The 452,891-nt window shown below is 45.1% G+C and overlaps 16 protein-coding genes and 5 long non-coding RNA genes across 47 annotated transcripts; 10 read left to right on the top strand and 11 right to left on the bottom strand.

Moving 5' to 3' along the window:
* Positions 1-445: 445 nt before the first annotated feature.
* MLXIP (MLX interacting protein) lies at positions 446-55,529 on the bottom strand. Of its 4 annotated transcripts, none has more exons than XM_075769620.1 (17): positions 55,085-55,525; positions 27,759-27,865; positions 27,334-27,419; positions 25,184-25,273; positions 24,871-24,912; positions 23,400-23,571; positions 22,332-22,421; positions 20,882-20,973; positions 20,067-20,730; positions 16,619-16,740; positions 15,677-15,863; positions 14,757-14,881; positions 12,799-12,897; positions 10,802-10,929; positions 9,633-9,756; positions 6,646-6,775; positions 446-5,969 (listed from the first exon to the last, which is right to left on the bottom strand). In XM_075769620.1, the coding sequence occupies exons 1-17, from the start codon at positions 55,453-55,455 to the stop codon at positions 5,848-5,850; spliced, it is 2,751 nt and encodes a 916-aa protein (XP_075625735.1). In that variant the 5' UTR covers positions 55,456-55,525; the 3' UTR covers positions 446-5,847. The 4 variants fall into 4 exon arrangements, 3 of the variants coding, with proteins under 3 accessions (XP_075625735.1, XP_075625739.1, XP_075625736.1); XM_075769624.1 differs by lacking the exon at positions 55,085-55,525 and adding an exon at positions 38,539-38,746; XM_075769621.1 differs by lacking the exons at positions 15,677-15,863; positions 16,619-16,740 and having other exon boundaries at positions 55,085-55,526.
* Positions 55,530-55,605: 76 nt separating this feature from the next.
* LOC142604258 (uncharacterized) lies at positions 55,606-63,171 on the top strand. Its single transcript, XR_012838136.1, has 3 exons — positions 55,606-55,915; positions 56,274-56,474; positions 62,953-63,171. It is a non-coding gene; the product is annotated as an uncharacterized LOC142604258 (long non-coding RNA).
* BCL7A (BAF chromatin remodeling complex subunit BCL7A) lies at positions 58,966-80,678 on the bottom strand. 2 transcript variants are annotated; one of them, XM_075769626.1, is made up of 7 exons: positions 80,385-80,678; positions 75,992-76,100; positions 72,302-72,383; positions 68,764-68,860; positions 66,638-66,805; positions 63,576-63,697; positions 58,966-62,586 (listed from the first exon to the last, which is right to left on the bottom strand). In XM_075769626.1, exons 2-7 carry the CDS (start codon positions 76,024-76,026, stop codon positions 62,515-62,517), a joined length of 576 nt encoding a protein of 191 aa, XP_075625741.1. In that variant the 5' UTR covers positions 76,027-76,100; positions 80,385-80,678; the 3' UTR covers positions 58,966-62,514. The 2 variants fall into 2 exon arrangements, with proteins under 2 accessions (XP_075625741.1, XP_075625740.1); XM_075769625.1 differs by lacking the exon at positions 75,992-76,100.
* A 1,778-nt stretch (positions 80,679-82,456) lies between these two features.
* Positions 82,457-101,900, bottom strand: CFAP251 (cilia and flagella associated protein 251). Of its 2 annotated transcripts, none has more exons than XM_075769436.1 (21): positions 101,781-101,900; positions 99,522-99,956; positions 99,217-99,357; positions 98,644-98,753; positions 98,066-98,174; positions 97,561-97,641; positions 97,033-97,092; positions 96,674-96,718; positions 96,113-96,330; positions 95,335-95,529; positions 93,294-93,541; positions 93,053-93,201; positions 92,127-92,300; positions 91,634-91,818; positions 90,999-91,113; positions 90,627-90,790; positions 88,255-88,345; positions 87,900-88,043; positions 84,963-85,191; positions 83,641-83,742; positions 82,457-82,698 (listed from the first exon to the last, which is right to left on the bottom strand). In XM_075769436.1, the coding sequence occupies exons 1-21, from the start codon at positions 101,808-101,810 to the stop codon at positions 82,580-82,582; spliced, it is 3,144 nt and encodes a 1,047-aa protein (XP_075625551.1). In that variant the 5' UTR covers positions 101,811-101,900; the 3' UTR covers positions 82,457-82,579. The 2 variants fall into 2 exon arrangements, with proteins under 2 accessions (XP_075625551.1, XP_075625550.1); XM_075769435.1 differs by having other exon boundaries at positions 97,015-97,092.
* On the top strand, positions 82,989-85,445 carry LOC142604225 (uncharacterized). Of its 2 annotated transcripts, XR_012838115.1 has the most exons (3): positions 82,997-83,557; positions 84,627-84,983; positions 85,199-85,445. It is a non-coding gene; the product is annotated as an uncharacterized LOC142604225 (long non-coding RNA). The 2 variants fall into 2 exon arrangements; XR_012838114.1 differs by lacking the exon at positions 85,199-85,445 and having other exon boundaries at positions 82,989-83,557; positions 84,627-85,120.
* Positions 101,901-104,307: 2,407 nt separating the features above from the next.
* On the bottom strand, positions 104,308-107,903 carry PSMD9 (proteasome 26S subunit, non-ATPase 9). The gene is made up of 6 exons (XM_075770105.1): positions 107,716-107,903; positions 107,490-107,592; positions 106,622-106,815; positions 106,049-106,150; positions 105,463-105,551; positions 104,308-105,106 (listed from the first exon to the last, which is right to left on the bottom strand). Exons 1-6 carry the CDS (start codon positions 107,827-107,829, stop codon positions 105,079-105,081), a joined length of 630 nt encoding a protein of 209 aa, XP_075626220.1. The 5' UTR covers positions 107,830-107,903; the 3' UTR covers positions 104,308-105,078.
* A 1,091-nt stretch (positions 107,904-108,994) lies between these two features.
* Positions 108,995-114,778, top strand: HPD (4-hydroxyphenylpyruvate dioxygenase). The gene is made up of 14 exons (XM_075770108.1): positions 108,995-109,098; positions 109,326-109,352; positions 110,198-110,260; positions 111,070-111,174; positions 111,318-111,360; positions 111,452-111,534; positions 111,662-111,751; positions 111,878-111,981; positions 112,108-112,185; positions 112,351-112,513; positions 112,861-112,932; positions 113,340-113,462; positions 113,608-113,724; positions 113,877-114,778. Exons 1-14 carry the CDS (start codon positions 109,096-109,098, stop codon positions 113,985-113,987), a joined length of 1,182 nt encoding a protein of 393 aa, XP_075626223.1. The 5' UTR covers positions 108,995-109,095; the 3' UTR covers positions 113,988-114,778.
* A 3,849-nt stretch (positions 114,779-118,627) lies between these two features.
* Positions 118,628-170,932, bottom strand: SETD1B (SET domain containing 1B, histone lysine methyltransferase). 2 transcript variants are annotated; one of them, XM_075770106.1, is made up of 18 exons: positions 170,695-170,931; positions 170,228-170,382; positions 169,672-169,770; positions 168,908-169,178; positions 165,635-165,747; positions 161,738-162,913; positions 138,503-139,273; positions 133,196-133,366; positions 132,166-132,253; positions 131,025-131,242; positions 130,649-130,787; positions 129,474-129,935; positions 126,113-127,669; positions 123,554-123,720; positions 123,137-123,268; positions 122,379-122,498; positions 121,852-121,989; positions 118,628-121,061 (listed from the first exon to the last, which is right to left on the bottom strand). In XM_075770106.1, exons 1-18 carry the CDS (start codon positions 170,765-170,767, stop codon positions 120,888-120,890), a joined length of 6,024 nt encoding a protein of 2,007 aa, XP_075626221.1. In that variant the 5' UTR covers positions 170,768-170,931; the 3' UTR covers positions 118,628-120,887. The 2 variants fall into 2 exon arrangements, with proteins under 2 accessions (XP_075626221.1, XP_075626222.1); XM_075770107.1 differs by lacking the exon at positions 130,649-130,787 and having other exon boundaries at positions 129,474-129,804; positions 170,695-170,932.
* On the top strand, positions 170,932-172,095 carry LOC142604315 (uncharacterized). The gene is made up of 2 exons (XR_012838192.1): positions 170,932-171,069; positions 171,227-172,095. It is a non-coding gene; the product is annotated as an uncharacterized LOC142604315 (long non-coding RNA).
* Positions 172,096-173,999: 1,904 nt separating this feature from the next.
* LOC142604316 (uncharacterized) lies at positions 174,000-178,936 on the top strand. Its single transcript, XR_012838193.1, has 2 exons — positions 174,000-174,982; positions 175,259-178,936. It is a non-coding gene; the product is annotated as an uncharacterized LOC142604316 (long non-coding RNA).
* LOC142604317 (uncharacterized) lies at positions 176,388-177,718 on the bottom strand. Its single transcript, XR_012838194.1, has 2 exons — positions 177,445-177,718; positions 176,388-177,353 (listed from the first exon to the last, which is right to left on the bottom strand). It is a non-coding gene; the product is annotated as an uncharacterized LOC142604317 (long non-coding RNA).
* A 9,612-nt stretch (positions 178,937-188,548) lies between the features above and the next one.
* RHOF (ras homolog family member F, filopodia associated) lies at positions 188,549-200,688 on the top strand. Of its 2 annotated transcripts, XR_012838191.1 has the most exons (6): positions 188,549-188,841; positions 188,966-189,053; positions 195,999-196,108; positions 196,857-196,991; positions 198,211-198,521; positions 199,171-200,688. XR_012838191.1 is itself a non-coding variant. In XM_075770111.1 (5 exons), exons 1-5 carry the CDS (start codon positions 188,677-188,679, stop codon positions 199,333-199,335), a joined length of 663 nt encoding a protein of 220 aa, XP_075626226.1. In that variant the 5' UTR covers positions 188,551-188,676; the 3' UTR covers positions 199,336-200,688. The 2 variants fall into 2 exon arrangements, 1 of the variants encoding a protein (XP_075626226.1); XM_075770111.1 differs by lacking the exon at positions 198,211-198,521 and having other exon boundaries at positions 188,551-188,841.
* Positions 200,689-200,802: 114 nt separating this feature from the next.
* On the bottom strand, positions 200,803-215,165 carry TMEM120B (transmembrane protein 120B). Of its 2 annotated transcripts, none has more exons than XM_075770109.1 (12): positions 214,995-215,165; positions 210,596-210,714; positions 209,683-209,799; positions 208,867-208,926; positions 208,211-208,306; positions 207,157-207,246; positions 205,291-205,356; positions 204,337-204,398; positions 204,024-204,116; positions 203,558-203,622; positions 203,315-203,383; positions 200,803-202,318 (listed from the first exon to the last, which is right to left on the bottom strand). In XM_075770109.1, exons 1-12 carry the CDS (start codon positions 215,061-215,063, stop codon positions 202,205-202,207), a joined length of 1,020 nt encoding a protein of 339 aa, XP_075626224.1. In that variant the 5' UTR covers positions 215,064-215,165; the 3' UTR covers positions 200,803-202,204. The 2 variants fall into 2 exon arrangements, with proteins under 2 accessions (XP_075626224.1, XP_075626225.1); XM_075770110.1 differs by having other exon boundaries at positions 203,311-203,383.
* A 7,314-nt stretch (positions 215,166-222,479) lies between these two features.
* Positions 222,480-235,325, top strand: MORN3 (MORN repeat containing 3). Of its 3 annotated transcripts, XM_010312534.2 has the most exons (7): positions 222,480-222,600; positions 224,000-224,086; positions 225,569-225,724; positions 226,458-226,615; positions 228,626-228,785; positions 231,453-231,637; positions 234,109-235,325. In XM_010312534.2, exons 3-7 carry the CDS (start codon positions 225,580-225,582, stop codon positions 234,178-234,180), a joined length of 720 nt encoding a protein of 239 aa, XP_010310836.1. In that variant the 5' UTR covers positions 222,480-222,600; positions 224,000-224,086; positions 225,569-225,579; the 3' UTR covers positions 234,181-235,325. The 3 variants fall into 3 exon arrangements, with proteins under 3 accessions (XP_010310836.1, XP_075626229.1, XP_075626228.1); XM_075770114.1 differs by lacking the exons at positions 231,453-231,637; positions 234,109-235,325 and adding an exon at positions 229,539-231,416; XM_075770113.1 differs by lacking the exons at positions 231,453-231,637; positions 234,109-235,325 and having other exon boundaries at positions 228,626-229,140.
* On the bottom strand, positions 235,315-250,901 carry LOC104643282 (calcium release-activated calcium channel protein 1). The gene is made up of 2 exons (XM_075770115.1): positions 250,623-250,901; positions 235,315-238,620 (listed from the first exon to the last, which is right to left on the bottom strand). Exons 1-2 carry the CDS (start codon positions 250,734-250,736, stop codon positions 238,054-238,056), a joined length of 681 nt encoding a protein of 226 aa, XP_075626230.1. The 5' UTR covers positions 250,737-250,901; the 3' UTR covers positions 235,315-238,053.
* A 105-nt stretch (positions 250,902-251,006) lies between these two features.
* Positions 251,007-376,962, top strand: KDM2B (lysine demethylase 2B). Of its 9 annotated transcripts, none has more exons than XM_075770120.1 (23): positions 251,007-251,133; positions 251,711-251,783; positions 258,950-259,094; positions 262,410-262,488; positions 269,746-269,792; positions 286,831-287,009; positions 290,425-290,531; positions 300,220-300,313; positions 301,240-301,393; positions 312,818-312,933; positions 319,199-319,325; positions 327,260-327,714; positions 336,609-336,695; positions 359,168-359,392; positions 363,010-363,153; positions 367,826-367,912; positions 368,453-368,722; positions 371,420-372,093; positions 373,514-373,677; positions 374,168-374,329; positions 374,596-374,697; positions 375,024-375,242; positions 375,699-376,962. In XM_075770120.1, exons 2-23 carry the CDS (start codon positions 251,763-251,765, stop codon positions 375,878-375,880), a joined length of 3,840 nt encoding a protein of 1,279 aa, XP_075626235.1. In that variant the 5' UTR covers positions 251,007-251,133; positions 251,711-251,762; the 3' UTR covers positions 375,881-376,962. The 9 variants fall into 9 exon arrangements, with proteins under 9 accessions (XP_075626235.1, XP_075626234.1, XP_075626231.1 ...); XM_075770119.1 differs by having other exon boundaries at positions 251,033-251,231; XM_075770116.1 differs by lacking the exons at positions 251,007-251,133; positions 251,711-251,783 and adding an exon at positions 257,406-257,699.
* A 136-nt stretch (positions 376,963-377,098) lies between these two features.
* Positions 377,099-386,841, bottom strand: RNF34 (ring finger protein 34). Of its 2 annotated transcripts, none has more exons than XM_075770126.1 (6): positions 386,694-386,841; positions 382,793-383,011; positions 381,045-381,434; positions 380,652-380,708; positions 380,205-380,406; positions 377,099-378,817 (listed from the first exon to the last, which is right to left on the bottom strand). In XM_075770126.1, the coding sequence occupies exons 1-6, from the start codon at positions 386,697-386,699 to the stop codon at positions 378,630-378,632; spliced, it is 1,062 nt and encodes a 353-aa protein (XP_075626241.1). In that variant the 5' UTR covers positions 386,700-386,841; the 3' UTR covers positions 377,099-378,629. The 2 variants fall into 2 exon arrangements, with proteins under 2 accessions (XP_075626241.1, XP_075626244.1); XM_075770129.1 differs by lacking the exon at positions 386,694-386,841 and adding an exon at positions 386,306-386,500.
* A 3,443-nt stretch (positions 386,842-390,284) lies between these two features.
* ANAPC5 (anaphase promoting complex subunit 5) lies at positions 390,285-404,999 on the top strand. Of its 2 annotated transcripts, none has more exons than XM_075769423.1 (17): positions 390,285-390,589; positions 390,676-390,755; positions 391,615-391,724; positions 392,122-392,317; positions 393,542-393,608; positions 395,342-395,443; positions 396,559-396,749; positions 397,680-397,761; positions 398,527-398,616; positions 399,534-399,715; positions 400,193-400,328; positions 400,566-400,640; positions 401,430-401,551; positions 402,698-402,805; positions 403,332-403,479; positions 404,086-404,248; positions 404,651-404,999. In XM_075769423.1, the coding sequence occupies exons 1-17, from the start codon at positions 390,386-390,388 to the stop codon at positions 404,863-404,865; spliced, it is 2,271 nt and encodes a 756-aa protein (XP_075625538.1). In that variant the 5' UTR covers positions 390,285-390,385; the 3' UTR covers positions 404,866-404,999. The 2 variants fall into 2 exon arrangements, with proteins under 2 accessions (XP_075625538.1, XP_075625537.1); XM_075769422.1 differs by having other exon boundaries at positions 390,346-390,589; positions 393,527-393,608.
* A 2,164-nt stretch (positions 405,000-407,163) lies between these two features.
* CAMKK2 (calcium/calmodulin dependent protein kinase kinase 2) lies at positions 407,164-425,026 on the top strand. 5 transcript variants are annotated; one of them, XM_075769845.1, is made up of 18 exons: positions 407,166-407,361; positions 411,772-411,899; positions 412,333-412,819; positions 413,581-413,628; positions 414,046-414,099; positions 414,265-414,316; positions 414,409-414,542; positions 415,207-415,243; positions 416,071-416,092; positions 416,360-416,448; positions 416,683-416,882; positions 416,973-417,026; positions 417,511-417,584; positions 418,112-418,199; positions 418,447-418,542; positions 419,098-419,226; positions 421,186-421,286; positions 421,655-425,026. In XM_075769845.1, the coding sequence occupies exons 3-18, from the start codon at positions 412,382-412,384 to the stop codon at positions 421,728-421,730; spliced, it is 1,692 nt and encodes a 563-aa protein (XP_075625960.1). In that variant the 5' UTR covers positions 407,166-407,361; positions 411,772-411,899; positions 412,333-412,381; the 3' UTR covers positions 421,731-425,026. The 5 variants fall into 5 exon arrangements, with proteins under 5 accessions (XP_075625965.1, XP_075625960.1, XP_075625961.1 ...); XM_075769846.1 differs by having other exon boundaries at positions 421,658-425,026; XM_075769850.1 differs by lacking the exons at positions 421,186-421,286; positions 421,655-425,026 and adding an exon at positions 420,698-421,149 and having other exon boundaries at positions 407,164-407,361.
* Positions 424,542-433,241, bottom strand: LOC104629743 (P2X purinoceptor 4). 2 transcript variants are annotated; one of them, XM_075769852.1, is made up of 12 exons: positions 432,759-433,237; positions 432,004-432,151; positions 430,890-430,961; positions 430,723-430,795; positions 430,149-430,245; positions 429,893-429,973; positions 429,645-429,786; positions 429,166-429,302; positions 427,624-427,717; positions 427,480-427,545; positions 427,294-427,389; positions 424,542-426,590 (listed from the first exon to the last, which is right to left on the bottom strand). In XM_075769852.1, the coding sequence occupies exons 1-12, from the start codon at positions 432,887-432,889 to the stop codon at positions 426,558-426,560; spliced, it is 1,170 nt and encodes a 389-aa protein (XP_075625967.1). In that variant the 5' UTR covers positions 432,890-433,237; the 3' UTR covers positions 424,542-426,557. The 2 variants fall into 2 exon arrangements, with proteins under 2 accessions (XP_075625967.1, XP_075625966.1); XM_075769851.1 differs by lacking the exon at positions 424,542-426,590 and having other exon boundaries at positions 427,219-427,389; positions 432,759-433,241.
* Positions 433,242-434,100: 859 nt separating this feature from the next.
* LOC104638610 (P2X purinoceptor 7) lies at positions 434,101-447,723 on the bottom strand. Its single transcript, XM_075769925.1, is given in 12 exon segments — positions 434,101-435,723; positions 435,826-435,836; positions 436,342-436,615; positions 439,919-440,019; positions 440,932-441,014; positions 441,017-441,057; positions 441,628-441,711; positions 444,765-444,858; positions 445,717-445,786; positions 446,619-446,684; positions 447,240-447,364; positions 447,720-447,723. Coding segments are annotated over 12 exon segments (1,434 nt in total). The 3' UTR covers positions 434,101-435,242.
* Positions 447,724-452,891: the final 5,168 nt, after the last annotated feature.

Here is a 452,891-nt window from a genome sequence, read left to right on the forward strand (position 1 = left end):
CACTGATCAAAGAGCACGCTCCCTGGTTATTTACGGTGAAGAAACATGTGCACCCCGCAGCCACCCTGACCAGGGGAGATGGTACTTCAGCCCACCCGTTCATTCCCAGTCTCTAACCTGCTTCACTGAAGGGACCAGAGTTGACTAGAGAGGGTAATTTTAAATTTTTGCCAATCTGGCTACCCTGGTGAGACAGGGAACAACCCAGCACAGAGCAAATACAGTCTGGTGGCCAACGCATGAGAAAAGGAAATCACTTGTAGGCTCCAAGTTAAGCCCAAGTTAAGGCTTAAGTGAGTTGATTCTTTCAGTCAAGAAGGGCCCAAGGGGCGCTGGGTTTCTTAAAAGGAGTCCAAGCTTCAGAAGGACGGCAGGTGCTGGTCCACGAACAATTCCTCTTACCATTTCCTCACATCCAGTTAGACAATAAAGGCATTACAACCTGTTTCTTCCAAAAAATAACCTTTATTGTTTTGGTTGTAAATATAAAAAATGCATTGCACAATTTAACAGACCTACTGAAAAGTGCTACATTATCAACAGCACAACAGAAGTTGTGTCATGCAACAGAACAGGAAACCTAGGCAAAGCAAGAGCACAACCTGAAGTCCTCATACCTCCAAGCTTTTTTTTTAATGCCTTTTTTTTTTTTAACAAGAATGAACTCCATTCACTGAAAACACATTTAAACACATGGTTAGAAGAAGAAGAAAAAGAGCAATTTATTCATTGTACTGTTAATTAGAAGGCTTGCTCCTAACATTGATATCTTTTGATTCCAAACCTTATTCATGTTGGAAAAACTCAGATATAAAAGCAGTTCGGACAATGGCTAGAAAGTCATTCTATTATATACCTAAGATGCGTTTCTTTGTAACTGAATCAAGTTTTACAGCTCAATCTACAATTCGGTACTACCACTCCTGCTCTAACACAGTAAAAGAGCGTGAAATCCAATCAAGAATGAAACAAAAGGAAACTTGAGGACTTAACTCATGTTGCGGGAACAATATTGGGGTCCTATAAAAGAAAAAAAAACCCCAAACAAATTATCTCCTCTGAAACTCAAGTGTATAAATTGAGGAGGAATTAAGCTATTGCCTCAGCTAATAAAAAAAAAAATCCTCATAAAAGTCATCAACAGTTGTTCACAGGACTCCGAGATTGGAGTGACTGAATCTGTAAAGCACCTAAACTAGGTATCATCAGCCTTTTGATTTGGGGTGTTTTCCCATGCAATAAAGGTGGAAAGAAACCAAAAAAGAAAGAAAGAAAGAAAAAAGGTCAAAATAGTTAACAACCCATTCTATTGTCAGCAGTATCTTCTAGTTGGCAACATCAAGGCAAGAATTATCCACTCGAGAAACAAAGAAAGTTGAATAGCTTTCAAATACTTTGTACTACAAAAGCATTATCTTACTGAATGTTTCTGCAGTCAGCTTCCCTCTCCTGCTCTCAAACTGCTTTTCAGGAGTTTTGGGCTTTAAAAGCAATCAAAACAAACTTTACCTGCCCCTCTCACCTCTACCACACCACATGCATACACACACCCTCATTCTCTCATGTAAAAAAACCCCTGAAAATACAAAGTAAAAGGATGTTATTTTCCAGTGCAATTTGAGAGCCCTTTGCCTTTTCAAGCCATTCCAGATTTAGAGATTTAAGCATTTGCATATTTACCGGGTTTGTGTCAAACTTCTGGTATGACGGTATGTACAAGTGTGCGTATAAGCCTCTGTACATGGGAGGGGAGGATGGTGAAGTCAGCAGGAAAGACGCAATTTTTTCCATCCATACATACAATTTTTCACAACCTCGGTTTCAAAGGGACACAGTAATGCCATGCAGATAAACCCCTCTTAAAACCCAGGGAGGCCCCACTTTTGTCAATTCACTGAATTTTTCACACAGCACTGTATTAGGGGGAAGAACGTATGACTTTAGATAAATCAAATGCATACACGATGCCAAGATCTAAGGCACAGATGGAAACATTCTAGTAAGTCTCCCTTCACAGAAGGCTTCCCGAGGGGTCTAGAAAAGCATGGAAGAACATGCCAATTAGGTCAAACGGTATTAATTAAGAAACCTTTGGTTTTGTGCAGAAATCAGACTGTCAAGAAGAAGCATTTGTCTTTGTTCGTAGTACTTGTTAATTCCTTCAATTTTAGTTTGCTCTTGGACTTTCACCACTTACTCCTGCTAACAGGGAGCATCATACAAGCCTAATAACTACATCAGATACTGCACAAGTTCTCCAGAACTTGTGTTTGGGGTGGGTGCCATCTACAATACACCAATTAATAGAATTCAAGGTCAGAAGAAGCCACTAGACAATCTGTTTGACTTTGTGCGTATCACAGGCCATAAATATTTTTCCTAGCCAGTCCCTTGTTGAGTGAAGTATGTTAGATTTGACTGAATATAACTTGTATTCGATTCCACGGGGATTCTCTAAAAGTTTAGCACCAATTCACTGAAGACAGATGTGCATCATCTGTAATTCTGTGTTAGAGCATAGGCACCGTGTGTTTTGCTTGTTTAAGTATACTTTGGTGACACTGAGGAAATCAGACTGCTTAAATTAGCAGAGAAAGTGTTACCAACTTTTTTTTTTTTTTTAAGAAATAGATAGTGTTTAGACTCCTCAACGGGTAAGACAGACAGACAAAAGAGTTCAAATATAAACCAAAGTGGAAAACTATGCAGGAATTAATACACACATAGTGAATCTCTTTTCATATCGTTCCTCAGTACTTCTGCTGTGCAGATGTGAGACATAATACAGCTTTTTCCTCCTCAGTTTTCAAATGAAGTGAAATTGCTCCCCTCACAAGGTTGACTGATAAAAGAATTCTGATTTGCAATAACAGAGTGACAAAAATACACTGAATCACTGCTTCAAAGAGCAGCCACAGCATTTCTGATAATTGCACTACGTGGAAAGTATCTTTTCACTTTTCCTTCCCTCCCTCCTACACTCTTGCCTAAGTAAGCAATTTTTGATTTAACTTTTTTCTCTTTACTATGTTAAGATTTGCAGTCTTTCAATAGTACCACGAGCTTGTTTCTCCACCACAAGTTATTAAAACAAGCACTTTCCCTACAATTGTAACCAGCTCATGCTGCAACGAGCACAATGTTTTTTCTGTCCACATGCAGATAAAAACTGCTAACGGACAAAATATTTAGCAGTTCCGTCGCACTACCCCTTCCTATTCCTTTAAGGTCCCTTTCAGCTTCCAATCCGTTCAGTGAGATCTGAGACGTTAAGATTTAAGTTTAGAAGTCATCATACTTCCCTGGGCTTTGAAGTATGCTTGTAGTGCACTTTGCTTGGTGAGACAAAACTCTAATGTCATTGATACTAGCAGTATTAAAAATTAAGCACGATCGCTGCCTGACAAGGAGATCACACTGCAGGAGAGGCATTACAGAATCTCTTCATCTGAAAAGTACAGCAAAACCACAAGTGGGTCTGTTCTTGGACAATTTGCCTAACTGATTTCTTTCTAGAAAACCGGATTTATATTTTTAACATGCAAATATGCATGTAGATATCTATGGATCTCAATGAGATAGCCCAGTAAAGAACTTGAGGGACGCTCCCCAGCTAATCACAGTGTTAAATGACTTTACTGGAATCAAGTTCACAATCAATGATAAAAATGGGAGGATTTAAAGCACTGATTTAAAAAAGAATTTACACTTATTCAACACTTTTTATCCAGATGCATCCCAAAGAATATTGCTTACTTGATTACAACATTATGTATGAAAGACCTAGATACAGATCCCCCCGAAAATCTACTTGCTATTTATTTACTATGACAACCTTTACATACTATTTCAACAAATCATTCCTTGGTGGAGGCCTGGGTTTTTTGTGGTTTTGTCACAGGGACACAGGTTTTCACACGTGCTGCAAACTTCAAACGATGGCACATCTATTGTAAAAAAGAAAAAAAAAAACCAAAAAACCCCAAAACCAAGAGCATCTCCCCATTTGTCTGCACAGCCAGAGAAAGGCATGTTGGTACTTAGATCACACCATTTTGTCTTCTCCGTTCGGCTCCCTTCTTCCCCAGCAGTCCCCTTCAGCCCCCAATTCCTCAACTCGCAGTACCTCTGCCCAGGGAGAGGGTTAACCTTTCACCGTTTCTTCTTGCTACAGTCCTGCTCACACATAACCGAACTCTGCAATGAAAGCCATTAGCTGCAAAATCTCAGGACAAAAACGAAAGAAAAATACTCCCCGTGCTGAGCCCCACTTCCCAGGCCTGTTGTTCCTATTTAAACTTCAGCCCACCAAACAGGGAAGATTGGGGACAATGCTGAGAAAAACTATATCCCCAAATAAGAACCTACTGACCCTGTTTCAGCATGCGCAATGCTCAAATGTTTTAGCTGCTCCTCTTTTTAGCACTGCCTTAGCCTGCTAATCACCTCCAGGCAGCCTGCTTTTGAAACTGGAAGAAAACCACCCAGGGGAGGTACCAGGGAAACCTTACCCGCAGTTTGCGTAGCTCTTAAGAATCGGAATCAAGTAATGAGTGGAATTTCAAGGGTCCTAAGATTATTCCAGAGTATGAACAATCAGCTGGAATGAATATCGCAGTGCTGTCTCAGGATGGACAGGCTATCACTGCTGTAATGAGACCGAGTTTATCTGCAGCAGAGCACAGTATTTGCTGAGATTGTCATGAAAAAGTGGTACGCGGTATTTCAGGTTATAAACATATTTTTCTATGTTTTATAATTCATGTTGAACATAACCTTCCCATATAGACCAAATTTAGCCAAGTCCTTCAGGTTTTTCAGATAGAAGGCAAAAAGAACAAGCAAAAAAGAGGAAGAAGCAAAGAACTGACTATAAGTCCATGTGGATTGATATAGGTTCTGAGATAACAAAAAAGCCAATTTCTTAACATTACAAACTCAATTCTTGTCTCTGAAGCACTACTACATTCATCTATGGATGTGTTTTATACGCACACTTTTTATGAGGAAGGCAGCTGAACTCTGCAGAGTGCAAGAAAACAGTTCACAGATTAAATGGGTATGAAATTCACGTATCTATCCTGTTTACAGAATTTGTGCAACCTAAAACTGCTTTCTTGCACTTACTGCATAGCCTGCTACTCACTTGCAATGGCTGTTATCAGGAAAAAAAAATCAGCTACTTTATTTGCTAGAAAATAAAGCATATCTTGAAACTGATCATATGCAATGCTACACTCATTAAAATAAAAATACACAAAACACAGCCTGAGATTTTAATTCTAGTATTTTTGCCACGAGTTGACGTGATTGACGGATTTTTCTTCTCCTTTGGTTTTTAATATGATCCTGTTTAACAATTTTCATTGTTCAAGTAAAACAAATGGAACTGAATACCAGAAAACAAAATAAAGAGCACATTTTGTTTCACAAAATCAAAAGTATATTTCCCCTTGAAGGGAACATTCCTTGGTGTACAAGATTTACACTTCAGAGAACTTAGTACTTGAAGCTGTTTTATAGAAATATGTTTGTTGCATATAGATGCATGCTGCATTGATGGAGATATATTGCTGCCTGCAGGACTCAAACCTGCTAAATTTACCTGAGCTTGGTGTTTTCTCACTGAACAGAGTACAGCACAGCACTGAAGAGGAACCAAAACGTTATATGACAACGTTGCATCATACTTCCACGTATTCCGAAGGCAGAGTCAGATGCCCTGAACAACGTCTTGGGTGATGGAGAGAATTCTTTCTAAAGTGCACCAACTGAAAGGAGACTCGCCAGGCTGCTAGGCTGACAGGTTCTCCGCCCCTTGTACGAGCAAATCATTGTCTTTGGTTGTTAGGTTTCGCCAGCTGTTTTGTTCATCTTGTTAACTGCCTCAGCGGCTTGCTCTGGCAGGCGCGATGGATCTGACAGAATTGAGGTGGTTGTACTTAGATGCCGGAGAGTGTTCAGCACCACTATAAAAAAGGTCAGAAAAGTATCAGTAAAAGCTATTAGTCTGACTGCAAACAGATCCATGCAGGACAGCGTGCAGGTACTGCGAGGCTGTTACGCATGACACAATTATGGAAATACTCCTGCGAAACACGTGCACCTCCACACACAGCCACAGCAAGAAACAGAGATGTGCAAGGGCTGTGCCTGGGGAACGAGGAATGGAGATCTAGGACATTTAACAAAACACCTATTTCTTCTACAAAACAGAGTACTGCTTGGCAATGATAACTGTAAATGTAAATACTTGCTGAATTGCAAGGGGGAAAGCTTCAAGCAATCACACCCAAACAGAAGGTGATTCCAAAGCTGAATACAAATCTCAGAAGTCTTCCTTAACATGAGATAAAACACACTGCCAAACTTACTCCAACTAGAGTGAAGTATTTGAAATTTAAATGCAGCTCGAGACTGTTTAAATTCTGGTATCTATTGTCAGCAATTTGGTTTTTTTTTCCTGTTCAGTGTTAAGCATGCAACCAAGTGTCTTCACAGTCAAAAGAGGTTCTTATTTTTCAACTGGAAGTCATATTCAACATCATGTGCTTGCTTTGTCATCCTCTGACTTTCAAGAAATGGTATAACATATGGTCTCACTTCCTATGATCTAAAATAACTGCTGGATAGAACTTCACTTACTTGGCCTCAGAACAGGAAGAGAACAGTGCTGATCCAACCAGGCCATTGCAGTTTGATTCAGATCCTTAAAGCTTGTTGTGGAAACCATCCTATTGAAGGACTCGAACAATGGCTTAATAATAATGCTGAACTGCAAAATCATCAAATGTTAAGGGAGACAACAAAAGAGGAGTTCAAAACATTCTATGGGAAAGGCTATTAGAGCTCAGTCTGCAGAGAAAACTATGGACTTCTAAATGGACTTCAACTAGTAAAGGGATTGCAACATTTCCAAAAACATTTTTTGAAATCTGTAACACCACGACAAAGGAAAAAATGGAACCTCAGTTCCTAGTGATACCCATTTTTGCCAAAATTCCTGTACAACTCGCCTCATCTCCTACAATCCAGCTGCACACTGTGGCACTGTTGCAAGTGCATGAGTATCTCAAACTTCTACATACATGTAATTAGTTCAGTTTCTTCATTGCCACCTTTTTCATGTAACACTGATGATTTCATAGCAAAAGGATATACAGGCTTTAGTCTAACTATACCACTTCCCATAGCACACCGCAGATGCATCCAAAGAGGGGTACCTGTACAAGTCTTGCCTGGCAATATTGAGTCCAGCACGAGCCAAGAGTCCAAGCATTCAGCCAATTTCTCAGGCAGATTCTTCAGCAAACACTGAAGCTCCCTGCTACTGCAGCTAAACAAAGACCTCAAAGTACATAAGCATATTCTCAGAGATGATCAATGGCATGGCAAGGATTCCTACACCAAGGACCAGACTTGCTGATCTGTGTCTAAGTGCACCAGAACAGTAGCTAGCTGAGGACTGACAGGCTTTTCTTTTGGCTCTCTACTGTCACAGCTTAGAAGGATGGGCCTGGAGTCGGCAATAACCTTCCTGATAGAAAAGGAGCAGACAGAATTCTTAGCCTGTAGTGTATTAAAATGTACAGAGCACCACCACAAGCCTCAGTTGGTCCCAGCTCCCAGGCTCTCAGATGAGCTTTCCTGGAATGGTCACCATATTTGAACTTAAACCAGCTTGTTATAACACCGCCATGATAGTTCACCAAGTAGATTCCAGCTTACAGGTACATTTCTTTCAGAAGTTGGTTGGATGATTAAACTCATTTGCGGGCTCAGAATCTGTAGTTTTACTATGTTAATCCAGGTGGCATTTTCTGACTACAGTCAGCAGCATGTGAGAATGTGGCCCAAACAAATATTAGCATTGTCATGCACCCCCATCTTTCTCACTGTGGCTGACAATCACGATAGGTCTAACAATTGCCTGGCATACTTGAGGGGATTTGCATACCCTTACAGACTTTTAAAGAGTGACTGGAAGCACAACATGGGTACTATTATATCGATATTCTAATATTCAAGAGTATTCTATTCTTGGATCCTCTCTAGTAGCCCAAGACCAGATTACTCATCTCCCTCCTATACACACAGAAACTATGGTATTTTCATATTTGTAACGAAACTGTCCTTTTCTCTCTTACAGTCATTTCATGAGGAGGAGATTTTTTATTATTATTATTAGCACTCACCCTGGACCTTGTCAGCTTTTACTGCAAGACATTCTGAAATGTGTCAGCATGTGTTAAAGATTCAATTCAGCTGCTAGGACAACTGTTCCGTCATAGTTACATCCTGACTCGTAAAGGGAAGTTTGGGAACATTACATTGCCTATGAACCTTCCCTTTCACCAACTACAAAAGCCTTTGTCTCTTCCCCAATACTACAAAATGTAGCTACCCAAAATTGCATCTTCATCCCTGATAACCTCTGCCACTTTCCAGAAGTGTCTCACTTCCAAATTCTCGAGCTATTTAACATCTTGGAGCAGCACAAAATAAACACACTACCCAATCAAGAAACATGTGCAGGATTGTCTTTAAATAACCATTTTTGTTGTTATATTAAAGACCTCTTTTTTCGTAATTCACTTGAAATTGTTCCAGAGTTAATAGTACTGTAGAATCCAGAAGTTCCACAGTTGCACCAGCTCTAAATTATCAGAGACTGCGTGAGATCTTGCTAAGAACTGTCTCCTGAAAGGATGCTAAAAGGAAGAGTGTCTTTCTAGGGCCAACATAAACCAGTAAACACCAAAGAAAGTATTTTCACATATCAAAGTATTAAAAAATGCTGTACTTCAGGCATGCACAAGCCTACACATATACACTCATATTATCCAGGTAGCCAGAGGGAAATAACCAGCACAGAACACAGACATACAAAATATGAAGTCCAAATAAATAGCTATATGAACATATGAAGTTTAACGGGGAAAAAAGGAAGGTTAACACTACTGCTCATCGTGAATTACTAATACCCCTGAAATGATTCAAGCTAATAACGTTTGATCCAAACTAGTTAAGTCTATACAGCACAGCACAAATGCAGTGAAACTTGGTTTCATCCAGTTTGTGTCTTTCTACCTCCTGCATTATTATTCGCTTACAAGCACAGCTGCTAGCATTGGAGAAGAGAAACTAAGTTGATTCACTGTTGTAACAAAAGCCAAACAGAAAAATAAAGAAAAAGGAAAAAAGAAAAAAAAAGAGAAGCATGCAAGTTTTTAAAACTGCCATTGCAACAGCTTCAGTAATTGTTTATAATATTCCTCCCCGCCCCGCAAAATCTTTGTTATTCTGTGTTCAGTTTTTCCAAAAGACTACAAGAGCTACAGTTACAGCAGCAGTCCATTAAACATTTCTTGCCATATAACCACCCACCAAGAAAACCTTGCCTTTGTATTGAATTTTCCTCTCAAGTTACCTGCCATAGTTTCAGGTGAACAAGCTCTGTCTCATGACAGCCTAAAAGGCAAGGATTCACATCCACACACAGATGTGAATGAAAACTGAGGACATACATTATTTAAATAACTTGGCTTAAAGTCACAGCATCAGAATCTAGAGTTCTAACTAACTATATCAGTACCAAACCTCAAGTTCATCAGGTTAATATAAAAGGATACAATCCAAAACTTCCAGTTCTGCAGGGTCCTGCTTCTCACATACTCATCAAACATCCTCCTCATGTGGTCAAATCTTTGCCGTGTTATGGGAACCCCGGTAGCAGGGAGCTGCTGTTGACAAGAACTGAAAAGAAGATGTTTTGAGGTCAGAATCCCCACACTTCTCTTTCAGACTAAATTATAGCAAGAGAAAAGTGTGTATCCCCAGTATCCCTGACCAAGGTGCCTTCCCAGTGCATGACCCCCCTGAATGTACTCATTATAGCCAGGAATACATACTGTTTTCCCATCAATTCTGTCTACATTCACACAGCAAAGCGATTTCACAAGGTGCTACACACTTCTTATTACATGCAAGAAAACTGAAAACAAAGTGTAACATTGAACAAAGTAGTTTGGGGCATCCAATTAGAAAAACACACATTAGAGTCAAGGAAAAGTTTACAGAGTTACTCCAGACCAATGTTACAGAGGAAAATGTTACAGATATTCTTAAGAAACAGATCAATTTAAAATAAAACCAAAACAGACGTCATCATATTTTTCAAGAAAAATAAAAAGATTTTGATTTGCTGATAAATCTAACATAATGCCTAAGCCTAACACTTCTGTAGATGGAAGAAAAACCACTGGGGTTCTCAACGTGCTTTGCAGTAGTACATAACTATCGTAAACCCACAGAGGAAACTGAGGCACCAGGAAGGTGAAGTGACTTATCAGAGCTACGTTCAGCCAGTGGCAAGCTCCTTGATTCCAAATCCTGTGTGTTATGTACTCAACCATATTTTCCTGTATAAAACGACTGCATTTAGAAAGAAAACTGCAGCAAAGCCATCATGAAGAGTAAGGGTTTTTGATCACCCAGTGAACATAGCTTTAAAAAAACCGATTGTCACCGGGTTCTCCTCAGAATTATTCTAATTGACCTGATGCATCTTTTCTGATGCTGCCACTGTTGTGCTCAGAGCTTGCTGAAAATCCACACAGTTTGCTACCAATGCCCATCCCACAGCAACTATGCTTTTTGTTTGGAAGTTGGTAGGCAACTCTACTTCTGTTCAATACCCATCTGTTGTTTGGCACGACATCTGAGGCAAACATTCCCTGTTGTTAGCCAAAGCAACATTCAAGCTGCTCTGCTGCATTACAGAAAGCTCCCCAAATCTCACATGATGGTAGCGTTTAGCTCCTCGATTTCTTCCCGAAGGCGCCTGGTTTCCTCTTGCATCTGTGTTCTTTCCTGCTGTAGTTTAGCGATATATTCTACTGTTTTCTGGAGCGTGATTGCATGGCTGATCTAGACCAAACACAAACATAGAGCTCACTTTCTAGAACAAAGCTAGACAGATGAAGAAGAGTTTGCCCCTAACCTGCTGTAACACCCAGAAAAAGCACTTTGACACCTTTTCTTAAGTTTCCTTCACTGTGTGCAAAAGCACACGGATAGGCAGAGCAAAACACTTCAGATAATACTAGGCGCTTCATTTCTCTGACTCCTGTTTGCACACAAGCACAGAGAAATGTGGTTGCAGTGGTTGTTTTCTTCCACAAATTACATTTTTGCTACTTTGTTGAAAAAAGTATTTTAATAATTTAAAATGTTTTATTTAATTACCTATCCACTTAAAAATATTTACAATTCTTACTGAGGTACTGAAGGATGTGCTACATCTGTCAACAGATTTATAGTGCTGTTAGAAGCATTGTTTGAAGTTGACAATATAATTATTTCATTTGGGAAACCTGAAGTTATTAAACAGAAGGTAACGTGGTCCAATTATCACCAAAGGAGACAGAAACAATGCCACAGATCTCTTTTTAAAATACTCTTCAGTTTTGAGGACCGAATTAAAAATCTGTACTTGAGAAATAAAATAATCAGACATTTTACTAAAGCTGAGTTTTCAAAACTGACTTTCAAATAGGTTATTCAAATCAGGAAGTGAAATTCTGACAGTTTATGGCCTAAATGTATAAAATGATAAAAATTATGTAAACAAATAAACATACAGCACAATAAGCTTTCATATTTTCCATGTTTCAAAAGATACCAGTATTTAAAGGACACTTAGAATTTTGTTGTGCAGACAAGTCTGTGTGTCAATTATTTTGATCTCAATTTAGCAAACCAAGTTAACTAGTGTAGCCAGAACATGTTCTTAATTTGGACAGAGTCATTTGGCAATGAGAAGTCCATTGGGAATTTTTTTCTCTGTAAATCTATGCAAAAAGACAGTGACAGGGGAAGAAAAAGCCCTGAGAATATTTGCAAGACTGCAGGCACAGGGCCAAATTCTTCAAGGCAGCTGGGTGATCCTAGATGTAAAAAGTCCTAGAGGGATTTTCAAAATCATCTGTACTGGCCAGGCTCCTGACTCCTCCTGGGAAGTAGAAATCTCATCGGTCTAGGAAACTTTAGGAATTTCACCAAACTTTGTTGTTTTTCCTTTGGGTCACTGACACATTTCAATGATATTTGCAGGCACGCAAGTGGCTCTGCCATGCTCTCAGCTGACCAAACGCAGCACAGCATGGCATGGGATAGCATGAAGCCTATGCTAACAAGCTGTGCTCATAGGTGGGTGTATTAGCTCAGGCCGAATGTCAAGGTACATTAAACCAGGCCCAGCATCGTACCAACAGCATCTGGCTGGCTCGTGGTTCAGGCAGAACAAGCTTACGATACTGGCTGGAACATAGCTTTTTCGAGCCCAGCTACGGGGTCCAGAAACCATCCAGAATGGGTATAAAAAGTCAGTATGTCAGAAGAAAGGTGACATAACAGTAAATGCAAAGTCATCTTATGCTGCAAACGTGACAAAAGTCTTCATTACTGGGGTCCCAAGAGCAAGGATTGCAAAGATGAGTTCTTCCGCTTTCCCTGTTGGCTTTAAAGCTGCAGCATCTCATGAGACAAGACTTGTTTAACATTTGAAGCTGCATCAGAAGAACAACACCTAAAAGATGAAGTGCTGTCATGCGCTCTTTTGACTATAAGCCATAGATTTATCACCCTTCCCTCTCCAAGTCCCTCAGTTCAAGTGTCTTCACTGACTGACTGGCGTTCTCAGGCAACAGTGAAGAGATTAAATTTATTAACAAGTCTTTTTAGAATGGCTCTTTCTTATATTCCATATTAAGCTGTTAGTGCTGCCAAGTTACTTACCGACTTGGAGTTGGCTGAAACCAAGCTGTTCAGAGTACTGAAACCAATCTTGATATTAAACCTTCGTTTTTGTTCTGAAATATGCTTCATTCTTCGATTCTGCATAAATAAAATTAGCTCAGTCTAATTTTGTTCTTCTCCTTTACAGTTCTACTGCTATGACTATTGCAGCTACTCAAATTCACAGTGTCATTTTTCTTAAATTGTGGCATTCATAGTCTTCCCAGTCAAAGCTACATGACTATAAATTTGCAAACAATGATTTAAGTTATTAAAAAAAAAAAAAGTGTCCAGTGCATTAAATTCAATTCCAAACCCTTTAGGTTTTCTTTCTAAAGTAAAAATTCTTATTTAAGACTGTTACACAATCTCCCTTTCTGAAGTCAAATTCCAATTTTTTGGGCATGTCATTAGTTAGGATCTTGTTGAAGCCTTTAAGTTTAAAACAGTCCATATCATACATTCCTAATACATATATAATGTCTACTGATGTAACAGGCAGTTTGACAAAAATAAAAAAGAAAAGAATCCACAACTCTGGCTTACTCTGAGGATAAAGGCTTTGTCAGGAATTAGCATTTTCATTTGTAGCATTAAAAATGTAGACATTGTTTCTACCAAAAGTCTTGGAAGAAAAGAAGGAGTTTGCACTTTGAGAATGCATTCTCAGCAGAGCTAAGCTTTCCAGCGGTAGCTCAGCATCACCCCATTTTATAATGGGGGAAAACAATGTAATAAAGCAGTGAAGTGGCTGTGCAAAACCACAGAAAATGCAGGTTCAAAAGCAGAACTGAGATTTCCAGTGCCCTCTATGCTTTGCCAAACTGAAAAGATGTTACCCAGCAATATACAACTGTTTAACTAACAATGCAGAGGAGCAAAAGAACATACATCTAGAGACTGGCAAGCATCACTGTTTCTCTCATCTTACAAAAGAATTACTAACAGTACACATCCAAAGCAATTCCTGTCAAAGCAGGTGAGTTTAAATAGCTATAAAGCCTGTCTCGTTGCTGTGTCCTTACTTTTAAGAACATTCCTCCATCTAGTGGCCACTTCCCCACCAACTACTGATTGTGAGCATTTATGCCAAGCAAATAACTGCAAACTTTTACGAGTAACTTGCAGCATGCTCAGCAAGGGGCAGCTCTGAGTGCAATTACAGGCTTCAAGTGTTTAAACTTACCTTTCTGCCCTGGGATTAATCAAGCTGACGTCAACTCATAGGGTATACAAAAACAGAGAAGCCAAAAAGGGGTTGGTACTTGCAAAATGGTTAAGTAACACTCCCTTTCACAACGGCATTGTTCTGCATCAGTTGTTTTTTGTGGATAAGTTTCTCATACCATCACAGAAAGTGTTCTGACAAGGTCAGCTTGTGTATGAGGTAGAGCCAGCTTTCAGATGCTATCTCTAGACCGCCGAGTTCTTACCCCAATAATTCTCGAAGTGTTTTACAGCTGTAACTTGTAGAGTCTGTGGAGCTGCTTCTCTGTGGAGCAGCATAGCATCACTGGAGACATGTAAGTAACTCAGCAGGTCAAGAACTCCCCCTCCAGCGATGGCCAGAGCCCTGCAGACTGAAGAGCCCCAACAGAACAATGGCAAAAAGCCATGGTTTAGAAAACTAAGCCTGAAACCTTTGACCAAGTAACCTGAGACCTGTCACAACACTCCTGTGAACCACAGCAGGAATTGCTGTCACGACCATAAGGACCTGCAGAGGTACAGTTAAGCCTGGCCCCTCTGGTTACACATCCCCGAGGAGCAGAGTTTATTAAAGTCTGATGTTTTAAATTGAACAGAGCAGCACAGATGCAGCACAAGCTAAGCCTAAGGCACAAACACGTCACTGTTCCTGAAGCACATCTTACTCTCTAGTTCATGCTCAGACACCAGGGCAGAGAAGTAGTCACCAAGACAAAGAAGAAAAGCATCTCAAAGGAAAGGACACGCACCTTAAATGCGGCAATATTAGGGTCAGCGGCAGGTTTTCCTGAGCAGCTGTTCTGGGGAGACTGTGGACTGGGGCTCTGCTCAGAAGTGCAGGGGGAAGCTTGGCCTGAATTCTGACAGTCTCGGCCTTCATAAAGGAAGAAAGACAAGTCACATTAACAAACAACTTTCTGTAGCAAATGTAACTGCTGAGAAGTTTCTACTCAGAATTGAACTGAAATGCAGTCGGCAAACAAATTATACTCACTGATGCGGCAACCACATGCTAGAAAATGTCAACGTTGCTGGGAAAGCTTAGTATTTCATGGCACAAGGCTAATACGCCCCGAATAGCTATATGTAATACTCCTTTCACATACACATGGTTCAGTAAAGGCATGTTGAACGAGTAGGCTGCAATTCCATCATCCTGCTAGACTCCCCCATTTCAGGCTCTAAGGTCAGTAACACTTACAAGCCATTTACCAGCAAAACCAGCACGTCTCTAAAATCGGCCCAGATACCACGCTATCAACACACATGCAAAAGGAGTCTGCACTTACCTACTGTTAACAAGGATTGTGTCTGAGTTCCTCCAATCAAAATTATAGTTATGATACTGAACAACAAACCTATTCAGCACTTTCTACACAGATGCCTTTCCAGCACGTTTAATTTCTTGGTGACTGACAGTACATCCTTTTAGAAAGGAGCCACTTACAGGAAGCACAAAATCGCAGTTTGTGGGAACGCTGCATAGTAGTTTAAGACAAAAATTGCAAACGACTGGATGCAACTGAAGCTGTGGTGTAGAAGGGTCTAAAAAGCTTTTCATTCAAAAATTATCCAGGGGTCCTCAAGGCCCATTTACACCCTGCCTAATCAATGGAAACACACTCAACATGTGTAGGGGAGAAAGAATGCTTACAGCTTTCTAACTTACTAGGTGTAGGTGAGGGAACTTGTGAACTGCTACTGTGGGAAGGGATTTGCTCTCCTTTCACCAACACATCCTGGACTACACTAGGAGAGAAGAGATGTGAGACTGTGGACTGGGTTTGTTGACTACTTGGTGCTCGCTGTGCTGGACCAACCAGAATGTTACTACGGAACTCCGTCACCCCGGGAGCCTGGGAACAGCATAGAAATAGCACAGAGGAAAACAGAGAAAGAAAAAGAGAGCAGGACGGGTGGGATGGGGGCACAGGGAGAGAAGGGATGAGAGAAAGGAGAAAGGGGGGTAGAGAGAGAAAGAAAGAGAGAGAGAGAGAGAAAGAAAGAGAGAGAGAGAGAGAGAGAGAGATTTGTTACCTTGCCTTTCACTAAAAGTAGCAAATTAATACATGATTAACAATCTGATGACATGAAACAAGGGCTGATATATAAGGACTTGGCAGGCACTGAAGTCAGACTTCTGGCAGGAGACCAGTATCCTTTCATAACTTAAAGCAGTATTACAAAGACATCAACAGCATAATATACTAAAACCTATTTCCATCTTCCTGCACACAACATATTGGGAAACCCACTCATATACTCAAGGCATGCTTTCCAATATGTAAATGGAAAGGTGAGCATCCCGGGTTCCCTCTAGCTTCTGCACAATTAATAAAAAGCACAAACCATCCCCATTCATAGTACTGTGTATACATGCCTCTTTATAAAATCTTACTGTTGTGTGAGACAGTCTGTGAAGACTAGATAGTGCTTCCAGGCCCATAAGGTAGCTAAATTAAAAATAAGCAAACATAATGCTGAATGCACAAATGCATATGCTGGGTAACAGGTGAGATTTAGTGGACTAGTTACCCTCCTGAGCACATTATGGCTCTACTTGCAAATAACAGGCCTAAAAAACAAATATGTATTTTTTTCTTCTCCTTACTCTGACAATTCCAGCTGGTGCAATTGCAACATTAGACTGAGACGTGGCTGGCGTCAAAATCCCCTCTCTTTTTAAAGGTGCTGGAGTTACAATCACAGCTCTGGACTGTCCCTGAAAGGCAGCTGCAGAACACAAGTTAGAATAGTTAATGAGATCAAAAAAAAAAAAAAAGCTGGAGATTATTTTGTATGAAATAACTTGTCATTGAACAGGGGAATGGATTAATGGGCACCTATTTGGTACTATTTCATTGCAATACAAAGTGCCACCGGTTTTCTAATAACGTCAATCCCATGAATTCTGTACAAAAGGACTCCAACACACCAGTTATTTCTGAGGCTTCTATCATCGCTGTCACCATTTCAAGGTGAGTTTACAGAGGTACCTAGTGAATCAGGGAAGCGCAAAGTGTCTTCATTCTATCAGAGCTGGGTTTCACAGAAGGAGGATCATCTTCACCTCTCCTCTCACATCCACACTTCTTGGATCTCAGGCTTGCTCTGCTGACCCAGAAAGGGTCAATGACAGAAACGAACCGAAGGATGCATATTCAATACTTCACGCCTCCTTGTATATATTCTCTTCCTTACCACTTCAATCTACTAGCTTCTTTCACTATCTGGTTTTACAGTTGCTCTACATAACACACAAGCACAAGACAATCAAATACGATTGGGAATCAGCACCAAAATTGCAGAAAATAGGCTAAAGAACCATGAGTTCTGCAGCTTTAGACAGCTAGAGATAATTGTGAATAGCAGCAATTGTCTCCACAGAGAAAGTTACAAAAAATTCTCAAAAAAGTCTGTACAGAGGCTTGCCCCCATGACAGGAATCAGAATCCTTGCTCTAAAGTTTTTTTCCCCACTACAGTATTCTAGTCTAACATAAATCTGTTAAGGTCTCAATTTAACCAATGCAGACGTACAGTTATTGGCAAGGCATTAATGCTGACATTGTTCTTTCCCAGACTTCAGAGAGAACCAAATAACCATCCTATATTGTTACTAGGGGAAGAATCATGCAAAGACACAGCTTCTGTATGCTTTCTGAGAAAACTAAACCAAACTTACTCAGTAGTAGCCCAGTCACTGCCCACCTACCGCTCTGCAGTTGAGCATCAGGATACTGAAGGACACACACAGCAGAACAATGAGACAGTGCAGGATATCTAATGTCCTCTCACCTACTGTGCCATCTGTGACTACCAACAACTGTGTTTTGAATCAACGACAAGTTTCTGTATAGCCTTTATTAGAAAGGCCTGTGGATAGCACAAACCTTGTGTCAGCCCTCGCATGGGTATATCTGGCAGAGAGCACTGTCACTCTGATACAGGGAGTTCATTCTTTGTCTGAGCATTCCCACATATAAAGCTGGAATCACAACCCTTCCACTGTTCACTAGTGTTCAGCCAGACTTATAACATCTCTATTGAGCTGAAGAGCTTGCTCTTACCAGTGCATTAATGCTGCTGCACAAACTTGCTGGTTTTGACTTCCACATTTGGGTAACTGTAACAATCAGCACATATTTAGATGCCCCTTTACATTTTTCTATCCTACACACACATCTTTTGCAGACTTTCCTCTCAAAATCAAAACATTTACCCTGAAGTGGTGACAGCAGAGTTCTTTCCCATGTGAAGTCTTGCACCTGATGAGACAATCTGTGCAGACTTTTGAGTCCTTGTATCACAGGGTAGTAAATGTTATACATCCCTTTCTAACACAGGTTATAATGCAATTTGCTTTATAGTCATGAGATGATTTGTTTGTCCTGAACACAAATGACAGGCATAAATGCCTCAGTTACAAGTACTGATGTTTATTCTATTGCCAAAAATAAAGCTCCAGTCTTTACATAAAATCATGGATTTAACCTCCGCGCTTGGTGTCCCAGTAGTTTAGGAGCACTGTGATCCCTGAACACATGCTGCTGCCAGGAATGAAAAACAGCAACAACTTTAAATCCAGATGAGAAACAAAGCCATTTGTTTTGATGTTCTAGAAATAGCTGATGAAGAATTGGGAAAGTGATATACAGGGTGAGGAACAACCGAGGAAGCACTAAGAAAGCTAGGAGCAAAGGCTTTCTGAAAATGAGTTGCCTATAATGCTTTACTAGGTGAGAATGCATGTCTTGACTGCTGAAGGTACATGGACTCTTGCTTTATAACGTACTATAAACACTGCCATTAACAGTCTAGTGCTATTAATCATGGACCAACTTGTTCTCACTGACATGCTAGAATTAGATCCCTGAGTCTGTTCTACTACTGAACAGTGATTTTTTTTTTTTTTTTTTTTTTTTTTTTTTGTGGTGGGTAACCACAATGCCAGGCCCTGGCAGACACACCTACTCCTTAGTAAAGCCTGATTAACAATACTCCTCCAGGCAGGGTTTTTCTTGGATTATTGTTGCACATTTCAGGTGGCTTAAGTCACTTGGCCCTCGGCCAGCAGAAGTCTAAAACCAGTGTGCAATAATCCCTAGAAAAAGCGTACTGCCTGTCCTGCTCTAGCCTTGAGCTTTCCCACAAGAACCACCACAAGCAAAACACTCCGCTCACGCTTGCTATTCTTAGTCTTGTGCAGTGCCACCCCCAAAGTGGAGGTCCCAGCATATCAGTCAGTTCATACTCTGAACTGAAAACCACGTGCTCCTGACAGCATCTTAAGAGTCTGTAGACTGCTTGAGACAAAGATCTCCAGCTCCCCCTGCTTGTTCTTAGCCCTTCCCCACTGGAAAGGCTGATTCTCATCACCCTGGTTCTGCTAGGGAGCACTGATGGTGGATGAGAGCCACACCCCCATGCTTCCATCTGGACCAATGCTGTGGTCCACTTCAACAGCTGCTCCCTAGCCAACACTGTACTCTGTCTCAAAGAGTCTCAGGCACATCCAAGACAAACGTCAGAATACATCTAAAGTATTACCAAAGGACATACACCAGTACCCTGGTGTTACAGAGTGTGATGATGCACAAGCAGGCATAGTGACTTGTCCGGGGCAATCAGATGAGTTAATGATGAACAGATCTGCCATTCTCCATCCCACACTATTTCCCTACCACCTCCTACTCTACTGTGGTTGAACGCTCTGAGGGGCAGAGTTAATCAGAACAGCATGAAACATCAAAACCAAGGTTTCTATGGGGCAGGAGCACAGAGCTCTAGTCATCCCACGTGCTGATGCATCGATACAGCCTAGCACAAATTTTACAAGGAGATACCCCCCCTTTTTGCAGGTCGGCTTTTCACACACACAGCCAAACTGCTTCCAACCCTCGCAGCAGTCCAGAACATCCCATTGAACCAGGGGTTCCTTGGGCACCCTCAGGAAGCTATATTTTTACTTATGTAAGCCAAGAAAAGCAAGAAGGTCTCTCCCTCTTGCTAGTCCCACTGAGAAAAGAAAAAAAAAGTCACCCCACCAGTGCTTCTCACCTGGGGTGATGAAGGCATTCTTTAACAATAAGGGCACTGTTTCAGGCTTCGGAGCAGGCACTATTTTTTGTGACTGTTTGGGCCTTGTCCCAGCACTGGCCAGAGGAACAGCTTTGGGGAGTGCAAATGTCAGTTGGGACTGCAGCTGGGGCCGGGGCTGCCCCTGCAGGACAGTAGTCTGGAAAGCCAGGTTACAAGGCACTCCTGCACCTGGCTGCTGCGTTGCCAGGACAAGGTTCTGGCTCTGGCTGAAGGTGGTTGCGGGGGCATTGTGGGTCAACGTAGCGGAAGCTGTGTGGGTGATAACTGTAGATTCACAGAGGCCAAACTTCTGGGTTTCTGGTGCAGCGAACGCAGCTGGTGGAGAGCTTAAGCTAGAATTCAGAGGCACCGCAGGCAACGGGGACTGGTGCTGTTGTGTTGCAGGTTGGAGCAGTGGCAAGGGTGTCTGAAACACTGGCATAAAAGTCTGTGGCCCGCTGAGAGATGAGTCGGGAGTGAAGTCCGCTGGCTGGATGAAAGATCCCCCACTTCTAATGCTGGAACACTGGTCAGTGCCAACATCAGGAATGACAGGAGCAGGTACTGAGGAAGCAATCAGTCCGTCACCGATGTTCCCTGCTGGAAGTGTGTTGGGCAACGAACCTGACGGCAGGACAGAAGACTGACAGAAAAGAAAAACATTACAGATTCAGACATGGCCCCCGAAACTCTTGTCTGAACTCCTTCTGAGAAGGACATGGCTCATGTTTGAGTCTTCATAGCACACATGTACCTGAGATGAGGCTGTTTTAAACACTGAGAACCTCTCTTACCTGGGAAGAATGGTTGCTGCTGTCTGTTGTAGCTGAGCTGACAGCAGACACAGAAGGGAAATAATTACTGGAACGACTGGGCGTGAATAAATCTGAAACATGAAAAGTCACCTATTAATTTTCTACTTTTCATACTCAAGGTACAGCATTGTAGATACTAAAATTCACAGGAATATGAATATTATTTAGCAAACAATGAAACCAGAAGATTTTTGCTTCATACAACTGCTGCTAACTGAGCAATGAATTGCTGTCTTCCAGAGGAACTGATCTCTTCAGGGCAGACTTCTTCAACTTTCATGCAAGCTGAGGACAATACAAAAATCAGTCTGCCGTTTAAGGTTCACCTACACGCAGATAGCCAAGAGCTGATTCTCGATGCAGTCGTACAAAATTCAGTTATCTGATGCAGACTGCATGCAGGCCCAGCAAAGAGATGTGACATGAAAGCCATGGAGCTGTTGGAGTGAGTCCAGAGGAGGCCACAAAGGTGATCAGAGGGCTGGAGCCACCTCTGCTATGAAAACAGGCTGAGAGAGCTGGGGTTGTTCAGTCTGGAGAAGAGAAGGCTCCGGGGAAACCTTAGAGCACCTTCCAGCCCCTAAAGGGGCTACAGGAAAGCTGGAGGGGGACTGTTGGCAAGGGCAGGGAGTGACAGGACAAGGGGGAATGGCCTGAAGCTGAAGGAAGGCAGATTGAGATGAGATGTTTAGGAAGAACTTCTTCCCTGTGAGGGTGCTGAGGCCCTGGCACAGGTTGCCCAGAGAAGCTGTGGCTGCCCCTGGCCCCCTGGAAGTGTTCAAGGCCAGGTTGGATGGGGCTTTGGGCAACCTGGGCTGGTGGAGGGTGTCCCTGCCCATGGCAGGGGATTAGAACTAGATGGGCTTTGAGTTCCCTTCCCTTCCAACCCAAACCTGTCTGTGATTCTATAACTTTTGACTTCCATGAAGATTCATAACCATCAAAGCTTTCAGTAGTAATGTCATATGTAATTCTTGAGAATATCAGAAAACGTTCCAAGGCAATCAAAGTGTTAAATCACTTCATCACATAGAAGTGTTAAATGTGAAAGCCTTGGTGATTTTGTGAGCTCTCCTGTCCACCTCTGATGTTCTATCTTTAATTGCTCAATGACTTAATGTCTAAATGCTATTCTTTTGAAAAGCAAATTAACAACCATGTTCAAACCCTAGAATAAACAATCCTAAAGTGACTCTCAAACCCAGGTAAGTAAAGGACTGGGGTCACAGTAACAAGGGAGTCACCCCCATAAGCATTTGCTTGAAATAATGAACAATGAAAACATTTATCAAGTGTTCTTCACCTTTCACTCAAATCTCCTGGCTTCTAAAGAGAGTATGTATCTGCAACGTTTATTCTTCTGTTAAAACCTAGCTCATAAATAACTGCAATTTTAAAGAAATTAATTGACTATATATATGATTCTTACCCTGAAAAGGCTCAAAAGTATCCATAAAATCAAAATTTGGCTGGAGAGGAATAAGCCCTGGTTGAATCATGTCAGCATTTCCTAAGTGTGCTGCAAAATTCAGGAGACAGATTAGATTAGCTTCAAGTCACTCACACAGGAACAGCAGTAGGAATATAGCATTTGGCTAGAACACCAACACACACTCCACAGCCAGGCTTGGCCAGGATGTTTATAGAAAAACTGCCACTGAAATGAACTGAGCATCTGCTTTTCTTCAGAACTACAGCACTGTTCTGAAATCAAAACCACCGAGGAATGAAACTTTCAACTAGTAAAATGGAAGAGGCAAAACCTGAAGGCTCGAACTAACAACTGAGGATTGCCAAGCCTGGATACCTCCTGCTCCCAAACCTCCTGTCCTGTCCTGCTGCACAATACATAAACTCGCTAGGAAGCATAACCTGAACCACCACAGCTCATAGCGCACCATCTTAAAATAAACCATCATCCATTTCACTTTGCCTCAAGTATACTTCATGTAAACCACAGTTGGTCTGGAGTTGCTCAGACAGCTTAGACATCCATGCAGCAAGGATGATGCACAGTGGACATCTGCTGTTTGATCAGAGAGTCAGAGCCTTCAGTTAGAGAGCATTCGGCAGAGCTGTACAGCTCTGGGGATTGTTTTTAGAGGAGATGCGACTGGCACTTGTTCTAAGGGACATAGCCAAAGGAAAATACATAGGCACTCCCTTAAAAATACACACACATATACATGCTTTGAGATAAATAACAGTGCCTTCACCACTGATAAAGGTAAATACTGCTCATTACAGAGTTATTCAGAGCAACATTAGAGGACAATGCCAGGAGCAGCACATAAGAAGCTAAGATAGAAATTAAATTTGGATGAATAACTGGGATTCCATAACCTATAAAGCATGAGAGCTACATTCTCTGAGCTATTTTTAGTTTTATCAGCAAAGTAAGATAAATTTCTTAGGCAAGACTAGAAGAGCAACAAAGCAACAAACCAGACTTCTCCTAGAGGTTCCCACTGCAACATAACTAACAGCCAACAAATACCTATGTCCCTGGAATTTGGCCAGGAAACCAGCTGATGTGAAGACAGTGTGGAGAACAGTGTGTCGGTGAACTCTGACATAAGCATATCCGCATCCAAGAGGCTGCCTTCCTCCATAGGGACGGGGGTTTCTCTGCCATACCTTCTTTTTTGCCAGAGAACCACATCATCATCCTGCCAAAGGAAAGGAAGAAAAGTCAGGCTGCCTAGACAATGCTAGAGCAGTCTGGTGCAGATACATAAAAAACACTCTTCATTTTTCACATTTTTAGAGAAAGAAACTTTCCTTTAGGAGCCATGCAAATGGACTGAAACAGATCAGTGATACTTCTGATACACCAACAACTTCAGCTTACTGATTTGAGTAACAACAGAAAACTTCAGTTGAATACCACAACACTCTGGGAAAGGTTTTTGCCCAAAAATCAGATGTTGACTAGAAGGACATGAGACAAAATAACTTCATCAACAGTTTCTAGTTTCATTGATTACACATAATATTTTTGCACCTACAGTTTAATGACTTTAAAACAACATGCACAGCAAAAAACTCAAAGCAAACAACTCCTACCTTGAAGTGTATCTGAATGTCTGAGATGTAGTTCAGTGTAACTGTAATCTGACTTTGCACAAGGTATGCTGATATTCTTGTGGGCACTTTCAGACCATGAAAAATACAATGTAATGTGACTTGGCTTACCCATCCTTCGCTACAGGCTAAGCTAAATTGCATTGCCCTGCATGTGTTGTAGACTAATAGCACACAGAGTCTGATTCTTGCAGCTGAGCCAACATGCAGCTGCAACTACACCAACATACCATGATGGTGGATGGAGCTCATGGCCAAAACAGCTCAGAGTTTTCTGAAACTGGAACAGATTCAGATTTACACTTAGCTCCAAAAGGAAAAAAAGAAAAAAAAAATCAGAACAGTGCTTCTGATCATCAGCTTATATGCCCAAAGTAGGTTTGATGGCTTTAGGGGGCATACTAAATGGTGATACTATTGTTCCTTTAAACATTTTGCCTTTTTTAGGATTCTGGCACATTATTTGCCCACGTTGTGGGAAGCAGAAAGATCTGCAACACATAGCACACACATTGTCACAGATCCAGTTACACAACCAAGGCAGTAATGCCAGCTACGACTCAGTAACAAGATGAAACGACATGCCAGACCTCCAAGAGATTGATCTTTCTGGGTACCCAATACTAATTCTCATTTCTTCTGTCATAGCACTTACATTCAACCTCTCCTCCAACCAATTTAAGCTACAAGTCTTACGTTGCTCTCTAAGGCACAGAAACATTAAGGTGTCTAACCTTAATTAAGGCGTCTAACCTTAATTAAGGCTTAAGCAAGATGCTTGTCTTTAGATTTTAATCAATGCAAGCTACTGCACGTTACGGCTTTGTTACTTATTGCAGCTTCTACAAGCATAAATGCTGCCACTTATCAGCAGTATTACCTACCCTGACCAAACTTGAAAGATCTTCATCTTTATGTTTCTGTAACTGCAAAAGGAGAACAAAACAGATGTTAAAGTCAGAATAGGTCCTGTATACGCCAGCAGAAGACCTGATTTTGCACAACTTTTAAGACCCAATCATGCACAATTAGTCCCTGCACAATAATTTTTAGTGGGACTAATCAGATGAGTATGTCTGTAGTAGCTTATCATCTGTTTTAAGTATTCTTGCATGCTAGCAAAAGTGACATCAAAACTCAAAAAGCAACAACATGTTGATCAAGTTCAAGTAAGCTACTTTGCGTAAACCAACAGACCCTTTTCTTGAAGTATGTTCTCCACTTGTGGTATTCCCTGATGACTATTTCAATTCTTCGTTTCCAGTACTTCCCTTCTGTTGCAATGGCCTGAGAACACAAACACATACCATGAATTACACAGAATCACATAATGGCTGAATGTTCAATAAATTTCCAAGCAAATATTCAGGCAGAAAAAATGCAAAAGAAAGCATGCTAATTCTGTTTGAGCTCATGCATCAGTAGCCCACACTGTCCCAGAGTTCAGCTATCACAGAGCAAATCTCACTACTAACTTCATCTTTCTCACAATAAACAAACAAGAGATGATGTCTGACTGCACTGTCAGCATCTCCCACATCAGCTCAACCATAACCAATAGTTAAGAAATGGCGAAAAAAACCTGTTTAAAATGAATTTACTAAAATATAACGTATAAAGCATACGACACCCTGTTCTGCAGAAAACAAGCAAAGAGAATTTCACAAGGTTACATGAACTTGCACACACCTACTCAAAAGCTGTTAAGAATGACACAAAGCAATAGAAAACTGATGGCCAGCTCAGGGAGAAGTGTGACCTTGCAGGCCACATACTCATAGCAACAAAAGGATCTGAACAATGTGGGTCTTTAATGTATCACGGATAGCAGTGTATAAGTTGGGGACAGCAGAGAGCCTTAACACCACGTTCTTGTGTTTGAGGTCATCTTTCAACACAAACATCCACACTGTTCCTTCAAAAACCTGAGACAGTTCCACAAACTCATCTGAAACTCCTTTGAGTTATAAATTATTCTAGAGTTATGCAGTATAGAGTGACATATTGCCACATCAAGGGCCTCACTGGTTTTCTGCAAGGAGCCAGAGGGCAGATGTTAGTTTTCATTTCTGTTTACCAGAACACAAAAACTAAAGTACACAAACTCATATTTGCTCTCTTTGTGAAGTTACGCTGACAAAGAAAAATAAATCGCTTGTTGTTTTGAAACCACACCTCATCGATTAAATAAAATACAGAAAACTCTCACAGGATCACTTAGATTCAATCCTGAAAACAGTCATCACATTGATTTCCTACTAACTTCAGCAATCTCCAGCCAGACACAAAGAGCGGCTGTCAAAATCTTAACTATTCAAATCACACTTCTATGACTTATGTTTCACTAAACTAGAACACAGACATAAGTTACATAGATAATAAATGTCTGGTTGCACCTTGATCATCTCAATGTGATAAACTTACAAAAATGGGTTCAGTCTGCTTTATATTAATGGTTCCTTCTAAACAAAGACAACAGAGTGAAGAATTGCTGTGCTGCTCTCATATATAGCAGACTAGAAAAATCATAGAATCACAGACAGGTTTGGGTTGGAAGGGATCTTAAAGCCCATCTAGTTCCAACCCCCCGCCCCTGGCATGGGCAGGGACACCCTCCACCAGCCCAGGTTGCCCAAAGCCCCATCCAGCCTGGCCTTGAACACTGCCAGGGGGCCAGGGGCAGCCACAGCTTCTCTGGGCAACCTCTGCCAGGGCCTCACCACCCTCACAGGGAAGAATTTCTTCCTCACATCTCATCTCAATCTGCCCTCCTTCAGCTTCAGGCCATTCCCCCTTGTCCTGTCACTCCCTGCCCTTGTCAATAGTCCCCCTCCAGCTTTCCTGTAGCCCCTTTAGGGGCTGGAAGGTGCTCTAAGGTTTCCCCAGAGCCTTCTCTTCTCCAGGCTGAACAACCCCAGCTCTCTCAGCCTGTTTTCATAGCAGAGGTGGCTCCAGCCCTCTGATCACCTTTGTGGCCTCCTCTGGACTCACTCCAACAGCTCCATGTGCTTCTTGTCCTGGGGACCCCAGGGCTGGATGCAGTACACCAGGTGGGGTCTCACAAGAGTGGAGTAGAGGGGCAGAATCCCCTCCCTCAACCTGCTGGTCACGCTGCTGGTGATGCAGCCCAGGACACGGTTGGCTTTCTGGGCTGCGAGTGCACACTGCTGGCTCATGTTGAGCTTCTCATCCCCCAACACCCCCAAGTCCTTCTCCTCAGGGCTGCTCTCAATCCATTCTCTGCCCAGCCTGTAGTTGTGCTTGGGATTGCCCTGACCCATGTGCAGGACCTTGCACATATTATAAACTCTAGAGCTCATTAGTTTGGTTCCTCAGGTTTTACATACCTCTGGTCGACGATGTTCATCAACATCCACAGAGCCATCCAGTGGAGTTACAAAGTGGCACACTGGATTCTTGCGCTTCTCCAGGTCTGAAAAAAGAATGAAAATGCGAGTGCTCAGCATGTGCAGGATCTGCAGTGGAGCCACTTCAATGGCAAGATGTGGAAAAAAAAAATCTAGCCAGGGTTCCTTCTAGATAACCAACAGGAAATGGGGACATCTCGGGCCATGCTTGGACCATTCAGTACGGCATCTGTGTGGACATGTCTAAGAAAGCACTGATCCAGTGACACTGCCTTGACAGCCTCCAAGACATCTGGACCTTCAGAGCTTTTCTTTAGACAGTAATTTCATTTCTCTTGCTTCTTACATATATGTGTCTCGGAAGATATTTTATAGCAAGCGACACAACCGGGCATGATACTTACACTGCATGTACCATGCCCTCCAGATGGCGTTATTGAGACGGATTTTATCTCTCCACTGAAGTTTCAAGCCTTTAAAATTTTTCCATTTTGGTGAAACCAGCTTTCCACTGAAACAAAACAGACAACAAATCATTCTCCTATCAGTTTTTCTCTTCCCACTCCTTTCAAGACAAAGCATCCCCCTAAAACTGCCAAACTATCAACAGAAGAAAAAAAAAAGTACAAGCCACGTTTGGCCAGTGACCACTTTTGCCATACGCCGTCCATGGCGTAATGACCTAGATGGCAGAGACGAGTCCAGTTTTCAAGACTCCTTCATGTTCTCACCTGCCTGCTAAGAACTGTCCCAACTGGTATCATAACTACCTTCAGCAGGACTGAAATTCATTTCACCCACACTTTTCTCCTTGCCAGTATTCCACCAGCCTAAGAGCTTACATCAACTGAGAACAAGGTAACTCAAAATTAAGCCCAAAACTAGGCCTAGAGGTTTCTGCACGTTTGGCCACATACAGCTTTGGCTTGGATTTTGCTGAGGATTTGGATGAAGTCAACATAAGTTCATTTCTACAGTTTCATTCAATTTTCTGGGCTGGTAACATTGGAAAGGAAGAATGAAATGCTATTTCTGGCCCAAGAAAAACCATCACCCATCAATTCTACAATGCTGGTAAACACAGCTGGGCACAAAGGATGACCACCAGGGTAGAAATAGTAATTTTTCTCCAAGGAAAGGAAAGGCTGGAAAGAGGAATGGCTTAGGTATGAACAATCTTGGGAGGTGGGAGGTAGACGGAAGGAAAAAGGAAGCAGCAACAGGGACTCCAGTAAGCACTGTATAAGCACAAACTACACAGCCCTTAAAACACACCTTTATGAATCATTGATCCGTGTCATGTAAAATTGTCCCACAAGCTGTACTACTGACAGAGCAGGGGAAGCAGGAAATATTCATCATGTAGCAAATTTCAAGCCACAGATTAAAGTATAGGTATTGGCCTATCCCAGGTTCTCCCTCTCATTTTTTGTGGTTTTAGTCATCTATCTTCCTAGTTTACGTCTCCTCATGGTGTTTGTGCATCCTTGCTACAACAGAAGCAGACCAGCAATACAAAGTGCAATCAATACAACACATGCAAAGGCAACAGATTCATCTTGAAACATTACGAGCACCAGGTGGAGAGGTTAAGGTCTTCTGCAGTGAAGAGTACACAAATGACAGGAGCAATATTACCTCCAAACACTTTGCTCTCTCAGAAAAGATCACCAAGCATCTGGTCAATCGGGACTGACTTCTACCAGGAACTGCAGTGGCACTAGAGAGATGTACTAGATGTGGCCCGTGCTAGGGCACCGTATAGTTGCTATCACACATTCAGTACAAATGAACTCAAAGAGCTGAATCACTCTTCTGTTAAAGTCCCCGTTTTACACTTAAGCTCTAAAATCACTGTGAGAATAGGAAGTACATCCTACAGAAGTGCCAGGCACTTCCCTTGGCTTGCCCAAGGCCATGCAGAGGCAGGCCTGAAGCTGGAGAACTCCTCATTCCTAGTTTCCTACTTGGTCTGGGAAACCTCCTGATAGCAGCTCTTTTTAAAGAAAACTTGTAATAAAACTTGTAATACTATAAACAAGCAAAAAGTCCTCACAGCCTACACAAAAGAAGCCAGAATGCCAGAGCTGCCAACAGTAGGATATTAAACTACCACTTTCTTCAAGTATTTGGCTCATCATTTCTTTTCTCCCTTGCTAGCACCACAACTGCTATTACCACTCAGGTATTCCCACAACCGCAACAGTAACAGATGAGAACCTCAGCCAAATGACAGGTAAAACCCAGCCAACTCTACTCTCTCAATTTTACTACTACGTATAATGCCAGTTGTAGCAATAGGTTAAATCACCATCAGGTGAGCTGTTGCCTGACAGTAAAAAGATTACTTTTTTTTCCTCATCATCCTCTTTAAAAATAAACTGTTATGCTTTCATATGCACAGGGAAGCGGGTGTAGAGAGCGGGTATGAGCTGCACTAAAAGAACAACTCACAGCAGCAAGAGAGCAGATATGTGACAAGCTTGTGAGTGTGTGTTCACACGGTCCATGCCCAGCTGTCCGCCCAGGGAGGATGCTCTATGCTGAGCCCTCTAGGCTACGCTGTAAGGCTCTGCTGCAGCCTTTGGGACTCTGGTGCTTGAGAAGAAATAAAAGTACAAACAAAACTTGGTACACAGAACATTGGCTCCCTCTAAGGCAAGCAGACTTGCTGGAGCAAGCAACTTCACTGACTGGAAGTAATAGTAAACCATGCAAACTATTTGCAAGGAATAGGAAGAACAATTATTAATATACTTGTGTTATGCTCTGTAGCTGAGCTCTAAGGTACTCCATACAACCACACTTTGTACGCACACTGAAGACTAGGAAAGCCTTCTGGATTTTTTTAAATTTATTTTTTCAATTTTTTTTTTTTTTGGGTGCTAGTACACCCATATGCCACTCTGAAATACATCTCTCAAAACCCCACTTCTAAGTTTCAAGACTCTCTCAGTTTACAGAAAGATCTCCAAATTAAGTATTGTATCTCACTGCTATCCAGCTGCTGGGGGTCAGGGCAGACAGTGAATCTCCATCTGTTTAATATTTTTCCCATCTGTGCAAACTATCTCATCACCTTCACAGTGTTCACTGCACTACCAGCTCTGCCTCAAAATCATTGCATATCTTATCATTCCTTCTAAACCCAGATTAAAGCACATCTTTTTTTCTGTTTCTCATATGTACATTAACAGTTTGGAGACAGAAGATTAACGTGTTGATGCATCACCAACTCTGACAAAATGCCCACATGCCTTTGACTCAGAAATCTGTCAACTTAATGTTCATCTCTTCATAGCTCTGTGTGACTGGACAGTTTGCCAAAGCAACAAAACTCTAATAATCTTCACTCAGAATAACAAGAAGAAATGCTTTTCTAGAAAAAACCTAAAAGGAGCTGTAATTAATTCTTGTACACTCTTTGCATCTTCAAAGAGCCAATTAAAACTGGAATTAAAACACAAATAGTTTAAAATATTTTCTATTACATTCTTACTAAATGCTAAACAAAAGTAGTGCATCAAAAGAAGGAAGTGATTAAGAACCTATTCTTAAAATAATTATTATTTTTAGTTCCCATGGGAGCAAAGCACAAGTCCAGCTTGAGGTCATAAGTGAAACGGCTTTAGCCTCAGTGGAGAGGAATCAGCATGAAGCTGACAACAATATTTAGACACTATTCCAAATTCCAAAGTCAATGGAAAGCCAATTACTTGGAACAACACTGTGACTAAGAACAGCTGCCTAACTGAAACTCATCTTCAGATTTTAAAGCAGCAAAACAACAAAAAAAAACAAAGGAAGAGACCCACTGGCTGCTGCTCCTGCCAGCTCCCTGTCTCTTAAGACTTCCCCGACTCCTACAAGAAATGCAGAGCAACTTGTCGACCAGCTAGATGGTCACAACGTACCTTCAAGTATAAAACATGGACACACGGTCCTCAGTCTTTCTACAACGGCTGCTGCAACTCTGCAGGAGTGCTGGCTCCAAAAAGGGGAGGAGGAGAGACTCCCAAGGGGGGCTTGGACCAAATTCTGCACAGTACAAGCCAGGACAGCTGCATCCACATCAGCCAGTGGCATGACCAGAGGATGCTGGTGCTGCACGGGCGGTGCCCAAGGAGAAGAGCGCAGAGGGAGCTCTCAGTTGCATTCTGCAGGGCTCATTGCTGCCAGAAACACAGCCTGTGCTGCCCAGGATGTGCCAGCTCAGGCAAGCAATGCTGGAGAAATATGTGATTTTCATATCTTCATCGCTATCAAACACAGATCAAGTCAAAGTGGCTGAAAACCATCTGGTGGATAATGTGCAATAAATACATTCCAGGAGCTCAGTTCCCATGTCCTCAACTGATTTGATCACAGCAAACCAACCAAAAATGCTTCAGCCGAACAGCCAGCAGAGCTGGAATTCCCCTGGGACACAGGGGCCCCGACATGCTTTGGAGGAGTCGCAGTGTTTTCAGAAGAGAAGCTGCAGACAACCAAGGCTGCCACTTCCATATGCTGCAGCTTTCTCCTACAAGTCCTGGATATGCCAAGAGAGACTCGAGTCCCTTCCCAAGTTGTTTGGTTTTGGGGGGTTTTTGGGTTTGTTTTTTTCTTATTGTGGTGGTGGTGGTGGTGTGTTGGGTGTGGTATTTGGGGGTTTTTTGTTTTGTTTTTGGTGTGGTGTGGCTTCCCCCCCTCCCCAGCTTGGGACCTACCTCAGGCAACTGAGATTCAAGCAGGTAGATAGATAACGCAGCACTGATCTGTCACAGTAACACAACTCTGTTTTTAAAACTCTAGTGAAAGCAGCCATGTTTTAAACACATTTACAAGCCTTCATACATCACAAGATTTGCAGCAAAGTACAAGAAACAGACATCCATTCTGAGAGTGTGACCTGATTCCCTTAAACAGTTTGATTTTTGAATTTTTCTTCAATCAACTGAAATGTAATTAGGGAGAAGGTATGTATTATAACATAGTACAAAACAGATTTTACCCTGGCAATGTCCGTTTTTATGCAAAGTTTCGCCTCTGAGAATCTCATCATTTTCTTCTATGTTAATAATACCCCAAATAAAATATTTCAGGCACACACAGGCAAACAGTACCTATGGAGGGTTCTTCCATTCCCCTCTCCATATATTTTTATTTCTTTTAAAGACTATATGTTAAAGGGTTGCCTTCTACTGGTGATTAGCAATGAACAGTATTTTAAATGTATGGCTAACAAAAATTATCTAGAAGAGCAGTTAATGAATGATGTTACAGGAATTTTAGTGAGGCTTTTGACTCAGTAGGGCCAAGGCAAATGGGTGACCTTAACAGGTATGGGGCACATGAGACGCCATTCACAGCTGTTAAGATGACTTCAAATTTAAACCAGTAGCTCTCTATAACACTGAAAAACCATTCAATCATTAAACTCAATGGAAAAACTCCTGTCGACATCAGTAGAAGTGCAATCAAGCTCTGATACAAGATGACTCACAACAGAAGAATCCCCTGTTCTCCTCCCTTAAGTCAGAGGATTTTAAGATGGACTTCAGTCAACATAAAACCACGTGACACAGCCATCTTCTGGATTTGGACAGAAATGGACATTTATCTCTGTGCAAACCCAGAGGTTTGGGGGCTTTTTCATGACTAACTAACATTAAGAAAAACTAGCATTTTATGAAACACTGACTTCTACAAAGAGCACTGAAGGGGCAGAGAAGGAAGGTTTAAATATTAAGATAAATTCCACCCAAATCAAGACAATCTCAGAAGGCTGGTCTGGTCATCTTACAGAACCTCCGTTTAATAGGTGGCTTGAACACACGTTGATTAAATGGAAATTATAGACTATAGTACAGGAGAACTTACGTTCTCTATATACCTAAAATGCTTTATTAAGCTGTTTCTGATTCAACTTGCAGTTCCCCATTTTTTATCTACCTCAGAAATGGCCAAAACAGTACCACAGCATTACGTTTCAAATCCTTTTCTAATAGGAGACAATAGGAAAGACTTTGCTATAAATACCAGTCTGAAAAATCCCCTTCCCCCATTCAGAAAAAAACCCAAGTTCATTCCCCACACCATGACATATAAATGTTGCTGAGCAAAGAATTTCAGCTGGCAAGCTATCTTGCGATTGTAGTCAACTAAATGCTGCACAAAATAAGAGGTCTTTAAAATACCCTGTGAGGAAAGAAATGCATGATCTCTTGCTTAAAAATAAGGAAACAGTGACACTGAATTACATGCCCATGGCTATGAAGTCTATGAGTGACAGCACTAGAAGTGGGGGACAGATTTTTTTTTGTGATATACTGCCACACTCTGCATATAAAACCCTCATTTCCACCCTCTCATGTTTCACTTGTTTTGATATGTAGGGACAAGGCAAATCTCTGGCTAGAGCTGGCTCTCTAGCTCAGAAGAAGTTATTTTTTTCTTATGCACTCGGACAGCACCTGGCCTAGCTCTATCGTACATGGAATTTAAACATAAACCTCTTGAGCACCGCGGCTCAGATTCCACAGGCCTGACCCTGCTGCCCAAATATATATTCTCAGCACACATGGCAAACCTACCGTGAAAAGCAGCTACTGCAGACCTGCAGGAATCACTTCTCATACAGACCTTAGGGGTCTTGTACACTATAGATGCAAGCAAAATATTTTGTTTTCAAATTTGAATTTTGTAAATTCAGTTTACAGGAAGGAGCTATAGAAATGTATTGTGTTTTCCTGTTTAGTTAATAGATTCACACTGCACTTGTGCTAAAAGACCTCTTTTTTTGCCTTAAGTCCCATCTCAAAACCCACTTCCTCTGTGCCTTCCCCCCCCTCAATTCCTTCCTGTACATGATCATGCAATCTTTTGAGGTAGACCAGCATCACCTGCAATAACAGGAAAAAAATTAATGAGGCTCTTAAATTAAGCCATATTAAAAAAAAAATCTGATTCGATACTACAGTAGCTAAATCAATTAGCTTTTTCAGCAACACAGAAAAGGAACTTTTTGGCTTCTCCCCAGCATTTTTTTTTGAAGGCATGGTTTTAGTTTGTTTTTTAATCTCCAATCTGTTTTGTTGGGGAATTGGGCCTGTCAGCTCAGCTCTCCAAGAGCCAAAACTAACAGTGTTTCCCCAAACAAAGGTTCATTCAGAGAATCAGATTATATGCATTGTGTGCTGGAGCAAAGAGGCAGGCAAGTGAAACAAAAACATTTCTACACTGAGTGAATGTGTGTAGGACTTGCGAGGAGGCCACGCTTTAGCATCTTACTATTCGTACCTACAAAGTTAATCTCAGTTGCAGCCGTAGGATACAAATCCCAGACAGAGCTCACTTTAAAAGCGAGCATTAGGGCAGCTCATTTTCTGGGTTACCTAGTTCACCCTCCTTACCTGAAATCCTCCCACAGCAGCGGACTCCAGGTTTACGGAGGGATGTTATACTGCCCACACTCCACAAATGACAGTAGGGAGCTTTGTGCTGAATTTACGTCAAACATTTTAGAACAACCCAACCCTCCCCACTGTTTGATTCATCTCCTTTTAAAAATAATACTTCAATCTCAAAGACAGAGATACTAGAACGGACAAACATTTGTCCTCTATCATGAGCATTATATATTCAGAAGTGTTAGAAAAATAAAAAAAAAACAAAAATCAAATTATCCACTGGCAAACTGGAATTGCAACACCTGCCCAGGAACATGTTATCTAGAGTGATTTCAGCCAGGAAGGCTGAGGTATGCACCTCCTGAAAAGGAACAGGAAAGTAAAAGATCCATCATACACCAGAAGCAAACATTCCTCCCCCGATGAATGCACTATGAACCTTCATTTATTTATTTTACAAATTGAACATTACTTTAAGCAAAGTTTGGAAGTTTAACTTCATTTGCATAAATGAAGGTTCGCATTGTCAGGGCTCTTGCTCTGATAAACACCGTGTCTACACCGGTGACTCACGAACAGACTCCGTAAGTTGTGGCACGCTGGGTGCTACCCTGGCTTCTATCATCAGACCTGTGCTTGGCCAAGGCAACATACTGCAGTCTCCTCGGAGAAAAGCAAGAGCTGAAAAACTCACCTTTTGAGAGTATTATCGCATCTACACTGACAGCTTTTCATATCACCATTACGTCAATCAAGGAAAGGAGTTTCACGTTGTAGTTTTAGCCAAACGTAACATGGCCAAGATCTGCTATATGAAGAGGAAGGCTTGCAGACAGCTGGGAAGGACCGCTGGAGAGATGCTTTAACAGAAGCAGGTTTAATGCAAGTTATGAAAGGGTGAAAAGAGCGCTGAACAGCACAGGACAACATAAAGAACAGTACAAATATGAAGGAGACTTGGAGGCTATAGTGTCCTTCATACAGTGTCTATTTAAAGACTCAGAATATTTAGACAGTTTCTCATTTCCAGTCAGATATTCCTAGAAATGTTCCTGCTTTTCAGACATCTGTCCAACATTGACTCACTTTACTACTGAACTGACACAGGAAGAAAACAGAAAAAGGTTCGTAAGTAATATCACATTTATCAGTGAAAAGGCTGAGAAACAGGCCTCGCCATCACCATCTATCACTGCTAACTCTTGAGCAAAACCTCTCCTTGATCCCTGCTGTACTTAAGTTGGCCCATCATGTACTTTGTAACTTTATAAACATTAAAACTTTATAAAATGTCACATACTTCAACTGTCAAAAATCAAGACCTTCTTCAAAGAACTACCAGAGACACCATCATGAAAAAAGACACTAACATATAGAACTTACAAAATGCTTTGAGATCTAGGGTCAGAGACAAGTACCACTGCTTTCATTTGCCCAAATCTGAAATTCCTGGATGGAGAGCAGTTGCCCACAGCCACAAAGTGTGTCAATGGCAAAACGAGGACAGAACACCAGCCACACGCCCCATAAAAGAAATGCTACTAATAAGACTAAGCAAAGATTAGATTTACATATTTCAATTTACACATTCCCCAGCTCTTGGTGAATTTTCCAGCATGACAGAATAATTTATGAAATATTTTAATATGCTCAGTATGAAAACAGTATAAAGGTAACACTGTAAGAACTAAGCCGACATGCACCTGCATCATCATTTTAGTTGGCATTGCTGTTTCTCAACTTGTGTTTGATCGATTAAAAAAAAAAAAAAAAAAAAACACAGAAGAAAGCAGTCTTAAATTTTTTCCCATGTGGCTAGAGAATTTAAGACACCATAAAATCCATTTTTATATCTGTGCCAAAAGCTTTTTTCTGTTTACAAATAAACGTTAAAATACTAATATTTTCTAAACTATTTCTGGGGTCTGCTAGGAACACATCTGTTGGTCAAATATCAGCATGGGTAAAAAGGTAAGGTCTCCTCAAACCTTCCTTTAGAAGAAAGCATCATTGTAAACATCATCAGTAGTTAAAAATCTTACAATTAAGAGAGTTACAAAACTTTTGCAGTAATACAGGCTTATTATTTAAAAAATAAACTGCACAGGAAATTGTTCTGATTTTTGTTTAAATAAACACTGCAATCCAAAGTTTCTATTCTGGTATAAAACATTAAAAGACACAATCTGTCATTTATTTTCCTGGCAGATTAGATGTAGATGTGGAAAGCATACAAAGTAAAGATTATCACAATTTTTAAGTATTCACTTAAACCAAAAAATAATGTTCCTTTGAGGTAAGAACTAGTGGCTTAAACATGGCCTTGAACCTACACCAGCACATACTCTATACAGGGGAGTTCAAATCTCAGTCAGAATGAACACCAATGCACGTTTAATATTGAATTAGATCCTACATAAAAGGAAAATTATGGGAGTATACACAATCACAACAAAAGGCAGGAAGCATCTGAATTTATACGTAGGTATCTTTGCACATTTGTTATTATGAAAAGCCTTTATTATAGGATCACAAGCGATCTGTCTGTATCCTAAGCCTCTGTGTACAGAATAGACGGTATGCAGCACATCCTGAATATTTAGCACTTTCATTGGCCAGCATGAGAAGCTGAAAAGTCCTTGACTGCTTAGCAACAACTAAAATATTAGTGTGTTATCAACATTATTCTCATCCTAAATCCAAATCACAGCACTCTAACAACTGCTAGTAAGAAAACTAACTCTATCGCAGCTGAAACCAGGACAGGGCCCCTCATGCTGTTTGCTTTTCAGTGCTCATACCTTGATTTATAGACTATTACTTAATCTTAACAAATTCCCCACAAGCTTTTCTACGGTGCTTTCACCCTCATTTTGCAGGTGGGAAACTCCGGCATAGACCTATTAACATTTCATCATCCACTTTGCTGATCTGGCCAATGTGAGATGACATGCTTGTGTTTGCTTGCAAAACTGCATCCAGTTCCTTATAATCTCACCAAGTTTAAACACAGTTTTGCAGGACAAAGCACTCCACTCAAACATGGGTCACCCCCCTCACCAAATTTCAAGGCCCTGCTCCAAACTTTAGGGTAATACAATCTTTGAAAAATGATTAGAACTTATTTCCTTTTTTTTTTTTTCTAATATGGGCAATACATTTTCTTTCAGCTTTATTAGCTGAACCAGACTAAACCACTTTGAACAACTCATTCAAAACACATAGGCTCAGACACAGGAAAGTTCAGATCAAACAGTTAAACAACTGAAAGTACAGTTACACAGGAGGGATTAGTGGGCAAGAACAGGAGGTGCTACCAGTGTTGCCTACAATAACTGTGGGGTAAGAAGTTGGGAAGTCAATTCTTTTTAATGTTTTCTGTGCTGTAGCTTAATGCCTCATGTTTTAAAGGACTCACCCTTGTAACAAAATGATCATGTTATCTCTGTATTTAAAGCAGTAAGCATGAAACCCGCTCACAGTATGCCAGACAGCTGTTCCCCGCCTGCAAGCTGCGGGCCAAGCATTGAAGTCTATTTACTAGAGATGCAAAACTTCAAATCCAACCCCCTCTCCTGTTCCCCTTCTCTCTGGTGCTAGGATTGCAAGGTTCCTGTAGCTCAGTCAGTGGTTGTGCCCTGAGCCAGAATGACCAGAAAATGACTATCCAGCATCATTCACAACATTATCAAGACTATTTTTAACACAACCAGCCTAAGAACTTTCATTTAGGGAGCACATGCTCTATTCCTTGCCTGAAAGGAGCAGAAGACAAACATCAGCTTTAACATACCTTGCTAATACGCAATGGTGCACCAGCAATAACATTGTGATCCGCAGCAGTGAGGGCTGTGACAGTTGCAAGATTTTCTTTGCTGCATCATCTTTACCAACAACTTACTTTCCAGCTCCCTCCCTGCTGCGTGCTTCCCGTTTAGAAAACAGCCACTGCACTGCACTGTGCCCCTTCTCTCCATCTTGCCTCCTTGCTGCTTCAAGAAGGTTTAGAAGGTTTTGGTGAGGCAAAGGAAATAGTATATATCTAACAACATTGCAGGTGGCATAACAAAGATATCATGATCAGTTCTACTGTGATCTCTTCTTATGAAATCTGTTAGGAGGTAGAGGAACTTTCCTCCTGCTGTCAACTGTTATGAGGATCAACACGTTGTACTGATAAACATATCAGCAAAGCAATTCACATCAGATCAATACCTTTGTTTTTCCTTGGTTTTGAAGTGCTTCCTGAGCGTTCTCTTGCACATGAAAAGCAAGAAGTGAAAAGTAAGAAGTGCCATTTTTAGAAAAGCTTCAATGTAAACGGAAGTGATCCTACTCGCTTAGTTCACAGTCTCTTGGTATTTTCCACTTCTTCCTAAAACTTGATTTCTGGCACCGGCTTTTGCTCAAACATGTCAGAATCAGAATATTCATTACAAAGAGCTGTTTTCCAATACAGATGATCAGGAACCAATATGGTTGTTCAGTGCACCTTCCTTCTCATTTAAAAGGATGTTGGCAAGGACCCTCTCGTACAGAGCTACAAACACATCAGGAAACTTTTGTATGTTAAGGCCTTAGCCTAGATTAATAAACTGATCAAGAAGTGACAATCTAGGACTCTGTTTTAAACACCCAAATTACGGTTCAAAGACTTTTCACACGCAGAGCTTCTGAAAAACCCAAACAAACCATATCAGCGTGGCAGATCAGCACAGCTCTCCGAGCAGCACATAGGGACAGGAACCCAGAGCTGTTTACCCTGCTCAGAGCAACCTGAAACCAGCACTTCTGCCACAGAGGATAGTGTAACATTCTCTGCACAACATTACAAGCCTATAAATATACTGCAAGATTTCAGTGATCTTACTCTGAAAGCAAACGTGGTGTTTTACAAAGAGGAGACATTCCCCCACCTCTCCCCTTGTGAAACAACGCTTTCATAGCAGCTGTCTGCAACTAACTCCCTGCAGCATGAAAAACACCAGACTTATTGCCAAATTCAGTTATTAAAGACTCGAGACTGCAACAGCACATACAGTTTATTCAAAGTTTACATAAAAGCTGAACCAGAAACTACACAAAAGACATAAGTAGGCTAAAAGGCACCGTTGTGTCACTACTGAGGCTGCTGAAAGATCAAAAAAAAAAATTCCATAGAAAGATAGTGTAGGGAGAAAAGTCCTTCCAGAGTTAACATAAAGCAGACTGGAATGAGGAAAAGAAAGGAGTTTAAAAAAAAAAAAAAAGAAATAAAAGCACCTCTAAAGGTCATGCACACTTCACAGGGAAAGGCTCTACTTAGAGCTTTGTGAGATCTAAGTGCAAACAAATGCTTTGACAATGCCTTCACCAAAACCAGCCCTTCAATTAGAGGTGAACATCACATCGACCTGCGACGCAGCAGTTCCTCCTGCCCCTACTACAGGAGCAGCCACATCTCAAAGCACGGCAGTGAAACTCCCTGGGATTCACCAAAGACCACAGCCTCCTAGGAAGGCCGAACATTCAGAGAACGAATAGTGGAGAACAGACCTTCACCTCTGGGTCACCAGCACACACAGGAGCTGTGGACACTTGTCTGCAGCACTCCAGGAAAGGCTGTGCAAGCGGCCCCTCGTTAACTAACTGGACACGGGCTGGGAAGCATACTAATGCTTGTGACACACAATCCTCATCACACTTTTCCCAGACGGCTCTCCTTGCCCATATGGGATCAGACAGGCCAAGGGAGATGCCTGGTCCCCACACACAGAGGGGGAGATCATCAGCCCTGTCCTTAGGAAAGTGGCTTCAGTCCTGCTGAAGAGTAGTTTGTTACTTTATAATGATGGTGGTTATGGTCATTATGCTCACCACAGCACAGGGCATCAATGAATGTTTCATAGCAGTTAACTTTATAAAGCAGTATTTAATCTCATTATACGTGGTGAGTGTCAGAGAAAGACTTCGGTTTTATTGCAATATAACCTTATTAAGTCATTCCTTTGCTCACAGTAACCACCATGCTTAAATATCTACCAGCAGAACAGTTCAGAAGTTCCCCCGCCATTCACCTGTGCACTAGTTAAAAGACACAGCTGGACTGACTTATCCCCTTTCCTTACAAAGAACACATTTTTGAACGGACCAAAATGGTTTATGTCCCAAAGCAGGAGGTGACTTCCCGAGTAAAACATGACACTATCAGCACTTTCCTGAATCTTACTACAAACAAAACAACAACAATCACTCATCACTAAATGACCCTTGCACAACTCTCTTCTTTGAACCGTATTTTTCCCATGAGCCAAAATTACAAGCAACCAGCCTTAACCTTCACTTGGTAGAGTCCCTTAGAATGCTCAAGTGAAAGGTAAATAACATTTCTCACATGTTTATTGCTATACAGAGAAGCAACCTCTCTAAACTTCCTAGGATCTGTCTCCCCATTTTAGAAAGCCTGCTATGTCTACACAGCCTATAATCACCACATGCAGAGGTCAGACCCCAAGCCTACTAATATGCTAATAAAAACTGCTAATAAAAATTTTAGGCTCCTTAAGCTCTGCTAAGATTTTCAGAGGAGATCTGAGTGTTCTACTTGTATGACTGGATACTGAAAACAGATGGGATGCATGCTGGGCTCCTAAACAACAGCCTTCACAGACCAAAACTTTATTAGAAACAGTATGAATTGGCTTTTATTGCAGATTTCTGTGCATCTACTTACAGAGTCTCTAAGTTGAGCTGTGCTCTTCGATAACATTTGCCGATTTGATAAAATGAGCAAAATCTAATCAGATGGTTCCTATGAAGGGTTAACTATTTCACACAGCAAGAGAGACAGACCCGAACACAGGAATGCCTCTTGCTCCCATGCAGTTTGATTACAGATTACCCCTCCGTCATACACGGAATGACTCAGACCACAGAGTCATTCAAGTCACAAACATATTGGCCCTCTGCTTTCACAATGCAGTGGAATATCCAGTACCTTCAGGCAGCCGGTTGGGAAGGCAGCAGCACAGAACTAGGCTGATATCACAGGAAGTAGCCACGCAGCAACACAAACTGGGCTTATCTGTAGCTTCCAGACACAAATGCCACTGACATATACTGTGTCATGCTGCCCTGAAGGCAACACACGTTTCTGTAACCAAGCACAAGCTATAAAATGAGAGCACTCTAAAGCTGTAATTTTTATAAGGCAAAAGACAAGTCTCTTAGTAGAAAAAAGGTTAGCAAACAGTGAAAGTGCTGCCTGAAATTTTTCACAGCTGATACTAAAAGAGCATCTAGCTCACTCTAGTAGTACTTGGCACCAGACCTCGCCTGCTTTAGCAAGAGCTGTAAGGACACTCATACAGGTTGGGCCAAAGGTCCGGCTTTCCCAGTACCCGTCTCCAGCAGCAGACACCAGACAGTGCTTGGGGAAGAGTGAGAACAGGACGAGCATGTTTGTACGACACTCCCTCCAGCCCCTCTCAACTGTAAAGGAAAATGATATTAACTATTACATTAACTTACTTCCTAGAAGTGAACTGGAGGTAGTACATTGTTTCTCATTTTGCTGTGTTTATGTCTTTTTTTTTTTTTTTGCCCCCATACCTGGGTGAGTTAAATATGTGTACTGATTTGGCAGGTCTCAGCTTTGAAGAGGGACGGATAATGACATTTTCAACAGAAAACAGCCACTATGGTGACTACTGCAATGACTCAGATGCCCTAGCTTTTGGATGGATTTACTTTAGGCTCTTGGCTATTTTGCAATCTCTGCTTTCTATTTTCAACAGGTTTTAGTGTCAAACATGGTTGCTAATTACCTGAAATAAGTGCAGTTTCCTCCTTGAGGATATCTGTATCTCTGATCAAGTCAGTTCTCCCATCCCAACACTAGGTTCATTTGAAATAAGCTGACAACATGCAAAGAACTTCTCTGGCTCTCTAGCAGATGTAAGTATTTCACAACAATATCCAAATCCTTTGACTTAGTCCTTCCTTTCTACAATTTCCATATCCTCAAACCCAGAAAAGTAATTTTTGTGTGTGTTCTCAGGTCACTAACCTGTTGCCCCCACTACACAATCCCTCTGCTTAATTTTGTTTCTCAAAAGCTGTGTTAGAAAGAGCAAAAGCAAGTATATAATTCCCTTTCACCGCTTCATGCTTTCGCACGTCTGGCATGACACTACCATATTTTCTATTTGAGTTCTCTCAACTTTCATCCTGTCAGGGACAGATGTTTACCAAGCAAAGAGAAAGCTGGACTAAACTGAAGTATTTGTGCAGATACTAATATGCAGGAGTTTGAATATATATAGGGAAACACTTATACCCTCTCTGGACACTGTACAGAATGAGCTAACATGAGAAGCATGATACGTAACATCCAGACCTACTAACAGACAAGAAAATTTCAGAGCCCATTCCTGAATCCAGCAGAACCTGGACTTTGCTGTGTTGCTTCTCACTCAAATACAGCGAATTCTCCTAATGCAGACAGTTGTCACTGTAAATATCATTAGCAGAGCTTGACTTGCTATGGATAAGCTTACTCACACAGCTACAGCTTCTATACAAACATTCAGGAATTCATCAGAATAAGCAGAGACCAACCATCCTAGAAAATATCAAATTATATCATTATTTGCTCTGGGAAATGTGGCAGCAGATAATAGCCATTGACTGGCAGATGAGGAATGCAACAAGATCTTCCACTGGCCTCTTCCTGTTTGGCACCACTTCTCTAACAGCTGCCAGGCCCAAGCCCAGGTATTTCCTCTTTTACTTCTTTTTTAAAAAAATTTCCTTTTAAATGCATGCCTTTCCTTTTTTACCTCGTTGATCATTTCTGTCTCTGACACACTGCAAAGAGTTTTCAATAACTAACATAGGCTACACCAAGTGTCATACCACAGGACCAAAACCAAAAGTCTGCATAAGAAGATAATGAAGAGCAGTCATGGACTTCAAAGAAGAATCACAAAGAACTGAGATTCCACAATTCATGCTCCATTTGGTCCCTGTCCCTTTGGGAATGGTGTCAATAGCGAAGACAAACAATGAATAACAGCAGCCTAAAATCTGGATGCAAGATGCAGCAAGAAGAATTTAGCAGAACAGCCTGTGATGGCTCGCATCCACATTCACACGAACGTACAGTTGCTAGATAGTAATTAAACGCAGTGGGCCTAAGTTATTTTTAGGTCTATTGTGAAACCCCAACATCACTTCTTTCCAGCTGCTCCAAAGACACAACACCACCATCACACAGGTTCTGTACCATCACTCCTGATGTGATTGTCTGAGTCTAACCCTCGCCCTGCATCAGAATTTTGCTGGCTAAGAATTCAGCCAAGGCGACAAAGGCCCTGGCACAGACAGGGCCATGCGGACAAGAAGAGCGTTTTGGACAACTAGCTCACATGCGCTGGGAAAGTGGTCTGCCTGTTGGATAAGGAAGTCACTGCATTCGCTGCAGCCTCGCTAGAGATCTCATAGCCATGCTAGCCAAGGTCACTTTGGTTGACGTGTCCTTGAACCGCTGCAGGCAGAGCACCCGTCACTATGGGACCTTGAGGGAAGGGAGAGTAAACAAAGTGGCAGAGGGAAACGGAGGCCAGGATTTCGAGTAAACATCCCACGCCAGAAACTTCTGAAAACAATGAACTTGACAGATTCCAGCAGCAAAAGCGTCTTTCGTGCCTCTGCAGTGTTTGCTTGGATCTTGTTATGCAGACATATTGCTTAAAAAAACCCCTGCTGATATATGAGGACTAATACGCTTCACTGTTGGACGGATCAGTGAAAAGAAAAGGCCTCATCCTGTTTATGTATGCTTCTGAGGATCTGTTCTAAGCAGTAGTACAAGATGCAACTCAAACACTTCAGGACAGAACAGCCTTGTATGTCTCTTGCACCCAGCCTGGCAGGACCAAGCTCCAGTATTTACCACAATTATTCTAATGGCAGTAAGGCTCTCGTGTTCACACGAGCTCTCGACACAGTCACCTCTAAAGCGTGCACATAAGCAGGACTCTTTTGGAAGAATACTATGATAGATACGGTATAGGAGGGAAGCAGTGCAGAGGACCACACGTATACCACACAGAGGGTTCAGGACGGGGCAGACTTGCACCTTCCCCCCAAGATTTGCAAGACCCAAGTATAAAGAATGCAGCTGCTGTCTCACTTCCAAAACTAATAATGGCAATCCTATTTCTCAAGAAGGCCAAACCTATTACACAAGAGCAAGACTATTTGGACCTTCTTGCCCCCTCGGTCACCCTTAAGGTTCAGCTCTTCAATTCTTGTTCTTATTCACAAGCCAATGCTAGTACAAGTAAACCACAGCTAACCACCACTTTCACCTCCCAACTGAGGTGGAAGAAGCCTGTTCATACTCATATAGAAACAAAACTGTAGCAAGCATCAGATCCCTGTATCAGGACAACTCTTTATGGATTAAAGGGGGTAGATCTCTTGTGCATTCCTCCTTTGCTCCCTTAGCTGAAAGCAGCCTCAGCTCTTCTATTTCTGCTCTGAACTGTCTCCCCAAAATTCTGTCCTTTGTTTCCCAAATCACTGAGAGAATGCATAGGGAAATATTGTTAATCTGCAATTAAAGAGAAGCACAAACAACACGTATGTACTCTACTCATAAAGTTATCCTCTGCTTGCTCTGGTGTGGTATAAATGAGCAATAAAGATGCCTCTGGAAAACCAGAAAGCTCCCACTATATTAAAAAAATATTTTTCTCTGTATGTAGCAAGACATTCCCACATATAAAAAATTCAAGTAAGAAAAGGCATTAAATATAGCAAAAAGGACTGCATCCGCTGCATCCTTGCACTAAACCATCAGCTAAACTAGAAGTAGAGAGACGAGAAAGTCTCTGTGTATTACTATTGTAGATAACGTGCTGTGAACACAAAACCAAGGATCAAAAAGCTGTCTAACAAGTCATTAAAATCTTTCTGTGCTTTTCTGAAAAAGTGTTCAATTCATTAAGCAGCATGCTTAGCTGCTTAAACAATGGAACCCTTTTCCTAGCATCACAGTACGTCACAAAACATATCATGTCAAAAGGATTATCTGTAGGTCAGCAGTGGTCTGGCCAAAATACACTTACATATAACTAATTAAAGAGAATCAGATTTTTTTCACTAATACCATGCTAGATGATAATCCAAGTGGTGGCCTGCAGGGCCTTCCCATCTGGCCTGTCACCTTTTGTTTTAGAGTCTCAAGAGGAGACAAAGCAACTCTGAGAGCCACTCAGAACACCCTGGGCTTTGTACCTCTTTTAAATGTACCTTCCAAGTGGCCGTGGTCCAGATAACTGACCAAAGGAAGGAATCATTTCGCTGTGCCTTATGCGTAGATGGCTTCCTACAGTCCTCTCCAGTCCCGTTTTCAATTATCCACCTGACAGCACAGCTGGACAGTCCAATTTTAAAAATACTAGTGTTTCACAAAGGTAACTGTTGTTGAGCTTGCTCTTAAGTAGCACCCAGAGTTTGCATACCTTAAGGTACAAACTGAAGTCTGCTTAACAGAGAAGGAATGGCAATTACCAACTGTTCACGTTCACACCACAGCAGAATGGCCAAAGTGTCATTCAGGCTCTCCTTTAACACCACCTCCTCAGAGACATTAAGCCTGTTTGAGACCTATAAGAGATCATCACATGCACGAGAACAACAGTCATATAAACACTATCCCCAGAGGAATTCGAGTAGACAAACATCTCAATCCAACGCTACATTTAACAGTGAGGCAGAGTCCAGCGACTGCAGCACGTGAAGCCAAGGGAGGGAAGCAGACAAGGAGCCGTCATCATTTGTGCTCACAGAGTAAAAACGGTTCCCTAACAGGCAGGGTCCTTCAGCTAACTGGGGTGGCACGTTCACCTTCTGAACAAACTTCTCTTGCAGAAAGGGGTCATGCCTCACCTGGCAATTAAGTGTTTGACAGCTCAGGGAGGCTGACGCCATTTAGACTTCTAAGCTCAGCAAAACAACTCTCCACACATGAAAAATCCAAATTCCTTTACAAATAATACAGCTCCTGTTGTTCTAAAAGTAGGAGGCTTTTCTGGCTTATCCAGAAGGCCACCATCAGCAACGCACTCGGGAATCCAGAGCTGATGCTCCAGATAGTCACGCTTCCTTAGCGACTGCAAAGCACAGCCCTTTCATGGGGAAAGCGATGCCTCTCAGAACCACAACTACCAGCCGCGGCCAGGAGCAGGTGCTTTCAGAGGCAGTTCAGTGAATGCCAAAGGCAGTCAGCAGAACACTGCCTTCCAGAAGCATTATGATTACCATTAAAATACCAGCCTGGTTTTATTACCCTGTAATTTGCATCTGTTGGGTTCCTCATCAGTTACAAGGGCCAGTAGCTTCACTAACAGAGGTGTCAATAAATTGCACATCATCTTCCTCTCCCCCTCCTAAATCTTTTTTTCCATTGGCCTCCTTTCCTTTATTATTTGTTTGCAGCTGAAGTGTCATCTTTGGTACGGCTTCCTTTTAGACTCCTGTGTTAGCTCACTTCTAAACTTCATGCCTTTGTTTCTCCCTTTCAAAAAGGCCAGGACACACATGTGGGTCTCTGAAGTACTGAGACTGTTTTGGTCATTTTGAGGAGGGAGAAAGGGAGGAAAAAACAGTTAACCGATTCATCTAAGATCAACAAGCCAAGAAACTAAGGGCTAGCGAAAAGCTTTGTACTTGTATCACAAAGTAAATAAGCTGGGGCAAACGCACACTAGAACATTTCTGATGGCGATTACTGCTTTACTTACAAAGAGATGTCTATATTAATCATATTATGAATGGCACCAAGACAGCGTGTTTTACGTTCGACACAAACAATCAAAAATTACCAACTCCCACTTGAGCAAACAAATGAAAATTATTTTGAGAAGACCATGTTCAGAATTTCTATTCTAGTACTAAAATTATTAGAAGTAATCTCTGGAAAACCTAGTTTTTCCTAGCCCCATTTTTTCAATCCTTCCTGCTTCAGAAACTATGACAATAGTGTAACTCTAGCTTGCACTAAAAACAATCAGATTCAGGATTTTCCATCACTGTCTGAAACACAAAGAACCAACTCTATTTTCTTTGGAGACAACTGAAACAAGTACTTTTCCTAATCATCTTCATAATCGTTTTATAGACATGTTAAAGGTTTCCTTTCCAGAGTGAAAGGAAAATTGTATGAAAGCTGTAAAATATTTCAATAGCCATCAAAGACTTTAAAAAGATTGTCTTTTTCCTTAGAAGTAGCTTAGAAGTTTTGTCTTTAAAGAGACTGCTTGTGCCAGTGACGTTAAACTATCAAAGGACAGATGAGGAAAACTGTAAATGCAATTAATTTCTGCATACAAAGGAAAGGAAGTAAGCAAGCATATAGCCTGAAGTCTGTTAATTAAAAATGAAATACCAGATTAAACCCAAACTGGTCCAAGTTTCTAGACTGATAAGGTTTTTCGTTATTGTTTTGTTTTAAAAAGACAAACCTTTTTCTCTAACAGCAAAAGGAAGCAAGGCAGCATTAGAAGAGCCAAACCAGGAACCCCAGCTCTCCTGCTCCCATGTTACTGCGTGATCACCCATGACTTCCATATCTGGGTCCATCTAGCTCACCCTCTCCCTTTATCAGGCACACCCTTATGAAGTGCTTCCTATCTAACTCTCCCATCACAGATCAAAGCATGGGGAAGAAACGCTATGAGTCCAGCCACACCTTCAACCACCTACCCTTACTTTCCCTATCATCTTCCCTTTCGTATCTATTTCTCCTGCCCTGGACAGCACTACACTATCATCCTCTTTTCTCCCCAACTTATCATTATCTATTCACCTTCGTCATTTTTACCAGATCTCCTCTGACTACAACTCCAACGTCTTCTCCACAACGCCCCTATCATCCTCAAAGACTTCCCTTTCCTTGCTGCCATTCCGTCCAACCCTGCTGCTGAATGTTTCCTCACTCACACGTGTTCAGTGAGTTTGTAACCCAGGCTCAAACCCATCCAGTCAGCTGAAAGGTCATTTGCTTGACTTGAACTTCACAATATCTTTTTTTTTTCCCCTTCCTGTTTCCATCCCTGTGACCTCCTCTATCAACATCAGCCACCCCACTGTGTGGCTTTATCTTGGCCCTTCTAATTCACTCAATGCACTCGTCAAAGATCCTCTTAATTTTACTCCAAATCTCAGTGAGCTTCTGGCCTCAGTCCCTGCCCTCTCAACTCTTCCTTCTTTGCAGCACATCTCTGAATACCGTTATTAGGGGGAAAATTCCACTCACACACAACAACTTAGAGAGTTCACTCTCTACTTGCACAAAAACTGACAGGCTCGAAATTTAAAATGCCTCTCTGACATCTCAGAAATGCCCAGCCATCAGCTCAGTATGGCTACAAAGCTCCTTTTATTCCTTCCCACCACTTTCCAGCTTGCTGCACCACTAGATACCCCTTTGTTTGATTAAGACTAATCATAGCTTAAAGATATACAGACAGATAAGCAGCTGCTGAAGTGACTGTATATCAACTCTGCCTTCCAAAAGAATGGAAATTTTTTTTTCTCCACATGGGAGAGTAACAAACAAGAATGATTCAGTGACCTACTAAAGGAGCATGTGGAAAAACATGACTAAAGCTAAGACCTGAATTTCGAGTTTCTTGGCTTTAATTCCTCTGGCCACTCAGCAGAAAGAAATGAAACCTGGTAAGGGGGAAAGAAGTGGAAATCAATGTGTTAATTTCTGTTGCCATCAAACTGTACTTCATTCAAAGCACATCATAATCATGCAACACAAAGTCTTCACTAAAAGTAATTCCAAATCTCACAGTTCAGCCAAGCTTTTTTCAGATCACGCAAAAGGTATTGAGAACTGGCAACCTGAGGACAAACTAGCTCCTCTTCCCTATTTCAGCAACACGTCAAAAATTATGATTATGAAATCCATGTTGTATTTAAGCCAGAAAATTAATATTTGTTTACTGTGTGAAAGCACAACTACAACAAAACATGTAGATTAAATGGTAAATCAAAAGATGATATCAACAATGTGCTTTTTTTTCTTTTATGAAAAACGTGAGCACTGCGCACCACACCTCTGTAGTAACACCCTACACAGCCAAGTCCACAGAAACCACTAAAAGCTTGTGACCTGCAAAGCCACCAAAATAGCCAGAGGCAAAACAAAAAAATGTCGCCCTGTATCTAAATCTGTCTGCAGAATTTGTCTTTTCTTCCCATAAGTCATGTGTAACCCTGAAGACACCAAAACCTTCATTTCAACCAAGGCCTTTTCACATTACCACTCTTAAATGTTTACTTTGGCAAAAGAAATACATCTTTGAAATGAGAACAGCTCAGCAATCTTTCTGCAAACCTTTCTGAGGCTCAAGGTTGTCAAGGTGGAATTTAAAAGTGCATCTTATATAGAGCTTAAAAGCTTGTGACTGTATCAAGCATTTGACATAAGCAAGGTAAGAGGCTCAGTAACAATGTCCTGATTCATATTGCACTCTGAATATAGCATCCTTGCTTCGAAACGACCCTTAACCATGAGTACTTATAACACAGCAACTCTGCCCAAGTCAGGCTCCATTCATAGGATGAATATAGGTGGTTTTATTAGAGTGATTTCTACAAGCAGCATGTAAAATATATAACTAAATTCTGGAAGTGTTTTTATCTCAAACCTCCTATCAGCATTGCTAAGAACTTACCAAAGCACATGCTGCATTAACAAAGAATATGTGGTAAACGTGCTTTGGAAACAAGCTGATCCCTAATGTCAGTCTACTGATGAAGGGAATATTTTTGGCTTACATCTACGTGACGTGAAGGGGTCATATTGCTAAAGAGGAGATATGAGATCTAGAAATGACCTGGCAAGCTTTTCAAAAGGGAGCCTTCGTCACAGTTCCCAGACCCCACTCTCCTGTTCTGTGCACCTTTAACAAGCAAGGGTTTAGACAAGTATCTGATGCCACTGTTAACACTCTTACCTAAAGTACAACACCTGGCGTGTTCCTTAAGCTCTTATTAGAAGACGAGAGAACTCTGAGGCTACTTAGTAATAAATGAGTCCACAAAGTCATCTTCATTTACCCTATCCTACCCTACTGCTAAGTAAGATGGACATCAACTGACATAATAATATGTGACAGAAGTTTAAAAAGAATGCCACCCACATTGCATGCAAGTATTATCTTTAATAATTCCCAAAATAAAGCTTGTGCTTTGTTTACATGATGTACATGACCACACACAACTGACAAGTCCATTCTCTCAGCTGCTGATACCTTCTCCCCAGCACTGCAAGAGGGGAACCTTCATAAATAAAATGAATGACTTACATGGTCCCAGAGCTTGATCAACCTCTTATTTCCTCACAGGGCACAGATAAGACACACTGGGTGAGTACTAATGGCAGCCTGCACTGTCACTTATCCATTTTACACCTAGAGAAGTAACTAAAGATTCAACTTAAATCTCCTTTTTCCAGGAGTAATACATTGTATTTCCTACTCCCTGCAATGATTACATCAGTCATGCCAGCATGATTTACCTCTCTACCACCTCAGCATCAAACCCTAGACATAAAGTAGCACAATGCCACTGATTCCTACCGCACGTTTCAGAGCTCCACATGTGGAGCTCAGAATATGAAGACTTGCATTTCCAAGAGCATGTTTCAGGGTTTGGACCTTAAACAAACTATACATCATCATTTCCAAAGAAGAGTTTTCCATGGGGTAGTCTAACGTCCCCATATTCCCACCTCCTCACGCAATAAATGGTTTACAGTGCCCTTTCATAAAGCATAATTTTCACTTCACATAAGCCTTCAGCCTGCATTCTACAACAAGCTGAACATTATTCTTCTGCTGAAGACAACAACTCTCCAAAATGAAGAGAAAAAAATTCTTCTGTCCCAGTCTCAGGAAAAAAAACTTCGTGATATGCTGTGGTCAGAACAATTCATAATACAGTTCAGTTTTGGGAAGTTACTTTTGGGTAGTGTAATTATTTGGATAATTGTAAAGTTATTAAAGGACTTTATTAAATTAAGTATCAAGATTACATATCATTTGACTTAATTCTGCTTAATAACCATGGGAGGCCATATAACCATTAGTATAGTTTCTCATTAGAATGAACAGCGTCAAAGGTAATTGTCATTTCAGAAAGCACTTTTTTTTTTAAATCTTTTTGCCTTTAAAGTGGCCTGCCTGCCATAGGTCAATTACAGCTACCTACACACATCAAGTTCTGCAAGGTCACATTGTTTTAAAGGGCTGAGGTGAAGGGGTTAAAACAGGAAAACCAGGATTCTTTTACCTTCATCAGTGTGATACAGTTCCCACACTCAATCTCATGAGAAATACGTGTGACATTTAGATAAAGTACAGACCGCGTGATACCTGTTGTAAACCCTAAGTTTATAAGTAACTTATTGATTTAGAAGATTGTTTTAATCTCCTAACTGTACAGGGGAGTATGCTACGATCATATTTTCCCCTGTGAAATGGCTCATCTGAAATAAGGATTTTCAACCTGCGCAACTGGATACATGACTGAAACAGCTATGATGAAAATTAAAATCAGGTTAGCTTGTACTGCTCAAAGGCATGAGGGAATCACTTCCCTCGTGTTCAGAAATAGCTTTTTTATCATAAAAAGTTCAATGGTTAACAGCACAAAGCCATATTAACAACAAAAAAAAATACAGCACAATTAAAAGAGCCCAGGCTACACTGTGCATCCCGCTGCAAATGTGATTCAGCATAAATTGGGTCACTTTCAAACATAAACCATCCTAGGTAATGACCAAGGTAATCCATGCTTTCTAGCTTGTTGGTAAAGCTAATGGCTACCACATAATTTGTGCGTCTTTTTAAAACTTTAAACACTGAAATGCTAGCAATGGGTGTCACGTGTAAACAAATATTACACACAGAGCTCTGTTACAGCAACTTCCTTGTTTTTGTATTTAACATAGCTGCATCACTCCAGCTCTAGAAACATGATGAGTTAGCTCATGCCCCTCATTGCTGGTTCTGCAACAGCCACAAAGCAAAAGCCACACTTCTTCACCTTTTTGGTTTAGTTTTTGGTGTTGGTTTCCACACACATACCCCCCGAGTTCTTTTCCAGAGTGAATTTCTGTCCAGCAAAGGCAGTACAAAACCTGCATGTTTTGTCAGTGCTAGATCAGATAGGCAGTACTGGGAAAGATACAGCTGAGGCAACAGCAATGAAGACATCCCCATAAGCCAACCACTACTTCTCAAATCAACTGAAGCACAGCACAAAAGACAGTTGCTGTTTACCCAAGTGCCATACATTCCCCAAGGAGGATATGGACAGAGAGACCGCTTTAAGGTAGAAAGGTTCAATCTATGTGCTTAATCATTTGTTAAATGGCAATGACTCCTCATTTCATAACCACGTTTATCACCCCCAAATTAGACTTTCCCAAATATATTTTAATCCTTTTCAGACCCAAGTTTACAATAGGCAGATTTTAAAAAATTACCACAAAGCCATCGAGTAAGCAGGCTGAATCTGGGCAGAATGTTTCATGGTTGCAATTAAGCAAACCTTAAGCTATGCAAGCACAGAAATATTAAGAATATACTTTTCTTTGGTAGCCTCTAAGGAGATTATTTTTTTTTGCACCTTGCCTCATACTACCACCAAAGAGTAGGATAAAATTATTTCTGCTAACATAGATTTGATGCTCAATTCATGCATCTACATCATAATTTGGTATTGTTAAATTTGTATAACAGAATTATTCCTTTGCATTCGATGTGATCCTTGGGATTTTGAAACCAAGGATACACTAGTGGAAGCCCAACATAAAATAAAGCTGATAGGGGCTGATGAGAAGACACGCATGAGAAGTCTAGTTCTATCCCTCATGATACTTGTGGTTCCTTTGCATGTTCCTCAGCTTGTACAATAAAGGCAGACTGGTTGATTTTTAGTCAAGTTTTACATTTTTATCTCTCTTGTAAATGCAAAGAATGTGCAACCATTGTACGCACCTATTGGAGATTCACTCTCTTGCCAGTAACTAATAACTCGCTTGGTAGAAATTATCAAAATGAGATTACTTACATTTTCTCACTAACTGTACAGAACAGATAGTTCTATTGTTTCCTCTTCATTGAGCAATACTTAAATAGAGGAATTTGGGGTGGGCAAAGCTAATTTTCTTTTCGCAAGCTAATATGGTTCCCGTAAAGGAAAATAAATATTTCTGTTGATATGCTCAGAGGCTTTTCCATCATTCCTTTTAATCAACTTCCAAAATATGCTCAATGGAGAACATCAGATTGGATCCAATTTCTGCTATATCACAAGGAACAAAAGACTCCAGCAGGCATACATCTTTTCAAAACACTTCTATTCCATAGCTCTGCCTCCATTTTGGATGACAGACAAAGGGAGTAAACGTGAATATAACACCTTATTAAATAGATGAAAAGCAAAACTGAAGTCTAAGCAAAAGGCGCAGATAAACCCAGGAAGTGCTACTACCAACTGCAACCACCGGAACAAAGGAAACAATGACAGATCCCACTTTCTTGAATTTGTTGTAAAAATAACATTTCAGGGGGGAAAAAAAAATAAAATAAAGAAAAATTGGCCGGTTTTCACACAGAGCAGGGCGCAAACGTTTACTTTGCCCTTTAAGGACTTCTCCCGAGACTCTTCAGCACTAGATGTTTCCACTAACTTCCAGCCCGGCCGTGAGATGCTGAGCTGTGCCGGTGCCACGAAGAGCGCGGAGAGGCAGCGCGCGCTGCCCGGCCGGGGACGCGGTCCCGCTTCGCCTCACACCCCAACTCCCTCCCTCCCCTCCCGGCCTCGCTGAGAACGCGATGACAACCCCTCCGCTCACCCCAAACCATTCCCGGCGAGGGCTGGGGCGACGCTTTGCCGCCGTGGTCTCAGGCCTACGGAAAGTGCCCGCAAGGATCTTAAAGTTCATTGAAAACAAAAGCGACGCGAACACCCACGCGTGGAGGGGGGGGGGGGGGGATATCACCGCTGAAAGGCGACGCCACGCTGCCCCCACACCCCCGGGGTGCCCCAGCCGATCGCCTCAGGCCTCGCTCGCCCCTCACCGCGCCCTCGGGTCCCCGGCCCGGTCCGCCCCCCCCCCCCCCCCCCCGACGCCCAGCCGGGGCTTTCCCCGCGGTCGTGACTCACTCCGGGAGCCACTCGGCCCCTCCGCACCGCCCCCAGCCCCCGGTCCGCCCTGCCCCGTGCCCCCGGCCCCCGCCCCGCGGCCCAAGGGCGGCGGCCGGTACCTGTAGGCCAGGGACATGCACTCGAATAGCTTCGTGAGGGAGGCGTCGATGCTGAGGCGCCCCCCGGCGCCGCTGCCGCCGCGGGCCGCCCCGAACTGGTAGGTCTGGCAAGTCTGCTCGTTGACCGTGTCGAAGTCGTAGCCCTTCTTGGGCGGGTGCTCGCTGTGCGGCGACGAGACCATGAAGTGGCCCGAGTGGATGATCTGGGGGCCCGGGGGCTGCCCCCGCCGCGGCCCGCACCGCCGCCCTCCGCCCGGCGAGGCGCCCCCATCGTCCGTGTCCGACGAGTCTTCGTCGGGCTCCGTGCGGGGAGACAGCGGCCCCGCCGCCCCGAGGAGCCGCGCCGGCCGCATGAACACGTCGGCGGCCATGGCCCCGCTGCCGCCAGCCGCCGGCCGAGCCCGCCGCCCGCTCTGCGCCGCCACCGCCCCACTCCGCCCCGGGCCGGCCCCCGCCGCTCCGCACCGCCCCGCTTAAAGGAGCCGGAGCGGCCCCGCCGTCGGTCCCGCCCCTGCGGCCTGCGCCCTCCCCGCCCCCGCCTCGGCCGCGCGGGCGGCCTCCCTCAGCAGCAGCGAACCCCGGCCGCCCGCCCCTTTCCTCAGCACAGGGCCCAGCCCGCCATTGCCGCCCCCGAGGCCGCTTTCCCGCAATATCCCCCCTCAGGGAGAGCCCCGGGCCGCCATCACCCACCCCGAAGGCCACTGGAAAAGCCACAGCCTGCCATCGCCCTGGAGGCTGCTTTCCCTCACCCCGCTGCCTTTTAGTTACCAGAGGAGAGCTCCTTCAGAAGCAAAAGCAGGACCAGCTAGCCTCCTCCCGCACACCCACCGTGTAAGTGACTCCTACCATGCTTTACCCTTCCCTTTACACTACTGCAGATCATGAAACAGCCCCGCGGGGCAGCTGGCCACCTCACATCACCACCAGCGTCACCAAGAAAGGGGAAGGCATCGCTGCCACAAGGCCCCGGTGTCTCACCACTGCTGTCCTGTCCCAAGGACTGTCCCCACGCCTCCCAGGGGCCGCTGGTTTAAAGACCCAGCATAGCACTTCCACCCAGCAAGACAAGGTCAAGGGGCTTAGAAAACATTCCTAAACTTAAGGGACTCTTATGAACATGAGAAGATGCTACAAATATTTCATGGATTTAAACTATCTTTAATATAGTAAATAGCTTATTATTTTCCAGAAGCAGTCTGCAAGAAGCCAGGGCAGCTACAGAAGTAGCTGGAGGCCTGCAGCAGGCAGGCTGCAAACACGGCTGGAGGGATCAGCCTGCAATCGCAGAGGAAAGCTTGGGACGCAGAGGTTCCACTGCCAGCCCGGTGGCCCACACCTAACCCACGTACCTGCTCCGTGGTGTGCCTAAAGTAAGCACAGTTGTTCCAGGGTAAGTAAAGATTGGATTTCATCCTTCTCAAAAGCATAAAGGAAGCATTGGATCCTGGAGGTCAACATGAAAGCACAGCAGTAGGGCCAGCAGATGTATGTCTGGGGAGAGAACAGCAGCTTACAGCACAAAAACTCATATACATACATGATATATACAAAGGCAAGAGAAAAGATCTCTAGGTTGCCCTGTAGAACAAAACTCCATCACCAGGAGAGCAATTATATTCTAGGTGGCGTACTCCAAAGCATTTATATTAAATGGCTTATATTCCCTCAGTTCTAAGACCTCAAAAGAAAAAAAAAAAAAAAAACAGGCTCCACTAGTGTCATCCTCAGGAGGGAAAAAACAACCCCAAACATTAAATTGCCACATGCTACTTTTTCTGCTTTGTAAAACCAGAAATAAGATCAAGGGAAACTCAAGAGAGATAGCAAGTCTTGGGCACAGAAGGAAGAGGCATTCCTGCAATATCACAATTATGTCCTTGCAGTGATCTAATATTCTCCAGTAGAGAGCAGGAAATCAAGACAGATTACTGTGTTTAGGGGAGGAGTGGGAGGTCAAATACTTCCCCACGCACGAAAGGAGCAGTAAGGCACGGTCACATCACATGAGGGCTGTTAGAAACATTTCAAAACAACATTCAGAGTTTTACAATATCTATTTTAAGTCTGACGTGTAGTTTGTTAAGAACTAAACGTGAACTAAAAAAATCACAACCGCACATCAATAACAGCACTGTACACAGTACTTCCATGACAACAGCCTATACATTTACCTCACAAAATTATAAGCACGCCAAACTTGCTTCTTCCTGTATGAAGAGAGGGGTAACTTGCTAAAAATAAAGTTACTAGGTAGCAATGCAATTTTCTAAGAAGAGTTAGCAGTATACCAAACCATCGTTTAAAAGAGGGGTAACAATCTTACACTATGACTAACATTTGATGCAGTTCAGGGTTTTCTCCTCTAGTCATTCTCAGTGCAAATACTGCAGATGCAAGGAAAGAGGCATCCCTTAAAATAAATCCAGTTATTTTGGAGACAAACCTCTTGGCTTGCCTTCTTAAGATAGCATTTAGGTGATCGGCAACAGGTCAAGACTCCCGGCTATCCTCTCCTCCTTCACAGGAAGGAATTCCAGGAGGCAAACACTAAGGGGCCACAGCAGCATCTTTTGAGCATGCTTTCTCTTACTGTTTCTTTTTAGCAATCAATCTGCAGTGCAAGGTGAAATGTAGGCCACCACCTTCTGGTGATGTTCCTTCAACAGCGCAGGCTTTTAGCACAGGAGACAGCAATTTACCGACTTAGCATTCAACTGTAATACACACAGAACAGAGACACATTCGAGCTGTTTAAAAATATACCCACAGCGTACTCCATACCACTTAGCGGTAAGAGATTATCCTCCTAAATCTACAGACAGGAAGATAAGCATTCCCATTTTGATGAGGTGCAGGAGCTGAAGGACTCTTACTCACAGCCTCAGCCTGTGGGGCTGATGAGGCACTGGGAGCCCAGCCATCCCATTACCACTCCGCTGGCTCCTCTGCCCATCCCGCTCCCAGGCAAACCACAGGGCCAACCTCCAGCTCCGTCCCTGCTGCTAGGCTGGGCGCTTGCTCACTCCTCCTCCCTGTGCTGGCACAAGCCTTACCTGTTCAGAGGCCTTTCCTTCTGGGACCCGTCTTGAATTACATCCTCATTTCTACCTCATTTTCTCTCTCTCCAGTTCCATCCTCTATATAATTCCTTTATAGAAGTCTGCTGATTTAATTCATTAATCCAGAGAAGAAAAAAAACCCGAACTAAAATGAGTATTCTTCCCAGGTTAGTGAATTTCAGTGGTTGCTAAGAGGACGTTATGAGCACCCCAGTAAATGCGAGGGAGGCAACGAAACCAAGCTGGGAGCAGGCAAGCTGGCTGTGGCTTGCCCTCCTGGTAGCGGTGAGCCAGCAGACCAGTCCAGCTGTCTGTGAAACTGCAGGCTACTTTGGGACAGAGCACATAGGACGCTAAAAATAAGGTGGACACTTTATATCCATCTTGAATGTAAAGAATCTTTCCAAAACTCTCAAGGAGTTTTACACCCTTGCTAGCATTGGACTCGAGCGTGTTTCCAAACTGAAGTGTGTTTCCACACTGTGCCCTCCTCCCTCCAATTTAAGTTCCCACAACGCATTAGCAGAGTACCAGGTCAATAGCAAGCACCTTAAATTACCAAATTAATCTGCAGGTTGCTGCGATTACATTGGCCATCTCTGTTTGTTTGTTGTTGTTACAATAACAAACTGTTCCTGCCCCACTCAGTGTCCTGCAAGAATATTAAGACACCTTTGGTCCACTCATTTTTACACATTTCCAAATGAGACCACACCATAGAATGCACATTAAAAAATACCATTTATAAAAAACAGAAATTTATTGTAAATTTAAAAAAAAAAACTGAGAGTAAGTTTCTTGATAAAAATTATTCACACAGCATTCATGTTGTGATTTTTTATTTTATTTTTGAAATGAAACCATTGTACATTGTACAAACCATAACTACCGATGGAATAAATAAGTGAAAAATTATACTGCTGTACAACACACACACACACAAATCATAAGATGGAAAACGATTAGGTATTGAGGAAAACAAAATTCTTTACACCTTCTAACAGGCCCTTAGATATAAAGAACATTCCAAAACATGACAATGTTTATGTATGAAGATAGCCACCCAAACCCAAATATTTTATACTGCCTTGTTGATTATTTTTTGTTGTTTTGTAAGTGCCAGCACTTTTTGGAATGTTTAACAACTACTTTCCCAAGCATAAAAATTCCAAGGAATAGTTCTGCTATAAAATGTTTGGCTGAGTAAATCGCTTATTCGGAAGGCCTTCCCACATGTTCCACAAACTCAGCTAATTTACTTGCTTGCTTCTAGTTTCTTTTTTTTTCTTTTTTCTTTTTTTTTTTTCCTTTTTTTTTGTATCTATTTGTAACTGAAGCTCCAACATTCAGCATTGTAGCAAGGAAGCACTTCTTGATATTTGCACTATTTCTAAAACATTAGCTGTATGAGAACTTTCAGTCATCTTGAAGAAAATTACATCTCTCCTTCTGCTCCACGTCTCAATGCTTTCAATAAACCCTTTTACAGTGAGTTCATAAAACAAGTTTCTGGTAGAGATAGGTCCAAGCCAAAAAAAGCTGGATTTAGATCTGATTTCAAACCTCAGGTCGATTTGAATTCCATGTTCTGGTTTGGTCCCATCTGTACTTTCTGGCATTAAAATGTGTTTAATCACATCCGTTGGCCCATAAATGTTATCAGGCACTTCAAAAAAAGACTAATAACAGTCTTATACACTATTTTGGATTTCTTCACACCAGATAATGTCAAAGTCTCTTCCCCTGGAGACTGACAGTAACGGGTCTAAGGAACCCAAATCTATCTGCTTGTTCGGTTGTCTGTTGTCACTAGAATCTCTGGTTAAAAAAAAAGGTTCTGAATGTATTCTAAGCTGTAAATAAAGCATTAGTATTTTAGAAATAAAGCTTCTAGGAATATGGTTATGATGCCTTGTCTTGTAAGCCGCAGAACAATGAACAGTTCTGAGCAGAAGCCACAGGAGAGAAAAGGAAGTTTATAATTAAACCTGTTGATGTCAATAATGCCAATAAATGCTTCTATCTAATGAAAAATTTGAGGTATTTTTAGTGCTATTTATATATTTTATTTCTTCCTAAAGTACAGGAATTAGTTTCTAAACAAAAAGTCTATTTACTCCCTTGGAAATGTCTACAAAATTAAAATTAAAAACTTGCTGCGATGCACCTGAAGATAGGGATTAGTAAACATGACTACTTGTCAAGAGGTGGCATCTGATTTGTTTTGTTTTAGCATTAAAACCAACAAAAAGTTAGTAAATCAAAAATATTTTTAAGTTTGAATCTTTCTAGATTTGCCCATTTAATATATCAATAGAACTTCTCACAAAATATCACTTAAATCTGAATGTAATATACATACAAATCAATCGTCATTGACCAGTTATCCACATTTTAGGCATACACACAATTCAAGAGAGAATTCTACCGTTTCATTGCATATATTGTGCAAACATAGTTTTTGGCTCCTCATTTCCTTATTTTCAGAATGTTAATGGACTTCATGATCAGACCAGAAATCCCAAAAACTTATTAGGGAGCACACTGTTATCATGAATGATTTGCAATCAAATTTTATTCAGTTAGAATCCAAAAAGTTTTATTTCAACATAAAGGAAAAGTTCCGAAACTGAGTGTCATGTGTTATTTGGAGTTCAATCCTACAAACATCTTATGGAAGGTCAGTATTGGCTCCCCACTCCTTCCCCCCTTTATCCCTCCCCCCCTTCCCCGTTGTTTTTCATAATAAAGTGGTAATTGCAAACACAATGCAGTAGTCTAGTGCAAGCCATTTTCACTATTGGAGAATTCAGAAATAAATAAGCTTAATGAAGAGCTAATTATGAAAATGTATCAACTGGAAGCAATTTCTTTTTCATTTAAAAAAGTATTTACAGTTCTTAGCTTACAAACTATATGCAACCATTTTCATAGCTGTGAGATCATATTTTAAATTACAAGTTCCATCTCCCACACAAAGTGAAGACAGACTAAGGGCCCGCTCCAGCAATACATATGTACGTAGATACGTGTGTGTGTGTGTACGGTGAAGTGAGAAACCCGCAGTTCCCACTGACACCAGGTATTTGTAACTGGGAGCTCACCCTGGAAGTACGAAGATCAGGCCCTTATGACCTGACACAGATGGTTCTGCACTTCGACATGCCACGAATTTGAAGGGAGTTGCACATACTTCATGCCTTTCAATCAAGTTTAGCATAAGCACACGTCAACATAATTGGAAAAGAAGGAACATTTCTAACAATGATGTAGAGACTATGGAAACAACAAGGCTTATTTACAAGACTTGCTGAAAAGAAAAAACAAAAGAGAAATCCCAAATACAGTATTAACCTGGAACGTAGAAGTAAACATCTTATAAAGAAACAGTACAATGAAATCCAGTTCAGTGAAAACATGATATCAAAAAAGACCAATTGAAAATAAATTCACTGTGCATCAATCCCTTTGATCCTATTTATGTACATAGTGGAACTTTTCTGGAAAGCAAGTTGTACCCAGTACAGAGATCTGGACCTAATACGCAAGTATTTTAACTGCTGTGTTATAGTATATATTCAGATCTGGACACTATAAATGGTAAACAGATCATGTTAACTTCTGATGAAGTTAAGTATTTAGAAGACCAAATTTACAGTTGCGAATGCCATGCATTCAATAAAAGATCTCCACTATAGCTGCTAAAATAAAGTATCAAGCTCCTTTTTCTCCTTGGACTCCAAGAGTGAAAATGGCTTCCTGATTTGTATTTGTTAAAAATTTAAGCACCAGGGATTTAAAAATTAAAAACAAAACAAAAACCCCAAACAGAAAAGAAAAAGAAAAAAAAAAGAAAAAGCCTTACTACATGGCATTATACAAACATAGGCCACTTTGCAAAGGAGACAGTTGCAAAACAACTTTTAAAAGTTAGCACTGTTTTCAGAACACAAGGCACAAAACAAAAGCAGACATCACGCCAGAACAATGAACTTCACATGAAAGCTAATACCTGACCTGTACCATCCTTAAATATCTTACAATGTTAAATAGAGAAATGAAAAAAAAAAAAATACAGCAGCAACATAATTGTAATTTTGACTTTAGAAACAGTGCGTAGACCCCTCCTGAGTTGTTTACTCCAACCATTTCAGAGACAGTAACTTAAAAGTTCTCAATGTTTGTTTCACAGGAAAAAGTTTTCAGTGTCTGAGAAGTTAAACCTTTGTTAGGCTTTCTTGGATTTTTGCTTGGTAACTTGAAAAGTTAGGAGTTCTGTCCTCATCCAAGAGAAGATGCTTAAGTAAGGTTGTTCTATAATTAAGCCCACTGATGTACCTTACATAAAAACTGACCAGAAAAATCTATAGTCTAAATCTCTTCAACATTTTGTTGGGAAGCCTCTACTTTCATCTTTTTAGAAGGTGGCACTCCTTCAGAGTCCTTAATGAGGGGGAAAAGAAAAACAACCACGTTATCATTGCACTGAATTTCAGGCACCATAAACATCAAACAAGAAGCACGAACAAAATTCCCTGGTGCGTCATTTGTAAAATACAAAGCATCTCTGGATAGGAGAATGACGTGATCAAGTGCATTTGCTTCCTGAAATCACTCCTCTACTTATGTCTTACCTCAACATCTTTACACTTGTTGTCATCTAAAAAGGGCAAAATTCTAGTTCTGGGCTAAAAACCACAGCGAATATTCTGAGCAACAGCCTTGATGCATGGTTATACTCGGACTTCCCTCAGCTCCACACTTGAGCACAACCTGTACCAAGCGCACACAGATTTTCTCTTGCTGTAGCCAAAGCCATCTCTACAGGACAGAACACGCCAGGTTTGGAAAGCGCAAGGTGTGCACCGAAACAAGCCAACCACCCACAAGGAAAACCGACGGACTGAGCAGTGCTCTGCCTGAGGATCTCGGTGTGAAGGGGACAACTGCAGGGATAATTTCTTTCTCCCACCCACCCAGGATTTTCACCATACCAGTGAGTAAACATCCAAATATCTTGTCCACTGCATCTACAAAAATTAACTTTCCTAACTGCTATATGCATTTACTTTTATAGAAGGTATTTTACTTCTGAATGGTCCTCCAAAGGGCCTGTCCAGTAGCTTAGGTCCAAGCAATTTATTAACATGAAATTTTAATATTCCCTTACAAAACTAACCCAGACTGGTTTAGGAAACTGAAAAGTAAATCAGACCAATCTAGTCTTACTGTTCAAATTATGTGAAATGCAAGAAGCCGATTAAATTAACCACAAAACCAGATGCATGTACATTTAATACTCTACACCTGCTTTACTGTCATCACCTTTGGAAATGAGTCTAAATGCACAACTGGCCTCCTTACATTTGCTTTTTGGTAAAAAATACTCTTTTCCAAATTCCAAGTAATTGGGCATTTGCGCTTAAAGTTACCTGAGAGTTTTTAGATGCCTCTGTAATTATATCATTTTCTCCAGAGGACTGAATTTCTGCTTTCTCTGAACTATTCATGGAATTTTCCATTGAAGACTGTGAATTCTGTTCATCAGAGGTATCTGAAATTTCAAGAAATAATTTTAAACAAACAAATGAAAGCATTCAGCAGGAACTTTTCAGATGTCTTCTCATCAGCAACATCCCAAACACATAAATTTCACCCACGTGTAACCATTAATGATAACACACATAACGGTATGAAAATAATGAATTAAGCTCAAACTCCAGGACCAAAACCACTGGAGAAGACCTTTGCCTTCATGCTGCCATATACAATTTCTGGAATCAGTCCCTAGAGGGAGCTAAGCTCCTGCACATCCTCTAACACAGACCGATGTCAATGCTATTGGCAAACAAGTTGCAAAGTAAACTGCAAAGGGGCTGACCGCAAGGGAACTTGCTTCAAACCAGAAGTAAAAGGCAGCTATAAAAACGGCTGAATGGTAGTAGCTAATGGATCTAAAACTGTGTAGCTAAAGAGAGAGAATAAAGTTATCTGAAGTAAAATTCAGCCCTATATTTAAAATCCACTTTTTTGCTTGATACTACTTTTAAGATAAAATTCAGAAATTCAGCAAGCTAGCCAGCTTAACCATTAAGGTTGCAGAAATTTTAGTTCTGGTGCATACTTATGGAAAAGTCTTCCAGCTTATTATAGCTCTTACCTGCTTACCATTTTCATGGGTTATTAATTTTGTTTGTTTTTAAACCCTTCTCTCTCTCTCTCTCTAAGCAAAACTTACAGAGGACTCAGGGTTAAAGCATTCATTGACTCAGAGGGGGATAGGGACAATTAAAATGCCTTTACAGGTTAAAGATCCCTGAAGTTGAACACAGTATATCCAGAAGCAGAGACTCAATAGCAGCAACAAAGAATAAACCACCCAAACCCAAATGCCTTTCACTGTAAAAGGTCATTACATTTCTTTCAGTATCAACATCAAGACCAGTGTGAGGACTGGAACCCATTCCTTCCTTCAATTCATTTAAAAATCCTTTTGAATGAATTCTCAGAAGCATGCATGCAGTCTGGTTTTATGAAGTGATCTCTCCACAGGGCCACGACCCAAGAAACATATAAATTTACTCTGGATTAAGAGAAACGCAAGATCAAAAAAAAATTTTTGGCAACTTTGATTAATGAAGATGACATAACCAGTGAGTAATGGGTATTTTTGTGCTGTACTGTATAAAAAGCATCACAAGCATTTCTGAAAGTTTCTCTGACTGAATTCAAGATAAAGCAATGCCTATGATGAGCGGTCTCAAAGATTACGTTCAGCAAACTCAAACAGAATCGTCTTCCTTTCCATGTCTCACCAGAAAAGCATGTTCATACTGATGAAAAAACAAGTCCCAAGGGTCAGAAGGAATTTCAGTTTCCGTTGTGTATGTCTCGGGATACATTGCAATGTGAGCTACAGAGCACCCTGTGATGTGCCCATCTCAAAAACACACACCTAGAGCCGCTTCCACCAGGGACGGCTCAGAGGTGCTGTGTTCTCTTCCAGTTCCTCCTAACAACTACCACTCACACTGCTGCTGACCTTTGGGCAAGGGGACCTATATTTTACACAACCAAGCCCCAAGCTATCCCGATGCCTGTGATGACTTGGTTGCACAACAAAATGTTTTGAATGCACCTGTTTTCTTCGAGAAGCCCACATTAGGCATTTCTGACCGCCCAAACCATCTCCTAGCTTTAAGGAACCTCCCTGGTTTCAGTGCAGTAACGTGAGACAGACACACGAGGTCGCTAACCCTATCCAGCTGAATAATGTCACAATTCCAGCAGTATGATCGATCATAACACTTGGTAGATAAATAATTATTTAATACAATTTTAAATGTGGCATATAACCAATGAAAAAAACCCCACATTAATAATGGGTATTTTTTGCCATTACTTCTCCCTTTCATTTTACAGTAACTGGCTCTGGAACTAATCCAGAGAACTTGGTATGATTTTCCTCGAACCTAAATTTAGTCAGAGGAGCATGTATGCTATGTAACAACTTCACACAAGCAGGTTCAGACAATATTAGACCTCAGAGTAAATCCTTACCGTTCACGACGACCAAATATACTAGTTGAGATCTTCTTTGAAGGATATGGTGTTCTGATTTATTTCAATTTGGTGATTTTTAACCCAAATTAACAATGACAACATTTAACATACTTAACCATTCTGGTATTACCAAGATAAAAGCTCTAAATTTAAATTGGTTAGTGGATCTACTGAGCTAAGAACTAAATCAGGAGGGCATAGTTTAATTGCTTTGCTATGGGAAGAATTCTGCAACCAAATCATTAGAATGGTGTTAAGGACATCTTTTATCTGTTATAATAGGATGAAGAAAGTTATCTTCCCAAGAATATAAATACAGAGCATGTTTCAATTACCCATAAAGAGTGAGGTTCAGAACAATCTCTTAACCCACATGTATTTTTAATCTGTGCACAACTCCAGTGCAATATTGTAACACTTTTAGAAAATTTGGCCAGCATTCAGAGCTAACTTTTGAATAAATAGCAGGGTTAACAAAAAAGAAAGCTTACATTATAGTTCACACAATTAAAAAAATAATTTCGAAGTATCTCACCTCTATTTTACTTTAACCTTCACTAATGAACATTCACAGATCTATAAAAGTAATACTTTCCAGAATTTGTGTGATTACATGGTAGCAGCCATTTTAAAGAAGATTTTAAATTATTTCTTCTTTCAAGATTGAGATTATGACAACAATAAACAAAAAGTGTTTTGTTTGTTTCCTCTTTGAAAAGACCCTGAGTGCCAATCTGACCTTTCCGGCTGTATGGCAGGATCACTGGTAGGCCAGAGAGATTATGGCCCATTTTCACATAAGCGCTGAGAATTCAGAAACCATTTCTTTCAAACTGTTATTATTCAGTTCTTAAAATGGAGAAGCAAATAAATGATACACTAAAGCATAACAGTTTTTTGTTTGGCTTTGAAGATGGTCTTGTCAGCTTACCTTCTGAACCCGGCTGCTCCTTTGCTTCTGTCTGAGTTTCATCAGACTTTACTTCAGTGCCGTCTGCTTGTGTTGCCAAGTTCTGTTCTGGTGCCGGACTTGAATTACTACTGTTTTCTTGTTTTATTGGAGAAGCATCAGCTATCGAACTCTGGTTGCTATTGTCATCTGTTAACAAAAGAGTTAAAACCAAGAAAGCCTAATTTGACAAGATAAAAAGCACACCTTAATTCTTCCGTATTTTTCCTGTATTATTCCCTGATAACACGATAAAGTCTAGCTCGTTGGGGATCAAGTGCAAGCATTTAGACTAACACTCCATCTAACTTTTTTCCACACCACCACAATTTTTGCTTTTGCAGCCTATGCCCTAGTACAGGAGTTTTCTGGCAGTTACTAAAACCAAAAAAAATCCCCAAAGGTGTTCTAATACTATACAATAAACCCAAGAGTGTTTTACTCCGATCTCTTCCAAAGAACCCAAAATTTTGTAAGATGAGTAAAACAGATCAACTGAAGTGACAGTCTCATACTTCATATAACACAGGCCTAATTAAGTGTTCACACTGCAGATTTACAAATACCCATCACTACAATATTCAGATGAGAAGACAGGTTTTGAAGTGTGTCCTGAAGGGTCAATACCCTCCCCAAAAAAAACCCCACACCAAACAAGCCACAACAAAACCCCATCAAGGTAAAATGTAACATCCAGTCCCAATATCAATAGTTTCTAAGTGATAATTGTCCAGAATATTCTCTAGCCTCCAACAACTTGGATCCCAGTAACATTCTGCAGCACAGATCATGTCTTTGTAGTTAACAGGAAATATTCTCCCTGTACCCTCTTCCTGTGAAAACCAGTGACAGTGGTTTAAGTATCTCAGCTAATACTTTATCGATAGCAGACGGGTGCATCTTCCTGTAATCTTTAAGCCAGTCTAACACCCATGGGTAACCAAGAGGGAAGCTCCTATTCCCTAAAGAAAACTAACCCAGCAAAACATTGTTAGTTATATTACTAGCATGCCAAGTCGATCCGCCTCCCTCTGCATCTGTACAATCATTACATCCAAAGGACTTCACAAACACATAGCTGGTGATGGGATCATCTCTTTTCAGAGCAGTCTGAAGTCATATCAGATTAAGTTTATCATGAAATTGTACAGTATGGCTTAAAATCACCAAGTGCTATGTGATAAAAAAGCAAGCTGTATATTCACCTCATGGATAGGAGAAACAAGACTTAAGAAAATTAAATGATCTGACCAAGACAAGAGCTAAGAAGTTTGAAACAGATGAAAAATTAATCCAGATCTGTGAAAATCCTGCTTAGTCCTTTAATTGCAAGACCATACTTGCTGTGAACACTGCAAAAACCACCCAGAAGGCAATACAAGTGCAAATAAAACTGAAATGAAAAATTTACAACCCACTAAAAACTGATCCCCTCTTATCAGCTCAAATAGTGCTGTATTCTCCATTGTAATTGTTATCCAAACACCTAGAAGGTAAAAAATTGAAATAGAGCTCTGCAAGCTCCTCCATAATAAACACCAGGTTAACACTCAACAGTTCACACTTCAAAAAATAAAATTTGACCTAACAGTGCCTGACTGGCAAGCAAAACAATGTTTTCTTAAGCAGTTAATTTCATCAAGCTGAAGCAGGAGGAAGACACCAGAACCAGAGCTCGCTTTCTTGGCTCTCGCAGAATTCTTTTGACCTGACTCACCTATAGAGTTAAAAAGTACAAAACCTGCACAAATTATGGTAGGTGCCACTGAGGCTTTGGGGGTCTTTTGGTTCTTCAAGCAGCAAACTCAGAGTTACTACTTCACCTGAGTGTAGTAGTACGAATGGTAGATATTTCTATTTTTATTTTCATATTTAGCTCCACTAAAAAATTTTTTCCCCACACACAACCCAAATAAAAATGGCATTTAAACAACTGTTAGTATATCCACAGAAGAGAAAACCAAGATCCCAAACGAGTATCTGATGCTGTTTTCACTTTGACTCAACCATGCTGTCCATACATCTGAGCAACAGAGAATTTCACACTGTTAGCTTATACTTTTATAGCAGCGTAATAGGGTAATTGGGTCTGACCTGCTCCCACTCACCATGCATGTCCATCATCCCTGGAGAGGAGCTGTTCTCTGGAGTGGTCACTTCAGAGCCACATTTTTCATCTTTGCCTTTTTTCTTATTCTTATTTTTCTGAAAAACAAAAGGTACCACAAACAAATGAGACTACCACCATGAAGAGAAACTCATGTTGCAATATAAAACCTTTCCCACTCGTTAGTCCTGTAAGCATCTGTCTTTATTACATTGGCTTTATTTCTCACTTGAAATTATAACTGACATTATCAATAATGCATTAGTCCCAGTAACTGCAGGGCTGTTTTTCTAATTGTATTCTTCATGACACAAAACACTAGGATATATAATTTTTTATTCAGAAATTCTAGTAACAGTACTTAAACATGTTTTTCAACTTCACAATTTTTTTTTAAAAAGTACAAAAGCTCTCAATAATACCCCTTATTTTACAAACAGGGCATCTGAGGCACAATGATTAAATGGCTTGCAGAAACTGAGTCAGAGAACTTGGGAGGTGCTGGGTCCTAACTTTGTACTTAGTCCACAGAGCTACAAAACCAAGGTCAAAAGCAGCTCTGCTACGCTGGGAAAAGGGAAGAACATCACTGATCAGAGGCAGGGCTAAGATTCATGAAACTACCCTATTTCTGAGCTTGTAACTCTGCTCACTGTATGGTTTATGTATAGCAACACACCAATACAAAACTCAGTACGTTCTCCCTTTCATATCGGAAAGCTTGTAGAGTACACCTAGACAACATGCATGCATGCACAACAGGAATGATAACAGATCTAGAATTTTAACACTAAAGAGACAGCTTTTTACCTCTTTCTCAATGACCAACACTGCAGAGACCTCCTCTTTCCCTACAACTAACGCTGTTTCTTCATTCAAACTAAAAGATGGATTAAGAAAAAAGCAGACTGGCCTAAAACAAAGAGCACACGCAAGACAGTCCTGTATGAACAATAGGTCACAACATGCTCGTGACCAAACAACAGTATGGACTGCAAGCATTAAAACAAAGGAAGAGACAGTGGCATCCGTCACGTGGAAAATCTGCGCCTGCTAAGGGATGCAGCATTTTCAATTAAGAGGTGACGTAATCGGTCTCACAGGAGAAAGAGCCAGCTGCACTGCTTTTGGAGGATCCTGCGTGCCTGCTGAGAAGACAATTAAAAGCCTGACTCTAGGAAAAATGCTCGGCAACCCATCCATTTGGATAAGACAATGTCCTCCAGTGAGGGAAGGAGCTAAAACCACAATCGAGTATCGTCTAAGACTGCAGAAGAAATTCAACAAGTGATACCTGGAAGGACTTTTCCCTCTATTTTAAACAGATTGTTAGGCTTATTTTTAAATTGTATTTTTACTTCAGAGAAGCCAGATTTTATTCCCTAATATGTGAAACGGAGGTGAAAGCACGTGGACTTCTTCAACTTTGCAAAATGAAAGTTCAGAGGGGGCATAATGTCTCTCAGGTTTGGTTTTAGTTTGTTTTCAAAAAGGTTAAAAGGACACTTCTGCCACAAAAGAAATATTGAAAAATGACTGCGAGCAATTTAAGCTGAAAAGCTTTTTTTAAAAAGGTTTAACCATCAAAGTGGTGAGGTTCTACAACAGCCTTCCAAAATTAGGAGGAGGAAAGAGCCTAGCTAATTCTAGTTCAAAGAAATGTCAAAGTGGCTTAGGAACATGTGAGAGTGGGAAGCAATCTAATCTGTGTTCACTAAAATCAAAGACAACTTCCATTTGAAACATGAAGCAGTAAAAAAAATCCCATTCTCCTATTCTAGTAAAAAGCAAGTATACAGTCTGCTCCTTCACAGGTGGATGAAATCAGATACAGGAGGATGTCCACAAGAAAATAAATAGCCAAGATGACCCCTGCCCGATATTTATTTTTAAATACATGCACTTTTGTGAGAACTGTGCAATTGTGAGAAGTTCTAAAGCAAAGACAGAAATCTTACGACATCAAGCCTGCAGCAACTGCAGCTGCACAGCAGTTTCTACTCCTAATGAACAGAATGTGACTGTAGGACACTGAAGCAACTGGTCTTGAACAAGTGTCTCACTTGAACAAGTGTTCTCAAATCTGCAGCCTAAACCTAAAGATGATGGCTCAAAAAATACAATGAAACTCTGCGCACAGACCATTATATAAACTCATTCTTCTTAACAGAGAATCTGACTTCAGGTACCAGTCACCTTGAAAATTCATCCAGAAACTCACTAGAAATTCTATTCCAAAGTTCCATCATGCAAGCATAGATTAACTGCAGGAATACAATTTTCAGAAACAGTAAGCCTAAATAGCCTAAATATCTCTCTCTCACACACGTAGATAGCACAGGTTCTTTCCCCTATGTATTACAAATAATAAAATTAAGACCAAACATTTGGCAACTAGAAAGAACAAACCAGTTTCTGTAAAGAAACCAGGAACGGTTTCCCAATTCACAAGAGGTTACTTCACAGAGATGCTGCTCAAGCATTGGAAGAATACAAGAGGCTTACCACAACTCAAGTCACCAAAATCTGTGGTACAACCAAAGGCACAGAAAGAAACAAACTCAGTTAAAACAACACTAATCAAAAATTAATTTAGACTTTGAATAAGACAAGATCATGACGCTGTCTTGTCTGAAATAAACATCATTTTACACATTTATTAACATAGTAGTCTTCTTCCAGACAGGTCTTAACTCCTATTTCAAACCTAGTAAAAGCACATGACAGCCCAAGGAAGGAGTACCACACTTAGGATATATATTCTATTGTATCATTAATTTACTGTGGTACCATGGATAAATTTTCTCTGTATATCTCCATTTATAAAATGAGAGCAATGTTCATTTTGAAAAACAATTTGTAAGCCCTACCGACTTTGATTTTTACACTTATTTTTATGCCACATGATTGTATCATGGCAAATGAACAGTGCACACAAAGAAGGTAAACACGAAGAACATAAACATGATGCATACACCAAACATTTATCAAGAGAAAACACACATTACAATAGAAGCATGTCTGCTGTATTGCTTGGGCTGGACATCTCAAGACAAGTGATCTCATTTCCACAGGATTTTCCTACCCTTACTTCAGTGTTTTGCACCTATTTTTGAGCAAAACAGCAGTGATGCACAGATTGAGTCCCTTCGCCACACAGTTCCAAACCAGCTACTCTCCCTTAAAGCATCAGGCAGAAAGAGGGGAAACATAACTGATGTCTTAAGTTTCCCCCCTTCCCTGTCTCCCAATTATTATGCTGGAGAAAGTTTTCAAAAAATCAGTTTCAAGCTGAATGTTTAACAGTTATCTGAGAACTGATCCAAGTTGACTCTGGGAAGACTGCCACTCACTGAACCATCCACATCACTTTCTGTAGAGATCAACATTTTTCTTCGAGCTCTTCTATTCAAACGCTTGCAAGACCCACACCAGTCTTAGCTTAAAGGCTCAAAGAACAGAGAGCATATTTCTTTTGACTTTCCCTAAACATGAGCGTCTACATCTTGAAAAAAGCAAGACATCTGCAGGATACTTACATCATCGACTTTAGGCTCTGTTACTGGTACCCATTTGTAAATCCTTAGGGATGTGTCACCAACTGTCACCCACTTCTTCTCCCTATAAAATTACAATGCAGGAGAAGTTAAACTTCAGATTCAAAAGAAAGTGATCTACTATTGTAAGTTGTCAAGGGTTTAAATAGGCTATTAAGTAGGATGATCTCTATTACATCGTCTTTAGTACTGCATCGTGCAAATTGTTCTTTGCATTTCAAAAACTTGTTAGAGCACTGCTAACCTCCAGTTTTCTCAGGGCTGTTACTTGACTAGGTAACTGCAGTAGCAGTAATAAGATCTGGATTAAAGATACAGTTAAGAAGAACGGCTATTGAAAATGCAGCTTTAATGCCTACAATTTTCACTTGAGTTTCTAAAGAGCAGAAGAGGTTTTAGACAGACCAGTGTGTTTTGATTGTCATGAAGCTGTTTAATGGTATTAGAAATCTAAATGCATTTTGACCATCTGAGGTTTATTTCTGGGTAGAAATTTGCTGCTAGCAATTTAACATTCACTCAATACTCCTGTCAGACAGCTCTGAAATTCTAGCCTTAGAACCAACAGCCTTATTGGTAGCAAAATGTGCCATGATGCAGAATTCAGACTCTGGAGAGCCTAGCTTTCTTGGACAGGAGAGGCGGAGAAGGCTACCAGAGAGGGAAAAGCATAACCTACGGCACTCTGTGCAGACCCCTGCCAGCCAGCCACGAAGTCATGACATTGACAAATTGTGACGGAAATCTGGCTAGAGGGCGTCACTACATGAGGGGTCATGCAGACACAGAGTGCGGAGATGGAAAGGATGCTGAACGCTTAGTTAAGGGATGAATTCCTTGAGCTCTTTACATCAGAATATTAAAGGAAGGTCCACAATGCCAGAGAAATTTCATCACATTTCTGTGATCAGTTTTCAGGTCACAGATTACCACTGCTGGTGCCTGGGTTTGTAACATAGCTCTGCAAATGGATCGATTAAAAGTTAACAACAAAGACCAATTCCATTAAATATTCAGGAACATCTGAAATTAATTTGGCATGAGATCTCAAGCATTTTTCTTTTTCAAAAACACATTTAAATAATAGATTTGGGATCCAGTTATAGATTTTAAAAAAAATAAAAAAATGTTCTTTGCAGGATGGGAGAAGCTGGATGTGACTCCAAAGATATATATGCGATAGCTCCATTTTTAGAAAGGGCTTCCAGAATCAAAAGCAGCCACATTGTACAACTGCCACAAACATCCTCCTAACTATTTGTTTTAGCTACTAAAGCCAATCTTATTCGTTTTTCCTTTAGAGGAGGCACTTTCCTGTTTAAAAAAAACCACCAAACCTATATATGACAGTTTGCTACGTTTTGGATCTGTCCACAAGGATATTTTAATTAAAGTACATGACTATTCCAGATTAATTTCTTTCCCACTGCTCTTCCTGTAGCACAGTTTTTCCTCAGTGCGTTTAGATACATCCATTTGGGTACACTAGATGGCTAAAGTATGTCAAAACCCAATTTCACGCTAATTTGGAGCTCTACTGCTAGATGTGATAAAAATGACAGTGGAGATGAGGGCATGTCAATAATGAGAGCATACTTAATTGTGAAGAGATGATCATGATTTTTTTATTTTTTTAAGGATACAGGACAAACTATACTTATTTCTATTTAGGAAAACCTCTGAAATTATGGAAATAAAACCAACTGGGGTTTTGTTTTGAGTGTGGGGAGAGGTGAATAAATGCTTTTAAAAAAATCAAGATTTTAGTCGTTTCCTACAGCAAAATATTACTTAGAGATGCTGCACTGGAAAACCAAAAGTTCAAGATACCTGTTAGCATCTCAAAGCAGCCTCACACAGCATCTTCACTGGACAGACTGTAGAACACAGGAGGAAACCTATATTAGTAACTTTTTCCTTCTAGTATTAAAGTTAGCCCTGACATTTTAACTCTTTTGAGCTTCTTAAGTACCACTTTAAATTTTGATAACCCTCAGCTATAGGGATTTTTTTTTACTGAATTCAATACACAGTAATTCAGACAACAATGGGAATAAGGATATTTTGTGATGGAAGTACACCAACATCCCAGTCCTGCAAACACTTATGGCTAAAAAGAAAACCCAACATCACACTGCTATTATTCAAATATTTTACATGTCTAAGCATTTACAGTATTGAAGGTTTAAGACCATAAAAGTATTAATACGAATAAAGACGACAAGCTCCTCTAAAACTTAGTAAAATCATTGGCAGCACAAACACAAATTTTTTAACAAAGAAATGTAATGACTTTCAGACATTTAAGATCAACAGGGTAAAATAACTTCAGGATTTAAGATGTTTATTGCAAGTAAAGCTTAGAATATTATCTGTAATACTTACTGCCTTTCAATTTCAAACAAAAACCAAACTAACCAAACAAAAAAAACCCCCTCAAATTCCCAAAACCAGTTCTACTCTGAACACTCGCTTTTTATCTTTTGTGCAAAGACACCATATCCCACCCTGCTAATCAGGGACTTTCCTTTTCATTTAGTTAAAATTAACAATTTACTGATGCTGCCCATAACAGTAAGTTTGCTAAATGCTACACAAACTACAAAATATTCTCGTTGACCAAATGCCGGAGTAGGAATGAGGAATTAATGAACTCTTGTGCCCATTCTGTTGTGAAACCTTATGTAGTTTCTCCACCTGCTTTCCTGTCTGTACAATGGATCTGCTGTTGAACTCACTCATCCTGAGACTCTGACCAGAATTCCACCCCCATAACCCCATTCCACCTTTGTTAAGCAGCCACCAGGCAATATTTTTTATTACACCGTCCCCTGTTATACTATACAGGTTGATCTCTATATTGACTGGTGGATTGGAAAAGGTGGTTGATGGAACACCATCAACCCCAGAGTCAATCAGGCTAAAATTGTGGCAATTATCAACTTTACTCGCCCATGTCTAGCTGACAAATTCCATAGCTTTACTAAAAAAACCAAAACAACCAACCAAACAAAAAAGTGTTTCTGGTTTCAAATCTCTCGTGTTCCTCCATGAAGGACTCAGAAGTAACAACAATGGAAAATGGCAAAACTTAAAATATATACAATAATGTTTTTTTCTTTTAATCTTCCACACTGAAAAGTAAATTTGGAAACTAATCAATACACAGAAACAAACCCTTACATTTATCTGAAATTGTGTTAAAGCATTTTTAAATTCTGAACTGTATCTGCACAGCATTTAAAGGATAACCAAGGATATATAGGGTAAGCATTAGTATCAACACTTCTTTGGTGCTTATGCCTGAGGCATCTAATATCCTAGAACTTACATAATTATATACTCAATTCCCCATTCTAAATAGCCCAAGACTCTTAAATATACTTTATTTTGTATATTAACACTAGAGCCCCAAAGATGAATATCAAAGTCTGTGTATAAAGTAATATACTGGTGAGCAAACACAACAGTGTATATTACACTTATACATAAAGTGTCAAGGCAGCTTCTGCAGCAGCAGTGAGCACTAGAAACATTTGATGGCACGGAAACAGAAAGCCTTACTGCCAATATATTATCATTCAAGAAAAGGCTTTCACACTTGTTTGGCTTTTTACCGTGACTACCGTTTATCAGTGATCTGTATTTACACAAGGATTTGCTCCCACATACCCCATCTTCTGTTGATGATCACGAAGTGACGTCATAATGCTGAATTTATCACATCACACTCACTTGCATTGCAACAGAGTTTGGTGAAAATCACAGAATTATGACCTCCCTGTGGGATCAAGCAAAAGGAGAAAGGGGAATGGGAAAGAAAATGCCATTATTATACATAAAAAGTGCTGTAAGATGCACACAAAAAAAAAAAGTTTTTTTTTAACGTAGGCTTGCTTCTCAGAGCACACCTATTGCGATGTAGATGTTTCTCTAGTGACTAACGTGAAGTAGCCCCAAAGAGACATGGTGTTTCTTGACCACTGCAAATACAGTAAAATACCATGTAGCGTGAACGGACAAAGACTCACGGTTAAGGGTACCTTCTCTCTGAGCTTATTTAAATATGGCACATTACGAGAGTCCCCTCTCACTTACACAGGCCAGCATGTTTTTAAGCAAGTTCTGCCAAGTTCCACATTGCAACAAACACCTTTTTTTTTTTTTTTTTTTTTACAGTAAAGAGAAACATGGCTTATGCATGACAAAACTCTACCTTTTACATACATCCAACTTCCACTGAAGTCAAAGAGCATATCCTGGCTCAAAAAGAAATAACCGCGAGCCAGAAAAAAAACACAAACATAATTCAAGCATGGTAACGGCATGTTTGGGCCACTACAGTACTGCAGTACAGTTCCTCCACACACACTGGGTATTTTTACTTCAACTGCCACCACACGAACTACAATCTTAGCAGGAAACCAAGCACGGCCCATGTAGCAAGACTAAACTAGGGTGGCAATCGGTAATAGCAAACAGTCTTTTTCCGAAGACACCACGTTAAGAAGTTCTATGCCATAACTACTTTTCAGAGTGAAAGCCTATTTTAAGAAGGAAGCACGAGCGGCAAAACCTGCAGAAGCTCAATCTCAGAGCATTACATACCACACAAAAATATTTTAGCAAGTCTGAATGGAGACAGTGAACAGAAGAGCTACAGCAGCATGGCCTAGAAATTCTACTCTAAGCAACCACAGCTAGCAATCCCAATCAACGGTACCGGGTAACGATCTCACTGCCCGTGGTGACTTTGCTCCTCAACTTTTACAGAACGTGCTTTGTTTTAAGCTACATCCCAAGTCATGTCTGGCTCTACAACCAATTCCCTGCCCGAATAAATACTTAGCACTTTCCGTAAGTACTTTCACCAGTTGTCCAGGTTCACCTCTTCCTTCATAAGGCGAAATCGCTATCTCTAGATTAGGGCTCTGATGGGTCAGGAAAAGGTCAAAGGACTTCTGCAAAGATACTGCAATTCAAAGAGAAGGCAACACAACGAGATTTCCTCGCTCCTGGTGCATTCTCCATATCCCTATCCCCATCAGCCCCACCGTACCTCCATCCTTAAATGTTTGCACCATTGTCCAGAAGCTCAACAGTGCTATGTACCCATACAATACATTCACTGCCTCCCCAGACCTCCTACCACTTATGCTTGCCTCCTGCCCATTACTTCTCTTTTACTAAATGTCTACATTTTCTTTCATTTAATAAATCAGACTTTTACAAAACAAGAGTGTTTCTATTATTTTTCTAATGCTGGTTGAGTGCACACTAGTTTTTGCCTCTCTTCTTGAGAGCCCATTTAGAATCTACACATACCCAACGATCTTTAAAGACAAAAACCAATCCTGTACCTTTCACAATTCATTGAGATAAATTTATCCCAGTGGATGTTTATTAAAACAGACTGAAAGAAAAATCAGAAGTACCGTTTAAAAAAACGTTAAATTTCCATGGCTAAGAGAGTAGTTCTACATTTCTGCCACAGAAACACAACACAACCGTGTATTCTGTAAGACACGTGCTATGTGTTTTCTAAAATAGATCCTCATTCATGAGAGTGGTTTAAACAAAGGAGATATGGTTACGTTAATCTTGAGATAAAAACGTAACAACTTCACTGTTTACTACTAAGTTCTAGTAACACCAGAAGCGCTAGGCTCTACAAATACACATAAAGATAGGGTACCTGCATCAAAGGGCTCACTGTCTAAGAAAGAACACGTATTTTCTAAGGAACAAAGTCTGCGCTGATGGAAACTGCTTTCCAATAGGCACGTTCATAGACGTGGCAGTACGGGCATTCAGTAATATTACACAGCAAGGCTGCCGCACACCTTCACAGACCGATAAAGCTTTGGGCAGCACGCGCCGGAGCCACTGTCCGCTCCGAAGAGTTTACAGTTCAGTTTGCCTCTCTACTCATCTTCGGCATCGCTTTGAGCGTACAAGTCTCAGAAAACTCTGTTCTGTGAAACATTGGATGCGAGGTATTTTAATCTTCAGTGGCTGCATTTCCACAGAAGAGCTGTGGATGGCAACAAATTGCTCCTATTATGCAAATGAAACTGCACACTTGGAAACTGCCTATGTGGCTCTTCTGAAGATCCAGGAATTGCTAGTGTGTAAAGTTCAATTTAACAAGCCAAGTCTTCTCAAAACATTGAAACCACAAAACACAGAATCTCTCTTGCTAATTTCCCACTGTACTTAACTGCAGTTGGGGGGGGGGGGGTGAATCATGAGATTCACCTTCAAATTATGATTCCTTTAAAAATAAGAAAAATTGTTCATGTAAATACTTGTGAGATGCACACACAAAAAGCCATAGGAATACTTCTGACAACAATCAAAAGAATCATTGCACGATTCTGTACAGGAACTCTTTAGAGCAAGTTGTGTCTCATGAGGGTTAAAACGTACCAAAAAAAAATCTATTTATACCGTAAGATTTCTGGTTTATAGAGGAAGCCATAGCAACTGACATGATGGCAGAGAGCCCTTGCCAACAAAAAAAATATTTTGTTGAATGGCCAAGCTTCTGCCTCTACTCCTCTCTGAAATCTGCAAACTGGGACTCAAAGGAACTATGCTGAGCTCATGAATGAAATAGCTACAGAGAAAATAGTCCCACACATCCAACAACGCTCCTGGTTGAACAAAAGTCCTGTCACATCGCTCTACATTGTTCTGGCCCTTCAAAGCTGGCCCACCAGTCAGCAAACAGCACTTCAAAACACCACCCGAGTAGAAGAGAGTTCCTGAAACCAACCGAACTGCGGTGCTCGGGCTGCTCCGGCTCCCTGCACAATGGCTGGATTCTTTGAAATCCCCATCTCGTGCCCTGCGTTATTGGACACACGTCCCGATTCTTTGTCCGGCTCAAGCCAACGGACCCATTCATCTGCTCAAGGCCGTTTAAAAGGCAACGATCCTTTCCACCCAAATAACGCACGTTTAACTCTGTATTTCACTTTTAATGAAAGCAAAGCGTTAGCTCTGGGTTGCAATAAAAGCGTCCCCTTATTTTACCGTGTTCAAAACAGCTGATTTATGCAGATTAATATTAACCCAAGGGATTTCCCCGTGGATTTCAAATGTTTAAAGAAAGTATTTTAAGATACATGCACAAAGACTAGTGAACAGTCAACTTGCTGGAAGAAAGAGATTCCCTCTCGAGTCACACTGGCACTGCTCTTTATCCCATCCAAAAACCCCGGACCGACTGTGCGGAACATTACAGTGCCTGTTTTACTGTATTGTTTAAACACCTCATGTGGATTTTTCCTAACAAAAGCAGAGGGGAAAAAAAAAAAAAAAAAAAGACAAAAGCGGGAAAATGCCAAAACACGTTTAAGGCCTAACAAAAGGGAATTATTTCACTAGGGGTACAACCTTCAATTATATAATTTAAAACAAATTCCAGCGGCAATTACGCGCTCTCTCCTGCTCCGCTCGGGATTTACAACCGCCGGAGCGTTGGTGGGAGACGATCCCGCTCGGGTTGTCTGCGCTTACGTGCAAACCTCGGCAAGTTGAAAGGTTAAATAAATAAGGAATAATAAAAATTAAACTCTCGGGTGATTTACAGGGATATTTTAATGATTCTTTTTTTTTAAAAAAAAAATACTTCTTTGAGCTCTAGTTCCGCACAGACCCGGCGGCGGAGCTCCCCCAGGCCCGCTCCTCGGGGCCCTTTGTAGGGGAGGGCGGCGGGAGGAGCCCGGCCCGACCCGCCACCCGCCCGCCCCCGTCGCCGCCCGGCCCGACCCGGGATCCGCGGTGCGGTGCGGCGGGCCGGGGTCGGCGGGGAGCGGCGGGGGTCGGCGGGGAGGGGGCTCGGCCGCACAATGGAGCCGCCTCTCGCCCTCACACGCCGCCGCCGCCGCCGCCGCCGCCTTCATGTGACTCGCAGGAGCGAAATGGCTTCTGGGTGCCGCCGGCTCCCCGCCCCCCGCGGCCGCCCGGCGAGCTCCGGCCCCGTGAGGGGACGGCGCGGTGGGCGGCGGGGGCTGAGGGGGAACGGGAGCGGGGTCCCGACGCGGCGCGGCCCGCTCACCATTTGCGCACTTTCTCGATGGCCGCCATCACCCGTTTGATATCATCCTTCGCCCGGCTCCGGGTCTCGGCCCGCACCGACCGACCCGACATGCTGCTGGGGGAGGGGGGGGAAGGGAGGGGGGCGGCGGCGGCGGCCTCAGCGGGGAATGCGGCGCTCGGCGCTGCTCGCGGCGTCCGTCCGTCGGTCGGTCGGTCGGTCGCTCGCTCGGTCCGCCCGCCCGCACAATGCTCCCTCCGCTCGGCGCGGCGCGGCTGGGATCGGCGCTGCTCGGCTCCGCCCGCCCGCCGGGGCCCGCGCACTGCGCACGCGCCCCGCGCCGCCGCCGGCAGCCCGCGCGCGCGGGGCCGGCGGGGGTGGGGGGGGTGGGGGAAGAGGGAGGGGAGGAGGGGCTGGCGCGCGGGACGGGCGCTGTGAGGGGGACGGTGGGCGCCGAGGTCAGCCCGGGCGCCTCGGTGCCTCTGTCGGCGTCGAGGGGGTAGAGCCGGGGGAGGAAGAGGGGCGAGCCGGGGGAGGAAGAGGCCGGGGAGGGGCGGGGGGGGGGGCGCTAGGCGCCTGGCTCCGAGGCTGTCCCCGGCGCTGAGGGGCCGCCGCGCCCCCTCAGCCACCGTGGAACCGCGGGGACAAACCGGCGGGGGCCTGCGGAGGAGCCGCCGTGGGAGCTGTCTGGGGGAGGCCGGCGGGGCCTCCCGCTGAAGGGTGTCCGTGCGGGGGAAGAGTTTGGAGGCGGCAGCCGGCCCCGCGTCTCCCTCTTGCCCCTCCGGCACTGCCGGGGCTGTGTGAGCCCGCGGGCAGGGAGCGCGGTCCCCGGCCCCGCGGCGTTGCGTGGCGCGGAGCAGCCCCGGGGGGGCTCCGCCAGTGACAGGGGTCCGACCCGCTCGCCCTCAGCTCGGTGCGGAGATGCCGGAGCAGAGCCCCGCTCCCGGGCAGCCGGCTCACGAGTGACAACCCCGTCCAACCCTTGTGCAAGTCGCTGTGACAGTATCGCAATCGTCGATCGGCAATGCTTCCTGTTGAGCAAAACGTCTGCCTAGTTGAACAGAATACTTAATAAATCTGTAACATGCAGGGGTTTAATTTATTTTTTTAATTGCAGTGGTTATCAGGTTTCTCAGCTGCCTAAAATAATTCCAGTAATTTCCATGGAGTCGGGCTGATTTTAAGTAGCGGAAGATTTGCTCGGACACAGATTGACGGAAGCACACGAACATAGCAGTAAGTGGGCAGAAAGCGTTACGTGCAAAGTGGTGCCCTGCAGAAAATTTCCCGTGTCGCATCCCCGCGTGTACACATCCACACTTGTACTTTTGGTCGTGGTGCTGCTGGACTTGTTCATTAACTTGCACCTAGTGCACACCTCGCTGTTTGTAGTAATTGTACAATCACAGATACTTTCAGAGTACATAACAGCGATCTCTGTTTAAAAAACATTGCCGTTGAAAGGAATGCTTCTTAAGAGCCTACATTATTATTCAAATTGATGCTGAGGATGATGTAAAGAAGGAAGCACGTTCAACAGCACTTCACTGATCTTTCTACAGCAACTTATATCAGCCTCATTACACTGTTTATACAAACACGGTAAGATGCTGTCCCATTGGTATTACACTACTAATTGGAACTACTACTTTCAGGAAGAAAAAGAAAGTTTTAAAGGCCAAAATGGAAATCTGGTTTTAATGTATAACATGGCATTCCTTTCTTGACTGAAGTCTGTTGGATTTATAATTACAAATCCATTCTAACCTATCCAAGCATTTTGTACACTACATTTATCAATGTATTTAATCAATACAATACTTTTACGTTGCTCTTTTGCTGTCAAGTTTCGCAAATAAATACTGTCTTAACATAATGAAAATAGACTGTGTCTGGCATAAACCCACCTGAAATGAATTCTCGGGAGGTTCCAGCCAAAGGTCGGGGTGGCCAATGTGAGAAGACAGTGCAGCAACTACTGCTTTACTCTTTACAGCCACTCTAGTGTTTCCCTATGTCGGTTTGATCCCATAGGTTTGTGACATGTGCGAAGCTGGGGGCTTATGCTAGAGCTTGATTAATATGAAACTATGTGATCTTTACTTTTTAATAACGAACAAAATACACATTTTGAAGATACTTGAGGAGACTGGAAAGTAGGAACGAGTAGCAAACGTCGTGGCAGTTGTGCTTCTGTGTCCTCGTAGACCAAAGATTCATCTCTTTTTTCTGTTCTTTTTTTCTGGTTCAGCAGTAGGCAAGCCAAGAATGTCAGCAGCGAATATCTCTGCTGTGATTTCCTCTGGAATTTCTTCTTCAGTCAAAGCTGCTGCACCTGGAGAGCAGTAATGACAACACAAAACACACAACAGCAATGCAAAAATGGGCTTCCCCGTCAAATTTAGAAGCAGCAGAAAGTGGATGGAATGCTTTTAAAGATGTAGAAAGTAACCATGAAAAAGTATTGGTTTACTAGCTTAATACTTTGTGCTTTGGTATCGGGGATCGCATCTGTGGAACGCGTGAGCCTGCCGGTCTCACCTTGCAGCAGGTCCCTGCCTCCGAAGGGTCAAGGGGGCGACTTTTACACTCCAGTGATTTGATGTGATTTTAGGATCCCAAGGAACCCGGGGATTTCAAAGCTGCTTTGCAGGGCCAGGCAGTTCCCTTCAGGAGCTGCACCTTTGCAGCCTGCGGCCCGTTGTCAACGTCCCTAACCAGATGCTGTTCTGCACCGGTGTGGACCGGGACGTGAATTGTACAAAAACGCGGCGCTTACCAGCAGTTCCACTTACAATGGGCAACGCCACTTGGCTGAAATCAAAGCTGTAATTTGCTGTTCTAGACTGGTGTAGACTGGGACGTAAATTGTAGACAAATGTGGTAGTTATCAACAGCTCCGTTACAATGGGCATTGCCGCCTGGATGAAATCAGCACTGTAATTTGCGTATTGTAGGATTCCTTTTTGCCCGTGGATTTTGGCGTGGAAACCTTTCACTGCGTGTTTCTAATTTCAGTTCCAAGCCAGCAGATAAGCAGCGCTGTAATCTTGTCAGGTCCCAGTTATATTTCATTGTCCATTTATTTTTAGGTACACCCATGCAATTGCTGCACGGATGAAGGACAATCTGTAGCTCTATGACTATTTTTGCAATCCCGTCTGAGCATTTTTGACAGCTCTTGGCCTAACAGGGTAATGGGTTTGCAATTTAAATTATGCTGTTTGCGAATTGAAGCGATCCTACTTCTGTGCTCCGTGGAATGCTAATCCTGTACCTGAGGGATCGTAGGTGTCCCGTTCAGATCCTCCTCCCCCAGGGCGCCTGCCCAGCAGGGCGGTCAGACACTCTGCCAGCTCGTCCTCTGTCATATGCTCTCCTGTACGCAACAAAGGAAAACCAGCCTCTTGGGTTACGGTGTCATTAGCACAAAAACTAGAAGGCAACTCGAACGAGAACGGTGTACAAACAAAACAGGACAGTTTGAAAGAGGATTGGGCTTCTCCGAGTTAGAGAGATACACGTTGCCAATTGAAACGCATGATCCCAACACAGGAAAACATTGATCCTAAGGAAAATTGCTCTTTTGTATTGCATTTTGGGCAAAAATATTTATCGAAGGGAGAAATTCTGATGCAGACGGCTCTTTAAGCTACATTGTGCTTGCAGGGGCTCGAGCTTCTATTCGCACTGAAGAATTCCTGGCTACAGTCCGTGTAGCCCTGTGTCCATGACTGTAGCCATTCCCACCCAGAGGAGGAAGAAGGTGGTGCAGGAAGGTCTTGATCTAGTATCCTGGAATAACCTGGACATAGCACTTGTTCCCCGTTAGTGGTTGGCTCATGCCCTGAAGCGTAAGGTTATAGATCTGTTACGAAACTGTTTTATCTAATGTATCTATTTATGGATGTTCACACCATCCGCATAAATAACTAACCTTTCTTGCCCTGGCTGAATCCTTGGTTTCCAAGGATCTTTGCAGCAAGGAGTTTTACCAGGTGACGTACTGACTAAAACAGCATTTCCCGTTACCTGTTTTAATGCTCAGCTAAATGCTCCCTGCTTTTACACCAGGAGCAAAGCCATAGAAGTTCGTTATTTACCTCTCCATGGCACTGGCCATAAGCGTATGTATACGTGCTTTTACAGCGTTCCCTCTGATTCAGCTGAACTAAACCATCCCATCTTCTCAGTCTTTCACACACAGATTCAGTCCAGGACTGACCAATTTCATCCCTCCTTTCTTGTCCCTCTCTTTTTCAGTTTTATACCACCTTTCTGGAGACTGCCTGACTGGACGAGAACAAGGATTCAGATGAGGGTATACCGGAAGAAGGATACAGTTTGCCAAGATCCATACTCAGCATTTGACAGACAAGATACTTCAGGCCAGCGGAGATTCCCAGAGCAGTAAAAGAAGTGCAGCTGAGACAATAGATATGATTATTCAATTTAAAATCTTAAGACAGGTGGCTTCACACGCCTGCCCTGATTACCAAGCTATAGTTCCAGATTAATTTTTTGCTACAGTGAATATGTTCTGAAATTGAAGGCAGAACTAGCAAGCATAAAACTAATATTAGAAAAGAAATAACTCACCTCTGCGCTGAAGCAGCAACAGTAAGTCTCCTCTGTCAATAACTTTGTCTCCATTCTCATTATCGTAACCAAGAACCTGAAACGCTGCTTGTATATTTTTCATTGACAAGCCAAACGCAGGTCGATGATTTATATAAAGTTTGATAAAATCCCCTAAATTGATTTTTGTCACTTGTTCTCCTGTATCCACATACTTGCTGAATTTTACTTCATTTATCATTTCTTCAATCTAAAAGATCAAGGCAAGACAGATTGTTACACGCTTTCTTTTTGAAGAGCATCAGGCCAGTTTCCGAGCTCATGAATGCCAACGTACCACAGTCGTGCATGTACTGGTGCCACAGATGTCATGACCGTATCCCAATAACAAGCTAGCACTCAGCAGCTGAGGACACACATGGCTAACGGTTACGCGCTTGTTGTTGTGACAATATTAAGTAAAGATGTGGGTAGCAGATACGTAGTCATTTTGGATTTCCTCTGTTTGCTGGCGTGATAGGCGCTCAGTGACTTTACAGCTGTTACCGGTACCTTTGCCGCAGCTGTGTCTCCAACTCTGGGGACAGTGGGCAGGCAAACCACAAACCAGTAAATACACCGCCCCGCTGCAAAAGTACCCGCGTGAAAGTCCCGACGTAACCAGGCTGCGCATGGTACGTACACGCCCTGGCAGGCATCAGCAATCTTCCCCCCCCGCCCCGACGCGACATGCATCTGGTGCAGTTCTGCCGCTGAAGTTTGCTCAGCGGGGCTGACATCCTGCACGGCTGGATCGCTCTTCTCTTGGGCGAATGGGCAAGCACTGGCCGTGCTGGATGCTAGCGGTTTTCCCGAAATCTGGTGCTGTGAGTCAGCCCAGTTGGCAGCTGTGCCAGCTGTGTCCAAAAGGCAGGATCTGCTCCGTGCCTGCCTTGTACTTGTGCTTCAGGAGGCAGCACCCTTGCAGATGATACACGGACAGCGGAGAAACGCCGGGAGAATTCCCCATTCCAACACGTACCAAGCGTGCTGCTCTCCGGGAAGGGAAGCTGATGCAAGATCTCCCTGGGGAGGACTTTGCATTCAGCCTTGGGCCTTTGTCCTTGTGTCACAAGTTTTTCCACTGAATGAAGCCTGGGGAAGAGGGAAATCTCAACCTTTTATTCTTTCCTGTAGCAAATGTCATGCCAGGCAAGAACAGTCATTTTCACTCAGCTCTGGCTGATCTGGGATTAGGTTTTATATCAGCCCCACTGAACTACAAAAGAAAAACACCATTTCCCAAAAGCTTTGCTAGTCAGCCCAAGCTGCTTTTTTTCCTCCCTCCTGCTTTTCCGTTATTAAAACACTCGAGAGAGACATGAACTTTCTCTCTGGATTTTAATACTGTCCTGCCTGCTTCGAGCAGCAGATTGTAGGTCACCTGGTTTCACAACAGCTCAGCACCTCTGTTTCTATGCCTCAAATGCGGTTTTCGTTTTGATTTGGGGAGGGGGAGGTTAACAGTTATTCTTCCAGAGACATTTCCCAAGGGAATACGTTCTCTCTGTCCCCAAGAGGCGAGAAGCGTAATGAGCCAAGGAAAAGATCTAACAAAGTACGAAGGGATAACGCCACAGCTTGACACAAGGGCAAAGCAGTCCTGGCTCAGACGAACGTTTCCTGGTTGTGGGGGCTCTAAAACAAGTCTGTTAGGTGGTGGCTGTGGCAAAGGTCCTGCCTCCCATCTGCTGGCTTTCCTGGCAGAGAGTATGCCCGGGCAGATGGGGTGGCACTGACTCACAGCACCATCTCAGCAGCCTGTGGGGCTCCTGTGCAACGGCAGAGATGAACGCAGCCTCCCCCGCAGCAAGATGAAGGGAGCACAGCGATGCGCTGCTTCCCTTGGGAGAACTCCTCCTGCGTTATAGGGCTGTAGCTGGTACAAAGAGGTCGTTATTTAAATCTCCTTGCATCAGATTCAGTAATTTTTTTTTTTTTTTTTTTTTTTTTTTTTTACACGCTTTAATGACCCTTTGCCAGGTTACAACATTACAAATGAGGTTTGTATACAATACAAACTGCCTTGCAGAAACAGCCGCAGAAGGGGAAGAAGCAGCACCCTTATTAAATCAGTTGTCTTTGTCTGCTGGAAAATTTGAAGCTAAAAAGCTCTTGAGAAATGTTTGATAGGAAGCTCCGCTGCTGCAACCTGAAAGGCAAGCTCAGAGAGAGCTTCTGCAGAGTTTGTCAGTTATGAAAGAGCTTTAAGTTCTGTGGAAATAAGAGCTGCTGTCTCCCATCTGAAAATCATTCTTTCATCAGTCCCAGGCAGACAAAGGAAGAGAGGCTCTGTCAACGTCCAGAGCCTGGACGTTGCATGGCGCTGGACATTCCCACCCGCGCTGGTAGCACATACAGGACACTGCCGAGTCTCCATCTGACCCGGAGGGACTCAGCCCATGGCCCACCAACCGCATGCTGCGTGTCAAGCAGCTCAACCACTAGCAGAAATCACAGGAGACCAAAACCTACACGCAAGGTGCTTTAGCCCACGGACAGTGGAAAGTTGGAGGCTGCTGTCCTTGGGAGCCGAAGAAAGATTCATTCCTCAGCTCCCTCAGTTCACCTTCTGGAGAAACACACCTCTGCAGCAGCAGCAGAGCACTGAACCTCCAGAAAACCCTGAAGTCATCTTTTGTTGAACGCGTCTGAACCATCGGGCTCCACGTTTGCTCAGCTTGCCCCGTGGTTGCCCAACTCTCTAGTGAGGAATCATTAATTTTGAGGAACTTGCTGCCAGATTCTGACCGCTACTATATTGATGCAGACCAGGTTAAACCCATAGAAAGGCAGCAACTCTACTCTGGAGCCAGCCAGCATGAAAATGGTCAGAATCTGGCCCTCGGGACACTTGGTAAATGCAATCAGTCTTGCTCTTTTTTCTTTTAACAACAACAATAAATCCAACTGACCAACCTTTTCCTCTGATGGATAAAATCCCATCGCTCTCATTACAGAAGGAATTTCCTCCAAGGGAATATGCGTTGACACCTGTCTGGTCTCCAGTGTATCAATACCATGGCTGCGCAGCTGTGCATAGTAAAAATAGTCTTCTAGTTCCTGCGAGGGATTCAAACGAAATACTGTAAAGTTCAGCTACCAACAGGGACGGAAGATAAGACTTCTTTCAAGGTTTACTAACAACAGGCATATCAATGAGATTGCTGTTAAAGGCGAGCTGGACAAAAAAATAAAGAAACGTCAGGCCTGTATAAATGAATCAAACTCCAACCAGATGTTGCCAGACAGCGTTCACGGTGAGCATAGTTACCCTGAAGAATTCGCCCTCTCTGCCGCCATCCAGTAGGTTGTAGAATGGGATCAAGTCCTCCCCACCCAGGGAAGCAGCAGCATCCAAGGCACTGGCAGAAGCAGAGAAAAGAAGGTACAGGAAGGGTTCATGTGAGGAGAGATTTCATCTTTCCCTTCCTAGTCATTCTTCACAGACGCTTTCAATAAATAAATAAAATCCCTGGGCCTCAGAATTCAGGAACGAAAAGCATTGCCTTGAACCGTGTGCTATTTTATCATCAGCCTGCACTTCTACAGCATATTTCATACCCAGGTTTTACATACAATAGCACAGTGTGGGAATTAATTATTACTGAATGGTCCTCTTGTTTAGTGGAATGAGCACAGGGCTTGGAGCCAGGAGCTTTTCCATGGACTTGAGCTTGGTGTCTGGCATTTAGCTTTTCTGCTTCCTTATAGAGACATTGAGGGAGATGAATTAGCTAGATCAGCATTTTGAACAGGCAGAGAAGGCTGGGGCTCGATGTTTGCAATAAACCACACAAACCTAAGCTCCCTGTTCCTTGATCTAACACATTCTTCCCCGATAACTCAGTGCAATCCATTACGCTACTTCCTCTGCTGTAACGGGTGACTGTGTCGCAGGTGCAGTCTACATTAAACTGAAAGCATCTGAGTGCCACCTCTTTGTTTCAATTTCATAGGCAGTTGGAGCCAAAAGAATCCGTTCGGCTTGTGCAGATGAAAAAGGAAACCAAGCCTGGTAGCGCAATCACGGCGTAGCGTTGCCACATAATACCCCACGCCTGGCTACGGCTTTCACGCACACCTCTGTAGTGCTGCTTCCACTGGGTTTTTTTTTTTTTTTGCAAGCTTCATGCTTTTTTCATAATTAAGTTATTTGGGTATTAAACACAGTGGAGATGGACAAGATGCCAGAAGCAGCAATAAAATGATAATTAGCTCATCAAGAGCTTTGCTCTGAAAACAAATTACATAGAAATTCAATGTTGCCTGGACCCTGGCCAACCATTATAAAGAAAGATCATTTATATTCTATTGCCTTCCTTAAAATGTTGCTTATTCTGACCCCCGACTGCTTAAGCCACACAAAGTGAAAAAGAAAATAAATAAGCCCATTGCTTTCCCATCCAGGTTTCCTTTGTTCTGGCACATGAAGGTGAGCTGGCTCAGCACCCTTTGGGCTTTCCTCTGAGCAAGCAGTACCTGCAAGAAACGTTTTATGCGGGACCAGCACGTGTCTCAACCACGAAGCCTTTGTCCTAGAAGGTGAGCGGCAACTGTGTTTCACAGGTTCAGTGAGCTCCAAAAGGCAAAAAAGAGTGAGAGCTAAAAGCCAACCCCTGTAGGATTGATTTACCAGAAACCAGGAGATGTGTTCTGTGCTAGGAGGGTGACACGCAGGATTTAAAAAAAAAAAATAAAAAAAATCCAGCCGCAGACTGACAGGGAACATGCCACACTATCTATCTTTCCTAGCTCCGGCACGGGCGAAGCTCCCTTTCCAGTCCTCAAAGTGTGCAGCTGCTCGGTGCTGGCCGGGCAGTTTTCAGCTCATTCGCAGCTGCCTGCTCCCTTTCGACGCACAAACGTGTCTACCGGGCGTCTGCAGCCACGCTCGCGAGGGGACAGCCCTCGGCCCTGCACACACGCTGCGACGAGCGGCTTTGGTCCTTGACATGCAAAGGAACAGAAATATATATCCTGTCTTTGCCGTGTCAGCACACGCCTGGCACCGCTGCCCCGGAGAGCGGGCAGGGGGGAATCGCACACTTCCAGAGACAGGCAGAAGAAACCTGGCAGGGTTTAGCGCTGACACTCCGGGCCGGAGCCTAGAAATCCTTGTTTGCAAAAGCAGCCTTCACTCCTCCAGCGACCCCATTTACTGCCGTCCGTTTACTCATGTAAGCAAAGCTTTATAGGATTAAGGTGGCTTGTCCTAAATCCAATCTTCAAATGCGGGGGGGATTTCCTAGCAAATGCTGGCCTATCCCATTTGGAGAGCAGACACTGTGGTATCACCACTCGCCCTGTACGCTCCCTCCTGCAGCCAGCGCAGCTCCTCCGATCCCCTGCCTAACCCCGACAGTCCCCCATCACACCCACCAGGCCCTCGCAAGGACCAGAAAATCCTCTGCTCGACTTTGGGTACCGATTCCCAAACCGGAGTTTTGTAGAGGTGCTATGGGCACCGCCTACGAGTTCTGCTGGTTTAATCCCCCGCTATGGACTATATGGCTACGTCACGTGAAGGGGAGCACGTAGCCCCATTCTCAGGGTAAATGCTGGGGAACATTTGCTTCAGCTGTGTTGGCCAAGCAGCTGTGGAAAGTCATAACAAGACTCCTTTCTCCTTCCTGCGGTACTCACTTTAGGTCGACCTCCCATTTCATAACAGTGCAGTCCTTCCCCCCCACTGTAAAGATGTAGCGTCCGTCGTAGGAGCTAGCGAGGTCAGAGACACCATCCGGGTGGCAAACGAAAGCTGAGGACTTGTGGGGGTTGCCATCGACAGGTAAAATCTGCAAGCCCACCTGTAAGGAAAGAGGCAGCCTGGGAGGGCTGGGGGTCCCACGGGAGGGCTGCACGCCAGGGCAGCACTGCGTCCTCCTCCCCGAAGCTCGCTCGGCTCTCAGGCAGGGCCAGCCTACACGGGGTTTGGTCTGCAGTGAAATTCCCCCAGGGACCACCACCTCTACAAGTGGGGGCTCGTCTACAGCTGGGGCGGATGGGGCTCCGTACCTTGTCCTTTGTAATGTACACCAGGTAGTGTTTCTGGGGATCCGTGGTGTTAGTTGCTGGGAGGATTTGTATCTTCTCCAACGGGGAGCCATAGGTTGGTCCCAAAAGTGTCTTTCTAAAGGCAAACAACATTTTCATCCATTCTAGGGCTCACAAAACATTTTTCCTCTCTGAACGGCTGCTGTGCAGAAGGATGGGTAGATATGGGGAGTGTGATGGGTGCAAAGGCTTTGTACTCCTGGCTGAGAGGACAGGATAGGACAGGGTCCCTGGCTAGAAGGGACCACACTGCAGCTAAGAGAGGAATTAAGTGCTCAGGGATCATTCTGTCCTTGTTCTTTGCTTGTGTGGGCTCCTGTTTCTTTACCTGACGTGCACCTGCCACATCTCAAGTCCAACATGCTGGGCAGATCGAGATCCACCTGCAGCCACAATTTTACTATTTGACGCATTAGTGCACAGCAGAGTGGGCACAAGGATGAAGCAACCTGGGGGCCCTAGAGTCATCCCACGATCTGCATCATGGATGGGCAAACACATGCTCGTGGTTCGGTGTAGGGTGGGCATTAGACAGAGGAGAACAGAGAGTCAGGATGGGGCTCCCAGGCAGCGGTAGGTCTGAATCTCTCCTCTACCTGCACATTTTGGTCGTTGTGTTGTAGAGCTTCATTTTGTAGTGGTTGTTGGCGGTGAGGATAAAGGACTCGGTGCTGAGCTGTGGGTACCAGGCCAAGCACAGGGGCACAGCAACCTGCTCTACCCGGTCCCTGTGCAAGACCACCAAGTGATCCTTGCTGCTGCTGTTCAGGTCGTATTCAACCTGGAGGGAAGACAAGGAAACACAGCAACTCCTTTGTGGTCTGGCAGCACCCTGGACTTTGCAGATTAAGTGAATCCAGCATCTCTCGCAGCAGCCGGGGCGAGCAGATCGTTGTAACAGAGCCTCCGCCCTGAACCCGGGCAGATCTGCCCTAAGACCAGGCTGAGAAACAACCCCCTGCGATGGACCCGGTGGGGAGAGGTTAGGAGCTGCAGAACCAAAGACTGCCTCCTCCCTTGATGCTTTTGTCCAGCCCCCCACCGAAACCACAAAGCTCCGCTGCCCTTTACCCTTTCACATTGACTTACCAGCTGCCGGTCCTCCCCAAGGCTGAGGAGCCTGGGCTCGTTGCTGTCTAACTGGACCCCAAAGAGGATGCTGCGGATGGGTTTGTAGTGGGAGTGCAGCCCTGCGAGGTGTTCCCAGCATCTGCTCCCATTTTGCAGGGCTCTTTTGTAAACAATCACTGAGTATTTCTCATCCTGGAACGACAGCGTAAAGGTCAACAAACCACATCCCCCACGCGTGTCCCCTGGCTGGCAGCGGGCGGCTCTGCACGTCCCCCTCCGGGCTTAGCTCGGCCCGTTCCGTTTTGTGAGTCCCAGCAGGAGGGTCAGAGGCACAGCCAGGGTAAAGCACCGGGTCAGACACATTTTGGCAGCTGCTCCCAGGGGTATCACTGCAGTGGTCCTCAGCCTGGCTGAGCATCCTGGAGGGCATTCTCTGTCCTGCTCTCACAGCAGAGGAGCAGTAAATCGAGTTCAGCGACTCCCCAGAAATCACAGGGACGATGCTTCCCACTGCTCTGCCCTGGCATCCGTGCATGAAGGGCGAGTCTTTTTTCTTTGTACAGATCATCACCAGTTGCTACAACCTCTGTGCCAAACTGCCTCAACACTTCTGCACTGAAACGTGGGACCAAGGGAGCAACCCCCCCGTGGTGCACCAGCCAGGAGGAAATCCCCGCTCCGGCCCTTTCTACAGATGTCACTAAAGTCAGGGACGGGACGCTGCCAGCAGCAGGTCTGTGGAGCGGCTGTGGCTGGTGACCCTTTTACAGAGTGACTCTTCAAGCCAGAAAAACATTTCCGAGTCACGAAGCCCCTGGGGAGGGACAGCCCTCTGCACCGCTCGCTCTGCCGTGCCTCGCAGGGTGGCCGGCAGTTCCCAGTCCCACCGAAAGCTGCACCACGAGCAGCACAGGTAAATCACCAAGAGGAAAAACCAAGCTTACGGCAGTTGCGAGGTACTCCGAATCGTGAGAGAAGCTAATATGAGTCACAGGACCATGCGAGAACTTGAACTCTTTGCAGCTGGACTGAAGGGAAATAGCATCGAGAATGTAAACGCTTCCATCAGTAAAACCAGCGGCCAGAAAATAACCTGAAAAGCACGCCAGAAAACTCTCACGACACGATCACTCCTCCCGGGAAGGCCAGTGCTTGGCACACGGGGAGGTCACGAGACCGGGATACCTTCAGGGTCGTAGGACAAGCACTGGATGCCAGCCTGGGTGAATATCCTGCTAACGAGGTACTTGGTCTGCCGGTAGTCCCACACCTTCAGCAGCCCACAGTGACTCCCCACAGCAACGAGGGTCTGCCGGGGGTGAGAGGCAATGGCAGTCACAGCTTGCTTCGCCTCTTCCAGGACTTTTTCAAAGTTTGTCCTGTCTGTTGCAACATGGAGCACGGTTGCATCAGAGGTTGAAAGGATAAAGTTCCTGTTTAGTGTGAGAGAAACAGAATTTGATGAATCAGACTAGCTGGCTCATGTCCCTCCAAGCAATATTACACATCAGTCTCTTTTTGGCAACTTAGTTGGTCAATCACTTATATTTTGTGACATGCGATATGCAAACACTTCTTGACCTGGAAGGCAGGTGGCACTTTGTATTAGTGACCTGGTAAATCTCCGCGGGAAGACACTGGAGCCAGTTCCATTTTCTACTTGGGTAGGCAAGCCAGAAGATGGATACCCAGACATCTGGGTAGCTTTTGCCGTTTGCAAGTCACTGGTGTGTGAGACGGACAAATGAGCAATTGAGGATACTCTGAATAGTCCTTTCACATGTCTCCATGCCACCATTGTCAGTGGCTCCATGTTGACCGCGCTGCCATGGACAAGGTCAGAGGACAGTTTCAGTCCTGCGCCGCAGACAGAGCAGCTGCCTGTCTGTTCGCTCAGCCGTGCCAACCGTAACGCAGGGAAGAGGGTCCCGCTGCATAATTGGTGATGTGTAAAGCAGACGTCTGAATAATTATGCACGTTATAGAATAAATATGTATAGTCCTCAGCCCGCCTGAGGACTGAAAGTCTGGACTGAGAGTAGAGGGTCAAGAGAGAACCACACAGAGATCTAAGAGCTGCACAGACAGATGTGCACAGCTGCATCACGTGGGCAGCACCAGCGGGGAAACTGCAGCCTCTTCTGTGAGCTGGCCCATGACACGTTATGGTTGTGCACATCTGGCTGTCAGAGGACAGCAGTGCCTTAGCTGGGCTCTTCAGCCATACCTGATCCCACCAGCCTGGTGAGACGGGCAGGCTCAAGGCTTCTCCTTTGGTTTTCTGCTGTTTGTGCCACCCAGAGCAGCTGCAAGCAGCAGGAGCTGCAGCACTGACCCAAGAAGAGGGACGAGACAAAAGAGACCGACAGGGAAAAACCAAACTGTTCCCCAGGGCGCTGCTCCAGCCTGGAGAGGAATCTGTCCCACATGGCTCCTTGGAAAACACGTGCGGTTGAGGACAGACGTTGCCAGGAGAGCCTTAACAGGAGTGGCAGACATATGGTTTGCAGGCTGAATCGAGCTTCATCTGGCCTGCAGACTCCCTCTAAATCATCAGACGCAGCTACGTCACACAGAGGAGTGGAGAGGGGCCGGCGACCAGGCTGGGGCTCTCCCAGGCTCCTGAGTCGCCGTGGTACAACCCCAGCACCAGTGCCATCACCGCTGGGGCGGTCTGCACCGCCACTGCCCCGATTAGCTTGCCTAGCCACAAGAAAAACCTAACTGGAAATAGCCATCCAAGGGAGGGGTCTGGGGGGGGATTAAGGGGCCCGGCGGGAGCTGCAGGCTCGGCATTACGCTGCCTGGTGCGCTGGGTACGTGACAGAGGACCTGCGTGCCCCTGGACCAGCTGGTCATCTCCGTGTCCGCGTTAACGCTTCTCTCGCCTGCGCCAAGGCATCACATCAGGTTCAGAATTTGGGATCTGCTGGAGCCCACTTGGGTTTTGGTGGCCACTGAGAGTTGCCCGGGGGCTGCGCAGGAGACAGCCCCCTGCTTCGCTCTGGTGGGCAGGTGGGACAAATACCCAAAATTAAAATCTGCGGAGAAGGGGAATAAAGGGACATTTTCCCTCCCTGTCCTGCCCAGAAGCCTGGGTACAGGGTCGAAACCTGCTCCAGCCAAGGCAGAAGCCCATGGGGCAGCTTTCAGTTGACCATCTCCCCAGCTGTCGAGCTGCAGGGCAAACGCAGGAGAAGACCTGGGTTTATAAAGAGGCACTCACCTGGCAACGAAGGGCTGGCTGCTGGCGGTGCAGGAGGTGGAGCAGGCTGGGGAGGCACCGGCAGGATCAGGAGGGGTTTTGGAGAAGGAGATGGACTGAATGGGACCCACTTTGCTGTGGCTGTAGCAGGTGAGGAGATGCAGGTGTCCATCGTAGAATTTAACCTGACCTTTCACATCGCCTGTTACTATGCAGCTGCAAGGAAGGGAAAGCTTTTTAACCAACGCGCTGATTGAGAACTCCCAAATATTTCTTGGATAGCATCCTTGGGAAGAAGCAAATCTCTTCCCCTTTTTTCTGCACAAGTGCGTGAGCAGAGCCCCGTGGAGATGTACAGGGGGAAAGCCCAGGGCTGTGCAGAAACCACCGGGCTCTGCTGTGACCCTGCAGTGTCCCCAAGGCTGTCAAGGCGTTCGGTGGCTGTCTGCTCCCTCTGCCGGTAAAGACCAGGAGGCTGAGCAAGACTCATCCACCATCCTCCATGGCCGTGGCCAACCCCGTGTCTGAGCTACCCCAGCAGAGCTGGAATCACGTTGCCAGGAGTTTTCTGCTTCCCCCCCCGCCGCCCCCCCAGCCAAACCCATTGCTGGAAAAAGCCGGAGCAATGGCTCAGAAAGCAGCAGCGCTTTCCTGCATGAATTTCCCTGGTCCTCATACGCGGCCGAGTGACTTAAACTGCAACGCTTGGCCGTAGTTCATCAACGTTAGCTCTGCCATTCCTGTGGCTGAGATGTCTAAGGACTGTACCTACGGCTGCTGAAAACTGCCGTCCCGTTACCTCTCAAATGCCATGAGCACGGTAAGGCTGTCCTTCTGCATGGGCACCAGTTTGGTGGCCTTCACGCTGTGTGGCTTGGCCCGCAGTTCCTCGGAGGGAGTGCGGGGACAGGCCACGTCCCACACCACCAGCTTCCCAGCCGAGGTGCCCGTCAGAGCTTGCGAGTTGTTAAAATGAAAAACCGACTGGCTGAAGCGTCCCACCACGCTGTTGAAGGTCTGCAGAGAGAGCGGCGAGGCCACGTGTTCATCCCGGTTGCTGGCTCTTCCCTTCTCAAGCAGAGATGTTCCTGCTTGGTCCCTCCATGTGACATTCCCTCCCCGTCTCATGGTAGGACCAGAGGCAAGACCCCCCCCAGGAGAGGATGCAGTGGGGCATCTCTGGGAAGAGAGTTCCTCTTGACCTCAGCTCAGGCAATCCTGGCTTCTCCTTCAGGAGACCAAGGAGGACAGGATGGAGACATGGCCATTTTTTTGCTTAAGGGGATGGGAAGGGACAGTGCTGCTGCCAGGAGGAAAGCCAAGAGGGTGACATGCTGTGGTGTGTCCCCCCCACACTCACCTGGCTGCTCAGGAGCGGTGCACTGTACTGCAACCCGGCATCGCCCTGGGGAAGCGGAGAACATGTCCAAGACAAGCATTTTGAAACTCTGCTCTGCAGTGCCAGCGTGTCCCTTCCCCCTCGCTGGGCACCGGCCCCACGTCATGGTGACCAAAACAGGGCTCCTAGGACAGAAAGGCTCCACGACCTTCCAGAGAGCACAAAACACTCTCCACCCACTCCTCTCCCAAAAGGCGCTGACTGGCACGCTGCCTCGCTGGCGTGCGGCCCCCTGCACCACCTCCCGACCCTCTGGGAGCACGTCTGGCACCAGAAATACAGCTCCCCGTGTCGCTACTTACCCACAGGTAAAATATCACCTGGGTTTTGCTGTTGCTGATAAATTCATAGGGATTTTGGGGGTTAAAAATGATATAATCCTGAAATTAAAAAGGGAAAAAATCACATTAATGCCAAGCCGAGCGATGCTTTCTGGCTATTCTTTCATACAAGACATCAGCTTTTATCCAAAACCCACTTCACCACCTGCGTTGACCTGAAAACTTGATCCAAATTCCCTGTGAAACACCAGAGCCGTGCTCTCTCCTCTGCGAGCGGGGACAAACCATCAGGGCCGTGGGCTTTTCCTGCCACGAGCTCCGGGTGATGCCAGGGAGGACATCCCACCAGGGTCCCCTCTGGGGCCCATGGCTGTCGGGCAGCGGAGGAGCAGCGATAACAGCCCCGAGGTGCTCTGCAGGGATGGGGTGGGATCCTGCCTCCCATCTCCAGCCAGCATCGACCTGCAGCCCCGTGCTGGGTGGGGGCACGGAGGGGTAGGAGGGAGACGAGGACGGGGCTGCCCACTCCAGCCCGGTCACGCTCCTCTGCGCCCCACGGCCACTCACCTGATACCCAAACTCGGGCCTCAGCTCCGTGCTGCACGCAGGTTTCTCTGTGGGCAAAGTCCACTTCCAAACACAAACTCTCTGGCAGAGAAGGGAAAACCAAGGGACATTTGTGGCTTTCTGGGAGCTTGGGGGAGCCAGGTGAACCCCATTCCCTCCAGCTGCAGGGCATAAAAGACTGGAGCAGGATAAACCCAGCATTGCCCGGCAGCAGAGAGCTTAATTTCAGGAAATAATGCTAGAAATTGCTTCAATGAAAGCGTGTTGGAGTCAGAAGGGTTTATCCCAACTTAAGATCCATTTTTCTCAACTCTGCAGCATTCATTTTAGTGAAATCCAGGTCTGTCTTCCCATGGCTCAGCAAAACCAAGCCATCACTCTGCAAACCCCCTCCATCTCTCTTCTGCTCTCCCCATCCGAATGCCCCCCTCCCCTTTGGCCTCACTGGGAAAAACTCCCAGGGATCTATCCTGCAAAGCTACGGAAGAAAAGATATTTTCTTTACCTGCACTGTACCAGCACTAATGGTTGCCAAATACTTCGCATCCTGGGAAAGAGCAATAGCACTGACCCCATCCTCTGGATGACTCTCAAAGATGGTGTGCACCGGTATCCTACGGAGCAAAGTCCTCATGGGCGCTCACGGCAGCACAGGGGTTTTCGTGGAAATTGCTTGGCAAAATCTGTGGCACAGCCCAGCCCGGTCTGCATGGCAGGGAGGGAGTCTGCAAACGGCGGTGCTGCCGTGGGAGCAGCCAGCACCACGGCTGATGCTCAACGTCCTCTCCATCCCTTCCTCCCAAGGAAACGGCTCTGGGAAGCAACTCATCAGTGATCTTTTAAGAAAAGACTACAGCTTGGGGACATGATATACTTAATCTGGGGGGACTTGACCCCAACTCGGTGTCCTCTGGGTGTGGGTCATACAAGGATGATGAAGCCCTCGGTTTGGTTTTGGCTCCTTTTGCTCGTTTACCCCGTCCCCGTGTTTCTCCCCCTTCACTCTCAGCTGAGACCGGAGCCGGTCTGAAGTGATTTACTGGACAGAGGACGTTTCCAAAGGGGAGGTTCCCGGGAGCTTACCTGGAGAAGGAGTCCCACACGATGATCAGAGCATCTGGCCCTCGGTCAGCAGTTGCAACCCAGCGCCTGTCTTCACTCACAGACAGGCAAGAAATGATGTTCGTGTGGCCCTGGGGAAAGCGAAGCAGCACAGTGCCGCGGAGGCTCCAGACCCGGTGAGTATTGAAAACATTCATCAAACTGGTCTGCTCATGATCTCCCCTTCACTCCTCTCCCAAGGGTCCTCGCTCTCATCCTTCTAGCCCAACTTTTGCATCCCATTTTCCACAGGTTCTCCTGAGCCCATCACCCCGTCCTTATGCCTTGCGCTGGCTGCGGCTGCCCGAGCCAAGCAGCAGCGGAGAGGAGGGGGCCATGCTGCACGTGCCGCTCGCGGTCACCGCTGCAATCCAACACAAAGCACCAACACGTGTTGGGAATTGCAACAGGTGTACGAGCAAAACAATGCTGCCCTTTAACGGGCAGTTCCTTGATTCGGTTGTAGGTGACCCCTACACATCGGGAAAAGAGACGGGAGGGAGTTTGGGAGAAGGGGAGGAGGAGGAAGGAGACGCACGGTGCTGCGTGCCAGACCTGCAGGTGGTACTGCCTGTTCCCCAGGACATCGTGGATGACCACTGTGTGGGAGGAGACGTACAGGAGCACCCGGTCCTCCCCGTCCATCAGGCTGTGCACGGCCAGGCTGCTGTTGTAGCCCAGCACCCAGGACAGGCTCTGTGGGGAAGAGGCAGATACTGGCACTTAGCGGACAGGACAAAAAAACCCCAAACCAAACAAAACCAAACACAAAAGGCCTCTGGGGTGATGGGAGAGAGCTGAGCAGGAGTGCCGGGTGCTGTGTGGACCATCAGGGTGACACCGTGCCCGCTGGTACTCACAAGGGGATGAAGGCTGGACTGCTCATCCTTCTGGAAGAGCATCCCTGGCGTGGCCGCCCACACCAAGCTGGCAGAGCCGTCACGCTGGTCGTCCTCCCTGCTCCTCTGCTGTGTTTCCTGCTCCCAGTGGCTGGGCCCCAAGCAAGGCCTGGAAATGGCCCCCTTGGGCTCAGGCAGTCCTGGAGGTGGTCCAGGGGGTCCAGCACCCTCTGTGTGTGGTGTCCCAGTCGTGTCTTCTCCCAGAGCAGTCCTCAAGCCAGCCACCTCCTGCCTCCCAGCCCAGGTGCCGGGCAGAGTGCCTGGGATCCCCATCCCTGAAGGAGACCAGAGGAGACCCAGCGGTGCATCTGCTCCAGCATCCTCCCGTGCTCCTTCCTTCTCCTTGGCAGCATCCTCTGGTAATCCTTCCATCTTCTTGGTGACAGCAAGGGAGTCCTCGGAAAGAGAGAGAAGTTTTGGTGCACGCTGGCTTCTGGGCTGCTCCACAGCTAATGGGAACGCACCCAGCATGTCTCAGATCCAACTTACTCTTAGGGCTGGCTCCAGTATCAGGAGACTCCTCTGCTCCTGTCCAAACTGCTTATGGACTTGTACCAGGGAAAAAAAATACCATGGAAAGTTTCCCACCAGTCGCTGCATCTCTTTCTGCACATCTAATCTCGCCCTCTTTGCACCTCCACAGCATCCTGTGTCTCACCCCAGAACCTCTTCTGGGCAGCTCCTATGATCTGGACTAAGATGCCCAAGTTTCTCCTCCAGAACTAACCTATGGGTCCTTTGAAGGCAAAAAGTCTGGCGCATCCCCCAACTATTCCCCATGCAATGGTAATTGATTGCTGCGATGAGGGACACAGTCATGTGCTGGAGAGGGAGAGATGGCAAATTGAGGTTAAAACCAGGGGAATTAGGTCCTGGAACTGGGGCTGAGATGGCTGCGAAGGACTCTCCAGCAATCCCAGCTCTGCTGCCAGTGTCTCCTGCTGTGCTGCCCCCAGAGCAGACGGAAAGGGAGGATAAAAATATCCCACACCACCTTCCTCAGCCCCTCGTCAGGCTGTTAATAAATGCATTCGATAGCCCTGGGGTGTCAGAGCTCGCAGCAGCCCCCGGACAGGCTTTCCCCAGTCTGAGCACTGGCCACTTAATCTTGTTCTTGGGATCCACATCAGCTTTTGCCTCTCCCCATGGGGCTACTTGATTCTCTATAGCAAGCTCTCGTGCAAGGTATAAACCTCGTTTGGACACCGTTTCTGTTTCCCAGGGAGGTAAGATAACATTTCGTTCAGCACAGGGATGACACCAGGTTCCCTCCTGCTCACGTAACTCTCGGGCAGCTCAAGCGCTCGGCAAGTATCGATGGTTGGGCTGAAACTACGCAGAGATGCTGCATCCGCAGAGCCCCGCTGGCAGGGTCCCTGCTCCGCTTCCCCAGGGACAACTCGGGAGAAACCACATCCAGGATACACTCCCCCCCTCCCAGTTCTGGAGCCGGGGGCTCTGCTTCCATGAGGACCTGCCTGCGGACCCTGTGTCAGGCAGGGCTTGCCATGGTGCTGTCCTCACCCGCTCGGGCAGCACGGCCATCTCCCAAGTTGTCTGTCCATCCTGGGACATCTCCTCGGGCTTGCTGCTCACTCCTGTTCTTCCCCCTCCTCGGGTGTAACCTCACTCAACCCATCCCTCCAGGGGGCTGGGGCACCGAGATGCTTTGAAACACACCCCACACACACCCCCCCCCAGGTTTGGCTGCGCAATGACCTGGAATTTGGCACGGCAGGAGGAAAGGGCACCTGTGAAGCTGGGAAACAGCTCCCAGAGCCCCTTTTCAGTTCCAGTAACGCTCCCGCCGAGCGTGAGCAAGCCCAGCACAGCCCCCGTATGAGGCTCCCTGCCCCTTTGCCCCCACGCCACGCTGGGCACAGACATCGCCCCTCGGACGGGGTTTTGTTTCAGCCCCTGTAAGCAGCGGGGCTGCTCCTGGGTGGCAGCTGGATCATCTCCGGCTTCACGGGTCTGGATTTGAGCCAACGCTGAAACCTCGTGCACGGAGAGTTTTCACAGGAGCGGGAAGGGGGCCCTGGGAGAAACCCTCCCTCTGGCCCCGGCAGGCAGGACAGCTGCTCGGAGGCAGCCATGGCCCCCAGGTCCCACCGGGGTCACCGCAGAGCTCTTCCCAAGCCCCCTCCAGGCCTAGCTGCCCCCCCAACCGTCCCATCCTCCCGCTGCCCCGAGGGACTCCCCTGGGACCCCACCGCTCACCGTCACACCGGTCCCCGTTTCTGTTTGCATCCGACTGCTGTTCCCAGGCAACGGCTGCACCAACGGCGGCACCAACGGCGGCCACCAGCCACGGCCTGGAACACACCGGGAGAGGGGGGGGGGCTGTACAGGGAGAGACGGGGTGACAGACCCTCCTCATCCCCACCGGCTGCCATGGAGGGGCAGCGCTGTCCCCTTGCCCAAGGCAGGAACCCAGCGGTGTGGGGGGGACGTTCAGCCCTTCGCCCTGGCCAAGCCTGAGGCCTGCTTGTGGCTGTGACAAAGCCCCTCTTGGCATCCCCAGACCGCCCAGGGAACAGGGCGAGCGCTCTTTACCCCATTTCCCCCCCTCCCCCAGGGGGTTGTGGGCAGCTTCTGCTCCCTTGGCACCCCCGAGCAGGACGAGCAGAGCAAAAGCAAGAAAAACATCAGCCTCCAACCACTGCCAGGTGCCCCCCGCCGCCCCCAGCTCTCCGCTGGGATGGCACTCGCACAGGGGACCCCATTCCCAGGGACCGCTCCAAGCCATCGCCTTCACCCCCGCAGCTAATCAGCTCTAAGCGCTCCCAACTGTTGGCTTCAGCCTTGCTGTTAAGATCAAATAATAACAATTTCTAAATCTAATTTGTTTTTTCTTCTGCCCAGCAAGAGCCCGGTACCCTGCTGGGAGAGGAAAGGAGTTTTGTTATCAGCTCACGTTACCTCCTCGACCCGAAGAGGCTGCCGCGCAGGGGCGGCTCGTCAAACGCTGCTGCTCACAGCAACTGCTCTGTGGCACAACTCGCCGCTTCGAATCGGGGGAGTTTTATGGCTTCAGGAGCAGGGATTTGGCCCTTAAGCCCCATCTCTGCTAGGTGCATCCGCCCCTGCACAGCAAGCACGTTCGCAATGCTTTTCTTCCCAGCCGACATCACCTCATCCATGCTCCCTGATGATACTGGATAGCAGAAATCATCTCTGCTCTCCAGCACAAAAATCCTGTTTGTTCTGACAGAGCAGCTCCTCTTCTATGCTGGTCCCATAGCAGAGGTCTGAGCACGGTCTAAGGAAGAAGCTCAAACCTTACCTACCCACAGCAGGTTTTGCAACATACTCTGTGTTTATTACACTCCTCGGGATAATTCAACCCATTCTAGTCAGGACACGCAACTGGGGACGCAGCAGTTGGGGCAAAGTTTGGGGATGCTCTTCTACAAAAGCCTCGCAGAGCTAAGAGCCACCCGAAGCGTGCAGACACTCTCTGCGCCGAAAAGGAAAGGAACTCCCCGAGAGCAGGGGGTACCTGGCAGGGGGGCTGGACTGACCCCCTAACCTCATTTCAGGAGCAGTGCAGAAAGCTGGCGTGTTCTAGATCATTTCATCCCAGGAGGCACAAATGCGAAGGCCTGGAAGGATGCGTCCCGTGAGCTTTTCTTCTCCTGGACTGGTACCTACACCCAGATTCATCTGGAGCTGGGGGAAGAGCCAGCCACAGCTGGATACCAGACATTTCCCATGTATACAGGGCCAAGGCCAGCTCCGGGACAGCCTGGCATTTCAGCTGCCAGCTGACACCCAATTTATCCACATACTCACACCTACATTCTGGTTTATCGGGACAAAAGAGCAGCAGTTTGTGGACATGGGTACACTCACATGTTTAGAAACTGCAGCAGCACCTACAAGACCCTGCTTTTGAAAAAAAAAAAAAACCCAAACCCCAAAAAAACCCCCAACCAACCAAGGCTCCCAAACCTGACGCGTGCATTTAAAAATTGTTTGACGCTGTGGTCCCACACACAGGCCCAGCCCTCCCTCAGAACACCCCCACGGGGTACTCATGCCTACAGCCAGGGACAGCGCACTGCTTTCCCATGGGATTTCACCGGGGATTCAGGAGATACCGGGGCCTCATGGCCACAGCGCCTGGTGAAGGCCAGCAACGCAGGCTTAGCCTCAGAACCGCTCTGGTCCAGCGAGGCAGGATGCGGGTGCCAGAGGGGCCCAGAACACCTTCCGTGCTGTTACTCTGCAAGAAAAAGAGACGGAGCAAAACGGTGCCATGACTCAGCCCTTTTAAAATTACTTGGAAGGCCAGGGCGAGACTGCGTTTGATGGGGATTATGTAGGTACACTCTCATCCAAGGAACGCTGCCATGGGCTGCTGCAGTAACGGCTCCTCCGTAGCGCCGTGGTCTGCAGGAATCACCGAGCAAGGAGCTCTGTTGGATTATATGCTGAAACACACACACTTCAACTAGCAAAAGGATAAGCCTACTCAATTTAACACAGATGAGTGACTCAAAAGTCTGGGTTTAGTCTGCTTTTTCAGTTTATTTCAGGTCTGGTTAATAATAACAACAAAATTGCTCATTGTGTGTGATGTGTTACTTACGTCGCAACCTGCTTACGAAGCGCTCGTGCCTTACCTGGGCTTCAGCTCTGGAAGGTGAAGGAGTCATGATTTTGTGTCTGTGCAGATCTGCTTTCAACCCACCCAACCCGGCCCACAATTACCGCCCAAAATAGTAACTTCTACAAGAACGGAGAGAGGCGTTACTCACTTTTATTGTTTTGGGAGAGTACTTTGAAGTTCAACTGGAAACAAGCTTACAACAAACCAGTCATCCCAGAAATCCCCCTTCAACAGTTTATACACCCCAAACCCAACTACTGCAAATAAAAACCAAAACAAAATAAAAAAAGTCATCAAGTCAGGAGTACTTTTACCATGACCATATAAAATACCAGAGGTAAAGCAAAGTAGAATTAACACCCCTATTCCTTATCTCGTTAACTTAAAATAATTAAGCGTTACAAAAATTCTTTCATCATGTTGAGTGATTCCAGGAGTTGTGGCAACACAGGGAAGATAAAGTATCAAACTTGCCTATTTTTTGACTGTGATCTACTATTATAGACACCAAAAAGTGCTCCGGGACTTTTTAGCATATATTACAAGATGTTCAGTGAGGAATTGTTGGGGGGGATGCTCTGTTATCACCAAATAAGAGCATTTAATGCTCTTTAGGCTGTATGAAGCAAAGTTTGGGTCTCTATAACCTCATACCAAACTTACGCAAGGTGTAAGAAAGGAAAAGCCACATCTTGCAACTCCACAAGTTACTCCTGACGAACCAGGGCAACTCTGAATTAGTCAGACCTTACTCTATCAGAACCTCTTCAGACTCCCCGAGTCTGGCACGCAGAGATCCCAGCCTCTGAAACATCCGTTTCAGTAAAAATGCCTAGGGAAGTTTTCAAATCAGAGTCCAGAAAGCAGGCACAAGCTTCAGCTTTATTGTTTTCCAAGCAATGGTCATCTTTGCAAGGGAATGATATTACAGCTGAAAAAGAAGAGGATAGAAGGAAATGTTAAAGTCTCAGTTCTCAAACAAGCATAGAAGATCTGACATAGCATCAATCAGACCCACCACAAACTCTTCTCCATTGGTTTCCTCTGCCAGACAAACTACCCACCGAGATCTTCCTCCCTGTTCTCCTGTTTGATACAACTTTTCCCCCCATATCACTGTGCAAAGCTGTCAGCGTCCAGCTCTCAGCTGGTACCCGCCGATGAAGTCAATCGGAGCTGGCAGCAACACACACAGAGAGCAAAGCACAGAGCTGGCCTGGCTGCAGGAAACAGGCTCTGAGCTGGGTGAAAGCCTCATCCGTTCCGGTACGTGAAACAGCAGCTTACCCCAAGAGGCCCTTCCCAGCCCAGCGCTTCGGAGTCAGCCCCACGTGCACTTTTCTGCCGCTGCGGATCACAGTCACACTCAGGGGTCTCTGAGAGGGAGGAAAAAAAAAGAAAAGAAAAAGAGATGGCAACTTTCCTTCACCAAGTCGGCTCTGTACTTCCTTCTTTTGCTGAAGCACCAGACGGACATCAGGCCCAGGGGAGGCCCATTCCCATCCCTGCAGCTAGATCTGAAAGAGAGCGTTTGGTGGGGAGACATCTCCAGGCGATCTTTCACTTCTGCTATTAAACACTCAATGGCTGTGGCAGCTTCTTTGGCCAGTCCACGAGGGTGGCACAGCAACGCAGCCTGCTGCTGCAGGGCGTCCCCGGGCAGAACAGGCAACATGACACAGCACACACCTCATAACTCTCCTCTGTCCAGCACAAGTTAGCTCAATGCTGCGAGAGGACATGGCTACAGCAACACACACTCAATCTCACACATTCTGGCGTGGAAATGATGATCCCAGAGATCTAAGTTCCGTAGAAAAAGCTGCGGCTAACAGAGACAGGCAAGAGAACGCAGTTACAGAAATGAGCTCACCCCTTCGCTGTGCTGCACCACCGTGGCGATATTCTGCAGGTTCTGGAAGTTGTTTACATTGACAGAACCAAACTCCACAATCTCATCATCGACCTGAAGCCCCTGGTCAGAAATAGAAGAGTGATGAGCATCTGCCTTCTCCAGACAGGTAACATCGCGGGAACATCACCCTTCAGCCAGCCACATGGGGAGAGGTGTGCTGTGACACTACTCTTCTCACCATTCAGGCAACTGAACGACATAACACCCGTGAGTAAGTACTCATTCTGCTCTCCTGCTTTATGGGAAGGGAAATACTGAGGCTGGAATTGGTCAGCGAGGCCTTGCAGGAGCTGCGTGGTGTGGCGATAGAGCCGAGAAGAGAGCGCTCATCTCATTCCCATACAGCAACCAGTCTATTCCCAGGACAACCCAGTGTGACACGAAAAAAAGGCGAGGGGTTGGGGAGAACCCTAATCAAACCCCCAACTTTTTCCTGCTTATTAACGAGACACAGAGAATGCCATCCGCCATGTTTTCTCCCCGGGTGCGGAGAGGTCCTTCCCCACGGGCTGCGAGACCCCACCAACTTACTGAGAGACTTGCAGGAGATCCTGGAGTCACCGCGTTGACTTTGGCAAAAGCCTGCGGAAGGCTCCGGTTCTGGCTCATCGCCTCCGCCAACGCCTCCGCCTCGTCCCTGGCGTGCTTCTCCTTCTCCCGGGCGTGCAGCTGGTGAAGAGCTTCCTCCACCTGCTTCATCAGGGCCTTGTGGTCGTTCTGCAAACCTGCGGGTGACACCATTAGCGCTCAGGTAGCAGAGTTACCTCGAAGGGTTCTCTCTCAGCACACGCTCCCCTCTGCGACCACACAGAAAATTAAATTCTGGGTGTCTTGGATTTCAGCTTCTGCCAGCGTATCTGCTGGGGGCCGATGCAGATGTTTATCGGTAGGAACTAGACGCAGAAAAAGCCACCCTAGAAGTTTCAGTAAACGCACGAGCGGGGCGCGGAGACCCACAAGGACCGAGAAATCGTTGAGCAGCTGAAGGGTTTTTCCCATCAAGTCCCACACTGTTACGTACGCGAAGCAAAAGCCACCCCCAAAGACAGGGCACGGGTAAGCCTGGGCAGAAATAAACGCCAAGCTATTTTTTACTCAAAGTTTACAAACACCAGCAAGACGTTTTGCTGTATTTCATAACCCCAAACGGCTCCGCAGCAGCAGAATTTCAACGCCGCTGCACCAACGGGCGGACAAAAAAAGCGTTTTACTGCCTAACCCGACCCGAGCCGAGCCAAACCGATCCGAGAGCAACCCCGCCTTCCCGTTTGGGAAGAGCTGCACCGAACAGCCGGGGCGACACGGCGCTCCCGACCCCCCCAGCAGCGGCCCGGAGGCCTCGCACACCGCCACGGCTGCCGGCCCCGGTTCCTACCGGGGGGAGCCTGCCCTCACTCACAGATGATGTTGTGCCGGGCGGTGCGCACTTGGTAGAGGTCGATGTCGTCACGGGGAAAGCCCTCGGCGTCAACCAGCGGCTCGTTCATCCCCACGCCCTTTTGCTGCGAGGGAAGAGGCGGCCGTGGGGCTGCGAGCCGGCCCCGCGCCCCGCCGCCGCCACCACCACCACCGCCGCCGCCGCCGCCCCCCGCCCGTCCCGTCCCGTCCCGCCCCGCCGCACTGACGCCCTCCAGCAGCTCGTAGCAGGCCTTGATCTGCGCCTCGATCTCGTCCTTCCTCTGCACCAGCCGCTGCACGTCGCTGATGGTGACGGGGCGGCTCCCGCCGGGCTGCGCCATGGCCGCTACGGGCCGCGACGCAACGGCCGCCACGGCTGCCGGGAGCGGACAAATGGCGTCACCAGCGACGGGGCGGGGCCGGAAGAGGGAGCACCGCTCGTTGGGCGGGGCCAGCGGGGGCGGGGTCAGCGGGGAGGGGGCGGGGTCAGCGGGGAGGGGGCGGGGTCAGCGGGGAGGGGGCGGGGTCAGCGGGGAGGGGGCGGGGTCAGCGGGGAGGGGGCGGGGCCAACAGGGCAGGGGCGGGGCCAGCGGGGCGGGGGCGGGGCCAGCGGGGCGGGGGCGGGGCCAGCGGGGCGCCCCCGGGCGGTGGCGGCGCGTGGCGCTAGGCAGGCCGGATGGGGCCGGGGGTGACGCGGGGTGACGCGGGGTGACGCGGGGTGACGCGGGGTGACGCAGCGGCTGTACGGCTCTGACGGTGACATGCGGTGGCCCAGCGGCGTCGCTGTCGCCGGGTTATACGGCTGTGATGGGTGCCGTGAGGTGACCCCGTCCCCGCCGCCGCCCCCTCGCCAGCAGTTGCCCCTCCCGGGGCGTGCGGCACCAAGGGACGCGGTCCCGCCACCAGACCCCCGCGACGCTGGCACTCGCCCGGGCGCCCCGCGCTCATCTCACCACCGCTCCCGGCTGTGGGGCGCGCGCGTTGGTGTTCCCCCCGGCAGGGCTGCCGCCCGTCCCCTCCTCCTGCTGCTCCCACGTTTTGCGGACCCCCGCGGCGCTGGGCTCACCGGAGCCGAAGGCGGCACTGCGTGGCCCCAGGCCCGCCCGCCATGTGCGCGGCGGCAGCTCGCACGCGGCCGAATCGTCCCAGCTGGAGGCTGGCTGGGAAGGCCGGTGGGCGCAGGACGGACACGTCCCTGCGAAGGGGTGAACGTCCCCAGGGGCGGGCTGGGGGGGGCGTGATGCTGCGCTTGCATCACCCCACCGTGGGCGCAGCACGCGTGGGGCTGCGGAGGCTTTGCTGTGGGGTTAGCGGGCTCCCACGCCGCGGGGCTTCGCACGCTCAGCACGCTCGTGACCCGCCGCGTTTAACCGTGCTGTGCCGCAGCCAGGAGCACAAGTGACCCCGTGGCCCTGGCAAGGCACCCGCCGGCCGCTGCTGGCAGCTCCCAGCCCAAACCAAACACGTCTCTGGGCTGCAAAGGCTTCCATTTGGGGGTGGGAGAAGGTGGAGCCGAGGAGGAGCCTCCCCCCCTGTCCTGCCGCTATATTAAATGCCCTCGCGGAGCCCCGCTCTCTCTGCCGCTGTCACATCGCCAGGTCACAAAAATGGTGAGGGGCAGCGGATGGGAATTAAATTAAATGAAATGGCCGGGGCTCGATGGCACAGGACGTCTCAGGAGCTTTACCGGGTTTAGTCTCTGCTCGAATTCGGACTTCTCGGCAACTGTGCTGGAAGTCGTGTGGAAGAGCTGTTCGACCTTTGGATTCGAGCTCTCGGGGGGCTGAGGTCCCTCCCTGAACCGCTAACATCTCTCTTTTCTGATTCTCTCTTTTAGACGTCTTACACAGACAAGGGAGAAAAGGTAAGAGCCGTTTTGTGTCCGCGGTCCTGCCCCGTTGCCTGGTGTCAAACATCAGCCGTGTTAATGCAAATTATATTCATTCCTTACTCCTTGATTACTTGGTAAAATCAGAAGTAAAACCGTTCCCTGGCTGAGCCACACAAGACACAGTTCCTCGTTGTAAATCAATGTTAATAATGGAATTTTTTTCATTTCGTTTTCCTTTCTGCTTTGGGAGGAGAGCGACAAACAGGAGACGATGGGTATTTCTCGGCCAGCTCCGATGCCTGAGCAGAATCCTCTTTTGTTGCAACATTTCTTTCCAAATGCTGCACCTATTCGCCACCTTTCTCCCCTGTAACGTGCTTTCCGCACCACTGGTGCACATCGCGGCCGGGTGCCTGACGCCGCGGGTTAGACAGCGGCGGGGAACAGAGCGAAGGGGGATTTGTCCTGTTGTGTAAGAGCGTTTCGGGGGAGAATTAATCTTTAACGCAGCAAGGTTCAGGGGTGGGCAGCCCGCTGCGGGGGCCGCTCACCGGGAGCACCGGGAGCACCAGGACTGACCCAGCCCCAGGCGAGCCAGGGCTTTGCACCGTCAGCCCCGCAGAGCAGGATCCTGCGGGAACTGGCTGTAAAGCACTTTGGAAAAATCGCTGGTTTGGGGCAGCAGCTGGGGTTTTACCCGGTTAATTTGGATGCATTGGCAGGAGATGCATTGGCAGGAGATCCATTTGCAGGAGATGCATCGGCAGGAGATGCATCGGCAGGGTTGTGGCCGCTGCTTCTCCCTGCTCCGGAGATGAGCAGCGCTGCGGGACAGGCTGCGGCGGTGCCTTTCAGCCCTGGTTTTCCCTTCCCTTTAGCCCCTTCGAGGCCGCTTCATCCATTTCCACTCCATCACCTTCTGGGTCGGCAATGCCAAGCAGGTGAGAGGCTGCGGCCGGCTGGGCACGTGCAATGGTGGGCGCCCGCCGCGCCGGGACAGGGCGGACTCTCTGGTTATTGGCTGCCGGGGGGGGGGAGCGGTTCGTCCCGGCAGCCCACGGGGTTGGGGCCGTGTCAGCATCCCAAAGCCCGTCCCTGGCTCAGTGCCTGTGCCCATCGGCACGGCCTCGGCCGACGACCTTGGGGGTCCTTGCGCAAGGCGAGAGGCGGCTGCCCGGGGGTGTGTGCGGGAGGGGCCCGGAAAATGCAGACGGGCACACGTGGCAGGGCTCGAGCCGTGGTCACCAGCCTGCAGGGCAATAAGGCGGCGTGGCAGCAGCTAGCCATCGCCTGCTGCTAAAAGGCCGCTGGCGAGTTAAAAATCCCTCTGCTTCGAACCTGAGCTGCTTTTCGCGCAGCCCGGCAGGTGAACAGGGGACAGGCAGAAACGTTTCCCCCTTGGTGCCAGCTCCCTGCTGCCATGGCCGTGCACCGACCCTGCGCCCTGCCTGCCCCCCGGGAGCAGCGGGCACGGGAGGGCTCTGGAGCGGTGCTTCCCACTGAATTTGGGGGTTTTGCCCCAATGCGGGCCCTTCCTTGCCTTCGCTTGCTCCTCCCGGGCTGCCGGAGGGAAGCAGAAAAGCCCAGCTGCTCCCTGCACACGCACAAACGTGCACACGCGTGACGTGCACACACCGTGGTGACCGTTCCCAGTGGGCTGCTGGTGCTGCCCCGGCCGGGGGGAGCCCCGTGGGGACGGGGGGCTGCCGACACCGCAGCTTCACCCGGGGTGGCTCTCGCGTGCCCGCAGGCTGCGTCCTACTACTGCAACAAGATGGGGTTCGAGGAGCTGGCCTACCGGGGGCTGGAGACCGGCAGCAGGGAGGTGGTCTCGCACGCCATCAAGCAGGACAAGGTAAGGGGGCTGAGGCACCTTGCAGGGGTGCCACCGCTGGGGCGGAGGTCGGGGGAAGACAAAACCCATCTGCGGCGTTAGACGCCGTGCCTGCGGCTGTGGCCACGTCTCCATCCCTCACCTGTCCTCCTCTTCCTCGCCAGATCGTGTTTGTTCTCTCGTCTGTTCTCAACCCGGGGAACGAGGGTAGGTGCCGTGGGGTGGGATGGAGTGGGAAACGGCCGCGGTGAAGCGAAGCAGCTCTGCTCATACCCGCGGCTGCTCTCGCTCCGAGCAGAGATGGGGGAGCACCTGGTGAAGCACGGTGATGGGGTGAAGGACATCGCCTTCGAAGTGGAGGACTGTGACTTCATCGTGCAGGTAGGCAGCCCCCCTGGTCCCTCCTGCCCGGCCCCCTGAAGCACAAGGGGAGCAGGGAAGGGCTGGGGATGTCTCCCCCCAGCCCCGGGGGAGCTGCGGATGAGGGGGTGTCTCTCCTTCTGCCCAGAAAGCCAAGGAGCGCGGAGCCGTGGTGGTGAAGGAGCCCTGGGTGGAGGAGGACAAATTTGGGAAGGTGAAGTTCGCGGTGATCCAGACGGTAAGCGGCAGGGCAGCTGCGGAGGCTGAGCCCCTGCGCCGGAGCAGGGTCTGTGGGAGCAGGCTGGACCCGGGAGGTCCCTGAAAGAACAGGGCCACCGTGCAAACGCTTTCCCCGCTCTCGCAGTATGGTGACACCACCCACACCTTGATAGAAAAGCTCAACTACAAGGGCCTCTTCCTACCCGGGTACCACCCGCCCCTCTTCAAGGACCCCCTGCTGCCAAAGTTGTGAGTACTTTCCAGAGGGTCCCACCGAGGAGCCGGACGGGTCCCCAGCGCCTTGCCCTGGAGCCCCCCGCGCTGTGGGGTGCCCTGGAGCCCAGCTGAGAGCCACCTCCGCCTTCCCCCCCGCAGACCGAGCACCAAGCTCAACTTCGTCGACCACGTCGTGGGGAACCAGCCTGACCTCCAGATGGTCCCAGTGGCAGACTGGTAAGAGTGGGGAGGGCTGGTGGGAGGTGGGAAGGAGCAGCAGAACCATTCTGCTCCTCTCACCGCTTCCAACGGTTGCGGCTGAGGCTAATTAAGCCAGAGCAGATCTTCGTTAGTGCGGGGATGGAGCGAGGGACTTGATCGTGCCCTTTGTGGCCTGGGCAGGTACCAGAAGAACCTGCTCTTCCACCGCTTCTGGTCAGTGGACGACAAGCAGCTGCACACCGAGTTCAGCGCCCTGCGCTCCATTGTGGTCACCAACTACGAAGAGACCATTAAGATGCCCATCAACGAGCCGGCGCTCGGCAAGAAGAAATCCCAGATTCAGGTGAGCAGATGGCGGTGGTTGATCTTTCAGGCTGTCACCACCTCAAGTGGGGCTTTGGTGAAGGAGAAGGGACCGAGGGATCAGCGATTCGGAGCCAGCACAGATGTGCTGTGCTAAGGTGGCTGCCGGAAAGCAGCCCTGGCTCTGCTCGGGTCTGCCAAGGGCTGCCAGACCCTGGGGGAGCCGCCGGGACGGAGCTGGTTTACCCCGATCTCACCAATAGCGTCTTTTCAGTTCATGGCGTCCCTGAGCTGGGTTTTTTTTTTTCATGTTTTTGAGCCCATGCCCAGCCCTTCGCATGCCGTAGCTGCGCTGTCACTAACACGGTGACATTTTTTTCCCTGTAGGAATATATCGACTATTACGGAGGGGCCGGAGTCCAGCACATCGCACTGAACACCTCTGACATCATCTCGGCGGTGAGTGCAGCCCCGGGCAGCTCCCTGCCCCAGCACCGCTCCCCCTCCGCCCCGTCCCGTCGGGCACGGTCCTCGTCACAGGGCGGTGGTGGAATATTACTTGGGTTTGGGCTCTCCTCCAGACCAAAGAGCCTCCCGAGGTATTGGGGGGGCCAGGGTGGGATGAAGCGTCCTTGCACGGTGGCCAACTCTCTGCATTGCCTTGGAGAGGACACCATGGGCCCTCCCGTTCCTGGTGCCCAAAGCGAGAGGGTGGGACAGGTCCCCATGCACGAGGTTGGCCAATGTCACGGGGAAGCATCACTCCGCCTCCCGACGCCATCCGTCCTGGGCCATCCTGCCGGCACAAACCGCTCCACAAAGGAGCCCCGAGCCTGACGCACGCCGAGGTCTCTCCTGCCTTGCAGATCACCAACCTGAAGCAGCGGGGGATGCAGTTCATGGACGTGCCGTCCAGCTACTACCAGATGCTGCGGGAGAGGCTGAAAACTGCCAAAATCAAAGTGAAGGAGAACATCGACAAGCTGGCGGTGAGTCGGGCAGGCCTGAGAGGGAAAACATTTGCCCGGGGCTGGACCGGGTCCCCAGAGTGTTTTGCAGGGATGAGGGTGATGCAGAGGGATCCCCTTGCTCCCCTGTGAGTCTTCGAGCTTTCGCCCTGTTTCTTTTCTCCAGGAACTGAAAATCCTGGTGGATTTTGATGAGAAAGGCTACTTGCTCCAGATCTTCACCAAACCAGTTCAAGACAGACCCACGGTCTTTCTGGAGGTCATCCAGCGGCATAACCACCAGGTTGGTTTGAGGATTTCATGATGATCTTCGAGACCTCGGGGCCATCAAGTACCATCACCCAGCCGGCTCTCGGTGCTGCTCTTTCCCAGCCGCTTCCGAGCTGACGGACCCGCTGCCCATCCCCGCGGTCTGTAACGTTGTCATCTCCGCAGGGCTTCGGTGCCGGGAACTTCAAGTCTCTGTTTGAAGCAATAGAAATGGATCAAGACGCGAGAGGAAACCTGACCATCCTGGAGCCCAACGGGGAGACCAAGCGCATCTAGAGGATGGCAGAAAACGCCGTCCTCGCCCCTAACGAGCTGATTCACAAACGAACCGGGAAATGGCCAATGTTTTGGTAAATAGCCCAGATCTAAGTGTCATAAATGCAGGGAAGCTGCTGCCAAGTTGGAGATGTAAAAGGACTCAACACCTATCCCGACCCAGCCCTGGCGCTGCCCTCTGGTGACTTCTTGGGAGAGGGAGCGTGGGAAATAGCAAACACGCTCTTAAAAAGCAGTTTAATCTGATCCAAACCATCGAATTTTTAATAAAGGGCAGATTTAAGGCATGTGCCAAAGACACCCAGCTACAGAGAAAGACAGAAGAAACAACTGGGAGTCCTTAAATTTAGTCTATCCAAAGTTTTCTGTTCATTTTAGCTGTATGGGAAGCTGGGAGAGGAAAGTATGGAGGCGTTTGGCTCACTGGGCATCTCATTTTGTAAGATTTTATTTTAATTGCTTTTAGGCTCAATCTTGAATTTGAATTTGCTGAGATTAAACACAGGGTTTTAGGGTAGCTACAACATTCTGGAATGAGACTTAATCGAATTTACAGATTTCAGCCTTCCCAAGGCAACGCCGTCTTTCTCGAATACCTGTAAATTCCTGAATTAATGAAGGGTTGGGCTTTCTCCCGTGTTTTAAGAAGTAATTGCTGGCATCGACAGCGATTCCTTGGCTCAGATCCCGGCTGCGCGTGCAAAGTCCCCTCTGGGAATTGCTCTGGTGTTGTCACTGTCCTTTGCAAGGGGACTTGCCCCACTGGCATAATAAAACCCTTTTCTGTCACAGCTTGAGTGCCTGGTGAGTTAACGTGTCAGGGCTGGAGCCCCTCTGCCCCACATTTGCTGTGGCTGCAGATCAAACGCTCCCCGAGGAGCCTGCAGACCGCTGAGGAACATCTCAGGGTCCCCACTGCCCAGAGATTTCCCCGCTGTTGCACATCTGCCCTCCAACGCCCCAGTGCACCCACCGCTGCTCCCCAAGTTTCCCAGCAGTGAAGCCGCTCCAACCCCGAGCAGCCAAAGCCCAAGCCCTCAGCTCAGGACGGGTTCCTCGGACACGAGTCCTTCCACCAGCCCCAACCCCTGCCCCATCCGGGCACCCTGCTGCCTTCTGCCCCGCGCCAGCCCTGCGAGGTTTGCTGTCCTGCAGCCCCATCCCTTCACAGCCGCCGTGGCCGGCTACAGAAGCTGAGAACTGAGCTGGGAGGTCACCTACAGCCCAGGCTCCCTCCTGTCTCTTCCATTTCCTCCTCCATCAGCCACGCTCTTCGTCTCTGCTCCGGGTACCTCTTTTTCTAAAGCTCAGAGAAGCCCCTTCGACCACCACCGCGTTCACAGCAGCCGCAGCCCCCAGCAAGGGACGGTGGGGGGCACGTGGCCAGCTCCAGGCTGCGCTTTCATCCGCATCAAACCTCAGCAGCTCACCCGGCTCCCCCCTCCTGTAAAGCACAGGTAACAGAATTCATTTCAGATTTGAATAAATTGATTTAAAAGAAAGAAACCAAAAAGCCTCCGGCCCCAACAGCCTTATAGCATCCCCCAAAACAGCAACACCAACACCTTGCTTTGTGCTTTTGCCTCCATAAAGTTTAAAAAAACCAACCAAACAACCAAAAAGATGTAAACTCAGAAAAACCCAGAGCAGGGACCCCTCGCCTGCCCAGGCAGCACCCCTGAGGCTGGACAGGTTAGGGACAGCCGGCACCGTGGGCTGGAAGGATTTTTAATACTAATTTTCTTTAAGTTTGTAAACTTAAATCACTCGCGTATTTCTTTAATGTAATACAACGTCGCTGAAAGTAATTTCCTGCTCACCAGAATTTCAGTAAATTTTGCTGAAAATCAGTTCTCTGAACTGCTTTTTTTTTCTGGGTCTGGTTCCTTGAGCTCTCATGGTTCCCAGCACAGGCCTGAGAGCAAAAAGCTCCCCTGGCTATACATTAAGCACAACATAATTTTTCTGTAAGAAAAGTCAGTATATTTACGGTTTGCTTTATAAAAGTTACTATAATACAATGGTACATAGTATTCAATTCACAAAAATATGAACAAATATATACAGCATGACACATCCACAACAAAAACACTTTCTTCAAAACAAGATACATACTGGTGACAGATTCTATATGCACAAAACATCCCTAAATTTATAAATTTGCTTAACAAAAGAAAAAGCAGAAATCCTAAATCTTCAAAGCAGAGTTGTTTTTTTTAAGGAACTTAAAAAAAAAATTATTTTTTTTTCCATTTATTGCAAACCATTTTACCTGCCTCCTTTTAAAGGAGGCCCTTTATTTTCACACTGTGAATTAAAACAATCTGTTTATCGAACCAGAAAACTGCAAGGATTGGGAGCTGGGTGTTCTTCCATTTCGCTTTTAAAACTGCCCATTTGTTTTAGAGTGTCCGTTACGATGTGTTTCTTTTCACTTGGACGAATACTACAGTGGCAATTAAGGAGGAAACTCATAAAAACAAAACAAATATTAAATTGAAAAAATCCAGTTGCAAACTCGCTTAAATACATTTTAGGTTGTCTATTAGACTGTACACATTTCCTCGCTTGAAATAAATAGATTTTGCACATTAGGTTTCAGACTGAGGGCGGGGGGGAAAAAAGAAGCCTTGACTTGGCAATTTTTTGTCTTCAGTTTCTTAATGCTTCTAATTCCATCTATTTATTTGACAAAAAACATATTTATACAGAATTTACATTATACAAAGCTTGACACAAGCTGTAAATGCCACCAGCTCCTTTGCTATACTTAGTCCTTCTTCCTCCCCATCTCCGTGACATGATTTAGAGCTGGAATCTGTTTAAAAAGAACTCCAAATTACAATAGTCACTTTTAATAAATTATTTACATGCTCTTGAAGTACAAAGAAATCAGCAAAAAAATTTCAACATGTTTCTACAAGAAACAGTGTTTGAAGAGAAGATTCTTGAGTTTGCCTATGTACAGAAGATGCATTTTTTTATACTTCAAAATCCTTTTTTCCTTAAATTTTTATTTTATACAGAAATGCACTGAAATGATCCCTGAAAAAGGTCACAAAAACCAGAACTGAAACTACTGTATAATTTGTTGGAGTTTAAAAATGTTTGCTTTTTTTTTTTTCTTGTAGAAATAAGCTGCTCTATACAATATAAATATCTGCAAGATGAGCCCCCTCCCCTCCCGGACCCCCGATAGTCACAGACCACTTATTGGGACCGACCTGGAATTGCAAACAGGGGTGTGAACCAAACGGAAAAATGAAGGTGTTGGGCAGCGGCAGGCGGGATTTGCAAGCACAGAGCGCGCTTCCTAGAAACGCCAACTGCGGCGGCATCTGCGCCCTGAACTCAAGCCAGCTCCACGTTGGGAAACTAAAGATTTAAGTTGTATTTCCAAAACATTTGCACTATTTTCTTGGGTCGTTTCACCTACTGAGATATAATTTTGCAGGGAGCACAGTCGATGTCTCTCTCTTTTTTGTCTTAGGTTTCACTCTAAGTGAAAATAAATTTGGGACAGGCTTTGCAGCAAACTAAACTCCAGTAAATCTCTCTCTAAAGCTGGTGAGGTTTCTTTTTAGTTCTTGCCACTATTTCCATGGGGTGCCGGGGTACCTGTGCTGACTGCGGGAGGCAAACGCTGGGTCCGATCCAGGCTGGGGTGTGAATTCCACACCTTCAGCCTTCCTCCTCTCATCTCCCCCTTCCTACCTACGAGCCAAAGTACCTGGGAGGGATTAGAAAGGCATCTCCACGGGGCTGCCCTCCAAAACCACGTCCGTGGCTGTAGGGCTCTCCTGCCCCAATGAGACCCTGCCGGCTTGCCTGGACAGGGCAGCCACAAGCAACTGCGGCAGCTCACAGAAATCACTAAGCCAGACTTAAAATCCTCACCGCAAAATGATCTGGTTTGGGGATGGAGCAGCTTCGCAGTCTGAGACAAAAGCTACGCAGGAAGGACTCTGCAAGCCAGAAGAAGCAGCCATTTCTTCTTATGGGGAAGAAAAGAGAAGCCTCAGGTTTGGCTTTGAGACCAGACTAACGTGATTTTAGTTAGACCCACGGAAGCACTGTGGGTCCAACAGCCCCATTTCCTCCTGGGGGGCTACTGGGAGCTCAGCTCTTCCAAAAACTCACGTTATTTGTCTGGGATCCTAAAAAGGGATGGGTTACGGGCAGTTTCAGAAGTACCAAAGTGATTTAGGTGCTTGTGGTCTTTGGCACCCAAACGGCTTTGGTGCTCCTAAAAACACCGTGAAGCACCCCAACCTGTAGGTCTCGTTTCAGAAGACAGCGACCTGCCTCCCCACCTCTCCTCAACAAAGATTAAGGAAAACCGCAGGGGCTAATCCCCTCCAGAGCACACAGATATGCTGGGAAATACAAAACTGTCAGCAGGTACTTAGGGGCTGGGCTATTTGGGGTGTCTTCGCCCCCACAAAACCACCGTTAATGCACCGGTTTGATGGACCAGAGAGGAAGAAGGCCAAGGACATCGGCAGAACTGCCGCACGCAGGGGCTTCAGTTCTGAGACACAGGAAACTTCTGTGCATTTCCAAAGCTTTGAAAGTAAAAGGCCAAGCTGTAGAGATGCCAATTGGAGCGTCAACACAAGAAGATGAACCTTATTTAAAAAAAAAAAAACCAAACATCAAAACCAAAATAAATTGAGCAGCTGGTTTAACTCCCAAGTGCTCCTGCCATCGCTGCAGTTACAACCAACGTTCAATGACAGAAACTAGTTGTGCTTCTCATAATTTTAGGTTCTGGGTCACCATTACCCAATTGCTGGAGAGATTTATAAAGAAGAGGGGAAACAACAAAACCAAAACAAAAAAAGAGATGAGACTATGGACTGTCCTATCTCAGCGACAATTTCCTCGCCTTCAGAAATACAGGCGGTATTAAGGCAGCTTGTAGCAGTCTGCGTGTTCCTGTTTTTTCAGGCCTTTTGTCTGAGGAAGAAATTCAGATGCATAGGTCTAACCTACATTACAAGCTCCACTCTGCAGCGCGGGCCTGGCAATTCCATGTAACAGCTGAAAAAACTTGCAGGAAACTCTTTTGCAAGGTTGTAACCTCTGACTGTGGAGCTGCAGTCATACAGCAATTATTGCTGATTTTTTTAAAGGCTACAAGAATACGGCTGTGCAATTTGTTCTGTGGGGAGATGATGTTTAGTTATGCAGATAATCTTCCCATTTCATAATGACATTGCAACTTCCCCTTATAAGCCAATTAAAAAGGTTTTAGTACAACTAATCTCTACTTTTAAAGCAGGAGAAATTCAATGCAAGTTGATAAACTGATCCTGTCTATACCTGAACGGTCGTGTAATATTTCCAGATCACATCCAAAGAAGTATTTTCTTTGGTGTTTTGTCCCATTTTTAAATGGGGCCTCTCGAAGAACTGCAACCTTCAACTCAGCACGTCTACAAGGACAAAATATATCAAAAAAACAATTTCAAAATATGCCTTCCAAATTTAAAGGAGCATTTGTTTTTATGCTGTAGATGGGGGAGGACAGGATAGCTCCCGCAGCCGCTCTCGGGGACACTTTAACCACGTTCGCTTTTGCTGGTGGGATGGGACCACCCCAGGGCAAGTTACTGAGTAACGGAGGGAGGAGAGCGGCACGGCACAGCTTGCTCCTATCACAGGAGGCATCTCCCACATTCAAGGACAGAGCAAATACTCCATGTAAAACCCTGGAAGGGCAGGGAAATGCAGACAAAAGTGAGAAAAATTAATACGAGACACACATCAGCCTGTTTCCCATCTACAAGCAAAACATCCTGTTATAAACGTGGGCCGTAGTGTATGCTTACAAGGAGGGTAAGATTTCTACAGCGTAAACGCGGGCTGAATTGTCTACTTAATTTCAGCCTCAGCCTTTTTTGCATGCAAGGCAAACTGACCTTCAAGAAATGGGCATCCCCAAAGGCCACACGCCGTGCCACAACGCTACAGCTACACAGCTGACTCAACTTCTTACTAGCGATTGCGGTATCCAAATATTTTTCGCGTACGGGTGCGGAGGTTTTGATCCCTCAATATACCAGCATGGCATATGAGAATTAGAGACGAGCCCAAGGCGCTAGTTGAGGTCTGCAGCTGACCTGACTGTTCCCTGGGGTGTCTGGCTTTAGGGAATTTGTTCAGGCTCATCCCTAACAAAAAGGCAGGACAGTTCACCTATAGTCTCATTGCAGACACATCTCCATACATACACACACCCAAGCACACGCGCACACCCATTCACACACCCTCAAGCCTCTGGCTTGCTCTGTAACATCAACCTTACATTTATTTACAGCTTACTCTGAGAAATCTGTGCAATTTCAGCCAATCAAGCTCCCAACAAACCCTATATGGCATTTTCAGTCTCTGCTTCACATTTAAACGTTGAATGTCTTTTTCAACCAACAAAACTGATGAGAAAAAGGTAGCAGCATTTATGAAAAGATGAAGGTTTATAACAATTTTTAAAAAAGGTACCATTATCCCATTATGGAGCATTAATGTAGGGACTGAACAGAGAAGCTAGTGTTTGGATAGATCATGCCACAAAACGGTAGTCACCTTTTTGTGTGCGTGTTGGATCTGAAAAGGAAAGAGCACCTGAAACATGAACAGTCCTCGTAAGCATGTGCGCTTTTTGCTTTCATTCGTGATCCTGGCAGAAGTGCGAAACTTGCTTGGTTTTTTCTTCTCTTTTTTCCTCTCTTTTTTTTTTTTTAAATATTTTTTCTTTTTAATTTTTTTTCTTCCTTTTTTTCTTTTTTTTTTTTAATTTTCCTTTTTTTTTTTTTTTGGCAAAGTGCAACCACACCTGGTTACCACAGTTTTGACATGGCCGAAGGTGCAAGTGTGACGAGAAACCTCGAGATCAGTTCAGTTCAGGGTTCCCCTGCAGTTCTCAGAGCCACATAGACACGGGATTTTTACATCCTCTATTGGAAACTTGTAGTCATAGGTAATTTCCTCATTCACATTGATGTGCTGTTTGGAGTAGATGACGATCTTCTTCTGAGACTCCACTGTGATCACTTTAGCATAACAATTTGGCTGCAAGGGTGACAGAACAGGTAATGATTTAGGCTCCTGATGGTCACGGCTTCCCAGCCTCCACACAATTATTCCAAGCTAAAATAGAGTAGGGCAGTCCCTTCCCTAGACAGCCTCAGCCACGCTTCCAGAGCCTGGACCCAGGGAATTCAGTGGGCAGCTGAGAGAAGGAGGCATGAAGCCAGAAAACAGAGCAGCACTCTGTGCTCCTTCAAAATATCCACATCCTGTGGTGCAGAAGAGCCTGGATGATGCTGCACCAAGTTTGTCACGGGATAAGAGCAGCCTAATGCTCAATAATTTGGTTGGGCAGCCAAGTCTTTGAGTGTAGACTGCAGCACAGAGCAGAGGCGAAAGCAGTTTCTCTACCTGCCAGGGCAGAGAATACTTTTCCCACGTGGACTCTGATCTTTGAGGCCCATTCCAACCCAAACCATTCTATGACACTAGAAGGAGACTGTTCCCACAGCAGAATAACAATGCTAAAATTTGGGTTGTTTTAAGGAAATCTTTGTCAGATATGTTTGAACAGTGTCCATTAGGTCCCCCCCAACATGGTTAGGAGGATTCCGAGTGTACTCTGTCTCGCTGTGTGTTTCATTTCTCAGGTCTCTCAAATCTCTTTACACTAGTTTAGTCTCTGTTTTGATCTGCTGCAGCTCATTAACATTTCGTCATAACCCTGTGACCCCCTGCTACTTTTGAATGTGGCTCCAATCAAAGTTAGCAAGGACTCAATGGGTTTATCAGTATGTCAGAGTACAATTATGTGAAAAAACATGATACTTACATTGCAGCTGTGATTAATAAACCTGGCAAAGTTTCCGCATTTAGTGGCATCGATGATGGTGTCATGATCGACTCTAAACATGTAACTGCTTCCGATGCCTTCATCCTCGTATCGCTTTTCACGCATGTCAGCAATGACCTAAAGAAAACCCAATGCATTGTGTCAGGACATGTCACAGAAGTGTCTGTAAGCAGGGATCTACACAACGCTCACCTGAGCTGTGCTTGTGACACTCAGCAGACACATGATCCCTAACACCCCAAGAGAACTTAACTGAACTTAACTGACTTAACTGAAAACACTGAAGTTCAGGGTGGGCTTCTCAAGAGCTCATCTCTTAGGGATCTGAGTGCTTAGTTTCTATGGGTTGTTGAAAGTCCCATCCTTGTACCTCCAAACCACGTGCCAACCTCTGCCTACCTGACACAGCTAACACCCTACAGCAGGGACTCCAGCCCCCGCTGTCATACTCGAGCACTTCTTTCAGGGCTGGTTTTTACCCAGATTTCACCCACAGTCCAGCTTACCTGCCTGATGTTCTGGCCCACGTATTCAATCACCATCTCATCAGCTGCAATGGGCTCCATAGCAAAAAGGCCCCAGTCATGAATGTGGCTCTTGCAGAATTTTAGTTTTTTCTTCCGGAACTGCATGAAGAAAACACCCCAAAACCCCAACCCTGAATTAGCCACAGGACAGAAAGGCCGTCCCTGGGTCCAGCGTCCTCAGCATGCTCCAAGCCACAAGCAGTGCTGGGGTACTTCAACCCCATTTAGTTTCTTTCTGTCTTGCGGCGACAAGAAGGCAGGACGGAGGTCATGGGAGGCGTCCCACAGAGTTGCAGTACTTGGGTTTTTACCGCTGACCACACGCTGGGGAGAACAGACCCTTTGAGGTCATTGGTCTCTGTCCTGCATAACCCTCATGGTTATGACTAGGGCTCAAGCTCTGTAATCATCATATACTTATTTACAGCCACTTATCAGCCAGCTCATGTCTCTGCTTAGTCCAGCACGCTGGACTAAGTGTCATGTTTTCTCCGTTCCTATTTCTTCAGGTAAACTATTTGTATTACACGTTGTATTAAGTGTATTGTTGTGTCGAGTTGTATTGCGTGGAAGTACAGGAGAGGCAGGTACCATTCCAGCCTCTGGCACACACAGAGGTGCCCAGTGCTGAGATGGCCATCATCAAGGTGAGACCGAACTGGCAGGAGGTCCCCCGCCCTGGCCTCAGCCTGCTCCCAACCAGCCCCTGTGCAAAGCAACAACCCAAGGTGACCTACCTTGAGCTGGTTGAACTTGAGCAGGTCACTGTCACAGCTACCGGTGAAGGAGGAGAGGAGCCTGCGTTGTTCTGACCGCCTCTCAGAGCCAGCCCGGGTGGAAGCATGAGGTTGGGCAGGGATGCTCATACCCTGAGATGACAAACAGGTGATCAAAGTTGACCCAACAGCCTGCACCCTCCCTGTGAGCAATCCCTTGTCCTACAACACATCACTGCAGAACGCATGGCCTCCTAAAACATCCCACATCAAACACTAAGACCTCTCCAGCAGCTCCTGGATGGCCAACTCAACGCAGGCGTAGCAACAGCTTCACCTCCCTCCTTGCCAAAAGGCAGGAAGCAGCCACTGTGCGTGACACCGTATAAAGCCAAATCCCATTCGCACCCCGTCAGTCAGTGGAGGACGTGTCCTCACCTGCGTGTCAGCTGGAGGTTCCTCTGCAAAAGCTCGGCTATTGTTGAGGTATTTAAGTTTGTCCTTCTTATCAATTTTGTAATAGCCTTCACTTCGTGCACAGCCTGTCACGTGCTCCCGCATCCCATCATCCCGCTTCTTTTTCTTGGGGGTAGAAAAGCTAGTAGGTGGAAAGAAGTTAAGGAGAAACGCAGCCACCAATGGATATCAGACAAAACTTGCTACAGCTACATGGAGCGTGGAAACACCAGGAGCGTGGAAAATTATGAAGGTTTTGGTGGGGTTGCAAAAATTAACAATACTATTGAAAAATAAAAACTATCACTGAAGCCCATATGTTTACAGGAAAACCAAGCAAGGTCTTTTCTTCTTAGCTGCATGTTTTGGGAAACTAAAGAAAAGAGAGAACGAAAATTTGAACATAAAAAGGTTAAGCTGTCAAGAGAAACTTGTTTGAGCAAGGATTTCCCCACAGCACCCACTACGCACACAGGCAGCAGCTGCCCAGCCATCTGGACGTACCATTTTCTCCGTTTTGAGCGACATGCTTTTGTTCTACCTCCAGAAACTTCTTGCAGCTACCCCAAGCCCTGAAGACACCACACTGACCTCACCGCAGAAATCATCCCCACCGACTAGGGCTAGAAGCAGCACAGACGGGCAAGAGATGCTCCTCAGCCCAAAGGGCTCAGAGATGCTGCTCTCACCAGCCTCAGTAAATCAGCGCCTTCAGACACTGGTGCAAAGGGTAAGACCCTGTGCAGATGTTTCAAACCCCACTGTCCTGATCAGTTAAGAAAACCTGCAGCTGGCCTGGCAAGGACACACCGCATTGAGCAGGCAGAAGGCACCTTTGGGTCTTTGGCTTCTGGAAGGACAGTGGAGCTGTACTGCTGGCAGCTCACCCCAAAAACACAGCCACGAAGCCTGTGACAATTGAGATCTAGCCCAAAAATGCTCGCTGTGAGTCATAACATCTCCTTAACATCAGAAAATTGAAGGAGAGGAACCAGAAAAAGCAAGACGTGATGGCCCTGAACTCAGAGCCGCTGAGCTTGCTGCAAAGCAGGTGAACCCTGCAGGTACCCTCACACCTATCATGCAGCGTAGCACAAGGTGAACTGACAACTGGCTGCAGATCATTTTTAAATGGTTTAAAAAGTGACTGTAAATTTGCTGTTACAATAATCCTTATTAACAGGGAAACAGGTTTCATGTATTTCCATTCCATAAGTTGCCAAATGCGAAGACATTTAAGCGCCTAGTCGCAGGCAAGCCCTACCCTCAGCCATCCCGCTCTGCCTTTCCCTGGCTCTGGTTCCCCACCACCGCGGGGCCAATTACTCCCACCTTGAAACTGGTTTGGTTTCGGAACCGCTTCCCCAAATGGGGCAGACACAGACTGAGAACTACTGGGGACGACACACTTCCTCATCTTTCTAGAATATATCCTTCAAACAATTAAATAGTTCTATTTCAAGACTGTTACACTGGTATGAAAAGGCAGAAAATTATAAATTTAATCTTAGACGTTGCCCTCTGAGATGGAGAGAAAGAAAGGACTAAAACGCAGAGCTCAGCACTGAGCTCCACTTGCTTTTTACTAGTATTATATCAGTGACTATTTTAAGTGGTTTGGGCTTTTTTGCTTTTGCTTTCGTATCTTGCAGGGAGTAAGGGATGAGGTATTTTAACTCCACATGATGTCTAGCAACACACGAGGTGGTGCATTTGTATTCTCTAACACATAAATTCGTATTTCCTTCCTAAAAACATTACTATAGAGTTCTTAGGTTATGAGCTCTGCCTTTTAGGCTCTGTTGCGGAGATCACTACGATGGCTTTACACACATACAGCCTCTGCGTCCCAAAAACGCTCCCAGAGATTCAAAGCTACAGCCTACGCTGCCAACTACCAGATAATGGGCAGGGAGGGCGGAGATGGGGCCAGACTCTGCCCCACCAGCAGCAGCCGGTGCTACGTGCGCTCCCCGCTGAAGTGCATAGCAGTACATTCCCCGGTCCAGCCTGGGGCTGCGTCTGTCCTTGATGTGCTGCTTAGAAACCATTGCTTTTATTAGGATTTCAAACTCAAAGCAAGTTAGAGCTGCTAGCACCACTAACTCATCATTTTGGGCGCAGATGGTGAGATTATTTTTACAGCAAGTTTTAGCCCCAAGTTAAAACCCTGTATGTGCAGACTAGAAATTCCACAGGCAAGCCTGAGAAAAAAAAAAAAGAAAAAAAAAGTCTGGTTTAAATGCAGACAGAAGCTTCTCAAACTAGAAAGGACATCTCCCCAGAAGAGGTGCATACAGATTTTCCCTGCAGTCCTAGATTGAAGATGCAGCAAGAACAGCCACTTCTGCAGTATTTTTGTACTACAGCTTCAGGGAATAAAACAGTCTAAAATTCCCTGCTGATATAAGCAATTGCTATTCTAGTAAGCAAAATGCTTCTTCCACCAACTTAGTCTTTTGCACTGCGAGTCCTACACAATGACCATCTAATGCATCTTACGCGTGTTGTGTAACGCAGAGCGCCAGTGAGAAAGGATATAAGGATGGAATACCCACAGGGTGTCATTGAGCCAGTCCATACCATTGTCCTGCTGTAACAAGCGGTCGTATGTGATACACATGAATTTGATATCTTCCTCATCTATGCCTCCGTTCCAAATATCATACAAAATGGTCATCTCCTCAAACTCGGAGCGTGGCCTAAACTGAGGCCGGGGTGGGGAATACTCAGGGGAAGGAATAACTGGGAGGTCCTCAGGCGTCTTCTTCTGCCTTCGCCACTGTCTTTTAGGTTTCACGTGAGCTTCTTCTTCCTTGAAGTCTTCATTCCACTGGTTCTCCAGTTCCTTAAATGGCAGTTTCTCTGCAACTGTCTCAGCTGCTATTTTCTCATGGAAACCGTCATTCCTGAAGTCCAGGGTGACGGCTTCAGGGTCTTTCAGTCCATAGAAAGCATCAGGATGTCCACTCAACAGCTCTTTGCCCACAGCACTTTCCACCAAGGCCATTGGCACAGGAGGAGGTTCTATGGCTTTGCCAGAGTAGACATCCAACGAGAGGACAGAAGGCGGTGACCGTTTTGGCCGACCTGGCCTCCTTTTGGGAAGCACAGAAGGTGGCGGTGGGGGAGGAAGAACAGAAGCACCAGCGGGTACTTCTGGTGACAGCAAAACAGATTTTACTTCTGCCTTGCATTCCTCAATGGGCATTCTTCCATCTCCATGCATGCATGACAGGGCTGCTACAGGTATTGGCTCATCAGGTGGCAAACCCATGTCTGTGTGGAAATCTGCTTGTGGGGGGCTGGCAAAGGGGATAGGGGAAGGAACACTGTTCATGCTGATCGTAAGGGAAGCACCAAGAGGCTCTTTAAAGGGTTTCTCATCTAGCTCATCCTCTGACTGTTTCTTGCCAGACAGAAGGCAAGGAATGGTAGCACCAGCCTCTGGGAAAGTAGGTGTGAAATTGAAATCTCTCCCAGGAGTCCGAGGAATGCCACTGTTAATGCCAGGAGATTGGGATGGGTAGGAAAAGGGGCTCCCTGGGACTTGAGGGGAACTGAGGGTCAAGCTGCTTCCCGTAAGGGGAGCATCGCTTCCTGGCGTGGCTGGAACAGTGTCCGTGCTCTGTGACTTCGCAAGGGGGTGTGAAGACTTGGCCAAAATGTCCCGCCCAGGAGTCCTAGGAATCTCCTCTTCCATGGACGTTTTGGTCACCAGTAATTGTTCAGGGAACTTTTCTGGAGGGACTAAAGATTCTTCTTTACCAGGAGTTGATGGTAAGGGAAGCACAGAGGATGGCACCTTGTGGGCTGGAAGCAGAAGAGTATCAGTCTCTGAATGGATCATCACCTCCCGTCCAGGCGTGCGAGGCAGCCGGTCGTCGTCCTCCGCTGCCGAGGGCAGTTTTGTTTTAACACGAGCTTCTAAGCTGCTGTCATCGGATTTGCTAAAGAAGCTGCTTTTATTGGGCAGAGGTTCTCCAAAGACTCCCACTGGAGTCGAGAGACAGACCACTTTCGCCTCATCTTGAGATTCAGGCTTTGGACCTTCCTGTACCTCCGACTCCAGCATGGCAGCAGGTTCGGACTCTTCCTCTGAAAGGGGGAAAAAGAGAGGAGAATCAGGAGCTTTGCTTACACTCGGTTACTCGCCAGTAAAGGCGTGTTTAAGATGCCGCAATTACAGAATAGCTCAATTCCACTGAGAGGCTTTAAAAAATCCAATGCTTTACATTTTGGAGGCACAGAGTGTGGAGTAATTAGACGCTACCACAGACATCCCTAATGGACCATAAAAAAAATGCACTATTAATTTGAGGATTAGCTATGACACAGGCCAGAACGAAGGTTTTCTGCTTTCAAAATCCCTGACCAGCTTTTGTACAGACATAAAAAGAACTAGGGGATTGTGGGGTGAGGACTTCAGAGGAGAGCTGTCAGAGCCCCAAGCTATCAGCTTTTCTAATGTGGGAAGGTAAACTAATTGCAAGGCCAAGAAGCACTCTTGGCTCTCAAAGGAGGGAGCAGTGAAGGGAGGAGCATAATGCTCTTGAACAACACATGAAGGAAGTGGGAAGCCCTTGTAATGAACGAGAAGACACTCAGATGGTATCAATGAGGCAATTTATATGCTGTGCTCTCTGCAGCAGGCTCATTTGTCTGGAGTTTATTTACCCCCTTAGGGCCGGGGCCAAAAGGAATCAACAGTGAATCTTGTTAGGCAGCTCAAAATAACATTTTAAAGTGGGAGAGCAAAAGGAGGTGAAAATGCCTGGAGAATTGGAAGGGTAGTGTTCCCCATTTGTGTTGAATGAACTGGAGAGTTGCTAGAGAAGGGTCCGATCCCTATAATTCCTGTATGACGGGGCTGGGCTGCACAAGACGAATGCTGCAGTTTGAGCTTGTTCCCACAGCTTACCTGTACAGCTCACTCCACACATCAAGGTGCCCAAATGCAGGTCTCCCCAAATTTATGCCCTTTTTGCACACCGACCTGTTCTAGAAAGGATCTCTGCAAAAGAGGTTCTTCTTTGCCCTGCCCAGTTTAACATTTTGCCTCTTTACAGCTTTCAGATTTTATGGCAGCCAAAGAGTGACAGCCTGTGCAGGGACTGGATTTCCAGCTCTCCAAGTGACAAAACACGGTCCAGTCTTCCCCAAGGCTCACACTGCAGCCCACATTACATGTGCTCTCCCTGTTGGCTCTAGTTTTCAACTTTTTAATTCCCCCCTAGCTGCAGAATTTGTAAACCTTTATGCATCTCACTCCTGTTTCAGTAAAAGGTTTCTAATTTCCTTGGGTTAAATACAACTCTGTATTGAACAAGGAAAATTTCTTTCTTCCAGAAAAGCAGGGAGTATCACTCATTTGAACGGACTAAGTAAAAAAACAAAACAAAACCTATAAATAATAACATCAGGAACCAGATATAATTATGCAACTCCGCTCATCTGCTCCATATAGCTTCCCAGTCACATACTGCCTCAGTATTAAAACCAAAAAGAGTCAGTAGTGACTCATTAAGCACAGATTCCTGTTCTGTTTTAGCAGCCATGGCTTTTCTATCTTGAGCTTCAGCCACCACACCATCCAATCAGTCACCCTCAGATGATGACAACTGTTGAGTTCCTCTAGGACACTAACTAAACTGGTCCAGAATAATATTCTGGATACAATAACCACAGTATTTTTAGTAGCAGATGGCTTGTGTAAAGCTCCTTACTGGGAAGGAAAGTTCAGCACAGATCTTTTTCCCTGTATAGACAACCGCTAGCTGAGAGCCAAGACTGGAGGAAGAAAGAGAACAAGGGAAATACAGAATCATACATACTGAATGCTGTGAGAATACTGTACTTGGAAATGTGGTAAAAAAATGCCAAACCACATGGAAGGGCATACCTGGCCTACAGATGGGAGACAGTGCAAGTTTTGTCTCCTGGTCTCTTTCCATAACCAAGTGTTTCAGTGTTTCAGCAGCAATAGATGCCTCTGGGACTTCACCACATTCACCTTCCCCTGCCTTGATTTCTTCCATGCCTTCATCTTTCACTGCCAAAGCTGGCTCTGCGAGTCCCAAGCCTGTTGCATCCATGTAGTCATCCACAGGATACAGCTCCAAAATAGTCTCCCTCTCATCATCAGGAAGCTCATGACCAACAGGTTCATGGTCTGTCTCAGCAACCATGGCTTCTCTGTCTTGATCTTCAGCCACCTCCTCCTCCTCTTCCTCCTCCTCATCTTCATCATCATCATCATCCTCGTCTTCATCATCTGAGTCTGAACTCGACTCAAATTCAGAGGAGTCCTCACTTTCATCAGATGATTCCACTTCAGCCTTGGAAGATGAAGGACTTGCTACATCTACAAGAAGAACAAATTACCATTAATTCCACTTTCTGACTTCATTCAACAATCAGGGTCTACTACAGGAGCAAATATCACTTCCACACTGTAACAGCATGGAAAGAGCAGTGTGAGGATTTGAAGGAGTTGCCACCCAATTTATGTATTTCTGCAGAGACTTATAAACCATGAATGTGGATGCTTACAACAATCACCCTACAACAGGCAGTTCCATGAGCAGCAGAGTTAGCGCTGCCTGGCACCCTGCCCACATGGGTCTCTTGGTGGATTGCCTCTTTACTGGAGCTGTACAAACATTTTCTGCTGCCTTCATGCATAGTTTTAAAATATGGAAGCTACCACCTTCCAGAGCAGGAACTGATTGATAGGACAGAAAGTTACCAGCAGCTAAATTACCCCTGTTTGAAATCTGGTCCCTTCTCCTCCCAGCCCCTAACACTTCATAAAACAAGCACAAACACAGCTGACTTTAAGATCTCTGCTCCTCTGTCAAGTTGGGCTGGAGAGCTATTGCAAAGGGACTCACAGACTGAGGGATCATGGAAGCCTTGCAGGTAACAATTCAAAATACCTGTATGTATTATCTTGTCTAAAACTGCCCTTCAGTGAAGGAAGGTGTACAAATATAAAAAATATCAGCTCACAAGTGCAAAAGGGAGACCACACCTGACCTGAAGGCTATGCTTGCTGCTTCTGCTGGAACTGCTTACCCTCCTCGGAGTCCTGCTCCTCCTCCTTGTCACTTGTGTCTATGCCTGTCTCCTCTTCCTCATCATCATCATCCTCATCATCATCTTCATCATCATCGTCATCATCATCATCTTCATCATCATCGTCATCCTCTTCCTCCTTTGCAAGAAAGCATTGCCAAGAATGAACAGTGTCTGACTCTGAGACCTGGTTGTCACAGTAGTAACCACCAGTGACTCTCATGGATGCTGATCAGAGAACCTGAAGAGGGAATGATCTTACAGAGGTTCTAATAGGAGCGCTCATTTTCTAGATAAGGTAACTTTGGCGTCTGGAATTACTACACCCCCTTTCATGACAGACAGCATTCAAAACTGCAATCACAAACCAACACACCTTGCCAGGTGCTGCTTTCACCAAGCCTCCCTCTTCTTCCTGCTCCTCTTCCTTCTCTGAGGAAGACTCTTCCTCTTTCCCTGACGTCTCATCTCCCTCTTCTCCCTCGCTGTCGAGCTCCAACGGCCTTGCTGGTCGCCGCCTCAGCCCCACTGCTTCTGCGTCCTTCTTTGAGAGGTCAGATGTTGTATCGGAAGCATCCCTGTCCCTCTCCGACTCTGGTGGGCAAAAACAAGAAGGAAATTGCCATTAAATACCTTGCAAGGGAGGGAAAGAGATGATCATATAATGGAAACCTTTTCTTTGGGAAGATCAAAGTTAGGAGCAATGTGCCCGTGTGGTGCGTGAGTCCCCAGGCTCACAGGGACTTACTAATTTCACAGTGCAAGTGAGGCCGAGACTAAGTGTTGAAATGCCAAAGATGGCAAAATGTGGATGGCCAAAGCTGACAAGCTACAGGCAGAGCAGCCAGGAGACATGGTATGACTGAGATCAGAACAGGTAAGCCAAATTTAATGCCTTTTTGTTTTATTTAAGGACTCTAAATGCTTCTGTACTCTGGCTTCAAAATCACTTGTTAGTCTAAAACAACTTTATAGCACAACTAACTTGAATCCACCTTTTGATGTAAAACAAAGGGTATTCAAAGCTTTGCCTTATCTCTACTCTTCCCTGCTTCCAGGAAAAAATGTTAAAATATTTTCAAATAGATTTTTCTGGCAAATAGCTTTGGTTTGTTTTTAAAATCAAACACAGTGCAAACTGTCTCTTACGTGCTTTCTCCCACAATGTACCCAATGTACAGTCCTCCAATGTACAGTTTCTCCCACAACGTACAGTCCATGAACTCATCTGAGCTCCCTCTACTGGGTGACCAGCCCTGCATCAGCAGAACTGAAATAGGTTATGAGTTATTCATAAAATGTGGCTCTTAAATTTCCCACCAGAGAATTTAAGATAACTGAATCCAGAAGAGACATCTCCCAGCTGATCAGAGTTTTGTGAGAAGCAGGGTTTTGGCTCAGATCCTTGACTCTGTGTCTAACTGTAAGTGAGCACGCTGCTGTGAAGTTTAAAAAGAATTCAGCTTGCATGTGGTTTGCATCTGCTCTTGTGTTTCAAACAAATGTGCTTTGCAAACCTTCATCTTCATCATCGACAGAAGTAGAAGGCCGGATTCTCTTCTGATCTCCTGCTGAGGCAGCTTCAGGTGGCTCCTTTCTTTTCACCTGAACAAAAGACACAATTAGCATTTCTGAAAGTTTAGAAACCACAGAAATCAACTTCTTAAGCAAATTGCTCCTGCTAACACCCAGAAACTAAGGGCCACTTTCCCAGCTCTTAATCCCTTTATTTGCTTGCAAACAGAATTTCACTGTGAATGAAATTCTACCCCTTCAATTTGCATCAGAACACTCTGGGTACCAGCATGGTGCATGTCATCACCAGGTACTTTGAAGCTGACAGAGAAAACTCAACAAATGCATGTGTCTGAGATGTAGCAAAATGGAAAGAAAGCCTAAGCCTATGACATCTTAAATAACCTCAAACCAAGTTTTATTCTAAATGAAGAATGCAGAATCTCTCATCCCAAACCTTTATTTGCAACTTCTGTGCATTCAAACCCCTAATTTCAGGGAACCCCTCTACTCTCCCTCACCCTCCCCTCCTCCCTCACTTTTTTTAAGATACTTTTCGTTTTTTACGGAAATGCTCTTTAAAATAGGTGACCCTATGCTTGCAAGTCTGATTCTGTAAACTCGCATGAGGCAGAGAACACTTTTAACCAAACTTCAGGTGAGACTCAGCTGCCAAACTGCAAGACATTCTAAGCAAAGAAACAACTGTGTAAAGCACTATGACCATAAGCATATTTTTACAGTCGTGCTGAAACGCTGTGTCCTAAACGCAGGCAAATGTCCCATTTACCTTGCAGAGCAGGGAGATCCTTTACAGACAATTCACACAAGCAGTACATGAAAAGCTAAGGCTGGGAAAGAGGATCCTTGCTCTTACAGAGTACTGGTGGGTTACGAGTGATGCTGTCAGAAGCAACCTCATCAGTGAGCACAGCCCTGTGTAGGGCTTTGGAGGATGAACCTAGAGACGTCTGTCCTCCTAATGCTCCTTTAGGGAATGCTAGCATAATGAAGACAGATCTCTGTTTTTACCTTGAAGGATGGCAACCGGATGGCCCCTCGTAACCCAATCCCCAAGCCGATTCCCTCATATCCCAGGCCTTCTCCTTTGTTCCAGTTCTCCAAAAGACAAGATGTGATTCGATCCTTTGGTTTTGGTTTTTCCTCCAGTTCTCCTCCAGACTTCACTGGAGTGAGAGACGCCTGCAACAGAGAAAGCACAGTTGAGAGGGAAAGTTTCCTGCAGAGCATTGGAAACCATTTAGACAGTTGAGGTTTGTGAAATATCACCACCTTGCCCAGGCATCAGTTTCCCTGAAGGCAAGGGCATCTGAAGATGCACCACAAGGCCACACACACTTGAAAGAGAGAAGGTGCAAGAGCTCTTCTTGATAATGAGACCATTCCATCTCCGAGAAGCCTTCTCCCCTTTGCATTTTAAGTAGTTATTTTCTCTGCACAAGGCACCAAAACTGCTGGAGCAAACCTGCTGGGACTCCCAGAGCTGTGGCTTGGCATAGGACACCAAGTGATGTTGCATTTGGAGCAATCACTCTGGCAGGTAGCAAAGCAGACACTCTTGCTTTCTTCACTGAGTGTTTTTACACACGATCTCAATTTCCTTCACATGGCAGCTTAATGTAGGCCAAAGTACTTCACAAGAGAGGACAACGGAAATGAACAGATCCATTAGCTCCCATGGCTCATTTCAGGTCTCCCCACTGCCAGGTGTGGGGACCACAGTAATCACCTTCAGAACAGCCAGAATCCACCACAGAAGCTAGAAGCAAAGGTTGTAAAAAGGAGAAATGAAAGGGGAAGAAAAGGTGCAAACATGAACCCAGGACTCGAAGCCTAAGGGAACACATTCCTCCACCCAGGCAGGAGCACCAAGTGCCAAGGAGCAGCTACTGTACAAAGGTCCTGAAGAGCAAATGAACTCTGAAGAGAAGCTCTGGAGCTGGGATACACCACCATCTTCATACACTACCACCCCTGAACTCCCCAGCACTGCAGGAGCCCATCTGATATGGTCACAGCCACACAAGAAACAGAACTACACATATACCTCTTACAAATAACCCAAGCGTGCTTTAGGCAAGTTAGCCTAATGCTGTGTTATCTACCTTCATTTGCTAACCCAAATAACTGAAAGCAACTTCAAACCTTCTAATTGGGAAAACCTTTCTTCTTTTTACCGTAAGGCACAGTTTAGTGAGTCAAAAACCACACACATCCCTATGTTCACTTAGCAATCACAGCCCAAGTCCACAAAAACTGTCAGAAGGCTCCAGTCCTGGGAAACAGGAAAATCAAAATATTTAGGCGAAACACCTAAGGGTCTACAAAACTTGGTAACTAGATACACAGCCTGACCTCTGCTCAGCCACAATAAACCCCTTTTCACCAGAGCTGAGGTGTGCAGGAAGAGGAGGAATTCAAACCTCTACAGCCTTGAAGTGGCAGGTGAGCCAGGGAGAGTGTCACGCACAGCAGCATGCCACGCTCTTCTTGAGCGAAGGCCACTGGAGGTAACATTCACTCCCATCAGCCGGTGGCGTAACGCCATCTAAAAGTCGGTTTCTCTTACAGACATTAACAGAGCTAATTTGCTGAAGCTGGCTGTAATCACCGAAAAGGAAGCGTAAGCTCAGCTCTCCTGCTAATAAGGGACAAGACTAATGGGAATATCAAGCAGAGAATCCAGGCAGCGGCACTCCGTGGCCAGGGATGGCTGGTTATTCCTGGCACTCTGCTTAATGCATCTTACTCAGGCTTTCAAACCTAAACCTACCATTAGATTTGGGAAGAGTTTTCCCCTAGCTTAGGCAGACAAACTCCATGGTACGTGCTGCCCTCCCTAGCAGCTTTCACCCCATACATTTTCCATCATGCCTGACCTAGGTGACCAGCTTTACCTTTGAGCTTTCCCACCCTTTACTTATGGCACGATACTTTTTGGCAATCAACCAGCTGCTCAAGCCCATTCCTTTGATGGAATATGGTGGCCAGAAAACGGAGAGAAAAAGAGAGAAGCTGAGGCACAGGAGGTGACAAGTACATTGCCTTCTTGTGCATTGTTGAAGCTTCAGGGGCTGCCAGCAGCGCTGCGTAGATACTATTTTCTTTCCTACTGAACTTGAACATTGTTGGTCAGTCAGGGAAAAAAAAAAAACAAAACCACAAGGCTTCCTGCTCTTATGCTTGGGGAACGTCAGGGAGATAGCAGACCCACAAAGCCTCTGACCAAAGAGGGACACACCTACTGTAGCAACTGGCATATGGTGGAGCTCACGCACTTCCGAAGCTGAGCTTTGATCTCCCCTGTGAAATAACAGGAGGGCTGCTGCAGCTGATGGTCTAAGGATAGGAGATATTAAAAGATATCATCTCTCCCTACAAATCTGCCTCGTTTATTTCTAAAGAAAAAAAAAAGATGTAAACAAGCACATATGTTGTCTTATTTATACTTCCGAACCTCTGAAAATTATATAATTTCTTTCACTACTGTCAATCAGTAAGGAAAAACACGAGGAGCTCCAATTAAAACCATGAGGAGGGAGGAAATGGGGGTGCAGGGCCCATTTTGGATGATCATTTCAGCTCAAACAGTGCCTGAAGGTCTTGGTTCATTCTAGAAAAATCAGTGTGATGGCAAAGTACATGGAGAACTGACCTCCAGCTGCCACCAAGGAGCCAGTCGGCTCATCCTCACGCGTATATAAAGACAACAGCAATAGGAAGGTATAGTTTAAGCTGAATACTCATATTTCGTTTTCCTTTGGCAAAAGCAGGCAGCTGATGACTGAGAAGGAATCCTGTCCTGCCCCAACGTCAGGGGTTGCCCAGTCCCAGCCAAAAGGAGACACTGAAATCTGCGAGATTTTTCTGCATGCGACAGTAACACGTGGCCTGGCAGAGGCTTCTCCAGGCAGTGCCCTGAAGCAGCAATGGCTCTGGCATTTCTGTTCCTGGACAGAAAGCACAAGTGTGTTTCCATGCAGCAATTTCCTATTTTCAATTAGGCTGCTCACGTCCAACATAACCCGTGGCAAGGACTGTGGTGAGCTGCTGTGGTACAGTCAGCTTCCCTTTCCAAAGTGGGTTGCAAATTCCAGGTGAGGGAGGAACACGCTAAATCCAACCATAGCTCAGGATATAAAAGAGCCTGAGCAGCCGCTGAAGACCTGCCTCAACTTGCTTCTGCTTCTTCACTGTGGATGTCTGGTTTAAAACAATTTCTCGGGTACTTCAACTGTTGCTTTTGCAACTATTTCCTGGATCTGTTTCCCTCACTGCCCTGGTAACTCAGAGGCCTCCTCCAAAATTGTCGGCACACGCTCGCTGGTAGGAGGCAGAAGCTCTGAGCATTAGTCAGGAGGAGAGGGACCGGGTTTCTTGCCGCACGTCACACCAGCTCCAAGCCAGAGCAAATTACACTGTCATAAAACAGCTGTTAAGCAGCAGCATTACCAACCTCTCCGGAAAGCCAAGGAGCTCTCCCAGGCGCCAGAGTTAACACACAACTGGCTTACAAAAGCAGGTGGTGAAGATACTGCTCTGAAAACTGGCATCTGAAACAAAAGATGTATCTGCAGGTTGTGGTGCTCGTTTTGGTTTGTTGGTTTTTGTTATAATACACTGTAATACTAATTTTGAGGCTTGTGTGAACCTTTCTATAGTGTTAGCTTTTTTTTTAGTAGAGACAAATTCACCGCATATTAGATCAGAGAGCTGTTTGCTGGCTGAGGTACACTTTAAATTGGCTGAGAAAGGATCAGAGGATTCATGCAAAGCATGTTTTCTTAACTAATCCCTGGAACTCCTCATATATTTGGCCAATGTTCAGCTTTTGAGTTAATTGCTGCTGCATATATGCGCTGGGGATGCGGGAGAAGTGCAGAGAACTGGAAATACCCACAGATCTCATCACACAAAGTGGGGAATGCAAAATAGCGGCTTGATGGTTTCAAACACTCCTGTTGTATCTGACTTTAGGTTTTTGGAGCTGAAGTTCAGCTTCCTCTTAGATGCAAGAAGCCCTTGCACGTTTGTCTCCTGATCTCAGGGTCGTTTCCTCCTGCAACCCCCTTCCTGGAGGCAGCCAGCACTGCCCCAGACCATCAAAAAGAAAAATAAAAATCAGTTAAACTTTTCAAATTTCAGGCCTTAGAAATACTGCACTGAAGGGGAATAACCCTGGGCTTTTGGTGTGTAAGAGCAGCCTCCCCCTTCTTCAACGCTTTCCCAAAAGGATCACAGTGGAAAGGACTCTCCTATGTGTAAGTGCTTTAACCACTCTTCCCCTTGCTCTGTCTGTAGGAGCAGCTAGCCTTTTCCTACGACTACTGCTCAGTGGACTTCAGCTTTAATGGGAGCATGCAAGGCCCCCCCCCCCCCCCAGCAGGGGAAGGCCACAAACACCCACTGTGGGGCTGTGGAGACACTCAGGATGTCACCTAGCCCATGACCCTGCCCTGGGGCAGCAGTGATGCTCTTCCTCAGATGCCTGTGAAAGGACATTACAGTCCTCCAAATCACAGTCAGAAAAACAGCTCGTTTGCAGACCCTCCTGGGTCATGCCCCAGCATGGCTGGTGCATCCTGCCGAGATGAGCAGAGCAGCCATGCCGCCTGGCTTGGGCAACATGCCACCAAAGATGAACATGTTATCTGAGACCCTTGCAAGGTGTGAGCTGCGTTTAGTCCCTCTCACAGAAATGGCTGCCCTGAGGTGGCCCCAAAGCTGGAAGGGATGAGGAGATCCACCCCAATGCAGAGGGATGACACATCTTCCTCGGGCCCACATTCAACTCAGCGGGACGGTGTGAGACAGAGCAACAGTTCGCTCCTAGGTGAGCAGTTACGGATCCACACATGTTCAGAGATAACTCTGCACAGGGTACCTCTATCAATGATCAGGAAGGACTAAAGTACCCAGCCTGTGTTTGTTCTGCAGGCAAAGCAGCATGAAATGCCTGCGTAGATAGAGTGACACCATGGAAATAAGCCAGGTTTAATACCCAGGTGCTAACCTGTCCCGAGGCAGGTGCCTGTGGTGATGGAGCACCTCCCAGCTATTTGCAGGCTGAGGTCCGCTGCTCCCAGCACACACTCCTGTCACCTGCCTCGGCACAAAGACCAGCCCCCATTTAATTTCAGCAGCCTCAAGCACCAGGGTTTCTCACAGCATGGCTTTATTTTTTGCTTCTGTTTTAGTTACCATAGCACTTTAGGGCTGTGGGGTTTTTAAAAGTCAGTTCCAGATCCCTGCCTAACCATGCCCTGGCACTAAGAGCAGCTCTCCCTGAGATCCAGCACAGAGTATGTGAAAGCCTACCTTTGCCAGACGTTCCTTCTTGTCCCACCAGTCATCAAATGCCCGAAACGCTACCACTTCAACCATCTTCCGGTTCAGGTCCCTTTTCATGATGGCCTTTAGTTCCTTCACTATGACCAGGAGGACTCCATCCACAGTGGCTTTGTGGGGATCTTCCTTCTTCGGCTCGTAACCCGGCGGTGGAACCGAGGGGTCAAACTTGGGCAGTGGTGGCCACTGCTGTCCACGACCAAGAGCTGCTCCCATCGAGAAAGGGCGGTAGGGTGGAAGATTCACAAACTGCATCCGGCCTGTCACGAAAGGCGGATACTGGTACGTGTTCTGTGCCTGCATCATGCGGCTCAGCATCTGAGTTTGCATCTGGAAGGACATTGGCATGCCACCCCACTGGTTGCCCAAGACACTTATCATATCCACTTGCATGACAGGGAACATGCCAGGATGGAACGGAGGAAGTGGAGGTAAGATATGAGGCGGAGGGACCCCAGGGGGGGCAGGGAGTGGAGGTGGTGGGACGGTGACAGCAGGGTGAGTGGGTGGAGGTGGCGGAGGTAGCGGCGGAGGCATTGGGAAGCCTGGCTGTGGAGGCGGCGGCGGAGGAAGAGGAGGGAATCCTGGTGGCGGCATGGGGGGAATCGATGGGGCCATCACGGCTGTGTTGCTCACGGAGGAGTTCACCACAATGGTTTTGGCACATTCTGCACTGGTGATGGGCGCAGGGTTGGTCTCATCATCAGAGATTTCCATGTCCTCCCCTGAAGAATGCTGACCCTGTGACAAGAGAGAGAAAAGGTGAGGAGCACATTCCTTTTACATTAAATACCACAGCACTGGCTGCTTCAAACAAAAGCTAAGTTTAACACACATTTTAATTGGAGATGGAGAAAAGCGAGCGATGCTCTGAAAAGACAGGGCCCATTGAGCAGCTAGTGCCTATTGAAGCTTTTCTCTTCCATGTCAGACCTCAGGAAGCAGAGAGGTAAAAGCTTTCTAAAAGAGCATCAGTACCAACTGAACAAAAACCTCAGCTTCTATGGAATAGGAGGAATTGCTCCCGTGCTCGGCAAAATACACACAATCCAAATGTCTTTCACTGCAAGATACATTATCTCTTATTTGCATCTAATATGGACAGGGGTATTACACCATGAGTTTTTATTCCTTAGTTTTCACCATGCACAAAGAATTACTCTGGGTTTTTTTATTATAATCCCTGGCTCATTTGCTATCTACTCTTAACCTCTAATTGTGGGAAGACAATACTTCCACATGGTTGCTGCTACTAAAGGTTGTCTTGACTAGATCAAAGCAATTCCCATGAAAAAAAGAACCCCAAATCTGCTTAAATTCCCTTTAAAAATCAGAGTCATAAATGCTGGGATTCAAAGAGAGCTTATGTCATGTTCTTGGGCAAGTGGATTAAAACAGAGGGTGCCTGCTTGCTCTGAAGTCTCCAAGCCGCCTGATTAGGTCTAGTACAACAGGATGGCCTCACCAGCTAGCTCCATCCTCAACAGCAAATTGTGATGCCTGCATGCCGTGTTGTACAGGCACTTCAGTCCTGAAGGTGTCTCCAGCACAAAGAAACCACACGTATAACTGTCACATCCCTCAGGTATTGTTAAAACAAATCCTGGTAAGAAATAGAGCAACCAAATACTGCTGGAAGACACATCTAACACACTGACAGTTTATCTAGGGGAAGCACGAATTTGGTTGACCTTTTACTAGTGCGATGTCAGCAAAGACAGGACAGGCTCCAAAACTATTTCTCCCATTCTTCCTTTTTTTTTTTTTCCCTCCAACTAAATTCATCAAAACCCACCACTCTTGTGACAGCAAACATCCCTTGGCTATTTTCAGGACTGAAAAGCAGAAGCACTTATCACAACCTTCTCTCCCAGGCTCTCTACAAGCATGATCAGCCTACCTCCTTCGAACGACTTACCAAGCACTTCCTTCCTCACAACAGCTTCATACAAAAAAGCCAGACAAACAGTTTGCATGTGGCCACCAGCTGATCTAAATACAGAGCATCAACCTCCGCCAGAGCTCTGCTGCCTGCCTTGGATGCTGCGGGCTCTAGCCCATCTGAGGCAGTAAGAAATCATGATCAAGTGGTCTTTAAGTCCCTCTCTGTCTCTCAATCGTGGCAAGAGTTTCAGAACCTGCTAGCTGTTTTCAGCTGAATTTGACTGAAGACCTCAAAGATGTTTTTCTTCCATATTTTATGCCAGCAGGTGCCTCTTCTGTCTGCTCTCCTACTAGTCTCCCCAATCTGAAAGAAAAGAGCAATAGAGCTCAGCCCTTATTGGGCACTGGAGAATCGGCACTGGGGAGAGCTGCTGCGAAGCAGGCTTTGTTGACAGCTCTCATCTTGAAACTGCTGTGATTTGATTTTTAACCTGTGAATTTTGCACAGGGGTACGGGAACAAAACCAAGAGCAGCTGAGTTGACAACTCTGCTATCAACTGTAGCTGTATGAAGCTGAGTAACCACAACTATCCAAATCAAACCAAATGATTCACGTTTTATCAAAGGTCATCTCTGCTACAGCAGCTACCACCAGAGAGCAGGCTGAGCACAACACTTGCAACACCAGCTTTGCAAATCCTCCTGTCCTAGCACCTCCCCTCACCCTTGCTTCCCCGCATTCCTCTGCTGCAGCATGAACCCACCGACTCATGCACCGCACGGGTCATCCCCAAAACCCACTCACTGTATTAGTGGTCTAAAAATGCCCAACCCCTCAGCTCACCACCATTTACCCCTGCAGAAGGGCTGAAAGCATGAGCCTGGCAAACCCTGCAGCGAATGCTATCGACCTCAGGCTAATAGTAACAGAGAGGGGACTCTCCCACCGTCACCGAGTTGCTTTAGTGCATCTGTACATGCAGGGAGGTATTCTGAGGGCCTAAAATTAATAGCTCAAAAAAGGAGAAGTAGAAATAATAACTCCTTGCACTTGAGTCTTTCCAGAGCTGAATTGTATCGTCTCCTCCTTGAGCTGTCCACATCTGGCTAACATTTCTAAGTGGGTCTCACACCCTGCATCCTCTCCCCAGCTGCTCTATTGCAGTCACGTCCCACGCCGAGGATGCTGGGGAATGAAAGGACATTCTGCAGTTTCAACTACCGCAGCTCCAGTGAAAGGGGCAAAGGAAGAGCAAAGATGATGACTGTGGCAGGTATAAACAAGTTTCCTGTGAAACAGATCCCATTTTTCAGTAAATGAACACAAAAGGCCCTGTTAAAACCACTGGCTCCAATTGCAAAAGCTGGATGATGCTAAAGGTCAGTGTTGGATAGGAAGCCAGGAGTGTTCAGGCTACCAAAGACAGACAAAATCTACTTCATATTCGCATTCATCTCACCTGATGGGGCACGGAGGAAAGTCACCTCGTGAAGCTGCAGTGGAACACCAGCACAAGGCGGTGCCACGGGGAGCATCAAGCCATAAACTCTCCTGGATCCCCAGTCCCTCCTGCAGCATCCCGCACCCCCCAGTGCCACCCAACACCAGTCACCACTCAAGACCGGTCTCTGCTGAGCACACACCATCAGTCCCAAAGCACCTGCCTGAGCCAACACGTCCTCCCCTCCCGGAGCACCACCAGCCCAGGGCAGCCCATCTCAGTCAGTCCTGTGTAGGAGACCTGCGTGCTCCTGTCCATCGCCCAGAGCCCACTCCCATCCACACCAGGCCTTTACTCAGTTTCAGTACCAAAGAACCCTGCCTGATAACTGAGGTTGGTTTTCCCTCTTGAAGAAAATACCAGATAGAAAAAGCCGATCCTGAAATTGCAGAGGGGTGGCAGGACTAGCTGGACCCCATGTTGTACTGCACAGCAGATTTCTTCGTGCATACATGCATTTATTTTTACTCAAGCTGAAATGAGAACTCCTAAAGCAACAACTAGCATTTTTGGATTGAAAGATTATTTTTTCAATTTTTTTTTTCTGGTTCCCATCAGATGGGTCTGCAAAAGAAGCAACAAGAGATTCCCTGCTTCCTACAATGTTGGGCTGCTAACTCACCTGCACAGTGAACACAGTCTGTGCTCCAGTTTTACCCCAAGCAAGATGGAAAGGGAAAGAGAAAGAGATTAAGCGGCAGGGAGAAAAAGATCAAAAAGGCAGAGAGATGTAAAAGAATACACAAGGTTAGGAAAGAGGTCAAACCAAAAGATGATCATCTACAAGGAAGTCTCCTTAAAGAAAGTTAAGAGGAATGAATATTTAAAAGCGGATAAGCAGTTACAGGAAAGTTATATCTAAGGGGAAAAAACCACGGGCACCATCTGAGTCAGAGAGATCAAGGTACAGAAGGAAAAAACAAGGGGAGACATAGAAAGGTCTTGTTATATGAATTCCTTTTCATTCACTTGTCTAAACCTGGCTATACTGGGGTTGCTACCAAATACCTCTCAAGGTAGAGCTGAAAAGTAGCTACACTGTCCTCCCAAAGAAACCACCTTCTAGCTGGCCTCTCTCTTCACTCTCACAAGGGGAGAAAAAAGTGAGCTGATACTTGGCATATGTACTGCTATGAGGATGTCATGGCCATCACTGCCAAAAAACTGTGTCAATCAGTCCTGGAGTTCACCTGCACATTTCTGAGGGCGTCTGGTACGACGCCTCCAGAAAACCTCTCTTCAGCCCACTGAGAGAAAAGCCACTTCCAACCAAATTAATTTGTGCTGCCATCTTTAGTTTGCATTAATTAAATTAAGAGTTAGCAAAACAGGTATTTAATTATACACATGACACATTTTTCCAAAGGTGTTTTAAGGATGCAAATTTGTTGGGAGAGATTCATGTCAGTGTAACTGGTTATAAATGGCCTCATTCATTGTTCACCCAAAATGCTAACTGCCACCTTTAATACCGGTACAGTGCATTTTAGCACAGGCAGAGCCTCTTGAGTTAAGTGAAAGAAATATCCTGAGATCTCTCTCCTGGATCAGCCTGAATAGTGACAGGGTAGACAGCCACTAAATGCAGGGTATCAGTCTTATCTCAGAGCAAGACCCAGCATTTAGCAAGCAAATGTTCATACCTGCGGAAAAAATAAACTACATCCTAATATTTGCATGCAGAACTGGCAGTTTCCAGATGTGAAGAGGCTGTTCTCTCCCCGACCCAGGAAAGCACTGACACTGCAGCAGCGGTTGGGAGCTTCATCATATGTGCCGTTCAGTACCTTTCCTATGGGCAGAGGAACTTCATTCACATGCTTTCATTTTCTTTTAGAAAGGGCATCTGATAAAGAATTTACTCAGAATTTCAGAACGCATTTTGAATAGTGTCAACTTATGGCTAATTTTCTAAATATTCTGCTGGGTACCAAGTTACTTATATTTGAGGTAGGGAACTTGTATCACCGAACATAGCAACTACTCTGATATAGCCAGGCTGAGCTCTGGCGCATCAAAATAATGAAATGCAGGATCAATGGCATTCAGCAGGATGCAAGGTCATTAGCTTTAACGAAGCGAAGCATCCCATACTTGCAAGAAGTAGCAAACCTTTAAGCCTGCTGCAACTTGCACTCACAGAAACCAAAACAGAACAAAAAAAATTCATTCCTTAAGCCCTAAATCTTGGAAAACTCCATATTTGAATACTAACAATCTTTGCTATTTAAAATGTTAAGAAGCTGCTTTTCAATAATGCTAGAACTAAGATCACAAGTGGCTCTTGAACAAAAAGTTTTCATAACCTGGTCAAACAGTCATCACTTGGGTTTGGATTAAGTCCATTCAAGGATCTAAAAAATTCACAAATGAGCAAGCCTCACCCTGTATCCTTACAAGACTGGGGAAAGAAAAAAACCGTCAGAGGTGAAGGAGAGAGGACAACTGACCAAACCGGATCACACAGCAAGTCACTGACGGAGTCAAGAATAGACTCCAGGTCCCTCCGACTTCCTATTCCCCATCTCCAGTTGCCTCCCTATGCCAAGCTCACGCCATGCTCCTCACCACCTGCGCTCTGCATTTGACAAGGGAAATGGCCCTAACAGGATACGCTGTGATCCCAGAGTGAAAATAGCCCATGTTCTCTAACACACAACTCTCTCTTCCTAGTCTCCATCAGGAGAACACATTACAGAGAACGAGACATTTCAAACCTGCCACGTTTCTTTACAACATCATCCAGAACAAAAAGGAAGCCTGAGGATGCAAACCAGCCACCTGCAACTGTTCCTCAAAGACACAATTTCAATGAAAAACTCCTTTAGAAAAAATACAAGCCCATTCAAGTTTGGTGCAGAGAATCCCACCATTCACTTTGCTAACAGAGTGAAATACCTCTTGCTGTCCAAAATCTACATGCCAGAGCACCGTGAGGGCTTCAGAGAGTATTGCTTTGTTCATTTTTAATCTGCTTTTAGCTAGAGAAGAACTTGCAGGTTCCACGTGTTCTTGGCAAAGCACGTAAAGAGGAGATGTGCCTCTGAACTGCCCTCTTTGTTTACTGGGAGTGCAACACTCAGGCACGATGACATGGCAGAGGGACCGTGCTAAGCATTCACACCTCACAGTGTCAGGCGTGAACAAGGCAGACTCAGTACTGTATTTACAATACATACAAATATTTTTACTTTGGTAACTATAATTATAGCTCTCCCTCAAAGAACACACACAAGGGTGGTACTTCGCTGGCGTTGCAGAAGTGGTGCACGGGAGGGCAGAGCTACCCAAGGTGGTTTGCCAGCAGTTTAGCTACAGCAGCAAAAAAAACACAGAGCAAACCACTGCCTGCACCTTCCCAGATGAGTTTTCAAGCCTATTCAGATAACCGTGCCGTCACCAGTGCCCATGGTGGCTCACGTCAGCCAGCACACCACCACTGCAGCCTGGATCTACGCTGAAGTTTGTTTATTGTCGCCTCCTCAGATGCCCTGGGCTGGTTAGTCACGTCTTTCAACCTCCTTTGGGCAGCTAAGAGAGCACCCGTCCTCCTGCTGCTGTCAAGGCATGCGATTACAATCATGGCAGCTTTTAATTGGGGCAAAACCAGCTTTCAGGTGTACTTGCACTATAATAAAATGCCCAGCTCCAGAACAGGCAAATAGAAAGATTAACACATTATAGATCAGTGATTATAAATATCTTCAGCAACATGTACTTCTATCTCAAGAACAGAAGATTGCAAGATTTTTATATCGCTATATATTTATACAGCGCTTTGCAAATCTAACTCACAGGCAAAGGTTGCAAATGAAGCAGAGCAGAACACAGACAGATCGGGGCTATGGACTCATCAGCACGTCCTACAAAAATCACCATGTCCTACAAAAAACAGGCACCAAAAAGACTTCAACAGAACAGGGATTTCTTGCAGGAGGAGAGAAGTTACTTGGGTGTTTTGGTTTCTTTATTATTGATTGCAAAAGTATCCCTTGCTACTTGAAAAAAGAGAATTCAAGCTCTATGAGATGACAATATCCTACCTGACACATACACTGCTTTGGCTCAGCTAGTGTTTCGGTCTGACACTTATTTGCAGCACTGCTTTGGCACAGACTATTCTCCCCACACCTACAGGGCTGCACAACGAGTAAAACAAGTGACAATAATATTCAAGTGCTCACTGTAAACAAACAGCACTGTAAACACCAGCCTAACTTATGCCACTTTCTTTTTTTCTTCTAAAGCCAAGGGAACTTGTTGCTACCTCAAACCACAGAAGGATAGAGGGAGAATGCCCCAAAAGTCCCCGTCAGTCCCAGAACAGGAGGACAGGGGTGAGGAAAAGCAACTGTGGTGCTTGTTTGTGTCTCGCAAGGTGCTGCCTCAGGCGCTGTCCCTAATTAGACTGTCCTGCACATAGGGAGATGCCACAAGTTGGGATTTGGAAGTATGTGAGGAAGGAGCTCACCTGGGCTTTCAGTGCATGGCAGGAGAGGCTCTCGAGGGGGGAAAGCACACAGAGCTAACGCTTACAAAGGGAAAAAGTCTATTTGCTCACTTCCAGTGTTTCCTGACACTAGAAACAGAAGTAAATCGACTTGTGTTTTAAGGACAGTGAGAGCTGGAAGGCTGCCCACTGGTCCACGCTGTCATTAGAAAATCTAGTGAATTAAGATCATAAAATGAGCTAAAATGACAGAAGTGCCAAAGACAGTATCCCAGACTTAATGCAAATCTGCACCGCCAGTTTCCTGCAGCCATCAGATGATGGCTTGAGCATCTGAGATGGGTCTCAACACTTCAAGGCACCTTTTCAGACTCCAGAGGGGATTACTCTCTGCTCTCTCCCCACAGGGCAGTGAAATAACATCAATGTCTCCTAGGAAAGGAATGGAGCAGTAGCTTAAGTCAGTATTTCCCAAAGCAAAGCCCAAGGACCACTGATGGGACATGGAGCATGAAACAGTGGTCCACAAAAAAAAAAAAAAAACCCCGCCATGAAAAACAGCAGAAAATAAATGCAACAATTGAACATGAGGGATTCAGGTTATTTTTACTTGACTGTAAATAGAAGCTGCAGTGGCTGTAGAAGCTGCATGGATTCTTCTTTCCAAAGGTTGAGATGGATCCTGGAGTAAGAAATACCCACTTAGGCAGCCTCTAAGCATCTCCATGATGCTGAAAATTTCTTTTATTTAACAAGAGATCCAGGGAAGGACAGACAACTCCACATGAAGCAAAGACGACAGAAATGGGAAGCAAATGCAGTGTGGTTAGTGGTCCACGGTAACCAGATCTTCACTCATCCAGAAACAAGGCAACCTGAGAAATGTGACGCCAAAGGGACAAGACTCAACCAGCACTCAGAACTTTAAAAAATCCCTTCTCTTGGCAAGAGAGCACCATACTTTATTTTTCAACATGACTTCCAAGAGCCCACTGCAAGAGCTGCCTAGGATAGCAAGCCTCAGAGCCATAAACTAACCCAGAGGGAAAACAAATGCCCGATTTGCCTCAGCAGAAAACCTAAAGAGATGAATTGGCAGAGGACAATAACCTGCCAACGGGTTTGCTCTGTTAACGTTGAGTGCATTACCTTCCAGAAAAGGGGTGGTTTAACTCAGGTCTTTCTCCCTTCAATAAGGGAAAAGAAGCTCTGAACTGCAAGCTTCACAGCATATGATATGGTTATACCATTCCTGTTGGCAAGATCACCGAAGAAGGGATATTTGGAGAAGCCAGACATTGCCCCTGGGCTTCCAGCATGCACAAGAGACTCTCTCTGCAGGGGCAGCTCTAGGAAGACTGAAGGCTTAACATAACATACTTTGGGTCCACATTCATCAATGCTGAGACTGGAAGCTTCCAGACCCCCGACTGCACAGATTTCAGCCAAGACAAAACATGATCATACAACTGGACAGATCACAAAATACAGTGAGAGTAGGAACTGGAGAGTCACCAGCCCCCAGCCCAAAATCAGGGACGCCTGGGCAGCCCGTGTATGCCCCGATGGGAAGCTTGCCTGGACAGTCACCCCTTCTGCATTATATGAACAAATCCGAACTGGCAGTGCCAATTCAGGAGCTGCGTCATGCGGCCATAGTGTTTTTCATCACATATGAAACACCCTAAAATTGGATTTACCACCTCATGGAACCATGGCCTTTTCCCTCAAGTCTTAAGTAGATCTTATTAAGGGGAAAAAAAAGGTTTCTTTATGGGGGGGAGGAGAAGATAAGGAAAAGGAAGGAGGAAAAGAGAGAGGGGTGTTAACATTGGGGAGCCATGTAATAAGGCAAGCTCTTTCCACAGCAATGGTTGTTCTGGTTTCCCTATTTTAGATGGGGGGAAGGGATAGCTGAAGAGCTATTTGCAATCTAACTTCAAAGGCTTTAGTCGGCTGGGAAGCTAAGTCATGCATAAAAGGATGGTAGAGTGGCAAGAAAATACCCCCTACAGATAAATTAGTCAGGGAATGTTCTCTGCTTCTCCCAAAGACTTTCATACAGCCAGACTGGCTTTACCCAGGTAAAGCCCTTTTCAGACACCAGGTTCAGTGATGCAGAGTCCTGGGAACAAACCAGCCAAATCCAACAGAGGAACTAAATGGTCTCTCTGAAAAGAGAGAAAGGCAGTGGTAAGCATCCAACGCACTTCTCTGTCATTTTCTGCCATCTCAGCTATTATCAGTAGATTTTACTCTAAGGTTTGTCCACACACAAAAGATGCAGAGTTTGAAGCAGCATCTCCCTCTATAAAGATGCAAAGAAAAGCAAGGAATTTAGGAGAAATCACACGGTATGCGGAGAACTCATTTCCCATATGACTCTGAAATGCTCTGTTTTGTTCTTCACACCGGTGCACAGAAATGCACCCACATTTCTAGGGAGTAGAAGGTACTTTACAATTGAAGATAAAGAAGGAAACTGGCAACATTAGATCAGAGTCCAGTTATAAGTTTAAAAAAAAAGTGCAATAAGTGAGTGTACAGAGTACACGGATACCTTACAGTTCAGTGTCAGGCAGGAGCTCACATGCCATCCTCTGAACTTAACCTCATACTTAAACCTTAGGTCAAATGGAGCCACAAATTCAGATCTTGCTACCAACAGGGCGATAAAAAAACAGATAAGCTTGGAAAACAGTCTAGTTTCTCTGCTGATATCAGCCTGTTGAAGAATAGGTTGTACACATACTGTATTTAAACAAGTTCTAATCAGTAGAACTAGACCAATTTGATAGTCTTCCCCTTTTACATACTACTACTATACCATCGAGTATCTGAAATCATGTGGCTATTACTGTTATGGCAGCATTTTCAGTGCTCTCCGCATTTCCAGCATTAGTAGCAGCAGTAGTTTCATTTGCAAGACCTGGACATCGCAATGCAACCTGTGCAACGTTGAGTCTCCTCTGAAAAGAGCAGAAATGAAGGAATCAAGGCCTTGAAGGACAACAAGCAAAAGAAAAAAAGAAGAGCTTTTGTCAGATCATTCATCAGTATCATCTTTTAATGCTCTTCTGCTCGCTGCCGTCTGCTCTCAACCCAGGTGCCATTAGTATATCCTGAGGCAGCAGTTCAGACTCTTGCCTTCCATCTCAAGAGACATCCCAAATGATGAGCCTGGCTTCTCCCTCTCCTCTCCAAGAGCTTCAGCTATTCTCGCCCTGAATTTCTAGGGTGCGGTCCTGATCTGTTCACACGGCTGGGAAGCAAAGAGGCCCAACTGTTTCTGGCACCTGCAAGAAAACCCAGGAGCCTGTATAGCCCACAGCTGATGGAGGTAACCCTGAACAGCCCTTTCCAAACAAGTACAGCTTTTACTCTCCAAAAGGTGCAGAACAAGCAGGGGAAGGAGTTACAGTCCTGATTCTTACATGAGCTTTTCCCTTTCCTGAACACTTTTGCTGAAATTTCATGAGCCCTCCACTGCTGGCCCGGGAGGTCACCTACTAATCTCTTCTACCCCAGTACTAACTACTTGAGAAGAAAGAAGCATGAAAGAGGGAACATACTGTTAAGGTCTTTAGGACCTTGTCATCATCTCGACTGCAGTCACGGTGGCAACACAGTATGGTTTCAAGTAAGAAAACTTGTGGCCTTCTGTTCTGGAGACAGCCGCTGCCATCATCTCAAGATAGGACAATAGGACATCTGCTGTGTTTCTGAAATTCCCAGCAAAACTGCTGCAGACAAGACCATTCAGCCAGTCTGCCTGAGTTTGACAAAAAGCATTTAACAACTTTGGATGAAGCTCCCACTGCAGGTGGTGTAAATGCTCCAGGTCTGCTGGGACATAGCAGCAGAGAATCACCCCGGGGAACAAGAGGCTAGTGAGACAAAAACTTCCCTCTGGCTGTGGCCAGACTGCAAGCCCTTTGCAGCAGTGACCACAAATGATGACTGGCACCCTAATGAGCTTAGCAGGCTCTACTCATTTTCTGAGCAGTACAACACAAGCTAACAAGTACTTCCCAGCAAAGTGCCGTAGATGCATTAAAACCCAGCTAGACACAGGAGACACTTCACTCCAAGGAACCTATTTCAAGCAGCTAAAGAGGGTGAGTAGAGATGTTCTTCCTCAAAAGTAAGGGTGAGGCCAGCAAGAAAGAGTTCCCCTTTGGTAACATTTTTCTTCTCTTATGGATCTCCTCTCTGGAGGCACCTTGAATTTTTCACTGCTTTATTTCCTGCTTAGTTTTTCCTTCTCTTGCTGTACTTTGATTTAACTAAGTGCAGTCAGAGAGGAGAGAATCAAGCACATCAGTTGAGGTTTGTAACATATTCATTAAAAATCTTCCTCATTATAAGACAAAGCCTAAAGCAACATTCAGCCAGAAATACCTTCAAGTTGTCCCTCTCCAAAACCTGCTCAGTGAGGGAAAGGCAACTTTTTCCCCATACCACTGCTCTCGGAGAATGGAAACATAACCCTTGTGGCTGTCAACTGTTGACTGATCCCTTAACAAAAATAATCTCTGTGCAGGACATGACATTTCTCATGGCCTTCTAGAAGATACCAAACTTTTGCTATTAAACGATCCCCACTATACGCAAAATGAATTGTGTAACCGCAACTGTTCTAAAGTACCAGAGTGGAAATACCCCACAGCTGGGCTGCATTCCCACTGCCATTTGTGCAGGCATAAAATATTCAAAAAAGAGACAAGAGATAAACTATGCTGATTTCCCCACCTGTCCCCTAGCAAGCAGGAGGTTTAAAACAAACACATGGAAACACTTTTCACCTAGAGTAAAATTCAGCTGTGCACCTCATTGCCACAGGATACTGCAAAGATTCAGAAGCACAGATGGGTTTAAAAATGGATTAGATGTTTGTAGAAGACAGGTCCACCAGCAACTACTGAACAAGATCAGGTCCTAATCTGCTGGTCGCGAGGAGCTGAGGGACCCCAGGGGAGCACCTCTGCATACAGCCCTGCTGCTGATGGCGTTTCTGCATTGCACAAACTGCTCTAACCTCCACGGAAGGTCTTTCAGCACCCTAGAGGAAATTACCCCCAACACCACAGACAACCAAGGAAAAGTAAAGACATGCCTTTTCCTTGCTTACAAGTTAGTCCAAAGTCTCTTCCTACTGTCTCTTGCAGCAAAGCCATAATCAAACTCTACCACAGATGACCGCAAAAGAGGAAGGGCTGTGTGCACATGGACAGAGCCATCTGGCAGCAGCAGCCAGGGTAAGGCGACCAGGACTTCGCTCCTCAGACAGACCACCCCAGCCTCAGGCTCTCTCAGGCCTCCCCATGTCGGTGACACTTATTTACTCACTTCCTTAATACTTGCTCTAAAGAGCTTTGCCAAAATGACCAAGGTGAGTGCAAAGCCCTGCAGAAGCACATGGAAATACAGCATCTCTGCAGCCCATACTTGAGCAGACATATCTAAACCACTCTCAATCACACAGCTCTTATTTTTATTTTTCTTAAAGCAGCTTTCTCGTTAGATTGGTTCATTAGTTTGAAGTTACATGTGAAGTCTTGAAAAGGCAGGTTACTCAGTTAAAGAGCTATGTGAAACAGTTGTGAGAGGCGCAAAAACAGCCGAACACGGCTCTGTGCTCATGCACTCCGAGCATTGCTCACTGATTCAGGTGACTAGCTATAAGGCATGGGCATCTTTTCTTTTTTAGCAGTTGTGAAGGAACAGCTGGCTTGGCGGTTTGCAGGTAATAGGTTTTTTTACTTAGGACGGTTTATCCTCAGCAGCTTTCGAAGCACCAGAGCTGCACGGTATTTCTCATACCACATACCAAAATCAATACATCTCACTTACTGGATGCGATACTAAGGTTGTGCCTCACTAGAGCTGAGTTACACTGTGCAATACTCTTGATATCAGAGCTCAGTTAAAATAGTAAAGATACTGCAAAAACTGCGTCATAACAAGGGTCCAACATTCATCCTTCTTACAACTCAGTTTGTCTATTTAGCCCCAAATTCACTTACAATAAAATCTAGTCCTAAAACAATCTCCATCCTAATGGAGTCTAGAGACTACTGTGAGCTGCCCTTCTGATTTATTTTTAAGGCATGGTACTACCTAAAGCTCAGGTTTTCTTCAGCTTGGACACTGAAAGCAGATCCACACAAACTCTTTCAGAGCAAAGACAGAGGCCATGTGGAAGCTGCACCTCTTGCACAGTGGTCGACCCCAAAAAAACCCAGTGTAAATCCATGTGCACAGTTGCCTGCTTCCCCTCTCTCCGTGACCCCGCAGCAACAACAGCCAGCTGAGCTGCACCGCAAAAGCTGCCCAGCATCCCCTGCAAGGACTGTGCACAGGCACTTCCCTGACTACAGCCTTGTGCCACAACGCTTTCGTAGCACGTGCATCCCAGCAACGAGTCAAGACGAAGTCACACAACAAGATTTCCTCAAGCTGAAGTCTGAGCATCCACCTCAGCAGGGATCACAGCTTACTTCTGGTGTCCCGCAGCCAAGCTGAGTGCTCCCTGCGTGATGCCAGCTCCCAGGGAGTTTAAAAGCAACCCCAGCATCAGGTCTCCATCCTCCATCAGGGCTCTGCTGCGGCCAGGCTGCCCTCACCACCAAACCCACACCACCCTCCTGCCTGCTTCTCACTGACCTGGAATATGCCTCAGGTTTGCAAAAACATCTGCTGTTACCACTTTTCTGATGTCATTTGGGAGATACAACCCACCTGACATTGTATTAACAAGGAAACAAATTCATTGAGACTCCCTTATCAAAATGCATCCTTTTGCACACATCTCCATGGCATATATTCAACCGGTAGACTGCCCTTTATGTTTTACTGGAATTAGAATAATTTTATGCAGTACTAAGGCTTTTCATATTTTCCAAGTAATTTTTTTCCTGGACAACAACTAAATGCTTGTAGCACCATGATAACAGTTGCTCACAGTTATCTGCATCTTTCAAAGACAATATTTCAATTATCTGCACTGGAAACTCTCAGCCACATCTGCTAACCAAAATGCCATGTTTGGCAACCGCTTAGCAACAAGGACTGGATTGGAAAACTGTCCCCAGAGCTACGCGTCAATATTAAACCAGTTTCTGCTTCCACCAAATAACACTGCTATCACCTGAAATATATATGTTTTGTTTTGCCCGGGACACACGAGGCACCAGAAACAAGAAGCTCCTTTGGGAGAAGGGAAACCTGGAAAGAAGCCACCTACTTCAGCAATCCCTCCCCAGGCTCCAGAGGGAATGTCTCCCCAACATGTGCAACGCATGTTAATCCTGCACAGTAGAAGGAGGACACACCACTTGGAGATAAGCACAAAACTATACTGCCCACTGCAAAACACAGCTCTTTTTGGAAAAATCTGGATATAAGAAAGCAACTCTCATTCCACACCATCCACAGAAGCAGCAGACATCCAATTCTTTGATCAGGCCAGCAAAGGGCTGTTTCAATCCCAGGAAAAACAAAAACCAGTCCTTCCTTCACATCACCCAACCTGCACTGTCCTCAGCCCTCTTCTTCCTAAGGCTCCATGCCGTTGCACTCATTGATACAGGGAATTTGGGCAGTGGGGAGCCCGAGCATATCCCACCTTGAACGCTTGAAGGTGCAAGCACGGAGGAAAGATGGGAAGAACCGGACCCTGGTGAGACCATCTCTACCTCTCCTCTTCCTCCCCTCCTCACCATTCTCAGAGCCTCTTTCCTAACAATCTCCCTGACTTACTACCCGATATGGAGAGAGAGATAGTGGGCAAAATGCAGGCGAGCTGGTCAAAGGTGTGCAATAAATTGCACTTAGTACACAGTTATCAACTCCACGTAAACACATACGCCACAAAATGCACGTTCAGAGCAGCCAACAAATCCAAATGCCACTAAAAAGTGCCTAGGTCAAAACAACCCAAGTCTCAACAAGTGAAAATTGGAAGTTCTCCTACAGCTGTCTGACCCTTTTGCAACTAAACCTCCAAACCATAAGAACTGCTGCCAGCTTTGAGTTCAAGCAGCAGTTTCATTTCCTCCCCGCGCCGTGCCTGCGCGCCGCTCACAGTGCCCTCTATGCAAAGAGCGATTGCTGAAGCACAAGCCACGAACAACTTCCTTTACTCAAACTGCTCCTGAAGCAACACTTTTGCAACGCCTGGAGGAGTGAACCTATTCCAACCTGGGGAGAAATTAGAAACCCCAATTTGCCATCTTGCTGTTTTCTAAGCATCTTGATCTCATCGGGCCTGTCTGCACCGCTGGAACCTTGTGAAAGCAGCCACTGGCTTTATTTTAGCACTAAGCAAATCAAAAATGTTTTAAAATACTTTTTTTAAAAAAACTTTTTTATTTTAAATACTTTGGGTTTAGGAGCTGAAAAATTTGAGCAACCTTTTTCTCGTGATGAATTGGCATTTCCAAAAGCAAGCACTGCACTTTCATAATAAAACCTGAGACAGCAGTAACATGTCTGGGTCAAAGAAGCCCTCGTGGGCAGGTACGTGATGCGCAGAGTTAATGAACTCACAGGTTTCATTTTGAGTTTTGCCCCATCTTCACTAGGTACAAACAAGTACCCCAAAGTGAAAATTAAATTTAAGAGAAGGGGAGGTGGCAAAGTCATGGGACTCAAAATTGATGCACACGGAAAAAAAAAACGTTCTACTGATGAACTATATCTATTTAGAGGACTCCAGGAAAGGCAACAGCCAGCAGAAATTTGAATAAGCGCTCGTCTGTTCACTGCTCTGTGTCAGACACAGACACATATAGAACACAGCGGCTGCTCCGTCTTCTTCAAAATCAGACCCAGAAATTAGTACTGTTCTGGCGGCTGCCAGCACAATATGTTAACAGCAATTATTTTCTCAATATTTCTACTGATTACCTAACACACTGGCACATTTTCTCAGTGTCACTGCATGTTGCAACACATACTGCCATCCAGTAACTTGTCTGCATTCCCTTGGTCACTTTTCACAACCATCAGATGCAAAATGCAACTAGAATGATAATGGGTTGGAGAAACTGCAAGGAAAACGTGTCACTTCAATGTGAGGCTTCACAGCCTGCATTTATGACGTCTGAACATTCAATATCATCACTGCTAAAACCTGAGTGTTGAAAAGAATAGGAAGAACTCTATAAGCAGCAAAAGGAAGATGTCAAGGGCTCTCTAACTGTAAATGGCCTGCAGAGCTCAGACTTGGAAATATTATTCCACCATAAGCTATATGCTATGGTTAAACATTGTAATTTGGATCTAAGTTTCCAGAGCATCTACAGGTTACATAAACACAAATTAAGCAGTGCTCTACCTATCAACAAGCAATTCAATTATACATACCCAGTCCACCAGGAACTGAAATTTTACAGAAAGTCACTGGTGGCAAAACAGAGAACGAACTGAGCTAGTGGCAAGAGTATAATCAGCAACCGTGATTTATAAAAAGGGATGGCAATGTCATTTCTATTAGGTATGCAAAATGCAAAAGCCTCAAAGTCTTGGCCTGGTATGAGAGAGCGAAAGAACCACTCAGCCTCCCAACCACAGCCTGCTTTCTATTTTTCAGTTACACTCCAGAGCTTTTCACCATTTCTAGCTGTGTTATCAACAAGAGACATGTTCTCTCATTCTACTGAAGTTGTTAGGTATCCAAAAAACCCAATCCATAAACAGTGAAATATTTCTCCGTTTATTTTTTTCCCCTCCATGAGCATCCACATACGAGGGCGTGCATCACCAGGAACACCCGGTGAATCCTATGCAATTCTGCTCTGACTGTAAAAATAGACACTGGGTTCGTTACCTCTCGCTGCTAACTGAGGGTTAGCCCTCTGCATTGCTAACCACCAGCTTTGCAAGCACTCCAAGAATCAAACTGGAGACAAATACAAAAAGTCAAAAATCAAATACAACTTCGCAAATGTGAAGAGACTTCTCTACTTTGTATAAATTTTTGTAGGAGCAGCAGATTATCATGTGGTAAATTAATCAAGGAAGCAGTCTCTGCCTGTGGTCTTCCAGTATCAGCTCTGAAAAAAAATCCATGATGTAAAAACTCTGCATTTCCACTGCTTCAGGAGCCAGGACATCTGTACCTTGGCCAGGTTATATGGGAACTGCCCCATAGCCCTGAGCATCCCCAGGAGGATGTAGGGCTGCAGTCCTGCCCCAGCATGCTCCCTCCTCTGGGCATGGAGGGTGACCAAACCTCTGAGCTCTCAAAAGGGTCCAGCGTAGTGTCATATTTAAATTACCTTTTGAGGGATTTGTGTGCTGCCTTTCTTTTCAGAACAGGCTTAAACTCCACAAGATCCCCTGAAGTTCCTGTGGCTTCTCGCTGCTGCTGTGCATTGGTCAGGGAGGGCAGAACTGAACCCACAGTTTAAGCAGCTCGTTCTCATTTTAATTTCACAGGTTTAGCATGGCTGGTGTAATTCACATGTAAAACCACAGCAGTCATCCAAATCTTTGCTGCCTGGGCATTGGCTGGCTGCATTTCTGGAAATTCATGGTCATAACATGTACCTATTTTTTGAGTTTCCATTAGGAACCGGTTCTGTCAGGCATGATCACATTTGCAAGAGCTCAGGAGGCAGGAAAATTTGAAAAAGTGTTTATGAGATTGGGCATAAATCACAGCTCTCAGATTTTTCTCCCTTCTTCAATTAAAAAATTACATTCAGAGCAACCATTCCCCACATCTACTCCCCCCATCTCCCTCCAGAAATGATGAATCCCACTGTAGCTGTAAATTGGATCCCAGGTGTACCTATATATATTATACATACATAACAGCTACTTATGGGCATAAGGGCTCTTGCACAGTTACTGTGGAAACCAAGGTATCAAATTTCCCGGCTCTTAAGACTCTACCTTCTCAACCTTAATGTGCATTTACCTTGAATAAATCACTTCTGCACTCTCCAGCCCAGAAACATCCCTTAGCAGAGTGTGTTTGGGTTCATCTTTAGGAGGCTCCATCTAACCCGCTGTCCACATCCCAGGAACACAGTGCTGCTCTGACCTCGCACAACCCGCAGATGGGAGCAGGGTAGAGGAGGACATGGCATTCTTCTGCAGGCAGAGACCGACTCGCTCCTGCACAGCACAGCTCCAAGGGGCCATCGATGGCTCCTGGGGCAACCGCCACAGGTACTGCTGGCAGAGAAACTCCCTGCAGCTCCTCTCACCTGGACAGCACCGGAGCACTGCTCTTTCTCACACATGCTCGTGACAACTAAAGGTTGAATTTGGTTCTGTGGGAAAGGGGAATCATTCATCAGCTACTGAAACACAGCCCGGTCTGGACGGGGATACAGCAGCGTGGAGCGGCACAAGACACGATGTAGTGTCTTGAGGAGAATGTCATCACATCCTGCTAAGGCTCTGGAGGGACAATTTGACACTTCAACATAAATTTTTTCCAGTTCTGGCTGCGACCACACAAGAACCCGAAGATACTTCAATGAGAAGTGCAAATTCAGCCCAGATGTAAGCTCAGGGACTTCAGCAGAGCTCACTGTAGGGCTGAGCCTGACCCACCTCATCTATGTGTAAGCGCAGCTCAGAAATTCTCACTGAGTAACTGCAAGAGGATCTGCTGCATATGCGCAGCTTGTCACAGGGATGTTGACGCTGTCCTGTAAGAGGCACCTCAGTATCCAGCATGGCATTAAAAATATTCACAACAGCCGAGTGAGATGCTGAGGGGTGCTGGTGACAGCAGTGGCTTTCAGGGTCTCTCAGGCTGCTGTGCATTGTGCGACTTCCAGTTTGCTCCCCAAACCATTTGCTAAAACTCACAGCAAGCAGCAGCAGAACTGCTCTCACCTCATTCACGTTTCAGCATCTTTATTTTTTTGATTATCTTTGGCATTTTTAAGGCACCCTCCTCCCACCACAGTAACTAGGTGCTTAGCCAAACTACCAGGAACACAGGAGCCTGTTGATCTCTCAATTAAAAAGTACTTTTGTACTTATAAATCCGCAAAAATACCATTATCAATCATGTTCTTCCTATTACACACTGGCTATGCACACAAACTAATACGTTCATAAGCTGAAACATCAAAGGCATCATCAATATACAACAAAGTGACTTGTTATAATCCTGTCACCCTCCCCAGCACACACAGGCAGGGCCTCTTCCTGTAACAAGCCAAGCAAAAACAAGACCTGGCTCAAATGGGATGTCAAAACATCAAACTGTACTTACTTAACCTTTGTACTTCTGAAACAGCAAAGATCCTGTGAAAAAGAAATTATTACAATTCTTCCTTTGTTATCTCTCAGGAACATAGGAAGGAAAGTCTGTACGTTGCTACCCTCAAAACTTTTCCTAAAATAACAACGCAGCTTGGCTGTTTTCTTTCCTTGCTATCTTCTAGTTTCTTGAAAAAGCCCTCTCTGCCTCATCTTCCTGGCTGGCAGGTTGTGCTGTTTGTAAAGGATCCCTTTTTCTCCTCTTACCTCGTACTGCCCACATCCCACTCTGTTCCACCTCTCAGCGCTCCTCCCTTGGCTAAGCTTAGCATGACTTTCTCTGTAGACCATAATCACCGCTCTGAGATTAGTCGGAGTTAGGTGTTGCAGACAGATGCACAGCCTTTCCTCTCCCACACCCAAACTCCCTGCCAAGCTCTGGATTAGGAGTATCATACCGGATCTTGAAATCAAACTCCAGGGTCTTGCATGATAAATCAGAGCAATTGCTGGGGCTTGGCTGTACCACCTTTACTTATGGCAAGTCTGGGGTGGTTAACTCGCCTGACGATTTGACAGCGCTTCACCTATAGAACAAATGTTACCGTATTAGCAATCATTGACAAAAATTCTGCTTGTTTTCATGGGAAACAGGACTAGGTCCTTGAAAAGCACCTATTGTCTCAGGAAAAACTTCCCTGCAACTTTGCTGGCATCCATATGAATCCTGAGATTTTCCCAGCTAGAGCACCCGTCCAAAGAGAGCGGGCCTGGGGCTGCTCCGACTCTTGAAGAGCCAAACATGAAGTAAATAACAAGTTCAAACTCTCTGCCCTTTATTGCTTCCTTAATGAGCCCTCCCTACGCTAATATATCATTTCTGCTCCCCACGCCACACAGTGACTAAAATATTTGTGTCTGCCTTCCCTCTGTTTTGCTGGAGGATTCTCTGAAGGACTGAAAGTTGAATAGTGGTATCACAATAGGCTGAAGCCGGAGGTTCAGCTTTCCAGCCCTCAGACAGACTCAATGCCCCTCTCTAACTCAGTTGGAAAGCTGCAGCTCAAATTTCAGCCTATGTTAAGTCACTGTTCAGCTCTGCTCCTTCAGCAAAGGAGAGGGAAGCCAGGAGAGCCTTTTTCTAAAGCAAAAAACTGGGGTGGGGTGGGGGAAGGAAGCAAAAACACATGGAGATCAGTTTTTGTGCATCAGAAGGAGCAATGAAAGGCACAGGGAACTTTTCAAACATGCCAGAATAGCTTAGTGTGATTTGTAACCAAAAGGACGATTGAATAAACAGCTCCAACAACAAACATCAAACTTTTTTTGGGGGGAGGAGACAATTAAGGCAGCAATGACCTGCATGGAGACCCTGCTACCACCTTTCTGACTTCCACAGAGGATGGAGGCATTTATATCATTTTGTATCACAGACCCATCGATGTGAACTTCTGACACCAGCATCTCATTAAGGGGAGACAAAGACTTAACATGGGCTTCAACGTCAGCACGCTGCTGCCCCATATCACAACCTACAAATATAACATCCCAGCCAGTCCCCCAACGCTGATCTCAGCTACAGAAAGTGCCTGACCCCACATACCACGCTGGCATTCATCCATCCTCCTAAACATGCTCAGAATTGGCTGCAACCCACTTGCACGAGAATAAGGACAGCAGATACAAGCCCAGAATGGCAAGGAGATGAGGGATGTCTTCCTCATATTTTCAGACAAACTAAGAGTATCCCCTCTTCAGCCTGCCAGACTGAGCTCAAGGAATCAAAACCCCATTCCTAATTAATACATCATCAGGTCCCACCGGCCAGGAACTTGCCTCCCAAGAGGGGAGCCTGGGCCAGCCTAGATGATGAATGAGACCTCAAGCAGCTGAATTGTTTCAAAGGCTAAACCGGCAACTGCAAGGACAAGCAGGTTTGGAAAAGGCATGTAGAAAAAACAAAGTATCCAGGACAGTTACAATTTTTTTTTTCTATTTAGCACTGAGACCTGCACTGTGTTACTGCTGCAGTGCTTTTCCTCCAGTTAAGCATTCTGCAAAGCCAATACCTACAGGAGCAGCTCCCCCTCTCCTGAAATGCAGCCACTTTTTGGGTGAAAACCTCACAACTGCAGATCACTGGAGGGAAATCCATTCTGCCAGCTTAACCCCACCAAACCTCCATGAGTAAATTAAATTGATGTACCACATTCAGGACATTTACACAAGACCAGCCCTCTTGGATGGTTGAGGTCCCCTTACTGCAGAGTTCTTGCACACCAGGGACACCAGTTTCATTTGCTTGCATGACTATTATAAACACCGAGGAGAAAGGGTCTGGTATTTGCAAAGATCTGTATTTTGACCGTTCCTTGGCACAGCAGCATAGGACCGACAAGTCCACTGCAGCGATACTCACATTTGTTGCAACAGACCTCCTAAACAGACACGCCATGCAACGTAATTTCTCTGTCTGCTGGCACCATTCCACACCGTTAAGCTCTCGCTGTCCCTTCAGCCACAAATGCCCCAGCAGAGGCAGCAAGCTCCACTCTATTATTGGAAGACTCGGTGGAGCACATCCCCCACAAGCCAACTACCTCCCCCTTTCAACTGAGCAAAGCGAGTATTAAAACCCAGCAACTGTCTCCCGTTCAAACCAGATGGCATAAATAGCTGGAGAGCTATCAAACAAAGTATACATTCAATACTTCGGCGTAACATGAAAGCCCCGTTAAGCAAGTGTGTGCATACATACACACCCACGCTCAGGGACCAAAGCAATGGCAGAAAGTGCTCGATTAACTCCTCTAGTGGCTTAAGTGTCTGTCGACACTCAGGACATTCACACAGCGTGAGCACTGGCCAAACTTCCGTGGCTTGTGCAGTCCTTGAGCTCTCCTGAAGCTATAAATTGCAGCAGGCTGCTATTATAAACAAGGAAAGCTGGAGACTGGCAAGTTGATTAAGACCATCACTTCGTGTCACATCTAGCTCATTTCCAGCTGCCTTGAGTAAAAGAAAAAGCCACCAGAAACCCTACGCTCTAACAGCACTAAAAGAAAAGAGCGGCTCCCTGCCCTGTCCAGCTCTAGGGATGCGCATGGAGCTTCATAACTCAGTTTCAGCTCACTTACCTCATCCATTTTTTCTGACGTTGGAGTCTGGTCACCAGGCACCATTTCTTTAGCCTCCGAGGTCTCAATTTTGGAGGTCCTGCTCAGCTGATCAATAGGAGTCATGCTGGCCTCTGACGTCCCCCGGGAATTCTGACCCAGAGAAGCTGTCCCAGGGATGGGCTCATCGTCGTCAGAGTCAGGTAACGGTGTTGGGCTAATGTCCTCCAAGCCTGTGCTGGAAGGGCGCGAGGAAGGTGTCTGACCTCTGTAACCGGGCTGAGAGTTCGAACCGTACACTGGGATGGGAGAGAGCTGGGAAGAAGACGAGGAAATAGGGCTACCTTCCATTCGGATCTCGTTATCCGAGTCGTGTTCGTTAAGAAAGGGTAACTTTGTTCTCTGCTCTTTTAAGAGCATCTCAATCCTTGAGTCTAAACTGTTATGCTGCATTTCTGACTCCATGGTGGGGGTACCAGGGGTCTCACTTCTCTCTGGAGTCTGAGAGAAGGATGCTGTGCTCGGTTCTGGAACAGAGTTTGAATCGGGCAAGGGCGGAGGCTCCTCCTGTTTCTCCTTCACCGGGACAAAATCGATGTTAGTGGCAGCACTGCTTTCCACAACCATCTCAGCGGGAGGTGGCGCAGGTCTTCGGTACTCTGTTTCCCTGGAAGTTTGGGGAAATTGCTGCTCATCAGATTGGGGAAATACAGCTGGTGCTTGGTAGGGAGAGAAGGCAGATTTGTAGCTCGAAGAACTAGAGTGGCTCAGGGGAGGAGTGTGAGAGAACTGAACTGGCTCCTGCTGATGGGATTTGTACGTACTAAATTGATGCTCCGTCCCTCGGTAAACACCTGCCGAGTTGTGAACATAGTGATGTCCCGGTCGACGGTTGTAGGCATCTGTAAATTTTGTTTCGTGTCTCCTGGGTTTGTACCCACTGTCCTGCCCAAAATGGTACACAGGCGTTGTCTGACGACTAGAATAGGTGGAATCCTGGGAAAATGGTGTCCCTAACCGTGGGGTGTGGGGTGTTCCTTGGGACTGTGGGGTAAATTGGCTGTACGAGTTTGGGGTGTCTTGCCGACAGCTGGAATAGGCTGTGTCATGGGAAAACGGCGTGCTGCTGTTTGGGGTAACAGATGATCCCGCAGAAGAAAGGTTACTGTCTTTCAGGCGCTTCAGGGAATCCGTCAGCTATAAAAACAAAAGAGGGGAAAAGCACCTAAACACACACTTTTTAAAAGATATTTGTCTAACCCATTCGGTTTTCAGAGGAGTTGAGTACCCAGGAGTTTGCACAGATTTACACGGGGGGGGGTGGGGTGTGTGTTTTTTTAAAAAAAAAAAAAAAATTACAGCATCCCTGAAAACACAAACCATTATCCATTATTAACAGTACCCTTTGATTTAAAAGGCAAACAAAGAGGAACTTGCCTATATGAGGAGGAAGAAGAAAGCAGATACAACAGTATTCCTTATAAGCTACACCCAAGAACAGGAGACTTGCACAATACTTTTAGCTAAAAGAGTTTCAATTTCTATCAACTATGTAAGGCTTGTCTAAATTGCAAATAGGAAAGATAATTATGAAATTATCAATCTAACTTCTTTTGTGAACAAATGAAAACATACAAATCAGCAAACTGCCAGCCTGCAACCAAACCTATGCAGCAAGGCTTTATGTTGGTCCAGCTGTGGGAGCTGACCCACCACCCTCTCTACCAAACATTAATCTGTAACAAGGGAGAAGGCTACAGGTCTAAAATGCACAAAAAGTTCTCAACTACTAAAAACACATTTTAAACTCCTTCCCAAAAGACAAACGCTCAGGTAGAGCACTACTGATTATGGCATTTGAAACTGAAACCCTACAAGCCTACAAAACAGCCAAGTAATTGCTCTGCAACTCACTTCACAGGCACATTCGGGGGTTTCTAGGAGCAACCCTGCTCCAACTCAGACTCTGCTGAGTCATAACAGTGCCACGCTAATCATCAGCACCAGAATCAATTTTCCATAATGCAAAGCAAGAGCTCAGCGAGAATCCGCCTTGTAGCAAGAGAGGCAGGACTGAGCTCCAACTCCCCAAAAGCACACCAGGACAGCAAACTGGTGAGACTAGAGGCTGGCTGCTCCTCTCCCACGCACAGGTAGGTAGAGAGACCCTTAAAACAACCTGCTTGTAACATGCCAGCACCATGAAACTCAAGCTGAGCTCTCGCCCGTCTGCTACACACACATACGTCTCACCCACTCAATAGCGTGGACTTGCTCTTGGTGTGACCCCTTGAGACCGTGACCACATGGACATCAGGAAAGTTTCTTCTTCAACTGTTCTAAAACCCACAGAAAAGGTCAGAAACTAGCTACGTGCTTCCTACTAAAATCCACATCTCTGCACCTTTGGTGTAGATGTGATATGGATTTGGATGGTTTGGATATGGCCTGGAGGCAGGGATTGTAGCTTGCAGAACTGTCAGGTCTTTGCTGTTCTGCATGAGGGGGAAAGTAAATGTCAGTGTTTTACTAAACTACAACAGCAAACAAGCTTGTTGGCAGATTCTAGTGACAAGAACATGATGCAACAGTTAAAGTTACCCACAAAGCAATAATTTTGGTGGTAATTGGGGAAAAAAAAAATCAATTCAGGATAATATAATACATGAAGGCAATATCTAGAGAAACAATCTTAAAGATAATTACAGCAGGGACTACTTTGGGGGATGCCATCAATTAAGTGTTTTGCTGTTAACCCCGAAAAAGGAGGAAGAACAAATCTCCATTTTTATTTGAGGTGTGCTATAACCAGCAGAAATGAACAGCTACGCCCTACTCATAGCAGATTTCCAGCGAAATCACTACTTGCCTCCCTCCTGCCTTTAAAAACACCTTGCTGGGAGGTAAGGAAGAATCAGCCTCTTTATGATTCTGTTAAGAGGATCCTGGGGTTTTGACTTGTTGCTGTTGGGGTGGTTGGTGGGAAAAGAGAATTTTTTTCAGATCAATGGGTTTTTCACGTTCAATGTACAGCTCTTACCTGTCCTGAGAACATCTGATCACAGAATTAATGAAACTATGGCATTTTAAGAAGTTATAAGAGTACAGAGAAGTAGAGAGAAGGAAAAAAACAAATTTCTGCCAAATCTCTTTCAAATTTGATGCCTTAAAGCGGGTTCCTAAACCACAATCAGGAGCCAAGGTACATTTAGACAAGCCAAGAGGGCTGACTTCACACAAACAGGCTTCACTTCCCCCTCATCCCTTCATCCCAGTGGGGTTCACAGGGGAGCAGGTAACTGTACAAAGCCATTTAGAGAATCGTATCCTAAATATTGAAGGATCTATGGAAGCCCTCAGGAATTCTGTCCACTGCTTTTATTAACAACTGATTCTAGTGACTAAGTAAGATTCTGGAAAATTGATGCCACTATTCAAGATTTGACACCATCCCTCTTTTAGCCTTTAAGCAAGTCTGAAGAACATATGCGCTAAGGATTACATACTGCAGACGCTAGGCCAAATGTACCATTGTAAATCATTCCCCCTGACTTCAAGGGAATAATCTCATCTCAGGGACAGATCTGATCCAGTCCTCTTAACTGCAGGAATGTCTAGTGTTAATAGGGCACATACTGTCGGTTCTGTAGGTATTTTTCATTCCGAAAGACAAAAAGCACTTACCATGCTATGCAGACACCGGCATACAGATTAGCCACATGCACTGCATTCTCAGAGTTACATTTGCTATGGCAATTATGAGCAAGTTATATTTAAATGTGAATTAGTAACATCCACTGAAACTATGGCAAGACAAAAAAAAAGAAGCTATATTAAAAGTGTTAAAACACTAACATTAATGATGCATTTGTTTGGAATTTTCTAGAAAGTTATTCTTAAAAAAAACCCCAAACATACCTGGAGAGTTTCATTCACAGTTGGCGATACATCCTGTTCAGTGCCTACGGGAAGGGTCTGAGGAGTGTAAAGACCATTAACGAGCAGTTCATAGAATCGCATGCGGGTTTCACCTGCACAGACCACAATGGAAGAGTTGATTGAACAGAAATAACACAGCCTATGTAAAAATACATATTCCTGACACCCGCACGACCCTACTACCACTCCCAGTCTGCCACAGAGGAGGAGCAGGTATCACCTCTGAGGCTCGTAGGGATCATTTTTAAATGATCTGCTGGGCAAGTGAAGTCAGACACTCCCTCCTCCAGCCAAGACAACGGGATTTCAAAATCCTTTTTCCTCTTCTCAGCCTTCTTGGCAGCTCTGCTCTTTACCATGCTTTCTGGAGAGCAGCAGTTTCCCTCCTCTCCAAAGTGCCAAGCAAATAGCTTGCAGATTTGAGAACTGAAACTCTCACCCAAGGGACAAGCCTCTGCCAACACCCAGAGCCGCTTCAGAAAGCTCTCCCAACACACCTTGCTAGTAGAAACTGGCTGTTATTAATGCAAACACGATGCATGGGAATGCCGAGGACAAAACCGTTAACGCTGCTTTTCCAAAAATACTCCGATTAGTCCTTTTTTTCCCCCTTCCCACTTAGTTTAAGGTGTGCTCACTGGCATCCTTCAAAGAATAAAAGCCAGAGAGGCACATCATCCCATATATTGTTACTGAGCTTTAGCCTTTTCGTTCCTAAATTCTACAAAGACCCAATTTCTTAATATTGGATTTTTCATTACTACAAAAAGCCAATCCTACTTATTTTGCAGTCTGTAAGAAATCTGTCATCAGCTTCAAAGGCAACAGAATCAGACCCCCAAACTGTCTGAATTTTGCTCTGAAAGATAAAGAATACATAGAAAAATGGACAGACCCAGCACCTGAGCCCAGAAAATGAATTCAGGCAAGATCTCCCCCGAAACAGGATTACTTTCCTGAGAAAGTCCCACAGGATCAAACCCCAAACTCCCTGTGAATCACTCCATGCAATTTGAAAGCAAAGCACCCCTTAGCATGATTCCGCTTAGTAGAAGACTCATTTATCTTGAATAAATGCTGCAGATGAGGTTATTTGGTTATCAAATCTCATTTCACAAAGTCTTGAGCCACATCCTCAGCAATGTAAACTGTTTCAGTTCAACTAAAGTCATGACAAAATAGATCTCTTTCCTTCAAGAGCTTGAAGAGATGCTTGAAATATTATGCTTGAAACATTAACACACCCTGCCCCCCCCAAGACTACAATGCCATCGATATGGAAGTGTTATGCTTACTTTAAAACTTGTTTTTAAATAAATACAAAGTAATTGTTACAAAGTTTCACAATTCTTCCTGGATCTCTAATAAAATGCAGTAGAAGTTACAACTTAATTTTCAAAGAGGTTTATGAATGTGAAATTATTCCTATCTATTTCTCTAAGGATAAGTAATTATTAAGTCTGTACATTCTGTAGAAGATAAACTGAGGCAGAGAAGTTGCTTTAAACTAGCCTGTCTTAGATGAGGAGACTGGATTTCTTAGTTTCAGATTCCCAGGCCTGTACTCTGGCCAGACAGATAGAAGGACACTTTTGCTCCTAATATTTATTTCGCTAGACTATGAAAATGCAGTTAACCAACCTTTCACTCTCTTGCAAAGCTGAATGCTAGAAATAAATGCTGAAAACTATACATATATATTTTAAGAACGTCCTAACCTGCTAATGCTATTTTAGGAATAATGCTTTCACTTGATTCTGACAGATTATAGCACACTGACAGTCTTACTCTTTGAGAATGAAAGAGATACAACTGTGGGGGAAAAAAATGCATTAGAGGCATACAGCTGGCAAACAAAACAAAAATGCAACTTCAAACTAAGACTTCAATGTTTTCTCCCAAGAAACAGAAGCATAAACCCCCCTCATTTCCCTGATGCACAGCTAACTTTCTTGAACAGCTGTCTGTTCAAGTCTTGCAGAGTAGTTTATAAACAGGGGAGAATGTAGTGCAATCAGCTTCCTTAAAATACCTCGCATTAAGACATCCACCACTTACAAGCCTGCTTTACCTTACGTTATTAAATCTACAAATGGTTAATTTGTTCTTAAATGTAATTTTTACCTTCAAAGTAAGCAAGGGAAGGACACTGTCTATAAAAATTAATGATACTAGAATTTCAAAGTATATATATGTAAGGTCAAACTTAGCTCACAATAGAAAATATTATACTACTACTGTGATTTTTCTTCTAACGGTGATCAGTAATGTCAATAAACATCCTACTACACCCTCTTACTACAACTGGCACACAAACTGCTGTACAGGTAAATTGCTGAAACCTTTTAATACAGAACAAAAATATAAACATTTTTAAGAAAATGGTGTTAACAATGTCCTCTTCCCAAGAAAGAGTGCAGTAAGTCAGCTTTAAACTAGAAATGCCATGTTCGCAATAAAGAAGTACAAGCGGCAACTGATCTACACCTCCTCAGCTTTAGCCATTTTCTAAAATTTGGGCACATTTTTAGCAAAGCCCTTCACTAATGCGCATGGAAGAAAGAGAAAAGACAAAGCAGTGAAATACAATGCTTTCATACTTCCAGAAACTTTATTGGGCTCCCCAGGGCTCAGGTCTGGGGCCAAGAGTCGGTTACTTCCAGGACTCGCAGCTCCTGTCGCTTTAAGAGACAGTCTCACACTTACACACTCGCGCGCACACACTGACAAGTGCTGCGTGTGCACTCTTTTGCTGCCAGCCTTGAGTTTGCTGCTAAGTATCAATGAAATGCCAGGCACGCAGAGGACAGCACCCAGCCCTGCTGCCGCCACCAGAAGCCAGAGATTTGGGTCCTAGGAACGCCCACGGTTTATCCAAAAATCACAAGTTTGCAAAAGCCAGGTGCCACTGGGTCGGGGAGCCCTGGGAGGTGGCTGAGAGGGGGACATGCAGATGGGGGGCATGGGAGGCCTCCGAGGGCAGGGGACCGGGCAGGGTACAGGCAGGGGACGGGCAGGATGGTAGCATTTTGCAAATTACAGGGCTGTCTCCTAGCAACAGACAACACATTTGGCTCCACGTGACTTGCAAAGGCCCCAGAAACCAGACCCGCTCGCAGGGGAACAGGAGCACTCCCCTCATATTTTTAATCACCGGGCCCTTGCAGTCTGCAACAGCCCCTTGTCTGAAGAGAGGGACGGATAGGGGCACTGCAAACGACAAACACGTCAGGCTGAAATGTGCCCCCTCACCTTTTGTATCCAGCTCCACGTGGATGATGTTTCCCATGACAGAGGTGTTGTGAAGGTGCTGGACAGCCTCCCGGGCACCCTTGACAGTGGCAAAGATCACTTTGGCGATGCCCAGGTGCTTCTTGTTCTTGGGGTTGTATAGAATCTCCACCTCTTCCACTTCACCGTATTTCTTGCACATGTCGGTCAAAAAGTTTTCGCGGATGTTGTCGTTCAGCTTGGCAAATGTGACTTGCTTGGGAGGCACTGGCCCCACATAAAATTCATCAATCTGGAAACAGGCACAAGGTGGGGAGCAATAAAAATAATTGTCATCGTTAACGAGCGTGGCGGAAGGCACGGGAGGGAGAGGGTTAAAGCATCCTGCAAACTTTGGGGAAAAGAAAACTGCTTCCAAGGCTCTGGGATGAACCCCGGAGCTGAGCAGAGCCTCTGCTGCTGCAGCCATTCATTGGAACCGGCTCCTTTCTGGGCTGCAAATACGTATTTTGAGCAGTACTGTCAGCAGAGAGCCCCCCTCCGTTGCCCCCCACCTGAGAAGCCCCCAAGACACCGCTCCAAAACCTTCAAGTGATCTCATTAGACAGATGCATTGATTTCTCGTTATCTTTATAGAAGAGGATTATCGTTAAACAGTTTGCCAAATAATAATGTTAATAGGAATATGACTGTCATTTAAACGGTCCATTAAACTATTTGGAACTGAAGCCTCACTCCCGGATAAACAAGAATACAAAGCTAAACCCAAAAGTCGGGGGCGGTACCTTGAATTTGGGGACAGACAGCTCCAACTCCTTAGTTTTGGTCCATATTCGCCCTATTCTGGGATCCCTGACACAATCCACAGGAGCGATTCCCGAGTTCTGGGAGGAGGAGGAGAAAAAGCACAGAACCAGCAATAACAGGGCTTGAAATTTAAGACACAAATAAAAGAAAAAATAAACCCCAAGGAAGCACGGGCTGTCTCAAGGGAAGGGGAAAGCGCACACACACACACACATACACACACGTGTCAAATTGCAATACTGCTGGGAAATGCACACAGATTGGAAACACAGAAATAAAGCCGCAGGTTTGGGCTCCTCGGGCTCCTGACAGTTGAATACACAGTGTCAGGTGGCGGTAACTTTGGTGGCTGTGCGTGTCCCCCCCAGACCCCCCTCCCACACACATGTGCTGCGGTGGGGATTACCACGACCCGGAGGGACCCCCAGCCCCCAAAACGCCGGTAAGACGGAGGCGGGGGGGGGGGGGGGGGGGGGGGAAGGTGGGCACAACACAATGGGGGAAACCCACGACACCACCACCCCCCCTACTCACAGGCATGCTGAAATGTTGCCCATCGTAACGGTAGAGTTTGTGCTGTCCTTTTTTCAGAGCCGGGTCAATAATCAACTTGTAACTTCTCCAATGGTGATTTCTTTTCTCGACAGAAGTGCTGGCTTGCGTGCTGTTCTCCATTCCGTTGATCCAACCTGGACGCGGGGTGGGGGGGGAGAGGAAGGGAGAAGGGGAAAAGAAGGAAAAAAAAAAAAAAACCCCGCACGGAAAACCATAAAGTTAAAAAATATTCAACAAAGACCCCTTTTTTTTTTTTTTTTTTTAAACGAGCCGCCCGCTCTACACACCCAGGCAGGGAGGAAATCCACCGCGAAGCGAGCCCTAAAATGGGGGAATTGCCAGCCGGGTCCCCCCCTCCACCCCAGCCAGACAAGAGGCAGAGAGGGAGGAGGAGGAGAGGAGGAGGAGGGAAAAAAAAAAAAAAAAAAAAAAAGACCCAATCTCACTTGAACTCTGCTTTTTGCCATGATCTTCAGGGTGCTTGGCTTTTTCCCCCGCCTTGATCTCTCGGAAAGACATCGCGCTCGGCGGCCGATCGTCTCCGGGCGGCGAAAGGCGAGCTCCCGTCTCACATGGGGCCGGTTACCGGCGCGGGCTGGCCGCCAGGCTCCTGCCTCCCGTTTTTGCGAGCCACCACATATTGTGTGTGCTCGCTGCTGGCGGCGGCGGCCTCCCACAATACACCGCTGCGAGCGCCGCGAACGCCTAACCGCCCTCCGCCGCCTGCACATTCACGGCGGCCGCACCGCGCAGCCCCCGGCCCGCGGCCGCCCGCCGCCGCCCCGCCGCCGCCGAGCGCCGCCGCATGGGCCGCCGCCGGGGTGGGTTTATTTTTTTTTCCTCCCCGCCCCGGGGTTAACGGCATGCGGGGGGGTGAGTGGAATCTGCCCGCTGCATTTACCTTAGCGTAAACTGTTTCTAAACAAGATGGACCTATAGGTGGGACAAGTTAGGGGTTTTTTTTTTTTTTTTTTTTAGGGGAAGACTTCGGCGAGCTCCGGACCGGGCTGCCGCGGGGGCGGGCGGAGCGTGCTGCCGGGGGGATCGCGGCGGTAGCCGGCGAAGGGGGGGTGTTGCTGCTGTTCGGCGACACACAGCCCTAAAGGGAGGGGGTAAGGGGGGGGAAGCAGTTTTGCTTATTAAAGGTCCGGGGCCGGCGGCAGCCAATCAGCGGGGAGCTTCCATTTTGTTTTAGGTATTAAAGGCCGGGCGGCGCGGTCCCCCCGCCGCTCAGCCGGGGCGCGGAACCGGGCGGAGCACGGCGGGCGCATGGCGCGACTCGGCTCGGTCCGCGGGGCCGCGGCAGCTCGGCCGCGGTTCGGGCAATTGGCTGGTTAAAGGCAGCGGGGCGGCCGCAGCCAATGGGCGAGCAGCTTCCATGGGGCTTGAGTTATTAGACGGCGGTGTAAAAACATCCTTCAGCAGACAGCTAAGGAGAGGCCAACAGATCAGGCAGCCATTTTTCTGCAATGGAGCGAAATGGCCAACTGGGCTTTTCCTTTGTTCCAAAAGGGGGATCCGCCATGTGAATCCACACCGTCCACTTGCGGGGAGCGCTCGGGGTGGTGGTAATGTCTGGCACCATGCTAGAGGACTCACTGAAGAAGGAAGATTTAAAAACAAACAAAAAAATTGCGGATTTTTTTTTTTTACCCTTATGGTTCGGGATCCATCTTTGTCTTGTGTAACTAGGTCATGGCACACCCTATGTCAGCAGTTAACAATTTCGAATGCCAAAAAAAATACATCGTTTTTAATATTTTTTTTGTTGTTTTGGGGGTTTTTAAGCTTTATAGAGCTCTCTGATGACTCAACAATAAATTTGAGAGAGTATTTCCTGTATTAAACACTTGATTCCTGGCCATTTTTATTAACTCCTTTGGTGCTTATAAGGTAATGTTTTAAATATAGGCATAGGAATAGTGAATTCTGGCAAAAAAAAAAATAAGGCAATTTTACTATGATAAGTTTTTTTCCTTTCTTTCCTCTTACGTTGTAAGTACCCAATCCATTCTGTCCTTGCTAAGTGTAGTTTTCATGTTAATGTTACTGAAGTGGTCCTTATTGCTAAGCCTTCATTTGCATGTCTTATGTTTTTGTCTGTTAATCTAAACCAATTTATGCTTTTTGAAATATTTTACTTCTAAAGCAAAATAGCTGGCTAAGAGATGCTTAAAAGTTGTTTACAACCAAGTAAATGTTAACCAGGTGTTTTCACACTAACATGTGCAGCCTGAAACTATTTAGAACATTTTCAGTGTCTGCGTGCTCTGTGGAAAAGCACTGAATGTCCTTTTTATGTAGAGTAAATCTGCCACAGGAAGGTAGATTTAAGCCTCGAGTAGGAGTCTTCGCTGCGTACGGTCAGCCAACATAGCTGGACAACTTTTTCTATAGCTTTCACCCCCCCTTTTTTTTTATGATGCTAGACCACTGCCATACAAAGATCCGTAACTATCTTAACAAGATCCGCTTTGACTTGCAAACTTACGAGAGAAGTGGTGATACAGATCATATATATTTATAGCCGTTATTTTAAAAAAGCGTAACAACTTCACCTTCAGAGCTGCATTCAACTATGGTGCGCGGGTAAGTAAACCCTTTTGCCCTTGCAGAGAACCATATAGACCAGGCCTGTGCGGCTAACGTTATTGTCCTGGGCGGCAAGATCCTAATGGTCGTCTTTAGGAGCGGTGGCGATATCCTTCTCCTCAGATACATCTAATAGCGTCTCTGAAACGTCTATTTTCAGGGAGGGATTTCTTTTTCTGCACAAAGCGCTTGGTCGTCCGCAGCCCTGTGGTGTGGTGCTTTTTTTTTTTTTTTTTGCGGAGAGACGCCGTGAATCCATTGCAGGCGTTACGTGGCTGTTAAATTGAACACACCAAAAGTTAAAAAAAAAAAAAAATCTGCCTGCGAACAGGAAGATGTTACTGAGGTTGATTTAAAAAAAGGCGAAAAGGCGGTGTAGTAGGGATCCCTTACGTGTTTTATCCGTCTAATTACAGAAGCTCGACAAAAGCAACAAAATGGGGGGGTGTATTTCAAGACGGTGAGTCTTAATGGCGGATGTCTCACTAGAAAGCACTGTAAAATCCTTCATACCGAGAGGCAGTGACTTGGAGAGAGGGGGGAAAAAGGAGGTCTGGAAGTAAATCCAAAATGAGGGAGTTTCCTTCCAAGTGAGGGACCCTTTGCAGCCTGAGTTTTACAGTTGGAGAGCCGTGACGCAGTTGATATTCACAGCAGTTGTGCTTTAGTGCAGCCACCCAGCCCATGAAATGGCCTCCCCGCCGAAGTCTGGTGGTTTTATTATGTGAAAGCCTGCAGAAGCACCGTGTCCCGGGCGCCGGGAGGGGCGGCTGGCGGCGGGCAGGGCGCTCCCGGTCGCGCTCCATGTTGTGTGAGGGTAGCCGCCATCATGGCTTCTCCTTCGGCACCGCGTTCTCTTCAGGGCTGGGGCGGCGGCGAGGCGGGCTCTCCCCCACTGCCTGGCGGCGCTTCGCATCTCGATCACTGGAGGGAAATGGCCTTTTTTTTGTCTTTTTTTTTTTCCTCCCTCTCTCCCCTTTCCCGGCCCCCCCACCCCCCTTCCCCCACTGCTTTGTGAGGGGTTGTGGAAAGCGAAGCCGAGGAGGGAGTGGGGCGCCTGGCGGCTTTTTCTCCTCGCTGCCGCGCACAACATGGCCGCGCTGGGGAGCGCCCTGCAGCAGCGGGAGGCAGCGTTGCGGGCGGTGGGGCTGGCGACGCTCCAGCCCGGCCGGGGCCGGGGGAGGGGGGGGGAAGAGCCGGGCGGGGAGGACAAAGGCTGCTCGCATAATACACGCGAAGTCCTGAGTGCCTATAAATAACGCCGCCCGCCCCTCGTCTTCCTCCCTTCCCCCCCGCCGCAGCCGCCCGCTCAGTTAGGTTTTATAAATACCCAAAGATGAAAGTAGCCTAATGCAGAGGAAAAAAAGGATTTTTAAGAGGAACAAACAATAGCCCCCCCCCCCCCAACTCCCCCCAAAAAAACCCAAAGCCAGGCAGTTGTGGGGGATGGATGGAGGGGGAAGCCAGGCAAATGAGCAGGCAGCGCCGGCCGCGGGAGGAGCAGGGCGGCGTCGCCAGCCTCCCCGCCTGGAGCGGGCTGCGCTGCGCCCCGCCAACGCGCCGGGGGGAGCGCGGCCGCCGCTCCCCGCCGCTCGTCACATGGCTCTTTGTTGTTTTCCTTCTCCTGCCCCTCCTGGGCTTTCCCCCCCTCCGCCATCGCCCAGCCGCTCCGCCGGGGCAGCCGCTGCCCTTCCTCCTCCCGCCCGCAGCCGGGGTGGGATGGCCCGGCCAGGCCGGCCTGCAGCGCCCAGCTCCCCGGGCCCGCAGCCGGGGCTGGGCTGGCGCGGAGCCGGGTGCCGTGCTGCAGTGCGAGCCGCCATGGCCGTCTGAGGTGTTACATGTGCCTTTTTTTCTTTTTTTTCTTTTTTCTTTTTTTTTTTTTTTTCCCGAGCAGATTTTCCTGCAGCTCGCTTTGGGTGGAGGCGTGGGGGTTATTTCGGAGCTTCACAAACCTCGCTGTGCTCTGCGGGGAGTTGCACCTTGTGCTCCACTGCAGACCCAAATTAGGTGAGCTAGGAAAGCCTGGCTTGAGCAACCACTTCAGAGGGCAGGACAGGGAGGAAAAGCAAACACTTTTAGAGAGGTGGCCTCCCTGGTAAGGCTAGAGCAGGACCGTCCTGCGGACCCTGTGGGAGGGAGAAGGTAAGTGGCTGCTTGGCAGAGGCTGCCTGCGGGAGCGGCATGTGCCGGGCAGGGTGCGCCCTGCCCGCCAGTTCCTGCGGCTCAGGACCAGCCGCTCCGTGGGTTTGTAAAACCTGTGCTGTGGTATGTGCCGAGGCTCAAGGGTGTTTTCTTGCGAGGGAGCAGGATGCTGCCGCGAAGGAGGCACCGCAAGCCTGCGCCTTTCGCAAGGACGCGAGGGCTCACGCTCATCTTCTTCATTTCTTGTTCTCCCCCCCTCCGTCCTCACCGGGTCAGGCTCCGTCGAGAACAAGCGACAAACCGTCAGCACAAAACATGACACGTTTCTATGGAGGGAGGAAAAAAAAGTCTTCGCACTGCCAGGCTGGCTTTAAAACGCTACCCCTGCGCTCTGTGCCCCCCTCTCGGGGTGCAGCTCTTGCAGCCATGGGGGTTTGCGGCCACCACGACCCTCCGAGGGCTCAGTCCCTGCAAGGCGCGCCTTGTCCGGCCAGACCATCTTTAAACGCCTGGCCCTTGCTCATGGCAGTACTGCAACAGCCTTCCTGGTTTAAAATTGCTTTAAATAATAATCTGCTAATAAACTGGGAAGAAACGGTGACGTGATTCTTAGCTAAACACTATTAAAATGCTCCTCTACTATTTCTCAATAGAGGTGAAAAGCATTTTAGCTTCCTGGAAATGGCTGAAACAGGCGACGTGTAGATCAAAGTACGTTGTAGATCTGTTCTTGGTTTTGCAGGGGTTTTTTGAACTGTAATGAAAACGTTTCCGCAGCTTGCATCATAATGAGTTAAGTCGGCATGTAAAGGGATTAAAAAAACCCCCCAGATTTAAACAGCATCAGCTATTAACTTTCCTGGGCTTTAAAATTCATGTTGAAATAGATATTTGGATATTAGTAATATCTGCATTTAAACCTTAACGTCGGTCTGTTTAACCCTGAAGCAAACTAGCTCTGCTTAACGCAGGCTTTGAAATGATTCAGCCAGACCATAATACTGTGGGAGCTTAGACAGCTTTGTCTGTACTTGCACCTCTCTGCGCATTTTTCCAGGACTCTGATCTTTGTCTGCAATTAATCATTGTTCAGGACGGCCGTTCCCGATGGTAGGATCCGTGAACTGCTCCAGCTGGGAGAGGTCCCAAAGCATGTGCCTGGCGCCGCGTACGTGCAAACCAGGGCCAGAAGTTGCTGGGGCAGCAGGCGTTGTAGAGTGAGCCCGCCATGCGGACCCAGTGAATTGTGTGGGTCCTCAGTACTTCTGGAAATTGTTTTTGTAAGTCTGAGCTGAACGTTTCTTTCCGTTTTTAGAGTTTCTAAATGACGATCGTGTTCAATGTAGTTGAAAAGTCACCAAGGCAGTTGAGACCGGTTGCACTCTCAGAGTGGGTGGTTTCATGGCTGAACCTCGTATCTGAAAAGCTAAATGTTCTGGTACAGAATGTTTAAATCCCAGAAAGGTCAAACCAGACTTTCATACTTCAGTTAGATTGACCCTGGTTTACTGTGTGAGACTCTTTAGAGAAAGAAAGAGATCTTTGGGGGGGGGGGAGATTTTTTTTTTTTTCTCTGAACAGCTTGTGGTTACTCTACGCACATTCTTGAAGCAAAGGGGTTTGTTCTTGCCCACAGCGTCCCTCCCCTGCATTGTGGAGTAGAAAACTCTTATGTTAATTATTTCACTGTCTGTTATCAATAAGAAGTGATTTAATTTCTTTGGCAAAGTGTTGCAACAAGAGCAAATTAGATTGAGAGGCAAAGTGAAATAAAAAACAGGCAGCTGTTCTGCCAAACAATGATCATGACTGTTTACAACATTTTGGTTTAGACTGGCTTGTACACAGAATCCTTTATACTGAAGGTTTTCATGTCACAATCCACTGCTTGTGCAAGGAAACTAGATTAATAGATTATAAAGGACAAAAGAGACCTAGGTTCATCTGGTTTGACTTCCTGCGTTATGCAGGTCATAAGATTTTTGTGAATTTGTTGCTTATTTGAAAGAAATTAACTACAGCATGCCTACATCATAGAAAAACAGATTTTCATTTTAAAATGGGCTGTGAGAGAGAATAAGAGTTAGTAAATTGTTTCCATCAAAGCCTACCTGAAAGACTAGAAATACCTTTTTCAAACTTCTCTAGTTTCTGCTTTCAGTTTCTGGATGTTGTATCTCAGTCTGCTTGTCGGAGGAAAGCTCCATTACCAGATTTCCGTCGCCATGTAGCTGTGTACAGGCTGATCGACTGAGCATTTAACACTCCTGTTGCAGACTTGCAGAGCTCCCCCTCGGGTCCATCTTTACTAATCCTGTAGTCGTTCCTGTCGCGGTTCTCTGTGAATGCTCCAGTTTTTCACCATTTTGATCTGGGCAGAAGGGGACAGAGCAATCAGTGGTGATAATACCCACACCAACAGCCCTTGTTCAGCTGGTTTCCCAGCACGGCTCCTAAAATACCCTCAGATCTGCTCCTTCGTGGGACAGCATCCCCATCCTGTTGGTTTGTGCTCTTTGTTCTGCTTGTACAGCTTCACACTTGGCTCTCTTGGAAAGGACAAGTCCTTAGCGTTGTTGCTTGCAATAGCCTTTTTTTTTTTTTTTTTAATACCCCCTCCTGCTACTATTGAGTGTCACCTACAAACTTGATTGGTAATGATTATATATTTTCTTCCAGATAAACAACTGCTTCTGTCTCCACTGTAGGAGTTTCCTGGTTCCGGGTGTGCGTACACCTCAGCCGTGTTACTATTGCGTCAGGAGGAGGTCTGGATGTACACCATCCTCTTGCCACACCCCAGTTTCATGGGAAGAAAGCCCAGTTCAGGAGCTGGAAGGGAGCCAGGAGGCACACTGCAGCATTTGCCTGCCCTGGTGTCTATAGTGTAGCCATTAAATAATGTAGGGCCCAAACCTACCTAATGTAGGTGGTTGCAGGACCCGTAAGAGAAAGCTGACAGCTTTAGGACACAGCGCGTACAACTGCATTTTGGGACCTTCCTGTTAGATGGATTCTAACCCATTTCATTTTGTGCCTTCTTGCTCTTACATTGTCCTACTCATAATCCCATAAATGCTTCACAGGGGTTGAAGTATGGCACATCATCCCTCTTGCACAAATCTCCTACTAGTGCTATTGCCATTTACCACCAAACCTTCCAATTTCTTAAAACAATTTCTCTCTCAGGAGCTAAACTCAGGAAGCTTTGTCTCCCATGGATTTGTGTCTGTAAATGCCCTCTGACAAATCTTCCAGCTCTTTCCCAGTCTTGCTTGCCCCATTTGGCTGAGCAAGGAGTAAAGTGCTGGCTGGGTATGGGCAAGGGCTGAGCACCACCGTGGTGCCTCTACTACGTACTCTACTCAGCTCTTCATTCAAGACCTAAATACGTTTGGGACTTCTTCCTCTCTGCCAAATTTGATTGAGATTGGAGGAAGGAGAGGAAGAATGAACAACACAGTCACATTAGACTGTTGTATTTTTAGGAAACCAGGCTAAGAATATTGAGTAGGAATATGGACAGGGTATTTGCCTGTTGAGGTTTTTTTACCATGAAATTTTTCATTTCTTCCTAAGAAAGCAGATGATCTGTCTAGGGAATTTCTCAGCCAAAATAAGCAACCTCCTGACATATTTCACCTGTGCCCCAGCGTGCTGCAAGGACGCATGGCATGTAAGCATTGAACAATGACAGGGAATCACTAGTCTGCTGTGGTGTTTGACTGCCTGGGTGTGGAGATCTATGGTGATAGCCAGTAGCGGAACAAACAGTTATTTTGTTTAAGATCCATATAACCTTTGATGGACATGTTGGATATTTGCCAGGGCTGGGTTTTTGGTTTCTTTCAAAACTGTATCTGTTCATTTTATTTCTCTATAAGATAGGTAGTGAGTACTTTCAGAGATTTAATCATTCTTGAGCTATAAAGAAATAAAGAAGCTGTTTCAACATCTGATTTGCAGAATGTTTTGTGTTGCTTCGTGCCTATTGAAATGCTATGATCCCATCAGAATGTACAACCGGGTATTTTTTAGAATAGTTTCAAGCTTATAAAAATCATGAAATCAAGAAAGTTGGCGATTCTAATCAACATTCTAAAACCATCAAATTACTAAACATTTTGGTTCAGTGTTTCATGGTCCAAACAGTACAGTTTAAAAAAAAGAATGAAAAGAATGTACCATTTAGAAAATTCAGGCACTCCCAGAGCTTGCATCAAAAGGAAATGAAGATAGAAGTAATCTGAAAGGATATTTATGCATTAAAATACTTGTGTATCTGGACACCTATCATTAAACAGTCTAGATGCGATAATAGCTGGAAACCTGTGAGCCCTTTTAACAAATGCAGTGCATACAGGGAATGTTCTGATCATAAGTGATAGAGTATAAAATGTTGCAGCCAGAAAAAGATCAAATGGCATGAATTTAGCTTACAAATCAGAGCAGTTTCTTCTAACTGGTGCGATGCAAACAACGTACGACACAACACCAAGACGGTTTTGCCCTTGACATTGTCGCCATTGCTCTTGAATCTGCAGTTAAGGATCCCCATCTTGATTTATTTTTTGACAGGACAGTTGGGAGTGCCCCAGCTGGTTCACTAAGCCACGGGTTTCAGCCGAGTGGGCCAGAACACGCAGAATTAGCGAATGCTGTGCCATCCATTGCCTCTCTACGCTGCAGCATAACAGCAGCTCCCAGTTGCTAAGCAGCTGCAGAGCCGTCTTTGCCTTTGCCACCAATCAGCTGTACTACGGGAGCAACATGGGTTCCTCTTGATCGGTGGAGAGGAGCCGGCAGCATGAAAACGGGAGCAGTGGCTATAGCAAAATTGTTCCTTTTCTGGCTGGCTGATGGGCCCCCTGGCAAAAATGCTGGAGTGAAGCGAAGGGACACTTGATGGCCCAGAAGCAGGGGGTGGTGGGGAGGGGAGAGGGAGAGCCAGCATATGTGCACAGCGGAGGTTACAAAGACAGCAGATCTTAGCAGAGCAGGGGGCACGCACCGAGGAGAAAGAAATGGGAGAGAGGCCAAATGCACGTTTGGAATGAAAAATAAAAAAAACCAAAAACAAAACAGGAGGAGAGCGCGGCATATGGAGAGGGGAAATAAAGCAGAACTTGCACAGCCTGCGAATAATTGAATAGAAAATACAGGAAGAGAGGAAAGGAGCTTGATTCATTACTGCCCTTCACCTTGTGGAGACAGCTACACCCAGGAAGAGGAGGTGTGGAATACAACAGCATCTTTCATGTTTCGCAGTGAACTGTAGGTTTTACATTTCAACCCATGCCATTTGTGGGTTTCTTGCTGGATAGCCCCTGCCTTTTGTTTAGACTTAATTCCTGCAGGCTCTGTTCTTAGCCTAGTTTCTAATTTATTTTCATACTTTAGGTTTTTTGGTCTTTTTCAAGGTAAGTCTTAAATTAAAATACCTTTTCCAGATACTTTAATTGTTTTTACCTTCAAGAGGGCAGGCCATTGCTAATTCCTAACTGAAGTTAGCTTGTACTAAATCTGCAAAGCCATAGCTGCTTTTCTCCCCCTCTCGGGAGCCACTGATGGAGAACAGCATTCCCTTTACTTCCCAACACCTTCCCCTGCACGTTGCCTTTCCTTTTCCCCATGCAACGCCTGCCAGCCGTCCGGGAAGACTTGCTGCTAGCAGTGTGCAGGAAGTGGTTCCTGTGGCAGTAAATCATCACAAACGCCTGCCGCGTTGTGTAAGCGGGGGGGTAAAAAAGTATCGTGAACATCTGTGGGGGGTTGTAACCAAACGAGATTCTAGTTCCACCACCACTCAGCTGCCCACATGAAAAAACACTTTATAGTCTCAGTGCCTAACATGCAATTGGCTGTGTAATAGGAAATGCCAGTAGAGCTGGCAGGGAAATGGAGGAGCTATCGTTCCTCTCTCTGGCTCCTCCAGAGGATTGAGGGGCACATTTGTATGGGAAGGTGGGGAGAGGAATTAAAGCTCGTGCAGCTGTTGCCCTCCTCCGTGGCCAGCGCTGGCTTGCTTGTAGGCCTGTCGACTGAGAACACTTCCCCAGGTCCAAAATAGAGTCCTAAAAGAAAAACCAAGGTGCCCACTCAGACTGACAGTGGAAAGGATTTGCTCTGGGCTCTGTGTGTGTGTGTGTGTGTGTATTTCAAGCCAATAAAAAACTTGACAAAAACCCAGCCAGATGTGTTTCATACTTGGAAGATTTTTGTGTAAGATGTCTGATTCGGAGGGATGCAACATTTGCTTCCTCCTTCCATTTGCCTGGAGTCCTGTATCTTTGAGAAGGCATTTCTATACTTTTCTTAGACTTCTAAGACCATTAAAGGTCTAGGGGCACTCGCATTGTACAAGTATCTTTAGCTGCCTTTCAGACAGGGGCATTTTTAGCATTATGAGAGATGTAAGTTTAATTAGAATGGTTTTAACCAGGAAATCTCCCTGCCTTAAGAAATCAGAGCTACTATGTTAATCTCAGTAAGCAACTGGGAACTTGACAGTGTGCCTGTTGTTACAATGAGAGTCAGGAAGGGTGAAATGTGTGTAGGAAGGGAGAAACGCACAGGAAACATGCCATCAGGGACAGCAGTGTTGAGCTCGCCCAGGGCAGCACGCCAGTCTGAGTTTGGCGATGACCCATGGGCTGGAGCAGCGCTGGCAGGTTGCTGCCCTCTACATGCCTGCGCACAGCAGACGAAGCTGCTGCTGCGATTGCTCAAACACCTTCCCGACCTGCTCTGGTGGCTTGCAGTAAGGACCTCCAGCCAGGCCGCCCTGCACCATCAACTCGTCTAGCTCCCACAAGCGGGGCACAGGCCAAAAATCACAGCTCTAAAGCAAACATGACACAATTACAACTGAGTTTATTTCCAGTGCCCCAAGTTATTAATTAGCCTGCTCTGACCGTCACTGTTTCTTTGCAGGGTTTGCTCTGGCCGGGTTAATGGCTACTCTTAGGTCTGAAAGAAACTCAGTCGGGGCCTGTCCTTTGCCTAGGGATTCTCTGACAAGTCACAAACCTCTCCGGCTCCTGCCAAACCTCCATCCCCATGTGTGAGCTCCTTCCCAGCCAGACAATGACAGAGCAAGTGCTTCCTGCTTAGCTCTTCCCGTACATCTAGCACTCAGCAAAAAACAGGCAGAAATTATGGTGTCTCCTGTAGGGATATAAACAGGATTTTATCATCTCTTAAGTCTGCACTTGCTGCCTTCCTGTAGGAAGTCTGCATAAATATCAGAGGGGAGGACACCAGCTGCACACATTAACTGCCCTTTATTTTCAGTGCCATACATTACTTGGCAAAAGCCTGCCCCTATTTCATCCACACTCTTTTCTCTTACAGCCTACTTTGCCATCCTTTTTTTCTCCTCCTATGAATATTCTCAGTTTCCCCACATTCTTGCCCAAAAGGTTTGAGAGCTTCCTGCCAGGGCCAGGTGCAACGCTGATGGCTATCACATAGCCAGTGCAGCAATGAAGTGTTGATTAAAGCCTGACTCTTCTAATGGCTCTGAAAAACACATGCTTGTTCAGATTGCATTGTAGCTCACATAGGGGAAAGCATATTTAGCAAGCCAAACCTGGGATTATTTAAACTTAAGGTTCTTGAAAGCCTCACAAAAAAGTACAACTCCACACATTTCAGGATTAAAGTTCTGGGGACTATAACCCAGATTTGGCCATCCAGTGGACTCACCTACTCCATACTTATGCCTGCTATGTAAACTAAAGAAGCTGAATGCAACTCCTGCTCTGGTGCTGTGGTCATCCTAATTATGTACACTCCTACTGGTCTCCATCCTCTCCTGTCTCTAAACCAGCAAGTACATTAAAATATCTCTCTACTTTGGGAATGGGAGAAGAAGAGAAAAGTAAAATCTGAAGAAAGCAGATACTGTAGAGAGCACTTTGATTTTAGGGAAAAAAAAAAAAATCTCATTGCTGGGTCAGGTGGAGTGCTGGGTAATGAAAACACTGGAAGGCATAAGCCAGAGGTATATACTAAAAAGAGGGTGTATACTAAAGAGAAGGGTTGGGTGTGGGGTAAAAACACACTGTGTTGTAAGGAAAGGTATTTACAGCCCCTTTCGCTACGTTTCCCAAAATTACTTCCTGAGGGGATTATTCTCTTCTGCAGATCTGGACGCAGAAAAGCATCTGATGCTGATTACTTTCATGCAGATCTGTAGCAGAGCCCTGTGCTCTCACTCAGCCACAAGCAAGCCTGAGCATTGCTCCTGAGCTCCCTGCTTCTGACTGTTCCCATGGTAAAACCAACCACAGCTACCAACACAAACATGACCTGCAGATCTCACCTGAAATGAGGCATTTTGAATCCCTCTCTCTCCAGAGAATCTCCAGATTTGCTTTTGAGCATAGAGGTAGAGGATGAGATCCAGCCACACTGTAATAGCTCTCCCAGATTGTGTTGACAAATTCCTCCCCATCGCTCAGTGAAGCTGTGCCAGCACATCTGGGAGACACACATATCACCCAGATCCATGGAGACAGAGTTATGGTGGTGTTGGCAGACACTTGCTTGTTCATTTCATGATTTTCAGAGATCAGTCATTGTGTTTGATGTTCCAGAAAAGCACAGGGTGATCTTAACCTTGTGTTACCCAGTTTTTACAACAGAACTTGGCTTGAGAATTCACACTTCAGCAAGGAACAGAAACTTGAAACTGGCCCTAAGCACCCACTGTATCAGGCTGAGACGCTACCGTGTTGATTTACACACCTTCAAATTTGTAAAGTGGAGGGTTGGTTTTTTTTTCCCCCACAACTGCAAAGCCAAGAACTCAGCTTCTAATGAAAGGTGAGATTCAAAATACGGCACATTGGCCATGCATAGATCAGGTAGGCCATATTTGGCCCACACAGTTGGCACCCCTGATTTAAAGCATACCGGAGAAAATAACCTACGAAACAGTCCGTGTTCCCTATAAATAGCTGCTCTCTAGGTAGTAGTCAGTGTGTGCTTTATGAACAAAATCTGTCCAAACTACATCAAAGTGCCTGAACATTCGCTGCCTGATTTTGCTGAGTTGTGCGTCTAACTTGGCTAACACCTCCTGTTGCAGACTGTTGTCCTGTTTTCTTTCATAGCCCTCTGAACTCTATGGTAGTTTTTGGATAGATTTTATGTAGGATTTGTTGAAAGATTTTTGCACTGATTTAGTGCATGGGCTACTTGAGCCAAGTGCAACAGGAACTATATTCCTAAGGCATGAAAAGGCAGAAAGGAAATTTTCTTATTGAAATATAATTTTTCCACATTACTTAATAGTCTAGAAAGTTAATACCTTTCTGGCAACACTTCCCACTGGGAAAAAAAAATACAGTTCCTACTCAGCCAAAAAACCAATGTAATAATGTTTTAGGTTGGGTTAAACGTCTTGGAAACTGGCAGGTGTCACAGCCACCTTGCCTTCAGTGAAAAAGGCAACTGAGAGCCCTTATGAAACAAGGGATTTACATCAGTAGGGGCTACTACACAAAAAACAGGCACATGGCAAGGTCTGAATAGACGGTGAATCATGTGGCCCAAGGGGTTTTTAGGGTGGGGGTGTGTGTGTAAAATATCAGGCCATGAGGACCAGATGGTAGAGCTCTGCATGTGCAAGAGAAACAGCAAGAAACACTGCAGAAATGGATACTGAGAAGCAGCTGAAAGTCAAGGAGACAGAGCTGTGTTTTTGAAAAAAGATACTTCCAGGGTTTAGTGAGGGTTGAAAGAGGCTTGGGATTGTGAGCAAAAACACAACTGCGAAAAGAAAATTGTACAGTTGTTCTGTAAATAAATTGAATTACCTTGCCTATATACCTAGCTTTCTCATAGGCTTATCCTCTTACCCCAATATTGTCACCCATAACTTCTTTGTATCTGCAAGATACAGTGCAGCTCTCCGACATTACAGTTTCGTCTTCCCTGTCTGCCCTGTCAGTTCACACTAAATTCTGTGGGGCAGAGATTGTTCCCCAGCAAGGGTCTGTGCACATGGCAAACCATTGTTGCCCTTGTGGAACATCTGAAATTTACTGGGAATTCAATCTACTTACATGGTAAGTCCCATTCTTTGGGTCTGTCTTTCTACTGTAAACTCTTCAGGGCGTTGTCTCTTTCTTTACATGCTGTAGTGGGAATTCATCACTGAAAACACAAATAATTAATATCACTGGTAATATTCAAAAATAAATATTTAAGGCTCTGTCTTGTTATGCACATGCTTAACTGAGTTTATTAATATTTCCTTTGACATAAATGGGGCTACATGTTCGTATTGTTAAGTCTTTGTAAAGCTGGGGTCTGTATTATCAAGAAGAAAATTCTTAAGTGTATTTCAAAAAGGTAGTTCTAAAGACATTTAGGAAGAACAGGTCCCCATTCTTGTCTAGTTTATATTACCTTATAAACTAATAATATCAGTACACAGCAGATGATATGTGCTGTTACTCCTCTCTCCAATTGTGGCTACAAGGAAGTACCAGTAGTCTGAGACCTTGCTGGTTAGCTAAAATAGTTGTATTTTCCATTAGGAATATTACTGCAAGCCATGCTTCTTAGCCTAAGATAGAACTATGTTAGAGCTTAATTGATTGCAAACTTAAAACTTTTACAGTTCCTCCAAACAGAAGAACGTAGCTAACCAGATTATTTTGTCAATTCTGTTAACATATTTACTATTTAAAACAGTATTTTGTGAGCAGAAAGATTTACAGTTGTGCTTCTCTTCCCTTACGTGACTCTCTATAGCCACAAAACTCATGGGCTTTTAATATTATTAAATCTCCGTTTCCTTGACTTCTTCAAGCACATCAGAAGGGACAAAGAGAGTCAGCGCAAGCATGTTGGTGTTGTTTCCTTAGGTCAGGCTAAGGATATGCCTTCAGGTTCTTCCACTGTACCAGACCTGTCCAGAGGTTGCAAGCACTTTTCCCCAGGCTTGGTATTTTGAGAAATAGGAGTATCAACTTATTTCATCACCTTGTATTGTAAAAAGGCCATAGCTTCAATATTAAACCTAATCTGTGAGTCTTTTGTGGGTGTCCTGATAACTAATCTGAATTACCCATCACTCCCATCTAAAGCGTTAAACCATCTTTTAAAAATCGTACACTTCCAGCAGTATTCCTAGGCAATGTGCTAACCTTTCGCTCCTTCCCCTTATTTGCCTTGGCAATTGTGAAGCGATAAATTGATAACGAGATTGGAACACAGATATTTACCATACCCCATTAAAGTCTTGATTTTGGTATGCTCACTGTAAATCTCTTTACACAGATGTGTAAGCTTTTGATGAAACAGAACTTGTGCCCAAATCAATATACAGGCCAAAACAGAAGTAGGAGAAGGACATTTGCAATTAATAATGATTAGATTTTAATTTTACTAATAGAGGGTTGAATCTTCTTCCGTTTAAATCAGTGGCAGGATTCCATATTAGATTTTACTTTTTCGGAGTCAGCAAAATACACTTAGCTTTTGTGTAGGACTTTTATATGCCTAAAGCACTGCATACTCATTAATTAAAAATAAGTAACTGAGACATGTTACTGAAATGCTGTATTTTGTCAATACTAAGTTGTCTCGCTACCACTAGAACATCCATTACTTAAGAAGTCTTTGGAGTGTTTACAGTTGATTTTGTAAACTACTCATTTTATATTGTTTCATTCTGAATCTAAAAGTATACAAATCTAAAAAATTTCTTTAACTATAAAATGTGAAGGGAGACAAAGCTGTGAGACAAAGCTGACAAAGATTGTTTTGTAAGACTGGGAAAAAATAACAAAAAATTCCACAAACAACCTAACAATGACCCATAAAATACTTTTATCCCCCCCCAAAAACTTCTATGGCAATAATTGACTTGGGAAAAAAATCCTGAATTACAGTACTCAGTTAGAGGAAGACTAAGTGTATCTGTTGATCCTATGATACATAGTATGACGCTGGTTTTGAGCCAGGTCCAAAAAAGTCATTTCAGGGTAAAACAATTATTTCCCGGACCATTCATTCCTGTGGGATACTGGAATGCCCTCAGCCATTACAGTCGACAGGAGCTGATAGCTTTTACTGTGTTCCAGATAAGATATATAAGATTGCAGTTCATAAAGCATCTTTTTGACAGCTTGTGTATTCTATATGCTTGCATCAACTTTTTCCCCATTAAAATGGTTAGCTTTAAGTAGGTGTGTATTTGGATGCTTTTTTATTAGTATTATTTGAATTATATGACACTTCGTTGGGTATGCATCCTCCTCCCTATCGCCGATTTTCTTGCTTTTTGTTTGCCCTCTGCACAAAGCAACGTCTTCCTTGAAAGAGCTGCGGATTGCGGCCGTGTTTGCATTGGGTCTGGAAGGCCATCTAGTGACACAACTGTGCAGGAGAAAATGCAAACCCCTGTTTGAGTTGTGATTATTTTTTTTTCTTAGTTGAATTAAATGATCTTGCTACACTCAAGCATGCCCTTGGTGGTTTGTTGCTGTTCCCGCAAGTGGTATTTCAAAAATTTTACAGTCAATTTTGATTTCTTAAGAACTGACTGGGTTTATTTGAGATGGAGCACGCTGCTAATCCCTGCTAGGAAAGAAACACACTATTTTTTTGTGCAGAATGGTGGCAGATTTGTACCTGAGCAGGTCCGTCACGAATAATCCAGCAGCATCACTCCCCTGACCTGTGTATCAGGCCTAGATGTATCCGGCTGTTGTGAACCCTTCCACAGTGCCAAACAATGCCAGGTAGGTGCCTGCAGCTGCCACATCTCTGCAATTAAAATGTAAAATTCCGATTTATTTTCATCACAGTTCACCCTGAATGTGTGGCACTGGGTGAATAAGCAACAAGCAGAGCTATCAGTTCCTAGTCGAGCAATAAATACAGTAGAAAACAAGCAGTTAGTCACTGCTACTCCCAGTGCCAGCAACAAGATGCATTTTGGGGAGTATCTCTGGGGGTCTCTGCTTCCCCCCCTCCCATGGCTGGCTTGGCACCTGCTGCATGGTCTCCCTCAGCCATCAGGACTGGGATCGGCCGCTGCAGACATTGAGGCTGAACTGGAAGACATCCCCTCAGCTGCTGGCGACCTGGCATAAACCAACATGGCGCTTGAGGTCCAAAGGGGCTCCCTGGATGAACAAATGAGGGCTGGGGTGGAGGACGCTGGTGCCACAGTTGCTGGACGGGGATGAGCACCCAACACGGTGGGTGTGCAAAGGGGACAGGGCCCCACAGCCCCAGGCCGATGGAGGCCTTGGAGGCTCACCGAGAGGACGGGGGTGAGCAGCCCCTCTGGGTTTTGGGGGAAGAAGGCCCGCCGGGGTGCTGAGGGGGCTCGTGCGGTGTCTGCCGGGGCCACCTCAGCGCTGACGCCCCGTGGGTGACCCTGGGCAGCCGCACACCCCGGAGGAGCCGACGCCGCGGGCGCTGCAGACCGCCGAGGGGGCTCCGGGCTTCGGTGAGAAGCCGCCCCGGGGCTCACACGGGGTGAGGCGGCGGCGCGGCCCCGGGCGGCGCCCTGAGGTACCTGAAGCGCCGGCGTCCGCGGCGCGGCCAATCCCCGGCGGGGCGCGGGCGGTGCCTGCCCGCCCTGGGGCGCCCCGGAGCGCGGCGGCGGCTGCTGAGTGGATCCGCGTCCCGGTGGCGCTTCGCCTTGCCCGGCCCCGGTCCGCTCCATGGAGGCGGCTAACGGGGCCCTGCCCGAGGGCGCGGCGGGGGGTTCCAGCGGCAACGCGACCGCCTCGTCGGGAAAGAAAGAGGTGAAGGTCGTGATCGTGGGGGACGGCGGCTGCGGGAAGACGTCGCTGTTGATGGTGTACGCCAAGGGCGCCTTCCCTGAGGTGAGCGGGCTGTCCCGCCGCCGGGTCCAGGGCGCGAAGGGGGCTGGGGACCCGCCGGCAAAGCGGCCGGAGCTGGCAGCGAGCTGCCTGTCCCTGGCTAGAACCGCTTCTCCTCCCTTTGCAGCAATACGCCCCGTCCGTCTTCGAGAAATATACTACCAGCGTTACGGTGGGCAAAAAGGAGGTCACCCTGAATTTGTACGATACCGCAGGTAAGGGGTGGTTGGGGTTTTCCCCCACACTTTCCGTTTCCCCGATCCCAAAACTGGAAGAGGCGTTTTCTGTGCGGCCGCTGGGATGGTGCCACGCTGGGGCACCGACCTGGGACTGAGCCCAAACCCGGCCCCTGGGTTTTCGTAATTTCAGAGAAATAAGCAGAAACTGCTTTTACCGGTGTAAAATGTTGCTTCTGTGGACATGCCCGTATTTCTGTTGCAGCAGCTTTTGCTGTGTCAACTTAAACCAGACTGATACTAGAAGACTGTAAAGCTGGACATACCTTCAAGCTGCTTTTCTACTAGCATACTTTTAGTGTAATATCGCAGTTAAAACTCTTAGAAATTAAAGTACAAATAAAACAACAGCCATTACCTGTTGCATGCATAAATGTGCCTGCCAGAAAAAAAGGGTCCCTCTCTTAATGGCAGTTCTACCTGTGGACTCATTCATTATCTTAACAACCCAGTTTATTAAGAAAATCACATAAAATAGCAAACATATCTGAAGGTATTAAAACCCAGCTCCCAGATGCAAAGCATAATACAATCAACCAGGAAAATATTTTAATCTCCTGCCATGTGTGATCAAACAGCAAAGGAGAAAAAGCCTGGTTTGTGTTCGAAAGAAAAAGGCCATAGCAATAAAAGTTATTTGAAAATACTGGTAGTTTGTTCAGGTTCATTTCAGGAACTTTGTGAAATGGTTTGTGTTCAACTTTATTCAAAGTTCCTAGATTCTGTTATCAAGCTGCATTCCTAAACAAACCCTAAAACTGACACATGCTCCGTTTCAGCTCAGGGTAAATCCTGTTTCAGTTCAAGCCTGTGGAGCTGTTCCAAATGTACACCAAGACAAGCAAGAACTGAATGCAGTCTGTATTCATTTCTTAATAGTAATTAAACACATTTACCTTCTTGCATACCATACATGATATCTGAATAGATAATTGTAAAGGTTTTTAATCTAAAAGCAGATTTTATTGCTAGTCTTTACAGCAGTATAATAAGAGCCTGAGCACCTAATTTGCCAATATATCTTTTTGTGTCATGTTACTGTTCTTGATTCCAGTGATTTGGATAACGTAGCTTCTACTGAATGGCAAGGCTTTTGTGTTTAAATCTTAAAGAGGGCTTCCCTTAATATAGTGTGTTGGCACAAAGAACTTGCCACAGTGAACTTGTCAAGTTTTTATGTTTGTTTGCTGTCAGTGTGGAATTTTTGCTTGTCACAGAGTTCTTGATACTTGGCTGTCTCTAATTTAAAATCACCGTGCTGCAGCTTCCAACATTTGTCTTTGGAGTCTCTTCCAGGCTTTAACGAACACAGGCTGGATCCAGAAATGGCGTTAGGTAGGGCAAGTTCAGTATTGCAGCACTAAACTCTCGCAAGCCTGACATAAGTGCCCAGCTCCTTGCGTCATGCAGGGAGTTCAGCTCTGCACAAGACCTACAGCTGCCTGGAGAATGCTCGCTGAGCCTGGTGCTGGTGGCTTGTCTTACCCTCTTTCCTTGTTCAGGCATATAACTTTAGCAGAAAGTGTCTCTACCTTTTAGTCTAGTGTGTCTGCCATTTAGTTCACAGCTATAAATACTGTCTTGGACCAAAGCACTGCCCCATTGAAGAACTGAGCAGAATGTATTTTGTGTCTCACAAGACACTTTGGGAAGTGGAGATGCCATTGTTGCCTAGTTGGCAGTGCTCTTTGCCATGAAAGAGCAGTTACTTTTCAGTTCTCATCTGGAAACCTTGAAAGCCAAAATGTTTCACCTCCCAAAAGAGTGTCACAGCCACCAGGCCACAAGTTGCTAGAGGCTGCTGACACTTGTCTCCTCCCTGTCAAATTTCTTTTACTTTGCATGTGACACATCAAGATTATCAGGTGCAAAGAAAAGGGGGACACTGCCGCCTTGGTTAAGGCATTTGCTTGGGAGGGGAAAAGACTAGAGTTTTGGTTCTGTTTCAAAACTGCTTATGTAGTTTTATGTTACAGATTTGTGTCATACTCTCTAACTCAAGCAGCTTTTCATCCTCTTTTTGAAGCTGGAAGTTATGCTAGAGGAAGAACTCACTTGAGCACACATTTTAATCCCATCCTGTTTTTAATAATACAAAACTGATGTTGATTTCCGTAAGGTTAGACTAGGACCGAGAGCTGTGTCCTGTCCTCTAAGTTCAAATAGCGCAGTAAGAGAAGAGCAAGGGAAGTGTCCAGTTCAGGAGACGAGGGCTCCTGTCGCTCTGCCATGTGGATGCAGCATGAGAGAGGCAGTTTTGGAATCGGTGTTTCACTATGTTGACTTGCTTCTGTCATATCATGCAGCAGCAGCTCATTAAATTCCTCTCTCAGTTGGGTGATGATGCTCCAGGGTGGGTGTACAGCAGCAATTGCAGTTTAAAGAGGAGTCTAAACATACAGCTTACTACTGGAAGTAGAGTAGATTAACAGTGCAGTATATCGGCCTTATTTTATGAATCTTCTGACTTACTAAAATGCTTGAGTTGGTCTTGCTGGTCTCTAAAATCCTAAGACAGCTTTGCACTTGTGTTTTGCTCCTCAGTGTGAAAGGTTACCAAATCATTCAGATTATCTTAAAATAATTTAATTAGGATTAAAAGGATATCAAACCATTTCTGAGGTGAAGAGCTTCAGCTAAAAGTGCCATGTAGCAGTGTAGAGGAGTGGAAGGGCAAAGCTGTTCTTCTAAAAAGCATCACTGGATCTTCATGATGCACCCACTACAGAAAGGACTTTGATATTTTTAGGCTCTTGCTAAGAGCAGCACTAAATACAGCTGCACATTCTTCAGCATCACGGGAAGGTAAAGGACAGGTTCAGCTTCATGGGCTGTTTAAAGTTAGAAGGATTCTTTGTATTGTCAAGTCCTGTGCAGCTTGAGACACAGCTTGTCCTACTTGCTGAAGGAGAAGGACACAAAGTGCCTAAGAATCAAACATTTCAAGCTACAAAAGGTATTTTTTTTCTTGACAAGGATTTTGGTAACAAATGAAGCTAATGAGTTAGTCTAAAATATGCTGGAATAACTTTCTTTAGTGAGACTTTTGTACTATGCTGCTCTGTCTTCCTCATCAGAGACACCTCTTGCTGTTGCAGGAAGTTGGTGGTATATATACGCAATGTGTAAGGGCTTTGTAATATCACTCATCTCATCTGCAAACGGGCTTTGCAGCTCCTTATTCAATTAAAAGCTTCCCATTTCTTGCTGTGCTCAGTAGAGGCAAAGGCATTGAGAGGTAAATTAACTCTGCAGTTTTTTTACATACTAAGGGAGCAGCATTGATGCTTTAGCTGCAGGTCAGGCACAAGGTTCAATTTCTGATGCTGTTCGGTGCAGGGCTTTCTCGGACCAAAGAAAAGAGCTCTGCTGGGCTGGGGAAGGCTGGGGAGGAAGTAATGCCTCATCATTGTGGGTGCTCACTCTGACTGGCAGGAAGTACATGCAAAGCCTCCAGCGGGGTTTTTCAGGTTTGTAATGACAGATGCATGACAGTCTGAGGCCTTAAGAGAAATTTTTAAAGCTGGTATATGCAAGAGTAATTTTTTTCATAACTTTGAAAGGGAGGGAATGCCTGAGAAAGACAAAACCCCCAACTTCTCAACTGAAGTGTGCCCACCCCACCCTAGGTGTCCTCTTCAACTGGCTTTATCCCTGCCAAGAAGAAAGTCTGTCTCCCAATTTTTTCTAAATTGAGTAGCAAAAAACCACAGCTGCTTAGTTAATAACCATGGCATTCCTATGGAGCCTGCAAAATAAGAAATCAAAATAAAATTGGGTGCATTTTTCTGTGTCTGTGAGGGCTCCCCATCATGCAGTTCCATGTCCCAAACCACAAGTGTGGAGCATTACAGGCAACATGCAGTTGTACGTAGGAAGTGGTCAGCTGGTCTGGTCCGGGTGGCAGGATATGACATTCTTCCTTACCCGCTGGTGGTTGGTGGCGATGGACAGCACCGCTGTACGTTGGGGCTCAACACTATCATTCACCCACTCCTGACAATGGGTGCTGAGCACCTTTACACACAAGCTGGCACTTCTTTGGTGAATTGGCAAAGGGGTGAGGAAGAGCAGACGGAGGTGAACATGCATGTAAGACCGAGACCTGTGGTGTCATTTCCCCCGTTCACCTTCAACCGTCATCTGAGGTCCCACCCCACCACAGGGCCCAACTGCAGTGATGTGGGTTACGCAGCATGTCACAGAGGGACATGAGAGTGTGATCTTTTTGCAAAGAATTAGCAAATTTTAGGTGAATTCAGCTGGACAAAGGTTTTTTTTCTTTAAAAACCCAAGCAGAGTCTCTGATGCTACAGTGAACCGAGGAGGGCAGTCGCAGATATGCTCACACGTAGGCATACATTTGATTGATTCTTCCACAGCATGCTTTTTGTTAATTGGGGAAAGAAAACAGCTACCTGTGCTTGAGCAAGCACACTCGGGGGCTTTGCATATACACTCAGTTACTGCTTAGGTTCAGCCCTGTTCCTTCGTTTTAAAACTCTTACACTAGAGGACCTAAATCTGTGCCAAATTAGCTCTGACCACAGACCGAGCAGCTTTACAGAGAAAAAGTCTCCCAGGCCCTTTCTTGCATTTCATCAGCAGCACTTAAGGACAGGCAGTGAAAGGGATGTCGATGTTTAGACACTTACAGCTTGATCTGGATCCTGTTAACATCCTTGGCAACTGAAAAACTGCATCTGAGCTCTAAAGAATAGCTTCCTCTCCTTCCAAGTGAGCACTGCAATCATCTGACCATAATACAAGTTAAGCAATTACCATCTAACCTTACCCCTGTGGTCTTGCATTATACCTTGTTCCGTGCTTTCTATTTGAAATTCCAAATACGCATAGAGCTGCATTTTACACAGCAGAATTTTTTCATGTGTCTGTTTTCTCAGTTTACTTAAAAATATAACTGTACAGCTGGTTTTGAAGATGAAGGTGCAGTTCACTGGGGCATATCTATGGTTTTTGACTTGCAATACAGTATATTTGTGTCACATCATAGAAGACACAGGAGAATATGGTTTTAGCTGTACGTTCTGATTCCACGCAAACTGATGTGTTTCTTCCAAGGGCACAGTCCTGTCTGCCTCACAAATTGCCAGCAATAACTTGGAGGACCTTTTAATTTTACAAGCTAAGTTGGTACAGGCTCAGAGGCAACTTGAACAGGGAAAATTATACACGCAACATAACAGTAGAGGAAGTTAGGAGGAAAAAAAAAATGTTTGGCCCCTGATATATTCAAGGCATTTGGAGGATTATCTCAACAACAAAATGGTAAATCGGTTGCAAACAAGTAGGTGGATTTGGGAGAATAAGGAGGGCTAAGCAGTACAGTCTTTGCTCTGAATGTTTATACAACACGCATAATTTTGTCAATTGTCTATTATTTCTGGATTAAACATTGAGGGATCAATCCTTCTTTGTTCTGTACCTCGCCCACAGGGCATGCTGCTCTTGCAGGAGCTCAAATACAGAGAGCGGTCCAAAGCTAAGATTCTCCTTTTGCAAACGTCTCAGGCAAACTGCATAATGGCTTATCCAGTAAGGACTGCCTTGCAGTAACCTGTATCTCAAACCATCATTTAAATTAAGGAGGGGGGCAAAGTATCGTAGAATTATTGGCTTTCTGCTATCTGCAATTCTTCAGATTGCAGCTGGAGGCAAGCACGTTGTCTAGAGTGATAAGTGTGTGACTTGGGACTGAGCCAGGTGCCAGGGCAGGAATTAGTTGGTATAAAGTTGGAGCATGCTGAAATTTTTGGCATCCCTTTGTTTGAAATACCAATAAAAGGTTTGCGATGTGTAACTTCGCTGTAGGGCAGTTTCGGGGCTGTGTGTGCATTGTGGGGATCATGGGAAGGAATGGCATTCCCCGTTCTTGTTTAGGAAATTTGGTGCATCTCAAAGACGTACCTGATCCCAGGGGCAGCATTCAGGTGGCAAATAGATCTTCTACAGACTGCTTAAATCACGGTTTCTTCCTTATCAAGTCTGAAAAAAAATCTTAAATGAACAAGATGATTGGTTTTTTTTCCTGAGCTGCCAACTGTATCTGGTAATTACTGCTTTCTTGAACTTAATCTCTCAAAGCAAGACACCTTCAGACCCCAGCACGGTGCTTACTCCTAAGTCATATGTACAGCAAGGGGAAGAGTACAGGTCTGAAGCAAATTAGCTTCCTCCTGTCAGATCACATGCTAGAATATCCATAATCAGAAGTATGACAAATCCCCTGCTTTTCCAGAATTCAGCAGCATCCCTAAAATCTGCTGTGTAGTCCTGCTTCAAAGACCAGTTAAGCCTGGCTTGTGTTGCAGCATGTCTTGTAAAATCACATGCGTGCTGCTACGGCGAGCAGCGGTGCTAAAGGCATGGTGTGCTAATCGCTGCTTCCTCTCAGCTCACTGGGCTGGGAAAAGCGAGCTGGAAAGTATTGAGCTTGAGACACCGAGGTTTTTACTTCAGCATTTGCATCTAGCAATTACGGTGTTTCTTCTCTTCTGAGCATCACGTGCACAAACATATTTGTGAGAATGGAACCGCTGCCAAATTGCAAATGTTTTAATCGATAACTGGCAAATTCCTCTTGCTGATTTTGCTTGTGAACAGCAACTTGGCAGTTGGTGATTAGAACTGCTTCTAAGGTCTTAGCACTTGGACAATGCAGGCTTTTTAATAAAAACTTGCCAAGGGCATGTTTTATATTCTAAAGCGTCAGTTTTGTCAGTAACGAGGAATCTCCTGCATTTAAGAGAAGGAATTTTACAAGCATGGAAAACATGTAACCTATGCAATTATAGTACCATTGTTCCCATTGTTCTTGATCAAGTATGTATCTTTACATGTTCCCATCATGCTGCTTGTTAAGGGCAGAGATTTCTTTTATCTAAAACGTTCTCTGTGTTTCAGGGCAGGAGGACTATGATCGGCTACGACCACTTTCTTACCAGAACACAAACGTCGTGTTAATTTGTTACGATGTCATGAACCCCACTAGCTATGAGAATGTAGCAGCTAAGGTAAGAGGCTCTCATAATTGCTTCAACCTTTTAAATTAATTACATATGCCTGATATATGCCAAGATGTCAGATTAAAAAAGCCAATGCTTTTAGTGTCCTGTACCCTGGGCGTGTCGACGCACAGATCACTCATCACGCACTGAGCTGCGGGTCACAGACCTCAGACCTGGAGCTCACCTCTCCGCGGCTCCTAAGTGCTCAGAACTGGGGTTGACTCTGTAGTACGCTAAGAAGATCAAACACCGGCAGTGAAATCGCTGCTTTATCTGTAGCGATGTCACACAACCATTTTTAGATTCAAGTCTGCTTCTATCACATGCACATTTAACTTCTGGGGAGACATATAAGCAACCACTTGTCTGTACTAGGATTTCTGTAATGCTCCAAAGTAGAAGTTAGCGTTCCTGTATATAGCACCAGCAAAACACAGCAAGACTTAGTCCAAATTCTGCTCTTAAATATGACTTTAGAGGATATCTTCTGAATTTAAACAGATGTTCAATAAGCGCTTTGGCATAGCAGCAGATGCCACCTATGTTTTTATAAAGCAACTGACTTGGGGTAGGACTTTTAAATGTTTCTGTAATGTAAATAGTGGACGTTGGGCCTCTATCACTAGATTAACAACTTTCAAAACTCTGAAATCGCAGCATATATTAAATGCTGGTTCTGTTCCCTGGCTTTATTGTTTTGATTTCAGAAAAAAAAAAAAGAAAAAAAAAGCCATATTTTGTTTTTCTACCATAGTGGTATCCTGAAGTGAATCACTTCTGCCGCGGTGTCCCACTCGTACTGATCGGCTGCAAGACAGACCTTCGGAAAGACAAAGAGCAGTTGCGCAAGCTCAGGTCTTCTAAGCAGGAACCCATTACTTACAACCAGGTAAATACGAGTGCATTTAAAGTGGTGTCCTCTTTGCAAGAGATAAAGCACACTTACTTCAGTGGCATCATTGCTCACAAGTGCAATCAGATACTCCAAAATTAGGTGATCGCAGTGTCCAGATACAGAAACCCCTGTTAGTGCTGACTGTCAATAATTTCTGTAAGTCCTTTTTGTAAGTGGCCAAATCACCACCCATTTTTAGTGCCCAAGTAAAGAGAAATTTGAAGAGTGTTTTGCATGTTTTCGGGTGTCTGAAAGGACACTACTAGCTACGCCTTCTAGGCTCATTGCATCTCATTGTTGTCTCCTTTCACAGCTGGGTTATTCCTGTTACAAATTTGTAAGCTTTGACAAGTTTGTTGGAGTCCCTTCATAATTTTTATTAGGATACATTGCTCCCATCGCTGGTACTTTGATCAGGATTGTGAGAAAGACTGGAGATGCTAGGATACACATTACAGGATTAAAAGTACTGACTGTTGTGGAAAAAATGTGTTTTGCAAACCCTATTTAAAAATAAATCCTTTCAAGGACAATAGCAAAAAATCTACCAGACTTCTCTTATATTAGAGACTTTTCTTTGAAGTGTCTAGTAATTGGAAAAAAAAAAAAAAAATCTACGTATCATCAAATGTTTTCAATTTAAGTATTTCAAAGCAGCAAGATTTACAACTGGAGTTACAAGACCAGCACAACAGTCCTAGGTACAGGAGAAACAGTCGGTCGTGGAACAGCTTGTCCCATGTCACACCAGACCTTTTTACTCTGGTCTCCCACTTTTTTTTTTTTTTTTTTAAAAACTGCAAAGCCACCATCCTCTCATCTCAGAGCAAGAACAACTGCTTTCAAACTGAGACACAAATCCAGGGAACAAGGTTGAGTGCAACTAGGACCTCGAATGAATCATTTTTTTCTAAACAGCGTGATAAGAAACTGCAACTGCATCACCACTAAACCACGCTGGGACTTTCAGCTTGTGCATGAGACAAGATGCTCGTCCTGTCGCGTTGTGAACAGCTGCAGATTGTCCCTCATTTGCATTAATAACTCCCTTCATTGCCCTCACACGTGAGGTCAGGGCAAGCAACAGATACTTTTGGCAAGTCTGCTGAGGCCTCATGCAATTAAATTCCAGGGCCCACGTGATGTACAAACTTTGTCTCCTATGTGAGCCCTCCCACTTGGTTTTTCTCCCCTTAAATATACACTACCTCAGTCTTTTACAGCTGACGGCATCTTGAGTCACGCAACATGATGCTTCCAATGCCTGGCACAGAAGAGCTGAACAGTATCTGCCAGCACTGCAGCTTGCAAACAACTGGAAGGAGACAAACTTCGCTTAAATATGCTGGAGAAAAATCCCTATAGAAGCCTGAGTACTCAAGTAACCCCACTCCCAGGGCTTATAATGACTAAATGCAGAGTTTGTGAGCTGTGGGTTACAGACCTGGAATTCACACTCAAGGCTCACAACTATTCAAAACTGGGGGCTGACTCTGCAATGACAATAAAAGGATCACGAGCAAAGTAAGAAATCACCGTTTTGTCTGTAGTGATTTTGCACAACCAGGATTGCATGCACGTGTTTCAGATTCTAGTCTGTTCCCATTGCATGCGTTTGGGTGAGTTTGAGAAGCGCAGGCACCCATTTGTGTATACGAGGATTTTGGCTGAGCCCTTGTGATGCTCCAAGGCAAAAGTTGGGGTTCCAGCATGTGCACCAGCAAAACAAGGCAGGGTGTTGGCCCAGATTCTGCTCTTGCATGTGACATTTGTTACTAAAAGTGACATCATGTAATAGTTGAGCCCAGGCCTGAAAAAAAATACCACCATGTAGACATCTTATCCTGAAGTATCTACCTCAGCATTTTTTTAAAAACAATTTTAATACTATATTTACCCTATTAGCAGTCCGCATCTTAGAGTCTCTAACACATTGAACTGTTAAGGCCAGGCTCTTGACCAACATAGGGAAAAAACCAAAACCTAGTTTATTTAACAGCGCCTCGGTTTATTACCAATGCCACTTACACTCTAGCACTATACTCAGAGGCAGCTTCTGTCTTCCTGACCTCGTGATACGAAGACACACAAAATAATTCCCGTTCTTTCCCATCTCACCTTCCTTCTCTTGTGCATTGGGTTCACGTCTTTTCTTACCTTTTGTCCTTTCCAGGGTGAAGCAGCTTGTCAGCAGATTAATGCAGAAGTTTATCTGGAGTGCTCAGCAAAATGTCGTGAAAATATAGAAAATGTTTTTAAAGAAGCAACAACCATTGCACTGAACGCCATGAAAAAAGCCAAGCGCCAAAAGAAACGGACAGTGTGCTCAGTGTTATGATCTGGACTGCAAGAGAGTATCAACTGCACGAGAGCCAAGCAACTCGGATTTTAAGAAAAGTGTAACTTTAAAGACCATTTTTTTCATTACATATTTTCATATTCCTAGAACAATTTTTATTTTAAAATTTTAATTTAGTATTTTTGCACTTTCGTTGCACTGCTTTCCCAAAGTTTTCAAAGCTCTTTATCAAGGTTAACTGATGCTGCATGCCTTTGTCCATCTGGCTTTTGCTCCTAACTGCAAACGACCACCACTCAAGTCTTGGACTCACTATTTAAATGGCAACGAACAGCAACTGCTACTATATGACTTAATTAGTGGGTTTTTTTCCTCTGCAAAATAATTGTGGCATGCTATAACTACAATTTACTGTCTTTTTCAAGCAGAAAAGCTGAAAAGCCACATCAGGCACCTTTGAAGAGACAAAAATTAAGTTCTGTCTTAACATTTTCAAATTAATTTACTTAGTGGCAGTGGTATGAGTTAGCCTCAAGCTGCCCCCAGAGAGCAGAGATGGAGCAGCTACTACGTGTAATGTAAATTACAGTTTTACAATAAGCTTATATAGCTTATTTAATACATGACAGATGCAAATATTGGTGCATGCTAGGGGAAATACTTAACTCCTCTTCATTAACTGATGAGGTAATCTCTACTGCTATAAATTAAAATCTTCCCTTTGTGATGAAGGTGTCAGTTGTCTGTTTAAGGACAAGGGATGCTCCCACACGTGCTGCCTCAAATCTTGTAGTTCTTTTGCACATCTCATGCAGTGAGATCTCAGATTCCAGGAGTCTATTAGACAAACATCACACATAGAGCCTGGTAACTACATCAGATGGATTTCATGCAGCTTTATCCTCTGCTGGATACCTGACCAGCTGGTGAAAACCTGTTTTGGAGCGAGCCATCGTTATTGTTTCACTTGCAGGGTAAAGAGATCTTGATCCTTGAAATACTACTTTTTTTCCCTTTCTTTCTTCCCCTAACTTGTTTTGATTTAATTAAGGTTTGTGAATCCCTATAAGCTTAAAATAGAAAATTTAAAAAAAAAATAAATTACAAGTTTGTGCACATCTTTGCCTATTGAAAAATCTGGAAGAATCATGCAGCCCTTTCTCCACGAGAAGACATTTGTCAGTAAGACACAGAACTGCACATGACCTTACCCAGAACAAAACTGAAACATCAACGCGCAGGAAGTTACCGCGTTTACCCTCAGCTCCGCGCCAGGAATCTTTGTCGCTTTTTTAATCTGAGGTTTCTCATGCTGCAGAACTCCAGTTACTCACCATGTGCAGAGGTCCCCACCCCTGGAGAACCAGGTCCACTGCTCAGATCCAGCAGGTTCCAGCATCGCTCTCAAAATAAAACAATTTCATAAGTGGAGAAGTCAAAGGATAAAAAAAACAAACCCAAACGTCACAGGGTGTGCAAAAGTCAAAAGTTACAGCCCAGCTAGTGTGAAAGTTGTTCAAAATATGCAAATTGCAATTTATTGTTCATGCCCACAGGACAGTGACACTGTAAAGGTAATTTTGCTAACCTCGCAGCAACAGAAGAACTGATGAAACCATTTCAAGTCTGTAGTGCATACATATACTTCTTCATGAGCGCGCTTCCTGGGAGAAGAGCGTAATTTTCAGATCACCCTCTGCCAAAACACATGCCTGATTTGGGCTTTGTGCTAGCTCAAAGGAAGCCTTCGCTGTTGGGAAAGACGCTGCCCAAAGCGACTCACGATGCTGCAGTTGGCCTTAGGAGGTACAGATCTTACAGCACCCAGGACAAGCTTATTTGAATGAGTAACCTGAAGTTCAAGCAGCACAAGGAGTTAGGCAGGACTGCAGGCAGTATTTGTGCTCTGCCATCCTCCTGAACGAGTGTTTACATTCTCTTAACTATTGGTACAAGCGCAGCGTCCAAAGAAAGTATTAAATATTTCCGCTGAGCCTGTCCTCCCCTTTCCAGAACGGCATTGGGAGCAAAAAAATACTGAAATACTGAAATACTGAAAATGGAAACTGAAGTGCAACTGCGCTTATTGCCACTGATCAAGGCCATTTTAAGGAAAAAGCATCTCGAAAAAACAACCTGAAGGGTGTTGTATTTGTTACTAAAAATGGGCTGAAGCAGCTGCATATTGGATGGTTTATTTTAGGTCTTTTCCAGGCCTGGACAGATGACCTGGTCTCCCTGGAAAAGAGCTAGCAGACTTCCCTGCCATTTAACAACTGGTTTTGCTTGTTTGGTTTTGTTTTTAAAAGAGGATTTTCCTCTTCTTTAAATAGTTTTTTTAAAAGTGTATATAGCAGCAGTATGGTACAAAGATGGGTATTTTTTTTTTTCACAGTACACACAGGTTAGTATTGCCACTGAAAATATGCCTTAAACAAATGCCTTTAAAAAACAGCATTCGGTCTGTATTACTGATCAACCTGGAGTGTTCATAAACCTTTGCAAATCCAATATCAGGAATTTAAATAATAAAACTGGAAAGTGTTAAATACCATTCCAGAACTGGAATTACAGTAGATCCCACATTTTCCCAATGCTGGCACTTTGCTGGGCAGGTGCATGCTGCTCTATATACATAAAAAAAAAAAAACCCCAAAGCAAACATGTTTTGTATTAAATATACATAAATAGCAGGACCGCGGACTGGAGAGCCATGCTTGAGTTAATACTGAGTCTGTGCTGGCAGAGTCCGTATCCTTCACCAAACACGGGGGCGGATGAGTCCTTCCAAGCCCGTCGATGGTGCAGCTGCAGTTTATAGCAGGATCTGTCCCGAAGCCAGCGCCTGCTGCAGGCGGAGGGACGGTGGCACCCAGTGTTGGCATCTGTCACGCCAGGGAACGGGGATTCACAGCTTCTTCATTTTGTCTTTGTTCTTCTGGAGTTTAGTGTGCACCACTTTGAGAGTAGTGAGGAAGTTCCCGAGGAAGAGCAGCAGAAACGTGAAAGCCAAAACAAAAACCTGAGATGGGAGAAAGAGATTAAAAAAGAAATAAATAAAGGTGAGAGCTGAGTGTACTGCTTTGGCCACGTTCAAGCGAGCTCCGATGGGGCTTGGTTGGCAAATCCAGGGATCAGTTAGCACGGAGATCCAAGGAGAGAAAATCACAGCCAAATCTACAACCACGCATCCAGCTGTGTGGGTTAACAAGAACTATATTTTTATCATGATCCTTTAAGGAGCATTTACTACTTTTTAATATTACAACATGGCTTATATTCAACACTGCTGGACTCTACCAGACAGTAAAATCAAAGCATCAAATGCAATCTAATGGATTAGCATTGTGCTACAAGCACATTCATCGAACAGCAGTGGCACAAGCATGGGGGAATCACACGTTTCTGTGGGAAGGCGTGTTCCTCCTGCACGAGGCGAGCACACAAGTTACAGCAAGATCTGACCAAAACAAAGACCATCAGGTTATCTGCACCACTGCACGCATGATGTGCTCCAGTCTGGATCCAGAGGAGCAACTGTATAGCTGGAAAATGGACAGACATGTTTGATGGGTGACAGCAACTGAGAAAACAAGCGGAAGGATCCCTAAAAGTGGGGCAATAAAGTGGCTAATATGTTTTTAAAGTGATTCACTGCCATTCCTTTTTTTGTCACTGTATTTTTGGATGTGTAACCCCCTGGTCAGCCATAATGAACCACCAGCAACTCCGCAGCCACTGCTATTAAACGCCCATATACGTGAACAATATGGAGAGCTATTTACCCACACATATTTTCTTCCCCCTACACCCTCTGCCTTTCAGTTTGCGTGGTCACCCACAGGTGGATGTTTCCTTACGGTAACTCACATGTATTTTGAGTTCTTTTGTATAGGCTCTGTGCCACCTCATCCCGAGATATTTAGATGGGGTCAGATACCAAAATATCTTTAAAGATGTGGTTAAACACCTCCTCTCCCTCCGCTCCATGCTTTTTCTGAGCAGAACCAACACCCACCTGCCATTCTTTGCACTCCTTATGCCTTGACAATCCAAAAAGCGTGATTGCATTATATAGCTGCCAGAACTAAAAAGGAAAAAAAAAAAAGGGCAATTTAATTACTAGCAAAAATCCCAAACCTTAGAAACATTTGCCGCAGGTGCACGTGATCTAAAGCACATTTTTAGAGTGCTGTAACTGCAGCGGCAGACCCTCCCAGGTCCCGCACCACAGAGGGAGGAATGGGGTTACCCGACTTACATGCCCAAAGAACAAGAAGGGAAGGAGAAACGTCAGCCCCCGCCACATCCAGGACTGAAATCCTTCTGGAAAAGGTTAGCAGAAGAGGCAGAGAGTGAGCACAGAAGAGCCAGGACCGGAGCTGCAGCCCTCCCCACCCAGACCACCCCATAAGGGCTATTCCCATCCTGCTCCGCAATAACCAACCGATTTAAAACGCAGACTTGAAGGTGGGGTAACGGGAGGAGGATGGGGATGACCAAAACCTCCATCTTAACCCTCTCAACGGCTGACAGAGATGAGAGCCCCCTGCTCCCCACCACAGGACCCGAGGAGGGGGATAAAAGCCTCGGTTCCCCTCCTGCCGTAGGACACGGGCAGCAGGGCAGGGGGTGGTGGCTCTGCAAAGCCACGCAGCCTTCTCCCTGTCGCTGCATCTAAAACCTGCGCAAAAACTTCGCAAACCAAGTACGGCAGAAAACCTCACCTACTGTAAGGTCCAAGTGGTTTCTCTCCCCCAAAGCACGGAGTCTATAAAGGCAGCCTCTTTGATAATAATATTGTAGGAACTGAACGCAACCTGGACAAGGAGAGAGAAAACATCATTTCACTGGCTATTGAGAAGTATGATAAACAAACTATTTTAATAATGTTTAATCCAACAGCATTTAATTATATTTGCATGGTATGGTTTATATTTGTATGGTTTAATACTCCAGTATTTACCAAAAAGATTCTTCTGAGCATGCAAGATACAAAATTGTTTCATCCCGTGAATTAGCAAGGTAAGATATACTCACTCTGAAATATTGAAAACGCTAAAAATTGACTGCGAAACATTTGATACATGAGTCCATCTGGCCTGAAAGCAAAATACAAAGGAGGTGTATTTGTTTGATAAAAAACATAGGATGCCGTGCCCTTCCCCTTCCCTGCCAAGCCAGATCCCATTAGCAAACGAAGCGAGCAGCTGGTACCCAGCCCGCTCCACCCCATCGGGAGCCCAGAGAGGGTGCTACAGCCGCACATCACAACTCGGGCGCGTAGGAAATGCTCTAATCGATTCGCTTTCCCCTCTCAAATATGTATGAGTGCTGCCTCCTCTTAGTCATTTGCTTATCGCTATTCCCTAGGCAGCAATCAAAGCTGTTCAGCTACCTAAGGGTAGTTTGGGGTAGATAGAGGACAGGGGACCTTCTGCTCCAGCTACTCTCTCATCCCCATACAGATTCAGGAGCAGAAACACTTGCTGTTTTAAAACCATTTTTAATTATTAACTAATCAGTTGATGCCAAGTTGAGAAAGGTTGCACAGGGGCTGTACACGGGGTGCATCGCTGCGTTGTTTGACCAACCCACAGGATGGTAACTTGCATTTTTGGCTTTATACCCTGTGTGTAATCTGGGTTCAGCGAAGGCACCAAACAGATTGATTTTGTGGTGTCCTCCCTCTAAAGTTTAGTTCCACAGAGACAGAAATCGGGAGACTTGCAGAGATTTTTGCTGCCATCAACACAACTATGGCTTAGGGTTTGGGTTGGTTTGGTTGGTTTTTTTAAACAGCAATGTAAATCCAAACTCGCAGTGTTATATTTATCATAGAAGACATGTAACATCAGACAAATATTAAGTTTGATGCTTTGCCGTATGCCTGTGCGGCCACAGCTTTGTGGTCACGCTGGATTTAAACGCTCAGATGATGCAAACACCGTGAAACAGGCTTGAAGCACCTCGAGCAGGGGAGAGCAGACTCACCACGTTAACATTACTCCAGACAGGAATGTGGAAACGTAGTGATGAGACACCCACCAGCCTTTGATCCTGGACAGAAAAGACGTGGCATTTAGATGAGAAACATGGATTTTAGCGTTGTAAGTCTGGCTTTCCAGACAAAAAATGATCCTGACTTGGGGGAGGAGGAAGGACAGAGAACAAAATAGACGGCCCAGCTCCAGCGAAAGGGGTGCTGCGGAACGATCTCCTGGCAATACGGCTTAGTTGGGGGCACAAATCCACAACCGCTGGAGGGAGGCTGAGGACCGGGACGCATCCCGTGTGCTCCCACAAGCTCCCCAGCACAGCAAGAAGCAGCAGTTCCTGCAGCACAAGGTACCGCGGTGACTAACGATGCACAAGTTTCAGCCCACGCACCCTTTGTTTTTTTTCCCCCCTGCCATGCAAATAAGCGACGTTTCCAAGTCCTTCCTATGAGGTCACTGTTTCTTTCAGACACGACCGCTGCAGAAAGCTCAGAAAATCACAGTAAAGTGAGCAAAGGCTGTAGCGAGGCAGAATCAAGAAGTGAAGAGCTTTAAAAACTAAACCAACACGATGGGTTAATTCTGGGTGTCTCCAACCAGAAGTGTGTAACCCTCAACACAAGACAGCACCAACCGACTGCGATGGGGATGCAGCGAGCCCAGGCTCAGCCAGAGGCTTCTCTGTTGACCTCAGGCAAGCGACTTTACCCCCCTGTGCTTTGGTTTTTCTGCTGCTGCTCTGGCCCCACAGCGATTCCCCCCCCATCTCCAGAGAGCACCCCAAAACAAGACATCCCTCCCGCAGCAGCCCTGGGGCCAGTGCTGGGAACTGTGTCCTCAAGCAGCTCCCAGAAATCAGCACATTTTTAAGACTTTGTCCCCCCCCGGGCAAAGCAGGGGGACCCCGATTTTCCCAGCGCACACACCACAGCAGTGCCTGCCTCCAGGCACAAACCCCTCTCGCGTACAAACTCTCCGTGCAGCGGCTGGAGCAGGAGTGAGTGCATGACGCTGGGCTAACGTGATGCTGGCTGCTCAAAAGGTGGCAAACAAGACACATTAAAAGTCCAATAATTAAATACAACAGGGAGCTGCAAATATTGCAGCAGGAGCAGCTGCTCACCCAGCTCCAAACCAACCTGCAGACTCATGCCTGGGAAGAGACGTGGTGATTGCTGCGGTTTCCCCCGCACCAGCCTATCTGGATGATGAAAACCAGGGACGTACAACCATCAGGTTATTGCTAAAACCTAACACCAGACCCCAGGTTAAGTTACACAAGTACAAAATTGAGCAACTTCTCAACCCAGACCTAACAGAGATGGTCCAGAAGCGATTCACCAGCAGGACCTTGCCACCCTGCCATAGAGGAACGAGGGCTTGGAGTAAGGATCATCTTTCAGTTAACTCCTCCCAGGGTTTTACTCGTGTTCCCAGCCCTTTATACAATTATCTCTAACGGCCAACTTTCCCTCGACACTAATTTAGTCAAACGCTCCAGGAGATGTGGCAGTGACCATAGAGCCAGTACCTCGAGTTGGTCCTTTCACCAAAAACACACACACTGACACCCCAGACCATATCTACAAGGAATCCGTACCTACCAAAACCATCCAAAACTTTGGACCAAGAGTTTATGGACTTTTAGGAACTGCACCTTCTCGTCCCTCTCCAAACCTCAGGTGGCCAACATCTGCCCTTGGACATGACCAGGGAGGGGGACGGAGACAGCAGACCCTGCAAGGAGGCATCAGCATCTCGGATTTGCTGGGCTTCAGTGCTAAGCTGAATCCCCTTTTATTGCTTGTTTTTCTTTTAAGGGCATTTCATGCTTTAAGTAGTTTTGCAGGTGGTACGGTACCTTGATCCGTTGCTAATGAGAATGCTTTCCCGTATCGTCAGCGTGCAGTAATACCACACTAGCAGAAAGTTAAACACTTCATCTGTCACCCTGTTAAATAGAAAAAACACACAGTAAAAAAAAAAAAAAATCCCTATTTTTTCTCCTTCCCTTTGGGCGAATGCAAACCTGCCCAAGTGACGCCACGGTCTCAGTCCTGAACATCTCTAATCCCCATGCAGAAGTGCACATATTGGCAGCACCGCCGGGCTCCAAGCCCTTTCCTCCGGGAAGTGCCCGCGATACAACACTGCAGATCTCGAGCCGATAAGCAGGTACGCAGAGATGACATTAATTCCTTCCGAAGGAGAGAAAGCACCATGGAAGCAGCGGATGATCCAATTTACAGAGGCATTTCCAGGCTAATTCAATGAGGAGATTCCATGAGATCTATATAAATCCAATCAACTAAAAGAGCAGAGGAGCATTACACTCTGGGGAGGAAAAAAAGCCTTTATTTTGCCATTTGCAAACCCCTGAAGCCAAGGGGATTTGGGACAGCCTCTGTGCGCAGCAGCAAGGTTCGTAAGTGCCCGGCTCCTGGTTTTTAAGCAAAAACTGAATGCTGGAAGCTTGTTGGTGCTCAGACACTTTATCACGACCTAGAGATAATGTTTCAGGTCTGATCATTTCATGCAAATCCTCTCTTGTTGCCTTTGCAAACCCAGAGCTGCAGCACGGTGCCGGTCCCTGCCTGGGACAACCCACGAGCAAAACCAACTGCTCGTTCCCGAGCACGGCACGATGCCAGAGAAATAACAGATAGGGAAACACAATGTTGGACTTCTCTTAGTTGCCAGAGACTCCAAAAAAAGTTAAACAAAGAAAAGCAAGTAGCTAAAATACAGGTCCTGCCAGTGTTGGAGAAGAGGTGCAGAAGCTGTCCTGCTGTCCAACTGCTCAAAACCTAACCGCTGCCAGAGCCCGTCTCACCATCCTTAACAGAAGATAAAGTAGTTCAAATCCAGCAGATTTGCATTCAAAATATTTGATTAAAAGTAAAAATGCAGCTTACCTGTAGTGGAGAATAAACCTGCAGGTGACGGCCCCGAGTAACAAGATTATTGTCAGATAAAGTTTGAACTTCTCATACTCATCCTTGTAGGCAAACCTGGAAGGGAACACAAACGGGTGCTTTACCGGAACGTGGCTTCACTTCTTCCAAACCAGATAGAAATACACACGCCAAGCCCAGAGACAGAGGTTTTCCTTGAAACATTTAGAAAACCAGCAGACAGCGGTGAAAGGCAGCGTTCTGCCTGCAGGGTCCGTCTAGGCTGCACGGCCATTACGTTGCAACACAACAGCTTAAGTCCATACGAGCTGGTTTCTGGGTTGGCATGGTAAGATGTAAAAAAAAAAAAAAAATTTAAAAAAATCTCCATTTTCTGGAGCATCGTATGCCTAGAAGTCACAATACCACTTTTCATTGCTAACCCTCCCCTTGTAATTAAGGCAACAGGCTGGGCTTAAAAGCAAACAATGGACCGAATCCATCGGAGCTACACAAAGCGTTAGCTTGGCCCCGTGTCACGGCACAACTTGCCCACCCTTGACAATTCATCTTCTATCAGATCTAAGAGAAAACCATCCCCGTCTCTGGATTTCAGTCCATACCCACAGCTGGTCCCAGAGAAACCCAAATTCACACGTGCGGAAACGCTCACTCACTTTGCTTGGTTACTCAGGAGAGTTACATTCACGTTTCCCAGCACCAGATTTAAGTACAGGCTGGAAGACAAAAAGTAAGTCTGATTTATCTGAACGCCGCGGGATGACACAGATCAGAGCCGAAGAGAACGGCGCATCTACCGAAGCCACGTTTACTGCAGGTTTTTAATTAAGGCAAACTGGAGAGCCTGACTACAGAAAAGGATTTAAACATGGAAAGATTGGTCAGCATTTCCAAGAAGTTAGAAAAAAGGTTTATTATCCTGGTCCCCTTTCTGCGCTACAGTCTAAGGGCGAGCTATGCAGCATGCACTGACCAAACCCAAAAATAACGGGGAGAAATTGGAAGAGAGGTTTCTGATAGACGTTTCTGAGGGGTTGCGGCATCGCACAGCCCTTAACGCCTGAAATAAATCTGTCCTAGCAACCCCACTGGGAGCAAAGTATAAACTTAAAGTTGGTTAAAAGCACTATTTAAAAAAAAAAAAGAGAAAATTCCTGTGCTGATTTAGTCTTAAAAAAATTAGCAAAGGAAAACATCAGTGTGAAACGCTGAATTGCGTGATCTCTCGCCAATGCAGGGTTACTTTTATTTTAACAAAAACCCCTGTACTGCCTACACGCAGTACGCTAATGAATTCTGTGTACAACTGACACAGCAGCTCAGCAAGAGATTTATGACTAATCCAGTTCTACATGTATTTCTTCAACATGCACATTATCCTTCGGGAACACTACTGCTGTGAACACTTAAGGGAAAAAAAAAAAAAAAAATCAGCCTTCCTGGAGCGCGTGCCTCCCCGGCGAAGCACGTACCCGTTCTTCTTCGGCAAGTAGGCTTCCATGTCGAAGAAGGCATTCTGCCTCTCCTTGATCTGGGTGCTGATCTCCTGAATGAGAGCAAACTCTTCAGGACTCGCTCTGGGCTTGCACCTGCAAGAACACAGAAACAAGATACTCCTGTTCATGTTTTTACCGCCTTTTTATTTAAAGGAAAATAATGTTGTCATAAAATCCACGCTTCTAAAAAAGCTAATTTTGTGAGTTGATGCCGTCATGCGTTTTGCTCCTGTATTCCTGCAGTATCATTTGGCTTACCGCGATTTTATTTCACTGCCTGGTTTACGCCATTGTAGGTTATTTCAACCGGCTGGTTTATAAGTCAGCTTCTCTTTTCATCTCATTCTGTATTTCTTCCCTAGCAAAGCACTTAGGGAAATATTGTGCTTTTTGCAGGAACTCCTTCCACTTTGGGAACATTGTGCGTGGTTTCTGAGAGGCTGCAGCTCTTCAGGCATGAAATATTTCAGGATGTACCAAAACACACAGCTGATGATTTACTGGCAAACTGCGGTTTTACCAATTAATGTAAAACAGAGAGCAGAGCACAGCGGCGTTAGCAACCCGCGGTGTCAGAGGTGGTGTTTTCAGACCTGCATACAAGGAATTTGGCCCATGGCTCCCGGGGATCAGCCAAAGACAGTTCCCTCCTGTAAATCCACCTGGAAGCGAGTTACTCCTTCAGGTTCAAGGATTGATGCTGTTCTTCCAGCATGTTTTACGGAGCAAAGCTTTGCTCACCTAGCAAAACATACGGACCCAGAGCTGCACCCGTTCAGCAGCGTGTAAGACCTACTACAAGGATGCAAATCTAGACAGGCTCCCTCAGTGCTTGGGGAAGGAGAAACATCCCATCCCCACCTCCTCCACCCTCCAGGTCTCCCGTTACCGTTGCAGGCTGTGCTTCAGGTCCCTTAGTGTCTTCTTCTGCCGGTGGATGGAGCTGCTGCAGGCTGTCTGCAAGCTGGTGACTTCCTCCAGTTTCTGCCTGTAAACTTTGTGTGTTTCCTGCAGGAAAAGAGGAGATGATTGGTAGGAAGAACCCTTCTAGGTTACACGTTGCATTTGGTCCTCACTTCTGAAGGAAGCAAGCAAACCCCTGTTTTTTTGGGGAGTCAACAGGCACCCCTGCAAACAAGCAAGGAAGGGGTAATGCTGAACCAGTGAGGATCCAACATGGCTTAAACGGACATTAATGAAGTTCCTGCAAAACCCAGAGCATCCTCTCTGCGCTCGTCTCATGTCTTCTTTCTAAGGAGCTTTCCCACTTGGGAGCACCCTGCTCCCATCCCACCCTGTAACGTTATCCTCCTTGATCCCAATCTGTCCCCATCAAAGGGGTGGCTAAATCGCAGAGCAGGATCTCAGATTTCACAGCCAGATTAAATCTGGGGAAAGGGGAGGAAAAAAAAAAAAAAAAAAATAGACCCAGAGGGGAAAAAACACAAAGCCAGCTACAGACCCACGCCTGGGGGTTTAGATGCCTCCTGGCCACCTCGACCCCATGTATATTCAAGCAACCTGTGTAAGAGCTTAACCCGCCCCCTCCCTGCCGTAATAGATGCTCCTTGAGAGGAACTTCTTTATCACAGCTCCTTGATCCTCTGAAGCCCCGAATTAGCGTTTGACTGGCCGTAACCAGGACACGCTAACCAACTGCAAGCCCGCCGAGAGGTGCCCCTGCTCTCCCACCCCTCCCTCTGCTCGGCAATAAACAGGCTCTACTTTTCCCCCCCTTTGCAATGATTCCAGCACCCTCCCAAGTGCAGGGAGACCTGAGGAAGACACCTAACGAGACACCGAGCGACAACCTCCGGGCAATTTTCCTTTTAAGGTCTCTAATAGCTTGGAAAACAGAGTCTGCAGAGTTAGCGCTGAGAGAAGGCAATGGGTTACACGGCTGTTGTGCCGGCTGCTTTATCTACTGGCACATCAATGACGGCAGAAAATTACCACTGGTTTTACAAAACAAATCTTTGCTCTCTTCCTCGTTAGGACCTGGCTGTTGGCTGTTCATCATTTACAGGAGCAATGCAAAACAAGCTCCGCTATCCAATTTAAAAACTTTAACAACCAAACTAACCACGTCCAGGCACCGCAGCTCTCACCGTTTCAGGATTGGTTTTGGCTTTGCCTTAGCATGGGCAGGACTTCGGGGCTCCCTGGATTGCAGTAACTTGTTCAGCTTCTCTGGATGTCACGCAACAACGTCTTTGGAAAGGCTGCTTTAAAGGGTGTAAGAAGCTCTTTGCCAAAAACGTGTTCGAGTATTTATTGGAAACACAAACAGGCGAGTTGAGAGCTGGTACAGTCTACTGCTAACTAAAACCATCAGGATAATGATTTCAAAATGACAGCGATATTTAGAAGAACATAACATTTGCTATTTATTCATCAAGAGAGGCGATTGCTTACAAAGGGCACCCACCGGCAGCGCAGGGAGCTCGGCACCGCCGTTAGGTTATAACACGTATAACCCACAGGGCAAATACCTGCCTGTGGGTCGGGTTCGGCCACAGTGCTCGCGGGAAACGTCACGCGGGGAAAAACAAAGGACCTGTGCACCAGGGAGAGGAGTGGTTTTGGTCCGAGTTGAAGAGCTCCCAGTGGAGATGGCAGAGCCATCTCTGCACCCAAGTTGGCAACTTTTACAGCGTCGGGGCCACAACTGCCCGTTTGCGAGTGGAAATCACGCTGCCCAATTTGCCTGCAGACTAAGGGCAGGCAGCAGTCCGGCACGGCAGCCCCACGCTGCAACGTCTTTACGTTTACCGTAGGTACCCCGAGGTCTATTTGCCATCGCACTCACAACAGCCCTGCTTTTGGTCAGCACTTGTTCGTTTGCAGGACTCAAACCACATTCGTGGGGAGCCTAATCAAAACCGGCTGACGTGTTCATACACAGCGTTTAAATTAATAAGGTGCTGCAGGACAACTTGCATTTTCCCATGTCCCTGCCCCCAAAACTGCAATGGCCCGCAGCCCTGAGCTCTTTTTCAGACTGCTGCTCCAGAGACGAGGCCCTGCCCTGGCAACCCAAATGCTAAAACCCCACAGATGTGGCTGCTTAGAATTGCTTTGTAAACCTGGGATGTCCCCCAACGCCATCTCAGTGCTGGCCCCGCTGCCCCCAGGGGATGCTCAGTGCTGCCGCGCAGCAGCGTCAGCCCCTTCGAGGCCCGGCAGGTCGGAGCTCCCCAAACACAAGAGTAGCCCCGAGCGCCCCGTGCCAGCCACCCGGTCCATCAGGGGCAGGAGCTACGAGCAGAGTCCAAGGTCCTCCTCTGCAGGAGGAGGAGGACACAGCCCCGACCCAGAACTTACAACACAATTAGAAAATACAAGACAGGGCAGGAACGCATCGAAACAGATTGTTTTGCCCCACGGAGCCGGCACTACTCTTGATACACAAAAAATCTGCCCACCATCAATTTTTCCCCCCCCACTGGTATTGCACAAGAGACCTTTTTAATGGGGGTGACCAAAATACCTCGGAAGTGCCACCAGGGAGCTCCTTCCAAAGGCGAGCAGCAGCTCCCGTGCGGCCCCGGACCAGCATTTCCAGCTGGAGACGCGAGTCAGGCAAGCCAAAAAAGGCGCTGAGGGGGGGTGCTGCAGATGCACGGGGATCAGGCTGCTGCCGGGAACACCCCGCTCCTCAACAGCAAGACATGCTGCGAGCGTGTCCAAAAAGCCACGTGCAAGCGCGAGCAGACACCAACATCAAAGTACTTGCTTACTAAACAGTTGGGATTTTTACTTCACACATCAAGGTTTGACTTGAATCCAGTTCGGGAGCACAGAGCCTTCCTCCAAAGCACATTTAAGCATCACCAGCACCGTGCAGAGCTGGAGCAGAGTCATGTCCTCACGTCAACACCGTGTTCCCCTCTTCTGCAACACCACGCTCAGATACAAACTCCGCTCGTGAGCCCTGAAGCTCTCAGACGATGGACGTTATTCCAACTTTTCACCTCTGAAGTACTAACCACTGGGCGACGACACCTCGTGCCACCAGCAGCTGCCACCCCACCGGGAAGCCCTTCTGCTTTCTTTTTACGGAAGGGGAAACTGAGGCAGGGATCACTCACTGGCATTTTCCTGTGGTTTAGGTCAGACCTAAGCAGCATGCTCGGCAAGAAGGCCGGTCAGCGCACGCAGCAAACGAGCGATCACCAAAAGCACGCCAGCTGGTGCTCCCCCCCAACGCCCAGCCACCACCTTTCCTCCTGTTAACAAGCGTCCTACCTGAACTGACTTTTAATTAAGACAACGAGCTAAATCTGGAAATCGCACCTTTTTTTGGCGGCGCACGTTCTGTTTAACAGCCTAAAAGAGGCTAACAGCCACGCAGAGCGAGACCAGCCGGTCGTGTTTTAAAACCGGCTTACAGATTCACAGCACGTGTATAGGCGCAGCGTCGACGACATACGGGGAAGGGAACGTTTCTGGAGGTAAAAGCGTTTTGCAGAAACGGCTCTCAGCCCTCCCTCCGAGGTCATTCCGTCCCTCGACGCGCTTTTGCGAGATGGATAAACAGCACTGGAGGCCCTCGTATCCCGGAGTCCCTCACATCCCACTGCGGGAAATTAAAAGTACGGCCAGGCGATGATCTCGGCGCAGGCATTACCCACATCGCTCCTTCTGCCGTGCTACGGGTGCACGAAAACCCCAGGGCCCCCGTTTTCCACCCTTACCCCAGCAGTGGGAACCGCAGCACCACGTCCCCTCAGGTGCACCATCAGCTGTACCGGGGACACGGTCACGGTTCGTTCTGGGATGTCCCGTGTGCCCACAGCACCTGCCTGGGGGTACCGGGGCGCAGAGGTGTTTCTGGGGTGCTGCGCAAGGACGCGCGTCCATGCACGGCTGCGCTTCGTGCGCGCACCCCAGGCCTGCGCTGAAGGCGTCGTGCACGCGTGGCCCTGCCGGGCGCGTCGAGGACCGGGTGAGCCTTTCCGCACCCCTGGAAGCTCCTTGCTGAGGCTGCCCCGAGGCGGGTGTCTCCCGGGGAAGGGGTCAGAAGCGGGGACCCCCGGGGATGCGCACTCCGCGCTGCGGACCCCCTCCCGGCCTGCGGCAGCAGGGAGGGTGCGGGGGCAGCCCTAGGGGCGAAACCGACGCCGTCCTCCGCCCCGTGCATCGCCGCGCAAAGCGATGCAAAGCGAAGCCCGGGAAGGCAGGGCAGGGCGAGAGAAGCAGCGGACACGAAGCCGGGCGATGCACCGCGATACCGCGCAGCCCTACACCGCACCGGCGCGGAGCCCCGCCGCCCCCCCCCGCCTCACCTGGAGCTGCCGGAACTCCTCCTCCAGCTCCCGCCACTCGCCCCGGCACCGCTCCAGCTGCACCCTCATGGCGCGGCGGCCGCGCGCTTCAGCGCACCCGGGGCGGCGCGAGCTCTGCCGGCGGCGGCGGCGCCGCGAGCCCGCACCCGGGCCCGGGGGCCACGTGCGTCCCTGACGTCATCGCGCGGGGCTGGGCGAGGCGCCGTGGCGGCGCGCGCCACCCGCCTCCCCTCCCCGCCCCGCCCCGCCCCGAACTCCGCCCGCCTGAGGCGAGGGCCCCGCTCGGCGGTCGCCGCCAGCCGGGATCTCGGTGCCGGTCACCTCGTGGGGTCCCCCGCGCCTCTCCCGGGTCCCTTCGTGTTGTGGTAGAGCCCTGGAGCGCTCCGTGGGGCTGGGGGTGAGGGGGATAAAACCCGAAAATCCGCCGTGTGGCGCTGGCGGAGCCGCGGGGACGGTCCCCTCAGAGGGACGGGCTGGCTGAGGTGACCACGCACCTGGGCTGGGCCGGGGCACGACGGGTCCTTAATGTCAGAAAGAGAAAATTACGAGGACGGTTCCTGATGTTGTTTATTATTACAATAATAACCGGCTTGGCGGCAGGACTGGCAAACTGGGCGCGGGGCCTGGTGGCCTCTGGGGTGTACAGGCACCATAGCGCACGGCCCTGCTCCAAGGAGCCCGCGGTGAGAGTAATGCACAGCGCACGGGGCTGGGTGTGATGCACCGGAGGTGCAAAGGCTGCGAATGTTAGTGCTGCACTTCTTGGAACGTGGGTTTGTTGCAAAAGGGTGGAAATAGGTGAAGTGGAAGAAAAAGGGAAAGGAAAGGAAGCAAGTAAAAAATGAAAGGTACAAGGGGGAGGGGAGGTGTGAAGCCAAATAAAAACTTGAGTGCAATGCTGTCTTTTCACCAAGAGCGTAGGATCCCGTTTCCTTGGATTCGGCACAACCAACCAGAAACATTTGGTGCAGAAACCCTCCTCAGTGTGCATGCTGCCCTTGGTCCTTTTCTAGGCCTGTATTATTTCTGTCTGCTCATTTTACGGCCTTTTTTTACGTTCTTTCTATTCATGGGTGGGTGGACACCTGAAGTGCAGTCAGTGACCTGCTGCTCGCCTCTGCACTCGGTTTCCAGAGAAACCTGCTCAGAAGTTGCGGTGGTTGGGGATTTCTGCTGATTTAACAGCCACTGACATTGCGTTGTCCCTTCAGCTCCTCCAGTGAGGTCTGCGATTGTCCAGAGATCAAACATGTATCCTGGCAGGCCTTGATAATCTTGAAGTAGAATAAATAAATAATAAATATAGTATAAATGTCACAGAAATTTGTTATGTCTGTATTAAATTTTGCCCGGATTCTAGCATTTGTCTACAATTCTGTGTAACGGGACTTTCTGTTACAGGAGGCCTCCAAAATTCTGGATTACAGAGAAAGAATCGCATCTTGGATCACAGCTTTAATTCTGTGCTGGATATGTGCCGAAACTTTCCAGTTCACCACAAGGTTGGAGTACTCCCTACCACCAAAATTATTTTTGTTTGCCATGTGAAAATAAACCCTCCACCTTTGCAGTTACTCTGTGGTCTCAATTTATCACAGAGCCGCTCCTAAGATGTAGCTGCATTCCTTTAGGACTTGCTCTGCTCATTACATCACACTCTGAAATGAGCGCGCACTGTTTCAGAGTGTGATGTAATGAGTGGAGCAAGCCCTAAACGAATGCAGCTACATCTTGCCTCTTTCTGCTGAGGGGAGGGTGAGGTGCAGACACCATCCTGCAGACCTGGGTGAATCCCAGACTGGAGGGTGCACCCTACGTTTGTATGACTGCTTGTGTCAATCCTAACATTGACAAAGAGGTACTTGTAGAATATATCATGAATTGTAAATAAATAACCCTTAAAACTATTCATTTCACTCCCGAGATACGAGCCTCAAAAAAAAAAAAAAAACAAAAGAAATATCACTCTGTATATTTGCCCTGGGCTGTAATTTTGTAGCCTGGTGACACGTTCGTTAGTGCTGTGGTCTGTGTTTCTGCAGGCGCTGTGTGTACAAAAGCAGGAAATGTTGTGCATTTCCCACTCAGAGCCATGCCGGCCCCGGAGCTCTCCCGGAGCAGCATCGCACTGAGGGATCACCAGACCATTCAAAGCTTTCCTACCTCTTCCCTACACCTCTTGACAAGAAACATTTCTTATGCATATTGAGGCTGTGTATAATTCTAACCTCAAAAATTTTCTTTTGAGGTCTTTTAACTAAGACATGCTAATTATTAATATTCATTCGAGAGATCTGTGTTTTCTTTAAAACAGAAAACAAAAAAGAATTTCATTAAACACAAATAATGTGCGTGTAGCACAGCTGGCCGTACAGCTGGCTCTAACAGTATTTAATGTTGCACCATTACGAAAGATTTCAGAATTAAATCTCTTTCCACCTCCTGGGAGATTATAGCGGTTTGTATAATCTCATTATTTCAGTCACATCTTTGTGGAAAAAAAAAAACAACAACAAAGCAAGGTAAGATAACGGTGATTTTTTTTTGTAACTAGAACTAGAAAATTTGTTTATTGTAGTGTATATAATTTTACTTGTTAAGAATGGAAACTGCAGATTTTAATTAGATCTATCAATTTTAAAAGGACTCTAATTTCTGAGTTAGGAGTCATAAAATAAAAAAATCACATAATATATATCACAGTCTATTGTCCTGAGTGACTTAAGTTTCCACATTCTCGGCATTTGTTTTATTTAACTATCAACTTCTCTTTCTGTTTTCAGGCTTTTTGCCTGAAAATCCCGTCTTTGTGCATTGCATTTCCTGTCTGGATTAAATGTTTATCTTGGGGGAAAAAAAATCTTATAGTTCAAATTCCCTCATTGTGGAAAGATTTATAGGATTAATACAGTTTGAGGTTTCTTTTTTTTCTATCTGACTAAAATGTACCCTTAAATATCTGCACCCATTGCACTCAGTGGACAATCAAGAACCTGACTAGACTGTTATAGGAGTACAGATTCTTTCAGCAGCTGGATTTAGGGTTTAGAGAGGGAATTTAAGAGCCCAGAAGATCCCTGGCAGCTTCCCGCCCCTCGGCCCCGGATGGTGAGAGGGGGTCTGCGCAGCCGGCACCCCTGGCTTCCCGCACCTTGCCTGTCCTGCCCTGAGCTGGGAGCAGGTTCTGCAGCTCAGCTGGAGCACAGGATAAATTCCTCCAAGCACATACCCCAGGATGGGGCTCTGACAGCCCTGCATTGTTTTCTGGAGTCTGGTTTATCTCAGGAGAGCCTCCGTCCTTTCTGCTTATCTTTCCTTGTAGCCTGCTAAACAAACCACATACGCTCTTTGGTCAACAGCTAACTAACCCAGTCACGTACAGTTTTCGTATTTGATTTCAAGGATGCCTCCCTACCCACCATAGCAAACAAAGCCTGAGCAGTTGCACTGTCTGGCTACATCCCCATCCCTCCCTCTGCTCCCACAGCTTAGATGAGATTTTGATTCAGTTTACCATTTTACAGAGGCAACAAATGCTGTTGTGCAGGTTTAAGCAATGAGAGCCTTCTTAAAAGAAGGTTTGTGGCTTCCTTGAATTAGGTGCCTTAAACACAACTTACCCAAAAAGTTAAAATGTACAGAAAGACACCAGTGCCTTCGTGGAACAGCACCGTGTTACCTGGGCCCAGAGCGGTGCACAGGCTCTTCCTTAGTTGGTCTTCTCTGTCCTGCCACCAAGGAGAAGGCTGGCCTGGAGCAGGCTCCTGAGGGCTTCTTCACTGCTTCCCAGCATCACTGCATCTGGATTTCTGGAGCAGACGGTTGCTGTAGATGTAAGGTTATAAAAGCATGTCCTTTACTTGTATCAACACACGAGGAATGGTGCCTTTCCTCTGAATGTGAATATTTTAAGAACTTTTTTTTTAGGTATCTTGCAAATCTAACCTTCCAGCTTTTCAATGGCTGTTTTTTGCTGCCAGAGATCTAAGGCCTTTGCACAGCAACTCTACAAATGCAAAACTTCTGGTTTGCCTCTACCTTAATTAATCCCCAACTCATCAACCATTCACTGCCAGAAAACATATCAAATAGATTGAGTTAATAAATCAAGTTAAGGATCACAGCAAAATTGTGACTGTTGGTTCTTTTGGTTTTAAATTTTGTTTGAGAACGTGTAGTTATATATGTACAGCCACATGTCAGCTCCTTTCCTTTGCCCTCCAGACTATTTCTGAAGACAGATTCCATTCATTCTTTTCTCTTACGATAAGTGAGGCTGTTTCCTTAGATGCTTTTCCTCTGTCCTAGCAATACCAATTCTTTCTAGCACAGTGCAAAGTGGAAAGGACAAAATATAAATGCAGGTAAGTCCCTATTCTAACATCAGGTGACAATAAGCCATGATATATACAACACTTGGCACATGTTTCAGCTGGAAATTGGTCTTGCTCATTCATCTAGTAATCTGGATTAATTCCTCAGTTAAGGACTTGAAGTGAGGTGTTAGCTTGAGTATGGCCAAATTTATCTGCCTCCATCTTCCTACTGTGATCTGTCTGTTTTAAAGCAATATGGAGGGGTCTGCAAAGCAGGCTACAGTTATGCAGTAAATAATTCTCAGCTTTGGGTAACTTCACTAATTAACACAGCCCTATCTTTGTACAGTCTTGTTAACAGGTAGTTAAGCAGAGAATCAGCTGTAAATCTGTGGCAAAAGACACTCATGGGGAGAGGGTTTCTCCTAAGCATCAGCTTCAAGGACCTCAACTTTTCACTTTGCATGAATGTGTAAGTGCTTGAACATTTTAGATAACGTAGGGTTCTTGCTTTAGGTTGTTTTGATGTAAAACCCACATGTTTTTTATCTTGAGAGAGCTGCTCCCAGCAAAAAGGAGGGAAGACATTTAAAGAAACACTTTCCCCCCAAGGCTGCCTCTTAAGCAAAAGTCAATCAGTGAAGTTTACATCTCAAACCTTTCACTTCAATCCCTCCTAAATCCTGCTAATAGTAATTCTTAAAACCAGAGCGGTGGGGAAGCTCCTTCAGTGCTGCACCCACTCTGTGCTCATCCGGCTCAACCCAACACACGCTTGGTCGGAGTCCAAGACCATCCCACTGCTTCCTCGGGCTTTTCTTTTGAATATAGCAGCAATAAAACACACATCTGAGCATCCTACTTCCACAGTATGTTGTTGTCACATTCTTCACCTTTAAAGAATTCCAACATATGTTTCTGTAAATGTTTTTTCTCTATTTATTCTACAAAGTTCCCAGAATAAACTTAAATTATTGATTCTGACAGTTTTCAGTTGGTTTGGGCATTTCACTTGGGTGATTCCCCAAGCATTGTGAGAGCAAACTGAGCTCGGAGCAGCTGTCTCCTTTCATTGCGAAAATGATCGGTTTCAGATCTAGAATACCGAAGTCCTTTGGGCTTATTTAATTTTTAAAAAATCTTACTCTTTAAACTGAAAAAAAAAAAATTAAGGTGCAAAATATGTCATGGGACTTTGCTCCACAAATGGTGTATCTCTGGGCATGTTTCCCCATGCAGCCTCCTGTTTGCTCTTTGATGTGTCCAACCTGGACGAAAGCGGAGATTTAAAGTCCATTGCAAGGAATTGTATTGGCAGTATAATGGGCTGAGTTAAAGCATAATTTACACTGACCAATTTAACAGCTTCCTTTCAGTCTTAATAATTGTAAGGTTTAATTAAATGCCAGAGAACTGAAGCAACAATGGTACCGACAGCAACAGAACTGAAGCCCTGTTGCTCCCCGGTGGAGGAGGCTTTGCTGGTGCTTCTCGGTGGCAGTGACTAGCGTCTGTGAGAGTAAAACAAGAAACCAATTAAATAATTAAATATTAAAAAAAAAAAAAAAACCAAGAAGGCAATTTGGGGCCAAATTTTGGCTGGAAAGGCCAGAACAGGGGAGAATTGCATCAAGGAAAAAACAAGTTCTCCTCCCAGCCCATTGTAACCTGGATTTTGACCCTCCTTTTCATAGTGGCCTCGATGTTGGGCCTTGAAACGACCACTCTTGGAGGAGAGGGGGATTTAGTTGGGGCATTTTTGGTCAGTGCAGGTTTATACATCACACTTTGGCTGAATTGTATATTCTATATATCTGACACTCTTTGCAAAAATTTTCCATACTTCTTATTTATTAAAGAGGTTCCTTCTCTCATAATGGAATGACAGATTTTAAATAAAATTTGAGTGAGTCAAAAGAACTTTCTGCTCAAGCTGCAAATGTAATCAGTTTATCTGCAAGATGGTCTAATTTTGCCTTTCTTGTGAGAAGGGTACACTTCCATTTATCCACTTTGTACCCTTGGAAAGGTACAGATCGATAATAATGAGTGACAAAACAATTATTGTATAGTTTAGATGTTTGTATCTGGACTAAGAAAATTGTAGATGGGAATCACACGTGGCCTCTTCCCAAATAAATGGTTCCGCCTTTATTGGTGGGGCCAGGAGGGTCTGCGACAGCAGCCAGTGTGATAACGCACTCTGGGACTACGAGGTAAAGTGTTTCCCTCCATCACATCCAGATATAGAGGCTTTTGCAGAGGCAGTTGCAGGGCAGTTTTTGGTCCCAATTTGTGAATTTTCATTTGTTGCTTAATTGTTTTAATCCTTTTAAGGTCTTTATTGTATCTGAAATGGCTTCAAAGAGTACATTGAGTTTCAACTTCTGGTTAGCAAAAGCTGTGGTTAGGTGATACATAGTTTGGACTTGCAATTCAAAACCTCAACCTGTGCTGTTTAAAAATAAACAGGTGAAATTGCATAAATTAGCAACGGTGGTAGTGCCTCTGGGATAAGTATTTATAGAATCATAGAATCATAGAACGGTTTGGGTTGGAAGGGACCTTAAAGACCCACCCTGCCATGGAGGGGATGCTGGAGCAGTCTGTTCCTGAAGGACGGCAGCCCGTGGAAGGGACCCACACTGGAGCAGTTGGTGAAGAACTGCTGCCTGTGGGAAGGACTCACGTTGGAGAAGGTGGTGGTGGACTGTCTCCTGTGGGAGGGACCCCACCCTGGAGCAGAGGAAGAGTGTGAGGAGTCCTCCCCTTGAGGAGGAAGGAGCGGCAGAGACAACACCTAATGATCTGACTGCAACCCCCAAATGGTCTCTCACTGTCCTTATCTTGACCCAGGAGCTTTTCATGATATTTTCTCTCCCCTGCGCAGCAGAGGCAGGGAGTGACAGAGGTGTTGGTGGGCACCTGGCATCCAGCCTGGGTCAACCCACCACAACATATAAAAAACCAACCAGAGGTGAAACACTCGTTACTTATCAGCATTTTATATTCTGATGGATAATCCTTAACTTGATGACATGTAGCTCCAGAGAGCAGTGTGCGCTCGGAGGCTCCATGGAGGAGCCCAGCTCCGGCTCCATCCCTTGTGCTCACTGTGGGGCACACAGGGTGAACCTGTGTCCCACCAGTATCTCCCTCTGCCCGCAGCCGCTCGTTCCGGCAGCTCTCCGGCAGCTTTCCTGTGACCACGCTCCCATGACCCTTCGCGCAGGAGTTTGGCAGCGTTGCTATGACGACCCTGCCGATGCAGCTGGCAGCACTGAGCGCAGGTTGGTGTCTGCGGGGTGGCTCTCGGGGTGGTGGGCAGCACGGGAGCGTGGGCCAGATTTGAGGGTGCTTTGCAAACCGAGCATGTGGGCTCTCCCCGTCATCTGCTCCCATCGCCACTCTTGCGCCCTGGTCTTGCTGGGGAGGAGCAGCAAAAGGTGCCCTGAGCATCCTGCTCAGAAACATCGCTGCTGTGGCAGGGGAGGACCAGGGATGGCTCGGCTGTGCTGGAGGGTGCCGGCAAAGGGACCTTGGTGCGGGGCAGCACCGTGGTGCAGGGGTCAATGCAAGGGGTGAGCTCAGCGGGGCGTCCTCGGGGCTGGGCAATGGTCAGGCAGGATGCTGCTGCGCGGTGCGGAGATCACACCACGGGATGTGGCAGCAGGCAGGGGGCTGCCAGGGACAGTCAGCAGCCTCTTCTCTGCAGCCAGCTGAATTTTCCACCTTGCTCTTTATGAAGTTAATGTGTACAGCTGGATAAAAGTATAGTTGTAGCTAAATTGCATTGCTCTGAAGTCCTGTGAAGGGCCCGGAGAAAAACTGGGCTTCCTGTAGAGCTGCACAAACTAAAGCTGCGTTTTACCAGAAACCTGACAAAACTCCGAGGTGCATAGAGCAGTGTCTGGAGTAGGACACAGAACTCTGTAAGATCCTCTTCCCCAAGCACAGCAGTGATGGCAGAGACACATGGGAGCAGCAGCCTCTAGCCGTCGGCACCGAGAGCTGCAGCTGCTGTTGCAGGCTGCCAGGCATCTCCTGCCCGGGGAAACACAGGAGCTGCATGGGAGGCTCTGCACCGCCTGCCTCTTGCTGCCAGCCTCCCTGTGCCCTTCTAGTAGGTGGCTAAAAACATCCAGGGCAGCAAATACCAACTACGTTAACACTTACACAAACCTGGCATCGCCGTTGTAAATTTGGAAGGGCATTCAGCTAATAAAGGTGGCTCCCGCCAGTCTGCGTTACCCTGGGTGCTCTGAGGGCATGGCGAGCAGACAGCAGGGTGCTGGGCCTGCCCCCCGCAGCTGGAATCCTCCGTGGAGTTTTTAAATCCTAATTTTTGAGCTAAAGAAATGGTCAGATGCGGTGGTGGGACAGTGATGCTCCCATCTGGTAGGGGTAGCAAGGAGACCTCTCTTCACAGCCGTGAGCTGCTTGGAGGTCACGGCTAGTGTCGGGATGGGTGCACATAGCTGTAGCTCGGCTCTTCTGCTCCCCCAGCAAGGGGAGGACAGATGTGAGCTGGCAACGTGTGGCTCTGTGACCTGCAAAAATTGCATATATTTCATTCATATATATCCCTTGGCGAATATTGGCGAGAGCTTCCCCTCTCCGGGGGCTGTGGCACCCAAAGTTCAAGGGAGAAACTTAGCAGCTGCGGTGTATCATGTGTTTGCCTTGCAGAATAACTATCCTCTGCAGCAGGCTGCAACACCATCGTACCAAGGGACAGATCCTGCCCTCAGTGTCCTCAAACCAGGAGGCTCCCAGGTGAGTAGCATAGCCAGGAGACTCCGGCTGCCAAATCCTCCTCTGCCATCACAGACAACCTCATCCCCAAAACATCTCCTTCAAGAGTTAGCAATGTGGTGGTCTTCGACTTCCCTCTTCTCCTTGAGGTCAGTGGAGGAGACACCCACGTTCAACAGCCGAAGGGGGAGCGACCAGCCAGGAACCTGCTCTCTGGCCCCTCTCCTCCTGCCACAGCCTGGCAGGAACCTCCCAAGGTCCGAGCTCACAATGAAGCGCCCAGGCAGGACCCCAGCCCTGCCTGCACTCCCCTGGCCCCTGCCAGTGCTCCCCACAGCCTCATGGTAAGGAGCCATGCAGGATGCACACTACACAACACAGCTGTTTTGGGGGGACACAGAAATACTTTTTTTTTAGCAATGATAGTCGCAAATAGTGACCATTTCCCACAGCTACATGGAGAACTGAGGATGAACGCTAATATTTTCTTAGATATAATTTCTAGCTTTTATTCCCTAGCAAGGACCCGAAGCACCTTCCTTTCCCCTCTCTTCCCAAGCTCCGTGCTTTCCCCCACACTGGGGTCCCCAGCATCCGCAGCACAGCAGGAGTGGGAGCTCAGCTCGCTCCCAACAGGGGAGAGATGCAGAAAAATCACTAGCCATGGCTCCATCAAAGAATCAGGACAGAAGGGGGAGCCCAGGAGACAAAATCGGAGAGCATCGCACCCCGCTGGGCTCCAGCCAAGCTCTGGATGTCGAGGGCATTTATAGAATCTTGCTTTTTGTTTCTACAGCCACTTTTTGGTGTTTATTTATGGCTTATAGGAGAACACTCTCACCTCTGAGTCCATGCTGGCATTCCCCCTGCACTGAACAGCAAGTCGTTCCACCGGCAATGCCCAGAAATCGCCACCATGCCACACTCCCCTGTTGTCCTCTCTGGATTTATGGGCTAAAACATCTTCTTCTCCCTTTTCTTCCCCAGAAGTGTCCCAGCTCCTGGTGCGCCCCGGGGACACCGGCCAACTCTCTGACCTGCTCCACCTTGTGAATGTTTTCCAATGTCCTGAGATATTTCCTAGCAAACAAATCATTTTCTAATTTGCTTAAACAACTGCTCCCACCTCGCACAGAGCTGGCAGAGGAGCAACCCTGGCAGGGTTTCGGCTGCACGGAGAAGGGGCTGCCTTTCCCTGTGCCCCCCAAGACCTCCGGCAGGGGCAGAGAGCGATGCCCACCACAGACCCAACCTGCTGAGACTTATTTAACATTTCCCAACAGGCCAGGCTGTGCTGCGAGCCTATTTTCAGGTAGTGCTGGTTTGTGCTTCAGTATTTTTAGATACCTTCTGTTTGTTACATCTCTTATTTTACCCCTCCCAAGCCAGACATCAATTACTGACTTGGGTGCCTATTAAAACACATATAGACTGTTCTGCCAGCACCTGCCTTAGTAATTTCTCTCTAATTTATTGCTGACAATTGTTTGTTTTCCTCTCCAGCCACAAACAATATGCCCATTGTAAAACACCCCAGGGCTACAGAGCCTCTCTGGCATGAATGGGACAGGAAAGCACAGAAATGTGGATTAAGACACACGGCCTATGCTGTAAATGGGGATCAGTACACCGGGGAATGGCTAGACAACTTGAAACACGGTAAGATAGACCATTTTGAGAAAAAGTACAACTTTAAATGTCTTTACAAAAGTTCCTAGGGGCAGGGAGCCGTCGGCGGTTGTATACGCTCCTGGAAGACCATTCATGTACAACTATATATATATATGTATGTATGTATGTATGTCTGTCTTTGATATATGTCATGTAAAAATGTGCTCAACATATTTCTAATAGGTAACTTGAAGAGCTTTCACATGCACTCTGGGGCAGTTACCTGAAATATCTAGATTACAGATGTTTAAAAATCCCCTACAAACACAGCAAACTGAAGTCAGCTCCACGCACCGGGATGTGTCCTGGCTGCAGCAAAATTCAAAGCAAAGCAGGGCTGCTGGTGCATTGCTAGTGTTGAAAAGCACTTGGTTTCAGGAATATTAATTTATTCCCAAGCCACAGCGGGTGCTGCAGGAGACAGAGCAGGGGAAGGAGACCCTGACGGAGCCCTGAGCAGCCAGAGCAGGACAGGCTTGTTTACAAGCAGTAAACCAAGGTTTGGAAAGATTTAAACGCGTTCAGCAAAGGCCACACAGGAAGCCTCTGATCAAGATTAACGATGCATCTGACTTGGGAAGCTAAACTGAATCCCAGACATAAACCTGCCTCGGTACAGGCAGCGCCACCTCGCCTGGGATGGAGCTGTAGGAAAGCAGCCCTGTAAACCCTTCTCCTAACAACTGCGATGGTCTCCCCATAATTCCTCTTTATTAAACAGGTAAAGGCACCCAGGTATGGAAATGCACCGGAGCTATTTATAGCGGTGACTGGAAGTTTGGGAAGCGGGATGGTTATGGCTCGTACAGCATTCCTGACCCCGTAACCAAGGAATACAAGAAGGTGTACACAGGCTGGTGGAAAAACGACAAAAAATGCGTAAGTGAGATGTCCTGCACCTGCCGGTGGCGAGGCAGCACTCCCCAAAACGTGAGGAAGAGTTGGGTGCACGCATGCGAAAAGATCACTTAAAATACTTATTTTTCAAATACTGAGGCTGAATTGAAAGGGTTTGGAGAAATGAATATGTGGAACAACAAAATGAAAGCAAGAGCAAAAGCTCTTGCTCAAAAGCCGTCTCTCCCTGCCCTCCCCAACCCTGCTGCTGCTGGTGTTACTCACCTCTCCATGTCAGATGCTGCAGGAGCTGCACCATGTCCCACAGCTGGCAATAGGGAACCAACAGCTTGGGCTCTCTTTAAATCTTAATTTGAACTTGCAGAAAGCCCAGGAACCTTCAAGAGTAAAAAAAAAAATCCATCATTCATAAAAAGCCAAGCGTGGCCGAGAACACGCCATCACCCGCTTTTGCCCCTCTGGAGAGGGACACATCCCACCCGCCGCTGGTGACCAGGCTACAGCCCCAACCTTCCACCAGCTCCTGCAGAGCAGCGATCGCTGCTCAGACTCATTTGCAGCTTGACCAAGCAGGATGAGAGGTTTCCTATGCCGTGCCTTAATCTTCCCCATCCATCCCTTTCGTTCCTCTCATCCTTGAAGCAGTTGGAGGAACCTGTATTATAAGCACTGCAGGAAAATGTACCTTCTTCTGGAGTTTTACAGCATATTAGACAAGTAACATGAGTTCTTTTGGAAGTTAAGACAGTCACATAAATCACTGTTTTTTTCTAAAGGAAACATAATGAGGAAGTCATCCGGTAAAAATAACTGCAATCTTATGTGCAAAATCCTTGCAGGAATGTTTTCTGATCTGCCAGTGGAAACTGTGTGTTTGCCTTTGTGTGTGCTCTTAAATTAATAGCCTTGTACGCTTCTAATTGGCGTGTGGCTCTATGGCTCCAGTCTCTAGGAGGGATCTTCCCCTCCCGTTCTTTGATGATGATTGAGCTGTGGTGAAAGATTTCTAATGACATCCAAATATTGCTAGGGTTGTTTGTTTCTTCTACAAAAACCTCCCTTTTACATCCATGCAGTTGATAAAATTCATGCACAGAAAAATCAGTTATTTCCGGAACTGATTTGTTTTTTCTTCAGAGATAAATTAACACTTTATTCATGTGAGAAAACTCATTAGTAATATGTAACTATTTCTTACTGGTATCACTCCCCAGCATAGGGGTTACCTCTGGATTTCTTTTAATGGCAAATGCACATGTAAGACAAACACCTCCCGGGGTCCCCGGCTTGCACATACCTAGTGGTCTTAATTCACCAACCAAACCCGCCAGCGACATCGAGCCTGAGAGGGAAAGCAAAGAACAGAGATGGTTCAACGTCAGAGCTCGCCTGCCCCGCCGGGATGATGCCTGCATGCAGGGAGGCATGCGTGGCATCACTGCCGGTCTCACCACAGGCAGCCTTCAGGGCTGCCTTTAGCTTCTTGTGAAGGAGGAAAGAAGCAAGGCAAGGGGCAACGTTACCTCTTTGGGGGTAGGGATGGGTGGATGGATGCATGGATGGAGGAGAAGGCAAAACTATTTCCATGGTGAGCATCACTTAGAGACCTTTGGTCTGCCCGGGGGCAAGGGAAGGAGTTGCCCAGCCTGGGACACACTGGGCTGTACAAAGCATTGTCAGGGTTGAAAGACATGAAATCTCCACAGTGAGAGATGGGTCCTGTTTATGCTGGCTATCCCCAGGCAGCTTTATATACTAGTAAAACCCACTTTTAGCCAAAGATCAGTGGCAATCATGCCAATAATAACACACTGAGATACAAACCTGAAGTTTTGTCATGGGAATAAAATCATTTGCCAAAAAAAATCCCATACTGTCACCTCTCATTTCCTTCAACGCACGAACAGCCACTGATCTGGGCTGCCAGCAGCTATGTGTAAGAGCACTAAGCAAAGGAGTAGCCCATCAAGAAAGTAATATCCCAAAATTGAACATCAACTCCTAATCAGCCATCTCTGTGCTGCCATCCAGGGCTACGGGGTGACATTTTACCCTGACGGGGAGCGCTACGAGGGTGAGTGGAGCAGTGGGCTGCGGAGCGGCTGGGGACGGATGTACTACCAGGACGGATCCATCTACGAGGGACAGTGGCTGGAGGACCGGCCCAGTGGGCAGGGGATGCTGCGGCTGCGTAAGTACTGGCCACCCTCGCCCAATGCATCGCCCGCTCCCTTCAAGGTATTTGGTGTTGTGCTGCTCTCTGGATGGCTCTGCCATCCAGATTTCTGGATGCTACACCACATGTCCCACTGCAGCCTTGTGTCAGGGTTGCGGTGGCTCCCCTGTGTCATCCCTCCTCTCCTGGTTTGGGGCTGGAGGCAGCACGGGCTATGCAAGGGCCGGCGTTGTGCTACTCAAGCCACACGCATGAAAGCTTATTTTTACTGTGATTTACATTTAAATGACTGGGATGGTTGGGGTTAGAGATAATATACTGATGGGTCAGAGAAGAGCAAATCTCTCTTTTCAAGCCAGGCACTTTGCCAGACACACTTTATAACTGCTGCATACCAAAGAGGAGTCCAGTTTCCAGTACAGAAAAAAAAAAAAAAAAGAGAGAGAAGTTTTCTTTTGAGTTCACTCCATCCCCTCTCTTACTTCCGACACTGGCTCACGTTGAGTGAACACATGGGTTTCATTAGTACACAATCCCTTCCCAAAAATAACACCGAGCACATCACAGATTGGGAATGTTGGGGACAATCTCATCATAAAAATAGAAATTTGGGGGTTTTTTTCCCTTATTTTGCTTGGAGTTTTACACATTTTTTCCCCAAAGCCAAGAATCCCAATTCTTTGCAGTACAAGATGCTGCGTTCCAGGAACATTTGAGGAAATATTATCTCCATATTGTTATTCATCTATTTATTTTTTTGCTTGAAAGTGATCTCAAGGCTAGTAATTAGCTCAGCAAAGCAGCTGGGAGGAACGAGCACGACCTTCACTGCACATCACATGCATGATTGCGCTCTCTCTGCTGACTGTAAAGTCACTTTGGACCAATGGCTTATCCAGATGAAATCAGCACTCGCTTCCAGGGGTAACTCCTTCCACTGAGCCACTTCACTCCCATCAAAATCACCCTCTGCATTATGAACTGACGACCCCTTGGGGCCGAGCTGCAGCTGATGCACCGTTCCAGAGCCCGGTTGCTTCCAGCGTAGCCTGCAAGCGATTGCGAGCTGGATTCCTTTTGGTTAAAATTAGCCAGAGCAATTATTTCATACCCACAAGCTTAATGTATTCAGCTCAGCCGCTGGAAGCGTGCCCACGTGCCGGCAGCTTGGCGATGGTGAAAGAAAAGGAGTTCTTCAGTGGAGGTCACGATGAGCTGCAGCTCAAGATTAAATTGCTTGTAGTGGCAGCGTGCCTGGTGAGGGCGAGCTTGGCTGGGAGCACCGCGCTGACTTGCCGCCTCTGCTACAGGCAAACAGCTTTTAAACCAGAGCATTACACGTCCGCAGAGGAGATCTCGGCTGTGAGCAACGCAGCCTCCGAGATGCTCTGGGAGGGGAACAGATGGGAGCAGCCAGGTGCTGTGGTGCAGCCAGGGCATTCGATGGCCCCTCCATCACAGCTAGGTCTGTGATTTTGGTGGTTTCTGAGTTGTCGGTGGCTAGAGAGCAGAAGCTGAGCCGCTCCCAGCAGCGGGCAGGGCAGGGCAGTGTTGCAGATCAGCACACCACCAGATGCAAGCTGAAGATAACCAGCACCACGGCTCCAACCTGTAAACCAGACCCTGCCTGAAAAGCCCGGCAGCCATGCTCCCCAGGAGCATTTTTGGTTTTTCCCTCTTGCCTTATGGCATTCTGGCAATCCCCAGCTTCCTCTGCGGCTCTGCGCTGGGTGCCCTGGTATTTCAGCCACCTCTTGCCATGAAGAATGGCAGAGTTCAGATGAGACCCAAAGATATTTCCGCTAAGTAACTTGGTTAGAAACCCCGTGGTTTTTGACTTAGAAATGCTATGTCTGGGAAAAGGGGACAGCAGAGGATTCTCGAGTGAAAACACGGTGGCCTGTATGTATCCCAGCCCCAACATCATCGTGGATGTGATGCCCCTTCTCAACCAACGTCTCTGGATGAGGCTGCTCTCTTCCCCTTGCAGCTCTGCTCTCCCGTTTGGTAATGGATGAATGGATTCCTGGAGAGCAGCACTGAGACCAAAAAAACCCCCTCTCTCAACTTGCAGAAAAAACACCAAGAGATGCAATACAGCTGGAAAAACAGTCTGTAACTGATTGCCGGAACCATTCAGACACTCACAGCGATTCTTGCTCAGTAATTCATTGAGGAAAAACATAACTACAAGTATTACTTGAAATCAAGATTATTTTGACTGGACAACAGACAGTGGTGCTGTTCCTTTCCCAGACAAACAAGCCTCTTCAAGCCAGAGATCCTGCGTGATTTGTTGCAGTGACAAACCCAAAACTTCTGTCCTATAATTTTTCACGTTGCGAAGAGTGACTCAGCTACTAGTCTTGCCCTGGGCTCACTCACTCCAAGTATCAGCAAAAAATGAATATCGCTGGGAGAAGAACAAAGCAGGTGAATGCAGTTCTTGTTCCAAGTGGGCAAGCGTGGGTTTCTTCCGCAGCCTTTTCTCCCTTTGTGGCACAGCAAACCGAGCACCGCAAAAGCAGAACGATACGCTGTGCCACAGCCCCCTTGAAATTACTAAGAGGAGCCAAACAGCTGATTTTCTCTTGTGTTGGTTTGCTGCGTTGATTGGTTTCATTTGTAGCCCCTTAAAGAAACAGTGCAAATTTCATGGTCTGTTCATGTATTTAATTGCAGCAAATGAAAATCGGTACGAAGGAGGTTGGAAAGATGGAAAGAAGCATGGCCCAGGGAAATTTTTCTACTTGGATAAGGGACAGTTGTTTGAAGGTATCTGGGCAGCAGATATACCAAAATGTGGAATTCTGATTGACTTTGGCAGAGATGAAGCTCCTGCCCCTACTCAGTATCCAATCCCAAAGGTAATTGCTTGGGAATTTCAGTTTTGCTAGTGATGTTTGCATTTATCGGTGCTCAGGGCAGCTCTCCAGGTAGCAATTCACTCTTCAAGCAATCACCCCCGTGGGGTTCCCAGCTCGCAGGGTGTGTGCTCAGTCTTTTGGCCATCGGTGTCCTAAATGGCCCCACAGGGACAATTGGCCCATCCAGCCACTGCTGGAGCCTCCTAATTGCCTACATCTGAAAAAACACAGTTCTCATACACCAAAACTGCTTAGGGACCCGAAGCAGCACAAAGGAAACAGGGACAATAGAGGCAGAGACAATAGTGGGATTTGCGTCAAAACCAAATGATTTCACCAAGCCAAACTGCTAAAGCTGACTAGACCTTACCGAAACCCGAGCAGCTGCGGTGCTAATATCAGCTATTTCCTTTGCCTGGGCACCCCGAGTCAGGGGCTCGGCCCTGTCCAGCTGGGTAGAGGGATGTGCGTAGCAGATGGGTGTCAGAGCCGACATGCTCTGCTCCCCTTTTCCCAGGAGGTTGACACAGGCTGTGGAGAAAGAGCCAGTCCCTGTCCCCCTCCTGAAGACTTGGTGAGATGCACAATGGGGCACACAGACACGCCAAGCCATCAGGTTGGGGACACCTGCTGGGTCCTTGTCTTTCACTTCGGCACAGGAGCCGGAGGATGGGACAGCCTGTCCCCTGCTCTGTGCCCTCGGAGGAGGACGGGGGACAGGGATCAGTAGGGAACAGACATGGCTCCAAGTTGCACAACCGGCCAAGAGAGCCTCAGCTTGAATCCCCGTGGTCTGCGTGCTGTGCACATGAAACACAAAGGCATCGCATTTCCAAGGGACAGTTACTGCAGGGTATGGGTGAGGAAGCTCCTCTTTGCTCAGAGCCGAGCAGAACCACGCTGGATAACCGCAGCACGCTGCTTTGTTCCAGCAGCGCAGGGAATAGCACAGCCCTGTGGCAGGTAAAACCACTTACCTTCCTCCTCTGCTCCAGGGATGAAGTCATCGCAAACCATAGCGGGCACACGCAGCTTACTGAAGCTCACGGCTGTTACATCTTTGCTTCCCTTAATTTTTCAAATCCCGTTTCTATAGTGAGGGCTCTTTGAGCACGGGCATTTTTGACAAGCTAGTTAACCCTCTAAGTACTAGGCACACCCACAGCAGGGCAGAATAATAACCACCAAGTACTCACCAGGGAAAAACAATCTCAAATTTGCAAAAAGAGTGAAAGGAGCAGTACTTCTGTAGTTAAAAATATTTACCTTACGAGGTTTGTCAAAGGTCAGCCAAGAACTGCCGCCTCAGCCAGCCAGCCCAGCAGCCCTGGGATGAATTGCCATTTTGCTAAGGCAGGATGTTCAAGCCTGGCTGTTTTAACTCCCTGAAGACCAAGTTATGACCCAATTTTCTTCTGCTCTATGAGCAAAAAGCATCAACTTTCACTGCCGTTACTGTGCTTTCCATCAGAAGAGATTCATTGATCTCAGAATATGAAGGAAGTAACAGATAAAAAGAGAAAAATTGACTTCAGATTTTCATAAGCCTGCTGTCAAATTACTGTTGCAAGTAGCTGTTAAGAGAAAAGTAGATGTAGGGTGAACATTAGAAACTGTGAAAACCAGAGATGGACTAAGAAGTCACCTTCTGCCTGGCAAGAGGCCAACGGTGAGGATCTGAGCTTCTGCAGGGGAGAAGCATCACTGTGCATCTTCCTTAGCAGGTAAAAGGAACAAACTGTGGGGATGCTCAGGACAGCAAATGGCTGAAAACTAGAGAGCGATTTGTCACAAGCTTTGAAGGAATTCAGTATGTAGATGATGGGGCTGCATCAAGGCAGAACTTGGAATATGACTGCAGAGATGGGGAAAAACACAACATGGTGGACTTGGGATAGCTGCTGTTATAATTATTGAAGCCAAGGCTTCAGAAAGTGTTATCAAGATGGAAGACCGGATGTCTTCTGCCTGAGAGAACTGCCCCCCACATGAACCCCCCCGAGAACATCAGGCATAAAGCAGGTCAGTGACACGACAAGTGCCTGGCAGGGGTTTGGCACTCCCCTCGCAAGAACCTGCACCCAGGCGCACACCGCTTACACGACTCCAGTCTCCTGCTTCCTTCCGGGACCTTTGATGCTCACTAGGGTTACCGCACTTACCTTTAGAAACCATAGGCGAGACCCAGCAGGCGACACACCAAAGCCAGTTTTGTCCAAGAATGCATTTTGTTAAAGGAGAACCAGTCCGCTCCACGCAGAGCTATTTCAAGGAGATGAGGTGATGTTCAACGCACTAACAAAATTAGGAAAGCGTAGCAACGTTCCGAAAACAGTAATTGAAAGGCTGCAATGTAAACTGAAGCCCCAATACACAGGAGATTGTCCATTAATGCTCAAGTAATCAATATCTATAAAACCTTAAGCTTCTTAAATTACACTGCATAACCAATTTATATTCTTTTTATTTAGATTGAACTAGCTGATCCAGATGGTGTTTTAGCAGAGGCTTGGGCGATGTTTGATGACAGCCAAAATGAATAACCGGATGCTGAAGGAAAAAAAAAAGATGTGAGATACGAACATGATCCTGGGTTACTTATTCACGCCTCAAATCCCCACTGCGGTGTATCGTTTCGTGGTCTGCGTCACTTTTCCTTCCAGGCTGCCCATGTACGCTTCACTCTGCAGGTGGCCTTGCTCAGAAACCTCCTCTAACCCCCATTATTTTGGAAAAGAAAGGAAAAAAGAAGAAAGAAAAAAAAAAAGCACAAGCAGCAAAACAGTGGAAGACAGACAGTGACTCTTTGGCCAGCTCCTCTGACTTATTCCTCCTGTAAAGAATGAGCAGTCCTGTTGGCATCAAGGTCTTTCACCTTGCCTTAGGGAAGAAGCAGGCTTTCCTATATCTTATAAAACCAAAGCCCTAGAAAAGTACAGTCAAGTAATTGTCCTCTCCCCCCAAACTTAGCCCGATACATCCCTGTGACCCAAGATGGCTTTTGAAGTTATGACAGATCATGTTTCAATTAATATTTTTATTAATACAGCTTTACTTGCTCTCTCTGCATTTCCCATAACGTGACGCTGGTTCTCCCCCCTGACCCCCAAGAATGCCAAGCACCGGGTCTCACCCTGGCTCTGCTCCCCCAGCCCTCCCCGGCCCTGCGCCGTTTCTACCCAACGCAAGGACAACGTGCCAGCCACGTTGGGCTTCTGCTCCGTGGGGCACCGCTGAGCATCACCCGCATAGACGGGAAGAAGGCAGCACAGCAGCTGGCTGCTGAAAACAAACTGCAGGCGAGAGAGCCATCAGCTCACCCCACTGATGCTGTGCTTCCGAGCATCGCCTCTTGTTTGCAGTTTATTTGGTCCCTTTGTGTTTTCTAGGCTGAGAGATAACCTGCTTTTCTATTTAAGCACTCAGCAACAACACCTCATGCTTAGTCCCAAGATTTAAGCACTGCTGTCAGGAGGAAAAGCATGTCAACTATGTTATGTTCTTTATACCAGCCTGCATGAACAGGAAATTTTATCTTCATGTTAAGACCGAAATGAGTAACTGAAAGCATTTAAGAGATCCTCAGAAATACGCAGGTAGGATTAGCATGCAATAGCTGAAGAGATAAGGGATATAGAGAAAATAAGCATATTTTAGGCCTCTAGATAACAATCAGCAACAATTGAGTATATTTTATTTCATTAAAGTATTTTATATCTAAATAAGTGATATACAATGCTTGAGGTAAATGCATAATACCATTAGTATAAATAAGGGATAAAAAACAAATTTTAAGTGCACTCTTAACGTTTAGGTCTGGTTACTGCCTCTGGCACAGAGTTACGAGACTGTGCCCAAGGTGTAACATTCACAATCATTTCCACAGGTGGAAAATGAGAAACATACTCGATATCATGGCTTAAAGTGCAGAAAACAGTCAGAAAAGCAGCTGTATTAGCTCAGAACCTACCAGCTTGAGAAAGTTAAAAATAAGGTTGTCCCACCAGCTTCTAATTCTGTTATTCTTAAAACAAGAAAACCCCTCGCACTTCTCTGTCACTTTGTAAAAAGATCCACAAAATAAAGAGAAACTCAGTTATCCAGGACTGCAAGTAATTTTACAAAATAAACTTGGAAAATGTATTTTCTGGACTTCATTCAAAATAACATCATAAACGCACAATTTACGGACAGAAGTGTCATTTTAAAGCCTGACAGCACCCTTTCAACCATTTGCTCTAGTGCGAATATTGAGTCAGGTTTTCCTCCTTTACTGAGGGTTTTTAAGAGTCTTTTTCCCCAAGACAGAATTAGCGTTCCAGTAAAGGATGGGAAAATACATTTTGTGCCTACTACCAAGATTTCATGTTTTGGAATGCTGCTTCGTTAATGCCTTTACTAACCTAATCCTTCCAGTGCTCCATGAACGAACACCTGTGGGGCTGTACTCACAATTCTCACCATCAGCAGATTTGCATCACCAACAGAATATATTTGAAGCATAACCTAATGGCAGAGCTAGACAAAATCCAGTTTGGCCTCTGTATGCCAGAAGGACTTGTGAAAACAGCAAGTGGAAAACTCTTTTCTGCTTGTGAACCAAGTACACCCCTGCGAGAATGCTGCAAAAAACCCCCAGCCCAGCCCAGCCGGTTTTTTTATGGTTATGTTTTACAATACACACACACCATGGGTAACCTCATCAATGTTTTCCACTGCGGTGATGCTGACGTGAGAAATCAGTCCCATTTGTTTCATGAAGCTGCTTCAGTAGTAAAACCAGGCTCTGCCACCCTAACTCCATAGCCACATCCTATGGTTTATAAATACGCTGGGATAACCTGAGAAGGAGGTTGGGCGCAAGAGACCACGGTCAGCCCAGGCTCAGTTGGGTACAGCTCCACCGTATCGTCACGTTCGCGCCTGTCTAATTTCAAAATCCCAGGTTTCTATTCCACAGTGTTAGCTACGGTAGGGAGGTCAAGTTTTGTCCCATTAGACTTGAAACTTGTCTCTGTGTTCAAAAAAAAAAAAAAAAACAACCAGCTTTTACCCATTAAAGCCCAAAGCTGCTCCACAGAAGAACTGCATTCCCAAAAATTCCACTTCTAGACATAGCTAAAATTACCAGAGCAGCCCAGGACAACTGCTGCAATCCTTCTTGGACAAACCTCTTGTCTAAGAGACCAAATGGAAGGTTTTGCTTAAAGAGGAAATAAAAAAATGACACAGTAGCGTCGCTGTCACAGACGTGTCTGAAAGTAAGCAGCAATATTGATTACAAATAACCTACTTTCATAAATAAATCTACATAGAGAAAAGTAGTCTTCCAGATCCTTTGGAAGCAAAAAACTGTATAACAAGTTATTAAATACAACACCTCAGCAAGGAGAAGACTTTTTCTAAACAAGGAAGACCAAGGCATAGCTAATTACTTGGGAATCCAATGCAGAGAAAGCACCTTTTGCTGCTTGTATCTGAGGATTTATTAAAAATATATTTTTTAATATAAAAGTACAAAATAATTACTACTTTGGCTTGGAGGAAAAAACCAGCAGTGGTTCTGATTTTCAAGCAAAAAAAAAAATTATCCAGTGATAATTTCCATCTAGTTCCTTCTTTTTAAAAAAGATTCCTAAATGGGAAACAGGCAAATCTATCTCTCCAGATAATATGTGCCAGCTTGTGAGAACTTTAAAACAGTTATTGCTTTTATTTTCTTCCAAGGAAGAGTAGAGTCAAGTCTCATTCCTACTCATGTGGCCATACCACATCGCAGTAAGACTAGTGATGGGTGTTTAGCGAGTTATAAAATGTGTAACTGCCACGGGAAAAAGGCGCTGGGGAAATCAGTAAAGTAATAATTACTTGGCAGCAAAACGTACTGGGGAAAGTGGTGGGACAGCTTTCACTTTTACCATCTGTCAGGCTTTCTAGAGAGAACAGCACTAGCACTGAAACCGAGTGCTAATTGCTGCATATCCCAAGTAATTTGTATCATGCCATGCAATATGGATCGGACAAGCAATATCTTCTAGTAAATGCCAACATCAAATAAAGAGAGGAAAAAAAGCAAGCTTCTCTATCCATCCCTAACAAATACCCAAATTTACAATGTTATTTCCCATGTATTTTTACAGCCACCATTCAGCATTAACAAGAAGCAATCTAGAGAGTGCTCACAAGAGGAGGGATGCACGTGCAGTACAGGCATACCCCACCATCCGTTCTTCCAGATGTCAGATAGCCAAAGTTTTATGAAAGAAACAACTTTTTTTTTTCCTCTCTAAAGGGTTAGAACAACATTTATAATCTCTCTTTAAATGGTAATCAACAGTTCAACCAGTTCATCCACAGGAGAGTCAACATAACAAGGCAGAAGCAGAATAGTGGGTTTATTTTCTTTGAGCACAGGTTTACGCAAAATGGGTAACAGCAGAGGAGATAGTATCACCTCTGTGATCCAGCTGATCCTGGAGCCGTGCAAATTCAGCAAGTTCATTCAGTTCTTGAAATTGCCTGTCTGTTTTGTGGCTCACCAGTGACCTGTAGAAGTGGACTGCAAACACAATGAAAATCAATCCAAAGGGAACCATGATAGAGGTTGATGCAATGGCTGCTGCCTGTCCTGATGTGATGGTAGAACTGTTGCTCTGGAGAGGATTATCAGTTTTCTTCTTTAAAGGAAGAAACTTCACCCAACACAGTAGCACCACCTCTGCAAGAAAGAGCAAAGTCCCAATGACAGTAGAAAATGCCCATGCAAGCTCAATGTGCCGATGCATACGCTCATGAGGAGATTCCTTTACGGAGTTGAGATTATGCACGTTGCTAACAGCCTCTATATTTGGAAGAATGCAGGTACTTATCATGAGTGCAAAAAGATGAACTGCGACAAGGACAGTAGTGCAGGCACTGAAGGCTATCAAGAGACCTTGAGGGTAGTCATGATCCGCGTCTAGCTGAACTTCTACCATAGCCACCTGAAAAGAAAAGGAGAGAGAGATGCAATTACCTTATGTTATGTATTATTTGACTATAGATTATTTTAAGTTTAAATCATGTTTCCAGAAGATCATCAGACAAAATAATTGTCTGCATTTAAATTTCTCCTCATGTTAATCTGCACCTTTTTCATTAGGTCCAAATTTAGGTCTGAGCAAAGGCCACCGTTTTCATGCTTACTGTTCTGTTGTAGAGCAAACTACCAGTTTGCATGAAAGCTTCTAACAGCACAACCGCCTTGCCACCTCCAGCTCACCCCAACAAAACAGCTGAACTTTGTGATTAAGATACTTGGGCTCCTTAAAGTGAAACATTTCTTCTTTCCTGTGTTATATTTTAGAGAAAGCTTTTGATCTTTTACTATTGATTATAAACTTTGCTGGGTATTAGGAAATGTTTTGTGTCCGTACATATATAGAATGAATTCCGCATAAAGTTTTTGAAGTAGGTACCTATACCATGGAAGCCTGCAAGAGCAGCAGACTGCCCATCACAATCTTGATGGTCCTTTCTCCTTGGATATTTGTTTTTAAGTTCTGAAGAGCAAGAGCCTTTCATTAGAAAGATCACCTTTCCATGGAGCTCTCAGTTATATTCTTTCACTCAAAAGAAGTACTTAGGCAGACTCTGGAACACAGATTCAGGACAGGAGTCTCCATGATGTCCATGGCAGCCAAACATGCCTCTTAGAGGATGGAGGAATGACAAACAGCAGTCTTCCAGAAAAGAGAAGATAGAGTGCTCCCAGTCATCACCAGCTACTCTTACTCTAGAAGCTGTGTCTGGCCTCATCTCTGGGCAAGCTGCACTCTCTCATGAAGATGCTCCAGCCCTCCACTATCATATGCAGCTGTGTCCTTTTATAGCCTCAGATCTCCAAGCATGCCCATGCTTAAGAAGGAGAAATTAGCATGAAATAACAGTGCTAGGAAACTCATAAACCCAGCTCAAATATTTCTGATAAAGAACAATGAACTAGAATGCCTTTTAACAGGTCTTAAAACTGTCAGGTGGTTTTATGCATGTGCAATTGATGAATGGCATTAATCCCAGCAGCTTTCTTGAAAAATAATCTTTCCTGATAAATTTGCCTTTCAGACAAAGCACAGTTCCAAAGAGGGGATAACGCAACAATGTCTCTATGTTTAGTGCTCTTTCTCAAAGGATCTCATTAAGTAGACAAGGTATGTTTAAAAAGCAGAGGAAAAAAATTAACAGCAATCTTAAATATCAACACACGTACATTGCGTAAGGAAGATGTAGAGGCTGCCATTCAGCACGGTTCAGACTGATCCACACCAGCCCTTTCTGCACCTTGGCTGCCCATTTGTGATCCATCATTGAAATGACTCAACTTGCCAGCACAGCGAACGCTAACCTGGTTAAGAAGCGGTGATCTGCTAGCTTAGCGAGCTGAGCTGTTTCTGCAATGCTTCTGATGAGCAACAAAGCTGGCACAGGCCCGCGTAACTGAGGAGGAAGCAGTTGTACCAGGACCTCAGACTCCTGGCAGCACTGAGCTATGAGCCTAGCTCTTCTATAACATACCAGTTGCCCTCAAAAAGACCATGAAACCAGTTCATACAACACAGTGCCTGAAACAAATCAGCTCTTCTGAGTCCCAGCGATACAGGTTTAGCCCATTACCACATGCCATTAACGGTTTGGACATTGCCCAGCCTATAGCAGACGTTGCAAACACCTCAATTCTCATCAAGCTGATATGTAGAAAATTTCATAAAGCGTGCATAATATGGATGCAGGGAGACTGAGACCCAAAGACAGCTGCAAAAACCAGCCACAATATTCAAACCTCATTATTTTGTCAAAGCTGAGCCAAGCTATACCTAGTCTGGGATCCCATCTTCTTATGCTCCCAGAACCAGCACCAGGACACCAGAACTCTTAACCACCAACACACCAAATATATTAAGCGAACCAAAGGGTTTGCTCAGGCATGTTACAACAGGCATTCAAGGCCATGTGCCAGTATTTTAATTCCTTTATTGAAAGCTTTTATCGTCATAAGCCTAACTACCCAGCCAACTAGCAAACACTTTCCAAGTGTTACAAGAAACTCAACAAGAAATTATATTAATGCATATACGATTCTTGCTCAAAGATTTTAAAATACCATTTCTCAATCGTGGGAAACTTCACAGTTGAGAGGATAAATATTTGATTGTTGGGTCTCTCTTCTGCAGGATTGCTTGTCAGGTCCCAGTGCATTCATGGGATGTTGGGCTTCCTATGTTTTTCACAGAACAATTGCAATCCTTCACCACTGAGGATTCATTTTCATACTTACCAATGTTTTTTTCTTGTAAATTTTCTGGTGCATGTCTAGACTCAAAAACATCCAGTACTGCAAGACATTTTAATCCTTTATCCTGGTACTTACTAAGTTAACATAACCATGACACTAAAAAGCTTCATAAGATAAAGACGTAATTTTCTTTTGAAAACTGATGTATTTAATTTGCCAAATATTGAAGGCATTTTTTATTTCCATTAATCAATGTCTCCATGTAATAATGATCAAAAGCACCTGATTTTGAAGTTCAGTCAGACTCTCTTAATTCCAACATACCAGCTGTCCTGGAGCTACTCTTCCCATTTCAACAGAACATCAGGGAAAAAAAATCTTTTCTTCCTCTTCTCAGTGTAGCCCAAGCTAAAAAGAAATGCTAAATAATTACATTTAATCTAACTGTACCTATTTACAGTTTGGCTATAATTATATGCACGATCAAAACAAAATCTTGCAAGAAACCAGCTTCATTTAAGCAGCATTCAGATACTCAGATAGCTCTATGCCTAGGCAATCACTGACAGAATCATGGGACAACTATTAAAAGGAGACATCCAGACCAGGAATCCAAGTTTTCCTGGGTTAAATAGACTTCATTTAGCTGGGTGTTTCCCTGAAAGAGTGACCCCAGGAGTACCTACAACCACCATACACTGATGGAATAGCTTAAACCAGAGTTCGAGCTACACAAGCAAGGCTTCAGTTTATGTGGCTGACAAATATGTTAACACAGACCTGCTTTGCACAGGAAGCTTGTTGGGTAGGTAAGCCCCAAATCACCTCTCAGAAGAGCTTTCTGAAATCCAGCAAGGCTGTAGCCATTACTTAAGACTTGTCACAATTTACCCCACGAGCAGGCAGGGCGTAACTTCCTTCAGCTCAAACCATACCATGCAATTACGTACTGTAATTCCAAGTGTACTCACATAATTGTGGGTAGCATCAACATCACTTGACAGGTAGCCTAAGTACTAGTCTTCTAAAGTGCAAAATAAGCTGGTGGCCAAATAGCCATATACCCTGCCAGTTATTCCCAGTTTGGGATGCTAACAAGCCACGAATAAGGCAGAAGCAGGGCAGTCAGTCATCCCAACCTTGAAGCCTGGCGTACACCTTCACGCAGCTGAAAGCTGCGGGAGGGAGACCATGTACCGCAAAGCGCCAAGGGGAGGGCAAGCTCCCAAAGGGGACTCCCAGAAAAGACCAGGGCATCCAATGGAGGTTACACTCAGTTTCAGCATCTTCTCCCAACTCAGTCCCTCCCACAGTAATTTTCGTGCCAGCACAGCCCTGATGCTAAACACCAAGAGAGCCCGGCATTAGGAACGACATGTGAAGTTAAATCATACTTGTCTATCCTGCCAACAAGCGATATGACCTCCTCTCCATGGCTGGAGCCAAAGGGAGCAGTACTAGCTGCATCAACCACTGGGCCAGGAAAGATCCTACACCAAAGTGAGTAACAGAAATGTGAGAAAGGAGACAATATCAGTCCTCTTGGAGAGAAAGCATCGCAATTTACCCACTTGGGAAACTACAGTGGCTGGAAAAATATTCTTATTGACGCTGAAGGGATCACAGCTTTATAGGGTCAGCCCTCTAAAGGATGAGTGTAAGAGACCCTCACTTTGAATGTTCCGGGTATACTTACAATACAGACACATCAGGTGCAGCTCCACAACGCACTGACAGTTCTTTGCAGACCACAAGTTCTCTAGCAAGGGAGTTTGATGTTTTTCTAGAACCGACCAGTGACAAAATGTGATACAAGCTAGAAGGTATGTGCATAAGAAACAAGAGACACCAGAGAGTTTTTCATGGGTTCATAGGCAGGAAAAAATTATGCTGAAGCTAACTAGCTGGGCAGAGACACCCGTAAATAAAGAGAAAATGCAGTAACTTGCAGTTGTAAGTGACACTGGTGTTAGAAACACCCTAAAAGCAGGAGTGGGGGAAGCAAGAAAACACTCCACCATTCAATCAGGATGAAGAGATACTTCAGAACTCACTTCAAATGGAGACTTTTGGGGAGGTTGTAGGATACAGAATGCCTGAAGGATTTCAAAGTCTACTGAAGTTGACAGAAAGTCTCCAGGGGGGCACAGCAAAGCCTCCTTGTGTTCAGGCCTGGCGGAGTAACTGCAGCTTGACCCGTAAGTGAAAAATCAGTTCATGTTTTCCGTCTCCTCAAACTGTCGAGGAAGCTAATTTGGGAACCCTTTCACTATAAACCAGCAGAAAAACTGCCAACTCTTTTCAATTGCAAGTCTCTGTTCTTTACTTCCTGGGCCAAGCTTGAGCCAGGCACCTAAAACAAAAAGCTCCATTTTTCATTATGAGGCCCTGTGCCTGTTTCCAAACAGTGATGGAAAGCATCAGAAGTTCTTCTCTCCTTTACTCATGCTGCGATTTCAAAATGCACAGATCACAACTGCTCTTGTAAGGTAATGCTTGCACAAACAGGCCTCCGATGAGCTCATCTGATAGGATCCAAACCCATGCAAAGCCTGAACTCATAGGTACACACTGATGTTCCACGCAGGAGGATGTTTTCCTGTGCCTTCTATTAGGTTTTTACACTGGTTCTGAAGACAAGCCCCTCAGGGCAGGAACCGTCACTGGTAGCTGCACAGTATCCAGTACAACATGTTTCAGCACCTTCTCCTTCCCCACTTTCAAAGCTTCTTTGAACACTTGCTGCATGGTTTCTACTGTGCATCCTGCCTTGCTGCGTAACCATAGAATAACGTAGGTTGGAAGACACCGCAAGAGGTCATCTGGTCTAATCCCTGGCTCAAAGAAGAGCTAACTTTAACTTCAGATCATCCTGCAGATATGACTGACTAATTTACTACAGCCCTTGACAAAGCCGTAAATCTGAAATACAGCTTCTTGACAAAATTAAAGGACTCTTGCGATGTTAAGATGCAGGACTGGAGTTCTCATGAGCCTAAAGCCAGTGGGCATTCAGATGCTTTCAAAGATAACTGAATTTGGACAGACAATCATGTTAAGGCTTCTGACAGCCCTGGATTTCAGAGTCATGGCAGCCTGAATACTGCCACATAGCAAGAAATTTAACAACTTGCCCTCTAGAAGAACCCTCATTTCAATTTTATTTAACATTTAATATCCTGAAGTAAGTTCATTTCATTTGTGTATAATGCTTCCACATCTTATTAGACCGGATTGGCTTAAAAGAAGCTCCTGCTTTCAAATCAAAATCCTGAATGCTCTGAAGGTTTCTATTCATACCAGAACACTTACACAGTGCCTCTGAGAATTATTGACTCCACTGCTTTGCAGGAAGTGAACTGTGATACACTAATAACACAATTTTCATTAGCAATAACAATTAATATAAAGAACCAGTCACATACATAGCTGCAAATGAAGCTCACATTGCTACTGAAATGCAGAATAAGCAACTGTCCTAGTTTGTCACTTGTTCATTTTTACCACAGCAGCAGGACAGAAATTAATGACTTGCTTCAAATTTTAGCATTATTCCCCAGTTTTATAAGCTACTAGACAGTATGTTGGCTCCACTTAGATTGGTTTTACTTCCAGCATAATGCAAGCTTCAAATTCAATTCCTACTTTAAGATAGGGGGTTCTAAAATAGGAAGTATTCAGGGAAATAAAAGATGACAGAAAATGATCAGAATAAAAACGAAAGGAAGAACCGTACTAAGAGCCACCCAGGTGGCAGGTCATATTGACACTCGAGACTTTCAACCCACAAAAAAGGTTTGTTGTCATGTGTAATAGCAACAGTCGTGAACACACTGAGAGCTTTCTGACTTAATCACATCTTTTTCAGAATCAGTAGCCACTGCTGTAGAGAAAAGGAAATAAAATGCCTTATCTCAAGTAAATCTGTATTATCTATGAGCTATTTATAGATTACTTCCTCTCCTCCCCTTCCCCACAAAGATGACTCTGAGCTCTGATCAGCAGGAATATAACGCAGGCTGGGAGCCTGTAACTGCCATACCACCTCTCACACTATCAAATACTAGTGTTAACATACAGCTGCGAGTCATGATTGAGTTCAGCACACCATGGATAGACACCTTCAGAGTGGACAGAGCCACAGCTAATTAAAACTCCTCACTGCTGATCATAGTTCTGAAGAACACACGTGGCCACTTCTCCACAAGACACCTGATTTTAGCTAAATATGTTCTGTAACCAGGGGGGTGCAGTCAACAACTAATGATGGCTCTGCAACAGACGGCTGTAGATTTGTCTCCTGTACCACCTGAGATACTATCTCACCAGCCTAAAGCTCCAATCACAAGTGCTCTCCTGTCATTTCTATCTGACAGATTCAGAAAAGAATCGCAGAGCAAGAAAGCAATCTTATTAAAAGTCACTAGGTTTAAATATCAACAATCTTGTAATGACCCATTTAATGGAATACTTGGAGAAACGCTGGCTCTCGGTATGATCCCATTCTTACTATGTTCTACTGCTCATGTGGTTGCTGCCTCGTGGACTGTAACAAACAAAATCCCTTCAGAAAGGGCAATGTCAGCTTCAAACATCAGCCTTGCTAAAGACACCAACCACCTCTTAATGAACACAGGTCTAGAATCATCTGTACACCCTTGCAAGATTGTTCTCACCTCCTCTTCCCTGGCCACGGCTACCATTCCTAAATAGAAAACTGATTAAGAGGACAAGACAACTTTATACAAAGTCCAGCACGTCAGGAATGGCCTAAAAGAAAACTGATCAAACATCATGGTTGCATTTTGTAAGGGTCTGTCTGCAGTGAGAGGAGGATGCGAATCCTACCTGGAGAAGAGTATCAGTGCTACATCACCTTCACCTCGCTGGACCAATACTCACCAAGGCAAAACCGCACGTGTGATCACTAAAGTATTTCAACACCTATCTGCAGAAATATTTTCTTAGCATCACTCACTGCAACTAGGACTAGACTTGACTACATCTAGTTATCCATAGTTACACATGCGAGTGATTCTTCATAGCACACGCTACTCTTAGCCAGGGGGAAAAAACCCTCCACGCACATAGAGTGGTTTCTCCAAGTCTTGACGTTCACATCACAAGGTTATTTCAGTAACAAATTCCATGTTCTACCCCATTGCTTGTCTGTGTGTGCGACCACAGGGGAAAAGTCAAGAACGAGACGGGTGTCGCAGCACCACTGGAAATTAGCACTCCTCTGGCTGTCTCCTCAGCTCCCGAGTTGGTCGGTCAGTCTCTGTTTTCCTGACAGTACAATTCACTCCCAGAGACAGAGGCGCAGAGCCAGGCTCTCACAGAGTGTCTGCACCATTCATTAAGAGTTACAAACAACTCACAGAAAGACTCTGTATAAGCCAGAGTCAGTCACCGGAAATTAAAAAAGATAAGTCAAAATAATGATCTTATTACTGGTTTTATACAGAAGAGAATGTAATCATCATTTATCCATTAGTCTAGAATCATGACTCTGTGGATTATTATATGTTGCAGAACAGCAAAACACATTAATAGCTGCTAAAGCTAACACTAGAATACAAATGCAGGATTTAACTATATTTTGCTAGTAAACATGAAAAGACAATACCCATATAATCAGAGTAAATCTACCTTCTCAAGATGAATTTATCGTAAGTATCTCTAAACAGTGTTACTATTTGATAAGTACAAGGTCAGATTAGACAGCACAGCAGGGAGAAGAAACAGCGGCTCATTATCACCTTTACATCGTCCAAACTACAGCAGCTACTCACAGCTGCTGTAAAAGAGAGCAGTAAGAATCCTACGTACTCCATGCTGCCTGCCTCACTCATCTATAACCTTGAGACAGGGATGCTCAAAGGAGCAACAAAATCTTGCTTTCCTGACTGAAAGAGAAGAAACCTTTTAGATGGGGGGAAGATTCTTCAGAGCACAGTTCTAACCTGGAAAGTGCAACAGCGATATAAAAAGTAAGTGGTGGCAGAAGCCATAGAAATAGGCCTGTCACCTTTCTTACAGGTTACAAAATGCAGCTGTTGCATGTTATTCTACCAGCAACCCCATTAAATATTCTATATTTGAAGTATATATATTACTATCTAGACAACAGCCTAGCCAGCTTGAAACATTAGAGGTATTTAGAAGAAAAGTGTGCTGTCTAGCAACTAATATCCTCCAAATCCTAAATATAGCTAAGTTGAGCACAGTGGTCATATAATTTAGATCCCTAATTGAGGCTCACATATTTTCACAGAGCTGTTAATCAGTGGATGGGAGGCGATGTTGGAGTTTTCCAGTTTGATGATTGTTGGGATCCAACAACTTCCCTATGATACTCGCAACTCTGGGATCATGATGTTGTCATACTACTGCATGATGCATCCCTGGTGACAAAATGATGCTAATAAGTCAATTTAATTTATTCGTACAAAAACAACCTACCAGCAGCCTGTCTATGCTGGAGCTCTTGATACTGCTACTGTAGGTGTGGATGAGCTAGTGCTTGCAATATTGGATACTACCTGCAAAATATTTACAGCACTGAGATAAACTGGATTAAGAAATAAAGATAGGTATGGAGGGGAAAAAAACCCAAACCATAAATATCTGGGACATAACACAGAAGTGAGAAATACTCGATACCTCCACTGGCATTCTTTCATGGACTACACATACTCTACAATTTACAGTTTCTTTCTTTAGCTCTAACACTTTGGGGGATTGATATTACTTACTGGCTCCATAAATTGGAAAAGTGTACTAAATGCAAGATTATAAGCTTCACAAATTTCCTCTTACACACTGGATGATAGCACCCATGGAAATCTGCACAAAGGAAACGCTCAAGCTTACTCGTGGGAGCTTCTCTTTAACATCAGCAACCACCAGACCCTGCAACTGTTTCCAAAGCTAACACGCAGTGGCAAACTGTGATGTGCAGCTCTAAAACAAAACTAATTGTAAAACATGTTTTTTAAACAATCTTCTCCGTGGAAGCATAACAGTTCTGAGTTTGAAACTTGGCCGAGCACTTCATAACCTACACACCAGTGACCTGGGCAGTCTCTTGACTTTGTCATGCATCATTTAACTGGGGTATGCGTAACCAATCTTAAGGGAATAAACTTTGCAAAATGGCTGCAGTTATACACAAAATTAATCCATAATAAACAGTTCAGCGGGAGATACACTTAGCTCATACTAGAGGATGCAAGTACTGATTAAAGATCAAGGATCACTGGGGCTGGCATGGAAACGAGCACATTCCACTCCTGACAATTCCCATCAGTTTCCTGGGTGGCCCTGGATGTGTCATTTAGGCTCTTTCTTCCTAGTGTTGATAAGGAAAACAGAGACACAATGACGCTTAATTGCTGTTGTAAGCTTTAGATCCAAGACTAGATTGTACTTGAGCAGCATTTTGTTCACATATCAAGTGCCAAAGAATCCGCTGAATTTAGGAAACAATGCATAGGCGTGACAGCAGAAAGAAGGCCCTGCTTTTCAAGGCAGAAATTGTGAAGGACATCGTTAAAAGATAAGGAAAGTTTTTAATAAGAAATCTAAAAATATGTGAAAGTTAAGTCAGCACTTCTGAAAATAGATTAGGAAGTCTGAGCTACAGGACTATCTGTCACAGCAAAACCAACGGGGCTACAAGTTGGTTTCCAGCGTGATCTTGTTAAAAGAAGAAAAAAAGTAGATTTTTTTTGAAGGGGTTAAGTTCAAGAAAATTAAAATGTGATGAATGTTCACACGTAAAATCCCGAGCAACTAGAGATTTGTTAATGGGAACAAAGTGGCTTTTTCCTGAAATACCCTAAAAACCATAAATATAAAAGCAGCAGTTTTCAACTGCTGCACACTGAACTCCTAGAACACTTCTAGAGAATCAAGAAAGAAGTAGATGAAGTCCCATCTCATACATCCACGGGATTTTGAGAGTTCATATAGCATATATTTAGAGAAAAGCCAAAGAGATTTAAGATATTAAGTATGACTTTTAAATAGTAGTATTTCTACTCATGCAGATGCAACCTCCCTTAGATGAAAATTTGCAAAACCCAACAAAATACAGGGGGTCTTTTACCACGTTCTCTCAAGGTAAAAGTCTGACTCAAGAAACCACCCCAACAAACTGCTCCGACACAGGAGAACGGGTGTACAATAAGGAAAACTCATTAGCAGCAGCAGAGCATGAGCTACCAGCCTGATGCACGTTACCCAAGGAGAACCAACTCCAATGTGCCGCTGCACTAACACAGTCGCCTGTCAGTCAAACGAAGAGCAGTCCACCACCACCCCTGAAGAGTTGAGTCTGTTTTTAGCCATTGAAGGAGGACAGTGACATTTATTTGACCGTCAGAAGGCTGCTGCGGACCGGCTGCTGTGTTTTAAAACAGCATCCTCTAATTAGAATAACTTTTTTTAAGGGGAATATATCTTGCAGTTGAAAATACTCACCAGGGCAAAAGTCAAAATAAGTCAGAGCTATACAATTCGGTATTTGCAACTATGAAGCATATTTAACGCAGATGAACAAAGGAGCTGACTGCAGTTAGCAGATTAGTATGTTAGAGGACTGGACATACGATGAAGCTTGAAAATTACTGTATTTCAATCTCTATGCAGCTTTCATTTGAGATAATTAGGATTACCGGACTACGTTTCTATATCAAACCCAAAAGCAAGAGACATACTAATAAAAACGACATTTCTAAAACATGCACAAAACTCCAAAATAACGCCCAAGATTTCCTTAAAGAAAAAAATTAAAATAATTAGAAAGATCGCAACTGCAGATAACTAATGATGAATGTAACGAGTCGGGGGGACACCGTCAACTTTAATCAGTTGGAGTTCGGTGTTTTTTTGGGTTTGGGGTTTTTTTAATTTATCTAAAAAGAGCTCCAGTGTAACACCTGCCTTTGCATCCTTTGCACAAGGTGTGCGGCTGCGGTCTGGGAAGCACCACGGCCTCGGGAGAGCTGTGGGACTTTCTGTGCGCAGCCCGCCTTGCTCTGCACACCGGAGCGCAAAGCTAAGCGAAATACCGACACCCCCACACACACGTTTACAGCACCCTACGGTGTTTCCTATGAGAACCAGCGGGAGGAACGTCCCGCCAAGTGTGATTTTTGGCAAGCTGAGCAATCCTCCGCAGGAAAAATGAGCTACTAGGGGGAAAAAAAAAAAAAAAAATCCCGCACGAGGTATCGGAGCTATTTGGCGGAGATAAGAGCCGTGAAGCAGCTCTTAACTTGTGGCATGACAGCTCTCCACAGAAGACGAGCTACCGATACGGACTCCCCGGGCTCCACCAGCCCCTATCCCGCCGCTCCCGGGGCGGCCCCCGCGGCGCCTTCTCCTCCTCCGGCCCGGCCGCCACCCGGGTGCGCTGACCCGGGCTGCCCTGAGGGAGGGAGGCCGGGCCGGGAGCTCTGGTGAAGAGACGCCAGGGCCCGCCTCGCTTCCCGCCGCCCCGGGGTGCCACACGCCGCCTCAGGGGCTGCCCCGTGCCCGTGTGTGTCCCCCCCTTCCCCCGTCGCAGCCTGAGGGGAGGCAGCGAGTTCCCCGGTCAGAAAAAGGAGAAGCGGCGGCACCGCTCCCCACACCCGGCTCCCTGCTGCCGGGGAGGCCACGGGCCGCCTGCCAGGGCCCCCTGCCCGGCGGGCGAGGCCGGTCGCTCACCATGGCGAAGCCGGAGAGCAGCGCGGAGGTGCGGCTGGAAGCCTTCAGCTTAGCGCGGCTCAGGTAGAGCTTCCGCCAGGACAGCGCCTGCATCGAGTGCTCGTTCAGGCTCATGGGCGGCGGGCGGAGGAACGGAGCGGAGCGGGAAGGCACAAGACGGCGGCGGCAACAACGGCTCCTTCCGGCGGCAGAGCGAGGGCACCAGCTGCGCTAACACCCCATGGCGCCCGACCGCAGCTCCTGCCGGTGCTGGGACCGCGCCTGCCGCCGCCGCGCTGCGAGCCTGCGCGCCGCCACCCGCTGGGCACCGCCCCGCCGCCGCCTCATTGGACGGCTCGGCCCAGCCCGGCCCTCTCAGCCCCGCCCCTGCTCGGCCGCTTCCCGGCAGCCCCCGAGGGAGCTTGAGGGGCGCGTGGGCGTTGCGTCTCGTCGCAGCTTCCCGCCGCTGTGAGGGGCCCTCGGCGCTGCCGTCTTGTCGGGAGCCGTGAGCGGGGCCTGTCCCTGAGGGAAGGTGCGACCCCGCAGCGGCTCTGTGGGGGGAGACACCCCGCAGCAAGGCCCGGCTGGAGCCCGAGGCGCGGCCTCCTGGTGGCTGCAGCGGCGGGGCGGGTGAGCAGGCTCAGGTTGGAGCGTGGCTGACAGGAACCCGTAGGTTTTCGGTCAGTTCTGGGCACCCCCCCCCCGGCGGTGGGTGCCCCTCCGCTCAGGGCAGAAAGGGGTGGGGTGTCCCCCTGCTCCGTCCCCAGTCCCTCCCTCAAGACAACTACAAAGTCGTTTCTCACCTACTTCTTTAGCTTCAACGTTTAATCTACACCTGTCCTGTAGATCTAAACCAGTCTGAGCACCCACCCTCGCTTCCAATTAAAATTGATAAACCTAGCCGTTTGTCATACAGTTAAGGTTTTCATAACCACTTTGTATGCCCAGAGCTCCTGATAAACTCGGGTTTTTTATCAGCAAGTAGTTGATAAGCTGATTAAGCAGACCATTTCAACAGATATATATGCCAGTGTTGAAAGATTTTTTTTTTTTTTATTAACACGTTCATACAACCCCTTTAAACCGTATGTTTTTTCTGTATTTTACAGAGGGAATAATGAGGCATAGAGCAGAACTCCATAGCAAATACATGGCACAGTTATGAAGATGATTTCTGGAAAGGTGAGGCTTACTACAATGCTTGTGCCACGTCAAACTTGTGGGTCTGGAGAATTAAGGGGCGTATGCATGAAACCTGTTGCTATCGATTTCTAGTAAGAAAAATTATGATTTAAAGAATAGAAATAATAGTGGACAAGGATACTTTTACTATTTACAGGCACATGGATGGTCACATATGAGCTGAATCACTGCAATGGTAGCTCCATTAGGAATCAAAAGCTTTAGTGATTTTCTATGATTGCGTTGAATTTTTCCACCTTATTTTACAAGTAGGAAAAATGCAGCGCATTGTCTTTAACATTTTTCTTTGTTCTTCTCTTCACACCTTTCTGGGATTTGCAGGGTCGTTCATTTACGTATGCACAGTAAAGGTGATGACAATCTATACCACCATAGGTCACTTAATGCTTTTCATTTACATGGCATTCTTTTAAAAAAAGAGGTAGTTGAAGCAAGTCTTCAGAGACATTCCCTGAAGCTACCAGTTCTTACCACATAGATTTGATCTCATTCCTTTCTCAGGAAATAAATGGAGTTGCCTTCTTGTTATAAACAACTTTTGGTTAGATTTTTATCTACAGGGGCATTAAAACACCTCTACAGAAGACTGAGTTCGACTTAGTCTTCCCGTAAAAGCCTTTGCTTTTGTATAAATGACTCCATGTGGTGTTTGCCACCTTCTTTCTCTTTTATGGGTGATGGCACTACTGTATTGGATCCATTTGAGTGAAAGTCCAGCGTAAGTCAGCATTATAAAATACTACTCTCTGTGCAGCGTTTTTTAATTCTTAAAAAAACCAACCAACCTGGAGACCTCATCACCACAATCAGCATTTTCTGTGTCTCCCACCACTGCCTTAGGCTAAGTCTGAGCACCACATTGCACAGCTATGAGTAACAACCATATACTGATTTCATTACCACATTTTACTTGGGAGATACCATCAAAAAAGAGTAATGTAAAATTTCCTCCACATCTCAAGCAAACATTTAAGTCTGTCAAGTAATTTCTGTAGAATCATACATTTAAAAATATTTTGCATTGCTGCTCATAAGCTATGAAAAATGTTTATGTACATAACCAAGACTGTTCACTATTTCTTGTTTCTGCACAAAATTATGGTTGAACTGTAACATCATGGGTGATGCACAAATAATACCTAGGTCTTAACCTGTTCCCTAAAACCAGATTTCTCTAAAAAACCCCACAAACCCACCTGCAAGAGACATACAGCTGAGAAGGACTTCAAGTGTCTTTCTAAATAATTGTATTAAAATAGACTCTTTGAAGTCACTGTTTGTCTCTTCTTCTGTCCATCACTCCTATTCCTGTTTACTGTGAAGGGCTTTGAAAGATATAACAATATTGCACACTGATGTACTGTTGAGTTCATATTTCAGTCAAGGAAACAGTACAGAAAAAGTCCTACCAAATCAGTAAAGAAATCTCATCCCATCCCATCCACTTTTCCAAATCAAACCCATGTGTAATTTTGAGCTTCCAAGCCCACCAGCATTTTAGCTTTAAAATAAGCATTATTTCCTTTCCTATCAGAAATAACCAATCGGTTATTGGTTATTATTAAATTAAATTAATTAAATTAAGGATCAAGCTGCCATCTGCAGCTAAAACAGGAGGACAGTAGCAGTGTACCCCTTTCCTCCTTTACATTCCATTCTACAGCTCCATTCTGAGGTACAAACTAAGCAGGATAAATTCTTTTATTTCCAACTCTAATTACTGATTATGACACACCTCTATACTGCCACTCTAGAGTTAACTGAAACAAAAAGAGTCAGTCATGCTTAATTACCTCTTAGAAATGCTTCAGGGAATTCTTCTGAAATCATGCTGGAGTTCAAAGCTGTGGTTGGATGTTAACCTCTGATCGGTGCAATTGCAGAAGGCCACCAAAAGGGTGTAGTCCTGCACTCTTCCTTCATCTGACCCCACTCCCCTTCCTGTAAATTACACCGATCAAATAGCTACAGAATTTCAGTGAATTGACCTAGTGAAAAAAATATATATTCTTTTCTTCTTAATGGGTGAGTTTTCTGCTGGATCAAGTCACTGAACTGACTTACCCTGTGGCTGCAGGAACACTGGACCTAATGCAGGAGAAATGAGGGACATACATGCAAGAGAAAGGGAACAGGCTCTTTCAGCAGCAGGCTGTTATTACCCTTAATTAGAGGTAACCCATTCTCTGAATCATTTATCCATGAACACAAAGGGAGCAGGTGGCAGAAGTCCAAGTTTCTTTCCAGAAAGCCCTGAGAAATCTGTACACTGTCACAAGGATACTCATAAATTTTTTTTCCTGCTAAAAACGTACTTCTGTATTTTCTGTAGGAGGACTGAATAAGAATAGGTTCGCTGAGTACCCTATGATTAATGTGATACAGTACAGAGTATGCAAAGGTGCTACCCTCTGCATAGCAGTTTTTCTAAAACATATTTCCAGCTTCACATGCAAATCATTGCTTCCATTTGTTCCCGTTATTGTACCAAAACCAAATCAGGTTACCACAAAATGGAAATTATGGTAGATCTGCATTAAAAACAACACATTAGAAGCAGAAGTTGCGAAAGCGAAATAAGGGTTTGTCAGCAGTCCCAAGCAGCAAGGAGGTTAAGGCAAGCATGTCTGCAAATCTTATCTATAGTACAGCTTAAACTTTAGTTGATGGAATTTCTGCAGAGGAAAGATTTTTATCTGTCATGCCCAGAAAAACTGTGTAATTGTTAACTTCCTTCATAAAACAATGAAATGGTTAAATAACTAGTCTTCTGCCTTAAGCCAAGGTGGTAGGTCTTACAGGATAAAATCTACTTTAAAAAAATGTTTTAAGATTATTTCAGTCCATTCTCTCCAATGGGAAATAACTGTGTTTGAAAGCTCAGTAGGGGTGAAATGAACCCATTTCCTCATACAGCCTTCCCAAGCCCAGCACTATAGTTCTTATTTTAGCATGAGCCCTGCAGTACAAGTTTAATTAAATGACAGCTCCTAGTTTCAAGCTAACAAGGTCAGGATCCAGCACACTGTCATGATTAGATCTTAAATAATTTAAGTTACATTAACATCCAGCAATAGTTTTAGGTTTTGTTTTTAAACACAGACTAGCCCCTTTCTCAATAATCGCCACTCCCTTGTCGCAGTATTTAAACATGAAGCGTATTTTCCATTATTTTTAACTGAAGAAAGCCAGCCTTGTGGCAGCCCTGGACTGTCCCGTACCAAGCGCTGCCCAACGAGGCCCAGCGTCAGGCACTGCTGGAAACGTGCAGCATGACCTGCTCGGAGGGAAATGAGCCCTAACCCTCATCTGCCAGCACTGAGCCTGTGGCCCGAAGCATGCAGGTGTAATATTGCTTCTAAATGTTTTTATCCTAATGCAGCTGTGGATATTCTCATCATCCACATCCTACTGCCCTTTTTGTTTCCCCAGTTCTTTTAAGTTTGAGACAGTTTTTTTGTTATTAATACCGAGATTACAGTATTGTTTCAATGGTAAAATGAATTGTAGTTTAATAGCAATCATTTCTGTCTTAAAACAAGGTTAAAAATGTGTTTTCTGTTTTTGGAGACCTATAGGTCAAAATTGTGATCTTTCTGAAACATATTCACTTCCATACTTCAATAATATGCTCTGGTGTTTCCAGGTGTGTGTGATTAATACAGTCTTTGGTGGGTTTGCTTGATATACCAAGAGTCTCAGATTGTTCATGTCCAAAAAAAAAAAAAAAAAAAAGATTGAGAAAAATGAGTTAATTTTCTTTTATGTCTCTGTTCTTTTTGGTGGACTTTTGTGGAATGGATGGATTATGTGGTTTTTGTCTCATGATTCTCTAGTAACATCCATTTATCTTGTACAAGTACTCTGGCCTCAATCCTACAGATGTACACATGCATTTAATTTTAAGATTGAGTAATCTTGGCTGAAAGGTCAACGTATGCATACATCTTTTCAGGATTATGGATTAATAATGCACTTGCTGTAATAGACATCTGGAATCCACACTTCAATATATAGCCTATACGACACTTCTATATGATAATAAAGTTCATTCATCTGCAAACAGGGAGATGTTAGAGAAAGATTACATGATTTTTTCAAGATTCTGCAAACGGTTATTGGCAGATGCAGGAGGAGAAGCTCACTGCCTTAAATCCTAACTTGGAACTCTATCCTCTCCTGCCTTTATCCACATGTCATGATTCATTACAATACGGATCTTTCCAAAGAGATGACCGGCAAGGCCCACAAAGTTGAATTTTAGTATTTTCTCTTTTGCAAAATATTTAGTATGTTTCATATAGAACACGATTGGTTAGGTATGCAAAGGGTAACTGGATGCTACATGAATATATTTCTGTTGGTAGAAGCAGATAGGAATAGTAAAGAAAAATGCCCTGTTTTAAGAAAAGTTTCAGTCTCTGTTGAACCGATCTGAGAATTAAAGCCATGGAAAGAGTTTGAAATCTACTGCTGAGATTTGTACTGGTTAGATCAGAGGACTCCCAATTTTTCTTGGCCCAGGAAAGACAACAGTGAACGAGTACCATACTGAAGGGAGAAACACGTTTATTCTCAATGTCAATCTCAAAAATTGCAAAAAGCAAACCAGAGGAGCACTGTCAAAGCCATCAGCCCCCAACCCTGGGTTTAAGTATGCTTTGATGTTCCCTGTCTTGGGGGGGTAAAGGATGTCACTTCAGAGAGGAGCCCCACTTTGGAACCTGGAAGCTGTTCAAAACCTGCACTGTGACCCTGCTATTGCAATCAGATGGTCCCAATATTTGCTCAGCATCAATTTAGATGTGAATTGGTGTTCTAGAAATAAGACCCTCTGATAGTCTTAGGAACCCACAGTATCGCTATAGTTAAGTTTCCGTTTATATCAGTAGCAACTTTATGATTTTTACCTACTTTTTCATATGATTTCTAACTACCTGTTGGACATGCATATTAGAGAGGCAATTTTACTTACTTTAACACCGAATAATGCATTATAGATATTAGAGCCTGTTCTCACGAGACAAAATGTAGGTGCAGATCTGGGAGCATTTTACGCACTGGCCGGTGTTCGCGTGTGGTAGGACTACCTTGCCCAACTACTTGCTGCACGCGTGTTAGAGGAACACAGCGAAGCCAAGTGTACGTAAAACAGATCGCTTAACTGAACACAGTAGTTAATCTTCTAATACGTGGACTTAGGTTATTTTCCACTATTTGCTACCTTAATTCCCCACTCTTTACGGGAGTCTTCCAAAACTGCGCCCGGGTTTAACCCGTGAGGCTGGGCAGCCGGCGCTGAACCCAATCCCCCGGTGTAAGCAGAACCGTTCAACTTTTCGGGCACGTCTCGAGTAGCAGCGGCACCCACGGAGGGACCGTCCGCGCCTTTGTGGTGCGCACCCACACCCCCCCCCCCCCTCCGCGGGCCGCCGCGCTGCCCCGCCGCCGCTCAGCGCCTGCGTGCCGCGCCCGCTGCGCACTCGTGACCTGCCACGGCGGGGCCAGCGGCTCAGCCCAGCGCCGGTAACCGCGCCGCCGCCGCCGCCGCCCCCGGACACCCCCCCCCCCCCCCCCCCCCCCCCGCACTGTTTACGTTCCGGGCACTGCGACGCCTGCGCCCCCGCTCCACACGCAGTGCCTGAAAATGGTTCCTTAGGACTTTGCAAAACGCAGCGCCGCCGCCCCCCTCCCCTTCCCTCCCCCCTCCTCTCTTCCCCCCCCCCCCCAAAAAAAAGTGCTGGTGCAAAATTGCAAAACTTTAGAGAGACCTGGATGGCTTTTGTTTTTCCTCCTCCCCATTTGGGCCAAAAATGCAGGACAGGAACTGTTGACAATTAAGTGATGAAACTCTCAAAAAAAATGGAGGCAGAGAAAGACTCTGGAAGAAGATTGGTGTGTAGCTGGCTTCTGTCTATTTCCTATTTGTGCCTTTTAATTGATTTTGCTTAATTGTTTGCAAAGGGAGAAATGCATGTAAACGTAGGCAGCAGAGCGACTTAGTTTGCAAGAGAGCAGCTTAGACACTGGGGAAGGGGGTGGAATTTAACCGAGGGGAAGGAGAGGGTGGGACGATAATGTATTTTTTTTTTTTTTTTCCTGTGGGTAAGGGTTTGTTGCTGATCCACCGCGCGTGTGTGTAGGGCTGGCTGCCGGGGCGGATTTGCAGGGAACAGAGCTGCCGGGCGAGGGGCAGAGCCGCCGGAGGCAGCTGGTGCATCGGGCTCCCCCCCCCCCCCCCCCGCCTCCTCCACCGGGGGACCTACCTTTGTGCGCGGCCGGCTGTCCCCCGCTACCGGCGGCGTGCGGCCGGGCAGCTCCGCGGGGCCCCGCCGCCTCCAGCCGCGGCTCCGCGCCCGCCGCAACTTCCCCGGGAGGGCGGCGGTGGCCTCCGCCGGGCCTATTCCCCCCTGACACCCCCTACCCCCCCCCACATTTAACTCGTTCCTGCCCCTCGCCCGCGGACCCCCCTCGTTTTCGGCGCTGTAAAAGCGCGCAGGCTCCCGCCGCGGCGGAGCAGGGTGCGGGACGGCGGGAGGAGCGGGGTGGGGGCTGCGCATCCATCGTGGTGTTACATAAAGCGATCTGTTTTTTAAATCGCGGCTTCCGGTGTGACTATGGAAACACTCGGATTATGTAAATACCGAAACCTGGATGCTATGCATCAGATTAAACGATTCGCCCCCCTTCCCTTCCCCGGGGACTTATCTTGTATTCACGTGCAAAAGTAATAATAATAAAAATGATCCGGTTGCTAACGAGCGTTGGCCGCCGTTCAGGGTTTTTTACGGGATTGCAAAGCGCATCGGTGCTGTAGCTTGTGAATTTTCGGCGAGTTACGCCTGTCTCCGGCTCGCCTTCAAACGCCTGCTTCTGCACAGCAGCCCAAGTTTTAGTTTTCCTGCAGCCAAGCACCTGTTATTCTTGTCTAGTTCCGTGTCACGGGATGGAAAAGGTTGTGCATGCAGCTGTGTTGTAGCTTGTTTGGGTTCAGGTTTTGTTCATTTTGTGTCTTGCCGTCTTAATTATTTCCCCCAGACTCTGTTTATCAAATCGTCCTGCACGATCCATTCGCTTTCCTCCCCGCCAACCCCGATTATTTTTTTTCCGGACGATGTGGGTTTGTTTCTTGTTTTGTTTTCTAGCGATCTATTGGCAGAAGGCGATACGATGAGAACGAGGACCTTTCGGACGTGGAGGAAATTGTCAGCATCAGGAGTTTCAATTTGGAAGAGAAATTAAAGAGTAAAACGTATCACGGGGATTTCGTGCATGCCATGGACGGGAAAGGTAACTGCCCGGGGGCGGTGGAGGGGGGCTGGCTGCCCAGCCCGGGCTCACTCCGCTGCCGGAGCCTCCACGTGTAGCTCCGCGCCTGGGTTCGTATTTCGCGCCCGCGTCCCCCTGCCCGGGGATCCGGTGACGACGCCGGGCCGAGCAGCGGGGGGGAGGCAGGGGGGCGGCTGCTGCACCGGGGCCCTGCAGCCCGCACCGCCGCGGGGGGGCTGCCCGGTTCCCCCCGCACCCGGAGGGCGGCTCTTGCCCCGACACGGTGCTTGGGAGGCGGCGTGGTGATAAATGGGAGCTCCTTGCGCTCCCCCCCGCCACCTTCAACGTGTTCCGCTACCGTGACCCCAGCGCACCACCGAGATGTTCAGGAATTAGGTCCTGGTAAAGGAGAGGCAGAAACCCCAACCCCCACTTAGCCGGAGGTGATTCCTGCTCCCCCTCAGCCCCCTGTGGAATCCGGGACCCCTTTTGCAAAAGGATGCGATTGATGAGCTTGTTCGCCAGGGTCGGAGACTTTAAAGTCAATAACTTCTTTGTGTTTCTATAATGTATTAAATTACAACGCTCCCCCTCCCCAAAGTTCTTCGGTTTGCTTAGGTGACTTAAATTACGAAGCGGTAAGCAAAGCCAGACAGCCCAGCTCTGCAGCACGGTTGCCTGGCAGGAAGGAAAATGGGAGAGGTTTGCCCGGGAATCAAACGGGCCGGCGAGGGGGGAGTTGCAAGTCACCTTTATTTACTGCAGCATTGTTGAAACGGATCCTGAATCCCCGATGGCTATCACCAAAACCCGGCCTCGTTGAGGACTCCCTGTCTGAGCCGGCTTTCTCAGGAAAGAGTAGTTTTGGCTGTAATCCTCCTGAAATAGCTATAACTATGGAGCCACTAATCTAGTTTAGAAAATTTCCTTTTCTCCCCTAGGCTTAGTTTTGCATGAGCATTTTAAGCTCCTTTTAGAAAAGTTAATGTGGTGGAGAAATTAAATACCTATCTTCTTTAGGAAGGTATTTGTTTAGGAGATAAGCTCAACCCTGACCCCTCTTCCTCCAAACAAAACACAAACACCTATTTTTTAGCTGGAAAATGTTAATTAATTTCCCAGAAAATTATTGCATTCTACCCTCATCTTCCAAATGCTCCAGTGGTTGCCATTGCTACATGCTAACTATAATACAATCCGCAGCTTCCCTAGCTCAGCAGCTCTAAAATCTTTGGGTAGCTTTCTCCTTTCTTGGGAACTTGAAAATAAATGAGTGTCTTTTGTTATTTTGTTGTGGTCTGTGTCTGCTTTGTTCGACCCCACAAGGGATTTAGATGCTTTGTTGGGGCATTAGGAAGAAAGGGTCTGCCTTCCTATTTGTTCTGTTTTTATTTTTACTATTGGTTTATTTTTTTTCTGTAAATCTAAGAGTTGAATTGCAGCAAGGCAAAACAATGTCAGTGGTTAGTAAGAATAAAAAAGTCAATTTATATGAACACATGGAATTGGTTGAGCTATATATTTATTTATTTTTGTTTCCCATGGCCTTGCTTTTAGTGATAACTCTTCTTTGATTTTATTTTGTTCTTTTGCTAGGAATGTGAGTTGGAGGTTTTCCCCGAGATGCTGCAAGACAGTGGTGTGATTTTTGGCTTTAATGCAGTTTGTCATAGCTACTCGTTCTCTAGTCTGCTAGGCTGTATATCTGTTTCTGTGTCTCCCACCGTTATTATTCCTGATGTTTGTTGACTTTGTCTTGGATGAGAGTGTCCTTAAAAAAATATCTGCGGTTTATTTATTTGCTTGCCTAAAGCCAGAACAGTTTTAATGGGAATGCCTATTGAGAAATGAAGATTTCTCTAGTACAGAAATATTTATTTGGTAACCTTAGTTAATTGAACTATTTATTACCCTTATTTTGAGACTAGCAGCAATAAAGTTTCTGTAATTTTAATGTTTTTGTAAACGGGTAATTACTGTGCTCTGATTTGGTGACTTTAAGTAGGAATATTATATCCCTACTTGTCCTAATTACTAACTGAATACAGCAAGGAAAACGTTGTAAAAATAGAGGGAAATACATCTGTGGGCATGGGAGCTTAGCCTCTATTTCCCCTGTTTCCTTCAGTATGGGTTTTTATAGCAGAGAAACATCACTGATACAAGCTGGAGTCTGAGGTTCTCGTGCTTTCCCGGGCAGCATGTACACTGCTGGCTGAATCTTGGAGAAGTTAAACTACTTGTGTGTACCTGAATATAGTACATAAAGTGTATAGTGTATTTGGCTGCATGTAGTGCATTTCGTAGTGCTGAAGAGTCGAGCAATGTTTTCCAGTTTGATGTAGCATATGGATGCTATATAAAAGTTATTTTTCCCTGTAAGAAAGGAGAAATAGCAGAACGATAGAAACAGTACGTGGCCACTGCAGGAATTCCTCTTCTCTCTGCGGCAGAAGGCTCCAAAGGGAGTGTGGGGTTTTGTAGGCACGGCTCATCCAAATCGCTGCCTTGTAACTTCCTCTCTAGTCCCCATATCACTGCTATTGTATCAGACCGTTGCATAAAGAAATCCCCAGGAAAGGCCAGTTCTGTGTAATCCTGAGCGAAGCAACAAGGTGATGCTGCTCAGTGTTAACATAACAAACTTCTGTTTAATTTTCACTTTGCTTGTGTGTTATACTGTGACTCCCCCACAAAAACGATTCCTTTTTCACAATCTCCCTAAGTGCCAGGAGCTGTGTAAGATTTTTGTTTATCAGCTCCTGCAGTTACGTTTCTAATTAATTAAAGAAAAAAAAAAAGTACTCTGTTGAAAGTAATAGTAACTCTCACAGAAAAATAAAATGTGTTCACAGAATCGGGGCTTTCTGCTATACTTGGATAATGCTCTCAAGAAAACATCTTTTTTCCTAAGCAGAAATGTATAGCTTAAAATGTATAATGTATAAACTCAAACATACAGTTTAAACTACTCATTTGCCCAAAAGTAGTAGGCTGATTTGAAGTAATTTAGTTAGGATTATTTTTTAACTGTTAATATGGTATTTCATTACAGCCTGGGTGTTTCAACCCAGACCTTAATTGACAAACTCTGAGTGGATTCTATTTTATGTGCATCAGTGAACAGGAAAAATAGAGAGCAGCTGGGAGAGCATTGTCTGTCATTTGGTTTCCGGTTTGGACCTAAAATATGCATTCACTTTATATTTTTCTTTAAGTGATAGTGGAGTTCTTTGGTGGGAAAAGGGAAATGGGGAACGTTTTGAGAAAATGTCATGTGAGATGCCAATGCCCTTGTAATTGATTTTGGATTTTTTTTATTCATTATTCAAACAGATTTTACTTTTGAGTATGTGCAAAGAGAAGCTCTCAGAGTTCCCCTTATCTTCAGAAATAAGGATGGACTGGGAATTAAGTAAGTTGCACCAAATCTTGACGATTAATAAATGCTTTTATAAAATAACCATTATGCTTTCTACTTGTATGTGATATTTCTTTTGATGATCTCAAAATGTATTGCAATTAGTAAGACTGTCAGCACCCTTGAGAAGAGGAATGATTATTTTCCACTTATAAACAAGCAGATAATGAGGTCTATAAAAGTTAAGTGCATGCAGAGTGGTTTTACACAATCAGAAATAAGTCAGTGATGAAAGTTAGGAATAAAATTCACAGGTTCTTGCATCCAATCCAGGCTGTAATGACAGAACAATCTCCCTTCAATTTTTGACTTCTCAATTGTTTTCTGCATTACAGGTGGAATGTTTAATGATGCCTGTCATTTTCCATTATAGTTATATCTCATCAGAATGTTACAGCTTTGTAAATATTTAATAATGTCTAGTTAAAATGTGGTATTATTAGAGTCTTTTTGAGGTTGCATTTTGTTAATATCCAGTCATAAAGGATTTGGAATTTTAATAAGAGAATCCTGCAAGTTTCTTTGTAAAAGTGACAGTGTCTAAGAGAGAAATATTAAAATGATATACTTTATCAGGCACATAATCCACAGTTCAGATAAATGTTCCTTGATACTTTTGGAAATTAGGACTGTGTAACTGATTGTGTCTGCAAGACCGAAAATTAATTTTCTGAAAGCATAATTACTTTGCTCAGTTTCAGCTGGAACACCTCACATTTAGGGAACTGAGGAGTCCCAATTATTTAATTAAAAAAATCAAGCCACCCCAATATAACTTAAGGAGAGAAAGAGAAGGAATAGCGTTTGGGGTATTTGACAAGCATATGTCCTTCTACTATAAGAGCATTAGGAGCTGCTGTGATGCTTCTCATGATGTAGTAAAATAGTTTTATATGTTGAACTCTGAACAAGAAGTGCTTAGTAGGTACTCAGTAGTAATTACGGTAACGTTTATTTTGTTGTACCAATATGTTGTACTGGGATATTTTTTCCTTTGGTTATTCAGCCCAGCTATTTCTCTACTTAGCCCTGGATGCACAGTCTAGTTTCTTCTTAAAGAAAAATAGTGCAAGCACCAAGATACCATCTGTTTATTTGTTTGTGCAAAGCCTTTCCTAGACTGTATCCTACTTTTATGATGAAAACACACACGTATTCTGTAATGTTTTAGAAGATAGGTGGAAAATCTAGCTATTAAGTGGGAAAGGCTGGCCACATCTTACAGTTTCTAAACTGTTCTATGCTCCTATTTGGTGTCATAGAAAAATAACCTATTTTTTTCTGTTGTATTACGTGAGAGAAGGTGTGGTCAGGTGGAAAGCATTGATCCTTAAAGTTTGTGCAGAAGAGGGGATACAAAAGCATCTGGTTTGATATTTCTGAAGTCTACTACCTCCCATATAACCTTCACATGAAAACCTGAGAAGCAGAGTGTCTTCCATGTTCATAGCTTAATTATGGTTCGCCTGCAGAAGCCACCTCCTTAATCTTAGCTTATATATTACGTGACTATAGTATCGTCTTTCCTTGTGAATAATTTTCTTGTTTATCTTCTCAGCTGAGTTTCCTTAATGTAAAGTACCATTTGTTCTACGTTCACTCGTGATACCATTGGCCAGCCCACTTCCTGGAGAGCCAGTGACCTCTCCATTGAGTGCTTGTCTGAATGTACATTTACACTGTATGTATACATGTAACCATCACCTGAAGCTGAATCATTTTTGCTTCAGCAGGAGCTTTATTATTTACAAGAAATTTCTGCCCCCTTAAGGGCTGTGCTCTCCATGCTTCTCACCCAACTTGGCATCCCAGTTCCTGGCTTCCTCTCAGCCTCCAAATACAGGAGCTTTCCCTTTTACAATGATTTTTTTCCTGCGGCATTAGAGCCTCTGTTTTTCTGACCCTCTTTTTGGCTTCTCTGCTCAACTTGGCAGGGAGGGTTTTTTTTTGTTGAAGGTTGTTGCTATTTTTTTTTGTTCAGTTTATTTCTTAAAGAGATGCTTTTCTTGGAGGAGTCAACTGAAGGACATATCTACTGTGGAAAAAGGTGGAAAACCAACTGAGGCAACTGCTCTTTCTATATGTATTGGTTTTAAGCTGCTGCTCCTAAAGGGCAAGTGATAAAAGCTTCAAGAATTTCTTCTGGAAGAAGCCATCAACTCTTTTGTGAAACTGGGGAGTGTTTAGGAGCCAGAGATACTACTGCACCTTCCTAGCAGCCGGATCTTCCTCCTGTGTATGAAGAAGTTCACAAATTCCCCACAATACAAGAAAACAACTGGGGAGATGTTTCAGCTCATACCGTGCCAATGGTGCCTATTCAGGTAGTGCTCCATCAGCAGAGAAGTGTGGAAGTAAGAGCTCATCCCACAGGCACAAACATTACTGGGCTTCAGATCCTCAGCTGCAAATAGCAGGGGATTATCAGAGATGGATAACGAGTACCCCAGCCTTGTTTCTTTGTGTCCGTAACCACAAGATGTAATATCTGTTTCTTCTTGATAGCTCATTATTCAGGATTCTGTAATGAGGCAATTTCACCTTAGAGATTTCAACGCTCAAATCTCAGCTCACACATCATCATTGGCTTCCCTGTTGTTCTTGTGCCTGAAATTTGGAGAGCTGCCACCAGGCACTCCACTTTCAGTTAGCTGTGTGCTTTCACTGAAGTCTCATGGTGTGATACTGCCTTTGGAGGGTGGTCTTTGGTCTGTCTTGATCCAGGGGTTGAGAGACTTCTCAAGCTAACGGGATCATGTGAAGAGTCATCTCTTTTTTTTGGTATGATGTGTTGGCTTGTTTTTCTTCAAGATGTGTTGGTTTTAGATGCATTCACAGTCAGCACTCCTATTCTTTTTCCTTCCCGGAAGCCATTAGTAATGTTTGTTAAGACCTTGAAGAAGACCTTTGGCCATGTACCTGCCCCGTCTATGGTTATACACCACGTGTACAGATAGGCCAGGTTGTATATGTACTTCTGGGTTTTGCTGAGGCAAAAAAAAGGCCTGGCCTCAAATGCTTAGGTGTATGCGCACATACACAGCATGAATCCACATATAGATGACCACGCCTCAAAGACCATTGAAAATAAGGTACCTTTCTTTGTAAGTGTTATCAAAACAGTCAAATAAATAGCAGTTTTGGGACATTCATTGGAAGTGAAGAAGTAACAGGACAGAATGCTGCATGCCTTCATTTTCAGTTGGAGTTCTGCAGTTCTGGCAGTTAGGGTAATGCCTCTTCTGAGTTCTGAACTGGACTGTGAAGAGGTGGGAGAAGAATAAATGCTAATCCACAGCAAAGGTTTTGGTGTCACTTACCTGACTCTGTCACACACTAATGCTTTGGATAGTGAAGGACAAATATGTGTTTCAGTTTGCTGAGATGAGCTTAAAAGAGTCTCAGCAGCCAGGCTTGACTAGCCAGCTTTTCAGTTTCCTACTGACTGCCAGTGTCATTCTAGTACTATTCTGACATCTTTTCCCCTTTTTAGGGCTGTTTCCCTTGCTCCCTTTTGTGAACCATCCACACGTGCAACTTTTTCTTCTAGCTGGAACTCACTGTCAGAGAAGAGAGTAAAAATACGGAAACTTTTTTTTTTTGAGGATATTTTTGATGAATTAGTATGCTGACAAAAGTAAGAGCAAATTTTATCTGATAATGTGAGCTTTGGATGGTTCCTGCATGGAATCAGTTGAATTCTCCATCTCACAGTTAATTGAGTGAATTGTTTTTGTATTTCCATTCTCTGCCGAATCCTTGAATACTGACTGCTCTAGGGGATTAAAATACTAGAATGCGTAGATCGGTAATCTCTTATAGGACATTCAACATTCTAATATTTTTTATTTAAATGAGCATGACTTAATATTTTGAAACAATATTGTAAAGCAATTGTACACACTTGGGCTTAAATGTCACTAGAGTGAGAGAAGGTTGGAAACACGGTTTATGTGTATTTTAAATGACAGAAGTGAAATGCATGAGCAAACTTTCCTATTTGGCACTCTGCAGGATAACATGATTTAATTTTATTTACATTTCCACTTCTTGCATGTCTCTATCAAAAGTAGCTGGCTTGCAGTATGTGAATTTTGTGGATGTGTAGATACATAAATGCTGTATGCATTGCATTCCAGCAAGATCAAAATAGTATTGACACCTGTCTAACTGATCTGAAACATTGAGAACCTTTAGTGTCATCATTCTGACATTTACTGCTTGAAATAATGAGTGTCATAGTCTGCCATCTTCCATCACTAGAGCGAGACTGGACAGTTTGCCTTTGGATCCGAGTCATTTGCTGATGAGACCTGGGAACCTTACGTTCCACTTCAGGCTCTGGAGGAAATTATGTTTTACTGGGTCTTTTCTAGCAGTACTGTCTCTTGTCCAGAGGAGGCTGTGTGTATCGTGAAGTGGTAGATTAGGTGATCCGCATAAGGTAGAGTAACTTTTGAGATGCAGTGGTTTATGAAATATATAAGATGATTTTTAGATTTCCAGTGTTTTGAATAACTGATGATATGTGCTTTCACTTCTGTTTGCTGTTAAGCAGTCAGCTTGCACGTCTGTGCCTGGCAGATGTACAAAGCATAGCTGAACAGTTTGGTTACTGTGCTTGGAGGTACTCCGAAATGGCAAGGAATGAGGTGAAGGAGGAAAAAATACTATAATGAAACTTTGCATGTCACTTTCCTGTGTATTTCTGACGACCGTGAGCTGTTACTTGCATGGCTAGAAGCAGGAAGGTCCACCTGTGATCTCTTAGCAGAAGAGGAGCTGTTTTTCTCAGAGGGTTGTTTGGTTGTTTCCAGGATTGATTCTCCAGGATAGAATGCTGTTCGAAGAGGTGTTGTCTCTTTTATCTGAACAGCAGTCATCTCGCATTGTATTGTGGTTAATTAGATATGTATGCTAGCCAGAGCTCGTCCTCATTAGGACTTGAATAGGAGACTTTTCTAGCAAATCTTGAAACATTTACTACAATGCAGATTTGCACCAGTACGCACTAAGGTGTTTGCCTTTCTTTTCTGTTTAAAGCAACATGATTTGTATGTATCAGAAAATCTCAAATGTAGTCAGTCATATTTTAGTGTTAAGTCACCCTGCTATACTATTCTTCACCTATTTTTTATGATATATGAAATCTTTGGAAGAATTAATATTTTTTTTAATGCAAGATCCATTTGCCTGAAAATTGCATAACAGCGAGAAAACCCCCCTGATATTCTGCTCAGTTCTTGCATTGTTGGTATTCTGGATTAAATATGCAGAAACACAAATGAACCAACACTTACTGATTAGTTTAGGACTGGTGACATTCAAGAAAACAATTTTTTTGGCCGTCATAGTGCTGTAGCAAACCAGCCCTAATTGTATAAGAGTGTGGCAGTTACGCTGGGTGGAGCTGGAGATGAAGCAGTACTGTCATTCATGATCTCAGCAGCCAGCAGAATAGGTTTGAATGAAAGCTGGACCTCCCAAGGCAACCCAACTACAAAATGGGTTCTTGTACTTGAAACCTGCTGTGTTCAAGCCTGAAATTCTTCCCTTGGTGTACTCTAAGGTAGCATATATCCTGAGATTGCAGGGAAGAAACCAAGGATATGCCAGGTGTGCTCTCCAAAGAGAGAGCAATTTTATTGTTAGGGAGGATTGTATTCTTCCAGTTTGAGTAATGTTTATTGTCAGCTGCTGCTGGAGCTCTCAGAAAGACTGGGTTTGCTTGTATGCATTTGGGTTAGGGTTGTTATCTATCTTGGTTGTTGATTTTTATTTTGATTTATACAAACGTGAAAAAGATTGCCCATCTAATTGTTCTACGTGCCTGACATAAAATACAGGCGAGCTGTAGCATTTGAAGATAAGCCTTGCACGTTCTTGTCGCCCACAAATAGTTCCTCCGTCCCCTACTTCTGACTTTCTAGTGCTTGGAAAAAAAGATGAGCTCTGAATGAACCCTGAAGGTCAGTAGATTGAGGCTGTTTTATTCTGGCGAGGGAGTGAATTCCAAAGCTGTGGGGCCCTCACAGCTAAATGCAAAGATGTGAGGGTTGGTGGAGACCTAACAAAAGATACTGTCCAGCCTCCACATCCCACCAGAGGAAGGGTAATAGTTCTCAAGATACGTGCATGACAGTAAATGTATTTTTTAACTTTACCTTTCAGTGTTTTCTTAACAGTAAAAACTATTGCTCTAAAAGTTTGCCTATGGGCTCAATAGTTCTGATTTCAAACTGAATGATGTCAAAAGTCCTTTATGACCAGAAGCAAGTTGTTTGTTTTCCACCCAGGGCAGTAGCAGAGGGATAGAGCACCTAGCCGGCACTTCCCACAGGGCTATTTTTCATTACAATTCCTTAACTCAGTTTTTGTGTGATGTGAAGTGTGAAATACTGTCATTAAGATGAAATCAATCAGCTTTAAAACCCCACTACTGTTTTGATTTCCTTTTTCCGTCTAGCCTGTATGTTGCAGAATTTTACTCTCTACCTGGCACGCAAAACTCACTCACTTGATGTACTAGGCTATTGTCTAATTATATTAAACCCTAAAACATTGCCTGTGTTAGCAGTGATCTTATGAATGAATCAACATCAGTGAACTAATTATGCCACCGTTTAATTTAGCTCTGAATTAGCCCAAATTGAATCGAACAACATTTTCCCTACCAACCAAATATATCCAGGTTATCCTCTGCTGGACAGGGAGATTTGAAATAGTCATTAACATGAAGGGGCTTTAATTATTTTTAATATTTTATTTCCAAGCAGTGAATCCAACCTGTGATGAAGTGACTTTAAACAGATTGGTTCACTGCTCTATGCCTCAGTTTGTATCCACTGGCAGATGTGATAATGCTCACATGGGGGAATATAGGTGAGCCACCACCAGCTGCAAAGTGCTGTGAGTTGCTTGGCAGGAACGAGCTATAATGGTTTAGGATTTTATTAAAATCGCCCCCAAGCCCTTCCCTCCCACTCCAGTGCTGCTAGAGAGTGCTTGAAAAGACACCTCTTCTCCTCTTTCATTACGAGTAGAGAAACTTTTGTACACTTGCCAACGCAAAGATGTTACGTATGTCATTAAAACTTGCACTGTCCGCACTTCAGAGCGGCCTTGCTCGATTCCACCTACTGCATTATGGACAAAGAGCACTATACATTTATTTCTCTTTTATTATGGTAACGAAAGTGTACCCGTACTTATCTTGATGGTATTTAATGTTGCTTTCTTTGCTAATTATAGAATGCCTGACCCGGATTTCACCGTCAGAGATGTGAAGCTATTAGTGGGTAAGTTATTTTGAATGCACTGGATTAACTCTATACAGAACAGAATTGCTTTGAAATACTTGTCTAGTTGTGTTTGTAGACATTTGTGATAACTCTCAGAATCCGGGAGAAGGCATGGAGAAGCAATTTGTAAATTAAAAAGGCTGGGAGAACCCTAATTAGTAGTTGTGCTGACTGGACTCTGATCTCATGCTGGATAATTGGCCATTTGAAAGAGACTGAATGCTTTTGCTCTTAACAGGTGTCCTACATACACTTTTGTGATCCTGGAAAGCGGCAGCTCTATTGATAGAGTTCCTTTTTTTTTTTTTTTTTTTTAAATCTGTTGTAGCGCATCTGTTTGTAAAAGGTATGATTGGAGCCGTATCACCTTTTGCCTGTGCTCTCCTCACAGTCTTTATCAGTGTCAAGCCAGGTCAGTGCTTTGAGGAAAGGTTGCTAAGAGAGACTGAGCGCAAAGCTGTGCAAACTGCCTGTCTTTTGATAAGACACAAACCAGAGAAGTGGTGACTGTAATCATCAAATGTTTCCTAGCAATTTTTGCAATAGAAATTTTTTTAACTCTAAGAAAAGCTACATTTTGAGTAGGAGATTATACGGTGTGTTTCTTTGAAATCTGCTTTTACTGAAGATGGATGTGTTATTTATCATTTATCTTAAATTGTTACCGAATAGTGATACCACACTCTGTGAAGTGGTTGCTGTGGGGCTAGCTGAGCTTTGGATGTGTTAGCTGCAGTCCTTCACAGAGACGTTTAACTGCATTCTTGCTATTTAGAATTTACTGGTTTTGTTTACCTGTGTTGTGGCAGGAGCTAATCTTTTAAATTAGCCCAATTGCTGCATGATGAAAGAAGACTTTTTGAAAATTACTCTTGAGTTTAATGATCAATAGGAATATCAAGTCTGGAAAAGATGTAGGTAAGAAAAACAAGGGAGAGGAACTTGTGCCTCATTTCTGTTCAGTTAGGGTTATTTGTGAGAGAGAGGTTATCTCTGATAACCTTCCTCCACAAACAAAACTTGGCAATGTTGCTTAATTTATGACCATTTATAAGTTCTAAAAAAAAAAAAAAAAAAAAAAAAAAAAAAGCCCCAAACCACTTTGTCAGAGTTAGAGAAGTGGTGTGGGAAGTGCTATTTGGTAGCATTTCTGTTGGTCAATCTGCAGTTAAATTATGAAATAATCTGAGGATATTTGGTAGTCCTAAATTTTCTGAATTTCCTAAATACCTGCATGTGCACATTTGTAGGTACGGAGTGCCTCTTTTTTTTTTTTTTGCTGTGGAGGAGCCTCATGCATAAGCCTTGTAATTATCAGGACTCTGTTTGCAATTTTCTGTGAATTTGTTCCATAACTGATGAACTGCCATTCCTGTCTCTGAAACTGCTGAAGTTGAGCGTCTGACTTTGAGATGTTTTGGAACAGCGTAGTGTTTCGTAACAACATTGTTTTTCCTGTGTAACAGTCAAAGTGTGGGAGTTGCATTTCCTCAAGCTTGATGTCCCTTGAAGTATTAGGGGGGTGGAGATTCCTGTGTACATGACCAGCAAAGCCGGAGGATATTTATAAATAAAAATAGATTTATAAAACAATGGAGCAGAAATAACAATCATCATTAACTTGGAGATTAACTTTAACGTAGAAGTGTGCCATTTCTCACAGCTGGTTCAGCAATCCATGTCTATACTCTAGGTCAGATACCGCACGTCATGGGGCTTTTTTAATTGTGTTTGGGCACACTCCCGTTGGAGTCATTGTACTGGGCCTGTCATTTGGTCAAGAACATTGTCACCTGCTGTCTTTTTTTAATAAGGTTGATGACTTCTGGCATAACAGGTGGAAACTTTAATTCAAAAGGTCTAAAATATTTGGGAAATGGGCTGTAAGTTATACCTGAAAAAATCATGGTTCTTATGGCAAATCATTTTGGTCGTTATGAAATTAGTGCTGTATGTAACAGCCACATTGACACAGAGCACATGGGGACAATTCCTATATCCATGCCAAATTTCTAAATTATCTCCTTAGGACTTCAGGAAACTAGTGAGCAATTTGCATGTTGCATATCATTGCTGATTTTTTTTTCTAGTTTTAGCTTAATATATATGTTACACTCACAATCTAATGTTCAAATAAAACAGATGAAAATTCTTGTTTTATTAATATCTCCTTGCTTGTGCCCACATTTTTTAGCAGACTCCTCAGATCTTGCTTGAACCTCCAGGTATCTGCCTTTCTGAAGCGCAGTGTTTTCAAAACTTATTGAATACCTTGCTGAACCTGGGAGGGGAGTGATGTTTTGCAAATGTGAAATAGAATCATCATAAGTCTCCGCATCTGAATGTGCGTGGGAGTCGACAGAGAGAGAACATCGCTTGAAAAATGTTGTGTTCTGTGTAAACTTGTTGGGTTTTTAAGTGCTCGTCATTATAGTATGCTGGTGCTATTTAAACCTATCATTTGTTCTCTTTTCTTCTTCGAATCAGGGGAAACACATTTGTTATAGAACATTTTAAAGAGATGGTGCTGGGTTTTTCCAAAGCACGTAAATTCCATAGGAAGTTTCTGAGCCTTTGGTCTCAAATTATTCTAAAATCTTACTTTCTTTTTCTAACGTGATAGTTGTATCATCTCCATATTTGGGTACCTCTGAGTCACAAGGAAATAACAACAACTGGTAGCCTAGCTTTTTTAATTTCCCTTTGAAAACTCTAATCTGTGGCAATAATAAGGAGGGAAAAAAAAGGCAGGTTTTTTGATCATCGTTTGTAGTTACTTGGGCTTAGGTGTTTATTTTTTTTTAATGTTTGGTCAGACTTCCATTGCTTGTTGGATTTTTTGTTTTCATTGTTTAAAAAATACAGATACCAGCTGTAATTTAGTTTGGTAATGTTTGTGACCTGCTTTTTATGATGTGCACGTTAGTGTGCGTGAATGTGCACCTATGTGTAATGTGTGTGGATGAACCACTCTTCCCGTACAGTAGCTTTACTTTAAAGAACAAACACTTTAAACTCCATGCTTGGAATAATGGTTATGACTAGACTCCTACCTCCATATGAAAGATATCCTGGATATTCTTTAAACCTGAGAAAGTGGATTGATTTCAGCAGTTGGACTTTGTCTGATCTCTGAAATGGCTGTGAGCCAAGAATACAAATGGAGAAGAGGAATTATTGGCCTGCTTAGGAACTTGAGACAACTCTTAGAAGAAGAAAAAAACCTCTTGTAATTTAATAACTATTAAGCTTTGTAATTTTATTGTCTAAGGTAGATTTGATTGCTAATTCTGAAGGACAGAATGTCACTGTCATCTCTTCATAAGTTGATTGAAAATTTGACAGAGGGGGTCATTGGCCCTCTTAATGTCCCATTAGACATCTGCTACATCTGCACTAGAAGTTTAGCAGGCTCCTTATTTTTCATTCTTGGCATGCCGTGCTGGCGTGTTGGTGGTGTTAGCGTATGCACATGGACTACGTAAAAAAAAAAAAAAGTGCACAGCAGTAGCTAGTAAGTATTGGGGCTTTGTTTTATTCCAAAACTTTTTGCACATTTGCAATTGCTGTCTTTAGATTTGCATAGTATCTTGATTTATGTCATTTTTTCTTTCTTTCATGTTATCTTACTCCATTGTTTTAAGGGCTCCCAGAAGTTCAGAGAACTCACCACCATCGTCCGTTGCTTCTTCTCTCTAACTAGAGTCAGTCTTCCAGCCGGTAAACAATGTTGACTGTCTCTAGCCTTTGCTACTCCTGAATTCAAGGACCGAATGCAATCATTTGCTTTAGCCTTTGATGCCAGAAAGCCAAAGCATTCAATTTTTTCATTTGTTTGATTTTTGACTTTATATTAGTCCTCATGGACATCATACAATCCGAAGAAGGGAGCACTGAGTAGTTTTTGAAGCTATGAACCATGTAAAGGGAGAGGGAAAGAGGAAGCATATGTGAATGTGTGCATCAATCTGAGCTCCTTTCTTTTTCTTTGATTACTTTTTTTTTTTAGTGGCTTGCTTGGGTCAGCACTGATTGAATTTAAAAGAGTATCTGCTTTTTCTGTGGCATCTGCAGTGTCTTGCCCTTTGACTTGTAATTGATGTCTGCACTGCCTTTGTCTTCCTGGGTTGTCACAGTATGCCCAGGAACTCCCTGGGTAGGTGTGGAGTCCCTGCACAAGCGTGGTGGCTATATCTAAACAGTAACAGCTAGTCTGGATGTATTTGCTTTTATTTTTTATTTTTAGCTGACCTCTCTTCAGTTTGCATGCCTCAGGTTGGCGGCCTGCTGCCATTGAATCCCAGCTTTTACACTCATACCTAAATAAACTAAATAAACAAGTAAATAAACCACTAAATAAAGCTAAGTGCTGCTGCTGGGTCTGTAATGTGCATCGCCTCCTCTCTTGACGGGCTGGTGTAGCTTTGTGTGCCAGGGTATGTATGTATTACTCCCAAAGTCAAGCTTGCAATCCCCACTAGTGGCAAAAGAGGCGATTTCAAAACATGCTGAGGATTGTAAGAAAGAAAAGAGACTTTCAGTTATTGTGATCCCTTGGCTGAAGAGGTTAAAGTTGTGGCCACAGCGGTCACTTCTGTAGGATCAGCAGCATTGTTGTATGGAATTCACCATGCCCAGCTGGGCATTGTATCAGTGGGAACAGTGCAAGTACAGGACTTACACTATTCATGGGGTGGTCTAACGACTGACGTAAACTCTCTGATTGGTTTTATTTAACTAACTCATGAAGGTTTTATTTATAGAATTAAAAAAATAAGTGTAGGAGCCCCGAAGAATGTATCCTCAGTCATGTATTTTGCTATGAAAATCTGATGCTATAGACTGGACTGTGCCATAATACGTGGATTGAAAATGTTTGGTTCCCTTCATTTAGTTGCTGTTTTCTCTTCACAAACTATGTTGAAAGGCTTTGGTGTTTTCATCTTGTGTAAAGAATCCAAGTGAAGTTGAAAGCAGCAAAGCTTTTAATTGTGATAGAATTTGTGCATTGAGGTATGGCAGTAAAAAGCGAACATGACAAAGCTCTGAAAAATATTGCAGAGACCAATCTTCATCTGGCCCAAGGTGATAATGCACAAGATCCTAATAGATCATTTCAATATTTGATTTCTGTGATTCTGTCGAATCTTTAAAGACCTGGCTGCTAGCTTTGATCTCCAAGACAAAGGCTGAAAGGAAAACCAAGGCTCTACATATCCCGTTGCTTTCTTTGCTGTGGGAGTAGCTGAAGGTATACCTGATTATTGCTGGGTTTTGCCTGCTCATTAGAAACACCAAAAGAACAGGAGCCGAGCCAAAAATTTCAGTTGCAAATTGAGTGTTTAAAGAAATATGTGTGAAGGTCTCTGCCTCAACTATGAGTTTATAATCATGGTGTCAGTGGAGAAAGATAATAGAATAAATTACATCATTAAATCCCAGATGTTTGCAAGGGAAAAGCCCTAGAAATAGGGGAGTTTGGCCCTGCAAGTGTAGGTCAGCCTTCCCTTGTGCTGCTGACAAGTACCAGTTCTGGAGGAGATGCTGTGTGCCATCATACATCTGCTCGTGGTTTATTCACTAAGTGAATAAAATGTTACGGACTTCATCGTACCGCACTGAAATGAGCAACTGAGCTTTCTTTAACATCAGCGGAAGAAATTAGACCTGCAGAGCAGTATTTCACTGGCTGTTAAGGTTTTTTTTCCACAGGGGAGACACCTAAGCAAGCTTTCTGAAGTTTGGCATCGCAACATTTTACTACTTGTAAGAGTTACTGCAATTCCACAGTGTAGTGGTGCACAGTAAATAGTGTGGCCGCCTTTTCCGAGGCGGAAACTGGGCTGAAAGGTGAAATGACCTGCTTAGGTGCCTGTTCAGGGCAGTGCTGGAAATGGAATTTAGGGAGTCTCAGTTTTGAGTTTTCCTGTAAACTGTAAATGATGTACTGAATGTAGTGAGCCGTGGCCTCTTCTGTGCAGGGGACTGAGATGGGGTGGAACAAGTTCCCTCACTAGTTAATGTAAGCAGGCCTATTTAAATAATTTAAATTCAGTTGGGATGGAAAGGATTACTGCCCGTCAAGCACAAGTAACAGCCATAAGCTATGTAAGGCTCTGTATCTTTCATCTAGCCATTTTAGTTCTGTTAAATACATATGCTGCTGTAGGCCCCAGGAACCTTAAAATGAGAATACGCGTGCCAGGTACTTCACAGAAAGACAAGAACTCCGTTAATCCATACCTCTGGAAGTAGGTGATAATGAAAGGGGAATGGAAAGAGACGCTAATGTTGTAGGTAATGATTATTCTGGGTTTATAAAATGTGATGTTTATATATATTAAAAACTGTACACGTGTTCATAGATGAATACATATAGATATGTATAAATTTCATTCAGTACTCAATCAAGAATCATAAGTAGTGTCTCCACAGAAGAGAAAATTGTGGTGGTGGTGACTGCAGATCAGGTGGGCAAAGGCCGGAGGGAGGGCAGAGACCATGTAAAACTTTGCTTTTACACTAGCGTGCATTTCTTCTGGCGCATGAGCACAATAGTTCCTGAGTTGGCTGTGCAAATGTGTTCAGCTTTTTGTTAGTAGCTACTCAAAAAAGCTGAAAGCAAACCAGATAACTGTCTCTGAGTAACTATTTCCTAGTGGTTTTTTGGTTCATTCCTCCTGCGTGTTTGCTCCCCCTCTCAAACTGATCTGCTCTGAAAATTGTATCATGGTTGAATTCACATTGAACTACAAAGCAAGTTGAGAGGCTCATAGTGTGGTCTGCGGGCAAGTAGGGGAAATTTTGTCTTAATCAATGTACAGTTCTCCATCCTGTGAAAGAAAATTAGCTGTGCAGATACAAAGGAAGGACAAAGCAGCCACACACTGCAGTTCAGAAAACTTTCCATCATTTCTGCTGAATAGGGACCTAGTGTTGCTTTTTCTATAGAGCAACGCTCCATTTGTGTCAAGGAAGTTGTGAAATTGGAGACTGAGAGGAGTTAGGAGGGAGGCTCATTAGAGAAACTTTGTTGTAAAGAGTGCTTCCCAAAATTAAACAGGCTGTTCAAAGGAAGTGCAAAAGTCTGCCCTCAGACTTGCGTATAAGTCTTGATTAAGATGTATGGTTCTCCCTCTGTGCGGGGATTTGTCCTGTGAATGGGAGTGCCATGTTTGGAAGAGCAGAAGAGCTGAGTCAGGAGTCATTAGCTGCAGTATCTCCAGGAGACTTGTGTGGAGAGATAAGAAAGCAGTGAGGTCTTTGCTCTGTTCCTAGTGTCCAAATAATGCATTTTTCAAAATGCAATGGACTAGGCTCTTCTAGGGGAGAGGAGTCAACACTGATCTCATGGGAGGGGAGGTGCTTGTATGAAATATTTCCATTCATTGTAAGATTTCTCCTCTTCTTCCTCATGATTTTTTTTTGTGTGTGTGTGCCCCATAGTGTGATCTGTGCCTGCCTTGCTCTCTGCATTCTGCTTTTTTCCTTTTCATGTAAGTGAGACTGTTGGAGTATTAACCAAAACTGAGTTGATGAAAGCATCGTCATTGTTCTCGTGGTTTGGAAGGCCGATGTTTGTGTAGTTTTATAAAAAACAACTTGTGAACATGCTCTTCAGCCTGTGAGGATTCAGATTGAGGGTACCTCAGTCTCTGGATTCTCCACCCTAAATTCATCACGGGACTCAGATCCACAAGAGACAGTGCATCTCTCTGCTAGCTGAGAGGAGCAGGGGGATCCAAGAGCACTTTGAAGACAGGAGATGAGGATAGCTCCTTGCAGGATGAGGCTGAGCTTGGGTGTTCCTCACAAGTGACTGTAAAATAATTGTATGTCAGTGCTGTTCCATTGATCTGAGGATACAAAACCAAAACCTGTGCTTTAAGGGAGCTGAGTTATGTACCTGGCTACAAACTGTTTCAAGGGGAAAAGTGGAAAATCAGAAAGCAGTGTATGTCAAGGCCAGTGATTTGTCTCAGATGTTATAAGGCTATTTGCAGTATTACAGCAACATGTGTTTGAGATCCAGTCTTTATAAAAACAAACAGTTCCTCCATCATATTGTTTTTGTGGCCAAAACTTGTTTTAAAATCTCCAGCTATTTTTTAAAAACACTTTGTTTTTAAAATCAAGTTCCAAATGTCCTCACAGTCATGCTGTTGGGACTGCCAACGTGCTTCATTGTCTGAAGCTTCTCTGTAATTGGGAAATCTGCTAAGTCAGACCTCAACTAAAATCAGCAAATAAATATTGCCACTGAAAATGGTAACTTCCAAGTGCCTCTAAGCTAGGATGGAGTCAAACCCATGGTCTATCAACAGAGGGGTTTATAAGTACTGTTGGTGTGAGCTGGCCAGACTTCTAGCTGTTGCATTTCTTTTTAAATGTGAGAACTACAAAGACTAGTTCTGGACAATAACAAAAAAAAAAAAAGTGCTGTTTTATTGAAGTGATTCATTCCAATTCTATCTAGCAGGTTTCTCTTGTCCAAGTACAGCACTGGCTCATCCTTTTCTTTGCCTTTTTTTCTTTCTTTTCCCTTGAGCGACCTCTCCTGTTTTCTTTGTATCCCTCTTTCTTTGATGAGGCTACTGTACTGTACAGAACTCATTTTACTCCCTAATCTCATAGCAGCTTGTGAGGAAGTACAGATAAATCCTTCCAGACTTGAGCAAGTGCTATTAGGATACTCTTACCAAACACGAACCAATAATGATAGAGAGATCAACATACTTTGCTGTAAGCAGGACCAGTAGGACTTGACAGGTGGGTTTTTGTTTGTTTATCATGGGATCTATTAGTTCTTTGTGTGACACCAGCAGTCATCTATATTGATCAGAGAAGGTTATGTGATTTCTGAACTGTTCCTCTCTCTGTTCCCTGTTTGCTCAGGGCTAGGAAGAATTACGAAGTTGTGGAGCTGCACTGTTCTCTCTCCTGGGCAGAATTAAAATTAGAAACTAGACTTTGGAGTTTCTGAATGGATTTTTTTCAAGTGAAGGTTACATTAGTGATTTTCTTACAGTCTGAAGGCTCTACCTAATTTGTTGAAAATTGAAGCGGTTTGTAGCAGCTCTGAAGCAACCCTTTGGGACTTTGGCATCCACCGATATTAAGGTGGAACAGTGCATGTATAAAGTGGAAATCTCTCTATATTAAAGTAGCGTATTGCAGACTTTCAGAGGACATTGCTTCATTTAACACGTGCTGGCTTTGTGCCTCTTAAATAGCTTACTGTTTAAGAAGAAAAGCTCCAGGCTGTAATATCAGAAGGGGACGTTGGGACTATGGTTTGGTGTCACTGTATGATTCCCCACAGCAGCCCCAGCACTGGTGCTGGATACACATCCCTTACCCTGGTGTTTGTGGAACTGTGCTGTGAAGCAGGCAGGGAGCTGACCCTGCTTAAAAAAATTATTTAAGCCTCATCAGTTTCTTGAGTATTGGTGAACAGTTTGTATCACGAAACCAGGACCTAGGTCAGAGAGAGGTTAAAACTTGCCCAGTCTTCCTGATAGACTGAAAATAGAAACTTGTCCCTCTAATTCCAGTGCTGTGCTCTGGTGCCAGACCATCTTTTTGTCACCTGAACTTGCATCTAGTTTTTACTATTGCTGCCTATTATGTGCTCTCATATAGTGTCTCTATTCCACGCGCTACCCATTGGATCTAACAACTTGCTTTTTTGCTGCACCAATTAAGCAAGGCTAAATTGGTGTCCTGTTCATTCTCTTTCTTCTCTCCTCACTTCTGGCAGTGCTCTCCAATCCCCCTTCTCTGTGCTGGCACGGGCTTTGCTCTTTTTTGCAGTGAGGTGGTTCAGAAGGTTGAACTGGCAGAAAACTCATGTTATCTTCCTCCTTTGCAGAGAGGGGGAGGAATATATATATTTTTTTTATTTTAATTTTTTTTTAATGCTGATTTAGCTCTCAGCACTAACCGATGCTGGGCTAAAACATGATGGCTGTAGCCTTCTAGCTCTGTCATGAGTTTCCACTGGGGAGCTGTGCATCAGAAGAATGCCTGGTGAGCCTTGATCCACCCTTAGGGCTTCTGTGCAATAAAATAAATAAAAAGAAGGTATTTGATGCTCCTTCTTTATGCTTTTTTTGGCTCTTAGAAATAAAAATGAAATATTAAAACACTTGCCCATGTTTAGCATGTCTGCTGACTTGCCATTTTGCAAGTAGAACCATTTCTATTTTTAGAGTTGAGCTTCCTGTTTGAGCTCTCTTTAAGTTTGTCCTCTGCCTAACTCAGTGAAACTCTTTAAAAAAAATCTTAGTTAAACTGGGACAGTTTTGCTAAAAACAGTCATGTTCGTGTCCGGATATAAACAGCAATAAATCCGCTTTGAGTGAACATTATAATAAAAATTAAACCTCTCAAAAGAATGTATTTCCATGATGTCAAAACATGAAAGTGAAATTGAACTGATGTCTTGATGTGGTCACAGTCATCTCAAAGCCTCTGCCTACAAGTGGATTTAAAAATGAGTTGTTCACATAGGAAAACTAACCAGAATAGCTATTTTGGAATAACTCCCCGTAGTCACACTGTTCTTCTGCAGTAAGCATCCTCTGCTTTAGCTCATCGAAACTAAAAAAGAGATACCTTAGTTCTGGAGGAATAGCACCCAAAATCCTAAATATTTCATGGTAGTTGTTATGCTTTAGTGTCATAATTTACCTTAGTCCAAAATGACCTGCAAGTGTAGCTATGCCTTTACCTAAAAATACGTATTAATATATCAGCATGTTCTGGAAGTCTGATATAATCACAGCTATATACCTCGTAAGATGTCCTCATTAAAGTGTGGATACTAGATGTGTGGTGTTGACAGGACGCCTTTCAATACCAGGCTAGACCAAAGGAGAGCTACAGGATTGCTGATCTAATTCACACGTTAATTGGTAATGGTCATTGAAGGTCTTCTCCCATTTCCTAATTGTCAAGTATCAGGAAATCAAGGCTATAATGTTTCTCATTATTGGCTGATGATGAGGTTTCAGGAAAAGGCAAGTCTTTCCTCCCAGTTCTGGCGGTTCCACTTCTTCTTGTTCTGTGCTGGCTCTTGATCGTGAGGTCTTTGTCCTGCTCCACCTTTGGTGCATGCCCAGCCCCTTAGTCTGAACTGGATTAACTCACCATCAGCAGAAAACTAGAAAATCAGAAAAAGGAAAATATTTTCCTGATATCTTGTCATCTCCATTTGCTTGCCCCACGGTTGGAGGAGTGCCAGGGTCCAAGGGAGAAAAGGTCAGGGCTGCACAGCCAGGACACAGGAGGTGAGACCTTTGAGGAGCCAGGGAGCTTTTGAATCATCGCAGTCATCTCCCAAAACCTCTCCTCGATGGAGAGGCATGATGGAGAGGCATGTTCCGTCCCTCCCAGCCAGATGCTGGGTTTTGGCATGTGTCGCCAGATGCCCTGGGCACAGCTAGCTCTTCTTTCCACTATTGATACTACTGTTGGAGCACATCACCAGAAAGTATAGCTTGGAATTTACAATGAAAATTAGGCCATAAAAACCTAAATTGTCTTTTGGTTGTTGGGGTGTGGTTCTGAGGCAGCTTTCCTGAAAATAAAAGGAGAATAGATTGCACTGATCTCATCAATGCTCCTTTGTACTTGTTTTTAGGAAAATAAAGAACTCTGCTATTGCCAGATTAACATGTCACTTAATGAAATAATTTAATTTCTGTAGGATTCTTACTGTGCAAAGATGTTGTTGATAGTGTAGAATACAATGACACTATAAAATGCTATTAACATGAAACTATTTAATTTTTATAACATTTTTCCTATATTTTGTCTGTTACTGTTAAATATGTTTTATGTTACGACATTTTAGGAAATGATCAATGGTCTTAAAATAGATTTGATAGAAAAATAAAACATGGGATGTTCAACAAAGTTACATCCCTTCCCACTTTTCTCAGAACTTGTATTATTTTCCTTTCTGTAGTTGTTCTTCGTGTGCTAACTCTGTCTTTTCAGCTACCTGGAGACTGCTTATACTATAGGTTAATGCATTTGGATACAGTATAAAAATTAAAAGTAAAATGTTTCTTTGTATGTGGATTTTTTTTTCCCCATGTGGTTTTCACTGGCTGAAATTTCAAAGAATCACTGAAAATTACAGTTTATGTTTTGGGTAGAGGTAAAGATACTAATTGATTCTATATAATGCCACTAAAACACATTATTTGCCCTGAGCCTCTTTCTTTAGTCTAGCCCTGTAGCATTAAGGCTTAAGACTTTTTCCTGCCTTAAGCTCTTCCTGTGGACATGCTCTTAAATACCTTACCTTTTGTTGCGTGAAAAAAACTAATAACATGGGTTATTGCAATTTGGCAGTTTTATACCAAATGATAAAGCTGCAGACACCAAAGAGGGGGAAGGTACGTGTCAGGTACTTGTAGTTTTACATCTCCATGAGAAGGAAATAATTTAACCCCACAGAGGAGGCTCCTGCTCTGGAGCCAGCGTGGCATGTGGGGGTGAACTGCAGGAGGGGGCAGCCACTTGGGCGAGGGGGTGCGTGGAGAAAAGGCAAAGGGGGAGCGGAATGGCTTGGGGATACTTGTTTTGTGGTGGACCAGGCTGTGCTGGGGAAAATGCTGGGTGAGAAAACTAACTGGGAGGTGTGCGGGAGGGATGTGTGCAAATGTCCGAGCTGGACTCTTATTTCCCTTTGTTCTTCTGTGCCCTCTGGTGGATCTGGGAGTGATGGTATTGGTACGTGTCTCTTAACTGAAGTTGTTCTTACTCTGGCTCTGAAATGCAGGGAATGTCGTGAATAGCTCCACTTGAGCAAGGACTTTCTGCTCCGATTCACGTCCCTCCCAGTTAGCATGGGATATCATAATAGTCTCCTTTGGGTAGCAGAAGAATATGTGCTTTCCAGCTCCCAGAGCTGCAGAGGGATTAAATGGGATGCAAGTCGAAGCCTCAGTCTTTAGGTACAATTAACCCGCTAGCGAAGCTAGCAGATTTCCTAAGGCGCTGCCAAAAATCCTGCTTTACAAACCAAGGATTTTTTTTCCTCAGTAAGAAGCATAAAGATTAGAAAGGACCAGCAGGCCTGTCCCTTGGCATTTGAGGTTGGTTTCTGGTTGTAGACACTATATTGTACCTTGGGCACAGATCTTAATTCAGTCACAGAGGGTTAAAATACTTCCTCAAGGTGGCTTTATCCTCTTAATGGACAGGCTTGCTAATCATTCTTACAGAAAGGACATTTCGTCTTTCCTCTGCCGTAGGAGAGTTGCACCTTTTCCTGTCGGTGGTGCGCTGGGGAAGAGACAGCAGCCTAGAAAATGCTGGTGTAATTTTCACCTCTGATTCACACCTCCTGCGCATTTCTCATATTCCACTGTGTGGTTCAGTTTGCTTTGCTTATGGACCACCTCTTCCTTCCACTGTTCCTTACATTAATGCTAAATCCACGTCAGGGGAAAGGATGGGCTGTTGTGAAGACTGGAGTCTGGTAGCCTGGATAATGCAAGTCTTAAGCTGTTTCAGGTCAAGGCAGGGGAAGGCAGCACTTCACCTTATTAGAAATGGGAAATGGCAATTGTTGGACCCCAGAGGAGATTATTACAGTCCCAGAATTTCCAATTCACTGTTGTCTCTCTGGCAAATCATTACAATACCCTATAAGCACAGTAAAGTGTGGGTGCAAATTCTGCAGGGGAGATCGATGAGAGCTTTGCTGAACGACTTTGGAGCCTGAGCCCGTCACTGCTGAAGTCTCTGGGGTGGACTGGGTGAAGCTGTGATTTGTGAGAGCATTTGCTGATGCAGGGAAGGTGCCTGTGTAACTGCATTCATGAAGTGCAGTTCTCTTTCTGACTAGAGGACAAGGTTTACCTCCTTGTTGCTTTCAAAGTAATTTTGCCGAGAAGCCCAGAACAGAGAGGAGCAAATCTCCATACCAAACCAACTTGTACAGGGTGGACAGTGGGAGGCAGGGATGCTGCACAAGGCATTTTTCCTCCAGGTGTTTGTTTCTATGTACAAAAAATAATGATATTGCAGCATATAGCAATGTTGTATGATTTAATCTGTTGAAACCTTTACAGTATTTTGGTCACTAGGCCTCTAAACAAAGGGAACAGATATTATGTATGCTATTCCCCCCTTAATTGTACTGTGGATTTTACTAATATGTGGGCTGGACTAACTTGATTTATTTTTAAGGTTTCAAAAGTGTAGTTCTAAAGTAGCTCTTCCTGATTGATTTGATTTTCCAGCTTACATCTCTGCAACTGATTCTTCCCTCTCTTTCTTGCTTTTGTCTGTTCCTCATGTGAAAGATGGCGCTAGCTTGTTTCTTCGTTACTGTCTTTGTGATCCTTTGGGGATTCACTTGTGCTTGATGAGTAAGCAGCAGTAGAGGAGGAAGACGTTTCTTCTTTAGGCTGTAAAATCCCCTCCGGTGAACCCTGGCATCACCACTTTGCCTCTGAGTCACATCTGCTACGCGAGAGGAAACAATGCCTCTTAATCCCACACAAGCGTTCTCCAGTCAAGAGTTATACTGGAAAAAAAAATCCTGGGAAGCCAAGGATGAGGTGATGCATGTTGCACTGAAGCTTCCCATGTCAGCAGTAAGAGATGCTCTTTGCCAGCTAGGGATCCAGGTATACGTTAATCCATGCGCAGCGAGTGATGAGCTGAAGCGGGGAATGTGGTTCGTATGAGGGCAAGAGGCTGCCAGGGTCACTGAGATCCTGCTGGGGCTCAGTCTGCTGCATCGGGCTTGATTGAGTGGGAGTCCCTTCTTAGGGGATGGGGCGAGAGCGTGGCAAGAGAATGTCTAGGAAATGGTTAACAGAAATGGTGCATCAAGTAAGATGCATGTCGGAGATGTTCAGAAATCCGGCCTGACCTGAGATCGCTCAGCCTGTCACTGCTTTTTTGGAGCCTCTCTGTGCTTCTTTCCCTTGTTCTTTACCTGTCTCCCCTTTTGGATGATACTTTTTAACCTTCTCCTAGGGGCAGGAAATAGAAGAAAGGGCTGAATCTTGTCAGGAAAGAAGAGATAAAGTTGGCAGTAAGCCAGAACCACTAGGAAGTGGGCAGTGAGCACCAGGCTGTTAACCTGTAATTATATGTCTCAAATTTTGCGAGCTGCACTCCAGGAATCATTATGTATGGGCTTGTTTGATAGTACTGTGGTTTAAGAGAAAAACATCCCCTCAAATTACTCTTTAATTTCGAAGTCAAGAGACTATCAATTCAAATCTTAGCTCTTCTGCCTGTAATTGGTAATCGTGTACATTTAACAAACCTGCTATTGAACTGGGCCTCATATTTTTAATTCATCAGGTAACTGCTGATTTTTCTTTCAGAAAGGATAATTGAGAGGCTGTACAAGGTCACTTCCAGCAAAGCTGAGATCAAACCTAGACTATAATATGGCAGATCCCAGACTCTGCCACGCAATCCTTCAGATGTAATTTTTGGCTATCTGTGTGCGTAACCCCTCTGGGCTGTAGCCACTGTTTTAATCCCAGGCACTCGAAGCCAGAAATCAGGCTGACTTTTATTCAGGGGCTGTTTAACAGGACTTCACCCCAGTTACTAACCTATTGAATTGAAAAAAAGACTTTTTCTCCTAGATAGTAAGGTAAACAGTTAAAAAACCAACAACAACAAATCCCAACCCCAAACCAGATTTTCTGTATTTTGTTTCAACCATGCAAATACCAAATTTAAGGACCCTTGTGCTTTTTCACACATAACTAGACTTTCTTCCCATCCTGCCTCAAGGTGGCAACACTATGTACCGTCCCCAGCTCAGACTAGGGATGAAATCCTGTTCACCGCTTGTAGTGAAGAGTTTGACTGATGGGCCAGTGGGACTATTCCAGATTTACACTGTATAAATTTTTCTTTTTGATTACAAAGCTTTATGGTCTTGAGTTCCTTTCCAGAATCATTACCACATCTGTCACTGTCATTGCTATCAGTGGCTAAGGATGTTTTTAATGGAGTGATGGTAATCCAAACTATCATTCTTGCTGAAATACCGCTCCCAAGCACACAATAGGCCAGGTGCTGTAATTATTAATAATTCCCTCTGATGGCATATATCGGCCCTCCATTTTGTTTTAATGCAATTTATTTTGAGTTATTTCTTCGGCAGTGAAAATGGTTTTGGAGTGATTTTTTGGAAGCGTTGCAAGTTTGTTTGCTGGAATCCTTCTCTCCTGGAAATGAGGCATGTCTCTCATGGGCTCCTGTTCACTCGCACACAAATGAACTGCTAATTAGGATGATGAAATTGCTGGGAGAGGTGAAACCTTCCAGTTGGCCGAAGAGAAGATTGTGGATTAATCTGCGTAAAGCTGAAGGCTCCACTAAAACTGCTGTTCAACATTCTGGTGTTAATGAGACTTGTATGTCTGCCACTCGAGAAGCTGAAAGTATGTCCTGTAGTTTTTGTTGAGAGATCCAAAGTGGGGGCTCACTCTTCAATGGTATTTAGTGCTTTCGTCTCCACTGACGACGACTGGAATTGGGAATACTCAGCAATCTGTATAAGGTGTTCAGCAGTTTATAGCATCCAGTGATACAAGGCAGTTTACTTTTTATGGATAATTTTTGTACATGAATAAAAGCATCTTGAGAGGCATATGGATGTTTAGAAAATTGCAGAGTATGATGTGGAAAGCTATTTGTCTTGCGTACCCCCTGCTACCTTATTATATTGCTTCTTCATAGATTTTAACGTACTCGTGCTCATGTCAATCCATGTAAAGGAGGAAACTCTCCATCTCTCTGAAGCAGAAGGATACCAATTGACTTGTTCGGTGTCGTACTGGGCACAAAGTCCACTTCTAAGACAGTTCCCTGCTCACTGTTTGAGCTGCTCAGGACCTGTGGATGGAGTGATGCTGGTCTCTCGTCCTCTAGTAACAGTTGCCCTGCAGTCATTGATAATTTATACATATATATATATAATTTTATATATATAGATAAATCAAAGGTAAATGTTTTGAGAGTGTCTCTGTGTTTGCAGGAAGCCGACGGATAGTGGACGTGATGGATGTGAACACGCAGAAAGGTGTTGAAATGAGCATGTCTCAATTTGTGAGATACTATGAAACACCAGAGGCCCAGCGTGAAAAACTCTACAATGTCATCAGCCTGGAGTTCAGTCACACGAAGCTGGAGAACATTGTCAAGCGCCCTAATGTGGTAAGGGATCCTGTGGTGACGGTGTTTATTTTCAGCTTCTTCCCAGTTAACGGTTGCTTTGTGAGAAATAAAACATGGAGTTTTAACAAGGTGATGTGAAGCACCCATAACTCCTGTCCATTTAGTGTTAGGATCTCATTTTTACCTAGGTAGAAAGCTGGTCTCCTTGACAGTGGAACTTAATTTATAGGAATTAGGTACCTCATGAGCTCTTAATCATGAAATTTGCACAGATACCCAGTTCCTTGCAAGGTAGTTAGGGGAAATTCCATCCAAAATTAAACACCTGTCTATTGTTTTTCCTCCTCTAAGGAGGAGGAAATTTAAAGCTATTATCAGGAAGCTAAAATTACTTATATAGGAACCCTCCTATTAACTAAAAAAATGTTCAGGGGGCTCCAAAGCAAAAAAAGTTGAAAACACATGTATTAAATGTAGAAATTTATACATCACTAAATCAGCATAATTACTGCTCTGCCACAGTTGGCACTGTCAGAGGAAGGGGGTAGATTTGTACACATTTTTAAAGGTAGAGGGCTCTTGTGATTTTGTTTCCTGATGGAGTCACCAGCAGTGAAACCATGACCTTGTTAATAAAGATGATTTCATTTATCACTAAAACATATCCATGTGTGGGTGAGAATTAGTGCATCAACTGAGTAATACACAGGGATGGAGGAAATGGCATTGGAGGTTTCAGAGTGTCTCCTCAGGACACTCAGCAGAGACTTTGGGCATCAGTCCTCTTTGATCAGGGAACAAAGGGGCTTCTCAACGCAGAATGCGTGTGCTGGTTGTTCTCTCTGTATCTGCTCGTGGACTGGATGTTCAAGGCACTGCTGGGCGTGAAACTATAGCTCTATGATGTTTTGTTTTCAGACACTTTTCTCCTCATTCTACATGCTCTTCTAGTGATACCAGCAGTTGGGGACACCTCCTGCTGATGTAGACAACATAAACAGTGCACTTATGCCTGAACAGATTAAAAATAGATGGCAGCTCTAACTGTTGATTTGTAGAAGTAATTCTTAAGTAGGCTTTTGTGTTCTGTTATGCACATATCACAAATAGAATAATAAGCACATATTTAGAAGTTTGTGCAGGTTTTTGCTGTCGTTCAGACACTAGCAGGCAGTTTGGAAGTGCTCTGGGGAGTTTCTGGTGTTCAGCTGAACCCGGTTTTCCCAAGCACATTGTGCTCAGTGAGCTTTTAAAACATCTGTGCAAATTTCCTGAGTGCTCAGGACTGAAAAATGCAATTAGGTACCTGTTACCACATATAAATGAATACCTCATATCTGTTTAATGTGGCCTGGGTGCACAGTTGTTTGTAAAACCAGGAATGTTTAGATCTCACCAAGAGAGATTTGCATTCCCATTAGATACTTGGTAATAGGAGAGAAGGTGCCATGGGCTAAGAGAAAGTCCAGTGCATAAAGTCAGATACTAGTTGAATACTGTATTTGTATGAGTGGATCCCTTGAATTCTGCAGAGCTCTTTCAGCCCACATAAGGCAGAAATGCTTGATTCATCTTCCCTGTTGTGTAAAGACTGTAGGTTGCAGTATCAGGATGTGGGAATTATTTCAGAATCAGGGCAGTAACCACCAATTTTGTTTTCGCATACAACTGTGATCTTCGTGCAATTGGTACCATTTCTACTGGCTGTGTTATCTCCCTTTGCCTCTTCTCAAAGTACCATGTGTTATCAACAGTACCTGCTGCAGATGGAGAAACAGATAGCGGCCAGCCGTAATCTGCAAGAATTTCATGTGCTAATTGCCATATTATGAACATCCTCTGGGGATACAGTTGTTTGACTCATACAAATAACATTCTTGGGTGGGTCTTTAAAAAGATTTAGCAGTCAGGAGGCTAAGTGGGCTGCTAACCCTCACTGAATTGGACTTCATTATTGCTGCATGCGGTCAGGGGACAGCTTTGTCCCCAACACAGGTCTTACAGTCCTTATTGACCCATAAATGGAGGTTCATTCACACATCATGATTTTTTAAGCTGGGTCGGGATGTACAGCCACACTGTGGCCAAACGCAGCACTACAGCCTGCCTTGTTGGTCTTACCAAGTTGACTGGTGTTTTGAAACCTGGCTGTCATGGTTTAACCCGGCAGGCAGCTAAAACAACCACACAGCCGCTTGCTTGCTCCCCCCTGCCCCAGTGGGATGGGGGAGGGAATGGAAAAGAAAAAACATAAAACTCATGGGTTGAGATATAATTTAATAGGACAGAAAAGGAAGAGAATAATGACGATAATGATCACATACAAAACAAGTGATGCACAGCACAACTGCTCACCACCCAAAGCTGATGCTCAGCTAGTTCCAGAGCCACACTGCCTCCTGGCAAACATCCAGTTATATACGGAGCATGATGCCATATGGTATGGAATATCCCTTTGGCTGGTTTGGGTCAGTTGTACTGGCTGTGTCCACCCTCGGCTCCTTGGGCCCCCCACCTTCTTGTTGGCAGGCCAGTATGAGAAGCTGAAAAGTGCTTGACTGCTTGGTAGCAACTAAAATATTAGTGTGTTATCAACATTATTCTCATCCTAAATCTAAAACACAGCACTACCAGCTGCTAGGAAGAATGTTAACTCTATCCCAGCTGAAACCAGGACACCGGCACACATGATCCGCTTGCATAACCAGAAGGGACTGCTCTGGGTATCTACCACAGGCTCCATCATAAAACAGACCAAAGGAGTCCCAGGCGCATTCCTTGCTGTGGCTGTGATGCCGTTCGTGCTCTGGCACCCAGGGCCAGAGCCGCGTTTCAAGGTCCCTGAACAATCTTCAGTTTCTATCTCTTCCTCACCTTGCTGGCAGTATGTTTCCAATTGCTCAGCTTTCACTGTTTTCTCCTGCCCACGCTTCCTAAAAGTTTCGCTTTTGGACAAGAACTTTGGTGAATTTGTATCCAAGTAGAATGATGAAGGAAATGCACAGTAGGCAATAATGTAATTACTCAAATCAGAGTTTGGCCAGAACAATAGTGTTAATGTTCCTTGAAATGTAAGGTATTGGAATGGTACAATCTCTTTCATGTTTGTATTTTAATGTTCATAAATGCAATTTCTAGGCTATTGGCTACAAAAATACATTTGAATACAGGCAGCAGGTGATGCTGCAAGAGAAGGTGCTCACAGGTGCCCACAGGTCAGAATTTGCACCCAGTTAAATTACCTGCAAAGCTCCCCTTGCTCTGCGTTGCAAAGGGCTGAGTTGTAGTGATGAATTGCTGTACCTTAACAAGTTGAGGCCATAGGACTTTTGCTGAACCACAAAGTTCTTGCTGTCTGTGAGGTCTGCTGCTGTTAGAGTTGGAGTTTTAACCAACAGGAGTATATCCTACTGTGTGTTCAGTAACTAACAGTTGATTTTGGTGGGGCTTTCAGGTGGACTTAGTCGACTGGGTGGATAATATGTGGCCACAGCATTTGAAGGAGAGACAGACGGATGCTACCAATGCTATTTCAGAGATGAAATACCCCAAAGTGAAAAAGTAAGTTTGTTTAAGTATTAAAAAAAGTTCTAATCTTGACCTCCTTGATTAATTCCTTTTGAACTCCAAAGCTGGTGGGAGAGGAAATAATGATTTATTTATTTTTCAGTGAGTAGGAAGGGGGGTTGGTGTCGTTGACCTGCTTGAGCTGTGTAATACCTACTGATGGACTGTACCAGCTTTTAAGGAGAACAGTTTTGTATTTGAGAACTTTATGGACACTTCATGTTCTTAAAGCCTGTGGTTGGAATCTTTAAAAGGAATATTCTGGGGTTTTATTCTAAATACTAATTTTAAAAGTTCTCAGCGCATTTTATTCTAAATATTTTAATTGAGAGATAATCTACAGTTTGCTAAATACAATCTTTAATCAAATCCCTTTGAAAAGTGCATTTTTATTTTTCAGTTTTGAGCAACTCTGTTTTGAAAATGGCAGACTGACCTTACATAGTATATTCTCCAAAAGCGCTACCCAAAGAAATCATGTCACAGGATACAGATACGTCATACGGTTCACACAGTATAATCCAAGTCCTTCTGTGGACTGGGTTCAGATCCTTCCCAGGTTCTAAACTACTGTGGCTGAAAAGTTATTAGCTGAGATGGGTTTTGTGAAATGAACTTGAAGTTCACTTTTAATAGGTGTGTGGCTGTCCAAGTTTACTAGTTTACTTTCCTGTTGACTTTTTCAATGACAAGATCAAATATCGGACTGACTACACAGGCTGTGTTTCTTGTTTCGGTGAACACACTCGGACAACACAAGAGCAGTTTGTCCTGCTTCTGTCTACCTTGGCTCTAGTTTCTGGGCGAGTTGTGATAGTATAACCTCACCTCACTGTTTCTTCTGTTTGAGTGTGTCCCTTGAAACTGTTTTTATGTGATGATTGGAAAAAGGAACTACTTTGGAGACCTGAAAATATGCACTGTAAATTTCACAGGTACAACAGGTACAACTGAGATGGGGTTACTGTTAATGATGTAATAGCTATTGACCTGTGTGGCTGGTGAACATATACAAAGGAGTGTGCAGTCAGAAAGTGCGGCATTTACTCCCATTCTGTAAAAATAAACATTTGGGAAGGTAAAGGTCTCCCTAATAGAAGAGCCTCAGTGACAGGCATCTTGGGGAGGCCTCATGATATGCTCAGCACCATTGATTTCAGTGGAAGCTAAAGATACTCTGTCCTTCTGAAAGAAAGCAAGCTGCTTGTTAGGGTAACTAGATACAGATAGGAGTGCCAAATTTCACGTATGCATTTGGAAATGTCCTAAGTGACATGCCTAAGGTCACACAATAAGCCAGTGGCAGGGCAGAAAATAGAAGCCAGGCAACTTGCATCTCAAGTGGTTAGTCTACCAAATATCATTATTTATAATATGCTAGAGCTAAGAAACTGAATCATGATTTAGGATTCAAGATTCATGGATTGTACAAGGTAAGAAGTAAAGAAAGCGGTCCCTTCCTTAGAGCAGGCACGTTCCAGGTGCTGAAAAAAATGCAACAAGTAAACAAAGCAAGGCAGAGGTGGTTTAAAGGATAAGGTAGCAACATGACTAACAGAATTCAGCAGAAAAAGCAGAGTACATTCTTGCAGCTCACTACTTGCATCATGAAATGCCAGATGGTAGGTTTCAAAGAGGGATTTTAGAGAAGTAGCAATTTAACAGATTTTGACATGGAGCTTTTCCCGTATGTGGGGGATGGCCTGGTAGAAAGGAAGGAGATGCCTGATGAAGAAGCAGACACAGAGCCATTGAGGTTGCTGTCACTGGCAAAGTGAAGGTGGAGGTTGACAGCTTGATAAACTAGTAGATGTGATAGGTAGAGGGAAGCTAAACAGTGAAAGGCTGTAAGCGCTTGAAATGTGACAATAGAGTTTGATGTGGGGAAAAGGAGTTGCCATGCGTGAGAGTTAAAGGCAAGGGTGATGCGGCTGGAGCGATAAGGGTGAGGATGTTGATAGTGAGGATCGTCTAGCATAAAGACTAGAGAAAGCTGGCTTACAGCACTGTTGGCACAAAACCCTCATCAGTCTGAAGAAGCAACAAAGATAAAAGCAATAACAAACATCAATAGTCTAGGAGCACAAGAGAAGTTGTGCTGGATCAGGAGAAAGATCTGCGGTGCTCAGGAACCTGGCTGCTGTTGGCTGCTGTCATAGATGGCCTGGCAGGAACGTTAAGAACATAAAGTGATGCTGTCCCTTAAAATTATCTTCTGAACTTCCACTGTCTGCAGTTCAGGCAGGGGCTATCCTGAGGTAGAAGTAGTTTGTGTGTGTAGTAACTCAAGAAATTTCTCTTCCATGAACTTGTCCAGTGTCAATATGAACTCCCAAGGATGGAGAAAGCTAATCTCTTGAGAAATTCAGATTGACCCTTTCTTGTATGGATACTAGTCCCAGCTATTGCTGTGTGAGTACCCAGAGGGTATGAGCTCTTATTAAAGAGATCGTGTTCAATTGTGGAGCTAAATGTCAGTGCTGTCACTTGTTTCATGCTGCCCATTCTTCTATGTGAATCATCAATATTCATATGCTTTATTAATGACTGTTGTTGCTCAGAAATGGGATTGTTTTATTTCATTCTTGTTCTTAGCATTCTCATAATACTAAGAGTTTGCAGTATGCGATACCCACCATTAACGTGTTCCCTACAAACAAAAAGCACTCCAGCGAAAGCGTTGCGGTTTTGCAGACACAGATGGCATTACCAGACACAAATGTCTGTCTTGGCTCCTGCACGTCAAGTTCCGTGCTGGGAGTGAAGTTAGAGAACGCTCCATCTGCTGCGCTGCTTCAGTTACCAGGAGCACTACGCGCGCTGGAGACCACCCTGGCTTTCACTTGGACTTGCACCATTAACTTTTTTAAAAAATTCTGGGTAATGAGGTTATTTTTTTTGTCTGTAAGTAAATGACTACTTACCTAATAGGAGCCTTAGAGGACTGAATTAAGTGGAGAAATGGTAAAAAATATGTAAAACTTTCCAAGTACTACCTCTTAAGCAGTAAGACAACATGAGAAATTAAGGAGATGGCTAGCTGAGATTGTAGTGTGACGAACTTCAAACTGATATAAGTTGGCATTGCCCCTGAAAAAACAGTCCCATGCCCACATTGTCCTATCCTCATTGCTAGAACACACTGTTGTGCAGCTGCAGAATGAACTGGACTGAGCTGAAAACCGACTCAGAGTTAAAGAAGAAAAATTGGTTAACTTTCAGGCCATCCAAACCACCACATGGCTGCGTAAATGGTTGTGCCAACTGAAGGGCAGTGCAGAAGTGTGGAAACAATCATAGCAGTGGGATCATTGACAGACCCTTTCTGCAGTTCACGCAAGGTCCAGGGCCACAAGATGCCGGGTGAGCAGCTCATTGCTACCAAGGAAGCCTGCTGCTGCCTCCCTTCTTACACATCCCCGTGTGCAAGTTCCTGCGAAGGGCCTCACAAACATGGGAGCCTGACTGAGGGAGGGCAGCGTGTGTAACCAGGAGCCAGGGCAGGAGGAAAAGGCAAGGCTGTTCCAACATCGGCTTTTAAGGGCAGAAGCCTGTTATATTGCTTCAGATGTCTGTGGTGCTGCAAATCCTAAGAGTAGGAAACTGTACTAAAAGGAAACTGAACTGGGCTCCGAACTGCTTCCTTTCGTCATGGTGCACCATAACCATTTTCAAGTAGCTCAAAACAAGCCTGGATTTACTTCTCTGTTTAAATTCAACCTGGACTGAAGCAATCTGGATACAGTTGAACCTGAACTTAACAAACAAGTACTAATTTGATTTCTTGTTTATCAAAACAGATAGCCTTGCTGAAATTATTATCCTCTTTATTAGGTTTTGTGTTCGTAGCCTTGCAAGGTTATTTGCAAAGCAGTGGCACAGAAACAGCAACTGTGCCAGGACATGATGGCTATAGAAATAGTAACAGGCACTTCTAACAACTTGATAAAGTTTGTGCTATGGAACAAATGAAAACGAAAGCCTCGGTCACTACGACACCCTTTTTGCCTTCAAAATTCTTCCTATTACTTAAAAAGTCTAGAACAGGCCTTTATATTGCTACTGTTCTTCAATTAAGGATGGGGTATCTTGTATGAAACATCTACCTGTTCACAAAAGGATGCTGCTTTGTTGCACTCAGCCCTGTTTCCCCTCGCCTCGGCTGTTACTCAGCCATCCATTCCTTTCTATTCATTCCTTTACTAAGTAAGGATGGATTTAAACAGATGCTAAAATGCTCTGCTGAGCTGTGGTCTAATTGGAAGCTGAGGGTGTGCCTCTGGAGACAGAGATTGCCCTTTGAATTGAGGGAGCTCGCAGGTCCCACAACACAACCTGGTGCTGTTTATGCGTGTGAGATACTTGTATGTGCTTTTTATGTCATTTGTGAATTGGTTTTGATACAAAACCACTCTACAGAAATAATTAAGTACAAGAAAATTAGACCAATAAGCGCAAGTTCTCATTAAAATTTTCCAAGCTAGCAAGGTAAATAAAATGTAATGTCTTCAAGTCAGTGTGTTGGTCTCAAATCCTCCTTTGCGCAGAGCTTGGAGGACTTGCAGCGTCACACGTGTAACTGAAATAAGCACCAGTGTTTAAAATTGTTTGTGGTGAGCCTGGAGCTGAACAGCCATGTCACAAGGATGGAGAAACGAGTCGTGTTCTGATACTAAAATGCTGTTCCAGGGGCAGACGGGCCTGGGTCACTGTGACTTTGCAGCTTGGTTCATTTCCTTATGGGAGCAGGCACCTTCTCAGAAATTTAAGCTTCCAATTAAAAAAAAAAACAACCAAAAACCAACAAACCAAGAGGCCTCTTCGTTCTTAAAGTTCAAAGGTAACCTTCCCAGTGCTAGCTGAACATACACCGCAGCAACGAGGTTTGGAGGCAGCCTGAGATGGTAGCTGGGTGCAGTTCTGCTGATCCTCTATGTGGGCTGTTCGTGCCAAAATCTGACGGCCTGAAGGTAAATAACGCTTTCCCTGTGAAGTCCCCACACGCGGCAGTGGCACGCTCAGGTGTGAACCCACCCTGCTCACCGGACGTTGGTGTTTCACCTCGGATGGGACCTGGGCAAGGCTGGGACAAGGGAAGTGTTGCCACTTTGGTCCCAGCACTATCTGCGAGCGTCATTTGCAGTCGCTTCACAAAATCTCTGGTGCAGACGGGAGGTGCGTTGCGGAAAATAGGCTTTCTCTTATCTGGGTGTTGTTTTTGTCTGACTGACTCAGATTGTAACCCCCTCAGGGCAGGAACCAGGTCTTTCATGTGCTTTTGAAGTGCCTGGTGCGCTCACCGTGTTTAATGATGAGTTACTATTTCGTCTTGATAGGTGGTGGTTTGCTTTTACTTCAGACTGGAAGCGTTGAACTGTCTTTTACTGGAAGCGCTGGTTACCACAGAGCCGGCCTGCCCCGCTCCTGAGGGGGGGAGCAGGGCCCGGCGCGTCTGTGCCCGCGGGAAGGCTGCGGGGCTGGTGGCGGAGGCTGGGCCCGGGCAGGGCCAGGGGCACGCATCCCACCCTGGCCTGGGCTCCGCAGGGCCCCTCCATGGGCAGAGCCGGAGGTGGGTGCTGCAGGGGCCCGGCCTGAGGAGAAGCCCTTGGCCGGTCCCTCCCCGCGGGGAGCCCCGAGGCGGGGGGCCGCCGGCTACGGGGGGCTGGGGTGGCCGAGTGGGGCCGGGGCGGGGCAGCAGACGGGCCGGGCGGGCTGGCCCCGTGTCTCCCGGGTGACAATGGTTTCTTTTGTCTTGCGGCGTAATTTGTGGCTTTCGGTTACAGGGCCCCAGTGTGGGAGTGTTGCTCAGTGCGGGTCAGGCCGTTAGCGTGAGGAGTCGCCCAAAGGTAGCTATTGTTTCTTGCCGTCTCCCCTCCAGCTCCGGCTTCCAGATACTGTGAGACGAGGCCTGGGAGAAGGGGACCCCGGGGTGCCGGGATGCTGCCGGAGGCCACCGCAGCCTCTGTCGTCCGACGCCTGGGAGCACCTCTCCCGCCCTGGGGGAGAGGAGAGAGGGAGCGAGCGAGCGAACGCACAGAGCAGGGCCTGCTCCTTTTCCCCGGTTTGGCACTTGCAGTTGGCTCATGGGTTTGTGGTATTCGGTTTCAGGCTTAGGGATTTCAACCAGCCGGCGCTGCTCCTGGGAGGAAGGAAGAGTGAGCTATACTTTTCTCATTGGCCCGAACAAAAAACAGAAGCCTCTGCTGGGGTTTGGGAGTGGTTTATGGGCTGAGCTCAGTGGCAGGGGAGCCCTTGCAATGCCAGAGGGAATAGAGCCGTATGGTGCGCTGTACCTATTGCGAGAGAAAAGGAGCTAAGCTCAGGGTAATGCTGCCTCTGCGTGTGCTCGCGCGTCTCCCCGAGTTCATGTGCATGTACGTTGCGCCTCTGCGTTCCCCTGCCCGTGTGTGTGCCTACGCGTGTGTGCGTTCGCATCCCGGCGTGTCTGTCGCTGTCTTTGTTTCTCTGTTTGCTTGCGGGTTTGTAGCTATGCGTGGCGAGTGCATTGTGGGTTTGCCTGGGAGTGTGGTATCTGCGCTGGCTTATGGAGCGGTGTGTCTGTGTTGTTTCTGTGTTCCCAGCTCTCTGTGTTTGCTTAGTGGTTTAGCTTCGTTTGTATCATCTCCCTCTCTTTTTTGGGCATCTCTGTGTTTGTTCTTCCCTGTGAGTTTGCAGGTTACTCCATATTTCTTCGCATCGTTTCGCTCTCAAATTTCCCCAGATTTTTTTGGGGAAAGTTCCCCTTTCCTCCGCACTACAAATCATTCCTCCAAAATAACAATACATTAACTTGAACAATTTCAGGCTTGTGGAGAGCATAAAACAAACTCTTCAGTGGGGAAGGGAAGCTCCCCCACGACACATTACAAGCAGCTGCATGTTTTAAAACCCGAACTGAGGCTGTGCAGGGAGATAAAGTGGAGTATGCAGGGATTGGATGTGGTAGCAGTTGTGAAAAAACAATTAAAGTTGGGGCATCTTTTGCGTTGCCTGTATTTTCAGGGTGTAACTCTAGTCAGATTGTCTCCCCCTGCCCTACTTGGGATTGTGTTCCTGTAACCCACTTTACCTGCTCTGGCCCAGAGCGCTGAAGGCAGAGAGCTGCGACCAGTGGGATGTAGTTTCTAGATTTCTTTCAACATGGATGCTGTGTTTTGGCTTTTTTTTTTTTTTTCCCAGTTTTTTTTTTTTTTTTTTTTGCTGTGGGGTGGGTTTTTTTGTTACGAAAAAACCTGAAAAGTTGAGTCGTTCCCCAAATTAGCAGCTGTTAGTGATGAGAAGCTGCTTGCTGAGGTTGGAGCTGAGCGGTGTATAAGATTAGCTGTGGCATGGAGCTGTGCTGGGACCATGTGACTGCGGTGTACATTGGAAGAGGAAGCTGTAGAGGTCAATGCAAAGGCATTGTGCCAGACTCTGGCAACAAGGGAGATTGCTATATGGCGGAAGATCGCTTTTTCAGGCTCCTGAGCCTTTCGGTAGCTCTTTGGGTTGGACAAAAGCAGCCCTGTAAGGTTAACAGCACAAATTAAATATGGAATGGCTTGTTTGTGGATGGAAAGAAAAACTGTTGTGGGTTGGGTTTTTTTTCTTTTTTTTCCAAATGCTTTCTGGGTTTTTATTAATCACCATATGTGGCTCTTTCACTAAACCCACCTTTATTGGAATGGAAATTGTTGTGTTTAGAGGAGTTTCAAGAAAACAGAGGGAAAATAGGGAAAAACAAGGGGGGGAAGTTGCATGTTCACAGTTATATCTGCCTTGGTGTCTCCTCATAAAACTAAATTTTAAGCACCTTGATTTGACAGAGAATTCAATCCTGTTATTTCCTCTCTGAACACAAACAGATCGACATCTTCAAGTTTAGATTATTGACTACTGACGAATAAATAAAACCGGGTAATGCTTAGGCCATTTATGCTCTTTCAGAAAAATCTTAATATGAACGGGTAATTGTTGGTAGGTAGCACTGCCTTAGAAAATTTGTGTTAGTGTGATGTATTTTACATCTGACCTTTTTGAAACCGAAAATAATTGATTCCATAAGGATTTAAATTTTTTACTTTAAAACAACATGAACCTCTAATACTCAACACTGCCCACAAACTGAGAATTTCCATGTTGTTTTTTTGTTTCATGAGCAATTATTCAATCTGTGACTTTTTGCAGTTTGGCTGGAAGAAAGGCGACTTCCTTTCTGGGCTTCTTTTATTGTTTTTAAATTCTATCTGACTTGTAATCAACAACATCTTGGTAGAGAAAACATAAAAGGAGAAATTAAAAAAAAAATGTATTTGGGAGGGAAGGACTCATATTTTGAAATGGAGCATATTGAGAGTCTAGACAGCTTCTTGGCTAGCTGTGATTTTTGAAGCATCTGAAATACCCCAGGGGCAGAAAAAGCTCTCTTCCTGCTTCTGAAGGATTAAAAAAATATAAATAAAAATTAAAAAAATCCAGAGTGGGCAAGAGGAGAGATGTGTAATTGCACAAGGAGAGGTTTTAATTGTGAGATAAAGGCGCAGGACCTTTTTTGAAGCCCACAAATTGACTGTCTTCATGACAGCATTGCGTATCATTCTGTCAACTCCGGCTCGGGATGTGGTTGCTAGGCAGCGGGCTCTTATGTACCTATAGTCTCTCTGATTTGCCAGCCTTCTGCAGACACATGGTAAGGTCCTTTCCAGCCTATCATCTAGAGGGACTTTTGCACGCCGTCTGCATACTGCTGAGATTCTCTCTACCTGAATGTGATGAGAAAAAGACACAGTTCAATGAAACCTTTTTTCTTTTCTTTTATAAATCCCATTCTGGTACTGTTTCCATAACCACCCTCCAAAAAAAAAAAAAAAACCAAACAAAAAAAAAAAAAAGCCATGAAACGGAGACCGGAACAAGGAAAAGAGGTTAGTGGGTTAAGTGGTGTGTGTTTCCTGCGTTTGCAAAGGTGCCTATAGTGAGGAGGGCGGCTGTAATTCGGCCATTAGTTACAGATGGTGGCTGGAGGCTTGAGATTCATGCAGCGAAATGAGAGCTCTTGTATCTCTTTCCAGTGATGCCGACTTTAAACTGCTTGGAAAACCTGAATCAAGACAGCATAAAAAATAGTGGATTTGATACTTAGCGATGCTGCCAGCTGGTTCCTTTATGTATTTTGATGCAGAAATGCCTAGAAATGTGAACAAAAAGGACTTAATTTGCCAAATGAGTTTTCTGTCCCCCAATCCTTGCAAAAATGGCATTAGTGGCAAGTAGGTAAAGAACATTCAGGAGGATTTATAAGCAAATTAGATTTTTCAAAACTTTGCTCTTTGAAGCAATTTGTGTACAACTTTTGGAGAAGGTTATGTCTCTCAAGCAGTGAAGGGAGAGCATTAAACAGATCACCCTGGGGATTGGCAGTGGCATAAGAAATATTTCTGAACAACATAACTTTTAATGTTTTTCCATTCCTTAACTCTGAAAGCTTTCGTTCCAGATGTACGAATAGCAAACTCAACCTTGGAGATACGCATTTTTCAGCTGAAACCTAGTTATACTTACTTCATGAGACAAACCCCAGTACTATAAATGCAGGAACTTAATTGGTGGAAACAGTATTGTACGTGCAGTTAACCTCTGCAAATTAAGATGTGAAAAATACTGTTTCAGACTGATTCATTTTTGTCCTTCACTCGGCTTACAGGTATTGTTTGATGAGTGTGAAAGGATGCTTCACTGATTTTCATATTGATTTTGGTGGCACTTCAGTGTGGTATCACGTTTTCCGTGGGGGGAAGGTAGGTGAACCTTGTTGTTTGATATTTATTTTTATTTCTCTGTGCCTCTTATGGAGGGGAGGGGTTGCTTGCTTTAATTTTTCTTTTTTTTTTTTCTCTTCTTTTTTGGGGGGGCGGGGAGCAGTACTAACCAGTGATCTGTTTATTTCAGCTACCTTTGTTAATGTCCACAGGGTTTCCTGAACTAGGACACCATTCACCTTTATGAAACAAACGAGTGATTTATTTGAAATATCAAACGTTTCATTTGTTGGTGGTAGTGTTTTCAGGCTTATTATTTGCTGCATGGTTTAGAAGTGTCTTGCAGTGAGTACGTGGCTGTGTGTACCCTTGTTGGGTCAGAGTGCCCTCACAAGTCTCCTTCTGTAGCTAGAGCTTCTATTTCCTTTTAGAGATTCCATGTTTCTTTTGTGAGCACATGCACACTATGCCTGAACTGAAATTTTACAGGATACAGAAGGGTTAAAACATATAGCATGTATAACTGCATTCACATTTTTACTGGTTTAGGTTGCTTTTCCCAGCTCTAGTATAGACAGCGTATGGTGAGAACTGAAATAAATACAGCAGATTGAACATCTCTGTGGTACAGATACTGTTCATCAATAGAGTCCAACAAAGTTGTATTATACCAACAAGCTGTTCTGAACTGAAAGTAAACTGTGCAGGCATCTTCTGAGTAAGATGTTTCGTGGAAGAGAGATGACAACTGACAGTTATCTTGCCACTTCCAGCACACGGACTAATTGCTGCTGCTGTCTGCTGTGCGCCTCTGTGTACAACACCTGGAAAACACGTGTTTTATGCAGAAAGCAGGCTTGGTGTTACACGTTCATTTGTCTAACATGTGATAACCTTGTTGGGATTTCTCAGCTATTTATTTTTGTTGACTGTTGGTAATAGTTAAATCTTTGTTTTATTTGTAGATCTTCTGGCTCATTCCGCCTACTCTGCAGAATCTAGAACTTTATGAAGAATGGGTTCTCTCAGGAAAGCAAAGTGATATCTTTCTAGGAGACAGAGTGGAACGATGCCAAAGAATTGAGCTGAAACAAGGCTATACATTCTTCATTCCTTCAGGTATCACTTGTTAACTAACTGGTTTTGGAATCACTGGAATTGTGTTTGACTAACAGTTCTCTGTAAAACAATTCTTCTCATCCAAACCTGGTATTGACCTCTTTATTTGCTATGGCAAAAGAAGGTTAGGGACTGAATGCACTTAATTTTCCAGAAATTGACCCACCCAGACTGATGAAAAATGTACTGCGAGGAAGTGTGTGCAGTGATTACTTGTGCTGTACTGGGGAAAAGGAGACAGGACTGGGGTTTCTGGGGCTGTCAGTCTACCACTTGTCCTCTGAGTCATACTGACTTTTGCTATTGTTAGCTTGCTTGGAAAAAAGTTTTTCTGTTTTTGTGATCTCTTCTGGCAGGTTTCACCTGCAGTTCAGTAGCCTACTGCTTTGCCTCTGTGTGTAGCCAGAGGTGGGTCTCGATTCCCTAATGGAGCTTAGTGGATATTCCAGTACATGGACAAGCAGGCGCTGTGCTCCCTCAGGGTTGTTTCTTGGGAAAACAACTTTATTTTATTGTCATAACTTTTCAGAACTTCTGCTGATAGAGACTGTGCTGAATCTGGACTTCTTCCAGTAGTGCAGCCACACTTAATTTTTACACTGCTGCCCACCTCAGTAGTTGTGTTGCATGATTCAAGCTCTTCTGGCAAAGCAGCCAAATAGTTGCTGCTTTGGAGGCTGGTGGCTTCAGCCCCTTCCGCTCCTGCCTAAATTAGGTTAAGGATGGTGCGATCTGTAACGCTCCTCATTTAAGATGTATCAGACTTTGCTGTCTTTGACATTGTAGGACTGTAAGTTTGTTTATAGTGAAATAATACATTGCCTGGATCTCACCAGGGAAATAAATATAGGTAGCCTTTCTACATGACAGGGGGACAGGTGGGTAGTTCTTCAGCTCTAGAATTACTCTGTGGCGATAGGATTATTTTTTTTTTTAATCCTGGAGACACAGAGAATGCAGGTCATGCGAAGACAGCAGCAACGTTCTTGCCAACTAGGGAGCCTTGTTAGTATCGGTTGAAGGCCACAAATTTGCACATTTGTGTTTGGTAAGAATCAGCCTGGGAGGTGACAGGCAAAATGACTTTGAGGGTGGAGGAGTTAATCCATTAAAGGGAATTAGGTCTTCCCTTGAAACAGGTCAGAATGTGCTGTTACTGTTTGAACTGGGTATTTGAGTGTGCCTGTGCTGTTTGCTTAGATCCTGTTACTGCATCTTCGTATTTATCTTCATTCCCCCGTGAACAGCCTCCTACGAATAAGACTTTCTGTATGTTAGTTTAGTCATGCTCAGCAGTTGGAATACAGCAAGTTGTGGGAGCTCATACAGGACACAACTGTAACATGGTGGCTGAAATGAAGTGATTCCAAATGTGTTTTTTGACTGTGGTTTCTGTTTTCTTAGGAAAGCCCAAAGTACAGAAATGCCAATACGTCTGGCATTTTAGGCTCCATGCCATATTTGAAAGGCATATATGAGAAAGGCAAATATGAATAATTTCCCCATAAGCACCTCATGGATTCAAGGGGTTTTGCTCTGCTGTATTTTGTTTGGAAAATTGACTTGCAAATCTCTTATTTATGTGAAAGGGCATTATTTCTGTGTTTGTTTTACAAGTGTGGAAATGCCTAATTAAAGGCTGTTCCAGGTCAGTGAATTAGGCATAGCTGTGTAAAACAGGTCAGTTCCTACGACCTCTTTGCTGTGGTTTGTGTGAGTATCACATTAGTTAATGTTTGAATGTGTTTTGTATGTATAAGCGTTGATAGTGGTTAGGTTCTGACAATGGCTGCCTGTAAAACCAGTGTGTCCCGTGCTTTCAATTGAGCCTGATAAACTCTTGACCAGCCTCATCTCATCCATGAGGAAAATACCTTCTAATTACAGGTCTGGCTACAGAAAGCATAGAGTGATACAGCTAGTGCTCAGCTGGACTGTGAATGGACAGCTTTTCAGCAAAGGACCTTTTCCGTAAAATATCCTGTGCTACTCCTGTTTTCAAGTCATTTTTGGGGGTGGTCCTAGAAATGCCATTATACCATAGCAGCGTAAGGATGAAGTAGGTAGAGAAGATTGTAACAAGACACACGAGGGAGTGAGATCATAGGATTGTGGGAGATGCAAGGTTTCTCTGAGAATCTAGGCTCAGCAGTAGATCCAGTAAATTCCTGAAACTACAAGCCACTTGGACAAGAATGGGAATTATTCTTACAGAAGGCATAATTATAGTGCTTGCTAGGGCCTCAGGGTATTTTCTTCTCCATCACTGCCATCATCCTTTCAGGATTAAATTTAAACCAGTTAATTTCTACCTGTGCTTATAACCCTGCAAAGCACTGAGGGGCACAATCACAGCTGTGGTATCAAGGAGAAATTGAGCAAAGCGTTGTCAGCATAATGAGTCGGTGTGGGCCAAGGTGCATCTTGCAGCATTTTAGAAGTCCCTCCTAAGTATGGGGTGGGGAGAAGTAAGCTGGGACTCTGAGGGATACTGGGCCTTGGGCCTTGCGTAGGAGCCAAGCTGTACTTCTGATAGCCCCATAGGACTTCTCCAAATAAGCAATGCACCGTTACAAGTTCTCACCTCCCACTTTACCGGTTCCCACTGATGAGTCAAGGATGATCAACTCTGGTAAAGTCTGTGGTAAAGTGATAAAATCAACTAGGAACCTGGCCTTTTCCATTAATATAATTGTCTAAACTGATATCAGCATAACTGTTGATTGAGAAATATACCACATTGTGCCATGCTGAGGTTTATGGCCAGATGTAGATTCAAGATGTTAAAATGCATGAAGACACATGAAGGTTCAAGAGGGGAAGAAGCTATAGTCACTACTAGTGTCAGCAAATGATTGGGGTTTTTTCTGCAGAAATCTGACTCTTTTTTTTCCCAGGATGGGAGAGAACTTGTCCTTGTGCAGGAAGACATCAGTGAAGAACGCTGTGGCCCCAGGGTGTTTGCACTGTGTATGTTACCATGAGCAATGTTTAATTTTCATACAGTTAAGTGTTCAACGCAGATGAAATTTGGTCAAGGTAACATATCTTACTCTGGTATAGTGGACAGTGGATGCTGCATATCTGACTCACCTGCCAAATAGAAGGGAAGTTCTTTATAGAGCATGATTTTCAGGTATAAACTGTGATGATGTGGAAGAGGAAAAGCATAATGTCAGTGCTCAGTTGTTGTCTCAGTAGGGAAACAACAGAATTTAATCGGTCACAATCAGATCTAGAGCTTGTCCAGTATTATTTGTGCTGCAGCTTTCTTCTGTACCATGTGTGTGTCCAGTGATGACTTGCAGGCAGGATGTGTGAATTGAAGTGTTTGGAGTCCGTTGTGGTGGTGTTAGGGAGATGTAGTTTAGATCTCTTCCTCACTGTGCTGGGGACACGCAGAACCGGTGTTTGGGCAGCACCCCTCAGATCTGTACGACTCAGGATTACTGTAGTCACGTTTCTGGCTTGTATGCAGCCACTTGTTCTGTTATGTCCTGATTGCTCCCCTACAGCCTGTTTGAAATACTGCTCACCAAGTTGATGCCAATGCGTTATCCAGTTTTTTAATATCACTAGTGCTTCTCCTTTTACTTTAAGTATTTTTCTCCTTTTACATCACTGCATAACTTCACTGGAACCTTTTCTCTCTCCTCCTCTTGCCCTTCACCTGCCATTCCAGTCTTTATGCTCTGTAAACCTACTTCTATCCTTGCACTTGTTTTTTCAAGTGGTGCATTATGCATTGAGTTCCCTTCCATCTCAATTCTCTAATCACCACATTAGTTTCTCTTGTGTACGTCACTGTTTGTACCTAAACCCAAGCTCAAAACTAAGCACAAACAAAATGAAAAATTCATCCTTTTTCAATCCACTTGCTCTTTTGAGTCTTTTAGCCTTGCTGAATATGTCATTTTGATTTTAAGTGATGGAGCTCTGACATGGATATCATCCTTCTCCTCCTTTCCCGTTGTCTTCTAAAAACAAGATCTTTCAGTAGTTTGAAATATGTTAAGCTGGTTTGCTTTTTTTCTCAACTTCCTGCCAGACCTCTTATTCAAAAAAATGACCTTTTCTTCGGTGCATGTGTAATATGCTTGGTGTAGACACTTGCACTTGTAATTCAAGAGAGTTTGCACATGCAAAATTGGGACACAGAAAAGCAGGCCAACTAGTAGTCTTTTGTGGAAAATATGTCTTGCAGTATTTGTCTCTGTTGTTTATAGTGTGAAGTAAGAATGTAATAATCATGTGTCTTGAAAAGGTGAACTCAGGCCAGTTCTGGATTGTTACTGGTAGTGTAGTCTGCCAGAATATGGATAAACTTGGATTTTCTTCTCTTTTTGTGAAGACCAGTTTTGTTGACATCCAAGGAAGTTGCCACACTTAGTGTGGGTACAATTTGATCCCAGGGTTTGTAGTGTGGTATAAGAAAGTTTGCAAACATACTGGGTTTGGTTCCTTGGGGAGGAGATAGCTAATACTACCAAGGGTTACTCTAATCGTCCTCTGTTTCTTACAGTCTTTTTCTGAGCCTCTGCTGCTGGTCAGAGGCAGTAGACTCATGGGCAGGTTTGCTTTTGGGTTGACTCTGCATGAATGTTCTTACTGTAGGCTTTCCAAATATGTAGCTCTAATGTGAGTACACAGAAGAGATGAGATGTTGCGATGTGTGTGAACTGGTGGTTTAGAGAGCTGTGTTTGTGGGGGAGTATCAATCCTCAAGTGGCCGGGCCATTTAGAGTGACTTCTGTCTATTCTTTAAATCTGACAGTAAACGTCCCCATAATAGACCACTACTTGGTCCATAAAATAATGGTCCAAGAAGTCACTGTGCATTTTTTATTTCTGAAAATTGAATAATGAGCTGCTATTACATATTGTAGAAGACTTTTGCAATTCGGGTTTATTGAATATTCCCATGATCAAAATCCAGACAGGGTAATTTACAGTCAGCTGGACACAGTGTTCCTTTCTGGTTCCTCTTCAAACTCCTCGCCAGTGTTGCTGCATGCTATTTTATAACAGTTGTGTTTCACCTTGGAGTTAGCAGTGTTCCACTGAGGAGTAAGCTGTTTGTTTTACTTTATTTTTCTTACATTCTTTATAATGCACTTTGGGGCCTTTGACATGGAAACATGCTATTATAATCTCTTAATTTCTTGAGAGCTGAACAATGAGCCGCGATCTAACAAAATATTCTTGTTGGTCTGTGGTGATTATTACAGTAACATGAGAGTCCTCCAAAGTTCTTGTTTCCAGTCAAAAGCAGAAATAATGACTTTTCTCAGATGAATGTTTTTGGGAAGGAAAGTGGACAGAAAGGGATGTTCTGTGCTAGACTGTAGGCAGCTATTTGGAAGGATTCAAAGTGCTTCAAATACTGTGTCAGTAGTTATCAGTAGGATTCTGCTTATTACGAGTGTGCAGTCTTAGGTCACCTCTGCTATGCCAGTCAGTATTTGATGAATTATTATGTAATGGGGCCAGAAGGTAGCATATAGTCTTTATATCAAGGAGAATGACAGGCTATTAAAATCTGACTGGTAAATTTTTTGCAGGGAGTTGTGCTAGGGCTGCATAGCTGCCTGGCTATTTTTGGTTGCTGTTCGCTTTTCCCGTTTTGGGAGCTTCCACTGGCATTAATGGAAGCTCCTTGCGTGGAACCTTTAGGGACCGAGCGATGAAGATCAGCAGAAAGGATCAGAGGGGAGATTTTTTTTGCCTCGAGTATCTGCTTTCAGTTAGAAGGTGACAGCATCATGTTGGATTTTTAGTTCTGTTCCTCTGCAGTTCTTTACCTAATTGTTACCAAATTATGTAAGATTGAGAGTTGCTTGTACTACTGGGGCAAAATTACTGATTTTGTTACTTTTAAAATGTTAACATGATGTTTCCTTGATATATTTGGCTGTGGGCACTATTATGATGTAATCATTCTTCTTTTGAGATGAGAGAAATAACACCTTATTTGCTGGCAATGCCCACTGTAAGGTTACCTCCTTAGTAACTTTTAATTTTTGAGATATATATATTTCCTCTTTTCCACCCCAAGTTGCTGTAAAACTGCAGGAAAATATGTATGGCTTCTATATCACAAAGCAAAATATCTGTTCAGTTACTAATGGAAACAGATGCACCATGGTTTTGGCTTGGAGCTTGTAGTCTGTTTGCCCCATAGCTTTAGAAGTTAATATTCTTTTTTATTATTCTCAGATGGATGATTGCATCCTTGAAGATACAGTAGGAATTTGCAGGCCCCTGAAATCTAACAAGTTTGCAATGTTTAATAATACTTATTTTATAAAATTCAAAAGCTAATTAGATCGTATCTTTCTTTTAACTGTTCAGAAAAGCTTTTGTTACTGTTAATTTTACCTTCTTGATTTACTGGGGATGATAACATCTAAATATTCAAGTGTATCTTAGGAGCGGTGGAATAATTCGTAACTGTAAATCAGCTGAGAGTATTTCTGAGCCTCCTGAATAGAATTCCTGCTCAATGTTGTCTTGGCTTCGTAAGCTAGGATTGTTTTGGGGAGGAAAAAGTACTCATTAATCACCAAGAACTGAAATAAAAAAGATCAACTTCAGAAAAAGCATAAGTGGACAGTCTTGTTGCTGAGGCTTGAAATGAGGGTTGTGAACAGTGAGTGTGCAGTGTCTGTACACCCAAAGCCATCTGTCCCCATTTAGCTGAGCTCGCGGCTGGTGTGTGGTCTGAAGGGCAGGACTGCACGGTGGCTGCTGCGCCACACTGAGAGTGTGCTCCAGCCGCAAGCCGTGGGACCAGCCTGCGAAGGAAGGACAGGCTGGTTCCGCACTCACTCGGTCGTTACCGCTGTAACACAGGCTGGTTTGAAACTGGTCACCCATGAGGAAGAGTTTTCTAAGTCGTGACTAATCCTTGAAGCCACACAGTGTATGTCTTTCTCTCATCTATAGGATGTAATTGTAGCCTTAGATAATGTTTAGCAGGTGCTTTTGTGAAGCACTTTGAAGAAGTGTTTTTCAGCCAAAACCAAATAGTATCATTCCACTGACGTTTGACTTTTTCAGTCGTTAATCCATTTGTTCTGATATTACTCCAGTGCTTTTTTTAGCATTAAGGACAGAATGAAATTTGTGGCATTTTATTCTGTGTTGCTTTCCCTTTTTTTGAGAATATTACAGTTTTTGAGAGTATTACTAAGGGGAGAGATATTATCTCCTGTCTTGCACTAACCCATGAAACATTCAGGGTTGTGCAGTAGTAGTAGTACCAGGGTTTATGTAAACAGTAGAAGGCAGTCACTGAGGAGAGAATTGGTGCCACTCGCTTCAGAGGTGTCTGTATCGGAGGCTGCGTGACAAGTTTTTGCTGTGAGAGCTGAAAGATGCAGATACATATAAGCAGAGACGACAGGCTGTCCAGTGAAGAGTGAGGTGATCATACATGTCGACAGACCTGTCAAATCATCTGGTGAAAAGTACCGGCATAGCTGAAGGTGAGAGAGGTGGGATGTATTGGTGTGCGCGATACTACAGCAATCCCCTTGGCCGTCCTTGTCTCATGCATATGTGCACCTTGCTCTTGTTCTGGAGGTCTGTCTTCCTCTTTAAAAACCTTTGTAGTTGGGAAGCTTAGGAGATGGGTGTTCGTGTTTGCAAATGGTCGCAGTTGAACATTCATCCTCCTCAGTTTATTTCTGAGTTGTGCTTGTATCTAAGCTGTGGGAATGAATTGAATGTGCCATCCAAGCTTATCTGTTCTTGGAGCTCCTTTCCACAACGTATTACCCTCATGGAAACTGTTTCCTGTTTTCTACTTGTATCTGTTTCCTCCTCCTTCTAATTTTCTGGTGCTGGCCTCTTCAGTTTTTCTCTGTACACAGCCTTGTTAATAGTAGAACAGGAGACTTTTTTTTTTTTCCCCTTTGTAACATCTGTGCCAATCTTCTGTGGTTTTCTACCTTGTCAGTTCTCTATCTTTTTTGTCTACTCTTGCCCATAGTGTCCTGCGTCCCTGGAATACACTTTTTGGTGCTTGTGTCTCTGCAATTTCAATATTGCACATGCGTTCCTCAGGCAAGTCGAAACTATTTTGGGATGCAGTGTGACTGAAAAATGCTGTACAGCTGAGTGGCCAAAATCTATCTTAGGAGCAGGTGACTCCTTGTCAGGGCTGAGTCCTGTAGCTGGCAGAGGTGCTGTGAGCTGGATCCTGCATGTGGGAGCACATGAACTGCTGGAGATCTAGGGATTCCCTGGGACCTAGCTGTGTGCCTAGCTCAACACTGTTCTAACAGTGAAGCGCCCACAGTGATGACCCACAGGCATCATCCTTACCCATCTCTGAGCTGTGCTGGAAATCATCCCACGTTCTGCTTTGGCTAGGGGCAGGAACTTTACTTCCAAGGACTTTACAGTTAATGACTTTCTGCTTCTTGCTTGGTCTCCGGTTTATTTTTATTTTCCAACCTGGATGGATTTTACCGCTTTGTTATTACAGGGTTTTGTTATTGAGAACTGTGTCGTAAAAAGCAGTATTTTTGGTCTTGTTATTAGAACTATGTGCGTTTTGAAGGACCTAGTGTTGAGTTAGTTCAGAAGTTAGGAGTTGAAGGTACTAATTGGTTGTAAAATGAGTTTAGACGTGGATTATAAATGTAAGAAGGGAATTAAATACATTATCCACAGAACCAGAGATTGTCTCAGATACTTTAGTGAAGACTTTCCATTTGCACCTCTATCGGCTCTTCAACAATACAGCATCGAAACTATATTCATATTCATTAATCTTTCTGTTGTGGGTTTGTCATGTCTGGGACACCATTTGTTGGAGCATTGGCTCAAGCCAGCGATAGATCCTTTCACATTTCTCCCAGAAACATTGGGACTGCTACTGAGGAAGTCAGAGGTTATTAACACAAAGACCCTTGGCGTCTAGTTTGGGTGGAGTTGAGAGGTCAGGGAAGGCGTGATGAGACTGAAACCCAAAGAGCAAGAAACAAGGAAACCAAGTACACTCCAGTGTGAAATTTTCACTGAGGAAATATAATTTGTAGGAGGAAGCTATTGTGGTTGTAGTAAAAGCCTACACTTGAGGAACAACTGCATTGATGGATGTCAGTTTATTTCTTATAAAATGAAGGATATCTCCTTTCTACCTTTCATATCAGACTAGAAAGCCAGGTTTCAGCTCAGTTACTCCTTTTACTTAAGTTGTAAATATTTGATAACAAATTGTATTTAGAACGATGTTGATCATTCCATTAAAATAGCTTGTTGCATCTGCCAGCTCCAATATGTTTGTACATTGACTGATCTGTGCCGAGAGAACTGCAGTGGGAAGTAGTGGTGAGGACTCTTCAATGTTCTGTTGATAACTGGTTGTTTCTGACCTGTCTCCTGCCACCACTCAGCTGTGTGGCCATGGACAGGTCATTTCACTTTTTCGAGCATCAGTTTGTTCATCTCTAAAACTGACAATTAAGCTGAATTGTCACACAAATTGACCCTGTGTTTCAGCACCTATCCAATAAGTTGGCTTTGGGGACCTTCAGCATGTGGTTTCCATTCTTTCCCCCAACCATGTAAACCGTTGATTACCTCGTGGAAGCAGTATCCCCAACTTCCTTGACCTCGGACCTTTTTTTCCTTCCCAAAGACTGGGATCAGGAAGATCGTTTATTTTTCCAGTAGTTTGCTGTTACTACAGACTGATGTATTTCATGTGAGGTGATGATCTACTTCAACTGTGAAGTTTTTATGGTGTTGATGTGTGTAGTTGCAACACTACCCTTACATGGAAAAAAAAATCCTCTCTGGTTGGTTGGTCTTGATTTGGAAGTAATAAACGGGCTGGATCATTGTGAGCAACTCTGTAACTGAAATTATACTAACTGGAGCAGGAAAGATGCGGTAATACAGAGAGCTGCCAGAGCTATGAGCCACTGGCTTTTTTATATGCGTCACATTTATCTTGTGGAATCAGACCTGTACATTGACTGAGCACTGGAACAGGTTGCTCAGAGGGGTTGTGGAGTCTCTGTCCTAGCAGATGCTGAAAAGCCATCCAGACGTAGTTCTGGGCAGCTGGCTCTAGGTGACCAGGCTCGAGCAGGGGAGCTGGACCAGATGACCTCCAGAGGTCCCTTCCAACCTCAGCCATTCTGTGATTCTGAAATTCAGAAAAGTGTATCCAGAGTGATGAGCTTGTGTTTCCAGGGAGAAAATTCTAATTTCTGATTTCTTTTCCTTCCTGTGTCTCTCCTAACACTATGCCCTTAAATGAAAGCCCCAGTTCTGCCATCTGCTGTGGCTCAAGGACTTCTCAGATACAGCTTTGCAGGCCTATACGGTGTAAAGATTGTTGTGGAGGAGAGCTTTTGTGGCTGCTAGCTGAATGGCATTTTCCTGCTCCCTCGCTGATCTTGAAGTGAAGGAAAGCTGCCACAGCTTTAACGGAAAGTACTGCACAGTTAGGAGAAAATTGACTGCCCCCTATGTTGCTTTGCTGTCTGCTGGTTTATAAATTGTAATGCTTTTCATTAAAAAAGAAGGAGGGGAAAAAAAAAAAGCGTCAGGTCTCTGTGGGTCCCAGATCATTAGCAGGATCAATTCCTTTTTCACTGCAGAGATCAGAGGCTACAGTCTTGCATAGCCGGTCCTTCAGCTGCGGACATACCAAGCAAACAATGCAGAAGCAGAAGAGCTGGTGTGTGGCTGCCTGAATTGCTATGCCTGGATTTTTGTTGTGATAGAAAATTCTTCCCTCACTTTGGAACCTGTGAGATGAATTCAGTCCCTTGCAGGATTGGGTCAGAACAGTCTCATCAGCTCCAATACTAGAAATGTTAAATTCCTTAACTTGCAGCTTGCAGCAAAAAAGATTTTTTGGTTGCTTCGGGAAGTTGATAATAGGATATGAAACTTTCCCCTTTGAAGGAGGGCTGATAGTAATTTGAAATTGTTGACATCTGAAGATGTATGCCCTGGTGCTGGTGTGAAAGAAGTTTGATGTGACTCAGTCCAGTTGCACAGCCCTAGCCCACCACCACTGCTAACGTGATTTGCAGCGCTACTGGGGGTGCCAGTAGATACATCGGAGAGTCGAGTGTACCGAACAGGCTGAATTTACTTCTTAGTCATGGATGTGCTTGAGTCACAAGCTTGTGTGTTCTCAGTAAACACTGTAGCTGTTCTGTGAATAAATAGAAGAACCCAATTTATAGAGGGTTGTAAGACTGTACATCATAAGATGCTGTTCTGCTATGACTACTCTTAAAAGTGTGGCTACGAGCATACCATTTAACCTTTCACTGCTTTAACCTCTCATCCCCTGCAAAATGGGGTTCATGGGGTTGTTAAAATTTGATTATAAATTGCTCTGTAATACTACATAGCATGAGGCATTCTCAGTTCTTTGCTTTCCCTCTCTAGGGTGGATACATGCGGTTTATACTCCAGTAGATTCTCTGGTGTTTGGTGGAAATATCCTGCATAGCTTTAATGTTCCCATGCAGCTTCGCATCTATGAAATTGAGGACAGAACAAGGGTAAGGATACTTGATTCTCTTTTTAACTGAACAGTTCTTTGTGACTATGATCTGTCATAGTGTCTCTCTCGTATGCCCTTCTGACAAACAAGAACTGACGGGATCTCCATGTCAGAGTCGTTGAAACGAGGTAAACATGAAGTAATGAGACTTTCAAATGTTGGCTATTTTTAGTGGGATTTACTCATCGGTTTTCCCTACTTCCCACAGATGTATCCCTTCTGTGTCTTTTGTCTGCCTGTTAAACTTTCATAAGCACCTTCCCTTTTGCACAAAAACATATTGCGCTTTAGAGACCTTTGTAGCAGCACTTGTGGTAACCCCCCATCTCTCTGTGCACACCTGGAATGGATGCCAGAGCCTGGAGAACTAGTGGGACTAGCAGGGTTCTACCGTCCACAGCTGAATTGACCAAGCTGCGCAGAAGTTGTGTATGAAACGGCATCTTCAGTGCTTTGCAGGATTTTCTTCTGCAGTGACTCGACACTGTGCAAGAATTTCTTGGAACAAAGAGAGGGTGGGACATTAATCTGAACATTGTGGTGTTAGTCTGGCTGTAGCATCTACCCGATGGAAAGAGTATTACATCTTGGAGGAGGTTACTGTGCGGCCTCTTTGTTGGGAGTGAAAATTTTATCCTTGATTAATAAATGGGACACCTGGTTGTCATATACTTTGCAGTTCCGTAAAGTAGCAGAATCTGAAGCAAGTGCCACTGTTTTAGTAAGCTATTAAATAAGCTGTGCAAGGCAGTCGTGGCATTCTGATGCAAAAATGGACCAGTGGTATGTGCAAATTCAGATGGTGACTTTTTGTGGCTGACTGGTTTGGAGGCATTGCACTGAGACGGTGCTGGTGAACCACTGGCACCAGTGCTAGCTGTGGTGTTAACGGAGATTTGGGCTGGCAAAATGGCAAGAAGTTGCAATTCTTCACAGAAAGTCTTAAAATAGTATGTCTTGGACATCAGTACAGTTCACTGTTGTTCACCTCTACAAGAGGGCACAATTCTGGCTCCAAGTGGGCTTTTATGCCAGAACGCTCTCTTTGCAATGCAAGTGCATAGGCCTGAAGCAAATATGTATTGTTTCAAAATGCATCTTTGACTCAGCGAGAGGAAGGGTGTCCTCCCTCCAGCCTCTCTCTGTCAGTGTTGTGTTAGGAAGGGACTGCTCCCTTACTTTGCAGGGGATGTGAGGCCTGGTAATCTTCACATTGCAGAACAGTGGTGGGAGCAGTTGGTTTCCTGGAGTGATTTTAATGAAGAGAAGGACTATTAAGCAGAAAAATGAATTCTTGGTGGAAGAGAGATGAAGAGAAAAGCTGAAATTCAGGGGAATTAGAACAGAGGGAATGTAGCAGAGAGCAGAAGTGGAGGTAGAGACCAGAGTGGAGTTCAGCCAAGTGTCTTAAAAAGTAAAGGGACTTGAGACAGGAAAAAGTTATGATGGCAGAAGCAGGAAGGAGCTCACTGTGGCTAGACAGAGGTGCAAGGCACAGGAAGGTTTTCAGAGATATATATGGATATATATGCTGCACATGCTCAAGGGGAGGGTGTGGTGTTGCCAGGAAGGATGCTAGTACAGGCATCTTGCCTGGAGAATGGAGAAGTGAGGACTGGGAGAAAGGATCGATGCCAGAAACAAGTTACTTTGTTTTTTTCATGAAGTAGTAGAAGAGCTGACATTTTGTTCCCACAGGACTTGAGCAACCCAAGATCACACACCTGGGGTTGTAACTGCTCAGTGGTGCTTCGTGTCAGGCCCTTCTCTTTGGGAAGCTGGGTGCAGCTTTGATCTCCTAAGCTTTTATACTAGGAGGTAGATTTCCCCATAACAATCAAGTATTTTGGTAACTTTTAGGAACTTACCAGCCAGTTACGCTGAAATGCTGTTGAAAAGTCACTAGCGCCTTGATCCTACGGGAAAGTTCTCTGAGTTGGATATGTGCCTCTTTGAAAATCTCCTGTCAGAGTTTTTTGGGAAGGGATGCTGCAACATTTGCAAGCCCCAAATCAGACCTTTACTCTTGTCAGTTTTTGTTTAGATTTTCTTCAAAGTCTATGTAGTTCTTTATCATTTTCCCTGCAAAAATACCTAAGTGCTTTAAAAAAAGACTAATGAAAGCCAACAGCCCAGAGTTTCCATGACTTCAGAAAAGCAATTTCAGCGCTTGTATGTTGTTGTGTGCCAGCAATGTGTTACGCACAGCCTGTACCTGTGCTTACAAACTTGTGCTGTATAATAAAGCAGTGTGAACAGTCAAAGAATAGCAAGAATTTCTAGACAGAAACAAAATATAAGCCATGCAACTAAGGCATACAGAAGTTTCATATGAGGCAGGAAAATCATTACTGTTACTTAGAAATAATAACACACACATGCACATCCCCACACCTAAAAATATCATGCAGGAATCTTGAAAGGGTAAATGTTTTCAAAGTAGGATTCTAGTGTGTACTACTTCATATTCTTTGTCAATCAAATTTTGTAATTTCTTTGTTCACATAATTCTATTCATACACTGGCTAGTACAGCATACTCGGTACAGTATGGAGTTCACACAAATTTGCCAGTGTGAACGTACTGCAAATGAGTTTCTCATCAGTATTGATCTTCCCATTGTGTATAGCGCAGAAGTAAATTACATGATGTGATTGACAAAGTAATTTGCCACACTCAAATCAAAGTGTAATACAGGTGTGTTTCCCCTCTTCATTTTGCACAGAGCAATTTTATGGAGGTTTCACTGTGTTTAAACCTGCTATATAATGCTTAATCATCTCTGCTGATATTCAGTCATTTTTATGCTAGGTGTAGTTGTTATTGTCTTAGCAGCTAAGACAAGAATAAATACATGGTTGAAACGGTCATACTGATTTACAGCCTGATAAAATTGCCTAGTTTATATACTTGTCATGCTTATTCTAGCTTAATTCCTCATATCCCTGGGAGACTTTTTAAGAGGGTTATAGCCATTTAAAAATAGTTTTAAGGAGTAATAAAAAACATGTCTATTGTTGGAAACAGCTCCTAATGTGCAATTGAGGTAAACAAATATTCTCCAGCCTTACAGTTTGTAGATACTCTCATTTTGCAGTCTGGCTTTCTTAGAGGCCAATTAACAGCTAGTCAAATAGGCCAAGCTGTTTAGTTCTCTGCTAGACCAGCTTGAATAACTGCAAAGCAGGCTGCTATGCAGAGATTCGTCATCTTGGCATAGGGGGGGTTACAGCTCTGTGTTACTGAAGAGGAAGAATGTGTCAAACTTCCTCCCAACTCATCTAAATTTAACTGTGTTGAAATAGTTGAACATGGGTAGGGACAAAAGTACTCAAAATATATACGTAAGGTGGTCACTCACAGATGATGGTGTTTGCTACTGGTTTTGTTTTCTGGAATGTAAGATAATGTTTTAAGTGGATAGATTAATTATTTTGTAAATAATCATAAATTGTTTTTCAATATTGTGATTAGATTGATTAAACACAAGTGGAGTTTGTAATGATTTTAATGGACATTGTGGAAGAGACTATTTTCTCAAGGCAAATGTGTGCTTTGCTTAGGGTTTTTTGTTTTGTTTTTGGAGGGGGATATAAGTCGCAAACAATTTCACTTTGAACTGAAGAAATGGATCATATTCCAGAGAGGATTTTTCTCGCTATACAGGAATAATTAAAAAATGTATTCAGTGGATTGTAAATTATTAATCACAGAAGTTAGAGCTGGAAATGCCTATTAGATGATACAGTGTATTTCCCTGCTAGTGGGGGATTTAGTCCTCTGGCAGTGTCCGTATCAGATATTACACTTTAAATTCATCACAGGACATTTTTAATTTCTTTCTTTCTTTCTTTCTTTCTTTTATTCCTATCCCTCCTCCCCATAAGAGTTCATTTGACCATAAGTGTACAATGGAAAAAGTATGGACACGTACATAATGCAGTTCACATCCATTATAATTGATAAATGTCCAAGGGTATCATAAAGAACGTACTCCTCTATACTTCTCCATGAGGCAAACTTTAAAAGATTTTTAAAGTGCTGTTAGACTTGCTTTACTGGCAAAAGGCACTGTAGATCTTTGCACAGTATCTCTTGCTACAGATGGTAGCTCTTACTTCTGAAGGTTTGTAAAAGCAGAGCCTTTTCGGACAAATAGTGAATTGCAGAGGCATGGAGGGATTTGCTGTGGGTTGGAACATTGATAGTGAGGCAATTAGGAACTCAAATTGAATATTAAAGATTGATATACATAATGGGAGCACTGCATGCATTACTGCCTTGTCTTTCACATTGAATTAACATTGGTAACAACTAAATTTGGTGAAGCTCAGAATCTGTCAACAAATGTTGAGCAATGATGTCTTTAATATTCCCAGGCATGTGGCTGAAAACCTTTTGAAGGCTGAGGGGTGGAAGGCGGCTTCCTGTTTGTAAGTCAATTCTTTGCAAATTTTGTTTCCTGCAGTGCTCTCTTGGAAAAATTTGAGTTCCTTTATTAGCAATATTTTAGCATGGCTAATTTCCCCTGTGTTCCGTAATAGTGATAAGTGACTCGATCTCTTCTTTATGACAAATAACTAAACTAAAGGAAAAATATTCTCCATTGCAAAAAAGCCCTGGGGTTAAATGTTCTCACATTTAGGGGGATGTTGGTTGGTTTTTGCCTTTTTTCCTTCTTTTTGTTGGTACGTGTGCTTTGTAACAAGTGACACTGGAACATTTGAAAAGGTACAGCATTGCTGGATGTGTGACCCATAGCAACATGCAGTTCAGATTTGCCAGCTGCATTTGTGTTGAGTTTAAGAGAACGTAACTTTTGGGAATTGCCATGGAGCATTTAAATCCTACACTGCGATACGTTTAGTGGGACAATACGGTATATTTTCCCTTCATTACAGTTTGTTTTACTACTAAAAGTGTTTGCATTTCCTGCGACCTGGGAACAGAGGCAAGTTCTTTGACTGTCCACCTTGGGGACAGTTTTTAAATACAGGTGTTCTAGTGAGTCATTGATGTGCTCAATGTTTGTATCACCACGCAGGTGTTTCAACAGTGCCTGCTTTGCAGAGCTGAATCTGAGTTTCCAGGTGCTGGATTAGTGGTTCTGTTTAGACTTCACTGTTTTTTGGGTGATCTGGGGTGGTGTTTTGGTTTTGTTTTTTAAAAAGGGCTTTTTAAGGTAATGTTCCTTTCTGGTGCAGTCCAGCTTTTCATTAAAGGTGGGTGGACACCTCTTGGCTAGGTGAGCAGTTAAAATGCATAGAATATCTTAAAGCAGTTCCTATAATCCCAGTGTAACGCATACATGCAAGGCTGCAAAATGCAAATTTCTGTGCCACCAGGAGAAAGAAGTGTACAGTGTAAGTACAAGTGCATGCAAGATGGCATCCATTTTTAACAAATCACAACAAATACACACATGTTCTTGCATTTTAGGAGCTTCCCAGATTCTTCTTTGGTACAGTGACCTCCCATAGATAGAAAATTATGTTCGAAAGGAAGGAAACCCACTTTGTTTTCTTTTGAATCTGTAATAATCTCACAAATACATAGTGTTGGAGAATAAGCTTTTTGTGTGAGAACAACAGGTCTGAGATTTAAGAAAAAGTACACAGCTTGACAGGATCTTTTGTCAAAATCCTGCTTTTCTCTTCTGTTTGTTGCAAAAGCTAACGTGCTACCAAAATATTAAGTGTTAATCACATGAGGGATTTTTACTTTTAATGTATATTTAGCAGTAATGAAGAATTTGTGAGTTCGTTTATCAAATTGTTGTGAAGACCATAATTGAAAAAGATGTATTTCCTGCTTGACTCATTTTAGGTAATGCTGCCATTTTGATAAAAATCATGTGATAGTGTTTAGGAAATAATAAAACCCCCCACCTTTATTTTTAACTTGAATTTTAGTGACTAACATCTGTATGTGACCACCCTATGTTTATACAGTAGGTACATAATACCATAGGGGCCATCCATCAGTTTCATGATTTCACAAGAACACAAACCCTTTCCTCTCCCACTACCCCAAGAGGATACAAATTAGTGAACCAAGAAATGATGCTATCATGGCAGGCAGGCAGGCAGTCTCCTCATTTCGTATGCTGAAGGCATACATCTCGCTCTGCTCCCACCCTCTCTCCCATCCCCCTCCCGCATACTGTTTGTGCTCTTGATAACATGATGAGAATGATGACTGGCCCTCGTGCTGCAAACTTCTCTCCCTTCCCCATGGACTGACAGTCTTGATCTTGCTTTCAGGTGCATGCCAAATTCCGTTATCCTTTCTACTATGAAATGTGCTGGTATGTTCTGGAGAGATACGTGTCCTGTGTGACCCAGCGCTGCCACCTCAGCAAAGAGTACCAGAAAGAATCAATGATAATTGGTGAGTGAATCCTTTGAGTGTGTATTCAGAACCGATGCTAGCACCTTGGGCTAGTTACTTCCTTGGTTTCTGCAAAGCAGATTATAAATTGAATTGGAGAACCGTAGACATTCTAATAAACTATTTCTTTATTTTGGAGTGGGGAAGGTTTTGACTCTTAAGCATTTCCATGAAGTACCAGCCTACTTCGAATTGTATTTATTAAGCATTCCCTTAGCAAGTGGATCCCAGAAAAATAATTTTTGGATGCATTTGTTCCTTGGTTTGAGAAATGTTTGTGTTGAGATGATCTGCCAAACAGTTGAGGATTTACTGCCATGTTTGGCACAGTACCTTAGTAGCCAGACGTGTGCGTTGCAACCGTGCTCTGGTGGGATGGATGTTTAGTCCTTTTAGAGAGCGTCTCCTCTGCAGAGTGTGTTATGGTCACTAAACCTGGCTTCTTTCTCTTCTCTTTTATCTCTGCTTTAGTTCTCTCTGGTGACTGACTTCTAGTTCTGCAGAATAACAAAACCAAGAAAACACCTATACAAATCTACACGATCTATAACCTAAGTGCAGGGAGGTCAAAGAAACCTTTATACCAATAGCTGAAAGTGGACCATAGCAGAGAGGGACAGATGTGCCTGAAGTGGGGAGGCATTGCCCTGGCACTAGTGGGAGCTTTGCACCAATGTGTGACAATTTCAGTTGTTGCCTTGCTGAAGTGCCCTCTCCCCCCCCCCCCCCCCTTAATGGAACAAGACAGCGGGCCGTGTTGCCTCCCTGCTTTTAAGCACAGAATGGCTGAAAGTAGCACAAGCACCAGCTAAATCTTAACTGATGTGTGTTAAGTGTGGAGGAGAGGACTAAAGTGTTTGTGCCTCCTGCTCCCTGAGATGCCATTTGGAGTGAACCTGGCATGGCTGGAACTGTCGCGGGTTCTGGACGGAGGGAGGAAATGATCACCTGCTGGCATAATTCTTAGAAGAAGGAATTGAAGAAGTTATGGTCAAACGTCACTCTCAGTTTTACTGACCAAGAATAACTTGAGGGAGCTAATAATCTGTGTAGATCAACCAGGAAAATTTCTTGGGGTCACTGGGAATTTGGGCGCTTCACATTTTCTGTCTCTTTGCTCTGTGAGACCCTGGTCAGAAGGGTCAGTTTAGCAGGAACTCTGTGTGGAGGAATTTTTCTCGTTTTCTAAGATCATCCTAGAGAAAGGGATAAATTAGCTCCTTGGATCAGCTCTTCAATGTTAACTGCATTCCTTAGAAAATAAGGAACAACCTCTTGTTGGCTGAACCACTGGTGTGGGAAGAGGCTCATCCTGCAGGCAGGGTGGGGGTGTCAGATCGTTGAGGTGTAATTTCAGAACAAATTAGACATGGAGAGTGGCTGGTTCAGGATATTGAAATGGGACCTTTTCCAACTAAATCACCAATGTGAATCCTGACCCAGCTCAGTAATTACGATAATGGTTTGGTGATCCCCACGAAATGTGCCTCAGTCCAGTTATTAGCTGAGGGATACTCAAATCATATAAAAGCTTACTGGGAACCATAGATGTCCAGTGTTTAGAGGGAAAAGGATTGTTTTGCATGACCAAAGAGTGCCAGCTGCAAAGGCCTCAGGAGAAGGAGCCTGGCTATTTGGAAAAATGGTTTGGTGACAGCATAGTCAAGGTCTTGTCTCCTGTGGTGGCTTCGGTTGTTGGAAAGTGAATATTAAACTGTTTTGCTGTTGTTTGGCCATGGTCTTATGGTCATTTCAAGCTACTGTGAGAAACGTTCTGCTCTCACAAGACACTTTGTTTCGTGAACTCTATTGTGCGGCTGCCCTGTGAGCTGAGTCAGATCAGTGACTGGACTGAAGATTAACCCTGCTGAAAAATGATTATATTTGTTATAGGTAGGATTGATGAGCGAATCTGACTTGCAGCCCTACTGCGTGGCTGCAGGTGCCGAGTCCAGGTAGGTGCTGGAAGTGTCTGGCTGGGCAGATCTTGAGCTTTTGTGGCTGTCTTGAATGGATTGGTACTTTCAGCTTACCAAAGTGGTATCTACTGACAGCGTGTAGTTCATCCACCTGCCTGCTATCTCTTGACTTCAGAGTATTAGCACGCTGATAAAATCTCTGACATTGATATCCAGGGCCTTTCTCTCCAGAAGAGACAGATGTATACTTTTTTTTTTTGTCAGAAACTTGCTTTTTATTTCTTGGCAGAACCTTAACCTTAAAATAATTATTTAACTGGAGATTGTGATTCAAAAGCCCAGATCTACTATATCTGCTGGATCTTTCACTTTGGTATTTGTCAAAGTCAAAGCAGTAAAGGCACCTTGTTTACCTTTACAAAGCTGCACCGGTTTGTTCTGCATGAGTAATACTGTTGCAAATACTTGCTTGTCTTTTCTTAACTGGTCTTAGAGTCCAGCCTCTTGACTCAAATCTCTATGAACTGCAATCCTTGAATTACACTTGTGTGTTCTGTGGTGTCTATATCTTAATATCATTCACCTGCTGTGGGATGGGAGATCCAAAGGAGGTCAGTGTTCCAAAACCCCACTGCTTTGTTTTTAAGCTTTTCTTCAAAACTGCCAAGGTCCTTAAATTGTCTCTTCCTTAGAGACTTCCCTATCTGCAAGCAATTTCTTGATTTCCCATGAGAGAGTATCCCTTGATGAAGAATTTCCCATTATTCTCCTTGAAGAGTAATGAAACTAAGCACTTCTCTGCAGACTCCTCAATAGATTTAATTGCCTTCTGTCCTCCTTGGATTAAGAAAAAATTCTTCACATCCCTGTATTCATATTCAGAAATTTCTCTTGAGTAATCTTAATCTTTCTCCTATTTTTAAAAAATCATTTCCTTGACATAATTTTTTCTAAATGTCTACTTCCTACCTTTCCTTTCAGGTGCTAGAACTTGCTATTTTTCACTCTTGAGTTGTGCTGTTTTCTTTTCTTATATGGAGTAGTCTTCCTGGATCTCATAAGCTAAGAAGCAACAGTTGACTATTAGTTGAGGAGGACACCCACCAGAGAGAGCGCAGGATGCTGCGCATGGTCCCTGGGATTCATAGAATTGATAGAGATCCTTTTCTGCATGGAAAAAAAGAAGATTACTGTGGTGATAGAGAACATCTGTGGAGAACACATAAAACTGAGTTCATCAGCAATTGTGTTTTAAGGATATCTTTAGACTTTTCATACTATGTTTTCATTCCGTAGTATATATTTGCTTTGACATGAAGATTGCTAAATTCAGAGTGACTCTTTATTGCTGTGATTGTATTGTGATACCTCTGTCCCGATAGTTGTATGCTAGTATAGCAACTTAGATTGGTTTTTGTATTTCTGCTTTCTGAATGTCTCGACTCACAAAACTTCAGACAGGAAAAAAACCAAAAAACCAGAACACCTCAGTATATGCAAGGCTAAAACCTTGAGTGTTACCACTCCCTAAAAAAAAAACATCTGCCCTTCTAAATGAGTTGGAAGGTGACGACCATGGCTTCCTTGCCTGTTCTTCAGGCCCAGAATGAGTTTTCAGGTAGTTGCCTCCTAGTTCATGTGTGAGACTGCAGAAGAGACCTGAAAAAGAACAGAAGGGCAAACACGCAAGGAACTGATGACATGACAACAAGCACAGGCTGCTGTAAAAGCTCACAATCCCTCTTTCTCTTTTTTCCTTGTCCCTCACTTGTCCTGCTGGCTGAAATCAGAAAGGGATATTGTTTGGGTTTCCTGCTAGATCTGAACATGCACTGTTTTGGGATGGTTGTGTCTTCATTATTTTTACTCTTATCATGAATGAGTCTGTGCTGGATGTTTTCAACCACAATTGACCTTCAGTGAGATATGGATCTTGAGAGTGAGCTGACAAAGAGTAATTGGGAGAAGATACTGAGCTATCAGAAATGCACTTTCTCTATAGCCTGCAGCTTTTAACATTCCCATTGCTAAAATTTTAACAGGATGGCTCTAACTGTATGTTAAGCCTGATGGTTGAAGAAAATACACCCTCTGGCATGGTGAAGGAGCTGTGCCTTTTTTTTTTTCTCCCCTCCCTCTTCTCAGGGGATAGAATAGATTTGCTTATGATAGACAGGTACTAGACTATATTGAGTGATTTCTGTGTGGGGTGCTCCAAGCACTGATGCCTTTCAAGTACACTCAGGTTTTTTTCTGCTAATGAAAATGTCATTGCTGTCTTTAGCAGACCAATAGGAACTGCTGCTCCCAAGTCACAGTCTGGTTTTGGAACTGGGAATGGCAAGGTAGATAGTACACACTGGACTGTTCTAAAGAGTTTAGAAAGATTTCATAATTATAACTCACCCCCCTCCCTTTCTTTTAAGTTCTGTAATACAACAAGTTGTTTTTCAGCAAGGAAAGAAACTGTGTATAATTACCCTTATTGTACAAGGGGATAACTGTAGGGAAAGTTATTTGTCTAGAACCACAGGGAAGTTAATTGCTGTAGGAAAAAAAAAAAAGGTATTTCTAGCTCTCTGTCCTGTGGTCAAGCCTATGCTGCTCCTCCTCTTCACTGAGTTATATCACTGTCTGGTTTGTATAAGCTGGTTTTATTTGCTTTGAGATGGAGAGGGGCGAAGGTCTTTTTGCACTAAGTCATATGGGATCCCAGCCTGGATAACCACTCTGAAAGTGGAGTTCTGCCCTGGTATTGGCTGGTGCATTGGCTCAGAGGGAGAAACCACAGTTGTGTTTAGCAGGAGCTCTTTTCCGTGGAGAGACTTTATCAATCAAAAACCTCCAAGGCAGTGGAAACCTGGTAATACAGTGCTTAAGATGCATTTCTTGATGAAGTAGAAGCAGATTATGCTTATGTAGGACCTCAGCTCACAGCATAGTAACTCTCAGTCAGATACTGTTTTCATTAAAATAAATAAATAAAAATCATGGCAGGTTGCATTACAGCAAAACACTTGAAAACACAAAATTGAACCTTCCTCACCTTGAAGTTATCCTTTCATTACTGATTTCCTTGGTGCTTTTTTTTTTTAATTAGCAGCAGTAGCAGACAGTCGTCTTTTGCAAGCAGTCCATTCTTAATCTGATGATGCAACAGTACCGTGATCCCCTAGTGCTCCAGAAGAGACTGATACACTCCAGGTTACCAGCAAGCCCTGTCCCCAAGGTTAAGGTTAGCCCAGGCATCACGTAACCGCAAGGCTTGCTGAGAACAGGCCACAGGGCACTTGTTTGGTGATGGTTCGTTTTGAGGTGACATATAGATTGGTTTTTGTCTGTCCTTACCCAGGTGTAGCTGGCACAGCGGTGCCTGTCTTGTGCACACAGCCGGTGACCGGGAAGTGGTGGCAGCTGGCAGAATGGGATCGCTGCTTTCTTCTGATGGGGATAGGGCCCCAGTGTGCAGTGGGGTTCCACTCCTCGCTTGCCTTTTGTTTCCATAGAATAGAGCAAGCGACAAAAAGTGGAGATCTCTCTTAAAGGCTGTTTTCTCTTAGCACCAGAGCATTACTTGGAGTAAATTATTCACACCTCCATAATGTGATCTCCCTTTATTTCTTTAGGCCTGATCTACACTTGCAATTTGCCCCAGTTACAGCCATTAGTTCCTGTTCAGCAGAGCCACAGCATAGGAAGACAGAAACATAATTTTCCTTGTGCGGATTTGTACCAATTTCTGTTAATGATGCTGTACTGGTAGCATAGGGATGTGTATCTGCTTTCACCACCTTCTGTTTTATCACTGGCATTTTCTCCCATCTCAACTGGGCTTTTGTGCTTCAGACAGTTGTAGAATAGCTCACTGAGGCAGTGTGCGTTAGAGAAGGGGCTCCAGTGCTGGATCCAAGAGCCTGGATTCTGAATCCTGGTTTTGCCCTAGATTTGATGTGTGACAACGAGCAAATCGTGTTTTCTCTCAAGCATCTGTTTCCTTAGCTGTAAAATGGGAGAATGACATAAGCTGATTATATAGCCCTTTGAGGTGGGTAAGTGTGCTAGCTACTGTGGACAAAGGAAAAACAGTGTTAAATAAAAGTTGGATAACCTAGTGGGGTTTTTTTAAATGTTCTGGTGTCATGATTTAAGCTATTTTCTAATCCTGTTTATTTTTCTAAGAGAAGCATGGGGGTGTATTAGCACAGACCAGAGAGTAGGAGCTGCTTTGGAGTGTTGGCATGCCACCACCTCAGCACACAAAATAAACTGTGTGTACTTCTTCATGGTGAAGCATTTTTGGAGGGATGCAGAGAGGAAGTTAGCCTGCACTATGGATGGAGCTGGATTTGGCTGTGACCAGCCTTGCTGGTACCTGGTATTTTTTGTGGCTGCCAGCTTTTCATAGGCATTTCAGCTTAAACATGCCTTTCAGGACTAATTTTATGGCCATTTTGGTTTTGAAGAAAACTGCAAAGGTGACTGCAGGAGTAGACAGGACAGAGATGCTCGCTTTTGCAGACGGTGTAGCAACAGCTCACTTGCCCTGAGAAGTGTAAAGTCGCCCGCTCGTATCTCTCAGGCACTAACACACAGAGCTGCACCTGACCTTACAGAGTTCTTAGTAGAAACTGCCAAGCTGAGCAGCTAGGCAAGCTGCTCTCCGACAGTTACTCTGCCACTGCCTGTTGCGTGTTTGTTATCCAGCTGATAAATAACATGTATATTTTGTGAGAAGATGGTATAGACTGTGCAGGAGATAAGGAGCTTCTCTGATAAGGATGAATTTGCCAGCTTGGAACTGGACTTCAGCATTTGTTCTGAATCTCACTGTTAACAACTGGATGATGAGGTTTTTCTTTAATGTCCATTTAATCCTTCCTTAAGCATGATTCGCATTGTCCTAATCCAAAGCTACTGTGTTGCAAAGCATACAAGCTGTGAAAGGAACTTTGCATTAATTGTTCGCTCACTTTTTCTGTATGGCTTCTGTTGCCTTTGCAGAGTGTTTTTGTTTACAGCTTGATCTCATGCCCATTTCAGCCGGTATTAAAATTCACATTGACTTCACTGGGTGTTGTCAGTGTTAACTATTTTCCACAGAAATTCTTGCTGTTGCTAGCCTGAAATGTTGTTCACTTAGTAAAGGAAACTGTGTCTAATAAATAAGAAAAGATGTGTGCTTTAGGGGAACCTTGGCCACTAGTTTCCTACATTGTTTTCACTGCTTGATTGCATGGAGTTGGGTAACAGTTGGGATTTTTAGGGGGAAACCTAGGATAAAACTAAGATTAGTAGTTCTTTAGACTCATAAACTCACCTTTAAATTTTCCTGAGAAGTACCCAGAATATATCAGGGACGACATTAAGAAAAGCAGTATCATGTAACTCTGTGACAGTCCCTGCATTTCTCAATGTGTTTAGGTTTCTTGCCTGTAAAATAAGCATAATTTTAATCCTCTGTCTCAGAAGAGCAATGAGTATTCATACAGTAACAAGGAGTGGTTCTTGTTTTACCAACAGTTGTTTGCAAAGAGGAAAAGTATTGAGAAGTGCTGAGCAGAGTTCCTGGAAGGATGATGATGTACAGCATTTTAACGTGCTTTCTGCCATCATTTTCCCCCTTCTCTTTCAGTGCTAACTCTCCTCTTAAAGCTGTAAGGCTGCCGAATCTAGTTTCTTTCAGATTTGCGGGAAAATTAATTGTGTGTGACTTAAGAGCTCTGCCTACTCTTAATTGAAGGCATAGAGGACCGAAGCTTTGAAGAAAGCATAATTTTCCCCTAAATGTTTCCCAGTCATTTGAACTGAGTAGATGTTAATGAAAACCAGCATTAAAACAAACAAACAACCCCCCCAAATTAAAAATCAGCTGAATAAAGCCCATTTCTGTTACATATTTACTAGGCATTATCCAGTGCCCTTTGAAATAGGCAGTGCCTAACCCCAGTGGTAGAGAAGCGTTTAAGCTGTGAATTACATTGGGTAAAATTTCAGCATTCTTTTTCTAACTTTCAGATGCAAAAAGAAAACGCAGCACAGACAGCTATTCATCAGATTCGTGGTTAGACATGGATGAAGAATCTTGTGATGCCCATATCCGGGAGGAGAAGGATGACAGCTTGGACAAGAACTCCAAATCCATGGTGGATGGCTCCTCCTCACCCAACAGCACACACTCAGAAGGGAAGGAGGGTGCAGGAAGAAAACAAAAAGCCACAGTAATGAGATATCTAAAAAGAACTTTGTCTAATGAGTCAGATGACAGCGTAAAATCAACAACCCCCATGGACTATCCCAAAACACCAACGGGGTCTCCAGCTACAGAAGTTTCAACCAAATGGACTCACCTCACAGAATTTGAACTGAAGGGTTTAAAAGCCCTGGTAGAAAAGCTTGAATCTCTCCCAGAGAACAAGAAGTGTGTTCCAGAAGGCATCGAAGATCCGCAGGCTCTCCTAGAGGACATGAAGGTGGGTGTGATAACTTGCTGATCCACCCAAACTGTATTCTGTGGGCATAGAAGACAGCAGGAGATCAGAAAGCAAGGTTCTGCAGTAGAGGGATGGCAGCTTGTGTGTAGTGACCACCTCATATCAGCCTACAGTGCTACAGAGAGGGAAATTATACCTCTAACAAAAGCCATCTCTGCTCTGGGGAGATGGCTGTTTGCAGTCTGATTTATTTGATGCAGTCCTTTCTGACTGTCACAGCAGTGGCCAAAAGTTTAGGTCCTCTCATAGTTCAGCACTTGTTATGTCCCATGTGTAAATATTATACTTCAAAAAGCCCAGTTATATTTATGGTCTTAGTCTGCCCTTTTTGGTCTAGTGCCTTTCTGGACTATTAACTGGCACATACAAACTGTAAATACTTGATTGTCATTCAGAAGATGTATTGTCTAACATTTTCAGTTGCTTTTTTTTCTTTCACCTTTTTCGTTTTCTTTTCCTCCATTGCCCTCTATAGGTTGATAATTATTCTCCACTGGTACAATATACTGTTTTTGGAGATGGTGTGAGGAGTGAATGCTCACTAGTGACAGAACTTCTCTTTAGATTTTTAGTATACTGGAATGGTAACTCATCTGACTTAGGGACAAATTCCTCATGAAGACCAGCATGACCTTGCTGCTTCTAGTCCCAGCCCTGCCTCTGATCGTGGCATCCCTTTGGACAACCTGGTTAGCTCTTCTCTATCTTGTTTTCCCATTGGGTAAAATAGGCTTTTTTTTTTTTTTTTTTTTTAAACAAATCTGAGAGCAGGATACTGTTGTAATTTTGCTGGGATTTGTCAAATAAGGCTAAAATTGTCAGCCTGTCCTCCGCAGGTCCAGTACCATGGCAATTTGGCCTGATGTGGAACTATGAGTATTGATTCATGGTCTTGTGTTTGGACTGCTAGCTTTGTGTTGTTTCTGTGTACAGTATGGCAGTTCAGCTACACATGTTCTATAACAACAGCTGCGTGAGCCACAATCTGAGGGGAAAAATACGTGTTTATATGGTAAAAGAGGAGCCTGTACTTTTTTAGTGCAAGTAGCGTAACAGCTGCTTAGAAAAGGCTTCAAAGCCAGTTAAAGCTGAATATACACAGTGTGCAGTGGAACCATATTCCACAATCGTGGAGCCTGGAAGTGTGATGCACAGCACTCATTTTGGTAAACCACAAGAGCTCAGAAAGTCTCTTCTTGCAAAATCATCCACTTTCATAGACAAAGTGGACGCACATGCCCAAAGTCATGGCTGTAGATTGACTGGCTTGCTATGTGATCAGTCATCTTCTAATCAGAAATCAAAATGAAGCTTCAAGACCAGGAGCTGAATTTGTGGTGAAGGAAAAAGAACGGTAGCGTTACTTTTCCAAGCTTGATGCACAGACCAAGTTTCCTTCAAAATCAACTATCCCTTCTTGAAATCCCAGAAAGGGGTACAACACATAATAAATGGTGCAGATGTTCAGAATATGACCGTGCATGCTCTTTTGATGACATACTCCAATGCACTGTGAGAAATCTTACTAGGACACGGCAAGATACCATATGTGAATCTGGCTGAAAGCACCGTGTAGGAGTATATGCTTTCTTATTCCTCTTTAGAGCAGTGGATTCTCTAGCTACAGACATGGAGAACTGCAAACAGACATTTCAAAAAAAGGCCCATCCTCCACTTTTTGGTGATATTGTGCTTTAAGTTAAGTTTATTAAGTGGGCACCTGCCAGTTTATTTTGTGCATCTTGCAGAGTTGCAGTCTTGATGTTCCCTCTCCTTTGATAACTGCCTGCTTCTAAACTTTCTCTCCTTGCCAGCACACACTGTAACCATCAGGATGTAGCCCAACATCTGGATATTTATGGTTCCCTGCTGGTTAAAGAGCCCCTGACCACATCTAAACATGTATGCTGCAGAATTGTTTTCTCTAGAATCGCCTCTGTATGTTTGGTGTGCCTGTGACTGATTAGTCAGAGTAAGACCTTTTAAAAGGATGTTAACTCAAACATTTTCTTCAAATGTCTAAAGAAACGTTAAAGAACTTTCTTACCCATCACTCTTACCATATTGGCCCACAGTCAATACAGCATAGTAGATTAATTAAACCCCATATAGCCTGCTCCCTCCATAACTCTCCCTGCGGTTGCATAATCCCCTTGCTAGGTGCTCTGGAGGAATCGGGGTGGTTTGGGGGAGTTGCACTCACATCAATGGTTGCTTGAGTACGCTTCCTCTGAAGTCAGGGGTGGAGCCCAGGACTCTCCCTCCACACAGGTCTTCCCTTTGCTCATCAGCAAATTGTCTGAGGCAGCCCCCCTGACGAGGTGTGTCCCATTCCCATCTCCTGTTGGGACCCTGGATGTAAAAGCATCCTATCTCCTTGTAACCCATTTCATACCAAAGCGTGAGGTTTGTTTTATTCAGTTTGTTAGCTTTAAAAAATTAATCAGAAACAAGTATATCGGTGCATGTTTAGGGCTTCTACCCTGGAAGGATAGAGCATGCTGCTGGAAAAGTTGCCAAGTAACTGATTTCAGCCCCTTGAGCATACGTCTAGCATACTGGTCCTTGCAGGATTCCTGTATCACTTGGTGTGCAGAATGCAGCGATTCAGTATTTTGTTCCGTCCTTGCTCCTCAGTGTGTGTTAGGTACAGCATGCTGCTCAAACCCTCAGCTGAACCTGGGGATATGAATGTTCCCTTTGGGTTCCCAGTCCTTCTCCTCAGTACGGTAGTCATGCTCTTCACACATGGTAATCGATGAGCTGCTGTTATCTCTGGTTCACAGGTAGGGAGTGAGGGTGCAAAGACATTAAGACAAAAGTGACCATAATTTTGGATGCTGGTTTTACATGCCACGAATGTGATTTTCAGAAAAGTTAGTATTATTTAAGAATAATGCTAAAGATCATTTTAATGATACTGAAACTGTAATTGCTTAACATTTCTGCAGAGCAGAAGTTCTGATCTTTAGCATCCAGATCCCAAACCAGGTGTCAGGAAGAGTAGGAATACAATTCATGAGTGCCTGTGGAAACTTGATTTAAAAAAATTGTTGTCACACAATGGCAGAAGAAGAAATACAGTCCATTTTTTTTCAGAATGCTATTTATCTCCTTGACCACTAAATCATATTCCCTCTTACTTTGCTACTAGTTTTCCAACTTGTAGAGAAAATCATGTGGGGATTTTGCTGACAGCATTAGCAGTAGAGTGAGCAGAAGCCTGGCACCTCTGCCTCACCCTGATGCGTATCCAGAGCACCAGTCATCTCTGTGACTGAATGCAGGCAGAAATCCTGCAGAAAAAGCTGTGTAGATCGTATGTGCTGTGACTGTAATCGGCTGTATTCACAAGGTTTATTTCATGGGCAACCTGACTTTTGGGCATGTGATGTTTTAATAATACATCCTATAAAAAGTACGCTTTTAGTGCACCCATTTGAAAGTGACTTTTAACAAATGCATAGCAAGAACATGCTCTGACAGAAAGTCTGAAAGCTGTTGCTCTGCTTGGAAAGTTTTAAACAAGTTTCTTCCTGAAGAAAATAAATCCATGTTTATTGAAGCAGTTTTATTTCTTAATGAAATACACTCAGGAACTTTTCTGTATGACTTTCAAGTCTTTGTGCTTCAGTAAGATAATTAATGTTTTCAGAACACAATATATGGGTAGTTAAACTGGAGAAAGGAAACCATTTTATTCAGTGATGCGAAGTTTCACACTAATCAGGATAACTCTCAAAGAATCCGTGCTTTCCCATCTGAGCAAGAATACAGTAAAGGACGGTTGAGTGGCTTACTGCTCTTAGTGGTAAATACAACTACAGCTATTTAATGTCAAGTAGGTGAGACTCTTTGAAGTAATTTATTTTCCTTACGAGAAGGGAGACTGAAAACTAAACTAAGCCTGTGTAAATTCCTTACGTTATCTAAGCTCCTAACTAGCTGCGACTATCTAGTGGGGGCACAGCAATCCAGAAGTGCCAAGCCAATGCCTCTGCAGATGGAGAACCCATTTATCACCATGATCGATGGAGTGCAGCAGCACAAGGGAGGCTTATTTGCAGAGCATAACGCGGGCCTCACTTGGGGAGCAGGTCAGTTCTTCCCTCAGCTCAAACAAGGGATTAAATTCTTGTCAGCTGCAGCTCTGCTGTATGGGCACTGTATCTGTGTTTACCACCAAAGGAGCTTCTCGGAGGCCTCCAAACAGCGATTACTGACAGTGGCGTTCAGTCCGTGGCAGATGGCATCTGAACAATCGGCCGAGGAGATGCAATACTCTCTGGATCCAAATGTCTGCGGCTGGGCTCTGCGTGAGCTGTATGTGCAGCAAATGTGAGGGGAAATTGTTGTACAAACATACCCTCCCCAAGAGTGCTCAGCTGACCCATGTTGCGGAAGGATGGAAGGCTTGGCAGCGTAGCTGTTGGCAGGGTGAGCAGCCAGAGGACGCTGCAGCCGTTGCCCACACATCCTTGCTGTTGGTGTTGCTGTTGGAGGCACACGCAGCCTGCAGTCGTACCTTGTCTTCCATATATACGTGCCCTGAAATGGAATATGAAACAGCGCAACAACTCCTGCTCCCAATCTAAAAATTAAGTAGCAGCTGAACCGTTAGAAAAGCGCCTACACTGAGCAGATGAGGAAGAGAAGGAGGAAGAAACCCCAAATCCCCAAGAAGTAATTTTACTTAGATGATGGCCCTGGAGATCAGAAATTTCATCACATGGCTTCTCCACTTCATATTTAGCTCCCAAATGGTATGTTAGTTTACTAAAGATGTAGTTGGGGTGGACTTACACGTGAAGAAGAGAATAGAGAGGTAACCAACTTACTCCTTGGTGTAGTTTGCACCCCACATCACAGGACACGTAAAGCTGAGCAGACCTTTGATTGTGACAGTCTGTGTCCCACATTAAACACTCTGCCAGTGATACTTGTCTGTACACAGCCTCTGATTTCAGCACACAACGTTTCTGTTGTGTTACCAGCAGGATGGTAATTCCTTTGTTGCTGTTGGGGAAGAGGATTGTGAGATCTGCCTCCTAATAATGCCACGGACTTTCCCCGCTTCAAAGCAAAAATGCTGCTGCTCTTCAGAAGGGACTGTGGAAGTCCATTAGGGCAGAAGAAACTCAGTTTGAAGAACAGAGTTTGTCAAATATCCACAACTCCTTGGCAGCAGCAGAAGATTCTTGTGCAAGACAGATGATATCTACTGAAATATGTTCTTACTTTTTCTTGCCAAGAAATCTTACCCCCTTCTCATTCTGATGACAGGAAAAAAACTCCCTCTACTGAATGCATTTCAGGGGAGTCACTCCTTGCTGTGCTTTTGAAATTAATGGCTAAGCTGAATTCTTACATACTTAATCAGTTTCTTTCCTTCATACCTGCTGTTGTCACCACAGCCTTCAAGTGTAATGAATCAGGCAGCCTTGTGCTGGATGAGCATCACGTTGTTTAACTAGAGCCCCATGGCTTTTTGGCTTTTCTTTATCTTTTTCTTTCTCTTTTTTTTTTTTTTTTTTTTTTTTTGAGCAGGTGAACAAAAGTCTGCCTCCTCCAGCCTGTTGTGCGCTGACACCTGACACTACAGTCGGTGCAACTGTGGCTTGGTTATGGTTCTGCTGCTCAGACATCCATTGTTTTCGGCTGGCTGAGATGATAAACTGCCATAGTTTTACATTTCTTCTCGGGTAATATTTTCACGTGATACATACGATAACAAGAAACCTTGTTATCCTGCCAAGTTCTTGGAATATACTCTGCTTTCTATTGAACTGAGAGTCTCTGACAGTCGTTAGTGGAAATGTTAAGTTTTTCTGCCTTACAAGCTTTCAAATCTAAGAGTAGCAAAGTAGAGAGGGATTAATTTGTCCTTTGTTTATATGGCTCTCAAGCTGCTGCCTTGTTCTGGAGAATTTTGGCTTTGCTATGAGAATACAAAAGACCTCTCCATTTTTAGGATTGAAAACTAGCTTTCAGAATGTGGTCACAGTTCAGTTAATACAGTGATCACTCTCAAAATAAAAAGGACACGAGAAAAGAGAATGCTCACTTAACCTCAGCTGAGCCAAGAGTTGATTTCATAGAATCACAGACTGGTTTGGGTTAGAAGGGACCTTAAAGCCCATCCAGTTCCAACCCCCCGCCATGGGCAGGGACACCCTCCACTAGCCCAGGTTGCCCAAAGCCCCATCCAGCCTGATCTTGAACACTTCCAGGGACGGGGCATCCACAGCTGCTCTGGGCAACCTGTGCCAGGGCCTCACCACCCTCACAGGGAAGAATTTCTTCCTCACATCTCATCTCAATCTGCCCTCCTTCAGGCCATTCCCCCTTGTCCTGTCACTCCCTGCCCTTGTCAACAGTCCCCCTCCAGCTTTCCTGTAGCCCCTTTAGGGACTGGAAGGTGCTCTAAGGTTTCCCCGGAGCCTTCTCTTCTCTGGGCTGAACAACCCCAGCTCTCTCAGCCTGTCTCCATAGCAGAGGTGCTCCAGCCCTCTGATCATCTTTGTGGCCTCCTCTGGACTCACTCCAACAGCTCCATGTGCTTCTTGTCCTGGGGACCCCAGGGCTGGATGCAGTACACCAGGTGGGGTCTCACAAGAGTGGAGTAGAGGGGCAGAATCCCCTCCCTCAACCTGCTGGTCACGCTGCTGGTGATGCAGCCCAGGACACGGTTGGCTTTCTGGGCTGCGAGTGCACACTGCTGGCTCATGTTGAGCTTCTCATCCCCCAACACCTCCAAGTCCTTCTCCTCAGGGCTGCTCTCAATCCATTTTCCACCCACCCTGTAGTTGCTTGGGATTGCCCCGACCCATGTGCAGGACATTGCACTTGACCTTGTTGAACTTCATGCAGTTTGCACAGGCCCACCTCTCAAGCCTGTCCGGGTCCCTCTGGATGGCATCCCTTCCCTCCAGCGTGCTGACCACACCACACGGCTTGGTGTTGTCGGCAAATTTGCTGACAGTGCACTCTATTTGCCAATGACCAGTCTGTATGTAGAAGTTGTTAGCTGTTTCACTCCGAGAATGCTCAGCTGAAGCTCCACATCCCAGTCAGGCTGGGGCAAGCTGGGTTTTGCTCCTAACTAGCCAGGTTGTGCCTGTGCAAGCTCCTGAGTGCAGCCACAGTGCCAGGCTGATGAAACTAGGCTTCTGCTGGTGTTGCTTATTTTGATCATGGGTGCTGCTTTTATATTAACCAGGATCAGGAACAGCCTTACTGGTATGATTGTATCAGAAGCAGCAGCGCTGTGCTGGTGCTGCGGTGTCTATTAGTAAAGCATCTCTCATTTAAGCCCAGACTGGGGAATTGAGCTGAATCCAGCAGGTTGCCTGAGCTCTGGGGACAGAAAGCCAGCCCCAGGGACGCTCATCCAAACCCTAGTTTAGATGCTTATCTGCCTGCTCGTGCTCTTGGGGCCTGGAACGTGCCATCGTACTCCCAGCTTTAGTTGGATGATTACAGATGAATTCCAAGTGCACTTCCTATTAAAACAATTACTGTATTTTAAGCTCTTTTTTGTAGCGTGTGTGAAACTTCTAATTATTAAAGCTCTACACTGGGGATTGAGAGAGCCTGGTGTGCCTATTGTTGTCTAATTAAGCTTTTTTCAAGAAGTCGGTGTACTTGGGAGCAACACCGTTGAACTTCATTGTCTGAGGTTATCGCCTAAATTCTATTACAAGGTAATTTCCAACCTGCAGTTCTTGTTTGTTTTATTGGAGCATCTTTTCCCCCCTTAACCTGTTAGTGCTTATTTGGGCTTCATTTTTCAGCAGCACAGCAGAATCCTCCTTCTGACTCATTTTTTGTTTTCTTTTGTTGTCTTTTTCAGCTACCTGAGCCCCAAATTAAGAGCTTTGTAGCTAGGTTAGTAAGTATGTAGAGAGTCATGGGAAGCAAGCGTGGACTATTCCCAACTGCGCAATTGAGTACGCTTAGAAAGAGTTCTTCCCCACCTCTGTGTTGAGTTACATGGTCATGGGAGTGATTCACAGCGGTGGAAGCTCACAGCCAGTGCAACCCACTCATGAGATTTCTAGGACAGTGCATCAAAGCAAAATGATTTGGTGGGGGTGGAAGGAAGGGGAAACCAATCTTTTCCCTTAATACTGTGCTGTCCAGAGTCAGCTCCTTTCCTAGTGGATACTCAGGAACCTGAATGCCTTACCTGATCACATGAAGTGAACTAGGTTGCAAAAGCTCTGGCCTGCCCATCAGTGTGGAAGGCAGGCCAGTGGAAATGGCGGTGCTCTTGAATTGCCACGTGCATGAAGATGAAAGGTTACAATACACACTTCTGCCTCTTGACTCAGATGCTCAGGCATCTGAGGATTGCTCTAATCTACACGCTTGGTGCCCTATGACTGCAGAAATAACGATGGCAGAGCCTAGATGCTTCTAGGGTCTTCTGTAGACTTCATTAGCAGAAAAGGTGTTGGTTGTGATGACCAGTGGGGGTTGTTTGAGATTTAGCGAGCTGGAGTTTAAAGGGAGAGGTGATACTGGTATTAGACTGTGGAAATATATATGTGGATAAATACCAGTGGAAAAAACACCAGTCTTCTTGGACATGCCAATTATAAAGAAGTCTGTAATATTTGAGGTGATTCATGGCTGATTTTGCTGTCTGTTTTGCAAGAAACTTCACATCTTGGATCTTCATGACAGGTGCAAGAGTTTCAGTGTGAATTGGAAGTTTGGAAGCAAAAGTAACTTGCAGAGATGTAACAAGTCAGCAGAGATCTTGTCACTCTACCTTTCATCAGAGTGGAGTATTGTCTTCTGTAAGTCTTTGCGCTCTTAAGTTGGAGAAATATTTCTCTGGTTAATAAAGACCTTTTCATTTGCAACAGAACATACTGAAGGAACATGCTGATGATGACCAAAATCTTGCCATTTCGGGTGTCCCTGTGGTTAGCTGGCCCAAGAAGACCACAAAGGTAATGAGACACAATTACTTACTAACCTTTGTTGTGCTAGGTCTTGGTGTTTATTTATCTATAATTTGACAAAGTGCTGTGTATGATACTTTGGCAGCTGCTAGCATTTTTAACATGAAATGTTGTTTTTAATGGTTTTATGATTAGGTGCTGGAGCAGAACATTAAAGTGCCTTGGCAGGGAGAAATCGTTAGAGTTTCCATTTAAAAAGAATCTGTTTCGGTCTTACTTATTGCTATAAAACATTGATATGTCTTGGTCATTTACTAGTCGTGGTTAAATGTAAAAATGGTGATGCAACATTTTGTGTCATATTAAATGATGTGTAAATCCTACAAACTGGACACTTAGTAAGCACTCGCATCTGGATGAGAGGATGTTTTTTTCTCTCATACTATGCGACCTCCTGAATTCTCTGTACAAGTGTGCCACTGTATCTTTGGAGGGTTGTTTTCTGTCCCTGTATCTTCATTTTTCCTCCTATATATGGGAGTAATTCTTCTCTTTGCAGGAGAACCATGAGGCTTGCTTCATTAATGCTTATAAAGAGTTTGAAATAATTAACTAAAGAATAATGTCAAAAGGCTGGATGTTATTTATAACAGTGGTATGTTTACCACACTCCAGTTATTCAGCATGCTGTAAAAGCAGCTTTGCTTATTTAGAAGATGTCTCATCGCTTCTATTTTTACTTTCATTTTTCACTGAATTAGTTTTATAATACATAATTTCTTTAGAAATGCTGAAAGGGTCGGTCAGCTTAAAGCAGGCTTCTATCTGAAAATCTGTTGTTGTTGTTATCATTGTAAATAACTTTCAAATAATTGAGTGAATTATTTTCCCTGTTCTCACTTTTTGTGCCGGTGCACTTGTCATGGCTTGGCATATAATTGCTTGTAGCCATGAGAATTTGCTGTTTTCAAATGGGAAGTAGGAGACTATGAACATCAAACTACCAGAGAAGAGTGGGGCAGAATGAACATATCGCGTTTCTTCTTGGTTTCTTTTTGGGTTTTAGCTGAGCACATTTCAGATAAGTTACATCTTGTTAAAATACATATTTCCCTTTTCAATTGTAATAAATCCATGGAAATATGCTCTGTGTTTCAAACATTTATTTGTGTAAGAACAACAGTGGAAGACCTTGAGAGGAATAGGTGTCGGATTCTCTACTCCGCTGCTTTGGTAGCTGCTGTTCCTTCATGAGTCGAGTGTACACCAGGCATTGAATAAAGCAAAATCTCTGTGACCAGAGGAAAGCTGGTGTTTGAAACACGTAAAACAGCAGTAAGAAACAACTGTCTCTTGTGCTCTACCTTTTGAGCTTGTGGTAGAATTGAGGATTTTAGTGTTTTGTAGCTTTTATAAGCTTTGGTATTTCCTAATGTTCTTGTTCACATTATTTTGGAATCCATGATAAATGGTTCATTTCTGATATTTTATTTCTGCGCATTGGCAACATAACTGTAACTGTGAAAGATTTGTATTTTTTGTGACTTAAATCTTATCCCTCTTTACAAAATCCATCTCGCTGGCTGCAAGGGTTTGGTTTTTTTTAACTTGCTGGTGCTTATTTTCCTTTAACCTTTCTGAAAGCAAAAACTTCTAGAAGGCATCATTCCTAGTGCTAAGGTACAATAATAAACAATTAAATACACCGGCTAATAACAAATATGAGGAAAACTTTCACAGAAAGTCAGGCTTTAGATTGATGCTTGGAAATAAACAAAGATTTCTAATAGAAGAAATTGTTTCCCTTCATATTTACTTTGCTTAGTCTGTGATCAGTTTTTATTATGTCTTTTGTTTTAGTTGAAAGGTCCACATGCAGATATGGCTGAATGTTTCCCAAAAGGAGTTTGTTGTTGCGTTTCTAATTGGCAAATGTCCATGTCGTCTTACAGCTATTTCACTTGTCTGGGAACAGAGGCCAAGTGAACAGGCTAGGAAGACACATCTTAGAGTTGAGCCTTTGAGTCCCAAATTAAAATACGTTGGAAAGACAATATAGGGGAGATTTGTATAAAGGCAGTGTTAGTAGTTAAGTGTGGGTTTCTCCTTTGTTCCTTGTGAGTCCTGATAATCAAATAGAAGATTTTATAGAGAAGAAAACCCTTAGGGAGGGGGAAACTCCCTTTAAAATTGGATTGTAGCTGGTGGAGCAAGTCTCCATGGCCAGAAGATTCCATGAATGTTGAGCACAAGGCAGGGGAGTAAAACCTACCAGTAATTTTGCTTTTTGTAGCACTGCTCGTGTAGTATGTAGGAGAAATGCCAAATACTTAACAGTGCCTTTCCGGAGGTACTGGTGTTTGAAGGGAGTGGCAGATAGCACACAGCATGGTACCAGCTATTGTGGGGCTGGTGAGAAGACGTTGTAGCTGGTAGAGCTGCTTCCAGGGAGAGAGGAGGGTTGTCTGATTCTAAGTCCATAAAGAAAAAGAAGGGAACTGAAATCCAGAAAGAAGAGGGAATAAATGGAAAACATGGCTCTTGCTTTTTCCCAAGAGAAGGCTTCAGAAGAGATTTAGAAAGACAAGAGCAGCAGATGGAGAAGGAAGAATAAAGCCAGCATTAAATGCCAAAACATTTCAAAGAAAATGGAAATGACTGTAAAGAAAGGAGGGGAAGAGACTAGAAATGGCAAGAGAGCAGGATGAGGAGAAAGGCAAGTACTGAAAAGGGATGGAGCGGGGAAAATGAAGAGCAGAGGGAGAGAACTTTTACTAAAGCAAAAGATCCCTGGAGCAGGGACAGGGAATGACTTAAACTATGTGAATAACCCCAGCTGTGGAAGGGCAGGCTTAGTTATGTTGACTGGCTTTTGAAAGAACGTGCCTTTAATAATCTGAATTATTTTAGAAGTAGCAAATAATATTCCCCCTTGAAATTGAGTCACAGTTTCTTTCATGTGTTGTTAGTGTGACATGTCAACAGTGTGCAGAGTTCTGTACTGCAAAAAGCTTGCTTGAAGACTGTGAAATTCTGAGGTATAGGGAAGAAACACGTTCACTCACCTTAAATCACAGTTCACAGTGGATAAGGTGTAATGGGCAAGACATTTAACTAAGTCCGTGGAAGACCCATCCATATGTTGTGGCACCGTGGTGCTGCATTGCTCCTACCTTTCCTAAAGACATTTGAAGCTGTCAGTTTTACTGCAGCTCGCTCTCAAAAAATATTGCTCATTGAGAAAAGAAGCAGAAGTAATGATCAAAACTGGTTTTGCGAGGAGATGAAATAAATGGGTGACATTTGATGATCTTGTGGTTAGTGTACAAAATGGGAGGGAAGGGTGTGTGTTCTGTTCCCAGCTCTGCTGCAGCCTCCTTGTGTTGCAGGAGGTGAATGGCACTTTTCCACTTGCTGAGCTTTTCTGTATTACACAGAGATGGTGCTTCCCATCCTGGGAGGTTGTGAGGTGAAATTAATGTTTATAAAGATCTGTGACACCTTCAGCAGAAAGTTTCATAGTAAAATGTATGAACCATTATTATTGTATGGTAAAAGGGAAATGGTGTGTGATTCATAGGCACCTTGTCCAGATGATATTTACTCATCTTTATGGAACTTTTTTGAGTCTTTTGTACTTTTTATTGATAATTACTTAGCACAATAATTATACTCCAGTAGGCACTTTTTTTTTTTTGCGCAAATGCTCTTTCAGAAGAAGCAAGAACCTGCCTTTTTCTTTTAGCTATAGACTAAGAGAAAACAGTCCATTTTCAGAAGTCGTCTCTGATAATGATTCATTTACCAAAACTTTTGACTTTGCCAGGGATCATAGGATACGTACAATGATCCTAATTTAGGCCTCTTTGAGGAATCAGGAATGTGGGACCGAGTGGATATTTGAAACCTCCTTCTCCTGACGGCTGACTGACAGTTTACGTACCTTCAGACCAAGCAGCACATTTTTCCCAGCTGGGGATATGTAAACCCCATCCCCGTTCCTTTGTCGGGGAGTTGTGCAACAGTAAGTTGTCCTTGCTTGGTGCAGTGCTTTTATCTCTGGGGTTGTTTGCAATGGTAGTCAGCTGTCCGAAAGGAAGAACTTCATAGGGCACACTGCCTTGCAATTTTAGGTTCTTAACTGAAGAGGAGTGAGAAATAATCCTAAGGGGATAGCATTTTATTTAAGGAACTCAGAGTATGGCCCAAGCAGAAACCGTGCATTTTTCAAACCATTTCCTATTTCTGGAAGACAACAGTCAACTATAGTAGCATGTAATTACACTCTGTGGCAGCGCCTTCTGTTTTTATTGTGATAAAGATCTTTAGTAGTCTATGAAGAGCAGCTATAAAGAACTAAAACATGTTTGGACCCTCTTGTTCTGTGAAGAGTTAGAAATGCAGACTGTGAGCCGGATTCTCATCTCTCTTACCTGGCACAAACCTAAAGCCACTGCATTTGTAATGATAGCAAGTGTCCAAATTTATATAGGTCTGGCTGTGAGCAGGAGATGAAGCTGTAATTTTCAGTAGCTGGTTAACAATGCTGCCATATGTGGCTGTTCTTCTGATGCCCGTTTGTACGCTTTTTCCATGTAATTTTTACCTGTTGATTTTAAGAGAAGATACTTGAGAAGCATAATAAGGAAATGGTAATATTCTTATTTAAAGGAGTACTATTAATTAGTAAAGGCCACAAACTGAAATTTTAATTGGATTATGGGTTGTATTTTTTAAAAACAACCTTCCCTGCAATTGGCAATGCAAATAATGTTCATAGCTATGTATCAGTGCCTGAGAACCAGGAAGAAAAAGTGATCATTAAAAAAGAAAATGAGGACATCTCTCAGGCTGAGGTTGTTTTTTTTCTGTTGTTATTTGGGTTGGGGGGTGGCGGTGGGTGGGCACAGGGTTGAAAGGGACCTTCTGGGGTTTTGACTGTATTTTCCTGTTACCATGGGCAGCATCTGATTCCAATCATTAGCGAGTTCCATCTCACAGCAGTTTATTTTTTACCCTATTATTTTTACTAGAAATCTGCTTTTCAAAATTCTACAGATAACATCCATGTATCTGGAAAAGAAGGATTAACTCGTAAGAACTAATCTGCCAGAGGCAGAGCAAAAGGCTGGTAACAATGAAGAAGGGTTGAGCCAGTCATACTCCATCAGCCCAGAGAGCCCTTGTAGGAAGGTGTCCTCTTCCTGATGGTAGCCAGTCACAGCTATTGAAAGAGTTGTAAGAACAAAGCAGACATACAGCCATCTTTCCTTTGCTTATCTTCCCAGTTAAGCTAGAAGATTGTCTTCATCTTTTGTGTTTAGTGTCCCCTGGTAGATTTTTTTTTTCCCCTCTGTGTATTTACCTAATAATTTGTGCAACTTGTTGATCTTGATCTCTGTGGCATCCTGTAGCAGTGTCCCCTGTAGTTTAATAAAGCTCTGTGTAGATAAGTACTTCCTTATGTTGTTTCAGATCTGTGCCTTCATGTCATAAATACACTTCATGCCTTCTGTATTGTGCATTTTGAGAAATTTGAATCTGTTCACCTTCTCTGTGCTGTCAATGATTTTTTAATGTCCCCGTTACTGCTTCTCAGACTTTTTTTTTTTCTTCTTTTTTTTTTTTTCTCTACTCCCAAGCTGAAAAACACTAGTAAGTTCAGTCTTTTCTGGTACACAAACCATACCATATGTTTGATCATTTTTCTCACTCTATTCTAGTTCCACTATAGGTGGTTTTGGGATGAGGGTGGATATCGGACTCCACAGCTACATATATAGTATTCAAGATGTGATGTTTAAGAGCAGAGACTAGAAGAACATGTCTTGTTCAGCATGGCACAACAAAGCTGAAGGGGGAGATGATTGTTGCATAAGTAATTCAGGGAGTGTAAACACCAGGGGAGGAGAAGAGTTATTTAAGCTAATGGACAATGTTGGCATGAGAACAAGTGAGTATAAACATACCATAAATAGATTTAGGCTGGAAATAAGATTTCTGATCATTGTTCATAGTCTGAACTGAACAGTAGACAACTGTGATGAAAAGGGTGTTAGATTCTTAGAAATAACTTGTATTTTAAATAAGAAAAGGTAGTGGTATTGGTCACCCTTTCTAGATCTGGAGCCCGTAGAGATCCTTGGGCACATTCATGTGTCTGCTGCCATTTTCCAGCAAGGAACCTTTTTCACTTTTCATGGTATTTCATACTAAAACCACTGGGAAGGGAAGAAGATTTACCAGTTTTAAATAACAGAGCTCCTTTATGTATGTCTCCGTTTTTATGAACATAAATGCAGCATTGTGCATTGGATCAAACTTAAGAAATAGAAAGTAGATGGACTCAGAATTAGTGGACATGATAAATTTGAATGTATGTAGAAATTAGGAGGGGGAAAAAGCGTAGATTCAAGAGTTTGATGAACTTGAAACCAATGTGATTTTTCAGAAGTGTTGAGCATTGTTTTACACTAGGTTTTCTTTAAATTCAGGGGAAGGCGGTATTAGGTGGACAAGGAGCATTCTTGCAAACCTTTGAATAAATACTTCCAGTTTTCACTTGCTTGCTTATTAAGAATTCCTGCCATAGCTATCACTAGGCCAGCTCCACCATAGTAGCAAGAGCACTGAGGTACTCGTTACAGCAATTAGTGTTTTAACCAGAGTGGTGTCTGAAACAGATCTGAGCAGGTATAAATGGCACAACATCAAAACAGCATCAGTTTCGCGAGCCTGCCCAGGGGCTACCACCAGGAAAGCAACATTCCTTGTAGTAGCAGTGGGAAAACTCTGCCAAATTCCCTGAGACAGACCAGTCCTTGGAGTCCCATTCAGGGTACTTCCTGTGGGGATCTGAACATATTAGAAAGCAAATACTGACAATTAAAAACAAGCACTTAAAAATTCAAGTAAAAATTGAATCCTTCTAGTGCAGGAAAAAATCTGGGAAGGGGGAAAAAAAAAGTAGAACAGCAGCAAAAAGAATTCTATGTAAATTGTTGTAAGATGTATTTTTCTGGTTGAGATTCAAATCAGTTTTGCATCAGTCACTGAAAGTGGCACAGGAGCAAAAAGGGGATTTAAACTGCCACATTTTGTCCTTGCCAGGCACTAGCTTAAAGGTGTTTGAAGTGATCTCACACAGCACTGCCTGAACTCTGCTTGGTGTCAACAACAATTTTAAATGTCAATAGTCTGCAAGAAGATTTGCATATACAAATATGTGTGTATTGTGAATCCTTTTTGTTGATAAAAAGTCCTGATTATGAAGTTCATCATCTACTGCAAATCAGATGTTTCTTGGTAGCTATCAGATGCTAATAATTTATCTTCCAGAAAATAACTTAAGTACAAAAGAAAATGAGGATTAAAATCAATTTGAATTTGTTTTTCTCTTTACTGATTTAAACTGTGATTGGAATCAGTGATTTAAATAATTTTGAATAATTTCTGCTCTTTACACTGCAGGGATAGTACATGCCATGTGGTAGGAGAGTACTGAAATTTATTCAGATAGATATCCCAGTTCTGGCTCCTGACAAATCCATTAAGAAACAAAACCACATAGTTGAGGTTTGGGGGATTTTTTTTTTTTTTTTTTTAGGGGACTTCCCACAGTAGCTGTACCCATATGAAAAGGCCTTTCCCTGCTAAATATGCTTGGGAGCAGGAAAAAACCTGATGCACCAGAACCAAAGACTTCGTTGGGTACTGTGCAAAGGAGCAAGAGCTGCTGAAGCTGTGAGGAGTTTCTGTCAAGCATCTGCTTTCCTGGGGCAGCGCTGCTGAGGAGGGCAGTTCCTTGCCTGACTAGTTTATTTTTCTGAGAACTGCTTCAGTGTCTTACAAACATTAGTCCTCAAGACAAATTCATTTCCGTGGTAACTCCGTGCAGGCCAGAGGAGTTTCAGGGTTTGGTGTATGTGTATCACACATAACATGCCCAAAGAGCTTCACTGTGTATTGCCTCAGTATTTTTCTAAAAGCTTTGCCTGGTGACTTGACAGATTATTTCTCACCTCAAGAGGCTGTACTTGAAATATTGTGTCCCTTCAGGGAGTAATTATAAATAGCAAGGACTTGAATGAACACCTTCTTAATCTTCCATCTTTGACTTAATATTTTCCCTTCTTATCAACTCTCAGCCACTTGCTTTGAAATCTGACCAATGGCTTCATGTGATTAATACATCAAACAGGTAAATTAGAGCCGTTTTGACTCGGAATAGAAATTTGAATGGATTGGAAAAAATGAACAGACATCTCTCTCTTCAAGCTGTTGTGCTCCACGTATCATTCTAGATTTATGTATTCTTCACCATTGTCATTCTTCTACCATATGCATGAATATTCAGTAATGTGAATTTTTCCCAACTATGTCTTGACTGCCGTTTTTCAAGGTAGCAGCTTTCTCTTTATTTCATGACAGTAAAAGTGCTGATGAAAACTACTTTGGTCTTAAGACCTTTTTCTTAGATGGTGTATGTGAAATGAGTTGATGGGTCTCAAATTTTATCACCGGGAGCTTGACTACATTCATTGCTCAGTTGGCCAACAAAAACAAAAAAAAGCTAAGGCTTGAACCTGGTCTAAGTATTCCAGCATCCTCATGCTCTCCCCACCCTGACACTGAAACCATCCAAACTTTGAGTTGCGTATCTGAGATGTAATAGTTTTGTTTCTGGATCGAAGCACATCGGCAGAGCAATGGGGAAGGCGTTTGTCATTCCGTGGTACGTGCTGCGCAATTATGGACATTAATCCTGCGTGCACTTTTCAGAACAAAATTGAATTGTATGTTCTGTCCCTGAGAAGATGGCTTTCTTTTAGTTCCATAGCACATTGAAATTAAAGTCTGCTGAGAATATAAATGAGATCTTGTTTCAACTTTATGACTTTCCTGCAGGCACTAGTAGACCAGATAGAAGAGGTACAGAAGTGCTCTCCTTTTTGAAATTTAGCATATCTAACAAAAAAAATGGAGAAGATTTGATAAAAGCAAAGCCACTTTGGGAGATGGTCTGGCATGGTTTGGTTGTTTGTCCTGGATGTTTCCCTACAAATCCAAGTCAGGTTTGTAGGTGACAGCACAGCACCTGAGCTCTCATAAGGAAAACTGTGCTTACATTTCAGTGCACCATTTGTTTGCCTCTAAATGTTTGGGTTTGGTCTCTGGATTTTAAAGCAGCTGCCCAGCTGTTGGGCACAACGGACTCTCTCAGTGAGCACATTCTGTGCACTGAGCCACTTACAGGAAAGCAGGTTACATATTCTGGTTAATCCACTTTTTCAGCTAGAAGCCACATCTATTTGCATGTTCCTCCCCAGCGTCGCAGTCACTTCTTAGCTTCTTAGGAGCCTATTGCGCTAGTTCTTGCATTTACTGACAGAACACGGCTCTCGGAGGCACAAACTGTGCTGTGGGAACACTCTGTGGCGTAAGAATCTGTGGAAGAAGGAAGCATGGCAGGATTTCCCTCATTTCCCAGTGGATAGTCCCAATCGTGCCACCGCTCTTCCTGTAGAGAGTAAATTTGTAGATCCAGATCTCATGAGCTGTTCGAGTTTGTTGGTACCTCTTTGTTGCCACAAATCTGATGCTGTGAAGGTAGAAGACCTCAGTTATTTATCAGCAGGTTCCCAAGATGCAGCACTCATGTCTTGTGTGGTACATGAACTCGATGTTTCACTACTCTGCAGTCTTATTTATTATATTTTTAAGATGACAGGGCATTTGGGGGTTTTGGGGGGGTTGTTTTGTTTTTAAGGCTCATGAGAGAGATGGAGCGAGTGAGTTACGACCAGCACGTTCTGGTTTTGCTGTTTCATGTGCTGCCCCTCTATACTGCACTGCAATAGTCCGTGGTTGTCAGCCTTCAAGAGATAATCATGCGACCCTTGCTGCCTTTCTTTTCCCGTGTTGGATACTGGTTAGCGAAAATACATGCAGTGGGCATTACATGGAAGGAGCGATCAATATATTATTTTGTCTTGAGTTACTTTATTTGATCTAAGGTTGATCAATCAGACTGTTTATTAAGAGATTGGGATGGATATTCAGTGTATCAGATGACTGGTCTTATGTCACAGTTCTGGTAAAATAGATAGTAAGAAGAAGTAAGATCATGATACTAGGTGGATATTTGGATTGTCAGAATGTCCCTGCTAGTGGTAAGAATATGACTGAAATATTGGCTAGAACTCTTGAGAAAAGTGTCATGAAATTTGCCCAGGCCCAACAGCTGAGATCATATTTCACATGAATGGACCCTTACACCAAAACAATGAACCTTAGACAGCTATTGGGTAACTCTCTTATGCTGATACAGGTCAAGAATCATGATTCATAAACATCTCAGTGGATTTCCTTTTCAAAAATGTGTGCTGGACTCCAGAAAGCAGCAGCAGCTCAGATCACAAGATCTTGTTTCAGGGACTTGCATATAAACCAGTTTGAGGTTGGTTTTTTCCCAATTGTTTCCACGTAAATATTTTTTTTCTCTAATACTAGCTAAATATAATATTCTATAAAATTCATAAAAGTTTCAAAGGAAGGTTAAATCAAAGGTACGTTTGTACCACATTGAAAACTGTACTTCACCTCATCTTGAGAATCATAGAATCATAAACTCTAGTGTCTAATATGAAAAGACAGATCCTGTTTAGCACTGGTAGCAGCAGCTGCAATCTCATGGTACTAGAGATCCTCAGGACCAAGCGAGTACAGTGCAGGGGTTGTAGTCTTCCTCCCCCATCTTGGTTTTACTACTTAAGGATATTTGCATGAGAATAAAATCTGGTTCTTTGGCACTCATCTGCTCCTGCTGTTTATTCTTCGCTTGAGGTTATTGTCTCAGTTTGTGACAACATAATTGGTTTCTGTGGAGAAGATTATGATATTGATGAGACTTATATATGACTTCAGGTGAGGTGCAATCAAAGCAACAGTTCAGAATAGAAAGTACTGTCTGTTTTCATGCAGTTTTCACTAAGGCTCATTCAGCAGCTTAATTAAGGATGTTATTTATTACTGAATTATATCACGCAAAGCTGAAGTATGGACACAGTTAAGCCCATACAGGCATGACTAGGGTCACTGCTGCTTATTTTGTTTTCTAAGCTTGATGTAAACTGCACCAGGCTAGTCAAATGTACGCTGTTCACACAAGGGTTGCTCGCTATTTGTCGTAATTTAGTGTTCTCTAGTGTAGACAAGCTGAAAGAATTGAGCTGGAAAAATACTCTCTTAATAGTTCTTTCTGTGTATTAAATATTTCTTTGAATGGTTAGCTGCTCTTGTACAAGATGAGAGTTTTGGAGAGCAATTATAATCAGAAAAGTTTATTTTATTGTGTTGTTCTCCCCCCACTGATTCCCAGTTTGCTATTTTATATCATATCCTATCCAATTTTTTTTAAACACCAGCTCGGCAAAGTTTACCTAGCATTTGGAAATCATTCTGAGATCTTCTTGGCATGTGTGTCTCCACTCCTAACGCAGGCCTGGTAATTAGAGCTCATTTGTCAGTCGTGTTGCTGTTGTAAGCAGCAGAGTGGAACACACTCTCCCGTGGCAGGGCTGGCCGAGGAGCGAGGTTTGATGTGGGTTACGCTCGGTGACCTGCTGCAGCCCAGATAGGCTAATACAAATAGCGAGAGTGCTAGTATGCGTCGCAGATGAGAGGAGTATGATCTATGTCATGATTTAATTTGCTGTGAATGACATTTTGCCATGGTGTGACTGGTGGATTGTCCTTGGGGGACGTCACAAGTTATTTTTTTCTCCTGGCTGGATTACAGAGCCAAAAGGCTGGAGGGGGGGGTGAACGAGCACGAGCCAGGTTACGCGGAGCCTCGCGCGGAATCAGCGCAGGCTAGTGGAGACTTGGTCTGCCCACGGGCAGGTGCGGGACCAGGCGTCTTCCTTCCGGATGTCATCTGTTCTCCTGCCTCTGCTAGAGGCCAACTGTATAATCGAACCACAAATGCTGCTGTAATCGTGTTGGTTATCCTTGCTTCGCAGTTTAAAGCTCTCCTTTGTAGGCCTGTAGTGAGAAATGCATCCCCCCCCCTTCCTCTCTGCTCCAGAAAACACTGGATTCTGATATTACCTTGTGATTCTGAAAGCCAAGGCCTTAGGCACATGCCTTTCGTGCCTCAGCTTTCATCTGTTCCTGCTCTCGGTTGTGTACAAACACAATGGGGAAAGCGAGAAACCTGAGGAGACAGGCTGAACATAACCGATCGTATTCTGGAGAGCCCCATCATGTTTTGCAAGTAAATGCCTCGCTCCTGGCATTGCGAATGAGCAAGATGGGGAGAATACCATCACGTACCCATAATTTGAGTTTGAGTTGGCGAGAGGACAGAAGTACAAACAAGAAATGGATATTTAAGGTATTCAAAATAAGGAAGGGGCATAATTACATGATTCACTTGGCTTTATCAACAGTTGCCTGTAAATATGTGTTTATAGTTTGACTGTATTTTGTTACTTAAACTTGAGCGACTGGGCTTTGTGTTGATGATGGTGTCACAAGGGCTGTGAATGGGCATAAGGTAGCATTGCCGCTTGCTCCGGTGCCAGCTCCTGCCTCTTGCGGCCTCTTCTCCTGCGCTACCCCAAGTGTTTGCGGGGCCATGTGGTAATTCAGACCAGGGAACGGAGCTGAAACTAGTTTGGCAAAAATCCTGATGCAAGGACCATTAGATGTGCTTCTTTATGGCTTCTTGGTTGCTCAGCACATGCAAATATTTAATTTCATGTTTAATTCTCTGTTGTGGGCGTAGGAGCCGGAGGCAAAATCCTAACAACTTGAATGGAATCAGGATTTCCCCTGAAAGCAGGCCCATAAGTCCAATGGGAAATTTAATTCTCAGCGCTCATATCCAGGCCTGTGTGTCTTGACCCTCAGCTGCAAGCTCTTGAGGGCGAAGGCAGCGTCCGTGTTCAGGTGCTGGCCCTACTGTGACCTTTGGATCCAGAAGAGGTCCCCGATTGACCGAGGTGTAACGTTTCATACTGCAGGGAGGATATTTTATTGTAAAACCCCAGTAGTGGGTCAGCACGTTCAGAGTAGGGCTGGAAATGGTTCCTCCTCAGGAGCAAGCAGAAAAGGGGGTGTCTGCACGGGGAGCAGCGTGGGGCCAGATGCGAGCAGCTCTGCAAGCCGGGTCGCCTTGTGTATCCCACCTTATCCCAGCGCCGGTTCTGCCGCAGCAGGGGCATGGCTTGAAATCCCGAAGTTTGCTCGGTGCCTTCCTCCTCCCGAGGGATAGAGGTTTCCTCCTCCCGTCCCGATCCTGGCAGCGGGAGGCGAGGTAGAGGGGTGTGTGTCTGTCTGTCTGTGCGCCTCTCCTTTGTCTCCAGCAGCCCGTGCAGCGCCGTGCACCCTGCGGGCGGCCGCGCATCCCAGCGCCGCGCATCCCCTCCCCTCCCGCCCCGCTCGGCACACCCAGGCAGGCCGAGCATCGGCCCGCCCCCGCCGGCCCCCTCGGCAGCTCGCGGGGCTAATTACCAGCAGGGGGCAAATTGCCAGCAGGGCGTTAAAGCCCTCCGCCCCCTCCCCCAAATCCCCCCCCCCCGGCCCCGGCCGGGCTCGGCTGCGGCGGGGCGGCCGGCGCTGCCCCGGCCGAGCGGCCGCGCTGTCCCCGCAGGCCGGCTTTGTGCAAGCGGGCCGCGATTGGCCGTGCCGGCAGGGCCAGCCCCTTCCTGGCTGCCTGGCATGAATATGCACGGCCCCCCTTCCTCCTCCTCCTCCTGCATGTGTGTGTGTGTGTGCGGGGAGCGGGGCTCCGCCAGCAGCGCCGCTCCAGCCATGTCAGCTCGGCTCCGCCTGGGCCCACCATGAGCCATGGCCATGTCTGCGAGCGCCGACGAGGAGGACTACGAGTCGGAGCCGGAGCCCGAGCCGGGGCCGGGGCCCGAGCTGGGGCCGGAGCAGGTCCGGGGCGGGCGGCGAAGTTTGCAGCAGGAAGGGAGGGGAGGAGGCCGGGCCGGGCAGCGCCGCGCCGAGCCGAGCCGCGCCGGCAGCGGGGACGGGGAACAATGTGGGGTCGGGAGCGGCCCCGGCCCGGCCCGGGGCAGCGCCGCCCGCCGTGGGGCTGCGCCCGGCGGCGCCGCGGCTTGCGGGCGTGTCCGCGGCCCCCGGCGCTGCCCGCGGAGCGGGGCGCGGGAGCCTCCCGCCGGGGCCGGCCCGGGGCGCACGGCCTCGCCCGCTGTGGGCGCCCGGGGGCACCAGGAGTTCGGCACCTCCGAGGGCCCCGCGCCGCTTCTGAGGCGAACGCGCTTGGAGTGTGTGATTGTTCCTCTCGGGGGGTTTCCCTGTCGTTTCCAGAATTATATATATATATATATATTTATTTTATTTTTTTTTTTTTAGTAAGATTCCTCAAATAGCTGAGAGGGCTGCAGGACTTCAGGAGAGAGTCTGATGCTGAGCATGGCTACCTGGTCTTAGTTTGATTTGTAGCCAAAAGCTTTGCGTTCCCAGGGACGGGGGATGTAGAATAAAGAGAAGGATGTGTGCTGAAATGAAAAGAGAACTTTTATTAATACTTCCAGGGTTTATTCTCTGAAGGTTTGTTGGTTTGTTTGGTGGGGTTTTTTTCTCCTTTGGGGAAGGAGAATAAACTTTTTAAATTTATGAAGTAATCTGTGAAAAATAATCCAGAACATGTGTTCTAGATGGCATATTTTACTCTCTAAGAACTGCCTAAGCAATTAAAAATGTACCAGGAATAGAATTAAACATGTGTGTGCAATTTAAACATAAACTTGATAGTTTTGTTCATAACTAAAGGTGTTTTGCTCTTTTAAATAGCCTAATAATTTGCTTTTAGAGACAAGTTTGTATGTAGGCCAGGTCTTGAGTCTATCCTCCAAACCCCATCTCGTTTCTAAGAACTTTACTGTGTTTTGCTTCAGAATTGCACCAAGAAAGAGTTTGGAGTGGTGGTGGTGGTGTGCCTTGGGTGCTCCCCGGGGCTGGTAGTTCTGGTGCGGAAATCTTGAGAGAGATGTTAATGTGCTGCGCCAGCCTGGCGTGGTGTCAGTCCAAGAACCTAAGCCGGGTCTTGGATGAGTAACTTTATTAAGCCTTTACTTAATTCTGCGGATTGTGTGAATGTGCAGGCCTGTGCTGCTGCTCGACTCCCAGACCTGGTTATTAAAATGTCCCAGCCCCCTTCCTTTTCTTAAACTTTGTCCCACAGCAGGCCTCTTCCAGTTGCTTCTTGGTTTTGGTGTGATTACTGTATGCTTTTTTTTAAAAGAGCTAATCGTTAGGAGAGCAGATTGGTCTCAGCTGCGTTGTACCAGCTGTGAAGTTGCTGCTGGAGGTGCTAGGTCTTGCTGGATGAGTTTGGAGAGCTGGTTATGTTCTGGGATTCTTCAGCTCTTCTAAAACCTGAGGTTCGATAGTGTTTTTGTATCTTGATAGTTTAGAACAAAAATTAATGCAAGAAAGTGGAGGCCCTTGTGGGATTTCTTAAAAGGCTCGGTCAGATCCTAAATTACAACACTGTGACCTATGTAGCAAAGACCTGTGGAGTGTTTTTTCTTTTCATTCAAAACTGTTCCAGTGGTAAAAACCCTTGTGTTGGATCCAACTGTATATTCATACAAGCCTGCTTTAACACACATAGTTACTGTATTTTTCTGCACGGGATGTGTCAGATTGGTATCACGTAGCTTTTCTATTGTGATGGTCCCTGGTATGTAACAGGTGAAAGGCTTCAGCTCCTCAGGTGTAGCTGAACAGCACAACTTCAGCGCTTGGCTAGGAGCTGCAGGTTGCATCACTCAAACTTTCTTCCAACTTTGATTTCTCTTTCCCTAGTCTATGTCTAAACTAAGAAGGCAAAAAGACCGTCAGGTTTCCCAGCACAAGAGCGGACAGGATTTACTGCACTTCTAGTAGTTGCAGTCAGCACTGGGGACTTGGAAGCGTGTGGGTGCCGGGGCATGTGTCCTGCCTGGCCGTGGGGACGGCGGCACCCTGCTGCAGCCCACCTGCCTCGCTGGGTCGTTCACAGTAGGAAGAAATTTGATTTCTGACTGTGACACTTACCTGCAGTGTGTGTGTAAACAGACTGAGAAAAATCCTCCTGGATTTGGGTAGGGGGATTTGTCCTGCAGTAGCAATAAGAAAAAAAAGCTGTATTTGCATAAAGTGCCCCAAGTCTGTATAACTTACTGGTGTCTTTCTTTTTAAGAGCTCCTGCTTTGCATGCAACTTATCTACAGAAGCATATTTTTGCCAATATATCTTATTCCACCCTCCAGGCCTAACTTCTACATCCTCACCACCAGAGGAAAATAAACGGGGTCACTTGCATTGGCACCGACGTGCCAGTTTATCACAGCCTAAACATCATAGCTATGTTGGCAGGAAAGCTGCTGGAGTGTCACTAATGCCCAGCTGAACCTGTGAGGTATAAACTTTTTTATTTACTTGTGGGAAATTGATCTGTTTATTCAGTAGTGGAGCTCTGTGTGGTCACCTGGCAGTGGTTACTGGGAGCTACATTGCTTTTCGCAGGAGACGATGAGAAAGTTTGTAGGTATGAATTGGAGGAGATGATGGCCCTGAACATCTGGAGAGGATTAATCCTGCTTGGGGATGGCTGAGCTTGAAAAAGTTCCACTGCCTTCCCTTTCCCTCTGCTGCTGCTTGCTCAACGGGGGACCTTGGACTTGTCTTGCAGGACACCTCCACCCTGACAGGAGTGTATGCCAATGGGAGGTGATGTGACTTTTGTAAACCATCGCTGCTAGAGGACAACAACGCTCCTGGAGTTCGCACGCATTGACTTTTGGGCAGATGTGCTTTAGTCAGACATGTTAGATCTGTGGTGTTGGCTTGCGCTCTTCAGTTAATACAGTTTTTAAGGATGTTACTGGCATCAGTCTGATTTTTGTTGCCTTAAACTAGCTTTTTCCTCGTCATCACTGAATTCCTGCAGTCACATCATCCCATCCTTCCTTTATTCTGTCCTTCAAGTTCTTCCTTTGACAAGGGCTTCTGTTAATTGCTGAAGAGATGTGAGGGTTTAATGCTGAACAACTGTTGACTTGGTTGGGATTATTTAGTGCAAGACAGCGTGTGTGTAACAGGCTGTCAGTCTGCCAGGCAGTTTAATGCCAGTCCTCGTATTTCAGGGTTACTGTAGAGTTAATGACAGGGTCTGTTTTGGAGACCTCTGGTAAAATGTCTTTGGTGGATCTCAGTCCAGTGCATTGGTATGTGTGTTGCTGGTCTACACCACTGCTGGTTATTGTCAATTTGACTGATTTTCTTAGCAGGAAGGCCAAAACTACGTGCCTAGAAGGCTAGGAGAGGGACACATCACTGGAGCGGTAGAGGACAGTGCTGCTCGCCAGCCCTGGGCAGCAAGCAGGGAGCCTTGTCCTCCAGAACTTCTACCCTGTTTGAATTGAAAAATGCACTTCTGTGTCTGCCCACCTCTGATGCCATGGGAAGAGGCAAGGAAATAATTGAGCAGAAGCCTTTGCTATGGCACCCTGTGGGCTTCTCTGGTGCCCAGTGTCAGCCCGTGACCCAGTGTGCTTAGGGTGGTGTTTTAGCTGACAGCAGTTATGAATTGTGGGTTAATGTATGTGGCTTTTTTCCCCCTAGTGTTTGTTTATCAGATGTTATAAAGAAACAACTGGTAATTAAATTTGTCTATTATAATTATGTTAAAACAGTTCTATTGGGATGCAGTGCCATATAAAGGTCTAAGCGCAGGACTGGCACCTGGGAAGTCCTGGGTCCTCCATCTTTCTTTCGGTGCTGATACGGTTGTGTGGACTTGGTCAAACTACAGCAAATCAGAATAATCGGAATCTGTCCATGTGTTACAGAAGGAAATCACCCCTGTCTTGCAAATGGAAGGGATATATTTATGTGGCACAGCACCTCAAAGCAATGAACACTGTGCATGTAAGATGTCTTGGAGAGATTTATGTGGTGGATACATAAGCTGTCCAGATTGTACTTGGTTAGGAAGTGAAGTGCTTCAGGGTCTCACTGAACTGGCCACGTGATAAGCCCTTCAGAAGGGCACTGTGCATGTTCCTGGATTTTTTTTGGAGATGTTGAGTCTGAAATGATGGTACAGTGCCGCTGGCAGCAGTTTAAGCAGGTCACTGAAGCTGAGTGGTGGAGTAAGACCCGTGCCCAGGTAAAGGCCACTTGCAGAAGAGCTTGTTTCTAGTCTGCAGGATTTGTCAGCTTTGCTTTTTGGACCAGGACCTCCTTCCTCCTGGACTCTGTCACAGGGTCAGCTATCTTCTTCTCCAGAGCAGAGGAGTTTGTATGGGAAGTTGCCTGGTGACAGCTCCCAACAGAGCCCTCTTGGTGTTGGGATAGCAGTTGGGGAACATCAGCACCTACTCAATGATGCATTTAACAGCTGATAGCTCTTCAAGTGTTGGATGCTGGTGGTATTTTTGTTTACCTGAGGTCTTTTGAGTTACTCTTTGCAACTGCAAAGGTTAGAAATCTGTTGCTGTAAACATCAAAGTTGTGTTTCTGTTGTAATAAAAGCTGTGCTCAGGACAGAGGCCCTTAGTGCCTCTGCTGCTTCTGACCGTGGTGATGGTGGGTGGCTTCTTGGTGACTGCTGAGCAGGGAAATGACATACGGTGAAAGCATGTTAAGGTACCTGTAAGCAGGCCGTGAAAACTTCCCAGCAGCCAAATGTTTGTCCATAGCCAAGATAAACTAATGTTCCAAGTAATGACTCTTCCGGGTAGCGTTTCCTAGGGGTTTGTTTGGAGTTGGAAGTGTCATACCTGGGCTTATTCCCAGCTCTACACAGCCCTGTTGAGAGACTTGAATTGCTGATGACTGCCCTACACAGTCCTCTAACTGTTGTCCACCTGGAGTGCTGTTGAATTTGGTGGGGATTGTAGGAGCTCAGCACTTCTGAAAATCAGTTTGCAAATTTGTCCTCTTTCCTGTCTGAGGCTCCTTTAACCACTGTGGTGTGGGAGGGTGATCCCAAATTCATCATTTGTAAGTGGCTTTGTAGTTCACAGTGTATTACACTTGATGGCCTAAGCGTACTCCCTGTACCCAGGTGCTGTAGTGGCCCTGCTGTGTCTGCTGCAGGGGCAGGAGTAGGTTACCTTTGTGTGTTGCATAGCAGTAATGGGGGAGGGGGGGAACTCCATAAAAGAAAAAAAAAAACCCTAGCAGGATGTCCTGTTAACATGTTTTGGTTTAGAGGGCAGTGCGAGTCCACCAGCTTTCTAGGTTTTAATGTAATAGAATGTATTTAGTATATTAATCCTAATACGTTTCAGCAGCTGCTTCCACAGCCTTCACGAGGAGCTTGGGAGAGTGGTTGTCATCACTTCAGCATCCTCCTACCCCTCTTCTGAAGACTCTTGCTGTGGCCAGAGGAGCATGGGCACAGTTTCTGTGGAGGTGCTGGAGAACATAGGGGATCGCTTGTGACAGTATTTCAGGCAGGTTGTCTCAACTCCCTGGTCTTTGTTGTAAGATTTAAGAAAAGAAATCTTTTCAGGTTTGGTATAATCTTTCTTTTCTTGAACAGTTTTCAGAGGTGGCTGCTGGGTACACAGAGTCAGCAGGCACAGGCTGTGCTGGGGGTCTCAGCTTGTCTCCTGGGGAAAAGAGATGATAGGATCTGCTACATAATAGTGTGTCACCCAGTCCTGAGCTTGAGGCCATGGAGCTGCTGTTTGCTGGCCACCGTGGTGAACCCAGGTTAAGAAATCCTGCCGTGCACTGCCACTTAGGCATTATTTGCAAGACAGCTCCACAGAGTTGTGCTAGGAGGATGGCAAATTGCAGTACAGAGATGGGAACAGGATTTGAGAAGGAAATCTTTACCTAGTTTTGTTACCAGAGCTGGTACATTGTAAAGCTGCAGTCCGAGCTGGAAATCCTGCAGCATCTTTTCACTAACATCAACCTGGAATTTATCTGGCCATCTGCCATGTGCAAATAAACCCCAAATCATGTTGGAGGCTCCTTCTACCCCCTTGAATCCCAGCCCCTTTCTGGGAGAGCAACCCACAGGCCAGGTTTTCTTTTGTGGAGGTTTTTAAAGCGACCACTTCGGAGTGTCTTGAAACTAGATACTAGTGGGAATTCCTGCAAGGCCTCTTTTAGCCTTGCTGGCTGGGACATCCTCGAGTGAAAATGTGGCTTGGATTGAGGATTGGTCAGTTGGTAAATTAGTCCAAACCCACCTAGTACAACTGCTTGATTTTCCTGACAAGCAGTGAAGAGGTCTGGGTAGGTAGGAAATACTACATACGGTGAGATCAGAGGTCTGCACCACACCTGTGCTGTGTGGTGGTGGTGGTCTGTAAGGAAATCAGAGTGGTGTGGTCTAGTTTCAGACTTGTTCTTGAACCTTCACTTTCCTGACTTTTTTTTTTTTAAGGATTCCCAAATTCTGGATTCAAACGATGTCTTTTTACTGCTTGCATCTTTGCAATGTCCTGGCACGTAAGATGCTGTCCTTGGAATTAGGACTTGGCTCATATTACTGTGGCAGAATCAGGAGTTGTCTTTCAAGGAAAAATCAAACTCGGTACTTTTCCAGCTGAAAGAGATTGCATTTTAAAAAGACCATTCTGATGGTGGTGTAACTGTTGTTTGTCTTCTTAAACTTAATCACATTCAAACCTAGTGGGAAGGAGTCAGATGCTCGCATAGAATCTTCCATGCACTGTTGGCAGCAGGGAACTGCCGAGGTCGTTGCACGTATTTTGGTTTAACTTGTTCCCACTGATGTCTAGCCTTTGGTTTGTGTCGCTCGCATCCCTTGCTAGTGGAAGGAGACTGATAGAGAGAACGGAGGAGTGATTCATGCTGTGGAAGGAAATTATCTCTTATCTAGGTTGCCTCTAAGCCAGTCCTGACTTTATCCTTGAGAGGCTGAAAAGTTGGTCTAAAAGGTAAATATTTATTCTTTAAGTGTCTGAAATTGATCTGAAATCCAGGCGTCTGGTCTGGTTGCCGATGGGAAGGAAGCCACACTTGTCTCTGTTCACACAGCACGGTGCGATTCAACCTGCAAGCGGAACAAAACCTGTTCTGGAGGAGCATAATTAAAAACTTGCTGAAATCTGTGTAACCTCATCGACTAAGGAATGTTTTCTCCCACCTCCGTTATGATAGGTCTGTGGGAGAGAAAGCGAAGAGGTCTAGCTCCTAGCTTCTCTGCTCTCCCAGTACTGAAGTTCCTGGGATGGAGACTGTTAAAATAACAGCACTCTTCTGCATCTTAGGAAAGCTCCAGTGACTTTAAGTCAACTGAGAGGCAGATCAAATACTGGGCAATGTGGCTTTTCTTCATGGCTGTATAGTAGGACACTTAAGGAAGATTTTGGAGTACCAAGTAGACTGTTTCCATACCGTTTCTTTTGAAAACTGCAGTGGAAATTCTGGATGGTGCTCTCTAGCCAACCTCCCCCTGCTTTGGTGATTGCCCAGAATTCAGCAGGAACAGAAAGTGAAACTGGCTGGTCTGTTGGTCATATACTGAGATGTACAGAAAGTGGAAGGATCGTATGAATGCTAAATCAGATGAGCTTTGCCGTCCTATTACCATCAGCTTTATGGAGAAAGCTGTCAGTGGTGAGAATGAGCTAAGCCAATTCTTGCGTAATTAGCCCCATACAATTACATGGTATTTAGCGATGTTTGGCTTGAGCTGTAAGTTCATGTGTATAACAGGGAGTTTCTGATGAGAACATGAAATTTAGATATCCAGAGTGAATATGTTGCAGTTAACCTAATCATTTAAAATCTTTTCATGCTCCTTTAGCTTCTGTCTCAAAGATCATTGAAATCTAGACCTAGGATGCCCTTTTTAGCCTTTGCACAGCATCTACTTTTGAGCTCTTGCTAGCATAGGATGTGAGGGGAGCTACTTTGGAAAGGTTTTGTAGTATTTGTGGTTTATTTCCTACTTTATCACTTGGCAGTACTTAATACTCTCCTGTTTTTTTAGCGAGATTGCTGTGGCTTGAGCCATTGTTGCTGAGTGTTTCTCTGCTGTACCCAACCTCAAAATTACTTTTGCTGCCTCCTTTGATTCTTCCACTTCCAGCAAAGTAGACCTTCTGCCTTACACCCAGCACAATCCTAAGAGCTCTCTAGCCCAGAGCTCAGCAGTGGTGCAGATCATCTCTTGACCTAAGCCAAGCACATCATTTGGGACTTACCCTGCATCGAGTTGTGCATAAATTGATTCTCCCTGCCCTCCTATTGAAGTGGCCTTGTTACAGGTTTGGGATCTCTCATGCCTTGGTTTCTTTGTCTTTTTACAATGCTGCTTTTCTTGAAGAGGTAATGGAACTCCTTTAGCTAGAAGAGTGATCGTGTGCATCTGCTGAGTATTGCCCATCTGCACATAATTCTGATACGTCTGGCAGTTACACATCTAAGATGTATACAGCTCCTGTCCAAGGAAGCTGGGTAGTTGAGATAAGTGGAACATGCGATTAACCTTGTGTGTCTGGCTCTTTCAGAACAGGGCAGTCGGACGGCCCAAAGGGAAACTGGGCACCGCTTCTGCGGTGAAGCTCGCAGCTAATCGGACAACCGCTGGAGCACGTCGGAGGAGGACGCGATGCCGCAAGTGCGAAGCGTGTCTGCGGACAGAGTGCGGCGAGTGTCACTTCTGCAAAGACATGAAGAAATTTGGGGGACCTGGCAGGATGAAACAGTCCTGCATCATGAGGCAGTGTATTGCGGTAAGTATACATGTTACTACAGCTCATTTGGAGGATTTTTTCCTATATCTGTGTTTTCCGGTGACACAGTGTGGAACTGAGAACTCTGCTCCGAGTAGTCTCTGAAGTGCATTGGGCAAAACAGTGTAATCCCTGCCCTCTGGTTCAGATCTCTTCTTCCCATTGCTTTTCACACACACCCCAAATCTTAAACCATAATGCTCCTAAAACTTTGTAGCACAGCTTGCTTTCTCAGTAATCTAGAAGGTAAATGTGGAGATTATCAGTACGCTGGAAATTGGCACTCAAATCACACTGAAATTCTGGGTTTTGGGGGAGAAGGGGAAGAGTAGGAAGGTCCGATTTAAAGGGAGAAGAGGCCTGTTTGGTTTGGATCTCTGAATCATCCTGAGAAAAGCTGCCTTGCCAGCCAGCTTTACCATCTTTACTTAACCAGCTTAAGATACGGAGAAATTTTTGTCGTTCTCCAAGATTTTGGTGTCTCTAGGCTACTTGAGATCTGAATTTCAATTTGTTTGCTATCACCTAGGCATATAGGAGGGATTTGATCCAATTGAGCCAAAGAGCCATCAACCCAAGGTCTTCTCTTCCTCAGGGACTGGAAACAGCTGTCAAGGGATGAGTGTCGGAACAGGGCAAGCAGGCAGTCAGGGACAGTTTCCTGGGCTGCTCTGATACATTGCTTAGAAGCTTCTTCAGTCATAAGTGATAGCTTTGTATTTAACAAATATTGACAGATTAATCTTCCATTAAGTTGTCCAAGCACCTTTTGAACCTGTTGCTTTCATACTGCCTGTCACTGAGCTTCTCCTCAGATCTCATGTCCACAGCACCCCCATTGAAGGGTAAAAATTAGCTTTAGTGTTTATCTTAATTCTTTGGAAGGTCTTGTTTATGTTGTTGTTAAGGGTTTGGTTTTCTGTTTTGTTTTTTATTTTTTTAAGGAAAGGAATGTTGTTTATTCATAACTGAAATACCACCCCATCTATACCGATTTCTCTCTTCACTCTTGTAACAGTTCCTTTCGCTTAGGTTTGGTTTGGGTTTTTTTTCTTTTCTTTGATTCTGATGAGGAAACTGAAGTGGAGGCATTAAATGTCTTGGTCTGACACTGATAAAAAACTGATAAGCACTTAAGGTTTCCAGTAGTTGCTCCTGGTAGCTCGCTCCATGTTCTGTTCTAAGCCATGCACTGTTCTTGACATAGAGGATTGGATTCAGCTCTGCTGGATCTTTCAGTAAAGTACATAGAATATCTACCTTTCCGCAGAGTGCTTTTGCAGCTCAAGTGTCTTTTCTTTGAACACTTGATTTCCTGGAGTGTGGCATGAATTGAACAGCATGGATGAAGAATTTATTATTCTCCAGGGGGAAGAAATAGTGAAATCATGCTGCCTTTTTAGTGGAGGGATTAAATTAGGGCTGCAGTGCGCTTTCTGGTCCTGACTGATGAAGGAAACTTTCATACTAAGCTGTTTCACTCTTGATAACACAGACTGAGCCTTTTGGAGATGAACTGGGTTCTCTTTTGGCTGAGTGTAGTCATGTTCTAATCCCCTGTCTTCTAATGAAGAAGTATTTTTCTTTTTGGTATCTGCAGTTTTATTTCCAGAAGCTGTGGTTAGAGCATAGGGCTTGATACCCAGGGTGCTCCGATTCCTTGTCCCACCCTTGCATGCACTCGAGAAGACATCTCTGCCCTCTGTAGGTTCCCATTGGCATAAATAGCAGGGGGAGCGCTACAGACTTAGAGCGGCAAAAGCATAGAAAATTAGCAAGTTGAACTGCTGTAATTTTTAAGGGTGCTTTACATTTCCATAAGCAATCCTATTGTCTTTACTCTTGTTCATTATGTTCTCTAACAATTGTAGCAGTAATATATTGTGGTACCTATCCAACAGCTTCCAGCAAAAATTAAAAAAAATCAACCAAAAAACAAAACACCGAAGCAAGGCTCTGGAAGTAATGATCCTTCCAGTCCTGGGATTGTGCTTTCCTCTGGTTAATAACATTGACAATATTAACTAGACACAGACTTTCATTAAACTCAGAAGCCTTAAGAGAGCCTGTACTGCTGTTCAGAGAACAGGAAACTCCTCTCCATCACTAGTTTGATCAAGAAAGGAAACAGGAGTGTCTGGGACACTTTATGCTGCATTGAATAGGTCTGAAGGGAGCGTGGGGCTCTGTGCTGGGAGGAGGAGTTGTGACAGCATGGCTGCTGTTCCAGCCTGTCAGCAGGGCAGAGCTAGTTCAGGCATAGAGGAGATTCCCTAGACACCCTTGCTCCCAGCAGGAAAAATTGTACTGCTCCTGGGATGTTTGTTCTTGTGTGTGGATATAAATACTTGTTGTGTGGGAGATAGGACAAAACAAGTGGACAGAGCTTTTATGGCTCTGGATGACTTAGCTTTTCTCTGGTTTACCTGCTGGTGGAATGGGATCCTGGGGATTCCTAATTTGTGCTTGGAGGAAGGGTGGGAATTAAATAGCATTTGCAAGTGCTTTTAAAATGGAGCGTGGGTAAGTACTGGCATGAGAAAGCAGGAAGGTGTTGCTGTAGCTAATGTATCAGATGTTGGAGTGTAGGGCAGCACACCATACTCCGTAATGGCTTACTATAGCTAGGTTTTTCCCTGTCTGAAACTTGCTGAAGGATGCACTGTTGTTGTGTAGGTTTGGTTCAGTGTGCAAGTCTCCATCTACAAGAGATCCTTGCTGTGAAAAACCGCATCTCTGGCTACGTAATAGTTAAGGATTTGCAACCTAATCGATTGCTTTTCACATTACAGCCAGCTTTTTATGAGGATCTTCCTTTTCTTTCTTGTGATGAGGCTCATACCTTATTGCTGCAAACCAGAAGTTTGTTCCTCATTAGCACAAAGGTGGCTTTTTAATTAGACTGGCATTCAGTGCTTTGACATAGGTGACAGATACGTGAGATGCTGCAGTTCTCTTTCTGCCTCAGCAAAAGACAGCCAAAAATCAGCGTGCTTCTCACTTGTGACACTTGCAGGAGAGGAATTCTCTTTTTAAGTGTCTGTGCAGTGCTTTTTGGGAACAGGGCCCTACAAAATAGACAGTCAGAAAAGGGTCTATTCTTGGTTCTGTTGTGGGCTTGCTGTGAGACCTGGATTAGGTCCCATAACATCTGTCTGCCCTGCTTGTAAAATAGGGGAACTGCCAAATTGCTTCAGGTTGTGAAGTTTAATGGATGTGAATAGTGATGTTCTAGGTTGCTTCTTTTCCCTCCCATTGTATGCTAGTGAAGTGACCTGTGTGCCAATGTCTGCGTCAGCTCGTGGATTCAAGGGATCCACCAAAAAAGCTTTTTCATCTGTCCCTGGGATGCCCTGTGAATCTGTGTGCCTACAGTGAGGGCGCTTTCATTCCGTGAAACGTGTCCTGTGATGCTTCGTCTGGGTACTCAGCCCTGGTTGTTACCAGTTTTTCTTGTCTTCGTTGCTCTGCTGGGCTGGAGCCTTCAGCAGTTTGCACAATTAATCCCTATTTATCTCCTCTTTAAAATGAGGGTACTGTAAAAGCACATTGAGTTCTTCTGTTTCCGTGTATCTTCCGTGTCCTGATCAAGACTTCTTTCTGATATGTGTAAACAGCCGGTGTTGCCTCATACTGCTGTGTGTCTGGTGTGCGGAGAGGCTGGGAAGGAGGACACTGTGGAAGAGGAGGAGAGCAAGTTTAATCTCATGCTAATGGAATGCTCCATTTGTAATGAAATCATACACCCAGGATGCCTTAAGGTGAGTACAAGGATGTGATATGTGTCGGAAACAAAAACCGGATTAGTTATCACCTTAATGTAAAACTAGTGCACAGAAATTGACTTTCACATTTTCATCTTTGGAAACTTAAGTGAGCAAAAAGTGGGTGTGAGAAGCGGGGTGACAGCGGTGGCACATGCAGCCCTGATTGGCAGGCTGGGTTCCTTTGATGTAACAGCATCCCCTGTAAGCAGTGACTCTTGCTTTGGACAGCCTCTGAAATGTGGGTTTGGGGTTTTGTTTGGTTTTCTTTCTTTTTTGCCTCTTGTTTAAGGAAGAGAGGAGTTTCAGTTGGGATGGGAAGCTCAAGAGGACAGAGAAATCTGCCTGTACTTTTGGATGAGTTGGTGACAATCCCTGTATCGGTAGCTCCTTCCTGTGTACCACGAAGTACAAAAGAGTAGTTTACCGTTCATCTCTGTCCAGGCACAGATGTGCCTTTCAGTGGCAGCTGACTTTAAAGATGTTACAACCAAATGTTGCAGTAGGAAGACTGCAGCTCTAGAGCACAAACTGAGTGAGTTGCAGGCTGCAGGAGTGCTCACCCTTGGCTGACTTGAGTCCTGTGAGCAGCTGTATTCTTTGCTGGTAACAAAAGTGTCATTTGGGGCACATATGTGTGAGCATTTAGAAGCCACCTTTCTCCAGAGCTGGTTTGTTTCAGCTGATCAACCATTTCCTGCTGATGATTTGTTTATGATTAAAGTGAGTTGCCAAAGCAAATGTATTCTGACACTGTGCCCCAGAAAGCAGCTTTTGGCCCTTCTGGGATCTCTGGGAGGAGAGGTATGTTCCTTATGCAGGCCCGGGGTGATACTCTCCTGGCTTTTTATTTTTCTTGCGCTGTACGTAGAATTTCACCAAGCTATGTGCATGTCATTTATTAGAGCAGAAAGGTAGCTGGCAAATCAGAACTGTGGCTGTCTCCCTGATTCACGAAATTGGTGCTCACAGCTCCTGCCACAGATGGGCTCTGAAAGGGAGCTTTGCTTGCTTGGCTCTGTTTAAAACAAGGCTTCGGGGGCTGATGAATCAAGGGAAGGAGCTGCTCGTTTTCAGAGGTACCTCAGTTCTGGCTTGTGGCTGCTGTTTTGCTATTCCAGTCCTTCCTGAAAATGCCCTGCGCTACCCTATCTCCTGCTTTGCAGTGTCAGTGACACTTCAGGGCTGAGTTGGGAGGACACGATTGTTGTCTAGTGGCAGTTCAAGTATGGTTTCCTCTCCCTGTACCACCTTTGGGACTAGTTGCACAGGATGTGGGTCAGATCTGTGAAGTCAAGCAAGTGCTGTTGGTTCTTTTATGGGTGCGCGGTGTTCCGGGTGCTGTTTTGGTAACTAGGAACAACGTTGCTTTGGGTGTTTCAGAAAATTAAGCAGTGGGAGATTTACAGTGTGCCTTGTGTGTGTTGTATTTTGATTTCTCAATGCTTCTGTTGAGCTGAAATGGTGGGGTAACCGGTACTGCGTATTTACTGAGATAAAAGGGCACTGGTAGGATTTCAGAATGGTTGTGGAAGGTGAGATGAGACTATGCACAGAGGAACAGCAAGAGGAAAATGGAGCCTCTTCCTTGGATCCCTCCTTGCTCTTTATTCCCAGGTTCCACGATTTCCTGCGAGACAAAAATCATGTTTACATGTTGCTTGAGCCCTTGGTGTGGGCTTAAGCCCAGAGGATGGAGCCCATAAATAGCTCTTGTGGGAAGCGCCTTTGAATGGAGACGGCCCCAGGGCAGCAGCTTCGGCTGTCCACCTAGAGAAGGTCCCTTCCCATCGTACTCAGTAAATAGGCAGTAGAACATGCGAACGGTTGGTCATCTCCAGTTAAACGTTTGGTAGATGTACTTTTGGGGGAGACTGGAGTAAACTGGACCAGTGAAGGGAGGAGTGTCATCTCCTGGCTTATTCCCATGTGGAGTGAATTCCTTCCAAGGCCCATCTCCAGAGCTTGTGGAGTAGTTTGGCACATGCGGGGACTAATTTGTATTCCAGGGCAGGTTGTTCCTGGTTCGAAGTCCATCCTCTTCCAGCTTCCTGATTTCAGCCGTACCTCTTTGTGATGGGTTTTGTCCATGAAAAACCAGTGTCATAGTAGCTCAGGTGCATCTGCACTCTGACACACTTGCAGCCTTGAGGAGCTTCTGTGGATGCCTTTTGCTGGGGGAGCCCTGGGTACCAGAGCACATTGGGTGCTTCATTGGAGCCGTGCTAAGGACAGCCAGGGTGTTCCATATACCGAGAAATGTCATGGGTTGTTTCTGACATGCTTCTTTCCTTGAAAATACAGTACCAACATGAATGCTTGTTTTGCTGAAGAGTTTCTTATGAAAACAATCTTGGCAAGCAGTTTGCAAGTACAGCATTGTTTCCAGAGGGAGCTATGAGATTTTTTTGGTGGAATATTGCCTTTTGTTGTTACAGAGCGTTTGAGTTGAACCAATATTGATGAATTTTTCTTGCTGCATCTCAAATAGCTAGTAACGCTGGCTAGCACGTGTGGGTGAGTGCAGTATCTGATGCTGTTTCCTTAAGGAGAAGGGGTTCATTTTCCCCACTAGGAGCCTGTTCTTTTCCATCTTAGGTGGATATAATAGTGGTAATAATGGAAAAGGTGAATATTTAGGCACCTTGTCAGAACAGCAGAAATACAAAGACCTTTTCCAGCACAGCTGCAGTGCTGCCTGTGGCTTCAGCCCAGACGTGTCTCGCTGCCTGTGTTGCTTCAGTCTTGGCGCTGCCGGAATTCATGGCTCTCACTCGGCGATGTCAGATCAGCATCCTGGGGTCTCCATGTTCCTTAACAAGATGACTTCGTGGTAGTGTAGCCTCACATTTAGACTTTCTGAGTAGCTGACCTTGTGCTGCAGGTACGTTTCTGAAGACGCCTCATGCTGTGGCTCAGACACCCACCTGCTGTTTGTAGCAAACACACAGAACTGGCTCCCACCCAGCCTGAAAGGCTTGGGACAGATTCAGTGGCAGGTTTGTGTGTGTCTAATTAGTTTGCTTACAGTTCCTCACATCTGTTCAGTTCCTTAAACTTCACAGAAGGGACAGAGCTGTAATGCTTTCCCTTCAGTAGCATTTGTTCTATATTCAGTGCGGGAAATAACTTGTTCCCAACTTGGGCTTGGGCCAGGAATTGTTCCCCTGAGGCAGAGATGTATACAACAGCTCCTGGAGTATCTTACACCTACCATGGGAAAGAAGGTTCAAAGGCACGGAGTTGTGATAAAACCAGTATTTAAATTCTGCCCACTTCATTTACTCATTTATTAACTCCAGAAGACTTGCTGAGAGAGACTGACATGTCATCGCTCTCGCTAGATGGTGGAACTAGAATGGCGGCTGTCTGAGGAAGCAGTTTCCCTAAAACGAAGGGCTTGATCCTGCCCAGGTAGTGTGTTTTTGCTGAGCTGGGAGGAGAGGAGGAAATGTTTCAGAAACATGAAAAATCTGCAGATCTCTGCCCCTGCCTGTTTCAGCAGCAGTCTCTTGCTACTGCGCTGCTGATGCCAATGCCCAGCTCTTTGTCTTGACAGAAGTGTGGTTTTGTTGACTATGATAGTAATAAATTAATCTTTCCCCCCCTAGCTTATTTCTGAATCCGTAACTAAACCCTTAAATGTAAATGTGCCATCAGTGAGCATATGTGTTTGTGTGGAGGGTGCTTTTACCTTAGCTCTACTTTTCATCCTCACTTCCATTCACAGAAATGTCTTTTCAGAAACACCTATCTCCTCTTTGGAATGTAGTGCTGGCTCCTATATGGAGATTCAGAAACCAGCAGCTTTTCAGCTGCGTGGGGCAGGACTGTGCTTTTATTGTAGCGTAACAACGCTGAGCGCGTGGCTTCTCTTTCAAAAAGCAAAATGTCACAGTCTCTCGGAGGTAGCGTAGTAAGCATTTCTCTTCCTTACACTAGCTCGGTAACTGTGGGTGTGAGAAACCTTAAAAATGCCTTCATGTGTCCAGTCTTCTGAATAAAAGTGCCTGTTCTCTAGCTGACTTGGCAACCATCATTTTTGTTGGTGCATGGGACTGCTAGTTCTGATCCATAAAGAAAAATATTTTAAGGAACATTTGATTACAGTGCAGGGTGCTTTGCTTCTAAAAATGCCGAACAGTATTAATGTATGTGAGAATGTGTATATGGGAAAAATCCCTCCCTATTAAAAGATCAGACTGTGCAGCACTCTGGGGGGGGGACGGGACTGAGCTTTTCAGTAAGTGGTGTGGGAGGACGTTTGGCGTGATTACAGTCCTGGGTTTGGGGAGGTTGGTTTGGGTTGTTGGGGTGCTATCTGTTGTTTTAGTTTTCCGCAAGAGCAGAATGTGCCCTGTGTTAATTGGGATTGTCATAGACCTTCATAAAAAGCCCAGACCTGAACTCTGTGTTAAATATCAATTTGGCTGGCATGCTTTCCTCCCTTGTTGACATCATCAGAAGGGTAATTGTGCAGGACTGAGAGCTTGCTCAGCACCAGCAGGATGGTGCAGCACCTGCGGTGATCTGGGTTTCTTTTCTTTGGGAAGGCAGCGGTTATCAGAGAAAATTGAGCTGTACAAAATGCCTTTAAATGATCTACTTGTAGACTTCTGCAGCTTTTTGGAGCACGGTTGTGAATTGGGTTGTGCCTCTCTTTCCCCAGGTGAAGGAATCGGATGGTGTGGTTAACGATGAGCTGCCGAACTGCTGGGAGTGTCCAAAGTGCAACCATGCAGGGAAAACTGGAAAAGTGAGTTTAATGGGAATAAGTGGTGCTGGATTAGATAGAAAATATCAGACGTTCCCTCTGGCCTGTAGATATAATTTTCCCCAATACCGGCTTTTGATTTTGTGCTTAATTCAGTTCAGTTGAAGGAAATAAGCTGATGGCTTTCTATTCTTTAATACTTTTTGTGTTCTTGTTCCATGCACTAACACTTCACCCAGAACCTGGGAAATATTTAGGTTAGTTCTGTGCACGGCTGCATGTTCATTTCTAAGATGAAAATACTTTCTTTAAAAAAAACCCCCGAAATCCAGAAGCAATTATGCAAAACCTGAAGTGTCTGTTGGAATTAGTGAAACTTTATTTCTTTGCAACCTGAGACAGACGCTGCAAGTGTGTAGTTACAAAAATAACTTTATCAAGGTTGAAACTCCTTTACTCTAACTGCTTGCTAATCATTTTGTCTGTTACAAAGTGATCAACCCACCAGTGTTGGAGGCAACTTAGCTAAAGGGCTGAGAAGGTAATAAGGTATAAAGTTTGTTTGTGTTTTGTGTCTCTTTGGCGTACAAGCAAAAGCGCGGACCAGGATTCAAATACGCATCAAATCTCCCAGGCTCATTGCTGAAGGAACAGAAAATGAACAGAGACAACAAGGAAGTAACAGATGCTGCAAAACGGAAAGGGGATTGTGAAGAAACTCCCAGGCGGAAATCGGAGGAACATTCCAAAAAGACTCAAGTTGACTCAATACTGAGGAGAAAGTCAGACGAAGTGCATCTGTGGAGGAAAAGGAAATCTGAGAAACCCCAGGAACCCACTATGAGAAAGCGGGTATGACGAAACATTCTTTTCATGTACTTACACAGATGCGCGTGGGCTGGTTGGGGCTGATGTCTCTTGCCTTCTGGCTTATAGCTCATCTTGAAATTCCAGATTGTTACAAAAGAAACTGTGATGTTTTACCTTCCTTTCTGAAAACTGCTGGTCTAACAGGACAGTAGTTTGAACAGCAACACTCAGGTTGATGTTCAGAGGCCGAAAACACTGGGCTATGGCTGTTGTTTTATTGACAACACTGGAAAACCCACTTTAACTGAAAAGTCCTTACAAGATGCTTGGAGTAGAAACAAGGTGAAAATCAATTTTTAATGGAAACCTTTTCGTCTGTGTCCACTTGGTGGCGCGTGGCAGCTTGTTCTGTGCCTGATTCAGGGATGTACAATGCTTGTAACCCATCAGAGGACCTTTAGAAATGACACCTTCCGTAGCCTGCGGAGAGGAGGAGCTGCTCACAACAGTGATGTAGACAGCTTTTCCCTGAATTCAACAGTCAGAGCTCTTGGGCCAGGCAGGGACACTCTGAATTGTCTTGTGGATTGTGAAATATGGTACTTGAGATATACAGAAATGCTAGTTTGCAGAGGTAGAAATGAAGACCTAGATTTATTGTCTCTCATGAGGAAATGGCTGATGGCTTTAAAATCAGAATCAGTGGCTGGTTTTATATTGCATGTGTAGTTCACGAGAAGGGGCAATCAGTCTGCCCTGCAAGGCTTGGCAGCGGGAACGCTACAGTAAATATATGGATTTGCTTTGAATGGGGTTGCTTTGGTGGAGTGAGAGCACAAAATTCACGATACCAGTTTATGCATATCTGCTTTCTGGCCATGCTTTCCTTCTCCCATCCCTTTGGAGTCACCACAGTGCTTACAGATGGCTTGAATTGTTCCATGAAAGCCCCCCAGTACGTGAGGAAGGTACCAAACCTTCATCAGCACAACAAATGTCACGTTTTGGGATTTTTTACTTTACTTTCTTCCAACGGTGAAAACTTGGAAAAGATGACAAACTCTTCAGGAAAAAGGTACTTTGCCTTTTTAATAGATGTGTTCTCAATCCCTTTTAATCACCTCTCCTCGTGTGAGCTGAATGGTGAGCCAGTTTCTCTATCAGCCCCGTCCTTGTATCACTGCAGGCATTTTTATTACTCATTTACATCTTGAAATTACAGAATCTCTCTCTCATGGAAATCTTTAGGCTCCAGGATAGTTTAGCTGCAGTGTCTGGTTTTATATTTTCTGTTCTGGTGTCCCATATTAAAATAGAGCAGCAAGTTGTGTCCTGATGAACCAAGGAATAAAATTCTGTTTCCGTACTGATGTTTCACTCTTCCTGTGTGGTTGAATCTTGCCCCTGTCACACAACCTGTCCCTGGAGCCCCTGCTGACACCCCAGGAGCCAGGGATGACCCAGCACGCCAGTATTGACTACCTCTCACAATCTGGCACGATAACAGAAGCCCAATACCTTTAAACTAAGCGCTCCTCAGTACCCCGTGTGAAGGATGCTGCAAGCTGGCAGTAGTCTGATGTTGTGTTTTTGTGGGGTTGTTTGGGGGTTTTTTTAATTGTAACCTGTCATTAACTTAGTGCGACCTCTCCTTTTACAATATGTTAATTTAAAGACAGGGTGATCAGCTTTCTCTGCTGTGCACCACAGTCTGAAGCATAGGAGCGCATCCACTGACTTGATCCAATTAGTTTATTGTGAAAGCATAGACTTTCTGATATAACAAGTGTGTTCACAGCGGTTCACCTTTTCTTGCTGGTCAGATCTCTTATTAGAGCCATTTCATTTTAACGGTTGGTGGCTTCTTTCTTGCTTGTAGTGATCGGATTAGACTTGAAGTCTTCCCTGGTCTTAGTTTGTACATCTCTTACGCTTCTATCTGGTGTGCATCAAAGAGAGATTTGATTAATGCGAACAAGTGCAGTTTGCTGTTACGAACAGTGACCGGGGCAGGGAAGAAGGTGCCAGCTAACGCCCGTCAGCCTGCGTTGCGTTGGAGATTGTGTCAGCGTGAGGTCTCGCCAGGCTAGCAGTGTGTCAGACCTGTCAGATTCCCTGTTGTGCGTGCACTGGAGGTGGGGGAAGCTTGAGAAGATGAGCAGAGTTTAGTAGCGTGTAAAAGGAGCAGCAAAAGCATAATGAAACGAGGCTGTGAGTATCCAGCAGTAACGGCCACAGCAGCACAGCCACGGTGCGAGGCTGTGACTGCGATTCAGGAGGTCTCAAAAATTTGACCTTTGGGCATTGGGTGTGAATGGATGTCACCAGTGTTTCAAGTGGGTGCTTCACCCAGTGAATGTGTCCCAAGCCTGGTTTCTTCTGGCCTGCTGGGGAAAAAGCTGTCTATAGTACGCTGCTTATTTTATACGTAATGATATCAGTTGTTCACTGTGTGATGAGTAAGGCCCTTAAATCTGCAGGATTATGCATGGTGAATAAATGCATTTATCACTCTCTTGGAGTCTGGAGAGCCAATAGCTGGACTCCTCACCCATGTGATGGCACTTGAACTTGATACCTTTGGCCGGTGAATGTCCCGTTGTGCTCAGATGGGTGGGACCTGGTGCTGGCAGGCAGCCCGAACCCCCGGGCAGGGCTGTCTGCACGGAGCATCAGTGTGCAAAGTGTTGCCAAGTATGTTCTTGCTCAAATAGTCAGCCCTTGTCTCTTCCTTTTCAGCGGCGATCATGGAAGGCTTCAGATGACCGCACTGCCATGATCAAGCCCCTGCGGCGCCTGAAGCAGGAGCCGGAGGATGACCTGCCAGAAGCACCTCCCAGGTCCAAGGATAGCGACCAGTCACGGTCCAGCTCGCCCACTGCAGGTCCCAGCACGGAGGGTGCTGAGCCCAGGGACAAGAAGAAGTTCAAGATGAGGAGGAAAAGGCGGCTTCCCAATAAGGAACTGAGCAAGGAGCTCAGTAAGGAGCTCAACCAGGAGATCCAAAAAACCGAGAACAGCCTTGCCAATGAGAATCACCAACCCATCAAATCTGAACCCGAGAGCGAGAACGAGGAACCTAAACGTGCTTTGAACAACAGCGAGAGACTCCATAGGTTCAGCAAAGGGTTAAACGGGACTCCCCGGGAACTGCGGCACCAGCTCATCCCCAGCCTGCGAAGCACACCTCGGGGAATAACCCGGCCACCGCCTTCGCTCTCTCCTCCCAAATGCATTCAGATGGAACGGCACGTTATCCGGCCGCCTCCCATCAGCCCCCCTCCGGACTCGCTCCCCCTGGATGACGGGGCAGCCCACGTGATGCAGCGGGAAGTCTGGATGGCTGTCTTTAGCTACCTCAGTCATAGAGACTTGTGCATCTGTATGAGAGTTTGCAAGACCTGGAACAGATGGTAAGGAGGGCAGGAAACCAAGCTGGGCCTAACCTGTAGCAGGATGGACGTGAAAGGGAAGTGGGTGAGAGGGGCACGAATGCCTCCTAAAGAGGTGTGTGCAGGTCGTCACTGCAGCTCTGTTGAGCCCAAGGAGAGGGGACGACCAGCAGTGTCTAGAGAAGTAGCCTGTCTTCTGTTGCTTTCTCAGAAATGGCAGTTCCCAGCATTTCTGGAGGGAATTGTGTCTGTGTGTCAGCGTCGGCGTCAGCCTGCCGGGGCTGTAACGTCCCAGAGCAGCCTGTTCTGTAGTTAGACACCATAATGTTCTTGCCTGCTGGAACGGCCAGTCTAGGTCGTGCTGAGGCTTGGTGTCATTCTGCCCCAGGACTTGCTGACTGCTAATGCAGTGGTTTGTTCAGTTCAGCTATTAATTATCTATTGAGATACAGTGACGTTCTCCCAGCGCCCTCAGTGTTCTCCTCAGAAGGTCTGTGCTGATTGTTTCCCTGTGGAGGATACACGGAGAGCGATCCCGCTCGCTGTGTTCTGTACTGGCAGAGCCAATGGAGGAGTCCTTCGTTATTGTATTTACTCACAGTGTGTCCGTTTGGTGCCCGGGGTACCAGAATGTGAATGTTGACACAGTTGGTGACTGTACAGCAGCTAGAAGCATTAGTGGACAGGTTTACGTGTTTCACTGAACTGGCAGTGAAATCTCTTGTTGGTTATCGTCTCGGATTCAACTGTAACGTGCACACTGATGAGCAGGTTGTAACAGAGACTCCTTTCTAGCGGTCTAGTGACAAACTGGGTAAATGGCAGAAAGGTCGAGGGGTTGATAATTTGGTGCAAGATGATGTGTGAGGAGTGCCTCCTCCGTGGTTGTCTTGGTGTCACAGAAAGCTGGTAAATGCCTTTTCCACATCTGTGCAGTGTTTTCTAATGGAAAAAAATGAGAAAATGCAGAATCTTGCATGCTCATTAGGACTTCTTGCTTGTTTCCCTTAGAGAACCATAAAGAGAGCATAAAAACATATAAGCCGTGTAGACAGGACAACAGTACAAACACACAGAACAGGAGAGGGGTGATCTGTTTTACAAAATTCACTCGTTTTAAGTAAGGAAAGCACATGGAATGCACTAGAAAATGGATTTTAGTAAGTGCTGTGATGACTTAAAATGGGATCTGAAGTTGTTGACACTTGTAATTCTGTGGAACCAGTCCCATGCTTTATTGCTTGATATATTTGATGGAGAAACTTCAACCCTATGTAACAACATTGTTGTGGTTATCTTAGCATCGCTCAGCCTTATTTTTGCTATTTTCAGTTAAATGCTATAGTTTTCCCTGCTGTTCAATGACACCTTTTAATGTCTTGCAGAAATCAAAACAAGTGCCAAATTAAGTGCTGTTGGCTTTTTTTTTCTTTTTGGGTAGGTGCTGTGACAAAAGATTATGGACCAAAATAGATTTAAACCATTGTAAATCCATCACTCCACTTATGCTTAGTGGCATTATTAGGAGACAGCCTGTAACCCTTGATCTTAGCTGGACAAATATATCTAAAAAGCAGCTGAGTTGGCTTATCAACAGACTGCCAGGTAAGTGATTAATTTTTTTGAGCACTTCTCTGAATTCAGCAACCTAGTTTGTATCTAAACTGCAATCTCAGAGGAACGTCTGCAGGGATCTGGGTGTCCTAGGAGAGGAGTAGATATGTAGGAATGAAGCACTGGCGGGTTAAAATGGGCCTGAAATTAGTTTTGTTGTGACTAATTGATGTGCTAGGTAAACTTAATTTGAGGCAGGTCGTCGTCAACAGGTCATGTTGTTGTGGAAAGTGCCTGCGCCAACATGATTAGTGGAGGGGGTGGCGGGGATCTGCTCTCACCCACAGTAATGAAGTTCCGGATGGTGGGAGAAGTGGAGAGCTGGGTGGGAGGAGGAGGCTGACAGGGTCCCTGCTGGCCCTGGTGCGCTGGGGTGGTTGTCAGAGCAGCGCTGCGCTTCACACGACCCGCACGTGGTAGCAGATATCGCTGCAAATGTCTTCGGGTAGGCTGCGTGCTCCAACTTCTTCTGTATCTGCAGGTCTTCGAGACCTGCTGTTATCAGGGTGCTCGTGGATAGCAGTGTCGGCACTTTGTAGTTCCAGTTGTCCTTTACTACGAACTCTGGACGTGCAGTGGGCAGAAGGCCTGAAAGACGCACAAATGAGAGACCTCTTGTCACCGCCCACAGATAACCGGCCAGGTAACAGGCGGGAGTAGCACACGGGAGACCTGTCCCAGCTGTTGAGTGGCATGTTCTGCTGCTAGTCCCCCTTGGAGGAAACGGGCAGGAACCCCTGCAGCTAGCACCGGCGGGGTTCTGGGCTTTGCTGACGCGTGGGGTGTTCAAAGTAGCGACTCGCAACACCTCCTTGCTGGAAGCCACTGGGTAACAAGTGATGTTCTCTGGCTGCTGAACAGTCATCTGAGCCGCTGTGCTGGTTTTCTGTCTGACTTTCTTCTCTTCAGGCTGCAACGGGTGTACTTTAGAGAGTATGGAAACACTTTCTTCCAGTTCAGGGAAGGAGCAGTTCTGTGGGTCATGCCACATTCGCCCGGATCTCAGCTCAGGTGAAATTTTGAGCAAATCAGATCTGCTTTCTGGCATGCACTGCACAGCCTACTGCTTATTCCCGAGTTGTAATTCCGCTGGGCCCCTGCAGTTACTTTCATCCCTTTTTGTTTTGAAATCAGGAGGTGGCTTTGTCCACGTGCCTGTTCCAAAAATAGACGAGTGTTCCTGCTGATGTCCCCTCCAAAGCTCCAGACAGGCCAAAGCGTCTGAAGTTGATGTAGGGCAGCAGTGTTGTGTGTCACAGTGCATTTCATATAGATCTGCAGATGTTTGCAACATGGGGTGAGATTTTTGGGAGTGACCTGCTGCCTCTGCTTTCCAGGTCAGATCGACAACCGGAGTAAACTACGGAACATCGTTGAGCTGCGTTTGGCTGGCCTGGATATCACAGATGCTTCTTTGCGGCTGATCATAAGGCACATGCCTCTGCTCTCCAAACTCAATCTTAGTTACTGTAATCACGTGACAGATCAGTCTATTAACCTGCTGACCGCGGTTGGAACCACCACGCGGGATTCGTTAACAGAAATTAATTTATCAGGTAAGCAACGCAAGCGTGCGGACGGGGAGGATGGGAATTGCCTTTTGGCATTAGACTTGTGTGAACCGCGTGTCAGCGGGGGTGGCTTTGCCCAGCGCTGCCCGGTGTAACCTCCCTGCCAGGACCCCGTTTCAGCAGCCAGATGTGCTGCTGCGTATATAACCCCGCAGCTGCCCGGCCCTTCCCCGGGCCCGGCGCCAGCTGAGGAGCCGTGCGTTGTACCCCGTTCATCCTCTGCGGGGGATTTTCCAAGGCTGCCGCGCATCTGGCGTGCTTGGCTTTATCTCATCCGTTACACAACCGAGTCACAGGGACGGGGCCGGTAGGGTGATTGCGGGGGAGCGAGGGGGACCTGCCGCGGTCGGGATAAACCGTCCTCGTGATGGAGAACAAACCGAGATGCGCTGTTAAACTTCTCCCCCTTTGGGGTTTTCTGTTGTTGTATTTTTCCGGCAGACTGCAATAAGGTTACTGACCAGTGCCTGTCTTACTTCAAACGTTGTGGAAACATCTGCCAGATCGACCTGAGGTACTGCAAGCAAGTGACAAAAGAAGGCTGTGAGCAGTTCATAGCAGAGATGTCAGTAAGTGTTCAGTTCGGGCAAGTGGAAGAAAAACTTCTGCAAAAACTGAGTTAGTTAAAGGACACGTGTAAATACTGGGGCAAGGGGGGGTTGGGACTGAGAACACGTAGGGATTTTATTTTCAATTGGGATCTTGGAATATTGGAAAATACCGCGATTGGATTTTACAACTCTTGTCGAGGAGAGAACAATGTGAAACTACCCATGATAAGAATTTCAACTTGTGCCACTAATTCAGTCTACCTGGGATGTCCTGCACTGGCTCTTATGCAAATTTCATAAGGCGACTGTTATTGATGATAATTGTTCATACCCAGAAGACGACTGATCTCCAAGAAATACTGTTATTTAAAGTACCACAGCATGTGCTTGGTAGTGTAAATTTGATTTCTGCTTTTCATTTCTTAAAACAACAAAAAAAAAAATGTTGGTGTCATTAAAGTGGACCATACACTGCATTTCTGCCTTCTTAACACGTTTTGTTTTGTTACATCTTACATTATGCAGAACTATTTTTGTACAAAAATTGTTTAAAAATTATTTATGCAATGTTTGAATGCATTACCAGTGTTTTGGTTTTGATTGCCAATTTTTATCTTTACTTATGGTAGGCGAGAACTTAACCTATACTTCGTAGACAGTATCTATCTACAAACGTGCCCAGGTCAGGAAAAGTAGGTTAATACTTTCAACTTAAAGCATGTTTTAATGGAAGTTTATATCCTGCTTTGTATACTTCAGAAGTGACATAAGCATGTTGTGGAAATAAGGTGTAAATTATAGTTGAAGTAAAACACTTTGCCAAGTTTTATCTGTATAGAAATCACCTTTTTCTCAAAATTTTAAAGAATTCCAATTTCAGCTTTTGCACATAGGAGGGTTTCACTCTGTAGCATGAGCTCTTGTACTCAATATAAAATTAATTTATACAGTGAGTCCAGCCGTAGAATAAATGGTCAAACGTTGTCTCTTTCTTTGAAGTGTGAGTTGAGTTCTCATTTAAAGTTTATAACATGGTTATTTCCTGATTGTAAAATTCTGCATTCATAAGTGCCATTGTTGTACGGTGTTGTTTTCGTAGACCTTCCTGATGCAGTTTTACCTTTGTTGAATTTGTATAAACAATTGTACAAAAAGAGGCGCTGGCTCTGTGCGTTTCTGTTCTGCTGCGGGGATGTTGTGGGGGGAAGTTGTGTTTAGCACTCGTGCGTCTCAAGGAAAAGGCTGAAGCGCTTCCCGAGCTGGCTGAGAAAAGAGGCTGAGGCTGAGAAAGCCCATCACAAATCTTTATTAAGCTTGTGTGGCTAACGATCAGCATGGAAATAACATACAGGGTATGTTTGTCTTCATTAGCTTACCCACTGAACAGAGACTCCAGGAATTTAGTACCATTAAAAAGTTACTTCTAAAAAATAAAGCCATTGAGAGGTTTGCTCCCTTCTGAAAAATAACCAGCAATGTCTCTAAGCTGTGTATTTTATTTTGAGGAGGAGCTACTTTCTCTTTTCCAAGCTAGCTTAATTTTTCACATAAAAGACAAGAGCAGGTGTGACAGCGCAGCAGAGGTACTACAGCCAAGGCAAAACATCTCCCTCTCTCTGTTACTTCGCTAGCATGTGGGAAGTTAAAAGGAGCAACTGTTGCTTCATTGATCAACTCTGCTTAAAGAATAGGATAACCCTGGGGCCAGACCTGCTCCTTCCTCCCCTCTTTGGGCTGTGAATTTATCTGATGCTGTCTGCCAGGGACACCCTACAAGGGCAGTCACAGCTCCTGGGCCGGGGGCTGACAGCAGCACAGGTCACTTGGCAGCCAGGGGTAGCACAGTTAATAGTGACTTGGTCTCAGTGAACGTGAGGTTTTAAACAAAAAAATACCGTATTTCCTTTCCCTTCTCCTTAATAAAACCCCTCCCCATTTAAGGTTAGTAACATACATTCCACATGTTAGCAGCAAGTAGTTTCCTGACCCTGATTAGTATTCACAGTAACATCAGGCTGTCGGCACAGGGAGTACAATCATCACACATAAGAGTAATAGTTACAATAGGCATGAGTGGATTAAGGACCGCAGTAAGATGGTTTGCTAACCCCCTTTGTAAAAAAATATTTTATTCCTAAACTAAAAACCACCTGGTAATTGGTATTTGGACACCACATGGCAGAGCCCTGCCAAATGATAGAGATTTTGTACATTTATGAAGAATGGCCAAGACGGTACACTTGTTACAGCAGACATTCTGCAGGAAGCAATCGGCAGAAAATGGATTGCTTGAGGGCTTCTGTGCAGGTACAGTTAATGGCAGTGCTTCTACAGTTGTATTTTATACTGTTAACACTGGTGTAGGGACAGTGTCAGAACAGGTACAGTCTGTAATTACATAAAAGCCGAATAGTCAATGGCTATATTCCTTGCTTCTAATGTACTAGACAAGGTAATACTCTAATGTGGTAGAGCAAAGGTGTTTGTTTTCCGAGTACTGAATGTGGTAATTAATTAGAGGCGATATTCTTCAGAAGAGAGCAAGAACTGCTGTAAACAGTTTGACTCAAACAGTTTGTGGGTTGATAAGGTAAGTCAGGCAGCATTATTACTGTACACACAGGCACCATATTGTACTGCCCAGCCACGGGGTTGAGTATGCTGTAGAAAAATGTTTCACAAACTTCTAGATCCTGATGCTCAAACTGCTGTGTTTATCAAGCCCTAAAAAGCTGATGTACGCCCCAAGGATCGGCATGCCTGCCCACAGAAATCCTGGCAGAGCGACTAAAAAAAAAAAAAATCCAGTTTTGGTCTTGGTTTAAGATTTGAACACGTGCACGGCCCGTACAACGTACTGTCGGCAGATGGGGCACTCGCTCATCCTCTTGCCGCACTTGGTGCAAGTGACCATGTGGCCACACTCCAGCAGGACGCAGTCGATCACGGCGTCCATGCAGATCCGGCACAGGTTATCATCGTTGTCATTCAGCTGCATCTTCTCACCCTCTGAAAACCAACAGAGAGGGAGGTCACGCCTTCAGGCTCTGGAACACCAGTTAAGTTCTGGCCCAGGCAACCACTAAAACACACGGCTAATTTAGCATGAAGTAGTTCTGTAACATGGCCACAATAGTTTTTCCAACCCACAGCTAAGAATTCCTTAAAGAAACCACCCCAAGAAACAAGAACTAGATAGCCCCTAAGTGGCTTCATTCTTTAAACTCAGAGACCATTTGCAGTTCAGAACAGAATGACTGTGAAATAATGTGTTGGCTTAAAATTCAGAGCATGTTGATTTTCCATCTCTGAGCTTATTTTGTTTGGCAGGACACTTCTCAGAAGATAAAAACACACCAATAACAAAGCAGACTAAGAAGTGGAAGCCTTAGGCTGGAGAGGTGGCAGAACTGAACAAAACCTGTCAAGTTTCATTGCAAATAATAGACAACATCCCCTATCAATAACTGAACGTTCCCTCAGACCATGTTGGAAAAAAAAAATAATAAAATTGTAAGTTTAAAGCTTTATTTCAGACAGGCTTTCAATTCTAGTTTATGACCAAACTGAGGGTCTCACTTCAGCTATGTTTTGACATTCCCTAACAGTCCCCCACCTTCGCAATCCTTCTCCACCCCAACAAACTGATCACCACAGTCCCTGCAGCGCACGTGCTGGCTCAGTCTGGCTGCGAAGAGGCCCAGTCACCACAGTCCCCTCTTCTTTACAGCCTGACTGCTGGATGCAGGAACAAAGAGCCAGGCAGGCTTTTTTGAAGCTGCTAATGACATCAAAAAGTTGTTCCTCAGATTATCCTTTCTGCACAGGAATCAGTCTGTGGAGGTACTACAGTCACACAAGTGAAAGACTCCAACTGTTGAGCGTAACAGGGCAGAAGTCACTGAGCTGCAGCCACAGAACCACCTTATCACGAGAACATGGACTGAGACCAAACCACTTGAACTTGGACTTCTGCCACCGTAGCTTTTAATTCTGTAGGGCAGTAAAAGACCTGAATTGCTTTGGTCTGTTGACAGCTACTGAGAAGCTCTCTTGCTAATGCCTTGTGAAATCTAATAAAGGACACAGAGGTGCCAAGTTTCACGTTCTCTGAAGAGCTGGTTCTCAGCTGTGCAATTTTACCTTCACTGTGACAGCTGAGCTCTCCGAGCTTTGGAAAAGAGTCTCAAAAAACCAGCACAGTCCTGGAAAGCTTCATTTACTCACTACAACCACATTCAACTACTCTAGATGCACCTCAAATTGTAAAAAGCCACTTTCCAGTTGTTCCAGCTGAGCAGACCAAGTTAGATACCCACGTCCTGTTGGCAGAACCAGCTACTGGAAACCAGAAAGTAAGTAGTCTTAAGAAAATGAGAATTAAATATAAACTTACGCGTCTTGTGGTTTTCCTCGCTCTCTCTGTATAGTCTGCTCACTTTTTCCACAAGTTCCCATTTTTCACAGCATCCTGAGTAGTTGACAAAATTACACGCAAGTATTTCCTTCAGCTGCCGAACACTCAGCCCTTCAATGTCTTCCAGACTTGAAATATCAGACAAAGATGCCCTCGCTCGCTTTCTGGACAATCCAAGGGTCTGAAACACATCAATAGCGTGGTTTTAACTGTCTCAGTAAGTTCAGAGCACCAGATCTGGTGCTATGTTAAGCTGCAGCAACTTGGCTAAAGTTTTATTCTTTTTAAAGTAAGTATTTGCAGAAATGCATTGCTAGACGCAGCTAATTCTGAAAGAAGTACAGTATGACAGTAAATGTTGACAGAGATCTAATAACTTTATGGTCACATGCCAAAAATTCATTCTTTGGATAGTTCGTATCTCACCTGCTCTTCTGCACTCTCTTCTTCTTCATTATTTATAGAAGATGTTTCAGTTTGTCCCTGCGTACAAAATGAAACTAGTCAGGATTAAAAAAAAAAAAAAAATCCCTTCTAAAACAGTTTCTTTTGAACCAAACTCATGACAGATAACAATGACATTTTGAAGTTTCAATTGCTACTAATCGTTATTAAGTCACCTCTGTCATCTAAACTGGTAAGCTTATCTAGTAATCTTCTGTATTCAGGTGAGCGATACAAAAGGCATTTTTCCTGCCGTCCCGAGTCGTACCAATTGGCATTTTATTTTAAAGTCATGCATACCTATTAAAAGAAAAAAGCTAAAAAAAAAAAAAAAAAAGCTATGCTGTACCACAAAACACATTTGAATTATTGTACCCGTAAAGGTGTTCCATTTCCTGCACTTCCCCTTCTGTTTGCAAGTTCTCCTTGTGAGGACACCGATACAGACATAGAAAATGGATGAGTAAAAAACCCCGAAGTCTGTGACCGTGACGAATGCAAGCTACTAGCGTCCATATCCTCCTCCGAACCTAATCCATGGTGGCACAGCACGAGATCCACCAAGTCTTCTTTCTCTCTGCAAGTATCTGTCGGTATGTTTCTGAGAATCAGATACTGCCGCAGATCCTTTACTTTCAATCTCATTAACTGAGGTCGCTGAAAGGCTGTTTCTTGCAGCAAGTGACAAGTGGAACATCTTCTGAGATTCTCTTGTAAGACTGAACAAACTGAGCAAAAATCCTTCTTGCAGTCACAACACATGTGCTAAGGAGAAAGACGAAATAAATAACCATTCAGTTGTATGCAAAAGAAAACAGATCTATACCCTGCTCTTTCCTTCTCCAGGCTATGTAATTTACTATTACTGTCTCAATTGTTGATTTTGACATACATGATTTTTAGTCTAGAAAACTGCCCAGTCAAATAGTTTTGCAGGTGTTCCAAGGCAGTCCATCGCTTCTACAGTCAGCTGAGATTTGAGGTTTCAATGAGAAAACACTATGAATAAACAAATTAATAAAGTACTCAAGTGGTAGTTTAGACAATAAAATTGAAAGCCAGTCAATTTTATGGTATGTTAAAATACTTTTGAATATACTAAATGTCACTGCTTTTTTCACATGTCTAAAAACCAGCATAATCCCCAAACTTTAAAGAACATACTTCTTCCTCAATTGGCTCAAAGAATTCAAAGCAGGCCTTAAATGTGATGAATCACATGGTGGTTAAATACTCCCAAACGCCCAGCTGTCATTTCTGAAGAGAACTTTGTTCAAAAGACTCACTACAAAATACAAAAGCTAGAACAGGCAAGACTTTCAGCGGTGATTTTAAACGGTCATCTCATCCACTGTGAACAAAGCCAAACTCTTCAAGTTTTTCAGGATTTTAGTAAACTAATATTAGCTTCAGAAAACGTCCATACGCAGCCCTTACTTCAAGAAAGCATTTGCCATGTGAACAACAGGACACATAGGAAGGGGGAAACTGAACACACAAACTGAAGAAAGAGGCTTCATATTTATCCAAACGAGCTGCAGAGAATTATATCACTGAGTGGACAAAATAATGATGCTGGACAGTCATGATACGTAGAAATAATATTAACAATCTCAATTTTGTCTGTATTAATCCACCAATCTCCCTCAAATGAAGCAAGAGGCTGCTGGAGCGCAACAGCATTTAACAGAGCTAAACCTGGTTAGGAAACAAACAGAATTACACAAGTATTTCACAGAAAGAAGCTGTGATACTACACTGTGAGGTTTTATCTTTTCCATCATTCAGTTTGTCCCTTCCAGTATGTTTGGTATCACTTTTAAAACCAGATTTGTTTTAATGTTTAAGATTCTGAAGCTAAAACACGTATCTAACAAATTAGAATCCACTAATTTTTAGGTCAGACCAGATCCAATGTGTCACTGATTAATGAACATGAGACCTCTTAACTTCTAATCCTGTCTGACATTAACTTCCTGTGACTTCAGAATAAAGCACTTCCTCCCTCCCTGGCTATCTGACTTGGGTTTCCTTATCTAAGGAAAAATACACCTTCATCTCCCAGCACGCCTACAGATTCATTCAGATCAGTAAAAATACTACATAATAGGAAACATACTCACTTTTTTCCTAAAAACTGAAAAGGAAAGTCCACAGGCTTTGCAAACTATGTTAGCGCCTGCTGCAGCTGGAGATGGATATGCTGAGAAGTCTGTATTTGGTGCAAATCTGAATGGGCCAGCACCTCCCCCAAAGCCAGCCTGCTGGCCACGGACAGCTCCGGTACCCATGACTTCATTCAGCAATCCACAGCAGGAAGCCCACATGGAAGTAGCTCCCGCCTGAAAACAGTCACAAAACAAGAAAGAAAATTAATATCTGAAAACCCACATGAGATGTAACTTGCTATTGAAAACCTACTTCACTCCATCTGTCATCATCCCAAAAGCACGTGGTGTGAATTCCCGGAGCACCAGGAATTCCGTACAGTAACATCTTTAACAGCCCAATAATCTCTACTTCCCAGCTGCAAACCAAAGTAGGTACGATTTGCTTCAGAGATGATCACACAGGCACAAGGAGCTCACTTTCATAACTCATTTTCCAGCAGACTTCCGCACAAAAAGGGTAAGGAACAAAGAAGGAAGAGACTAACAGCCAGTCGTAGATGAGGGGCAAAACCTGCCACAATGACAGACAGCAATACAACAATTTATCATAATTAGCACAGAGCTGTGCCCTGCAGGATCTTCTCCAGAACTAATCCAGCTCTTATATGACTCACAATAAAACTCCCTCTAAAAAAAGAAATGTTTCTGGGTTTGAAACTTGAAAGTAGCAAACCAATCTTCATTAGAAACAGTCTAGTTTCTCTGAGAGGGAAATGTTTTTCAAGACCTCCCTGAACCTGCTGTTTTGTTGCCTTATAAAATGTCGAACAAAAATTAAAATAGCTCTAAATAAACTTATTCTATATTGATGGATTTCAGTTTGGAGTCACATAATTTAATCTTAAAACACTACAAAAAATTCTAAATACATAAACAAACTACTACTTTTTATCCTTGAAAGCCTTTAGCACTAGCTTCTCTATCAAAAGCACATATTCTACCTAAAGTTGGAATTTGGACTCCAAGTTGTTCAGGTCACATGTCTAATCACTGTCATGTGGCTTACTGAAACCTACTAAAAAAAAAAAAAAAAAAAAGGCAAACAGAGTCATATCAAGTTCCTTCTGAAAGGAAGCTGAGTGGTACAACTTCCTTTAAGCATTTTTTTTCATACTTTTTATCTTAATTATGCTGGTTAGAGCTGTTCTGTTTTTCATTCCAGGGCAGCTTCCCCCACCACCACCCTTTTTTTTTCTCTCTCCAAAGCATGAAGACATAAAATTGCTTTTGAGACTTGTAGTTCTGGCTGTAAAACCTAAACCAACCAGAACATGCACTTCAGCTCAGTAATGATGGTGCTTTAATTCCTGTAGAAACTAGACTAATTTCTATATTAAATTGCATATTTCCCCAGAACTGAACACAGTCCTGTTACAGTTGTGGGAACTTCACACAATAACTGGGGATATGCCAGAACGTCTCCTTTCGAACCACTGAGCACAAAAGGTAAGAAAAGAGTCCTCACTCCGGTTTAGAGAGAAGCCAGGAGAAACAATGCCAGGGAACCAAACATGTTCTACAACACCTTCATGTAAGTGCCTTAAGTATGGAACATCAAAAGCACCTCTCCAAACCACACAAACCTGGTACTTCACTTTTACTGTTGCGAGCTGACATTAAAAGTGTTGCAATACAGCAAAATATTGAACATAGTCATTTTGCTTCTAAGCTGTACAACACATAAATAACATTGTGTGCAGTAATAACACCAAATATAGATGCAACAAATTAAATTCACTACTCTAATTTTACAGATATTTCAAGAGCAAAATTCATCCCAGCCATAACAAGAAACCTCCACGCAGTGGGCACCCCATGCATAGGGGGAAAATCTTCCTAAGCTTCCTGTGACCGGAGTTCAAGGGAGACAAACTCCAGCAGCCCTTCCCTGACCTCCAGCCAAGACACAGGTAGCCCCAGCACGTGGCTGCGCTCACAGATACACCATGTGCTTGGAGCTTGCCTGACGTGTAATCAGACTTCCATGACAATCATTAAACTATCAAACTAAGACTTGCTTTCTACTTTTCAATAATAAAGAGTAGAAACAGATCAATATTCATTTTTCCTATACAAAACACGTTATGCATAATTATCCTAGTTTATTGGGCAAGAGTAATTAACTTTTCAGAAATACATTCTGCAAACCAATAACTTAATCCAAGAGAGCTCCAAGTTTTAAAACTCGGGACTTGTGAAAAAAATTTTTTCTTGTCTTAAGGGAAAGTTGTCAGTTGCAGAAACATTACTCTACTTCTTCACGTATTCTTAAAAACTGATGAGCTAGCTTTATATTTAAAAGATTTTAAAATAGCCACATAAAAATAACAGAAAAATAAAACAACGAACCAAAAGAGTCTGTCAGAATTCAACTTGCTTCATTATATGCCTATGGTCTTTTCAGGGGGTCACAGCAGCAGCAGGACACACAACAACTAAAAGGACATAACAGTTGCTACCACAACCGTTGCTTGATAGCTTAAGACCTGCTTATCAGACTTATTTTATCCAAGAGCCCGTAACAACTGCTCAGACATCACTGTTGACACTAAATAAATATACCCTTCGGAAATTTTTGTTACCCATTTTTGATACATGAATGTTGTTAGTATCAAACAGAAAGTCTCTTTACATTACTGCCAAGCATTCGGTTATGTTAAGGTGAAAGGTAAGGCAACACGGGCATCATTAATTCTCTCCTTAACCTAAGTCCGCTGTGGATTCTTTCTAAGCACTAGTGTCATTAACCAATAATTGAATTACAGTGTCTAGACTCTTCCTATTACACTGTAAAATAAATGAGACCATGCTGAAATGCACCAAGACACAAATGAGACACAGGAAAACAAGAACTCCCTCCCTTGAGAATTAGTTAAAATGTTGCCAATTTTGCACCCAAAGCCTTTCCAACTTCAACAGCCAACACTTCCATGTTCTCTTCTCACAAGCTGCCATCAGCTATCTTCCCTCTCTGTACCTATTAGGGCAAAATACTGCGTTTGACCTTCTCTGCTCTTGTTTTTGGCTTTAAGGGTGTTCAGTAACCTGATGAGAATTCCACCTCAGAAAGACACACACACACACACACCCCCAAGCAGCGGGGAGGCTGTATGCTGCTCCTTACACCTCTGTGCAAGCAGGATGTGCTATCAAAGCCAGCTGAGCAGCAGAATATATTTTATTCTTTATTTTTTTTAGCTCAAATTTCGTCTTTACACCCACCCTGAGATGAAGCGCTCCTCGAAACCCGCCGAACCGAGAGATCCCCGGTCACCACGACCCTCAGACCTGACCCGAATGCACAACGACAACCTCGGACACGGAGAAGCGCCTTTGGGGAGCGAACCCCAGGGGCCGGCCGGAGCGGTTCTCCCCGCCGGCCCCTGCCGTGCTCCCCCGCACACCGACCCGGCGGGAGCTGACTCCCGACCACCGCCCCCCATCACAGGCCCAACCCTCACGCACCGCCCCGAGCCCGGCTCCGTCCCGTTCAGTGCCCTGCCAGTCCTTCAGCCGCCGCCGGCGGGGATCGACCGCGGACGAGGTGTGGAGACTGGGGCGGAGGCTCGCCTCAGGCGGCGGCACCAGGCCCTGCCCGGCTGCTGAGTCAGTGGAGGGCGCCGGGGCTCCTCGGCAAGGCGGCCTCCGGCCCGGGCATCCCTCGGTAACAGGGAGGGCCCGGGGAGCGACAGCGGCCGCGGCCGGGCTGGGCGGCCTGAGGCGAGGAGGGAGGGGCGGCACGGCCCGGCCCACCGGGGTCCCGGCCCCGTCACGCGCCGGTTCGCCCCCTCCTCCCTCCCCGCAGTGAGGGGAAAGACGCTCTCCCGGCCGGAGGAACCCCCCTCCGCCTCACCTTCATGGCCGCTTCGCCACCGCCACTCGTGCTCCAGCACCGGGCGCCGTCCGCCACGGCGACCCCCGGCACCGGCACCGACACCCCTCCCTCCCCGAACCCCCGCCCAGCGCGGCGCTCCAGCGGGCCGCCTCACGGAGGGCGGGCCTTGCCGCCGCGCCGCACGCCATTGGCTACCCCACCGCCGACAGCGAGCGGGTGGAACCAATGGGAGGAGAGGAAGCGCCTGTGTGTTGGCGGGGCGGAGGTTCCGCGGGCGCGGGGGGGGGGGGGCACAAAAATACCCCTCAAACACGGAAAGAAGCAGCCAGTGACAGCTGTAAGTGCGTAAATAGTGATATCATTGAAATAAGAGAGAACTTTTACCTCATGTTTTTGGGCTGGTTTGGTTTTTTTCCTGTGTACTTAAGCGGGTGTGCAGCGACGCCAGGCAGTGCCTGTCCTCCGAGGTGAAGGTGGCTGTCCCCGCCCAGCTTCTCCTGAACGTGCGGAGTAACGGGGGCATATAACAGGTTGTAAGAACCAAAAGCTTTTAACCAGAAGATTGCATTAAATAAAACCAACAATACAAACCCAGCCGAGTCTTCAGGAAAACTTTATTTACATAAGAGCACACAGGGCCAAGAGCAAAAGAGGCCTTTGCCAAAAAGAGGAAACGGCAGAAACGGCTGAAAATAAATTTTGACCACAAATCAAATTTACCCGTACAAAAGGTTGCGTGCGAGCTTTACTAATTTCTGCAGGAAGGATCTATTTTTGGAGCAAGTCGTGTACAAGAACTGAGTCCAAAAAAAAAAAAAAGGGTACGTACTTTCCACGAGCATGGCACAGTCCTGGCATCAAGAGCAGATACTTTGTGCAGTCCAGCTTCTGGATTTGCTCTGACACCATAGCTTAATTTAAAACCAGGTCATCTCTTTTTGGAAATGCTTATGCTCCTCAACAAGCTTTCGATATGCTATGAACTTCTACACATGATTTAATAAGCAATTTCTTTCCCCCCCCCCAATAATAGCTTGCAGTTTTAGTCAAAGCAACTGAAAAGATAGAAAAGCCTTGTGAATTCAATGTTGGAACTAGCAATCGCACATTTCTCACATTTCTCATGTGAGAGGTTGCTTTAAGACACCTTAAGAAATATGAGTACAGTTTGTTTTTTAAGAACTTCTATGTCACCTAAATTCTGTCAGCGAGTCAGCCCTGAAGTACCAAATTATACACATACATTTTTTAATAATCTTACACTAAAACACAAGAGCTCCTCATAAGGTCGTTGTAAGCAGCGTAAAAGCTCTGTCCGACAGATGAGCCAACCCGAACAAAACCTCTTTTTTTTTTTTCCTTTAGCTCCGTTAAGGACTTGCCAACAAGAAATCCTCCCAAACACAGATGTTTTAGGGAGTAACGTGGGCCTGACAGAGCTGAGATCTGGTGACTGTGCTGGCAGCTGCAGTTGCCACTCCTGCCTTAATTTGGGCAGATCTTGATGAATCATATTCCTAACATGGGATTTGAGATCACTTTTAATGCGTTAGCCTGTCTAAATTGTAACAACGTCGATTATTTTTAAAGGAGGAACTTTAACTCCGCGGGCCACTCTGTGGCTGAAAAGTAGCATTTGCAGAGGTTCTATTAATAAAAGACTTGCCCTCGCTGAGCCTTCTGGATTGTGCCAAAGCAGCATTAAAAGATTTAAATCTATTAATGCTCGATGTCCCATTTACTTTTGCCATGAAATAACAAGTGGTGATGACTCGCTGCAGCTCAGTAATCCCCCAAGGTTTTACACATCACGAGAAAGCGAGGTAGAGAAGTGATTCTTACCAGGAATATTAATTTGGTTTTAATGTAACAATTTGCAAAATTCTATAGTAAAATAATAATAATTAAAAAGTTAATTGCTGGGCTTTATTTGGGAATTTCAGGTTGGATATTACTACCTATGGGAAGAATCATGACAATATTCACTTTTTATGCCACACAGCACTTTGGAATTAGCTTTTGAGAAGGTTTTAAGATTACTGAGACTTGGTTCGACAGATCCAAGGTTGCACGAAAATGCAAGGATCCCCAAACCCAGCGGCCATTTCATGCTTCATAAGTTCAGGCATGTTACTTGCAGATTCAGCCTATTTTAGGTAAGAGAAAAGATTACTTTTTCTATGGCGTTACTTAATCTTGAATTTAATACCACCAAAATCATCTCTTGCTGCTTATTTGGAGGCACGTGAGTTTATTTAAATGCTTAAGAGTGTATTCTGAATGCTCTCTGTGCCACACGCTGAAGGATTGTTTGTCAGCGGAGTTCGCATGTTGGCTTCAGAGCGTTTCACAGAAATGTCAGAACCAGATGTGTGTCATTTCCTTTTTCCTACAAGTTCTCAACATGCTGGCTGCAGCCTGGCCTTATCTCATCTCCCGCCCCTCCCTGCCAAGCCACTCCACCATTTCAGCCTTTCTGCCCAAGCTGTCATACTTTATCTTCAGGAAGAGCCAGTAAATTGATCTTTATTACACAATAGGTCTAGTAATTTCTTGGGTGTTATATTCAGCTATATTTCAATGAGTATTAGTTCATTGAGGGCTAGGAAGCTCTCATTAATTATGCTATCAACAAGTAACTACAATGTTACGTTTCTTAAATGTAAATGTATTCTAGAAAAATTACTCCACGCTTGATTTGCCGCCTCCTCCTCTCACCACCCCCAGGCATGAATCAGGAGCAACTCAACTGAAATCCCCGGGGACATGCAGATGTATAATAATATTGAGCTTTGTTTTGCTCTCACTTAAAAAATGAGAACTATTATAATAATTGGAGTATTTTCCTTCAGAACACGATGCTTTAATGAAGTACTTTAGCAAATTGCTGAGAAAATAAAAACTTATGTGTGGAAATATCTTTATTGCATCACAAATCATTTGCAAGAAATCCAATCCAACAGGAGTGAATCCCCCCTGTGGTGTTCTCCACCTGCACCAAGCAAACGCTCGCATCAGTGTGGATCATTCTCCCCGTATGGCCCAGGGAATCCCCTCCCGGCCTCATTTGTGTCCAGCCGTGGAGAAGCGCCATGTCCTCGCCATGTGGCTGTCCTCACCGCGACACGCGGGGCCAGCACCACAATGCCGGTGATGGTCACGCCTTCCTCAGAGGGCTGCAGCACACCCACGAAGGGCCGCGAGGGTCCCCAAGACCTTGTGGGGTCATGGTTCGGGTGCTGGCCTCACCGAGCCACCAGCTGCGGTGCCCACAGGGCCCAGGGGCTGTGGCAGGAGCAGCATGGAGGCCGCCAGCCATGGAGGAGAAGTGACCAGCCGCTGCGCTCTGGGTGATAACAGGCTGTGCCCAACCCACACAGACGCTGGCCGTAGCTCGCCACAGCCCGCAGCCTGGCTGAACGGCTGTGGTGCGGTGGCAGCTCGGAGGAGACCCCGCGATGCAGCACCCCCGATCGCCCTGCGCCGCTTCCCCCGCCGTTCGCCCGCTTCCCTCCAGCGGCACCGCGCGGACCCTTCCCTCCCCGGAACGTCTCCCCTGCGCTCGGGCCGCCAGCCGGGCCCGCGATGGCGGCGCACAGCCCCACCTCTGATTGGCCGCGGCGCGGCCCGCGTGATGGCGACGGCGGCGGCGATTGGCTGACGGGCGAGACCTGTTTCCCGGGCGACGGGGTGGCCGGCCGGGTACCGCCATGGCGAGCGTGCACGAGAGCCTCTACTTCAACCCGATGATGACGAACGGCGTGGTGCATGCCAACGTCTTCGGCATCAAGGACTGGGTCACCCCTTACAAGATGGCGCTGCTGGTGCTCCTGAGCGAGCTGGGCCGCGCCGGCACGCAGCTCGGGCTGCTGGAGCGGCGGCGGCTCAACCGGCTGCTGCTGCCGCTGCTGCAGGTCGGGGACGGGCCTGGGCCTGGCACTGAGGGGGAGGGAGGCTGCTTGCGTTGTGGTCTGTCGCGACATGTCGCTCTCCTCCCCAGGGCCCTGACATGCCGTTGTCGCGACTGCGCAAGGCCATCGAGGAGTCCTGCCCGCACCTGGCCAGCTCCGTGCAGATCAGGTGGGCGCCGGGGCCGCGCCTCCTCCGCCGCCCTCCCTCAGGAAACCCATAAACCGGGTCCCCGCGATCGGGGCGGGGGGAGGAGAGCTGCTGGGGGTCTCACATCGGCCCCCCCGCTGCGGGCTCGTAGTGGAGGGAGGCTCGAAGCCGCAGCCAGCCGGGCTTCCCTGCTGCTGGGGACTGAGGAACCGCCTGCGTTGTTTGGTTCAATCCCTTCCCTCTTGTAGTTTCTGTGTCGGAAACGTGAAAACACCACCGCTACAACCAGTGTTCCTGTGAAAGATGCTAAAGCCGTTATCTGCGTGCTCTGTGTTATCTGGTTCTACTCTAATACCTATTAGAAAGGGCTCTGAAATGTGTAAATGTATATGGTTTTAAAAGTCACATTTGGAGTAAAAATATACTTCTACACTTCTCTTAGTTCTCATAAATAAGTTCTGAAAGGCACACAAACCGAACATTGAAGCCATCTGTTTTAAAGTTTCCATGATACAGAAGATCTGTTTTGATATTGGCTAACTCACTAAACAGCAACAGTTCTAAAAGTCTATTTTGGGTTCCTAATTGTTTTGTTAAAAGCATAACATTCTTTTCTAATTGTTCTCTTTATTAAAAGAACTGTTTAAAAAGGGAAAAAAAAAACAAAAAACCAACCCAAACTTGATTATTATTTGGCTTATTATTAAAATTTAATATGTTTTGATTTGGCTCATGAGTATAAAACCTTTTGGGCCTAATGAATTAGCCACCACTTGGTTCTGTTTGTGTTTAATCATCTGTACCTGTAATAGAAGAATATGTTATTTGATGCATATTATTAATACCCTAAAAAAAAAAGTGTTTTTCTTTCCCTGTTTAGGTTAAAACTTATGGCAGAAGGAGAATTGAAAGATATGGAGCAATTTTTTGATGACCTTTCAGATTCATTTACAGGGACAGAGCCAGAAGTTCATAAAACAAGTGTAGTAGGTAACTTATTGTTATCCATAAGCTATATCTGATGTAATGTCTATCACTGATGTAATTCATTCAGGATACAGCTTTGATTTTCTTTTGGGGGAGGTGTAAAGATTGCATAATACAATTTTCTCTTGTTCACATGTTTCATATTAACCAGTAAGTTTGTATAGTCTGCAGTTCTTGCTGTTCTTAACAATTTTTCTGTGATCGGATAGTATGTGAGATTTGCCACTAAATTAATACCAGATTTACACCCTGCAAAATTGAGTTTTATCAGTTGGTAGGCTGAGATGAGACACTTAAGTGAAATTAAATAATGTGATTTAAGCTTCTGGTTGTTATGATTTCTAGTCTCTGAAACAGCAACCTTACAGACATTTGTCCCAACAGATGTTTTCTTTTGCAGGTCTATTTCTGCGCCATATGATCTTGGCATACAACAAGCTTTCTTTTAGTCAGGTCTATAAACTTTACACTGCACTCCAGCAGTACTTTCAAAACGATGAGAAAAAGAACGGAATCGATGAGAGTGATATGGAACTGACAAACACAGAGGAACTGGAGGGGAAAATGGAGAAAGAAGAACTCGATGTACCTTTAAGGTGATATATTAATATTAGTCTTTCCCACTTCTTAAAAGAATTAGTCTTATTTCAGGTTACCTCTGTACACAACAGAGTAAACTTAAGCTTTGTCCAGCTCAGGATACTGCTCCTGTTAAACTTTCCAAACTCCACAATTGCTCAACTGGGCCCTGCACATGTCGCATCACTAACAGCCTCAGCTGCGATATGAGATGTGGTGTACTGTAATCTTGTATTTATTTTTTTTTTAAAGCCTCGTACGCACTGGCAGAGCTGGGCGGCCTCTCCATTTGCTTGGTGCCACCGTGTGGTAATGCTCATAAATGGCAATAATTCTGCTCAGCGTCTCGTAGAAGATGGCGGTACACCATTCTCACGCTCGCTTAGGGAATCGCAAACTGAAGGCCAGATGCTGCCCAGTTTCCTTCTGTCCAGCTCACTGCTGAATGACTTCTCTGGTTGTGCTAGTGTTTGATGTGCTAAAGCTGTTGGGAGAGGTCACTTCTGCTTCTGGCAAGGAAAGATTGCTCACTAAAGGAAAAGTTAAGCTTCATGGTTTTGGTTTTCCTTTTCACCCTTCTCCAAATAAAAGAACTCACATTTATTTACATCAAAAATGAGAAGCAAATATTGAGACTTTTCACGCACTACAGAGGTGCTCCGCTGTAAGAATAATCCTAAAAGTACTTTGTGTATCCCTGTATTTAAAATGTACTTTCTAAACTGTCTATATATAAACTTGTGCTTTTACATGCTCTGCTACAGCATGAGTCAGTTACCAGCTTTTGGAGCCTGGCTGTATGCTGTAGTTGCTGTCTTTCCATGGAATAAACTTCTATCTGCTCTTGCAGAACAGCTGTTTCTGGAGTGACGTATGCGGCCAAAGTGCCAGTTCATTTCACTGTGAATATCTTCAGAAGAAAGGAAAAACAGAGCACAGCCATTTGAATATGTCAACCCCAAATTCTCTATCTACTGTTTTTCTTTGGGTTTTCATGTGTATTTAGGGTAATATTCGTATTGACCACAGTCTCTGCAGGTTGAAGATTACAACTATGTGAAATCTTTTGGATTGCTAACTTTCATGTAGTAGATTTTATTCTTTGCTTAGTTTCCTTTCATGCTTTGAGCTCTAATAGCTCATAAAACTTTATAAAGCAAAAGTGTGGAGTATCTGATAAAACATATTTCCTTGTATTCTATTTCATTGCCCTTGTTTCTAACCAGAATGCTTCTTACCAGGGAGGAAGAGATATCTTGCAGTGGGCCTCTGTCACAGAAACAAGCAGAGTATTTTCTTTCTCAGCAGGTACGTTAATTCTGAATAAAGTTGAGTAAATAATCTATAACGTTAATTTCACTTTCAGTTTTTATCCACAGTGTCAAACATGATGTTTTCTTAGACCTGTTAAAGATTTGTTGATATATTGCATGTAGTTGCTCAGTATGAGCACTTGGGGCTAAAAGTGTTTTATCTAGGCATGTACACCATATGACGATATTTGATTCTGAGAAGGTCACTTCTGTTCTGACTGCTTGCCTCAGATCTGAAATGTGCAGCTTTGTTGATTATTCCAACTGGTAAATACAAAATGGAGCAGAAATACACATGGGCACAAATGTCAGTGAATGTGCTGCATGCTTATAAGAGCTTGCTAAAAATGTAAAATGCATATAATGCCTGATGTTTCATGTACATTTGAAAAGGTCAAAGTAACTTCTCAGTCCTGTTAGGATCTTTACTGGGTTGTTGAATCCAGTCACCTGATTACAGCAAGGCTCCTGCAACTCCGTGACCCCCAGTGCAACCAGTGGTGAGGCTGAGCGTGCTGTTATCCCGTTCCCCTCTCTGGCTGATGAGGATGGAGGTCCATTAGTGTGAAATACATACAAGTGTACACTCTCGTGTGTGTGCACTCTCTCGATTCCACCAGTAACTAGGCTTATACACTGAGTTTATCAAGTATCTGGCCCCTAGATTGTCTTGTCTCCAGCAGAAAGACGCAACACACGTACAAATGCATCTCTCAGTTGACCCAAAGTCTCTCCATCGGTTGGCTTGGGACCTCCTGGTTGGCCTGGACTTCCTCCAGTTGTCTTGTTCAGAGAAACATACCTGCCCCAGATATCTTACGGCTGTTGCAATACTTGGCTCTCAAGTTTATCCTGGTTTTTGCCTAGTCCAGCTTGATGTTGACCAGCGGTCACCCACTGACACGCGTGCTCTCACTTGCTCGGCTTGCTGGCACTGCCGCATGCAGACCCCTGTGTTCTAGCTCCAGTTGCTGGCGTGTCAGCCTCCCTACACATGTGGAATGGGGAACCCCTCATCCAAGAATAGTTAGAAATAGGGTTGAATGATAAGACAAGACAGACTGCAGTGCTCTGGCACAAAGTGTGGATTTTAACTGCAGTGACATGCTCTTACACTGTGTTTTTACCTGGTGTGGTTTATGTAGAGTATCTGTAACTGGTGTGTATAGTTTTTTTCCCCCTCTTTAATTAGAGTATTATGGAGGAATTGGGATGTTAAGGAGGGTTCTGAAATTTGAAGTCTTTTTATTATTCACTGTTCAGTAATGCTTATTCTAGGAACTAGATTATTGTAATTTTTTATTAATTGATCTACTTGCTGAAGCAAACTATGAATTTACTTGTATTTAGTTTCCTGATTTTGTTTTTTTTTTTTTGGTAAGGAGATACAAGTAATTCCAGTGAGCGATCTGTTCTTCAATTCCAGTGAGCGTATTAGTTCTTCAAAGAGAAACTTAAACTGAATTCTTTAAGTACCTTTAAACAGTCATTTGAATAAGCTTTTATTTTACTTGGTGTCTCTGATGTCTGGAAAGTGAATGCTATAATGTAGTACAGAATAAAACTGCCACTGACATTTCAGCATTGTAGTAGACAGAGCTGGTACAAAAATCTTCTTTTGTGCTGTCTCCAAGCAGATAACAAACTGACAAGTATGCATCAAAATACATTTGTAACCCTCCAGATTGAGTTACTTACCTTACTTTTAGTTTCCCATTTTTATTCCAGGCTTCCTTATTAAAGAATGATGAAACAAAGGCTCTTACTCCAGCATCTTTACAAAAGGAATTGAACAACTTGTTAAAATTTAATCCAGACTTTGCTGAAGCAGTAAGTATCTTTTTCTTCATCCAAAATGGTTGTAAAGGGATTTTTATCTCTAGGATGGGATTATTTGGGAGTAATTTATTCTATATTGAAATATAAGCAGATGATAAAAATGCGAGCAAGTTGCATGTAAATGTTTAGTAATTCAGACTGAAACTCCTGAAGGTACAGAAACCTTAATTAAGCTAAGTACTTCACCACATGTCTAGCTTTATGCGCAGATATAATCCTCTTAATTTTGGTGGGTCTATGTGAGTGCATTCTTCTTGAACTAAATCTAAAACTTACTTATTTTTAACATGTTTTCCTAAGAAATTTCAGGCCTTATACTCACATAGTATAAAAATCAGGATTAAGTGCAATATCTGTTGATTTTGCTTACTGATGTTCTCTTTACTTCTGGTGCTTAATAGCAATTTATACCGAAAGCAATCGACAACTCGGTTGGTTCCAGACCTGTGCTGTGAGCGTTTGCCTTGTTCCTCGACAACTTATTGTCGAGCAAGTTCCATGAGTTCCCAGTCAACTCTTTCCTGCCTCACTTTCTAGCTCTTCCTCCCAATAGCCCTGGGCTAAGGCAGGCAGGATTTTCCTTGCTCCCGTTTGGAGACGTTTCCTTGAGAGGGCTGTCGTAGCAGGGGCTGGACTTCACAACTCCAGAAGTCCTTTCCAGTATTCTGTTTGTCCGACATAAAGTGTTGTCTTGCCCAGGTCTCAATGCCAAGAAGAAAATATGTAGTTTTAGCATCTCCTTTCTATCCACATGGCATTTGGAAGCAGTGCTCATGCTTCTGGGTATCTTCCTGAGTGCAGACACAGTGGGAGTCATGCCTCCATTCCCACTCTCATGTAAATACAGGGATTCTACCTATGCAGAGGTCTCAGACTGGGTGGGATAATTCTGACAGCCAGATCTGGGCCTGTGTGACACCATTTGGAAGATCCTGTTAGGGAAAACAATTTTATCCAAGATTTACTGAAGTTCTGCACTTTCCTGGCCATGCAGTATTTCACTTGTTAGGCAACCTTTCGCAGTAAGAAGATACGTAGTAATTATAAATAAAAACCTTATTTTAATAGTTCTGTGTAGTTAAAGCTGGTTTTGCTTCAATTTTTAGCATTATTTAAGCTACTTAAACAGTCTCAGAGTGCAAGATGTCTTCAGTTCAACGCACAGCCTCCTTCATTATTTTGACCGTTTAATTCTCACTGGAGCAGAAAGCAAAAGCAATGGGGATGAAGGTTACGGTCGGAGCCTGAGATACGCTGCTCTGAATCTAGCTGCACTTCACTGTCGGTTTGGCCATTAGTAAGTTAATATATTGTACCACACAACTAAAATACATCTTGTTGCATCTCGTAAGTGCTGATAGATAGACCTTCTGTTCATTCTGAAAATCCGTTCAGGAGAAGGGACTTTCTCTAATTTGATAACAGCTGTGGTTGGGTTGGGTTTTCCTTGGGATCTTGATTTGTTTTAGTTTGTTTTTATTTTGGCATTTATTTGGTTTCCATAATAACTGAGCCATCTACAGTGGGGTAAGAGTTGACATTTGTCTGTGTCCGGTTACAACTGTTTCCTAGGTATTTAATTTCTCAATTGCTACATTTCCATGACCTCAGAAAGGTCAGTGGACATGAATGCCTATTTTCGGCTATATTCCTAAGAAAGTGTGGTTGATTTTTTTGTTAACGTTGAAATCTACATAAAGCTGATGATCTGGAAAAAGAATGATTAAAAAAAAAAAAGCCATCTGAGCTTTTTTAATTTTAAAATGCCATAGGGGTGGGTGTTATTGATAAAGCTGGCTTCCCATCTCCATATATGGTTTGCATTTATTGACTGCTATCTGGGTGCATCATGTAAAAGAACTGGAGATGGGAAACACATCTGCAAAATTGAGAGCAACAACTTTTTCTAAATAGGCAGGTACTTAACGTTGTCCCTGTTCAAACAATAACTTGGCACATTGACGTGTACAGGATTTGAAAGCCCACTTAAGGGTTGCAGTTGCATTTCTGTAGTGGCTTGTAGATGCCATCTTGCTTCTTATCCTCAAGACTAGAATATATTGCTGAAGTACTAGGAGGAAAACACAAGCTTTCTCAGCAGACTATTAAATCAGAGTTACCTTCTGAGTGCAATATGCATAATTTAGATCAATATTTCTTTGTGTTGTAATGCTGTATTTTAAGCCCTGTGGGAATACTAATATGTTTTCTTTTTGTTTGCTGATAGCCAACAGGCTGAACTTGCACTTCAGGAAGCCATCCGAATTGCACAGGAGTCTAACGACCATGTTTGCTTGCAGCACTGCCTGGTAAGATAGCCATGGTGAAATGGAGGTTAAGTCACCTTTGTCTCTGTCATCCGAGCCTTTGCTCGGTGAACTGCTGCAGAACTACTCTTACAGTAGTATCTCATCACAGGCATCAGTCATTTAAATGTGACCGTCCAGCAGTGGGGTGACGTTGTGTCTGGCAGATGGGTCACCCAGAGCACCAAACTGTCAGGGGGTCGTGAGGTGGTTTTGTTCCTACTCAGGATTACTTTTTTAAACAGGAGTTGTGATCCTGGAGTACTAAGATCTCAGTACGAAGCTTGAAGTTTAGTCTTTTAAAGAGACTAAAGTAGTTCATAAACTTCCTCCTTACTGTCTGTTGGATTCTCAAAGAGTAATCAGCTTTCTTTTGAAAAAAGAAACAAAAAGGAGGAGGGAAAGACTTAGATTTGCCTGTATTTTGTTCTGTAATTAACATTATGGTTATAATGAATTGGCATCAACGGTATCAAAGATACCACCGAGATACCGCTTTCCACAGTTAACTCTGTAATGGCGATTCTGTGCATTATTCTGAACTTCCAGTGTTGACTGCTGTCAATCCAGCATCCCAGCCTAGCTGCACTTTTGATACATTTTGATGTGCAACATTTAATAGAAGTTTCCTTAGTATCATATTAATTCTGAAGAGTGATTTGTATTTCCAGTGAGTTTTGATGCATTCTGTGCAAAAAGTAAGAGAAGTTAAAAGTGCTGCAGCCATTAGTGATTTGCAATGAGATTTTAACTTTGTCTCCTTGCTAGAGCTGGTTGTACATCTTGGAGCAGAAGATATTCGATAGCTGTGTTCTACTGGAGCACTCTGTGAACAAGTCTTTACATTTTGGTTTGCCAGTAAGTCCGTTTAATTTATTCTTAACTATTCTAGGACAAACACATGTGGCGAGGGGAGCGTTCAAAATATGTAACTGAATTTAAACAAATCTATTTTAACAGTCCAAAATCTAGCTGTTTCTATGATTTTTACTCTTCATATTATCAAACCAGAGTTCAGTTGCTTTAATCCCAGTGCATTATTGCAAGGCTCGCTGGTTTTCCTTCCAACTTGTTTGTTTTTTCAGGCAGAAGAACTCTCCATGGCTACTAGCCTGGCCCCATGCACCATTTCGGCCTTGGGCTTGTAGCACAATCTGCTGGTGCTTGAGGGAGGTTCTTATGCCTCCACCTTCCCTGAAACTCAGTGCTGATGCCTCTGGCAGGGCTTTGAACACATATTTACTTGTATGGCTCTGGCCCAGCTGTGAGATCTTGCAAGGCAGCCCTCCCCTAGGTAGTATTGTGCCCTGAATCTGTTAGCTGTTGATGTTTAGTTCTGTCTTCCTCAAGATCTGCAATCTCTTTGTTAAGAGAATTTTTCTAAAAGGAACTAAACTGCTGATGTTGGGAGCTGAGAGCAGACATGGCTGCTTGGTGGGGAAGGGGAGGGAAGGCTCTGTGTTTTCACAGCTGTTTCATCATTGGAGAAATCCAGGTATAAGTCCTGTCATCCTCTTTAAGACTTCTGTGTGGGGGAGTGGAAATTACCTTTCACGTCTAACAAAATGGCATTCACATATGTGTGGGTGTGCATAAGTGGGTATTTAAAGAAATGCCTGGAGCAGTGTTCCTTTGTCTGTGCTGAATAACATCACCTCTTTTTCTTTGGGATTTTTTTCTTAGTTTAGAACTCTTGCTCCGGTGCAATTTGTAAGCTTAGTGTACTCTATTGTCTTTCAGTGCTGTTGGTATAGTTCTTTTTTTCTTCTTCCCAGTACCTTGCTTCCCTGGGAATACAGTCCTTGGTTCAGCAAAGAGCTTTTGCAGGAAAGGCTGCCAACAAACTAATGGATGCCTTAAAAGATTCTGATCTGTTGCACTGGAAACACAGCTTGTCAGAGCTTATTGATATTAGTATAGCACAGAAGACTGCCATTTGGAGATTATATGGCCGCAGGTATTTTGTTTCTTTTGAACTCTTGGGTTAGCTCACTGTACTTGTTAGCACATAATGCATTTTGAGTTATTTATATAGGTGTAACAAGTGACTGTGTCTCTCCAGTGCACTAAAATAAAGCAATCAGGCTGATTCAGTACAGGCCGAGTGCAATTATTTCCATTCTCTCGTGTTCTTTTATAACCCATAGTGGAGAAGAGATTGAGTTTCCATTTAGTAGTGGCAAATAGATGATGAGTTGTTCCCATGCCCCCATTTTCAGCATCTCTGTGCTTAGACTGTGTGTAGCTTTCAGTATGTAGTACTCAATGTGTCTGCACAGCCCAGAGTTCCTGGACAGCAGTTGTTTTACAAGTTTTCATTCTCCCTCAGGCCCCTGCTTACCAGAAAATGTAGACTGTTGTCATAACAAGACCATAGATTAAAAATGGTTGTTGTTTGTTGCTTGAAAGCTAAAAGATGTTTCTCTTGCACAAGCACCATGGCACTTCAACAAGCCCAAACATTGCTGAGCATGAACAGTCTGGAGGCTGTGAATGTGGGCGTTCAGCAGAATAACACCGAGTCCTTTGCTGTAGTATTGTGTCACCTGGCTGAGCTACACGCAGAGCAGGTGAGTTTTATGGCTAGTTGCACAAAATCTCATTTGGGTGAGAGGACATGTGGGTGTTATTGACAGACAGTGCGAGACATGACTTGTGCTTCGTTCTGCCTTCAGTGCCCGCACTGGGGGCAAAGAAAATACAGGGGGTTTGCTTGGCAAGTTCTTTCTGTGAAGGTTGTGTTGAAATCATGGGGAGTGGTTCTTGCCCCAGTGTACGTTAATCGGAGTGCTGTTTCTGTGTTACAGGGATACTTTGCAGCTGCTTCTGAAATACTGAAGCACCTAAAGGAAAGGTTCCCTCCCAACAGTCAGCATGCACAGGTAGACTATTTATAATTTAACCTGTAAATTACGTCACTATTATACAATAGGTTCTGAGTTCTGTCATGTCTGAATTCTTTCCTCTGTGTGCCTTGGGCTATATGTTTGCTAATTTCACTTGGCTCATGACTTCACAGGAATCTGTGTGGCATAAACTTTTCTACAAAAGCATGAAAAAGATGCCTCTGTTGTTTTAAGACTGGTGAGACATTTATCTCGCCATAGCCTCCTGGGAAAAAGCTGTTTAAATAGAAACGTCATTGACAGAGGAATATACGTCTCCTTCATGAGCACCTAGAGTAATTAAATGCTCTGCATTGATTTGGAGCTTCAAAGTTCTGTTTAATTAGTGGTACTTTTTTTGATATATTACAGTCCAGAAATAATTGAGAGAATAGGCTTTTTTTTGTGTGACTGGGAAACACATTAACACGTGAGTCTATAAGATAGTATTTATATTGAGGTGTTCAAGATTCCATTAAATATAGTTTGGTCCTTCTCTTTTCACTACAGAACAAGTCTACTGTTTCAAAGCATTAGTAATGATTTAAAAGAACTTTTTTACTTAAAATGCAGTCAAATAGGTGAGTTTTGGTATTGAAACGTTAATCCAGACCTGAGCACTTCCACTGAGGGCAGTAATTTAGTAAATCCAGTAATTGGACAGTAGAGTTAGTTGTGTCTAGACATAAATATCCACAGGGGAAAATAAAAAGTAAGTTCTAACCTGGGATTAGAAAATGAGCAGGTACAACTTCTAAAACTTGTTCCTGGATGTTCTTTGTTTAGCTTTGGATGCTGTTTGATCAGAAAATACAGTTTGAGAGCGCCATGAATGATGGCAGATATCATATAGCAGATTCTCTTGTAGCAGGAATTACAGCACTTAATAGCATTGAAGGCGTGTACAGGTAAGAAATGACTGTGCATACACTTGCAGGTGTGTCCCATGGAGATAATGGGAAAATTTAGCAGAATGATTGCTGGCAGTCACGCGTGCTTACATGTTCTTCCCTTTCCAGAACTAATTACGGTCGTGTTGTCTAACCTGTAGTGCTTATTCCATTAGAGTGTGTCCTGCAATAATAATTTCTAGTTGTTTCTCTGCATATTTTAAGAACTGGAATAGCACTGCTGAAGTTGGTGTTATTCTAGAGCTGTAGATCTGTTGTGAGAACACAAAATCTGCCATGGTAACTGTTCTCAAACCTAAGCACAAAGCAGAGTTTTATGTCAGATAGGTAGGGATCTCAGGTCTAATCTGAGCTTGAGTGTCTTCATCTGTGTCCTGGTTTCTACATCTACACAGTGGAACAATGCGATTTTTCTCTCACCTTAATGGGTTCTTGCTCCTAAATGAGAATGACATGTTAGAAATAGGTAGGATTGAAACTTGCTATTTGGTGACTATGAAAACCAACTTACTGTTAAAAGCAATTTCTTATTGATTTTCAATGAGGCAAAACACCTAAAAACGTAGCCAATGCCGGGAAGCTGGAAGATCAGTATTCAAGCTGTGGGACCTGATGCTCATCCTTCTGGAATCGGACTGTTTGTGATTTCCCTGATCTTTAAATATTCTGCTCAGTGTCTGGGTTCAGTGCAGTTGTACACATCCCCTGCTGCTGCGTAGTTGTTTCTTATTACCCTGTTCTCGCTCTTTCCCCGTTGCTCCGTATCCTTGTTAGCTGAAGCCAATTTTAGCTGCTTTACCTCAACCTGTTTTTCTTACAAATAATTACTTGTGCTTTCTAGCTTGCATGCCCTCCCACTTCTGCTGCCTGTTTGGCCTTTGTTTTTGGCAATCCCTGTTTTCTATCTAAAGCTGTTTTATGAGTTTGATCCTTTCTGCCTGTGAGTTGTCCAGCTGGAATCAGAGATATCTGTTTTTCCCCCTGCCAGTGTGTACAGCATGCGTATGCTTTGTCAGAATGCCATTCTGCAGTTACAAGAAACTGAGGTCACAAAATAGAGACTCTTTTACTGTGTTCTGAAGAGTAGAATTATATCTAAAGTATAAAAAGACAATCAGTGATGTTTTCTTTCCACCACGGCAGAAAAGCCATTGTATTGAAAGCCCAAAATCAAATGTCAGAGGCACACAAACTTTTGCAGAAATTGTTGATCCACTGCCAGAAAATCAAGAACACCGAGATGGTGATTAGGTAAGAATGTTTCATTTTCAGAGTATTAAAGCCACTTCACAGTGATTAGAATCAGCCGTTTCAATTTGTCTGTGTTCAGACTTCAGTAGTCTTCAGATTACCTGCTATGATTTGGAGATTACAAAATAATTCCATTTATTAATCGTGGTATGGAGGAATCCTCAAAATATCGTAGAATTGAAACCTAGTCATCTGTAACATGTAAACTAAAAGGTAGTAGACTTATTTCAAAGTTCCATGAAGACTTACGGATGAAGGAGATGCTGCATCCAAAATAAATAGGAAATAGAAATGTACGTGTATAATTGTACCTTTGTGCTAACCTTCAGAGTGTTTACAGTGTTATTTAATCTTTTGTACGTCGGGGCATCTCCTTTTAAGGGTGTAATTGAAGTTTATTGTACATGCAGTAACGCAATTCATAATAAAATCAATACCATTATGGATGGAATCATTGTTTGGGAAACAAGCGGACGTTTTTCATCAAGAGAAAATGTTTGTAATTCATTTCCCCTGTTTTGGTTAGCGTACTGCTGTCGGTGGCAGAGCTCTACTGGAGATCTTCATGTCATACCATAGCGTTGCCTGTCCTGCTGCAGGCTCTTGCCCTCTCTCGAGAATATAGTCTACAGTACTTGGCTTCCGAAACTGTGCTGAACTTGGCTTTCTCCCAGGTATGTCTGATTTGTGTTTTCACAGGGCTGTAGGGCAACGTTTATTCTGGGGATCTGGATACTGTTTTACCCTTGGGAGATTTAAGAACACAACCTTGTTGGAATTAAACTATTGATCCTGAAGAAGTACATTCTAAATGTAAAATCTTTTGAGGAAGTTAATAAAAGCTGAGTTTCATGTGTATCGCTAAGATGTGTAGTTATTGTATATAATTAAGCAGGCAAGCATAAATTAGCCCTGCTATCATTTCTTCCATTGTTATTTTTTCTGCTTGTGTTTTGGCTTTCTAGTAGCACAGTTTGGCATGTGTTTGAATTAAAAATGATGCTTGTGATGCAATTCAGTTATATTGTTTTTTCCAAGCTGGCAGAGATGTGGTTGTCAGCACTGACTGCAGCGGAGAAGCCATGCCTAATCATTTCAGATAGTAGCTCATTTCTACTAATAAGTTTTGATTTAAAAGAAGATTATGTGGAAAAAATTTACATCCTTGTCTGTAGTGCATTGCGTTATTAGAAACAGATGTGGCTTATGTTGGTCTTCTCTGAAGAAGCTGCTCTTACCAGTGGATTCCAGTATTAGACCAGCAAGTCTCTCTCTTTCAGCTGATCCTTGGCATTCCTGAACAAGCCCTGAATATTCTGCACATGGCAATAGAACCTGTCTTGGCCCACGGAGCTGTCCTGGACAAAGGCTGTGCCATGTTCTTGGTGGCCAAATGTCAGGTGGCTTCTGCAGCTTCCTACGCCCCGCAGAAGAAGATTGAAGGTAGTGTGAAGAGTAATTCTCCTCACTGAAACTGCGCTCAGAAGTTGAGAAGTGCAAACCAGCATGTATGCTGATGTCCTGCTACATCATCACTGTTAAAAAAGTTTAAATAATACAGCAGAGTGTTACCTAGTTATTGGATAGCAAAATTAATTTGGGATTATTCAACAGATGCAGTGTTTATAATGGACTCTTGTTTATCTGCATACTTGCACACCTGTATTTTGCAGCAAAGGCTGAATAACAGAAACTGTCTGAAAGACCATGTTGCTAAGACACAAATTGTTTTGAAAAGCTGAGGAACTTCGAATTGAGCTCCTTAGAATTGAGCTGTATTGCTTGGAGTTGTTAGTTGTTACTGTGATATTATCTTAAAAGTGATTGTCCCTCTTTTTTCCACAGCTTTGGAATCCGCTCTCTTGAACCTAAATGAAGCCAAGGCTTACTTTGCCAAAGTGGACTGCAAAGAGCAGCTCAGGGATGTTCTCTACTTCCAAGCCCGGCTGTTCCACACCCTAGGCAAGACCCAGGAAAGGAACAAATGTGCCATGTTGTTCCGTCAGTTGCACCAGGAACTGCCGGCACATGGTGTCCCCTTAATCAATGCCTTCAAGTGATGCGTTTAAAGATGAGATTTGTTTGTTTTCCTGTTTGGGTTTTTTTATATATATATAAAAATGTCTTTTTATTATATTCAGTCATCCGTGTTTCAAAATAACTGCCAATAAATCATGATCTTCTAGTGAACAAACTTGTTTTGTTTGTAATGACTTCAGGGAAAACACAGGTTTCCACCCATTTCACTTTTATTGTGTACTTGGAATTAAGAATAAGAATTGAATGGAGAAAAAAAAAAAGCAAAGACTCTCTTGACTGCATTATAAACACACTGAGGGGAGTAGCACAGTCACGATAAAATAATATCTGTTCTTAGTAGTGACATTTTCAGAATCGATGCTGGCTTTATGAACACTGGGGTACAAAAAATAGTGGAAAATGTAGGCGAAGCTCCTTTGTGCTCATTTTAAGTGGTATAGAATGGGGAGTCTCATTTAAAACATGTCCTTGTGTTTAACCTGTCTACAGTCTCTGTTTATTCTGTAGAAACAGATGGTGCTGGCAGAAGGGGAAAAAAACGGGATTCAGTTGGAAAGGTCTAACAGTGCAAAGTCCTGGCATCGTCATTACATGTGTCCTTGTGCAGAGAGCGGCTGAGAAAAGTAAAGAGTGCTCAACCAAAGCCCCGGCTCAGCTGAAATGTTTTATTGTACGTGTTCTCCCACGGGCACTGCATATAACTTACCTGCTCTGGTTTTTTGGGTGAATAAAGGAAGATCACAACTAACTCAGTATCTGATACACTGCTGTTGGCTTCTAGCAATTAGATCCTCATTTTGGAAGAAAATTTTGGCTGTAGTGTGGGATTTCAAGGCAGATGGGGTTGCACTTTGTGAGTGTAAACCTTTCGTGGGTGAACCTTGGGGATGGGGGTGCCAGTCCTTTCACCTTGGGATTATGTAAAAACTGAACATCATTAGTGTGAACACTTGAAGATACCCTGCCAGGAAGAGCTAGATTACACCATGGCATTGTTAGTAATGAGAAAGCAAGACCAGACCTAAACCTGGCTCGACTGGAGCCCTGCCAGGTAGAGAGAAGCTCTGAGACGAGGGTAGTCCAGTGGTAGTTCACGCATCTTGTTAATTAGTGTTGCAGCGTTAATCAGTGCCTAACTTTAAAAGAGCAGCTGTATTTCTAACAGTGAAAAGTGAGCCAGGTTCCCATGTGGGCTTCACGGGAGTGCTGGTTTTGGTGGTTTGCCTCCTCTCAGCTACCTTGTCAGACCTGTGTTAACCAGCACCAAGGAGTTCAATCCATAAAATGTTTGGAGCACGTATTATTTTACAGTAAGTGCCTAAAGCTGATTTCTGGAGTGGCTTTCAAGATCCTGGTCAAAATAGCAGCTTCTTTTTTTTTTTTCCACATAGCTCTTGCGGAAGCACGGCTCTACTCTGGGGAGCGCTACAATGTCAAATCTGTGCCCACAAATGGGTCTCAAAGCAAAATGAGGACAAGGGTTTACGCCAGCCCTGGCCTTCACATCTGCTCAAGGTTGAAGCTGTTGCTTCATGGATAGTCGATCGGAAAACTGCAGGTGAGCTCAGTGCAAGAATGGTGCTTGACGGCAATGTGCTTGATAAGAAAAACCAAATAATTAGCATGGACAAAGCCAGGGAGATGTTTACAAAGGGCTGGTGCCAGCTGGGGAGTTAAAGGCCGTGCCGCCTCCGTCCCGGCACTGCAGAGCTGCGACCTGAGCGGGAGCCGTGCTCCGTGGCAGCGATGGCCTGGCAGTGGCTGCTGTGGCATTTCCATACAGCTGGTTTCTAAAACCCCTTCAGGTGATGCTTTCAGAAGCGTTGGGCAACCGTTCAGTGAAGCTCCAGGGGAGCTGAGGCAGGTAACCCAATTTGGACCCAGTCGACCTCACGCTGGAAATTCAGTGTTTGCACAAGGGCAGAGGGGAGGAAGCCCCGGCCGAGCACCGGGACGGGAGCGGCGGGAGGCAGCTGGGGATGCTCTGGGGTCCCCGCCGCGGGGCTCGGCCGCGTCCCGGCGCGGTCGGCGGAGGAGGAGCGGGACCGGCCGGGGCACCCCGGCTGCACCCCGCGGCTGCGCTACGAGGTAAGGCGGGGCCGCTCAGCCCGCGGCCGGAGGGGGAAATAAAATAAAAAAAAAAAAAAAAAACAAACCCAACAACAACAAACACAACCAAACCCCAAAACCACACCACCAAAACAAAACAAACCCACCCCAAAGACCGGCTTACGAGGGGTGGGCGGGCAGGATGCGGCTGCCCGGGGGGGGAAACCTCCCCTTCCCCGGGGCGGAGCGGGGCCTCCCTCCCTCCCTCTCTCCTTGCATCCCTCCCTCCTTCCCTCCTTCCCTCGCTGCCGCCGCCGCCGGAGCGGAACCGAAAGCGAAGGCGGCGCCGGGCGGCCGCGCTCTGGCCCCGCGGGCAGCGCAGCGCGGCGGCGGCTCCGGGGGCTGCGGCGGCTCCGGGGGCCGCGGGGGCCGCTCCCTTCCGCCGGCGGAGCGGCGCGTCCCGCCAGGTCGGTGGCTGCTGGTGCGGGGAGGGGGGGGGGGGGGAGGAGGCCGGGAGGGCCCGGCCGGGGGATGCGCCCGCGGCTGCGGAGACAAAGCCGGAGGGACCGGCGGCGGCGGCGGCGGGCGTGGGCGGCCGGGGCCGGGGATGCCCTCCGAGCAGAAAACGGCATCTCTTTTAAACGGGGCTGTCCGGCGGGGCTCGCAGTCGGCCTGTGCTCGTGTTTTGGCGACGGGGGACCGGTGCTGTCATTTCCCCAGCCCGCTTCGGGGAGCCGCGCTGTGGCCGCCCGGGCCCGGCAGGCATCCCGCTCCCGCTCCCGCTCGCCGGTGGTACCCGACGGGCTGGCAGCATCCCAGGCTTCGGGATGAGACAGGGTGGTGGCCATCCCCGCGACACCAGGCATCCCACAGAGCCCGTGGGGCTCCCGCTCCGGGATGTGAGGGCTCGGAGCAGGGGGATCAGGGAGAGTTAGGCCGTGGGGTTGGGAAAAGGAGGGGATTTTTAAGGTCGAGGGGCAAGCGAGAGGCCAGGAAAAGGTGGAGATGGCAGAGCGACTGCGTACAGGGGGCAGGTTGCAGTGGGAGAAGCCACAGGTTGGGTTGCTGCGAGTGACCGAGCGTGGTTAGGAGGTGGGACGCAGCCCTGTGGCCACGTGTGCGGCACAGAGCATCAGGAGCATGAAGATAACAGTAAAGACCAAAAGCAGCGGTGGGATGGCTGCAGGAAGCTGGTGCAAGGGAGGCGTGGGCTGACCGTGCGGCTGTGCCATGCCAAAGGAGCAGAAACCATCCCTGGGGACAGGACCGGGTTGTCCTCAGGGCCAGGGGGACCATGCTGGGGAGGGGATGCGTGGTGGCTGTGGGTGCTGGAGCTGCCCTCGTGGTCCCCAGCTGGAGGGGTGTCCCTCTCCTGGGAGAAGGAGCCCCATCCCTCTCCTGGCCCCTCCATGAGCACTTCATTTGGGGAAAAACAGCCAACAAAACCCGAGAGCCCATCCTTGAGAGCACTGCGAGGGGTGTGTGATCGACCAGCACCATTCTGGGGAAGGCGGCTGTTATCAGACTGGGGAGGTAATTTGGAGGAGGCTTTGCTTTCAACTCAGCCCTAATGTCTTTTAAGTGGTGTTCACAAAGTGCAGAGCCGCTCTCGTTTCCTCTCTTGTGGGCATTGCGGGCTGGAGCTGTTTTCAGGAGAGCCAGGAGCCGCTTGGCAGTGCTGGACAAGGTGATGGTGGTGCCCCGAGCTCAACGCCATGTCTGGAGCTTATACTCTTTTGTTTTGGGACGCTCATTATATATATTGCTTAAGCAATATTAGATGGTATCATCAAGACTATAAAAAAATCTTGGTAAAGATGTTTTTTGACTCCTGTTGAAACCTGCTGCTGAGTTTCATGCCATTACAATACTACCAGCCCAGCTTTGCCTGTTTTCCCCCAAATTCTTTCCACCCTGTCGGATGGGCCAGGCAGCGCAGGAGGCTGTTCTGTTCACCCCGAGGATGAAGAAAACCTTTGCTGCTTGGGCAAAGCGGCATAGATGGAGACTGGGTGCCTGTTTCCAGTATCTTGTTATTTTGGGTGTCCTCTGACTTCTAGAGAAGCTGCTGAGAAATTTTTTTCCATTAAAAGTCAGGCGGGGATGCATATGGTCTTTGTATACTACAGTGACTAATATATTTCTGGCAAGGTCTGCACTCGCCTCTAGGAAGGGAAACTGTGATCGATGCCCCCATTGCTGCAGATGACACCGCGCTTGGCACTGGCGCTTCCACCGCTGACAGTGACCGGGGAAAGCAAAATAGCCACTGGACTCTGCCCAGCAAGAGCTGATAACTGCCCTGCGTGCTGGCCCCGGTTAACTTTTAACCGCAGACCCTTGGCAGTAGCAGGGGGACAATCCTCTGCGACTAAAATCAGCCTTGGTTTAGGCGGTTTGCGTTCAGTTTTGTTACAAAGACCTCCACGGAAGGCTGGATGGAGGTGTCGCTGCCAGGGCTGCCACCGAGTCTCAGCTCCCTTGGGAGGGTCCGACCCTGACACCGCGTCTCGCCGGAGGGAAGCGCGTGGCCGGGGGGAAGGTGAGCGTGTGGCAGCCGGTGGGAGCCGGGGGCACCGTCCCATCGCCCTGGGTGGAGGAACAGCTCCAGGGAGGGAAGGACAGGCCAATGCGTCCATACGCTCTGATTTAAATCTGCAGCCACTGCTGGCTGTAAGGTGTCATCCTCTGTGCTCCCCGAAATCGGTCAGCGTGTTCCCATCTAGAGGTGGCGGCATCCCAGCAGGGACCAGGCGGGGACCACACACTCACAGCAAAGCTGGGGTGGCGGGGGGGGGCTGTAAAAACCACTTCACCCTTGCGGGGGCCAATTTTGCTCCCACTCGTTTCCGCTAAGCCACGTGGAGGCTGAGCGAGAGGGAGAGCCGCTGCCAGGGTTTCACAGACCTCTTTTCATTTTAATATCCCTCTCCTTGCTGAATTAGATGCGAGACTGATTGCTTCGATAATCCTGCCGCAGCCGCTATGGGTTATATATGGATTGCAGCCAAAAGCCGTGCCGATAAATCATTCCTATACACCAGGCTGTTATATTTCCTGAGGATTTTGTGGGCATGTGCTGCTCGCTTTTACATAAGGATCTGCTGGAATTTGTACCAGAATGTGCTGCTTTTCCCCAAGCAAGGACTGGGGTGGGTTGGTGAAGCCAAAGCCCCCAAGCTGTAATTCCCCTCTTTGGGTTTATTCCTCCTATTTCAGCTATTTTAGTTTTCCTTCTGGCTGGTAATACGGCTGTTCTCCTCCTCCTCCTCCTCAGCCTCCCCATGTGCTTAGGAAGGAGAACTGGCTGCGTTATCGTTAGCAGTTGTCCCACAGCCCGTGGGGCTGTGTTCAGCAGCGGGACCCCACTGTTGGGTTTCTCTCGGGGCGGGTATCCATCTCACAGGGCCATTTTTGCAAAACCCCGTGCTCGGCCCCTTTGCCCCCATGCAAAGGGAGAAAACCCGCCGATTTTCCACCCTAGCCGATGTTACGATAGTGCTTGGATGACTTTTAGCCTGTTTACGGAGCCTGGGGAAGCCTGCTCAAATTAATCAGCCTTGATATGTTTATCCTGGTCAAGCCAATTAACTCCCGCCGGCCAGGGCACGCTTGGCTCTCAAGTGTGGCGGAGACTTCATAACTCAATTTTGCTCTAGCCCGGCAAAGTTTAGCGTGAACCCTTGGAAATTCAGGTGCAGGCGATGCTCTGGGGGCAGGACGGGATGCCCGGCCGTACTGTGCCACCGCCGGGGACCGGTGCCACGGCTGGCGATGCTCCTGGGGTGGCCTCATCCCGGGGCCGCCCCGATGAGATGCCTTTTTTGGTGCGGCCGCGGCGCACGGTGAGGGTAGAGGGCACGGCGCTCGGGATCGACTCCGGCTTCGGGGGACGGCTATTTATATGTGCCCGCTGGCGGGGTGCCCAAAGCAAAGCCAGGCAAATGGCAACTGGCCTCGAGATTCATCCCTGCAGGTTTGGGCTCAATAAGGGAAAGGGGGGCGGGGGGCTGCCTGTTTATTTTAATCCATTTGGGGAGTGCATTAAAACACGCTGCCGCAGCCGCCAGCAGCACCGGGAAGGAGACAGGGGGGAGTTTTGCAGCCACAATGCCTGAGATGCGGAGCCCCGGCACGGCTCGGCTCGGCTCGGCTGGCGGCTCCCGGCTCTCTTGCCCAGCAAAGCCCCAGCCAGGAGCGGACTCAGCCCTGCGAACCGCAGCGTTTCTGAAATAGTTTGTCCTTGTTGCTGTTCGTCGGCTTATTTATAGCCTTCGCATCCCCTGCGTTTCTCCGCACCTCAAAGCAGCAAGCGGCGCCGCGTCGGCTTTCGCTCCGAGCCGACCCTGCTCAGGCAAAAAAAAAAGCTCCGGTTTATAGATCGGTGTTGCAAACAGCAATTAGGCCATTGTAAAGCCTCGAGGAAGGGGGAGACAATTTGATTTCTGTACTTGACCCGTAATTTCTGCTGGGCTGATTCAGAGTGGTTGTGCTGCGGGTGCATCACGGAAACTTCAATGGAGATGAGTGGAGCTAATTTTATCCAGCCGCCTCGCTGAGGTGTGGGAACCAGGCAGAAAAATGCCTCAAACCTTGTTCCCGCTTCTGGGCTGTTTGTTTCGGGAAATTTTTTTTTTTTTTTTTCCGCTCGCTTTTGCGGCAACTCGTTAACCTAGAAATTAAAACCAGCACCAGCGTCGCAGCAGGAAAAAGTGGTGGTTTACAACCAACCAACCATTGAACTGCCCCGGCTGCTGCAGGGTGCCTGGCATGGGTGAATGACACTGGTTTCTCCCCTTTTAAAATTATTATTTAATTATATATATATTTTTTTAAATTATTTGTTGCTAACAGAATTGTTTCTTATTTATGCCAAGGTTCAGGAACCTGATTTTTGCACAGAAGGCCATAGGGAACCCGGGGCGAGGAAGAGGAATCGCTGGCAATGACGGGCTGCGGGAGGAGGCAGTGAGCCGGGGGGGGCCGATCCTGCACCCTGCGCTTGGTAAGCAGGTCCCCGTGCCCATGAACCGCTTCATTCGGGGGGTGTTTGGCAGAGACGTGCCCTCTCCGACCATGGTGCTGAGCAGCAGAGCGAGGAGCCGAGCGGTATTAATGCCAGCATAGTGCAGGGCCCGATCCTGCCCCTGTAAAATACCCTGTGGGAGTATTTCTGTAGCGGCGACGGTGCGGTGGTTACTCCCTGGAGGGGTTTAAATAAAGGGGGTGGAAGGAGCAGCCTTGGAGCTGAGGCCGGCCCCTGCCTGGGTCTGCCCCATGACAGAGCGGGTGCACGGCCCCAGCACCATCCTGCGCCGCTGCCCTCGGCTTTACCGTCCATCCCCTGTGGGATGAATAAATTAATCTGCAGAGTAACGACCGGCGGGAGGAAATCCCGCTTTCCGGGGGAGCCCGGCTGAGCCGCCCTGTGTTTGCAGGCGCACCTCCCCGTCGCAGCGTGGCCGGGATGAGGCCGTCGGTCGCACCATGCCATCATGCGTCCCCGGCAGCTCGCCCACCCCGTGGCCCCTCTGCCGTGACCCAGGCTGCGGCTGCCGAGCGCGCAGGGCACTGCGGGACCCCCCGTCGCTGAGCCCCCGCTGCCCCGGCATGGCCTCGCTCATCGTGGTGACCGAGTACGACGCAACGGGGAGTGTGAGCGAGGAGGAGGAGATGAACGCACCCAGCGGCGAGGGTTTTGGGGACGGCCGGGAGCCGAGGGCGAAGCTGCACCTCTCCGGCCGAAAGCTCTCCCTGCAGGAGCGGTCACAGCCTGCCCGCTCGCCCGGGACCGGCGACGGTGCCAGCGAACGCTTCATCTACCCATCGCTCCCTTACTCTCCGGTGACGTCCCCACACTCCTCCCCACGGCTGCCGCGGCGGCCGACGGTGGAGTCGAACCGCGTGTCCATCACGGGACTCCAGGTGAGGGGGAGTCATCGCTACTCCTGCGGTTCTCCTGCCCGCCCCGTCCCTGTGGCATTGCTTCTCGCTTTGTTTTTTGGGGATAAAACATGTCTGCAGATGCATGGCGGGAGGCGGTGAGACATCCCGGTCCATCCTAGTACGTGGGGACAGCTCTCGGGGCGGTGGGACCCGGTGTCTCGCCACGTTTCATGCCTTCTGTAGATGCTGTCAGCTCTGACGGCTGCATTTCGGGGGAGCTGGTGGCGTGCCGCGATTTTCTTTTTCTCTCCCTTAAAAATAAAAAAAATAATTAAAAAAAAAAACAGAGACTCGTTGAGACCTAAAGAGAAAATGGCCCTGCCTGCCCCCAGCCTGCCAGCACTGACAGAAAACAGGCAGCAAGCAGCTGCTTTGCCCGTAAGAAATAAAAATACTCGGCGGCGGGTCGCCAGTGTTAAATCCTCCGGGGCTCTCCCGACTGCCGATCCCCACCGCCACCCGGCTGTCGTGCGCTCGTTCCACGTGAGCAGACAATATTGCCTGCCCGGCCGTTAACATTTGCAATTAGCCGTCTATAAACACGCCGATGCGTGGCCGGGCGGCTGGCGTTTTATGGCTCGTGAATCAAAGCTGCCCAGCCCCGAGCGGGTGCCTGGGCAGAGCGGAACAGGGCGTGAGTTTGCAGAGAAAGTTTTGCTGGAGATTTGAAAGGAGGAGAGCAAATGCGAGCGGTTTAACGGGTCCGTGTCAGAACACCCCCCCCCCCCTTCTCCCCGCAGGACTGTGTGCAGCTCAACCAGTACAAGCTGAAGGACGAGATCGGGAAGGTGAATATTGGCCGGGTTTGGGGTGGGACGGGGGGGATTTGGGGCGGGTGGGCGCCGAGCTCGCTTTTGCTGTCAAGCTGGTGAGATGGCAATTTCAGCCGTTCACCACGGCAACTTGGCCGGCTCCTCGCTGCAATGCCAGTCTCTCCTGGGTGGTGCCAATTGAATTGGATATTTTTTAAAAATGATTATTGATTTTCCCCATTCCCCCTCCCTCCCAAGAAATGGGGCATTTGAAGCTTTTTCTTTGCCGGTGGTGTGATGCCGGCCCGTGCGTCCCACTACCCCCAGCATCGCCCGCTGGCTCCGTGATCCCGGTGGGGCCGGGTTTGCGGAGGAGCCCAGAGCCCGGTTTGGTGCCGTGGGTTGTTTTGGACTGTCCCTAACTGGTCCCCCCATGGCTGTGCCCCACTCTAGGGCTCCTACGGGGTGGTGAAGCTGGCCTACAATGAGGACGATAACACCTACTATGTGAGTAGCGCATGTCCCCAGAGCCCGCAGCGGGGTGGGCGGGATGGGGGACAGGGACTGATCCCCTCCGCTGACTCCCTGCCCGGCTCCGTGCCGGCCCCATCCCACCGGCCCCGTTTTATCCTTGATTTGCCCCAAATCCCACATTTTTTTCCCTTCTTGCAGGCAATGAAGGTTCTCTCCAAAAAGAAGCTGATGAGACAGGCAGGCTTTCCCCGTAAGTGGTGCAAAAGCTTTAGGGTGGGAGGTGACCTGGGGACCCTGCGGGCTCGTTCCCAACCGGACACCCCGTCTTTGTCTTTCCCGCAGGTCGCCCACCGCCCCGCGGGGCCAAAGCTGCCTCCGAGGGCTGCCTGCAGCCCAAAGGGCCCATCGAACAGGTCTACCAGGAGATCGCCATCCTGAAGAAGCTGGATCACCCCAACGTGGTGAAGCTGGTGGAGGTAAGCATCAGCCGGCCCCTTCCCGAAACCCACCTCGAGCGTGAAGGAACCTGGACGCTGCGGGGATGGGCTCCGCGTTGGCTTGGGTGGAGGGGAGCGACCGCAGAGGGGCTGGGATGGCCACGGCAGGTCCTGCCTACGGGAGACTCGTGTTTTCCCTGATTTAAAAGGGGTGGGTTTTTTTATTCCCACCTCCCAAAACAGGAGTGGTTTTTTTTTTCTTCCTTGCCCAAAAAGGGAAATGCAGAAAAATGTTGATTCCTTGGAGGAAACAAGTGCTCAGATGCGTTTTGGGGAGGAACTGGTATTTCTGCGGGTTCTGCGGTGCAGCCGCCCTGCCCTCCACCCACTGACTGTATGAAACAGTCCAAAAATTGAGAATTAAGGATGCGCAGGCTGGAATTTATTTGGCTCACGAGTCAGATGATGCTTCCTGTGTGTTTTAAATATTTACTTCCTTGAAGTACAGCTATATCTCTGGCCTCTTTTTTTTTTTTTTTCCCCCACCCCTTGTGGGTAGAAGCTCGCAGATTAGCAGACCGTGCAGATGGTGCAGAACTGAGATGGCCGCTAAATAAAAAAAAAAATAAATAAAAAAATCACAGTGTTTAATTTGCAAGGGGATTTTGGTGCTGTTTATCTTCCTTTCCGCTTCTTTCGGCAGGTACTGGATGACCCCAGCGAGGACCACCTGTACATGGGTAACTGCCCGCCGCCCTGCGGCGCTCGTGGGGTGTCAGGGGCATTGGGATTTGTCGGGAAAAGGATTCCGCCCGTGTTTCAGGGTGGCTGCGTGCAGGGTTGGGTCTCTCCTCCGGAGTAGGTATGGCCTGGATGTGCTGGAGGAGCAAATCCCCTCTAACAGTCGGAGCCAACGGGATCCAGTCTGGGTTCAGAAAGGAGACAGGAGTTGCTTTGTAGCACTTTGTAGGCTTTAATTCAACATCAGGGCATGCTTTGCCATGAGAGGCCCCAGCATTTATGTTCTCGGCTTTGAAGCTGGGCTGCTAGAAAGTAGCTTTATTTCTCTGGCTTCAGGAGCGAAGCACGTGTTGGGATCCACGGTGCAAACGAGCCGCTTCCCAACCTGTCTTGCTGACTGCAGTGGTTTGCTCGATGTAAATACACACGCTTTTGGAGGAGGCATTTCTTTTCCATCATTTATGTTCAGCTGGTGCTAGCGGAGGAGCGTGTGATGCCTTCATGGCCCGGCGCAAAGCTTTGCTCAGAGCACGGACTTGGCCTTGGTCTTGCAGGCAAACTGGGGGTTTCAGGGTGCCGTGTGGAGGGTGTTCCATGATGCTGAAGCCGCAGCGTTAAGAAAGTAGTTGGCAGCATTCCCTTAATTGAAGACAGAAGCGTTCAAACCAGTGTGTCCCTTGCATAAGATAGAATCTCCTTTTTTAAAAAAAAACTATATTGTTTTCATAATTTTTGTCATCGAAATAATTGCTTTTGTGCTGGGGCTGTGCTCGCAGGAGCTCTAACCTGTAAGGGATCAGTAACCACCTTCTCTTTTGTGTTTCAGTGTTTGAACTGGTGAAGCAAGGGTGAGTATTGAATTCCAGATTTAAACCTACCCAAGCATGAACGTGAGACGGGTCTGCAGAGCTCGGCCACCTGAGGCGATGGGCAGGTTCACGGTGGCTTTCCTGTGGGTTTGGGTAGCAGCTCCCCGACTCGGTTGCAGTTGTGTCCACCCCCACGTGCACCCCCCATTTGGGGCCGGGCGCTGTGCTGGCCGGTGGCAAAGTCTCCGAGACCTGTTTCCGTGCATCCGGATGGGGAATGAGCTCCGTTCTCTGTTGCCTTTGCAGCCCCGTGATGGAAATCCCAACCCTGAAACCTCTCAGCGAGGACCAGGCTCGGTTCTACTTCCAGGATCTGATCAAGGGCATTGAATACTGTGAGTGTGTACAAAAAGGATGGGATTTCTTGGTTTTATTTTTTTCTAAATACCCGGGGCTGGACTTTCCGCTGGTGTACAGTGCCGTTTCTGGTGGCTCGTGCCACCGCACAGGGGTTTTTTGAAGGCTGGCGGTGGTTAGTGGAAAGGCTTACAGCCTGCGCGGGGACTTTGTGGCGACTTCGCTGCAGACCGGTGCTGCTGCTGAATCGCTGCTTCTTCCTTTGGCTGCAGTGCACTATCAGAAGATAATCCACCGGGATATTAAACCTTCCAACCTCCTCGTGGGGGAAGACGGGCACGTCAAGATTGCTGACTTTGGAGTGAGCAACGAGTTCAAGGGAGCCGATGCCCTCTTAACCAACACGGTGGGCACCCCTGCTTTCATGGCACCGGAGACACTCTCAGAAACCAGGAAAATCTTCTCTGGAAAGGTATTTAATAGCTATTTGAGGGGTTTTGGAATAATCTTCCTTGTGCACGCTGTCCGTTGCAGATCTAACTGTGCTTTCTCCTCTCCGCAGGCTTTGGATGTCTGGGCCATGGGGATCACGCTGTACTGCTTCGTGTTTGGGCAGGTAATGAGATGGATTTTTCAGTGCTATCGGTGGTTTGGGCGGGGGGGTGTTTGGTTTGTGCCTCCCACGTGCTGGGTACAGGCTGGGATTTGTACCCTGCCCCCCAGTTTGAGCGGTCGGGAATTGCTGAGGGGAGATGTGGATGAGCGGGTGGAAATGGGAACCTTCTGCCTGTCCCCGGGATGGGTGCAGCCGAAAAGGCTTGCTTCCCTTTTTTCCCGGGGGGAAATCTCTGTGTCTGGCCAGATTTTTTAGGAAAGGAGCTGTTGTAGTAAATTGGTCATTTTTAGTCAAACGTTATTTTTATTACTTTTGAAAGAAGACTTTGATATACTAGGAAACCTTCCGGTATTTTCCTTTAACGGGCTCCTTGCTCTCCTTCGAACCCTGCGAGATCCCGATGCTCGACTCGCCATCCCAAGAGTCGACTCGACTTCTCAACAGAGGCTTTTGCTTTTCTCTTTGCTCTTTTTCTTCACGGTAGTGCCCTTTTATGGATGAAAGGATCCTGAGTTTACACAATAAAATCAAGACCCAAACGCTGGAGTTCCCAGACCAGTAAGTACCAAAAAAAAATCCCCAACCCTCAGGCCTTATTTTAAAGCTCTTTTTGAGCGGTTTTTGGGTGCTGCCTGGGTGGTTTTGCAAAACCCGGGCTCTGAGCCCTTCCATTGGCCCTCGGCCCTGGAAAACATCCTTCGCCTTAATCGTGAAGGCAACATTGCTTGGTCTGCAGTGGCTGAAGAAGGAGCAATTGAAGTTGCAGAGGCATCTGACGGCATCGATTAACCTTTGCTGTCCCTGCCTGTTGGGTTTAAGCCCGAGTGGGGTCAGTGTCGGGCTCTCCCAGCCCCGTACATGCGGGATCATGCTTCGGATTCCCCAAAAAGGGGATATTTTGCTTCTCTGGGGGGTTTGGGGAGGAAGGGCTGTGTGGCACCGGGGTGCACAAGTACCCGGAGCTGCATCCCTGCCAGGGCTGGGGTCCAGCCCCGATCCGCCCGGGAAGGCCCACGGCAGCTGGCACTGGGGGGGGCAGCATCCACCCCCTCCCCCATCTCATCTCTCCCCTCTCCTTTCCCCAGGCCAGAAGTTACAGACTTCTTGAAGGATTTGATTACACGGATGCTGGATAAAAATCCTGAATCTAGGATTTCGGTCCCAGAAATCAAGGTACCAACCCAACCCCCCTGGTGTTGGCTGTGGCTTCACTTCTGTTGGGTTCTCCTTGCTTGGCTTTTTTTGGGAGTCAGTTTGATCGTGCCAGGCTAGGTCTTCCCCCTGTGCCCAGGGCCCCTGGGCAGGTAAGTCCCAGCTCCTTCCCTTGTTCCGGGACCTCCTCAGCTTTGGGACCTTTGGTGCCTACAGAAGTCACAGGCAAAAGGAAATCCCCTGAGTACAGTATTTCCTCTGCTACCAGGAAAGTACTGTGCAACAGCCTTTCGCAGGAGATTTCTGGTCCTCTGCCCCTGCGGGAGCCTGGAAGGGGCGAGAAGCTGAGAAAATGGAGACTAAGGTAGGGGGAAAGGATTGCGGGGGAATTGCTGAACCATTTTGTGCTCCTCCTGCAGCTGCCCAAGACGCCAGGTGTGTGGGCAAGAAGAAAAAGGGGTTTCTGCCTTCTCTCATGGATTTATTCAGGTCCAAGACTAGGGCTCGGTGGGTCTCCCCATCACCGCTGCTCATACGTATGGTCTGGAATAAATCGCTCCTGCCTCGTGGCACTGTCTCATCCATAAGATGAGACTGAAAACAGGTCTTCTTCCCTAAAACCCACCGAGATGCTCAGTGCTGTAGGTCACCAAGGTTATTGCTGGGTTGTGTAGATGGGGCCAGCGCTGGCTCCGGCTGAGCCGTGCTGCAGCATTTTCTGCTCCGGGCCGAGCTGTTCCCAGCAACGCCGGGGTGAGCTGGCTCACCGGTGAGCTGGCACGTCTCTCCCCTGCTCCTTGGTATTTTAGGAGCACGTAGGGGCCGTAGCTTGGGCGAGGAGATGCGTTTGCCAGGCTTGTGTTGTTTGAGTTACGAAAAGGAGGAAATCGTTCCTGACAGGCTATGTTATTAATTGAAGTTGCACCCTTGGGTCACCAAGAACGGAGCGGAGCTGCTGCCCACGGAGGATGAGAACTGCACCCTCGTCGAGGTGACGGAAGAGGAGGTGGAGAATTCGGTCAAGCACATCCCCAGCCTGGCCACTGTGGTGAGTGCGAGGGAGATGACGGTCAGCGGGCGCACACCGGGCTCCGTGCTGCCTCCTGGGGTGGTCCCCAGCAGCCGCAGGTTGATGCTGAATGGCAAAAGCTTTGGGCAGGATTACAGCAAAGACCTCCCCCCTCTTGGAAACAAGTGCTGTGAGACGGGGTCTCAGCATCTCGCTGGAGGTGGCCGTACCCCATGGTGCGGGTGAATATTTCAGAGCGGTCTCAAAGGGACCCGTCAGCCCTTTGCCGGTCTCCGCGCTTGAGCTGGCTGCTTGAGCTCAGGGCGAAAGGGTGTCTGGCCCAGGACCTGCCCACGGCCAGGAGTGGGTGTTTTGGCCAGGTACGCGGAGCTCCTGCCCTGCTCTGCCCGTCCGGCCGTAGGAGCTGCAGGAGCTTCCCGGGACAGAGATTTTATCTGGGCCACGGCGTGCGCCAGCCCCCGCCTGGAGCTATTCTTGGTGATTTCATCTCATCTCTTTTCAAGCTCATATTTTTATTCTCTGCAACCCACTGTGGTGGTGGTAACCATGATGTAACCCTGCCCTGTGTGGAAAAAAATCCTTTTGGGTTTTGAACCTAATAATTTTTTTGGGTGCCTGCTAGCCCTTAAGCTAGGAGAAACAGCGAGCGACCATTCGCAGTTCCCTGGCACAGCGTTATCTGCCTGTAGACACCCAGGCTGCAATTTTTTTTAAAGTATAAGTCTCCCTTTGAAGCCCCTTTTCCATCTCATGGCTGTGTCCACATCTGGCTCCGTTTCTGCAGCTCTCTCCCACTTTGGTACCCTGCAGAAGTCTCTTTAACCGCAGATACGTTAATATGCAAATGTACCTTGCGCTGCTCAAGCTGAAAAAGCAGCTCTTGCTCTAAAGAGATCACCATTCATAAGGGGTTTTCCCCCTTTCTCCTGTTTGGAGGTGACTTGTTGCGATGCAGCGGAGGATGGCTCAGTGCTCCTGGCCCCGTTGAAAATCCCGATGTGTTTAGCACAGCTCAGGGCAAATGAGCTTTTACTGCAACTCTTGCCTTTTAAATAACGCACCGCCTCCAGGCAGATCTTGTATTTTCCCATTTGCATTCGTTCTTCAAAATTACCCTCCAGTGCCCGATCTTTGTGCATCTAACTGCAAGCGTTAATGCTCGTGTATGAGATTCACGCGGCTTCGACTCTCGCATAAAAGACCTTCCCCCACAGGACCCTGCTAGCGTGCACGTTTGGGGCGCGTGAAGGCTCTTGGTGCACTCTGGTGAGCAGATAAATAAGGCCCAGAGGGATAAGAAGCAATATAAAATGAAGCCAGGGGTTTCCAGAGTGGGATGCACGTGCCGAGGCAGGGTCCAGGGCTGCTCACGTTGTTCTCTCCTCCTACCAGCAAAATAAGTTGGGGGACGCCTGGGAAGAGCCCCGACATTTGCTCTGTTCCCAGCAGCCTGCGATTGCAGCTGACGCTGGGTAACTGTGTTTTGCAGCCAAAGCTAGACAAACAGCCGATTTTCCAGCTTGGTTTTGGTAAATATTAAGGCAAAATTGTGCCGGTTCCTTCCTTCCCCTCTCCCATTCCAGGGAATTCTTCTGCCAGGTAACTGCGGGGAACTGGGGGTTTGCAGGTACTGCATGCAGTGATCCACAAAACCTACTTCTGGGATGAGAAAATCTTCCCACACTCGGCTTTGCTCTCCTTCCCAGCATCCCACACCTAGTGTGGCTCTCATCTCCGTGTTCAGTTGTTGCACCGTGGGCTTCAGATGAGGATGCAGCCCCTGTATTAAGCAGCCGGAGACTTGTAAATGTCGTTCCTTCTGGTTTTGTTTCTGGGGTTCCTTTTTTTAAGAAGAGAACTTTGACTTGTTTTCACTAGTTTTCTTAATTACTTAGGCATGCGGGTTGGATGTTCCTGTTGCTCTTGAATGAAAGGAAAGTGGTAGCATCCCTGATGAACTCCAATCTGATCTTGCAGATCTTGGTTAAAACGATGATCCGGAAGCGATCCTTTGGGAACCCATTCGAGGGGAGCAGGAGGGAGGAGCGGTCGCTGTCTGCCCCCGGGAACCTGCTGCCGTAAGTGTCATCACCTCGCCTCGGCCCAAAAGGACGTTTGCAGCTTGTCTTGTGCTCTGGAAATCACTGCAAAGCACAGGAGGAGAATTCGAGGTGTTGGGCTTTGAATCTTTCATGTGGGGCCACGACTGGGACATTAACGCACCGTCTGTCTGACCTGTAACCACTTTGTGGGATGATTTTTGTGACATGGCATATCCTGCCCCTCCGATGGGCTAAAAATCATCTTTTTATGGTGGTCCCAGCCTGTTGCAGGGGAGCTGGGGGTCCCAAAGGTCCCGTGGCGGGGAAGCGGCAGATGCTGGTGTCTCATTGTCTGCTTTGCCTTTTTCTGAGTCACTAAGCAAGTGTTTTATTTCCTTTTAAAGCAGGAAACAAGGCAGCGAAGATAATCTGAAATGCAACGACTTGCCCAACGTGGGAGAGGAGGAACTTCTTTCGTGAACATGACTTTATGGTTCTGTTGAGCAACTCGGTCCGGGGCACGTTATTAACGTGTGCAGCTGAGGACGAGCGATATTAACAGAGCCTCCACCAAACACAGCATGACATGGCGCTATTTCCGTATAATGCTGGATGTAGAGCTTACATAGCAGCATGTTATAAGACATCCGACTACTTGTCATGGACATTGACCATCTCCGATCGCTTGGACTGCTGACTTCTCATGGGAAAGGTGCTGGCTGATAGCAGAGAGGTGAGCTATCGTGTTGAGCAGCAAGAGTGCTTTGCAAAAAAAAAAAAAAAAAAAAAGCAGTCAAAAATTTATTTGGAACTGCTTTTACCTGGTTTTAATGCCAAATAATTTCTGGGGACTAATGCCAGCGTCCCAGGGGTGTTGTATGCCCATCGCTCAGTCGGTGGGCACACGCAGAAGGGTGAAGCTTTTGCCAAGTGGCATACACAACCGTGAAACTACACGTGCCGCACTTTGAGAGTTCACGACCTACCGGAAATGTTGTTGCATCTATTTCTCGTCGTTCTGGTTTGTTTTTAATTGACGCCTTTTTAACTGCATGGGAACAAAGCAAAAACCCACCTTCTCAGCTTTTTAAAGAACGCCTACCTTTGTGAGCCAAGCTGTATTAAACAGCATCTTTGGGACGTTCAGAAAGTGAGGTTAATTACCTCCGAAGGTAATTAACGCCTTTCCTAAGGTCTTGGTGTGACTGGGACTTGGTAAGTTGAGTATTTGGTGTATGAAAGGAAAAGGTATTTAAGGGCTTAAGTTCAGTCTGAACTATTTTTGCTGCAGACCTACGAGTGAAAGGTGGTGTTTAGCTGAATGTTTGTTTTGAACAGCAGAGGAAGCACTAACAACAGTTTGTTTCTAAATCTTTTACTTGATCTAGGTAGATATATTATTAAATATAAAATTCAGGGTAAAAATCCTTCACTTCCATGTACATTACATGGTTTACTACAACTAAAAATAATACAACTTATGCTATTTTTTAAGTATAGACTTAGGGCTTGCTTAGAATTTAAGATCTTAATAAAATACTTAGACTAGCTAGTAATTTTCAAAGAAACTTTTGTTTTCCAAACTCTTAATCTGGATTTTGGGGCCAATGCTATGTATTTTTTGCAAGTTCGTTACCAGTAATTTGTGAATGCCTGTGGATCAGAGGCTTGTTAGTAAATTAAGTGTATACCTAATTCATGGATTGTTCCTTATGAAGAGCTCTTTCACCTTCAGTCAGATAACTCTGATTGATTGTTTTGTGGTGCTTGTAAAAGAAAAAAAAAAAAAATCTATCATGTGGTGGGAGACACTCTGATGTCCGGACTCACCTTCCCAAGTGCTCCGTGCTCGGACAAAGCTGGAGGACGGCAGCGTGGGGGGTGAGCTGGAGAAGAGGCAGGGTTTGCTTGAGGAGAGGGGTGACGGTAAGTACAGCTCTGGCTGGAGCGTGGGACTGGCGGGGAAAGGTCTGACCTCTTCTCAGTCTGATGTGGTTGTGGGACCTTGAACGAGGCATTTAAAATGAAAGAGGGGGAGGATTCGAATATCCCAAGCACATAAGGGACTGCTAAGGTGTAATTCTTTGCCCTGAGGAAGAAGGCACGAGGAGAGACCCCATGTATTTTGGTTAACGTAAGCGCTCTGCCTGCTAACCCTGGCCACGGGTGCCCTGCCTTTAGGAAGTGACCGTCCCCTTGTCTTCCTTGAGCTGGGCAAGCAGTGGCATGCCGAGGTCCTCGGCCCCGCTGCAGTCGGTCCTGGCCCAGTAATTCCTGGTTAGGACAGGTCTTTGTTAAAGCCAGTACAGCATTAGCAAGTACCCAGGTGCCTACACAAACTGTCCCTTACATCTTTTCATCACTTGAAGCAATGCTCCCGCTAAATCACAATTTATTACCGAAACATTGTGCTGCTGGCCTCTCCCCAAAGCCAGCGACGACCGTTTGTGGTTTAGGAGCAGTACTACAGAGTTTGGAGCCATAAGACACGCACTGTTTTCCTCCCATTTTAGGCCAAGTCTATGCCAAAGCCCTGCAGCTTCAGCTATGGGAAAACCCAACAGGTAACTTGGGTGCCAGCACTACTACAGCTGCCTGCTCCCCCTTTCCTAAACAGGATTTTTCATTGCAGAAATGGTGCGAGTGGGCAGCTTGGTTCTCTAACCCTGTAAATGGACTTGTTCTGCCAAAAAAAAAAAAAAAAAAGGAAAAAAAAAAAGAAAAAAAAAGGGGGATCTGATTATTTATAGCTGGTGCATAGTAATGTGTGTGGTGTGTTTTGTTAAAGGTGCGTTGTAGAGATGCTCTGCGCTGCGTTATCTCCGGTTTGTGATTTGTCAGGTGCCTAGCGAGACAGTTTACATTTACCACTTGCCAGGTGCAACACAGCTTCTAAACAGGATAAATAAGCTGTACCAGTTCCTCGATGCCCAGTCACACACTTACTGGGCCTCAGCTATTACCACAGATCGGTGTCTTAGGGCTAGCACGGGCTCGGTTCCTAAGCATCCCAAAGCCCAGCACTTCCCTAAGGCGCTCTCCAAAATGATTGTCTCTTAGTGCCAGCTGCGGTGGGGCTGCAGCCAAATGCACGTTTCTGAAAGAAACTCGATGTTGATTTTTCTTGTCGATTAGTTCTGGTGAAAGCATAAAGCGTGGCTGTGTGAGGAAGATCTATCTAAATGCATGACCTGTTAGAGAAGTTGTACTGAATATATAAATCTGCTCAGTTCCCTAGCTGCTGTTCCTTAGTAGTAAAGCTAGCTTGGTTTTTTTTTTTTTTTTTCCCCTCTCTTATAGTGAAGTAAACATTTTGCTTGTGCCTTGGAACTGGGCTATAGCTTGATTTCCCCAATTCCCTTCCTTCCAAGCAAGCCCAGTGCTGACTGTAGGCTTAATGCTGGGTACTGAGCCTTTCTGGCTCTGAAAGCACACGGGAAAGTGCTAAGGGGAAGCCAGGCCTCTTGTCTTGAGTAGTTTTTCTTGGTGGTCCCCTCTTACCTATCAGGAAATTGATCTGTTTGTTTCTTTTCTAAGGTCCTGAACTATTGCTGATTTTTATACTGTTTGTTTAATGACCGAGGCTTGTGTTTCATTCCTACCCCTTTATTATGCATTTAACTTTATCAGGTGTATCAAGTTTAAATACTGTGTATTTACCACTTTTAAATTATATTACCTAAAAGAAAAAAAAAAACAAAACCAAACCTAAGTGTTTTTCCACACAGCTGTTCAAGCTTCTCTGTACAAGTTGAAATAAATGACATGCAACCAAACCCAGAGTTAGTTGATCAAGTGGAACCATTATCCTGTTTGACTGGTCTTTATCAAGCTACGAGAGTTTGCTTGTTAGACGGGGAGTCTCAAAGCACCGTCCTGCGTTTGTGAAGTCTGGTGTCTACCATTAGTGGGGATCTTAGGCTAGGACGAGACCACAGTGGCTCCAGCCACTGCATAATCCAAACTGAGCCGTTCACATGCACAGACTAGAGCGCTCACTCTTGGAAAGGCACCGTTTGAGTTGTGACACTCAGCTGAGTGCTCAGCAGCAGGCAAATAACAAATAAACCAAAATGATAATGCTGTAGTAACCCACCGCACCACTGGAAAAAGGCAGCAAAGGTCCAGGCAGGATGCTGGAGGTATGAATAGGGCCCAGGGCTTTGTAACACTAGAAAAGGTTGAGAAAGGGAAGAGCTCTACCTTGTGTGCCAATGTGATCACTAGAGACACTCACGTGAAGATAAAAGTCAACAAATTCACTTAAACCAAATTGTGTAAAACCATTAAATACAGCAGCTCAGATACAGGGTCTGGGGGTGGTGGTGGTAAAAAGCATGCCAGGGAATAATGGTTCTGTTCTTCTGGCCTCTAACTTTCAAGTCTTTTCTCTTGGATAGGGTTTTAATGCAACAGACACAGACAAGGTGTTAGGAGAACGAAGGTGAAGCAGAAGCTGTAGTTGCAGCAGCACTCTTGCCCAGAGAATCAAGAGGCAAAGCAGACGGCAGCACGGGCTTTGATAGCTCTCCAGTAACAGTTGGTATCTGTGTAGAATGAAGACAGTTCACTGACCCTAACCTTCACAGGCCCTGGGGAAAAATAAACAAGTAAAACCCAGCTTGCAGGACTTTAAGAGGACTGAGAGAGGGCAATATTTTATTAAAAAGAAAATAAATTTTAAAGTAGTACCACAAAAATTACACAAAACTGAAAAATAATTTCTGTAACTAGTAAGCCATTTACCATAGCACAATGGAACCAGACACTGGTTTGTCTCGGTCTGTGGCCACTGGAGCTCGGATACACGATTAAATAGTAGGCACAGGCTCAGCTAAGCATCACAATCCTTCGGGGTGAGGAAAAGTGGTTTGACAACAGCAAGGAGCTGCTCTCCCAAGGTTAGGCAACCCCTGGCAGGGGCCATGTTCACTGTAAGGAAGAACCTGTGCCTGTTACCCTGTGCTCTCTGCTACCACCGAGCTCGGGGAAAGGAGGACTGTCAAAATGACAATGTCGGAGTAGTTCCTTGTCCCAGGCTTACCTGGTGCAGAGGCCTGGCATAAAAGCGCAATTCTCCTTATGCGCTTAGTGCAATTAACCTGGAAAGACAGCAGACAAGGAGCAGACCCAGTTCTGTCTGGAGGTCCAACCAGCTGGCTCCAACCAGCAAAGGTAGTGAAGAGTAGTGAAGAAAGTCCCTTTCTCCAGTTTGTGCCCCCCTTCCTTCCAACGAAGAGAGGGTGAGTCTCATGGCAGGGTCAGTGTAACGTTCGCAGCAGCAGTTGGTGCTTTAGCAGCAGGAGGTCAGGAGTTTGTTCCGTATGTCTCATCGACTCCCTGCAAGGATCAGACATGACAGTTCTCTGCCAGAAAATTCCTTGTCCTCCCCCTTCCTCTCACATAAAACCCTCTGCACAGGCACGCTACTCTCCGCTACTCAGACTTTACATTTCCAATGCCACCAGGTCTTTTGATTCAGAAATCCACCCTGTGCAGCAACACTTCCTACCACGCGCAGGGCTGAGCTCTTCTCTCAGCACCAGCCAAGCAACACCACTGCCCCACTAAATCCTTCTACTGGCCAAACAACAGATCATTTGGAACCTGAATGGAGGTGTAGCTGTCAGCATACCGGTCTCAGAAAATACCAACCCATTGAAGGGGTTTGTTCACAGCAGCAGGAACCCCCAAAAGCCAAGAAGGAAGGATTCACTGGGGACAGAGCTGTTGTCTGCAGCTCTCAGAAGGCAACTGCCAAGGACTGCAACCCAAAAAAGAGGTGCAGTGGGAGCATGACAAGTTCTTGAACGTACATTTCCCTCTCAAGAGTGGTTGCCCAGGAAACATGACAATATTTGTTTCTAGTGCCCCCCCCCCGAAACAGCTTAGAGGTAAAAATTAGCTTCTCTGACAAAGACAAAAGTTTCCTCAGAGCTGTGGTTCAAAATCCCTGTTTGATGTGGACTTTCTACATCCTGTTTCAGAATCTCTCCAGAGTCAGAAGCAACTTGGCCTTCACTCTGCCTTCACTGATGCTTACCAGCTCATAATCCTGCACATATTTGTATTTCTTTTCCCGATAGTAGTATTTCTTCTTCATGCAATACAGAACAACAACGTCACACAGCACTGTTGCCTAGTGGAGATTGAAAGAGTTTAAGACAATGATCCTCAGAACTGAGGCACTAATCCAGAATTGAGTCCAAGTGCAGACAGCGTCACTTACCACGCCAAACAGTGCTAAGCCAGAGCCGATGTTAATCATGGTAGGAATTACATCAAATTTTCCTGCCTAGAAGACAGTTACAAGGGTGAGTATGTTTTTCAGCATCTCTCAAAACCCTCACCACAAGGAATTAAGTCACTCTACCTTTCCAAACACTATGATATCAAAGCGGATGCCATAAGCTTTGACAAGCGTCCGTGATTCAGTGCCATTACTTTCCCTGTAGTATTTCGCAAACCTGGAGAAAAGATAGGTCAGAGCTTAGCTGGAAATTTTGAGGTTGCTTATGTGATCATGCAACATCCAGGTGTGTCCCCCCATCCCAAGGGGATGGGCTGAACGGAGGCACTTCCAGAGACAAGCCCCAAATGATGGAGGGAGATTTCATGCAGACAAGCACATACAGGAGAAAAACCCAGAATAGGAGAATTTAAGACAGCAGTTAGCACAACCCAAATCAGGAAGCTTGCAAAGCACTGGAAGGGAAGAAAGCGTTAGTAGGGGAGCAGAAGGACAGACCGGAAGAAATTCAGCTACACGTGCAAAATCAGCCTCCTCAGAGGCAAGCAGGAGGCTGCAGGAGTGCAGGCAGCCAGGAGAGGGCAGGGCCGGGAGCAGGCAGCGAGGGAGGCAGCACAGCTCAGCCTGGCACATAAAGGCTGTTCTTGTCCCGCGCTACGTGACACACAGGCAAACGATATGGGAAAGGGATGAGAACAAGTAAGTGAGATCAGACTTACTCTGCCACATGGTTGACTAAGCCAGGAGGAAGCAGAGAAGAGGGTGGAAGAAAAGAGGAAGGATTGGTAAGGGGCTGCACCACGGGCTGGAATTAGCAAGAGCACTTCAGAACCTGCACCAGCTGGGTGGCAATATCCTCCAGCCAGTCTCGCCTGACACCCCAATACCTGCAGGCCTGGCACCCCCCAAACACTAGCCTGTGCTGTCTGCACAACAGCAGCTTCTCAGTGAATGCATTCAAGTTCCACCAAAAGTGATCCCCTGTGCTAAGTGAGAGTTTGTGATCCTAGAAACAAGCCTGAGCAGATTCCTTGCGAGCAGGACTGCTGCAAGGATCTTGGCAAGGTGGTCAATCCATATTATCATAGCTCTGAGTCAGGACGCAACCAGCTACCCAGCTCTACGCTGATGGTTTTACTGGAGGTGCTGGACCTATCCGTACTGGCCAGAATGTATACGTGGTGGTGTATGCCAGAAGGATACTCCTGGTGCAGATACTCCTGGTCTTCAACTGACAAAGCCACTTTCTAGAGGTTAGTTTTTCCCACATGCACAGCAAAGGAGGTGCTTCAGTCTCCCACCCCCTGACCCCAGCCCCCCGAAATACTGCCCTATCAGCACACCCCAAAACAGTCACTTCTCACATTGCCATGCCACAGGAGGCTGTCCCAAATGGTCACCCAAATGCTGATAAAAATATGACTCAGACACTCTGATGCAATCAGTGGAGCTTCACTGATCTTCCCCCTCTGCTGTAGTTTGCACACAGTGAGGATCTGACCTGCTCTATGTTTTAGAACATCAGAGAAACTCTCCAAGTTTTACAGCACCAACAGAAGTCCAAGGACTACCTGTAGCTGCCAGAGGAGCACGGCAGCCCGTACTGCTGTGCCAGTGGCAGACTGAGGCACAGGGACACCAGGGTGCCCCGCACGGCCACATTACCTGAAGTTGTAGCCAGGCGAGACGGTGTAGGCAGAGTCCCTGTTGTCAAGGCGCCGGAAGGAGTACTTCGGCACACAGTGGGAGGCAGCTCTGTCAAGGTTGCAGTCCCAGTTGATCTGCAGCGCCATGACTCCCCCCTGCCAAGGGGAGGAGAGGAGAAGGTGAGCAGTCCAAGTGCCTGGCCATCCCAGCACTAGGCTCTCTGCTGACCAGGACCTTGATTTACTGGCCCTTGTCCCAGCCCAGTCCCAGTCAAACACTCTTTCCCTCTGCTACAGAAAGACCTTGCACATAACCCCACTCAAACAAGCCAAGCCCAAACATTTGTTAAGTAGAATTGCCTCTAGTCCTGGCCAGAGCAGCTCTCCGTTCTGCAGCTACTCTGTCTCCTGCAGCTTGTGGCATGAGGCAGAGGGGGACAACCACCTACCGCTCCTCTTCTACACAGCTGAGCCCCAAGAGAAGGGTCTGCCAAATACCTCCACAGCCATTTCCTGGAAGTTCTGCCCTGCTGCTTCAACTATTTTCCCTAAGCGAAAGATAGGGCAGAAGGGATCTGTCTGGGGGTCATAGATGCAATTCTTGAGGTAGGTGGAGTTGATAGTGGGGAGGATGTTTCGCCTACAGGAGAACAAAAAGAAAAGATCTGTTGCATCTTCTTCCACTCTTCCAGCTACTCCGGACTGTCCAAAGGACCAGATAGTGCAATGCCCCCCACACTATTTACTTGCTGAAGTTGAACTTGGGGTACCAAATGTTGTTCTTTACCAGCATGGTGAAGTTCTCGGCTTCTTGCAGGAACGCTGGCCTACAAAACAATAGGAAAAGTAAGCTTCACTTATATTTTCACAAAGAGGACTCTGCAGGGTCCTTAGTGATCAGCTCTTCAGCTTTTCCCTATAGTACCTCATAGGGAGAGAAACATCAGCTGCATGCTGCCAGCCTCCTCTGAGGAGGGCTGATGCAGAGTAAGAAGCACTCACTTGGGTATATGATAGTCATCTTCCACAGGGCACCATGCAAAGACTTCACAGGTCTTGATGCTGCTGTTGTATGGTACACACTCCCCAGTCTGGATACCTGGAAAGACATGTGAATCAAGCAAAAATACAGAGGCAGTATTTGCCCTGTGATATCTCCTCACTCTATAAGGTTAGAGCACCCTGCTCAGAGGTGAAGTGCCAGAAATAAGTTTCTCATTATCTCCCATTGCAATTTGTAGTGCAATTTCAGAGAAAGATGGATCAGGACCTTTTTCTGAGTCAAATCCTTATCTGTGCAAAATACTGCTTCATGGACTCAAGGCCTTGTAAAAGCCGTCGCCACTGTTTGCTAACTCACCAAAACACATATCTGTCCAGCATCCACCCAACACAGTCTAAGCCCATCTGTTCTCATCCAGAAGAAAAAACAGAGCTTCTGTTTCAGTTCTCTTAGGTGTGAGAGAACGAGAACAAGGAGACTGAAGTGAAATGCTGCTTCTTTCACAGGAGGGAAGGCACAGTGCAGAGGTATCACAACACAGACTGAAAGGAGCCCTTGCACCAGACTTCTTACCACTGCTGTGGGTGCTGACATATCCTGGAACACAGTTGTCCTTCACCTTGCACTCTGTTTTATCATCTGGAAACTGGAGCGGAACAACAGTTACACAAAACTCTACAAAATCTCTTCCCCACACTCCCACCCACACAAGGCAGGATTAAAGCAGATCCTGTACCCACCTCTGGGCAGCGGCCTTGGTGCTGGTTCAGTGTGAGTATCACATTGGTCATGACAAACACAGTATTCTCCTCCTGATTGTGCAAAACAAGAAGGAAATTTAAGAGTGACAGCCTGCAAAGAAATCCGAGGCACTGCCCCAAATGTCAGAGCCCAGGTGGCCACACAGAGGGGACTTGCTTTGGACATTGCTGGCATACCACTAAAGGAGCAGATTCCCACATATATTGCCTGATGCCGCTGCCTGTAGGAAGAGGAGGGAGTGTGGGACTAGCAACCCTTTCTGTCCTCCCACTTGGCCCAAATTTCCTCATTCACATTATGAAAACAGAGATCACACTGCTCCTCAGGGGAGTCACAAGGCAGAGGCAGAAATAAAGCTCCAGCTGCAAGTCTGAGCACAACTCCCATTCTTTTTTTTTTTTCTTTTTTTTTTTCTTTTTTCCTAATATAACCATCAGAAATTTGACCAGTCCTGGTTTCTTTCTCCAGGGAGCACCATTTCCTTCATTTTTAGATCTGTAGGATTCGGGATCTGTTGTTTGCTTCTGTTCCACCAATATGCAAATATGATCACTCAGCCAAAATCTGGATAAATCTGTCACTTTTTCCTGCACCACATCTCACGCAGACAGAGTGACCCACAACTAGCAGCTTGGCCCTGCCTGCGAACCCCAAAGGTTGCTACACACTGCCCACACAGCCCAGATTCCCACAAACACGTAGTCAATCAGTAACTACAGCAATACTTCCTGTTCAGTTTGGCATCAAGTGACCTGCAGGCTATTCCTGGGGTTTCTGCCAACAAGTCAACTTCGAGTTGTTTGCTTTAGAAAGCAGTTAGAAAGAAGACATGTAGTTACTGTTGCAACTTTTTCCTGAAGCCTGCAAAATTCTCCCTCCTGTACAAGCACACAGATACACTTTTCTTGCAACAAGCTTCCCCAGGGCCAAAGGTGCAGGTGCTCAGCATGATCTACAACAACACAAAGCTGCTTCATTCTCTCGTATGAAGGCCACACCAGGGCCGAAGCTGCTCCAGACCTCAGTGGACTTTGGCACAGCAGCAGTTGTTTGTCAGAACACCCTTCCTCTGCACGTGAAAGCGACTGATACCTGAGGAGGGATGACATAGTCAGCCACATCCCAGATCCTGGCTCCCAAGGTGGATGTGTTTGTCAGCGTTACTCCTTTCACCTTTGTGGTTACGGAACTGACCACAGAGTCTGTTTCCTGGTAGCCCTTCTCCCACAAAAAGACCCAGCTGCAAGAGAAGGATTGCAAGAAAGAAATAACAAAAACCCCAAATAAACACCATAAACCAGCATAGGCAGTGGGAATTTCTCCTTTTTTCATGTGTCACCTGAAAGGGCCAGGCCAGATAGTTTCATAGTGTTTCCCTACAAAAAGGTCACAGGACTAGCAATCTTCCCATTTATTTTTTTTTTCCAGAGTGGTTTGGCAGGGTGTAATTATTGCTTTTATGCACACCCCCACCGGGTGAATGACCGGACGGTCTCCCTGTCCTGTCTGCAGCTGCCTCTATGCAGCCCTACAACCCCAGTTCAGGCCGCCCAGTTAAGCTGTCCCACCACCTGCCTGTCACCCCTCGGCGAGCTCCGGCCTCCCCTCAGCCCCGCGGCCGGCGCCTCCCGCTCCTCAGCCCAGCCCACCGCCTCCCGGACAGAAAAGGGGATCCCGGCCGCCGGGAGCTGCCTCCCCGCCCCACGTCCCCGGGGGTTTCCAGCGAGGAGCTGGCCTTCCTCCCTCACGGCAGCCGCCCCTACAGCGGCGGCGGGGCTGCGAGCTTCCCCCCCACCAGCGTAGCCCGGCGGGGAGCGGACGCCGGCCGGGCTCACCCGCCCGCTCACCCGATCACGTAGGCGAGGATGGCGAGCTGCACCCCGCGGTTGATGAGCCCCACTTTGCGGCTCCGGATCAGCACGATGCGGGGAGTGTCGTACTCGAAGAGAAAGCTGTGGAAAGCCCCGCACGACACCATGGCGGCAACGGCCTGGAAGGGCGGATGGGAGCCCCCACACGCCGGGCAACGGCTGCCGCAGCCCCGCGGAGCCACAGCGCCCCGAGCAGCCCGGAGAGCGCTCCCGCAGCCCCGGGGCTTGGACCGGCCCCGACTCTTGATTGCCGGCCCCCACCCCGGCCAGCTGCGGGCTGCCTGCCAGCCGCTGGCTCTGCCCGCGGCCGAGGAGGAGGCAGCGCCTGCCCAAAGGCACCGTAGCCTCTCCCCCGGCTGTTTTCGGCAGGAAAAAGGGGTTCACCGCCGGCCTGACCCCTTTGGGGCTGGCTCGGGATAACCCGGGGCTCTGCCCTGAGGCCTCCCGCTGCTGTCACTCTGCCGTGTGTGGATGCGGGGTTGGGAAGTGCGGGTGGTGGGTCATCCTGAGGAGGATGCTCTCACCCTAGTTGCTAAATCTGGGAGATTTTTTTCCCATGCTACTCATTGTTAGCAAGTTTATGGGGAGTTTTTCACCTCCATACTGGCCAGATGTGAGTCAGCCGCTACCTGGAAGTCTGCAGCCATCAGCCCTACGCTCAATCTGGGTTACTAAGTCTCACAAAGAAGCTGCACAGATGACCTCAGGCAAGGGCCACCCTAAGACCAAGACATAACTTGCAGCCAGCTCAGGGCAAGGACAGAGCACCTGCCTGCAAAAGATAGCGGAAGCAGATCTAAGACTGTCACTCTCCCATCCACAATAAGCAAATCCTTTATTTATCCTCTTGCAGAATTAATCTTTGCTATAAAAGCAAAGAACTGCACCCTCCACTTGATGCTGAGCTGCCCAACACAGTGCTTATTTTAGAAACATCATCATAACCCTCATAACAGCAGGTAAATCGTTAGAAAGAGATGAAGCGAACTGACAAACTGGCAGTGGGAATATCAGACAGTATGAAACTACTAAAGAAACTTTGAATCAGCTATAGGTTAGTAAAATGCTCTATATATTACAAAACCAGTCAAAACTGAAACACCAAAAAAGGGGGGAGAGGATAAGGAGGAACATACATACAAATGTGAAAGGAGATTAAATTCACAGTCTTAAGGGTGCATTCGGTGTAATTCAAAAATTCCAAAAGGAAAGTCTGTTCATGTGTCAGAACAGGAACACATTAATGCCAACCATAATATTTTCCCACTCTATACATCTAAGATGCTGCAATATGAATGTTAATACAATTAATGCATATTACAACTGAAGATATAAATACAGCTGGCATAATCTGCCAGCACCGTATCTTAAAAATATATGTGGGAAATGGAAATGGCAAACTGCTGGGTTAGCTCAGAAAGAGCAAAGCTTAGTTGAAAAGAGCGCAGAATATACATGTTACCATCCTTCTTACCTTGTTTCTACAAAAATAGAACATGTCCAAGTATAACAAAAAGAAAGAACTGAAAAGGTGTTGGAGCACAGATTAATCTGCCCTGAATTCACTGCTCCTTGGCTGTACTCTGGCCTTATGCATCATAGCACAAAGCAACTCGCACCGTGCCAAGTTCAGTAGGAGGAGGTGTAGGAGGCAAGGCCTGTTTGAAGCTAAGAACAAACAGGAGGCCAAAGTCCAACGTTACAATTTCTATGAGTATGAATGAAATGCCCGAAAATATGACACAAAGATGGCAAAAGTACTTATCTTTGTAATTCCTGAGTTCAAGCTAAAAGGGGTAATACAAAGAAAACAGCTGGGCTTTTCAGGAAATGCTTGGTCTGTGTCACTGAAATAATCTAAAGTGAGCCTGTTTAATCTGGACGGACGGTGAGGCCTTCAACGGCGAGTTATGAAACTATGTGCTCAGTAGCCTCTTTCTAGAGCCTCTTGATCCAGGGCTGCAGAAAGGTGGTGAGGCTGGGGGAGAAAAATGCTTAGGACCACATTTTCAAGTGCTATCTCTTTTGGACTTCTTTCCTTCAGGGGTCATCCTTTGAGATGACTCTTTGCTCCACCTTATTTTCAGGGTTCTGGTCATCTCCTGACTCAGCTGGGATTCTGGCGTGCACCAGTGCAAAGGCTGGAGGCCTGGAACCTCCCAATAAAATGTAGCCCTAAGAATTCACCCTAGAGCCTACATTTCCAAACCACCTGGGGTGACTCACAGAATAATGCAAAGGCAGAAGCAAGCACTTCAGCTCATGGCATTTGTTCCTCTACACTAAGTAGGAGGCAACTGTGCCTCTCCAAAAACAGTATACAAGAATTCAGCTGTACCACAGAAGATTTTGGGAAGTCACATGCTTTCTTCTCTGATTTTTTTTAAAAGGTCTGTGAAGGAAAACAAAGGTTAAATGTCCAAGGTGAGTCACAGTGTGAGCTCAAGTTGTGCTACATACTCATTCCATCTTAAAACCAGTATAGTTGTTGACTGCTTTGGGATAAGTGTCTCTAATTTTTCACCTGCAGCAGCTTGGAATGATGTCTCTGTCTTCCAGATCAAAGGAGCCAAAGTGCCAGTGAATGTATTTCTTGTAAGCAAGGTGACACAGCTGGTTGTTGATATTGCCATCCATCAAGTCCAGAAAGGGGTCTTTGTAGAGAAGGCCTTTCTTCAGGGTGTGACTGGACAGCACCAGCTGCTGAAACCAATGGGTGGTTGTGATGCACTGCCTTTTTTTCCTTCAGCAGCAGAGCTGCTCTTGGTACTTCTGTCTTGGCTGCCATTTGCCACAGCAGCACCTCTTTTTGCGGTCTAGGGAAGAGGCCCCTTGCCTGAGAGGCTGTCCCAGCTTGTATTCTTCATTGTCATGGTTCTCGTCGTTCTCACTGGTGCCCATCAGCTTGGATTCTTCATTATCATGGTTCTCATTGGTGTCACTGGTGCACACAGCTTGGATTCCTCATTATCATCGTTCTCATTGGACTCACTGGTGCGCATCGGCTCGGATTCTTTGTTATCATGGTTCTCATTGGACTCACTTGTGCAGCAGCTGCCAGCATCACAGCATTTCACAGGGTGGCTCTGCAACTATTCCCAACATAAATTAAAGAAAACAGCATTTGCTGCTTCATCCAACTGCAGCGAGAATTTACAACAGTGATCCTCACCATTGGGTTTTTCATTTGACACAGCACAATAGGGATAATGACGATAGATCAGCAGATCTGGAGGAGGATTGTCTTTCTGTGTTGCCAACGCCCACCCTAGCGAACTTGAATCGACACCTCGCAAGTTGTTTCAACACCAACGCACTCCCCCTGGCACATACCCACCACAGGAAAGCAGCAATTTTTAGCTAACTCTAGAAAATACATCCTCTGGTCACAGGACCTATACACTTGAAGTGGACAACAGGTATCTAGTTTTAGCCTCTCAGAATCTAATCAGGAAATAGGGGAGGTGGGGGGTGGCGGAAACCCAAATCAGTTTGGAATGACATTCCTCAGTTTTACTTTCTGAAGGGAGGATCCCAAAGGTTAAGTGTCTGTCTTTACGTTAACAACGACTTCCATCTCAGAATGATGGACAGGAGAGAGGAGAGGGGTATATGGCAGAAGTGCGGCTAAGGAAATAGCAAGCTTTCTTCTCCCTCCACAAGGAAAAAGAATTGCATTTACTGTGCCAAAGACAGGGATATCAAACCGTATTCCATAGACGTTGAAAAGGGTTCTCTGTTCCTTCCCATGTGGTAGCTAGTAGTACCTTGCATATTTGCAAAGAGTAAATGAAGATCTGTGCAGCTTCCCTGGAGGATATAACGCCATGAGGCTGCAGAACACAAAAAGAGGCGTAGTTTCTTCTCCCTTTTTCCTCCGGCCCTTTCAGCCTTCTGAAACGAAGGTGATGAGGCCAGCTTGATGAACAGTATTTTGCCCAGCACCTGACCTGGCAGTCTAAACTAAATTAATACATATATAGAGATTTAGACAAATTAAAAATCCAACTAATGGCCAATCAGTGTTTTGCTGTCTCAATTCAAATTGGAACCTGAAGCTGCAGAAAGAAGTTCAATCACAGGTAAAGCAGATAGAAAACCCCAGCCAGGATATGTGAGGAGCTGGCAATGACAAGACTGCCCATGCTCTGAAGGCTTTAATATCATGTCATCCAAGACCAACTCTGAACTCCTGAGCACACTTCAGCATGCTGGATATCAGCCATTTTCCATTCTTCGATCAGTAGAGAGTGGCAAGAATCTTGTGAGCCTTTACTAACTTCCAGTTTCTTATTCTGTCAAGAACATGGCCTTCCTCATACACAGCTCACATCAGCTTATGGATCAATAAGCAGTCACAGAGCATGGAACAAAGAGATCTTTTAAATCTGACAAAGAAAAGCTGGCATTACAGACAAAATCATTACATTAAACTGAAAGACATACTAAACCACACAATGGTACCAATATCCAACCTCTGATAACAACACCTGTATGTCTTCTGCCTCAGACATGCTGTCAGGACTTAAAAGTGCTGTATTGTTCTTGACTGGTTTACTTGAATGATCTCCAAGTCCTGTTCTCCTTCATTTAGATAAATAGTGTGAATGGTGATTTGCTTAGCTGAAGGGACAGAAGGTCACTTCCAGGGGTGGCAGATACTCACAGATCACTGTCATTGCTAATCAAAATTTGTTTTATAGTTGGTTGCCTGTTTGAGTACTGAAAGAGTAAACTGTTTAAGAGGATATGTCTGGTGTAAATGCCATCAGCTCAGCCCTCTGCTTTCTAGCATCTCCAGGTACTCCTTGAGATGAGAGAGACATCTAAAGAAAAATAGGGTTTCCTTCTTTCCTTTCTTTTTGGGTTCAATCCCTGCTGCTCTGCTTTGACATCTTGATGCTAACAAACCAGCCCAGAGCAAGCTTTTACTTGATTCCACTCACTGACTCCTGCACATCCTACTGCAAGCTAAGTTTGGCAGACTTTCAGAGTGCTTTTAACCAGAGTTCCCTAGATCATGCGATCATTTGCTTCCCATTCACCGCGATCTGATTTGTATTCTCTGAAAGCAGTGAGTCACTCAGAAAAACACATTGTAATGTGTTCTGCTTTCTTCTTGCTTGCACAGACATGAAATGCCCTTTTTCCTGTGCTGAACGGTTCCACAGTCTGTAGCCAAGACATGTTTTACTGCCCAGCTCTTAGCCTCTGAAGCCTGCAGGTCAGTTAGGTTTTATTTGAAAGTTTTCCTAACTCTTTTCAGGATCAGAGGTTTTCTCTAGCCCTCAGGGTAGAGATTATTTCGCATCTGCTCTGTTAAGAGCTTTCTTGATCAACTGGCTGAAGCTTTGCTCCCTTGCACCTCAAGTAGTTCATTTCTTTTGGAAGGCTAAAGCCTGTTTCCATTTAAGTCTGTCACAATTCCCTTGGAACTGGGATGAAATCAATAGAGGTCCATGCAGACAGAGGTTATAAGCTGCTCCAAGTAGCCTTCCTAACTTCTAGGACCGCTAGACTGCAGGGGAAGCAGCATTCTATGTGCCGTGTTTCTTACGCTCTTTTCCAAAATTTTCTCCTGCTATTGAACTTTGTAAGCTTTAGGACACTGGGCTGGATGGACCTCTGATATGATAATATTTCACATTCTTATGACATGTTACTGATGTCAAAAAAGTTTTCTCAAAATATATTAATTTTAGGATGATTTCTAGCTCCCCCCTCTACTCACTTGAGTAGTTCTACTGAAATCAGCAGCTCTGTTTATACAAGTTGGCATACACCAGCTCAACAGCGTGGCAGGGTTTGTGCATGTTCTTCACCAAAACACCCATGCTTGTTTTAAATAGTATTAGGCTCAATCTATTAACTGCTCTTCAACTTTCACTGTCTTTGCTTTTTAAATTGCTGCACTGAACTACTCTGCTCCTCTTTTTTAATTTTGGAGACATTAGAGAATGACATTTCTTTGCCAACAAACCCCTTGATTAACAGATACAGAGTCAGGTCACCAGGATGTGGTCTGGCATCATGCACACTCTCCCAGCAGCCTACGTTCTCAGGCTAGGGTCACTTTCTGCAGCAGAGATTTCAGCTGAACTGCAGCAAAATAATCTTGCTACAGACCGGTATTTTGATACGTAAAAGATAACAAATTTTGGGCAAACCCATTCTTGGCATTTTGACCCCAGCTGTTAATCTGACACTAAACATCCTCAAAATGACTCCACTGTCTTCTTCCAAAAGCCTTCTCAGAAACTGCTTTGCCTATAAAAATGTAATCAACAGAAAGGTTGCTGGCCTCAGCCTCTTACTTCTTCCTTGCGATGTCCCCCACCTCCTGTCTGTGGTTGCCAGGTCAGAGGGAACGCCTATTTGTTTGCACAGCTCCAGCACAACGCAGCTTTGGAATATGCTGGCAGCTCCTAGACAGTTACAGCACTCATGTTAGCATCACGAATGTATGAAAACCCATAATGTAATAACCATCATGCCATAGTCAAAAAAAGTGTTGTTACACAAGAGTTTTGACCTAGATCTGAGGGACAACTTTAGTTTTAAGCATGCTGATAAGCATTTGATAAATGCTTTGTGTAACTATTTAGAACTAGAGTCACATCAAGATTTTTTGTCAAAACTTCTCATAAATCTGCTATATGTACACAGAACCAAAAGCTCTAATTTGCTTCTGAATAAATCTTGATTCAGTGAACTGTGGGGTTACCCAGATGGAAGAAAAACACTTTGTTATTTTATTTGTGTTAATTGCCTTGGGAAACTCACAAGTTTAGGTAGTTTCAAGCCTCAATTGCCATATGGTGGAATCTGCCCAAACTATTCTGTGTTAGCTCCCAGAATACTTGTTGGAAATTTCTAGGCCTTTTGACACAGAAATAAAATCTCCTATAATACAAGCATGCTATATTATGTCATGAAAATGACCATGATGATACATCTATACAACTGCAGTAACTGCAGGTTAAGAACATGACTACAAGAATGAAGAAGGAGAATTAAACGTCTTGTCATTCTAAGACATCATTCCCCACACTTCATCTCATCTTTGCTTCAACTCAGAAAAGATGTTACTTGCTTCATACAACATTTTTTACCTGAAGCATAATCCAAGCTTTATTTATTGGTCATCAAGGCAGCAGAAACCATACTTTGGACTGCAGTTGTAAAACCAGCTGTCCAAGTTACAGTCCCAGTTAATCTCAATGGCAATGATTCCTCCCTAGAAACAGATGCAGAAAGCTTAGTGACTAGCACTGTGATTGCTGCTAAAGTCAGCAGAGACTTGAGGGATGCCATTGGCAGGGACACATCTCTGTACACAGGCTCATTCATAAGCAATATTTGCCAATCAAGCAGTCTACTATAGAAGTGACTTAGCTATGTGAGCTAGGAGCCACCATTCATTCAGGCCTTTCCTATCTTCTATAGCACAAGTGTGGATGTATACTGCGATGGTTGTTTTGTTGCTTCAAACTACGTATAGGCTCAAACCAACAGCCTGAGTGCAAGCCTAAGTTTTGTAGGCACCCAGTCCAAATGTTTCATCTTTAATGCACTGTGCCAGGCTGAGAATTAATATATGTGGCTCAGCTGATGACTCTGGGCAGGACACTTTGTCTCTACTTCTATTCTACCCATCTGTTAATATTGACTTTCTAGAGGTATGGCTGGATACTGCATTAAGGGCATTTGGCTGAATACCCTAAAGAACAGAGTGAAAATGTAATGGCAAAAATAAGTACTTTTTGACTCTGAATATAAGGTGCCATTTGTGCCAGTCTGACTTCTGGATGATTCTCCCAGCAACATTATTTAGGACCTGCTGGAGCAGAATCAACAGATGACCAGGAGTGACAGCCGTGTATAGGACCGATTTAAATGCACTGTGCTTTGTAAAAGGGCCTCTACATGCTACAGTACTAACCAAATAATATCAACTCCATCAACATGGGCCCCATTCTGTGAGATGTTAAGCACATTTAATTCTTGAAAGTCGGGGTTACTTTGCTTCTCACACAATCAGTTTCTAAACCTAGAACAAATTCATTATATGGCAGGCAGCAAAACATGCATAAAGAGAATCAAGAAAATGTTTTAACACTGAGCATGAGAAAAAACTGGTATCACAGACCTTTACTGCCACCTCAGAAAAATTCTCTTTTGCTTCCTGAAGGATATCTCCCAGACAGAAAATTGGACAGAGCGGGGAAGTATCTTGTATGTGCAGGAACTATTTAAATTTGGTGGAATATTTAGTCTGTGAAGAACACACACAATTGTTTAAATTTAAAACCAAGCTGAAGCAGCTACAGATACGGGTAGGGGACTTACTAGAATTTGTGTTAAATGTGCTCAGCTTTTAAGTATATGAGCTTTTGGGTTTGTAGCTACCAGATCTATATATCCCTAACTGGGATCTGGGAATCAAGATGAATTCTCTACTCTTTGGATACTATCACCAGAAAAATTTTACCTGTGTAAACTAAACACTTTCACCTTATAATTTGAATCACCCATCTGTTGGCTAGATTTTAGTGATTTTACCCTAACATAAACCAGTACATCTGAATGAACAATTCTGTTGTCCAGTGCATGAGAGAAATAGAGTTATGCAGGGAGGCTCTGTTCCCAAGCTCTCCTTATTTCTCTTGGTTCCTTAAGGATTAATAGGGCTAAGGAATTCTAGAAACTTGATATTGGTCACTCAGGCAGATACAGCCCTGAATGCATAGCCTTTCTGAGTAAAGAAGGTGCCAATTTATACAATCTTTCTTCCAGAGCACAACTGCTCACTCTTCAGAAAGCATTGAGGAATGTTTGCACTTACATGGGGTAATTAAATTTTGGGAAGTGAATGTTGTTCTTTATTAGCACAGTGAAGTCTTCAGAACTCCTCAGAACAGCAGGCCTAAAAAAAGAAACATCAAATTAACTAACTTCTTTTACTTAAATACATCAGTTAATGTTATGCTACTTCACTATCACCTGGAAAGCTGTCAGTAGGAGGAATATGTTGCTAAGAATAACAGATTGAAATGGAGGGAGTTAGGTGGCTCAGGGGATCAAGAAAGATATAGGTGGTTTTCTTAGCTTTAGGTATAAATTGTTCTCTCTCTATTGCACTCGTTTGTGTGGGCCAAGCCTAACTGGAGTTTCTACATGCAGCTGAAATATGATCTCAGGAGACTTCTCATATAAATCTTGATATAGAATAGTAGTAAGAAATTACACCATTTGACAGCTGATGATTTCTGTACAATGAATTGGCAGTTTCATTGCTGGTCCCCACATACAGGTGGCCATTTACACCAGAGCTGCACAACTAGTAAAAGTAGAAGAATGAGCCATGCACTCGATCCTAGAAGATGTCTCTGGAAGTCAGGTGTCAATCACATCACCAAAGGTTGTCCTGCCTTCTGAGCAGACACAGGTTTGAGGACCTTCCCTGCAGCAGGCTGTGTCACTAAATACGTAGGTGGAATGCAAACACAATGGACAAAGCAGGCTGCCAGTCTGACCCTTCCTCAAAAGTGATTTCTCTAAAGCTCATGTGGCAGGAAAGAAGGAACTTTCCTGCAAGTTGTCAGCTGGGTAACCTTGGTCTAGACAGTGTGAGACAACCTCTGCTACACTCCAGGACTTGCCAGGGCTATAAGAAAGTAAGAGATACAATTTTTAGCATTGTTTGTCTAGCACAGAGACTATGCTGACCTGGAATATTGGCACTGCTCCATTTTAAGAATGAGCCAGGAATATTTTTATTTCCATCAAGACTGCCATTCCAAGGGGGAAACTCAGTCTCCAAAGCAGTCATCCACATAAAGGACAGTGCTTCTAAGCCAGGAATATTTTCCCTATCATTGTATTTTGAGCAATGCCTCTGCATCAGAGATCTGCGATGACAAGAAGCACATTAGCTGGATGATATACAGCTTCTCATGAGTGTCTTCTAAACCAAGTCAACGAATGACACTTGACTGCAAACCAAATTAACATCTGTGATGCTACTTGGACATGAAAGTCACTGATGAGTTTCAGTGTATAATAGTGAAGTCATTAATAATGTATGTTAATTTTTAAAGAACTAAAAACAAATGAACCTATAATGTGAAACTGTCCATAATTCATCCACTGGGAAGTATCTGGAATCTGATCCAAAGCTCTTCTGAATAAGGTGGTGTAAACATCTGTCCTTCAGCCAGCTAACCTGACAACTGTGCCCTGTCTCAGGCAGAAACGAACAATCAAAAATAAAAGAGTCTTCTTGCCAACATCCAATGGCTTTGTTCAGCTCCTGCCATAGCTAATGGGAAGGAAAAGGAGGCCTCCTGTATAGTTCACAAAACTTACCTTTCAAAGGAATATGGACAATAAAGACAATCACGGGTGTAACCAACGCCCAACATTGCTACCTCACTATCTCAACCAGATGGCAAAGCTTCCTGGGCTCTGACCTTGGTCTTATGTTTCTGGTACAAAATAACCACTCAGCTTTTCTTTTAGCGATTCCTCATTTTTTTCTGTGCCAATGGAACTTGTGAAGGAACTTTATACATCAGAGGTTTGGATCAAACCTCTCATCCATTATTTTTGGTCCCTGGGAGTGACCGACTCCTGGCACTTCAGAGAAAGGTTAGGAAACAAGACAGAATGTGTCAACTCTGCGATGTAATTAAAAGCAAAATTCCCTCTGTAACATACGCATCAGTGAGCCTACGCAGTGTGACATTTAAAAATGACTGGCAGTCACTGAAACTTTATAAAAAACCCCTAGGATTTCATTAACTCAGGAAGCTCATGCATATCTTTCCCGGATGCTGTACGAACAATTACAGCCTTCCTGTTGCTGGACAAAGCTTTTTTCAGATCACAACTCGGTCCGCAGGAGAAGGGAATGGAAAATCCTTTAAAGAGCTGAAAAAACCTCAGCAGAAGGAGCTGTAGGAGGCATTGTGGGCTCTGGAGGGGACCTGGCAGTGGAAAAACTGCTCAGTCTCTGCAGAAAACCCCAAATTAGGGAAAAGATGGGGTATGTACATAGAGTCACGCTGGTATCTTTTAAAAGCAATGAGTTAATAAAAGTGATAATTGACCTAGTTTCTCACACATATATTTCAAAGCTGGTTGAGAGGAGCTAAAATTGATTATCCTTTGCTCTCTTAACTTCCATCATTTCAGTTGAAATAAAATATTTTCTAAAGATTTTGGCTGATATAGAATAGAACTAGAACATTCTCATCTCGGAACACTGTACAGTCATGGGGTTACAAAAAAAGATGGCTACGAGGCCCCTCCATGCTACTCTGTAGGTCACAGCAGCATCGTTCCATGGAGTCTTTTTCCTAGAGTATTCTTCGGCTCACTATTACAGATTGCCAGCATTGAGGTTTTCATCATCTACCTAGAGAGGATGGAGAGACTGATCTTCTGTTTGAGGTGGATCCCCAAACACTAGCCTGCAGCACAATGTATAGACAACCGATCTACCTTGAGATGGAAGCAACCTCACTGTGATAAACAAACCCACAAAGAACTTCTACACCCTAGAGCCCTAAGCCTTGCAGAAGAAAACCCCAAGTTAGGAAACTTTTTATTTCTGTCACTGATTAAACCTATCTTACATTGATGCATTTTCCTTGACATTTGAATTAATGAGCCAAATGCCTCTAGTGAATTCAAGATGAGCCTGTGACATCTAAAACTGTTTCTATGGCAGCTGCATGATGATACAAATTGGAGCCTATGACTTCACTGCAGAATCATACAGCAGGACAGATTGTTAGAAGTTATTTAGATATTATAATGAGTGTTAACAGTATGGCTATGAAGGAAATAGCTGGTTTACATACAGGAGATCTATATGTGCCTAGGCAAAGGGATTATCCTAAAATTTCATTACTTTGTCAACGTAAATCCTTCTTTTGACATAAAAAAAAAAAGCAGATATATCTTTAACTTACTCAGGGGGAGTTTTCCATGGGTTCCACAGGGCACCATGCCCTGACCTCACAGGTTTTAACAGTTGCATTATAATTCACACATCCTCCTGTTTGAATTTCTGTAGAGAAATAAGCTCTTACTCAGCAAAGACAAGAGTTTTTCACCAATTAGAGACACTTTCAACATGTCAGTGGATTCCTCCTCAAATGTAAGATAGGGAGCTTGACATTTCAGATTGCTGCAGCTTTCTATAGGAGGAAGCTGAAGGAAGAACTACCCAAACCATGGTCCTGCCACACCTCATCAATCCTTATTTAGTCATTTACTTGGGTCAACAGTGCTTGTCATTGTTTGGACTGAGGGTGAAGTAATTTCCTTCACAGTTTTATATGAAGTTACATATCTGAATCTTGGGATGAATCAAGAAGCCAGCTGTTTCAGTCAGAAGTTTAATTCAACAACACGAGCAAATAAAACAAGGATATAAAGGCGGGCAGAAAACCTTAGTTCTTTCTGCTCTCCTGAAAAGTCAGCATTTTCTGTGAGTGTTTAGTCTTTATCAGGGAAAGTGATAATCCAGCCAGCAGCCCAAATTCAGGAAAAATCATCACCACAAAGAACTCACACGGCTGATGAAAACAGTATGATGCCTTCTGGACAACTGGTCCCAAATAAAGGACACAAGTCCCCTGACTTATTCTGAGAACTACCTAACCATCACAGGGGTGTTACAGATCCTTCAAACAGATCCTGCAGTCACTCCACTTGCAAAACAGCCACGGACTTCAATGGGAGTGACTGTGAGATCGGCCCTCATTCACACGTCTGTCATCTCCCCTTCCTCTGCTCCCTCTCACTGTTTCTCCTTTTAGTAAGGGCACACGCAAGCTGATAAGAATTCAGTTTTGTAGTTAATATTGCAGCAGAAGATAGTACCCACAAAAAATATTTCAATCTGAAAATGCAGTTTACATACTATGACTGTGGATGACACTCCCTTTTTCACAGGATTTGTCTGAAGAGCAGATGGCTTTGGAGAAGGGATACTGGGAAAAAAATTACATAAAAGAGCAATATCAATATCTCCCTCTCCACATCTATGCAAAAAGTCTTACTCAGCTTCAGTATAAAAGTATCAATTAGTAAGACAAAATAACAATGCACAGCAGGTATAACCCTTACTAATTATTTGGCTTATAGGAGATACAGGCTCAGCTACCTGCAAAACCAGAAGAAAGCCCTTTCCTTGCTTACAATAACATTTTCCCATTTTTCACACTCCCTCCTATACTGTTAAGCACAATAAATTTAATACTGGACTATTTAATTCTTTGTTTACTAACATTCCCATATGCTTTTGCCAGTGAATGTCAACTTGTATTCGGGAACTACTCTGCAAGGCCCCGCTTCTAGGCCAGCCAAATGAAGAGGAGAGTTGCAGCTGATGACCAGGTTTAACCTACAGAAAGGAAGGAAGGGGACACGTAGGAATGAGCAACAGTAATAGAAAGCGCATCATATTAGCAGAGAAGCTGATAGCAATTCTGTAGCTCCACCATTCCTTCAGGTTTTCCTCCAGAGCAGCAGCAATGCCAGAGAAGCTGGACAGCAATCACTGGCCTGAACGTCATCACCTCCTGAAAGTGATGCAGAGAAGTTTGGCTGCAAGATCATTGGTGCAAGGCAAAGTCGGAACAGCCAGCTGATTCCCCAAGAGAGAAAAGGAGCAATTAAACTAGATCTTGCACATTAGCTGCTGAGATACAGACGTAAAGAGCAACAGTATTTGCTTGTACTGGACTGCTCCAAGGACGGTCCACTCTTTTACATCAACATGCATTTGATACATCCCACGTATAAATCACAAAACATATTTACCTCAGGGAACCTCTGCTCAAGCTGATTCTCTGTCTTAATGACGTTGGTCATCACAAAAAGAGTTTACTGCCTACACAGAGGAAAGAATATGAATCTGACTGAAATTTCACATACTTGATTCAGATCTCAGTCATTCCAGAACATCACCTGGAAGGACAAGAAGGCTGTTCCTGCCCTACCTCCCCCTGACAGACATTCAGATTCATTCTTCTTGCACACACGGGAAAAGCTAGGGACATCATCAGGGCAGAAAAGAGCAGCAAGAGGCAAGGCGGCACTGATTTTTTTGTAAACTGGCATTACAACCAAGAAAGATACACTACTGTTAATTGGTAATAACACTACTGTGTTTAGTACAGCTATACTGGAGTGAATCTGTTCCTAGGTTTGCCACTACCAAAATACTAAACTGATTATGTAAAAAATGTGTAACAAATAGCACCACAGAAATTTCATAAAAGAGGATTTTTTTCTCCCCCCTTATATTAAGGGAGGAAGGGAAGCTTTGGCTTTAAACACTGCTATCTCCAATGTAAAGTAATCACATTGAGACATGTCAGAAAAGCAACCAGATGTATCAACAAAAGTTGAATATTGGACTGACATTAAATTAAGACTTACCTGCGTTGGTGTAATGTATTCGGCTGTATCCCAGATCCTGTTGTTTGTGTAAGCCACTCCCTACACACTAGTGCATACTGAGCTGTTAACTTCATCTGTCTCCTGATAGAGTCTGTAAGCGACGACTATACAACAGGCCAGATAAAAGAGAAAGGACAAATAAGTCCATAAGAATCAAATGGGTCAGCTTCTTCGTATCATTCGTGGACAACATGCACTGCAAGACAAAAGTCAGATGGACGTTTTCAAGCAATCGAGAGCCTTTTTATGTGAGACGCATGTTTGACAAAAGTCTGCCTTGGTTTCAGTTTTGCAACTTCTGGCTTTGCCAGCAATGAATTCATATATGCAAGAAGAGATTTTCTGTTTTCCCATCCTAAATGATACAGACAACATGAGGTGACATCCTGGCCCTTCAGATGTCATTTCTGAAACAGCAATTAACTGCAACAGGGCTTGATGTCATCCAAAAACTTTCACCCATGCTGCGTTGCTGTGTACCTAGACTTTGACTTTTTCTGTCACAAACGGTACGGCCCTCTTTACGTTATTTTTTGTTTTAAGAGAGCTTAAAAGACTTAGTCCTTAACTTCCCAGAGCAACTATTTTTGCGCCTCATGCTGATTGCTTCAAAAACCTTGGCCTAATGTTTTCACTTTCTCATGAATGTGTGATTAAAAGGAGGAAGGACACCTCTGTTAAGCTGACAGGAAAGCCATCTAGCTCATCTAACTCATAAAAGCACCGTCAACTTTGAAAAACTATTGTATGTTCAGAAGATACTTTCCACACTACATAAAAGTGATATAAAAGGTTTGCTTTGAAAAACAAGCCACAAGAGCTAGCACCATTTCAGTTTAACAAGACTGTTCGGAGCGGGGGGTGGGAGGGGAATAAAAAAAGTATCTGAAGAACAGGAATACAAAGCAACTGATCAATGTTCCTTTATTTATATCGTCTATTATAATAGCATTTCAGCCTTTTCCTTCTGGAGAACAGTGCTTTGGGATAACCTTGTTGTTGGAAACTGGCAGTGGGAGCCCAGGCTCTGAGCAGCAGTAGGTGGGTATAGTACCTTAGTAAGGCAACTTGAACTTCCTGCAGACTTTATTCTTTGTGAGATTGGGATCAGTGTGCTCAATGTCCTGGCCTGCTGCCCTCCCATGAGAATGAAACCAACTTTATGAACTTCGGCAGACTTTGTTCAGCAAACACTTATCACTGAGAACAGCCCCAGTTTGGCAGCAAAGAGGAAAATCTGCCCTTTAGAGGCAATTAATTATTGCATATTCCTAAAACATCTTATTGTTCTTGAAATCTGCTGCACGGCGTGACTCGCCATTTCATCTGACCCTGAATAGTAGACTCTACAGAGCAGACTCTAATCTCAGAAACACTCGTGTAAATCTGAGATTATTCGGTGGAGTTATTTTGGATTTTTCAGACAAGAAACAAAACCAGACAGCATGGCAAGAAAAGAAACCCCAAGTGTTTTATAGAGGAAGCTTAGTTAACTCCATCCAAGCAACCTCACCTTGTTAGATAACATCCTATGCCACGCTCTCACCGCAAAGTTCCCACAACCACATCCATCTTCCAAGAATGGTCTAACACCAGATCAATGATCTTGTTTCCTGCCACAAAACTCAAAATGCTGAAAGCCAAGTTGCAACCAGACAACCCCCAATACAAGAAGCATTTGTTCACATACAACACAGCATCCCATCACCATGCACTTACCAAAGAGAGCAAGCAACAGTTATATAAAGGAAATATTTCACATAGCCACACATAACACTCTGAATGCATATGTATTTCGGAGACTTGTACTGAGTCAGGCACTCCAGCCAGACACGTACACCCATTGCTAGCACTTCCTGTGAGGCTTTTGAAATCCGCAGCTGCCTGGTGCTGTCTTCTTCCACCCCTGCATCCTTTCTGGGCCACCCCGCTTAAAGGCAGTTGATGGAATGAAGAACTGCCTAAAGAGGCACATCTTTTGGTTTGTTCACAGAAAAAGCACCAAATTTCACCCTGGGGCTCCAGAGTTGATTGCTAAGCACTGTTCTTGTCACCTTCTGTTGATGGCACCACCTCCCCTCAGTACTACCAGTCTTTACCAGTCTAATGTTTTTCTTCCAATCCTTTCGTATTTTAAATCGCCTAGGATGCGCCTATGGCTGTAGTCATAGCAAAACATTCAGAACCAGACAGGCTTCTTGGCTGTTTGTATCATCTTAAATGCTTTAGCACACGGGAACAAGTTGCATTCTGCACAAACAGGCTTCATTTTTTTGAGACATCAGTGATCACTCCTTGGGCTTTTGCTGACCACAGTCCATACTGCCATGGTTGGTATTAGTGACACTTCAGCAAGCAAAATACTGCTACGTAATAACAACGGAAAAGGTTCAACTGGGAATCAGAAACAGACCTGGGATGCATTTAGATGCTAGAATAGCCACAAAGAAATTGATTTTTAATGTAACAGAGTTAGATCTATGTGTACATGCACATAACAATATTTATAATACAAGAGACAAACAGGAGGGCTCAGATTGCATAAGGGAAGCAGAAGTAAGTGTTGTCTTCTCTTCCTAAATGCTTTTGTTTTTACATTAACATCTTCCATCTGTTTGGGATCTGACCTCAGCAGCTCAGCCGGACGTATTCATCTTCTTGCCCATGATGTTCCCATATAAGGTGATGTCTCTTCGTCCATGGAGCACGATTTTGATTTGCTCAGGTTTCGTTCCACTCTGATTTGCTGGCCTCTATGGTTGAGCTCTCTCACAGTTCTGCAAGGCAGTCATCCACACGGCAGTAGCTATAAAGAGACAAGAAAGTCAGGAGGGAGTAACAAAGCCGTGCCTGCAGATCTAGAGCTCTGGATAGTTTATTTGCAGGTTTCATTCTCTTTCTTCTGCATGTTGCCTCTGCATGATGCTTCTTCAACAAGCAGCTTCCACAAGTCTTTCCCAAGCAATATAAAACATAAGCCCTATCCAGAGAACTGGATGGAATTATAGGGCTGAATTGTTATAACAACTCTCATATCATTAGGAAACTTTGCTTGAAATATCCTATCCCCCTCCATGCAAACTAACTTGGGAATTTGGAAAACACCCCCAGAATTATACAACAAATATATGTTAACACTGGCCTTCAATTCTGTAAGACTTGATTCAGATACCACATCACCCCAGCTAAGATAACTTAAGACAAGTTAAGTGTCAAATTTCTCAGCTGCTTCCTGTAATATTTACCCAAGGCTGCACTGAAAGCTATCATCTCTTTTATGTCTGTGAAGATTCTGTTGTGATACAGAGGTCAAGACACTGAGCTAAGCCTTAATTTTTTTTTAAGCAGTTGAGTTTGAAGATTCAGACACTGCTACAGACTGTAAATATCAAGCAGCAGGCGGGCAGCCTGGGGTAGCAGTACGGCTACTTCGGGCTGCACGTACAAATAGCACAAAACCGTTAGAAGAAAGCATCATGAAAACATACAACTTTAAGGATGACACAGGACCGCCTATGCTTTCCTCAAGTTGAGAAGTACCACAGAACTGGGCTCTGATGCATGATTTTGCTCCTGCCTTCAATCGAGCTGTCTGATGGCCAGCAAGCTGGAGCTCAGCCAGTCCAGTTCTAATGACGTCTGGTCATGCAGGTCTCCTTCCCCACGAGTCAGAACAATCAGACTTCATGGCTTTCCACCACGACAGAGTGAAACAATCTCACCATCTTTTTTTTCTTCTTATCTTAGCATTTTCTAAAGTTTTCAGACATCCTTCCTCTTCTTTATCTGTTTTCTCTTTAACGTTACAGAGACATGAGAACAGGGGAACAGTCCTTTGCTTCTTGGAAGACGTAGGGACTGAAATAGTCTGACGTAAAGGAGAATCTCAGAGCAGCACCCTCCCACTGTACCCAGCAGAGATCCCTCTCCATACTCATCACTGTGGGCACAATTGCTTTCTCCTCTGCACCGAGATCTGAGGAAACGATGTGTATTGGTATTTACAGAAGTAGTGTTTCTCTAGCATTAAGTGGTGGACTCGCATCCACCACTTCCTATTATCTATTAATGCAGTCTACAGGGAGCAGACCTGGCCCCCAGCACCTCCACAGGAAATACCATTTTCATTTGCCCTCTCTGTGTATTCTATATGCTCAAAATACTCATCAGAAGAAAAGTGTAATTAATACCAGGAAAGCATGTCAAGGGAAAGTAGATCTCTTCTGGGAACTTGTAGGTAAATACGATTCCTAAAGGTCAGTGTACAGATTGAAAGCACAAAGGAAACATGATCTGGTTTTAAAGTTCAAATCCAGGAGTCAGGAGACTTGGATTATGTTCCTGGCTCTACCACAGCTTTCCTGCACAATCACAAGCAACCCATCCATCCTCTCAGTATTTAGCCAGTTAAAAGCTAGGACACCAATGCAGTGTCACTTTTCAGGCTTCCTGCGAAGACCAGTAAATAAGTGTTTTATGAAATGTTTTCTGTTCCTCAGAAAGAAAAAAGGAGTTAACCTAAGACAGACGCAGTGCTTAGAATTGCAAAGTATTACATTTATGATTGCTATTTACTGAGTCAAATTCTGCAGTAATTTACAACCTGTGCATTTCAATTGGCACCAATTTAATATGACTCACTGCATATTTTAAACCATCATCTGTGGACTCACATGGGATTCTAAGACTACCCAAGAAGTTAATTGCAATAGCAGAGGCTCCAAAATCCACCTATTTAAGGTCCAAGCATGGGTTTTGAAGCATATGCAACAAAAAACTTGCAGATAGATACACATTTCATGAACAAGTTTCACTTTAATATATAGTCTATTTTTGATTGTTTGGCATTTTTGAAGCTCGTGTCCTCACTGCAGATTTAGCATAGCTAGCATTACATATTTATTGCTACTTTGAGGCACACTGACAACTGATCTTCAACCCTAAGGACATGAATCTGCCATTTGGCCCTAACGAAGCCTGGGCACAGGACTGGCATTCCTGTTTCACAAGGAACCTCTGTGCATTTTTCCATTTCAAAGAAATGAAGTAACCATTCACCTGATATGTACATCAGCCACACTCGACATCTCTTTATGCTGTCAGAGACTGCCAGGAATCTTAATTGGGTAACTGCATCAATCTGTTTGTACATCTCCTACACATGCGACAACAGCCTCCCTCTTAAGAAACCACAGAGCTAAGTATACACTTTATAGGGTGAATCTCAAACCTATTTCTGCCATTCCTTGCATCAAGGGCACTTGTGCTATGAAGAAGCCCCACAACAGGCTTGGCCTATGGCACGTACGCCCCAGCATCACCTCCAGCAACCACAGCCATGCCTCCCACACAGCAAAGCAACACCAACCCTACCCCACCGCTAAACCCATCTGATGTCTAGTGATGGTGCTGCACCTACCCCTGCTGCCTCACACCATGGCACCGGGCAGGGCCTGCTGCTGTGGCACCGCCACCAGCTGCTCTCTGGGGATGAAAAATCCCAATTCCTGCCCAGTTTGAGGCGGGAAGGGAGGAGACTGAGTTTCCCTGAGTCTCGCCAGGTGAAGGGCTGCCCGGGGCAGGCCGCGACACCGCCGGGAGGCCTCCCGATGCGGCCTGGCTCCACGTTGC

This window comes from Balearica regulorum, chromosome 17 (assembly GCF_011004875.1).
Source record: "Balearica regulorum gibbericeps isolate bBalReg1 chromosome 17, bBalReg1.pri, whole genome shotgun sequence".
NCBI lineage: Eukaryota > Metazoa > Chordata > Aves > Gruiformes > Gruidae > Balearica > Balearica regulorum.

Bases quoted from the DNA above. Each gene is read 5' to 3' on its own strand.
- LOC104629743 (XM_075769851.1), bottom strand. From the start codon at position 432,889: ATGGTGTCGTGCGGGGCTTTCCACAGCTTTCTCTTCGAGTACGACACT. The intron at 430,796-430,889 runs GTGGGTACAGGA...GTTCCGCTCCAG, and splicing joins ACCAAGGCCGCTGCCCAGAG to TTTCCAGATGATAAAACAGA. The intron at 427,718-429,165 runs GTAATGTGGCCG...TCTTTTCTCCAG, and splicing joins TCGCCTGGCTACAACTTCAG to GTTTGCGAAATACTACAGGG.
- HPD (XM_075770108.1), top strand. The intron at 110,261-111,069 runs GTGAGAGGCTGC...GCGTGCCCGCAG, and splicing joins GGGTCGGCAATGCCAAGCAG to GCTGCGTCCTACTACTGCAA. The intron at 111,175-111,317 runs GTAAGGGGGCTG...CTTCCTCGCCAG, and splicing joins ACGCCATCAAGCAGGACAAG to ATCGTGTTTGTTCTCTCGTC.
- TMEM120B (XM_075770109.1), bottom strand. From the start codon at position 215,063: ATGAGGGTGCAGCTGGAGCGGTGCCGGGGCGAGTGGCGGGAGCTGGAG. The intron at 205,357-207,156 runs GTACCGTACCAC...TTTTCTGTCCAG, and splicing joins CTCATTAGCAACGGATCAAG to GATCAAAGGCTGGTGGGTGT. The intron at 202,319-203,314 runs GTGGGTGTTGGT...CTCCCATCTCAG, and splicing joins AGGAGTGCAAAGAATGGCAG to GTTTTTGTTTTGGCTTTCAC.
- RNF34 (XM_075770126.1), bottom strand. The intron at 380,407-380,651 runs GTGAGATACGAA...GATGTGTTTCAG, and splicing joins AAGAGAGTGCAGAAGAGCAG to ACCCTTGGATTGTCCAGAAA. The intron at 378,818-380,204 runs GTAAGTTTATAT...GTTGGTTTTCAG, and splicing joins CGAGGAAAACCACAAGACGC to AGGGTGAGAAGATGCAGCTG.
- KDM2B (XM_075770116.1), top strand. From the start codon at position 257,649: ATGAAACTCTCAAAAAAAATGGAGGCAGAGAAAGACTCTGGAAGAAGA. The intron at 262,489-269,745 runs GTAAGTTGCACC...TGCTAATTATAG, and splicing joins AAGGATGGACTGGGAATTAA to AATGCCTGACCCGGATTTCA. The intron at 327,715-336,608 runs GTGGGTGTGATA...CATTTGCAACAG, and splicing joins CTCTCCTAGAGGACATGAAG to AACATACTGAAGGAACATGC.
- MLXIP (XM_075769620.1), bottom strand. From the start codon at position 55,455: ATGGCCGCCGACGTGTTCATGCGGCCGGCGCGGCTCCTCGGGGCGGCG. The intron at 20,731-20,881 runs GTAAGAGAGGTT...CTTTTCTGTCAG, and splicing joins GCAGCAACCATTCTTCCCAG to TCTTCTGTCCTGCCGTCAGG. The intron at 12,898-14,756 runs GTGCGTGTCCTT...TTATTTATGCAG, and splicing joins CTAATATTGCCGCATTTAAG to AATCGAAGAATGAAGCATAT.
- CFAP251 (XM_075769435.1), bottom strand. From the start codon at position 101,810: ATGCAAACAGAAACGGGGACCGGTGTGACG. The intron at 93,542-95,334 runs GTGAGTGCCTCT...CACACTAAACAG, and splicing joins AGCCAGCCCTTCGTTGCCAG to GAACTTTATCCTTTCAACCT. The intron at 92,301-93,052 runs GTAAGCTTGGTT...CTGTCGTTCCAG, and splicing joins CGGAGTACCTCGCAACTGCC to GATGAGAAATACTCAGTGAT.
- ANAPC5 (XM_075769422.1), top strand. From the start codon at position 390,386: ATGGCGAGCGTGCACGAGAGCCTCTACTTCAACCCGATGATGACGAAC. The intron at 392,318-393,526 runs GTGATATATTAA...GTTTCTAACCAG, and splicing joins GAACTCGATGTACCTTTAAG to AATGCTTCTTACCAGGGAGG. The intron at 400,329-400,565 runs GTGAGTTTTATG...TCTGTGTTACAG, and splicing joins CTGAGCTACACGCAGAGCAG to GGATACTTTGCAGCTGCTTC.
- BCL7A (XM_075769625.1), bottom strand. From the start codon at position 80,476: ATGTCGGGTCGGTCGGTGCGGGCCGAGACCCGGAGCCGGGCGAAGGAT. The intron at 66,806-68,763 runs GTGAGTGGGAGC...TTTTGTTAACAG, and splicing joins AGGGATGATGGACATGCATG to ATGACAATAGCAACCAGAGT. The intron at 63,698-66,637 runs GTAAGCTGACAA...TTGAAATTTCAG, and splicing joins GGAGCAGCCGGGTTCAGAAG to ATACCTCTGATGAACAGAAT.
- LOC104643282 (XM_075770115.1), bottom strand. From the start codon at position 250,736: ATGAGCCTGAACGAGCACTCGATGCAGGCGCTGTCCTGGCGGAAGCTC. The intron at 238,621-250,622 runs GTGAGCGACCGG...TTTTCTTTTCAG, and splicing joins TGCTCTCCGGCTTCGCCATG to GTGGCTATGGTAGAAGTTCA.
- PSMD9 (XM_075770105.1), bottom strand. From the start codon at position 107,829: ATGGCGCAGCCCGGCGGGAGCCGCCCCGTCACCATCAGCGACGTGCAG. The intron at 106,816-107,489 runs GTGAGTGAGGGC...TGTCACCCGCAG, and splicing joins CGCCCGGCACAACATCATCT to GTTTGCAGAACGACCACAAG. The intron at 105,552-106,048 runs GTGAGCTCATTT...CCTCCCTCTCAG, and splicing joins TGGTGCAGCACAGCGAAGGG to AGACCCCTGAGTGTGACTGT.
- SETD1B (XM_075770106.1), bottom strand. From the start codon at position 170,767: ATGTCTTTCCGAGAGATCAAGGCGGGGGAAAAAGCCAAGCACCCTGAA. The intron at 169,179-169,671 runs GTACCGCCCCCG...GCCTGTTTCCAG, and splicing joins TGTCTGTCCCCAAATTCAAG to ATTGATGAATTTTATGTGGG. The intron at 139,274-161,737 runs GTAAGTGAGCTG...CTCTTGTCACAG, and splicing joins CGTCAGAAAAAATGGATGAG to GGTCAGCATTCTTCAGGGGA.
- MORN3 (XM_075770113.1), top strand. From the start codon at position 225,580: ATGCCCATTGTAAAACACCCCAGGGCTACAGAGCCTCTCTGGCATGAA. The intron at 225,725-226,457 runs GTAAGATAGACC...TTTATTAAACAG, and splicing joins GCTAGACAACTTGAAACACG to GTAAAGGCACCCAGGTATGG. The intron at 226,616-228,625 runs GTAAGTGAGATG...GCTGCCATCCAG, and splicing joins GGAAAAACGACAAAAAATGC to GGCTACGGGGTGACATTTTA.
- CAMKK2 (XM_075769845.1), top strand. From the start codon at position 412,382: ATGCCATCATGCGTCCCCGGCAGCTCGCCCACCCCGTGGCCCCTCTGC. The intron at 416,449-416,682 runs GTGAGTGTGTAC...CTTTGGCTGCAG, and splicing joins GATCAAGGGCATTGAATACT to TGCACTATCAGAAGATAATC. The intron at 416,883-416,972 runs GTATTTAATAGC...TCCTCTCCGCAG, and splicing joins GGAAAATCTTCTCTGGAAAG to GCTTTGGATGTCTGGGCCAT.
- RHOF (XM_075770111.1), top strand. From the start codon at position 188,677: ATGGAGGCGGCTAACGGGGCCCTGCCCGAGGGCGCGGCGGGGGGTTCC. The intron at 188,842-188,965 runs GTGAGCGGGCTG...CTCCCTTTGCAG, and splicing joins CCAAGGGCGCCTTCCCTGAG to CAATACGCCCCGTCCGTCTT. The intron at 196,109-196,856 runs GTAAGAGGCTCT...TTTCTACCATAG, and splicing joins ATGAGAATGTAGCAGCTAAG to TGGTATCCTGAAGTGAATCA.